The sequence below is a fragment of the Rhipicephalus microplus genome, chromosome 2 (genome assembly GCF_043290135.1).
Source record: "Rhipicephalus microplus isolate Deutch F79 chromosome 2, USDA_Rmic, whole genome shotgun sequence".
In the NCBI taxonomy this organism is placed as follows: domain Eukaryota; kingdom Metazoa; phylum Arthropoda; class Arachnida; order Ixodida; family Ixodidae; genus Rhipicephalus; species Rhipicephalus microplus.
Window position 1 is genome coordinate 38,865,531 of NC_134701.1, and position 576,716 is coordinate 39,442,246.

General features: G+C 46.1%; 2 protein-coding genes, 1 long non-coding RNA gene and 1 other non-coding gene across 6 annotated transcripts; 2 read left to right on the forward strand and 2 right to left on the reverse strand.

The window, feature by feature from the left end:
* Positions 1–8,923: 8,923 nt before the first annotated feature.
* Positions 8,924–152,612, forward strand: LOC119169133 (DDB1- and CUL4-associated factor 13). 2 transcript variants are annotated; one of them, XM_037420233.2, is made up of 11 exons: positions 8,925–9,099; positions 12,539–12,738; positions 19,284–19,391; positions 25,497–25,586; positions 53,685–53,840; positions 56,548–56,708; positions 65,674–65,741; positions 101,794–101,890; positions 126,428–126,563; positions 149,196–149,359; positions 152,497–152,612. In XM_037420233.2, the coding sequence occupies exons 1-11, from the start codon at positions 9,030–9,032 to the stop codon at positions 152,582–152,584; spliced, it is 1,338 nt and encodes a 445-aa protein (XP_037276130.1). In that variant the 5' UTR covers positions 8,925–9,029; the 3' UTR covers positions 152,585–152,612. The 2 variants fall into 2 exon arrangements, with proteins under 2 accessions (XP_037276131.1, XP_037276130.1); XM_037420234.2 differs by lacking the exon at positions 53,685–53,840 and having other exon boundaries at positions 8,924–9,099.
* SdhA (succinate dehydrogenase, subunit A (flavoprotein)) lies at positions 152,594–293,911 on the reverse strand. 2 transcript variants are annotated; one of them, XM_037420232.2, is made up of 16 exons: positions 293,756–293,911; positions 292,919–292,987; positions 274,742–274,903; positions 266,027–266,082; positions 262,810–262,897; positions 234,981–235,145; positions 215,280–215,428; positions 214,969–215,126; positions 199,655–199,790; positions 191,320–191,515; positions 190,796–190,984; positions 175,103–175,195; positions 172,344–172,442; positions 157,679–157,822; positions 157,444–157,557; positions 152,594–153,017 (listed from the first exon to the last, which is right to left on the reverse strand). In XM_037420232.2, the coding sequence occupies exons 1-16, from the start codon at positions 293,813–293,815 to the stop codon at positions 152,931–152,933; spliced, it is 1,965 nt and encodes a 654-aa protein (XP_037276129.1). In that variant the 5' UTR covers positions 293,816–293,911; the 3' UTR covers positions 152,594–152,930. The 2 variants fall into 2 exon arrangements, with proteins under 2 accessions (XP_037276129.1, XP_075742503.1); XM_075886388.1 differs by lacking the exons at positions 292,919–292,987; positions 293,756–293,911 and adding an exon at positions 278,894–278,941.
* Positions 293,912–381,866: 87,955 nt separating this feature from the next.
* Positions 381,867–381,939, reverse strand: TRNAT-CGU (transfer RNA threonine (anticodon CGU)). Its single transcript has one exon. It is a non-coding gene; the product is annotated as a tRNA-Thr (tRNA).
* Positions 381,940–396,940: 15,001 nt separating this feature from the next.
* On the forward strand, positions 396,941–463,217 carry LOC142796219 (uncharacterized). Its single transcript, XR_012893624.1, has 4 exons — positions 396,941–405,189; positions 457,070–457,180; positions 461,485–461,642; positions 462,537–463,217. It is a non-coding gene; the product is annotated as an uncharacterized LOC142796219 (long non-coding RNA).
* Positions 463,218–576,716: the final 113,499 nt, after the last annotated feature.

Consider the following 576,716-nt stretch of genomic DNA (forward strand, 5'->3'; position numbering starts at 1 on the left):
TCACTGGAATAAAAACTGATAGTTTTCACCTTTTTGCTTTTTTCACACTTGCCGCTACATGTTCCTGATTAAGCGTTAGTAACAGGGCATAAACTTATTCGTTCAGTCACCCGCTTTGTGCATCAACACTTTTTTTTATTAATATATACCCTAAAGACCCATTCAGGCATTACGCAGGGGGTTTTAGTTATACAATAAATTTGCAAATCAGAACATTGCCATTATAAAATTAAAGTGGTAAACAATGTAAAATACAGTGCCATAGACAAAGATGCAAAAAGAAAAAAAAATTGTGGCAGGAATGAAAACTCAAGAGAGACACAGCTATAGTGCAAAAAATATATATATACAGAAAATTGCCATGAAAAAAATTGACCCTATCTGCATATTTGACCAAAAATGTCGTCGAAAGACTATTGTATTTCGCCTGAAAAGAGTGAATAGACAGAAATATTTATTTGGTGTTTTGCACGAGAAAACTGGTGAATGGGATCCTGGAGGTGTTGCGTGAGACATGAGTGCCATCTGGCGGTAATTTCAAAAAACGAAAGGATGGCCTTTGTTATAGCTAGCACGCAGCACGCAGCATGCATGCAATCTTGGAGGCCATATTTTGTAGATTTCAAGACAGGTAGCAGCACAGTATCGTCTTAGCAAAGCGTAGGAGACTCGCCTTTCCATGCGAAGCGTCGAATTGTCAGCTGCAGCGCTTAGAATTACTTATTTATACCTTTTCTAGTATAAATAAACACAGTGCACAATATCGACGTGTTGATGTTGTGCCTCAAATATGCTCAAAATTTGCTTTTTATTGACAATCGTACAAGTATGAACGCAGAAACTTGAGCAATACTGGTGGATGCTGTGGATGTGGTCGTACTTAAGCCTTTTTGCTGACAGACCAAAATTTTTGCATTGGAGTATCCCAAGCAAGACTATCATCTTTAAGGAGGAAATATATTTACAATGAAAGAAGAGTAAAAATAAGCACATACATGCACTTACAAACTCACACAGATAGGTAAGTCATATGTCCAAGAAAATATCGGATTGGTTTACAAAGGTGGCACGATCAATGAATCAAGCGATGTCGCTTGGCAGTGTGTTCCAGTGATGTGTGCTTCGAAGTAATGGTGAGTGTTGATACATGATTGTGCGTGCCAAAAAAGGGTGTATTTTGAATTGGCGATTAATATGTTTCAAAATATTATGAGGTGTGTTTGTACAAGCTTCATGAAGGCACATTTACTATGATAAAATGTACGAAAATGCAACAACAGTCTGCTTTTTCAAGAAGGGGTAATGAAAGTGAGTGCGTAATATCTGTAGTGCTGCAGTTGCGAGAATACCACTTGGTGATAAATCCTGCTGCTTCATTTTATTTTAATTCTAGTTAATCGATGAGATATGATTGATGTGGGTTCTAGATGATGGATGCACATTCTTTCTATCTTTGAACGGACAAGTGTAGTGTATGCTAGCATTTCAGAGGTATAGTTCACCAAGTAAAGGTTTCTTTGAATAAATCCAAGTGCTTTTGACCCCTCACTAGTTATGATATCGATGCGCTTATTCTAAGGCAGGTCAGAAGATAAATGAATTCCAAGATACTTAAATAGGGATACTTTTTCAATGGGGAGAGCTTGAATTTCATATTGACTCATTTCTGTTTTATGTGCTCTTGTAAACGTCATGGTCTTCGTTTTGGAAGTGTTAATTTGCCATGGTGACACCAAAATGCGAGTTTATTAGGGTCCAACTATAATGACTCGTTAGCTTGGGTACTGTCAATTTTTCTATAAATGATGTAGTTGTATGTAAATAATTTGATAGTAGATGACAAACCATGTCCAATGTCGTTGATGTAAATGAGAAACAAAACTGGTCCTATGATTGATCCCTGGGGAACACCAGACTTTGCATGTGAAAGTGAAGATGCATGTCCATCCACATAAATTGATTGGCTGCAGTTGCTCAGAAAATGATTTATTCAGCTTTTTTCCAAACCAGTGGCTACCTTATCATTATACATAGAGCCATCTAGAGTTTAAAAAAAGCCTTCCTTGTCAGCAACCAAAACATGCAACTTAGCTTCCAGATGCGTCTCAGACAGCATGAACACCGTTGTGAGGAGTGACTAAGCTATGTACAACAAAGGCAAGCTGAAAAAGCCAGTAGGCTTTTTTTGTGAAGCTAAGTTGCGTGTTTTGGTTACCTTCATTTACGTACTTTTCTATGAACATAATGATAAAAAATACTCATGGATTTAATAACACCATCTCAAGGAAATGAAATGAGAAGACAGTGTGCTACTCTTGAAGTATCTGCAATAAGTGCATAGCGGAGGACGTTTGCAGCTGCATCGCCAATAATAATAATAATAGCAATAATATTATACTAGGCAAGACATAGCCCACCAACCCTCTTGTGATGGCAGTTCTAACATAAGCACCAAACTAAAAGGCCTTCAAGCCAAGCCAAATTTGTGGCCACGACAAATATGCACAAATTTACCGATGTGAGAAATGCTGTGCTTGGAAAGTCAGATATGATATGTGATATGTAGAAGGAACATACATCAAAATAGTGCATGTACCAACGTGGAAGCTAAGGAATGCTTTAGTCAATGGGAAGAATAAGCTGCCAAGCGAACTTTCTGTAGTCTTCTTTACACTGTAAGCTGCCACGAGCGTGACAACATGTCAGTCTATGAGACCTGTGATTTCAATGAAAGAGTTAAACAACACAACAGTTCAAAATGAAGTCACCAAATGATGGGTGGCCTTGGATGCCCTCGCTGAACATGCGGAATATACAGGCTTTCAAATTGACTGGTCAAGCAACCGTGTTCTGGTCGAAGAAAACAAGCTTGCATCATGCCAGCACCTGAAATCCCTGCACATTCACACAGCTGCACATATACTCAATAAGATTTATGGAACGCTGACCATATACTTTTGGTGCTTACATCACGCACCTAGTCATACTTAAATACGATGTACCTTTCTTATGGCTGTCACTCAGAACAATATCAGGTGCCTAAACATCTGTAAACTTTGTGTTATTTTGGTCGGTGTATCCTTTTGTTTGTACACTAAGAAGAAACAGTTATGCATTGCCTTTTTTTAGGCCTCTTCTAGCTGTTCACTGTAGTTGCAGTCGAAGGAGTGACTTTTTGAGTATTGATCAACGGTAATGCTTATTTTTGTGATGGTGGCACAGACTGCCGCCAGTTTCCATGAATTAGCCAGGTTTTACCAAAGTTCCTGCAGTTTTCCAGCAAGGCCCCGATTCCCCGACTTTCCCAGGTTGGTAGACACCCTGCACAAACAAAGATAGATGGCAGTTAACTCGCGTCCTGTTCCCTGTCTTATGCAAGTGTCATTCTGCACTTTATTACCTTGGAAGTACTTGCTGCTAGGCAGGTTGGTATAACATTATTAGGGGAAATTCTAGACGATGCGAATGTGTGGTGCAGTGTAAATATTTTCTGTAGTTCAGCTGCGACCAATGCTCTTTTTCTGTGCTTTTTCATTTTTCCAGTGGTGCTTAGGCATCTATAATTTTCCCCCTTAGCTTAATTACCTCCCTGAAGCTATGCATCATCTTGCCCATTAACAACCATTGTTAAGCTATTGTATGTGGCACTGTTGATGCAAAATGACCTTAGAGTATATGCTAAAGCTCCTGCAGGATCACCGGCTGAATGTGACAACCAGTTCACCATTTATAGGACCCGAAGTATTGACATTTTCAATATATCTGTTCGCACAGTGCTTCATTGGAGTCATGCAAGCTTAAAATATGGTGCTCCCACAGAGAAATTTTTCTTCCTGTGCTGTGACCAACGGGAAAACTATGTAGACAATAATGAAAAGAGATCACAACTAGGCTTAGCTGTGTGATGTCTGCCTCAATAAAAATGTAATAAATTAATGCAAGTGTGCTTATATCACCATGGTGTTGCCAGTTTATTACTACATTTGATATGAATCTCTGCTCGCTCCACCATGGTGTTCCTAAGGGTGTACCTCTGAGACAGCATTGCCAGAACTAATTTCACTGTCACAATCTTGAACTGGTGTGCAACAAGCATGCGCCAGTGCAGAGAACACAAGAGACGTGGTCACTGCTTGCATGTTCAAGGTCGTATGCACGCACACCGGACTATGATTTTGCAGTGTCTTACATTTTGAGTGGAGTATACATCGTGATGGCGGGAGCCATCTCTGTGGTCACAAGCTAGACTGTCACAATGTGCATATTGTTGCTTCAGAAAACTGTTTACGACAAAAAAAGGGCACCGTAGAAAAAAATATTTTTAGGCTAATATAAGGGCTTGTGGTGAGGAGACTCTCAATAGGTATATGGTGTGTCATCTTGCAATAGAGAAGCAACATTTATACCTAGTTTATGTTAGTAGGAGTCTGCTAAACATTGGCCATACAAGCTTGTGGCTAGAGAAGGACGATGTCCAGAAGATGCCCTCCTGAAATGTTAACCTGCACCGTCCTCCCTTGCCCTTCTTGGTGCACTGGAATTTTTGCCCTATAGGTACTAATTCCTTTAGTGGGTACTCTTGAAGGGCTTCTGAATAAGCTCACTCTTACCACCTGCTTTACCCGAGGGCAAATCCTACTGTTGGAACTTGTTTGCTTGGCAGAAATTTTTGACAGGAAAAAAAGCTTCACTCGTTACACAAATAAAGCTACAGCATTGCAAGATTACTATGATGTTATGTACACAGACCTCCCACATACAACTAACTAAAATCTCACCACTTACCTCTATGGTGAGCCTGATTATACCTTAAGACAGCATGTAAGTTTCTTGATTCTATACCTTTTAATCAGTACATGAACCTTGAAAAAACAAGATCATCACGTGCAGTCCGTAAAACCAGTGCTTATGAACTGCAATGATGCCATCGAAAGCATCAGCGAAAGTAAATGCACCCTGCTGGAAAACAAATTCTGCATGAAGCCTGTAAATGTACTGTTAACAAAGTCTTCTCGACAACTTCATTATGTCTATTTCTGCAATTTGCATAATCCTGTTTCATACATGCCTTGCTGTTCACCCTATAATTATTGACCTCTGAGTGTTACTCAAGTGACCATGCTCATTTAACATACCTGCAAGCCTCAGTTCTAACCTAATGAAATTGGAGACTTTAATAAAGCAATGCTCTCTAATGCTCACCCCTTCAAAAAAAAGTTTTTAGCATCCCCTGAAAACCTATTCCTTAAAAATTTGATCATCAGAGATGCGATGTATCTCCACACCTGATGACAGACATTTGTCCAATTACAGCCACATTATAACAACAAGCAGCCTTTGTAAGATGCGTGAACACGTGCCATCATCCCAGGTCAACATGTTTCTTGAAATTAGCTTGCTCTTAATTATGCGACAGAATGGTTTTCATAAATCATTTTCTTGCTAAGCTCAACTTGCCCCATGACAAACTGTGTGTTTAATTTTAGACCATTCTTGGGGAGCTATTTTTCTTAATAACTAAAGAAAGCCCGATAAAGTGAAGCATGAGCTTTTAAAAGGAAATTTGCAAAACATGCACAATCGTCTCCAATACCTAGCCTGAGTATATATTTCACTAATAATGATCATTTTCATTTTAGAGCACATATCTGATGGCACAAAATCTGGAGTACCAAGGAGTCTGTCACAGGTATCTTTCACTTCTTTATTAGGGGTCATGCAACAATTTTAAATTATTCATGCGATATACTAGAAGTTTACTGCAGTGTGAACCACTTGCCACAATTAAAAAAAATAATTATGGGGGAACATATGGACTCTTTACAAAGGTTGAAGTTGGTGCTGATGCCGTCTGTCGCATGACCAGTAATGAGACAAAGCACGGCGCATCGCATTAGGCCTAATAGCAGTGCTACGCTTCCATTTCACACACACACGCGCGCGCATAATGTATGCTTTACTGCAATACACTGCAAGCACTTCACCCCATGGCACTGGTGTATTGCGGCAATGTTAACTTTTAAAAAGACCTTTACGGGTTAGCAATTGAAGCTCGACAATGCTCCCAGCAATTAAATTTCTATTTTATTACATTTTTTCATTGTTATACACTTGCCTAAACTTCAACCTGTTTTTTTAAAGACTCAACAGGCACAGTGACGTGACTCATGAAAGGCATATCCGGAGCTTCTGGTGCAACTAAAATCTTTTTGGAGCAGCTTAAAAGCTGCCTGAAGCTTTTAGGCTAGAGCTGTTGCACCACATGTTACAGGAAAATAGTACATAAACATATGCATGCATGTACACTTGGACTTCTGCTCAACAAAAACGTAGGCTTTTTGCATTTTTGCAGACATCCCCAATTTATATAAAGCTACTTAGCACTTTCCGGGAATTCACATGGCATTTGTAAATGACTCTGGCTTTCAACGATAGTTTAGCTACAATATTGAATCACAGACTGGTAAGACTATTTATGCATTGTATTTACTTTCCAAAAAAAAAAAGTCTGATTATATTAATGCTTTCATTAGTACAACCTAATCGTTCAATCTGTGGAGAAGTGGTTGCTGTCATCGTTTATGTAAAGAATTGTTAGGTCCCCGATTAATGAGCACTTCATAAAAAAAGGGTTTTGTAACTGGTCCTTACTGCCAATTATTTATTATGGCTCGACAAAATTTATAGTTATGGGGGAGTAAGTAGTTACACTTGGCGAACTGACATGTACAGTCGTCGAGGTCGAGAAGCCCAGCCGAGACATACCGGAATAGTGGAACACCATGCTTTCTAGGAGAAGTAAAAGTGATTGTACAGCATGCGGTACTGCTGATAAAATTTGCCCACTGTATAGACTTCAAACTCAACCACCTTGCATGAAATATTTTGAAAGTAAACTGTAACAAATAGGACCACAAATAAAAAAAATAACTAAGTGGTCAGTTCTATATGCAGGTACTAAATTACTGTATTTTAATACAGTAAAGCAAGACTGTTGTCCAAGCACAACTAGCTCATTATTACTTTTATCTGACAATAACCACAACAGTTAGAAACTATTTGGCTGAAGTCACGTGGTAACTTTTGTAGTATAAGCGGGTTCAGATTGTTAAGAAAGTAGGTGCCCAGCAACGTTTTCAACTACATTGCACGTTCATGTTTACTGTGATAACATCTTCAAATCGCAGGGGTAACGTATGGATTTCAAGCGTATGCCATATACTTGCTCTCTGAGAGAACACAACAACGAAGAGTGCACGCATGCTTGACACAAATAATGAAATTTATGAAAAAGATGTAGCAGGTTTCGTCTCTTGGTACAGATCCCTGCAGGCACTTACCTAATTCTCATCCCATTTTGCCAACAAGCAGCCCATGTAAAACGTCCGAACATGCGCTATTATGTCGAGTCATAACCAGTTTCCTCTAACCACCTTGCACTTAGTTCTGGCACGACATACGTTTCAAAGATCTATTTCTTGCAAACTGTGTGAGTAATTGTAGACCATTCTTCAACAGTTATTTTTGTGCTTACTCGATAGGAAAACATGAGCTACAACTTTTCTAAGTTTCTAAAATATGAATGGTAATTGAATTGTGAATGGTAATCTACACCCAGCCTTAGCATATTTCCTTTATAATCATTTTCAATTTGAGGCATGGCACAAATTTTGAAGTACGGCTGAAGCCTCTCATATGCATGTTTCGTTTATTTGAACGTGCCATTTAACAATCTTGAATTAATCCTGCAATGAACTAACATCTGAATGCCTTGCGAATTGCCTGTCACAAAATATATTTTACTAGGTAAATTGTTCTGGGCTTGTTACACAAGCTGAAGATGATGACGATACTGACTGCCGCATCGTCACTGATGAGGCAGAGGATAGCGCGTGTACAATTTAGGTGCACACACGAGGCCCAATGTCAGTGCTACATTTCCAATTTAAACACGAGCGCGCGCAATATGTATGCTTTACCGCAATACACAGCGTGCACTTCACCGCAAGGCACGACTGCCTTGCGGCACTGTTTAATTTTAAGAAGACGCTTAAGGTGGCTATTTTGAGCGAATATTTATAGTGCTCCTAGCATATCTTCAACTTTATTTCTTTTTTTTTCTTTGTATACACCCACAAGAAAAGACATAGCTTAGAAAACCGATTATCGTAATCGGCGACAACATATTTAAGCCACTTAGAAAATAACGTCGTGTGAACGACTGGTAATATTCCATCGCTTCCAACTTGTGCATTTCGTATCTGTCTCACGCAGTTACGCAAGAAGAAGCTTCAATGAAAGTTTTGGCGCAAGCATACACTTCACCGAAGCGACACATCGATCCTTACGCTACACACGCACTTACCAGACATACACGTACGGCATACATCCACAAATAGCATAACACACGGTGTTCATGATCGGGCAAGTCGTTACCACATTGCTTATAGACAGTATTACAGAACGAGACCACGTATCCATGCGCAGAGGCGGTTCTCGCGAATGCATAAGGCTCCCGGCCAAGCAAAGACCACGGATAAATAACCACCGCACGGTAAAGATCCTCACAAGTTAGTGAGAAACTTTAGACCTTTCGTTCTCACCACCTAAACATCCCCCAAAAAATGTCCAACACGGCGATTCTATTGCCGTCTATTCATACGTTTTCAGCCAAGTCAAGCCGGTTTTAAGTGGCTATTGGGTGAACCGAACACTTTTGCCTCGAAAAGGTTCGTGCCACCCGGTGGCAGCAGACGCGGCCCAGAAAGTGACGCTTCACAAATAATAACACTTCTTCTCACTTTTATACGTAAAACATTAATTACAAATTTTAAATATGTGCAAATTGTACTTATTTGAGACTTGAACCAAAATAACTGTAACTTGAACAACTCTCAACATACGATACTACGGGTACGGTTAGTTTCTACCTCTACAGTCATTATGGCACCTGTGTAGCGTGAGTACTTGGCGCAGATCTCTGTGATGTCAATTGCTGTCTTGTGGTTTTAGTCGTTAAGGACAAAGGCATGAAAGTGAAAGTGCTCTCGAGGAACCCGGATGACTACCTGAGGGAAACCAAGCATGACATTCACAAAGGTAGGCCTCTGACGCTGCATTATCTAACAGTTCAGTGCTGTCTTCGCTTTGCGGCACGTTCGTTGCTGGACGAGTTGATGCATTGTCTCAAAATAAATGTTGAGCGCGAAAAGACCGTACACAAGTAGACGTGACGGGCGCTCACTACCAACAGATTGTATTGTGAAAGAATTGTGGCAATTATACGGATCGTACGCACAAATGCGGCTGCGCATACATCGCAAATCTACTCATTTCAAAATGTAATGCACATTGTGACAAAGAAGTTGTTGCACTTGCACATAAAAACTGTGGAGGTCTGCATGAACACACTACTTTTGGAGGGCAAACTTTTGACACATGGAAGAAGTTGCATGTCTCACAGTTTTTGAAGGAGCCGAATCAAATGGCAGGAGATAGGATTATAAGGCAAACATACATGCAAGTGTGACAGTGTAAGCTTCACATCTGAAAACTGCAGCTGCAGTCCTACAGGAGTCTCGTGTGTGATCGACAACTGCAGTCCCAACTGATTAAGTTTCGTATAACTCAGAAGTCGGCCTTATTTATAATCCACGCTCCTGCAAACCGTTCCTGTCGTTCGATTCAGCTCATTCGAAGACTGTGAGGCATGTAGTCTTTGAAATAGAAGATGAACTGTAGAACCAAGCATACTAAGCGTCAAGTGGATTGTGCAGTGAGGGTAGTATATGGATTGCCATTAAATGAGCTGTGGCAAATCATACATCAGCCAAACGGGCACCCAGCGTGCCCGTGGGCATGAGTTGACGCTCTGAAACGATAAGGGCACATATATTTCTGTGCAGTGTGGAATTGTGTGCTTTTGTTTGCTGGATTGAAGGGGCTGGGATGGTTGCATGTGAACTTTTGGTGGCATTCTACATAAAAATAAATGATGCAGATTGCATTAACCAGACATCAGTGTGTTTCCAAGAGTGTGAACTTAACTGCTTTATCACAATGTGCATTACATGTTGGATTGAGTAGCTTTGCGATGCGTGTGCAGCCGCGTTTGTGTCCGTATATTTCCCACAATTATTTTCTAATAACATCTGTCGGTAGTGAGCGCCCATCACGTCTACTTGTCTCCTGTCTTTTCGTGCCTAAACTCTATTTTCAGACACGTTCTTTTCTTCACACAAACACCTGAAGAGCATATGATCTTATCAGGTGGGAAAGTAATGATCAGCATACTCCTAATGCTTGTTAATTATGTTTGCTAATAAAAGTGATCTGTTCCTGCTGCTGATCAGGTACTGTGTCTTCCTGTATCTGTTCCACCCCTGTAGTGACCCCATAGTTGGGTTTGCTGGATGGGACACTACAAGTGCCTGTGTCTAGTGTTCAGGCAGAGCAAATAGCCAGATATTCCTCATCAGTTTGTTTCATCTGCACCAAGCATTAGTACTCGCATTATCAGGACGAAACGGCACAGCTTCTTTCAGCATTCAGCCTTCACGTGTCCGAGAACTTCGCTCCTTAAACTAGAGATTAATCAGTGTATGGTCAAATAAGAAAGCTGGTGTGCTAAGTAAGGTGGCAGTGTTCAACAAGAACTCTTGGAGGTGAGCTTTGTAAATGTGCAAGATATATTCGTGAAAAGGACTGAATCGCTCGGGCAATGCCAGTTAAATTTTATCTATGGTCGTGCACAGAACAGAATTAGGAAATTGTTTTGTTTTTTGAAGAAGTGCAATCTGAAAAGCTCTTATAGAACTGTGGACTATGTCCCCGATGGAAACCCTGATGGGATGCGTAGCAGCAGCAGTGCGCACGGCATTGGCTTGGTTAAAACCGGCGTCGATGCGGGTGCTGGAGGCACAGTTTCAAGTGAAATTTGGTGTAGCATTTACTCGACTAAACATTTGTTTGAAACACAAAGACATGGGAGGCGAGACGCTTTAAAGACACATGCGCTCGGCTTCCTTGGCTCACGTCTCGTCAGTGTTACCCGCCCGCCATCTGCTTTCTCGAACATGTTTGGTGTTCTTGACTCGCACCTCATCGTAGAGAAAGAGAGGGAAAGAACTTTATTATATATATATATATATATATATAGACACATACATACACACAGAGGTGTCGCTGGTTTTCCACGGCCGACGCTTGCGTTCGGTTTCCCTGGCTCGCGCCTCATCCGTAATGACGTCATCCTTCGAAAACTTGGTCAGCTTCGCTAACCCTCACAACGCCGGCGACAGCCGAGAAAAGTACGTGCACACTAGCGAGAAGCATGCCGCGACGGCGTCCTGCTTATCGGCGCGTTTGCGTAGCAAGTAGCGGCGCTGTCCACATTGCCGGCGCTGCTTCTTCTCGCCAGCAGATAAAGAGAGGTAGCGAGGCTGAGAAGTGGGCTCGAACGTTGCGAGCGGCAAAGAGAGTGAAGCAAAAGAGAGATGACATGCGCCGAGCGTGCAGCAGGCGAGGGAGAGAGACGTCACCGCGCACTGCTAGGACGACGTGAGCTACTTGGCACCGCTCCCAACACCTGTTGGGGGGGAGTGGTGCGGAAGGAGGGACAGCGTTACACAGGCTAGTCAAAGATCTGCTTCGCATCTAATACACCACACTATGCAGTCCTGAGAGTTTTTACGAAGTGCATTGATCTTTTCAAATGAGCGGAAATTAAGGAAAATGTGTGGGAACTGGACAGCTATTCTCGTGGTGTCCACTTAGTGGACATCTCCCCTTTGGCCTCCACTGATTGGCTGCGGCTTGGTGAGCAACATGCCGTCTGTTTCCGATATTTCTTCTGCAGTGTCATTTTGACACCACCAGCTTTTACTGCACTTGACACAAATGAGAAAGACAAAATATGTTTTGCGGCAATGAATGCTGCCCCCAGAGATTCCCTTTGGGCGCACATCTCGAAGGCTGGGCATGAACTCTACTCTCGTTAGCCCTTGAAATAGGTTTAACACGCCCGCCCACCTGATGCACCTGGAAGGTCTGTACATATTCCCCCTTTATTGTTCTTTGAACGTCTCGACACGTTCTTATGCAAGTTTAGAGTTGTCAAGTTTGTTTAAGAGTCCAGTTACTGTACATTTTGTCCATTTTCTCTTTACTCTGAGAATGTGCTGACGAGTGTGGTGCAACAACGTAGTCAAAAGTGCCATGAGGTCACAACTCGTAATTTTTTTTACGTCACTGAATGTGCTTTAGCGAACTGGACACCACGAGAATCTGGCCTCTGGTATGGACAGCATGTCATTAGTAAAATGTGGGAATTGTGCGTTGTTCTTGCTTTCACACCTTGAATAGAATGGCAACATAGATGGTCCATTACTTGATCACCATTTTGTCAATCCGCTCCTTCTAGGGTGCTTCATGAAATGGCAAGCTTGACTTTTTCCATAAGGGTGAATCACTTTTGCGTAGTTGTGTGCGTGCTACTGATAGGTGCCTGTCATTTGCTCTTACACCTACCTTCTCTCAGTGCAACGCAACTTTGACCCAAGCCTGCACCCGTTCGAGGTGTGTCGTGAGTACACACGAGCCCTGAATGCGGTCAAGCTGGACAAGGTATTTGCCCGACCCTTTCTGGGCAGCCTGGATGGCCACAGGGATGGAGTCCAGGTGCTGCAGAAGCACCCCAGGTTCCTCGCTAAGCTCTTCTCCGGTGCCTGTGATGGCGAGGTGCGAGAAGTTCATGGCTTTTTTTTCTCCTCTCTCTGTCTGAAAACTTGCTTGCTGGTGTGACCACCCTCTTTGATATATAGTGTAAAGGAACATTTTTATTTAGTCATCTAATTTACGATCCCCTGTAATGCATCATTGTAGAAGGATTAACAGATTTCACGTGGGAGAAAAAAAAAAACTCTCTGAGAAAGTAAAAAATCATGTAGCCGTTCAAAACAAAAAAAATATACATTGCAGGCTTGATCGTAAACTACATAAGCAGAGCACAAAACAGTAGAAAGAAAGAAGTTCGCTCACTCTAACCTGTGTGTCTGATAAATCTTCGAAACTTTATGACAGATACGCAGATGAAAGCAAATATGAAATCGTAAGACTCTTGCAAAGTATCTAGGCTTTGTTCTAAAATTCGTCACTTCGCATCAGTAGGATGAATCGCAGTCTTGACGAGAGTAAAATTTTAATACATGTTCGAGCAATAATGCTAGGTACGATAATGTTATTACAAAAGGGAAAAAAAAACATTTGTATGCAATCATTTTCTCTGATTCCACTGTTGTGTGTGGCAGCTATAGTGAACTGAGAAAAAATGAGAAATATCTCTGGAGTTGCTGTGAAGGATGGATTGTTTTGTGATGTGTATTCACTTCAAAATTGGTGAAACTGGTTCATAGAAGCAATTTTTATATTACATTTCTTAAGATGCTTTGATACAGCATATTTTTGTCTGGTGTTTAGTGAATATGTATCTTCAGCTAAAAAAAAAAAAATCGAAAATGGCATGTGAGGATCGCTTCTTTTGCCTAGTATACTGACCTAGAGTCTGCACAGATGGAAGCTCAGAACATCAGATTTGTGTTTGGAACCGCTCATTAAAAGTAACACAAGTTGTAAGTTGATCTGAGTTGTACCTGAAGGCATAGATCTCAGTGTAGCAAACACACAACGAAGGGAATTTGAGACCCTTGGCAGTAATATGAAGCTTTGAGAGTTTAAAATGCTGTTGTCTGGGGTCTTTAGATCTGGCTGCTGTCATGTGATAAAAGTTTCCATGACACTTGATGTTCTATCGTAATCGTAGTTCGGCAGCTCAGTCCTTGTGTGTTCACAAACAGGCTGGCAAAATTTTTGCAAATTTTTTTTATTTCTTAATTTATAGTTCAGTACTGTAAATACACGTAGAAGTGAGAGTTGGGCAACACTGATGCTCTCGTGATATAAAGTGGTCTGAGAACTGTCAAAGTGTGTAGCCATCTCTGCGCTTACTTTCAACGACGCATCGATCTGTATCGCCGTGTCGACAAGACGGGCACTCGAGACCCGACAGAGAAAGGCGGGCCACTCTGCGTTGGGAGTCCATGACGGCACACTAGATGAGGCTGTAATCTTGGATGGTCCTTTTGCGAGGCTCGTGAAGCGGCAATTAAGCTAATGTATGAGCTCTGCCTCAGTGGTTTGCTGGATGACCATTGAGCCCGAGAGGTGTACGAATACCTGCATCTTTAAAGCGGGAGCACCAGATGGGCCACCCGGAGCCAGCGGCTGGCTGAGCGATATGCGACCCCAAGCATCAGTCTGACCACAACAAGGTGGGAGACAAATAGTGAGGAAGACGGAGCTCAAAAGGTGGCACACACGGGCTCTGGCGAAGCTGGCAGTGACATCTCTCTGTCCGAGCATGGAGACCATCAGGAAGGAACCCCGCTATGACAACACTGGCCAGGGAATTGGGTTGCTGTTGAGGAGCACAGTTGGGTGCTGTGTACACAAGTCCTACGGGTGAAGTACGTGGACAGTGTGGACGTCAAGTGCCCGCTGTGTCCATCAGAGACCATCCATCACGTCGTACTTGGTTGACCAGGCCTACATCCCAGTTTGCTTCACACCAACAACTAAATTGTAAAAAAATCAGCAACTCCTGGCGACGGCCCAGATCAAATTAAATTCAGGCTTGTGTGAATGCAGGCCTTCTGGAAACCAGACGAGCACCTCCATTGGGAAGCAGTTGCTACTACGAAAAGGCTACTGAAGAAATGGTGGCAGGCAAGCTACTTGAGCGCTTTGGTGATACAGAAGCAGCAAAGAGTGGCACTTTAGACGCAGACACTTTAGTCTAACCAAACAGAACTTTTTCTTTTTAATCGGCCAGTCAAATCTAAGAACATCGTCGATCGCTCGCTACGAAGAGAAGGGTGGCATGAACCATCATCATCATGACGTAACAACCTGCATGCTTTGTAAGTGCCTGCATTCTGGCGAATGATTTTTTTCCATGATTATCTGTGCATGCAGTTGAGCTCTTGTCGATCCTCTTTGCCTTCCATTTTTCTATAGTACACAAATTCTTTAATGCCATTTTGTTATTATTGTAATAATAGCCATAGAGTTTTTCACAACAACACCCAGAGGGAAATCTGGCGCTAGTGAGCTGCTGGATGCAAGGGAATGCCGGGATGTGTGAGCTTTGAACTTGACTCGGATTTGTATACCTCGAAGACGCGTCTGGTGTCATGTTAAAATTGTTGATTTCTTACTAAAAGAGCACATAATAAGCAATTTATTTTTTGGCATTGCACAGAAACGTGTTTTATATAACACTGGAACCTTCTGCGTCTGCGTGCAATTTCAGAAAGCATAAGAAGTAACCAACGACTGCTATACTTGGCGGGCGACAAAGTGAGCGTTTCTTCTGTCATTTTATGTTGTCTGTTTCTTTCGCCGTAAAGTTGCGCTGTCAAGGTTAGAGAACTTTTGTCTTAGAATATTACGCGTGAATGAGATTCGTCTTTAAATGTTTTGTTTTAGAGAAGCTTTATTTACTCAGTCGTATTCACTTTTGAGCCGTAGCCTCACTCAACAGGAGCCTCGCAGACACATATACGGTCATTGCCAGCGCTCCAACAAGGCCCCTTAAGAAATTCGCATGACAGTGGCGCCACACTTCTCCCTTGGTATGTTTGTGAGAAACTCTCTGATCATAGCAACTTCACTATCACGTTTCGAGCGCAACTATGCCAAATGTAAAGAACTCATAATTAAAGGAGCCATGACAACCAATTTTTAACCATAATCTATGTCGTGTAGGCTTATCCTTGTACTTTCACAGAGAAGCTGTCAAAATTATAGTGCGCTTGATTGTGCTGTTAATTTATAATCGAGTATCTTTATAAGGGAGCTAGCAGCCTGAGAGCCAGTCAACACTGGCACACTCGCTAGCCTTGATGTAACGAGTCGCTCCGTCTGCATTCTGGAGGACGATTGTGTTCCATGGTCAGCTGCACTGGCAATCGTGCTTTTCCTGTGTTGTTCAACTTGCCGCTGGAACTAAATGACTTTCAGGGGTTGAAACAATGTCAACGCGCCGCCCGTGAAGTGCTGGTACTTGCAGCTAACAATTCTTGTCAATCTGTCTAAAATCAAAAAGTGCCCTTTGAATGTGCATCGCATATGCCGTTTGGCACTTCGGATAAATATTTACTGAAACTCCTATCAGGCTGGGCCATAGTTAGGCATCACACTTGCAATTTTTTACCAAAACTGAATGCATTCCACCTAGTTCAAGCAAAGATTCGCCCAAAATGTACATCGTGAGCAATCTTAGCGCCACGCTGATATGCCATTCGCTTCTGCTAATGTTTACATATGCGGCAGCAACAGCCCTTGGAAAAGCAATGGTCCCAACGTGCAACATTGTTACGACCACTTACATGTTCAGCACCAAAAGTGGTGCATGCATGCATGCTAGCCAACAAAAATCTGCATGCTTTACCAGTTCCATTGTGTAAAGTAACGCTTACTCGCAAATGCAGCATTGACAGACCCCCATTTCCTAAGCTCGCTTGTCAACCTGGCATGCCTTGCGGAAGGCCATCTGGTACGTCTGCTACAGCAGCGAGATTGTTGGCATTTCCGTTCTTTGACGCTTTCTTCTTCCCTTGAGGTGGTAGTGATAGGGTCAAAGTCAAGCATATATGATGTCAGCACTACTTCTGCTGCTCAAAGAGTAGTGCCCAAACTGTAAGGTAATGATGGGGTCAATGACATGGCGATGTTACTGGTAACATGCCGCGACACTTGCAACACACTGACACGTGCGGACCACACGACGCTAAGCAACTCACAACAGAGTGAACACACTGACCGCGCATGGAAGGTGCTGTTTGGTGACAACGCGATTCCACTGACCGCGTATGGAAGGTGCTGGCTTGTGACGTCACACATGCCATGGCAAAATGATGTTTGCCAGTGGTGGGCAGAGTTTACTTTGAGGACTTCTACGGCTTATCTTGGACTGAAATAATCTTTTACAGTCTAGTTATCGCACCTGTACAAGCATATTTGACCCTCTATCTCCGTTTTTCGCCAAAAACCGTAAGTTGTTGCGTGAGCATGTCATGGCCCCATCAAAAACTAAAAAAAAAAGAAAATTTTTTCATTTGAGCTGGCCTATGCAGCTCACCTACTTAATGATTTTTTTGACGAATCACTTGTGGATGGAATCGCTTGGTGCTGTAATAAATATATTTGCACCACTACCTGAACAACTTTTTTTTTCATTTGCAGCCTGAAACTTCACACAGGGTCACTAAAACTGGTTAGACTCGTGGACAAATTTGGTACTAGAGTTGCAAGTACAATAAAAAAAATCCACTCTTATTGTTTTTGAGAATGTAGCACATAAATACGATATCCCGTGTGTAGATATATTTTATTTTATTGTAGGATTCCATCACTTTTTCAGCAGCGCAAATAAAGAAGGGCACAAAGAAACACTCGTCAGCAACATGCGCCTGCAATACATATCTGATTCTGTTTACACACAACTCGAGGTCGAATAATAAACAGATGCAACCAACATGTACAAACAAATGTCTGCTAATTGACCACAAAAATGAAAAAAAAAGACAGCGAAAAAATATCATTGAATATGGAATTTGGAAGGCCATCTAATAACGGTAACAAAATCACTGTGCAGCTCCGCTAAAGAACGATCAATGCACACAGTTAGCACAAAAGAATCCGGACATCTAATTCAGCCTCTCTTCTTATGTTTTAGTACATCTAGCCTGTTTTATTTGTTTGCGCTTGGGACTTCGATAGTGAAACAAGCAGCCACATCAGCATTCTTTATTATTTTTTATTATAAGTACCTCTAGCCGCCCCTTGTGCTTTACCAATTAAAGCAGAAGGATGGTTTTGCTGTCACTGCCCTCATGTTTTCCATGTTTTCTTGCTTTTTTTAAAAATTGTATTCGACTCTGTAGTCACCTCTAGCTTCGTTGGGTCCAGCTCTTTTTTGTTGTCAAAAGTTGCCCCAGAAATTACTCTATGAGTATGCTGCATACTTTATGTGCATGTACCACCGCCGGGGGCTGTAAAAAGTCGTACCTTCTGCCCGAATTCAGGGGAAGGGTTGTTTTTGAGACAGCAATTCAGTTTTTGAATAGACACAGACGTCATTCTTTAGGAAACAAGCACACATTAGAAGTGCCGCAAAGCGGCTACTCCTATTTACCCTACCTCTCCTCTCTCTCTCTCTTTTTTTTTGTGGTTCTCTTTTTACCTCTAGCCCTTATGAACTATACCATGGGGACGCGCTTTGCGCCCCGATAGAAAAGTTCTCGGGGGAAACTGGCTGCAGTGCCCCCCCTGGCAGGTGGCCAAAGCCACGGCAACGCAGTAAGAGCACTGCCTCCTTCTTGTACATGCTTTCCCTTCTGCACTCCAGCTTTCTTCAACCATTTTCACTGGCGAAAACTTTGGTTTTCGCCAGTGAAAGGTGGTGGAAGAAAACTTTGGTGGAAGATGACGCTTTATACAGTACATGTCGTCACACACAATGTGGCGAAATGATGGCCGCCTGTGTTGTTCTATTCTGTTGGGCCGTCTCTAGCGCAGTATTTCTAATGCCTCACCAACTATGTTTCTCGCCAGTGGTGGGTGGAGTTTATTGTTAGTGCTGTGGCTTATTTTGCACTGAAATATTCCTTTGCAACCCAGTTTTCATTTATTTGCAGGCACACAAAAGACCCTCTACTTTTATTTTTGGTTGAAAACTGCTAATTGTTCGGTGATCATGTTACGGCTTCTTTAATGAATCATGTTTTTGAAACATTTTGGTGTTGCAAATTGTTGGCGGGTCATGTGATGGCTCTTTTAATTAATCATTGTGCTTTTGGGACATTTTGGTGGGACAGTTCCTGCTACATGCTATAGACTTGTCTACCTATATGCTGTAGTCTTCACAGCCACAATATTATCCTTTTACCGGGTCGTCAAAATTGTTTCTTGCAACATGTTATACAAGGACGTCTGCAGAAGAAACAGTGCCTTCTTTGTTTGCACTAATAGCGCAACAGGACTTATCCACTTTAGCTGAACAAGTGCAGCGAAAGGAATGTTAAAACAGTGCTTTTCACGTGCTCCAAAGCGTCACTTCGTTCACTCGGTGACAACTTTATGTAGCTAGTATCATGGTGGAGATGCATGCACTCTTATCGTGTAACTTGTTGATAACTTGCTTGTTTGATATTTGCTGGCAACAGGTGAAGGTGTGGAACCTGGCCGAGCGCAAGTGTGTACGAACCCTTCAGGCTCACCAAGGCATGGTGCGGGGAATCGCATTTCCAGGCGATGGTCAGCGCTTCATCACAGTGAGGCAGCAGTTTACTTCATAACTGCGTGTTTCATGCTGCACCAGGAATCGTACAAATAATTTGAAAGATCTTGTAGTAGCATCAGGAGATGAGTGGTATGTAACAGCTAATCTAAGGATACACATTTAGTATATCATTCTTTTTATGCAAGCTCTTCTTCTACAGGTTCCTTAAGTCTCATATTTGTTGTGTGCTGTGTGCTCTGATTCAGTAACTACATTGGACATTTGGTAGGCAAAAATAAGGGACGCCATTTGTCATTTTGTCATGTTACACTCTGTGGTAATCAAGTATTGGGTGTAGCTGTATATAATGCACACATTTGTTACGCAGTCCTTTTGTATTTTTTTTTCTCTCTTAAAGGAGCCCTGCAACATTTTTTGGGCGTGGTCAGAAAATGCTGCCAATCAGTAGTCGGGGCTCCCCAAAACGCTCGAGCGGCATGGAATAGGTAGATATAAAAGTGGCGCATCATCTGGTATGGTAATCATACTTCTGGTTCGAGGCCTATCTCTTCGCAGCTTCAAGATGTTTTCTGCGCAGCATAATCGGGAGCACGTGCCATTCTGCGAAGTGTTTGTTGTCGCTTGTCTAGTGATGGTGTTCTTGAATTTTTTCTTGCGAATAAGAAGATGATATTTCTTCATAGAATGAAGCAAGAAGTAGAAATGTGTAAACACAAGGATTAGTGAGATGCTGTTTAGTAGGTCGCGGAATCGAATGCTGGCTATGGTGGCCGCATTTTTCGATGCAGGTGAAGATGCTTGAGGCCAGCGTGCTTAGATTTAAGTGCACACTAAAGAACCCCTGGTGGTCGAACTTTCCGAAGTCCTCCACCACAGTTCTCTCACAATGATATGGTGGTTTCGGGATGTCAAACGCCAATAGTTACGCAGCAGTTCATGATTACAATAAACTGTGTGCTTGCAAGCATTGAGAGAGCGTTTGGTTCTGCTTGAGCTCTCTATGACTGTCTGCTCTGGCGGCCGTGCCAGTTGAACTGCATGGAGGGTCTACTCTGGCTCGTTGCACTAATCTATGTGGAGTGCGCAGAATTTCACGTACATTGAAATGCAATGTTCGAGTGTGTGATGGAACATCTCACATAAAGGAAGATCGAGGGGCTAAATAAATGCCACATGTGCATTTCAGTTTTATAGTAAAAAACAGTAAATAAATTATTTTGTATGTGGGTTCAAGGGCAAAAGTAAATAAATAATGTTACGGGTGAGCAACGTGAGAACAAATGGGCAGATATTTTGAAATTTATAAAATCTTTGTACAGTGGAACTTTGATTATACGACTTTCAGGGGACCACGCAAAATTGTCGTATAAACCGGGTGTCATAAATTCGGAAAACCAAGAATATAGGCACTGATGGTCGTTGTTGCCCACAACAGTTGTCACATAATGTGTAAGAAGGTCCGCCGCACAAATCTACGCTGCTCCGATGAAGGTAGATTAAATTACTTGAAAAAATGACAACCACGCATTTTATCGGAGGTATGAACAAATCTTTATTCTCACCTTTTAAAAAATTCTGTGATTTTTTCTGCCAGTTTGCCCAGCCACGATGCATCAGCTTTATTTTGAGAGCTGCGACATCTGGCAGCAGCAAGTCACCGATCTCGTCGCGTGCGCAAGCAAACCGCCGAATGTTGTCGGCGTTGTGAACAGTGACTCTGTCGTGCCTACGCCTAGCACGCCGAAGTTGCGACGTGGCACAAGAACTAGGAAACCGGTGAATAGGTACTCCCCGTAGTCTTCCTCCTAGGAGGGGAGGAGTGTTACAATGTTGGTTCAAATGCAGCGCCCCCACGCGGCGCTGATAGTTGTGTTGAGCTGTGCAAACCTGGCACAGCAGTGGGGTGGCCGTTTTGGGAAATAATAAAACACAGTTCGTTCTGGGCTAAGGGCTCAAGATGTTCTCATGTTCTTCGCGGGCCTGATGGCCTACCGTTCACGGTTGTCGCTACCGCTTGGCCATCAGTTGATCTACACATGTAACAGACATAGCACAACACGTCCGCGTATGTCAGAACGGACGCACTAGCCTCTGCTTTTCTCGAAGCGTCAGCGGTTTTCGGTTCCGCGACCTTGCGAGACGCATCACTCGCAACCAAGAATTCGAAAGCTTCCTCGCACACCAATATCCGAATACTGAAAATTTTGCGCGTAGATGCAGCAGCTGCGGCGCACAACCCACCGATGAGGCAAACACGTGAAGGAATGGCTGAAAGGCAACAAGGCAGTGGGCCCATTCGATTTTTGCAAGCGCGTGCGTCTGCGCAAGCTTCGACCAATCGCGAGGGGCTAAAACTCCCCAGCCCTCTGGTAGCTAGACAGCAGCTGGTTCCCGTTCCCGCGGCTGTCCTAAACGTAGACAGGCTCAACAATTGCCGTTCAACACGACCGGTACAACGACGCGAAATCTAGTGAAAGTTGTCGCATACTAGAAAGCGAGCTCGATATTATCTGCCATGTTACCTGCTCACAGCTGTCACTACAAAACCACCCAAAAGAAAGCAGAAAACAACAACAAAAAAGGCCCCAACGGAAGTGGGCAGTGCGATGCGACTAAGCTAAACGAATGCGCTCCGGCTGGCTCTGGACAACGTTGGCTTTGGCTAGCTATGGCCGACAGCATGTCGAAAAATTGAAGAGGCCCTATGGTGGCAGCGCGGATAGTGTGCTAGAACGTGCGGAGGATTGAACTCGGTTTCTCAGTTTCCCGACTTTTTTTTCATCCGGCCGTAGTGTGCTTGCGTGGCAGCCTGCGTGCGTCATCGTAGGTTTTTTTTTTTTCTCGGACAGTCCAGCTAAGCATCGTACGAGGCGGGGCGGGCATAAAATTGCGTCGTAGAATGGAGGTTTTCAATACATTAGTTTTATGGGGGTTTTCTGGGACCAAGCCAATTCGTCGTAAAAAGCGGGTTGTCGCAGGACTTGGGGACGTATAATCGAAGTTCCACTATATACCACAAAACATGGTTGACAACACCCTTTGCTGCAGAACAACAGGCATATGTCCGGAAGTGCAGGCCACTTGAATGAAGCAAGACTGCTCGCACCGTTATAAGTACCCCGTAGTGGCTGCATTAAATGTTCAATAAAACAGCATGGCACTCCAAAGTATCATCGGACAAAACAATATGCAGCAATTTGTGAGAAAAGGGGACTGCAAGAGCTTGGTGGAACATGCAGAAAGCAATGGCACTGGCAAGAATGCCCTTGCGGCAGCACGGCGCCTCGAACTAGCAGTTAGAAGTCGATGCAGGCACAAGCCGTTGCCCACAATCCTTTGCGTGAGCCGTGATTTGCTTTTCACCTGTTTGCAGTAAATTTTCAAAATCTGCCTAAAATTCCTGCGTCACCGACCAAGTATCAGCCATTGGCTAACTTGAGCATTGCCCACTCGGTTATTACTGGAGTCAACACGGAAGGCCATGGCTTCTACACACGTGCTCCTGGTCATGAGGCACACATGACATATTTTCTTTTCCTGCTTAGCTTGTAGGGACAAGAGAATCTAACTCCGCTTGTACTGGACGGATTATGAAAATATTTGTGGCAGTGAATTCGTGAGCCAATAAGCTTCTTTAGTGAATCTATTCTGTGCTGATGATTGTGGACGGCGGCCATAAAAAGCAGGACATGGAAGAGAAGGAAGAAGAGGGGGCATGAGCAGTAAAATAAAAGATGGAGCTCTTGGTCTACCGCTTGGGTCAATATGACGCGACATTGTTTGTGGTGCTGAAATCCCTTGGTCATTGCCCTTCCAAGACTACTAGCGTTGGTGGCATCGTTAGCGCAGCTGCTCAAGAAAAGTGGGGTCAAGGTCACTGTACCAGATGCCACTCAGGTCGACTCTCATGTTACCTAACTCACCCAGAACATGGAGCTCTTCAAACTCAACAAAGAAATCTTCAATGCGACCGACGATCATCCTTACGAGGAAGAGCTCGAGGCTGCAGAAGAATACAACCAAAAGGTGTCTTATGCCATGTCTTGAGTGCGTTTTTTTTTTTTCCAAGAGCGTTCCGGCCAGAAATATTTAATGTAATATACTAAGTGCATGTTTAAGTAAATGCTTAGGACCTTCAAGGCTGGAGGCTACATCACAAATGTAGACGCCGGTGGAACACACAATGAGGTCAGTGACTCTTTGCCGTGACGAACAGATGTACATTCATTCAAGGAACCATTCTGTGTCATTGTACGATGGTCCTGACAAAACTACAGATCTTGAAATTTGCTGGCACGCTCCGCGATTGCCAGCCCTTCCGGGACCACTTCAGTGCCACGATACACCTAAATGGAAAACTTTTGCCAGTAGAAAAGTTCAGGTACCTGCAATCATATTTAAGCCGGGATGCCAAGAGAGCAATTGAAGGCACTCAACTCACAGAGGATAATTATAAAATCGCTATGCAGACTTTGACGGAGTTTATCAATGCAACTTACTCATAAATGAGCACGTTGACCATTTTCTCATCTTAGCGCTGGTCAAGTCATCAGCAGATCTTGAGAAACCTCGGCTGCTTTTTGACAAGGCCCAGTTTCGAGTCTCTGCATTTATTGGTTTGGGCAAATTATCGGACCAGTACAATGTTGTCCTGAATGTGCCCTAATGAAGTGCCTGCATGAAAACCGTGCTTTATTATATGGCCAAAAGGTCAAGAAAGTGCCACTGGATATGTCCGGGGTTGTAACTCTTAAAGAGAGAGCTGGCCAAGCTTCCTAAATGCTGAGTTTCCTGTGTATCTTGAATAAAAACGGAGAGGAAAGCAGGCCAGGATTGGATACCTGCAGAAGATGTCCAACCTCCGCCAGCACCAGTGGAACTTCTCCCAACGGCATTAGATTGCTGCTGAATCTGCTGTAGTTAGGGAAGAATCTTGCTCCTTATGCTGTGGTTGTCATCACACCATCGCAGAATACAGCAGCGGCCGGCTCAGCGGATGAAATAAGGGCTCGCTTGCACAGTTCTTGTTCCTGCTGCTGTGGCAGCAGAAAGAGTCATGTAGCACGTTTTTGCCAATGTGCACAGTACACCATCGGCAGCAAGCCAGCCAGTCGGTCGGGTCGGGTCAGTCGGTCGGTCGGTCGTACTGGACCGGCAATACAAGATACCTGACCGACCAACCGTGGCACATTGATGAGAGAGGACCTGTTTCACACTGGATGCAATAGTCAACATCTCGCAGATGAGCTGTAGGTCTAATGGAAGCAGTCTTGCCTTCCTTTACATCGATCCGTGTGCCTCGAGCCTCCTGGTAATCTACCTCGGCTACACGAAGATGACATGGTGCTTGTGCATGATCGGTCGGTCGTACTGGACCGACAATACAAGATACCCGATTGACCAACCATGGCACATTGATGAGAGAGGACCTGTTTCACAGTGGAAGCAATCCTCAGCATCTCGCAGAGGAGCTGTAGGTTTAATGAAAGCAGTCTTGCCTTCCTTTACATCGATCCGTGTGCCTCGAGCCTCCTGGTACTCTACCTCGGCTGCACGAAGATGACATGGTGCTTGTGCATGACGACAGCTCGCGTCCTCTACTATAGAAGCTGAGCAGAGTTCATTCAGTGCCTGGGAAAGGACAGCATTGTGCGCATCTGTACCCTGTGGCTAGCTTCTGGACAAAGAATCAAGCGAACCATTCAGAAAGTGTATATTCTGGAAGCAAGTCAGCCAGAGTTGACTGCCTAGTGATTGCCTTGGTCCTTTGGGAATATGTTGCTGCGTATGTGCGGCAACAAGCAGCAGGACATGGAAGAGAAAAAAGAAGAGGGGACGCGAGCAGTAGAATAAAGAGATGAAGTTTTTGTCGTTATTTATGGCTTTGGTCATTATTATGCGACACATTTCGTAGCGACTTAGAAAAGTGCAGAGCCCCTCTGAAGTATCACATTTATGGCATATTGATTGACCTACAGTGCAGCTTTCAGTATTGCCATTGATTAGAAATAAAAAACTGAATTTCAAGTGACAGAAATTACAAACAATAGCTTTTAACATGACCACCATTTGTGATCGAAGTAATGCTGTGTTTTATTGAGAAACAAACCGCAGGGATGGTGCTGTCTTCACGTAGGTGGGGGATGACAAAAACATCAAGACTTGGCGGGCAGAGTCGCCATCCTGGGGTGAGCCAGATGAGCCGGTGCACACCAACATCACTCGGGTGAGTCACACGCTTGTTTTTGCTTTCTGAATGAATAAAGTGCAAGGGAAGAAATAGCAGGGTCAGAAAAATTAGAAGCATGGGATCTAGCATAGGGGCAAATAAAATGCATAACAATCAAAACCATTTCTTCTGGAAGGTGTGGCCAAATATGACCAAGAGGGAGGCGGAGTGAGTAAATGGGAGTATTTGCGAGTATAAAATGGCTCGCACGAGACATGGAGGCCATAGAGACATATTATAAGACGGCAACAATAAAGCTGCGAACTGATTGACACATCCAAAAGAGAGTAGTATGCACACGCAAATCAGTGCTCTTTTTGAAGTTTGCAGGACAACTTGAGCCTAGCCTGTTTGACATCATGACCTTACTGGGGTGAGCCAGATGGAGTTGAGTGAGGGACAGTTACGAAGGCATAAATATTTGTGTTTCCCATTGTAGCAGGTTTCTGGTATAGTAGTAAGGTATGGCATATTTGAATGATAGCAGTGTAATAAAAACAACAATACTATCTTTCTGTTTTTTTGCAATACCAATGCTATCGAAACATGCACTTTCTAAGTTTTTTATGAGTTTTATTGCGGTTGGCAGAAAAAGCTCCTGTCATCTCTCATACAGATGTACACCTCTTCTTTTTTTTTTTTTTGGGGGGGGGGGGGTGTATATGCACACGTAGGTGAGTGTGTGTATGGCTGTGTGTGGATTTTTATGTGGTTGAAGAAGAGTATGTTTGCATGTTTTCCACCACCCCTTCTCCCTGACGGATTATGTATAGATTAAACAGATGGTACTTGTGATTGCCACCCAAGAAATTCAGGTCCCCATCTTAAATGCCGAACTGTTTTTTATTTTTGTATGTTCTGCTCTTTTTATTACTGCATCAGGGGTGTGAAAATATTTGAAATATCAAATGTTTTTTAAATAGTGTTTGCTATTCGATTCGATGAACACTGGCATTTAGACTATTTGAACTTCCCAAAGACAAATGCAGTCTCAAGTGACCCTTTCAGATCTTTAATATGGTTGACCTCATTACATTCTTGTACTGCAGTAAAGCTGCCTTTCAGGCACTGCTACAGTCAAACTGCTCAGAGACTCTGTCAGCGTCCGAAGGGCAATGGCTCCTTCAGATTTTTAATATGCTTCACCTCATCACAGTTTTATATTGCAGCTAAACTGTCTTTCAAGCTCATCTTGAGTCGCAAACACGCGCGACTCCCGGCTCGAACTCCAGATTCGGAAGGCAGCACAACCTTGTCTGCTACTCTACAGAAGTTGAAAAAGGAGGAGAAACTGAGGAAATAGCGTCTTTGCCTTTCACGTGTAAAGTGTTCTCGGGAACACTTCAGTTGCATAAAATCAGGGCTGGGCAAAGATACTTTTAAATTTTATCGCGATACAATACAAGATACCCAGACAAAAGGTATTGGTGATACAGATACAAGATACTGCCGAGAAAAGTGTATTCGATACGACACTTTCCAATTGTATCTGAAGATACTTCGATACATTCGCAAATTTGTTGTTAGAGACTCCCACAGTATAATTGCGAATGCGTGGGCACAGAAACAATGGCTTAAAAGCTTCTGAAATGTGCCCCATTTCATTTAAGTGAAATGTTTGTTGGTACTTCAAAAGCTTTGTTTCAAAGTAATTTAATTTATGTTCGACAGAGTTTACAGCTCTGTAGAAGCTTTGCTGACAGCGGTTTTTGCTTTTCATTTTCGTAATTGACGGGAGTCGCGGCTGAGCTTGCTGACCAGCTAGTGGATTGCCATCTAATCACACAAGCTTCAATAAGGAGCCTTCACATGATGGCGCATATACTGGTGTGCAGTTTCAGCTTCTTTACAAAAGATTGTTTTGCAACACTGAACCACCATTGCTTAGCAGCAAAAACGCTGTTCTTTACATTTTTGTGAAACATTGTGCATATAGGCTGGCCTACATCGAGCACATAAAGCTGCTCTTGCCTTTCTTACTTTTTTTTAATCTTCCGACGTAAACCAGTCATAATCTGAATACTCACTTTGCTCGTAAAAATAATTAATTCAAAGTACATGCAAAGTGCAACAGTGTCGGACAGCGACAAACAGTGTCGTCGCCCTTTAATAATCTTGATCATCGGCAGAACACGTTTTGTATTTATACAGCAGTGATCGCACATTCCAGCATTATCACTGGGGCATGCCTAAGGTCACAAATTAACAAGGGTATGAGTATGGCACGTAATCTAAATAATAATTTTCCAGCTTCTACGTACTAAAACTATGATATGATTACGCACTCTGCCGAAGGGGAGAGCTTCAGAAATTAAGTGCATGCTTCTTTTGCATTGCAGTTACATCAACATGCAGCCGCTGTAGCCGGATTTGCGCGTAATCTTAGCAGCACAATCTGGAACAATCTCGAAGTTCACGAAATATTGAGGGGGGCTTGCGTCGAGTGGTCATCAGTTTTTTATTACTTAAAGCCAATCACACGAAATCGAAAAATAAAAGAAAAAAAATAGGAGTGCTCTGCAGCATAGTTGCACAAATCATCGAGGGACAACACTGCTATTCACACTATTGCCGCCTATAGCTACGATTCCCTGGCAAATAGTAATAGCAAAGAAGTGGAGAGGACTAAAAAAAGGCAAACATTTATAAATAGAATAAAAAAGCCGTTCTATTCAAGCATTTGTGGTGAATCAGTTGAGATGCACAATACTCCTAATAGCTACAGCAATTAAGCCATAGCTATTAGGAGTGCCACCTGTATTGTGCACCTGGAGAGCGGCATCAGAATTAATGCGGCCATCACCACACGCATTGTGGTGCGCAGCGCTTGCAAGGGGCTAACGGTAAGTGTCCAGACTTTCACAAAACTAAAAAGAGAATAAATCTAGAAAACAAAAGACACGTGGGCAAGCACGCGGAGGTAGTTTCTGTCCAGACTGCGCGAGCTGTGTCGTGTTGCTCTGCTTCCCGAAAGGGTCGCGCACACCTGCCCTGACTGGTGGAGTCTTCCATAAATATAAAATGGTGTCACTGCTTTTAATTTTATTTAGGTGGCTTAGTGGCACCAGTACTAGCTCGAGGATCGAAGTTAAATCAGTGCTTAATGTATTGCTCAGTGTAGCATTGCATCTGCAGTATCGTGTATGTTAAGATACACCAAATTATGTACGAATACAATGCAACCTTTGTATCATCAGGTTTTTGATAACTAATAAATACCACTCTGTCAGTGTTTCATCGACCTAAAAAACATCTTCATGTTGTTATATCTCATAAGTATATGCTTAGGAATCTTCTCTAACTTTTCTTTCCCACAATTTCGTTTGAAACTACAGTCGCTTGCCAACGGATTTTTCGAACAGCGAAAATTCAGACTTGTTGGATATTTCGAACTTCAAAAATTCACCGTCAAGGTTTCCATTGCACTAATGCAATTTCGCGACTGATTTTCCGGGTGAATTTATATTCAAAAGTCCGATTGTACAGACTAAATCCTTTGTTTTGAGCTATGTCGCTTGACTTTGGAAGCACCCATGTTGGATATATTGTTGGCTTGGTCAAGTTTGGCTGCAGTGGCTAGTTGTGTGGCCTCCCAAGATTGGAATAGCACACAACCTTCTAGTCTTGGAGGCCATGTCTGATCTCACTCGGCTAGCAAAACGGCAACGCTTTTTTTTCCAGTGAGCCTTATCATCATCATTAACATGCCAGTAGGCTGTTTTTATTTTCTGGTCGTCATTGCGCACGTAGTCGTGTTAGTAGTGTGCTAAGTGTGCTTGAGCCGTCATGCGCTGTCGCATGCTTGCTGCTGTTCGCGATTGCTCAGTAGCACTCCGTGGTGACAGGGCTCGGCTACTGACCCAGAACACCCGGGTTCGATTGAGGCTGTGGCGGTAGTGTTCTGATGGCGGCGATATGCCGGAGTCTTACGTACTGTATGTTGTCGGTGCTGGTAAAGGAAGCCCAGACCTTGTTGTTAAATCCCACAAAACAGGCGAGAAGTTGCGTGCATCATTTTGCGACCGGCATCAAGTTTTGTTTGCTTGGTGCTGTGTAGACACCAACCTTGCCGCTCGCAACACATGGCAGCAGTAATTGCCAACGCGTGTGCGAACGATGCTACCGTAGCCCAAATATCACCAAATTTTCTCCTCCCTAAGAACAGCATGAAGCATGACATTATTGGAGATTTTTTTGAGGTTTCTTCAATCCAAATAATCTTCGTTTTGATGGCTTGACTATTTTTTCCGACTATTCAATTTTTTAGAGTATTTTGGTGTTCCCGCCAGGTCAAGAAAAATAGGTCGGTGATTGTATTCTAAAAATATTCAAGAAGCAGCAGCAAAATATTCGATTTCATTCACACTCACTGTAAATATTTGAATTCACTTTGCACCCAAAATTTTGCTGTTTTCAGAGCTATAATATCAGTAATGGAAGTGCTGCTCCAATTGCTCCAAACTGCTCCAAAAGAGAAATGCTGCTCCATGCTGCTCCAAAGTGCAATATTTGCTAGTAACTGCTCCAAACCTGCTCCGAAATTGTGTTGGCAAACTAAAAAGAATCAAGTTTAACCATGGGACCATCCAGTGAGCCTAAGCGAAACCATAAGCCAACTGTTACACACTGTCATCATAGTATGCAACTCAGTGGCGTAAATCCAGAAAAATCTCAAGGAGTGACACATATCAGGCCATGGTGTCCAATTTTGTCTTTATTCAGGATGTATTTTTGCTTATGTAAGAATTACATCGTGCTTTCAAATAAAGTTTAAAAAATGAGCATGGGGTCCGAGCTTGAGCAATTGCATTGTTCTATTCAGTCTCTCTTTTTCACCTTTTTTTTTCAATTTCAATAATTCACACAGCTGAGGGACATTTAACACGGGTACGCAGTAAAAGATAAAAAGCCTTTTAAAAAGTTGATTGTGCTCTACTTAACTGTTAACTAAATTTCACAATTATTTGACATGCTAAAGCTAAATCTCAAGGCAGACACTTGCAAGGGCTGTCCTTCACAGCCTGAACACAAGAAAAGTCTGTACTCCCTTGTCCCTCCTCCCCCTCCTTCCCTTCCCTCCCCCATGAGTTACGTCAATGATGCTACTATACCGCTTGTATACTAGCTGCATACTAGCATACGGCATGTTTAATAATAAATATAAATATTTATTAGATTAAGTGATGTTTTGGACTTCAGAAGTCGTTAGGAACATGCGTCTGCTTCCGAAACAGCAGTAGGAATCCTAAGCTATAGCATTTTTTTCTGCTCCGAAGACACTTGAGCATGCTCCAAAGCCCCATTTTTTCGCTCCAGAATCTGCTCCAAAAAGCAAAATGTCGCTTCCATCACTGTAATATGTATAAGTGTAATTTACTCACTTGTTCATAATGCTCACAAGCTCCAGTAGGCGTATTGTGTGAGGGGAAGAAAGATAAATGTCTTGATCTGTTGTGCTACTGTACTCAACACTGCAGGTTTTGTTCTTGGACACAGTGACAGCATTTCAGTGAGGAAAAACGCACATGCACTGATGTACGTTGATTTGAATAAACATTGAATGATTTGATCATCATTATCATCATCATTACTATCATCCTGGTTACGCCCACTGCAGGGAAAAGGCCTATCCCATGATCCGCCAATCAACCCGGTCCTGTGCTTTTTGTTGCCACGTTATAGTACCTGCGAACTTTTTAATGTCATCAGCCCACGTAACTTTGTCTCCCCACGTTTGCCTTCTCTGGGAATCCAGTCAGTTACCCTTAACGACCACCGTTTATTCTGTCTATGTGCTATATACCTGGCCCATGTTCCTTTCCTCTTCTTGATTTCAACTATGATATCCTTAACTTTGGTGTGTTTCCTGACCAGCTCTGCTCTCTTCTCGTCTCTTGAGGTTACACTTATCATTTTCCTTTCCATTGCTCACTGTGTCGTCCTCAATTCAAGCTCAATGCTATTTGTAAGCCTCAAGGTTTCTGCTAAGTAGGCTAGTACTGTCAAGATGCAGCTGTTATATGCCTTCCTGTTGAGGGTTAGTGGCAGATTACCATTCATAACTTGAGAATGCTTTTCGAATGTGACCCACCCCATCCTCATTCTTCTAGTTATTTCAGTCTCATAATTCGGCTCCGCAGTTACTACCTGTCCTAACTACAAGTTCCAGCGTCTCTCCACCTATTGCAAACTGCAGTTTCCTGCCGAGACTGTTGCACATTACTTTAGTTTTGTGCATATTCATTTTAGTACCTACATTTCTGCTCTCCTTGTCTAATTCAGTTCATGAAATGCAATTCATCTCCTGAGTTACTCAGCAATGCAATGTGATCGACAAAGCGCAGGTTACTTAGGTACTTTCTGTTTACTCTTATCCCCAACTCTTCCCATTCTAGGCCTCTGAAAACATCCTGTGAGCACTTGCTAAATAGCATCGGGGAGATTATGTCATCCTGCTTTACACGCTTCTTGATTGGTATTCGGTTGCTTTTTTTACGGAGCACTCTGTTTGCAGTCGATCCCCTGTAGATTTCTTTCAGTGAAAGATTTTAAATGGTCGAAATTACTTCGGAGCCCGCACTTGTGTGTGCGTCACCATCATGTTCTTAGAAGCTATGATGAACAACTAGGAATGCTCCATCAAGGTGATAACGATTGAAAACAGCCCTGCTCTGCCATATTGGCTGGAGGACTCTGCGTGTATTCTGTAAAGACAGTAGACTCTCATTAAACGAAACTTGAAGAGACCAGAAAATGTGTTCCAATGAGAGGTGAGCTGAATTGCAGCATTCAAGTATGAAACCAATCATATATCAAAGGCAGTTCCGTTTAACAGATTTTTGTTTACTGAGAGTCCACTGTATATTTCTTCCTTCCTTTTGGTTACTCTCACCCCATGACAATATCCTAAAATGTAAGTGATTTTAGTTTCACTTATTTTATCTTAATTCGAGATCCGAAGTTGGGGGGTCGACCTAGAATTGAAAACTAGTTTTGGTTGTAAAATCTTACCAAAACAATTCCCGCAAATTTTTGCGAAGCTAGCTTTTCTGCACAGCTTTCAAGCACTTCCGTGAGGCCACCTTGGCACACTGGTGACTTCATGGTGCGCTAAAAAAAAATAAATATTTTTTTTTTAAAGATGCTTGTGCTCTTTTTTTTTCTTTCCGTGGAATTTCAGGGAAGTTGACCTACATTCGAGTCAACTTACAGCCTCGTAAACACGGTATTTATTCTTTTTGCAACTTGTCTTCTGATAAACTCATTCTCAGCTGACGTCTGTGGTTGCAGTATTGATGGTGCTAACTCCGAAGTTGCATGTTTGATCTCAGCTGTTGTAGTCGCACTTCTTTGAAGGCACTGTGTAGCACGTTAAAGAAGACTAAATGATGCTAACTCCGAAGTTGCATGTTTGATCTCAGCTGTTGTAGTCGCACTTCTTTGAAGGCACTGTGTAGCACGTTAAAGAAGACTAAATGATCGAAGTTTTATGAGCCCTCCAATAAGGCATGCCCCATCATCATGTGGTTATAGCATGCAAAAATGTTTATCGGCATGATTAGAAAAAGCTGCTGATCGGTAATCGAGACTTCAAGCATTATAGCACAGCATGTGGCCTGGAATGTGCCATCGATTCCCAGTCAGCTAGAAATCGTTCTCCGAATGATGCCAAATTCATAGCCAATGGCTGATTTCAGCATTGCGATCTCCATAGTGCCACGTTCTTTTCCTCAAGTTTTGTTATCAGCCCGTTACACTATGTTCACATCAAACCGTGCTTACTATGTTCGAGAGGCTTCGAGGCTTTAGTAGATTGTTTTGTTAAGATTACGCCCACTTCGGGAACGTCACAGATTATTCGGGAACCTATGTCGCCGCTAGCGATAACGCTAGAATATTCAAAGGCAAGGGTATAAATGCCGACATGCTTCGCCGCTTGTCAGTTGATCGACGGCCAGGGCTCCGTTTGCCGCTATCAGTGCAAGACTGCTACTGTAATCTGACTTTCTGTTTACTGGGTATAGGTTGGCCCAAATAAACAGTTTGATTCGACTGGCAGTGTGCTCCATTCGTCCACGTCATGACCCCGGGACATCAGATAGAGGTGCTGTTTCTTCCATGTACCGGACACCCCCGTCAAGCCATGAAGCCAGCCCATGCCGCGAGGAAGACACCGACACCAGCGACGAGCAGCGAGTTAACCGCAGGCAACAAGGTCTGGCACCGGAGTACGGGCTTTTACCGGACAAGACTCTGAAGACCAAGACCGTGACATCGACCGCAGCAACGATGACAAGTGCTGTGCCACAGCCCATGATCGTAATGCAGCAGCCAAGGGAATCACTTACCGAAATTTCAGAAAAAGAAACGGTGCAACCCCTGGATAACACACGATATAATACAATTGAAAAGAACAATATCAAGAAAACGTAAAGCAGCGCGTAAAGATAACCAGGCCATATCATCCCTCTCAGTAACACTGAAGCACAAAATACGGACCGCTCGAGATTATTTTTCTGGAACGACACTTGTTAACTTCATGGAAAACGCTCCGCAAAAGTTTTGGGGATACTTGTCCGGAAACAAAAAATCTGTTGAACAGCTTCGCGTTGACGGCTGCGCAGTTACTGATCCTTTCGCAATTGCTAATGAGCTAAACAGAACATTCCACAGTGTGTTCAGTCAACAGAGTTTAACCAATAATCTGACGGAACCATCTCCTCTCTCGCCCAACGTAATGCCGGATATAGATTTAAATGTAAATGGTATTCGCCTTCTTCTTCTAAAACTTGATACCAAGAAGTCTTCTGGCCCTGACGGTATCCCTAATGCCTTTTTGAAGCGTTATGCAGATATTATTTCACATTACTTATATATTTTGTTCAATAAATCTTTGGATGACGGATGCCTACCTACTGATTGGTTGTGTGGAAGAATTGTCCCAGTCCACAAGGATGGAAGCAAACTGCTCGCTTCGAACTTCAGGCCAATATCATTAATCAGTAGTTGCTGTAAACTACTTGAACACATCCTCTCCAGCCAGATAACTTCGTTCTTGGAATCAAAAAACATATTAGGCAGCTTCCAGCACGGGTTTAGAAAAAAGTTATCAACGACGACCCAGCTCGCATCAGTCATACATGACTTCGCTGATGCTATCAATGATAGAAAACAAATAGATGCAATATTTTTGGACCTATCAAAAGCCTTTGATAGGGTACCACACTCTTTACTGATACGAAAAATGCAGCGTGTAGGGATTGCTCCCCGCCTCGTGGACTGGATTTCTGCGTATCTGAAAAACAGAACGCAGTTTGTAGAAATTAGCGGCTGCCAATCACAAAACCTTGATGTATTGTCAGGAGTGCCCCAGGGGTCGGTCTTGGGACCACTCTTGTTCTTGATCTATGTGAATGATATTTGCGATGATATTGACGCGGGAGTGACTGTAAAAATGTTTGCAGACGACTGTGTTATTTATACAGCTGTCAGTAGCCCCTTGCATCAATCATTGCTTAACGACAACTTGTGCAAAATTGCTGACTGGTGTAAGAGGTGGCAGATGGTTGTTAACTACTCAAAAACTTGCGCTCTTACAGTAACACACAAGAAAACTCCTCTTTAATATAAGTACCATGTCCGTAACCAAAGTATTGAATTTGTTAATACCGTAAAATATTTGGGAATGACCATTAATACGAAACTTAGCTGGGACGCTCACATCGACAACGCTTGCGCCAAGGCCTACAAGAAGCTATGCTTCTTAAGAAGGAAGCTGAGGTTATGTGATTGGAAAGTTAAAGTTGCAGCCTATAAAACCGTAGTTCGGCCAGTGCTAGAATACGCATCCCTTGCGTAGGACCCATATTTAAAGAAAGACATAGATAAAGTGGAAAGGATTCAGCGGCTAAGCGCACGATTCATTTTTTCAAACTTTAGGCGCCTCTCCTCCGTTTCTGAAATGTTAAATGTGAGCTGGAACCACTGGAATGTAGGCGAAGAATTGCAAGGTTAGTCTTCTTTTATAAACTATACAACAATGAATCTGGTTTAAATAAAGAATTGTACATTCTGCCACCTCCTCAGCGCTCAGCAAGGTTAAATCATTCAAAAACTGTAAGACCATATGCTCCTAAAAATAACACATTCAAGTACTCTTTTTTTGTAAGAACCATTGAAGACTGGAATTCACTGCCTTCTGACTGCGTGCGCGCTCCGACTTCTGCTAGTTTTGACCTCTGTGTTAGGAACCTTATGTAACCCTCTCCTGCTAGGATGGTGAAAAACTGTCTGCAGTATTCCTTAAATAAAAATCACGGATTTTTCGTGGGTCATCGTTTGAAGATCCGGAGACCTGGCTGGAGACCTACGATTGGGTGGCGGCCCTGAATTACTGGGACACAGCAGAGAAGATACGCCGCGTCTGCTTTTATTTGGAAGACGCGGCTAGGACATGGTTCGAGAATCGGGAGTCTGCCTTTCAAACATGGGATCTCTTCCGCGGCGCATTTCTAGATACGTTCAAAAGCATTGGCCGCCAGGAAAGAGCCGCGACGCTGCTGAAAATGAGGGTGCAACTCCTGAATGAAAATGTAACAATCTTCATGGAAGAAATGACGCCACTTTTCCACCACTCTGGCCCTGACATACTCGAGGAGAAAAAAGTTCGTTTTCTCATGCGAGGGGTCAAGCAAGAACTCCTCGCTTGACTGATCCGAAACCCCCGCCGACTGTCCAGGAAATCCGGTCGTTAGAAAGAACAATCGAGAAGATGCTGGAAATGCGAACCCGCCAGTACAATCGGCGAATAATGGAAGACAAACCAGCTCTTTACGCTCTCGGCTCTGACGACCTTTGCGAAACGATATACGCGATCGTACGGGAAGAGCTGCGTAAATTGTTGCCGGCCTCACAGCATCCCGTCGGCTTGATCGCTGACGTTTTACGCCAGGAAATCCAGCAATTTTTCTGGACACCCGAACCAGCGCAGCCTGAGCCACAAGCCATGAGCTATGCTGCTGCAGCCCGCCGTCACGCCCCTCCTCCATGGCCATGTCAAAACGCCGCACCGTCGCACTTTCGTCGACAGACGTCATCGCCGCCACTACCACCACCACCGACGTCCTACCGTTCGCCAGCAGGCCAGGGCAGTGCCCCGTGTGAAACCGAGGTTTGGCAGACACCTAACAACCACCCGCTCTGCTACCGTTGCGGCGAGGTCGGGCACACCTACCGCCGTTGCCAGTAACGACAGGTGGGTCTACCGGGCTTCGACATCAACGCGCCGTGCCCACAACGGGGTGAAGGACCACATGACATTGCTTACTACCTCGTGGGAGCGCAGTCGACACCCCGATTACCTTATTGTTCATCGTCGCCAGGCTGCTACACTTCACCCCACCGCGGGCAGTACACCGGCTCTGTTCGGGGCCGATCTCCGAGCCCTTACTTCGAAAACTAAGGGCACAACCGATGGAGGTGCGGTTACCGTATGACGAAATACTGAAGATCCTCCGCCAACGACGCCATCGCCACGAAATCGAAAGCACCCGCCGCAAGATCTTGACGTGGAATCTTCGCAGCCTGCAGAAGACATGGCGCAACGTGGAAGCAGCAGAGCAAATAGACATAGGCGTGACCCGATGCCACGACCCAACCGCAATGCACGACGACGAACGAGTGACCTCGGCGTAATATTCGACGGCCACCTCGTCACTGCTCTCGTCGATAATGGAGCCGACTATTCCGTCGTCAGGGGTTCTTTCGCGACGAAGTTGAAAAAAGTGAGGACGGCATGGCAAGTCCCCGAAATCCGGACCGCTGGAGGTCACTTAATAACACAGGCTGGAGTCTGCACAGCAAGAATCACCATCAATAACCAGACTTATCCTGCAAGCTTTGTAATCTTACAGAATTGCTCCAGGTATGTGATACTTGGAATGGACTTCCTAAGTCAACACGGAGCTACATCGACCTGAGGTCTGAGTCGATCACACACTAACCTCAGAAATGTTATAAATTTGGGATTCGTTTGCATCCCACCGCTGCCACCACTGTTATCGAGTCGGGTTTGATGTCATTCACGTCTGCCACCACTGTTAGGATTTCCTGTTTGTTGCGATGGTAGCAATAAAACAGACTTCTCTGAAGCCTTCGCTCAGAGGCAGAATAGGGAGGCAATCAGTTTTGAAAACAGCAACAGGAAGTAATGTTTACTATAGCAGGCTAGAGTTCGTAAAGAGCCGGCCAGCACGACAACGTTGGCTGGGGCAAAATCCTCTAATTATGGGGCCAGCACAGCCTTAAATAACGTTTTGGTCTCTTCTATGAGACCAGTTCCGGGTGCTTGGAGGAGAAGGTGAAGCTTTCCCCGGAATGGCACGGTGGCTCAGCGGAGGAGGCGACGCTTTGCCCGAAACTGCACGGTGCCGCCTTCTGCGTGGAAGGTGGTGCTGGGAGGGGGTTGTGGTCGCCTGAACTATGCTCGTTCTCGTGGAAAGAAGCGCTCCTGAATGAGGATCATGCCCATGGCATAACAGAAAACAAGCTGGCGACCTTTAGAACGCCAAGCAACTACGCATTGCATGTGCTAGAAGAGCAGGTCACCGTGCCGCCTTTCTCCAGCGTCGTCGTTTCCATTGGCACCGAAAAAGCCGAGAAGTTTGAAAGCGTCGTCAAAGACGATCAGCACCTTCTTCTGAACCGTCAGATTTGCGTCGCAAGAGGCATAGCTGAGCTGCGTGACGGCAAAGCAATGGTGGTGCTGACAAACTTCAGTCACGAATATAGGCACCTCAACCGTGGTACGACGGTCACCCACATCGATGAATTCGTGGAGACCAGCAATTCATTTGCCCTCTTCGATGCTGCCGATGATGCTTCGACGAATCGAAGTGGCGAACCAGATTTTGATGTCAACCCTAGCCTTTCGAAGTGCAAGCAAGACTAGCTCAAGTCCCTGCTCTTGCAATTCAAGGACTGCTTCTCATCATCATGACGAATTTGACAAACCCCTGTCATGAAACATTGCATCATAACAGAAGAAAGTGCCCGACCAGTTCAACAAAGCTCGTACTGTGTCTCGGCGCGTGAACGTGACGTGGTGAAGAAACAAGTTGACGAAATGCTACGCGACGACATCATTCAGCCATCCAAGAGTCCTTTGGCATCACCCGTGGTATTAGTAAAGAAGAAGGACGGAACCCTACGTTTTTGCGCCGATTGCCGCCACCTGAACAATATCGCCAAGAAGGACGTGTACCTTCTCCCACGTATAGATGACGCACTAGACCGTCTCCACAATGGGAAGTACTTTTCTTCGATAGAGCTGAAGACGGGCTTATGGCAAATTGAGGTTGACGAGAGAGATTGAGAGAAGACTGCCTTTATCACACCAGATGGCCTCTGCGAGTTTAAGGTCCTGTCATTTAGTCTTTGCTCGGCGCCTGCGTCGTTCCAGCGCGTTGTGGACACCGTGTCGGCTGGATTGAAATTGCAGACTTGCCTCGTGTACTTGGATGACATCGTCATGTTTTCCTCCAGCTTCGACGAGCATCTCCGGCACCTTGAAACGGTACTTCAAGCTATCAACACCTCTGAGCTAACCCTGAAGCCAGAAAAGTGCCGCTTTGCGAACGGGGAGCTATTGTTCTTGGGACACGTGATAAGCAAGTCTGGAGTCCGTGCCCACCTGCAGAAAACATCCGCCACTGCTGATTTCCCGCAGCCCACTGACAAGAAGGCTGTACGCGGATTCCTCGGATTGTGCTCTTAATATAGACATTTAGTCAAACGTTTTTCGCAATTTGCCGAGCCACTAACTCACCTCACGATAGACAATGTCGAATTCACGTGGGAAGCGACACAAGAGGAAGCATTTCTGGCACTTAAACAAGGTCTCTAAACACCACCGATACTTGCGCATTTCAGCAAATACGCCGAAACAGAAGTGCACACCGACGCAAGCAGCGTAGGATTTGGTGCTGTCCTTGTGCAAAGGACTGGCTGCATAGAAGAGGTCATCAGTTATGCTAGCCAGTCTCTATCCAAGGCCGAGGCCAACTATTCCACAATAGAAAAGGAGTGCCTTGCGATCATCTGGGTAGCATTGAAGTTTCGCCCCTACCTCTACGGCAGGCCTTTCAAAGTTGTGAGCCACCACCACACCTTGTATTGTTTAGCTAACTTGAAAGATCCTTTGGGTCGTCTCGCACAGTGGAGCCTCAGACTTCAAGAACTCGACATGACCGTCGTGTACAAGTCTGGAAGAAAACACTCCAACACCGACTGCTTGTCTCGTGCCCCGTCGAACCACTGCTGCCCGGTTGCCTGGATGAGGACAGCTTCAAAGGAACAATAACTGCCAACCACTTTGCCGAGAAACAGCGAGGTGACCCGGAACTCAGAAGCCTTGTGGAATACCCCGAGAGTAATAGCACGACTGTTCCGAATGTTTCAAGAGAGTACTGGAGTCATTCTTCTTGCAAAACGGAGTTCTCTTAGAGAAGAACTTCTCGCACCTTCGAGCGGGCCACCTTCTTGTGGTTCCTTCAGCAGTGAGACCAGCAGTACTGGAAACGCTACACGACGACCCGATGGCTGGACACCTCGGTGTTTCCCGTACGCTCGCAAGAATACACGAAAAGTACTACTGGCCACGACTCTTCACAGACGTCACTCGCTACAACAGGACCTGCCCAACTGTCAAAAACGAAAGATGCCGCCGACTAGGCCAGCCGGACTTCTCTAGCCCATCGAGCCACCTCGCCGGCCGTTCCAGCAAATCGGCATACACTTACTGGGGCCGTTCCCGACGTCAAATTTCGGGAACAATTGTATCGTCGTAGCTACTGACTACCTCACACGCTATGCCGAAACAAAAGCCCTCCCTAAAGGCAGTGCCTCGGAGGTAACAAGGTTCTTCGTCGAGAACATTGTTCTGCGTTACTGAGCTCCACAGGTCCTCATCACTGATAGAGGTACAGCCGAAACCTGCAATAACGAAACCCCGCAAGTACGAAATCTCCGCGGCTACGAAATATTTCCGGATCCCTGGCGAACATTCATAGAAGCCCATGTATTTCGTATCTCGCGGCAACGAAATGTTTTTGGACAGTGATCCTGCATTAACCAATTTTCTACCACGGTGCGGGCCTTATTTTACCCTCCCACCAAAGGTTAACTGTCGAAAATATGCTCGTGTGCGTGTTATGCGCACTCAAAATTTGTAAACGTCTGCTTTTGCCGCACTAGCGTGGGTACCACCATTTTTGTTTACTTAAATCGGTGATGGGGTTTGTGTCCGGCAACATGCCTGGCCACACTGCGGCAGGCCATGGCAAATGATCACGCTGGAAGGTGTTCTGTGATCATGCTGGCTGCAGAACGTAAGTGCTTCGAACTGCACTTTGGTTCTGCAGCCGCTCTATCAAGGTGTTATTCGGAGCGTCATTGTGCCTACAGGGAGAGGTTGATCCAGCGTCTGCTACTCAAACTCCGCCACAAGCGTCCCATCAATGTCAACTTGTGCATGGCTTTCGAGATGGTGGCCGCCGCATGGGTTGCAACATCCCCGTCGCTGACTGAGAACTGCTTCAAGCACGTGGGCTTCGCCACCACCGTGCAACCATCACTCACGGTTTGCGCTTCGGCCTCACCACACGAAGATTTGGACGAAGGCGCGCTTGACGGCGAGAGTAGTGGCAGTGCAGTGCCTCTATCCTTGACGAATGCCTGGGGGGAACTTCGCGCCATCAACATCGACACCCCAGATGAACTCACTGTTGATGCATTTGTTCGCCCCAATGACGACGTAGTTGTGTACGAGGAAGTGACCGACGAGGCCATGATCGAAAGCGTGTGCGAAGCTGACGACACCGAGGACCAAGAAGACGCACGCGGAGAAACCCAACTTTCGGGTTGTTTTGAATGCGCTGGACACCCTTCGCTCCTTCTTTGGCGCACATGATGACGACGTAGCAATGGACCACGTTTTCCAGTGCGAAAAGAGAGCTTTGAAGTTGTTACATGGCAAGGGTCGGCAAAGTAAGTTGACCGACTTCTGGCAATAAATTTTCGTTCTGCTGGCCCTATCACTGTTTTTATGTTTCATACTCGCGTAAACGAAATTCTCGCGAAAACGAAATTTTTCGGTTTCCTCGGCGATTTAGTTATTGCGGGTTTCGAGTGTACAGCCTTTACCGCTTTACTGATAGATGTACAGCCTTTACTCAGGCGATCCTGACGTACAGCCAGACAAGTTATCGCCGCACCACCTCCTACCATCCACAGACTGATGGCCTCAGCGAACGTCTTAATAAAACCATCGCTGATATGCGGGCTATGCACATCGACGTCGAGCACAAGACGTGGGATGAAATGCTTTCATACGGGACCTTCGTGTACAAAGTGGCCGTCCAAGAAACGACGCAGATGACGCTGTACAAGTTGGTCTATGGAAGGAGCCCGGCAACGACGCTCGACGCTATGCTTCCAAACGTCGCTGACGAAGAGAACCTCGACGTCATCATTAACAGTCAGCCTGCGGAAGAAGCTCGTCAACTTACCCGCCTGCGCATCAAGAATCAGCAGGCGACTGACAGCCGTCGTTACAATTTACGACGAAGCTTCGTTGAGTACCAGCCTGGGGACCGTGTTTGGGTACAGACGCCGATACACCGATGTGGGCTCAGCGAAAAACCTCTGTGACGGTACTTCGGACCGTACAGGGTAGTTCGACGTCTCGGCCCACTCGATTACGTGGTTGTTCCCGACGGCATTACGAACTCTCAACGGGGCCATGCTCGACCTGAAGCCGTTCATGTAGTGCGCCTCAAGCCATTTCATATGCGAACCTGAGGACTGCATTTTGTTGTTGTTAGTGTGCTTATTGTTTATTGTCTTTATTATTGTACTTTGTCTTTTGTTAAAGCATCAGGGCGATGCCTTTTTCCGAGGGCGGCAATGCCACGTTCCTTTCCTCAAGTTTCGTTATCACTTCGTTACACTACGTTCAGCGCAAACCGCGCCTACTATGTTCGAGAAGCTTTGAGGCTTTAGTAGATCATTTTGTTAAGATTATGCCCACTTTGGTAATGTCACAGATTATTCGGGAACCTACGTCGCCACTAGTGATAACGCTAGAATAGTCGATGGCAAGGGTATAAATGTCGACACGCTTTGCCGCTTGTCAGTTGATTGACAACCAACGCTCTTTTCGCCGCTATCATTGCGAGACTGCTACTGTAATCTGACTTTCCGTTTACTGAGCACAGGTTCGCCCAAATAAACTGTTTATTATTCGGCTGGCAGTGTGCTCCATTCATCCACGTCGCGACCCTGTGACAATAGTTACTGTGGCTGCTGCAAGATGCCGACACCTGCCTACACGCACTCACAGTTACTACAGTGGGACGCATCTTCTTGCCCCCTTGTCCTCTCTGCTGGTGGAAAAGGAGAGTCCCTGTAACTCTGCTTGCACTTGGCGAATTCTACAAAATTTTTACGGCAGTGCAGTTAGCTGTTTTAATTATGCAATTAGAGAAGCTTTATTTAAAGATAGGTTTTGCAGGGTCCCTTAAAATAAGAAGAGAACTTCTTCGACGAAAAAAGTGAAGAAAGACTGCCGCCAAACTGGCTGGCTCTTAAAATCTACCGTTCATTTATTCAACTTGCGTCGCAGCTCACAGAAACTAGGTGGAAATGTATTTTAAAGGTTTTGTGCAAAGCAGCAAGGAGGGACTGTGGTAAAAGTGGCGTCAAGGTAACGTTAGCCTGCCTAAAATATGAAATGTCACCCGATTGAGGGCCCAAGATCTGCATGCCTTCCAGTATTGTCGCACATGAGCTGGTGGCTTTCAATAAAAGTGTGGCTTCAAAGGCACAGCAAGGAGTACGCGAATGGTGCCTACTTGAAGGGGTTGATGGAGTGCCTAGATAAAACTGTATCCAATCTAGCCGCAAAGCGAATTGATGACAGTGTTAGACAGACGTTGTCCTACTTAAAGAACAATAACCTATATCTTTTGCAGGCAGACAAAGAAGGTGGTTTTGTTCTGGAAGAAAGAGGGGCTTTTAAAGAAAGAGAGATGCAAGTGGTGACAAAAACTTTGTAGCAGTTGAGAAAAGTGAGGTCCGAGTAAAATCAAGGTTTGTGGAATTTTGTAACAAGTTTACCTTCAGGCTGCTCACTAAAAGTATTCAGAGAAGTAAAGCCAATTGTTTAACATTATTCTTTACCGCTAAGACGCACAAGCCTGATACACCATTTAGAATCATTATTGGCGTGTCTGTGTGTTGGGAACATAACGTAAGCCAATTTTTGCCGAAAAAACTTAAATTTCTAGGTTTCAATGACCCGTTTCAGACTAACACCCATCCCACTCTCAGAATTATGAAGAAATAGTTAAATTTTGTAGTGGGAATAAAAAGGCAGGTTAGGATTTTTCGGCTGATGTAAAGGATTTATTTTACTGGGTACCACAGCAAAGATTATTATCATCTGTGCTTGAATGCATTGAAGAGAATGGTGCTATCCTGTTCCAGAACAAAGTTGGGCTGGCAAATTTTCGGAGCCTGTTGGAATTTTATTTTCAAGTCACATTTATTGTTTTAAGTGATCAGCCTTTCATTCAGCGTGATGGAATTTGCATCAGGTCCTGTGTTGGGCTCCTAAACTTGGCAACATTTTGTTAGCTCATGTTAATAGGTGACTACAAAGTGTTTTTAAGGGTTTGAAGGTTTTGAGAGTTTTAATTAAGTTGATGATTTTATTGTTTTAAAATGTTGCCTCTGACTAACGGGAGATGGTGACTGACATTTTGAACGTTTTTAAGCAACAGGGGCTTACTTTTATGCATGAGCTGACACAGAATAATGTTTTCCAAGCCTGAGTCTCGAAGTATGTGACTGGCATGTGTGTTGGGCTTACAATCTGGTGCCTGAGTGGGCTGACTCAAAAGAGCTGGTGCCTTTTGAGTCAGCCCACTCGGAAGTTGTTAACAGAGGAATAGCGTCAACATGTATAGACTTGGCTCTCAAAAAGTAGTGCGCACATAAAACGCAGGAGAGTTTTGAACATCAGGTACGCCGAATATTGGCTGCAGGTTACCCTAGTGATTCTCCTCACAGCCATAGCCCTGCTTCAGAAAAGGAACGCTAGGCGACCTGCGGACGTGAATGGTCCAGGCCTGTTCTGAGGCCTTATTTACATAAAGTCTGTGGGGAGCAGGTGCGCCCAGCCTCCCTTTCCCTTTTAGGGCAGCGCACGCGCCTGGTTGCGGGGACCCCTTCCCCCACGGCCGGCGCGTGCGATTCCCCCCCCTTTCCCGGCGCCAGGAACAGGTTCCCCTCTCCCTCAGCGAGGAAAGGTACCATTCTCGTCAGGGAGAGGGAAATCGGGTCGGGGAACAAAACGAGCGGGCAAACGGGCGCTCGCCCTCTCTGACACCAGCGACCATCCCAGGAGGACGAACCCGCAACCCCTCCTGCGAGCCGAGGACGTCCACGACCGAGGTGTAAGCGTCAACACCTTTGTTATCTGTAGTATCTCCCCGCGACAGTGACGCGCGATTGCTAACGCTTAGCAATAAAGTGTTTGTTGTTGATCTGGCCAGTTGCCTTATTCGCCCGAACCCGTAGTAGTAGCTGCAATGAGGCAAGCTACGGTTGGGGGACGTTAACCGTGCACGGAACGACTGTGTGCGGCTGAAACATTAGCTATAGGCTTCTGCGTCAGCCGTACATAGGACGGTCTCCCAACATCTGGCGCCCAACGTAACGAATTTGGCAACGCGGCTAGTTCTGTGGACGCGAGCAAGTGCCAGGGCGCTCTTCCACACGTAGGATAATAGGCATGTCGGAATTCCAAGATTTGTCAATGTTGTCGGATGTCGCGTCGCAGAGTGGCGATCCTTTGGCTAACGCGGGGGTACTGTTAGGACTTTCCGACAGCGTAGAGCTTGGTCGTTTCACGCGGGATGATCAGGAGGGTGCAGAGACCGCGTTAGCAGAGAGTAGGCCTACGACGGAGAGCGGCCCGCATGGCGCTCCGGCATCTCGCGACGCGAACAGAGAGGCGCCGCCACAAGTTACGACACGCGCCTCAACTATAGGCGAGTCTTCGGGCAACAGTTTGCCCTCGAGCGAGGTACTCTTACAGAATGCGCTGTCAGTTATGCAGAGCCTCGCGAGCGCCCTGCAGAACACAGCGCAGGCCCCCGTGCAAAATGTGCGACCACGTGTCAAGGTAGACGTTCCGACCTACACGGGTTACCACGACTGCAAGAGCGCCAACGAGTATCTCGACCGGTTGCTCCATTATCAGCAGGCGACGGGTCTTTCTGATGCCGAACTTCTCGAGCGCGTGGTCCCGGTGTCGCTCACGGAGCAAGCGGCTCGGTGGTTCCGACTAACCGGACATCGCGCCCGTACGGTAGAAGAGTTCCGCGAAAGCTTTCGCGGCGAATTCCTACCGGCTAATTATGAGTGGCGTTTGCGGAGGGAGTTGGAGCTGCGCACCCAGCATCCGGACGAATCCTTGCTGGAATACGTACGGGCGATGGACGAATTGTATCGTCTCGCGAACCCTCACGCCACCAACGCGGAAAAGGTCGAGCGTGTTACCCGACAGGCGCACCCGACTTTCGCGGCGCACTTCAGGGGATGCAGGTTCGCAGACCTCGAAGAGCTCGCCACCGAGGCGAAGCGCATACAAGGGGACATCCTCGCAGCGCGTTCGTATCGCCCCCCTCCGCCCGCCGCGCAGTCAATCGAGCCTCGCTGTGCATGGAACGGCGGCGCAGTGACTTCAGAAGCGTTTAGGGGTAACGCATCAGCATCGTACGCTGATGAGCACGTGTCACGCGGTTGGGAGCTGTCAAACCGCGCTTTAGACCCCTACGCTTACGCGCTCCGTACGGCACACGCCGCCCCTGCGCGTGACATTCCAAGGCAGGAGCACGTGGTTGACGCGAGGCCTAACGAGCGGCGCAATCCAGAGCGAGGACCACCTGATCGAGGCGAGTTACGAGCGAACCGGCGTGGTGTCCGCGGTCCTTGCTATCGGTGCGGCGCGCCAGGGCACATCGCTCGCGAGTGCGACCGCACGCCGGGTCAGGAGCAAACGCGCGGTTCGGGAAACGGACGGCGCCGCCGGTGATTCACATGGGACCCCGCGCGGCGATTAGTAATCCTACCGATGCGTTCGGATCACTTGCACCGTCGGTCTGTCGCGCAGGTGATGCCGTAGACTCGCCCGCGCCGCTAATCGAGTTAACGATAGCTCGGAAAAAGTTCGTAGCACTTTTGGATACTGGGGCAAGCGCTTCTTTATTCGGTGACGATGTGTTGCACCATCTCCGCGAGAACAACATCCGCTTGAGGCAAAGCAACACCATCTTCCGTCTAGCTACGGGCACAGCACAATCGAGCGGCGCGGCTAGGCTAGTGATCCGCTGGGACAGACGCGTGAGGCGACAACGTTTCGTGCATCTTCCAGGGCTGTCAATGTCTCTAATCCTGGGTCGAGACTTCCTCGCTAAGTCGGGTATTGTCATTGACATTGCAAACGGTGGTTACCGAGAGCGCGACGGAGACGCGCTGAAGCTTTTCTCGAAGGCCTCCGCATTGACAAAAGCATGCCAATCGCAGGGAGAGGCGCGAGTACGCGAGGAGGAAAGCGCGCCGAGAAAGCGAGTAAACGCCCCGCCGGAGCAATGTGCTGCGCTGCAGGAAAGGGCAGTGCACCCGCTTTTGGTACAGGCACAGAGCCTACTAGAGGGGGAACGAGCGCAGCTGTCGTCGCTGTTGTACGAATATGACGCGATGTTTACTGACTGTCCCGGCCGCACTACGCTGGTTAAGCATAGAATTGACACGGGTGATGCACGCCCTTGGAAATGCAATCCCCGACCAATCAGCTTAGCTAAGCGGAAAGCACTAGACGCCGCCTTGGACGAACTCATCGAAACAGGCGTAGTTGAGAGGTCAAACAGCCCATGGGGTTTCCCGGTAGTTCTAGTTCCAAAGAAAGATGATACGTATCGCCTTTGTGTAGACTACCGCAGGCTGAATGAAATTACGAAGAAGGACGCGTATCCTCTTCCCTCCATTTCATCGTTAGTATCCAATCTAGGCGGGGCGAAGTACTTCACAACGCTCGATGCTAGCCGCGGATATTTTCAGGTTGAGATGGACGAGCGGGATAAAGAGAAGTCAGCTTTCACGTGCCACAGAGGACTTTTCCAATTCAGGAGAATGTCGTTTGGCTTGGTGGGCGCTCCCGCTACGTATCAGAGGCTAATGGACCGTGTTTTGGGAGATGCAAAGTGGCAGCACGCACTCGCATATCTAGACGACATAGTGGTTTACTCGAAAACGTTCGAAGAGCACGTGCGCCACTTGAGAGACGTTCTAGAACGGCTGAGGTCTGCGGGCATCACTTTGAACCCAAACAAAGCTCAGATAGCGGCGACCCGAATAACATTATTGGGATTTACGCTTGACGAGGGTCGCATTTTGCCGGATAAGGGTAAGCTTGAAGCGATAGTGAGCTATCCATCGCCGAACAATGTCGGTGAGCTGAGGCGCTTTTTGGGGATGGTGAATTTTTATCGCCAATTCATTCCAGATTGCGCGGCAGTGCAGGCGCCTTTAACGAAGCTCTTGAGGAATGGTGAGCGTTGGGCTTGGAGCCAAGAGCAAGAGGCCGCACTGCGTCGCCTCACGAAGTTGCTGGCCAACACGGCTCAGCTGCAGCTACCCGATTTGAACAGGGAGTTTGTTATTCACACCGATGCAAGCGACCTGGGCTTAGGAGCAATTTTGCTTCAGGAGCATGGAGGTTCCCTCCGACCGATTGCGTTCGCGAGCCGTACGTTGACACCGGCGGAGAGGAACTACTCAGTAACCGAGAAAGAGTGTCTGGCGATAGTTTTTGCTCTCCGTAAGTTTGACTTTTACATAGACGGAGTTGCGTTTGTGATTGAAACGGACCACATGGCGCTCACGTGGTTGAGGCGTTTGAACGAACCAAGTGGCCGATTGGCGCGTTGGGCATTGTTGCTGCAGCGTTATGACTTCACCGTCCGCTACCGCAAGGGTAAGAACAATGCCGCGGCCGACGCACTATCGCGTGCTCCAGTTCGACACGAGGCAAGTCACGCGACTAATTCGGAACGAACTGAGAGCGAGACACTCGCGCTAACGCAAACAGCGGAGCAAACGTTAGTTCGAGCTAAGAGCGTGAACCACGTAGAGGCTGTCGTTAGCGCAGGGATTGTTTTCAGCAGAAGGGAGCTGTTAGAAGCTCAGCAGAACGATCCATTTTGTCGAAAGGTGTTCGACGGGCTCCGGGAGCCGGGTGGTAGTGAGGCCACCGCGCACAAGGGGGCAGCTGGTATTGCTGTCGGTGCGGAGCGCTCGGCAACAGCTGGTAGTGCTGTGAGCGCGCTGGATTCATATCTGCTAGATTCTGACGGCGTCCTGCTGAGGTACATTCCATCCGACGATGACACAAGTGAGTCATTTAAAGTCGTGATACCGCGCGCGTTGAGAGGAGCGCTTCTTCGCTACTTTCATGACTCGTGCATTGGTGGGCATGCGAGCGGCCCTAAGACTTACGCTAAGTTGTGTCGCCTCGCTACCTGGCCAGGTATGAAGCGGGATGTGATTCGCTACGCCCGTTCATGTCGTGTGTGCCAAAGCGTCAAGCCGCGAGGAGGACGTCCGCCCGGCCTCATGCAACCGATTAACAGTCAGACTCCCTGGCAAATCGCAGCGTGTGACGTAATGGGCCCGTACCCCTCAACTCCTAGCAGAAATAAGTTCTTGCTGGTGATCACGGATCACTTCACTAAATGGGTAGAACTTTTTCCCCTTAGGAAGCTGACGGCTCGAGTGATTTTAGAGAAGTTGATGGAGGTTTTTACCAGGTTCGGGTTCCCCGAGCAGTTGATTACAGACAACGCGTCTTATACACAACCCAAAAAAGTTGCTAACAGTCATGGTGTCCCCTTGGTGTTTTCTGCGCCCAACAAGCTCTCGAAGATGTGCTTTCACACTTGCGGTAGTAGCAAACATGGGTTACAAATAAAACACAGTGTTTGCTATATTATCTCTTGCAACACCTGTGTGGTATATGCCATACCTCAGGTATGTGGCAGAACTTTCGTTGGGCAAACAAGACGATGCATAAATGAATGACTTAGGGAACATGCATAAAAAATAGCCGACAAAGTGGACAAAGGAGCACATCTTGTTGCTCATTTGAACTTCTGCATCAACTGTGTACTACCGTTTCATGATTGGCTATTCTCGGCAGAAGCAAAAATGAAGATGCGCGACTTGCTTTGGAAGTATATCACATTAGCAAAAGTGAAGCTGATTGTATCAACGATACCTCAATTTCTTTGCATTCCACTGGCTATGAAGTTTTGCGTACACATTTTGGTTAGAATATCGTGTTTTACGTGTGCAATATGACACTACACGTGTGCATTCAGGGGTTTTGGTGTGACAGTTTATGGTATTTCATCTGTTTTTACGTATACAATACGGAGCTGCATGTGCCCATAAAATGTATGTGGTTTTTGGCATATACAGTCGAGCCGGCTTATAACGAACCTGAGCCTGACGTGGCATCCGTTCGCTGTGTCCCGAAGTTCGTAGTATATGAAACACAGCTTTTAAAAAAGTTTCGAAGGAAAACACAAAATTCTTTGCCCAAAAAAAACCGTGATGCACGGGTTTTGAAGAGCAGAAGCGATAAGGGCGGTCTCGAGTTTATTTCAAACAGCAGCGTGCTCTTCGCCGAGGCTCGTGGCATAAGCTGCATAAGGCACTAGTTCCAAAGTTTCATCATTCTCGCAATCTGATTCCTCCAAATCGCTCTTGCCGATTACTTCATTCACAATGCCCTAATCCGTTCACGGTGCCGTGGTGTCAGCATCATCATTGGCCATAATTAACCCATCACAATAAATGTCCCACCCGCTCTGCCAGGTTGCAGTTGACGACGCGCTGCCACAAATCGCCGCTGGAGTGATCCTGTTCGCAAGCTTCAGGCTCGGCATCAAGCCCGACTTCGCGGAAGTCGGCCTCGTGAAAACAGTTTCGTGCGTATGTAGCCGTCATCGCCGCCCACGAAATAATCACCATCTCCACAGCTGAATACCAGGATGCCTGAAGCGGCAAGTTGGCTGCCAGGTGTTCAACAGCTATGAGCAAGCGCTGCGCAACGCGGCGCCTAACACGGGGATTTCGCCCAAGCCAAGCGGTCGCACTTTCGACGTTTTGTTGAGCGGCAGGAAAAAGCGTGCAAGGCCTCCTGTCCGCCATCCTGACCACACACGCTCACCGAGAGCGAGCAGGACGTGCACACGCTACACGCATGCCAGAACGCATGGTACAGCTCTGGGTCCGTTTCTAGTCAGAGAAAACAAAACTTCCAAATTCAATTTGAGTCAGCGTGGCTGGCGTCATGGAGTGGTGGAGACTGGCATAGGAATTGTGTCAAGAGAGGAGGGCCGATTTGCGAGAAAAGGGCAAGGAGTTGCAATAGACTAAAGAGAGGGGAGGATATGGTGAGAAGGCGACTTTAAAAATCAAAACACATGGGAGGGAGGCAGGTCAGGCAGCTGGCTCAAAAGATCGGTGGAACGCGCAACTCACGCGTAGAAAAAATTAAAAAAGTGCCTGTGCGTGCAGAGGTCTAAGCACGGCCGCCTGGTAGGGCGCAAGTGGCGGTGTTCAGAGAATTGGCGGCCTTGGTCAAAGAATCGTTTTTTTGCGCCGGCGAGTTTGCGTGGTCTCACCGGCTTCGATATTTCATGATTCGTTCCTCGCAAAGTAAGAGTCGTTTTTACGCTTCCGCACGCTTGCGGAGGGCATGCTGAGCAGAGTGCGAAGTGAGCGAGAACAGGTCCTAAACAGGAAAAGAATCGCGAATTATCTGAGTGGGTGGGGTAGTGTATGCGCGCGCACTAGAATGATACGGTAAGACAAGACGTAGACGATCGGATACAGATGATGTTGGTATAGGCACTATATTGTTGGCAAATGGTCTGGTCACTGTAGGCCGGCGACGTCAACGACAGTACCAGTGATCAAAAACAGGGAGATGACCGACCAGTTTTTGAAAGATGGGCAGTGCGAAAACACGGGCTGCGTCTCGCGATGCGGGGTGCTCAGAGTAGCGGGGGACAAAGGACGGAAGGTTGCGTAACAAACAGCGGTCGGGGGAGAGTGGCAACTAGAGGGGCGCGGAGGCAGGGTCGGCGTTTAACAATAAGAATCTATGGGCACCTCGGCGATGTCTCATCTGTGGTCGAAAGGGGTTTCCCAGGAAGTCGGCGGAGTGCCGACTCTGTTCACTCTAACCGATTGGCGGCACTCGGAGACGTTAGTTGTAAGTGCGATTTTGTGTCTTTGAAACAATGTATATTTCACAATCATGCAGATATGTTCGTTTTAAGCGAAACTTCGTTTTAAGTGGGGCTGTTATATGTAGGCTTGACTGTATATGCGATGCTATGAGAGGAATAAAGCAGTTCTTAGTTTGGTGCCAGTCTTTCCTCACCTCTTTTTTGTTTTTTCATATTGTTTGTACCAAAGAAGTTCTCTTTTTGTTTTGCATGTACCAACTACAGTCAAACCTCGTTTTAGTGAAGTTGAAGGGGGAGTCGTAATTACTTTGCTATTACCATTATTTCATTATAGCCAATATTCATTTTTACTGACAATCAGCCAGAAAGAGAGATTGTACTCTGCTTAATATTACAGCAGCCTGCCGCGCAGAAAAAAACTTTTTTCATCAGGCAAAAAACTAGTAGCAAATAACAAAAAACAATGCACTTTACTTCTGCCAAATTCTGCTCACCAGCTGGCAGATCATTTCGAAGACAAACAGTTCTTATAAGACTTTTGCCGACTCTTTTTCATGCAGATGACTGCATTTTCAGCTGCAGCAACTATTTCGAGTTCGTTCTCGCTGTCATTGTAAGCACCAAAGAAGCGGCACAGCACATCTCTCGCATCCAGCGCTTGCACCGGTTCGCCAACATTAGGCTCCGGGGTGCCTACACCTTCGTCACTTTCGTCATGCACCCGCATCACAGCGGGCACAATTTCTACATCTAATAACTCTTCGGTTGTCACCGCGTCAGCATCGGCACCCACGTATGTGCAGAAAGTGTCGCAGTCCGGCACAATGCTGGTGTCAAGGAGAGTGTCTCACGACGCCTGGGCCTGGTCGCCGTGGCACCCACTGGCGACATCACCGAAATCTTCAGCCCCCTTCTTTTTATTTATGCCGGACTCAACGGCCTTTAACATTGCTGACTTCAGCTCGATCGTTATATTTTTGCGCTTGCGTTCGCCGCTGCCATTGTTCATCTGGTGTCGGGCGAGGAAACTAATAGAGGTGGTGTTGCTCTTCCACGGCGAATGACAAGGAACACACACAATCTCCGCCGTCCCTGTACAGTGCAGAGCTGAAGGGGAGGAGGAGGTCAGATGCGCGGGCGGGTCAAAAAGTTCTATAGGAGAGGGAAGGCCAGCTGAAGGGCATGCTCGTGTGAGTTGCTGCGCGGGCAAGTCCATTAGTTCCTGAGGAAAGGGGAGGCGGAGAGACACGCCTATGCGCGTGTTGGCAGGCGGCTCCCGGCGAGCGCAAAGCGCGAGTTATGAAGACCTCAGCCGTGATGATTGTAAACTACCGTGCGCTATAAGAAATTGAATTGGTGTGTACCAAAATGTTCAGTAAATGCTCGTTGTGGACAAAAGATGGTTCGTTATATTCATTGTGAGGAAGTTTCCACTTTGTTAAAACGAGGTTTTAAATACATAGACGTTTATCGGAATTTCAAGGGGAATTGCAATTGCTTTGTTATATCCACTAATTCATTATATCCCAATTCGTTATAACGAGGTTCTCCTGTAGACCCAACACAAGTTTTACTGAAGTCTCTTAAAATTATTTTGCTCAATTTGAGACAGTTGAGTTGTGCATGACTGCTTTTATACTCACCAGTCTAAGTTGTTGTTTGAAGGTCAGTGACATTGGTTACTTAAAAAAAAAATGAAAGGTTTTGTTTCCAGGGCGTTCTGACAGGCATCAGCCATCACCGTCGAGACGCACTGTTTGCCACTTGTGGTGAGAACGTCCACCTGTGGGAGCATGCACGCTCGGAGCCACTGCGCGCCCTGAACTGGGGTGTCGACACTGTCTATGCTGTCCGCTTCAATCCAATTGAGGTGAGCTTTCCTTTTGTGGAGGGGGCAACGCTGTTTAGTGGAAATCCTATTTGAGGACACAGTCTTGCAGTCACTCCAAGGGGCTATTAGCATTTGACCTTTAGGGCTCATATTGAACAAAAGAAATTGAAGATTCTTTCAAAAAAACAATTGACTAAAATTGCTTCTAAGCTTGAGAACGCCTATCTCAAAAGTGTTATTGCACGTAGGATTCCGACAAAACGCATAGGCTTCGAGCACTGTCTTCAATTTTGCAGTTGCAGCAACTGCTCGATAAGAGCCAATTTTTAAAATGCATAAAGAGCCATGGTTTAATGAGTGGTTAATTGTGGTTATTGCCTATTTAGAAATATACTCTTATAGCAATGTGAGCAGCAAGTCATCCAAACTTGGACCCTACGCAGCACCAGTGCAAGTCTTGTTTTTCAGATTGTGGCGTGACATCCGAGCCATTATTAAGCATCAAGTTTTCCCCTCAGTTCTGTTGTTAGAAATGTATGTTTCCTCATTTGCCCATTGGCGGCAACACTGATGGCTTCAGCTGGGAGGGTGGGGTCGACTCTTTTTCACACACAGGTGCTACGCTGCGGAGGCTTCGTGCAGTCTATGCGTTTGCATAAAAAAAAAATAGTTAAATGGGTTTATACTTCCCAAAATATATTTTTTTTCTTATTAAGGCTCAGTATTAAATGAGCAAGTTTCATGTACCTTACAAGCAAAGAAAAAGTGTAAATGCTCATCTTCCTCAAGTGCTTACAACGACAAAAGCTCACTATGAGACATGCGGAGCGATTCATTTTGCTGATCAAACTTCTTGCATAGTGTCGTGAGTAAAAAAGAGGCACGAGGAATGTGCCGACACGGATGGTGCATGACGAGAGAAGAGTTGCCGAAAAGCTTACACACTAGCCACGTAAATGCAAGAGATTGGTTGAAAAAGGCTTGTGGTGCGCAACCCGAGCCGGGAGGAAAAATCCCAGAGGATGATCTGGTACTGTGTGTTGGGATGCCGAGCTGTGAAGACGTGGGAAATGAGTGTCGCTACGACGTTGGGAGCAGCATGACTGCCCGATTCTGAGGAGGTCAGTGTGAAGAGGCCCGGAAAGTGGCAGTCGACCTCGGAGGTTCCAAGTGAGGCTGCCCTAACTTGCTGCACTCTTGCACAGCAGTTCGTGGTTGAATTACAGCTCTCCCACTTCGCGGCAGGATGGCTATAGCCCGCACCTGTCAGCAGAGTGAACTTGCAATCATGGGAGTGCATGACGAGGCTAAGCCTAGCCCAGCGAGACCAAAGAAGACAACGAAGTCCGAAACACCAGCAACGACGATGAGCAGATCGTTTGGCGGGACCAACCAACGGCGACAGTAGGATGTTGAGGAGAAAGTCTACGATGTACTTGACAAACCTCGACACGGCAAAGGAGACAAGCTGTTGTAAACTGTAAGATCGTTCGATGTTGAGACGCCATATTGGAATAGTAGCAGTGGCTAGGGCTAAGGACAGATTTAGACTGGTTTGCAGACTCTTTTGCTTGTGCTGTTATTGGGGTAATATTGTGTCCGCAAGTGTTGGTTTCGTTTTTGCTTTTGAATTTCTGCCTTTTATCTTCTGGGTTTTAAAGTGTGTTTGGTTTTGCCACGCCCGTCTCCCGCCTGTCTTCAATCTATCCCTTGCGAGCACTCCCGAGATAAGTTCGCGACACATAGCATTGCACCTGATGTGTAAAAGGGAGTACGTATAGAGCCTCTGCTGTTAGTATATTGTTCAAGAAGAAAAAAAAAAGAAAGAAAAGAAAAGGGATAATCATTTCGACCATTTTCTTTACAAAAATTTTCAGTAATAAGTATCCTGTTCTTATACCGTTTTTCAAGTTTGACTGCTTTCATTACGTAAAGAACCACCCTGAGGTTGAAATAATTCTGATGTTGCAGTCGTGCACAAGTCTACAACAAACAGGCAGCTGTGCCAGAGCAGTGTGTTGATAGCAGCAGGGTGACATCCAACAGTTTCACTCGTTATCTCTCCTTCTGGCTGTGTGAGAAAAAAAGCACGCATCCCTGCTAGCAGACAAACAACTTTTTTTCATCGATGACATGAGCAGAAGTGAATTTTGACATCACGGTAAACAAAATGCCCGGTGATAACAAGGGATTGTTTTTTTGAATGCGTGGCACGGCCACGGCTTGTATCACAATTGCTATTGCTGGCATTATAAATTCACTGCAGACACTTACTTGATATATTAAAAGAATATTAGAGGGGGTTTAAGTGCCCTTTAGACTTGCTTGGTGTAAAGAAAATTTCTTGCAGTTTCTAAGCTTACCATGCATATTTTCAGTAGAAAATTTCCTGTATGTTTGTTAGAAATTAGTGCAAGTGCTGTCTAACAACTGAAGTTTATTGAAACAAAACCAACACCATACATTCACAGAAAATTTAGGTGACACTGTACCTTGCAATCTAGTAAAAAGAACAGACTGTTTCAATATGCATTCATGACTGTCATTTTTGTCAAGGAATGCTTCAGCAATTACTGTGCATGTATGGTGTTGATTTCCATGCCTTTCTACTTTTCATTTTAATAAACTTCAGTTGTAAAACACTGCTTGTACTTTTCTTGTGCTCTGTCTTGTTTGTGCTGATTTCTTACAAACATGCAATGTTTCCAACTTTCTTACCTTACAAAAGTTTCCTGTCTTTGTGTAGGTCAACGTGATGGCGAGTGCATCGAGTGACCGAAGCATTGTGCTGTACGACACACGAGAATCTCAACCACTGCGGCGTGTTTTCCTCGAGATGCGTTCAAATACCGTTTGCTGGAACCCCATGGAGGCCTTCATTTTCACCTGTGCCAACGAGGACTACAAGTGGGTGGACACTGTTGTTAACAAAAAAAATGCCCATTCACCTGAGCCTAAATAATTGATATGGGGGTTTAGCGTCTCAGAACCACCATATGATTATGAGAGACACTGTAGTGGAGGACTACGAAAATTTCGACCAACTGGTATTCTTTAACGTGCACCCAAATCTGAGCACACGGGCCTACAACATTTCCGTCCCATCGGAAATGCAGCCGCCACAGCCGGGATTCGATCTCGCCACCTACGGGTCAGCCACCTACGATCCCGCCACCTACGGGTCATTTCACCTGAGCCTAGCTGCATCATCAGTGGATACTAGTACTATAGTCACCGACCAATTCTTTGGGCCTGCTGGGGACCACGAAATCGTACGAAAACCAAACACTAAAAAAAAATGAACAAGGTAGGAAAATGAGGTTTATTTGGATTAAAAAAGCCTAAAAAAGTCCCCAATAATTTCATGCTTCATGTTGTTCTTGGGGTAAGAAAATTTGTTTCTATTTGGGTTACTGTAACATCGCTGGCACACGCGTTGGCAATCGCTGCTGCCGACTGTTGCGGGCGTTAATGTTGGTGGCTCTATGAAACTAAGTTAACAAACAGCTTGATGCCGGCCACAAGAAGATGCACGCAACTTCTTGCCTGTTTGGTGGGATTTAACAACAAGGTCTGGGCTTCCTTTACCTGCACCACCACCATACACTACGTAAAACTCCGGCATATCGGCACCATCAGAACGCTACCGCCACGGCCTCAATTGAACCCGGGTGTTCTAGGTCAGTAGCCGAGCACTGTCACCACGGAGTGCTACTGAGCAATCGCGAACAGCAGCAAGCATGTGACATCGCACGACGGCTCAAGCACACTTGGCACACCACTAACACGACCATGTTGCAATGACGACCAGAAAATGAAAACAGCCTACCGGCGTGTTGATGATGACGATAAGGGTCACGGAAAAAGAATAGTCTTGCCATTTTGCTAGCCAAGGAATATCAGACATGGCCTCTGAAACTAAAAGATTGTGTGCGCTTCCAATCTTGGGAGGCCACACATCTAGCCAGTGCAAGCCAAACTTGACCAAGCCAACAAATGAGTGGCATAGCTAGAGTGACCTAGAATAGGGTAAGTGTCCAAAGTGCCGGCCCCATGGGCTTTCCACACTCGGGAGCATGCGGAAAGCGAGGGGCGTCTGCTACGTGGTGCAGTTTTTGGCGCTGTGTTTTTTCAGAGGGTACTGGAAGTCTATTTAGCTTTAATAATGCGATGTGGAATGAAGCTTACCAACCTTTCAGCGTTGTTAGTTCTTGAGGCAACAACAGAATAGAAAAACTCGCATGTCAAGCGGCATCAGCTGACATAGCTCTGGTGATAGAGCCTGATAATGTTGGTGCATGCGTAAAAATGCGCCAAATGAAGAGGCATAACGAAGAAACGGTAAAGAACTTGTTCGCACGGTTAGTAGAGCAATCACATTGTGCATGCAAGAATTAAGAGTAATAAATAAAAGTTTAATTGCTCACGTAGTCAGCTAAAATATGCTCAATGACCGCTTCACTGAACACTATATACAAGCCCCAGTGCTCATGTTTACCAGTAGCTTTCTAGCCATATGCATGCCAGTTTACTCGATAATTTGTTAGCCTCGGCTAGCGCTTTATTATTAAGAGAGCACATCGAAAAGACATAAGGGAAAAAAAAAAAAAAGTCATCGAAAGACAATAGTCCTGCGTCTGGAGAGAGTGAACAAAAGGTTTATTTGATGTTCTGGGCAAAAAAATTCGTGAATGGTATTCTGGAGACGCTGCGTTAGAGTGCCTCGAGTGTGCAGCAGAGGCAAACGAGCACATCAAGTCACGTCACATGTGAGACATGAGTGGTATCTGGCAGTTATCTTGGAAAATGAAGCGCGCGCACCTTGCGCACCCGTCTCGGAGGTGATAAGGTGTAGAACGCAAGGCGTCGGGTAAGTGCCACCACCGTGTTGTCTTAGCAAAGCGTTGGAAACACTTGCCTTTTCGTGCAAGCGTTGCCTGCTCAGTGCAATGTGATAAACGCTACGGTCCTTATAATTACTTATGCATGCTTTTTCTAGAAAGAGACACACATATAGAATATTGACGTGTTGTTATGGTGCTTCAGATATGTGCAATAATTGCTTTTGAATTGACAATCACACAAGTGTGAATATTGTATCTTGAGCAATATTGGTGGGTGCTCCGGATGGGGTCGGCCATTTGGAGTATCCTTTGGCCACTTCAATGCCGCTTAGGGTACCGTTAAGGGCGGACAAACATACAAGTGTGCAGACAGACAGACCAAAATCTTTTCATCGAAGGTCCCCAAGAAAGATTCTTCAAAAAAGTATGGACGGTCGTACGACCGCATTACTCTTGCCTTATTTTTGCTTCTGAGGTAGCCTAGAAGGCCCACCGAGCGCGAAGCTTGAGTTAAATTACAACATTTGAAAGAAAAGCAATGCCAGGTAAAGTTACATTGCTCCACAAGTTTGTGCATAAGTGACGTATTATAAAAATGTTCTACCGATATTCAGATATATTGCAAGTTACAAATAGCCTTATTGTTACTGTACTAGTCGAATAGCTGCCTGAACGAAAATCTGCGAAGCTCAGAAATGATAACGTGTAATGTTTGAACCAGTTTTGTCTCGGATATAGATATCACTTATGTACCTAGACTTTAAAAAATGCAAAAGGTGATTATATATACCGTCAAACCTCGTTATAACGAAGTTGAAGGGGGAGTCACAATTATTTTGCTATAACCATTAGTTTGTTGAAGCCAATGTGACCAAACATGATCAAAGAGCTAATCCTATGCTAACACAATATAATCTTAAACATTCATGGCCCTAGACCTCTGAAATCTCCTGCAATATATGTAGCATACCTCCAGTGTGCACAGCTATTCGTAGCGCTTTTTGCAGTGTATTTTGTCACGGAGCTAATCCCATTCGCAGGATTAGCTCCATGAATTTAAGTTTTAATTTCTAACAAGGCATTAGAAGTTTCTTTCCATGAAACCCTTGATTTTTGGCAATGTAATAGTGCTTTTGATTCAGTGCACTGGCTTGCACATTAATGTTAGTTGGTGATGTGCTTATACGATTCGCAGACTATGGCGTACTAAAAACAGCAATTCATGTTAACGTGTGCCCAGAAAAGAGAAGACTACCTAGCACCTCTTTTCCCAGAGGAGGGAACACCTAGCGAAGCACAATACAAATAACCATAAAAACTGAATACCATATTTACTCGAATCTAGGCCGACCTCCAAAAGTCTCGAAGCCAGAAAAAAAAAAAAAGAACTTTACCTCGAATGTAGGCCAAACGAAATAGCGAAGACAGCGTTCACAAAGAAAAAACATTTATTGAACATTAAAATGAAACAAAGCAGTTGGGTTCATGATGCACATAACTCGAGAAACATACAGCCGCTAGTCCTGTTGTGGTTCTTTGTTGTTTTCATCATGCTGCTTCTAGTTCTTTGCATCATAAAGGTGCCTCGCTCATTCCGAGTCGTCCTTGCTGACTGCTTTGTTGCTGTCTTCAAACAGTGTGCAATCTTCGGTGCCATCAAGTTCATTTGATATGCCACACTTCTTAAAAGAGCGTACATTCAAAGTTCCTGTAATGTTGTCCCATGCTGCAGCCCCTCCAGCCACGCACATTTTTTTTCATCCACTTCAAAGTCCCACCCGGCTTGAGCATTGGACGACGACTCTGCAGCTAGGTGAACTTTCTTTTATTGCGATAGCAATTATATGGACACTCGGCTAGATTTTGCCGCCGGCGTCAGCGTGACATCGGCATGGGCGTCGCCGTCACTCACCGTATATGTATACGTGTCTCTATATATGAAAACGCGAGAAAGAAAAAAATCCAGATATGTAAACCCTCCGGCCCGCAGAATCGAACTTGGGACCACTGAGACGCGAGTGCGAGGCGTTAATCACTGAGCTACAAAGAAGCACGTCCCACAACGTTCAAACGGCAAGCTATATATATGTACCACTTATCGCTGGTGCCGGGCATCTTGGGGCGGAACTATCATGTTTTCAGAATTACCAGCAAGATGGTGCAATGAGCATACCTTGTCACATAGTCACGACGTGGCGGCCTGCGCTATCTCCCATGCTTACTTTGCCCCGCGTAGATAATAAGGGGGTGGACGCTCGATCGCACGCCCTTATCTTGCAGTGGGGAGGATGGCATGTTCTGGCTAGCATTTGGGTTTTGGCGGTACGATTCTGTTGTAGTTACCAGGTGCACAAAAGTCACTCCATTCATTTCACAGTCTCCGTTTGCAAAAAGAATGCGCTTTCCAGACACAGCGAACTAACAACTGAGACGCTTGTTCTAGTTCATCTGTACCTGTGAATACATTTCTTGCGTTATTTCTGCATGAGAAACGCGGCGCACATTTCGATCTGCTTGCCATTACACCCGAGACCTTCCAATTTGTTGCTATCGCTTTCATTTCTTCGCCGTTGCGGCAAAGCTGTGGCTTTTATGAGCGGCACTATAATGACACTGCTTTTGTGGCGCCATTGAGCTATTTCACACACCCACGAGTTGAAGCGCAACTCGAAATGACGAACGGCTCGCCTCAACAATCGGCACAAAGATCAAAATGGCGGCGTCACGTGTGTACTTGAGCCAGGTGTTGGCTCGGCTAGTAACGGCTAGAATACAATCTAGGTGGCGCTAGTTGTGCACCACTTTTCTGAGTGCAAAATGGTGCCCTTTTCAAGCTCCTCGAATCTAAGCTGACCCTGTAGTTTGATACAAAGAAGTTTGAATAAAACTGTCAGCCTAGATTAGAATAAATACGGTAACTCTATCGTTCCGTTATTGTGTCTTTAGTTTAATTCACAAACAGAATTATTCGAAATAAACGAACATGGCTGTACGAGGGCACGGAAGTGGGCTGTGCAGCTTGTTCTGACACATGTGCACCTCCAGGCCACCTTTACTACGCAACATCGTGATCCAGATTGAGTTTGATCTAGAATTATGTATCTCCATTGATTAATGGAGAGTGAGCGCAATGCTGCAACTTCATCATTAATGTGACTGCAAAGACAACAAAGCAGCACGATTCGCAAGCATTGTGCGCCCCTTCTCTCTCTATTGGATTGAACTGCTTGTGTCCTCAGATGCCACTTCAGTCTTTTTCATGAATAAATGTGGCGAGTGGTAAAGTCTTGAGTGCTAAACAAGATATTCAAAAGGACGAGAGAAGCAGAATGGGTGCTTGTGGATGCCTTCTGAAGGCATTGTTCTGCACTCAAAATTTTTCGATAGCTATTTATCATCTCGCCAAATTTACAGTTTTGTTAAAATGCAGCGACAACACAGATCATTGTCTTTTGTCATGCCACTTTCTACCAGTTAAACCTGCGTAATTTAGGGTACCTTGGAAGTTGTGAGGCCAGATTTCAAGAAGGAATGGAGTAGAAACGCATTGTTCATCCGTACGTGATGCTTTGTCATCGCTAAAACAAGTTTCTTCAAGCTGTAATGAAGGAAAGCGTAAATTTAAGGGCACAATTTCTTTGTTAGACACAATAATAATGAGAACTAATGGACTGTAAGACCAAGGAAATTATGGGGGTGTTATTAGAAGTAATAGTAAAGGTGAAGAAAGAAAAGTGGATGAAAAGATAACTTGCCACCAGCAGGATCCTAACCTGCGACCTTCGAATAATGCGTTTGATACTCTACCCCTAAGCTACAGTGGTGGTCACCCCCCCCCCCCCCCCCCCACTGTCCACATTATAGGGTATATATGCGCGTTTAAACGTGGGAGCGTTAGTCAGTGCCACCTTTTGCCATTTCGGCGAGTGTAGGAACGCTCTTTCTTGCTTGTTTGGCATCGTGTAGTGTATGTGATGCTATGACGAGAGGGCAACTGACCAATAATCCGTCACATACCACCTCAAGGCCACAACGAGACCCTCGCTATGAATGAAGGAAAGGGTGCAGTTTAAAAGCTCGTTTTCTTTTTTTGACACTGTAATAATGAGACCTAACAGACAGTAATGCCAAAGAAAGTATAGGGGACATTATTAGAAGTAACTGTAAATGGGAAAAAAGTGGGCATAAAGATAACTTGCCATGGGCAAGAATTCTGTTACCGCTTGGCAATTTGAGGGGCTTTTAAACTTTAATGATATCTTCAAGTTATTGAGGCTTTTTATGAGATATTGCTGCCACACTTTGCCGACACACCTGCAGTTCAGTCGTATGGACACAGCAGGGCAACGGCCATGTTTTCACTTTTTTTTTCTATTCATAGCTTTGAAGCGTGGAAGCACTTTTGTTGGTCTCTCACCTGTCATTGTGTTCATCCAGTTCACAATGCAGAAAGCTTAATTGCACGGGCTTTTCCCTGGTTTAAGTTTCTCGTACCTAAGTTTTCAAGCTCTTTGTGCATCACAAGGAAGGCAGGAAGAGTACAAAACAAAGCAACGAGAACAAAACTGCGCCTTTTGGTCGGATATGGTGGTCAAACTGCTCACAGTAATCTGCCATTGTGCTCCGTTTGCTGTCCAATAGACAGACGTTAATTTTCTGCTGCCGCATTCTTGCATTGTTATGCGATCAGGCACACTTAGCCCTGTGCTTTTTCCACAAGTTCTTGAGCCAAGGGATGAAATTACCGATAATGGTGGCGAATTTGTAGGCAACATTGACCTCTGCCTTTTTTAGTATGCGAGTTATTGTTTTGCTGGCGCCCACAGTGTTAGGAACTGACACACGGCGTCATTGCAGTGTCGTTGGTGTCACGTTTCCCCCCGTTTTTTCTGTTATAGAGAGCTCTGTTTAAATGCTTTTGTGTGGCCGTTGGTGCCGAGGTCGCGGATTGTATTTTCCCTTTCCTTTTGCTGCTGTGGTGACTATTGGTGGTTGGACAATTCGTTATTTTGGTTGGAGATTTCTTGCTTCTCTACATTTTGTGCTCTTGCCCGAGAGAAGTGATTTCAAACATTATCGCTCATGGGAAGGACCATGGATATGTACATACGTATGGGGCTATTTTTACTGGGAAATAAATTACGCAGAAGCCAGAATGAGCATGCACGGCTCACCTTAAAGCTTTCCATATTATCAAAAGAGATGGTAGATGTGTCAGTGATAGTACCTTGTCCCTGCTTTCATCTGAATACTACTTCTTGTGTTTGCATGTCTGATTTATTCTTTTCATCACTGTCTCACTTGTCTAAAATGTTTGTTGTGAACACATGCGCATTTAGGCTGCCTTGAACATAAATATGCATTGATAAATAAAGCAATAAAGCAGTTGATAGTCAGCATTTGTGTGTGTAGTTTCTTTTCTCTGTGGGGTGTGTCCTGTGTTTGAGATGTTAATTTTAATTCTTGATTATTTCGGGGGAAGCTTGCAGTAATTCATTTAGGAGGCTAGTAGGGTTAGCTGAAACTCACCTCACCCAGAGCTGCCGAGCACTAAACAAGCTTTAGCCGAGGCTCATGAGAAGGCACAGAGATAGCACAGCAAGATGAAAACCGAGGATCCTCTGCCCATTTGACCGTTGCCAGCGAACCTTTCCTTTAGTGGTACATTACACCCTCGCCCCTCTCAAAACATTGCAGGCTGGGTGCACAGCCATAAAGAGCTGCCCTTCTTGGATGCTTATAGCTCTATGTGTGCAGTAATGGAGCAAAAAATGTGGCATCTTGTTTCTTCTGTTGCTAACAACCAATTTATCTTTTTTTCGAAAAAGCAGTACACAAAAGAACACAATCATGACCACATGAAAAGACACAAGCACTGTATTGCAATTGCTGATTTCCCCCGCCGCGGTGGTCTAGTGGCTAAGGTACTCGGTTGCTGACTTGCTGCTCGTGGGATCGAAGCCCAGCTGTGGCGGCTGCATTTCCGGTGGAGGCGAAAATGCTGTAGGCTCGTGTCCTCGGATTTGGGCGCACGTTAAAGAACCTTAGGTGGTCAAAATTTCCGGAGCCCTCCACTACGGCGTCTCTCATAATTATATGGTGATTTAGGACGTTATACCCCACATGTCAATCAATCAATCAATCATGAAATTGATGATTTATTGTCCATAGACCCAGCTTGCATAGGATAACACACACGTGCGCTCTGAAATTACTGTATTCTATAAAGACCATTTTTTCTTGCATTTTTTTTGCTAGAAAACTTGACCATTTTACTATCAACTACCCTTACCTGGTTCGAAACTTGGGACAGGTTTTTAAAGTATGTGACCCAGTCAAGTTATGGCTTTCAGTTTTTTTTTGCTGACGTAAAAGATGTACATTACAGCATTCCATGCAATGACTGAATGAAAAGCATGGGGGAATGTATTGACAAGTACGTTGTCACCAAATTTCAAAATAGTACCGGCATTCGCAGCAGCGAACTTATGTGGTCCTCATTGTATTCAGTGCCGCCAGTGTGCATATGCTGATGTGAAAATCGTGTGTAAAAATTAAAGAACCCCAGGTGGTCGAAATTTCCGGAGCCCTCTACTGCGGCGTCTCTCATAATCATATGGTGGTTTTGGCATGTTAAAGCCCACATATCAAAATCGTGTGTAATATTGAATTTCTCTTTACTCTAAACATTGAATTGCACAACAAATCACTTTTGTTTGTTTAAAGCTATTATGTATACATTTTCAAGGTTTCATGCCACTTGTAAATCTTTCACATGTGTTATTCTACATAAGCATTTTTTTATGGTGCTCCTTCAATATTTATATTGCCAACCTATGGTTGGAAAAGAGTGATTATTTTGAAATCGGTAGACACCATTGTCAGGAAACGCTGCACAACCGATCGTGGCTTCTTGAACAATAGTTATGTGACCCATGCAGATCACTCGATGACAACTTCCAGAATTGGAAAATGTGCTTGCCCAGCCTGACGGAATGCTAAGTTGTACACCTTCTCTTGCCTTATAGCCTCTACACGTTTGACATGCGGAAGTTGAAGACTGCCATCAATGTGCACATGGATCATGTCTCAGCTGGTAAGTGAAGCTCAACTGTTGTAACTATCTTTTCATGCTCAGGTGTGTGGGATGCCGCATTGATAGAAGGATGCATCCCAACATGAATACATAGCTGTTTATTAGCGTGGTAGCAGCAGCGCGGTGAGCTTGCTGATGCTGTGCTCGAACTGTTAGAAAACAACAATAATCTTCCAAGCTTGGCAGCTTGGGTTTATAGCCGCCAGTGATGATGTCAGCATTCAGTGCTGTCCCTTATCGGACGTGCGTTGTAGCATGCGGCTGAGTCGTTCCGGCTGCTCCGGTTTGCATGCGGTGTGTCGCCACAGGTGTCAAAAATTTACTGTGTATAATCACTTTTTTATCACTACCTATGGATCATGAAGGGTTGTCCAGAAACAGGTTGTCTATAACAGCCAAAACATGTGCAGGAGAACTAGGAGAGAGGCAGGCAGCATGTTTGAAGTAGTGTAGTCTTAGAATTCTTGAAAAACAGCAAGTCTTTTATAAAAGGAAGACACCTGGACACAGCACACACTAACAACTGAAACTTTCTTGGGAAAAAAAAACACATATATAAACGGTTACGAGAATATGTATTGTGAAAGAAATGGTTAGGTGAGCAGACAGAGTGTAATAATAATGTGCTTCGAGAAAAGCTACCTCAATGGCAAGTAACACAACCGAAAGTTTCGCAACACATGAATCACCAGCTTTGTTGATGAAATACGTCTCTGCGATTTCCTGTGCAACCCTGTCCCTGAATCTAGCTTTCACTACCGTATCACTAAACTAGGGTGCGCAGCCGCATTGGCTACAATGCAATTATAGGTCAGAGCACAATTGTTCCTTTAGAGAAGCTTTGTGATCATTTATTTAATTATTTGTTTCCGTACCCTCAAGGCCTGAGGGCATTGCAGAGTGGAGTGGGTTACATTCGTAGTACATGTTTTCATTAAAAAAAAAAAAATTACGGTGGTTACATAAAAAATTATGAACAAAATTTACAATAAACAGTGCACAGTATAGAAACAACAAGAACATTGAAAAAAATAATACAATGCGCCAAACAGGTGCTTTACAGCAAAGATGCAAAATGAAATAGCACTCAAAGCACCAGCACGTGCTTATGAACCGAGGAATACATCTGAAAATATTGTGCAAACAAAAGAGGAAAACTGAGAGGACACTTAAAAAGGTAAATAAATGCAATGGTACAAAAATAATAGCTTCAAAACGATATCAGGTTTGTTAAAGCAGTCTTGAACGTAGTATAATCAGCAATCTAGACTACTGATTGGGGAAGGTGGTTGCAACTTGCTGTAGTACGGGGGATGAATGAATCGAAGAAATGGTTGGTGCGGCATCAGGGAATACCAGCCTTTTGAGGATGGTCGATGCGAGCAGATACACATGAAGCAGGTGTTATCAATTTATTCTTCAAGATGGGATTGCCAAATATATATTGTGGAACAGGCAGAGACGGAACATTTTTCTACGTTCTGATAGCAGAGGCAATGACAAGCTTGTTTTCATGGAAGTGACGCTGGAGGTGCGATGATGGTTATAAAGGATGAAACGAGCAGCCCGACTCTGGACAGATTTAATCTGAGAGATGAGTCGTTATTGGCTGGAGTCGGATACACCTGCAGCATATTCCAATTTGGAACTAACTAAATGTTTACAAAGAAGTAATTTCAGAACTAGAAGAAAGGTAAAAATTGCATCGTATATAACCCAGCTTGCAATTAGGGGTATTAGTGATATGATCTACATGAATTTTCCAAGGCAGATCAGAAGAGATGACACAGAAAAAGATGACGCATATTCAAGGTTACTATTGTTAAGATGATAGGATGGCAGTGTAGTATTGCGACGAGAAACACGCATATGTTTTAATTTTTTAGCGTTTCATTCTATGTTCCACGTGTTAGTCCGGTCACAAACATGGTTTATGTCAGATTGAGGGAGATCTACTTCGGAGTCACTGTTAATAACACGACATATAGCGCAGTCATCAGCAAACAGGTTAATTGACGAATGTAGATTATCAAGTAAGTAGTTAATTTAGATAAGAAAGAGTAAGGGCCCCAGTACCGAGCCTTGAGGCACGCCTAAATGAACAGTAGAAGAGATGGAGGAAGTGTTATTAACTGTGACAAATTGTAAGCGATGAGTGAGGAAAGAGTGCAGCCATTGAAGAAAATCAGGATCGAGTTTAAGTTTATTTAGTTTGAAAAGAAGCAGTTGATGAGAAACCTTGTCAAAGGCTTTTGAAAAGTCGAGTATTATGCAGTCAACAATGGCACCCCCATCAAAGATGGAATTTATGTCGTGAGGAAATGACAACAGTCATGTTTCGCATGAAAATGACTTGCGAAGCCATGCTGATGATCTGTAAAAAAGGCATTTGACTGTCGAAATGATGTGAGGTTGGAATAGATAGTATGTTCAATGATTTTACATGAAATGCATGCAAGTGAGATAGGTCCATAATTATATGGTGAGTGCTTATCCCCAGATTTGTGCAAGGGAATCACCCTCCCAACCTTCTAGTCTTCCGGAATGCAGTCGGTATGAAGGGATTGCTGAAATACATTTGAAAGAATTATGGCACTGTACACTTCAGTAGTAATTAAAAACTTTGAGTTAATATCATCAACGCCGCATGGTGAAGAAACTTTTAGGTTCTGTATTACTTTTTTTCTATTTCAGCTATATCAAAAACAATGGGGCTCATTGTTAAAAAGTCAGTACCAGCATAAGTGGGTGGAACAGAACACACGATTTATGAAAAAGCAGAGACAAATACAGAGTTAAGAACATTTGCGGATTCATCAAGTTTTATAAGGTGATCGCTTGAGTCTTCAAGAATAATGGATGAATTGTCTCTTTTGTTATCTTCCTTCTTGGTAGAAAGCGCAGCAATCATTACACAGAACACACAACAAGCACTTAAAAATACTACGTTCCAAAATTGCTTAGGGTTACAAATTAAAAAGGATGGTAATGTAGTGTTCAAAAATAAAGCTTTGGCATGCTTAGAGGCTTGTTTGCATTCGATAGCCACAGCATGATAAGCACTCCCAGGTTCTTGAGTGCCGGTTGTTTTTGTAGAACGAAAATTGAGTTTCTCCTTATTGCGTAGCCTTTTTAGCAATTGATTGAACCATGGCGATTGCCGGTTAGATGTGATGACTATGCCCGGAACTTATTTTTCAATGAGTGATAGAGCTTTTTCTTTGAATAAAATGCAGTTAGTCTTTATGGAACAATCTTGAAAGTTGAGCAAGTAATCACTCAAGAAAGCTGAGAGATCATGATTAATAACATCAAAATCAGCATGCTTGTAGTCTCGAATATATTTCTTGTGGTTTCTATTACGAGGTACGGTGCAGGCAAAAGAAAAATGAAGCAGAATTTATTCTCTTAGCCCAGTTAGGTAGGATACGGGAAGATCAGGCGCAGTGGTGAATACCAGATCCAGAATGTTAGACATGGTTCTTGTTGCCTGCGTTACTAGCTGAGACTAGTTGAAAACCTTGCATAAATTCAGAAACATGTCGACCAGGCTAGAGAAAGAATGAGAAGTGGAGTGCACGTTAGACCAAACTATAAATTCAGGAAATTCAGAACGCTTAGTAAAATGAGGGGAATATTCGGATACCGCACTGTTATCATAGAAATGACGACATGAAGCTCTTCAACAAACATGGGTGTACAGGATGGTGGTCGATAGCAAGCGCCCAATATTAATTCAATATGATCTATAATCCTAATAATAATACAATGCCTTGTCTGTCCAAAATAATGCTTCCCACATGACAGTGGAGTGCCGTACATCACAGGGACAGCTCAGTCAACCTTTTTGGCCCTGTGCTTGACCTGGCAAATACCCTTGTCTTGTTTCTAACCCTCGATGCTCCTTGCAGCAGCCGCGTATACTCTGCGTAAACGATCGCCGACCGAAAAGAAAACATTGCATTTGTACCTTCCTCCGATCAGTGTAACGAAAAGGGCTCTGCAGGAAATAAAGCGTAGGCAGGATGATCTGTTCATGGTAGGTGCTTGAAGGAACTGCCGGTTACCTACATCCTGTACCTACATGGTGTCACACCGGTTAAAGAAAGTTGGAGCAAGGTACAAATGCAATGTTTTCTTTTCGGTCGGCAACCATTTACTCGGCGTTTGCGGGGCTTTTGAAGGAGGATCGAGGGTGAGAAGCAAGGCAAAGGTATTCGCCAGATCAAGCACAGGGCCAAAGAGGTCGACTGCGTCGTTGCTGTAGTGTACGGCACCCTGCTTTCGTGTAGGAAGCAATATTTTTGACAGACGGGGCATTGTGTTAATATTAGAATTATAGATCACAAAGATTCTCTAAAGCGACAACCGGACAGGGTAGCGCTGGAAATCGCTAAGGTGTATTTTATCAACAAAGTGGTGATTCGTGTGTTGGGAAACTCTCGGTTATGTTACTTGCCACTGAGGTAGCTTTTCTGGAAGTGCATTATTAATACACTCTGTCTGCTCATCCAATCATTTCTTTCACTGTATGTGTTCTCGTAAACGCTTATATATGTTTTTTTTTTTTTCAATGAAGCTTCAGTTGTTACTGTGTGCCATGTCCAGATGCCTTTCTTTTGTACTTCAATTTATGGCGCAACTCAGCTAAAATAAATTACTAACTCACCCAGCAGTCCGTGCTTCTCTAGTATAGAGCGTTTATAATGTAAGTCATGAATACTTTCACTATGACAGAAAAAAAATTGCACCATCTCGTGCTGAAGGGAACCATGTGTAGAAGGGAAGCAGCGGGTGCTAACACTTACACTGGTCGCAGTGTTGACACTGAGGCTTATCACGGTGTTGCGCAGTAGAAAAACTTGGGGGATGACGGAAAGCATGCAGTGATGGACTGGTCTTTCCTACTGGAACATGCCACTCGCTTTTAATGGGCAATGTGAGACAGATGACTCCGATTGGACACAGGGACCCACAATCGGCTTTTAGTTAATGTGCACACTGCGAATGTCTATTGTTAAACAACATACAGGAGAAATCTCCCGCCGGCACTATACAGAGGTCAAGATTCAGTGAATATATACCGTATTTACTCGTGTAATGAACACTCTTGCGTAATGATGTCCTTAATTTCAGCCGTCAAAATTTGGATATTTTTTCCCCCGCGTAATAAACGCACCCCATAATTAATCCGCTGCAGTCCGGCTAACCGAAACCTGGCACCTCCTTACCCGTTAAATCTCGTCAGTTTTTTTATTATTATGCCGACCCATCTTGGCTTGCTCCCTCCCCCCTTTGCCTGCTGCTGCACTCCGTATTGTTTATCTGTTTATCTGTGTGCAGCACGTCTCTTGTATTTTCGAATTATCTGAGCAAATTATCTGAATTATCTGTATTTTCGAATTATCAGTGTGGTTGACGAATGGTGCGAGTGTAGAGACATTGCAGCTGACAGGCTCCCAGTGACCAAAGGTCGCAAGACTGCCCGCGCCGACCGATGGTTGCTTTCTGCAATTACGAAACGTTAAGGCCCAACCACATGCAAACAATTTCCGAGCGACGACAACAGTATTTGCTTTTGCCATGGCTGTCGCAAAAGGCCATTCGTCACCACCACGTCGCAGGTTTCTGGAATATCAGAAAAAAAAAAAAAAAAACTCTTCTCGCCCAGAAAAGATCACGACTATTTCCGCAATTTGCTGTTTGTGCGTGTTATTCGGGCAGTATTTTGTCGTTAATTTTGTTGGCAACAGCGGCGGCGCGGTCATCCTGCAAGGTCGCCGAGAAAATGGTCAAGTGCATCGTAGCGCATGCTTCTGGGTGCCTCTCGAGATCACAGCAGATACCTCTCTTGCGGTTAATCAATTGGAAGAAAAGACAGCCGTGAAATGCTTTTATGACATGCGTGGGTGGTGCGGGGACCCACCCAAGAAAGCGCCATCGTGAAAATTAGCCGACTACTGCTCAGACCACCTTGATTATGCACATTACACAGAAAGTATGTGTTGTGTTCCAAGCACCCCTATGTCACGAGCGAGCCTCTGAACCCGCGAAGGACCGGATGCTGAAACTGCTTCCAGATGTTGACTCCTCCCCTTCCCCCGCTCGGCGCAAACGAGCCACCGTTCATTTCCCCCGGCAGTTCGGCCGCCGCCTCCATCCGAATAGGAATAAACTTGTTTTTAACCGTTCGAGGCTGTCTGAGCTTTTTGGACTACCGCGACCAACGCGTACGTCTATGGGCCGACGACAACACCGGACATAACAGTGGCGACGAGGAAGTGGATTTGGACCAACGCTACGCAACGATATTGACAAGCTACAATCTATGGCTACGCACGGGCTCCCAAATCGGCTATTCGAATTCAACGGCTCATCATGGTCATCGTGGTTTGGACGCCTGCAATTTTACTTCGAGGCTAACAACATCACTGATGCAGCAATGAAGAGGGCCAACCTGCTAACGCTGTGTGGGGAGCAGACATACAACACAGTCTGTGCCCTGATTCAGCCACACACTCCAGCAGCCGTTGACTACGACGACATCGTAGCAGCGCTACAAGAGCACTATGACCCAAGGCCATCGAAGGTCTACTGTCGAGCCCGCTTCCAACGGCGAGACCAACTGGAAGGCGAAAAAGTGGCCGAATACATAGGGGCTCTCAAAAAGCTCGCTGCTGACTGCAATTTCGGGACGTTGACCGCGACAGCTGCAGCTACTGCGCAGGAGGGAGGATCGACTGCCACACCTGCTAACACCACTATGCTCTGTTTGGACGTTATGTTGCGTGACCGTTTTGTGTGCGGACTGGGTGACGCAGGCCTACAACAACGCCTGTTCGCGGAGACGGGTCTCACCTTCTCCAAAGCCTACGACATCGCCCAACGAGCGGAGAGCGCCGGTCACCAGCAGAGGGATATTCGACGGAACGTCGAGCTGGTGCATCACACCAGTCAGCAGTCAGGTCATTCCTTGTCTAAGGCGAAATCAAGCAGAAAGACACAGTGCTGTTGGCGATGCGACGACATGCACCATCCCCAGGTATGTCGATACAAGACAGCGACCTGCAATTTTTGCCAAAAACTGGAACACATTGAAAGGGCATGCATCTCGAAGCGCAAACAGCTCGAACCGAAGACTTCAGTGCAACGGAACAACAATGTCGACGCACAGGAGGGCCAGACGCAAGATACAAGCCGAACAGCACTAACTTCATCGGCACTATATGACTTAAACGCCGTTGTGAACCTCGGAACGAGACCGAAGATTACAAATGAAATTATGGTACACCAGCGCCCTATCAGGTTTGAGGTGGATTCCGAAGCAGCATGTACGCTCATCAGCGAGGACACTTTTCGCGCTACTTGGCGTGAGAACGCGCCAGCTCTCCAGCAAGACGACACGCAGCTAAGAACGTGGTCCGGACATTCCCTTCCACTGCTGGGCTGTGCCAACGTAGATGTGTACTACAACGGGCAGACCCATCAGCTCCCCTTGCTAGTCGTCCGCGGTTCTGGATCAAGCCTTTTAGGACGAAATTGGTTCACCCCCCTTGGAGTGGTCATTGGCGGAGTTCACCACACACTCAGTTATCCGTCAGTGGAGCAGCTTCAAGATAAGTACAAAACGGTTTTCTCCGAGGAAATACCAGGGAACAACCGACCTCCAGTCACACTGGAGCTGCGGAAGGATGCGAGGCCGAAATTTTTGAAAGCTAGGTCGGTGCCTTTCGCCCTACGAACGTCAGTCGAGAATGGGCTTGACCGACTGCAGGAACAAGGGATCACCGAACCGACGCAACATTCGGAATGGGCGGCACCACTCGTTGTCGTCCAAAAGAAGAACGGTACCCAACGCCTCTGCGGAGACTACCGGAGCACTGTCAACCTGGCGACAAAAGCATCTTCCTACCCACTGCCGACACCGGAAGAGGTTTTTAGCACGCTTCGTGGTGGAAAAATCTTCAGCACCTTGGACTTGACACAAGCCTACCAGCAGCTGAAGGTGAGCGAATCAACGTCTGAACTGCTCACAATAAACACTATTAAGGGTCTTTACAAAGTTGAAAGGCTACCATTCGGAATATCTGCAGCGCCAGCAATCTTCCAGAAATTTATGGAGTCTACACTTAGCGGGATCCCAGGTGTTTGCGTCCACTTGGACGATGTTATTGTCGGTGGCGCCTCCAATGAAGAGCACACAGAACGCTTGGAGCTCATGTTGGAAAGGCTAGCAAATGCTAATTTGCGCATCAGTAAAGAAAAATGTGTTTTTGCGGTGCCTGAAGTGAAGTTTCTTGGACATCAAATTGATGCGCAGGGTATCCATCCCACTGAAGACAAAGTGCGTGCAATCACCGAAGCACGAGCGCCTACTAACAAGCAAGAACTGCAGTCGTTTTTGGGCCTATTGACATTCTACGACCGGTTCTTAGAACATCGAGCTACAGTGGCCAACGATCTATATCAGCTTCTGCAGAAAGAAGTCCCATGGACTTGGTCGCCACGCCACCAAGAGTCATTTGTTGCCCTTAAGCAACTACTTCGCAAGTCTACTGTTCTGCGACACTACGACGAAAGGAGACCCCTACTGCTAGCCTGTGACGCATCACCATACGGAGTGGGAGCAGTCCTCTTCCAAGTTGACGACCAGGGACGGGAAGCCCCGATCGCTTTTGCTTCGCGCACCCTATCGCAGACAGAGAGGAATTATTCCCAGCTAGATAAAGAGGGACTTGCCATCGTCTATGCAGCAGATCACTTTCGGCAGTACATTACCGGCAGGAAAATGACTTTCATAACAGATCACCGGCCCTTATTGGGTATTATGGGTCCCCAGAAGCCAATGCCACAGACATTGTCGCCGCGAATGACACGATGGTGCATCAAGATGTCGGCGTACGATTACGAACTCTTACATCGCACTGGGAAGAAACACCAGAACGCCGATGCACTAAGCCGCCTGCCGCTAGACACCACAATAGATGAACCACCCCCGCCGGGTAATATACTCATGTTCGAGGCGCTGCCGAACCCTCCGCTAACAGCTGACACGATAGCAGCATCAACGCAGGAGTGCACTATCTTGAAGGAAGTCTATGCAGCTGTACAAGAAGGCAATGTGCAGAAGCTAAAGGGTGAACACTTCAACGCTTACCGCAAGCGAGCTGCGGAGTTGAGCACTCACCGCGGTTGCGTCACCTTGGGATCAAGAGTTGTAATTCCAGCGGCACTTCGCGAACAGGCCATGTCGCTTGTCCACGCAGGTCATCGAGGCATTGTTGCCATGGAAAAGTGCGCCAGAAGTTATATGTGGTGGCCTGGTATCGACCATGATATAGAATTAACAGTTCACGATTGCCAGCCTTGCAAAGGCAACCACAGAAGCCCGCCAAGAGCCCCTATTACTGAATTGGAAAGACCAGACATGCCTTGGCACACCCTGCACATTGATTTTGCTGGACCTACCGAAGGGTGTTCGTTCCTGGTGGTTATAGACGCATACACCAAGTGGCTGAAGGTAAAACAAATGGCTACAACGACATCGGCAGCAGTTATCGACACTCTGCGGTCGTTGTTTGCAACGTTTGGCCTACTGCGCAAGGTGGTCTCGGACAACGGCACTCCGTTTGTGTCCACGGAGATTCTCAAGTTTTACAGCGACAACGGCGTCTCGTCTGTTACATCAGCTCCTTACCACCCGGCTACGAACGGACAAGCCGAGCGCTACGTGGCTGAGCTAAAGCGCACCCTTACTAAAGACCAGACTGGGACAATGCAACGCCGCATCGCACGCTTTCTCTTCAGACAGCACAACACTGTTCAAAGCACTACTGATCAAACGCCAGCGAAATTGATGTTCGGATGAGAAATGAGAACCCAGCTGACAGCAATTGTCCCGGAGCCCTCAGCGAAAGCACCGTCGGAGGAAGAAAAGCTCCCGCATAGCAGGAGAATTGAAAGTGGACAGCGCATATACGCCCGCCAGTTCCACAGAAAGCCCGGCTGGGTTGAAGCGACGGCACTCAAGCGCATAGGTTTGCGGTCATGGCTCGTCGACATTGGTGGAAAGGCCACACGCCGCCACCTTAATCAGCTACGTCGTTCAGGTAATTTGCCAAGGGAACCTCCCATTCAAGCAGCCACCTCGAGGAAAGCTTCGTTCCACTTAGCCTGGCATCTCGCAGCAGATGAATCAGCGCCGCCGCCCGCCGGCCCTGAACACAAGAGAAACGACACCCAGCGAGCGGAGGCTTCTCTTCCTAGTGCGTCCACGCGCCCACGGCGGCCCCCAGATCGCTTCCAAGCGACAATCTAAGGAGGGAGGAGATGTTGTGTTCCAAGCACCCCTGTGTCACGAGCGAGCCTCCGAACCCGTGAAGGACCGGATGCTGAAACTGCTTCCAGATGTTGACTCCTCTTCCCCCGCTCGGCGCAAACGAGCCACCATTCGTTTCCCCCGGCAGTTCGGCCGCCGCCTCCATCCGAATAGGAATAAACTTGTTTTTAACCCTTCGAGCCTGTGTGAGCTTTTTGGACTACCGTGACCAACGCGCACGTCTATGGGCCGACGACAACACCGGACATAACAGTATGTTAAATAACATCCAAAATTTTGCGCGCTGAAAGACACTGATCATTCGATTTTGACATTTCAATCCAATTGTGGACCACCATTCAAGTGCTACACATGCCACCATCGTTTTCATTAACAATGTCTATCCCTTCCCTTCTAGTGCAGCCACTGCAAAGAGCTTCATTGATTCCACACCAAACTGCAACTTTGAGTGCACGGGACCACTACCGAAATGCAACCTACGCTGATTAGGCTTAGCCTGCTGTGCAGCATATTGTCACAGGAAGTTTGCGCATGATACGAAGATTGGGCGTGGAAAAGATTGCATTCAAGCGCTGAACTAAGAACAGCGAACTGGTTACGAAGTTTCCATTCGCAGATGGTGGTGCACAAACATTGTGGGCGACGCGTACAGTTAAACCTGCTTATAATGCACCTCCATAAAACGAATTCCTCTATATAATGAAGTTTTTCTATTCTCCACTGTTGCTTCATAGAAGCACATGTATTTACGACCTCTATGTAACAAAGTAACAGCGGAAGACAACCTTGATATTGTCACGGGGTCGTGACGTGGCCGAAGACAGGAGACTTCTTGTTGGGATTTAATTGTTTATTTGGGCAAACCTGTGCCCGGTAAACAGAAAGTCCAATTACAGCAGCAGTCTCGCACAGATAGCAGTCTCAGACTGATAGCGGCGAACGGAGCGTCGGCCTTCGATCAACTACTGACAAGCGGCGAAGCGCGTCGGCGTTTATACTCCCGCCGTCGAATGTTCTAGGGCTACCGCTGGCGGCGGCGTACGTTCCAAAACAATCTGTACCATTCGCACAGTGGGCGTGATCTTATCGAAATGATCTACTACAGTCCGGAACCCTCTCGAAAACTGCAGGCGCGGTTTGCGCTGAGAATCGTGTGGTGTTTTGGGGCGATAACAAAAGCTTGGGAAATGGAACGTGGCATTGCCCCCCTCTGAAAAAGGCATCGTCTCGATGCTTTAACTAAAGATGAAGGTACAATAATAATGCAAGAAAGTACAATGAATACATTACAATACAACAATAATACAAAAAAAAACACTGTTTCAGTTTGTTAACGCGCATGAAACGGCTTTAGGCGTGCGACATGGACGACTTCAGGTCGCGATCGGCGTCGTTGAGAGTTCGTCATGCCGTCGGGGACAACCTCGTAATCAAGTGGGCCGAGGCGTCGAACCACCCTGTACGATCCGAAGTACCGTCGCAGAAGCTTTTCACTTAGTCCACGTCAGCGTATCGGCGTCCACACCCAAACACGTTCACCGGGCTGGTATTCCACGAAGCGTCGTCGAAGGTTGTAACGGTGGCTGTCGGTCGTCTGTTGATTCTTGATACGGAGCCGCGCAAGTTGTCGGGCTTCTTCGGCGCGATGAAGGTACTCGCTCACATCGAGGTTTTCTTCGTCGGTGACGTTGGGTAACATGGCATCGAGCGTCGTTGCCGGGCTCCTTCCGTAGACCAATTTGTATGGAGATATCTGCGTCGTCTCCTGCACCGCCGTGTTGTATGCGAAGGTCACATACGAAAGAATGGCGTCCCACGTCTTGTGTTCGACATCGACGTACATTGACAGCATGTCGGCGATCGTCTTGTTAAGCCGCTCGGTGAGGCCGTTGGTCTGTGGGTGGTACGCTGTCGTCCGGCGGTGGTTTGTTTGGCTGTATGCCAAGATCGCTTGAGTTAAGTCGGCAGTGAATGCCGTTCCTCTGTCGGTGATAAGGACCTCCGGGGCGCCGTGACGTAGAACGATATTTTCGACGAAGAACTTAGCTACCTCGGATGCACTGCCTTTTGGCAGGGCTTTTGTCTCGGCGTAGCGGGTGAGGTTGTCGGTAGCTACCACGATCCACTTGTTTCCGAAAGCCGACGTCGGGAACGGCCCCAGTAGGTCCATACCAATCTGCTGGAAAGGTCGGCAAGGTGGATCGATTGGCTGCAGAAGTCCCGCTGGCCTTGTCGGCGGTGTCTTGCGTCGCTGACAGTCCCGTCATGTCCTCACATAACGAGTGACGTCGGTGGTAAGACGCGGCCAGTAGTACCTTTCTTGTCTTGCGAGCGTGCGAGAAACACCGAGGTGCCCTGCCGTCAGATCGTCGTGCAGGGCCTGCAGAAGTTCTGGTCGCAGAGCTGAAGGCACCACAAGGAGGTACTTAGCCCGAAGCGGTGAAAAGTTTTTCTTTTGTAGAAGACCGTTTCGTAGAAAAAACGACGCAAGTGCGCACTTGAATACCTTCGGGACTTCGGCGGTCCTGCCTTTGAGGTATTCTATTAGGGCCTTAAGTTCCGGGTCGGCCCGCTGTCGTTCAGCGAAGTCGTCGGTAGTGATCGTTCCCAAGGAGTAGTCGTCATCCGGGTCGTCGGGTGGCGGTTGGTCGACAGGCGCACGAGAGAGACAGTCGGCGTCGGAGTGTTTTTTGCCGGACTTGTAAATGACAGTAATGTCATATTCTTGAAGTCTCAGGCTCCATCGTGCGAGGCGACCTGAAGGGTCCTTCAAAGTGGCTAGCCAACACAAGGCGTGGTGGACGCTCACAACCTTGAAGGGCCTGCCGTAGAGGTATGGGCGAAATTTCGATGTAGCCCAGATGATGGCGAGGCACTCCTTTTCTGTTGTTGAATAATTTGCTTCTGCTTTGGATAGCGATCGGCTGGCGTAACTAATAACCCTTTCAAGTCCGTCAGCCCTCTGCACAAGAACGGCGCCAAGACCTACGCTGCTTGCGTCAGTATGTATTTCTGTCTCGGCGAATTCGTCGAAATGGGCAAGTAACGGAGGCGTCTGGAGACGATGTTTAAGCTCCTGGAAAGCGTGTTCCTGTGGCGTTTCCCACTTGAACTCCACGTCGGCCTTGGTAAGGTTAGTGAGAGGATCGGCGATACGGGCGAAGTTTTTCACGAACCGCCTATAATAGGCGCACAGGCCCAGAAATCGGCGCACGGCTTTCTTGTCAGTGGGCGGCGGGAAGTCGGCGATGGCGGCTGTTTTCCGTGGATCAGGACGAACGCCAGACTTGCTGATAACGTGCCCCAGAAACAAGAGCTCTTCATACGCAAATCTGCACTTTTCTGGCTTCAGTGTGTGTCCGGAAGTCTTGATGGCTTGAAGTACAGCTTCAAGGCGCCGAAGATGCTCGTCGAAACTCGAGGAAAACACGACGACGTCGTCCAAGTACACAAGGCAAGTCTGCCACTTCAATCCTGCCAGTACTGTATCCATAACGCGTTGAAAAGTTGCAGGCGCTGAGCAAAGGCCGAGGGGCATCACCTTAAACTCGAAGAGGCCGTCCGGTGTTATAAACGCCGTCTTCTCTCGGTTTCTTTCGTCGACTTCGATTTGCCAATAGCCAGTCTTGAGGTCCATTGACGGAAAGTACTTGGCGTTATGGAGCCGATCAAGTGTGTCGTCTATTCGTGGGAGAGGATACACGTCCTTTCTTGTGATTTTGTTCAGGCGGCGATAATCGACGCAGAAACGTAGGGTCCCATTCTTTTTCTTCACTAACACCACGGGGGATGCCCATGGGCTCTTGGACGGCTGGATAATGTCATCCCGCAGCATTTCATCAACTTGTCTCTTCATGGCTTCACGTTCTCGCGTCGAAACCCTGTACGGACTCTGACGGAGTGGTCTGGCATTTTCTTTGGTTATGATGCGATGTTTCGTGATTGGGGTCTGCCGAATTTTCAATGACGACGAAAAGCAATCTTCGTATTGCAGGAGCAGGGCCTTCAGCTGTTCTTGCTTATCGTTCGGAAGTCTGGGATTGACGTCAAAAGCTATGGGAGGGGCTTGATTCTTCTGAGCAGGTTCCGCAGAATCGGCGAGGGCGAAAGCACTGGTGGCTTCGACAATTTCTTCGATGTATGCGACCGTTGTTCCTTTGTTCACATGTTTGTACTCATTGCTGAAATTCGTGAGCATAACCGTTGCTTTGCCTCCCCGCAGCTCTGCAATTTCTCTTGCGACGCAAATTTTTCGGGTGACCAACAGATGCTGACTGCCTTCAACGACGCCTTTGAAGTGAGGTGATTCAGGAGCGCTGACTGAAATAATGACGCTTGAGCGTGGCGGAATGGTGACTTGTTCTTCCAGCACATTCAAGGCATGGTGTCCAGACGGCGTGCACGGTGGTAGTGCTTCTTCTGTGGATAACGTTATCGACTTTGTTTTTAGGTTGATGACAGCACCATGGAGGCATAAGAAGCCCATGCCAAGGATGACATCTCTCGAGCAACGCTGGAGGACTATGAAGTCTGTAGGATAAATACGGCCGTTAATGGTGACTCTCGCTGTGCAGATTCCTGCAGGCGTTACGAGATGACCTCCGGCTGTGCGGATTTCAGGGCCTTTCCAAGCTGTCCTAACTTTCTTTAACTTCGCGGCAAACGACCCACCTATGACAGAATAGTCGGCTCCAGTATCGACGAGAGCGGTCACACTGTGGCCGTCGATAAGAACGTCGAGGTCGCTAGTTCGCCGTCTCGCATTACAGTTAGGGCGTGGCGTCGGGTCACGGCTGCGTCGGCTTGTTCCGCTGCTTCCATGTTGCGTCGTCAGGCCACCTTCGGTAAGTGAGCTTTCGCCGTCAGGGCTTTGCCTGGTTGGCGTTGTGTTCGGAAAGCTCCGTCGCGGCGTCGTCGTCATCGGAGGATCTTCGGTAGTTCGTCGCACAGCAACCGCACCTCCACCGGTTGCTGCCCTTAGTTTCCCGGATACGGGCTAGGAGACCGGCCCCGCGTTGGGCCAGAGTACTGTCGGTGGTGCGGTGACGTGCGGCGGCTGGGCGACGGCGAACGCGAAGGGCTTCGTGGTGTCCACCGAGTTCCTGCCAGGTAGTCGGCGATGTCACGTGGTCGTTCTCCTGGCTGTGGGCGTGGTGCATTGACGGCGAAGCCACGCAGTCCCATCTGTCGGTACTGGCAACGGCGGTATGTGTGTCCGGCCTCGCCGCAGTGGTAGCAGAGCGGGCGATGGTCAGGGGTGCGCCAGACGTCAGTCTTCCTCGGTGCACTACGCTGGGCCGCTGGCGAGCAGTATGACGTCGGTGGGGGTGGTGGCGGCGGTGGCGTCTGTCGACGGAAGGGCGATGGGGCGGCGTTTTGGCGTGGACGGGGAGGAGCGTTGTGGCGCAGTGCAGTGGTGTAGCTCATAGCTTCCGGCTCGGGCAGTGGTGCGTGGGGAATTTGAAGCGATTGCCGAACTTCTTCTCGCACAATGTCGGCGATTGAATCCACTTGAGGCTGCGCCAAAGGCAACAGCTTGCGCAGCTCTTCCCGCACGATCGCTCGGATCGTTTCACGTAGGTCTCCGGAGTTACTGGCTTGAGCAGCAGCGCAGTCTGCAGTCAGGCGACGATTATACTGTCTGGTGCGCATGTCCAGGGTCTTTTCGATAGTGGTCGCTTCAGCTACAAATTCTTGGATGGTTTTCGGTGGGTTTCTGATCAGCCCCGCGAAGAGCTCCTGTTTGACCCCTCGCATGAGGAAACGAACTTTTTTCTCCTCAGGCATGTCTGGGTTAGCGTGACGGAATAGTCGGGTCATTTCTTCTGTGAAAATGGCGACATTTTCATTTGGTAGCTGAACCCGGGTCTCTAATAAAGCAGCGGCCCTCTCTTTTCGAGCGACGCTCGCGAACGTTTGCAGGAATGCGCCGCAGAAAACATCCCACGTTTGGAGCGTGGACTCTCGATTTTCGAGCCAGGTCCTTGCGGTGTCTTCCAAATAGAAGAACACACGACGCAGCTTTTCGTCATGGTCCCAGTGGTTGAGGGCGGCCACACGGTCGTATGTTTCTAGCCAGGACTCCGCGTCTTCGAACGATGACCCATGGAAAATTGGTGGTTCCCTGGGTTGATGCATGACCATTGTGGGCTGGGACGCTGCGGTTGTCATTGTCGCAGCAGTCGCGGTCATGGCCTTGGTCTTCCGTGCCTTGTCGTGTAGAAGCCCGTACTCCGGTGGTAGCCCTTGCTGTCGGCGGCTTGTTCGCTGCTCCTGGTTGGCTTCGGTGTCTTCTCCGCGATGTGGGCTGGGTTCACGGCTTGACGGGGGCGTCCGGTACATGAACGAAACAGCACCTCCACCAGATGTCACGGGGTCGTGACGTGGCCGAAGACAGGAGACTTCTTGTTGGGATTTAACTGTTTATTTGGGCGAACCTGTGCCCGGTAAACAGAAAGTCCAATTACAGCAGCAGTCTCGCACAGATAGCAGTTTCAGACTGATAGCGGCGAACGGAGCGTCGGCCTTCGATCAACTACTGACAAGCGGCGAAGCGCGTCGGCGTTTATACTCCCGCCGTCGAATGTTCTAGCGCTACCGCTGGCGGCGGCGTACGTTCCAAAACAATCTGTACCATTCGCACTGTGGGCGTGATCTTATCGAAATGATCTACTACAGTCCGGAACCCTCTCGAAAACTGCAGGCGCGGTTTGCGCTGAGAATCGTGTGGTGTTTTGGGGCGATAACAAAAGCTTGGGAAATGGAACGTGGCAATATAACGAATTTTCCTCACAGACAATCTAGGAATTTCGCTCCATATTTTAGCATTTCGGTACGAGCATGTACCTTTCGCGGCTGCCCTGCGATCGACCCGTCCGATGAAGCGGAAAGCGGCGGCGGTGCGCAGGACGCACCAGGCGAGAACGAGTGCAAGGCGGGCAGGCGGGCCTACACCTCATGACCCGGTGTTACTACTGTTCTCGCCGCCGCGGGCACATGCCCAAGGGTGTCCCCCCTCCCCCCACTCAAAACGAAAAAAAAAAAAAAACTACTTTTGCACGTTGGCAGGGCCACACCTTTAGTTAGCATCACATATCTAAGGCCACGTTGCATATGAAAGTTGCTTTATTGAATAGTTTTCCGTCGTGTCTGTGTCGTTTCCTCTTCGTTTTTGACGCCGTACGTGCGTGCATAGTTATGTATATATATATATATACATATATATATACACACACACACACACACACACACACACACACACACACACACACACACACACACACATACGCACACATATGAAAACTCAAGAAAAAAAAACGCCACCCACGCTCGGTACCGACCTTGTCATGATGCGCTGGACGCGCGCTTATCTCCCAGGCATACTTTGCCTCGTGAATTGGGGGGGGGGGGGAGAGATATGGCTTGTGGGGTGCGCTTAGGAAGAATCGCGTGCCTTCGACTTTGACAGGAACGAGTGTTTTTAGTTGCTGGGTGCACAAAGATCACTTCGCTCACTGTACAGGCACCGTTTGCAAAGAGTGGGCTTTTCAAACACGGCCAAGTAACAGCTGGGGCACTTGTTAGTTGACACTCATAAATGTACCTGTGGTTGCGTTTCGTGCCTCATTTTTGTTTAAACAGTGCATTAAGTGTTGAGTGGCAAACATTCTTAGTTCTCTCTCGTCCTGTGTATGTTCTTTTCATGCGTCATTTTGCACGTGAGCAGCACATTGTGCGTTCCGATTTGCTTGCCGTTCTGAGCCTTATATTCCAAGTTGTTGCTATTGCATTCATTGCTTGGCCCTTGCGGCGAAGCTGTGACTTTAAGTTCTTTAAGTCGGACAACCGTGTCGTCACATACTAGGGGATGTCAGATTAGGCGTTGATGGAAACTTTCCGAGACTACGGTGATGACGGATCTTCGGAGGTCGACTCGTCACGCGCTTCTGTCTTGCGCCGCGCCGCAAGTTCGCAGGCTAATAATAACTTATAGCCTGCGAACTTGCGCCGCGCCGCAAGTTCGCAGGCTATAATAACTTATAGCGAACTGATCGGCTAATAGCTTTCGCTGTTAGCCGATCAGTTCTGGCAACACTACAGCGGGTTGAATGCAATGCAATGAACGTGATAAAAAAATAATAATGGTATAAGAAATAAGGCTAGAGCCAAGTCTTTTGGATCCGATATTGCAGAACTCCTACAAAACGCTGGTGTGAACAAATACGGCCGCTCCAGAGAGAAGTGCTCTTTCCACACAGTCTCTTCAGGTGAAAGCGCACTGATTTACTTGCCGAGATAGCAAGCGTGCCAGCAATCGCCACAACCCTTCTTAAAATCTAAGTTCATTATTGCTACTCGAGCGACCCCCCCCCCTCGTGTTGTTTCATATTCGTTCAAGACGGGTGGTTTACTTTCCATTTCAGCATTCGACAACAGTCCTAACACACATTGTATCTTATGCACTTTCCAGGCGGTGGGGATAGGCCAACTTATTCGATCTCTGTTTCAGCAGCGCTCGCACGCTTTTTCTTTTATCTGCTTGTGAAAGTTAACATGTGTGGGCATGTTACCAATTTGGACTTGTTACAGAACAAGGCGGCGACGGCGAAAGCCCGCTGATAGTGTCCATTTAATTGGTATCGCAATAATATCGCAGTTTTTTACTGTAAAATAAATGTTTTGGGTGAGCTCTGCCTTCAGTCGCCCTTTTGCCTAATTTGCACATTTATTTTCCAAATTTTCGTACCGTACTTTCATATAACGAAATTTTCCGGGAATTCACCAATTTCCTTAAATCCAGGTTTAACTGTAGTCAGAATGGTGAGGGCTTTGCATTGCCTACAAGATGGCGGGCTTGTGATGTGTTTCTACGCCACGTGTCTGCCATCTCGAAGGCCATGCCTGTCTTTTTTGCTTTGTTCTTGTGCCGCTGTGCTTGCGTGGCACTATAAGCAAAGAGGTTCCTCCTGCTACAGATGGCACTCTGCCGCAAGAAGTGCGACTTTTAAATTTTGATTGATGTCGTCTACATTCGCGCTGCTCGCAACTGTTTAGCATGGTTGTGAAACTATGCTTAGACCTTTATTGTGTCGTTATTTTGAGATATAATGGCTTGATTTAATGTTTTTATTGCCACGCATATGTGTAATTTGGTTATTTGCGAGAGGGCTGCCGTCGTACTGCTTGCGAAATGACGTTCTTTATAAGAGGAACTTTTCACCCACCGGCAGCAGCTACTTGCTCGTAGTTCCTTCTTTGCTTCGCCGTGAGGTACTGCAAGCCTGTCACGATGAACCTACCGCTGGTCACTTGGGTTACGCAAGAACATTGGTGAGGATAAGGCAGAACTATTACTGGCCAAGACTTGCCAAAGTTGTCAAAACTTACGTGCAGGCATGTCTAGATTGCCAGCGCCGCAAGCCACCATCCATCAAACCAGCTGGCCTGCTGCAGCCTGTCCGAGTGCCGGCGACACCGTTTGCACAAATTGGCATGGATTTTCTGGGCCCCTTCCCTAAGTCTGCCACTGGAAACAGGTGGACAATCGTCGCCATGGATTACCTGACCCGATACGCGGAGACAGGCGCTCTGCCACAGGCAACGACAGTTGAAGCGGCGCAATTTTTCATCGAAGCCATCGTCTTAAGACATGGTGCTCCCGCAATAGTCATCACCGACAGAGGTACTGCGTTCATGGCCGAGCTTTTGAACACCATTTTCTGACTAAGTGGTACAGCTCACAGGAAGACAATGGCGTATCATCCCCAGACCAACGGGCTCACCAAACGCCTCAACAAGACCCCAGCTGACATGATAAGCATGTACGTAGGTGTAGAGCACAAGAACTGGTAAACATGTACGTAGATGTAGAGCACAAGAACTGGGACACCCTTTTGCCCTACGTGACGTTCGCGTACAACACGACTCGACAAGAGACCACTCGGAAGACACCCTTTAGTCTCCTTTACGGACGCGAGGTTACAACAACGTTAGACGCAATGCTCCCTCATGAAAATGATGACAATGAGACAGACGCCGAAGAGTTTACCCAGCTAGCAGAAGAAGCCAGACAACTTGCCAGGTTGCGAATCACCAAACAGCAAGATGACGATGCCAAGTATTACAACCTCCGGCACAGACCCGTCATATACAACGTGGACGACAAAGTATGGGTCTGGACACCTGTTCGTCAGCATTGGCTCTACGAAAAGCTGTTGCGAAGATACTTCGGACCCTACAAGGTTCTGCGACGCATTAGTGACATCAACTACGAGGTTGTTCCGGACGGCGTGCAGTGTTCAAAGCGGCGCAGACATTCACCAGAAATTGTCCACGTGCTTTGGATGAAGCCTTACTTTCGGTGATTAACTGTGCAGTTTTGGTTTCGCCTTGCTTCTCAAACGTTTAACATTGGGACGATGTTTTTTTTTTAAAAGGGAGAATAGTGCCGCGCGTATGTGCCAGTGGTGAGGACAACGAAGCAGGGCGAGTGTCCTTGGCCAAGGAAAAAAAAAAGACGAAGTCGTTGCAGTCAGTTTCCTGCGATCGATAAATCGTATTTGTTTGAGGCGCTTTGTGTGCTCGTCAATCTCGCGTCGTCACACTATCATCAATGGCACTGACTATATCACCGAAATAAAATGAACAGATATATTAATTTTTTTTCCTTTTTTCAAGGACCGTGGGGGGTTGGGGTGGGACCGTGGCGAGTGCGACTCCAGGGCAGCCATTTGCACTTTCAGCATTGGCGTCGTGTGTAAAAAAGCCTATCACATATTGAAGAGCAAAAGCATCACCACTCACACTCTCACGTGGTTCTTTGCTCACATGGGATCCATTAGGGGAGGCCCCACAAACCTGAACGAACTGGCCCCCTCCATGGCACGACGTCTCACTTTCCGTGACCATGAAGAACTTCCTCGCCGGCCCGCAGTTGTACAGAACAGAGATCAGCTGACCATTAATAATGAAATTGCACAGCACTTTCAGCTTGGTAGGGGATACTTTCCCCTTCCTAACTTGAAAATTCGAGTGCAGGCTTTGACTTTCAGGCTACTGTAGACGGGTTCGTAGCCCAGCCTGGCTTTATTGCATAAAATTTGTTCCGACATTTATTCTAATAGCTCTTAGAGGCACTGCAACGAATTCGCTAGCCTAGACCACGTGCTCTGGCATTGCTTCTCATTGCTGGGCACTGACCAATTCAATAAAGGCAAGAGGCTATCCGCTATCAAGAGCCCCGATGTTGGGGATCAATTGTGGGTTGTCCAAAGGGCCACGATGCGGCGGTCGGGCTTGGTCGGACTGTTCCAACGTGGGAACAGCTCGCTGCGCATTGAGGAGTCGTGCACCTAAGGACTTAAAATAAAGTTTTGAATCCTTCCATATATATCTTCACATATGCCAATGCTATCCACAATACTAACGTACTATGCCTCCACAGAAGGTGTATTCCAAAAAATGCGGAATGCACATAATGATGAATGCTTTGAATGCTTGACAGAGCTAATCTTTTTTGCTGCCTAAGCCGCTACAAAACATACCGATAAACTGATTTCAAAGGCAAGTTCTCACGTGGCTAATCATCTTGCTAGGGTTTTTGTAAACGGAAAATTAAAAAAAAAAAGACCTAGCCCGCTTTTTTGTGCCTTCTCGTGCAAATAACGGTGACAACTCGTCGGTGCACTGTTTTTTCTTCGCACAGCGACAAATAGTGCACCCACCAGCAAAAACACAGCAGCAGCTACGGTCGGAACGGTGGCTTTTACTTACAATGTGATGCTTAACGCCCAACGACAGTGCCACCCCTTTTTCATGATGTCTGCCTGGTGGAATTTGTCTATGGGAGACCAGCGCTGGGTAGGTGGCGCGCTGAAAAAGAGCACCTGGTGGAGAATTGCGACAGAACTCGGCTGCTTGCGCTCAGACGACCGGCCGCAGTGTACCCCGGTCAGAGCACGCGCATACGTCGCTGCTGTGTTTTATTTTGGAACAAACAGCCCAGAAAGTCATTGTACCAGTAATACTTCACTATAGTTTAAAAAAATAAATTTGTCCAAAGGCTACTCTCGCCTAAAAAGACCTAAAAATATTACGAGAAGCTCTGCAAAGCAGACTGCATCCATGCATATGACAGTGATGGAAGTGCTGCTTTAAAAAAAAATGCTGCTCCATGCTGCTCCAAAGTGTAATATTTGCTAGTAACTGTTCCAAACTTGCTCTAAAATGGTGTTGACAAACTAAGAAGAATGAAGTTGAACCATAGGATCATCCCGCGAGCATAAGCAAAACCACAAGCAAGCTGTGTACACTATCATCCTAGTATGCTACTCAGTGGCGTAAATTTAGAAACATCTCAAGGGGCGAATCATATTGGGCTATGGTGTTCAATTCATATTTCTGGGTTGTATTTTTATTTATATAAGAATTGAATCATGCTTTCTAATAAAAAAAAAACGAGGATGGGGTCCGAGCTCAAGCAATTGCATTGTATTTTTCTATTCAGTTTTTTTTTTTCACATCTCTTTTCGATTTCCATAGTTCACACAGCTGAGGGGCATTTACCACAAGTATGCAGTAAAGGATAAAAAGCCTTTTGAAAACTTGATTGTGCTATACTTAACTGTTAACTCAATTGTATCACGTGCTAAAGCTAAATTTTAATTGGGACACTTGGAAGAGGTGTCCTTCACAGCCTGAAAAAAAAAAGTCCAGACATCCTTAATCCCCCCCCCCCCCCGCCTATGATTTATGCCAACTATACTGCTTGTATACTAGCTGCATACTAGCATATGGCATGTTTAATAATAAATATAAATATTTATTAGATGCCTAAATGATGTTTTAGACTTCAGGAGTCGTTAGGAACATGCGTCTGCTCCGAAAACACCAATAGCAATCCTAAGCTATAGGATTTTAACGACACTCATGTTGCTAAATTTGTGCATGTTTGTCTTGACCATGATTCGGCTCACCTCGAAGGCCTTCTGGTTTGGCTAGGACTGCCATTAGCAGAAGCTTGCCGGGCTAGGTCATGTCTTTTATTATTATTATCACTATCATTATTGTTATTGGCGATGGAACAGGAAACGTCCTCAGCTACACACTAATGGCTGGTAGCTCGCGTTTCAAGGTTAGAGTTGCGTAACTTCATCTAAATTTCTCACTTGAGCTTCTTGAGATGGTATTATTAAGTCTGTTATTACTTTCTGGCGTTATGTTCATAGAAGAGTATACAAATGGAAGTAACCCGCCAGCATCTGTGATAAATCTATGGAATCGAGAGAGCTGTTGCGCCCTGACAGATTCATTCTTGCCAGCACATGTTCATGTGTCGTCGCTTTCAACGCTACCCCTAGCTTTCATTGCAGGCATCTGAGGACATTGTTGAACTGTAAGCGTCAGAGCCCAGAGAAATAAAACAACATGCATGTGCTCGTTGCGGAAAAAAAAAGAATGAAAGCTAAGAAGAAAGAAAATTATGCAGTACGGCTCCGTTCTTGTGACATTGTTGTTAGTCGTTGTTCTTTGCAAGGTGCACAGAATATGCTAGCAGTAGTGTTTATTATTATTTTTTTTTGCTGGAAAGTATATACTAGAGGTGGGCAATTTCGGCGGAGATCGAAATCAGTAGTAATCAGTAGTAAAATTACAGCAATCTAGGTCGCATCAGATTCAATTTACATTTACATCCTAAACAGTAAAGTCAGTAAATACAGGCCGATGTAATGTATTGTACTTCCTAAGCTGCCAGGGCTGTAACAATTATAGTGAACTAGAATATATTCCAGTGGCAAAACCGGTCAGATTCCAGCATCCTACTTTTACACAGATGCCACGAGATGGTGCAACTTCTTCGTTTTCTAGCAGCTTTGGCTGCACTGTAGGATAGTCGTTGGGTGCTTCGAACTTTTAGCTGTGGTTAATTTAATTCATGTGTTTTGCTTGCTGGTTCTTCTGAACAGTAAACAGCCAACTTGCTTACTCTCTTACTCGGAGGTTGCATCTTGGCTAGATGTCCATATTTTATTTATATTTACTGCACATGCTCAGAATGTTATAGGAGCGTATGACTTTTTTTACCACTTGAGGGTCTTGAGGAAGCAGACATAACGGTCATGGAATTTGCTTTAAATCATTATGGAAAACCTGGAAAAATCGGGAAATTTCGAAAAAGCTAATTGGTAAACAAACAAAAACAGAGTAATTGGTAGTTGCATCACTTCTTTTTTGGGGGAGGGGGGGCATCGTATGTACTCCTGTTCGCAATTTGTATGCATGGGGACGTTGATTAAGCAAACCACCAAGACAACATAGCACGGGTGGTGTCGTACTCCTATGCTTGATGGCACGGGATAGATTACCGACCACGACGGCCACACTATGATGGGGTGAAATAGAAAGAACACCCGTGAACCAAGATATATGCTAAACGCATTGGAGAACACCAAGCGGTCACAGTTAATCCTGATACCCACAGTACAATGTGCCTCAAAAGGATATCTTGTTTGGCACATGAGGCCAACAATTATCGATGTAGAACAGACACCTTCATTTTAAGCCGACACTGGCAAGCAGAGAAACTGAAACTGTGAATCAGGTGAGTCAAGTGGCGCGTAAAAATTGAAGGCACTTGATAATTCTTCAGCAAGGCATAAATTCTTATGTTACTTAACCACGGCAGCCACTCAAAAAGAACCTTACTGCATCAGCTGACTCCAGAAAGCTAATCTGTTGTGTAGTCCGCTGCTTTGTTCATGACAAGAACCCTGTCTTCAGCATAAGTAACACTTGTTTACGATGAACTTAAAGTGAACAATCAACTGTACATATGGAATGATGAACGAAAATGCAGGCTACCTTTGAACGCCGTGCGTCACGACAACACCGGGAAGTCAAGTGCCCACAACGCATGACGAGTATGGGTTATGAATTCATTTTCCCTAATGAGCTTTAATTCAAGGAACATTGTGAATAAAGCTGCAAAACACGAAGAAATTTCGCTGATTTACTGTTCTGACGTGGCAGTAATAACTGAAATGTGGCTACATGGCGATATTCATGATTCAGAAATAGTTCCTCCCCCTTATTCTCTTTTCACTTCAAAGAGACACTTTGCAGATGGACTGGTTTTGTGCCAAGATCCTTCCTGCTCATAAAGGGGGCAACAGGCTACTTGTGAACAACTACAGGCCCATCGCCCTGACTAGTTCTTGTTGTAAAATGATGGAGCATGTTATCAACAAGGCGATGAGCATCTATTTAGAAGACAAGAACCTAATTTACTCCAAACAACATGAATTTCGTGAAGGCCTGTCTATCATAACTAAACTTCTCAAAATTGTGCATGACTTCGCTACCGTAATTAACTCGAAACTTCAATCTGACGCTTTATTTACAGATTTCTTTAAGGCATTTGACTAGGTACCTTATCATAAGCTAATTTACAAACTGAAGGCTATCGGGATTGAAATCAATATATTACAATGGATAGCCGCCTACCTTTGAAACCACGGCCAGTACGTTGAAATAAATGATGCTGAATCTGGGGAGCTGGACATCCACTTAGGTGTTCCGCAGAGTCTGTGCTAGGCCTCATTCTATTTCCGATTTTCGTTAACGAGATTCATTCTTACGTTGAACATGATGTAATGGTTGCACTACAGCATGAACGATAGACGATCAAATCCTGCTAAATACCTCTCTCACTAACATTTGGAGATGGTGTCACGAGTGGGGAATGGAAATAAATGTAGGAAAATCTTCCTACATGCATATTACCTGAAAGAGGGAATCCTTGAAATTTGTGTATCAGCTAATGGGACTACACGTAGCTGAGACTGCTTGAGTGAAATACTTGGGCGTTACCTTCATGACACATTAAAATGAGACGATCACATTAATCACACGTGTGCAAAAGCATACAGACAGTTGGGTTATCTTCACAGAAAAGTTGCTCTAGCACCTGCCAAAGTCCGACTAACAAGTTTTAAAGCCTGCATATGGCCAGTCCTTGAGTACGGCAGTATTGTCTGGAACCCTTACCAAATTTATCTTCTTGACCAACTGGAGGGAATTCAAAATAAAGCACTTCGATTTGTGTATTCCCAGTATTAATGTGGTGTTAGCATAACCGCTCTACGCAATAGGGCAAACATTCATACTTTGGCAGTCAGGCATCGCATTGCTGCCTTAAACTTTCTTTATCTGCTTTATCACAATGGTATCGATATAAACAAGCACAAGTACTCAAAACCACCATATCAGCGCTCAGCAAGAACAAACCACAACAAGTGTATCAGGCCTTTTATCTCCCATTGCAATACATTAAGTATTCCTACTTTTCAACAATCATTGAACTATCGTATAACCTCCTATGTGGTATAGTGTCCTCAAAATCTGCTCACTCATTCACTGCCAATCTTGAAATATATTTTGATCAGTGAGTAGCGACGTACATAACGGCGCAACTGTTCGAGGAATGTACTTTGATTCTATGCCATCCCAGTTTTCATTCGTAGAGTTGTCTGATGTGTTCTCTTCCCTGTTAGTCTCTGCTGTGTTTTTTCATTTTTTTGCAATATGTAGTCCTACCTTGTGGTCTGTGTAGTCGTCGGTGTAGTCATCTGTGTATTATGAATAAATAACTAAAATAAATAAATTTACCACATTTACTCCCGTAATGAATGCACTCTCATAATAAACGCGCCCTCCTACATTTATCCGCTGCAGTCCCACAAACCAACACCTGGCGCCTCCTTACCCATCGGATCTCTTCAGTTTTTTATTATTATGCCAACCCCCCTTGGCGACCTCAACTCGCTTCCTCCCCCCTTCACCCGTTGGTGCGTGCCGTATTGTTTTTTCTTTCTATCTGTGCACAGCACGTCTCCCGTCTTTTTTATTTGTGCACCTCAGGGCGGTTCACGAATGGTGCAACTGTAGAGATATTGCAGCGGATAAGCACAGAGCGAGCGAAGGTCACGAAACAGCTCGGGTTAACCGATGGTCGCTTTCTATTGGCGCCATGACGACAGATTCAATATTGGGGCCATGACGACAGATCCAAAATCAAACGATTTCTTTGCCTTCTGATAGGCGTGTATCTTGTATTTGCGTGCACTTACACAATTCTATACTCTGCTAGCTCGCTTTACAGGTACGGTTCATGACAGTAAACGGTGCATGGCAGAAAAATTAACTTTGATATCAAAATAAAATATCTCATCTGCATTTGATACAGGAGATTTTTATGGTAGAGTCAACCTGCCTCCAAAAAAAGGTGTCAGTACCCCTTCAAGGCGAAGCATCACACGAACTTACTCAGTCAGCATGTATCAATTACAACTCACAAAATTACTTGGAGGGTATTTGAAACAACGGGAACAAACTTGCCTTGCTACAAATACAATCTCATGCATTGCAAACGGTGCAAGAATATTCAGAGGTTTTACATATTGTCTTGGGTTCGTGATGTCAACGAAGAGAGCAGACTGTTTGTCGAAGACTGAACTATTTATTCGGCCAAACTTGTGGCCTGTCAACGAATATTCAAAATACAGCTATGCACAGTGGCACTGATAGCGGTGAACTGAGTGTTGGCCGTCGATGAATTGACTAACGGTGAGGCGCATTGGTATTTATACACGTGCCATAGAATATTCTAGCATTATCGTTAGCGGTGACGTAGGTTCCAAAATAATCTGTAATGTTTGTGAAGGGGGCGTAATCTTAACAAAATGATCTACCGCAGTTCTGAAGCTTCCCGAACACTGCAGGCACGGTATGTGCTGAGAATCACTGACAGTAAAACGTCGCGATAACAAATTTGAGGAGGGAATGTGGCATTGCCCCCCTCTAAAAAAGGCATCATCATGATGCTTTAAAAAAAGACTAAAGCACATTCAATGCGTGATTCCTTGGCAGGGGCAGTGGGTGGCAGCGTGTTTTATGGGGTTAGTGTTATTGACTCAGACCTCGGGTCGATGACAGCACCATGCTGACTTAGAAAGTCCATGCCAAGTATCACATCCATGGAGCAATGTAATAAGATTACAAAGCTCACAGGATATCTCTGGTTATTAATGGTGACTCTTGCTGCGCAGGTTCCAGTCGGTGTTATTAAGTGACCTCCAGCGGTCCGAATTTCGGAGCCTTGCCATGCAGTCTTCACTTTCTTGAACTTCGTTGTGAAGGGACACTGATGGCGGAATATTCGGCTCCGGTGTGGACAACAGCAGTGATGTGGTGGTCGCTTAGTATTATGTTGAGGTTGCTGCTTTGTTGTCGTGCGTTGCGGTTGGGTCATAGCGTCGAATCACGGCTATGTAGGTTTATTCAATTGCTTTCTCATTGCGTCATGAGGTATGCGTCCGGCTGTGGAGTTTGGACATCAAGGCCCCTTTATTCTTGCGGTGGGCGCTTTCGACTTCATTTCGGCGGCGGGGGATCTTCGGTAGTTCGTCGTTCTGCAACCGCACCTTCATCAGTTGCTGCCCTTAGCTTTCTGAGTAAGGACTCGGAGATCGGCCCCGAGCAGGGCTGGCATACTGCCTTTGATGCGGTGACGCGTAGCGGCCTCGTGACTGCGATTGGTAAGGTCGTTGGTATTCCGATTTCACTCCTGCGAGGTAGTCGGTGATGTCGTGCGTGTGCTCACTCCGCTGTGGGCACAGTGCATTATCAGAACCCCATAGACCCATCTGTCGCTACTGGCAGCGTTGTTACGTGTGCCCCGCTTCTTCGCAGTGGTAGCAGAGAAGTCGGTGGTCGGGAGCATGCCTCACGTCTGTTTTCTTCAGAGCATTGCGCTGTCCAGCAGTTGGACGGTATGCCGAGGGGAGGGCAGCGGTGTCTGGCGGCGGAACTGCGACAGTGCAGCCTCTTGACGTAGGCGTGTAGAGGAAGTGTAATGTCTGGCTGCAGCTGCATAGCTTATGGCTTTGGGCTGGGGCTGTGTCGGTTCTTTGAAAGGGTCAAGTGATTGCCGAACTTTCTCGCAGGCAATGTCGGCAATCGAATCCAGTTGAGGCTGGGGCGAAAGTAACAGCTTCTGCAGCTCCTCTCGCCCGATCGCTTGAATGGTCTCACGCAGGTCGTTCGTACTGAGGGCATGAGCTTGGACGTTGGTGACTGTTCAAGAGTGACCGTCATACTCCCTTGTGCGAATCTCAAGTGCCATCTCGATTGTCGTGGCCTCGGTGAGGAGTTCGTCAACAGTCTCCGGCGAGTTGCAACAAAGTCCAGCAAACGACTCTCGCTTCACACCTCGCATGAGGAACTGGAGCTTGTACTCACCCATGGCAAGGTCGGCATGCCGGAACAGTTTCGTCAACTCTTCCGTGAATATAATGACATTTTCGTTTAGTAGCAGCACCTGGGTCTCCAGCGAAGCAGCGGCCCTTTCTTTGCAGACGACATTCATGAAAGTTTCCAGGAATGCAATGTGGAAGAGATCCTAGGATTGAAGTGCAAACTCCCGATTCTTGAACCAGGTCCTTGCCGCGTCTTCCAGATAGAATTAGAAGCGATGCAGCTTTTCGTCTTAGTCCCGCTGGTTCGAGGCGGCCACCCAGTCAACGCCTCCAGACAGGTCTCCGGTTCTTAGACTGATGATCCATGGAAGGTTGGTGATTTCCTTGGTTGCTTCATTACGACCATGGTGAGCATTGCTACAGGGGCGGTCGTAGTTGTCGCATTAGTGGTGGTGGCCTTTAGCTTGCGAGTGCTGTTGGGTAGGGCCCCGTACTTTGGTGGTAGACCTTGTTGCCTACGGCCGACTCGCTGGTTATGGTTGATGTGTTCTTCGTGACGTGGATTTGGCTCACAGTTGTAGGAAAGCGTGCGGTACATGGATCGGGAAGCACCTCCACCAGATGTCATGGGTTCATGACGTTGACGAAGGGATCAGACTGTTGGTCGAAGACTAAACTGTTTATTCGATCGAACTTGAGGCCTGTCAATGATTAGTCAGAATACAGCGATACACACTGGCACTGATAGTGGCGAACTGAGCATCAGCTGTCGATCAACTGAGTAGCGGTGAGGTGCGTCGGCATTTGTACACGTGCCATCGAATATTTTAGCGTTAACGTTAGATGAGACGTAGGTTCTATAATAATCTGTAATGTTCGCAAACAGGGTGTAATCTTAATGAAATAATCTACTGCAGTCCTCAAGCTTTTCAGACACCGCAGGCAAGGTTTGCGCTGAGAAATACTGAGCTTCATCGATTTACCAGTCCCAGATCACTCGCCGGCGGCCCGCGGACGCCTCAGCTCATAGGCGGCTACGTCACATGCACGTGATCTAAATGTCCCGAGCCAGCCCGAGCAACCTCAGGCCATCTGCGCGCTTGATTCTGACTGCATCCGCTGTGGCGTCTGCTATGCCAGGTTGTGCCGTCTGCTCCCTCCACAGCTGTGACACAGGCCACAATGCCGACCCAATTGCAACCTAAACAGCAGTTAGGTAGTGCATTATAACCTATTTCTGTTGTGATGCAACTTACTGTAAGTGAACTACTCGAGCGCATGTGCATTGTAGACCGGCGCAGTTGTTCCAGTCCGCTGTTTCTCCTAGCGAGTATAACACTTGTTCTCCCGATCTTCGGGAATACACACACCCTCGATGTGGCTCAGAACACCGATGTCAAGAACTGGGTGCGCAAACGATGCGAAATCTAGAAACATGCGAGAAGCGGACAGAAAAGCAAAGAGCGAGAAAGAGCATGTTTAAAGTTTCTGTGTCTAACTTATGATGCCCGCACTGGCTTGCGCCCCGCGGTGTTAGCTGCCCGAAAGAAATCGTTCAGACGGTCCCTGGCCGCCCGCAGACCTCCAGGCACGCGAAAAACAACATGCGTCCGAGCTATCCCGGACCAGTGGGCGGAGCATCCAGTTGGTCTCGAAGAAAAACTAATGCGACGCCGGCGTCCGGGGCAACACATCTTCCTGGCAACACTCTACAAAACAGTGCTCCCACCACGTGGTCACTCGATTCTGAGATAAACTGATTGCACTACATGACTCAGTCGAACTGCTCGAACTGCATAACTTTTTCGCTGAGTTCTTTACCCTGTCATACTCTTCATTACCTCTTGTTTGGATCCTTCTCGGTTTTGTGAACATTCCAAGTAATTGTTCAGTATGTAACACGGACCAGAGTGATAGCAAGGGGAAAGGTCTCATCTCGCCCCAAAAGTTGCCCAAATACGATGTCTGGAATTCTCCTGATTTGGTCTGCCTCGTGTGCAGAGAGTGAGACCATGACATGGGAACCTTTTGATACTTTTTTTTTCATGGTGGACATCGTTAAAAGAATGGTTGGCATGGTGATTTGATGCTGTCAACTGGAAGCGGTGGCGCACATTCGATTCACGGCTCGTTTGTGATGAAAATGAGTGCTCTGTTACGAATAATACCCCTCCCAATGTGCTTCCTGAAACTGTAGTTCGCAGGGTAATAAATAGTACTTCACAGTAGCGTCTTTTCCCGCCTTTGAGTTGCACAGCAGCCTACAACAGCTTCACTGCATCACACCACTGGAAAAAACCATCTGCCACACACGTGCACACTAATGTACGATACTCAAGAACAGGAAACAGGAGGCAAAGTACCCCTCGTACATGGTCAGAGACAAAAAAAAACATGCGAGAAAGCACACAGGCATGCACAAATCCTCAGGCAACCACATTGTAACACGAAGTGTCATTTGCTTTGATGACTTGAGTTGTAGGGCCCTCGCCAATAAAGCTGCCACAACTGTCAACTCGACCTAGATGCGCTCGCCCATTCCGGCGATCCAGCCTAATAGACCACACTTTCCTTTCTATCCAGTGGCTATGGTAGTGCTTCGACTCGCATGTCTATTATCTCTGGGCGATGATAGCACAGATCATAGCACAGCATGGCTTGAGCTGGTTCTGATGATGTATGTTTCTCATTTTTCAGAATAATTAAGCTGGAAAATTCTGTCAGGAGACTCTCGTCTGGAACATCAAGGTGTGGTCTAGTATTGTGCAGATTCACCAGCTCGGTCACGTGTGAAGGCAACTATCTTGAGAGGCGTGCCGCGAATTTTGTCAGCAACACAGATGTCACATAATTCCAAGCCATATGGGCCATGCGTCCAACACGAAGCATCAAATGATTCTGGAAGTTCCTTAACAGCTGGAGTCATTGGTGCAGTGAACAGGCAGAAAATGATGATTTCATTGGTCATGGGAAACCCAGTGGTAGGTAGGGTCATTTCGAAAACCGGTCCGAATGCCTTTCGGTCAGCATTGCCTTATCTGTTGGGACGTTATCATTCTGTGCTCGAATGCGCGACATATGTTCGAAAGATTCATATAATGGTACAATCGTGCCAAATTTCCTCTAGTGAGATCTTGTTTTTGAAATATTCTTACTGCACGAAGACTTCTCGTTAGTATGATGGGTGAATGTGAAAGCGATGCGTTATGGACAAATATCCATCGTATTCTTTAGAATGGGTGATCATATCCTCTTCGCTCTTTTTCTATAATTCGTTGTTTTCAAATATGTATGTCAAGTAAAATTTGAATGCCTCTCTGGTGACGTGTTTGTTGAACTTGTTGAACATGTCACGTTTTGACCATGATGCAGCAGTAGCGTGGAGCTCGAACAAGTAGAACCAGTCCGGCACAAGTTCATCGTCCACTGATTTGGCATACTTGGGGACATCGAGATCAGCTGATGTCATGACGCTGGTCTCGTCATAAAGTAGAGTGATTCACATGCGGTCAAGACGCTTGGTGAAGTCTTCAATGATGACGGGCAGTTGATAAAGTGGCTGCCAGGTCTCCATCCTTTCGATTTGTGTGATGCTGTAAATGAGAGATGGGCTGTGGCTCATACACCAAGTAATTATTCCATTGCATTCACGTGCACTTCTTCCTTCTCGACTTTGACCAGCCATCCCTGCATGCCTTCTTATGTCACAGCCATGCATATGCACAGACACACGAATTTTCGGTGAGTGCGGTTGCTTCATCAGCATTGAATACTTACTAAAGACCACAGGAAACCCGTGCTTCCAAGAAATGCAAAAATTTCAATTAACAATGATATCGTATTTACTTGCACAATAGGCAAGTAAATGGCCAGTTTGGTCGGGAGAAATCAGTTATATTTTTATTTCTACGCATAATAGGCACACACCAAACTTGGCCATGATCAGTGGTTCTGTGCCGTATTTGCACCATTGCAATTCGACACCCTTTTAGCTAACCAACTAAAAAAAGAGACCAAGGCAGGGCCGCACGGGTTCGGTGAGTGAGGAAGAAGGGAGGTTGTCTGAACGTCGGAGTAACCTTTGCACTGGCGCCGGCTTGGCTCCTGCTGTGTGCGCTCAGCTTGGAACATGCGATCACATCCTCATCAAGCGTACTTGGAGTTTTTTGTTGGGAAAGGCGTCGTCATTATTGTGTTTGCTACCTCGTCTGCAAATTTACAAGCTTTTCTGGCTTGCCGACACACTTGCCTCTTTGCTGCCACTTCACGGACTTGCACAAGCTTGGTGGACTTTAGTCGCTGTTGATTTCCTGGTTACCAACCTGAACGTCCCATCACATGCACCGCTCTTGGACTAGTACTGGAGTGCGATCTTTTTGATGCCAGATGTTCATGTTGTCTTGCGCAAACTTCCACGACAACATGTCGAACGGTAGACTAAGCCTAATCAGCATTTGTTGCTTTTGGGTAGCAGCCTTAGGCGATAAAAGTTGCTTCATTTTTGACATTGTGAACCTTCTTTCTAATGTGACTGTGGCAGAGTATTCTTGAGTCGTTGAAACTTTTCACCTATCAGCTGGTATTTTGGTGGACACTGCAGTAAAGTTTTGCTCCCACCCATTTCAGGTTCACTGCTTCAAGGTTTATTGCAGCACAGCTGCATCATGCTGTTGTTGAGCACTGAGGTTGAGAGATGCACTCTTACGTTATAGAGTATTCAGATACCAGTGGGATTGATGTCAGAAACCAAGTGACGGTGTTATTGATTTTATTGCGATAGCCATTATATGGACACAGTTTCAGATTTTATATATATATATATGTGTGTGTGTGTGTGTGTGTGTGTGTGTGTGTGTGTGTGTGTGCGTGCGTGCGTGCGTGCGTGCGTGCGTGCGTGCGTGTGTGTGTGTGTGTGTGTGTGTGTAGATGAGATCTAACAGACAATAATGCCAAGGAATGTATAGAGGAAGTTATTAGAACCAATATAATGTAAATAAAAAGAAAGAAAAGTGGGTGAAAAGATAACTTGCCGTGAGCAGGAATCGAACCTACGACCTTCGAATAACGCGTTCGATGCTCTAACCACTGAGCTATATGGCGGCTATCCCCCCAGCCACTTTATTGGGTTTATATGTGAATTTAAACCTGGGAGTGTCAGTCAGCGCCTATCTGTAGCCATAGCGGCGGGTGTGGAACACCCTTTTTGAGCCTGTGTGGCGTCACGTAGCACGTGAACTTATTACAAGCAGGCAGTTGACCAATAGTCCCTCGTATACAATCTAACGGCACCAAGTCTGCCAGTACGAGACCCTCGTTAATGAATAAGGGAAAGAAGTGTATACCTAAGGGCTTGTTTTTCTGTGTTTTGACACATAATAATGAGATATAACAGACAATAACGCCAAGGAATGTGTAGGGGAAGTTATTAGAACCAATATAATGTAAATAAGAAGAAAGAAAATTGGGTGAAAAAATAACTTTTCTTTTTTTCTTGGGTGATGGGTGATGCCCATTGAGCTTGGCATCACCTGCTCCCAAAAAAGTAAAGAGTTGCGCCACAGGAGCCCGATGTTGACATTAAGAAAGATGCTGTTGGGCATTACCCACTGGTGACGAACCACCAGCTGCTGCGCCACAGGTACTGTGTGGCAAGCTCAGTTCCATCATTTGTTCAAAATGTGGCATCACACTTTGCCTCAGCAAGGAAAGAAATTGTGTTTTTGATTATATGGGTGCGGAAGCACGACACTGGCAAGCTACTACTATCTTTCCAGAAAAGCCCACTGTATGATATGAATCGTATTTTTTACATGTAATCACTGCAACTTGATCTAAATATCTTCTGTTGTATCTAAAGAGCAAATAAACGAGATATCTGATTTTTTCTATTACGATTTCTCTATGCGCCCATTGACCTACACCTGAGGAACCATAAATTATATTGTTATAGTAGGTACTTAGTCGGCTCGACTAGGAATTCAGGGGATAATGTATTCAGGCAGCCTGTGTTGTGATTCCCATGATTCAAAATTGTTTTAAGTGCAAAAATAAACTTGGAAACATTAAATAGGTTTCATCATATTATCTTAACGCTTTGTAGTGACTTTATAAGCAGTGGTCTGAAATAACAAAAGCTTGGAATTCTGAATTAGAGATGTCAGCAAGTCTCCAATTGCTTGACGTGCCATTTTTGATTGACAAAACTATCTGTTCATTCATCTTCTTCTGCTGCACGCGCATAGCTGGAAGTTGATGTGCTTGTTTTGCATGTGTCAAAATGTTGAGTTTGCTGGGGAATATTGTGAGACAACTGCAAAAGCCTGCTGCTCTGTCCACTGATAAATTTCGATCTATTTTTGACACTCATCTAAAAGCTTAGTAATACAAACATGACTGACAGCTGTCATGAATTCTTATAAGATAGCTGCCTAATTGTTGTTTTGTCTTCTCATCATTGCAGTGATGGATGTTGATTATTCTCCAACCGGGAAAGAGTTTGTTTCCGGCAGTTATGACAAGACTGTGCGCATCTTCGCAACAGACCACGGCCATAGCAGGTACGACTAGCTTATGGTGTTAGTGAAGCTTAAGGTGGTGCATGGCACTCTTAAACATTCTTCATAAACTCTTGACCAATATTCATCGAAGTTTCGAGTTTCATGTGCCTTGCCAGGAGCAAGACCCTGTTTTAACTGAGACAGTTACAAAGTAAATTAGCATATCACAATGATCAGTAATAAGAAATGTGTGCAGTGAAGTATATTCTAAGCCCATTTGACCAAAAGCTGTCATGTAGCAAAATCTGAACTTCACATCCACTCACTAATGAACGTATTACATACAGTAAGTTTTGTACACATGTGCCAGGAGAAACATTCCTTTTTTTGTGATACAGTTACACCTGCTTATAACGAACCTCTATGTGATTAAGTCCTCGATATAACGAAGTTTTCCTATTCCCCGTCGTCACTCCGTAGAAGCACATGTATTTGCGACCTCTATGTAACAAAGTAACAGCGGGATACGACCTCTTGATATAACAAATTTTTTCCACGGACAATCTAGAAATTTCGCTCCGCATTTTGGCATTTTGGTGCGACCGTGCATCTTTTGCGGCAACCGCTGCCTCGGCGCTGATGAAGCGTGAAGCAGCGAAGGCGCGCGTTGCGCACTAGGTGAGAGCGAGCGCTCGTTATTGCGCGTGGGTGAGCGCCAGGAGGATGGGCGGGCCTGCAACCCACGAGCTGGCGTTGCCGCCATTCTCGCCGCCGCGGGCGCATGCGCAGCTGTGTCCTCCCCCCCTTCCCTCCAGACCAAAAAAAAAGATAATAATAAAACTACTTTTGCGCATTGGCCGTGCCACGCTTTTAGTTAGCGTCACATATGCGGGGCCGCGCTGCGTATGGAGAGTGCATTACCGAAGAGTTTTCCGCGGTATCCGTGCCTATGTCCGTGTCTTTCGCTTTTCGTTTTCGACGCCATGCGTGCGTGCATAGTTTTACTGCGCGCGCATGGTGTGTCTTCCGATGACGTTCAGCTCTGCTTTTTTTTTATTGCAATAGCAACTATATGGACAGCCTCGGCTGTTTTTTTTTTCTGCCGCAGTCATTCACTGTATATGTATACGTATCTAATATATGAAAACTCAAGAAGAAAAGAAAGTCGCCCAGGCTCAGCGAACAGCTCATCGAGATGCGCGACGCGCTTATCTCCCACGAGTACTTTGCCCGGCGAAGGGGGGTGGGTGGGGGAGGGTTAGATGCTTGTGAGCTTGTGCTTATCCTTCGGTGGTGAGAACCACGCACCTTCGACTTTGACTGGAACAATTGCGTTTAGTTGCCGGGCGCACAAAGATCACTTCGCTCGCTAGACCGGCGCCGTTTGTGAAAAGAGTGCGCTTTTCAAGCACAGCGAAGTAACAACTAGGGCACTTGTTAGTTTACACTCCTATCTATACCTGTAATTAGGTTTTGAGCCGCATTTTTGTTTAAACAGTGCGTCAAGTGTCCAGTGGTAAATGTTATTAGTTTGCTCTCGTCTTGTGTATGTTGTTTTCGTGCGTCATTTGCATGTAAGTAGTGCGCTGCAGGTTTCGATCTGCTTGTCGTACTCAGCGTTACATTCCAAGCTGTTGCTATTCATTGCTTCGCTGTTGCGGTTAACGTTGATACTTTGATCATTTCGGACAACCGTGTCGTCACCAACAAGGGGATGTCAGATTAGGTGCTGATAGAGACCACGGTGACGACAGATCTTCGAAAGTCGACTCGTTACTAGGGTGTCTGGCGACCGGGAAAACCGGGAAAACCTGGAAATGTCAGGGAATTTTCAGCCACAGGGAAAAGTCAGGGAATTGTCAGGGAATTCGTCAATCAAGAGAGACAAGTCAGGGAAAACTGTCTTGGGGCCTGCCCACACTACTAATGATTCGCGCAGCTGATCGCTTTGGGCGAAACGCTAGAGTCAGGGAAATGAAATTTCCATAGAAGGACGATAGGAGGTGTCTCAATTCCACGCTCACTCTGCTTTTTTTTTATGTAGGAAATCTTGAAGGCGATGCATTTTGGTAGCCAATATTGAAGGCTATGCTTTCTTATGACGTCAAGAGCCAGAATTACGTAATCGAAGTGGAACACGGCAGGTTTTCGGTGTCATCTATTTTTGCGCCATCGTTTGCACGCACTGACCTCTACTAAAATTAGTTTGTGCGTTCTGGCTGCGGAGGCGGGGTAACGTAGCATATCGAGCCGAGCCACAACAATCCGCACGCAATAAATCCAGCATGGCGACGTCCCTTTGTTGTACACTGCGGCTAGGCTCTACTACGACTGAAAATGTGTGAATTGTGAGCTTTGCGTTCTCGTGAACGTTTTCCCGGAGTTCCCGTGTAGCGCGAATCGTGGTGTGCGACGTTGTCCTCGACTAAGTGCTTCTGTGATTTGAAGTGAACATATCTGCATATTTCTGTGAATGCATATTCCGGAGAGAAGAAATCCATCGGACCTGCAGCATTTCAGACGCGATCATCAGTGTCGCGCGCTGCTTATCAGTGCTGCGTTTCGGTGTCGCGCGCTGCAAAATATTTTTTCATCGAAGATGTCAGGAGGCAAGAAGTGTTCCTTTAATGCGGACTGGGCGAACCCAAGTGTCTCCGACTGTGCAAGTTGGATTAGGCCTGTGGAAAATGATCCGCACAAAGCCATGTGTACAGCTTGCCAAAAAACGTTTTTGCTGAGCAACATGGGTCACAGAGCTGTTTCAAGTCATGCCTCTAGCAAGAAGCACATTGCTGCATTGAAATTTCTCAAAAGTGCTTCCCAGCCAAAGCTATTGTCATTTTTTGAAAGCCCGACGGACGCCTCGCCTAGCAGTAGCGCTGTATCTGCGCCTGCTGCTACCGAAGTTGCAGTGACTACTACAGCTCCTGTGCAAGTGCCAGGTTTTTTGTTGAAGAACAATGTGACTAAAGCAGAAATATTTTGGTGTCTCAATACTAGGATGACACATGGATCCTTTCGTTCTGCGGCAGCGTCTGCGGCCCTTTTTCTACTGATGTTTCCCACTTCTGAGGTGGCTGCAAAAGTTCGGCTGGGTAAAGACAAGGTAGGCTACCCCATTTGCCATGGCATTGCGCCGTACTTTCGCAATATGTTGCTGTCGAGTCTCGTCAATGGGCCTTACCTGGTAGTCTGTTTCGACGAGGCGCTGAACAAGGTCATCCAGACACAGCAAATGGATGTTCTCATTAGATACTGAAATGCTGCTGACGACAGCGTGAAGACTCGCTACCTGACGTCTTGTTTCATGGGTCATACGTGCGCTGAAGACTTGGCGTCAGCGTTTCGTCAAGCGGTGAAGGAAATCAAAGGATCCAAAATCCTGCAAGTGTCCATGGACGGGCCAAATGTCAATTTTAAGTTTTTGCGGCCTCTGAAGGAAGAGCTTCACGAGTCAGATGAGAGCCATATCCTCGACATAGGAAGCTGTGGCCTTCATGCAATCAATGGTGCTTATAAAGCTGGCCATGTTGCATCTGGCTGGGATTTGGTATCATTTCTTCAAAGCGCCTAAAACCTGTTCAAATGCGTTCCTGCACGTCCCGCTGACTTCCTCAGCCTCACGGGGTGCTTGAAATTCCCCATGAAGTTCTGTGCAGTGAGGTGGCTGGAAAACAGTACTGTAATCTGTAGGGCACTGGAGATTCTACCACACCTCATTGTATTTGTGCAGCAGTGTAAAGAAAAAGCACACAAGAGGCTAACATGCTCAAGCTACAAAGTGGTTGAAGAAGCTGTGTCTAATCAGGTCTTGTCAGCAAAGCTAGCTTTTGCTCTTTCGATTGCTGAGGAATTGGAACCCTTTCTGCATGAATTTCAAATGGATAAACCGATGGTTTCATTCCTGTCAGCAGCACTAGAGAGCATTCTGCGTTCACTGCTGTCGAGAATTGTAAAACGGGAAGTTCTCGATCGCCAAGTTGATGAAGATAGACCTAAGCATACCAGAAAATGCCGTAAATGTAGTCGCATGCGACGTTGGGTTTTCGAGCTCCGCAAAAAACGGGCTCTGCAAGAACAAGTTGTTACAGCTTGCAATAATGAATTTTAAAAAAGGCTGCATATCGTTTGTCAAGGCTTGTGCACAGAAAGTGGTGGAGAGATCGCCGTTTAAGTACAAGTTGGCCGTGGGTGCAGGCTGTTTGGACCCTGTCTGTGCATTGTCTTTGGAGACTGGTCCCATGCGGCTTACACTGGCACTTGAAGTACTTTCCGAGCACCACTGGATGACCGGCTTGCAAGCAGAGCGAGCCCATCGCTCTTACGTGAAGGTGTGCTCAGAAAGCAGTACACGGGCACAGCTGGCAAATTTTGACAGGAAGAAACAGAGGCTGGATACTCTGTGGACAAACATATGTTTCCAGGATCACAAGGAGCTGCATTTTTTGTGAAACTTCTCTCGTGCTTGTCTCACAGCAATGCTGCGGTAGAGAGAGGCTTTTCTGTCAACAAGGAATGCCTTGTTGAAAATTTGAAAGAAGATTCTCTTGTGGCACAGAGAGTAGTGCATGATGCGGTCTTGGCAGCAGGTGGCATCGCTCAAGTAGACATTACTGACAGGATGGTGAAGACAGTTCGCAGTGCCTACAGCGTCTACAGGGAGCATCTGCAAACAAAGAAGAGAGAGCGAGATGAAACAACTGAATTAGAGAAGAAGAAAAAGAGAGCAGCGGCTCCGATTAAAGAGCTACAAGAAAAAAAGCAAAGGCTGCTTAGTGAAGCGCAACTTGAAGCTTCTATTCTTCAAGACGAAGTAAACTCTCTCAAACCCTAATTGATGTGCATTTCGAGAATGAGGGCAGTTGCAATAAATGTTTTACTCTACAATGAAACGTGTTTTCTGTACCCTTTTAATATGCTTCACGGACCATTTCCACAAAATGGTGTCTGTTGTATAGGTCAGGGAACTTTAGCTAAAATGGTCAGTGAAAACCTGGAAAAGTCAGGGAAATTGAATTCTGCAATTTGCTAGACACCCTGGTTACATGCTTCTGTCTTTTGCCGCGCCGGAAGATCGCAGGCTGGTAGCTTTCGTGATTACTTTTGGCAACATGACGGCACGTTGAATTTAATGCAGTGAGTGTGAGAGCAAAAAAATGTAATGTTATAAGAAATAAAGTTGGCAGCCAACTCTTTTGGATCTGATATCGCGGAACTTCTACAAAATGCTGGTGTGAGCAAATACAGTCGCTCCAGGGTGAAGTGCTCTTTTCACACCGCCCCTTCGCGTTGAAACCGAACTGATACTCGACGAGATAGCAAGCGCGCTGGCGATAACGATCGCCTTTAATATGCAAGTTCATTACTGCTACTCGAGCTATCCCCCAACCCCGCGTTGTTTCTTGCTCGTTCGAAACGGGTGGTTTACTTTATGTTTGAGCATTTGCTGGCAGTTCTAACACGCGCAAGATGTTATCTTATGCACTTTCCAGGCGATAAAGATGGGCCGACTCATTTGATCTCTGCGTCAGCAGGGTTCGCGCGCTTTTACCGCTCGTAAATGTTACGATACCGGAGCACTTTATTAATTTGGTCTTGTTACGGAACAGAATGTGGCGGCGAGGCCAAAAACCCGCTGAGAGTGTCCATATAGCTGCTATCGCAATAATAAGTCAGTTTTTTTTTACTATAAAATAAGTGTTTTGGGTCAGCGGTGCCTTCAGTCCTCCTTTTGTTTAATTTGCGCGTTTATTTTCCAAATTTTTTTACTGAACCTGCATATAACGTAATCCTCTTTATAAGGAATTTTTTTTTATCAATTTCGTTATATTTAGGTTTAACTGTATGCTGATTTACTTTGCAGCTCTCAGAGTTAAGCAAAAATCTTGCTCTCAGACAAACACATGAAACACAAAAAAGTGGCTCAAAGAGCATTGCTATGCATGCCAGCAGACAGCGATCACAGGCAATCTTCCTATTCACTGCAGGGAGTGTGGGTGCAGCCCAAAGTTAAAAAAACTACAATTCTGGCCAAATAAAAAATAAGACTACACACCAAATTAGGGAAGCCTAACACATAACAAACCAAGAAAGCGCATGCACAAGTTCTAGCTCTATTGCACTAAGCCTTTGCAGCTCTGCCTGAAAGCTTGCAGCTCGCAGCTCCTGCCTGAACAATGCCGCCCGCCCCTGTCCCCCCCCCCCCCCCCCCCATCAGCTTCCCTTCGTGCACCTTTGCTTGAAAGAACCGGCCGGCAAATTTCATCTCTGCTTGAGCCGCGCCTGTCTGTAGCCTTCGAAAGCTTTCGTATTCACATAGAACATACGGGGCAGTGTTCGAGATATGGCCTTTAAACAGAACATGATGGCAATAATGGCGTGAAGTGAACTTGTCTTCTTCAAGGCTAGAACAGTTGCAGAAGGCAAGCCCACTTGTCGAAACATCGGCGCAAGCACACAACCCATTTACAAATTGTTTAACTAGAAGCATCTATCTGTCATGATTTTATCTCGGGAGCACTTGCAGTGGATGGAGTTAGGAGAGAGACCCCACTTTTTGGGTTTGTTTGGCAAGTATTGCTTCAGTGAGCGGCGGCCTTTGAAGGGTACTAGCTGCTCATTGACACACAGTTTTTGTGATTTCGGTAGTTCACGGCATTTTGAGACCAGGTGATCCAGTAGGGGCCATACTATGTACAGCCTATCGCGCTCTTGGTCATCTTTGTCTGGTGCCTCCTGGTTGTCGTTAAAATGAAAGGACGGTTTCAATTCCTCCCATCTTTCTCTAGTGATGGTTTGGGCAACTTGATCAATACGGAAGTTTTTGGACCAGTACATGTGTGTTTGAGGCAGTTTCATAATAGACATAGTGAGCACTATGGCCATAAACTGTTCCAAATCATTGACTAGATGTGACTTTGTTGGGGTTTCTCTGAGCACTGTAGAGTGACGACTGCTCACAGATGAAAAAGAGGAAGTCTATGTCAAAAAATCTTCTGAAATAATCGATGGGGGACTCCACCGGTGATGGACATGGAGTCACATCCTTCCACTCTGGCATGGCACAACCAATCGGGTCTTGCACAGCGCCCCATGCAGCATGACTTTTCGATGGCTTCGTAATCTTTTGAAGTTCATCGTCATTATCTCTGCTTGGTGTGTTATGTCTCACCTTGGCAATCCTCTGAGACACCTGCAAAAAATCAACAGGAAGTGGATACGACATGAAACTAGAGCCAAGAAAAAGCAAACAAAATTATAAGATGCTTCTTGAATTATTCATATAGATTCGCATTCACTGAGAGCACAAACCAAAGAAAGTCAGTTTACTATAAAAGCTAGAAAAGAGAGCGTCTCTAAGGCCCCACGCAAACTTTTCATGGGCAGCCTAAGCAGAGCACCAGACGCTTGTGGGGGTCTAACGTATACGTAACGGCATCTTTCGTGAATAGCGTCCACAGCTTCACAAAGACGCCGATACAATCAGAAGGATAAAACCGGTATGACCAATGCATAATCAGTCTTATACGTGATATCTTCGCGTCCAAAGGTGCAAAAACGCATCACTAACCAAACGCACCAAGTGTCCCCCCCCCCCCCCCCCCTCTCCTTATCGCATCCTTTCTCAAGACAGAACAGCATTTGTATTTTGAATGCCTGAATACTTCTGGCTATTTCAATGAAAAGTACTTACATGCCCGGGTTGAACCACTATTTTCTGGTTTGTTGTCGCTCGATTCGAGGTCCAAGTCATCACTGCATTCGGGATGCACCTTTGCGACTCTTTTGCCGTAAAATACTTCCATAATTAGTGACTAGTGACGGGTCGTTGATTCCTGCGCGATACTGTGAAGCATTCATGCCAGCGCGGCACACAAAATCAAGCGCTCTCAGCAAAGCCACCACACCATTTACTGTGCGAAATGAGAAACACAGCGTAGTGCCTGGTGTTGCCTATAAGCAACAAACACGCAACGCTGTGGGCACAAATTTTGATTCCTGTTTACATAACTCGACATATTGCAAGATACAGCGTTCTTCTGAATAACTGTGAAATGTTAGGGAGAAAAAAAAAGTGCTTACCACGAAATTGGCGTTTTCAGGTTTACGTGGTGTCGTCGCACGCTCTGTAGCCATTAGCGCGCCAAACTTCTTTCTCTTCTTCCGCGAATTTCAACTTGCTGCAGGAGGGGCTGCCACACGATGATGGAACATGGTTGTTGGCAGAGCTTCGCAAAAAAATTAAGTGCCCCGAAGCCGAAACTCCTCGGAAAAAAAAATATATATTTTTCGGTATATTGCGTGTGGGCAACACTCGTCAATAAAAGGTTAAAACGCCAAAAAGAAACGCACAATAATGGGCTGTACAGTGAAACTAGAACTAACTTCAATCAGAGTCAAGTTCAATCCTTAGCCCTAATCTCTTTCTAACAAAAATGAAGTTTCGGCAATGAAAGGTTCTGACAGTTCAACCCGTTGTGTCTACTTCGTGCCCTTGCCGTGTCAACGATTCATCTAGTCTGTCGTCGACGTCCTCCTCAAGACCCTGCAGTCATCATCGGTAGTTTCCACCCAATGTGTCGTTTGTCCTCATTGTCGGTGTCCCGGTCTTATACGTCATCTTGAGCCTGCTTGGTCAAACCCAACTCGCCAATGGCCCAGGGGTGCAACAGCTGCGCCAATTGCGCCAAATCAATACAATTCCTGATTGTTGTGCCAAGCTGTGCCAAAACCATGAAATTTACTGAAATTGTGCCGCGCTGCACGAAAATGCCACCCAGCCTCAAATTTTGTCAGATGCGCTAGTTTCAGCGAGATATGTAGGCTACATCGGCCACCTGCAGCGCCATCAGTCAAAGCGCGTAGACCCCAACTATAGTGCCTAGAATATACTTATTAGAAGTATTCTAGACACCCGCCCTACGCTTGCAAGATGCGATGGACCAGATAAAGTAACAACGCTGTGCACCCATCAGTCCACTGACTGCAGCTGATACATATCGGCGGCACGACCGAACTTCAAGACAGAAATGCGTTGCTGCAGCCACCAACGCTTCGCGAGAAATGTAAATTTTTCAGCTTGAAAACGCAGCTATGGCTTGTTGGGAACTAAAGCTGGAAGTGTATGCCGTATTTTCCTCACGTGAACAAGCTTAGTGTGCTGTGAACGTCGGCGCTGCCAGCAGCCATGTTGATTGCCTTAGCAGTGGCACATGAAGCTATTTTTTTCTTTTTTGTCTGTCTTGAATTGCGTTATTTGTCCCGGCCACGGTCCTAGCGATAGATATCCGGCGCCTGGCCAACGGGCGTGTGCCATTGTTACTTTAACTGGTCGAACGTGCTTTGCAAGAGACCGAAGTGACACCTAACCCCACAGCAGAAGAAAAAAAAAGGGGGTGGAGAGTGTGTGGGGGGGGGGGAAGTGTAGCGGTTAGAAAATTTCTTCACTTTGATTCTAATGCTGTTGAGCCACCTTTGCTGCAGTACACCAGTGCCTTGCTAAGTGTACTGAGGTTTAGAAGGGGCTGTTAGCACTAGTGGGACACTGCACGTTTCGTTCAGTTACTAGGGTTGCCATCTTTCGGGAAAAAAAAAAAACAGGCCATCAGCGGGGGGGGGGGGGGGGGTCACGAAGTTGAGGTTGTGTGGAAAATAAACAAAGTCCATGTTAAATCTTTGGCATGCGATGACATTTATTGTATGGGCCTTCAATATCAACATAATATGTCCATGTACATACAAACACAGCACTGAGTGAACCAATTAGCCTCTGGTGACAAGCACACAAATATCATGAGTACTAAATACGAGCGTTGAATTAATTATGTGTGCTGAACAAAATATTTGCCACCGAGGTTTTCAGCCAAACAAAAAAATTTAGTGCTGAAATCCGTAGACACAACCTTTATTTCAGACAGAAACTTGCAGAGAATGATTTTATTTATTTATTTATTTATTTATTTATTTATTTACAGAATACTGCGGTCGAAAGACCAAGCAGGGGGGCATAACAAAAAGTGATTCACAATGTAACTAAATAAAAGGAAGTTCAAGCAATAAAAACATGTTAAGGCAGTAGAACGCAGGATAGCATTTGAACAAAGTTAAATGGTAGCAAGAAATTGCAAATTGAAACCGGAGAATGCAAATCAAATACAACGTGAGACAGTCAGAGATCTTGAGTTGTACGGTTAAAAACGGAAAGATACAAAGTTATTGAAGTCAGGATTTTCATTATCACAGAATGCTTCAAAAGGTAACGCGTTCCAATCATTGATCGTCCGAGGAAAGAATGAGTTCATGAAAAGATTAGTACGTGTGAAGTAAGGTTCAAGAGTGTAGCTGTGAGTATGTCGAGTTTGTCTTGAGATTTGATTTCTTATATAAGGTTCTGGACAAATGTTAAATTTGCGGAAATAAAGTGAGTGTAGAAATTTCAGCCGGGCAACAGCTCTTCGGTATTGTAAAGTGGGGATATCATTATTAGCCATGAGCGTTGTTGGCAAGTCATTTCTGCGGTAGGCATTAAAGATAAAGCGAACCGCCTTTCACTGCACCATCTCAAGCTTCTTAACATCTTTCTTTATATGTGGGTCCCAAACGACACTAGCATAATCTAACTTTGGTCTTATAAAAGCATTGTAGGCCAACATTTTGATTTCTGGGGGCGCTGTTTTTAATTTGTGTCTCAAAAAACCAAGCTTTCTAGAAGCAGATGAGCATGTTTTATTAATGTGGCTTGACCATGTTAGGTGGCTTGTAATTGTGACGCCCAAATATTTATATTCGTTAACCTCAGTCAATGGACAGTTGTTGAGAGAATAGGTATAATTAAAACGGTGTTTCTTATTTGTTATATGCATGACAACTGATTTATCGCTATTTAATTTCATTGACCAATCTTCACACCACTTAGAAATAGCACAAAGGTTGGATTGCAGGCACTTCTGGTCATTCGGAGCAGTAATCGTTTTATAAAGTATGCAGTCATCTGCAAAAAGCTTTATGTGGACTTGTGATGTGTCTATTGATTCAACAATGTCATTTATATATACCAGAAAGAGAATAGGTCCCAAAACACTACCTTGAGGAACTCCTGATGACACTGGTAGAATACCAGACATGCAGTCATTTACTTTAACATACTGCTTGCGATATTGAAGGTAAGAACGGATCCAGTCAATGAGGTTAACAGGTAGACCTAAGACATATAATTTAGAAATGAGTTCGCTATGCGTGACAAAATCAAAAGCTTTACTAAAATCTAAAAAATTAGCATCAGTTTGATTCCCCGTATCCAGCGACGACGTAAACTCATGAATTGTTGTAACTAGCTGCGTTGTGGTCGATAATTTTTTTCTAAATCCGTGCTGTAATGGCGACAGCAGGCGGTTTTCTTCAAGAAATGTTGTGATGTAATGTGCGACTATGTGTTCTAATAGCTTACATGACGTACACGTTAAGGAAATAGGCCTGTAGTTTGCAATGTTTAAACGATCCCCTTTCTTAAACACCGGCACTACACGTGCCATGCGCCAGTCATCAGGAATGAAGGAATTTTCGAAGGAGAGGCGAAAAATGCTTGTTAAAATGTGCGCAACGGGTTCGGCATACTTACGCAAGAATGTGTTTGGGATATTATCTGGACCAGCTGAAGATTTATTTTTCAGGTTAAGCAGCAAAGAAAATATGCCCTCATAAGTTATGAACTCGGAAGACATTACTGGAAAAAGATTGTCATGTGGTGATTCATGTTGGGGAGCAGAAAATACGGAGCAGAAGTATCTGTTAAACTGATCAGCGACAACCGACGCATCATTTACAATGGAACCATCAACAGTTATTTGGCTGGGCGTAGCATCTGTTTGTTCTAAATATCGCCAGAATTTTTCAGGGCTTTTTGTCAAAAATTCAGGTAATGAATGAGTGAAATACCTAGTTTTTGTGTCGGAGAGTTTGGAAGCAAGGCTGATTTTTAATTTAGATATCTCACTAACTGGTTTTTTATGTTTTTTGGCTCGTTTTAACCTACGGTGTAAATGAATGATTTCTCTTGTCATCCACGGGTTATTTTTGTTAGTGCAAACATATTTGGAGGGGACAAATTTTTCAATGCAATAATGAATAGTTTCTTTCAGAGCATCCCAGAGAGTTGTGACGCAGCCCGGTATGTTATCACAAAATTCCCACAAACAGTCAAGTATTGCATGGTCATCGGCTTTAGCGAAATCTTTTATTAACTTTTTTCCTTGTTTTTTGTGCAACTTCGCATCACCAAGTGGAAATGATGAATTTAATGCGTTGTTCACAAACCGCCACGCCTCGAACAAGCGTGCCTTCAACTTCCTCGGGCCCCGCCGCGGTGGTCTTGTGACTAAGGTACTCGGCGGCTGCATTTCCGATGGAAGCGGAAATGTTGTAGGCCCGTGTGCTCAGATTTGGGCGCGCGTTAAACAACCCCAGGTGGTCGAAATTTCCGGAGCCCTCCACTATGGCGTCTCTCATAATTATATGGTGGTTTTGGGACGTTAAACCCCACATATCAATCAATCAATCAACTTCCTCGAACGGCCGTGCCTGGAACATGCGTGCCAACAACGTCATTCTGTCGCCCTTGTCTCTCAACCCGCTCAGCCCCCACCACGATTCCTAAAACCACTATGAGCTGCACCTGCAGTGGATAATGTTCCCAGGTGGGATAAAGCGCCTAAAGAAGGCGTAACATCTCAGCGTCTTTGTGGAAGAGAGAGCGTGGGATATAAAGGAGACGTAGAGAAAGGGAAGTAACGAACACGAACACATGCACCTTTCAGTTGCGCTGCTCGCGCTGGCGTACAGACCCCGCACGCAAACAAAAATACGGCCAACTGTTCAAAAACGTGTGTAATAAAGTCTGTTTATCGGAATAGTTGTGTCTTCCAAGTATAATTTCGATGTTTTCATCATTTTTTCTGAGCTGTTCAGTGCTCCTTTAAAAAGTATACAATGCATGTATACCTACACGTGCAATAATGGGCAGTACGCTCACAACACATAAAAGGAAATAGAGAAATCCTATGTGCTCGCCTTCTACTATTCGCGGAACTTCAATATGTACTTAGAATTCGACTCAGCGGCTTCTTGTTTGAGCTTCTTGTTTTATCTCACTATATTTATAAATTCTTCACAGCTGTACACCAAATTATACCACACACAAAGTTCCTCTTAAATCATTGGAACGCTTAGCTGGTTTCTTTCATCCGTCCACAAGTTTCTCGTCACGCTGAAGACACATTTCACGAACGCATTGCTGTAGGGAACGGAGTAGACATGCTTCATTAGGTTCTGCAAGAAGGGGCACTTTACCTCTTTCAAGAACTTCAGCCACATCGAGCTTGATTTCTCGTCACATTTTACAAGTCCAGGCATAGCATTCTTCAAAAGACGAAGTTCTGAGTAGAGTTCGCCTCCTTTCTCTTGAAAGTCAATGCCAAAAAGGTTGCCTGCATTTATTACCATCAATGAAGTGGGTGCAGCACTGCGCAAATCTAATTCGGCGAGCATCTTAAACGGGGAGTTCTCGAAGTCAAACCACTTTTCGAGGTACACAAGGGCCCTGTCATAGACATTCGCAAAGTCCAGCTTTGCAACTTGTCCACCAGGAAGGACTACAAGTCCCAGATTAGCCTTGACACCGAAGAACATATCATCCCTTCGATTAATCAGCTGTTTCCGGAGCTTAATCATTACAGCGTAAAGTTCTGTCGGCTCAAGATAGATAGATATGTGGGGTTGAACGTCTCAAAATCACCATATGATTATGAGAGTCGGCTCAAGGTGACTCTTTTCGAAGGTGAGGATTGCTGAATGGAACATTGCAAGGAACGAGTGCATGAAGTGCATGTAGCACTCCGGAAGCGTGACACTCTCTGACAGTCCATCGGCTTGGTTGCCTATAAATCTGCAGATTATTTTTTCGCACTCCTTTTTCGCACCCAGTGAAAATTATGTGATGTAAAACCCGACAACCTAATAATATATAATTACATCTGGCACAGTTACCTCGCTGCATTTGACACCTATAACGTGTTTTTGTACCTATATGGCTCCTTTAGGCCTGATACAGAAACGTCTAATGCGCATTGTCACTTCATAAGGATCGAGCCGTAAAATTACAATGTAGATAAACGAAAATATCCGCTGTTTTCGTTAACATGTATCAGGTATCCAATATGAGTTATAGCTGTGGTGAAACGTATATGCAGATTCCGCAGTGCTACAACATGCTTATAGCTCATGTGTAGTTGTATATATCACCTGAAAATCATGTACTGTTATTTTTGTGCACGCCGCGAATACGCTGAGATGTACCAACTCGCAGATGATCGCCTAAAATGCATTTTTACCTTGACTAAAATGTCAGATCGTAAAGTTCCATCGACATCCGGCTGCTGCAACCAACCCACAACAAATACCAGTGTTTTCGCAAACAGGACGCACCGCGTTATTCACACTGCACACCACGCACAATATTCAGTTTCACCGTCCGTAAAGGTGAAGCACTATTGTCTATGCCTTTCAACGCACACTACACGCCACCGTCCACGGTCAACACTGCACATTTTCGAAGACAATGCCGCTGTTCCTCGCACAGGCCGTCACGTGTGTTCACTTCTCCGAGATAAATAGCCAGCCACTGTGGCAAATATTTTATCACACACTTTACCACACACCGAGATGTTCTCTGACACATACCACAGCTAATGTTGCTACTGTGAGATGAAGATTACGCTTTCAAAAGAAAAAAAAAATAACTTGCCGTAAGCATCGAGCGACTGCACCCCTCTCAGCCACCAGAAGGAGTGTTTTGCCAACTGTCGCCTTGCACGTGCACCGGTGACGTCACGTTGGGACGTACCCGTAGAGATTTATTGCTCACCTTCTTTTCCGAGGTAGTGGGTAAAATATGTGCATTTAGGTGTTCTCTTCGAGTAGCTTTCCAGCCTGGGCTTGTGATACGCATAGCCAGATAGGGACCTTTATGGGACGCTAACGGGAAGTAAGAAGTTTGGCTCAACGGGACAGGCACATTAAAAAATTGCACACAGTTCTGGTTGGGTGTGGCTTATTAGTGGAGATAGATATTTCTGAGCACAGACCGCATATCTTTTATTCAATTTCTCTCGCCCGAGACTCGGCACTGAAGCAGTGTCTGGAGTCTCATAGCTCTCTGCCAATTAGAAGGTACCGCGATACACCACCACGTTTGGAAAAGGCCACAATGTACCTGCGGCTTGCCGTGATGGATGGGGTTGCAGACTTTGAACTATACAGGGAAGATCTGGTCATAGAAGCAAGATTGAATTTCAGCGTGTCTGACATGATCCTCCGTGCTCTAGCGGCAGCTTTTTCTGCATATGTCTGGCAGAAATCAATGGAAAGTGAAGCCTTGTTTTCTTTGACGGCATGAGAGGCATCTATTCACCGAATAAGGTTTATGTGCACACTTATTTCATTTCGTGTTTCTATTGATGGCGATTTTCTTGGGGGGAGGGGGGAAAACTAGAGGAAAGGCTCCGTGCGGTGAGACCAGTGCCACCCAATCCTCCCATGGAATTCAGCTGGCATCTGGAAAACAGATGGGAGGGTGCCAGTGAGGAAAAATGTCCTATGTTATCGAAACTACCGCATAGTTCTTTAGGGGACAGCAGCTGAATACGCAAGAAATCAGACGCAGAATTGCGGCGAAGCTCACTCGTATAAATGACGTACGTCACTGTTGTCGAACTACACCTGGCTGCCGTCATTACCAGCACGCTCACTGGCAGGATCAAAACAAAAAGAGTGAAGAGAATACCACGATGAATAGCTTTGGACGGATTGAAGCCAGGCTGCATTTGTGATCGCTATGAAAAAGTTGAAGGGGTGTTAGTATATATGCTTTAATTTCATTTCGCTATATCTTTTCTCGCTCGGTACAGTTCAGTTCACAGAAAGAATGACATGAATGTTATCACAATACTGTCACTTGCCATAAATGTTCTACTTTCTGTATCTTTTTGATATTGTTATGCACAAGACCTACCAGTGGAGACATGGGTGCTTAAGTTCTTGTGACATGATAGGTTGGATTACGACATGCCACCTTATAATTGCTTCACGGTACCTCAAGAAGCAGGCGGCCTGAACGCGCCTTTTTGTTTGAGTTTCCCGCTTCATCAGCCTTGTTTCACAACCTGTTCATGCGCACTGGCATTTAGAAACAACAGCTTAGAAACCGTGACCAATGTTTTTGGTCTCGCTTTGGTCACCGAGTATTTCTAGTGATAAATTGAGCGGTCAAACTATAAAAAGGTTTGGGGGCTTCATCCCCCACGAACCTGAAATTATTACATTTTGTATGTGTGTATGTACCTCCATACAAACACGTGCAGGAACCTAAAGAGAGGTCAGAACACTCTAAATATTCTCTTTCTGCACCCTGGGTAGGTTCATAGTTAAAATCTTGCTTACGTGGAATGAGGGTTGTACCAACCTGTTTTATTTATGTGAATGCTTTTCATGGGCTTGAATAGGAGCAATGAAAGAGGGAGATTGAGAGGAATGCTTAAGTTACGTGCAGAGACATTCTCATGCAAGAGCTTCACAATAGGGTGCCAGCCTTTATCAGTTCAGGATGAAGAACCAGGTGAAAACGGGCAGTGACTACAGACAATACACCAGTGAAAGACAGACTTCCTGTCTTGTTTGTTTTTGGAACTAGTCAAAGGAGTCCTTAGTTTTATGGGGGGGGGGGGGGGGGAACAAGTCAAGAAAAATGGGTGAGGGGAGCAGTACTGGTTTTGAATATGTAGCCCTGGTTTCAGCGCGAGCCCCTGGCTCCCAATCTCCACCTCCACTTGCTTGCATGGCTTTCTGAATTGTAGTAATCTGTGAGTTTCTGTTCTAGGTGACTAGCCTGAATGTAGTGTGAAAAAGATGTAATGAAAATTATAATATTGTCGCAACGTGCAAAGAACAGGACACAAGGCTTCCTTTCGACGTTAACAGCAGGCTCTATTCACATAAAAAAACAAAGCGCAAGAGCAGACACGCAACGTCGTCTTGCTCGAAAAACGCCAGAGACTGCCGCTCGTGATGCTGGTTTCTTCGTTCTTTTGTGTTTATGGCTAATAACCGTGACTTTAGCCTTCCTCTCAAGAAGGCATCATCCCAATGCTTCATCATCATGGCGGAAGGGTTTGTAGTCACTGGCAGACCACGGGTTCATTCAGACAAAGAAGGTTTCGTCCAAACTACGTGCACAACTTCTGGTGCATGTCTTTGACGTCTTGGACAATGTGGACTGCCGGGAATCACCTCATAGTTAACATCACCTAGACGACGGAGGACTTTATACGGCCCAAAGTACCATCTCAAGAGTTTCTCTGAGAGGCCACGACGGCAAACTGGAGTCCAGATCCAAACTTTCTGTCCTGGTTCATGAAAGACAGGTCGGTGACGAAGATTATAGCGCCTTGTGTCATACTCCTGGTGACGACGGATACGTACCCGGGCAAGTTGGCGGGCTTCTTCAGCAAGCTGAGTTATGTAGTCTCCACTTGTGTCAACGCCATCACTTTCATGCAGCAACATAGCGTCGAGCATGGTTGTGACGTCACGGCCATAGAGAAGACGGAATGGTGTCATGCGTGCTGTCTCTTGTGCCGTATTGTTAGCGAAAGTGTCGTAAGGCAGTATCTCGTCCCAGTTTTTATGTTGCACATCGACGTACATGCAAAGCATATCCGCAAGTGTTTTGTTCAGCCATTCCGTCAGACCATTTGTTTGTGGATGGTATGCCGTTGTGCGCCGGTGAGATGTTCCACTTAGATTTAAAACTGTGCGTATTAGCTCGGCTGTGAATGCTTTTCCTCTGTCAGTTATTACTACAGATGGAGCGCCATGCCTCAGGACTGTATTCTCAATGAAAAACTGGGCTGCTTCACTTGCTGCGCCCCGCTCCAAAGCCTTGGTTTCGGCGTAGTGAGTAAGATAGTCTGTGGCTACAATTATCCATTTGCGACCAGCAGCCGAAGTTGGAAATGGTCCTAGAAGATCCATTTCGACTTGAGCGAATGGAGTTTCCGGTACAATAATTGGATGGAGGAGCCCTGCTGGTTTGACGACTGGCACTTTCCCACGTTGGCACTCAAGACAAGTCCGAACGTGCTGTTGAACGGTCGCCGTCAGTTTCGGCCAGTAATACTTCTGTCTCACTCGGCATAGCGTTCGTGTGTGGCCCAAATGACCGGATGTTGATTCGTCACGGCACGCCTCTAGTACTTCTTTCCTGAGTGGTGTTGGGACGACAAGTAAGTAGGTGTTGCTGCTCGGAGAAAAGTTCACCTTATAAAGGACCTCGTTGCGCAAACAAAACGATGCTACCCCTCTTGCGAAGAGGTTTGGCATAGCAGATGTGCGTCCCTCTAAAAAATCAATAAGGGGTTGCAACTCGGGATCGTCGCGTTGCTGCTGTGCGATTGTAGACGTGTTGACTACACTTACAAACGTCGCATCATCATCGTCTTCAGCATTTGCGTCTTCAAAGACAATCGGCGTCTGTATGTTGCTTTCCGGATTTATATACTATAGTCATATCGAATTCTTGAAGCTTGAGGCTTCAGTGTGCCAATCGTCCTTTATGTTCGTCAATCAACAAAGGGAGTGGTGATCGCTGATGACTTTAAACGGGCGGCCGTACAAATATGGACGAAACTTCATGACCGCCCACACCACCGCAAGCCACTCTTTTTCAATGGTAGAGTAATTCTCCTCTGTACGGGAAAGAGTCCGACTTGCATAAGCAATTACTCGTTGTGCGCCATCTTGCCACTGAACGAGCACAGCGCCTAAGCCGACATTGCTGGCGTCGGTGTGAACCGCTGTCGGAGCATCATCTTCGAAGTGACCGAGAACTGGCGGGCTTTGAAGACGTTGTCGAAGCTCGTTGAACGCTTCCTGCTGCTCTTCACCCCACACAATTGTGACATTTTCTCGGGTAAGTTGTGTTAGAGGTGATGCAATACGCGAAAAATTCTCAATGAAGCGTCGGTAATAGGCGCAGAGGCCTAAAAAACGCCGCATTTCCTTCTTTGTGTGATGGCGTAGGAAAACTTGCAACAGCGGCTATTTTGTCTGGGTCAGGCCGTACACCTTCACTGCTGACAAGGTGTCGCAAGAAAAGGAGCTCTTCAAAGCCAAAGTGACATTTTTCTGGCTTGAGTAATAGTCCGGCTGATCGTATCGCTTGAAATACCGCGTGTAGTCGCTTCAAGTGCTCGTCAAATGTCGCTGAAAATACAATTACATCGTCCAAATATACCAGGCACGTTTGCCACTTTAGACCTGACAGGACTGTGTCCATGAGCCGCTGAAGCGTTGCCGGTGCTGAGCACAAGCCGAACGGAAGAACTTTAAACTCATAAAGACCATCGGGTGTCACGAATGCTGTTTTTTCTCTATCTCTTTCGTCAACTTCTATTTGCCAATATCCACTCCGTAAATTCATCGAAGAGAAATACCGGGCATGGCGTAGTGGATCGAGAGAATCGTCTATACGAGGCAGCGGGTAAACGTCCTTTTTCGTAACCTAATTGAGCTTGCGGTAATCAACGCAGAAACGTAAGGTGCCATCTTTTTTCTTCACCAATACTACCGGTGATGCCCAAGGACTTTTTGACGGCTGAATAACTTCATCCTGAAGCATCTTTCGCACCTGACTTTCTGTGGCCTCCCGTTCCCGCAGAGCTACTCGGTATGGGTTCTGCCGTATGAGTCTGGCCGTTTCATCCGTAATTATGCGATGTTTCGCCAACGGCGTTTGGCAAACTCTGGACGTCGAAGAAAAACAGTCCTGAAACTCATTAATAAGCTTCAGAAGGCTTTGCTTCTGCGGGGGTAGTAAACTTTGGCCAACGTCGACGGATAGAGGGGCTGACCCGGTGGCATCGGCTTTTTCCACAGTCAAGCAGCCTCCAACCTCAATGAGCTCCTCGAGTACGCGACTGCCATACCTCTTGCAAGATGCCGTCGCTCAGTACTGAAGTTCGTAACCAGAACGTACGTGTGTCCGCAATCGAGGCTTACGACGGCTCTTGCAACTGATGGGCCATGGCTGAATAGCAATGCTGCAATTTGTTCAGGGATGTGGTCGAAGTTGCCTGGGTGGTCGCATGTTACAGCTACGAGAGCACTTGAATGAGGTGGAAGGGTCACGTGATCTTCGAAGACGCGCAGATGTTTACGCCGCTGGTTGTTACATCACATATCTGAAACTTGATCTGGAGCCATCAAAAATGTAACTGACCTGTCTGGAATGTCTATGACGGCGCCGTATTCACAAAGCAAGTCCATCCCCAAAATCAGGTCTTTGCAGCACTCGGACAAAATCACGAACGTGGCAACGAAAGCTGAATCACCGATACTAATTCTGGCAGTGCACTTTCCAGTCGACGTCATCAGTTGGCCCCCTGCAGTTCTTATGTTAGGACCCGTCCATGACGTTTCAACTTTTTTAAGCCAATCAGCAAGCTTTCTGCTCATGATAGAGAAATCTGCGCCAGTGTCTACTAGCGCTGTCACAGGGCGTCCGTCTATGTAAACAGCTAGGTCGGCGTTTATGATTTCCTGTGGGGTCGGCGGCGTTGCATCGTTCGTCGTATCAATCAATCAATCAATCAATCAGTTTATTATCATGTCATAAAAGGATGTTACAGGGAGTAAAATATACAGAAGAGGGTCCCAAAGTACAAGACTGCAACGGGACCCTCGGTGATCATTACAAATAATAAAAGCACGAGCAGCTGTTAGAATCGTATAAGCAAAAATATGTAAAGCAGAATGAAAACAAAAAGGCATGGAATCAAAAAACGAATAATACGGCATAAAACAACACAAACAAGATGATAGATCAACTATTTAACAGGTACTCTTTTAATGAGTTTTTAAAAGAAAATAAAGAAACTTTGCATTTTAGCGAAGTTGGCAAATTATTCCATATGGTGATGGTACAGAAGAGTGAAGATGATTTACCATAGTTAGTACGAACCTTAGGAAGTAAAAAGTTATTATTAGCCGCAAACCTGGTAGTGTTAGTATTAACTAACATTTTAGGATCAATGAAGTTAGCAGAAAGTTGATTTCTTATTTGTTTATGCAAAAACATAATTAGATTAAACCTGAATAGATAGTTAACATTTAAGATTTTATTGCATTGAAGAAGGGGAGCGGCGCTACTGTCGCGAGAACAGTTAAAAATAGCGTGAATAGCTCGATTTTGTAGATATTGTACGGATGAAAGATGACACTGGTAAGTATTCCCCCAAGATGCGATGCCATAAGTGATATGAGAATGAATGAATGCGAAGTAAAGTGAAAGGAGTGCTTTATGAGAAAAATATGAGCGAGCTTTGAGTAATGCGCGAATGCCGAATGCTGCCGTTTTTCTAATGTGAGCAATATGGAGAGCGAAGTTAAGGTTCGCGTCGAGGTGAACGCCAAGAAAAGATACACTGTCGCTGATATTAATCAAATGAGAGTCAACTGTGAGCTGTGGTGGGGAAGTTAACTTGCGTTGAGCTGATCTAAAAAACCATAAACTTAGATTTATTTGGATTAATGATTAAGAAATTTTCCTGGCACCACTTTGACACACTACAAAGTACAGCATTTAATTTATTAGTGACATTGTCAATACGTCTATCAGCAATGGAAATGGTGGTATCATCAGCATATAAAACGCAGTGAGCCATGTGTATAATGTCAGGAAGGTCATTAATGTAAAGTAAAAAAAGTAACGGACCCAGTAATGACCCTTGAGGAACCCCTTGATTTATTGTTTTAGTAGAAGAAAATGAGCCCGATATGTAAACAGTATGCTTTCGGTTAAGGAGGTAACTGTTTAAAAATTTGAGGGTTGGACCTGTAATACCGTATGATTCGAGTTTCTTGGATAAAATGAGATGATTGATGGTATCGAATGCCTTTGTGAAGTCTAAGAAAACTGACCCTACTACAAATCCTGCGTCTATAGAGTGTTTGATGAAGTCTGATAGGGAAAGAATAGCAAGGTTAGTAGAACTTCCAGCGCGAAAGCCAAATTGACAGGGCTTCAGTATATTAAATTTATTAAGGTACTTGTTTAGCCGAGTTATTAACAGTTTTTCGATGACTTTGCTCAGGGAAGAAAGAATACAGATGGGGCGATAGTTAGAAATAGATTGCTTGTCACCCTTTTTAAAGATCGGAAGGACTTTAGCTATTTTTAGAGAAGTAGGGAAACTGCCATGCTTGAACGCAAGGTTTATGCTTGAACGCAAGGTGTCGTACTGGTACTGGAGTATTGCAGGATCTCGGCGAGTGGCAACCTTCCCTCCAAAGATCGCAGCTGTTAGTTTCCCCGATGAGGGCTTGGGGACCTGCCCCGGACAGCGTCGGCGTAACTACGATAGTTCGGCGAAGAGCTCGGCGAGGGTGACGGTGAGCGGGATCGACGATACAGAGCGGATGGCTGTCCTTGCGGGTGCGCGCTGTCACGTCGGGTGTCGAAATGAGGCAGTGAAAAACTCGGCGCATAAGTCCGGTATCTTTGTTCACGATAGGGACAGACACGGTAAACATGTCCAGCTTCTCCGCAATCGAAACACAGTGGACGGCGGTCGATGATGCGCCACAGATCCGTCTTGCGAACGAATGGCCGACTGGTAGGCACCCTCGGCGACCAAGTTGCAGGTGTCGGCGGAGGGTAGAAAGGCGGGTAAAACGGAGTTTCAGTAGGTGCGTTATATTGCAGAGTCGTCGTCGTTGGTGGTGGTGGCGGCGGCGGCGGCGGCGGCGGCGGCGGCGGCGGCGGCGGTGGGTTGTAGACTGGTGCCGTCGGCGCATTGTAAGAATGAGCCTGTGCAGACGAGTTGTGCGGCACTGGCGATGGACGACGAGTGGCTGCCGCATAGTTAATAGATAGCTGGGCTGGTAGTGATTCGGGCTGCGAAAATGCTTGCCTGATTTCCTCCTGCACAACTACTCCAACTGAAGCCATCGCCCGTTCTTGCGGAGTCACAAGGAAGCTGCGGATCTCCTCACGAACAACCTCGCGAATAAGCTCACGCAGAGAACCGTCACTGCCGGCCGTCAGAGCAGAGACGCTGATTGAGGCACCGTTTGGTCGGTTGTAATAGCAACACCGTTGCTGCACTGCGCGCTCGATAGCTGTAGCCTCTTTGAGGAATTTCGCAATGGTCATCGGTGGATTGCGGAGAAGGCCGGCAAAAAGCTGTTCTTTGACACCTCGCATCAAATGACGGAGTTTCTTGGCTTCAGGCATATCAGGGTCAGCCCGTCCGAATAGGGGCGTCATGTCCTCTGCAAACATGGCGACACTCTCATTCGGTTTCTGGACCCGAGACTTGATGAGTTGCTGAGCAAAGTCAGGGCGGTCGTTGTTTGCGAAGGTGCTGATAATTTGCTGCCGAAATTCACCCCATGAAGACAGCGTTGCCTCGTGGTTCTCATACCACGTACGAGAGCTGTCTGCTAAAGCATAGTAGGTGCGTGAAAGCTTTAGCTCGGTGGTCCAGCGGTCTGCCTTAGCAACTCGCTCATACTGAACTAACCAGTCCTCGACGTCTTCATACCCTTCACCATGGAATGTCTCCGGAATCTGAGGCTGCTCAAAAGTCAGCTGGGAAGCACCTGCAGTTGCCATTTCTCCAGGCGGAGTGCTTTGCTGGGAAAGTTCCAGGGGAATCACCTCAGGACTAAGGCCTCGCTGTCTCCGACTGTAGCGGTGGACAGGGGTATCCACTGAAGGAACAGGTTGCGGTGTCGGACTTGAAGTGACGGACCGCGGAGGAGTCCCGAGCATCAGTCGTAGAAGCCCAGCACCTCCACCAACGTGCAAAGAACAGGACACAAGGCTTCCTTTTGACGTTAACATCAAGGCTCTATTTACATACAAAAACAAAGTGCAAGAGCAGACGCGCAAAGTCGTCTTCCTCGAAAAACGCCAAAGACTGCCACTCGTGATGCTGGCTTCTTCGTCCTTTTGTGTTTATGGCTAATAACCGTGACAATATCAGATAAATTGTCACAGTTTTTCATTGAGCATCGTGATAAATTGCAATGCAGAAAGAAAATAACAGCACATTAGTACTAAATTTATCTGTCATCTTATTTTCTGTTCGTGTTTCTATGCAATATTTTGTCCTGTCACCCAGGATGAAAAAATAGATAAGGACCATTAGGCAACTACTATTGATAGATGATGAATAGATGATGACTTTAGCATCATCAGAGCATCATATTTAGCATCATATTTGTCACTGTGGGGTTAGGAAATGTCAAGAAGTGGTGCTGGATAAACGGGGATGCAAGAAAAGGACACACAACACAGGTCCCCTTTTATTAAGCACCATTTTTATTTGTCACTATGTACCAACAAGCCCAAATTTCAGCAGTGCTCAGGAAATATTTAGTCATCTCCTTTAGTTGGACGATCCAAGACTCATGTTAGAGGAGACCACTGAGTCTGGAGAGTTTTTTGTAATACAGGCTGATGAGATTATTATCGTTGTCTTGCAGGGAGGTCTACCACACAAAACGTATGCAGCGGCTCTCATGTGTCCTGTGGTCATTGGACAACCGGTACATTGTCACTGGTTCTGATGAAATGAACATCCGCCTCTGGAAGGCCTACGCATCCCAGAAGCTTGGAATGGTATGTCTGGTCTTCTTTTGTCACGCATTCCACAGTTGACAAACATTGGGCTGATTCACATTCCTCAAACACAAAATGCCAAGAAAGGCACTTTGTATTCCCCATGTTAATGACTCTCAGTAAATGCAAATTGGTTAAACGGTTTGCTGCTCAAATGGAACAAGTGATTTTGGCAAGATTGCTTTCGTTCTAGCATTCTGAACCCCTGGTCATCTTTCAGTGAGCAGAACTTCTGTTAAACGTAACATATTTTCTTGGTACCTTCTGGTCTCGTTTGGTGAGGCTCTACTGTACGTGGTAACCCCCGCATGTGGCTACTGCCATATGACAGCTGGATGTGCAGTGCATTGGTGCACCAATGGGGGGGGGGGGGGGGGGGGTTAGGGGATTGTAACACCCCCCAGAGATCAACCTAACCCCCCTCTTATATGCCTCAATGTCTTTGTCGCTGAGTCACCTATGCCAGTGGTGCACCGAAGGGGGCAGGAAACGGCGGGGGTTTTAATTCCGCCCACTAAAGGTCGACCCCCCCCTCCCGTAAGTGCAGCCTTGTTTTCAAGTTGTTGTAGTCACAATTCAAGAAGTTGCTTGAGGTCAAAATTGCCTGATTTATTCTTCTAATTATGTCATATTCACATATACTCCTATACTAAAAGAGCAGAAACCGCATGCTCTGTGGCTCGAGCTGCTTTCAGGAGTCCTCAGTCTGACCGTCTTTATTTTATTCTTGGTGGAAGAGGGGCTGTGTACAATGACAATGCCCCACATGATATGGCTCCGGTGCACAGTGCATGGCACTTCAAGATGTATTACATCTAGCAGCTCAACCAGGTGTCTATGCAATGCTACTTACATGTATGTTGCAAATGAGCAACATTTGCAACATACATTTGTAATACTTCTGTCCATGTGCTTCGAGTTGTCGATGAGTACACCCTCGCGCTGTCAAATGCTAGCTTCCTGGCTAGCTCAATTGGCAGAGCTACTGCCCCCGATAGGTGTTGGTCCTGGTTTGAACCACGTACCAGGACGAATTTTTTGGCAACTAAGAGGCTTTCTTTCTGAGAAATCCGTATGAATTTCTTTGTGGCTTTGTGCTACAAATGGGTTATCTTCTGTCCCTTTCATTTATGTATGTTCAGAACAAGAGTTTGCAGTGTTGTTCATTGTTTATAACATTATCCGGTTCACGCGGGCAAATCTACTGACTGACTTGCATACATGCAGATACCTGGTTCACTTGGACGCTCCTAATGCAATTAGAGACTAAGATCTCAGGTGCCTGGATATCACTAAATTATCGTCTTCACAAGGCTTGATTTAATTGCCCTAAAGGTGTGATATGACAAAGCTGCACAGTAAAAACATTACGCACAAGTTGCTTTGAATGTGCAATTTTAATCAAATAAAAAAAATCATAAAGCTAATAATATAGAAATAACAGGTAAGTTCACTTTAAATAGTACATTAAGCACACTTCTTGCCAAAAAACTTTTTTTTTTTTCATGATAAATAAGCTTCTCAAAACACGAAGTAAGAACAAAGGCAAATGCGTGTTGCCGCTACAATGCTCTTTATATTTAAAGTCTTGCCGATTAGTGTCACTGTTGACGTGCAAACGGTGTATAATTCAAATTGGCAGGATGAAATCAAGTTAACTATTGTTCCTCTGAAAAAAAAAATAATAATAAAAGAAGTATTTTAGGCACCCTTGCCTTTCCAGATACATTGTGCGACTCTTTTTTTTCTTGCCTCATCACAATGCATTAAGTTTCTTAAATATAGAAACTTTCTCGGGAATGCTGAGCCCGTGTCTGCATGTTGCTGCGACAAATATAACAATGAAACATGCCAAGAAACGTGCTTTTACTCCATGCCAACCGTAGTCGTATCTTCTCAAGGACCAGACTCATCTGAAGGACTGTCGTTTCATGAGATCCAAAGTCGCATTTATTCTCTCATCTAAATTTATGGAACAAGTATTCAGTTCCTCTTGAAACAGAGGCTCATTCTCGCTTTTGGATGTTCTCGCAACCTGAAAGTAAAACTGCAAACACACCTACCCTAACGGATATCCACAGTTCACTTAAGACCACTCGAAAACCTGCGATACATCAGTAGTAAAGACAGTAATGCGAAGAGCCCCGATCCAGTGCAGAACACAACGAAAAAAAAAGATAAAAAGAACACTATATATTTAGCATTCTCGCAAAAAACGGTTACCCAAGATTGTTTTGTTGTGACAAAGCGGCGTGCACAGCTCGACTGGTCATCCAAAATATTTTGTAAGCAGTCGAATTCGTTGCGTTTTCCCCATGTTCACACGATATCATCTTAGTCTGGGACTTCCTCTGCACTCATCACGCCGTCGTTCACTGTGCGCGTGCCAAACTAGAGTTGTCGACGATGTGTGAGCTGCCCCTGTGTGAAGTGCCGACATCTGAAAGAACTTCTTTCACCTTGAGGAAATTGATTCTGTTTCATCCAGTCACCTACCTGATCACTTGCCATCATCTCACCTAAACACCATTACCTTTGATAACTCTCCCACTTCATCTCCGGAGGAGTTTTTCTCATCGATTGACCCTACACTTCCCGCTGCTCAGTGCACCAAACTCCTGGCTCTACTCGGTCGCATGAAGATGTCATTTGACCATAGCCAACCTTCTTTAGGTCGGACATCTGCCATCGTTCACAAAATCGACACCGGTAGTCATGCACCTTTGCATTAGCACCCATATCAAGTTTCTCGCGCTAAATGCCATGCCATTGATGATCGGGTGAACGATATGCTTCGACGTGGCATAATACGGCTTTCAAACAGCCTTTGGGCCTCTCCGGTTGTACTGGTGAAAAAAAAAAAAGGATAACAGCATCAGATTGTGCGTTGATTACAGGCGTCTTAATAAGATCACGAGAAAAGATGGTTATTTGCTGCCCAGAATCGATGACACTCTCGATTGCCTGCAAGGAGCAGAGTTCTTTTCTTCTTTAGACCTTCGATCTGGCTACCGGCAGGTCTCTATGAATGAAGCCAACCGCTCAAAGACTGGGTTTGTAACGCCTGACGGATTGTACGAGTTTAACGGGATATCATTCGGCTTCTTTAATGCGTCTGCCACCTTCGAGCGTCTCATGGACAATATCTTTAGAGTCTTTAAGTGGAACACATGCCTGTGCTATTTGGATGACGCCGTCGTTTTCTCGAAGGATTTCAACTCCCATCTCAGCCGCCTTGCAAGCGTCCTGACTTGTCTTTCAGACGCTGGACTGCAGCTGAATTTGAAGAAATGCCACTTCGCTGCCCGCCAGCTTATCATCCTAGGGCATGTTGTTAGCAAGCACGGTGTTTGTCCTGATCCAGCCAAGCTTCGTGCTGTCGCCGACTTTTTCAGGCTGGCTACACTAAATTCCACAGCTTCATCGGCCTCTGCTCATATTTCCGCCGTTTTGTGCGCAATTTCGCCACCATAATCGCACCCCTGACGCAGCTACTTGCCGACAGCCAAGACATCTCGGCGTGATCCACAACATGCGACGAAGCATTCGCCTCTTTACACCATCATCTGACATCACCACCTATTCTACGCCACTTTGATCTAGACGCTCCAACCGAAATCCATACGGACGCTAGTGGTGTAGGCCTCGACGCTATTCTTGCTCAGCGTAAATCTGGCTTCGATGAGTATGTTGTATCCTACGCTAGTCGCACCCTCACTAAAGCGGAAAAGAACTATTCAGTCACCGAGAAAGAATGCCTTGCCATTGTTTAGGGCAATCATGAAATTCCGACTTTACGTATATGGCCGCCCATTTGACATCGTGACTGATCACCACACATTGTGTTGGTTGTCGTCACTAAAAGACCCATCTGGCCGCCTAGCTCGCTGGGTACTACGTCTCCAAGATTATGACATTCATGTAATTTATCGGTCAGGCCGCAAGCATTCGGACACCGACGCTCTTTCTCGCTCACCACTTCCCCATGATTATGTTACAGCGTCTGTTTCCAGCTGCGAATGTTCTTCACTTGAACATGCCAACATGTCCCCTGAGCAACGCCAGGATCCAAGGACAGCGTCTCTCTTAGAGTACCTGTCTCGGATGTCTGCACATACCGACAGCCGTTTACTTCGACGAACTGCTCGCCATTTTACCATCCGTGACGGTCTTCTGTACCGGCGAAACTATCTATCTGATGGCCACAAATGGTTGCTGGTGATCCCTCGCTACCTACGTTCTGACGTCTGTGCCTCCTTCCACGCGTATCCGCTATGCGCCCACGCAGGTGTAGTGAAGACGTATGCTCGCCTGCAAATTCGATATTACTGGCGCGGAATGTACCGCTTTGTTAGGCAGTACGTCCGTTCATTTTCCTTGTGCCAACGTCAGAAGAGCTCCCCTCGCACAACCACAGGGCCACTCCAGCCATTACCTTGTCCTTTTTGGCCTTTCGGCCGCATCGGAATCAACTTGTACGGTCTCCTACTATACACACTAAATGGAAACCTCTGGGTCATCGTAGCCGTAGACCACCTTACGCGCTGCGCCAAAACTTCGGCGCTTCCTGAGGCCACTGCGCGTAAAGTCGACTTGTTCCTTCTGCACAACCTCGTCCTTCGGCGTGGTTCACCCCGCGAGCTTCTCAGTGACCGTGGGCGTTCCGTCTTGTCGCAAGCTGTAGAAGCCCTCCTACGCAAATGCAACATCGTGCATCGAACAACTACCGCATATCACCCCCAAACCAACGGGATGACCGAGCGGTTTAATCACACGCTGGGTGACATGCTCTCCGTGCATGTTTCCCATGGCCATACGAACTGGGACTGCATACTGCCATTCCTTACTTACGCTTACAACAGGGCAATTCAAGCTACAACAAGATTCTCCCCGTTCTTCCTTCTTTATGGTCAGGAACCTTCATGTTTCTTGGACACTATCCTTCTGAATCTTCAGAACCAGACCCTTCAGAATCAACGACTTTGGCCGATGCCGCCACATATGCCGAAGAATGTCGCCAGCTCGCTCGTTCGCTTACTATGCTCGATCAGGCTCGCCAGAAGCACTCCCATGACCGACGCTCATTCCCTTTATTGTACGGGCCTGGAACAATTATGTGGCTCCTCGTGCCATCGTCTGCCCCAGGCCTTTGCTCAAAGTTCATACCCAAGTATGACGGTCCGTACCGGATACTGCGCCAGACATCATCAGTCAACTACATGGTTGAACCTATTCAACCACCTACAGATCAACGGCGCCGCGGGTGCGAAACTGTGCACGTCGACTGTCTAAAACTTCACTATGACCCACCAGTCCTGTCTGTGCCATAGGTCGCCAGGATGGCTCCTTTAGCACCGGGGAGTCAATGTAGTGACAAATACGGGCTCTGCTATAGAAACAACGAAGAAGACGGCTGTTGTGGCAGAGGCTCGTGCTGCTGCAGCTGCTGCTGGAACCACTGGTTGCTGTCTCGCTGCTGTTAGGCCCATAAACGGTTGCATCATCCCGGCGTGGCGTCTAACAGTATTCTTACAGTTTATTCAAACCAAAAACTAAAAGGCAGCAACAGTATTTCCCCTATCAACACCATGACAAAAATTATCTCTCTCCATTGTTCGAGGTGCCAGTAAAACCATCGCCCATTTGAAGTGAACTCGGGCGACGTGCCACTCGTGGAAGGCTGAGTCGGGTGATAGTAAGAATGCCAGTGGCCCGTCCAGTTTCACTGCGGCCACACACACTCGAACTCTGATACGGGAGGGATAAAGGTCGAGCTAGGGCCAGTTCTAAACCAGAAACGATGCTGTGCAGGCGTCTTCAAAGTGCAACCACATGTTTGAAGAACTGCTTACGTACTCAGCTACTGAAAAAAAAAAGCAAAAAAGTCTCGTTGACTTCTCAAAATTCGAATGCGTTTCCCGCAGTCGAGGATGGGGATAGGTGGTTCATGCCTCCCCTCTTTGAACTCTAAAGAGGGACCGTATGCATTCCGAAACGTCGGGACAATGCCCACTCAAAGTTCTAAAGATCATAAGGCCCTTCGAAACACGTGTTTGCTGTTTTCTTCGGGACTTGCGCAGGCAAATGGTGTCTCTAGAAGGGTGGTCATGCATTTTCTCCTAGACAGCAGACGTACAATGAGCACTGGAGTGGTGTGAAGAAAGGTGGCCTTGGCGCGCGGCTCGTTCGTTAAAGCGACCGCAAACTGCGGAGGCTGTGCAGCAGAAGCACATGGCGATGTTAGTTTAAGCACATACGCACGCTATGGTTCCTGCATTTCTGAGCAAGCCATATAGCGTGTGCGCCGCCAGCATGGTCGCCAGTCACCCTGCATCCCGCCAGCCACCCCAAGCAAGCACAACTGCCATGCAAAACCTGCAGTTGCGAAGAAGGAAGCAGTAAGACGCCGTGGTACAATGAGGAAAAATGGTCTTTGGAACTTGCGAAAGGCATATTGGTGGAGTTCACCTTTTCTTTTTTTTTTTTTCAGAAGCTATGTGTCACGTTGTCTTCTTTTACCTCTTCTTTCTTTCATTTGGTACATCGAACGAAAGCGACCCATGCAAGCTCAGTGCGCTCGCTACAACTTGTGCTCTACGTCTGCTGCACGAAGGTACATCGGTAGTGCGCTTCCGAACAGACCACAGGCATCACTGAAGTGCCAGTCGAACACCATCCTCACCGACCTTCCCCAAAATATTCTGCATTGAGATTCAAGACACGCAGCAACAGCACCGGAATCCTAGATTCAAAAGGAAGCCAAAAAGGAAGCAATTACTCGGCACATAGCGCGGTCAGATGCGTTCATCGATTAGTCATCACTGAGGATGTTCAGTCACCAAACTTGAACACCTGAATGACATTGCAAATCGGTAAGCGTTGTTACAATGCAGTTGATCCATAAGCTGAGAATTTGACTACATGTGCACTACGTTGAGCTGTACATATTCCTTATAATCAATACCGCAAAGCATATATTCAATATTTATGGTGCACATCATACTTGTGGTCTGACGAGGCTCAAAGGAAGTTAAATATATAAGATATACTGTTCGCATTATCCAAAAAATCCTCAGTTGCAGTTCTTTAACTGCTAAAGTTGGCAATGGGGCTTGTTTGTATCCCATTTACTGATTACTCAGGTAAAAAGACAAAATACACAATAATAGGGGCACAAGAAAGCCACGCTGCGCCAGGTGTCGCTGTGTGTATTTCTTGCGTTCATTTTTTTGCTCTACCATAGATGTCAATCGATATGTGGGGTTTACGTCCCAAAACCATCATATGAACATGAGAGAAGCCGCAGTGGAGGGCTCCGGAAATTTCGGCCACCTGGGGCGCTTTAACGTGCACCCAAATCTGAGTACACAGGTCTACAACATTTCCGCATTCATCGGAAATGCAGCCGCCACAGCCGGGATTTGATCCCGCGACCTACGGGTTAGCAGCCAAGTACCTTAGCCACTAGACCACCGCGGCGGGGCTACTATAGAAGTCATATGCTTTTTAAACAGCATTGTTTGACCACCAGCCTGTCAATACGTCAGCACCAGAATCAGTATATGGTGCTGAAAAGCTAGAAAAGATAAGTATTTGCCAGACATCTCTGTTGAGAACTATTTTACGCCTTGCTTTATTCGATTTCTCTTTTATTTTGTATGTGCACTGCTTTATCAAATGGTTTGTTGGCCTTCTCAAGGTTTTTCGAGGTCTCCTGGTAAAAACACTTACAGATCGTTGTCATCACCATCTCATTGTATACAACAGCAAGAACAATAACAATTATTATTATTATTATTATTTACTCCATTAAATATTGCAGGTAATATAACCTATAATAATTATTTAGTATGTGGTACTTTAGTTTTATCTCAAGTGTCACCCCCCCCCCCCCCCTCCAGAGAGAAATCCTGGTTGCGCTATTGGTGCAGTGGATAGTGTGCTTTCTGTCTGCTGTTTCTTCGATGTAATGTAGCTGTAGGGATGTCTTTACTGTGGTTTCGAGTTTTCTTCAAGCAACTAAACTTACACCATTTTCGTCATATTGTAAGTAGTTTAATGCAGCTGAGGAGTCCCTAGAAACACTTGTACACTTCCACTCGCTTCCACTCAAGAAACACACACCTTTCAATCAACTGGTTATTGTGCGTAACTGACCTTCTCATATGCCTACAAGACGACGCATAGAAGCTATGGAAAACAAAGGTGCGCATGAGCAAAGAATGAACAATCGATACATGAAAATATGATGAATCGTTTACTAGTTGAAGAACAAGCTTTAATATTATGCCATTTTAATTTCCGCTTTTACAAGTATTCGTAAAGTAACAAGAAAAAAATATGAATTTAACTCTGGCAGATCTATTTGAAACTGTCCTGGTCAGGCTGATACAGCTCTCTCGTCTGCTTGTGCAATTGCACAATGGCAGTATTGCTTTTAGATCCGAACATCATGCGGTTGAGTTCAGTCCCGTTGTGCGTGACTTACCATAAGATGGTCAGTCAAACACAATAAATAGTTGATCGAAAGATGTGTGTTTCTTGAGTGGAAGCGGGTGTGAATGCTCAACTGTTTCTAGGGACTCCTCAGCTGCAATAAATTACTTACAATATGAAAATGGTACTATCAAGAAACTTGCCAGCAACGCTGATGCAGGTAGCGTCTGCTAGTGAGTTTCGTGTTTGAAAAACCGACTGCTTGTGTTGCACGACCTTTCATTGGCCACTCCGCATACCGTATTTACTCGCATAATGGGCACAGTCACATAATGAGCAGACCCCCAGTTTGGACGAGAGAAATCAGATTATTTTTATTTTTGTGCATAACAGGCACACTCCGAACTTGGCCGTGAGTTCTGTGCCGTATTTGCACGGTTGCAAGTTGACGTCTTTTTACATTTACTGAAGCGTGGAAAGGGAAAAGAAAAAAGACTGCGGCAGCGCTGTGCCAGATCCGCGGGCTTGCTGAGTGAGAAAGAATGGCGGTTGCTTGAGTTTTCGAGTAACCATTGAACTGGTGTTGGCGTGGCTCCGGCCCCTAGCTCGGCCTGCTTGCTCCGCATGAAACGTGCGATTACGCCCTCGTCAAGTGCACATTGAGTTTCCTCTCGGGAAAAGAATCGTCATTATAGCGTTTGCTACCTCGTCCCCAAATTTAAAAGCTTTTTTGCTGTCCGACGCAAGGTTGCGTCTTTGCTGCCACTTCACGGACTTGCACAAGCTCATAGGACTTTTGTCGCCACTGATTTCCTGGTCGCGAACCCAAACATTGCACCATGTGCGTTGCTATTCAGGGTGTCTACCAATCTGGAAAACCTGGAAAAGTCCGGCAATTTGAACCCTTCTGGAAAAGTCATGAAAAAGTCGGGGAATTTGTGAAAAATCTGGCCTGGTAATGGAAACTTACTGTAGCCTGTGCGACCATCGCAAAGATAAGCATTTCCATAGATCAAAGCTTGAAAAGCTACTCCTTTGGCTGCAACTACAGTGAACAGCTAAAAGTTGTGTGAAAAAAAAAAAGCAGTGCATAATTGTTATCTTAGTAAAGACACGAAAGGATGCAGTTAACAGAAGAATACAAAGTTTACTGAGAATATGGCACCCGCTACGGGAGCCTTGTTTACGAAAATAGCCATAAAGAAGGCACAGCATCCCACTACAGTTTCTTTAGTTTGGGACCCTTGCCTGTATATTTGTTGACCTTGTGACCTTTTTTTTTTTGAAAACAATAAACTGAAAATTAAAAAAAAAAATGAAATGAAGTACGCTTAAGTACATTACGTAAGCATTGGAAGTACTACATTGTTGTAAGCACCCCATCACTCCTGTTCAGCATATGAACAGGTGTCTGCATATGCTGGTATTCCAGGTGCAAGCATGATGCAAGCTTTCATTTGGCCAGAACACGTACACTTGACTAGTCAGTCTGGTGGCCTGTAGAATCAACATGTTTAGCGAGGGCATATGAGGTCACATAGTTGCCTAACCTCATATTCGTGTTTTGTTAAACAGCGAGGAACATAAACTTTTTGTAGATGGTCGATTCTGGGTGATAATGAATCAGGGGGTTTTGCAACTTATACTTGGAATCAGTGGTCTTGCCGATGTATTGGTTGTCATAATCGTGACAGCCTAAAGTAAACAAGACAGTGGAAATTTTGGCTTGGCTACTTGTCCTTCACGTTGTCCAATGCGTTTTCTAGTTTCCCTATTCGTACATACGCTATGTTGATGTCTGTTGCTTCCACATATCACGCAGCATATCTGACTTTCTAACCACAACGTGGATCAGTATTTAATTTGTACACGTTTGTCTTGACCATGATTTGGCTCAACTTGAAGGCTTTCTAGATGGCTAGGACTGCCATAAGCATAGGCTTGCCGGGCTATGTCACAGAAACAAAGTACTTCAGAGAGCCCCGAAACGACACAACACAGCTTGCGTGCATGAACTGGCTTAGGCATGCCATGCACGTGTAACCTTGCGTGTGCATCACGTCGTGCAATCTTACAGCTGTGAGTTGCTCCGATACCGAAGAAGGCAGGCAAGAAATTTGGCTTGTAAAGTCTACATGGGGCAAGTGGACTAGGTTTCAAGCTCACCTCCCTGCATCATGCTGTCGTATGTGGCTAGTAGTGAACCAATTAAAAAATATTTGTGGTACAAAGCTCTTGAATATGCCGGTAACAACTTCCAGTGTTTAACTAAAATTTCTCACGTGACCAGGTGAAGCACCCTTCAAGCAGTGAATTACAAACAAATCAAAGTCACGTTTTTCTCTGACTCATATTCGTTCTCCGTGCGGCTTCACACCTCCCTTTCCCCATCTCCCAGCTCACCCAGGTCTTCAAGAAGGTGCTAAAATTCCTTGGGAACACTGGACTGTAAAAACTGCTGTAAAAGCCACATGCCACGTTCTTGGCCATGAACGCCACTCTCCGTCGTCTTCCTGTCTTTATTTTCCTCTCTCCATTCGTCATGATATGGTAGGAGTTTTTAGCGTTGCAGAAATAGCGTCTTTTCTTCCCCCTCCCCCGACCACTCGTGCCATGTCTGTGCAGTGGCGTAACATGGCAGGCATTTCCAATTTCACTGCTGCTAGTGGTCGCTTTCTGGAAGTTTGTCAAACTAAGTTGCACCCCCTAGAGTTCTGATTGGTTAATTGTGCCCTGTCACATGAATAACGGTCTCAAACTTTATTCAAAAACAAAATTTGAGGTTATATAAAGTTCGTCGAGGCACCAATATTATAAATAGACATTTGTAGGAATTTAGGCAAAAAATTTAAAAATAGGCATTTATAGGAACTAAAAAAAGTGTAAAAGCCCTCTCTAACCACTAATACTAATTTATGCTCATACGGTCGATCTCGGATATATCAACCTTGATGGGGGTCGTGGAATAGTACGATATCGATAATTTGAAATTCAAAATATGTGCATTTAAGGCCTAAATTGAAGTATTTTAGGCCTCCAAAATCGTTATAAGCACTAACATAACAATTTGCTATATTGGAGTATAATGAAGAAAAAGGTGTTAACTGCAAGTTATTGCACTTCATTCCGCATGAAAATAGTCCGTAAACTTGTCTCGCTTTTTGCACGCTGTCAAGTTCTAGTCATCCTCAATATCATTGAAACTTTTGAAATAGTGGAATTCAGCTCCTTCGGTCTCGGTGACGTTGATTGACGCAAAACACCAATTCAAGCTTTGTAGGGCGGCAAAAGGTTGGTTGGCGTTGGCATATTCATAACTGCACGGGTACATTCCCACAGCTCCGGACACGGCAGTTATGATCTCACTATTGATGCAGTCAGAAACAGCTACGTCACCATCTGCACTGAGAAATCGTTCACTGTTCGAGATGGTGCCCGTAAATGCTGATAAGTCACAGAATTCACCGAGGCACCATATGGTAGCGGTCATGACACACCCGAAGTCGTCACATGGCTCCCAAGGAAAGTTTACCACAATGCTTTACTTGACGTCGCTCCAAGCACCAGTGATAATCTTTATCGCTACAAGTTGGTGAATGTTCAGTTCAACTCCCGAATGAGGATTTATCAGGAATGTCGGTCCCTACATGGGAGACGCCTGCCACACGCTAAGCGTGTCCTGCAGAACTTAAAGTGTTTTCATTCCATTTATCAGGAACAAGGTGAAAAAGCGCAATAGACAATGTTACAGTGTTCTAGAACACTGTAACAAGGTCGTGTTTCCACAGTCGACATGTTGGCGATATTAATGTCACTTGTGCCTTTGTAGCTGGCAGCCGCTGCTTTCTACTGCTTGATTGTGAAAAAGTAGAAAGAGTGTTGCCTCGGAGACGTGCATTTTAAAACCAAAAACACCAAAAATACGTCACAAGTTTGCACATATCGAAGGCCATGCTTATCAGGCTCGTGTTCCACTGTGCACTAACAAACAATGAAGGGTATGCGAACATTGCAACGAGATTGCCGAGTCACTTCGCATTCTCATTTTGGTGTCCTAATTGGCCTTTTTTCAAAAACACTGTACCCGCTGGTTAAGACTTGCAAATCGCGCATCAAACATGCAGGTGCACTCGTAAGAACCGTGCAGTGAACCAGATTAGCATGAAGGAATAATACTGCATTTTCGTCACCTGCGCAAGCAAGGGGATCAGAACTTGTTAGAAGGCAGCTGAAAATTTATCGATATTTGCCAAAAAAAAAATGCGCTTTCTAGGCTTCAGCGCAGCACAGTATTCGATATATAGTGGATGTCCCGCTGGTGTGGGAGTTCGATATACTGGTGCACTGATCTCATACTTTTGCATGGGAAATTCAAGGGGATTTTTTAACTGTTCGATATAACCAATAATTCGATATATTCGAGGTTGATCTATCCGGGATCGACTGTATGTCTAAGTGGCGTGATAGAAACAGAAGGAATAAAATTGGCGTTTGCCTAAAATTCACTCTCTAGTGATGTCTTCATCATGTGATGCCACACTATCTGATACCATTGCGACATCACAAATCTTTTGCCAATCTGTGATGTTGTCATGATGTCATATGGTGACATCATCAAGTGATGATTTTTCACATCACTCATGTTGATGCCATTGATGCTGGCTATCAGTTTTTGATTTTGATGAGGCATCAAAGGCTTTTGCCCTAATAAGTGTTGTTCCCTTTTATTCGGACTGACGCATATAGCAATACAGTTGAGTTGTGAAAGTAATCTGTGATGGGTTTTAAAGAATCGATCAATCTATCTACCATGTCATGCTTGATCCTTGTTGCATGACTTTATAAAAAAATTGGATGAGCCCCATGCTGTCTTTTTTATATGTGTCATGTCATGCATTTTCATTTGTTTACCTCTTACATTGACTAGAGTTGTAAGAAAGCATAGCCTATACAAAAAATGTGTATTTTGCCACTGAATCCATTTTTTTGTAAAAAAAAAAAAAAACCTTTGTTTTCTTCCTCAAAACAGCCCTTAAATGCAGACGATATCATGCATCACGTAGCAGTGAATGCTTGTTTTACGGCAAGAATTCAATGCATTTTTCACTGATAGCCCATAGGCCAATCAATGGTAAACAACTCCCTGGTAATTAATTTCTGTTGATTGCAAGCATGAATTTAGAAAACAACTCATTTACTATATACAAACTTCTTGCATGGCTTGTGCAAATATTTGAATGAATATCGCAGTATTCGAATTTGCTTTGATTCAAACCTAAAAATTTGAAAATTTCAAAGAACTCTCATTAAACAGAGATTTGTTAAACATAGGCTTATGCAAATATTCAAATGCTTTGAATATTCTAATGAATAGTAGAGTATTTGAATTTGCTTCAATTTGAATTTGAAGTAATAACAATGAACGAATAGGTGTATATCAGTCTGCATGTAACCACTTGTAAAGATGGTCTCACTGCTGTGTATGGGTGCTAAGCCGTGAAAGCACCTGTCCAGGGAAAATCTGCTTTGCCACAAAGCTTCATTTTAAATTTAAAAGGGCTTTGCAACGCTGTTTGAGCATGGTGAGAAAACGCTGCTATTTGGTGGTCGTGGCTAACGAGAACACGCGAGCCAAATATTATGGCGCAGCCTGCGGCCTGCAATTCACATTAAATTGTCAGACAGCAACAAATTGCTCTCTGGTAAAGTGACATCACAAGCTCAAAAATAACTCGTCACAGATGTTGTATCAGCCAATGGCTGGTACCAGCATAGCGCGCTCGGTCGTTACATGGGCCGCCCCCAAATGCCGCCACTCGTACACATGTATGTGCACAATCCCACTGAAAAGCCATGCATTCGAAAAAAAGAATGAGAAAGAAATTGCTCAAGGGTCACAAGGCGTGCGTGACGTATTTTCTTTCCCTGTGCTATCTTTCTCTGCTTAGGTTCCAACGCTTTTGCCAGGACACAAGAAGAGAGAATGCAATTGCAGCGTGTGATAAATCTTTGCAACTCTACTCATACTGAACAGATCCTAAAAATTTTTATGGTGGTGCAATTCATAAGCTTCTTTAATGAATCCATTGCATGGCTACATTAAAGAATGTTGCAGGGCTTCTTTAAATGAACATATTACCCTAAAATTGATTCATTTTTTAAGTTTAAAAGCTTGTTATGATGGCTTATATGCCCTAAGTATATTAAAATTTAAAATGTTACGTATTTTGCAGGTTATCACTCGCATCATACGGATAGTTTAATCCTGCTGCTACTCAAACTTCTTTTGACCTTCTTTGAGTGAAAAAAAAAGGGCATTTGCATAGAGGCCTTACTTGAAATTAAAAAAAAAAAATATTCTGCAGGTTAGTTAGGTCATGATAAATATGGCCATTTTTTTTTACATGTCGTATACACTATTCAAACTCAATTCGAAATTATTTGGCCAAAATCATCATTAGCTTCAAACCTAAAATGCCCTATTCTCACAAGCCTAGTTAAATGCAACCTCTGCTTAAATGGATGCTCAGATTTGGGTGCATGTTGAAGAACCCCAGGTGGTCTAAATTTCTGGAGCCCTCCACTACGCGCCTCTCATAATCATATGGTGGTTTTGGGACGTTAAACCCCACATATCAATCAAATCAATCCGCTGCTTAAATGAAACTGCCTCTTATATGATTGGTTTCGTACTTGAATGTTGTAACCCAGTTCACCTCTTAGTGAACGGAACTGTTAAATGGAATACATTTTTCCTTGTCTTTTCAGGGTTCGTTTAAAGAGAGTCTACTGTATTCGAAATCAACAAATGAATGTATATTAGTCCGCATGTAAACCCGTAAAAGTGGTTTCACTGCAGTGAAGGGGTGCTAAGCCGTTAAAACACTTGTTTATTAGAAATTCGCATTGCCATGATGCCCCAATTCAAGGTTTAATGAACGTATCCCCCTCAGATCGATTCATAATTTTTGATTGATTGATTAATATGCGGGGTTTAACGTCCCAAAACCACCATATGATTTTAAGAGACGCCGCAATGGAGGGCTCCGGAAATTTCGACCACCTGGGTTTCATGAATGTGCGCCCAAATCTGACCACACAGGCCTACAGCGTTTCCGCCTCCATCGGAAATGCAGCCACCGCAGCCGGGATTCGAAATGCAACCTGCGGGTCAGCAGCCAAGTACCTTAGTCACTAAACCAACGCAGTGGGGTGATTCATCATTTTTGATGAATCGAGCCTGTTATACTGGCTTTATATGCTCTAAGTATAGTACATATTAAAATGTAACATATTTTACAGGTTATTATTTGCATTCTACCAAAAATGAAATCATGATACTATTCAAAGTTATTTCCACTTCCTTTTAACCAAAAAATAGCATTTGCACAGGTCTTGTTTCAAATTAAAATATATACATATTGTGCAGGTTAGTTAGGTCATGTCAAATATGTCCATTTTACTTTATAACATCTGATATATACTATCTGAATTCAATTCAAAATTATCCAACCAAAATCGGTATTCGCTTCGAACCTAAAATTTACTATTTGCACAAGCCTACTTCTTGCACGTCTGTAATGAGCTGCCAGCATGAATTAAAGAAAAATAACTTAAAATCATGTGCAGCAGTAATGTTACTGCTTTGGGTATCTTTACTGCACAGAGGCCATAGATTCTTGGTGAATATGTCAAATTTCCTTTATTTTTGGTTCTGTTATGCTAGATAAGTTGCTCTATTTTCATCATACAATACAACATATGGTAGGGGTTGAAAGAAAGGGCAAAAAAAAAAAACAGCTCTGGGTTCCACTAGATGATCTAGTTACATTATTGCATGTTCTAACACTCATTCATAGAAAATGTGCACTCTAAGCAAACACATCCACCAACCGTCACAAAGGACAAAGATAAGGTAAGATGCCAGTTATTCTGGTGCTCATAATTCTCCTGAATTTTAGTCGAGAGTTCGATGGCATATCGTCTGGCCAGGTAAAGGCATTGTTGAAAAGACAGGCCACTGACCAATGTCAAAGCAAATAAAGAATGACATTTCGGGATTCATATGGATTTCTTCTTCTTTATTTATCTTGACATTGGTCAGCGACTTCTTTTTTCAGCAATTCTGATGAATTCGATAGAGCTTATTCTCATTAAATTAAATATTTCACTTATTGCTAACCTCAGACAGCCTACAGCATGTACTCTGCACCAGCCTTTTTGTAATCCCCGTTTTTCGAACAATTCAGCCATTCTAAATAGCAACCATTGCAAACTTTATGGTATGATTGTTCCTTCTTTCTTGTAGAAAAGCCTTAAATATTGAGTGAGTCTTTTTAATTTACTCCCAAAAGCAACTCATCACCATCACGATTCTGAACAAAGAGTGTTGTTCTGCTACTGAAACCTTGATGTAATTAATTTTATTTGTAATGTAATCACTTTGCTTCGTTATATGAAAAGTTGACCTTTTTGAGCAAATTAGATTCACAGAAGTTTTCCTCTCAGTAAATGCCAGGAGAATGCAGTAAGCAGTACAAAAAAAGCTAATAACAGGGAAGAAGTGATGTTCTTATGCTGCAACGGCAAAGACACCTTCCTGGTGGCTGAATGTCCTGAAAAAAGTGCAGCCCAATTTCATAGCAAATAACTAGGCTTGTGCAAATATTTGAATTCTTCAAACATTACTATAGTATTAGAATTTAAATTATTGAAAATTTAGAGTGTTCAAAATGAACAAATAGGTGTATTGGCTTTGAGGGCAACCACTGAAGAGGCTGGCTATTAGATTAGATGAATTTCATTACAGCTCACAAGATTTGGCGCTGCTGTCGCTGTGACTTGGTAAACGACATCATGTGACTCGCCTATGGTGTCATCAGTGCAACGTGCTTTCTGTCATTGCCCAGACAGTTCATTTTCTAGCCTACAGGTTTGATGATCGCTCGATACCACAGTGCTTAATGCATTCGGGCGAGCCTAATGTGAATGAGCCCTTCCAAAACATTTCAAAAACTCAATTTGAGCGCAAACACTACACACTGATGCACACACACACACCCAAGCATCAAACATATGTGAGTGTGTTGTGTGTTTGTGCTCAAATTAAGTTCTTGAAATGTTCTACCAACTAGCCCAACACCAAGTTTTTTCCAGAACATTGCGGCAGCAATATGCTTGACTGATGAAAACTGGAACGAGCGAAACAATTTTTTGTTCATCCTCAAATTTTCAGCTCATACAGCATTTTTTTCCCCTTTTTTTTCTTGCCCACAATTTCAGTTATATTGTTCACTAAGTATGACAGTGTAGTTCACGGGTCTGCACACATGAATTTAAAACCTTTATTTGCTGGCAAGAACAATTCTCAAAGCATAAGATTGCAGCAACCGTTTTGTGTTCTACCTTCGAGAAGGAATACATGGTGCAGTCGCTACTTCTTGCCTGGGTTTCTACTCTTACCCCAAAACCAAGAAGCAGCAGGATGCATGTTCGACAATGTCGAGGAGGGGGAGCATTCATTATTGAATGTGCTGCTGGCTCTTTCACAAAAAAAGATTTTGTGTGCTGCGTTTGAGTTAAAATCTTTGGCGAGTACGACATGGGACTTTTCAGGAATGTACACATAGGAATTTGCTACGTTTACTGACACCAGGCGGGTAGGCTTTTTCCAGCTTTCTACAAAGGTGGCGATAGTATTTTGTCCTGGCGGCAATTTTTTCATACGATATTCAGCTTCTCTGCTTCTGTTAGCAGCCATGATGTGCTGAGCTGCTGGTACACGAATCGGTTGATGCCAGGGACTGTCAGAGTCACTCAAAACAGGCTACAGTAATCGTAACTAATAGTTGAGCTGGCGATGCGTGCAGGTATTGCAATGTTCTCCCATAATATCACATCAGTCAATACACCCCTTGCAAAGGAGCAAGTGTAGCAAAAGTGAAAATTAGGGAGACAAAAATATAAGTGGGTAAAGTTCTACCTATTGAAATATATTTGTTATAAATAATCATCTGGTATTAATTCTGGCAAAAGTAGCAGGCTGTACGAATTATAGTTGTGAGCAGTAATGTTATTGTGGCATAAAAACTCATGGACACCCTTATGAAAAAAGGCCACGCGAACTTAATACATAACCCATGTCAAAGCAACGTTGGGCTTCAGTAACTTGGAACTGCTCTAAAAACTAGGGCAAGGTGTTGCCGTGAATCATGCGGGGCAGTCCACACATATCGATATGTTACCTTTCAGCCGTGCACTTACTGTACAAAAGCAAGAGAGAGATGTGTGCCAAAGATGCTTGTCTCTGTAAACATAAGTGTACGCGAAATGTGAGGTTATTAGATAAATTTCATTACAGCTCACAAGATTGGGCGCATCGATTCGTTGTACTTGAAGTGGTATAGCGCACTACGGTTACGGGGAAAGACCGAACAGACCGACTAGGCTTGTGTGAATATTCAAATGTACAAATATTCAAACAAATATTACAGTATTCGAATTTACTTCAACTCGAACTTAAATTGTTGAAAATTTTGAAATATTTGAAATAAACAAATAGGTGTAGATTAAACTGCAGTGGAGGTGTACGAAGCTGTAAAAGCACCTTGGCAGGGGAAATCCGCACTGCCATGAAGCCTCACTTGAAGATTAAATGAACATCATTGCTTCGTCATTTTTGAAGTTCACAATATTTTGATATACTGGCTTATATGCTCGAAGTACAGTGAATTGTAAAATGAACATAATTCGCAGGTTATTCCTTGCATTCTAAAGCAAGTCAAATCCTGCTACTATTCAAAGTTCTGTCATCTTCCTTTGAATTGAAAAAATAGTATTTGCACAGGCCTTGTTTCAATTTTTAAAAAGTACTGTGCATGTTAGTTAGGTCGTAACAAATATGCCAGTTTTTCTTTATAATATATATACTATTTCAGTTTGATTCGAAATTACTTGACCAAAATCACTATTCACTTCACACCTAACATTCACTGTTCATATAAGTCTAAGACCGATCCAAAAGGACAGAGCGCTCTATCATCTTGGGTCGGTCTGCTGGGCCATTTCTTCTTTACTGCTACACCAGCTTAAGTATAACAGCTCACCTTTCACCAGAGCGCTTCTTCACATTGGGCGTCCATGGCGCACGCACTCCGTTTGAAGTGCACGGTGCGACAAAAAATTTTTGTTGGGAAGCCCTCTATTGTTTCGCAGCTAATACAAACGCAACCAATGCTTGCATACTGAGAAAATTCGGCAGATCCAATGTACCTTGGGAATCAAATGTTATGTGAAGCATGCGCATGAAAGCTGACTGTGTTGTAATGTGCTCAGATTTGGGTGCATGTTAAAGAACCCCAGGTGGTCAAAATTTCCGGAGCCCTCCACTACAGCGTCTCTCATAATCATATGGTGGTTTTGGGACGTTGAATCCTACATATCAATCAATGACTGTGTTGTAATTTTTTTATTGAGCGAAACGTCTCGAAGTGGCACTACAGCTATGTCCAAGCATATGCACAGACATACGTTAAACAGCAGAATATGTTTTATATAACCAGTTGTTTTCAGTTGCGTAACGATGCCAACAGCAAGATGAGTATTGGCGACACCAAAAGCAGTGCTGCTGATGAGATGGTAGACCTGGACGCTGCTACATAAGTCAACTTCAGTGGATGGCACCTGACTGCAATTAAAGTTAACCAGACCTGACGGCTCTATCATAAGAGTACATATGTAGTGTTAATAAAATTGTATGGCCAGTATTGCAACCACAATTGACATTTCATGGGCATTAGGGTCTATTTGAAAAGTAGTTTTGAGACCTGGCGCGGCCCTATGGTAGAATACTTTGCGCTTAGTGCAAAAAACTTGGATTCGACTTCTCCTGGGATTTACTCTTTGCATTCGTCGGGTCAACGCTACCAATGTCAGGTTTTTCTGTACGCTTACATGTTAAAATTTTTCATGTGTGTTCTCGCCGGTTCTGGGTACTGTCAATCACCTGTGGCACATACCCGCCCATGGGTATGTGCCACTGTACGCGACAGGATTGTGACATTATTCATGTCAGGACCAGCAAGTCATATTTGTGACACTATCTTAACTCTCCCATACTAATTTTGGTTCCCCCCAAGCCACAGAGGAATAACATTAAGAAAGTGTAGCTTCGCCTCTTGAGGCGACCACATAATGCTACATTACCAGGGAGCCAAATCATGCTTGTGGCATGATTCGGCTCTTGGCGTCTTGTGGCAGAAAGGGAATTGCCACCGTTTCGTTTTTCGTGCAAACTATTTGTACGCGTAGCTCGCGTTTCGCCGCAGTAACGGAGCCGGGACGCAAAGCGCGTTCAGCCGTACTCGGTCAGTAGCATTGAGTTTTCTTTGTTTCATGGTGGCAGGTTAGCGCCGAAAGGCACCGCCAACTGAAATGTGTACATCAGAGCGTGTTATTTCTGTATTTTATGTGACGTTATCTTGGACTTCTGCGTAAGCCCATTCTAAAGGTAGTTTCACGTCCTAATCTTCCTCCGTGTACTTAGTTAAGGGGTGAACACAAAAGCACCCAGACGCAGGCAGGCAGGCAGAGACACTCTAAGTGCCTGCAGTACGCAAAGAAATGTTCGCATTCAAAAGCCGCCCCGCCGCGGTGGTCTAGTGGCTAAGGTACTCGGCTGCTGACCCGCAGGTCGCGGGATCGAATCCCGGCCGCGGCGGCTGCATTTCCGATGGAGGCGGAAATGTTGTAGGCCCGTGTACTCAGATTTGGGTGCACATTAAAGAACCCCAGGTGGTCGAAATTTCCGGAGCCCTCCACTACGGCGTCTCTCATAATCATATAGTGGTTTTGGGACGTTAAACCCCACTTATCAACCAGCATTCAAAAGCCACGGCTTAACAGCCTGAATCACTGGAGTCATCAAATACTTCGCTCAGTTAATACCATGTGATCTCGTTTTTACGCCACAAATATTTCGGCAAATGGTGCCGCGAATGGATACTAGATAGCTAGATACTCAATGTGCCTGCAGTACGCAAACAAATGCTTCGCATTTAAAAGTCGCGGCTGAACAGCCTGAATCACTGGAGTCATCAAAAACTTCGCCCAGTCATTACCACGGGATCTTGTTTTATACGTCACAAAGATTCCTGCAAATGACGCCACAGTATGTCCTCGCCACCAATATTAGTTCGCATGAAACCCCCTGTAAAGGTAGTTTCACCGTAGTGTTGAGCCGTGAAAATGTCTATCTAGAAAAAATCAGCACTACCATGAAGCCCTACTTCAAGGTGAAATGAACCGTTTTTTAAGTTCAAAAGCTTGTTACACTGGCTAATAGGCTCTAAGTATAGTAAATTTTAAAACACAACATATTTTACAGGTTATCACTAGCATTCTATCAAAAGTCAAATCCTGCGATTATTCAAAGTTTCCACTTCTATTGAGCAAAAAAAAAAATGGCATTTGCACAGGCCTTATATCACCTTCTGAAAAAGATTGTGCAGGTTAGTGAGGTCATGACAGATATGCCCATCTTTCTTTATAATATGTCATATTGTATATTCCTCAATGCGAAATTAATCAACTAAAACCACTACTCGCTTCGAACTTAAGATTCACTACTATTCGCACAAGCCTAGAAATAACCAAAGCTATCGTGCCTGTTGTACTTGTCGTCAAAACCTCGAAGTATGACGTGAAGGAGTTGCATGCTGTGAATACGATACGCTGGCAATTCATTGGCCACACTTATTGCCATACTTACGTTTCAGAAGCTTGCAAAATTAGCGAGATAATTAGCATTTCATTGGTGGGTTGCATTCACTGACTCTCAAGTAATATCAAGACTGTGTGTACTTTAGCTGTGCATTGACAAGTTGGCTTCGCTGATTAGTTTGGAAGAGAAAAAAGACGACCTTGTTCAAAATGAACAGAACACCTGCACATATGGAGGCTGGCACTGTGAATGTATTATGAGTCTTGAAACTTGTCATAGAGGTTTCTTTTTCACAAATTTGTTCTGTCCTGTATGGAGGATATCTATATCCAATGGATAGGTTTCTAGTGGTCCTATAAGGAGGCAGTTGTGAATATGCGCGGTCTCATCGCATTCTCTATTTATGTCATTTGTCTTATGTAGGCATTATTCAGTCACACCATTACAGTACGTGATTGCTCTTTTGCACGGTTCAGTTGAGCCACCGGGAGCAGATGGCGTTCCAGTACCAGGACAAGCTGAAGGAGCGGTTCAAGCAGCACCCGCAGGTGCGCCGCATTGCCCGCCACCGACATGTTCCCAAGCACATTCACAATGCTCAGAAAGAGAAGCAGGCCATGCTTTCATCACAGAAACGCAAGTATGTACCCTGCTGCCCTGGCCCCATGTGTTTTTGCAATGCCTTCAGTAATGTGTTTGTGTTTATTGCACATTTGTGTGTGTGCCCCCATTTTGTTCAAACACTTTCTGCGTAGCCCTTACAACGCGGTTTACGGCACAGTACATAGATAGATACATGCATGGCTTGTGAAACATGAGCTTGCCCCCATTTGCAGTAACATAAAAGCTATACTACTTGAAAAAAGTCTGCCAAGGCTCCGGCCAGATGACTCAAGCGCAGCAGCCAATAGCACCCAATATTATCACTCGTCAAAGGCCCAGCTCATGATCTCAGTGCAGGCCTTCGAAAGGCCTGGGACTTGTGAAGGCAAGTATTTAAGCGCCTAGACTAGTTGAAGTATTACAGTTTGCTTCAATATGAAATTAAGAGCACCTTATGCCTAAGACGACTCGTCCTTCACAGTCATCCTCCAAAAGCTCTCTTCTGCAGTGCTTCCATGACCAATGTCGTGATGATGATGTGATAAGTGACATCGTCATGTGGTGATGATCTCTTGCGTCACAGTCAATTTTTGCATTTGATGCAAATTTTGCATTTGCACCTTAAAACTATTGTTATGCATATGTGATTTGGGTATGAGCCTCTGGGTAGCGGGGAACAGGCAGATTAGAGAAGATGTTCAGCTAGGGATAGACCTCCTTTGCTACCCCCTTCAAGTCTACCAGTACACCATATCATAATAAACACATAAACACATTTCTAAACATAAACGTAACAGAGTGGTGGAGGTGCGGGGTAGCCATGTTTGAACTTCGCAGGAGCGAAAGGTCCTCTTCTCTAATCTGCCTGTTCCCTGCTACCCAGAGGCTCACACCCAAATCACATATGCATAACACTATAAATTGCAAAGTTGTATTACACTGCAAGAAAAGGTGGTTGCATTGCTGCAGAACAGCCTAGAAGAAACCTGCCCCGCTACGTAGGCAAATTCACTTATAATTTTTAACTGTGCCAAACCCTTTGTAGCTTCTGCACAAAACTGGGCAAGTATGTGCTACAGAAAGTGGTTATGTGCCAAGCAGCAGCAGCTCTATGCATGAAGAAAATAGCGAGAAAGGAGGACTGTTTCCCACAGCTGAGCCATGGCTGTACCACTGAAGCTGGTAGCTGCAGCAAGGTGTAAGCAAGTCACACACTTGCACAGCAAAAGATAGTTTGCTATTTAATCACCCAAAAGTTTACAAGGTTGAAACATTTGCATTTGTTTGGCATGTACTACACTACAGCAATATGCTTATTCTGCTCCAACTGCCAGTTGATATGTTTGCCAGCACTCATGCAGATGTGATTGCCTGCTTTGATCCAAACCCACACTTGCAATTTGCCCTCTGTCCTGACATCAATAATTATAAATTATAAAAGTCAGCCATTGCTTCGTGTCACACCTCCTCACACTGGGCATCAGGTATGTTTTGTCTCTATTGTTGAGAATAGCCGTATTTTCTTTTTTTTAGCTGCACCTGTGAAGCCTTGTCAAGAAACTTTGAGAGTAGGTCTTTAAAACAGTGCAAAAATACCAACTCAGAGCTTCAGGACACCAATACAGGCCACACATTAGTTATAGCGTAGCAAGGGGTGTGGTATGTGCCGAGCAGCTCCTAGCCTAGCATAGCCATGGCTGGAAAAATGATGCAATGTTAGGGTTAAGCATAGCACAACTTTATGAACTTTTTTTTATCCAAACGAGCAAGATGTAAGTTGCGCTATAGCAGTATGCGGAACACAATAGTGTGACTTAGTGTGAAAGCGTGCAGACCCAGGGGAGCATTCCTTTCATAGGCATAATGCGCTTCACTTGCTAGTAATAGTAATGTTGCATAAGCTTCATGCATTGATTCGGCAGAGAGGACTGTAGATATTACCAGTAAACTACAGTCAACGCATGTTATTTGCTAACAATTTGCTCAAACTGCATGTTTGTATATACGCGCTGCCAACTGCCAATTCACACTACTGCGGGGACGGTGCTGTCACCTATAGCCCGATCTCGCCACCAGTGGCATAGCATACTAAATACAATTAAACCTGGATATAACAAAATTGACAATTCCAAACAAAATTGTTATAAAGAGGGTTTCATTATATGCAGGTTCATTACGAAAACGGAAAAAATAAATGCACATATCAAACACAATGGGAACTGAAAAGAGCAACCCAGAACACTTATTTAGTGGTTAAAAAAACTTGTGATAGCAATTATATGGACACTCACGAAGCATTTTTGGCATCGCTGCCATGTTCCATAACAAGTCCAAATTGATGTCAAGCCCCTCCGCGCATCGAAACTTTAGGAGCGGGTAGAAGTGTGCAAGCGCTGCTGAAGCAGAGATCAAATGAGCTGGCTGATCTCTATCGCCTGGAGAGCATGTACGATAAGAACTGCCATCCAATGCTCAGACAAAAAAAAAAAACCACTTGGAATGAGCATGAAAAAACGTGGAAGAGGGGTGGCTCGAGTAGCATCGGTGAACTTTGAAAGACACCTTCGTCAGCATAACTTGAAAAAAACCAAAAAAAGCAACTCTGAACATCGTCGGGGGCCACTCCATGCCCGCAAGGCACGGTGGAAAACTGTTCCGTAAAGCAGCAGGCCCCACATGTGATGCTAACTAATAGCATAACAACGCAAAGTGACTTCTGCAGCATTCGAAAAGTGGCACTGCAAATTTGAAAGTAGTTTTATTTTGGATGGAGGAAGTCGCCCGTGGCAGCAACCTCCGGCTCGAGAGGCACAGACCCGCCTCGCGCATTAACTAGTGCTCGCTCTTGCCTGGGAATCGCTGGGGCCACGAGTGCGCACCACGCTTCGTCGACGGGGCAACCAGAAAAGATGCATGCTCAAGTCAAAGTTCCTAGATTGCATATTGCTAAAATTCCTTATACCAAGGTTGTCTCTCGCTGTTACTTCATTACATGTGCTTCTATGGAATAGAGGTTTGTTATGTCCAGGTTTAACTGTACTGCAAACAGTATTCACGGCTTCGCATTTGCCAAGGTCTTTGGGTGTTATTCTAACTATGTAGCTCCTTATTTATTTGCAACCCCCCGAGTTCATATGAAGAATCAAGCTAACATGCTAGCTTTTTGTTACGCAGGGAGGCCAACCGCAGGGCTCACAGCCGTCCTGGCACGGTTCCATACAAGGCAGAGCGGACCAAGCACATTATCAGTGAGGAGCAGTGAGAGAGAAAATAAAGGGTGTTACAACTTCCATCTTTTATTATTCTGCTGCTCTGCACGTCAAGTCCCGTGTGGGCAAATCTTGCCCTTGCATCTAAAAAAAAAATATGTGTATATATTCCGAGCACTAATTACCACCGAGTAACAGAGCAGAAAAACAAACAAGGTTGAGACTCGTCAACCAGATCTATGTACAAGGAGAGTTCAGGTATGCCGCTTCTCCCGCAGAATTGCACGACGAGCGCTGAAAGACATTTGTGAACATCATTGCTTTGTCTTCATTTTTCGAGAAATGAGCGGCCATCTGTGCGCTTTCCTTGCCGAGATGAGTTGGGGGCAACAGACTGACTCAGTACACCCTGACGGCAGGCGGCACCATCTTGCACTCCTTCTGGTCCAGTGTCTCGTCAATGACTGGCCGGTAACTCAGTGCGACCTGCACAGTTAGAATAAAATGAAGACTGAATGTGCAGAAATGCAAGTGGACTGGAGCAGCTCAGGGAGCAGGAATAATGCTATTTTGTAGCAGCGTTGGCACACCGGACAGTGCGTTTTCAAGCATTGAAAATAGTTTTGAAGCTGCTTTCTACGGTCAAACATCATCGTTAACCAAAGTTACTTCCTGTAAAAAAAATCAAAATTATTTCCTTCCTATAAAAAAATTCCAATTTTGTTCAGTCAACATTCAGTACTAATGAGCTTATCACCCACAAGTGTGTGTGCATTCCCATCAAACATCACAGCTGACTGAAAACTTGGAATAAACAAAAGACAAGCGATCTTATCTCTTGTTCTTATGACTGCTTGGCAGAAGTTTGTTATCCCCGTGCTAATTAAACACACTACTCGGAGCGGAAACAAGCAATTCGCATGGCATAGACAGCATCCCACTACATCCGCATGACCATCACATGTTTTGATAAACTCGGTTGTACAGAAGGGCATTTAAGTATCGCGGAAAGCAGATAGTGTCCCTTCTGTCGCTATCTCAGTCGCTGTGTATCCCGACACTGCAATACAGTTGACTCTTGTTAATTCAAACTCGAAGGAACCTCTAAATTTTGTTTAAATTATCAGAAGTTCTCAGGTGACACATTATGATTACGCATTGATTTGAACACATTTAAAAATGTTAGGTGTTTCTAAGTCCTCGCTGCATGCAGTGAACAGAAAGCGGAGGTGTAAAGTCCACAAGTTTATTAGTTATTTACTGCTGATCAGACCTTATAAAAAAATCGTGAATTGCAACTACAGTAAAACCTCGCTAATTTAAAGTCACTGGGGCGGTAAAAAATCTTCAAATTAAGCGGGTTTTTGAATTAACAACATGCATGAATAAGAGGCAAGGAACTTGCAATTATTCGAATAAGGGCTGATCATTTGCTGCGCGGGTTAATTTGCAGCTCCAATAGTTATGTTTTTCCTCAATACCTGGTCCAGACTTTTGCGGCAAACACGGAAGAATGGAGGGCCTCGCTGGTGTCACCAGAAAAAGAAAAAAAATACCGCTGTCGTGATCAAATAAAATAAGTGCCTGCGGAAAACAAGATGCGCTTCACTGCAACACAGTAGTGACACGTAGGCAGCATAACGCATGCTCCTCACTGCGTCAGCACATCATGATGTGTCGCCTATTCTTTCTGGTAAAATGAAAAAATTAATAATGGCCAGCGTTGTGGCTTAAAAACATGATCTTTGAAGCTTTCAAACTTAGTTTTCAAAACAGGCAAGAACTCGACCCGCAGTCGGAGGCTCGCATACATTGCGAATTCTGCCAAACTGTCCTTTATTGAATTTCTTTACGATGCCAAAAAGAATGGGTAAAACGTGATGCGCTGAGGGGGCGAGAAACGTGTAATACGCCGCCTGGGCGTCACCACTGCATTGCAGTGAAGCATGTTTTGTTTTCCGCAGGTGCACATATCAGTTAACCACAAGACCGTTTTACTTTTTTTTTTCCGCTGGAAATTGCGGGGCTGGGATGCTTAAGCTGCCACTAATTAGTATCGCTACATTGCCTTGCCTTATAACACTTAAAGGCCACCGTTTCAGCGGATTTGGAGTGAAATTGGGGTCAAGAATTGGCACATGGCACACCAAGTTTTTGAATCAACCGGACTTGTGCTGACCGCCACTTCAAATTATCCGCTCAGGCTTGCATTGCAAATACAGGACTGTAAAAATATTTCGAATTAAGCAGGATTTTGAAATAACTGAGTTCAAATTAATGAGGTTTTACTGTACTTCATTGCTATAGGTTTGTGCCTTTAGGAGCAAAAAGATGAGGAAAAAAAACTCAAAAAGAAAACAAAACAAGAAGTCATTGGAATCAGGAGCTACAGTAAACTCGCGATAATTCAAACTCTGAATTCATAGGTATGTGCTTTCAGCTTACAGCTCTCCATACCAGTTGAGAAGCATCACGGTTTACCATGCGTGTGCTTCATTTCAAACGTTTATGTCCGACACCTTTTTCCTTGAAGACCTCAGGCACTTATTTTTCATTTTTAGACTGTTAAGATTATATAAGCACACAAATTTTCAAATAGCGGTGGGAGAGCAGCAGATATTTTCTGGTATGGGCCTGCAAAAAGTATGAATTGACCAAAAAATGGTGTTTGAATTAACAGGCTTATAATTAAATACATTGAAAAAAATAGAGTGCGGACCAAAAATTTGAATTTTGTTTGAATTAACCGAAAGTATGAATTATCCGAGTTTGAATTATCGGGAGTCTACTGTATATTTGAAATGCTCCTTGGCGTCGCCACCACTGCGTGCTATAATACGATTATGCGAAGGTGCTAGCTTGGTCTTTTCCGCACTTTAACAAAAAAAAAAAAAAAGAAAAAAAAGAAAATATTTTCTGGTGGGTACTTTGGGCAACATCTGCTGTGGTACTGTATTTCTTTCTTGGTGGCAAAGGCGTACGCCAGAAGATGCACATGGGAATATGTAAACGAGCACTGCCGTTTAGAGCACGATCAAAACGTGTTCCCAGCTGGTACAAATTATTGAGGTTTCACTATATTGCTAGATCATTCACAGTTACTCATGTTGGTGTACTACTTTTGTGGGCAAACCACGGCGATAACATCGATGAGACGAGCAATAGCAAGCACGATAAATGAACTAACTGAATTGGAGTGTACTAGATCGGGTCCATTGGAGTGGGCGGGAAGCGGTGCGGGTGAATAAAAAAAAAGCATTGAAAATTTTCGGTGACACTGAAGTCACCTTCACCTGAAGCTTCAGCTCATAAGGGCTGTTCGGCTGGTGGATGTGTGGACTCATACCCCCTTTCTAGTACACCCTAACCGAGGGTGCTATTTCGAACAGTGTCCAATTCTGCCATTATATTGTCCATATTTTGTAATGGCGGCATTTTGAGCCAATCAGCATTGATCAATGGCATAATCCGACAATGTGTTGAATCTGACAGTGTCTAGAGTAACACCTCGAATCACGTGATTTAACACTCGATATGGATGCGGCCACGTCCTTCGCATAGACAATGCTCAGTGATCATTTACCATGACTTTTTTTATCATCATCATTCGTTTAACATCATCATTCATTTAACATTCATTCATTTAACATCATCATATCATTTAACATCATCATATCATTTACCATACCAAGCGGGGCTACTACTTCGCCTCTAAATTTTCAGCTTTTTGTGGGTCGGATGTCCATACTTTCTTCCCTCTTCTTGCTTTTGTGAGTTAGCGAGCCGTTTTTTTCCGCACGTGCGGTACGCTGTTGAGTCATAAGGTACATGATACAGTGGTCTGCTGGAAATCTAGGGCACTAATTTGTAAGTGCCCTCACTTAAACAGGGAGGGGGGGGGGGGAATTGAACAAAAAGACGAGAGGGGGCCACACGGGATTGCCTGGGATCATAGGTCAGCAAAACTTGTGGAGCTCACTCATACTCGCTAATGAAATATATCACTCGGTCTCAGCATCACCAAATTTTCTTAAAACGGACTCACTTGAGCTCACCAAAACATTACTGACAGGACTCGCTCAGACTCACGGCTGGATAAGTCCAGGCAAATCAACTTATGATTCCGTTAGCCTGTAATTAGCTTTTTAGACCCTGGTGTCAATGCTCTTGAAAACTAATAACGCACATTTCCGGCACTCTTTCTAACAGCTTCTGATGTACTAGCCTTAGTTTATTAGTTATGTAAACATGGATTGCACATACAGATGAGAGTCCCCGAGTATGAATACGGAAAACAGAATGAGTTATAAATGCTCGCAACTCTTGAAAGAGATGAGAACATAAGGTATATTGATCAAGAACTTCCCTGGAAGAGGTGACAAGAAAGGGAGGTCAAGTCAATCCCTACGTATATCACGCCTCCGATCAATAAAATTCTGGTGTATTGGTGCATGAACGACACTGCTTTGCCTTACATGAGTGTAGACATGAGTATATATGTGAATCCAGGCCAGGTCATTAGCAATACTAAAAATGAGTAGATAGAAGCATAGGTCGGCAAAAGAAAGTGAAACTCACTCAAGAAATATATTTTTTGCACTTTGGACTTGCTCCAAATTAAACTCGCCAAAGTATTACCCACCCCAACTCACTCAGACTTGCGCCTGGCTTACCCCAATGCCATGCGGAAAATCACCACCAAATGACCCGTCAATCACCACCCAGCGTTCACTCAAGACATCAAAACAAATTATATTAAAGTCATGCCGCTCTTCAATCTCAAGCTTTGAACAACAATGCCTGTCAATACCAATGTTGAGCTGCATTAATTCACGCTTCGAAAGCCATTCTGAATTCCCCCAGCTCGCCTCTTGGCTGTTTTCTCCCTTGCTCATTCTAGATGGGCACACACCTTCCCCGTGGCGATGTCCATGTCGGAGAGGGTGTGCTTCCGCCAGTGCTTCTCCAGGGGAAGCTTGTGCTGGCCTTCCAGGGGCTTGGCATAGTTGTACTCGTCAATGCGATCCTAAAACAGAAAATCGACCAACTAAGCCCAACATGACAACCTACAGAATGACAAGTAAAAGAAGGAAAAGATCTTCATTAGCAAAACATGTCATATTTGGGGCTGAGGCACACCACCGTACCTTGAAGTCTTCGCGGGCGTGTGCACCTCTGCTCTCCTTGCGTGCCTCAGCAGCGTAGATTGCTTGCCGAGCACACAACAACAGGTTCTGCAGCTCCAGCCCTTCAACCAGATCAGTGTTCCACACCATGCCTCGGTCGCTCACCTGCATTGGCGAAATACATTCATGACTGAACAGATTCACAAGGTTTCCATGCTAAGAAAGAAAATATTACATGTGGTTATCAACAATAGAACAAAAAACACCAGGCCCGTGGAGAAAGCGCAGCACAGTCACAACAAAAGCTGGAAAAGTCGCATTGTTGAAACCCATTCCAAACTCTCTTGGGGCTACAAAAACAAGTATGCTTGCAAGGTACCCACTACTCAATTAACTGATTTGGTGGTCGATGATGATGGAGAGTTATGACTGAGCAACCCGCTCGCTTTGCAATTCATACTGTGTGACACCTCATTACACAAGTGGCATTCCATAATGCTCAATTGTTATTTTACTGTTCTGCCCCACTGTATCACACATGCGAATGTGGTTTCTTCTCGACATAACATTTGTGATCTGCAGCACCGGCATGGCTCTGTGGTAGAATATGCCACGGTGAGGTACATACAAGATATTTTGTTCTTGTTCTGCGTGATAACAGTTAAGGACACGCCCAGCAGCATACAACTATGGCACCCTTTTTGTGATCTGACAACAGCATGCACTGTAAAACCACATCACTATTCTTGAATGGCTATAGCACAATAAATGGACAGACGCAGAGAGGGCTCTCTCTGCTTTGCTGGTATTGCACTGCACACACTCACAGACACTGCCTCACCAACTAGCATAAACAGATGCCCTTGTTAAAACTTCGGTGGAAAGTGCATTACACGCAAGAATGTGACCTACGTCAAGGCTTAAAAAAACAGGAAACTGCAGCTCTAAACACACTGAGAAAATAATAAGAATAGCTCTGATGAACTGGCAAGACAAAACAGAACATCACAATAGGTTCACAAGGAATGCTTGCAAAATTTTAGCAATGAATTCGACCCATAACCTGCTTCCAATAAACCCTTATGATTTATTTGGGGTCAATAATCTAGCATATGGAGCGGCAACCTGCGTGGCAGCATAATGCGGCGTCTCTTGCCATTTCCTATTTGGAGGCCGGCATGTCAGTTTTGACCCAAGATGGTATTTTCTTGTCTCTTTCTGGCTGCACTTTTGTGACATGCGTGCTGAAGATATGCACGATTTCTAATCACAAATAGTGTTGCTTTACCCGCAGAGCCCGGCTTCATACAACACTTCATACAACCTCGAAAAGTGCCAGTTCATTGTACATGGACTTACACTTAAAAGGACCCTGCAACACCTTTTGAGCATCATCAGAAAATGCTGCCGATCGGTAGTAGAGGCTCCCGACAACACGCGAGCCAAATAATATAGTGCAGCTTGCGGCCTGGAATTCACAATAAATTATCAAAGTCAGCTCAAAATTCCTTTCTCTTCTCTTGACAAATGACGGAAGACGCTAAAAAATCACTCATAGAAAGCCATCTAACAGCCATTGGCCGAATTGATTATGGCGCGCTTGGTCGTTACAGAGATCACCGCGGGAGGCCGCGACTTGCTCACGCATGCACGCCCGATCACACTCGGGGGTGGAAGTGCTGTGCTAAATGAACCATGCTGCGCCAATCTGACCTGCTGCACCAAGCGGCGCCTAAACAGTAATTTCAACATGCAACGCCAAATTTAGCCGGAGAGTTCTATCGTCGACCGAGCAACACGCGTGAACTACACAAAGGCGCCGCCTCCATATGAAATTCCGTGTCTATAGCAAACGTCGTATTTCAGATCATGCATGAATCTTGCGTCACATGAACACAATGCGTAACCATCGCGCGCGGCACCTGTCTACTGTTGCATGGCACGTACGGTGGTCAAAGGTTCTGTTAAGCTTCATAATCATAGTTACCACTGTTCTTTGTCACTGCTACGTAAGACAATAACAGGAGACCTACATTATTACACTTTCTCATGCGACCGGCTGTGGAGATAGCGAGTAATTCACTTACGCAACACGTTCGCGATGGCCCGTGTCTAGTGCTCTTGCCGTTCTGCTATGCGAAAGCTGCGGAAATCAGCAAAACTGCAGTCCTTTACATCAATGACAATTTACAACGCAACAGTAGCGTCAACTGAGGTCTTTTTTTAAAGTGCATGGAGCTGTTCCATCTGCTCTTGTTTTCAGCGTCGTTCCAACGAATGAACCAGCAAGCACTTCATGGCGGTTTGGTGACACGTCCCACTAGGGGAGAGAAATTCATCGCTCTTTTTCTAAGTGTTCAATGCGCAGATACAGCTAATATTTAGCTCAATCGTTGTTTCGTATGCTATAGTTGCACCTAGTTGCCCAGCAACCTGTGCAAGGGAGTCAGGCTTTGCACCACTCAAAACTGCATTGACAGGTGGCGCTGCATGTCCCCGAAATTCCAGAGTCTAACGTCTATTACAATAGGCCCGAGACACGTGTCTACGATGTTTGTGACAAGTTCAGTACATTATCGTAATCTGATAACTGAACTTCCGTTTGCAGCTGCCTTAACTGCATCGCGTCCCGCAAACACAGAACGAGTGCGAGAACGTAACTAAGTAGCGCGATTTTCGAGTAGCGCATTTAGGAGCTACAATTTTTTGAAAAATGTTCTTTTTTAGTGACTTGTTTTCATCATCATCTACAATAACTTTCGCAACCTCAGCCGGCCAAAAATTTTTAGAGCACTTTTGTGTTGTTTTCAGTCATGATATTTCGGAATCAAATTAAAAAAAAAAAGAGGGGCCAGAGAAATTAAGGTTGATTTTCAATCTTTTTTTTTTATGCCCTTATTGAGAGTGAATCCGTTTATGACTAGAGATTCTCTCTCATTATAACATACCCATTGATGTTTACGTAAAAGTCTGTTGTAACAGAACTCCTTTAACAACAAACCAAAATCCTTTTTACTATGAACGTTTGTTGTAAAGAGGTTATACTGTAATGCATTTCATTTTTTTTTCTTCTGCTTCTTCACTTAACCCCAAACAGACGCGGCGACAATAAAAAAAATCACCGACTACAAAGTATAACGCTGGCTACTACTTCGCCTCTAAATTTTCAACTTTTTGTGGGTCGGATGTCCATACTTTCTTCCCTCTTCTTGCTTTTGTGAGTTAGCGAGCCGTTTTTTTCCGCACGTGCGGTACGCTGTTGTTTGTTGTTGGTAGGCTTTTGATCTCCGCACGACTCGCGAAGGGTGGACAGTAGGATTGTGCGAATATTCAATTGCTTTGAATATTCGAACGAATAGTAGAATATTTGAATTCGCTTCATTTCTAATGTAAGTTATTGAATATTTGAAAATATTCAATACGAACTAATAGGTGTATATTAGTCCCTATGCAACTGCCTGTGGGGTGGTTTCACTGCAGTATAAAACTGTTAAGCCGTAAAACAACTATCCAGAGAAAATTTGCTTTGTCCCAAAGCTCCACTTCAAATTTAAAGGGGTCCTGCAACAATTTTCGAGCACGGTCAGCAAATGCTGCCGATTGGCAGTCGAGGCCTAGCAAGAACACGCGAGCTAAATATTATAGCGCAGCACACAGCCTAGAATTCACAATAAATTCACGAAGTCAGATAAAAATTGCTATCTTCTCTCGGCAAATGACGCCACAATGTCAAAAATCGCTTGTCACAGCCATCGTAGCAGCCATTGACTAATTTGAACATGTGGCGCTTGGTCGTTACTGGAGCCGCCATGGATGGTCGCGATTTGTCCATGTGTACATGTGTTATCGCACTGAAAAGCAGCGTAATCGATTGCAATTGTACAATGCGTACAATTGCAAAGCTCCGCTCACACTAGACAGATTCCAAAAATTTTTGCGGCAGTTATTTCATCAGGCAATAAGCTTCTTTGATGAATACATTCCATGGATACTTGAAAAGCTGTTGAAAAACCCTGTAGATGACATATGATCCTCAAATCGACTGATCATTTTTTTAAGCTTACAAGCTTGTTTTGCCGACTTATACACCTTAACTGTAATAAATATTGCTACGTATTTTACAGGAAAGTCAAATCCTGCTACTTTTCAAGTCGAATTTTACAAAAAGTCAAATCCTGCTACTTTTCAAAGTCGTTTTGACTTCCTTTAAATGGTGAAAAAAAAAAAAGCGCTTGCATAGAGGCCTTGATTAAATTTTTAAAAGAGATATTGTGCAGGTTAGTTAGGTCATGATCATTATGCCCATTTTTCCTTATATGTCGTATACACTATTAGAATTCAATTCGAAATTATTCGACCAAAATCACTAATCGCTTCCAATTCGGTTCGAACCTAAAATTTACTATTCGCCCAAGCCTAGTTCGACAGTATTTCACTGCCCTGGTTGTTTCACAACTTCCCTTCTCAAAGTGAGAGGAGGGAGTGACACAGAATGTTGTAATAAACATAGGAAAATAGCTCGCTTCAAAATGGTAGTGGCCGCACACGTTATGACAAGTCAGGCGTCAGGCACCACGTTTGTTACTATGGCAACGAGGTCAACATTACATTGGAAAGAACAACGATGGTGTGTGAGCTTGCCCTGTGTGAAATGAGCTTCCAGCTCTTTCTGTGAAATGCCATGTGAAATGAGCTTCCAGCTAATTTCATTGGGGCAGCCATCCTAGGTCACTAGGCTAGTCAGGGTGAGTGAAACGTGGTCAAGTGACCCCGCGAACATCAAGTTGAGAGTAGGCATTCTTTTTCTTGTATTTTGAATTTCTTAAATCATATAACTTAGGACTGCATGCGGTTATCACTGCAGTTCTAGCTGCATCAGTCACAACCCACGAGTAAAAAATAGAAGCTTGCCCCTATAAGCGATGCCTCGTGCGTGCCCGTGAGGTGAAACTGTAGCCGTTTCACTGAAGCGCGGTACCGCCACGCAGAACCGATCATCCCTGGCATGCAGTGCGTCACCTACACTGCTCACTGCGTCACTACCTCGCCATTTACAGTAATGCAAGCATATGTGTGTTTTTTGTGCATCCTTGACCTCGGATCGTGCGAGTTGCCTGTTGGTTCAACGCAATGAAGAAAAGCATTTTGAAAGCAGTGGCAAGCTTGTGGATGCTAGCATAGTGCGCTTGTACCAACATCAATCCACACGGTTTACGCCACATGTGCAGCCAAGCGGATAGCTGCAGATGACTGTGATAAGGTTTATCCAGTTTAATTTGAATATAACGAAATTGATAAATTCCCGGAAAAATTTGTTATAAAGAGGATTTTGTTATATGCAGGTTCCGTACGAAAATTCCAAAAATAAATGCGCAATTTAAACAAAAGGGGAACTGAAGGCAGATCTAATCCAAAACACTCAATTTACAGTAAAAACCTGCGTTATTGTTGCAACAGCAATTATATGGACATTCTCTGCGTGTTTTTGTCGTCACTGCCGTTTTCCGTAACAAGTCTAAATTGATAACATGCCCTCGGCATCGTAACTTTCATGAGCGGGAAAAGTGCGCGAGTGCTGCTGATGCAGAGATCAAATGAGTCGGCCCATCCCTATCACCAGGGAAGTGCATAAGGTAACATCTCTCGCGTGTTAGAACTGCCATCGAATGCTCGAACAGAAAGTAAACCGCCCGTATTGAATTAAGCAAAGCAGGAAAAGGGGTGGGAATCGCTCGAGTAGCAATAATGAACTTTCATTATATGGGCGGTCGCGATCGCTAGCGCGCTTGCTATCTCGGCGATTATTAGTGTGGTTTTAACGTGAAGGGACTGTGTGAAAAGAGCACTTCTCTCTAGAGTGGCTTTATTCGCTCACACCTGGGTTTTATAGGAGCTCTGGTATATCGGATTTAAAAAATTTGGCTGCCAGCCTTACTTCTTATAACGTTATAATTTTTTGCTATCGCATTCATTGCATTGCATTCTACGCGCCGTTGTGTTGCCAGAACTAATCAGCTGATCGCGAAAGGTACCAGCCTGTGAACTCACGGCGTGATGCAAAACGGAAGCGCGTGATGCAAAACGGAAGCGCGTGACGAGTGCTCCGGAAGCGCGTGACCTCCGAAGATCCGTCGTCACTATGGTCTCGGGAGAGTTTCCATCAGCATCTAATCTGACATCCCCTCAATGGTGAGGTTGTCTGAAATTAAGAAAAGTCACAGTATCTAAGAAATTCGTATCTTTACGTATCTTAAAAATTCACAGTTTCGCCGCAAGAGCGAAGCAATGAATGCTATAGCAATACCTTGGAATGTAACCCTGAGAACTGGAAGCAGACCGAAACATGCAGCGCGCTGTTCATGCACAAATGATGCATGAAAACAACATACACAGGACGATAGTGAACTAACAACAATAATCGCTTAACGAAAGAGGCACGAAACGTAATCACAGGTACAGATATAAGTGCAAACTAACGAGTTCCCCAGTTGTTACTTCGCTGTGTTTGAAAAACGCATTCTTTACACAAACTGCGCCGCCAGTACAGCGAGCGAAGTGATCTTTGTGCGCCCCGCAACTAAACACAATCATTCAGGTCACAGTCAAAGGCACGATTTTGCCCACCAAAGGATAAGCGCATGCGCACAAGCTTCTACCCTACCCCCCACTCGCGGGGCAAGGTAAGCGTGGCAGATAAGAGGCACATCGGCGCATTGTGACAAGTTTAATGCCGAGCGCGGGCGCCTCTTTTTTTTTTTTTCTTTAGTTTTCATAAATATAGACGCGGTGAATGACAGTGGTGCCGACGACGACAAAAAAACCAACCGAGACTGTCCAATATGATTGGGCAATAAAAAAAAAATGCTGAAGGTCGTCGGGGGCCACACCATGCGCGCGCAGTTTGACTATGCACGCACAGCGCACGACATCGAAAACGACACGATCAAAGGCATGGATGCCGTAGAGAACTATTCGGTAAAGTGCCCTCCACGTACAGAGCGGCTACATATGTGTGACGCTAAATAAAAGCGGCACTGTCAACATGCAGAAGTAACTTTTTCAGTTTTTTTTTTTTGTTTAGAGTTGGGGGGTGGGCACATTTGCTTATGCACCCAGAGTGGCGAGAACTGCGAAAACGCCGGCTCGTGTGGTGCAGACCTGCCAGCCCACCTCGCGCTCACTTGCACACAATAACGACCACTCCTATCAGGCGAGAATGAGTGGTCGTTATTTTGGTATGAGCATGCAAAGATGCATGCTCGTACCAAAATGCCCAAATTCTGAGAAAAATTCCTAGGTTGTCCGTGGGGAAAATTCATTATATTAAGGTTGTCTCCCACTCTTACTTTGTTACATAGAGGTCGCAAATACATGTGCTTCTATAAGCAGGTTTGAGCTGGCTTAACTGTAAAGGCACATTCATTGACAGCTGCCAACTCACCTTCACTCTTTTCTTACGTGTATGTGTGGAAGCATCGCCAAAATTGTGCGGAAGTCATAAACATTGATTGACCAGTCTCTGTCGTTACCAAAACGACGGCGGCACATTTAGACATCCGCGAATTCGGGGTAGCAGTAAGCTTTTCTGCGGCCAAAACTTACCACTTCTTGTATTCATGGCTTCTTGCATTCCAAGGCACTGTTTGGCGCATCTAGGCAGTCACAGACGCAGGGAATGGCAACAAAAAAGGTTGCTGCGAGCGCAAGTTTTCATGCTGCTTAAATTTTTTTTTCTCACTGCCGTTCTGCCATTGAAAAAATACCTGGAGAGTGAGTGGCCGCACTCACAGTGTCCGCAATTTGCGAGCCTGCTCACAGATCGCAAGTAATCTGCAGCAAGGCACACGTGAGTGGGCACGTATCTCATGCTTTCGAGTGCCTGTTTTAAGTTTTTTTTTTTTTCACATTGAATGTTTTATCGCGATCGAGTCGGAAGTCTTCGTTGTAGAACTAGCAAAAGGCTTTTGAAAAAAAGAAAAAAAAAAGGTCCACTTTCAGTGAATGGAGTTTCAATGGGCAATATAGGCAAACTGTAAGTGCACTGAAATATGGTTATTGCTGGGTCGTCACTACATGGGTTCGACTGTACAGTTGAATCTCGATAATTTGAACTCGAAGGGGCCCGAAAATTTTTTCGAATTAGAAGAAGTTCGAATTAATGAAAGCTAAAATTAAACAGAGGGGTCTCCATGCAGTGGTGTATGTGCATTGAGCTAACACACAAGGGGGAAGTTTAAGAAGACTTACATTTATTCACAAATCACAGGACATCCATTATTAATGAAATAATCGGTAATGCACGTCTGCACACGTTTGCCTTGCAGCAAGTCAATTTATTTCGCACGCAGCTGGCAAAGCATTTCTACTTCGACTCCAGCATTCTCCTGGCAAGAGAAGTTGCGCGCGGATATGTCCAGCGCCGACACTTTCTAAAGACGACGACAACAACGACTGCATAACGGAGCCTCTCCGCTACGCAGCCGCAGCATGGCCAGCACATGACTGGAAAAGAGGAGCGTCTACACGCGGAGAGAAGCAGATCGGCATTTGAGAGAAAACCAACACTCCACGGCAGCTTTTTTTTTTTTCTCTTTTTGTGCGCGTTGTTGAAAGAGGCGGGAAAGGGGGAAGCGTTGCCCCGGCACGTGAGGAACCCCCCCCTCAAGGCGAAGAGTCGTGCTCCCGCAAGGGGCAAGGGCTGCATAAAATAGTGCCTTTTTTCTTTCCTTCAACCACACATTCATTCAACTTAGCCACAGCTTTCTTTTTTTCTTTCCCTCTCTGTCTTTGCGAGCAGTGTGGGAAGGAGAAGGGTCTTTATGTGGCAGGGACGAAAAAGGAAGAAGCGTGACACGGGCGCGTCGCAGGTACGTATTTGAGAGAGAGCAAACGTTTCACCGCAGCCTTTTCTTTCCTTTTCATTTCCTTCGCAAGCAGCGTTGAGGTGTCGCTGGTGCCGCCCCGGGATTGGGCGGGGTGCTGAGAGCGTTTTCGGAGTGCGGTATGATCGAATCAACCATCACAAGTGTTGACGAGTTCGAATTACCGGGCGTTTTGACCCATTGGAATACACATAGCTTTGAGGGGACCCCATCGTGAGTTCACATTAACCAGAAGTTTATATTAGGCATGTTTAAATTAATGATATTTGACTGTATATTGTTGCCCAATTTTAAGGAAATCAAATGAACTTGTTCAATTTTTCATGCTGATTTGAGATGTGAAATAATCGAAAGCCAACTAGTTCAGAAGATGCCCCAGCTGTCTTTCTATTGTTTCTAGAGATGCCAAAAAAATTTCAGTCAGTAGACTGTGAATATTTATCAGACACAACTAAATACTGTATTATGCAATTAGCGTAATGGTACAAACAGTTACTGAATAAAATCAAAACTAGTATTTGATTATAATTAAATGTATGCATCATTACTACCACAGGTGTGAAACAAGCCGAAACAAAATTCAGAGCGATTTTCACAAGCAGCAAAACGTTACTTTTGGGGCACTAAAATACAAATTCGGAGCAGCTTACGAGAAAAAAAAACATTCATTCTTAATTACAAAAACTAAATTTGAAGCAACATGAAAAATAAGGCTTACATTTAGAAAAAAAAATATGTACAAGCATTCAAGATCCCCTAAATCATGCAGAGTGAACGGGAGCACTCCTACTTCAATAAAAGTAATTATTTTGAACCACCCCATTCAGCAAACAGTGGTAAAGTCCACAGTAACATTTGCCATGCCTGTCAAATCCTTCGACAGACCCTGAAAATTCAAATGTGGATCTGCCAAGCTGGCAACCTTGAGAATCACTTGTCAACAATCATACTAGAATTCAGAGTCATGCGGCGTAAGTAATTGAACAAACTGTCCTGTGCTGCGTGACTAGTGCTAACAGCCCCTTCTAAATCTTAAAATGCCTTTTTGCAGGCCACCAGTGTACTGCGGTGAAGGTACCTTAAGCGGCGTTCTGCGAGAGTTGGTACAGGGCCAAAAAAATTTCGAACCGCTGCACTCCCCCCCCCCCCCTTTTTTTACAATGAAGTCAGGTTGAGGGCACAACTTCTTGGCTAACTTGCAAGGCACGTTTGACTAGATAATAGAACAAAGGCACGCGCCCACTGGTTTGGCGACAACACCGGTTATCTATCACACGTGCCGATGCAATGGACACGTGGCTGCCGGCGAGGACTGTGTTCACGCCCAGTATCAGCGGCCTACGCTACCAACATTAGTTGCTAACATGCCATAGCCGTGTTTGCTGACTGGGTAATTCATATTTCCCGAGAAGTGCTCCTGGCAATGGCAAAGCATTTTTGTCTTCAGGTTGCGTCGTCCCGCCAATAAATATCAGCTTCGGTCAGTGGACCGATGGGTGCGTGGTGTTGCTACTTGAACGGTCGATCGAATTTCCCGAGTTTGCTAGCCTAGTGAGTTTACGGTCTGCACGCCTGGATTAATTGATGGCGCGAAGTGAGCCGTGTCCCGTAACTGATGCTAGGAGCCCCCTTCTAAATCGTACTGCGCTTTTTCGCACGGCACTAGTGTAGTGCAGCGAAGATGGCTTAAAGGCAACTTCAACAATTGTTTTCGGTCAATGGGTCTCAACGAAATTTGCAGGATACGTTCCTTTGCACATTTCCGTCACTTATGCCAAATTACAGAGTTGAGAGATGCGCTGATTGCTTAGAAATAAATTTTAAAGATTGCCTCAAAAAAGCTCACCTCGCTTACCAGAATTATTGGCAACACTGTCTGTGTGACGTCATGACATCACAGTGACGCAGCCGATGGTATCGCTACTTTGGCCGCTACAGAGTTTATTGTGCTGACCACAAGGCGACTGCAGTGGTGTTTGGCACGAGTATAGCACGGGAAAGCTTTCCTCCTTCCTCTGTGCTGTTTGACCATTGCTTCGCTGGCCTGGCTTTGACAGTTTTTATACTGCGCGCCGGCGGGACCAGTATACGGCCTCCGGTTCTTGCCAAATAGTACATCATACACAGACAAGGTGCCCGGCTGAGTTTCCGCTACGGTATTGCACCTTTTTGCTTGTTAAAAATTATTTTCAAATTTCCTGAGCATTTCAGCTATTGTGCTCGTTCGTGACAAGAGTGTCTCAAGAACTTAGATACACCATTACCTTGACATGATCTGAGAATTGCCGGAGTTGGCTTTTAACAGCATTTTGCACAGGTTAGAGCAAGGCCAAGAAATTTCCCAACACCGCTACACCCCCTCCCCCCTCCTCTTTTATTGCAATAGCAATTATATGGACACTCTCGGCTGTATTTTGCCGCGGATGTCATCGTCAATCACTGTATATGTATGAATATATATATATATATATATATTTATGAAAAGGCAATAAGGAAAAAATCCAGAAAAAGACTTCATCACGCGGAATTGAACTTGGAACCTCTGCGTTGTGAGTGCGAGGAGTTAACCACTGAACCACCAAGGAGCACGTCCTTCAAGGTGCTAACAGCAAGCCATTTATATCTACCACTTACCGCTGGTGATGGGCATCTCGGGGGAGAACTATCACGTTTTCAGCATCACCAGTAAGGTGGCGCGATGACTGTGCGACGGCGCACACCCTCATCTCCCACGCGTACTTTGCCTTGCGGAGAGGAGTGGGTGGTCGAAAAGCCCCTGAACGCACACTCCCGCACCCTTATCTCGTGGTTGGGAGAATTTTACATCTAAGCTGTTCTTAAGCTTTCACTGTAACGATTCTGTAACTACCGGGTGCACAAATGTCACTGCAACCATTGCACAGCCTTCATTTGCGAAAACAGAGCGCTTTTCAGACAGGAAGAAGTAACAACTGAGATGCCTATTTGCGTTCATCTGTACATGTGAGTGCGTTTAGTTCGTTATTTATGCGTGAGAAACGCGGGGCATGTTTCTATCTGCTTGCCATTCTGCACGTGACCTTCCGATTTGTCGCTATCGCATTCATTGCTCCGCCTTTGCAGCAAGCTGTGACTATTTTTCCACGATGGGATTAGGTTTAGGCCGCAACTTCCCAGCTCACATGCAAGACTTGTTCTACCAGATAAGGTAACGGCATGCGCCCCTTCATCCAGCGACAGCACCGCTATTTATCATCATGACGATGACAGAAAAAATGTTTTATGTGCCTTTTCTATGGTTACCAACGTGGTCGCCAGCAACGCCGTCATTCGCAGCACGTCGTCTCTGTTCGCGTGCGAAAAACTCTATGCGCTTCCTGCTCTAGGTGCTACCGTATTTACTCGCACAATCCTCGCACTTTTTTTGGTGGAAAACCAATGCAAAGTTGGGGGATGCGAGAATTACACGGGGAAAACTTTCCTTGAAAACGTACTGCAAAAAAGAAAACGAAGTGTCCGCAAATCGGGATTCTCACACCAGCAAGTAACAGCAAGCTTTGAGAAGTACTAATTAAAACTTACCTCAGCATTAAAAGCACTGGTTCAACACAAGGCAAGATCTATTCGAGACACTAAAAGTGCAAGCAAATAGTCGAGAATTAGAATACCTTACACAAAGCTTGTGGGTGTTGCGGCCGTAGCGGTAGCATTTGTCGTGCAACAGGAGCCCTCAAAAGGTAAGCGTAGGACGTTAGTATTGGGCTGATGGCTATTTAATAGAATCGTCCGCAGTTTCCTTCTGAAGGAATAAAGTTTACGATCAATCCCAGTTTTAGGCACACGGCAGGCCCAACGCGTCTTGGTGGCTTTCAGCTGCTGTCACCAGTAGCGAACACAAAACTCGTAGACTCCGAAGGACCTACCGGCGGCCTTGTTGTCATTGTTTAATGCATGATCTATCACTTTCAACTTGAAAGCAGCCGTGTAGCTTCGGTATCGCCCCATAACGTGTCAAGATTAAAAATACAACATACAACACCCGTCGCAATGAGCACATGCCACTTTGCCTTGGCTAGGATTGGACTGAATCTCCGTGCAGCAATAGTACGCTTGATGCTTAAGAGATGGCACTAGATGACGCGCGCTATTATCATCAGTGGCTGGAACGAGCATACGACATTAATGCGGCAGTTTTTGGGGATGCGATAATTACACGAGGAAAAAAAGAAGTCATATTTTTGTTGGGCGATGTGGGGGTGCGAGAATTGTGCGAGTGCGAGGATTAAGCGAGTAAATACGGTATACATGCATTAGCCTGATTCGCTGACTAGAAAGCTCTTATTTCCCGTAAGCGATGGTGGCTACAGCAATGCATTTTTGTCACAAAGCTGCATCGTCCCACTGATAAGTATCCGCTGTAGTCAGCAGACCGATGGGCATGCAGCTTTGTTACTTTAGCTGGTCGATCGCGTCTAGCGAGTGACCTGACCTGATGAGAATATATCTGACATTGTGGTTTAGGGTTCGGATCCGCGCTTGGATTCATTGATGACGCAGAACTGCAGATGACCAACATGGCCTCTATGACTGGCTTAAATTAGTGCAACTGAAAATTTTGCGGCTGGTTGGGCATTTTGGTGCAGAGTGGCGCAATATCAGCAAATTTCATGATTTTGGCGCAGAAATGGGAATTTGTATCAAATTGGCGCAATTGGCACAGCTGTTGCACCCTTGCTGGTAGATACTAACATAGCACACTCCCTGGACAACACTCCAGTCGTAGGCAAGTGCGTACTGCTGCCCTTCGGGCACGTCACTCCGATTGCCCTGGCATAATCTATGTAGACGTCTCGGGCCCTTCCACATTGGGTCATTACACGATTGCTGTGATCACAGAGGGCCGCCACGTCGATGACCTCTTCTTTAGAGCCGACAGTGCAACTGATGCAGAGGAGGTTGCCGTCGCTTTGGCCGGCACATATCTCAACAGACTCGCGCTCAGTCTGTTCTCGATACATCCAGGGTTCTATGAACCCATTGGCTGCTCATCTCCTTCAAGCCGCGTCCTTGCACTTTATGCCTCACTCCGTAAGAGTAGTATGGAGTACAGGCCACGCAGGTCTTCCTGGCAATGAAGCGGCAAATGCCGCTGCCCGCGCTTCTCCCCTCCAGCCCGCTGTCCTTCCATGTCCTGAGTTGGATCCTGGGAACTCCAGTCTCCAGTCCACACAGTGATATTCTAGATTATTATCGCAGTTCGGGCCGACTTTAACCCGGCCCCGCACGCGGTCTGGGGAATGCGAATGAACGACTCCTATGCCGCCTCCAGACTAACACTTCCAGACTAACAGTCCAGCGGTTGCCCGGCACTTACCAGAAATCTCTGGCAAGTGTCCAGCTTGTCAAGTGTTAGCTGACACCTTACACATTGTGGCTTTGTGTCCTGCCACTCCACTCACTTTTTCATCCCCTTTCCCCATACCATCTAGCACTCAGGGACACCGGAACTCTCTAGTTTCTTTCGAAATAAAAAGTTTACCACCATCACCCCCACCAACAAAGTGCCTTGTCCCAGACTGAGTGCCCAGACTGAGTCATGTACCAGATGCTGAGGCACGCCGCGAAACTTTTCCAAAGTGAATGATCTCCAGTAACGGTGGTAAAAGTAGTGACTGCAAACTCAACAAGGAGACATGACAATCCACCGAATCCCCAAGAAAGTTTTGCATTGAAACATTTATACTGACTAACGCACACGAGGCTCTTTTCTCCCAGAGTAAAACATTTGTTGGCAAGCAAACTGGGCCCACAGCCATCATACTGACCTTGATGTCCTTCAGCTCATTGTAGACGCCATCCATCTTGCGGCAGCCTTCCTGCAGACTGCTGCCCGTCCTGAACACAGCCGCATGATCCTGCATTGTCTGCGTGGTCGTAAGGAAAAAGGAAGAGCACTGAACACTTTTTTTTTTTTTGCAGCAAACAAGACGACGCACTTTACTGAAAACTTACCAACCAAGATTAAAGAATCATCATCATCATCAGCCTGACTACGTCCACTGCGGGGCAAAGGCCTCACCCATGTTGCGCCAGTTAACCCGGTCCTGTGCTTGCTGCTGCCAATTTATACTCGCAAACTTCTTAATCTCATCTGCCCACCTAACCTTCTGTCTCCCCCTAACCCGCTTGCCTTCTCTGGGAATCCAGTTAGTTACCCTTAATGACCAGCGGTTATCCTGTCTACGCACTACATGCCCGGCCCATGTCCATTTCTTCTTCTTGATTTCAGCTATAATATCCTTAACCCCCGTTTGTTCCACAATCCACTCTGCTCTCTTCTTGTCTCTTAAGGTTACACCTACCAACTTCCTTTCCAGTGCTCGCTGCGTCATCCTCAATTTAAGCTGAACCCTCTTTGTAAGTCTCCAGGTTTCTGCTCCGTAGCTAAGTACCGGCAAGATACAGCTGTTACATACCTTCCTCTTAAGGGATAGTGGCAATCTACCTGTCATAATTTGAGAGCGCTTGCCAAATGTGCTCCACCCCATTCTTATTCTTCTAGTTATTTCAATCTCGTGGTTCAGCTCCGCGGTTACTACCTGCCCTAAGTAGACACAGTCTTTTACAACTTGAAGTGCACTATTACCCATCTCAAAGCGCTGCTCTCTTCCGAGGTTGTTGTACATTGCTTTCGCTTTGTGCAGATTATTTTAAGACACACCTTTCCGCTCTCCTTGTCTAACTCTGTAATCATGAGTTGGAATTTGTCACCCCTGAGTTACTCAGCAATGCGATGTCATCGGCGAGTGCAGGTTATTGATGTACTCTTCATTAACTCTTATCCCTAACTGTACCCATTCTAGGCTTCTGAAAACCTCCTGTAAGCACGCGGTAAATAGCATTGGGGAGATTGTGTCCCCCTGCTTTACACCCTACTTGATTGGTATTCTGTTGCTTTTTTTATGAAGCACAACGGTAGCAGTTGATCCCCTGTAGATTTCTTCCAGGATGTTTATATATGCTTCATCGACGCCCCGATTCTGCAGTGTTTGCATGACTGCTGATATTTATACTGAATCAAATGCCTTCTCGTAATCAATGAAGGCTATGTATTGTGGTTGGCTGTATTCTGAGCATTTCTCTATTACCTGATTGATAGTATGAATGTGGTCTATTGCTGAGTAGCCTGTTCGAAATCCTGCTTGTTCCTTTGGTTGATTGAATTCTAATGTTTTCTTTACTCTGTTAGCCTTTGTTAACCTTTGTAAATAGCTAGTATACTACAGAGAGCAAGCTGATTGGCCTGTAAATCTTCAAGTCCTTGTCATCTCTTTCCTTATGTATTAAGATTATGTTACCATTGTTCCAAGACTCTGGTACTCTTCCCGTCAGGAGACACCTCGTAAACAGGGTGGCTAGTTTTTCTAACACAATCTGTCCTCCATCTTTCAGCAGATCTGATATTACCTGATCCTCACCAGCAGGTTTGCCTCTTTGCATGCTCTCCAAAGCATTTCTGACTTCTATCATTACTGGTAGGGTGTCATCTCGGTTACTGCTAGTTCTTATAGTATTAAGGTGGTGGTTGTCCCGGCTAATGTACAGATCTCTGTAAACTCCTCCAATATTTTAACTATCCTATCCATATTGGTAGTTATTTTGGCTTCTTTGACCCTTGTGCATACATCCAATTTTTGCCTATCCCAAGTTTTCTCTTCATTGCTTTGATGCTTCCTCCGTTTTTGAGAGCGTTCTCTCCATGTTATACCTTTTTACATCGCATACCTTACGCCGATTAATCAACTTCGAAAGCTCTGCCAATTCTATTTTGTCTGTTGTACTTGAGACTTTCATCATTTGACGCTTCTTAATGAGATTCTTCAATTCCTGGGAAAGCTTGCCAGTGTCCAGTCTAACTGCACTGCCTCCAACTTCCACTGCACACTCCGTAATGATACTCGTCAGATTATCATTCATTGTATCTACTCTAAGGTTGGTTTCCTCACTAAGAACCGAGTACCTGTTCTGAAACGAGACTCTGAATTCCCGTACTTTCCCTCTCAGTGCTAGCTCATTGACTGGCTTCTTGCGTATTCGTTTTTGTCGTTCCTTTTTCAAGTCTAGGCGAATTCGAGACCGCACCATTCTATGTTTACTGCATCGTACCTTGCCAAGCACTTTCACATCCTGCACGATGCCCGGGTGTGCACTGATTATGAGGTCTATTTGGTTCTTATTTTTGCCATTAGGGCTCCTCCATGTCCACGTGTGGTTTCCTTGTTTTTGGTAGAAGGTATTCAAAATAGATTAAAGAAAACATTAACCAAAACAAGGAATTTTCAGCTTTAGAATGTAATACACAGAGGTAAACTGCTTTTACGCTCAAGAACACCCCTATTACCTTGAAAAAAAAAAAAAAAAATACTAAGTTAGCATCGATACTTCCTTTAGTTATCTGCTCGGGTTTTCATGCCAGAACTATGATAAGTATTTTTCTTCATTTGCACCAGTTATACATGTTGGTCAGAAGTGTTAAAATAAGGTACTTTCATTGAAAGAAAACAATGTGAGGAAACATGCTGACCTTTTGCATATTGAGCCTGATCCTGGACACTGGCAGGGAGCCATTAGCATTGCGGAGCTTGTCCAGATTGGCGACAGACTGCTCACCTGCATTCTGGAATAAAATTACAAGAGACACTGTGGAAACCCGTTGATGCTTGCAGAACAGTACACTCGAGAAAGAAGGAGCAATCCTCCCTTAGAAGAAAGTGGGAAGCCGCATATTCATCAGCCAAAAACATGGTCCCCTCGAAGTTAATAACGATCAAAGTAATGTGTTCATAGGTGACAAAGCAATATAGCCTACTTATAGATATGCAAGTGGTGTAGTGAGTGTATACAATAAAACATTGGCATAATGAACTTCAGTGTAATGAAATTTTCAGTATAGTGAAGTACAGTATGGTCTGCTGTCAGGGAGAACACGTGAGTGCGTGGCCGGCGGAGCGCCAACTACTGCTGAGATTTCAAAATGCGGCGCCAGCGCTTCGTGAAGGTGGTAAGTGCCCCATGTCCTCTACTCTGCCTATGCACTCCGTGTGCGCTAGCAAGTCATCACCCTTCGCGCTTTTCGTTTTCGCAGTATAAATCAACTGATCCCGACTGATCTCATTAAGCAGACATTTCATGGTCGCAAAGACAAGCGTATAATGTCCGCTGCATCAGATTTCAGTATCCTTATCTGTTATCAAAAGTGGCTAGTTGCTGCGAGCAGTATGTAAAAAATACGACACTTAATATGACATGCTTGCGAGAAGCAGCAGCAATTAGTAAAACTATTAAATATTTTCTGCTTACTGTAAATCCGACTAACAGCAGGCGGACTGACAGACAGATAGGAAAGCGCTTTTCCAACGATTTCATGTGCGCAGGCGGAGAAGTACTAGACGAAACTGCGCATGCAGCGATATTACGGTTCTATGCTGTCATGAACTTATCTCAGGAGCGCTTGCTTGATTGATTGATGCGTGGGGTTCAACGTCCCAAAACCACCATGTGATTATGAGAGACCCTGTAGTGGAGGGCTCCGGAAATTTCGACCACATGGAGTATATTAACGTGCGCCAAAATCTGAGCACACGGGTCTACAACGTTTCTGTCTCCATCGGAAATGCAGCCGCCGCAGCCCGAATTCGATCCCGCCGCGATCTGCGGGTCAGCAGCCGAGTACCTTAGCCACTATGCCACCGCGGCGGGACATCGGGAGCGCTTGCGAAGGATGGATTTGAGACAGACGTGAAACGGTGTCGGGTCTCTACGTGGCGAGCGCGCACCACGCAACGCTCTTGGAGTGAACGGACACAGAAGATGCAGTCGGTACAAACCAAATAACATACATATATTTATTTAACTAATTTAGACGACGATATCGTCCGCCGAATGATACATCAATTGTTATTAACACGCTACCATACAAACAACATAACACAGTAACACACCAAACACAATAACATGACAGACACCATAACACGCCAAAGGCGGTGTCGCTAACGCTTGACTTACCACGTGGGCCCCCCGGCGTGCAGAACCGCGGTGCCACGCGCCGAGCCGACCCACCCTAGAAACAACCGTTCACGGCAGCCGCCACGCGCAGAAAAAGGCTCGCTCAACTCTCGCCCGCCACCAAGACCTGCCTTCCCCCAGGGGTCACTTCTGGCGCTACCACTCTACCAACAGTGGTACTCAAAGCGAACACAACGCCATCTATCGCCTGGCGGTCGTCACCCGAAATGCGGCCTTGGGGCGAGACACGTGCACCACACGACGCAAACAACTTTACAGGGGGGTCAGCACCCCCACATTCCTTCAACCTTAAATCAAACCATATCGCTAAAACAAAGAACAGCTACACAAGCTTTAAAAAAAAAAAAAATGACATCGCATGTCCATTATGTCCTTGCACCACGACACTGCCGCTGGTCGACACTGCTGCACTGTCCGGCTCGACTTCACCTCAGTACCAGCCCCACAACAGCAACGTTGCAGTCGGTGCGACGAAACGTCGCTAGCGCCGACACGTTTTTCAGTTGCGACCAACACTCACGAGGGCGCTGGACTGCAGGCAGTTGCGCAGGTCCCAGGAATCTCCATCGCCCGACCTCACGACCGCATTCCTGGCCAGCGACGCTGACGATGTACAGAAGACAGCTGACCGCGGATGAAATCCCCCTCGCTGAATACACCAACAAAAAAAAAAAAAACACTCGAAAGAAACAATGGAGCAGCGCCTAGAGAAGGGAGCTTCGGTCTTTTCGGCCACGTGGTACGATGGTCAGTACTGCTAGCTAATACATCGGCGGCGGCCGAGACGCCCATCGAAATCAAACAAAAATCACTTTTCCTAACTCGTGCATCGCAAGATAAAAAAAAAGTGAGAGAAGCCGAGCGCAACACCTCAACGCCACGATCCACCTGGTTGTGCCACGTGCGACAGGCGGCTGCGCAGAGCCTTAGGCCTAATGAGTCGCTCAACAACAACGGGCATTTACCCAGCACCCAGACTAGGCGCAGAAGAGGCAGCCGCGAGGAGACATCTACTCTGTGAGGTGGCCCTATCGCTCGCCGCATACAGCAGCTTACTGAGCGATCAGCATCCACTGCCCCGGGCGGTGTCACAACGCCCCGGCGTCGAGCCGCAATACAAGTCAGCAACGACGCCCGGCTCCCTGAGCCCAAAGAGATAGAAGAGGCTATTTACAGAGAATCGGACCACCCACGAGGTTTCCGTATTCACTCGCTTCGGGCCTGGCCTACAAATCACGTGCTCTAGGCCTCGCTCACCCCAGGATGCAGACCGCATGGCTCTCGTCCCAATTCGACAATGGTTTTGAAAACTAACACCAACAAAAAAGAACAACACTTGCGAGCAAAAAAAAATTAATGAAAAGTCAACCTGCCGACAAATTCAAACACATTACAAAACCAATCTCCTCGCTTCTCAACAGAGCACATCGCTGACACTAGCAAGGAAGTCCCCCTAGGCCTACTCTACTCCGGTGCTAACAAATGCTTGCACCGAACCGCAAAAACTGTCGTCCGTTACTCCAAGAGCTTCACATTGGGCAGCCAGTGTCGGGTCTCTACGTGGCGAGCGCGCACCACGCCATGCTCTTGAAGTGAACGGACACAGAAGACGCAGTCGGTACAAACCAAATAACATTTATATATTTATTCAACTAATTTAGACGACGATATCGTCCGCCGAATGATACATCAATTGTATTTAACATGCTACCATACAAACAACATAACACAGTAACACACCAAACACAATAACATGACAGACACCATAACACACCCAAGGCGGCGTCGCCAACGCTTGACTTACCACGTGGGCCCCCCGGCGCGCAGGCCCGCGGTGCCAGGCGCCGAGCCGACCTGCGCTAGAGACAACCGTTCGTGGCAGCCGCCACGCGCAGAAAAAGGCTCGCTCGACTCTCGCCCGCCACCAAGACCCGTCTTCTGCCAGGGGTCACCGCCGGCGCTAGCACTCTACCAACAGCGGTACTCAACGCGTACACAACGCCATCTATTGCCCGGCGGTCGTCATTTGAAATGCGGCCTTGGGGCGAGACACGTGCGCCACACAGCACAAACAACTTTACAGGGTGTGTCAGCACTCCCACAACGGGCGTGGCAAAACAAACACTTTATCGCCCAAAACTGACAAGAACAATACACAGGATTCGCGTTTACTCATGAACTATAATAACACTCAATATCTCAACAACCGATAACTCAATAACCTTCAATGACAATCCACGTATCTGGGCAAACCCAAACTGGCTGTAGCTCAGTTCTAATCCTTTGCTAGCCCTAGCCGCTAGCCCTAAGCCAAAATACGGCATCAACAACAGAATGTTCTTACTGCTTGTCCCGTTGTGACTCGTTGCACCTTGCGGTGTCGTTTCGTCGAGTAAACCGTCGTTGACGGGCTGCTTGACATCTTTTCAGTCGCCGTCTATTGTTCCCGCCATACGCACAGCTTGTCCTCATCGCCGGTTTCTAGGTCCTTGTCTCCATTTTTGGCCTCGATAGGCCCCGCTCGTCAAGAACTCTACCGCTGAGGCGTCCACTCGATTGATTGGTGTGGGCTGCTCCCTTTTTTATGCGATGTGGGGGAAGCTGCAAGTCCGAGCAGCCTCACTCGGGACCATCTCCGAGGTCAACGACCACCTCCCAAGCCCGTTCACGCTGACATTCTCAAAACCGATGGTCATGATGCTCCCGTCGCCGTAAGACCCTGTGCGGCAACGCTTGTTTCCTACTTCTTCGCAGCGCGGCGTCCCAACACACAGTGCCAGCTCGTCCCCTGGAATTTTTTTTTTCGGCTTCGGTCGCGTGCCACAAGCCCATTTCTGACCAATCTCCGGCGTCTACGTGGCTGGTGTGGGTGTCCTCGCGTGACTCTTTTCTCCTCGTGCACCGTTGCCTTGCTTTCACGTTCGGCACGTGCCTTCGTGCCTCTCTATTACTCGTGACAGTGGGCCCCCTTTAAAGAGGTTTTTCTTAAAAACTGCTCTTGTTCTTCCGTCTTGGTTTCGACCTTCTGCTCTTCTGTCGGTGTCATAACTGTTGTGTTTTCAGAGGTTGGTTGGGACGCTAGAAGCGTTAGAGCCAGGCACAAGAGATGTGACCACACTTGCATGCGTGACAAGACCAAGTGCTTTATTAGGAGATGCTTGTCACAGTCCCCCACGCGAGCGGTGCCACCAGACAGCTGTCTCAGATGGCACCACAACACCTCTTTCTTTTAAAAGCTTGTTTAACCTTACAAGTTCTGACGGGCTGGGGCATTACATGGCGGCCACTAAGCGTTCTCATAACACCATCATCACAAGAATCACTGTCGACCTCGGTTGCAGTGCCCGGTATGTCCACCGATGAATTTGCCGGGAAAGCAACCTGCATTGCACCGGTATGAGTTGCAGAATCCGTCAGGTTCTGTTGTGAGAACTCCGACAGGTGTCGCCGGTTACGCTGCAGGACTGCACCTTGGTCCGTCTTTACGATGTAACTGCGGGATCTTTGGTTCTCGTTTAATGCAGTAGCTCAGACTCCTACAGGTTGCACCCAAACACGCTCTCCCCTCTCCAGTAAAGGCAGCGGCTTAGCCTAATGATGCTGATTAAAGTTGCATCCACTTTTCATCTTGTAGGACGCATCTCTAGTGGCCAGTGCGTCTCCAGCAGGCCAAGACGGTTGCAGCAACTTTTCCATCTTCGGTACTTGAGTCCTGAGTTGCCTCCCTATTAGGAGCGGAGTGGGGCTGAAGCCATTCTTGCTCAGTGTTTCCCTGTAGCTGAGTAAAGCTAGATGTGGGTCGCTTGATTTGTCAAAAAGTTCCTTGACTGTGCGAACCATCCGTTCAACCTCTTCGTTGGATTGAGAAAAATGGGGGCTGCTGGTCACGAGGGTGAAACCATAGGAATCGGCAAACCTCTTAAGCTCATGAGAGGAAAACGATGGCCCGTTATCGGATCTCACAACTTCTTGAATACCATGTCGAGCAAATATGCTCTTGAGCACCTCGACAACTGGAGAAGCTGTAGACAATCGGAGTGTAATAATTTCAGGAAAGCGGGAGTGATAATGCACGACAAGCAGAAACATTTGTTCTTTGCTAAAAAAGAGATCCATACCCGTAATTTCCTATGGACTACCCGGTAATGGTGTGGAAATGAGCAGCTCCGCTAGATTTATCCTAGTGTGTGCACACTGCTTCGCATCGGGCTGCCATGGACTCAATGTAATTGGCAATCCCTGGCCACCACACCAAATCTCTGGCTTTGCTTTGTACCGGTTTATGCCTTGATGATTGCATGCAGCAGATTCACGACTGCTGGTCTCAAGGAAGTGGGAACCACAATGCACGGACCTTCGACCAGAATAGCGTCAATGACTGTGATCTCGTTAGCTACCGCACTATACTTCGTCAAATGTAGGGGCAGCTTCTTGTGAGGCTGACCTCGTTGGGCTAGATTAATTAGGCATTTGCACTCACCACCTGGTTTTGGGTGGGCTCGCTTGGTGTCATCCGGATTCAATGGCAAAGTTGAGGATGAATTGTCAACAGCTTCTGTTGCGAAAAAATTTCACCGTGTCAAGGGGAGAAGAAACCTCCGATGGTATCCTCGAGAGAGCATCGGCTCCTGCCAGTAGGTTTCTTGGGACCGGGACATACTGCATGGTGAACTGGTAGTGCATAAGCTTGACGGGCAGGTTTTGGACACGATGGGGGAGCATATCCAGTTCTATTTTGCTGAACAGAGTGACATGTGCTTGGTGATCCGTTTCCACGGTAAAGTGAATTCCACGTACGAACTCATCAAACCTGCACATTGCCCATGTAGCCGCCAGAGCTTCCTTTTCAGTCTGATTGTACCTCTGTACTGTTGCAGTCATGGAGAAAGAAACGAATGCTACTGGTCGACATTCTCCAGACGGTTGTGTTAGTAGTAAGACTGCTCCTAGTCCAAAAGAACTGGCATCCACTGAAATCGTGGTTGCCTAGAACGGGTGATTACAACACCTAGGAAAGGCATTTAGGGCACACGGAAGTGGCATTTTTCTATGTTTAAAGAGATTTCTGGTATTGGAGAGACGCGAGAAAACTTGCTCTAAGTGGGTGTCTTGCTCTTTCTTGTCGCCACCGAAGACAAGGTTGTCTATCATATTTGCAACCCCTTCTTGATCCTCGAGGATCCTTGCTATCTGTTTTTGAAAATATTCCGGGGCCGAGGTGATACCAAACGGCAGGCAACAAAAACAGTATCAACCAAAAGGCAATACAAAAGTTTTCAACTTGAGACTCTGGAGCAAGCTTGACCTGGTGAAAGCCAGCTGTGGCATCGAGCTTAGAAAAAAGTTTTGCGTCGCCTATCAGGCCAATAACTTGCTTAACGGTTGGTAATATGTGACATTCTAGAAGCACAACTTCATTCAGACAAGTCAGGTCATTGAAAAAAAAAGTAGGTAACCACCTGAAGCTTTTGAAACTACTACAAGTCCCACACACCAAGGTGCTGGTTTATCTGTTCGACCAATGACTTCTTCGGTCCCCATTCTGTCCAGTTCCTGTTGACAGGGGAGGAAGCGGGCTTCAGTCTTTTGAAGCAACTTTGGGAACAGGGATACCACTTTTGGAGTACCTTTGGAGCAGTGAAAAGGGCATTTTGGAGCAGCTCTTTAGCACCAAAAGGCGTGTTTTGGAGCATCAAAATTTAGTTTTTGAAGCAATTTCTTGGGTTGCACATACCTGTTAATTATAATTTTTGTTTTCTCTTTGCTTTTTCATCAATAAGAAAAAATTCAGTTGTTTTTACTAAGCATTCAAAGCTGATCAAGTGACCAGAATTACTTCAAATTGATATATATATATACAGTGCAGTCCACTTATAACGATATCGAGAAAACCTAAAAATATGATCGTTATAACCGGTGATCGTTATATCTGGACTGCCGCCAAAAAATCGTCGCCGGACGTACCTTTTGTAGCTCCAGGCTTCATTTCGCTATTTTCACCAATTAATAAATATTGTAGATAGTAGGATGTCAAAAACAAGACTTTATTTCTTACTCCGAAGAACGCATCACGGGTTCGCTGAGGAAGAGAGACTGACCGACGGCGGGGTGGGAGCAGTGGGAGGAAGAAAGCACAGCCAGAGGTACACAGCCGGAATGCCAACGAGGCCCCGCCCCGATGCCGCTTTGCTTTTCGCTTTTTTTATTTTCTCTCTCTTTCCCTCTTTCGTTCGGCAATCTACGAGTAGCTTGCCGTTGTAAAAGGCGGGGAGCCGCAGAGCGCGGCGCTTTGCTTTTCGCGTTTTTTTTTTTTTAATTCTCTCAGCCTCTCCGCGGTCGACGCGCGGCGAGGCGCTAAACGTGACACAGCTGGCGCCATCTGTAGCGTGTCGCGCCAACTCGCGATGCTCTCCTCGGCTTTTTGAACGGCCGGGACGCGCTGCCGGCGCTGTGCTGCAGTGGCGGCAGATACGTACTCGCCTATGCTAACTTTTCGTCTTGTCTCGGCATAGTTTGTTTCAGAGGACTTATCAATCTAAATGTTAGGATTATTCTGAATGAAACATGTCGTCCACGGCAAACTTTTCATCGTTGTATCCGATATGCGGTGGATAACATATCGTTATATATGGTTTTTTTCCCCATAGCCCCAATGCATAAAATGAGACTGTCAAGTCGACCCATCGTTATAACCGATATATCGTTATATGTGGTATCGTTATAAGTGGGCTGCACTGTATATATATAAATATTCATTTAATCCTAACAGCTTCGGCTGGTGGACCAGCCTTCTTCGGAGGATTCAAGCGAAATGGTACGAGTTCCTGTAGCAGAGGGCCACCCTCACAGTTTGAAGACCCCCAAAACGAAAAAGAGAAAAAGAAAAAAAGAAGAAAAAAGAGAGGAAAAAAAAAAACGAGACAAACGGGCGAGCGAGGCAGCAATAGACAAGAAGAAGAAGAAGAAGAAGGAGAGGAAGTAGAAAGGAGCGACGGATAGCCGCCAGAAGAGGGCGGGTAATCCTTGCTTTGTTACTGGAGATAGATAAGACGCGCCGCCAGCGGAGGCGACCAAAGAAAAGGGAAAAAGTGAAACATATTGCCGCTTACTCGCATCCCACACATGGATCGAGTTAAAGTTCACGTGGTTCGGCAGCTGGCCCGCGGCATCGGCCACACACACACACACACACACACAAGAAGCATACGACCCGCTCCAGCTTTAGGAAAATATTGGCCACGATGGAAAGCTAATGTGCCCTCTCCCCCCTCCCCCATCTCCCCTCTCCTGCAGAAAAGTGTACAACCAGTCATACTGAAAATAAACGAATGGGTATTTGTTAAAGAATGAACAAACAAAAACGTAAACAAAAAATAAAAATAAAATAATAACAAAAAGTACTTAGGAATGAAAATAGCCTAATAATACTAACACACGCCATTTGGTGCACGTAGCATTGAATACGTTTATTTTCATGCGCTATATCGATCATCCTATGTGTGCGACTTCACGTATGTATAAATAAATTAATTGAGTAATTCACTTTCTGTGTTTCACGAAACTTCGCGGAGGCACGTCAGTTGCCCAGGGCTCTTGTCGATTCCGTGGGTAAGTAATCTGAATTTCTTTATGAAGTATGAATCCCGCTGTTCCCGCTCCTGTGTGTTCTGGAAGCCAGATTGTAGGAGTATGACACGCGTTTGAAAGAGTGACCAGGAAGGGTGATATGTTTGGAGAACGGCGAATCGGGGAGGCCCTTTACGTGCACCCTGTGGTTGTTGAAACGCAAACGGAACGCCGTTTATGTGTGTCCAATATATTCCTGTTTGCACACCTCACAGCGAATTTTGTATACAACATTGGCTGAGTCACAGTTAAAGGGGGATTAGGGCTCTCTCATTTATGTTTGAACCAAATGTGATAAAAGTTGGCATGCTTACTTAGTTTGTTCTCCTGATTCTAAAAATGTAGTTACTTTTTCTGTAGCTTCATTGGTGAATTAAATAACCAAGATAATCATGTCTATTGTTCTTACTACAATAGAAATATAACCACCTGTCAAAAATTTATAAATGACACAGGGATTGACAGTAGAAAGCATAAGACATACAACGTAGGAAGCACTTTTTTGACTGGGTCATTATTTCTTACTTCACAGTACACTTAACTTCACAGCCCTGAATGTGGTCATTGTTTGGTCACACGAAAGACTAGTTTAAAAATCTTGCATCAAGAGAAATCAAAATCTGCTTCCTATGTTGTGTGCTCCAAACAGATAGCTCCATGCTGCAAAAAAAGAATATTCTGCTATATGCAATAGTTTCAGATATATTGCAGTAATTTTCTTGCAGGGTGTAATTTTCACGCAAAATTGCCATTTTGAGAAAAATGAAAAAAAAAAGAATTCTAACATTTTTAACTGCAAAAATGTATGTACTTAAAATTGCATAGCTATTGACACATAAATGAATGCTAGAAAGCCTAAGGAGTGCAACGCTGCAAGCTGATCGAAAATTGAACGAGTACTTCTCGAATTACAGCACAGTAAAGTTTATTGCATGTGACCAAATACAGAAATTTTTATATTAAAATAAAAAAATGAAGCTGCCCATTAGAAATAGGCTCCCGTAATTGTTTTTCGTGCACATTTAGCTACATTGTACAAAAACAATTACAGCTCTAGCTATCCTAGGTCCACTTTTACCGAACAAGCAAAAGAAAGTGGTCAAAATCTGTGCTTCGAGAATAATACTGTTAAAACTTTATTTAGCCGTTCCGAGGGAAAAAATATCATGGCACACATACATTTAGTCAGTTAATAGGCACCGGGAATGTAATAGGACTGATTGTTTGCACGAGCGTGTCGTTTCTTCTAGTCCTGTAGCAAGTTGTCGCTGTGTGCTCGTCTGCCGCGAGGCTGCTTATCAGTTCGGTGTCTGTACTGACGGCGATGTGCGACAAATGTGCACGCATCATCCGCGATCCATCGAATATCACGGCGACGTTTTCCGGTTTGTCCAGAATGAGTTACCTGTAAATGTCGCGAACCAAAGTTGCTCCCTCGCTCATCAATTTCGAGGCTACACGAGTGCCGAGGTGATAGTTTCCTTTTCACGTAAGACTGCCGCATTTTCGAGCGGAGATCCCGACAACGTTGCGAACACGTCATTAAAAGCAGTCTACCTATTGCCAGTAGCCTCCATTGCAGGGGCGGCGAGCATGTTTATCGCGAACAGATTGACTTTCTGTTGTTCGTGGACGCGGGGCGTACTCCACTCTGACGACCCGTCGCGCAGTTCAAGGTCCTTTCGTCATGCGGGGGGAACCGCGGCATCGGTGCGTTTAGCGATAAGACTGCGCTTCCATTCCGTCACTACGAAGATTGATATCTCTTGTAGCTTCACTTCTGCTTTTTACTTGCCGTCTCCTAACTGATGAGGCTGCAAAACACAGCCATTCTCAGTAACGTTGTGAGCAACCAACGGGCTCGTACGTGAGTTAGGCCTACACCGGTGACTCGGCAATCGCCGTTGACCGCGTCGAGTTCGTTATTCTCGTCGTCCTGAGCTATAGCGGGGCTCTTTCTGAAGTTCACAAAGAATGAACGACCGCCCCACCCGCTTCACAAATTACTGTAGCACGGAACTTCTTTACTGCCGCAGGCAGTCAGTAGCACCATGACAACATGGCGCATGTACCTGCGCGTCACGATGGTGAAGCAGACGCCAAAAGAGCCCCTTGGCCAATCGGATGCCTAGGTTTTGTAACGTGCCCCAAGCAGCCAATTGAATCGCGCGCCAGTGCTCCTTGATGACGCGTTTTTGCTAAAAAACCAATGAGCAAGGCAAGCCAGCGGTGGCGGGAAATCGAAGATGAAGAATAGCCCTTCCAAACGAGACCAAGATGAACATGATAGCTCGTGTGTAACGGCAACAGTTCGGCATGGAAAAAGTGCGATTTTAGCGTCAATTTGCACTCGCATTCATCTCGCAGGGATGTTATAAATTGATTTTGCGGCAGAAATAATGACGCCAGAAGCTAGAAACTTCTCAGAGAGGTGCGAAAATAGGTACAGATTCTGACAATGTCAGCTTCAAAAAGTCGTTTTTTTTTTTGCGATTTTTGACCTTCTAAGACCCGTGTCGCCCCTTAAGGTCGTCTTTAATTTTGTACACACAGTCTGAACAGAAGGCTTCGGCCGTATCTGTGGTCACCATGTGTGTGCACACCCTGCAGCAAGGTTTCCCGCACGGTCTACAGCCCTAATGACAGTCCGATTTGTGTGTTTTCGCCCTGACCAGTAAGTCTCTCAGGTTTTTATTTCGACTACTCTGTTTAAGTATGTTTAAGTATGTTTAGGCGACTACTCTGTTTAAGTATGTTGAAGTGGCGGTTTAGTATAGAATTCACCCGAGGGGCGGCGGCGCAGTATGTGAGGATTAAATGTGCCCCTGAAATTATATCTTTATTTCCGCCTTTTTCTCCGATTGTTGATTCTCAGTCCAAAGAGCGAGCGTGCTCAATTGCATTGTCAATCATTTTTTCGGGGTACTTTTGACGCAAGAAGGCTGCTCTCAATTCCTGTGCGTGGATGTGAAATTGCGTGATTTCAGAGCAAATTCTTCTGTATCTGTGTGATTGAGAGTAGGAAAAATTGATTGTCAGTGATGGGGGTGACTGCTGTGGAAATCGAGATACTGTTGGCGGTCAGTTGGTTTTTTTATACAAGTGGATATGGTGGTGCCGCTGAGTGATACCGTGACATCCAGGAAGTGAACACTCTTCTGCGAATACGTGTGTGTGAATGTTATCGAAGGATGCAGGGAGTTGAAATTGGAAATGAATTTGGAACGATTATGTTCACCATCAGCCCACACGAAGAATATACAGTTAAACCTCAATATATCGAGCACGGATATATCGAATTATTGCCTATATAGAACGGTTCCTATATCACGCGGGAAATAGCATGCATTATTGATTTTTTATTTCGAAAAGTTCGACATATAATGGATTTATCGAACTCGGCCACCCCAAACCGCCCGCGCTCCATTGACAGGCAGCGAGCTTTCCCGCAACTCTCGAAAGTAGCAGTAGAGCGGCGGGCGTTTACGAATGCTGCACACATCGATGGCGTCGAGAGCGCCACTTTAACGTAGCGGCGTACGCGTGTCGCAGCCTTGCGGTAGAGGTTCCTGAATGAGGAAAGTGAAGAGAAAAGCGCGGAGCTGTTATTTTCTTTCAATACGAAGGCACCGACAAGGCTTCGCGCGGGGGAAAGGTGAGTGGGAGGTAAAGATTGAGGAGGAAAGTACAGGAGGGAAAGGACGCAGACAACTGTCTCGGGCGCGGCCCGCGCTGCCGCTGGGAAAGGGAAAGCAGTCAGGCGAGTCGGCATGGGCGCGCCATGTGCGCGCTTTACACCCGGACTCACGCCACAGCCTTGCAGCTTGCAGTCGTTGCAGTCTCTATGGTGTCAACGGCACACTGCGCACTTGTTGCAAGCTCCTCCCCTGTAGCATCGGCAGGCATCGGTCGTTGTGCTCGCAGTGTTCGTGCGTTCGGAGTTAGGCTTGTCGCGCACTGTTTGGAGTTGGGCTTGTCGCGCGCTGTGGTGCGCGACAGGCCTAACTCCGAACGGCGGAGCTTACGGTGGAGCTCACGGAAGCGAAATCCTCACGATGTGGTGAAAGGAGTTTGCTGACGAGCGTCGAAGCACCTAGGCTTAGCGTTGCAGAGCACACTTCACACGATCGCACAACCACGCACTAGGCTAGAATGGACATCACGGATTTTAAGTTCAGTGATAAATGGCTGCGAAACTTTAAGCATCGGAATGACCTCAAGTTCAAGAAGATCTGTGGTGAAAGCGGCGCCGTCGACAGTGCAGTTATTGCGCAGTACCGCAGTGGAAAACTCCAGTCTTTGTTGCAGCAGTTCTCTGCTGACAACATTTTCAACTGCGACGAAACTGGCTTGTTTTACAAGCTGCTGCCGGAAAGAACACTCGCTTTTGCTGGTTCCGCATGCCATGGTGGCAAGCATAGCAAAGAATGGCTGACCGTTCTTGTCGGCAGCAGCATGTCTGGCAGCGAGAAACTTACTTTGTTAGTAATCGGAAAGTCCAAGAGCCTGAGGTGTTTTAAAGGGGTAACGCTGCCAGTGTTATACGAAGCCAACAAAAAGGCATGGGTAATGCAGCAGTTGTTCGAAAGTAATGTTTGCAGGTTGGACAGCAAGTTTGAACAACAGAACAGACATGTTCTGCTCTTCATTGACAACAGCGCTGCTCATGGTCACATCAATAACTTGAAGGCTATCCAGCTGGAATTCATGCCACCCAACACAACTGCGATCCTCCAACTGATGGACCAAGGCGATATCCGTAATCTGAAACTTTTGTACCTTTCACGTATACTCAACCGCATGGTGCTGTGCTCGGAAAACGGGAAAGGCTACAGCGTTGACCTTCGGTATACTGTCGGAATGCTTGCGGACGCATGGAAGGCAGTAACGCAAGACACGCTTCGCAACTGCTTTCGCCACGCGGGCTTCGTACTCGACACAGAGGCAGCAGACTTGCCTGAAGAAAGCGACAGCGTGACTGACTTGTGCCCTCTCATGGACGATATTATCAAAGACCTCCGCTCTGCTGGTGCTTCCATGCCCACGGAAATAACTTTTGAGCGGTTTGTCGACGCTGACAACGAGCTTGACTTCTGCGCAGAGCTAACCGACGACGAAATAGTCAGGTTATAACGGATTCAGACGACTCCGATGTCGAAAAAGAGGAACCAACGCCTGCGCCCCCTACGACTGCCGAATCGATGCAAGCATTGATGACACTGTCATCGGTGTACAGTGATGACATGACCCTTGCTCAGATCGAGGCGAATGTGATCACATGCAAGCGGAATGCCGATCAAACAAGGATCAACAAGTTTTTCAAGCCACTGCAGCTCCTACACCGGCTGCCCTGAGGGCACCCGCTGTCGGCTGCATGCATTTTTTTTTAACGGCTCTTTTCAGAGCCGTCCCATTGATGCTTTGGCAGAGTTCCCGAAGTCTGGTACTTGGACCTTGACCCTCTTGATCCGAGAAATATCAATGAAATGGCGCGTTTTTGCTAATATTGAGAAATATTAGCAAAATGGTGCGTTTTTTTTTGCTTGCACTGAAAATAATCAGTAAAATAATGCGTTTTTTTTCTCGCTTGCATTCATTTTTTCAAACTGCCCGAATTTTTGGACGATTTTTCGCTCCCTAGAGGGTCCGAAAAATCGGCAGTTGACTGTATTCAAGGAAAAGTGTCAACGCATTCCCACTGTTCAGGTGCTCTCCCGTGAGCTGTTGCGAAAAATGCGTTTTGCTGTTGAACCGACTTGCAGAACAAAAGTTGGTCGGCACCAAGCATATCATCGTGGATTACATGAGACGCACGTGCGACCACAGATTATTCAGCAGAATATTTCTAGGCAAGCGTGATGGCGACTTTCACAGCCCTGAAAACAAGCTGCACATCTTTCGATGCACTAGCATAGCTATTGCCGGTGATAGACGGCCCCCAAATGCAAGACTTTGGCGCAGTTTGGTGCACGAGTGGAATCACTCGAAATATGTGCAAATAGTTGCCACAGTACATTAGGGGCAGACAAGGTTTGGCACACCTGTCCTACATTCTCTAGGCAGTGCAAAAACTTACGTGCACAAGATACAACCACCAGTTCTCGTGCACTTGCTTTTAAAAAAGCTTGTCCCTATCCCTGTGGCCTGGACCATCCATGGTCACAACTCAAAGCGTCCACAAGGGACTGCCACTCCATTAAGGCGATGCGGAGCTGACCTATGGCAAATTAGTGAAATGAAATGACTAAATAAAGAGTTACCACTGCAATTAACCTCATACACATTCATCTACTATTGCTGTTATTCATGCAAAGTTCCTCTGTTGAGCTTCTGAGGGCACACAGTCGTATCTCCATGAAGAAGCTCTGGCCCCTTCAGCATAGCTGCCAAAAACGTGATGATGATAAACGTAGAAATAATGAATTTGACGGATGCTGCAAAAGCTCTGTAAACGAATGTGTCATTCAAAACGTGCTGAGTTCTCATACAAAGCTACCTCGGGCCATGGGTGGGACGATACAGTGTCTATTGGTGTAACACTCACAGAGATTTGTCAAGCACTCACAGAAGGCAGGTCGGGCACCTTGTCCCCTGGTCGGCACTGCTTGGAGATGGTGTGGGCACAGGCACGACCAAAGACCACAATGTCCAGGAGTGAGTTGGCACCCAGGCGGTTAGCACCGTGCACAGAGGCACACGCTGCTTCACCTGCAGCATACAAGCCAGGCACCACTTTCTCCCCATGCGTCAGAACCTGCGGAGAGCAACATTATGGCGATGCACGGTTGTACGTTCCGAAGCCACGGCATGATCTTAAGTATGTAGCAAGCAACTCAATGAACACTACATGCTACCATTTGCAGCCAAAAAATGGTACGTCACAACTAAAGCTAAAGTGTGAATCATGCGATGCCCTTTACACTAGCTGCACGGCCTTTTGTCGAAATGCTTTTTTAAAACAAAACTAACAGCTTATAACAATAAATTCTGAGATTTACGAGGCAGGGGAGGGCTCCGGCAAGCATTTCACCTCCATCAAGACACAGCTCAAGCAAACAACAAAAAATCCATACGAGTGGTGTGCCTTACCTGACCCTTGTAGTTGGTAGGAATTCCACCCATGTTGTAGTGGACAGTGGGCAGCACTGGGATGGGCTCACGTGTGACGTCCACACCAGCAAAAATCATGGCAGTCTCCGAGATGCCCGGTAGCCGTGTCGCCAGCTGTTCAGGAGGCAGGTGGTGCAGCTGCAGGTACACGTGGTCCTTTTCGGGCCCACAGCCTCTGGGCATAGACAGGATAGTCAGTGAGCAGCAGCTACTGAGGCTGAGCTCACACAATGAGCATTGCACCAACACCACATACCATCTCCAGGACTTAAATGAGCTGCTGATTAGTAGCCCTGCATATTTTTGGAAAATGCAAATGAAAACACAAGTTTCCAGATAAGTCAAATCCCTCATTTGAAGCACACAGGTCTTCCACAGTTCACATTATGTCAATTCGCTTGAAAAAAGAAACAAGGATTGACAAACAAAAAAAAAAAAGAAACGAGGATTGACATCCTTGTTTCTTTTTGTGTTGAAATGACTTGCCTGGCAAGACTCCTTTCTCGCCTACTGTGCAGCCCTGTCAGCAAAGTACCGTCAACACTGGTAAAGGTTGCGTAGGCCCTGCACTGTGCAGTGCCCTGGCCAAATTTCAAGAGTTCAGCACCTTGATGGAGGCTATACTGACATGATTAAAAGTGAGCACAGCATGGAGAGTGCTTCAGTGTTTGGGGTCAGTGTTTGGTGTTTTTCTTTTTTTAGAGTGTGCTTTCACAAGACAATTCAATGACTCATTAGGGTTTTGAGTTTTCTCAATGAAGGGATTCAGCAAGTAATTATGGATGAGCTAGTTTCGGATGATTTCACTTAACAGCTTCAATAGCAGATGCTAAAAGGTGTTCTTTATGAAAGAATGGCTCCGTATTCAATAGGACTTTGTAGAATTTGCACCACTAAGACATCCTCGGCAAGACTAGATTTCCCGACAGAAACCTTGATGCTTCTAATTTATTTCATTTTTCTGAGTACTGGGCCTGTTCTTTTCTGAATGGGGTAAATCCCCTCCAGCTCGCTAACTGTAACCTCTTCATATAGTTATGATGCTTGAACAGCAGGGAATCCCTTGCTACGTAAAAATGAGCACGGCAGGTTCCTGCATAACTTTCAAAATATGTAATTTACATAATTAAAGAAAAGCAAATCGCACTGAGACAAACAAGTGACTGATCTTAGTTCGAAAAAAGCTGCAAATTTTAAATAACAGACAAAAAAGTTATTTTCAATATTTTTGCTTACCCTGTTCTCTTAACCTTAAAAAAGTCACAGTTTTGCCACAAAGACTAAGCAATTTATGCGATAGCAATAAACTGAAGGTCATGCGAAGAATGGAAAGCAGATTGAAAGGTGCCCCGCGTTTCTCGCACACAAATGATGCACGAAACATATTCACAGGTGCAGGTGACGCACAAAACACATTCACGGGTGCAGATGAACGTTAATAACTTGACAAATGGTACAAAACGAGCAAAACGTGCATAGCCACTCGATACCTAGCTGTGTCTCAAGAAGCTTTCTCGGTGGCTAAGTATACTCATGTGCATGATGTGCATTTCGAGGCCTTCGATTGGCTGCTTCTACCGTGTTGCTCCAGTACACCTTGCTAATCCAATGCTTGTTCCGAGATACGCCTCTGGGATAGTGTCATCTGCTTCTTGTGCGTCACAATGTTGCGGTTATCTAAAATTGCGCAACTTAGTAACCTTTTCGCGCTCGTCCTGTATTCACGTGTGAACGATAATTCAGGATACAATTACACCTTAGTTAAAGCAGCTGCAGGTGAAAGTTTATTAATCCCATTACGATCACGCGTTGCACTCACTGTGAACGTCGCATACGCTCGTCCTGAACAGAATAGCATAGCGTTGACTGGTTGGTGGGACGGCTCCACTAGTCAGCACTTCGGACCTCGCGACGAAGAGGACTGCAAGCCAAATTTTTGTACTCTTTATCGCGGGTACAAAGAATTGCTGCATGTCATGCTTCAAAGCCACGGGCATCGCAGCCATGCACATCACAACTGCACTTTCTGTTCGAAGTCGTGGCTAGGCCTAACTCTGCCGTAAACTTGGTGGGCAAGACCGTCACATTATTTGATATGCGAAAGCGAAGAGTACTGTGCTTCGTCGCGAGCAACGAATCCCATCGGCCGCTCGCTACTTAGAACCGTGAATAGGCATCTTGCAGATCTGTAGCGAACTCCGGCCAAGCTCCCCATGCACTGACCACTCAGGAAAGTGGTGGCAGCGATCGGCAATTTCATGCGACAGCACTCCAACAAGCAAGATCACGCACGGTGCGCATCAATTTTTCGTTGCCGTAGCTACGTATAACTAATAATCAACAGACTGCACATCGACAGCCTTCGTTCTTAAATCGGTACGTCGATATCCACAGCGGCGCTATTTCTGTCCTGAAAGTATGCCAAGCGATGTTTGAAGTCAGAAGTTAGAAAATTTAAGATGTCATAAGTAGAAAAGTCTGTGGTAAGAGATTCCTCACCACCTTGATGGCTTCACATTTTAGTGAATTATATCCGAATGTATATTGTACCACAATTTGTAGTAAATGAAGCTCAATGAATGGAAACAATAGAGTGCTGTTCCTTGAGTGAGTGGGAAATTCATACTTGGAAAGATAGCGCTAATATGGACACGGACGAAAGGAAGGAGCCCTGACACACAGACGAAAGAACTTTTGTCTGTGTCAATGTGCCTTTTTTGTCTGCGTCCATTAGCGCTACCTTTCCAAAGAACAAACAGGGAGGTCGGCATAACGCCACCAATAAGTATGTAGCATCCAAATGTCTGTTGTAAGCAGATCTACTGTATTGAGGTTATACTGTATTTTGGATTGTCTGTTGCAGAGGTTTCAAGATATTCAGAGTCCAACACAAGAACTTCTCAGGTCATAAGGAACGAAGAACACACAGACTTCATAACAAGACTAAAGAACCTATCGTTATTTATATTGTGAGTGCAGTCACTGACTCTTCTTTATCAATTGGACGAGTCATCATCATTTGTATAATTTCCTCATATGTAGAGACCATCACCAGAGTGTGCCAGCTCGAGCTCGTCTCGGCTAAAGCTCTTCCTCATAAGTGGTGGACGGTATTTCTCGATTCCCAAGTCCTCTCGCACGTTATCACTGGATCCCCGCTCGGGTCATCGTCTACTACCACCTGCCATGGCCTTGGAAGACAATCCTGGTTTATGTAACACTGCCGGCCCAGTGCAGCCTCCGCCGTCGACTCTGGCAATCCACAGCCACCAGCGTGATTCTCCAGTGCTCTCGGGTCAAAAAGGGGATGACGTTGAAGAATGGCTACACACCTACAACCTTGTCAGCGAGTTGAACAGGTAACATACTCTACACAAATTACGTACGGTCCCTTTCTGCCTGACTGATGTTACCAAAACCTGGTTTTGGAACTACCTCCAAGATCTTTCCGACTGGGACACATTCGCACGGAAGCTTCGTCAGAATTTTGATTCCCCCAGTGTTCATGCTGAGGCAGCATCGAAAAAGATTACTGAACACATTCTACTGGCGAGTGAATCATACACCTCATGCACTGAGGACGTTTTTGCCTTGTGCAAGCGTGTAAACTCATCTATGCCCCAGAGCAACCAAGTACTCCATATTATCGGAGACATAAATACCGTCGCAATCAATGCCCTTGCATCGCGAAATCCTACCACAACTCAAGATGTCATCACCATTTGCCAGACACTAGACGAACTTCAATCTCTTCGTCTCTGCTGTGATGCCTCGAACATTCGTCTTCCTGCGGCCCTCAACATCCATGCCCCGGTCCGCGACATCGTTCGTGAGAAACTCCATGGGCGCTGCTCTTCCTGCACTTCAGCCTCAGCTCTCTACAACTTGCGGAACATCATTAGGCAAGAGATTGCGTCTGGGTCACATCTACCTTATTCCGCCGAATCCAGACCTCGTCAAGAACCAACGTACGCCGAAGTTGCGGTGCTCTCAGCACCCACCACTATCCTAGCGGCTACACCAGGCGGCCATGTACCTGTGGTGTCAGTGTCACCACCGATGCGTCCACAGCCGTGTTACACCATGCCGCGTTCTCCTCGCCCGATCTGTTACTAATGCCACTATAGCGGTCAAATATCTCGCTTTGGCCGAAGGCGCCAACAGGACGAGCAACGTGGCTACGCTCCAAAGGAACGCGGACGCTTCACTCCACTCATGAACTACCAGCGCACGCCTTACCGGGCTTCCTTTCGGTGTTCGCCCTCTCCTCTTTACAGTATGGGTGCGCCTGTGAACTCCAGTGAGTCTTGCCGCTGCTCACCATCTCCAAATTGCCGTTCCGTGACGCCTCTGCGACCCGCCTCCAATGTTCTAAATGCCCACACGGAAAACTCCTCAATGCAGTTTTAGGAAGGCAAACTGCATCCACCGGACAGCTAGCAATTCCACCAGCCAGATCATCGAACTTGTTAATAGTGTTAGTAGAAGGTATACGCGTCGAAGCTCTAGCAGATACTGGTGCTGCTATTTCGATTATTCGCTCTGATCTTTGCTCCCGTCTCCGCAGGGTGACCACACCTTACTCGGGCCCGTCTCTCCGTGCTGCGACGAACGCCATTACTCGCCTAGTGTACAGCTCATGTTTTAATAGACAGTATTTTTCATCATATTGCCGTTGCAGTTTTCCCGTGAGTGCACCCACGAACTCATTTTGGGGTGGGATTTCCTGTCTGCATACGCTTCTATATCTTGTCATCAGCGCCTCATTTACCTCAATGCCACTGGCTTTTCTTTATTGAAACACGAAAGGCGCATTCGCCTCATCACCATCTTAGATTATTTTCTTTGGCCATGCTGAGAAGAAGTAATTAGTGTTAATTGCATCAACATAGTGAATGGTGACGTGCTTCTAACTTATGGCCACACTGTACATCGGGGCATTCTGATCATCCCAGGCCTTGTCCATTTTTTTGAAGGGCCTGCTTTCATTACTGCGTTGAATCAGACCCCCGAACCATTATTGTTGCCCCATGGATCAACAGTCACTAGCGCTACTGACCCGCATCCCGTTGCAATTGTTGCCATTCCAAGTCAAGAAGACCTACCAGAGCCAAGCTCGCCGCCACTCGACTCTCCTACTCCTTTATCGGTGATGATAACCCCTGATCTAACAGCAGCTCTGAATCGAAAATTGCTGAATTCATTGAACCGACATCTCTCTTTGTCTGACGTTAATTCTGCTGTCTTTGCTATGACAACTTCAGCGACTCATCGAATTCAGACTGGCGGCTACCGATTTATTCACCAGCACCTATACAGCGCGTCTCTTGCAAAACGCAAGATAATCGAGGAAAATGTCTCAGACATGCTTGGACACATCATACGTCCTTCCTCGAGTCCATGGTCCTCGCCAGTTGTTTTGGTGCAAAAGAAAGACAGAACAGTACGTTCTTGCGTTGATTACGGGGCAATGAACAAAATAACGCGCAAAGATGTTTATCCTCTTTCCCGAATGAACAATGCACTAGATTTGTTGCATGGCGCAGAGTATTTTCAAGCCTTGAGCTGCGATCGGGCTACTGGCAAATACCAGTGTCCGAATCTGACAAAGCGAATGCTTTTCCACCCCAGATGAACTGTATGAATTTACCGTGATGCCTCTCGGACTTTGTAACACGCGTCCGCTACCTTCGGACAAATGATCGACAGCGTACTGCTAGGCTTGAAGTGGAAAACCTGCTTATTCTACCTCGACGACATCATAGTGTTTTCGTCTACCTTTTCGCAACATCTGCCACGTCTCAAAGTAGTAGGTTGCCTTAAAAAAGCTGGTTTAGAGCTGAATACGAAAACATGCACCTTTACAAGCAAGAAAATCAAGGTTTTAGGGCACTTAGCAAAGACGGTGTTCGACCGGATCCTGAAAAGCTTACCGCCATCCTCGAGTTTCCCGTCCGTTGCGTTTAAAAGACCTGCTCAGTTTTCTCGGCTTGGCATTCTACTTTCGGTGCTTCATATGCGACTTCGCAAAGCTTGCACCTCCACTCCATCAACTGTTCGCAAGTAACACGGCATTCATCTGGTCCGAAGACTGTGAAAAAACTTTTCTGGCGTTGAAGCAAGTCCCGACATCCGACGACCCAGTACTCTGTCACTTCGATCCAAGCGCACCCACCATTCTTCACACTGAAGTTAGTGGTGATGGTCTCGGTGCCATTCTACTGCAGCGTGATAACACCGCGTGCGAACGTGTCATCCCTTACGGCAGTCGTGCTTTGACTGCTGCCGGGAAAAATTGCACCATAACCAAACAAGAGTGCCTCACTGTTGTATGGGCGGTACGAAAATTTCGCCCATACCTCCACGGCCGCCACTTCACAGTCGTCACCGACCACGACACATTGTGCTGGCTTTCGTCGCTAAAGAACTTATCGGGTCCCCTTGGTCGGTGGGTGTTTCGTTTACAGGAGCACAATTTCGATGTCCTCTACAGGTCTGGTAAAAAGCATCAAGATGCTGATGCTCTCTCTCACTGCCCTCTACCCAACCGTGATAGCCTACCGTCGTCATCGATTTCCACGGCGGCATTACCCATTGCAGGTCTCAGTTGGCCAAGATCCGGCCGCCTATCTACCCTTGTGTCGCATCAATGCGTTGACCCTCACTTCCGCTCCATAATAGCATGCTTAAAAGGCACATCCGCTCCTCCGAACGCTTGACTTTGTCGACAACTGAAACAATTCAAACTTCACGATGGCGTTTTACATCGCTATATTTACCCCGTTGAAAGAACCAAATGGGTCTCCATTATACCACGTTGTCTACAACATCAGGTTCTTGAGTCATTCCTCGATGATCCTGCTGCTGCTGAGCATCTCGGCTATCACAAAACGTACGACAAAATGTGCAGTCGGTTCGCCGGGCCTGGCCTCTCATCCGCCATTGCCAAGTATGTTTCTTCGTGTGCCTTATGTCAATGACAAAAACGACCCACTACTTCTCCTTCTGGCTTTCTGCAACCTATTCTTTGTCCCGCTTTGCCATTCGAAGTCGTCGGAATAGACTTATGCGGCCACCCTTCCCGTGAACTCCAATGGAAATGGTCGGATTTTGACGGCTGTTGACCACCTCACTCGCAACGCGGAAACAACCTCGCTGCACATCCACTGAAGTAGCAAATTTTTTTCTGTGTAATTTATTTTTACGCCATGGGGCTACAAGTGTTCTGCTCAGTGACCACGGCAAAGTCTTTCTTTCCTCTATTGTTGCTGAGGTTATACGCGCCGCCAACACCATCCACAAGACAACTTCTTCTTATCTTCCACGAACAAATGGCTTGAAGGAACGCTTTCATCGTACCCTCTCGGACATGATTACTATGTACGTCAACCCTTACCACACGAACTGGGACGCCATTGTGCCATTCGTAACATTCACTCACAATACGGCTATGCAACACACCACCGGCTTTTCTTCCTATTTTCTGGTCCATGGCCGCTGTCCAAGTGTAACTCTGTACGTCTCCTTCCTTTCAGCTCCTGCTACCTCAGCAGGCCCTTTATTTGCACAATTTTTGTCTCGCCTCGAGCACTGCCGTCATCCGGCCCAAATTAACACTGGCATCTCCCAGGAAGCTCGCAAGTCTCGCTACGACTCAACTCACCGTGTTGTCACCTTTTCTCCAGGAGACAAAGTTCTTTTCTGGACTTCCGTGCGTGTGCTCGGCTTATGTGAAAATTCCTCAGTCGTTTTATAGGACCTTATATGGTCATTGAACAAACGTCCCCCGTTAACTACGGAATCTCATCCCTTAAGGCTCCCTCCCACCACCGTTGCCGTGGGACAGAAATTGTGCATGTTTCTCAACTGAAGCTGTATACCCGGCGCAATTCTTAATATTGTCTGTCGCGCGGCCAGGAGGCCACTTCCAGCGTGACAGGGAATTCGTGTGAGTGCAGTCACTGACTCTTCTTTATCAATTAGACGCGTCATCATTTGTATAATTTCGTCATCTGTAGATACTGTCATCAGTGTGTGACAGCTCCAGCTTGTCTCGAATAAAGCTCTTCCTCATAATGTTTTGAAATATATAAGTTGTTCAAGCAGACAAACTGAAAGAGGTGAGAAAGAAAAAAGACAACTCTGCCAGTGCTTGAAATATACGATAATGTTGGCTTTGAAGGGAGGGAGGGACACACATGTGAATGTGTTCAGCGGCTTCGGCCGAGTCATTCCACTTTCGCAGCTGACGCCCATGCAGCATCCTGAAAACACAGAGGCAGTCTCTTTCAATCCAACTGAATGCATTGCCTACCTGCCCTCTCGTATTTCTATGGTCATGGCCCGTGAGACGACATCCCGCGACGCGAGGTCCTTGGCAACGGGCGCATACCGTTCCATGAAGCGCTCTCCCTCGCTGTTGATGAGATAGCCACCCTCACCACGACAGCCTGCACATCAAACATGGCCTTGTTATGTGGAGCTTTATTCAAATTGAGAAGGTATATTGAATTGATTACCCAATACTGGCACCAATAAATTGCCTGGACATGTTAACCAGCCATATCTACAACGTTTTCACAATATGGGTTTACTGTTCTACGGGTGTGCAGCAAGACCTGTTCGTTCAGCCGATGTACGGGCAATGGGGATGTACAGTACTCACGAATCTAAACGCAACATCAAAATTTTTTATGTAACGACTACTATGGGCAATTGCTTAAGATCAACGCATCATGTAGTGACGAATCTGGTCTGAAAATAATGTGGGCTTCAATTTACATATCGGAGACGAAATAAAAGTGTGCACATCTCCGAGTACTAAATTGCCCTGTTTAATTCCATAAGTACAGTACACTTTCCCATGGTCTTCTAGGCTAGAGAAGTTGGTGGTCAGTGGCATACCAACTCTTTTGTGAGTGGTGGTGGGGGGAGGGGCAAACCTACCTCAGTGATCAGCCAGAATATATATATATATCAAAAGGGAGAACTTTCTCAATGCACTCTCACTTTGACAAGAATTTGCATACACAGAGGTGACACGGCGCGCTTTCTTAGACACCATGAAGTTTAATCACACTTCAACAGGGCGAGGAATGGTGCCATTAGCCTAATTTCCGCGTTCAATATGCAACACTGATCTTGCTATCACGCCTCTTTCTCTGATTATGCTTTGTCAGTTAACATCTACAGATTTCACAATAGTTTCTGTAATAAATTTATTATGGATGTTAGTCGTCAGGATGGAGATGTACCAAGTGTCAATGAGGATACATCCACATTGAACGGGGCTATAGCTGCCAAACCCCAAAACATACATTCGGCAAACCCTCTTCTATCAATATATATTAAACATTTATTTACTCCTGCAAATGCACACGTTACTTTCGTATTACATGCAGATTTCCATGGCAGAGGGATCAACAATGTTTTTAACGGCTCATTGCCGTTACATTTTTCCATAATAACTATTACACTTTCTAGAATATATTCAGGCTTGTATGTGCAGCGACGTGACGGCGTCTAACGTAGACGTGCTGTCGTCGCTGGTTTAATGAAAAGACGACTCAGGGAGGAAGCGAGCTGCTGAAGTAGAGTGGCGGTCGTGACGTCCAGCAAGCCAGAAGCACACGAACATTCTGGGCACCTCGCACCACGAGCTACCAGCGCTCATCTTTTTCTCTAGCAGGCTGGCCGCACAAGCATTACGCTAGAAGGGCTTCCCACCTTATGTGTTACATGATAAAAAAGGAATGTAAAAGATGCAACAAGAACGTATAAACACTATGTACATGTGTGGCAGTTCCTAAATGTCAACCGTGAAGTCCGAATGTCGTCAGGGTGGAAGGCGCACAGAGAAGTCCGACAGTTCCGGTGGGTGACACTGGGAACCATGCAGCGGGTGAGGATGGCGACGCAGGCACGCTGTTGGAAGGAGCGGGGGAAACTGATAACGTGAAAATCGGTAAACGGCCGAGTAATTCCGCAGCGCGGCCCGTAGAAGCCTGAATATACAGCGGGTGCCATGGTTCCGGTGGTTGTGTTAGCGCAGTACAGCCAGGCCTGGCGCTTTTGACGGGCATAGTTGTGGCTGGTGGACGGAACCTCGCCAGCCTCGAAGTGTGCGACGCAGGTGTCATGTTGATGGAGCTGGTAATGACGAAGGCAGTGATACGACACCGGCTGCGGCTGCTGCGTTGTCTGTCTTGTAGACGAGCGATGAACTGCTCGTCTTGCGCCAGACATCATTTGGTGCGTTCGCGTGGGCAGGGCAGGGGAGCCAGTCGCCTGCGCCGCGAGATTCAGTGGGTGTGTGGTGTCGCAGCTGTCGGGGGCTGTCAGTGACGTTCGGAGTGTTGTGCTCCAGTCATTCTTTCTGGGTGCCACCTGCTTGTGTGGGCGGATGTTGGGAACCACAGGAGATGCACTGGACACTGCAGACGTCTTGTCACCCTTCGAGGTGCCACCCTTATGGGCAGTACCAGCGCACACACTCACGGGGCGAAGAAAAGAGACACAAACAAGCGCTGACTCTCAACTGAAGAATTTATTGAAATATACAAGTTATCTGAACACATAAGATAAGCCCAGAACATGTGCAGAGGGCCAGTGAAGGATCGTGTCGACGTCATTAACAATTTTGCCCTACTGGTAACTGCGCAGGCACGGCATATTCCATTCAAACAAACATGCTACTGATTAAGATTTCTTCTTTTTCATGTAAAGATATTGATGTCTGACTGACGCAGGACTCCCCTTCTTTTTTGATGTAGAATGCTTCCACTAGTTTTCTTGTGATCTGATCGCTATGTTTGAAGAGCACTGTCGTTTCATTGAACAGGGGCCTGCATCCACACGTGTGGCAGTGCAAAGGCAAATTCGCGTACGTGCTGGTCTTGAAGCTTCCGGAGTGTTCTTTCAATCGTACGTAGAGACAACACCCTGTTTGCCCAATATAATCTCTTCCGCATGTTAAGGGAAATTTTGTACACCCCCCCCCCTAGTACACAAAGTAGTGAGGCGTCCCTGTGTTTTACACCACATTCATTTTGGCTAGAGCTCTTTTTATCATGTTTTTTGCTCACCATAGGGCAAAATTTTCCCAATTTGGTTTTTGCTGAGAATAGAACCTGTACCTCGTATCGAGATGCCACATTTTTTAGTCCATGGGCTAATCTATGCTTGTAGGGCATGGTGGCACATTTCTTTGACCTCTCTTGTTTTTTTTAACACTTTCTTCACCCTTCTTGATCTGACGTATTAGACCTTTGCAAACAGAAGTGATAACGGTTGTCGGGAAGCCGGCTACCTGAAGGCGACACACCTGTTCCCAGAAGCTTTGTTCTGCGTGGTGCCAATGCTTTTGTCAACCACCGCCCTTGTTGGGCGTATAACCAAAGATCTGTAAATCCTTTGCTTAATTACAAGTCCGGTCATTCAAAATTAGTGAAGAAGGGTATCATTACGTCTAGCCTCGGTGCTGTGATCCTGAAGTCGTGTTGGCACCAGGCAGTACCAGCGCCCTTATGTATCACTAACTAGCCCAACTATCAGTCCTGCTTCAGGTGGCACCTTTCCTTTTGTACCAAATCAATCTCTGTGGTTGATTATAACTGTACTGTAAGTAGGGCTTACGAATACAAGTATCTTGGTGTTATTTTTACACACAATATGTCATGGTCCAAGCAAATCGACTATATATGGAACAAAGCATTGAAAAAACCAGGCCATCTACGCCGCACTTTGTCTAACCCCCCCCCCCCCCCCCTCCCAAAACCTCCTCTTAAATAAATCGCTAATTAGTTTTGTACTTGACTACGCATCCATTGACTCGAATCCCTATAAGCAGCGCGAGATTCAAGAACTGAAATCAGCCCAGAAAAAGGCGGTAAAATTCATATGCCATCGTTATGACCGCGATTTCTCACCCACTTCTACTCTATCTTCACTGAATTAACTCCAATCCATTCGCGTCACAAATAAAGTCAATATTCTCGCAAAGCATCATTTCCTCCACAGTTAAACTGTCAAATGACAAGGTATACATAAACTTTGCCCCACAGTCAACGATGAGAAGCTATCACAACCTACATATGAGGCCTTACTACGCTCGAACTTATACGTTCAAGTTCAGTTTTTTTCCCTGTTCCATCGAAGACTAGAATTCATTACCTGCTTCTCTTCGTTCATGCCCATCGCAGAGTTTCGTAGCCGTAATACATAACACGTATGTGTGAAATAAGCTGATCTGTTTGCGAATGCTACAGTCGAACCTCGATATATCGAACGGCGCGGCAATCGCGAAGTAGTTCGATATATCCAGAATTTGATATAAAAAAATCACGACAAAAATGCGTCAACAGCTTGCTGAAAACGACCAACGAACCGCTCAAGCGTGGTGCAGTAAATACTCACTTGAAGATTCAAACATAGTACTTATTGTGTTGGTTTGAAATATTGAAAAAGAGTAGCCTGCTTTTTGTTGGCCATGGCGTGTTTGACGACTGCGTCCTCAATATAGTCCAGGCGATCCATAAGTGATAGGCCGGTGCCTTCAATCGCGCCGCAGCTGCGGCGCACAAGGGCCAAGGCAGCTACAACCTCAGCTGATGTCGGGAGCAAGGCACCATCAGCGCTTGCGGGATCCACCTCAGCAAAGTCTTCATTTGGCTGCTCAGCAGTAGCTTCGGCGACAATCTCCACATCCGTGAGCTCCGCCGTGAGCTCCGCCGTTCGGAGTAAGGCCTGTCACGGCCCAACTCCGAACAGTGCGCGACAGGCCTAACTTTGAACGCACGAACACTGCGAGCACAACGACCGATGCCTGCCGATGCTACGGGGAAGGAGCTTGCAACAAGTGCGCAGTCTGCCGTTGACACCATAGAGACTGCAACGACCGCAAGCTGCAAGGCTGCGGCGTGAGTCCGGGTGTAAAGCGCGCACATGGCGCGCCCATGCCGGCTCGCTTGACTGCTTTTCCTTTCCCAGCGGCAGCGCGGGCCACGTCCGAGACAGTCGTCTGCGTCCTTTCCCTCCTATACTTTCCTCCTCTATCTTTACCTCCCACTCCCCCCGCGCGAAGCTGTGTCGGTGCCTTCGTATTGAAAGAAAATAACAGCTCCGCGCTTTTCTCTTCACTTTCCTCATTCAAGAACCTCTACCGCAAGGCTGTGGCGCGCGTACGCCGCTACGTTAAAGTGGCGCTCTCGGCGCCATCGATGTGTGCAGCATTCGTAAACGCCCGCCGCTCTACCGCTACTTTCGAGAATTGCAGGAAAGCTTGCCGCCTGTCAATGGAGTGTGGGCAGTTTGGGGTGGCCGAGTTCGATATATCCATTATATGTCAAACTTTGTTCGAAATAAAAAATTAATAATGCATGCGATTTCCCGTGTGATATAGGAACCGTTCGATATAGGCAATAATTCAATATATCAGTGTTCAATATATTGAGGTTTGACTGTATTTCTTTTGTTCCTTTTTTCCATGTTCTGATATTTTCGTTCGCACAATTTTATTATGTTACCTGTTTGCGTTATGCTCATAGTTTTTAGTTATACTTTTGTGTATCTTTCTATACCCACTCCTGCCATAGCGCCGTTAGCGCTGCAGTATGTGTAAATAAATAAATCAGTAAGGACTCCGGAGCATGGCCAAAAAGCCCAGAAGACATGGGCTCTGCCATAGAGTTGGACGACGTGCCCGTGCTCGTCGGGGCGGTCATGTGGATGTCCACCAGAGTGGTTGGTACAAGAGGTGTGTCTGTTCAACTATTGAAGAAGCTGCCACATGGTCCTCGGTCATTGTAGCAGCACCCCAGAAGTTCAGCGAAGCATGTGACGGGCAGTAACTTCAGCTGCGGGAGAAGTCTGGGTAGGTGGTAGTAGCTTTTCAGGAAGGTGGGAGGAAATCCTTGCAATCATATCTGTAAAATTCTGGCCGCCATCCGAGACGTAGCAGAAGTAGTATTTGGGCTGGCAGTCCATGAAAATTTGAGCAGCAGGCACCAGTGTGCTGGGGAAACTGATGGCTTGCAGCGCCATAGCGGGCTCTGGGTCCATAGTGTGAGTGGAGTCGCGGGCCTCCACAGGTGCCGGGACAGGCGTGGAGTCTGCAGCAGCCTGCCAGGCTCAGGTCGTCGAATCACCCGGTGCAGACAGTGCCGCCGACCAGGTCTCTGCAGCGACGGCGCATGGGGCAGTGACGGATGTCAAATCTGCGACGGAGAGAAATGGCAATGCCTTTGTTGGCAGAACCACCACATCAGAGGCAGGATCCGTGAACTTCGGGGTCGCGCGTCTCTTGGTTAACTGCTTCATCAAAGCGGGACGGTAGTCTTTATCACCCGCGTTGCAGGTAGCCGGCAGGACAATGGTCTCGAGTGGACATGGTGCGGGAGGCATCCTGGAAGGTGATGAGCCAGGTGCCGCGATGTTGCCCTCAAGAAAAAGATCACGTTTGATGCCATAAAACTTGAGCATGGCGTCTCACAAATCATCATACGGGTGAGGACTTCAGGAGAAATATGTGAGGCGGCGTTTGAGCTCATGTGGAATATGATATTCCAATACCTCGTACATGAACTCTTAGATTCAGATGCCGTTGCGATCCAAGGCCGCAGCAAACTCCTCGAACCATGACTCTAGGCGAGAGGTCCGAAACAGTGGCAGTGGCGGGTCAAATTGGGGCTGCTAGGCTTGAGCTGACTGGAACATGGCCGCAGAGCTCGGCGGCAGTTGCGCAGCGTCGGTCGCTTGTCCGTATGTCCGTGGTCACCTTATTGTAGCGACGTGACGGCGTTCAACGTAGACGTGCCATCGTCGCTGGTTCAATGAAAGGACTCAGGGAGGAGGCCAGCTGCTGAAGTAGAGCAGCGGCCATGGCGTGCAGCCAGCCAGAAGCACGAACATTCTAGGCACCTTGCGCCACGAGCATTACGCGACACGTGTATTATAGCTTGCCTTGTTTGCTAATAGTCTGAACAGTCTTTGGAGCGTGCAATTATTAATAATATTGCTATTGCTATAGTACTGGTATAACTTATAATCAACTTCCCAACCCTTTTCTTTAAATATGTGTTATTTGTGGTGTTGGAGGCGCATTATATTGCTTATTGATTGTATTTTTATTACGATTTATTAGGGACCCCCAGGCACCTGCATAAATATGCTAATACAAATGGTGTTAACAAAATTTTCCTTTGAAAGAACAAAATGTGGGTGACTATAACGTTAAACTATCCCTCGTTGCTTTCTTTCGAAATGGTCGTTAGCTAAATATGATTGATGTAAACAGTCTTTGTCATGCACACAGCACCAGCTTGTTACGCGTGGTAACAAACAATGCAAAAATGATCCATCACGTCATGACTACTTATGCACGACCATATAAAAATAAAAGAATAAACTATTTTGGAGGCAGCATATGGTCTGCAATTGGTTTTTCGGCATTTAAAATTTACTGTGTGCCATAAAATTGCCTGCTTGTTACATGATGTCATGAAGCCAAAGAGCATCTCCTTCTAAATGTAATTGAAGTGAGCTGGCTGCCAATCACATAAGCAGGGGCTACATATAGCAGCTGGCTAGATGGATTAAGAGTATAATAAAATATCTTCACTTGCAGCATAATGGTGTTTAGTAGTTTGTGCAGGTATGCATTTCAGTGAAATCATACTTGCTGGGAGAAAGAGGAATAGAGAGAAATAAGCAGCGCTGAACATGTGTACTTCTTTTCTGTCCAAGATGCATTTTGAGCTGTGAAATACAATTCAAGTTGAGTGAAAACCAACTAGCCCGACTCTTAACAAAGCCTCCATAGTGCTGAAAATCACGATCTTTCACCTTCTCCCTGGTCCGGTGGATAAAATGTAGGGTAAGCAAAAAAGCTGCGCTTCCTACTGATCTCAAGTCCACTGCTTTATTCGCGGCCACTTTCCAAGCTGCTGATATGGCTCCAAGCTACCATAAGCAAGGCTGAGCAGGTTCATTAGAAATTAAAGCAGAAACAATTTTTGGCATTTCAGTACAGAGAAACTGAACCATCAAAAATGATTCGCCACAATGATCGGCTCGCCACAGCTTTGACAGAGCTGCAGTGATGATATTATTACGAGGAGTATTTATTTAGGAGTCGTGAGTCTGCAGGAGAGCAGGATCACAGTGCACAGGGCGCACAGAATGCAAGACAACACGGCAACCCCGGCTGAGCCCTGCAACACCAATGTCGTCGTCTTCTTTCATTGGGTGCCAATTCAGTTGCTCCACTGGAGAGGTATTCCCACACCTGTGACATTACCCCAGCCTGCAAAGCCACCGTCTCGGTGCCAGCTATGACTAAAAGGGCTTGTCACCATTGTAGGCCTTCAGGCGAGAGACGTGCACTATGTCAGTTTTGAGAGTAGTAGTCGATGAGTTTCATGATTTGGTTGTTGGTGAAATCTCATAGGTGACAGGTGTCACCTGGCGCACTACATGATAGGGCCCGAAGTATCGCGATAGAAGCTTCTCGCTGAGGCCAACACGACGAGATGGGAGCCACAGTAGAACGAGAGAGCCAGGAGGAAAATCCACGAAGTTGGGAACAAAGCGACGGAAGTATGAGCAGAGCCCCAAGAAGCTGCGGACCTCTTCTGTAGAACGTGTTATGAGGAACTCCCGAACAGCGCCGACTTTGTCGGGATTGGGCTGGAATCCGGCAGCATCGACAAGGTGGCCAAAGAGCTTAATTTTGCCGGCTACAGTAACACGGGCAGTGCAGATACAAAGAACTTGTGTTCGGCTCCCGTTAGCCATGTGCACTGTTGGGAACACAGCAGGTGTCAACTACTTGTGTGCACAGAGAGCAAGTACTCCGTGTCTCTGTCCGAGAAGAAACTAAGGCGCCTCGAAGGTTTCGGTGCGTGCAAGTAGTTATATTACTTTTACTTTTCTGTTTCGTTCCCTTATAGACTTTTCTTTGCCTTTTTCTATGCTTTTGCTTTTTTTACCTTACTCATGCATTGCTGTTTGTGCCACATAGTTTTAGTCACATGGTTTACCGTCTCCTTTAAATGTTTTCACGCTCTGTGCAATAAACTCAGTAAGAAGTTAGCGCTCGTGTCCTTCTTGTTTTTTTGTCGTCGTTCTGTTCTCACGCTCTAACTATTGTCATGTCATACCAACTAGCCCAAACTGCCACACTTCTGTAGGAGAGTGGGATCACAGTGCACAGGGCGCACAGAATGCCACACAGCAGGGCAACCCAAGCTGAGCCTCACAACACCAATGTTGTCGTCTTCTTTCATTAGGTGCCATTTCAGCTGCTCCACTGGAGAGGTATTTCCATACCCGTGACAATATGTCCTTTTCGAAGAAAATTATTTTCTGGAAGCAGCAAATGTTTTGACCAGTCTTTGAAAAGTTTGCTCGTCCCCATCTGTAATCGCATAAACAATTCACAGCAGAATAAAAGCATGAACAGGTGATGTAATATTATAGGGCCCCTATTCAGCGCACTTGCCCGTTCTGCAATACTACATTTCAACACGCAGGCAACCCCACCCCCTCCAAAAGAGCATACAAGGAAAATCATCACAGCGGAAATGTGTGCAAAATTTCACTTTGTTGTAACATTGCCTTTAACATTTTCATTTTCCCACAAGAACATAATTGAGTGATTACTGTTGTGACAGGAAACTTCGCCTGACTTGCTGGTTTCCCCAGCGTGCAGCCAAGAGTGACTACTGTCGAAATTCCCTTCAATTTAATTTTTCTATGGGAGAAGGGGATTCCTTTGCTTCCCCCCCCCCCCCCGTTAGATGTGAATCATGGTAGTGAATAAAACAACACGAACGTCACCACCCCTGCCTGAACAATGAGGGCTTCTCCCAATGATTGCGAACTCACCCTGTGCTGTGCTAGCAGCTTCTTTAATATCATGATTCTACCCATCCTTGGTGGCACTTTCAAAGTCTTGTTCAAGGGCAGAAAAAAAGGACACAGTTTTCTCAAAAGGGTGAAGCACTGAATGCTAGAGAAACAAATTGGAATGTGCAGTGCGCCGCTCAAAAAGAAAGGACGCACGGAAAGAACACACACAGGACGATTGCGAACTAACAACATTCACAGCTGAACCCTCACACACTGCTCAAACTCGCACAATGCACGTAATGTACATGCACAGGTATACAACGAATGAGTGCAAACCAGCTTGCGTAACATTGATTCCTTTGCCGTGTTTGAAAAGCGCGCTCTTTTTACAAGCAGGAACTCTGCAGCGAGCGAAGTGACTTTTGTGAGCTCTGCAACTACAGCGCAATCGTTTGGGTGAAAGCCCAAAATGTACATGCGCCACTGCATGAGAAGCCCTCCGTTTGCTTACCTTTCATTAATTCGAACTTCTTTTAATTCAAACAAATTTTCGAGCCCCTTTGAGTTGGAATTATCACGATTCGACTGTATATATTTATACCAAGCATGTGCGAATACTGAATTCTAGGTTGGAAGCGGATCGTGATTTTGGTCAAAAATTTTTTAACCGTATTCAAATGGTGTATACATATGTATGTATGTGATTACCGTAATTACTCGAATCTAACGCGCACCTTTTTTCCGGTTAAGCGAGTTCATAAATCGCATGCGCGTTAGAATCGAGTACGAACAAAAAAATACGTTCAATCTATTGCCATCGGCAAATCCAAAATGGCCGCCCCCTACGTGCGTCGGCATGGCGCGTCAGCCATTTCTGCCTATGTGTTTCCCATGTGCGGCACTTCGTACGTGTGCTGAGGAGTTCGTCATCTAGTAGTGCATTAGCATCGACGGCGTGGAAGGGCCGCCTCCAAAAACTCGAGTGCACCACGATGCCACTTTTAAAAGAAAAGCCATCGCGTGTGCGGAAACGGACGGAAATCGGGCCGCATAGCAGTCGTTCGGAGTTCCCGAAACGTGCGTGTGGGATCGGCGGAAACAAAAGCAGAAGATTGTCGACAGCAAAGCTTCACGCAAAGGCTTCAGTGGACCACAGCAGGGTCGGTTTCCGCAAATTAAAGAGCTGCTCGGCGAGTATGTGCTTGAGCAGCGAGCGGCACAGCGGCCCGTGACGACAGAACTGCTCGAAGTGCGGGCTATGCAATTAGTCTTAGAAAAAGGTCCAATGTGGAGCCAGTTTAAAGCGAGCAGGTTCTGGCTAACTAACTTTATGAAGAGGAAACGCTTTTCCCTTCGAAGGGGAACATGCATAAATGAAAAGTTTTGCGGAGAAGTACGATGAAAAGCTTCACAGTTTTCAGAGGTTCGTACTAAACTTGCGGCGCAACAACGGCTACCTGCTTGAGCAAATCGGGAATGCCGATCAGACGCCTCTTTACTTCGACATGCCTGGCACCATAACCGTCGAGAAGGGGGCGAAGCAAGTTCGCGTGATGACATTGGTCCACGGTAAAACTACAGTGACGGCAATGCTCTGTTACACGTCAGACGGGCACAAGCTTCGCCCTTACCTCATATTTAAATGGAAGACGCTCCCGAAAGGAGTCGTTTTTTCGAGTGGTGTGATCATGCGGGCCAGCGAGAAAAATGGGTGCGCGTTGCAATCGATGTCTTACGTTTTTTTTTTTTTTTTTTTTTTTCACGGTAGAAATCGGGTGCGCGTTACAATCGAGGGTGCGGTAGAATCGAGTAAATACGGTATCTACATATATATATATACCATATTTACTAATTTACTCGCATATTCCTCACACTTTTTTTTTGCCGCAAAACTGATGCAAAGTTGGGGGTGCGAGAATTGCGCGGGGAAAGCTTTCCACGAAAACGTACCGAGCGAAAAAGAAAACGAAGTGGCCGCAAATCGGGATTCTCACACCAACAACTTACAGGAAGCTTTAAGAAGTACTAATTAATACTCACCTCAACAATAAAAGCAGAGGTTGAACACAAGGCAAGATTTATTTGAGACACAAAAAGTGGAAGCAAATAGTCGAGAATTAAAATACCATACGCAAGGCTTGTGGGCGTCGCGGGCGTAGCGGTAGCGTTCGTCGCTCAACAGGAGCCCTCAAAAGGTAAGCGTAGGACGTCAGTATTAGGATGATGGCTATTTAACAGAATCGTCCGCAATTTCCTTCTGAAGAAATTAAGTTTACCATTAATCCTAGTTTTAGGCACACGGCAGGCCTAACGCGTCTTGGTGGCTTTCAGCTGCCGTCACCAGTAGCGAACACAAAACTCGTAGACTACGAAGGGCCTACTGGCGGCCCTAGTGGCGTCATTTAGTGCATGATCTCTCACTTGCAACTTGAAGAAGCCGTGTAGCTTCAGTATCACCCCATAACGTGCCAAGATTACCGAGACAGTATACAAAACAGGCCGCAACGCGCACCGGCCACTTCGGCTTGGCTTGGATTAGATTGAATCTGCATGCAATATTTCGCTTGATGCTTAAGAGATGGCGCGGATGATGCGTGCTATCATCATCAGTGGCTGGAACGAGCAGACGACATTATTGCGGCAGCTTTCGGGGATGCGATAATTACTCGAGGAAAAAGAGAAATTGTATATTTCTAGGGCGAAGTGGGGGGTACAAGAATTATGCGAGTGCGAGAATCACACGAGTAAATACGGTGTGTGTGTATGTATGTATGTATGTATGTATATGTATATATATATATATATATAAGGGAAAGAAGTGTATACCTAAGGGCTCGTTTTTCCGTGTTTTTAACACAATAATAATGAGATATAACAGACAGTAATGCCAAGGAATGTACAGGGGAAGTTATTAACATTAATGGAATGTAAATAAGAAGAAAGAAAAGTGGATGAAAAAATTACCAACTGTAAGCAGGATATATATATATATATATATATATATATATATATATATATATATCACATATTGAAAGAAAAAACACCAGGCCTGTGTGGAAGGCGCAGCACAGTCACAGCAAAAGCTAGAAGCATGGCCTTTCAGAGCCTTTTCTAAACACTCATTGAGTAACTGGTGTAACTACACTTGCTGGGTACCCACTCAGCTATTGTTAATACAGTAAAAGCTCGTTCATTCGAACCACAAGGGGAAGCCACCTCAGTTCGAATAACGAAAGTGAAGAACAACAATAGTACACTGCGAGTAGGGCATAACAATTTATTTTATGAAAAATTCTGTGATCGCGGTCTGCTTTCTGGAAGGCGTCAACCAGCCCTCTTTGCTCTAATGAGCAAATTTGGCGGAAGGCCTCTTCTCGCCTTCTTCAAAACTTAAGGAAAAATGGGCGGCATTCAATCCGGCCATGACTTCCGCAGCAGAGGGCCGCACTGGTGCTTCGTCCTCCTCCTCATCATCATCGTCACTGGCAGCGACAAGTTCTGCACTCCTCACCTGACATATTATGTCGCCATCCGTGAGTGCACCACACACCACTGCACTTGAGTCCACATCGACGTAGTCCGCAAAGCAGACGTCTTCCAAAACGTCTGCCATGGGGGCGGTGACGCCATGTTCGAGCACTGGTGGCTCGTCAGCTTGCAGAGCTTCGGTTCTGAAGCCACAGTGTTGAAAGCAATTTGCTATCGTGAGTGCTGTCACTTGCTCCCAAGCACGCACAAGCATGTGTAGTGCACTTAGGAGGGTTACTTGGTAGTTATTGCACAAAATAATTCGTTTCAACATATGATGGCGATAAAGTGATTTTAAATTTTTAATTATACCTTGGTCCATGGGCTGCAGTACCGCTGTCGTGTTTGCTAGAAGGAAGGCCAGCTCAATGGCTTTCATCTCAACGTTAACTTTATGAGCCAAACAGATGTCCACAAGAAGCAGGACTTTGCGGCCACAGCGTTCGAACTTCTTGTCAAGCTTCCCCAGCCACTGTGCGAACAATTCCCCCGTCATACAGGCCTTTTTGTTGGCCACGTAGTCTGATGGGAGGGACCAGATGTTCTTGAAGCAACGAGGACTTCTCTATTTGCCTATCACAAAAAGAGGCAACTTCTCGGTCCCGGTCATGTTCGCAGCAACAATCACAGTTATCCGTTCTTTACTTTTCTTCCCTCCCGTGCACTTGTCGCCTCTATACGTGATAGTTTTGGCAGGCAGCAATTTGAAAAATAAGGCAGTTTCGTCCGCATTAAATATGTCCTGCGGAGAATACTTCTCCATGTAGCCTTGAACAACTTCAGAGCGCCAACCTTCACACGTTTCCATATTGACGGCGTTCATCTCACCCGACACAGCACGGAAAACAAGGTCGTAGTGCTCGTGAGAATTGTGCAACGACCCATCTGAAGCAGCGAAGTCATCGCAGTCTAGCTGCAGGACGAAGTCCGCTGCCTTTGCCAGTATGACTGGGTTACTCAGTGGTATGTCCTGCGAACGCATTTCCTTTTCCAAATGAGAAGCGCTTTCTCGAGGTCAGGATACTTTGCGGGCCGCAGCCTCCTCCTTTTGCTTGCAACTTTTGCCTCTAAGGTGTCTTCAATAGTCCTATTTTTTATATAAGTAGATAGCGTCGTTTTCGGTATCCCATGCTTTTTCGCGATATCTTGCTTAGGCAAGAGTCCGGCGTCCACTTCCTGAAGGATATCAGCTTTTTCCTTAAGTGTTTTGGCACGGTATTTGCCGGGGGCACACGCCATCAAGTCGGAGCAGCAGAATCGCGACAGACGGGAAGCTACTACCGGCGCTACAGCACCAAACGTTAGCCGAGGCCTAACACCAACACAAAGAATCGCGACAGTCGGAAGCTACTCCCAGCACGAACAACCGAGGTGTACGACGCACACCCGAGACAGAGACTGCAGAGAAGGCTGGGTGAAGCTACAACGCACCCGATTTGCTGTGTGCTGGTCATGCCATCTGTCGTCTAACAGCGACAACTACACAGGATTTTCAAAGGGTCCCAGATTGGCACTTAAAAAAAAAAATCTTGGAGGTTACGTGGGACGGAAAGCAGGCAGCCGCCGAGAGAGAAAGATTGTGGTAGAGAGGGGGGCGAAGAGTAAGTGGTGCTATTTTTTGCATTCTAGCCTCTGTGCCAGTTTCTCTGTTTTTCTCTCCGCTCCCTGTCCACGCCGCCTCGTAACTCGGCAGCCGCCCTATCTAGTGACTAGCCAAGTCGCCGGCGCGGTGGCGCTTAGTTCGAATTATCCGCGGTGGAACCTACTCGTGTTCGAATTAACGGGCTTTTTTATTCATAGGCTTGTATGGAGCTTGGCGGGACCATAACTTACAGTTCGAATTATCCATAAATTTGAATTATTGAAGTTAAAATTAACGAGCTTTCACTGTAATAACTTCTGGGTAGAGGTCAGCATTCGCTATGCTATCCTTCGTCATGCTAGCCTTCTGCGCAGGCCTGGTGTTTTTTTCATTGGGTTCCCGCTACCTTCATGTGCAATAAATTTCAAAATCATGTGTATATAAAAAATTTATTCACTAACTTGCAAATCAACTCACTTTCCTTACACCAACAAATAAGCATGAGCCCTGAGGAGGTGCCTGCGGAGCCCTATTGGAGGAAAGATGTTCCGGAGTATCAGTGGGCATAACAGCTCCTTGACGTACCCACGTTTTGATGCATATCCAAAGATGTAAGAGATGACGGGGGAGCAAGATGACAGACAGAGCACCATCTTATAAAGCCAGCTCACCCTCGGTGATGAGACATCCAGCCCCATAAATGCCCGTCGGGTGGAACTGGATAAACTCCATGTCCTGCAGGGGCAGCCCTGCCCGGGTCACCATGGCGTTGCCGTCACCTGTGCACGTGTGTGCTGATGTGCAGGAGAAGAAGGTGCGGCCATAGCCCCTGTGCATAGAACGTGGTGAGAGAACAAAAGGTCACTTGAATAATAACAACAGGTCGGCTGGCTGATCTGCACTTGCTATGACACAGAAGAAACGAAAGGACTGGAAAACGACAAAAACCACCACAAAAAAAAAAAAAAAAAAAGGTACTCACCCAGTGGCAAGGACGGTGTTCTTGGCCCGAAACCTGTGGAGAGTGCCATCCTCCATGCAAAGTGCCATCACACCCCGGCACTCGTCATTCTCCATCAGCAGGTCCATGGCAAAGTACTCCACAAAGAAGTTACAGTCAAAGCTCAGCGACTGCACAAAGAGAAAGTCATCACAGCGCTGGGGACACACGCCAGCAAGCACTTGGGTGCATATTGCATATAATATACACTATGATTTCGGTACTGGAAACGAACACATCTTTCTGCCTGAGAAGGTGATTTTGCAGCAGGGTGTACCATACTGTGGTGTAACATTTTCAAACCATGAAGCCACTTCTCATGCAGATTATGCAGCTATAAAAGGAAGCAACAAAAATTCCAATAAGTAAATTAAGGTCAATGTTATATGATTAACAAAGTATTTCAACCTGATTTAGCTGCTTGGGTTACTCACTGATGAACAGCTTTTGTGTTGCACATTCATGGTGATTGAAGTTCCTGATGGTCATTCAAATAATTTAGTGAGGCGAAATATGTCAGAGTTAATGATAAACGAATGCCAATCAATAATGCATATGGTTGTCAGGACCAGAGGGCAAGCAAGAATGATAAGATTTTTTTAGCTTGTGTGGTCTACACAGTAATATCTGGTTAACACACAGTAATAAAATCGTGAAAGAATTGAGAAATAAAAGGGATCTTTAAGAAAAGCAATATTTCGAGAATCCCAAAGCAAAGTAGAGATTAGTACGGATCAGCTCCTAAGCCGACTCCTTGCAAAGGCCACCAAAACAAAAAAATACAAACTAACTAAAAATATCAACCACTTGTTTATTTAAGCATTGTTATTTTGTCTAGAACAGAAAAACTGCGTAAGGCTCGTCTGTCTCGAAGCAGCACTAGAAAAAAGCGAAAAGTGCTTCAGCTGCATAGAAGAAAGTCGCACATTGTTTACGGCCTTCACACATCGTATCAAAAGTTGATACAGACCACTAGACTAAATTTTATTCCACAGCAAACAAAGCATCTTGTGTCACTTGATGTTGGCACCTTTCAAGGTGCCTGTATTCTCTATCATCAATACTGCTGTGGATAGAAAATTGGCTGTTCTCGATTTATCCAGAAATATTCTGAGCATGGCTTAGATGTCTAGAAACATCCGTGATTGATTTAAGTACACTGACCAGATTATGCGTGTTTTCTACCACCATTAAAAACGATCCTCAAACAAAACAAGAAGCTTGCAATCGAAAACCTCAGGCCCATTTCCCTGACATCCTACCTTGGCAAGGCGTACAAAACAATTGTAAATTTCCCAAGACTACAAAAACACCTGCAAAATAAGCATCTGCCCGGCACCATGTTTAGTTTCTGTGCTGGCCAGTGCTCACAGGTCCTACTATTGCACATTAAAGATGAGGTTCTCAGCAACCTTGCAAGCACAAGAGTGAATACATCCTTTTAGCTATCGACATTGAAAGGGCTTTCCACAATATCAGCCACTAAGGACTACTGGGAGGGCTCGCCAACACCAACTGCGGCACAGGAACATAAATAGTCGAACTTCGATTTTACCTCCTTCGGTCTCACGACGACCCGTATTTTACGATGAATCGATTTGGATTGGTGCCGGCAAAGTCTCCATAGAAACAATGTATTAAAACCTTGGTTATACGATGAAGCTTTATATTGACCCCCACGTGGCGACGACTTTCAGTTTCCGTCCGAAAAAAAAAAAAAAAACATTTACTCTAATCAAACACTTACCACATATTCCAAAATATTAACTTGTGTTCCTCTAGATTGCAGATTAGGAAAGTAGGGACAGGATGTCTTCTTAGAGTGGAGAATTTATTCTCCTGGAAGTTCATAAGCTTTTACAAACACCTCGATAGTGCACAAGCTCTATCCATACAGAGTATCTATAGGTTCAGCTGACCAAAAAGCTGATATTTCACGTTTTTGGTTCGTGGAAACTTTTACTGGTCAACATACAGCGAATTTCCTGCCTTTGTCGCAGTCACAGGCTTGCGCACGCACAAGCGTGACAGAGCTGTTTTCACCGTGCGAAACTACTTTCACTGGATGTCCACGTTAATAACAACAGTGGGACATCACTAGCTGCACTTCATAAGCCAACAAATTGTGATGCGCACAGCTTAGTTGCAAACGAAGGCATTATATTATGCAAACTCGTGGGTTGTTGCAATAATGCAATAGCAATGAGACTGTGGCTGACTTGTGATGGGAAGCTGTTGCCAACGCGCTTTCAGTTTCGTTCTTACGCGCGGGAAATTTTCTGATCTTGTATATCAACAGAAAGATCCGCGTTAGGTTCAATTTTTTATTAAGTTGAGAATAAAGATTCGCTCGCATTTCCTCTAGCTATGTCACTGGCACTGCAAGAATAACTTAATCTACCTTCCTTGCAGAGGCACAAGGTCATGCCACAGGCTGATTAGGGCAATCTGTACCTATTTTCGTGGTCGAGGCTTAGTGTCAGTGCCTCTAACCTTTTTTTTTTTCTTATCTTGATCTGTCTTGTGTGGTCCCCTCAAAAGTTGTATAATCAGGGTTCCACTGAAAGTACATTCAGAGCTTCTTAAGCCACCACACGGTGGAGCTGAAAATCGGAGAGCTCCAGACTCCTGCACACCAACCTCCCAACAAGGGCACGCCGCCATGATTGGTCTTTCAAGAAAACTGCAAGAGGTGAAAGGCCTCCACCACACCTTCTATGCAGATGGCATGACACTCTGGACCATAAAAGGATCACTTGCTGTAAAGGAAGAGTGCCTGCAAACTATGGCTAACATCGTCTGGTTATATGTCAGCCAATGGGGTTCACAGTGCTCCCCCAGAGAAATCAGCAATCTTGCGTGTATGGCGAAGCCCAAGTAACCACACTCATACATCACAAGAACCTGAGAGAAACCAATGATCAGGATCCTGGGTATGTGGCTGCAGAGTAAGCCACCCACACCTTTACACTCCTCCAAACCAGCGTAAAGGCTATACTGCACTTGATATTTCGGGTAACATGAAGGAAGACTCGTTTGAAGCCTAATGGTGAGTAGAATAACATACAGCCTGCCCTTATATAGTCTCACAGAATCCGAGACACAACCGGCCAACACCATTTTGCGAATGGCATTCAGGACTGCCCTCAGCCTGCCAACATCCTCAGCGAACTTGCCGAGAGCTTTCAGGTCTCACAATAACAGACTTAAGCATACTTGCTTGGACCGACAGGCCCTTCAGAACTTGGGATTACAAGCCTCGACCACGAGAGACCAGGTAACCTGTGAGATACCTCAACACGTGCGGGAGAGGTGTTACATTACATTTCCCCAATCTTATGCAACTTGAACAATCAGTCTATAGTGCATCAGTCTGCCCTTGCAAGATCACGGAAGCCGAAGAGCACATTGCACCTGCCATCCGTGAAAGCCTGCATACTAACATGCCATTGACAATACTTGCAGACTCCCAGCAGGACTGCAGAAACTTCCTGCACGGCAGAATTAGTACGCCTGCTGTACATGTCTTGGCACAAATACAAAAGGAAGACAAGAAAGACTCCTATATACAAACCGTCCTATGAATACCAAGACACTCGGCATCACAAGCAACCTGCACACTGACCGGGCAGCTCGAGGTTTCGTGCACAACTGAGCTTGTGTTGATGCTACGAACCCGGAGCCAGTTGACCTCAAGTATGCTGCAATACTGGATTAGCACAGAGGGCAACGTCTACAGCATACACCCCCTTATCAAAAGCTTACGACTAGGCTTGTGCGAATAGTGAATTTTAGGTTCGAAGCGAGTTCGAAGCGAATTCGAAGCAAATTGTGATTTTGGTCGAATAACTTTAAATCAAATTCGAATGGTATGTAGAACATATAAAAAAATTGAAATGTTTATCACACCTAACTGACCAGTACAATGTTTTTTTAAATTGAAAAAGCGGCTCTATGGAAATGTTATCTTTTTTTTTTTCGTTCAAAAGAAGTTGAAACAACCTTGAGTAGTAGTGGGATATGAGTTTCGGTAGGAAGCGAGTCATAACTGTGAAATACATAATATTTTAAAATTTATTATACTTAGTGCATATAAGCCATCATAACCAACTTTTAAGCTTAATAAAAGGATGAACTTGTTTAAGGGTAACATGTTCATTTAAAAAGGTCCTGCAACATTTTTTCAAGTAGTCACAGAGCCAGTAAATAAGCTCGTTGCCTTACAAATTTATCGCCGCAAAAGTTTTGGGACCAGTCCAGTACGAGCAGAGTTTCAAAAACTTATTGCACACTACAATTGTATTCTCCATTCTTGTCCCGCAAAATAGCTGGAAGCTAAGCAGGGAGGGATGGCACGGGGAAAGAAAAAAACATCACATGCGTGCCTCGTGACCTTGAGCACTTTTTCTTTCATTATTACTTTTCTTTGAATACGCGGCTTTTCATTGCGATCGCGCACATACTCGTGGACAAGTGGTCGCCCTCGACTACTGATCGGTAGCATTTTCTGACCATGCTCAGAAGTGTTGCAGGGCCCCTTTAAATTTGAAAAGGGAGCTTAGCGGCCGAGCAAATTCTTCCTAATAAGGTGCTTTCACAACTTAGCACGCCTACACTGCAGTGAAACCATCTTTACAAGCGGTTTCGTACATATTAATAAACACCTATTCAATCAATGGCAATACTTTGAAATTTTCAATAATTTAAGTTCGAATCGAAGCAAATTCAAATACTCAACTATTATTCAAAGCATTGGAATATTTGCACAAGCCTACTTACGATAGAGGAGGCTACTGCCTGGCGTAGACTCCAAACCGGAACCTACAAGAACCTACTCACACTACGCCGCAAGCGCCATATCTTACAGGGATGAATGCCCATGGTGCGGGTCCACACCAACCCTGCACCACATTACGTGGGAGTGCACACTACTCAACCTTGAACACCACCACGTGAACACTGCCAACGAGCAATAGGAGCCGCTGCTGTCCAGCTTGACCCTCAACTACCAGATCAGGCTCGTCCAGAGTGCGGAGTGGATGGCAAGAGCCAGGAGAGCCCTGGACTAAAGACCTCGACCATCAGCAAAGCCCCCTTCAGAAAAACCCACAGGAGCTTTCTTTGCCTGTACACAAATAAAGTTTGTCATCACCAGCACCATGTTAAAAAGCATAAGCAAGAAAAGGCGATTCTTGTGTGATGCTGACTTTCATCCAACGTCCTTTCTCAGACACTTCTTTTGATTGGGGGCTACCTTTCGGTCCAGCATTAGCGACCAACACTGCTTCAGTAGCAGCATTCTCATCATATTCATTCTGAAGTTGAAACAGAACAAACTGCACAAAGCACTGTAGGGCCTGCCTGTCTCTCCTGTCACACAACATGCCGCAGTGTTACTGTGCAATATTTTTCACGTTCTGAAGTAGGCACAGCCCCAGCCACGGTGGTAGTCTAGCAGTTATGCTGCTCATTTGCACACCCGAAGGCTGCAGGATTCAATGCCAGCCCCATTTCCATGGAGGCAGAAACCCGTGTAAGTACATGTGGGTACACATTAAAGAACCCCATGTGTTCAATATTTTTTGAGCCCACAATGTTCCTCATAACCATACCCTGATTTTAGGACCAAAGACCCCAACAATTATCGTTATGTGGTAGCCACAAGCAACCTCGCCCAGAGCTTGTGGAATAGTCTGAGCAGTTTTTGTTTCACTCAGTCAAATTTTCAAATTGTCGGGCTTACCCGTTCCAGTGTGGAAGCGGCCCGCTGCTCTACCTCCTCGAGGTAGTGTTCCTCAGGACCTCAATAAAGTCCTGTGTCTGTCTGTCTGTCTGTCTGTCTGTCTGTCTGTCTGTCAGCAACTTTCCCTGGCAGTACAGTTGAAGAAGTTAATAACGAACTCGAAAGTGCCACGATAAGTGCTCATTGTAACAGTAAATCGTATGTAAACTCGCCCTTAAAAGGACCCTGAAACACTTTTGGTGGTATTGCACACACACATTGGGCCAGTAGATTGAGTGCCAAGAGTTATTTAGAGATCTATTTGAGCTCACTGCATAAACTGTGTAATTTATTTCAATGCTTTAAAGCTGAAAATCTCTGCAGATCAGTGCAGATAGTTGTAACTTGGCCAAACGCATTTTCGACTGCCCATTCAGAGAGTGACATGCTCTGGCCGTTTGACGAGGCCAGAGCACGTCAGCAGCCATGTCACTATGGCTGCTGATCTGATTGGCTGTGACAGGCTATAGTAAGGCCAGGCAGAGGTAAGAAGGAGGGTATGATATAATTGTTTATAGCGACCTTGGTACACGGCGTCTCACTAAATTTCTGGTGCAAATTGTTTAATGATGCTCTGGCCTAAACGCTGACAAAATCTGAAAAACTATTTCAGGATCCCTTTAAAAGAAAACCACAACATAAAAAAAAACAGAACAAGAAAGACTGAAAAAAGCGGACAGTGTTCTTGTCTTTCTTGTCCTGTTTTTATTGCACTCCGATTTTATTCTAGAACCATGCACCAACTCGCCCAGCAAGGCACTTTATTAGTATTAGTGTTAAAATGAGGCGTTTAGAAGCGGCACTCGTTTATATAGCAGAAGAACAGTCAGAACAAGTGAAGTGGTAATGGTGGAACCAGCCTGTACACCGAGCGAACCAAACGTAGTCTTCTTGACAGTCTGATTGATACCCTCTGCCTTTCTGAATACACTCATCTTCTTCACAACATTTACCTCCCCTCGCGAAAAAAGCCATCCTGGCGACTCATGGGCAGGAGACAATAAAGGGATCGTAATACGGTTTTAGGCGATCTATGTAAACAGTCTCACATCCACGGCGTCGTTGATCAGAGGGCTGCTCAAGCAGTTCCACGATGTAATTGACGGGTGATGTTTGTTTAACCACAGTAAGGGCCGTGATACTTGGACACAAGTTTCGTTCAGAGACCAAGGCTGGTTGAAGGGACGCGAAGCCAGACAAGACCACTCGGAGCATAAGAAGCCGGAGGCATCTGGCTATCGCAGTGGTGTTTCTAGCATTGCTGTTCAGCACTTGTGAAGAAATGGGCAAGCTGACGACACTCTTCCGCGTATTTAGCAGTTTGTGACACCCTCATCGACTCAGCAACATCCGGGCGGTAAGGAAGGATGGTGTCTAGTGTGCAAGAAGGCTTGCATCCACAAAAGAAGTGCGGAGAGAAACCAGTGATTGTCTGGGCAACAGTGTTATGCGTATACGTTACAAAAATGAGAAAATTGTCCCTGTTGGAGTGATTGGTTGTGTGGGGGTGCACGGGCGCCCAGCCTCCCTTTCCCTTTTTACAGCAGCGCGCAAGCCTAGTTGTGGGAACACCCCCACGGGCGGCGCTCGCAATTCCCCCTTTCCCGGCGCGCGGAACTGGTCTCCCCTCCCTCCGTGAGAAAAGGTATTATTCTCGTCAGGAAGAGGGAAACCGAGTCAGTGAACAAAACTAGCGTGCGGATGACTGCACGCTCTTTCTGACACTGCCCTAGGAAGAAGGAGGTGGAACCTGCAACCCCCTGCCAGCCGAGGACAACAAGGACCAAGAAGTGAGCGTCTACCCTTGCTTTCTGTACTACAGTCGAACCTCGGTATATCGAACGGCGCGGCGATCGCGAAATAGTTCGATATATCCAGAATTCGATATAAAGAATTACGAAAAAAATGCATCAACAGCTTGCTGAAAACCACCAACGAACCATTCAAGCGTGGTGCAGTAAATACTCACTTGAAGATTCAAACATAGTATTTATTATGTTGGTTTAAAATATTCAAGAAGAGTAGCCTGCTTTTTGTTGGCTATGGCGTGTTTGACGACTGCATCCTCAATATAGTACAGGCGATCCATAAGTGATAGGCCGGTGCCTTCAATCGCGCCGCAGTGGCGGCGCACAAGGGCCAAGGCAGCTACGACCTCAGCTGATGTCGGGAGCGGGGCACCATCAGCGCTTGCGGGATCCACCTCGGCAGAGTCTTCATTTAGCTGCTCAGCAGTAGCTTTGGCGAGGATCTCCACATCCGTGAGCTCCACCGTTCGGAGTTAGGCCTATTGCGCGCTGTCGCGCACCACAGCGCGCGACAGGCCTAACTCCGAACGCCCGAGCACTGCGAGCACAACGACCGATGCCTGCCGATGCTACGGGGAAGGAGCTTGCAACAAGTGCACAGTGTGCCGTTGACACCATAGAGACTGCAACGACCGCAAGCTGCAAGGCTGCGGCGTGAGTCCGGGTGTAAAGCGCGCATGGCGCGCCCATGCCGGCTCGCTTGACTGCTTTTCCTTTCCCAGCGGCAGCGCGGGCCACGTCCGAGACAGTCGTCTGCGTCCTTTCCCTCCTATACTTTCCTCCTCAATCTTTACCTCCCACTCCCCCTTCCCCCGCGCGAAGCCGTGTCGGTGCCTTCGTATTGAAAGAAAATAACAGCTCTGCGCTTTTCTCTTCACTTTTCTCATTCAAGAACCTCTACCGCAAGGCTACGGCGCGCGTACGCCGCTACGCTAAAGTGGCCCTCTCGGCACCATCGATGTGTGCAGCTTTCGTAAACGCCCGCCGCTCTACCGCTACTTTCGAGAGTTGCGGGAAAGCTCGCCGCCTGTCAATGGAGCGCGAGCGGTTTGGGGTGGCTGAGTTCGATATATCCATTATGTGTAAAACTTTGTTCAAAATAAAAAATCAATAATGCATGCGATTTCCCGCGTGATATAGGAACCGTTCGATATAGGCAGTAATTCAATATATCCGTGTTCGATATATTGAGGTTTGACTGTATTCCCTCGCGACATTTGTGCGCTATTGCTAACTCCTAGAAATAAAGTGTCGTTTTGTTAACCTAGCCTGTTGCCTTATTCCCCCGAACCTGTGTATGTAGCTGCAATGAGACTAGCTACGGATGGGAGACGTTAATCATCCACTGTACGACTGTGTGCGGCTGAAACGTTAGCTAGGCTTCTGCATCAGCCTTACATAGGACGGACCCCTACATCTGGCGCCCGACGTAACGAAGTCGGCAACGCAGCTAGCTTTGTGGACGCGAGCAACTACCGACGCGCCTCCATTCGTACGACAACAGGCATGTCGGAATTCCGAAATTTGTCAATGTTGTCTGATGTCGCATCGCAGAGTGGCAATTCTTTGGCTAACGCGGGGGGGGGGGGGGGGGGAGGCACTGTTAGGACTTTTGACAGGGTAGATTTTGGTCATTTCAAGCGGGATTTTGAAGAGGGTGCAGAGACCGCGTTAGCAAAGATTATGCCTACGACGGAAGGCGTCACACATGGCGCTCCAGCATCTCGAGACACGAACAGGGAGGCGCTGCCACAAGTTGCTCCGACACGCGCCGCAACTATAGGGGAGTCTGCAGGCAACAATTTGACCTCGAGCGAGGTACTCTTACAGAATGCGCTGTCAGTTATGCAGAGCCTCGTGAGCGCCCTGCAGAACACAGCGCAAACCCCCGTGCAGACTGTGCGACTACGTGTCAAGGTAAACATACCTAGCTACACGAGTCACCAAGACAGCAAGAGTGCCAACGAGTATCTTGACCGGTTGCTCCATTATCAGCAGGTGACTGGGCTTTCTGACGCCGAACTTCTCAAGCACATGGTTGGGTGTTGCTCACGGAGCAAGTGGCCCGATGGTTTCGACTAATCGGACATCGTGCACGCATGGTAGAAGAGTTCCGCGACAGCCTCGGCGGTGAATTCCTACCAGCTAATTATGAGTGGCGTTTGCGGAGAAAATTAGAGCTATGCACCCAGCATCTGAACGAATCCTTGCTGGGGTATGTATGGGCAATGAACGAACTGTATCGTCTCGCTAACCCTCAGGCCACCAAAGCGGAAAAAGTCGAGCGCATTGCGCGTCAAGTGCACCCGCTTTTTGCGATGCCCTTTAGGAAATGTAAGTTTGCAGACCTAGAAGAGCTCGCTATCGAGCCGAAGAGCACACAATGGGACATCCTCGCTGCGGGGTCGCATCGCCCACCTCCGCCCACAGCGCAGTCAATCGAACCTCACTGTGCGCGGAATGGCAGCGCGGTAGCCTCAGAAGGGTTTAAGGGTAACCCGTCAGAACGCTTCGCTGATGAGCACGCACCAAGCGGTTGGGAGCTGTCAGACCGCACTTTGGACTTCTCAATGTACGCGCTCCATACGGCCCGCGTTGCCCCCGCGCGTGACATTCCAAGGCCGGAGCACGCAGTTGACACGAGGCCTAACGAGCCGCACAACCCTGAGCGAGGGCCACCTGATCGAGGCGACTTACGATCGAACCGGCGTGGTTTGCGTGGTCCTTGCTATCGGTGCAGCGTGCCGGGGCACATCGCCTGCGAATGCGGCCGCAAACCGGGTCAGGAGTAAACGCGCGGTTCGGAAAACGGACGGCACCGGCGATGATCCACATTGGACCCGCGCGGCGATCAGTAATCACACTGATGCATTCGGATCACTTGCACGGTTGTCTGTCTCGCAGGCAATGCCGTAGACTCGCTCGCGCCTCTAATTAAGATAACGATAGCTCAAAAGAAGTTCGTAGCACTTTTGGATACTGGGGCAAGCGCTTCTTTATTTGGCGATGATGTGTTGCATCATCTCCGCGAGAACAATATCCGCTTGGGACAAAGCAACACCATTTTCCGCCTTGCTCAGGTACCGCACAATTGATCGGCGCAGCTAGGCCAGTGATCCGTTGGGATAGACGTGTGAGGCGATAATGTTTCATGCATCTTCCTAAGCTGTCAATGTCTCTAATCTTGGGTCGAGACTTTCTCGCAAAATCAGGTATTGTCATTGACATTGCAAATGCCGGTTACCGAGAGCGCGATGGAGACGCGCTAAAGCTTTTCTCGAAGGCCCCCGCATTGACAAAAGCATGCCAATTGCAGGGAGAGGCGTGAGTACGTGAGGAGGAAAGCGCGCCGAGAAAGCAAGTAACCGCTTCGCCAGAACAATGTGCTGCACTGTAGGGAAGGGCAGAGCACCGCTTTTGGTAGAGGTACAGAGCCTACTAGAAGGGGAATGAGCACAGCTGTCGTCGCTGTTGTACAAGTATGACGCGATGTTAACTGAGCATCCCGGCCGCACTACGCTGGTCAAGCATAGAATTGAGACGGGTGATGCACGACCTTGAGATGCAATCCCCGACCGATCTGCTTGGCTAAGTGGAAAGCACTTGACGCCACCTTGGACGAACTTATCGACACAGTTAAGAGGTCAAACAACCCATGGGGTTTCCAGGTAGTGGTAGTTCCAAAGAAATATGATACGTATCGCCTTTGTGTAGACTACCGCAGGCTGAATGTGGTTATAAAGAAGGACGTGTACCCTCTTCCCTACATTTCATCGTTAGTATCCAATTTAGGTGGGTTGAAGTACTTTACTACGCTTGATACTAGTTGTGGATATTTTCAAATTGAGATAGACGAGCGGGATAAAGAGAAGTCAGCTTTCACGTGCCACAGGAGCTTTCCCAATTCAGGAGAATGTCTTTCAGCTTGGTGGGAGCTTTCGCTCTGTATCCGAGGCTAATAGACCGTGTTTTAGGAGATGGAAAGTGGCAGCACGCACTCGCATATCTAGACAACATAGTGGTTTACTCGAAAACGTTCGAAGAGCACTTGTGCCACTTGAGAGATGTTCTAGAAAGGCTGAGGTCTGCGGGCATCATGCTGAACCCAAACAAAGCTCAGATAGCGGCGACCCGAATAACATTATTGGGATTTACGCTAGACGAAGGTCGCTTTTGCCGGACAAGGGTAAGCTTGAAGCGATAGTCAGCTATCCATCGCCGAACAATATCGGTGAGCTGAGGCGCTTTCTGGAGATGGTGAACTTTCACCGCCAATTCATTCCGGATTGCGCAGCAGTGCAGGCACTTTTGACGAAGCTCTTGAGGAATGGCGAGCGTTGGGCTTGGAGCCAAGAGCAGGAGGCCGCATTGCGTCGCCTCAGAAAGTTGCTCGCCAACACGGCTCAGCTGCAGCTACCCGATTTGAACAGGTAGTTTGTAATTCACACAGATGCAAGCGACCTGGGCTTAGGAGCAATTATGCTTCAGGAGCTTGGAGGTTCCCTCTGACCGATTGCGTTCGCGAGCCGTTCGTTGACGCCAGCCGAGAGGAACTACCCGGTAACCGAGAAAGAGTGTCTGGCGATAGTTTTTGTTCTAACCGTCCGCTACCGCAAGGGTGAGAACATTGCCGTGGCCGACGCACTATCACGTGCTCCAGTCCGACACGAGGCAAGTCACGCGACTAATTCGGAACAAACTGAGAGCGAGACACTCGCGCTAACGCAAACAGCGGAGCAAACGTTAGTTCGAGGTAAGAGCGTGAACCACGTAGAGGCTGTCGTTAGCACAAGCATTGTTTTCAGCAGAAGGGAACTGTTAGAAGCTCAGCAGAAATATCCATTTTGTCGAAAGGTGTTCGACGGGCTCCGGGAGCCAGGTGGTAGTGAGGCCACCACGCACATGGGGGCAGCTGGTACTGCTGTCGGTGCGGAGCGCTTGGCAAGAGCTGGTAGTGCTGTGAGCACGCTGGATTCATATCTGCTTGATTCTGACAGCGTCCTGCTGAGGTACATCCCCTCTGACAATGACACAAGTGAGTCATTCAAAGTCGTGATATCATGCACGTTGAGGGGAGCACTTTCTCACTACTTTCATGACTCGTGCATTGCCGGGCATGCGAGCCGCCCTAAGACTTACGTTGCGTCACCTCGCTACCTGGCCAGGTATGAAGCAGGATGTGATTCGCTACGCCTGTTCATGTTGTGTGTGTTGAAGCGTCAAGCCACTAGGCAGACGTCCTCCCGGCCTCATGCCGCCGATTAACAGTCAGACTCCCTAGCAAATCGCGGCATGTGACGTAATGGGCCCGTACCCCACAACTCCAAGCAGAAACAACCTTTTGCTAGTGATCACGGATCACTTCATTAAATGGGTGGAACTCTCCCCCCTTAGGAAGTTGATGGCTCGAGTGATCTTAGAAAAGTTGATGGAGGTTTTCACCAGGCTCAGGTTCCCTGGGCAGCTGAATAAAAGCAACGAGTCTTATTTCACGGCGAAGGTGTTTGTTGACACCTGCGCCTCGTTAGGCATCAAGAACAAGAAAACAACAACTTACATTGCTCAGTCGAACCCCACGAAGCGAATCAATCGCAACATCAAGCACATGCTTGTTGCATTCTCCGAGAGACATAGGGACTAGGATACCTATTTTCCAGAGATTGCTTTTGCATTGCGATTAACCATGAACCGATCAACTGGGAATGCACCTTGTTCTCTGAACCTTGGGAGAGAACTGCCAAATCTAATGGGGATTGTACTTGCGGATCGCAGTGGAGTGCCAGTGGCGACATCAGCACGCGTTCAATACGCAACGCAGCTACGCGAGAGGCTAGCGGAAGCTTTACATAAAGCTCGATATAATCTCAGCACTGCTAGGACGCAGTAGAAGGCGCAGTATGACCGCACGCATCGGAAAGTATACTACGAAGCGGGCGGTCTGGTGCTGCGGCGCCATCATGCTTTCAGCGATGGTAGCAAACAGCTTATTGCGTCGCTGGCACCGAAATGGTCTGGGTTGTATTGAGTGCAAGAAAAAGTCTCCTCGCTTTTTTATCGGCGCGCGAATATGAAAGGCAGACCGAGCGGCAGAACAGTGTATGTATGCAACTTGAAATGCTATGTGTAACGAGAGGAGCACGAGAACTACAGCCAGTTCCTCTCCAAGCCGCGCGTGGCAAGTGAGATCGCTCGACAGCGAGTGAGGAGCCCAGAACTGCATTACTTCCCGTGTAACAAGCGGAGACAACTGCGCACGGTAGTCCGCGTTTGATATGTTAGACGCAAGGTGCAAGGGTTCGCGAGCAACACATGTGCGATTGCTAACCTGTTCTGTTTTTTTTTTTTTTTTTTTTTTTTGTCGACTTCCACTGAACAGATGGAGAGCCGAAAGGGAAACATGTGCCGCCGCAAAAGCTCGGAAAGGAAACCACTCCTCTCATGGGATCACCCCAAGACCATCCATGTCGTCATAGTGGCCCCACCCAACAAAGCAATGCCTCTTCCAACCTACCCCATTGCCCTTATCATCAGGCCTTTACGCAAGAGGCGCCGGGTGACCAACCGCAAGCCCAGCTGGGAGAGCCAGCCACCTCGAAGCTGCTATCACAAGCACAAGCCAACCTAGCCGACCCCCGGTTTTCCGGCACCCTTGGCCTCTGTTACCTCGAGGACATGGCGTGGCACACCAAAGATGAGACTCCCGAGCCTGCCAGACCAGTGGAGCTGTGACCCAACGCCGCAGCCCAGACCATGCTGGAGAGGGTAGCCTGGGGCCAGTGCTGAAAGAGACTAGTCACTGACTGGCCACCCCCCCAGTCACCACCAATGACCTGAGTGGCAGGAGTCAACGAGGCGCGGTCCGGACCAGAGTTCTACCGGCACCAAATCCAGGACGACAGTAACGGAAGCGAAAGCGACAGCAGTGGCAGTAACGGTGGATGAGGTGACAGCGGTGACGATAAAGGCCATGATGCAAGTGGGCACGGCAGCAGTGGTGGTGGCTACATTTAATGCAGCCGCGACAAATGGGGGCACCGGCTGCACTTACGGCAGAGGGCCAACCACAAGAGGGAACGGATTAGGACGCACTGTTCTAGCCTTCCTCAATGATGAATAACAAGATATTCTCATGTTGCAGTCTTTGTCGTTCGGGGGCCTTCTTAAGGGGGGAAGATGTGGGGATGCACGTGCGCCCAGCCTCCCTTTTCCTTTTTTTACGGCAGCGCAAAAGCCTAGTTGTGGTAACACCCCCACGGCCGGCGCTCGTGATTCCCCCTTTCCCGGCACGCGGAACGGGTCTCCCCTCCCTCAGCGAGAAATGGTATTATTCTCGTCAGAGAGAGGAAAACCAAGTCAGTGAACAAAACTAGCGTGTGGACGGGCGCATGTTCTCTCTGACACCAGCCTAGGAAGGAGGAGGTCAAACCTGCAACCCCCTGCGAGCCGAAGACGACAACGACCAAGGAGTAAGCGTCTATCCTTGTTTTCTGTACTATGTCCTCGCGACTTTTTCGCGCTATTGCCGACGCCTAGCAATAAAGTGTCGTTTTGTTGACCTAGCCTGTTGCCTTATTCACCCGCACCCATGTAGCTGCAATGAGACTAGCTACGGATAGGAGACGTTAATCGTGCAGTGTACAACTGTGTGCGGCTGAAACGTTAGCTAGGCTTCTGCCTCAGCCGTACATAAGACGGACTCCTATAGTTGCGAAGTACATTGACAGCATATCTCCTAATGTACAGTTGAATCATTCTGTAATGCCGTTAGTTTAAGGATGATACGCAAGGGTTGTGAGATGAATGACTTGGCATTCCTTAAAAAGCGATTGGACTGTGTCGGACAAAAACACACGCCCTCGGTCACTCAGGACGCCAGGTTACTGAGGTCACATATGAGATCACTCCGTTGATCAGTCAGTCGTCGTCGTCCGCACCCGCCACTGACGTCCTCCACCTGTCCCGTCTGAAACCATACATCTCTGCACATGATGCTACTCTCCTTTAGGTGCCGAGACGGCGCTACCGGGGGCGGGGTTACACGACACTGGCAATGAGAGAGCACTAGGTAGACGACGAAGACGAATGCGATCGCGTTCGTTTTGCTGCTGTTGTACCTCCATCTTGGCTGCAGCTGCCTCTGACTCTCCCTGTATATTTTGTAAATATATTTATTTCATTCATTCTCTCACCCCCGTGACAATATCATAGAAACACTGCAGGAGCACTACAAATTCGACAGAATAAGTAACATTCGCAATAACAACATGTGCTGTGCATGCAGCAAACGGGCAAATTCGTTGCTTGCTCGCAGTGCTCAACAAAAAGTCCTAAAGAGGCATTGTGACTTTTTTTAGACAATGGCAAAGTTTCTCAGTCATTACAGACACTGCGGTGCCAGTATCAACTAATGCAATGACAGGTATACCTTCAACAGACACAGCAACAATGCTGGAAGGGGAAAAACAAAGTCTTGTGGAGTTCAAAAGATCCGCAGCTCTTGCCTCCGGAACTGCAGCTTAGTTTTCCTCGGGGACACAGCGAGGTCAACGTAGCATAGGGGAAAGGAAACGGTGCTGAGGTGAAGGCGACTGGTGTCTGTTGAAGTTCCGACGAGGTGAAAATGAGTCCATGGTGGCAAGCAGGCTCGATACAACAGGCTCAGGTCGCGGAAGAAAATCGTAAGGGTTGGGCCGGACGACCTCACGCAGGAAAAACTCACGCCGTCAACAAAACCGTGCTACTTGACCCGCACATCCACAGGCGAAGAGTAGGGGGCGGTTGCCTTTAAGTGTGCCATGTGTTCTGAAAGCTTGGTGGTGGTCGGGAGAAAGGACGGGCAGCCTGATGCATAGGCTGAGGCCATGCGACAAAGGGGCAGGTGGACGTAGGCACTTGCGACAGGCAAACGTCGGGGTCCGTTCAGTGCTTCGTCATAGGTCAGTGGAGCAGCCACAGGTGGTACGTGAGCTGTTGGTCGCACCTCGGACACTTGCACCTGGACGACTCGCTGTACTGAAGGCAGTAAAGTAGATGGGGCGCCTTCGAAGGTATAATTCTTGAGAGACAACTGGCATGCGACTTCTCATAAAAATTGCATGATCTCGAGAAGCAAAGTAGAGCGGTCTACCGCAATGCCAGCCGACTTTACAGCAGAGATTGTTGCACATGGTGCACTGGCACGACGAGTAGTGTCACACTGTTTCCAGAGCTCATCATAGCTCTGACAAAGCTGGATCACTTCCGCTACTGCTTGCGGGCTCTTGGCGATGAGCATCTGCAATGCATTGTCAGTCAGGCCTTTCAAGATGTGCTTAATTTTCTCAACTTCTGTCATGGCCAAGTTGACACGCCAGCAAAGGTCGACTACATCTTCGATATAACTTGTATAATTTTCACCATTTTGTGGAGCCCGAGTACGCAAGCGCTAAACGGCCAAACAAATCCGCAAACGCCGTTTGGAAGTCCTACCAGGTGGGAAGGTTCCTGTCATGATTATAGTACCACAGACTGGCGAAGTCAGTCAAATAAAATTGGGTGAATGTAAGCTTGGGCACATCGTCCCACTTTTTGCGCATGCTCACCCGGTCGTATTCGTCGAGCCAGTCTTCAACGTCCTTGTCATCGGTTCCCCTGAAGGTGAATCGCGTTGCCCAAAAGAGCCGGGACAGACAGGAGCTGGTGTAGTTGGAGCCGAGGCGGCCGCCTGCTGGTCGTTGTCCGTAGACATAGCAACTGGAGGCAACGTACAGTTTCACAATTCCAGGATTATGCGGTACCCAGCACCTCCACCAGATAAAATGAGGTGTTTAGGAGTGGCACTCCTTTATTTACCAGAAGAGCAGTCACAACAAGTGAACTGGTAATGGCGGAACCAGCCTGTGCATTGAGCCAACCAAACGTCGTCTTGACAGTCTGAGTGATACCCTCTGCCTTTCTGAGTCGCACTCATCTTCTTCACTACAGTGTCAGTTTTTGTAGAGCAGTGGATTGTGGTACAGACACAAGCACACAAATGGCATAAAGCCATTACATATTGCCACATTCCTTCCTCAAGTTTTGCTATCGTCCCATTATGCTGTAAGTATTTCACAGCGAAAACCACGCCTGCAGTGCTCGAAAACTTTCAGGACTGTAGTTGATTATTTTGTTACTATTACATGCACAATGTGAACATAACAGATTGTTATAGAACGTATGTGGTTGCTATAGATAACACTGAAATATTCGACGACACATGTACAAATTCCAACACGCTTCACTGCTTGCGAGTTTATTGATGGCCGACTCACTGTTCGCCGCTATCAGTCCCATCTATATTCCAGCTGCTGCATGTTGTGCACCCTGTTATTAGTTTCGAAATGCTTGTCGACATTGCCACCTAATACACTGCCAGAATCTTTCCTGCACTTAGGAATAGACAGAAAGTGACAGCGTAGGACATAAAATTCTTTGTAGCAGACAGTTTCGGCACTGTATTTTTCTGTTGACAATGCACAACTAAGGAAACGCGAATTTGTATTTCGTAGTTCCCACTATCCAGTGCGTAGTTATTCCGCATTCCTTTATTATGATTGTTGGGATATAACGTCCTGTAACCACAATACAAATACGAGAGACGCTGTAGTGGATGGCTCTAAATATTTAAACCGCCTGGGGTTCTTTAACATGCATCTTTTCAATCTACGTACATGGGCCCCAAGCATTTTTAGCCTACCCCAAAAATGCAGCTGCCACAGCCAAGATTCGATCCTGCAAGCCAGCAGTGAAGCATATAAGCACTAGAGCACCGTGGTGAATTATGTTTCATTTTTAACAAGTACGCATAATGCGGTTTATTTTTTAATTTTATTTATCAATACTATAAACCAAAGGTTCATACAGGAGTGGGCATACAAACAGTTCTGCCAGAGCATCGATTGCAAAAAAATATATATACAAAAAAGACACGCTCTGTCAGTAAAAAAAACAAACAAGGAAGCAATACCAAGAACCATATTGGGCATTTCAGGAAAAGCCACTTCAAACAAAACTGAAAGGTTTTAATGCATTTAATTAAATATTCATGATGTCATACTCAGCACCTTGTTGATGGTTTCAGATAGTGACATATCACTGCATCCCTACAAACCTAAATTTAGCTACACTGTCATTTCCCAGTTTTTACAGTGATCCCAGTTTCTTCCCAGTTTCCCAGTTTTTTTTGATATTCACCGCTTTCAATAAAACATTGAACATGTGTTCTCGTCGATACCGTGGTGATATGTGCTAAATTATACAACCGTAGATCATTTTGCTTCTTTAGAAGACAAATTTTAAAATTGGTAGCAGATTCTGCAATCACACCTGTAAAAACCCGGGCCACCCTGTGTATGTGACGTAACCGCCTACTCTTCTTCAAAAACCCGCCTTTCCCAGCAGACGAATGCAGTTCAGTTTTGTCAGCTGGATACAGCTTGTTAGCCGTCGTTGATGTCAGGTCTTACAATATTGAGCAACGAGGAAATCAATTCGAGGCATGTCCGATGCTTCACGCACCGATGGGTCGAAACCAAAAAGCGATGCTTACGCGTTCAGATAGCAGCTACAATCATCGTTGAACTTGTCACTGGCAAGTTGAAACGAGCTGGCACAGCTTCATTCCACGTCGGATGACATTGCCAACTTGCTTTTCGTGCGTAAGAAGTGGCACGTGAGCTATGTTACACCCTGGCGAGCTGTGGTGGGGTGTACCGGATCTCGTAACGTCACCGGATTCTTGTGACGTCATTGGATACCCTCCATGAATGACCAAGCATCTGCCTGTTTCGGTTTCTGTATTGACTCGTCGTTCATTGCTCAACTAAATCATTGGCGAGTGCCTGTGCAAAATGAACCACCCTAGCTTTTGCAGGACTGTCAATACTATTTGAAAACGGCATTACTTCAGTATGGTCCTCCTAGTATTTTCCTTTTATCTAATTCTCTCTCTCCTTCACGTTTACTGATCTATGGTTACGTATGCAGGACACTAAACCGAAGACATTTTGCTTAGTTACAAGACGCTACTGCACACCTCAGGTGCACGGACTATTGGTGGGTGTATTGCCCCCGTACCTGCCCGTACAGGGTGTGCAGAAGGGAGTGACCCGTGCGGTCGGCCACAGCACAGCACCGGTGGGCCTGTCCACCCTTGCCAAAGTTGTACGACTGGCCACCAAAGGCCCGCTGGTAGATCTTGCCATCCTGTGTCCGGCTGAATGGCATGCCGTAATTCTCCAGCTGCATAGGAAAAAAGATAAGCCTGGTCATGGCCAAGGACAAAGCCTATTGGGCCTGGCTTAGACAACTTTACATATATTATTGGCCTGGCATCAGCAAGTACACCAAATAAAAAAAAAATGTATAAAGTTTTGCTGTAAGGGCAGAGCAATGAATGTGATAGCAACAAATTAAAATGCTACGCGAAGAAAGGCAATCAAGTCGAAACATGCGGCGTGCTGCTCAAGACAAAAGAACGCACACAGGACGAGCACAAGCTAACAACATTCACAGCTCAACACTCAGCGTGCTGTGCTCACTCAAGGGACATACGAAACATAAACGCACAAATATACACAGGATGAGGGCGAACTACCTAGTGCCGCAGTTGTTACTTTGCTGTGCTTGAAAAGCATGCTCAATTCACAAATGGAGACTGCAGCGAGCAAAGTGCCTTTTGTGAGCCCTGTAACTACTACGCGATCATTCTAGTGAGAGCCCAAGACGTACAATTCTCAAACAACACAACATAAGCGCGCGTGCACAGGGCGACCACGCACCGCAGGGCAAAGTACATGAGCGGGCTGCCAAGCACGCCATCTCACAGTAGCTAAGAACACGCTGATATTTCTCCCCCCCCCCCCCCCCCTTAAGATTGGCATACCGCCAGTAGTAAATGGTGTATATAAATACCTTGCTGTTACTATGGCAAAGGACACGAGCTATTCGCGACGAGATCGACTATAGGTGAAAGCACCATCCTTGCAGCAGTGTGAATAGGTGGTCAGCGGCGCGTATACAAATATGCGTAGTAGCACTTTGCTGCGTGTGGCTTTGAGCCGATTGTCAGCGAATGAAATGCGTTGACGGCAGTTTACAGGTAATGTTTGCACTCCTCTCTGCCAATCAACACACACCATGCAATGTTACTATGACTACCAAGTCACGCTCACCTTGGCTGGCTGACTGCGCGCTTTCGCACTGAATCACGCTTGTGCTGTATTGTTTGTACGCATTTCGCTTATGTTATGCCTAGTACGCACTCCTCTTGCCTGACTGAACTACTTATTAGCATCTTGCTCATCTGAATACTATAAAAGAAAGAGAAAGAAAGGTACCTCTCATATCGGTGCGACGGGTTCGATTCCACTGTTCGCACCGAACACGCATGCACATTTTATGCCTCATTCTGATTCCCATGAAATGTGGGACAGTCGATAAGTCTAGACAGGAAAGCTTCGTGGCTGAAAGCGCTTTGCCTTACATTGATGTTTATCACGTACGCACATGTTCGTGCACCAGTAAAGCGATCGTAAACGCATAAGAATTCTGGAGAAGGCTTTCATCGAAGGATTACGTGCATATTGCCACTAGTACAAGTTCTGCAATTATTATTTCCATAGATGCTGGCAGGCTTGTATGTGCCGCTGTTCAAAAGAGGACGAAGATGCACTTGCAGAGAAAAACAATGAAGTCGTATTGCCGTTGGTCGAATCAGTCTGATGTCCTTGTGTGCTATTATCTACAGGTTGCAGTTACAGTGTAACGTGACACTGGTGGAGGTGCTGGGTAATTGTCTATGCACTGTTACCACGAGGAATATCTCGGCCCCAACATCGACGCCTTGGCAGAAACGGCCGACCTTCGACGCAGTCGGCGGCAACTAGGCCTCCCACCCCAATTCAGCCCTCTTCCGGAATGCTCCAGAACCATGGCAAATGCGACAACTGCAAGCCAGACTGAACAGAACGTGACTCCGCCAGCTCCACGGCCACCAGCCATGAAGCTGGCCCAAAACCCCAAAGCCCTTCCATAGGGAGCCCTACGAAGACGTTGAAGACTGGTTGGACCAATACGATCGAGTCGCCGTCGCCAACGAGTGGGACGAGCACCGGAAACTGAGGTATGTCTATTTCTACCTGGAGGGTTCAGCGCGTATTTGGTTTGAGAACCACCACGCTGCCCTGACAACATGGCCGGTGTTTTGCATTCGGCTGCGGAGTACGTATGGTAGCACCGACCGGAAGGAACAAGCAGAACCTCTCCTCAATTCTCGCAATTAAAGACCGAATGAAAGCTTGGCCATGTTTGTTGAGATGTCTCGTCTGTACCGCCGAGCTGATTCTGCAGTGACGGACGACAAAAAGGTACGCTTTCTGATGCGAGGTGTCAAGGAGCAACTGTTTGCAGGACTTCTACGAAACCCACCAGCTACCGTGGCGGAATTCCTCCGTGAAGCAACAACAATGGAGCGAATGCTAAGACAGCGGTCCTCGCAGTATGAGTACAACCTTGCATGTTTGTCAGTTCCCTTGGCAACACCTAACGTCATGAGCGTGAGAGACCTTGCTGAGCTAGTCCGTAGCATTGTACACAACGAGCTGAAAAAGCTCCGCGCAGTGCCTTCACAGCCTCGAGTGGCTGCTCTGACAGACGTCGTCCGTGAAGAGGTGCGGCAGCTGGTATGACCATTAGTGGCACCTACAAGCGAAGCTCCTCTGCTAACATATGTGGAAGCTGTACGCACTCCTGCACCGGCAGCCAGCTATTTTCCCCGACCGACCAGCCTGCAGACGCCGCAACACTTCTCCAGCCTGCCGCACTATGAAAACTTACGACCGACTTGCCTGCAGATGCCGCAGCTTCTCGGGCCCACCACACTATGACAATCCGTGACCTAATATGCGGAAATCTAGCGTGTGGCACGCTTTCGACAATCTGCCACTTTGCTACCACTGCGGTGAGCCAGGTAACTTGCACAAGGAGTGGTCGTACAGACAGATGGGCCTACCTGGATTTCAGCAAGACGCTAGTCGGCTCATGAATGGGGAACGACCCCGCGCTATCGCAGAATACTTGGCGAGTCTACCGTCTCTGAATCTTCAGCGACGCCCATCACGCTCTCTGTCTCCTCGACGCTCTACGTCCTGGAATCAATACTCTACTTTTGCCGATGTTGTTGCGGGACGATCCACTAGGTCCCCAAATCCACGCCGGAGAAACTAGGATCAGTGGCCTCCTGGGATGAGACCGCTGTTAAACTATTGTCAAAACACCCTCCTCCGACCCATCTACAGACCTTCGATGATTCCTTTCAGCCGACACCTCTCATCGCAGACGAACTTGCCTCTGCTGACATTGCCGTTCTTGTCGACAACCATCCGGTAACTGCTCTAGTCGACACCGGCGCCGACTACTCAGTTATCAGCACTGAACTTGTGGCTAAACTCAAAAAAGTTATGACTCCTTGGGGGCATAGACCAAACCTTTTTATAGCAGGTGGTCATCTCTTGACACTAATCGGCAGATGCACTGCAAGGCTGCAAATCTGTGAGTCGACGTTCATGGCTTCTTTCGTTTTGCTTCCCGAATGCTCCCGGAAAGTTATCCTTGGCATGGATTTCCTTCGCGAGCACGGCGCTGTTATAGATCTTCGAAACCGCCTGGTAACATTTGCTGACGACTATGGTCCGAAGCCTAGAGATACTGATCGGCAGAGGACTGAGCTTCGCATTTTCGATGACACCGTCACACTTCCGCCACGCACCAGTATGTTCGTTATTGTACAGGGTGACATAGATCACGACAGTAGTGGTATCGCTGAAGCCAACCTTTCGGTGCTCTTGTCTCAGCAAATCTGCGTTGCCCGCAGCATAATTCATTTTAAACAAGGAACAAGGGACGCCCGAGTTATTGGTCACCAATTTTAGTGGAGCATACCAACATTTGAATCAATTGATGATGAAGCGTGTACGACGAATGCCCCAATTTCTGCAGCTGTTTAAAGTGACACCGCAGTAGCGGATACAGTTGATGTCAATCCGAAGCTGTCATGTGCACAGAAAGAGCAAATACGCTGTATCCTCCACATGTCCAGCTACTGTTTCGCGTCTACATCCACGATAAAGTAAACGCCAACCGCAAAGCACCGCATTGCCACAGAACATGCTGAACGACCCATACGTCAGCACGCCTACCGAGTATCACAAAAGGAACAAGAGGCAATACGTTAAGCAGAGGCTCAAATATGGCGTAATCCAACGATCGAACAGTTCGTTGTCTTCCCCCATCGTACTAGTGAAAAAGGACGGCACACTACGATTTTGCGTCGATTACCGCAAACTCAACAAAGTGAAAAAGAAAGACGTTTACCCTCTTCCGCGCATCGACGGCTCACTAGACTGCCTCCGACGCTCTCCTCTATGAATTTACTTTTCCTCTATGAATACTTCTCCTCTATGAATTGCTTCATACTTCTCCTCCATGAATTTACGCAGCAGCTACTGGCAGATCGATGTTGATGAACGCAACCGAGAGAAAACAGCATTCATAAGACGTGATGGTGTGTACGAATTCAAGGTGCTGCCCTTCGGTCTGTGTTCTGCTCCTGCAACATTCCAGAGGATGATTCCAGTGCTGTCCGGTCTGAAGTAGGAAGCATGCCTTGTTTACTTACACGACGTCATTGTCTTCTCCCAAACATTTGAGCAGCACTTGCAGCAACTTAGATCTGTGTTTGCTGCAATTAGCATGACAGGCCTATCACTGAAACTAAAACAATGTCATTTTGGTTACAACGAATTAAAGTTCATCGGCCACCTTCTTAGCCACGATGGTATTCGGCCAGACCTAGACAAAACATTGGCTGTTGCAGATTTTCCACCACCTGCCAACAAACACGTGTGCATCAATTTTTAGGCCTCTGCGCATACTACAGACGTTCTGTGCAAAATTTCGCAAACATTACCGAACCCCTCACTCGTCTGACAAAAGAAGATGTTCCCTTGGTGTGGGGCCCTGAGCGAAGACGCGCTTTCTCCAAACTCCAGCAGCGTCTCCAGGCTGAGCCCTTACTCAAACACTACGACGAAGATGCCGACACTGAACTACACACAAACGCCAGTAACATCGGCCTTGGTGCAGTCCTCATCCAGTGTCAAAGTGGCGTCGAACGTCCCATTGCTTATGCAAGCCGGATTTTATCATCTGCGGAGGCGAATTGCACAATCACTGAAAAGGAGTGCCTAGCTGTTGTCTGAGCAATAGCTAAATTCAGACCGTACCTGTATGGTAGCCCGTTCAGAGTTGTTACCGATCATCATGCGCTCTGCTGGTTGGCGAGCCTTAAAGACCCCTCCGGACGCCTGGCCAGGTGGAGCTTACGCCTTCAGGAGTTGGATTTGACAGTCATGTACAAGTCTGGCCGGAAGCATAATGACAGAGACTGCCTTTCCCGAGCTCCTCTTATGACAGCGTCAGGTGATCACGATCTCGGCGGCTGTTATCTCTGCGCCGTTAGTGTATCCGACTTGGCTGAACAGCAGAAGAATGATTCCGAGCTTTGACAATTTATCGAATATCTTGAAGGCCGTACGCCGCATCCACCACCAGCATTCGCCTGCTCACAGTCATCGTTCTGCGTTCGCAAAAATATCCTCTATAAAAGAAACTCCCACCCTTACACGACTTGAGTACCTGCTCGCTATCCCAGCAGTGTTACGAGCCGATGTCTTGCCGACCTGTCCCAATGAGCCTTCCTCAGACCACCTAGGATTCACAAGTACCTTGGCCCGGATTCGCCAAAACTACTACTGGTCTAAGCTCAATTGGGACGTGAAGCAATACGTAAAAACGTGTCACGAGTTCCAGCGCCATAAAGCACCACATTAGCGCACAGCTGGCTTTTTGAAGCCCGTCACTTCTCTGACACAACCAGTCCAAAAAATTGGCATGAATCTGCTCGGACCATTCCAAGTCTTGTGACAGCAACCGCTGGATTGCAGTCGCTACTGATTACATGACGGGCTACTGCGAAACGAAGGCATTACAACGTGGCACCGCGATTGAGACTGCCCACTTTTTTATGAAGAACATCCTCCTCCGACATGGAGCACCAGCAGTTGCCATAAGTGATCGTCGCACAGCTTTTACCGCCCGGATGATACAAGACGTCATGCAGCTTAGCGGCACAGTACATCGAAGAGCTACTGCATACCACCCACAAAGCAACGGCTTTACAGAGTGACTAAACAAGACGATCGCTGACATGCTATCCATGTACGTTGACCAAGACCACAAAAACTTGGATGACATCCTCCCTTACGTCATCACGTTCGCTTACAACACCGCTGTGCAAGAAACAACTGTATTCACACCATTCCGGTCGCTTCACGGCAGGGAGGTTACTACAATGCTGGATGACATGCTTCTACCAGGCAGCCACCAGTTTAGTGTCAAGACAGACAGACAGACAAAGAACTTTATTGGGTTCTGAGAAACGCTGCTCCTTTAGAGCAACGTCGCGGGCCGCTCCCACGTAGGAACGGGAAGGCCTAGCCTTAACGCCGCATCGTGGGTTCTCTGGACAGCCCGTAGTTGTGGTGGCATTTCTGAACTTCGTAAGGCAGAGTCCTAATCTTTTTCTGTGAGCGGACTTCGGCCCCGTAACGAGGGGCACTGCCAGAGCACATGTGCTAAGTCACCACAAACAAATTTATCAGACTGGCAGATGCAGCCCATAAGCTTGTAGTCGAACGAATCCATAAGCAACAATGCATCGAATCGCTGTGGTACAACGCTCGTCATCGCGATGTCTCTTACCAACCCGAAGAACGAGTATGGTTGTGGACTCTGTGGGGATCTGAGGCGTACCCGTGACCGTTTCGCGGGCATTCCGCCGCACGGCCACACCCTTTTGCTCTTTCTGCTCTGATAACGGCGCGTGGCGATAGATAGTGCCACGTGCAAGCACGGCACGCGGTACACGCGCGCCGAGGGAGCGCTCTCTTCTCCGTGGTCGGCGCCGGGTAAGCACGTGTTTTCTTTCATCCGCGTCCCCTTTGGGAATCGCTGGACTGTAGCCTGCCTGAGGTGGCCTTGGGCACCTCGGCAGGCGTATTTACTTGAGTGCTAGCTTCGATAGCGTACGCGAAGCCCACAGCAGTGCCTAGTGCTTGAAATGGTCGTACCACACCGAGCCGCACTTGCCGCAGGCCTACGCGTACGAAGTTTGCCCTAACACTCGCGACCAGCTCCAGTGGCCATCGCGAGAGTGCGCAGCATAGCCGCGAGGGACCTTTTCCCGACCGGCGTGTCAAAGCTCGCCACTGCCAGCTGCGACGTGCTCGCGGTTTCCCCTTATTGTGAACGTCCGCGTGCGGGTGCCTTTGCTCCCCGCGTCCCGGGAGCGGACGTTGTACTGTTGTTAGGGGTGCCGCCAAAGGCAATAAAGTGTTGTGTGTTTTGTATTGGAACACTGTGTGTTTGCCGTGCCACGCTAAACGCCTTATTAGTTGAGCGCGCGCGGAGCGGTACGCTACACACGAGTAAGTGACGGAGTCGCGGCCCTGTGGCTCGCTAAGCGTGAACCCGCGATGATCATCCGCTAGGGTGAGTAGCGGGGTCCCACAACTCCCATTCGACAACGGGGCCAATCGGAAAAGTTGTTACACCGCTATTTCGGTGCCTACAGAGTTCTCCGTCGTCTCAGCGAAGTGAACTACGAAGTTCTTGACGAGGACATGGCTCGTCAATCTCGCCGTTCATAACAGCCACACGTCGTCCATGTTTCGAGAAAGAAACCATTTTACCAACGCTGACTATTCGTCAAACTCCCTTGAGTAGACTTAAAGTGATTGTGAACATTCCCTTGTGTACTGCTATCGTATGTGTTTTTTTTTTTTTCATCTGGTAATTATGTTGTAACATCGGGACGACGTTCTTTGGGAAGGGGGGTTATGCCACTAGTACAAGTTCTGCAAGTATTATTTCCATAGATGCTAGAAGGCTAGTATATGCTGCTGTTCAAAAGAGGACGAATATGCACTTGCAGAGAAAAATGATAAAGTCATATTGCCATTGATCAAATCAGTCTGACGTCCTTGTGTCCTACTATCTACAGGTTGCAGTTACGGTGTAACGTGACAATATGACAGTGATAAAACAAAGGTCTGCTTATTTCATGGGAAGAACATGTTTTATTTCTTCAATTTTTCAATCGAAAAATGACCGCTGCCTTCCGCCAGTCAATAACAAGCCCACACAAACACTCAAGACAGCATAAAAATATATGACAATTTCCGTGAATTTATACTACAATTTTGAAAGGCCCACTTTCTGAATCAGTTTTGAACATTTGTGTTATTTAAATCATTTTTAAATCTAAGCACAGGAGTGTTTCAGCGTAAATTTCGTCCCAAGTTAAAAAATGCGACTGAAAAACTCCGTTTTATAAAGAGTTTAAGTACAGAAGTGTAACACTGATAAGATTACCTTTCTGAAGTAGTACCACGGCCAGATAAACATAACTAAAGCTTGCCGCATAGTTGATGAACTATATACAATGCCGTAGTTATACACTTAACAACAAGGGGAAAGTGCGTGGCCTAGAGCCTCGTTTACAACCAAGTCACTCAAACGCTGCATTTACCATTCAATAGTCTCATGTTTGAGACGATGCCAAGTGCATTTTACGAAGTGCTTAAAGCAGAAAGCGGCACCCACGCTGAAATCGCTTTGGTAAATGAAGGGTACCATGACAATACACAGCACTCTTGAAAGTTGCAAATCGCTGATTTTATTTCAATGCATTACCAGCCGAGCAAGAGCAAATGCTTTAATACGTCGTTTCAGGCATACATACAAGCAGATAAGCTCACGTTAACATATCGCAACAAACCACCCTTTGCGAACGTGCATGACGAACTACTCCCCCATGCAAGCATGACGTGGCTAGCAGATAACGCAGAAAGCAATCCACACTTCGCCATTTCGGCCAGTTGCCGCCAGGCTGCGACTCTGCGCGATCTCACAGCCAATCGTGGCTCAGAGGCTAACTAACCTTGTGTGCTTCAGAGCGAGAGGTCGCTTGTGTTCGATTTTGTGCCTCGCCAAAAATATTTTCTGAATTCTTTTTTTTCTCTGCGGCTTTTTTTATACATGTATTCTTTTAAGTAATACAGATTATTTCTTTAATACAGATTACCTATTATAATAGATGGGCACTTGTTTTCACAGCCAATTTCCAGGCCAAGGCAAAAAGATTTTGCCACTATTAGATCAGTCAGAAATAATTAGCAAAAGTAATATAATTAATCTTTTTGTTATCCATTTTCAGGTCTTGTTCATATGGTGCAGTTGTTCTACGCTGCCAATCATGAAAAGCCTAGTTTTTCAAAACTAAAAATATCGCACGTAGTTTCAGAGATCCATCGTAGAATTCCCAGGCTTCAATGCAGGAGAAAGTGAAACTGAACGCGTGCGCCGAAAAGGTGGTTCCTGTGCTGCTTCACACACAACTTTCCCTTTACTTAATCGCAGCGAGAAACGTGACTAAACTGCCTCAGTTTCGCATGCGTTCATACTTTCGTACTTCGTGCACCGTGCAGATGACATCCAGAACTCATAAAATTGAAGCAAAACAAACAGGTGAGCTAGTTGGTACTGATACATAATGACGTAAGAGTAGCACAAAAAAACAAAGCAGTAATGGAAATGACTTTTTACTTTTTGGAGCATACTTTGGAGCAGGAAAAGTACTGCCTTGGAGCAGCCATAAGTGTTTTGGGAGCAGAAAAATATGCTAGTTTAGAGCAGCTACAGGTGTTTTAGGAGCAGATATTATATTTGCCACACATTAATTGAAGTTCAGAGCATTCTCGAAGCATCTCGTAACTACTAATATATTTAACAAACAACAATAAATGTAAATTTCATGAAGCAAGCAATGGAAGGTTGTCAAAAATGTGCTGTGAAATGAGCTACAACTGAAAATACCAGTACTTGCAGCAGAAATCAAATCAAACAGGAAAAGCTGAGCGCCACATTTCGGAAGTAACCACAGTCCCATATAACTGTTGCCAAATAAGCTGTAGGTAATCGGTATGAGATAAAAGTAACCAGGCTCATTTTCATATCTCAGCTAACTAGCCTGAAGTCTACTGAAAAAAAAAAAAAAAACTGCCAAATGAGCTATACGCCTAATATGCCAGTTCTTGTCACACAAATGAGATCATAGCCAACAATGACGCACGCTAGTAGTATACCGGGATGATACAGGGTTCATAGCACCCAAGTGAAACAAAATTCGAGGGTTTTCAAGGACTTTTAATGACCCAACAAATACTTTTCAAGGACCCTAAAATAACACTTGAAACTGCAGGAAATGACAACACCACTCCTTACAGCATAAAAATTTGTACTTTATATTATTTGTATGGTTGGCACAATTGAATTCACTCAAGTTACCATGTACTATAGTCGCTTTAGTGTTCCCAATGTGTTTCGTACTCTTCCTATGACTTTTAAGGGCAGACTACCCCATTGGCGACATGAAACTCTTTCTACATGGGAAGACTTTGCCTGATGCAAGTTTAATGTATTTCGGCGCTTGAAATAGAGAACGAAGACAATCTGCGCGCCAATAGTCTCGTGAAAAGGCACAGCGACCAAAGAAGATGACGTGCTTTTGTTTCTGTCTTTGCTCTTGGCTTCTGCATAAAAACTAGCTGTGGGTTCTCGGACTCAACATCTCGGTGGTCTGCGTACGTTGAACCACGACACTGGTGGAGGTGCTGAACTGCAAGCCTGCCGATGCTCTACACCCCATCTGGGAGCCGTTCTTCAAGTCCCGACACGCAGTCACTCGTTACGACACCAGTGCACCGATTCACCCGGCGGCTGCTAGGCCTCTCTGCTGAGCTGACTTCGTTAGATGAACATTGTACCAGGCATTTTGTACCTCTGCCAATGACCTCCGCCAGCCAGCCACAGATGGTCCAAGGGATATAAGGCAGCCCCGTTTCCAATCCAGCCCAAGTAACACTTCTTCAGCCACTTGTACCTGATCGCTTCAGTGGTGCCCCACATGAAGATGTTGAAGAGATGCTTGAACATTATGAACGTGTTGCCGACATTAATCAGTGGAATGCTCAACAGAAGCTCGCCCGCACGTACTTCACCCTCGATGACAGCGCTCACACGTGGTTGAGAATCAAGAAGGCCGTATATCAACATGGGATGAGTTTCATCAGCAGCTGATTGATAGATTTGCTAGTGTCGACCATCGAGAGCGGGCTCAGCCGTTGCTCGAGTCAAGACTTCAGAAACCTAACGAAACTGTGGCAATGTTTGCTGTAGATGTGGCGCACCTGTGTTGTCGGGCTGATCCCAATATGTCCAAGAAAAAGAAGTTGCATTACCTTATGCGCGGCGTGAAGGAGCAACTGTTCGCTGAACTTGTGCGCAATGCCCCAACTACCGTGGTTGATTTTATAAGAGAAGCCACTGCCATTGAGCGTGCTCTGCACCAAAGATCTGAGGCAATATGATCACTCATCCACTACCACCCCAATCAACGCCGCTTCAGGGACTCTGGACAATCAGCGCTCCCTACGTGACCTGATCAGAGATATTGTTCGAGAGGAACTTCAGAAGATTTGGACTCCGCCAGTGGATACACCAGTGACCGCCGTTGCCGCACTCGTTCGTGACGAACTTAGGCACGCTTTCTCAGCAGCTGATCTCAATCGCGAGCAGTGTCAAATGAGTTAGGCCGACGCAGTCCGCCATCCACCACCCATCCCACCTATCACGTCATACTACCAGGGACCTACAGCCGCACCTACATCGCAACCTTTGCAGGAGGCTTTCTTCAGACAACGGCCCATGTCTCTGATGTCTTCATGCCACCAGCCATCACTTGCCGCGCCTTACTCACCACCACAAGAGGACATGGGACGCCCACAATTTCCCAGAACGGACGCTTGGCACACTGTCGATCGGCGCCCCCTCTGCTTCAACTGTGGTGGCGCCGGCCATATAGCTCGCTATTGTTGATACCGCGTCACATCGCTTCGCCCGTTTCAGCCAGGGTACGATGGTCGCCGTGCCAACGCAGACTACATTGTTCGCCATGACGCTCCTGGTTTTCGAGGACCTCCAACGACATGGTCTGTCTATCACAAGTCGCTTCGCAATCGCCAGCCCAACTCTGCTTACTGGTCACGCTCTCCATACCCTGCAGACATGGCCACCGAATCGACGTACCTTGCTGACCTTCGGAGAACACGGTCGACCAGCCCTTACCGAGAAAACTAAAGGCGGCGACCTCTCAGGGTAAGGTCGCAGCCCAACCACAAGACTATAAGGAGTCTCCAATACTGTCGCTACAGAACGACGCGTCGCCGGCGAATATTACCAGCGACAAAACGGTGAGCGCTGGCCTCAATGCACTTATTCATGGAGAGCAAGTAACGGCCTTAGTTGATACGAAAGCTGATTTTTCCATAAGTCACAAGCTGGCCGATCATCTTAGAAAAGTAAAAACACCGTGGACAGGACCACACATAAGAACAGCGGGTGGTCAATTGCTGCTCCCTACGGAAAGATGCACAGGAAGAATCAGCATAGGGGATTCTTCTTTCGTCGCGACTTTCATTGTTTTCCCAGAGTGCTGCAAAGATTTAAGGGAGCACTGACATCAAATTTACTCATGTCAAAATTTTTGCGTCAACGAGAAGCTATCGGCTCCCTAACAGTGATTCACGACCTAAAACGCCTCTGAGTGACAAATGAGTATCTGTAATATTGATTAATATATTCGCTATCGAACGCGGTTCAAGATGGGTGGAAATCCCGCCAAGTTGTTGTGCTGGCAACGCTATCTGGCGGCCACGTCGAGGCCGCTGTATGGCTGATGACGCTTTCACAAAAAATGGTCACGTCACACTGGTGTTTCATCTGCTAGGAGCGCACGTACAGTCAGTCTAGCTGTGTCTCTGAAGGCGTAGACATGCCTCTGTCGCCAACATCGTCGTCCCCGCCATCATCTCGGTCAACATCGGCAAGTGTGACCCGGAATTGGGTATCGCCGTGATTTACGACGATCCTTGCTTGACAAGCTCCACGTTAAATGCAATGTATTTATCAGTCCCGGCTGTACTGTCGGAGCTCGGGAACACCAACCATGCACCTCACGTCACGGACGTTTAGCGAGTGAATCGCTGCTTTCAGCTGAAGCAGGGCACAGGGTAGGAATAGCCCCGGCCTGGAGAAGGCCTCGTACTGCCAGTGAAACCCTACTGGTTCGCCAACACAGGATTTACTCTGTAGCAGCTCGCCGCAAAGTGAAGGGAGCAAATGCGGTCGTTGTCGACAGGCGTCCAGTCCCTCTGTCCAACAGTGCGTACAAAGTCAACCCACTGGCTGCAATAAGGTTCGTGGCTTGAAAAGGCATGAAACACCAAGCACTTTCCGCCTTTTCCGCGCCTCGACATGCAGGTTGTCACTACCCAGTGGTTCCCCGACATTTTGGCATGCATTGTCACTCTTAATGACCGTACTCGCACGCAGTGGAGCGTAACACAAATCAGTCGATGCGACATGATGAATCGCATGCACACTTCAAGAGAGCATGGCTGGGAGTCGGCTCCAAACACACTCAGAGATCGTCGACGTCATCGTTACTAGCGTATCGTAACTCAGGATGGTATTTGTGGAATGTATCACACCGATCACGTAGCACTAGTGTCTATGTCGCAGGGCAGTGAACTTTGGTTTTTTCTCCTTAGCTTTTCTACGCTGTTTGATGTCGAAATAAAATAACTTCGACACGACGGACATCATTCAAATTTGGCCAAGAATACCTGTGCATACAAAGCGATTGAATGATGGGGACATCTTGATCTTGAAATTTGATGTCAGTGTTCCTTTGATTATATGGAATGGACTTACTCAGGGAGCATGGCGCAGTAATCAACATCCTGGACCGCGTGGTTTCGTTTTACAAAAGTACTTGTCTGACTGGTTCTTCATCACCAGAGCACGAATCCTTTTGTCTCAAAGACCACGACATAGTTGTGCCGCCTTTATCATGTGCCCTCGTTTCAGTAGCATGTGACGTACTATTCGACGATGAAGGAGTTGCCGACCAACTAACCTCGCTGCTTTTCACTCGCGGGATTTCAGTAGCACGAGGAATAGTCAATGTCACCGACGGCCTAACGAACTTGCTGTTGACCAATTTCACCTCCGAGCGACAGCACCTTCCAAAAGGCCTAATTTTAGCATATTTTGACGAGATAGCACATGTTTGTGACAGCTTTTCGGCACTCGAAGCTACGCCTAAACAAGACCCACATGACCTAGCACCTAACCTTGACATCAGCAATATTTAACTCAGCAACAGCAGGAACGCCTCCTTGCGCTGCTAGCCGAGTACCAAGACTGTTTTGCGTCGACCTTGAAAGTTGGCCGGACGTTCTTGACCAAGCACCCAATCATCACAGAGGACACGGCTAGACCAATCCATGAAAATCCGTACCATGTAGCTTCAAAAGAACAAGAAGCTATAGAACAGCAGGTAACAAAAATACTTAAAGACGACATGATTCAACTGTCAAAGAGCCCTTGGGCGTCGCCTGTTCTAGTCAAGAAAAAAGACGGCAGCCTGCACTTTTGTGTGAACTATCGAAAGCTAGATCAGGTGATAAAAAAAACATGTACCTGCTTCCCTGCATAGATGATTCAATCGACAGGCTACGAAACGTACGTTAATTTTCTTCCATGGACTTAAAGAGTGGATATTGGAAAATTGAAGACGACCCCAAGGATCGTGAAAAAAGTGCTTTCGCGACGCCGGATGAACTGTACGAATTTAAGGTCTTACCATTTGGCTTGTGTTCTATGCCTGCTACTTTCCAGCATCTCATGAATACCGTGCTCTCTGGGCTTAAATGAAGAACCTGCCTATTATACCTTGACGACGTCTCTGTGTTTTCTGCAACGTTCGACGAACACCTTGAACGACTGCAGGTGGTCTTGCAGGCCATACAGGCCGCAGGCCTGACGCTCAAGTCAGAGAAGTGTCACTTCTGCTTTGAGGAACTACAGTTTCTTGGCCATGTCATCAGTTACACAGGAGTTCGTCCAGATCCCGAGAAAGTTGCCGCCGTCGCACAGTTCCCAACACCAGAAGATAAAAAGGCAGTCGGGCGTTTTCTAGGTCTCTGTGCATATTATAGGCTGCTTATTCCAGATTTCGCGCATTGCCTCGCCTTTAACTCTGTTTTTAATTTTAATTTGTTTGGGGCGACGAACAGGAAGCTGCTTTCAATGACTTGCGGCAACATGTACACAAGACCCCCGTGCTTGCCCATTATGATGAGACAGCTCCTACAGTGCTTCATACTGATGCCAGCATTGTAGGCCTCTGTGCTTGTGCAGAGCCAGGAAGACGAGGAAAGAGTGATCACTTACGCAAGCAGAACTCTGTCACGCACAGAAGCAAATTACTCGACAACTGAAAAAGAATGCCTCGCCATGGTGTGGGCAGTTATAAAATTTCACCCATACTAGTACGGCCGCCCATTCAAGGTTATCAGTGGCCACCATTCGTTGTATTGGTTAACAAGTCCGAAAGATCCTTCCGGGCTATTGGCACGCTGGAGCTTTAGAGTACAGGAATTTGATATAACAATGGTGTACAAGTCAGGAAAACGACACACGGACGCCTGCCTGTCTCGATCACCAATAGAGTCGGCTGCTTCTGTTGATGAAGAGACGGCTTTCGTCGGAATCCCTGACACGTCAACCATCGCAGATCACCAGCATGACGATCCTGAGCTACTTGGCTTGATTAAATATTTATAAGGACGAAGCCAGAACACGACCAAAGCCTTTGCAACAGGACTATCGTCGCTCTGTCTGCGAAACAATGTCCTTTACAAAATTAACGTCTCGCCAGACTGGTCCGCTTACCTGCTTGTCGTCCCTACCGCTCTTGGCATTATGAGGTATTGCAAGCGTGCCACAACGAGGTCACATCTGGACATTTAGGCTACACGCGCACAATAGGGAGGGCAGAGTTCGGGAGAAGTACTGCTGGCCTAGACTCACCGCTGCCATGAAGCATCATGTTCGGACCTGCCTCGATTGCCAGCAGCGCAAGTCACCTCCGACGAAACCAGCCGGTTTGTTACACCCTGTCCGGATCCCGCCAACGTTATTTGACCAGATCAAAATGCACCTTTCGTGTCCACTTCCCATCTCTAGAGCTTATAATCGCTGGGTTATAGTGGCGAACGGCTACCTTACTCACTACGCCAAGACAAAAGCCATCTACAGAGACACAGCAGAGGAAGTGGCCCGATTCTTCATAGAGAACAATGTGCTGGGACACGGTGAGCCGTCGATCATTATAACAGATCGCGGAACCGCATTCACGGCCGCGCTTTTAGATCACGTGCTGGTGCTCAGCAGTACTATTCATCGTAAGTCGACAACCTACCATCTACAAACCAACGGGTTGCCTGAGCGGCTCAACGAAACTCTAGAAGACATGCTTTCCATGCATGTGGACATCTACCACGAAAATTGGTACGAGATTCTCCCTTACATAACGTTTGCACACAATACTGCTAAACAAGGCACCACACGTATGACCCCATTCAGCCTTGTTCAGGGACGAGAAGTTAGGACGATGTTGGACACGATGCTGCCACACAAATGCGATGACAACGAAACGAGTGCCAACGCGCTAACTCAATGGGCAGAGGAAGCCAGGCAACTCGCACGTCTGCGATTATACCAACAGCAAGTGTACAACGCAGGTCGCTATAACCTACGTCATACACCTGTAACGTACAAAACCAGAACCAGGGTACGGGTGTGGACGCCTGTACGAAGACGGGGACTATCCGAAAAGTTGCTCAGAAGATACTTCAGACCTTACCGAGTGTTGCGACGACTAAGTGACGTTACCTACGAGGTCGTCCCGAATAGCCCAAACTTTACAAGGCGTCGCCAACACTGACCTGAACTTGTGCACGTAGTGTGCATTAAACCATACACCAGCGAGTGACTCCACGAAACACCGTCGCTTGAACAAAGTGACTTTATGCGCAAATGACTGGCTCAGCTATAGCATCGGGGCGATCCTCCCTTTAGGGGGAGGCAAATCCCGCACTCGTAATAGAGGACGAAGACGATGTGCACGCCAACAGTCTCATGAAAAGGGACACTGACCAAAGAAGACGGCATGCTTTTGTTTATGTCTTTGCTCTTGGCTGCTGCATAAAAACACGCCATCGGTTTTCAAACTCAATGTCTCGGTGGTCTGCTTACGTCATACCGGGACAGTATCTAATGCAATCCTCTCCCTATAAGCAGCAATGCATGACCAAGACAGCTGGAATTTGCACTTGACCGACATAGTTCCACCATAAGCCACACGATTGCGGAAATCCGTGCACACTTGCACAGTCTCCACAAAAAAAGCCAGGCTTAGCTCCGTTGCTGCTGTAACCACACAAGCGCTACCACAACTACAGCATACTAGAAAAGTGTATATACACTGTACTACAACATTGCACTATGGCTAGAGAAATAGATTGGATTGAATGCTTCGTTCGCTTGAGAGCACATAGTTGCGAGGCATGCAAAAAAAATCCACTAAATCATGGCTTAAGGAACTTCTATGGATGAAATTCAAGGACTTTTAAGGAACTCGGACAAATTTAGGCGTTTTCAAGACCTTGAAAATGCCATTTCAAAATTCAAGGGTTCCAAGAACCGCTACGAACCCTGTGATAGTATACAAATTCTTTTCAATTAATTTTAGTCAGTCAAACCGTAAAAATTTGTCATTCTCGTTCTCTCTGCGTCCTTTAAGAGCAGCTTTGGAGCAATTATAAACAGAAATCACAGTTTTGGAGCAACACGAAGCATGCATTTCTCTTTTGGAGTAGTTTGAAGCAATTGGAGCAGCCCTGCCATCACTGACAAATACAAGAAAGCGAGCACCACAAGCGCTTCTATGCACTTGTGGTGTGCTACCTTTACGCTACTTGCACTACCTTTAGGCCAATATTACTCACTGATCCTCACGCATGAGGAAGACACACTACAGCTTGCACAATGCCAGAGGACCAGACGCCGGTCATCGCAAGTACAAGACGTTAAAGGGACCTTAAAACGATTTAGCACATGATCTTGTACATGTTTGTACATTATTTTGTACAAACACATTGGGCCAATCTACCAAGTCTCAAGGGTCATTTAGAGGGTAAGATTCATTAGAGGGTAAGGGTCATTAGAGGGTAAGACAAATTAGAGGGTAAGAAGAGCTTTTATAGTGTTTTTATAGTGCCTATAAATACCTATTTTGCAGGTTGGTGCCCAAATTTTTATATGTGCCCATAAATATTCCTTTTCAAAATTTGTGCCTATCTGAATACTATTTAACTTCAAATTTTGCTTTCAAGTACCACTGGAGTCTGGCAGTCATCTTACCCGGCAAAATTGAGCTTTCGGAACACTATAGGGTGCAACCTGTACTCCATCTCATAAGGTACTTTCAGCACTGCCAAGCTTACAAGACCTTTCAGTCAATAAGAAGGTTAATTAGCCTCTCCATCTCATAAGTTACTTTCAGCACTGTACAGCCTACAAGACCTTTCAGCCAATAAGAAGGTTGATTAGCCTGTACACATGTATCCATCCGTGCCTCGTCGTCTGCTCGGAATCTCTCCGGCGTCTGCTCGCTTGCGTAGGAAACAGGAGGTGCTTCTGTGCAGCGGCAGGACGATGAAGAACGAATGCAAAACCATGAAGTGTCATCAGGGGAAAATAAAGTGCAGATAAAGAGTAAAGTGTAGATAAAAAAATGATATCCACGTGTTTTTTGTTTTATTTATCATTTAGTTCTTAAATGGCGCTTCACTAGGTCACATAAGAAATTTTACTTAAGACAGTGGAAGTTGTTACATGCCCAATGAAAAGCTAAGTATCACTAGAATTTTTATTTGGTTCATTACAAGCTGCGAAAACATGATGTGAGGAGTTGAGCTTGAAACCTTCGCCACTCATTTGATGCAAACTTCGCAAGCCAAATTCCTTCCCTGCCCTAATTGGTATCAGAGCAACTCAGAGCTGGAGGATCACACAACGTGGATGTATCAGCATGTCATGTGTGCATAAGGTACATTCGTATGACATGCCTATGCAAGGCCATGCACGCAAGCAACGTTCTGTCGTTTCGACGTTTTCTGTAGTGTATCGCTTGTTTCTGTAGGATGGATCTCTCTATGCACGTTCGGAGAGGTTGGCATAGAACACGCATACCCTTACCACAATACACAGCATCGCACCTCTGGAACTCCTCTAAAAGACAATGAACCAAAAACACGCCAAGTATTGTGAATGCTGGCACCGCCACGATGCGAGAACAGCGAGAACACAAACGCAAATGAAATGGAAGCAGTTTAGTTTCTCATCTTGCTCCACACAAAGTTAAAAAAATAACGTGCATAGATTCCGTTTGTATGTTATAATATTTCTGTCAACCTTCATACTTCTATGGAGGCAACAGATTGCACAAATCACACACATTGTATCGAATAGTTCTTGCAACGTCACACACTACTTTGACGTACGCAAGACCATTCCTTGTATACATCACCTCCACCGTGTCGAGGTGCAGGCCCACGGTGTTCAGTCTGACATTTCACCTCTTTATAGCATGTGCAGCATGGCAGGTTTTGGCAGATGAGATCGTGAGCACCTAGTGCATGCATTCCTCTTCGCTTCTCGAAATTCTTAAACCTGCGTAAGGGCCCTTTAAGGTGTTCACAGATAGAAGAAAAATATAGCCTGTACGGTTAGACCAAGTTATTACGAGGCAAGAGGATGCATCTGGCCTATTGTGCTCTGGCTATTTGCACCTGTGTAGCCCTTCTCAGCCATGCCGAAGATTCGATGTTCATTCTCAGAGCATGCCTTTCAGCTTGCTGACAGATGAACGGTCCACTCAAGGGAAGCTGGCTGTTCCACATGGCTGTTATCCACCGCAGCAGTGCGTCTTCCAGGTTCGGGTGTGCTGCCGTCCTTGGTCATTTTCGTTTTCTGGTGAACTTGCCAAACGCCTCGAAAATTTTTGCTTGGTTCTTCACATAGTCGCTTAAGGTGCTTCTCGTAGCATTGTACTTCTTCATTATCTCCCGTTTAGAAACACCTGCCTTCAAGTCTTTCAATATCATCACCTTTTTTTCAAGATGATTTGCTGGCTGCTATGGTCGCTTAGCTCCTGTGACAGTCGCCATCAGTATGAAGCGCGAGGGCGGCGGCAACGCGCAAACACACAGGCGCACTACACGAAGTCACAACACAAAGAACCACCTCAACCAAGTCGTGAAGTACGTACACCAGTAGGCGTAACAAGCAGCCGTTAGTAGACACGAGATGCGCGGGTTGCCCTAGCGCTTCCGCCGGGTGGTGACTAGCGCCATCTAGCCACTTCCCCCTCATTCATTATTATCATGATCATATTCTGCTGCAGTTCGTTCAATTTCGGCTTCTCCAAAACTTCAGTTCCTCCATCGGTCACGGCAAGCGGTGCTTGAGCCTCCAAGCTGCCTAGATCGCGTGACTCTGGAGTTGCATGGAGTTGTCCCGAGATAACCAGAGCATGGATAAGTCCCCCGAATCACTGAGCATTCAACCCCATTAAAATATACAGTTTTGCCCGGATCGCATTGTTAGTCCGAGTTAACTGAATTTCCGAGTTAACGAGTTCAGGATAAATGAGGGTTTACTGTACAAGGGAAGTGATAGCAGCCTTGTGCACTCAACAAAGGCAGCCTATATGCGCATTGTTACACAAAAACGTCGCTATTAGCATTGCCGCTTCAGTACACCGATCATTTGGTACTCCTTTTTTTTTATGGGCGGCGCACCAGTACTTCTGCCATCCTGCGAAGGCTTCTTATTGAAGTTCATCTGATTAGATGGCTATTCGCAAGCTGGTCGGCAAGCTCAGCAGCGACTGTCATCAATTACAGAAATGACAAGCAAAAACTGCAGTGAGCGAAGTGTCTACAGAGCTGTCCTACAGAGCAGCTGAAACCAATTCCAGTGAGTTCTTCGGAAGCAAACTAATCTACCATGAGACAAAGCTTCTGAGATACTAACAAACATTTTATTAAAATAATTGGGCCATTTCAGAAATATTAAAGCCGTCGTTTGAAATAACCGAATGCGTAGCGGTAGTAGGTGGGGGCGGTTCAAGAGTCTCCATACATACAAGGCGTCGAACGGGGCGGCTTGTCTGACAACAGATCGAATCATTAGGAAGCAGTTGCATATGAAAATCCCAGAGGCGTAGATGGTCCATGACCTTACCTCTTAGGGGAAATGTGACTGGGGATAAGGTGTTGAGCGATTATGGGGCAGGCCAAAGCTTAATACACCTTTCCCGGTGTCATAAATCAGGCATCAGGCATGTCATGCTCAACCTTAATGGTAGATTTGCTGCGGGTCCGGACGGGATCACAAATAGGCTCCTACATAAACCTTGATGCCATTGAGCTCTTTACAAAAGAGATTAATGACATGTAAGCCGACTAATGGCGTACTTTTTCATCCGTAAGCCTGGTAAACCTCCGCATGTAGACATGCTGCGTCCGATTTCACTCACGAGGCAAGGTTGCAAAGCATGCGATTCATATTTGCACCACGAAGTATGTAGGGCAACACAATCTGTTTGCGTTTTGGCGAGCAGTGTCCACCCCTTCTTCTCATTCAGCGAGCTGTTCTGAATAATCCTACGCGTGCTGTCAAGGGGATCTTGGCGTTAGACTTTGCTAAGGCGTTTGATACGGTTGCTTACGAGCACATCCTGTGAAAAATCTCCTGAATGAGTTTAGGACGTAAATTTTATCGGTTCACGCAATCTTTGCTTGCATTGCAGAGAGCATGTTTTTGGCTTAGCTCAGTTTTGAGTGAGAGTATAAGTTGGGGAAGAGGGGCATGTCACAAGGGTTGGCCTTCTCCCCTTTGCTCTTCAATATTTCTCTACACAAGCTGTCAGAACTGCTAGCGGGAGAACCTGGCATTGGGCACGGTATTTATGCAAACAATATAACCGTGTGGTGTTAGCATGGCTCTCTGGCCATGCTTGAAGAGTCTCTGTAGGAGATGCTGGATGTCACAGAGCGTTTTTTTTTTTTTTTTTTTTTTAGGGCACAGGCCTCACACTCTCTACAAAAAAGTCGGAGCTCTTACTCCTTCGGAAGTTGTGCCAGGGCATGCGGAACCTTGAGCCTTTGAATTCCCTTCCAGTGAGGCTGTGGTCTCCGGAGGAGGCGGTAGTTCTGAGAGTGGATTATATGAGTATCCTGGGTCTGTGGATTGACGCGTGAAACTGTAATGGAGACTCCATTGAGCAAATGGGGGGGTCAGACGAGGTACATCTTGCGCCTGATCTCTCTGATTACGAGTAAGCATAGTAGTTTGAGAAAGGATTTTTGATGCGATCCATATTTGCAATGGACTGGGTCAGAGAATAAGATTGATACGCTCATCAGGGCCAAGCTCAAGAGGATTCTGGGGATTCCACAGATTAGTACTAAGTGGCTTCTGGAGCTGGGTTGGCACAACACGGTTTACGAGCTGACTGAAGTGCACTTCGAGCTGACTGAAGTGCTCGTCTGTCCGACGAGCTGACTGAAGTGCTCGTCTGTCCAGCACTAAGGCTGGTGTGAGGATTTCGGATGAGGCTGGCATTGCGGCTCCTAGGATGGCAGTGTCTGAAGGAGTTTAGCTCACAGATGACAAGCTGGAGGACATCAAGCGGGATCCTATTCCGCACAACATTCATCTGGTACACCATGCAGGCCGTCATGTGGCTCGAGCTCGAGCTATTCTTCGAAGTGTACGTAGTGATGCTATAGCGGTGCTTTTTGTGGACCCGGCAGGCCTTGGGGTGTCGGTTCTTGATGGTTAAGGGCCGCTGGCATCACGGGCGTCAGTCTATACAGATCAGGTCACAGTTGCGGAGGAGGTCGCCACTGCATTAGCTCTTCAGGCAGCAGAGATGCTTTATGTGATTTACTCGGATTCAAGATCAGCTGTTCGGTTCTTCTCTTCTGATTTCGCAGCAGGCAGCATGGCTTATTCGGAGTGGTTGGACACAGGTGAGATGGGTTGGTGGTACCCCACCATATCTCTTCGTTTCCAGTGCACGTTAAGGGCATTGATGGGGTTAATCCTAATGCTAGCACTCACACCCTTACACGTGGATGTACGAACTGTGCAAGGGGTCTTAAAGCGCATCGGGGGACATTGACCTCAAAAAGAATACTGACAACGTTCCACAAGATTACATCTAGCTAAAAGCTTGGTAGAAGGCGTGTTCCTCTTCCTAATACTAGGCTCAACAGAACCCATGAAAACAATTTGACACCTACAGACGAGTACATATGTCTGCCCGCGAACGTATAGTAGAATAGCGTTGGCGGAGAGACTCCTTTTATAAGGAGTCTCTTCGTTGTGGTCTCAAGAGTTGCTTGCTAGCTCGCATGCTCTGGCAGTGCCCCACGAATTTGAGGGTTGATTTATGTGACGAGGACTCGTGGCAGAGGAGCTTACACAGCCCGGACGAATTGACGGATCGATTTGGTTCTGGCAAAATCTCAATAGAGCTTATGTACCTTCGTTATATGACACAGTTTTACACCAACCCCGCATCTTAGGACGACTTTCCAATTCTGCCCAAAATGAAAAAAACCACCTTTACTCGCCACTCTGTGAACGTACACCTAATCTCCTGCCTTGGTTTGTGGCACTCACAAGCACAAGCTTGAGCTCCCAAAAAGGTGTGATACAGCTATTTCAGCGTCATAACAGAGGGACATCACTAGCTGCACTTCACAAGGCGACAAATCACAATGCGCGCAGCTCAGTCAAGCCCGAAGGTATTCTATTATACAGTGGAATATCGATTATACGTGCCCTGGTTACACGGCCACCTGCTTTTTACGACCGATCGGTTTGGTCCCGGCCAAATCACCACAGAGATATAATTAAGGTATTAAAAACCTTCGTTATACAACGCAGTTTTATGCTTACCCTGCACCTTACGACTTTTCAATTCCATCTGAAGCAAAAAACCACCTTTACTCGCGGCAAACATTAACCAAATACTCACGAGTGCAAAATAAGAATGTGCGTACCCCTGGGTTGGTGATCAGAAAAGTGGAGATTGAGACAAGATGTCTTCTTAGAATAGAAAGCTTATTCTCCTGGCAGTTCATGCACTTTTGTATAAGCCTTGATCACTTGCGTATGCAGGGTCGTTGGTTACCTAAGGAAGTTCCGTCCTGAGTAGCTTCAGCTGGCCAAAGAGCTCATTTCTGAGATCCTGATGTTTTCCTGTTCTTTGTCTGTAAAAACTTATCCTGAGTGACGTACAGCTGATCTCTTGCCATGCTTTGAGGCACTCGTAGTCACAAGCTTGACCACGCAAAAGGGCAAGATGTGGCTATTTACTTTGAGCAAAATAACTTCCACCTAACGTCAACTTTCATAATGACAGTGGAACAGCAAAAAAGATTCCCCAGCAAAAAAGTTCGCCTCTACAAAAAAAGGTAACTACTCGGCCATAAACGACAAACTGCATGAATTTTATCGGTCCTACAAGTCGACATTTCACAATCGCTCTGTGCAACAGAACTGGTCATATTATCAGGGCAAGATGAATGTTTCAGCGGACAAATATATTCCAGTCACCACTATTCCTTCTAATCGTCATAAGCCGTGGTATACCAAAACCCTTAAAACACTTCAGAACAAAAAGAAGCGGCTCTTTCGTACCGCGAAGTTTAAACCAAATGCCGACTCGTGGGACAGATACTATCAAGCTGAATGCACATATCTTGCACAAGTTCGTCAACGTAAACATTCCTTTTTTCACTCGGACCTTCCCCGCATGATAACCGATAACCCCCGTAAATTCTGGCAGATCATTAACCCTCAGCCCAACCGCACTATCCTTATCTATATGGATCAGGGTGATATCCTTTCAGATTCTGAGTGCGCTAATACATTCAACGCCGCTTTTTCATCCATTTTCACAGCCGAACCAGACGCCCCCCTACCAGAGTGCCCTACCCCTATCATGTCATTAATGCCGGCTATAAATTTCTCGGCTGAAGGCGTCGCATCACTGATTGAAAAGCTAAAGGTTTCTTCGTCCGCAGGTGTTGATGACGTCACTTCTAAACTTCTAAAGAACACTAAGCATATTGCTGCCGCAGTCTTAACCTTGTTGTTCTCGAAGTCTCTATAATCAGGCACTCTGCCGAACGAATGGAAAGTGGGGACAGTCGTTCCCGTCTACAAGTCAGGTAACAGAGTTTCACCATTAAACTACCGGCCCATCTCCATAACCAGCATACCATGTAAAATCATGGAACATATCATCTACACTAACATCATGAACTTTCTCGATTCCAACAGCTTTTTCCATTCATCACAGCATGGTTTTCGCAAGGGTCTGTCCTGTGAAACACAGCTCGCTCTTTTTATTCATGATGTGCACTCCAACATGAACTCTAAATACAGGTAGATGCAATATTCCTTGATTACGCTAAAACCTTCGACAAAGTACCACATCAACGCTTGCTGTTAAAACTTTCGCACTTAGGTTTGCATCCAGATGTCATACAATGAATAAAAGAATTCCTTACTAATCAGTCTCAGTGTGTGCGCATCAATAACATAGCCTCTAATCCTGTCCCTGTATCCTCCGGCATCCCCCAGGGTTCCGCGCTGGGTCCCTTATTGTTCCTAATATATATCAATGATCTGCCATTAGAAGTTACTTTCTCTATTCGTATGTTCACAGACGACTGCGTTATTTACCAGTCAATAAGAAATACCTCCGACCAGGCTGTGCTGCAGAGCAGTTTATCTAAAATCCTGAATTGTTGTGATCGCTGGCTTATGGTCCTGAACCCCAGTAAATGTAAATAATGTCCGTCACCCGCTCGCAAAGCCCTCTCCTCTATCTGTACAAAATTGCTAGCACTCCTATTGAATCTGTTAGTACCTTCAAATATCTCGGTGTAACTACCTCCAAAGATCTCAATCGGTTTCCGCATGTGTCCAACGTCATCTCACCCGGTAACAAAACTCTAGGCTTTCTCAGACGTCACTTACGCACTCTCCTCCTCACGTTAAACTCATCGCATACAAATCTTTAGTTCGACCAAAACTTGAGTACGCATCCGCAATCTGGAATCCTCATCAATCTTATCTCATAGACGCATTAGAAATGGTGCAGAACAGCGCCATCAGGTTCATTCACTCATCATATTTGTATAACATTAGTGTATCCTCATCATTAAAGGCGGCAACTGGCCTGCCCGCGCTTTCTTGTCGCCGACACTTTGCCAGCCTATCCCTGTTTCACAAAATGTATTACACTTCACTCAATCAGCCACCTTACATCTCTCCGCCTGCTCGCATATCCCTCGTACAGGTCATTGCTTAAGTGTTGCTCGTCCTCAAACCCATACTCTCACCTTGTCGTCTTTTTTCCAACGCACCATTGTAGACTGGAACGGCTTTCCCTACGCCATCGTTGCCACCACCAACCCAGATGCTTTCATTGATGCTGTAAAAGTGCACCTCTCATCCTGAATGGTCATGTATCATGTATCCTTACTGTACACCCACCCTTTACGTAATGCCCCCACTCGGGGCCTTTAAGGAAATAAAGTGAAAGTGAAAGTGAAACATCACTAGTACTTCATAAGGCAACAGATTACAATAGCTCAGTCATACACGACGGCGTTCAACGCAACCTTAAGAACTTGTGGTCATTATGTGATGGCGATGACACTGTGTCTAACTCTTCTGACAGGAGCCTGTTGGCAACACTGTTTCAGTTTCATTTTTATGCCCAGGCAACTTTTGAACTCCACTTTAATGGGAGAAAGATGCACATTTCATTAGATTTCTTAAATTTAAAAATAAAGATTCAATCACACCTGCTTCAACTAAGTAATGCTGTCCGTGACAAAAACAAATTAATCTACCTTCCTTGCAAAGGCGCAAGGTCAGGCTGTGGGCTTATTCAGCCTGTCTGTTCCCCCTTTTTTTTTTGTACGAGGCTGCGTGTTACTGCCTATATTTTTAGTTTTTTGATATATGATGCCCGGATTATACGACAGTTCTGTGTGGCCCCCTGAAAGTCGTATAACCAGGCCTCCACTGTATGTATTAAAGAAGACTGCTTTTGCTTTACACATGCATGCAGTGCTTTAGAGTAATCATTCCAATGAATTAAACTTCAAGTGCGATGTTTTGCAAGGCGAAATACGAAAAAGGCATTTTTTGTTATTTGACTATCTTTTTATGTCATCGAAAACCACGAAGAACATTTCTTGCCGGAAGACCTGTGCAGTGGAACATACTTAGCAACAAGTGAGGTGGCTTTCTTGGATGACTGAGGTAGCTTCAAATCCTGCATCTCTGGCCGAGGCTGTATGAGACATTAGAAAGTTGCGAGACAGCAACAAGCTGAGCCAGAGCACAGGAATCAAGGCTCTCTGGACAGCTTCGTCTCTTCATGTGGCGCCAGTTGAAATGAAAATTACAAAGTTATTTTAAAAAGAAATCACATTTCACATGTTTGACTTGATTTCTGCGGTGCGAAGTGCTGCTCCATATTTCAGTGAATATTCATTTTGGTGACTTCAAGTTATTTGCGATATCTTCCCCCTCAAGCGAAAGTTCACAGTAGCAAGCTCTGGCCGAGTTACACAAACAGAAAATGCATGCAAATACAGAAATGCAGAAAATACTGTCTAAATTTGAACTAAGTGTCGTTGTATAGCCAATAGCTCACCTCTCGTACAGCATAGGGAGCCTCCTTGGTCATGTAGTGGATTGCATCCTGATCACCCAGCCAATCAGAGCCCTTCACTGTGTCATACCTGCAATCGAAGGAGGACACCTGTGTTCACACTCTGAGTAACCTCAGTTGTAAGGCACTTCTCAGACCCATGTCCTAATCCCTGCCATTGCATCATGTTCTATAATGAGCACTAAAGGCAGAGGCCTCATTTGCCAAGAAGGATAAGTCGGATCTTTTCACATACCACTCAGGCAAAAAACTACAACAATCGGAGGCACTCGTTTTCCAGCGTATTTTCAACCAAATAGTATAAATCACAGCTGTGGGGCGAAGTTTGTAAAAAGTGCATGCCATGGCACCAGTTGGCAGGATGGTGCCATGGATGGTAATCACACAGGATGGTAATCACACCTTTGCAGCATGACTGTATGAATTCAAAGTAATAATATAGTCTGCCTTAACTTAACTTGCGCAACGTCTGAGAACACTGAATACCATACCTTGTAGCGAAATCAATTCAGCAAACACAAAAAGTACAGGCAGTGAGTCTTGCAACCCCGCAAACATGTGGAGCAGGTTTCACCATTTTAGTGCATATTACTTTTTTTTTTTATTTTTTACATATCAGGTACTGCCTGCAGGGCAGGAGAAAGAAAGGTGGCTAACTTGTTTATGTGCTTCTGTTCACGCTGAGTGCAACAGCGGCAGTGCTTTCTTATGTCCACATAATCAAAATACACAAAGTTATCAAAGCAATATTTAGCATGGCCACACGAAAATATTAAATTGTATGATTTCCAACAGTACAATGACAAAAAAGTGAAACATAACATAGTCGCCAGAAATAGGCCTAAAAATAAATGAGCTATATATAAATATGGCAACTGTAATGCAATTCTACAGCCATACCATTTCACCCGGCCTTTGTATGGCTACATGATCATTTTACTAACTAAACAAAGCTGCTTTTATTATATTAATAAGACATTTGACTAGAGTGATCCCCTTACAGAAATGCCATATTTACTCGCGTAATCATCGCAATCGCATAATTCTCGCACCCTCCACATCGCCCAACAAAAAAACAATTTCTTTTTTTCCTCGAGTCTCTATCGCACCCCTGTAAATTGCAGCAATAATGTCGTCTGCTCGTTCCAGCCGTAGATGACAGCGTGTGCCATCTGGCGCCATGTCTTAAGCATCAAGCGTACTATTATTGCACAGAGATTCAATCTAATCCAAGCCAAGCCAAAGCGGCAAGTGCACGTTGCAGCGTGTTTTGATTGTTGTGTCGGTAATCTTGTCACGTCATGAAACGATACTGAAGCTACACGGCTGCTTTCAAGTTGAAAGTGATTGATCATGCACTAAACAACAGCAACAGGGTCGCCGCTAGGCGCTCCTGTCTCGGAGGCGATAAGGTGTAGAACGCAAAGCGACAGGCAGGTGCCACCACCGTGCCGTCTTAGCCAAATGTTGGAAACACTTGCCTTTTTGAGCATCGCGTTGCACTGTCAGGGTAGCGTGATAAATGCTACAGTCTTTATAATTACTTATGTGTGCCTTCTCTAGTATAAAGCCACACACAGGAAACATCGATGTGTTGTTATGGTGCCTTAGTTATGCGCAATAATTGCTTTTGAATTGACAATCGCACAGGTATGAATGCTGAAACTTGAGCAATATTGGTCGGCGCTGCTGATGGAGTTTACTATTTAAGGTATCGATGGGTGCCGCTTCAAATATTGTTAGCACAGACGAACAGACAAATGTACAGACAGACAAAAATTTTGGCGTCGAAGATTCCCAAGAAAGACTATAGTCTTTAAAAATCAGAAGGAAGCCGATGAAGGGCTTGATGCATGTCAACACGCGGGAGGGCATAGCAAAACAAGGCTGCCGTCGCAAACGTCGAAGACACCGACATCTGTCACTTTTGCCAAAGGATGACAAAGATTATGTGAGACCGCCAAAAGATCACAGTGAAAGATTTACTAAAGTTGAAAATTTACTTCACGATCATTAGCGCCTGCCAGTGGGAATTTGATGGAAGCAATTTCATGCTTCGTGTACACCCTGGCGTGAATATCATTATTGTATCAACGTCGGAAGAACACATTGCTACGCATCTGTGAGAAAGCACTCGACTCAATATCAGAGGCCACATCCAGCCGTTCAACGTCTATGTGGCAGACCCTGAAGATATTCTATGAGGAGTAATTTACGGAATACCCACCGGAACGTCACAAACTGAACTGATGGCCAGCTTGCATATCGCAACTCGGCGAGTTACTATTAAACAAGTCAGCATGCTTGGATCATCTAAGACTGCACATATTAACGTTACGGAAAGCACATTGCCTAGATGTGTATACTTCATGGAAGCAGAGACACTGTGTCACTGGTACAAAGTAACGACGCAGGTGTGCCATGTGTGTCACTCAACGGAACATCACTCTGACATTTGCCCACCTCCAAATGCAAAAGTATGCCCCTGTGACGACCACTGCGCACAGACCCGCACAGCCTCATCACTGATTAGCCTTGCGTGACACGGTCACCTGCTGCAACACGCTTTCAATAAAAACAGCGCCACCGCAGTTTCACCGTAGGCTTACGTCACCACTGGTGGCCATGTAACCCAAGCTACCAAGCCTGGTATCCTGATTGTTTCTCTAACCTTTCAAACGCAGTGGAGGCATACTTGCCCCACTGCTGCTACCAGGTTAATAAATGATTGTTACGTTTTATGTTGGGATCCGTCCTTCATCGAACCGGCATCCCACATCTGATATGTATACCAGATGTATACCACAACCAAAATGAACACAATATTAATGATGAATTTATTCCCTGTGAGTGCTGTATAAAAGCAAAAAAAAAAGAAACAATAGAGAATAGGTAGTGCAGAGGGCTACACTGCTCAAGGAGTCAGAGCCTCACTGACTATGCAACAATCGCTCATGCTTCCGGAGTTCAGTGCTTTCTTTCGATTTTAAAGCCAATGCCAAGATGTGACTGTGATTTTATGTTAACCCTAGAAATGGATGTCTAACGTTTGAAAACTACTTGAACAGTATTAAATATTAGTATGATTTCCAAGTGCTTACATCCATTTCATCTTAAAAACCCCTTCTTGTGTTGGCTTTCTAAACATTTCCCTACAACCAGTGTTAGTGAGAACACAGTAGTAAAGTGAAAAACCCACATGTGCCACCGCCAGTCGTCAGGCTCCATGTTTCCCAGGGCAGCATTGATTCCTCCCTGAAAGAACACATACATTATTCTCACACAAAGAATACATGCAAGGCAGCTGGAGTTACATAAAATGACGGGCAGGCCACAGAAACATGGCATTTTACGACAACTGACAGCGAGCATGGATGGCAAGCCTCGGCCTAGAAGAGTTCTCATCTGATTAGGAGTCTTGCCAAAATGTTGCACACAGAAGCGGCATTTCTTGATCAACCACTTTTGGGAATATTGCTCTCTGGCAGAAATTCTCAACGTAGAATGAAACTGTATCCACGGACATGGAAGCACAGAGAACGCCCCTTCGGGCCGAGATTTCCACAACTCGCACATTCATAAATTGATAAATACAAAAATTGAAATTTTGTCCAACATAACCTCACATATTGTCTAATGAACTCAAAAAAAAAAAAGAACTGTTTGGCAAGAGAGCTTTTTTTTTTCCCAAAGTAAAGATTAATAAGCAACACTTATTCACAAGCTGACAAAAAAAGATGAATATATGAAAGAGATTTAACTAGGGGTGATGTGAATATTCGAACTTCCCATTATTTTTCAAACAGTGTTTACTATTAAATATGACTATTAAAACTATCAAACTTCCCAAGCCAGATACAGAGATGCAGTCATTTAAAGTGACGAGTTGGGCTTGTGGGTACCTGCGTAAGGCACACTACAGCATAAAAATAATCAACAAACAGAAGGAACACAGACGATGCTCGTCATCATCATTTGTGTTCCTTCTGTCCATATTGAGGGGGAGGGGGGCTGAGGGGGGGCAGACAAAAGGCCATTTTTCGCTATATATGCTATGATGAAAAAATTCGGAAGTAAGAAAGACACTTTCCCGGTGTGCCCACTCCCTCTGGTTACGCCACTGGCCGTCATGTTTTGTGTAATATTATGAACTTTGACTTTAAGAGTGTGATCACTGGCGCATGGGCTATTTATGGATGGTATACCCTTCTACCTTGTCTCTCAAAGCGAACTGACTGTGCGAAAAGTGCTCCGCTTTCTAGAGCAGCCGTATAAGAATATGCACTAAGCCTTGTGCACTAAGCCTTGATTACAAGGAGGCCACAACACCGTCGCACCATTTCGGAGGTCAATTCGTTTGTGCCGTTCGTGCTGTAGAGACAGTATCACACTGGTCTAGAGCAACGAAGTGCGTGCCTGTCGACACTGTTATTGGTCGTGGCTTCTATCTAACGTTAGCTACAAGCTTTCGTTGATGCTTACTTACATTACAGTACAAGGGCCCATCTAACAAGCAGTACGAGCATGTTTGGTAGAATTATTTATGGCATCTCTCTTTACATATCTCTGAAGAAAACACTAGCTGTAGCGGCCAGCTAGGCGCTCTAGACAAGTCTGTTTCTATCTGTACATCGGCGTGCAATATGTTTCGGGGGTCTCTAGTCCCCTAAGTCGCGGATGTCTAACATAGCGCGAGCAGCAAGTTCTTGCAAGTGCGCGGACCTTGGAAATGGCGACCCCGCTGCTAGCGCTTCTCACGGATGACATCAAGCCTTATTATTTGGTATGACAATACATTCATTGCTAAGAGCGTAAGTGAAGCAAACAAATTGTATCTTTAAGATCCGACATCGCATAACGCAAAAAAACGCTGGCTAAAGGGACAATGATCACTCTAGTTGCCAAAGCTTTCGTGTTGTCAGTTATTTAAACGGGAAGCAGATTTCAGTCGCACAAAAAGTTCACGAGCAGTCTCATCATACCTCAAGATGGCACGCACCAGCTACTTCAAGCGACGCAGCAGCTTCCCCTCCACCCCGCCTTCCAAAACAAGGCAATAAATGTGATGCCGTGATGATGTTTTTTTTGTTTTTTTTTTACCGTCAACTATTGACCATGGAGAGCGAAAGGCGGACGTGTAATGACGTAGTCACTTCACAGGCCTTACAACACTAAAGCCACCAGCAATGGCCCCGCTATAACTACGTGTAGAAGGGTAGACACTGCTCTTAGGACCCAAACATTTGCCCAAAAATCGAATTTCCAAAAGTGTCACTTTCGTATTCTTTCTACCATCGCGCACCTTTGTGTAAGCTTTTGTTTTAAAATCCCATGTATTAACGACGTAATAGTAAATTAAATATGTCTTGGCACGCCCCCAGCCCTTTGAATTGTGGACAAATCGCGCTTATTTCAGATGCCTGCTACTCTTTAATAGCCCGCTCCATAGAGTTTCATACAATACCTAGAGAAGAATCTGGCGCTGCGATCGTGTACCTCCATGGGAATTATGGGAAGTACAGGCTTCAGATTGGATAGGGTTAGATAGCAAACTGTCTACAAACTTTTCCTACAGTTTCAGTTTCATTCTTTGCGCAGGGCAGGTAGTGGGGTGCGGTAAAAAGCACTGAAACAGCGCCTTTGTTGTTCGCCCCGCCGCGGTGGTCTAGTTAGAGGCTAAGGTGACTAGGTAACAAACTAGGGCTCTCACCAAACGCCAGAGGATGCAAGTGCGGAAAACAAAAGGTTGTCATCAGTCCAACGGATTGTTTTTTTTTTTTTTACAAAATAATAACTACACGCTCATATTCGGCATGTTCTTTATACATAAAAAGAATTTATTAAACACACCTTACACCGTTATTTGTTGTTAAGCCCCCTGCCATAAACAATATCCACAATTTGCGCCAATTTGAGTACCCGCCATAGCAGCATTCGACAAGCCCATGCATCCTAGCGGGAATCCTACGAACCTACGACAAATGTGCTTGGAGGACTGAGAAAGTTCCACTCAGTCTATAAGATAGGCAGAAAACGAGCCAAAATGAGAAAAAAAAAAAAAAAACGTGCTAACGGCTCCACATCACTGGTTTCCGCAAGCGATCAGCAAGTAAGAGTCGTTACTTCGGCACCCGATAACGGCGATGGACGTAATTGTGGTCCGCTCTACAAAGGCACAGTATCGCGCCGCTCTGCAACCGATAAGCAAGCGACACGCAGTGCTGGGGAATCAGACATCGTCGGCGCAAGTAATAGCTGTCCGCAAGATAAGGGCATGCCGTCGTCCGGCTTTACAAGTGATGAGCAAGCGACCAGCGACGATGCAACTGACAGCGATCTGCCTGAGAACAACAGCATTCTTAGTGTCAACTCTTGTGCGAGTTTACACTGAAACTGTCACGAGCAGCGACATAGCCCAAGTGAGTGGTTGTGAGCAGGTCACGCCTGAACGACTTGAGTCGACACCAGCGAGCGACGCGTTATATCGGCCTCCGCCGCTGACACTGCCGCTTCGTATTTGATGGTCGACTTGAAAGTCCTGAATGGGCTCCTCGCTGATTCCCAACGGTGCAAAGCGTGGTGCAAAGTATGTGGCGGGTGTGCTAAACTAGTCATGGGTGACCGTGACTACGGCCCCGCTAAGAAACTCATAGTGAAGTGCGACTTTTGTGGCTAAGTGACGACGGCATGGAACTCGCGCAGAGTTGATGGTGAAAAGTCGTGCAATGCATTTGACATAAGCGTTTTATCCATGCGTGCAATGCTGTGTAGTGAGAACGGCCAGACATTCATGAAATATATTTTCACGTCGATGGGACTGTCGGAGCGGGGGCTGCACAATGCACAATAAAACAGCAATTTTTTTTTTTTGCCTGGTTCCCCAAAGTGGCATCTCTGATGGTGTCACATTGGAGCAACAATATCTCTGGTTCAACTCAACCAGTCTCAATTATTATTGTTTTGTCAGAAAGATGGTGAACTGACAAGTGCAGTAGGACTAATACATCAATACATATTATTAAAGAACATTTATGAAAATAATTTTTTCAAGTTATTATTGTGTTTTACAAATAAGTTTTCAGATGCCCTATCTTTATTCGAAATTGTCGTAAAATATTTAGGCTTGTGCGAATGGTGAATTTTAGGTTCGAAGCAAATTCGAAACAAGCAGTGAAAAATATAATGGCACACAACCTTTTAATCAGTTAATATGCACCGGGCATGTAACCAAACTGATTGTTAGCATGAGGGAATCGTTTCTATCAAGTTGTGCTGCAAGCTGTCGCCATGTGCTCGTCTGCCAACAAGGCCGCTTATCATTTCAGTGACGGTACTGACGCCGGCTGATGTGCAACGAATGTGCGCGCGTTATTCGCAATCCGTCGTATGACAAGGCATTGTCTTCCGGCTTGTTCAGATTGAGTTGTAGATGTGGCAGACTGAACTCATGCACTCGCTGATCGATTTCAAGGCTGCAAGAGCAGTGAGGTGTTAGTTTCTTTTTCACGTAGGATTGCTAAATTTCAAAGCAGAGACGGTGCGCAATATGTTAATCGTTGCGAGCGCGTTATTAGAAGCACTCTACCTGTGGCCAGTAGCCTCCATTGCGTGTGCGGCGAGCACGTTCACCATGAATGGATTGATTTTCTGCGGTTTGTCGACGCGCAGCGAACTCCACTCTGATGACCCCTCACGTAGTTCTCACACAAACGAGGTCGTTTCGTCAGACAGGGGGAGCCGCAACATCGACCCGTTTAGCGATAAGACTGCGCTTCCGTTCCATCGCTGCAAAGATTGCTCTCTCTCGTAGCTCCACTTCTGCTTTTTTACTTGCGTTGTGTAACTATTGTGTAACTATTGAGGCTCCAAAACACGGCTGCTGTGAGCGACGTTGTCGACAACCGACGGACTCGTACGTGAGTTAGGCCTACACCCGTGACTCGGCGACCGACGTTGACCGTCGCCAGTTCATTATCCCCGTAGTCCTGAGCCGTAGCGGGGCTCTCTTTGGAGTTAATGGTGAACGAACCATTGCCACACCCGCTTCACATATTTGTGTGGTGCGGAACTCCTTTACTGCAGCATGCAGTTGACAGCACCATGACAATATAGCGCATGCCTATGCGCGTCACGATGGTGAAGCAGACGTCCGAAACGCCACTTGGCCTATCAGATGCCTAGATTTTTGTCACATGCCCCAAGCAGCCAATAGAATCACATTCTGGTAATTCTTGATGACGCGTTTTTGCTAAAAAACTAATGAGCCAGGTGAGGCAGCAGTGGCGAGAAATTGAAGATGAAGAACCACTCTTCCAAACGAGACCAAGATATCCACGCTAGCATGTGCATAACGGCAACAATTCGCCGCGGGAAAAGCGCGATTTTCCCGTCTGTTTGCGCTCAGATTCGTCTCACAGGGGTGTTATAGAATTTGGGCCAGAAATAATGATGTGAGAAGCTTGAAACTTCTCAGATAAGTGCAAAAATAGTTGCAGATTCCAAAAATGTCAGCTTCAAACGAAAATTTCAGCTTCAAAAAGTCCATTTTTCCGCGATTTGCAGCTTTTTAAGACCAGTGTCCCCCTCTTAAGGCACGTATGCTGGGCCAACTTAGGGCAGTAGCTTTTCAAAACTCTTCCCAGCTGGCCTTGTCAATATGGCATCTGGGAATCTGTTGATTTGATTGATATGTGGGGTTTAACGTCCCAAAACCACCATATGATTATGAGAGACGCCGTAGTGGAGGGCTCCGGAAATTTAGACCACCTGGGGTTCTTTAACGTGCACCCAAATCTGAGTACACGGGCCTACAACATTTCCGCCTCCATCGGAAATGCAGCCGCCGCAGCCGCGATTCAAACCCGCGACGTGCGGGTCAGCAGCCGAGTACCTTAGCCACTAGACCACCGCGGCGGGGCTCTGGGAATCTGTGGAGGACATGTACTATATATTGGTGTGCTCAGAATTATTGGAAGGCAGTCATTTCTGTAAGAATTATTAATGACTTTCCATTTGAGTAGGGGTAAGAGCGACGGGGATGTAATGCTGAGATCTATGGGCGAGTGGGTGTTGTTGGCCAGGCTGTAATATGTTGGTTGCTTTCGATTCAAAAGACAAATGCCGGATGAGATTAGAAACTGTTCAATTAAACGAGCTTGTGCATCGAAGTGAGAATCACCCCATAAACTACTATGTGTATCAAAGTCTACAAGAACGAGATAAGGCTCTGGTAGTTTATCTATGAAGGACTGTAATTCATGTTTTTCAGGGCGGTACAGTGGAGGTATGTAAAGGGAGCAGATGGTGGCGAGTTTGTTCAAAAGAACTGCTGGGACAGCCACTGCCTCAAGGGATGTTTGTAGTGATACATGTGTACATACAACGCCTCGATCAACTAAAATGGCCACCCCACCAGATGACGCTATCGCAGTCCTCTCTGAATATTACATAACGTAGAAAATTTGTGTTCTTGGACTTTAAGCCAGTCCCTTGTGCACACAGCATTTTTGGTGAATGTTCGTGCAAGAGTTCTTGAATATCGTCGAGGTGTCTAAGCGGTCCTCTGACGTTCCATTGTATGATTCGTATATCCATTATGAGTGTGAATGAGTGCTGCATGTACTAAAAGAAGTACAGAAGACTCTCAGTAAACAAAACCTGAAGTGACCGCGAAGATATGTTCCATTTAACAGGAGTTTCGTTTACTGAAAGGTGAACATGGGTGCAGAATACAAGCCCAAAACCAAGCATTGCCGAGGCAATAGTTTAACAGATTTCCATTTACTGAGAGTCTGCTGTATTGTGTCAAATCAGGGAGCCCTTGTCAGGCCCTGTGATGATGACTTTCGACTTTCTAGCGTGCTCCGATGAGCCGCGCCTATCCTTCGGCGTCGGAGACACTGTTCGACTTGCTGTTGTGTCTATCAGCTAGGACGAAGTGCTGAATGCTCGCTCTCGGCTCGCGCGTACAGGCACAGGAGTCTTAGGACTTTCTGTCAAAACGGAAGGTCCTGGGGCTGCAGGTCCAGAGGCTTGCATTCCCTTTGGTGGCGGAAGAGCCTGTGCTGCTTCCACTTAGGAGGTGAATGGCACTACCACCCGTTCACTTTGTGTGGTGCGTGCGGGCACCACGGATTTTGGTGGCACCCTTCCGTGCCACCTCCCCGAACAAAAAACCCTGCAAAGATGGGCGCTTGCGCGCCTGCTTTAACGAGATGTTTTCATTTACTTTGAATGTAAGTATTTCTTTTTCATGTTTCCGTGTACGGCATGTGGGGGAGTTAGCGGGATGTCCACCATTGCAGTTCACGCAGTGGGTAGTTGCTTCTTCTCATTTGTCTGCGAACTACACTTGGCACAGGTTTGATGGCTACGGCAGCTCTGAGAACCGTGGCCAAAACGCTGGCACTCAAAACAACGTAGGGGGTTGGGGATGTAAGGTGGGACCTTTAACTTCAAGTAGCCCGTTTCTATATATTCTGGAAGTGTGCTTGTGCAAAATGTAAGAATGAGGTGCTTTGTCAGGGTTTATTTGTTGTCACGCCTGATCTTGATTCTCTGTACATGCTTTGCATGCTGTTCGTTCCAGCCCTCAAGGAGCTCACTCTCTGTCAGGTTAATTAGGTCTTGATCAGACACTGCGCCTCGGGAACTGTTCAGGGAGTGGTGTGGTGTGATAGATACAGGTGTTGTTCCAAAAGAGGTGAGCTTTGTCAGGTTTTCATACTGGGACTTGGTTTGGACTTCAAGAAGATCCCCGCTAGCCATACGTGTAGCCCGATACCCTGGACCAAGGGTACTGGTGAGGCATTTGAAAACGACAAACAGAGAGATGGTTCTTGCGTTCTTTTCTTGTGTTTCACAGCAGATCACATGAAAGTGCGAGGAAATTCCTTTTGGCTTTATGAAGACATTCAGTGTTGCTTCGAAGCGCCCCCTCTTAAGGGGAGGGCAATCAGACGGTTTGCTGAATGAAAAAGAGGCCACAAAGTACATATCGATTCGGCCGCCATGTCAGCCGCCCACCATGAAGCCCAACATGAAGACGCGGCAGCACAATTATAAAAAGGCATGCCAGCGCCAGCTGTACAAAGCCACTCTAACCCAATATTAGGTGATTAAGAGAGGGCACATACACAAGCTTAGCCCTTGCCGCCAGGAAGATGAAAGTAAACAGAAGTGAGAAGTGAGGAGATGAAAGGAAAGATTGAAAAAGAGAAAACAACGAAGATCAGGGGACAGAGAAACAGGAAAAGGGTCAGCCCAGGAGTGCCGTCTATGTGAAGCCAAGGCCAAAGGGGTGTGTTCTGTCAGGGGGCTTTAAAGGTCCAATCCCTCGGCATGGACTTAACCCCCAGGATCCCTTTTCACTGGACGTGGACGTGGCAATGCCACACACGGCTAAGCGTCGAAAAGAGTCGAAACCCCCTTGTTAGCTCGGGTTCGCGGTGTAGCTACACACCAAACGACTGCTTACGCTAACGCCCCTGCGGGGAACAAGGGCTGGTGCTTAGTACATAAAACATGCACCACCTCTTTAACAATAACTTGCAAAAAGGACATAGAAACCATTGTTAGAGGGCAACTAAACACAACACACAGAAAGAAACAGACGAGGACAGGTGCCCTCCTCGTCTATTTCTTCCTGTGTGTCGTGTTTAGTTGCACTCTAACGATGGTTTCTATGTCAAAGCACTAACTCACCCAACAGTCAACTCTTTTGCGAAGTAGAGCTCAAGCATGGTTCAGAAACGTTTAAGGCATGATGCTTCATCTAGAACTCCGCTAACGACGTACTTGATGCAAGCAAGTACATCTGGTTTTCCCGATACCAAGAGTTTTCCCAAGACGAGGCCGTTAATTTTGGTCGTCTGGTGTGCCTTGCATAGACTAGAAGCGACAGCTAGTGGCGTACCTGTGCAGCCACAGTATGGGATCGAGTGGGGAACAGTTTGGTGATGCAGGCAGTCTTGAAGCCAGCCTCCACGAGGCCCGAAGCAGCCCGCAGGCCCGCTCCACCAGCGCCCACCACGATGGCATCGAAGGTGTGGTCCACCACTTCATAGCTTCCGGCAAACTGCAAACAGCCATAGTCACCTGGTCAGGATGTGCAACCACTGTGCCACTGATGTTCAGGGACTGGCAACATCTGTCAATTATAAATTATGTTCACACAGTCGAGAATGTTTGCTACTTAAACAAGTATTATCTCAAAATAGCACAGAAAGTCGCAAAAGATAGTATGTTGCACAAACTTTTGGAGTAGTCTTAGGTAGACAACATAACATTATGGAACATATTAACTTTCTTAAAAGTTCTATCCTTATATAGTCGTTTGAGCACTGTTCCAAGCTTTTTGTGGTTTTGTGGGAGTGGAATGACATAAAGAGCTTTCTAAAATTAACTAGAGGGGACTGTGGCGCTGCAATCATTCAGCGACAATGAGAATGATGGGTAGTACATGGATTTGCCTAGTCTTGGTACTTGCAGACGGCAAATCGCACTTGTGGCTTCATTTGTTGCTGTGTTTTGGTTTTGTTATGAAAAAAAGAATGAACCCTTTTGAACTTCATGACACGATTTGAAATGGTAAGCCTAAAAAAATAAGGTGGTGAAGCACAGCGCTGATCATTTGCCGATATTCGTTCCGTGAGAAAACAGCTCCAAGCCACACGAACACACACGGAGCCAGAAGTACGAAGATTAGACAAATCTGTGTACTACCCATCATTCCCATGCTCGCTGAAGCGCCATGCATTGCAGCTCCCACAGACACTAGCGCCAGAGTTTCCTCGAGTGTACATTTAGGTAACTCTATAAGATAGGAGACCCTTCAAGAGTTGTGGAGTAAATGGCAGCACAGGTTAGTGCTTTGCATACACACAAGTTCGCACGTCAGCCCACAAGGTTCTACAATCTATACAATTCAACAGTTCAAAAAACATAGAAACAGTAATGCAGTAAAGAAAAGCCAACACAAGCACTTTCTCACGGCAGCAGCAGTGCATTAAGGCCAAGATGGAATTACAATCACTCACCAATTTTTTCAGCATGTTTTCAACATGATTTCATTCCCGATGCTGAATAAAAAATTCCAATTGAAGTATATTCAACAGTGTCACAGGCATACACAGGCATGTCAATACCGTATGACTAGACATTCTGATTTGCGAGGTTTCAGTGGCTCAAAGACGAATGGATAAAAAGAAAATTGATTCTCCATCCATTTAATAAGCTTACGCAAAATGTGTACCATGTTCAGCGCTTCAGCACAGTAGGACACACTGGCCATGTCTGCTGTCTGCACAATAAACTGGTAACAACAGTGGACCTGGTGGTGTAAATACAACAAATATTGATGTATTGCTACAAGTAACTGCAGGGTATTGAATTTTTCCGAAAGCAGAAGGAAACAAATGCCAGCTGAACCAGTCAAATTGTAGACACACCCAAGAAACAAGAAAATGGGTTGGCCAACAACTCGCACATGAGCCAATTTACTTGGACTCATGAGGCCGAGTCCAAGTAAAATTCTAGTGAACTGATTGAGCAGAATTTTGGCAAATATAAGCGATAGCTGGCAGAGGAGGTCATATTTATTTCTTGGCCGTTAATCAGTTATCAATGCCTGTCATCGCACCGCCTCCGTGGCTCAGCACCATTTATTTCATTCTTTTAGCCCTATTCTGCTGATTTCCATGTTTCAGATAGCCACAGTAGAAGGAATACCTAAGTCCCTGCAATGACAAGCACTGTACCAAAAAGTCCAAAAGTAGAGAGGAAATGCATCAACCTTTGACAAGAGGAAGGGGGGGAGGCATGGATGTGTAATGTGTCACATATGATGCCTGGTAGCCTCTGGCAAGCAAAACAATAAAATAAAGAAGCCTGCTAACACAGTTGGGGCTGACATGTTTTGCAGTTGCTATCAGTTAACCATACGGCTGTTGTCTTGTGATGTCACGGACTAGCTTATCACAACTGCCGTCTGGATTTTATTTTTTATTACACATGCCGACCAGAGCAGAATATTCTCATCTGAGCACTGTGGTAAACAGATTTGCTTGCGATGTGAGGAACAGAAGCTGATGCCGCTTTGTTACTGTAATACCCAATGCAAGGCAAACATCACACACGCACACACACAAAAAAAAAAGAAGAGAGACCAATACCAAAGTAATGGTGATAAAGAATAGTGCCATATTACATAAAAAATGCTGAGGAGGATTAGCCAGATTTTTATAAAGTTTAACGATTAAAATTAATGGCATAATGCAAAACAGGGGGTTATCAGGAATACTTATGCTTGTTGTGGATTCTTGAATTACATGTGACTACCTGAAATAGTTTTTTTTCTTTTTTCTTTTACGAGCACTAAAACTGGCGTATGAGTGATTTTTGCTCTTCTGTTAAAACAACTGTCTATCCAAATGCGCTTCACAGACATAACTATTCATTTGACTTAGTGGACGACATATTATGTATCCTACTTGCCCATGCAGCTAAATATCATTTACACCAGCATTTCTGCTATTTTCGAAGGCAACGAAACTGAAGGCTCCATTTTTTGGAACATTTTTGTGCCAATTTATAGTGGTGACAAAAAGCAAGAAATCAATATTAACTGTTAGGATTTACCATACTAAAACCACGATATGATTATGACAGGTGCTGCAGTGCATAGTGGAGAGCTCCAGAAATTTTGCCCACCCGCGGTGCTTTAAGATATGAGGCCAAGTGTCCGAAATTTTTTTTTAATATAGCAATAATCAGTAGGGATTAATTGTCTACAACGTCTTTTCAGAAAAGCATGCGTGGGGACTAGCTGGAACAAACTGTAGGTAATAGCGGTGCTACACAGTGGGCTATACAGACAAAGTGCCTTGTCTGTGTAGTCCAGTTTCTGCAACTGTGCAGCACTACTTCGCCTACATCTTTTTAGGCACATACATGTTAGCATTATAAAGCAAGCCCCATTTTTCTTGTTAATTTTACATAAATAAAAATTTCACTAAAAGTCGTCCTTACACCAATACTTCTAACTCGAGCTTCATTCATTAGAAAACATTTATCTTTGTAGGTACGAAGAAAAAGCTTTGGTTCATGCAACGAACCAAAACAATTGAAATCTGATTAATATTAGCAACATAGTGATTTACACAACCAAAAAAGTGTACAATAGGGGCACCTTAATATAGCAGGCAGCCATAATAATTGTTGCCATACAATTTTCCTTATTGAGGTTCATTGCACGCCTACTAATGTGATGAGTGTGCTAAGTTTCAATAAAAAATAATTACTAGCAAAAGTATTAAGACTTATGTACAGAAAAATATCACATATATGAGTTCTGAGGAAATCAATCAAATTGATTTGAAACAGGTGGAGCTAAGCACCAGATGATCAGGAGAAAAATTCTCAATATTTGCAGACCATTCCATTGCGCGCTTTACTAATGTGTGCCTTTGCTCAAGTGGCAACTCAAAGTTATTGTTTCCTAGCTTGTTTTGCAGCATCAGTACCATACCACCACGGTTTTCTGCTGCGGCTCTGACCATTTGTGAGGCAAACTTCTGCAGCGTAGAAGCCAGGCTCAATCTGAATTTTTTTTTTAATTATCATATGCAATTTTGCTGCCATTATTGAAATGACATACAGGGTCAAACAAAGGAAATTTGATGGCTTACAGGCTCACATACATGTCCTTGAGTGTGAATAGTGTATGTACCATGTTATGTATTCACCTGGTGAGAAGTTTGACCTGTATGATTAAACATCACAATTGATGACGCTTTAGAGCATTGTTACATGTTCGCACTTGATATGATTGCTAAATAACCAAAAAAACTACATATTTAGCTAATTTTATAATGCAGACAAAACAGGCACTTTCAGTTTCGGTTTGGTAGGTGATAGGTGGTGCAACATTTTCGCTTGCATCTATAACTATGTAAACGTTCCTGCAGTAAAATGATGGGCAATAAATTGTGCATACAACATGGAGGAATACTAAACAATGACATTTTGAAAAGAAAAAAATATTTGCTCTTTTCACTTGGCCTCATACCTTAACATGCACCAGTACACAGGCCTTGAGCATTTTCCCTTCCATTGAATATGCAGCTAATGCATCTGGGATTCAATTCTCTGACCTGCGGGTCAACATTTGAGCACCATAACCACCACGGCGAGTTACACCATCGAAATGTTAAAGATAAGGTGAAAAAGCAAATGTCCAAAGGCCCAGTGAAGTCCACAGTTGGCAATCAGACCTTAGAACAAGAGTATGCACCTACTAGGTCAGTTATAAACGGTATAGCCTAGCCCCTCATTATAAACGGTATAGCCTAGCCCCTCAAAGGAAATTCAATGCCGATGGGCTTCTATGATAGGAATTCCCTATTTATGATGGACATTAAAGTAGCGTTTTATTTTGGTGTTGCCCTGCACCCTCCCCTTCATTTCTCTCTTCCATCCGTTCACCTTGCAGTATTTTCACAGAAACATAGATGATTCTGCTGTTATTCTCACATACCAAAAGATCCCTGAAGAAATATGCTTGTCTATGACCCATCACATGCTGAATGCCATAAAATTTATCACACAACGAGCACGATATTGTTGCAGTTATGCTGCTGCAATATTGCAATGAATGGAAACCGAAACAAAAAGTGGAGCCTTTGTAGATTAGCAGCAGTGTACTGACATCCCTAATGGCCACGTAAAGTTGTGTGCGCTGCCAGCTCTTCGTGGCGCTCAGCTGGATACTACACAAATACTGCCTCGAGAGATTAATGTATTTTTCAGATGTATACACCGTCAACCAGACGTACTTATTGTGACTATACTCACTGAATATTCCATGGTTTGCTATTTTCCCATGTCTGGCTTGCGTTATGTGGAGTTTATGGGGAAAAAATGCAGCGGGTGAAAGGATCACTGACTGAAGTAGGTGACCGGTAGAAACGTCGAAGAATAGCTGAAGACGTTCATAATGAGGCAACTGATAATGGTCGCAGCGACAATGACGCCACGAATGAGCCAGCAGAACGAGAAAATGAAGTTCTGCTTTGTGAACCAACTGCTGTGGATTAACATTCACTGCTTTAAGTTGTACTAAAAAGTATGCAGTGATCACAATGCACTATTGACATTACTATGCTTTCAATGTCAACGTATTGCTCCACTTGCTACCTTCAGATGTGGCTGTGTGTCAGAAAGCACAAAAATGTGTTGTGGTTTTGATTAATAGGAATAAGCGTCTTATAATCCACTTACTATGTAAAGTACACTGGAACAGACAACTGTGCCTGAATTACTTCAATCTGTTGTAGCCCAAGAAAAAAGTGATGCTAAAATGCATTGACCTTCTAGCCCTTTGCAGTAGCAAAATGGTTTAGTAATTTAGTCATAACAGCTATGCACAACAAATTAGTGAGCAGTTAGAACCTCAGTTTCATACATTGATTATCTAGATAAATATTGCCAGTAGTCAAGCATGGCAATGCATTCATTTTTGTCAACTGAAACCTAATGCTGCTGTCTTATCTAATTGAGGATCACTACACAATTAGAAAAAAAAAAAAGAGTTCAAGTTGGACTGAAAGGCAGGCAATTCGGAACACACCCATAATTGGGCAGCACACAAGAGGAAACACACATTTTCTGGAATGCAATAAAAAAAATTTTTGTTTTCTTAAGGGCTTAACACAATAGACTTCTACCGGGGTCACACTCCCGCCGGTGGCCGAGTGGGGTGCAGTGGCTCGGTGCTTGGGGAAAGTTTTATTTTTTTTCTTTTTGAAAGCTTAATCTTTTCTCACAGTGGCAACATTAGCTGTGGTATGTGTCAGAGAACATCTAGGTGTGTGTGGTAAAGTGCGCGATGAAATATTTGCCATGCTGGCTGGTTGTTTATCTCAGAGAAGTGAACACACGTGGTGGCCTGTGCGAGGAACAGCGGCATCGTCTTCCCAAATGTCCAGTGTTGACTGTGGCATGTAGTGTGCATTGAAAGGCATTAACAATATTGGTTCACTTTTACAGACGGTGAAACTGGGAACATTGTGCGTGGTGTGTGCAGGGGGAATAACGAGATGCCTCCTGTTTGCGAAAACACTGGTATTCGTTGTGGGCCGATTGCAGTAACCCGTTGTCAATGGAACTTTACAATCTGACATTTTAGTCAAGGTAAAAATGCATTCGACGCGATAATCTGCGAGAGGGTACATGTCAGCGTATGCGTGGCGTGCAGAAAAATGAAAGTGCATGATCTCCGGCTCATATATAAGACTACGCATGAGCTATAAGCATGTTGTAGCGTTGCTGAATCTGCATATACACTCCACCACGGCTTTAACTCGTATTAACTGATACCTGATATGTGTTAATGAAAACTGCGGAGATTTTCGTTTCTTACCTACTTTGTACTTTTACAGCTCGATCCTTATGAAGTTACGATGCGGACTAGAAGTTTGTGCATATCTACGTGAGTGAAGTCCACTGCGTGCTACTCGCGTCTCTCAGTACTCTAAATTAAGTTTCTCCGACCATCCATCTACGACGAGCAAATTTCCGCACTATGAGCAGTGACCCTTCCGCCAACCCCTTCTTTCAAAAGCTGTGACTTTGAACATAGCAATGTAGAAATTTCTGTCGAAGGAATCCAGACACGCAGCTCTGCTATGCAGAAATATGCCGCCAGCGGAACTTTCTTGCCAAGCAGCATCTGCTCCGAGAGGGTATAGTGGGCGGGGTGCCCGCAGTGACGTCACACTGTTTACAAACAGGAAGAGGTCTATTGCAGGCCGAGTCAAATTAGTTTTATATATTTGTAGAGAATTGACAAGACTTTCTCTGCATATGTCATGGTGCTTTAGAATACAGAAATCAGTTTATTTATTCTGCCAATTTAAATTACTTTGTGCCTTTTTTTTTTGTCAGCGAGGCAGCTTGGGCCTGCATTCAGCGTTCTCTCTGACAATTTGCCTGTTTACCTTGTTTGTATTGCGACAGCATGAATCATCCAGACACAATTACAAATGTTCACCAGATACTTGGAGTAGCTGCTCAAATGTGATCCCAAACATTGTTTCTTTTTCAGTTGCTTCTACTGCGTTGTAGAATAATGATAGCTTTCGAAGGGCAACATACGTATGTTTGTTGAAAATGCGTGAAAGCTGCACTCACAATTATTCGTCCTAATTCACCATATTACCTTATCTAGTCAAGTGAGCCTTTGCCGCTTTGTTGACTGTTGAAGTTGATGTTGATAATTGGCCACATAGTTATGAATGCAAGCCTTGCAAGATTATTTTTTAATTTCTCCTGCGTCCCAGTTTTCATTGCAATAGAAATTGCATAGACACTCCTGGCTGTATTTTGCCGCCGGCGTCGGCGTCACTCACGGTACATGTATACGTATCTATATATTGCCACAGAGACTGTTTACAATATTCGACATTATGAGGAATCAGCGTCCACAGTCTTGTGCGCACTCTTGCTTGGGGCCGCACGACTCATGCCTCTTGTTCACAGGCACGAGCCAGTGTGGGTTGGAACTGCGAAGAAGAAGGTGCAAGGGCAGATGAACAGTGTTTGTTTTGGAACGCTCTAGCGGACTCTTCCATCTTTTCACACATAATTTTCAGGGCACAAGTTCGCCCATAATAAACTAGTTTTTGACTTTTACTCTCTTGCACCCGTTACATTCTGGTGGAGGTGCTGGGTATGATTGGAAGCCCCCTTGGCGCAAGAGAGCGAAGCCCCGATCCTTAACGATTGGAACCTGACGAACTGACTCCGGTACACCAGCGTTCAAGCCGCCGCCTCCGAGGAGAGCCGCCTGAATTCGCACCCCTCCCCAGTGCTCCAGCAACACAACCAGCGTCCACAGACAACAGAACGATGGCTTACCAAGTGACATCATCGGAACTTATTCTGTCCCCACCGTGCTTGCCTGAGCCCTTCCACGGCGACACGTTCGAGGATGTGGAGGATTGGTTAGAACACTTCGAGCGGGTTGCGAAAACCAACGGCTGGGATGAAGCAAGGAAACTGCGTCGCGTGTACTTCGCATTGGAGGATGCAGCGAGGACGTGGTATGAAAACCACGAAGCGTTTATACCGACATGGGAAGAATTCAGACGACAAATAGTAGCTACATATGCCAGCACCGATCGTCGGGAGAAGGCAGAGAACGCTCTACAGTCCAGAAACCAGCGCACGAACGATAGTGTTGGCATGTATATTGAGGACATGTCCCGCCTTTTCAAGCGCGCTGACCCGAACATGAACAAAGAGAAAAAGCTGCGTCACTTGATGCGAGGTGTCAAACAAGAGTTATTTGCCGGTTTGGTACGCGACCCACCTCGTACAGTTGCTGAATTCCGCAACGAAGACACCTCCATAGAGCGGGCATTGCAGCAGCGCTCCCGTCACTACAACCATGACACGAGTAGTGTTCCTGCGGATGTCCTCTCAGCAAACCTGGGAAGCAGCAGCGAAGCATTGAGGGAAATGGTGTGATCCATTGTGAAGGAAGAGCTCCAGAAGCTGCTGCCCCGACAAGTCGCAACGCCAGTTTCGTCTCTGACTACCATGATCAGAGATGAAGTTCGCCACGCCATTCTTCAAGCCGAACGCGAGGCGCAACCTGTTCGACTTGAACAGCAATTGCAGGAACACCCCGTACCGACTTACGCCGATGCCGTACGCCAGCCCGCCGTGCATACTGCTTCGTTTGCAGCTCCCAGTGGCTACCGACCGCTTCGCGTGGCTCAAACTATCCAGCTAACTCGAGGCCACGAAAAAGCGACGTGTGGCGCACACCCAACAAGACGCCTCTCTGTTTTCACTGCGGCGAAGCTGGACACCTGTACAGAATGTGCCCATATCGACGAGTTGGTCTCCGTGGATTTTCTCCAAACGCGCCATGCCCCCGAAATGGCGAAAGACCCATTGAAATTGAAGATTACTTGTCCGGCCATCTGTTTCCAACTGCCGGTTTCCAGCATCAGCCTAGATCACCAGCGCCTAATCGCTATCGATCGCCAAGCCCTCGACGATTTAGTTCACCTTCTCCACCTTCAACCTCAACACACCGTCGTTCAAGCAGTCCCCACCAGGAAAACTGAAGCCAGCGACCTATGGAGGCAAGGTCGCTGATGTCCGACCAACTGAAGATCCTCCGTCAAGATCCCAGTGCAGCAACGACGAGCGGAACACTACAACTAGGTTAGGTAAAGACAAAATTTCTTCAGACTTACGCGTTACCGTAGATGGGTGTGAATTTACCGTATTAGTTGGCACAGGTGCTGATTATTCGGTTGTCAGTTACGCTGCCGCAAAGGATTTAAAGAAAGTCCTGACGCCTTGGAGTGGAGCCCAGATACGCACAGCTGGGGGTCATCTCATCACACCTGTGGGAAGATGTACCGCATGAATCGGAATTCAAGGCGCTACTTACGTTGCTGACTTTGTCGTACTTTCGGAATGCTCTAGAGATTTAATACTCGGAATAGATTTTCTGCTAGCAAACGGAGCTATAATCGACCTGCAGAATTCTAGTGTCTCTTTTTCGACCAAACTGGCCATAGACACAAATGAGTCAGAATACACTGCATTACGTGTTATAGATTGTGATGTTACCGTGCCGCCACGATGCAGCGTAATAGTCGGTGTAAGAAATGAAGCATTCGTTCATTCTGAAGGTATAGCGGATGCAAACATCGAACTACTGCTCAAGAAAGGCATTTGTGTAGCTCGAGGCATTATTCAATTACGTGGTGGATGTGCCGATGTATTGCTCACGAATTTCGGAAACGAAATTCAGCACGTTGCAAAGGACACTGCTATCGCCTTCCTGCAGGGTTTTTAAACAGTGACGGACTTATGTGGTCTGGTGTCAGGGCCACCTACTTCGGAACCTGCGCCCGATGTCGTGGCAAGAGTTGCAATCAGCCAAAATCTATCCCCAGCCGAGAAGAAAATCATTCAAGACCTCCTAAGAGACTTCACCGGATGTTTCTCTACCTCGTCAAAAGTACGGCGGACCCAGGTTGTCAAACACCGAATAATAACAGATGAAGCTACAAGGCCGGTACATCAAAATCCGTACAGAGTATTAAGAGGTGAGATCATAAAGAACCAAGTGAAAGAGATGCTGGAGGATGATGTCATACAGCCATCCAATAGTCCGTGGGCGTTGCCTGTAGTCCTTGTGAGGAAAAAGGACAACACGCTGAGATTCTGTGTTGATTGCAGAAAGCTGAACAGCGTCACCAAGCGGGATGTCTACCCTTTGCCGCGTATTGATGATACGTTGGATCGGCTACGGCACGCAAGGTTCTTCTCTTTATTGGATTTAAAAAGTGGTTATTGGCAAATTGAAGTGAAGAAAGGGACCGTGAAAGGACTGCTTTCGTAACCCCGGATGGTCTATATGAGTTTAAAGCACTCCCATTCGGCCTGTGTTGTGCGCCTGCAACATTCCAGTGCATGATGGACAGCGTCCTTTCAGGCCTCAAATGGCAGTCGTGCTTAGTCTACCTGGACGACGTTGTGGTGTTTTCAGCAACGTTTGAACAGCATGTAGAGCGACTACGTTCGGTACTTCAGGCTATCCAGTCAGCCGGCTTGACGATTAAACCGGAAAAATGCCAGTTTGGATTCGAGAAGCTTCGTTTTCTCGGTCATGTAATCAGCCCTCAAGGTGTTAACCTGCACCCGGAGAAGACTGTGGCCGTAGGGCTGTTTCCCAAGCCAAAAGACAAGAAGGAGGTACGCCGATTTTTGGGTTTATGTGCTTATTATAGGCGGTTTGTGAAAAATTTCGCGAAAATTGCCGAACCTCTAACAAGACTCACAAAAGAGGACGTGCCATTTATTTGGTGCAACGAACAAGACAGTGCATTCAACGAACTAAAGAAACGTTTGCAAGCTCCACCTCTCCTGGCCCACTTTGACGAAACCGCAGATACGGAAGTTCATACAGATGCCAGCAATCTTGGCCTAGGTGCGGTCCTGGTGCAATGGCAAAATAGAGAAGAGAAAGTGATAGCATATGCTAGCCGCACCCTCTCAAAAGCGGAAAGAAACTACTCGGCAACCGAAAAAGAGTGCTTGGCAGTCATATGGGCGATCAGCAAGTTCAGGCCATACCTCTACGGCAGGCCGTTCCGTGCCGTCAGCGACCACCACTCACTTTGTTGGCTGGCGAGCTTAAAGACCCATGGGGACAACAATTATGCAAATGATACAATATATACAATATACAATTATACAATATATGCAAATGATAAAAAAAACTGGAAAAACTCCAGCACGCGGAATCGAACTTGGGTCCTCTAATTGGAGGTACAAGGCGTTAACCACTGCACTCCCGAGGAGCACGTCCTTCAACGTTCAAGCAGCAAGCTGTTTATATCTACCACTAAGCGCTTCTAATGGACATCTCGAGGGGGGGGGGGGGGGAATTGTGTTCTCAGCTTTACCAGCAAAAAGGCACAATGAGCGCGCGTCGCCACATCCCGCGGCAGCGCGCGCTTTAAACTCCTACGTGTACTTTGCCCCGCCTAGACGAGGAAACTTTCTCGCATGTCCTTATCTCGCGTGGAGGATCGTAGATCTTGGCTGGCCTCGGGCTTTACCAGGAATGATTCTGTCATAGTTACCAGACGCACAAAGGTCACTGCAACGATTACATTCTCCGTTTGCGAAAAGCGCACACTTTTCAGACACAGTGAAGTAACAACTGAGATGCTTATTCGTGTTTGTCTGCACCTGTGAATACGTTTCGTGCGTCATTTGTGTGAGAAACACGCGGCACGTTTCGATCTGCTTTCCATTCTGCGCGTGACCTTCTAATTAGATACTATCACGTTCATTGCTTCGCCTTTGCGGCAAAGCTGCGACGTTTTCTTTTTGTCTAGTTTACCTCAAGAGGGACAAGCTACACTTATGTGTGGCCCTGCTATTTTGAAATATTAGTGCCTAGTTAAGCATGGCAACATAGCTTGGTCTATGTTAAAACACTTCATAAAGTGCCACACCGTTGTCAGTATATTTCTCCAGGACAATTTCTACTTTCTCTAAAATCACATCTTTATCTGTCTGCGCTTTCTTCAAAAGAGACACTTTCACCTATGTGTGTTCATGCATGTTGTAATGCTATAGTATCTAGTTAAGGCTTCACGACTTTGTCAATGTTTAAAACTGGTAAGGGGCCACATAGTTAAGGGTACCAATGCTGTAAGACTGTTGCTTATATTTCTCCTGTGCCATGTTTGTTTTGGTATACCACAAAAAAGAAAGTGAACTTGCTCATATTACCATATATAGTCAATTTTCCATTTACCGTTTTGGCCCCGCAGGTACCTTATGCTTGCAACATAAGTTCTCACTTATGTCTGTGTCATATTTTATCTTGTCAGAACTTGTAGGATGTCTTGAAGAGGCCATGTTGGTTGGCCTTATTTTATATTGTTACTGTATGCAGTAGTTTCTCTTCCTTAGCTGCACTCTAAAACCACCATTGGTGCCCATATTCTGTGTTTTTATTTCCGTTTGTTTACCTATTCAATTGCAGGGTGTCTAGCAATTTGATATTTCTGAACTCCCTGACCTTACCAGGTTTTCCATGATTAAAAGCAAATTCCATGACCCCCACGTCAGCTTGAAAAACTGTGAACTGAAAACAAGCCCTCGAGTGGCGACAATAAATCAGGCGCTCTATATAAAATAAGTAAACATATTTACCAGACCCTCTCAGAATGTTCCGAGCGTGTGTAATAAATGTGAAAAATATGTGTATCTGGCCAAAATAAAACCCCTCAGCCAGGCAGTGAGCTAGTCAGCTGTTTAATGTTCGGAAGAACCACGAAGCAAACACAGCAATTCAGGGTAACCGCAGATGAAAGTTTGAAGGAGCCTGCGATAGTCCAACATCACAGTCAAAGCTGCCAAGAAATGTAGAAGTGGTGCCACCTCATGGCATTTATGTCAGATGAGGACACGGGAGACTGGCCGGTTTGACACTAGAGTGATTGATTTGCGAGGTTTACCGTCCCAAAACCACCATATGATTATGAGAGACGCCATAGTGGAGGGCTTAGGAAATTTTAAGCACCTGGGGTTCTTTAACGTGCACCCAAATCTGAGTACACGGGCCTACAACGTTTTCGCCTCTATTGGAAATGCAGCTGCCACAGCTGGCATTTGATCCCGCAACCTGCGGATCCCGCAACCTGCGGATCAGCAGCCGAGCACCCTAGCTAGCCACTATACCACCGTTACGGGGCGGTTATGCCACTGGAGTATGATCTATTTTACTATATTGGCTGCAGATCACGCCACTGAGATGTTGATTGGAGTGAATTAGATAGACCTGAACTGCTGTATTTAGAGACTCAGCTATTTATAGTGGATTGGATTAGATCTGATCTGACCTAGATTGCTGTATTTACTATTGATTTGCATCCCCGTCTAATTTGTGCACCTCTAAAATATACTTTCAAGCAAAAAAAGAAATGAATAACTACAACTCTCGTATTCTGTGTATCTCGCCTTGAAAACGGGTAACGAGAACATTGCAAGAACAGAGCCGTGTTGCAAAATTTTCTCTCTTTTACCGATGAGCACATGCATCTTGTATATGTCTCTGGGCTCTGATAATTAAAGTGCGATAAAAGTTCTCGGACAGCTGCAATGAAAGCTGGGGACGGCGTTTAAAGTGCCAACGTTTGAATGTGTGGTGGCAAGAAGGAATCTGTCAAGGTGCTTCCTTGATTCCAGAAATGAATCACGAATGTCGGCACGCTACCTTGACTTATGTAATCTGCTGTGGACGTGATGCTGAGGAAGTTTGCTGTTGTATCACCAGTAATAATAATAATAATAATAATAATAATAATAATAATAATAATAATAATAATAATAATAATAATCATATTACTAATAACAACAATAATAATAATAATATTAAAAGGTCCGAGTAGCCCGGCAAGCTTCTGCTAATGGCAGTTCTAGCCTAGACAAACTAGATGACCTTCAATTCGAACCGAAATCATGTCCTCGATAAATATGCATATATTTACAGGCGTGAGTAAAGTTGTGGTTCAAAAGTCAGATATGCCGTGTGATATGTAGAAACAACAGACATTAAAATAATGGATGTGGCAACATGGAAGCTAAGGAGTGCTTTAGCCAATGTGAAGGACAAGTTGCCAAGCAGAAATTTCTTCGGTCTTGTTTATACCACAGGCTGCCACAATTGTGACAACCAGTGCATCGGTGAAACTGGTGATTTCAAGAAAAGAGTTAAAAACACAAATATGACGCCACAGAACTGCACTTGATGAACACCCAGAATCTGCAGCCTACCAAAAAGACTTGTAAAACTCGTGTGTTCTGGACAAAGAAAAAACCTGCAGCTTCCCAAGGGGGAGGGGGCTCGAGTAAATGCCTCACGGAGTGGTGGGGGGTATTGCATGGATGCTGCGTAAGGAATGCTGCGTGGTTTAGGAATACTGAAACGTTCTTTTGTATTTATTATTCGTATTGACTGGTTGACGGTACTGTTGCTTCCATAACATCTACTCGAGACAAGCAAAGCGTCAAGTCAAGCGAGAGCCAAGTAAAGACACCCTTGACTGAATTTTTAATGCTTGATCCAGTGCCTACATATACCGAGTGGTCAGTGAACGGTCCTGCAGTGCGAGCAGTCAGTATTCACAGGAAGACGCTGCCTGGCTCGGCCTTGCGAGGCGGGAAAGTGGGAAGAGCGACAGTTGGCCCGAGATGCGAGCATGTGCAGTAGGGTTGTAGACACTACTACAAATAGATTCAAATAGGTTTGCAAATAGGTTCGACTAAAAAATGCTCTGCATTTAAACGAAGTTTGCATCATGCTTGCACCTGGAATCCAGATACAGACGATTGTACACACGCTGAACAGGAGTGATGAAACGCTTCTAACAATGCACTCTTGCTGCTTACGTTACGTATTTAGGCATATTTCAGTACCCTGTGCCTTTCTTATGGCTTTCATTATGAACAAGGCTCCCTACCCTATCGGGTACTGAAACATCGGTAAACCTTGTGTTCTATGGGTCGGTGTATCCTTTCGCGTTTGCACTCAGAAGCAGGAGTTATTCCCTCTCTTTTTTTTTTTTCCACACACCTTCTAGCAGCTCACTGTAGTTGCAGCTGAGAGAGAGACTTTTTAAGCTTTGATCAATGGTAATGCTTATTTTCCTGACAGTCACACAGAACTGCTGTCGGTTTTCATGACCTGGCCTGGTTTTCCAGAAATTCCCTGACTTTTCCAGAAGCACCCAAATTCTCTTACTTTTACAGGTTGATAGACACCCTGAGTTGTGCAATGTGGCAATCATAGCGGTTATTAAACAGAGTCTGTTTTATTAACTCTATGGTGGTAATGAGATTTTTAGGGGAGAAGCTCCTTAGGCCGTGGGTCGTTGCCTCCTCCATATGTATATGTAGCCACTTCTAGTTTTTGACTTTCTCAATAGATGGCATTGTGTGTATATGTCTTTGGAATAATGGTGTTAGTGGTTTTCACAGCATATCCACGGAGTGAATGATGATAAGTGGGGCGAAGCATTCGTTTGTCCATCCTTAGTCCAACTGTCTGTGCATCTGTCCATTCGCCCGTCCGTCCATGCGTCTGTGCTTTTGTCTGTCCATTTGTGCTTTTATCTATCTGCATGTTCGTTCGTCTGTTCGAGAGTCCATCCGCCCGGCGGTGCCTCCGTATGTTTGTTCTCGCTTCCGTCCGTGCCTCTGTCTACCCGACCATTCGGACAGAAGCATGGACGGATGGATGGACTTCTTGAAGAATGGACACACAGGCAGAGGCATGGATGAACGGATGGACCGACCGAAGGAAGGAAAAATGAACGAATGGAAGCACGAACAGACAGACACTTCGTCTCACTCATCATCATTCACTCTGTGGATATGCCGTGATTTCTTCTCATTGAATGAATTACAGGTAATTGGTTCATCCACGTTGAAGGCTATTTTCATTGCCTATCTCAGCTAGCCATAATAGGTGCCTCATCAGATTGTGACAGCATTAATGAATGAAAATTTTTCTGCTATATTCCTATCCTAGATAGGTAGAATTATTTTTGAGAAACTTAAACATATATTTTCTTTGAATTTTGATTATATGAAATATGTATTTTCTCTCCTGTGTAATAAATTCTTGCATCACTTTTTATCTTGACTCTCAGTGATGATTCTGTCTCACTGAATGCCGATTTCACTTGAAAGATCATAACATCTATGGTGGATTGATTCACTGCTGCTCTTCAAAACTACACTGCCAACAATGTGCTGTAAGCACCGAGATGCTTTTATTGCATAAAAAACGTGAAAACAATTCTTCCTTCTGCACAGTGATATGTTAGACTAATACAAAGCACTCCTCTAAGCTTTTTGGCAAATGTATATTACTGCTATCAACCATTGACAGGCAACATGCAGATCTGCATACAACTAGGCTGTTCATTTGAGGCTGACTTCATGACGACCGATGTAGAACATCATTACATATCATATGAATTTAAGAATTCCATTTAGTGCCTACTGCCATTGGCTGTACTAGCCTGTCACTTGATATTTGTAGAGATATGACAGAATGACGTTGCCTGTGCTTACGTGACCTGTGTGCATGAAAAAAGAGCCCTGAACGCCAAATTGTTTTGAGATAATGTTGCCGAATGTTCAAATATCTTGAAAATTACTACGGTTTCCTATATACTGAAACATAGCAGTAACATTGCAACAACATTATTACAATGATGCTGTTGCAGCTAGGATACTCAGAGGTCGGCTGAATGTTGCATTATAGTCTAAGCAGCACGGCGACATATATATATTGGTTCATGTCAAAATTGTGTTACTTTTAAGTTGCCGTCATGTTGTGGAACCTTTCAAGCAGCATTGGGAAAACGTTGCATAAACTTTGCTACAGTTAATAATTGTCTCAATGTAGTAGCAACTTTCAAGCAATGTTGCATAAGTGTTTCATCACTGTTGCAGCAATGTTTTCTTTGAATCGGCAATGTTTTCTTTGAATGTTGTGGGAATGCAGCCAAAAACGGACATTAGCCACCTTAAGGCAATAATGGAAGATAACATTGTTGTAACATTGTGACAACAATGCGTGCAACTAGGACCCTTTCCCTGCAAACTTATAGATAGGCCATTCTGAGATCTGAGACATAAAAAAGTTTCTTAGGACTTGTTGCTGGGCTAGTTTGAGATAAATTTAGATGCCTAGTCACCACCAGCAGACACAAGAAAAGAACATCCCTCGCAATTGCTAGAGAACAGCACAAAGACGCATCACAAATGTGCAAATAGTATGGCCTCACACAATCACTACACACATCAAACATAACGGCAAAGTACTGAATTCCAATTCAGATGTGCACAGGCGTGTCACCTGTACACAGTTCATCTTGTTCAAAGTCGCGAAAGGAGTGTCACTCGAGTGGCACTCTTTTCTTGTGCTTCTTTCAGTTTATGCATCCAGGTTTATTTTTTTTTTCTCGAAAATACAAAAGTTCCATTCAATAACATTTGAATGTTGGTTCACAATACGAGCAGTAATACACTCCTGTCGTACCCTCTTCCTGACTACTTTCAAGAAATTACAAGTAGTACTTTTTACATTATTAAGGGACATAAATAAGCAGCCTTATGTGTGTAAAACTGTCCTTGTTCTGTGACATGTTTCAGAACGACATGAGTCATGTGTGATTATTACCGGCCCCTTTCGATCGCGACTAACCCGACCGCCACCTAAGTACGCTGCGCGATCTGAGCCCTCTCGATCTCATGAAAGGATTACGATAGGGTGGGGTTATACACAGGCCGGATCGTCAAACACCTTCGCGGGGAATAAATTAAATTCAACAGTGTCAAGGAGGTTGCCCAACAGATGTTTGTAGCGAAGTGGACTAAATAAATAAATACAGCTGCGACGTGTTGGGGCATGCACTGACATGCTTAGGATGGCGCCAGAGCGGTTTCATCGATCACTTCCCCGGCCAGTACCCACCTTTTGCTCGTTCTTGCAAGATGCGTGGAGCTTCCTGTGAGCGGCTGGTGTTCGGTTCACTCTGCAAAGCTGTAACGAAAACACACTATACAACCAAAGCTTCTGAAAAAAAAAAAAAAAAAAACGCAGCAAGCTAGCGGCCACACGTGACGGCGAATGGGATGCCGGCCGGAACTAGCGTCAGATAACCGATGGCCGACGCGCCGCTCAATCAAGGCCAACAGGGCCATTCATTCCACTCCGTACGTTTGCAAAATGTGCCGCTGTCAAAGCGCACCATGTCATGCGCATAGCGGCCCCGACGGCTGTATTTAGGAAGAGGCCTTTGAGGATTTCATCCAAACTGCGCACTCGGGTCCCAATTGCGTGCTCGGGAAAGTCGTTAAAGAAACTTCACGCCGACAATGGGCATTCGTACGCTATTTCTGAATCAGAACTGCTCGTTAATGAGGGCGACACACGAAGCGCCGTTCCAAAAAACTACTTTGCAAAGGTGACCTCGTCGGAGCTCGCATACGGCGCGAACGAACACGGCGCAGGTAAGCCAGGTACGCTCGTAAAATATCTAGATAAAAATGACACAGCTTTAAAAAGTGATGTGCCTTCCCACTAAAACGATGTGGCAGCTCAACGCTCGCGATGCGCGTTAGACACCAGTGTTTATGCACTCCCAATTAAACGACGAGTTTCATCGCGTTAGCGAAAATAACCTGTTATACATCGTTTACTACGCACACTACGAAGCATAGGACACACAGACAACCCCGCATGTCCACACGCTCACTAGGCGCCAATCGAAGAAAACGGGTGCGGACGAAGAAAACCATTTTCGCTCACCGAAACATCGCGAAAAGCCGGCCGGACGAGCCACCGCGATGCGCCACACAGAGTCGCCATGATGCCTAGAGAAAATAACAAGAAAAACGTATCCCGCTCCGCAAATTAGAACACCTTCTCGCGTATAAATTACGTGGCAATAGCATAGTGGCGCTAGTGATAAGACAAAAGGTGAGACAGTGGCTGCGAGCGCACGAGATTATATAGGCAATTTATATCAATACCAGGAATACACAGAGTCGCGTGACATGACTTACATAATGTGATAAGGTTTTTGCGACGTCGGCTTGTTTGGGGTCATTGGCCGAAAAGCATTCAAAGCGCGTTTAAACTGGCACACGTTATAACGTGTGCCAGTTTGAAACTTGTTTTTTTATTAAATATTTATTTACATTTTTACTCTACTGCCTTCTACTACCTTCTCTGTTGATTATTTCAGGGCGTTTACTAAAAGTGGCAAGAGAAAAAAAACTTATGCTAGAAAATTATTAAAATGAGTGATCATGTTGCTTAAAATAAATGCCGTAAATTTAAAAACCTATTAAGATTTACCACAGTACACGAAAAAAAAATAAGGTGATTTCGGGTAATTTTTCTAACCATAGAGTTTCTCGCAAAAATATCTTGAGGGTAGTGCACTTACCTCAAGATATTTTTAGCGCCACTGTCTATGCAAATTTGCCCCGCCGTGGTGGTCTAGTGGCTAAGGTACTCGGCTGCTGACCCGCTGGTCGCGGGTTCAAATCCCAGCTGCGGCGGCTGCATTTCTGATGGAGGCGGTAATGTTGTAGGACTGTGTGCTCAGATTTGGGTGCACGTTAAAGAACCCCAGGTGGACGAAATTTCCGGAGTACCACTACGGCGTCTCTCACAATCATATGGTGGTTTGGGGGCATTAAACCCAACATATCAATCAATCAAATTTCTTAGACAGCGTCTCCTGCGCTACGCCACAGAACACCTTCCAGTTTGAAGTGGTTTATGGTCAGATTCCCAGTGGGGACCTGTTGCCAACGGGTCCCAGTTGGAACTCGATCACTGGCAACTGGTCCCGGTTGTCTCCAGTTGCCACTTGATCCCTGCGGTTCAAATAGGCAAGAAAGCTTGGCGTTGAAACTAGACAAGAAAGCTTGGCGTTGAAACTAGACTTCATTTAGAAACTTTGCAGGTTGAGTGCACGGGGGCTGTGAAGCATCTTGATTGCTTCCTTGGATAGATGGCAGACGCTCGCTGTTTCGTAGATTTCATGCATACAAAACCATCTGAAAGAAATATTTACACTGTTAGCAAAACTGCTATTACTACTTTACACATGCAATACTACCAGAAATTAAATTTCATCTTATTAGAAAATTGTAAAGCCGTTATTGCTATCAATCAAAACACAAGTACTGTAGTCGCAATAACGGACGGCTCCTGTAAGCAGAAACTGCGGCTCTTAATTCACACCTCTTATTATGTGACTCGATCGATGACTATACATAGCTTGCACTGACGTCAAGCCTAGGAATCCTGGGACACCATTCCGCCATGCTGGTGCAGCAGGTCAGCGGCCACGGCGGTGCAAAGTGAATGTTGGAGGAACGTTCGACGCGTCGTGACGGTTAATCTGCGCTGTCGTTGGTTGTTCCAAACGCATTTGTTGGGCAAAATTAACGAACACTCACTTTTTTCTTCCCCCAAAACCATATAACATCACTGAGAGCTAAGCGGGAAGTGGCGGGGATCCCGGATAAGACCTGCTGATGTATACACACTGATAGAAGAGACATACGTGTTTGTGACGCCTACGCCAGCAAAGGTAACGATGTCATTAACAGCGGGACAATTTATGTCTAAGCCACTCCGTCGTCTAAGCTAACTTGAGTCGTTTGTAGGCAGACTATCGAAACTAGGGGAGGAAGCCAAACGTTGCTCTGCGACGTGAATTTCATAACATTTCTCATACGCACGTTGCTTTCTGCAGCATATAGACAAGCTGCAACATCAGAACAAGCCCCCTTCCCCCAGCGCCTGTAATGCACGTTCAATGGGCTTTTGAAAGCACAACCCCATGTTTTTTGTAAAAGATCCACACACCTAGAGGCTGATCTCGCTACCTTTGTGAATGGTTCGCCTGCAAATGACGTGTTGCGGGGTAAGAATAAACATTGGGGACATCTTTGCAAGCCGCTTTCGAGTTATTCATGTTATAGTGAACGAGCAATCACGACAGGCTGGACCAGTTAAAGCAGACCTTCATTGATCGACGCGACAAGTGCACGGGAGCTAGATTTTTGATTGACGACTACGCGGCAAGCGACATAAATCTATTTCACGCATTCCTGTATTTTTCTTCGCGATATATATTGGCAAGCGTCCTAACAAAACAAACCAACAGCTCCTGCCATATGATACTTAAGAAAAAAAAGACTTGTGATGACACTTTGGTATTGAGTTACAGTAAATAGCTGAGTTGATTGTCGCACTAAATAACTTGCGCATTGATGAAACATTATTTAACTTTAAAAAATAAAATAAAACAACCTGCAACATACCTCACCGCGCAGAAGCACTTTGTCTTCTTGCCATTAGTCCATACTAATTATGGAAAACACTCTGGTTATTTCACGCCCTTATCAACCTGGAACAGTCTTCCCCTTAACGTTAAGCAGTCTTCATCATTAGCTATTTTTTAAAACACATTATTTACTTTTCTGCTGGATACCATAGAATTCTAAGATGTGCAATATTATCTACACCTGTTCATATTCATGCACTCTTAATGGTGCCACAGCCACTCATCTTTTTCTTGCTTTTTTCGTTCCTCTGTTCGTTACGTCAATAATATTTGGGTTTTTCTTTTATTTTTTATATGTTCTTTGCAGTGTTTTGTTGTACTTATAATTGTTAAAATTTGTTTTTTCAGTCTGTATTCCATTTATTTGTATAACTTATTCCACGTTGCTGCATTTTACTTGTGCATATTTATCACATTTTCTGACAGGAGGTCCCCCTTCAGCCAAGTGCTCTGGGACCTCCTTCTGTATGTTTATGTAAGCATGTATGTTTTGTACGAAAGTAAAAATAAATAAACTGAAACTGAAACTGTTTAGCCGACAGACCCTTGAACCAACCACTTGTAAATAATTATGCGCCTTATTCGACTTGAACGCCTACATTTCCTTGAGGGTGAAATCATTAGTGGAAAAAGCGAGATAATTGCTGATGTATCCGTAACAAATGTCCGGAGATATGTTCACGTCACTTGAAGAATGCGTTCCCGGTCGCATGCAGTGTGAAGGGATCGATGCTATCTCACTTTTCCACCTTTTAGGCAGAGCGAAGCCGCTCAGGCCCCGTAAGACCCGAACATAAAGTCGGGTCCAATGGCTGCGTAAGAAAAATAGTCGGCATCGCACACAATCCGCGCCGGTACGCGTCTTTATTAACTACCGTAATAATCGAGTTGATGCGTGTTTGTGTGCAGCGTGTTGCATCGTCTTAGGTAGGGCTCGCAAAAGTTGCACATACACTTAAGTATTCATGCAGCTCTTCTAACTTTCGGTATACACCAGCAACATAGGTTGCCTCATGCGGCCTGAATCCGTGCATTTTAAGCCATTCGTTTATCCTGAACTGTATTTTAGAACGAATATTTCATGGCTAAATGTGGCCTAATTGCTTTACCTTACTGTGCGAGCACTAATTCAGCCATAAGTACACGCGTTCGCGCACCATCAATTTTACTCTGCTTGTTTCCACTATGCTAGTATTTTGATTTGGTTTATTCAGTCTTTTATACACCTCGCCTAACCTTGGTGTAGAAACTTCGCGAAACATTTTTACATGTACGAACATTACGAATAATTTATAGCACCACCTCCAATGAAATTTTCTGATTAGTGACAAGCTTAACAGTATATTGGATAAAGTAAACTTTCTAGGCATGCGCTACAGATGACGGAATCTGTTGTATGTGCAAAATCAATATTTTATTTATCACTCAAAACTCGCGATAATGGTATAAATCATGGTAAGCATGCATAGGTCATCCACGTATTGCTATTAAAATGCAAAATTGAACACCGTATTTATTTGAGAATAATGAATATATACTGCAAGTTTTCAAGCTATTGGCACCAAAGGAATTATACAAATTCGGAAATCAGTTTCATCAGATCTTATTGCTAAATTGCAGTCAACAGCTTCCAAGATTCTGGTTCCCGGAGATCGTTGCAGAAACTTGCATGCTTTGTTGGGATGGTGTGTGGTTCAAGATGAGTGCCTCATATGTTTGTTTTTTTGCATTGACAGCCTGTGGTGCTTGAGTGAGGGGTACTGCCATTTTAGCCTACCAAAATCATTGATACTGATGACCATAATTTGGCAGCACTCAATAGTACTTTATTGATACCAATTTATGACATAATAGGTATACTTGTCCTAGTGTGAGCAGCCTGAAAAAGGCTACATTAGTTGTATTTGAAATCAAATTCATGTTCAATAATATAGGTTACCTGCAATGGATACTTGATAAACGTGCATACCATCATGTATGTGTTGAGGTATCATTAAATTTGCTTTTAACGCACTATGCACGAGCGCAATTCAAGCATGGTTTTGACACATCTGCAATGTAGAAGTTGCATTTCATAGGGTTGCAACTGTGTTCTCCAAAAACATCAAGAAAGTTTTGCTTGTAACATCTCTAGTTAGTGTACATCCTGCTTGCTTTAAGACACATTGCTCCAAATCATTTTAAATATGCTGAAAAATTCAGTTTTTGTAAAGGACACATGCCACTAAATTGTTTTTTCGGTGTTTCCATCGCAGCCTATGCATGCCCTTCGTACGAACTGAGTGTGAAAAAATTCCGGACAAGCCTGTCATCAATGGTGGCTCGTGGAAAAGTTGGCTACCGAATGCACAGCAACTGCGTATGACTTCTGTTTCCTATGGAAAGGAAACTTCCCTGAACCACCTGGTTGCTGTATTCAAGAAGCTCAGGAGTTCAATATTAGGGCTTTAGTTTTTCTTTAAAAAAGTCAGTGCTGTAAGTTGTGTGTGTAAAAGCCACCTTTGCAGATAGCTAAGTGTTCAGGGGAACACAATGTGCAAAAATTATCACTGTCAGCCGTGCCCTTGAATAAGATTCAATAATGAACCTATTAGTGACTGCAGCAGGCGGCCATGCACGTATCAAAAATTTGAGCCAGTCACATTTCTACATAGGTTCAAAGAATTCTGGCATGCCTGTGCTCAGATATCCCGCTGGAAAGTATAGTTGTGGCTTGCATCATTATGCATGCAGGACAGTGAGCACTCGCACACAGCTACTACTCCCTGAGGTGCCCCATATAATCTGATCATGGATCGAAGCCATAGACAAGCATTATAATGTTTACCTTTTTACTACCGGCTGGAACAGCAAGCACTGACTGCTTGTCTCACCAGGGAGTAATGTTTTGGTGATCCACGCTGCCTTGCATGCGTAATCATTAAAAACAAAATAAACTTCCGAGAGGAATATCTCAGAGCATAGACATGCTCGAAGAATTTTTCGAAGTGGGAGTGTGTAGAAACACGACTGCCACAAACTGTTTCATGCAAACATACCCGTTTATGGTAGGCACCAAATTTTGCTATTCTTAGTTGATTGGGCAGCTGACAGCATTATTGTTTTACTTTATGTTCTCCTGGACACATAACTTATCTGCAAAGGCACTTGTCTGTTCTTATGGCTGAATTTTATTACAAGCACAAAGCACGTCTCTGAATGTGTCAGTGCTGCTTTCTAAGGTTTTATGTCTTGTTTAATTTATGTGTAATTTGCAGTTAGTCACTTAAAATTGAACTTTTGGCATTGCAATAAGGCTGTAGCAGGTGAATGATCTTATTTTTACTGTTTATTTTGACTGAATATTTTGTTTTATTGTCGTTGTAACCTTATTTCATTGTCTTATGGAATTTAATGACGTAAATTCAATCAAGTGATTTTCTATTGTCATACTTAATCATACCTAACTTTCCCAATACCTAACCATTTGTGATATATTAGTGATACCTAACCATGTTTAACATCGTTAATAATGACTGACAGAAGGCATTATGGAATACTATAGCGTTTTTAACTTCACTGTGTCTTTTTTGCAAGTATTTTGGGATGGAATTAGAATTCAAGTGTGGCTAAAATCACAATTTGATTGTTAAACACAGATTTGTGGTGAAACCCATTAATTTCAACTACTCATGGTTCTAACATACCTAAATTTAGAGGTGAGAAAAAAATCAATTGTTTGACTGCTGCTTTTTGGCTGTAACAAATTTTCTACCTTTATATATTTGCTACTGGGCCAATGCGTTTGCTAAGCCAGCCTTCTGAATTTCGTTGGACTGACAGAAGTCTGCTTGAAGAGAACAGTTTGTGCCTTTTGTATGTGTGCAGGTTCCTGGACCAAGCATCTGGCCAGCCCCTCAATCGCTTTGTATAAGTATAGTTACTATAAAGCATGCAAGTTTTGGGACAAAGTGTGCAGTCATTGTTATGTTTAATAAAGCTTACAAGTATGCAACAAGATTTGTAGAAATTTCGCATTTACTTTTGGATGTGCAGTATAACGCATTCCAAGCAACACCAGAAAGAATAAGTGGACGTTTAAAAGCCTGTCTTGTCTCCAAGCAAAACAAATTATTGTAATGATAGATAGCAGTCACTAATTAATTCTTTCAACAATTATGCACCAATTTTGCTGATTAGAATAGTGCCGGCAATAATTTGATGCCAAATTATATTGCTGTTCCTACTTGTCACTCTCGACAGTGAACAGCTAAATGCACCGATTGTAAAATGCTGACATGGTGCAGCAAGTTAACCACGGGAAATGCTCAACCAGCTTGTTTGCATGAAAAATAAATGTCTAAAAAAGGTGTTAAAAGATCAACAGCTAAATGCACCGATTGTAAAATGCTGACATGGTGCAGCAAGTTAACCACGGGAAATGCTCAACCAGCTTGTTTGCATGAAAAATAAATATCTAAAAAAGGTGTTAAAAGATCTAGCAAAAGCCTTTTTAGAATGTAATATAAGTATATAAGTATTGTAAACGTTTACAAAAGTTTTTAAAAAAATCTAGAAAGACGCTTTTTAGACTTCTTGCTAGAAGTTTTCTAGCCGTATAATAACGTGGCGTTAGCACAGCTACAGGATGTTTTCAAGCTGCTTTGGTTTAAGTATTATCTCAGCAAGACTTCTCATATACTTTTGGACTATCCTTTTTGGACATTTACTAGAAGTTTTTTAGCTTTTCTTGAGTTTCGTGGGGCACAGCTGCGCAAATAAAAGATCGTGTCTCACAGTTAGGGAAACGACGCATCGTCCACCGTGCATTTCGCGAGTGTGTGCGCGATGAACTTCTTCGCAAGTGCGTCTGCGACGTTGGCCGTTTTGATTGACGGAATGAACCGCGCGTTGCAGAAGTCGGGGTGCATTCTCTTGCTGTGTGCGCAGCTGGGCAATTAGGAGATCGTGTCTTGATTAGTATTTATGAATGCGGGGAAGTGAATCTGTGAGCCGCATCGCCGAAGCATGGAATATCTCCGTAGTTGTGCGTACCTAGCCGACTGTGAACAACGACGCGTTTTCTGGTGAAACTGAATAGATTCCGAACGATATGTCTCGTGCTGACACAGCTAGGGAAAGCGTAGCGTCCCCGTCATCGCGCGCGGTCCACGAGGCTCGATCAGCTGTGCAGAGAGCCTACTTCTGAGATATGATCGTCGGACACGATCAGAAAAGGGAAGCGCACCGCCTGCTGCGGCTCTATTCAGTTTTGCCAGACGATGCGTCGTTGTGCGCATCCGACTAGGTACGCACCACTACGGAGATATCCCGCGCTTCGGCGACACGAGTATACGCTTCCCCTTACGCATTAATACGCGTTGTCTCTAATGCTGCGACACGATCTCTTATTTTCTCAGCTGCGCACACAGCAAGAGAACGTGCCCCGAATTCTGCAACACGCGGTTCATTCCGTTAATTAAAATGGCCAACGTTGCACACGCGAACAAGTTCATCGCACACGCATTCGCGAAATGCACGGCAGGTGACATGCACCACGGACGACATAAAGCCTTCACGGGGAAGTCATAACTACAGGGGCATGCCAAATTTGGTGGCAGTCTGGCAACAACCACCCCAAAGCCTGGCAGTTGAGATATGCAATGCCAAACAGAACCTTGTGCACGGCAAAGAGTTTCCTGAAATTAGTATATTAGAAAACTTTATGGCCTACGGCACAGTGCTGCCAACGCTACGGAAATTTCCTTAGATCTAGGAAATTTGGGTTGTATTTAGGGGAAAATGGAATTTGTCAGCATCTAGGGAAATTTCTTCCTTCCACGTGAAGCAAGCTGATCGACGGATGCATAGAGTTTCATACATTATTACTTGTATGTAACTCTAAGGACAAAGGGTCGTCCCACCGACAACCTCTTTTTTGTTCCTTGTTCCACCTTTTTTCTTTTACACCACCTCTACATTCACCCCAAAGTGCTGTGCCAAGCCCAGTAGTGGTGTCGAGGGGTGCAAGGGGGACTGGGCTAGACAACGTTCTCAACACTGTGTTAGCACTCTCCTCTCCCCCATTTTATTTTCGGTTCATTCTGTCAAGTCCGTGTTCGACATCCATTGCCTGAATCCCGGTTCGAACCAAAGCAAAGGTGCTCTCACTCGAGTCCGCCAAGTACATGTTTTCCTTTACACCAACCTTGCATTTGCTCGTCTTTCACCCGCGGCGTTATTATTTTTTTGCTTTTCTTATCGGTTTCCCTTTTTTGCGAACGCTGTCAAGTTGCTAGTGAGCTGGCCCGTGGAGGGAGCCATGTGATTCCGCCCCGGTCACCAAAGTTTCTGTGAAAAGTGCAGCCAGAAAAGTAGGCTGCATGTATGCGGTTATTTGCACAGCTGGAAACAAAAGGTGAAAAAAAAAGTGCCTGGTGGAAGAATGCAAGGATATGTTTGGAACGAATATATGGCAGTCAACATTTCTATCAGACATATCGTTTGGTTACCGCTCAGCAGGTTGCGAGGGATGAACTGCCACACGGCATAATATGTTTTTATGGGTAAACTCTTTTTCATCAAAATATCATGCATCAGATATCATGACAAAGATTGAGAGTGACGTTTTTCGAGACATTGTTTATAGTTTAAGTAAGCGCGCATCACTTCATGTTTTATATGAACACCACCAAGCATTTTCTGCGGGAAAGTTGCAAAATAACAGAATTGATAATTCATTTTTGAAAGCTTGCTCGCCGGAACATTTCACTTATAGCGCTTTATATGCTCGTTCTGGTTATTATTATTATTAATTTGTAACTTGCATGCTATTACAAGTGCACTGTATTGTAGTGTAAGATTTCCGTGTTTTGCATTGAACAGCTAGCACTGATCCTAAGTATTATTTTGATAATTTATTGCTACTTCAACCTTTATGCAATGCCTTTTTCTTAGTGACTTAAATAAAGTACTGTGATACTACATGCCCCCCCCCCCCCCTAAATGTGATGACCGCTTACCTTTGTGATTTCATAGGATAAAATATTGTTTAATGCTTTTCAATTTGGACTGCGACAGTTTTTCAGCTTCAGCACGGTGTTTTTAGGGAATATTTTCAAACGAATGCACTAATATATTATAAAAAAGAACCCGAAAATCGTTTTCCACAGCACAAATACATAATAGTCTTCAAAAAACTGCTCTCCGTGAAAATCGAGAGAAATCTAGGAATTTTTTTATTCTATTATTCCAGAGAGGGAAAAAGTGGCTCCGCAGGTTGGCAGCACTGCCGCGGCATTCCAAACATGATAAATCCACATATTCGTCCAGGCAAAAACACTCGTTCGACGATCACCTGAAGTCGCAAGGTCTTCCAGAGATGAAACTGTGGAGCACTAATCAAAATACCTAAATTGTGTGTGTCACGACTCCTCGTTTCTCAATAAGAACAACACAACTGCGCCGCGCTTCCGTGCCTACCCGTGACACGGTAGCTAGCCCTCGTCACATGCGCTGTATGCATAGACGTTTCATACTAAACTGCTCGTCACTGTGTTAAAAATTTTTATGCCTGCTTGTCTTTCATTGAAAATTGCAGAATCTGTGTTTATTAATAATTTTAGTCTATTTCTTATTTAAGTCTGCCTATAGTTTCCTCTTTTATTAAGTATTTTAGCGTAATTAAGAATAGATACGTAACTACAGTGACGGCTGCCGACCGTTCAAGTAGAACTTGAGAGAGGAAGTGGGAGAGAGTGGTAGATGTTTGTGGTAAAACACCATTTGTGGTGGTGTACGATGTACGTTAGCACTGGTGTTTGCAGCATTATAGGATATTGACAGTCTCGGCCGTGGAAGCTACAGGCTCGGCACTATGTTTCTTGTCTGTTTTTTTTTTTTGCTTGGAAGTAATGTGTTTGTGCAGCACACAAGGCTTTCAAGCAGGCATGCTCGCTGCGAGATAATACAGCAATATTACAGCCTGACGTCAAATGGAACCCCTTCGCCTGCGTACTGTAACGTTCAGCCAGTCCGTTGCTACTGGATGATACGGTGCGGTTCTTACGTGCCGGATGTTCCTGTGCTTGAGGTAGGCTTGGAACTCTGCAGAAATGAACTGGCTTCCGTTATCAGACACAAGTGTTTCTGGAAATCCAAATTTGCAGAAAAAATAGCCTATGCTTCAAGAACGTTAACAAAAGCAGAACGAGGTTACAGTCAATTGGAGAAAGAAGCATTAGCGCTTGTTTTTGGAGTCAAGAAGTTTCATTACTACGTTTACGCACGGAAGTTTGTGTTGCTCACAGATCACAAGCCACTTGAGACGATCTTTGGCCCGAAAACAGGCATTCCTGCTATCGCAGCTGCCAGACTGCAACGCTGGGCAGTCACGCTTTCTGCATATTCTTTTTCGTTGCAGTATCGCCCTTCAGCGTAGAACATGGACGCTGATTACTTATCGCGCCTTCCAATCCAGCAACAGGGAACAGACGGGGCAAAAGAAAATTTTCTGGTTTTGCGTTTAGACAGCATGCCCGTCTGCAGTAAACAGATCACAGAGGAAACTGCACGGGATGCAGTGTTCCGTCAAGTAGTGCAGTACAGCTTGTCAGGCTGGCCTGCTAACGTATCTGCGAACCTTAAACCTTTTTTCTGCGGGAAACTAGAGCTTTCTTTATATCAAGGTTGTGTCATGCTGGAAATGCATGTGGTGGTACCAGAAAAATTTCGTAAATTTGTCCTAGATGAATTACATGAGGGGCATCTGGAAGTGTTGCGCACAAAAGAGCTTGCAAGAAGCTATGTGTGGTGGCCAAATATCGATCAGGACATAGAGGTATGTGTCGGCTCTTGTCACGCGTGCGCAGAAACGCGCAGTTTGCCAGTGAAAGCGCCGCTCCATCCATGGTCCTGGCCGACGCGTCCTTGGCAACGCCTACACATGGACTTTGCAGGTCCAATAAAAGGTGTATCATACTTAGTAGTAGTTGACGCCCATTCCAAGTGGCCAGAAGTATGTTGCATGACCACCACTACTTCAGAGGCAACCATTGCTTGCATTCATCAACTCGACCCAAGTACTGCAGTTCATTGCGAAAAAAATCGCATTTCGAAGGTTTGACGCGAAATCCGCGTTCTGATAGCCTCTTCAGCACAGCTTCCAGGTTGAGCAAGTGTTCTGCTTCTGTGTGGCTCGTGATCAGTATGTCATCGAGATAACATGTTACGCCGTTTAGTCCTTTCAGCGCGTTATCCATAATACGCTGAATTATTGCGGGAGCTGATGAAATGCCAAACGGTAGGCGGTTGACCAAAAACAGACCCTTGTGCGTGTTCAGCGTAAGGTATTGTTTGGATTCGTCGTCCATTTCGACCTGCTGATACGCTCTGCTTAGGTCAATCTTTGAAAAATGTGGTCCGCCTGCTAGCGCGCCAAATAGCTCGTCCGCTTTCGGTAGCGGATACCTTTCGATGTCCAGTATCGGGTTTAGCGTGACTTTGTAATCACCGCACAGTCTGACTGAACCATCGCGTTTAACAACTGGCACGACAGGCGTTGCGTACGGGCTTGTGGTTACGGGTGTAATTATCCCTAGCTATTGGAGCTTCGACAATTCCTGCTCGACAGTAGCTCTTAGCGCGAAAGGCACGCTTCTGGCTTTGAAAAATCTTGGCTTCGCGTCAATTCTTAAGAAAAGGGTAGCCTTTTCTCCCTTTACTGTGCCGAGTTCGTCCTTGAACAGGTCCTGATAGCGGTTTAGCAAGGACTCTAGTTTAGGCGATCTGTCAAAGCCATTGGTGTTTCCCACCTGCATGTGGTGAAGACATTGTATTTGCGTCCAGTCCAGCTTGAGGTGTTGTAGCCAACTGCGCCCCAACAGCGGCTGGCCGTCCTGGCGGAGCACGTACAAAGGCAACTGTTGGCGCTGCGCGTTGTACTGGACTGCATGCAACAAATGCTACTCCGCAGGGCTTCACGGGTTCATTTGTGTAGGTTCTCAAGGTGAGACTTGTCCTGCGCAAATGAGCTCTGGGAAAAAGAGAACGGAACTGTGAGACAGATATCACGGATACAGCAGCCCCTGTATCGAGTTCCACGTTCACTGGTACGCCGTCAATAGAGACCTCGACCATGATTGGTTTTTGTCTTGCCTCTGCAGCAGGTTTTACACTCTTCGAATTGTTTCGTGGCAGTTTCAAGGTACTAACATGCCGTTTATTTTTACTTTTCGATTCTTTTAGCTGTTTGCTCCGGCAAGCATTCTTGATGTGACCCTTTTTGTTGCAATGAAAACATTTGGCATTCGCATACGGACAAGAGCTGGCGGTGTGTTTCACCGATCCGCAGCGATAACATCAGGTAGAAGCTTCCCCAGTGCTTTTAACTTTGTGCACTTGAAATTCTTGCTGTGCTGTTGAGCGCGTAGCAGATGCGCTTTGAATCACAGCTTCAATGGCTATCGCATGATCAACTGCTGTCTGAAACTTTAACTGATTGTCTCCTGCAAATAAACTTCGTTGTATGTCAGCCCGGAGCAAGCCAAAAACAAATCTGTCCCTTAACGCTTGATCAAGAAAAGTACTGAACTCACAAGTTTGCGCGAGTCTACGCACCTCTGCGGCATACTGAGTAATATGTTGAATTCGAATGGCGGAGTCGGAGCAAGTTTTTTTGCTCCTTTCGGAGCAAGTGTGTTCCAATGACAGAGTGAGAGCGAGAGTCAAAAGTTTCAATGAGAGAGCCGGAGGGGATTCAGAGTGGGAGTCCCTCCGTGGAGCAGGAAAAACTGCTCCGCCGAAATCGGTGGAGTGGACCGGAACTCAGCGTGACGCCTTTCCTTTAACACGTTTGCCTGCTTGGGGGCGCGGCTGGCGCGGCGCGAATTGTGTTGATAATGGCGGACGACATGGACGGCTCGGCTACCTCGGCAAAGCGTGCGGCAACGCTTCTGCTACTCGATAGCGACAGCAGACATCGTGGACAATAGCTGTTGCACGCTTGGCGTGATATCCATTCCACACAGGTGAATAGCGCTGAACAAGCAAACGAACGATGCGGCGATGCTGGTAAACCACGTGGGAAACAGACAGCGGAAAAGACCACGCGCAAGGTATCCTGGGTAACGCGGCAGCTTCCGCCTTGCTCCAGCAGGGCGGGTTGTGTTCCGATGGCGGATTTGGAGGATTTGCTCTACGCCAGAGTCGATTGCTCGCTCGCGGAGTCGGTCGGCTGCACCAACTCCGCCATTGGAATTCAACAATAGTCTCTTGCGGCACTTGTGAGCGGGGATGAAATGTGGCTCTTTCGCCGATAATGGACAGTTTAGGAAGAAAGTGGTTTTGCAGTAAGCTTATAAGTTCTTCAAAAGACTTCTTTGCGTGAGTCTCAGGAGACGTTAACGACTTCAACAATGCGTACGTCTTCGGTCCTACTAGGCTTATCAAGGTATCAGCCTTCTGATCCTCCGAGACTTTGTTAGCACGCAAAAATACTTGGAGGCGCTCTTCATGACTAGCCCAATCTGCTGAAGAGTCATCGAATGGTTCTACTTGCCCCAAGTGCGCCGACATCGTTTCACTGACTTGTCTTCTTGTGGCAGTCCACCAGGGTCGCAAGATCCTCGTCGCCAAGAACTATGTTGTGTTGCAGGGCTTCCGGGTATGAAGACGCCGCCAGTATACTCAAACATGCTTTATTCGCATGCCAGCAACATAGCGATAACCAAGAGTGCCGAAGGAAAGTGCCCCCGGCCCACCGCGCGCCAAGCGCTTTTATTCACATCGTGGGCGAGGGTGTTGCGTTATGGGTCGCGTGACAGTGTATCGCACAAGCGCACGTGTACAGATATGCGACAAATAGCTTCCGATGGACTACCACTGTCATGGGGCTTCCATTACAACATTAGTACGTAATGCATTGCAGAAATCACGGCCATAGTAGAAGCAGTTACCATGCCCAATCCAAATACCCGTAATTTACTGATACGCACAGATAGCCAAGCTGCCTGTCGAGCCCTCGCGACAGGTGACATTCCAGACGCGCATTACAACAAACTTACGAAGCACTTAGCTGACCACCCTTCGTTACGTGTTCGTATACAGTGGATACCTGGTCGCTCGGGGATCAGAGGTAAGGAAGTGGCACACACCATGTCCTGCGTAAATCTCCCAGGCCCTCCTCTGTGGTGGCCGGATTCCCTGAAACACACTGAATTACTTGCTATGGCACGTTTAGAGAGGCGCGAACAATTAGATGAGATGCGCAACAATCGCAGGGTTTATCCCGATCCTCCTCCTTTCATGACGAGACGCGAGGCATCCCTGATAAGGCGTGCCCAAACTCACTCTTTAATGACACCACACATTCAACACTACATACAAGTAAAAGACGGGTCTCCTGCTTGCATGGCATGTGATGGCTTCCCGGATAATGCTCACGTTCTGGGGGATTGTCCGGATGGTCGCGCAGCCTTGGGCGAGAGCCTCAAGAACATACCATAAACCTAAAACCTGCGACCCTGGAGGAGTGGCTGGCGGACTCCTCCCCGGACATCATGAAGACACTGCTCCGGCGTTTGCAACTTCTAGGCCTGTCTGATGGATAGTTTTTTTTAGTAGACCCGTACTGGGGTTCTTTTATTTTTAAACAGTTGTTCTCTCTCTCTCTCTGAATAGCAAGGCAGCTGCGAAATTTTGGAACCATCAAAACTCCCTATGAAAGGAGACGTGCCTAGATCAGAGGTTTATAACTACAGCTCAAGGTACTAGGCTAGAAGGAGACGAAGCTATGCAATATATAAAAACAATGGTGACAGAAAAACTTCAACAAAGAATTGCCTTATGCACCACATTAAACAAGGATGAATCAAGTGGCGCAATAGCTCCATTTTCACAACGGGAGTAGAAAAGGCCTGAGAAGAGGTTTAGAAGACGTATCATTGGACGACTCCCCGAGAGCCGACAGTGCTTTTGGGTGGTCGCAGTAGTCATCCGGGACAACAAACAAAAACGAAGGGTCGAGATGCTGCACGCGGCCGAGACATTCCCCCGCAAGCAATGTGACAGGTGTGGAAAGCGGATTGCTTACGAACATGTTGCTTCTTCCGGCGGCAAGGTCAATTGTTGCGAAAAGCAGCGGCAAAGCTTGACGACATTTGAAGATATCGGAAGGCATAAAAAGAACTGTAGCGTCATTGTAGGCGTTGCATGAAACAGGAACAAGGGCGAAATTTCCAGGCGGAATATCGGTATCTTCATGAACGAGCAACCTTGGCGGCTGATGAGGAGCGTCCAGTAATGGGACATCACACAAAGGTGAAAACTCAACTTCGGCGCGTGCGCAGTCTATGATGGCATTATGGCGGGATAGGAAGTCCCATCCGAGGATGACGTCATGCGAACAGACAGGAAGAGCAATAAACTCCACGATGTAAAGAATGCCTTCGATGGAGACTCTTGCAGTGCAGGCTGCGAGAGGCGTCACTTGCTGTGCGCTTGCGGTGTGAAGCGACAGTCCCGAAAGCGGCGTCGTTACTTTGCGTAATAAACGGCAGAGATTAGCGGCAATAACAGAAACAGCGGCGCCAGTGTCCACAAGGGCGAAAGTACAATAACCTTCAACAGTTACTGCGACCACGTTAGCAGGAGAGGAGCGAAGGCTTAGACAGTTCGAAAACGGTGCAGTTCTTGCCTCTTGAACTGCGTTGCTTAGTTTTCCTGGTCGGAGGGTCCGGGCCGGCGACGCATGGGGGAGGGCGATCGCCGACGAGGAGAGGGTGCGCGTTGCGGCTGGAAGGCAAGGTGGTCAGTAGGCGCATAACGAGGTGGCGAGACCGGCCCGTATTGGACGAAAGGTGGGCTGCCGGGATGCGACGACCGGGCGTAGTTGCCGAACGTCTGAGGTCGACGGCGGCAGTAGCGAGCAACGTGTCCGGGAGTGAAGCAAGCGTAGCAAATCGGTCGGTTATCGGGCGTCCTCTAGTGATTGGCGACTGGTGCTGCCGCCCAAGGTGCAGTATAAGCAGCCGGGTGTGCGGGCTGTGAGCGCGTAGTGTAGGGTAGTTGCGGGAGCCTACGTACAGCGTCTGCATATGTTAGCGGTGCGGCTACGGGCTGCATCTCTTTCGAAAAGGTGACAGGAGGAGCCACAGGTTGCGTTGCATAGGTTAGGGGCACGGCCACAGGCTGAACAGCTGGCGGATAGGCGACAGGAGCGCCTAACGGCTGTGCGACACCCGGGCAGTGACTACGGCTAGATAGAGGTGGCTCGTAGTGCGCAAGAGGAACAGCTTGTGCAATCTCTTCCGATATAGCAGTGCGAAGCCGGGCTGGTAGACGGGTGGTGGTCTCGTGAGTAAAGGGCACTAGGGAAAGTTGGCGGGCGACTTCCTCACGGACGAAGGCTCGGACTTGCTGAAGCAATGGTGAATTGTCGGGCATGGAGTCGAAACTGGACAGCGACTCACCACCAGGCTGAGGCTGCCTAGTCAGAGTGCGTTGCTTCTTCAACTCGGCGTAGCTCTGATTCAAACTGACGACTTCAGAAACTGTGCTTGGATTCCTTGCCAAGAGCATTTAAAATGCACCGTCGTCGATGCCCTTCAGGACGTTTGTGACCTTGTCAGATTCGGGCATGGTGTCATTCACACGTCGACAAAGGTCGACGACGTCTTTAATATAGCTGGTAAAGGTCTCGCCAGTCTGCTGAGAGCGGACGCGCAAGCGCCGTTCTGCCCTCTGCTTGCGGACAGAGGGCAGAACATGTGTCCATTGACACCAGATGGTAATCGGTGTATTATAGTGGTGGTTGACCACCAAACACGCTACGCCGAAATAGCCGCTTTGCCGAGCGCTACAGCTCAGGATGTCGCCTCTTTTATTTTGCAACGCTTTATCCTTCGACATGGAGCACCTCGAGAGCTCCTTAGTGACAGCGGCCGCGCTTTCCTTTCCGAGGTCGTCGAAACTCTGCTTTCGGAATGCCACGTCATTCATCGGAAAACGACAGCATACCACCCGCAGACTAATGGACTAACGGAACGGTTCAACCGCACGCTAGGTGATATGCTCTCAATGTACGTGGCATCTGATCATAGCAACTGGGACTGTGTTCTCCCATACGTCACGTTCGCATATAACACCGCAATACAAACCACCACGGGATTCTCACCTTTCTTTCTTCTTTACCGACGTGAGCCTTCCCATACAATTGATACCCTACTTCCTTACCGTCCTGATGCTTCCGAGTGTCCACCTATCTCCGATGCTGCTAGACAAGCCGAAGAGTGCCGCCAGCTCGCCCGTGCGTTCACCTCGGAAGAGCAACAACGCCAGAAAAAAACCCGTAGCACCTCTCTTCCGGATCCCAGCTATGCCCCAGGGTCTCTTGTGTGGCTTGCCATCCCGTACCAAACACCGGGCCTCTCCTCGAAACTTGTCCCCCGGTACGAGGGGCCTTACACCATTTTGGAGAATACCTCTCCGGTTAATTTTCTAATTGAACCAGTTTCCCGATCGGACGACATGCGCCGGCGTGCACGTGACATCGTCCATGTTTCCCGACTGAAACCGTACCATGAGCCTTTGCCTGAAACTTCTTAAGTCGCCAGGATGGCTCTTTTTTCAGCGGGGGCGATTGTGAAGAAGAAGATGCGCCTGCAGCGAGCAGCATCGCCAACGCCCGGCTCTCTCGACTTGTGCTTCAGTTCGTTGCTGTGCCGATCGCTGGACGGTTCTTCACGCTGTCTCGTCGCTGTCTTTAACAGCTAATAAACCTCCTCACAATTTATTTATTTATTTAATACTGTAAGCCTTTCTCAGGCTCATACAGGGTGGGCAGGCAAGTGTACACAGTCGCGTACAATCCAGGCAGTATCGCACATAGCGGAAGAAAACAGAATCACAACATGCTGATGATATGATGAAAGATGCGAGATGGTGGTACTCGGAGTGTTGAATAGATGAACGAACGGACACACAGACAGATGCATGGATGGACGCACGGATGGCTTCACGGACGAATGGACGCATGGACGGACGCAGGAATGGACGCACGAACAGACGCACGCACGGACGGGCGGATGGATGCACGGATGGTCACACAGACGGACGCATGGATGAACGGAAGCAAGAACGAATAGACGGACGGATGCTTCGCTCCACTCTCCATCATTCACTCCGTCGATATGCTGCCATTTTTTACAAATTTCTTGTTCGTTTCAACTTGTGGGGTAACATAACTTTAATGTTTCCACGCTGAAGGTTCTACAACGACTGCCCCTGAATCGGGGCACACACACAGTATTCTTGCTTATTTCGGGTGAGAGTGTTCTTATCGCTGGCGCCCGTGTTTGGAGGCATCGCCGCGATGCGCAGGCGCAGAAGCGGCGCCGACCCGTTTCGCCACACCATCCCCCCACGCAGATAGGAGCCGTCAGGGTTGAAGAGGTTTGGGGACCCGCACCTGGCATCCAAGGCGGGTTGTGTAGGGTGCGAGCCTAGGCGTTGCGGGCTGTTGTCGGGGAATTAAGGGAGGCATGCGGGGGTTGGTAGGCTCCTGGGAAATGATGTATGATGGCTTTAGGCGGTCGATGGAAACGCGTACATCCTTTCCACTGATTTGCAGGGTGAATGGTTTGTCGTCGCGACAGATGACTTTGATGAAGATGAGGGTCCGGAGTAAGGCGGCTGGAAAGGTGCACGTACGGTGTCGTCGTGGAGGAAGGCATGCGAGCATGTTGCCAGGTCCTTAAACACGAACGGGGTCGGCTTGGTGTGGCGAGCCGCTGGTGAGGGGCGCAGCGCGCCTATTGTGCGACGGAGTCAAGCGACGATGTCTGCAGGGTCCGAGCTGGTTACATCAGCGGTCGGAGCGGAGAGGAGTTCTCCAGGTAGGCGAAGCGGCTCCCCATAGACGAGTTCCGCGGGCGTGGCTTGAATGTCTGGCTTGAATGTCTGGCTTGAAAGTTGCGCGCAGACCGAGAGCGACGGCGAGGAGAGCTTCGAGCCAGGTTGAGTGAGGGTGGCACATGATGGCTGCCTTGAACTGCTGGTGAAACCGTTCAATCATCCCGTTGGCGCAGGGGTGGTAACTAGTTGTCCGTGAACGCTCGAACCCGGTGCAGAGCCCGAGGAGCCTGAAGAGTTGAGATTCGAATTGCCTTCCTTGATCGGTGGTGACTCGACGAGGAGTGCCGAAGCGTGAAACCCAGCCGGAGAAGAAGGCTGATGCGACGTCTTCTGCGGTGATCCTTTCGAGTGGCCACACATCGGACCAACGAGTGTAACGATCGATGGCGGTGAGGCAATAGCGGAAAGGGCCGGCTGGTGGGAGGGGGCCATTGATGTCGATGTGGACGTGCTGGAACCGTTCCGTCGGGAGGGGGAATTCTCAGAGTGGCGACGTGACGTGCCGAGTGATTTTGGCGCGCTGGCATTGAATGCATGTGCGTGCCCAGGTGCGGCAGTCCCGTTGCATTGAGGGCCACGCGTACCGGTCAGTCACGAGGCGTGTAGAAGCTCGGATGCCGGAATGACTGAGGTTGTGTAACTGGTTGAAGAGGCTTTGGCGATGCAAAGAAGGGACGTATGGTCTCACTCGCCCTCTTGATATGTCACAGTAGAAAGCGTCCGTTGACCCAGGGATGGTAACTTTTTGAAGTCGAAGAGAAGAGCCCTTCTCGAGGAGCTGCTGGAGTTCGGTGTCCGTTTTCTGAGCTTCGGCGAGGGCGTCGGTTGTAACGGTTGGTAGCTCGACAGCCGAGACGCGAGAGAGTGCGTCGGCGACCGCGTTTTCCTTTCCGCTGATGTGGCGGATATCTGTGTTGAATTGAGCGATGAAGGACAGCTGGTTCTGCTGGACCGGTGGAAGTTTTTCGCGGCGTTGGGAAAAGGCGTAAGTGATAGGTTTATGGTTGGTGGATATGGTGCAGTGCTGTGCCTCGAGGATGTGGCGAAAGTGTTGGACTGCTTCGTAGATGGCAAGGAGCTCTCTGTAGTAGGCTGGCCAGGTCGTCTCCGCAGCGGGTGAGGTTGCATCGCCGATGCTGCCAGAAGCGGGGGCGGCTTCGGGTAATAGAGTTTCTTCGAGAAGAACGCCAAGGGGCACCAGTTGTTTCCCACACGCTGCATGAGAGAGGCGCCGACGGCTGCTAGAGGCATCTGTGAAAAGACCCAGGGTGCCTCTGGCTTGGGATGGTAGAGCAGCGTAGCGTTGCAGAGGGCAGTTTTGCAGTCTTCAAACGCTTGCGTTAAGGCTGGGGTCCAAGTGACAGGATGGTTGCCGCGTTGGCCGGCACACGCATCATGGGATGGGCCTGATATGTGGCCGCTTTAGGCACGAAGTGCCTGTAAAAGTTGAACATGCCCAGGAAACGGCGGAGGTCCTTCGCTGTGGCAGGCAGCGCGTAATTTTGCAGGGCCAGGATATGTCAGACAAGGGTCTAGTTCCTTCTGAAGAGATTTCATGGCCAAGAAACGTGACGATGGCGGCGCTGAGCGTGCTCTTCTGAACGTTTATGAGTAAGCCATGTTCGTCGAGACGCTGAAACAATTGACGAAGGTGTTGGCGATGTTCCGTTTCGGTGCGGAAGAAGATCAAGATGTCGTCTGGGTGACGAAACAGAAGTCCATGCCGTGGACGACGTCATCGATGAAGCGTTGAAAGGTTTGCCCCGCGTTGCGGAGACCAAAACTCATGAAAGGGAATTCGAATAGACCGAAAGGCGTGATAATTGCGGTCTTTGGGACCATGTTTAAGAAGGGTAAGAGCGCACTGAATACGATTACACAAAGAAAGGACACACGCACATAGCGCCTTTCTTTGTGTATTTGTATTCAGTGCGCTCTTACCCTTCTTAAACAAGGAATACCAACATGCCACCCTTTCCACATTGGTCTTTGGGACGTCATCCGGGTTTACAGGAATTTGTGTGCAGGCCTTTACGAGGTCCACCACTGAGAAGATAGTGCTGCCGTCTAAGCTGTGTGCAAAATCCTGTATATGACGGACGGGGTACCTGTCGGGGACGGCGCGGGCGTTGAGGGCGCGATAATCTCCGCAGGGGCGCCAGCCATTGGTCTTCTTTGGTACCAGATGAAGCGGTGAGGCGTAAGGTCCCTCCGAGCGGCGGGCAGTACCTTCGCGAAGCATGGCTTCGAATTCAGCCTGTGCAATTCGTAGGCGGTCCAGGGCTAGCCGATGGGCGCGGCATGAGACCGGGGGGCCGGGAGTAGTACGAATGTAGTGCACGGTTGAGTGGCGCACCTCTCGCGGACGCCCGCTAGGTCGAGTCAGGTCGGGAAATTCTGCGAGGATGTCATGGTATGGCGACTGGTTCCCAATCGTGAGTGCCTTGACGTTAGGCTGCTGGGTGGTCGCACGTTGGCCCGGCGTGAAGAGGCCTGTTGTAGAGTCGATAAGTCGGTCATATCGGCAGTCAGGTAGAAGATTGTAGTACGCCAAGAAGTCGGACTTGATGATCAGCTCTGCGCCGTCGGCGATGACGAAATTCCATGGAAAATCTCGACACAGATTTTTGAAGTTGATGTTAAGGCGGAGCGAGCCGTAGGTCTTGATGGTCGAATGGTTCGTCGCGCTGAGCTCAAAGGACGTGCAAGGACGCTTGTCACGCAGGAAGGTTCGGGGAAGCAACAGATGTCGGAGCCACAGTCGACGAGGAACCGCCGCTTTGTGGCTTGGTCGGTGACGAATATGCGACGACCTCCAAGTTGGCTGCTCGCGGCCGTCTCTACGGGCTGCCGTTGAAGTTTCCCTGACGTCCTGCTGAGCAAGGTGGTTGACATTTCTGGCTTTGTCCCCGAAACGGCGATTGTAGTAGCAGGGGCCGTTATCATTTCCGTGCGATGAAGCGGCGTTGTTGTCTTGGCTTTGGGAGTGTTTTTGTGGACACAGCTTCGGGCTTTGATCCAGGCACCTTTGAATTGAGTCCATATGACGGGTGATTTCGTCGACACGGTGCGTGAGCTTGCTGCTGGGCTGTCGGGTGTCAACGGCGTTGATGGTGAGAGGCGAAGCTGGCAACGAAATCTTGACGACTTGATCAGTGACGTGAGAGAGCTGGTCCAGCGGCAGATTCGGCTGCACCTGGAAAATGGCCTGCGCATGTGAGGGTAGACGCTGAAGCCAGATGATACGGAGGAGGGAGTCGTCGACCCGGGTGCTGCCCAAGAGGTCACGCATGTAACGCAGGAGCTGCGATGGCTTGCGGTCACCGAGTTCTTCGTGCTGGAGTAGGTGACGCACCTTCTCGTCTTGTGAAGGTGAAATCCGGCGGATCAGCTCCCTCTTCAGGTGTAGGTAACGGTCAGACATGTGTATCACGAGTGCGGCTCATTAAACATGTCTGCCAAAAAAGGCCACCGCAAAAACCTGTTCAATTTCTTCGCTGAACCTCAGCGGTACACGCTCACTCTGCTTTGTACTCCAAACAATATAAACAAACAAAAACTTGCCCATAATCATACTTCGCCATCATCCCCGTGAAACATTTGGGACAAATATTCTCGCTAAGTAAACAAATACTGATTAGTCATCAACTAGTTGAAAACAAAATTGTTTGAAGGCGTTATTCTCGTGCTCAGGCAGCTAACAAAGCGCTGCACGGAACATGTTAGAGCGGTACTCACTATTTCACTTCGAGTGCTCCATAATATGAATCCACAGGTCTAGTCTTCAGGATGGTGCACCTTCGCAATAATCAGCACTGACAGAACACACATGTCGAGCACAGAGCGCAGGCACATTTCAAACTAAACGCCGACTAATAAACTCTACCGATCGAGAAGCCTCGCGCACCACACGCACACACACGGGAGGGTTTTTCGCCAGCGCAAGCAGTGGCATGTAAGACGATGTCGGTCCCTTTCCCGCGCTGCGCGCCCGGCGCGCAGCAATACCGGGCAGCCAAGGTTGTCTAGGCGACGAGACTTGATGGCGCCTTGTGGCACTCTCAAACCGGCTAGATGCGGTTTAACGCAAGCTCCGGCCCTCTGCTGAAAGCGCGGGCGCTGCTTTTTTTTTGCGGCAGTGATTTGTTGCCTTATACTCGTTCTTCAAAAGTGCATCTGAATCGCAGTGAACATTGTGACGGCACAGTGCTTCCAGCATGAGCTACTAGTCAGAACGCGCATTTGTAACATTCAGCAGCAATATTTAGCGCACCTTCACCGACCTATTGTAGTGAATTTTGGTAAAAAGCTAAGCTTATGCTTTTTGCTTAGCTCTATGGGTCTTTTGGGACTGCACATCCAGGGTCACGCAGGCGATATTTTATCAGAACTTTCATTTCGGTAAAGACATTGCAACATCGCGTGCATCGGCCGTCACACTATTCCATGTGAACATATTGCCACGTGCGTACTGCTAGGAAGACGAAGACCACAGCGCATACGCGCATATTTTATGCAGCAATCAATAACAAAAAAGAAAAGGAACGCTTTGGTGCGCAGTAAATAAAAATACTGACCTGCTGCTACTTTCTCAACCTGTTAATTACTACTTCTGTCTTCACGCTGCGACAATACATTGCACTTAGCTTGCAGTCCTTGGAACAAGACCCTGGCTGAAAATATTTCATCAATGTTGTTTTCTCACTACCTACTAAGTTAAGGCTTTGACCGAAGCACGTCTGCTTGGAAAGTTACATAAAATAAAAGAAGGGTATCAAAAAAAAAAACAGAGAGAGAGAGAGAGAGAGAGAGAGAGAGAGAGAGAGAGAGAGAGATAGAACTAGAGAATGCGTTTCGGCTCCCCTGAGGAGAGCTTTGTTCGCAATTTAGTCAACAAGGCGACCGTCATTGTGAGCAAGGCTGCGTCAAGGTCACCGATATGTCTTTATTCTGCATTTTTCTTTATGGTCGATGTCTTCTTCCTAATTTACATGACGCACTTTTAAGGACACATGAAGAGGAACATTCGCTACAGTAATTAAATAAAACGTGCCTGCTAAAAATACATGACATCAATGTTCGTTTTAAGGGACCTGATGGCCTGCTGACGTGGTGGTTATGGCTGAACAACTGTGCTGTTGTTTTTTGTTTCTGTTTTTTTTTTGCAGGTGGCAGACGTTTTATCTCCAGCTTTAAAGGTTCGATCTTATGGGGGAGGGGAGAAGGGGGAGTGTTCTATGCATGGTTACACTAATGTGCGCAACATTACCTTGTTAAGGCAAATCAGTGCACTTTGTGAGTGTTGACTAACCACGCAATTGACACAGAAGAAAGAAACAGATACAGGAGAATCGGCCCGTACTCTATTGAACAAGCGGCGCTCCTATTGTATCTTTCATCTGATAGTAGTTGGCGTACTTTATCGATGAAAACTGCGTTTCCGTCACATTACTTCCTGCCTTGATTCATTACTAGACCCGCAAGCAGCTAGCAGTAGGAGGCTTGCTGGTATCAAGATGGTTAATGTATACTAACAGCATAAGCAAAGCTGCCCGAAAATGGGGTCCATTTGTAGCCTTGTAGGCACGTGTTCTTAGATTTGGGTACACGTTAATGAACCCGAGGTGGTCGAAATGTCCGGAGCACTCCACTACAGCGTCTCTCATAATCATATGGTGGTTTTGGGACGTTAAACCACACATATCAATCAATCACTTGTAGCCTTGCTCATAACACCCCAAATGTCAGGTTGTAAACAGGGTGTTTTGAGGGTGTTTTATTCACGAATACTCCAAATTTCAAAAGGGGGTTGTACAAAGGATGTTCATATTGTAACGAATGTAGCAGCCTCACAACAACGATGTTCTATTTACACGCTTTATTAAGGGCGAACTTGTTGTTGTTGTTGTTTCCCTGTGCAAATGGGTCGTACCCAAAGAAGGGGATTGGCCGATTATAAGGTGAATTTGCCCTAAACTTTCAGCATTGCGTCATTCCTACAATTTTTTTTGTAACTTAATTTTGATTTGAAATACCAATATCAAGTTTGCTAAAAAAAATAAGAAAAATAGTGAGACAGCAATTTAGCAAGAAAATCGTTTAGTCGCAGTGATGTATTCCTGAACGGCGAATAAAACATCCCTGTGGCTGAAACCCAGTGTAGAGGCTCCAAATGAAAGAAGATCAGGTTGTGATAGTTGCAAGCCCAGTCTTTGAAGAGGTGGTGCTAGTATGCTTTGCCTGAATAAATCGAAACGGCGACAATGTAATAAAAAATGACTGATCGTTTCCTCTTGATTACAGTAAATGCACATAGGGGAATTCAATATGCCTGATCTATGCAAGTAAAAATTGAGGGAGGTAACTTGGCAACGAAATTTCGTGATGACAACTTCCATCATCCTTGATTTAGTCAGTTCACTGCGCCAGGGAAATAACATGTGTTTGTACTCTGGAGAAGCCGTCAGTGCAGGGTCAGATAAATTTTGCCTGATTTTAAGTGTGCGAAATCGCGCCACCGTAATGTATACTGTATGACGGAAAATAGGAATAATTGGTGTCAAAAGGGATGCCTTCGCAAGAGAATCAGCTATTTCGTTAAACAACAAACCTTTGTGCCCTGGTGTCCAGATTAAATGAATACTTCGAAGATGACAGGGGATCAACGATTTAAAAAGTTTCACTATAGGTGAGTGACCAGATGCGGACAGAGAAGAGCACACTGATAATGAATCAGTTATGACTGCTACAACTGGAATGGAAATATTTACCTTTCGCAAAGCTAACATTATTGCCATGAATTCAGCCAGAAAGACAGGAAGAAAGTCCGGTAAGCGAAGTGAAAATGACCAATCAAGTACGGGGCAATATATTCCAACGCCTGATTTTTCATGTGATTGAGATGCGTCCGTTGCTATAATCACATTTGTTGGCAGAGTACTTAAATGGTCCTGCAATAAACCATTTAAAATGCCTGTAGGTAATAGCTTTGCGTGAGGTGGGAAGATATCATGGTAAACAATTTCTGGAGAATTTTGTTGCTCAGTTAAAGGAATCAGATCACGAACGTGTACATTTAGGGGCTCAAGTAACGATTGAACAAATACTATTTGTGGTTTGGTAATTCTGGGCCAATGCACGGAGAAGAATAGGTCAGGATTGGAAATAAAAATTATTTGTTCAGGGTTAAATGGTGCCTCATATAGTCGTAAAAAGGTCTGCACAGTAAGAATGTTAAAGCGACATAATAAAGTTGGTATTCGTGCTTCAAGGTATAACACTGCATTTGCAGTATACTTTGGAAGTCCTAAGCAGAGCCGTAAAGCCTCTCTTTCCAACAGAACGAGCAGCCGAAGTTTGTAGGCTGGCGCACCAGAAAAAAGAATGCAGCCAAACTCCAACACAGGTTGGACATACATTTTATATATAATCAAAAGTGCCTTTCTTCTCATACCTGATCTACAATTGCTCAACCTCCACAATACGCCCATCGCGCGTACTGCTTTTGTCGCGATGTATTCAATGTGAGGGCACCAATTTAGATGCTCATTATACATAACTCCAAGATATTTCAATGATTGTACTTGTGGGATATCTTGAAGCTTGTAATTAATAGATATGTGCACGGGATCTTTGATTGGAAAAACGAGAATGGCACATTTACCGGTATTCAGGTTCAACATCAATCCATCCAACCAATGTTCTATTTTATTAAGATATGTTTGCAAGATAGTGTAGAGACAGTGGAAGTCATGTGTCATAGCAAAGAAAGCAATGTCATCGGCATAAACATAGGTTTTCACTTCTGGATGAACGGGGATGGTACTAAGCATTATGTTGAATAAAACCGGGGAAAGTACTGACCCCTGAGGTACACCTCGGGTTTGCTTGTGCTTACAGGAAGAGAAACCGCCTTGATAACAATAGAATTCTCTTCTACTTAAAAATTCCGTCACCCATGCTACTATATAAGGTGGAAGTCCATGACTCCATAACTGATTAGTCAAGATAGAATACTCTACACTATCATATGCTTTACATATGTCTAACGTTACTAAAGCCGCAAAGTGCTTTTTGTGACGGGCAATATGAATACGACTTTCCAGATCTACATGTGCATGCCATATGGAATATCCAGATCTAAAGCCAATTTGGGAAGAACTCAACAGTTGTTTCTCGTTAATAAACCTAATTATACGACCATGAAGTACTCTTTCAATAAGTTTTACTACATTAGATGTTAAGGCTATCGGTCGTATGTTGTCTAAATTATAGCCTGCCCCCTGTTTCTTAAGCAATGGTATAATTTTCGCAATCTTCCATTCAGAAGGGATCCATGCTCTTCTAAGGGAATAATTGACGAGACCTAACAGATCATTCGGATATTCCCTGTGAAGTATTTTTAGCATTGTATTTATTATTCCATCGGGGCCTGGTGCTGCATTTGCCAATCTTTCCATAGCCTGATTTAATTCGGAAGTCGATATTTCTGTGTAGTCATAGATGGTTGTTGTGTAAGCCGAATTAGGAAGATGCGTTGAGAACCTGTTTTCTAATTCTTTAGCCAACTGATTCAATGATTCCTGTAGTTCCTGTGAGGTGTAAACTACTGAGTCAACATTTCCTGGTATAGGGGTCTTCTTCCTACCACGAAGGAAGTTGAATAAAGCACGTTTGTTATTTGATTTAGACAGGTACTCGAAATGTTCTTGGTCATATTGCTCTTTCGCTCGCGATACAGTGCGTTTAAATGTTGCCGCAATGAACTGATAATCCTTCCAATTTTTTGGACTCTGATTACATATAAGTCTTTTCCATGCAGCTTTTCTTCTTCTATAATCTCGTGTGCACTCATCATTCCACCATCTACTAGGTTGAGCACTTTTGGATGACGACGAAGCAATTACAAATTCTGAAGTGTTCTTGGAGATTTTTAAAGCAGAACAGAGATTTCTGCCGAGGTCTTCATTTTGACCACTGGACACTGCCCTAATGTTGGAACGCAAGCAGTCTTTAAATTTTTTGTAATTGATCAATGTTTTCTCTGTCCTTTCAATAGATTTCACAGCACATGAGATTTCAAAGTATACAGGAAGATGGTCGCTGTTTGAAGAAAAATCAATTGTTTTCCAAGACTTTATTGAAACACTTGGGCTGCAAAATGTGAGATCTAATACCGATCGTGTCCGTCCGCGAATAAATGTAGGCTGTCTATCATTTAGGCAGGTAAGATTTTTATTATTCATCCAATCCCACAGAAGAGTACCAGAATGGTCTGTTCGAAATCCCCATGAAACATGATGTGAGTTGAAATCACCAGTCAGAAGGAAATCATTCTTGCAATTAGCTAAGGCAGCATTTAATTGCTGAGTATTATGCAAACCCGTTGGAAAATATGCGTTTATAAGTGAAAAAGGGTGGTGCCCGGGCAGACAGAGGTCTATTGCCAAAATTTCACAGTCTGTGGACATAAGCTGAAAAGCTATGCTCGCTGTGCGGCAAAATTTATTCGAGACTAGTATAATTAGACCACCTCCTAGTGACGGACGGTCTAACCGAAATGCTCTAAAATTGTTTAAATGATAATTCTTAACAGGGTTAAGCCAGGTTTCTTGTAATAAGGTTATATCTGGATATAACTGATTAATTAAGCAAAGTAAGTCAGTAGAAGCAGAAATCAAAGACCTACAATTCCACTGTAGTACTTTCAAGGTATCTATGTTGACAAGCGAAACACTTCAGCAACGGCAGCTTCTAAAATACTCTTTTTAAAAAGTGCACTGGCATTTTCGCTGCCCTTTTTGGGTTTTGTGTTTGGGCAAGGAGATTTTAATGGAGATCCAGTGCGCTTCTGACGCCTGAAATCTTGGCATACGTCCATTTCATTCTGATCCTCCACGTGGGTCGACGTAGAAGGTACGGACAAAGTTGGGGTTTTCTCCTTGCGGGATTGTCGCTGTGGCGCTAAATTCAGTATAACTTCCACTGCACAAGGTGCCGACTTGGCCATCGGTACTGCTATTGCAGAAGCCAGCTGTGTCATCTGTGAGCAAAACACTTGAGAGATGCGCTCACTCACGCTCGTAACTATGTGTTCCAGCGCTTTCGACATCGCCTTTTCTACTGCAGCCTCAATAAGATTAGGAATCTTCGTCTCATTTAGTTGTTCGTGCCTCGACGCGACTCCGGCATATCCAAAGGCTCTATCCTTCTCAACTGTTATTGCTTCTCGCCGCGAGCAATGACGTCTGTCCATGATTTCTAGAAGTTGCGTTTCATTAGACCTTGCGGTGCAGTTCAGATAATCGGCCACGTGATTTCCTGCACAGAGGCAGCACTTTTCGGTTTCGGCGATGCACTCCTTCGATGGGTGGGTATCGCCACAGATGCGGCAACGTGAATTTGATTTACAGCCCCCTGCACTGTGACCAAAACGCCAACAGTTTTGACATTGGAGAGGACGAGAAGCGAGACGTTCGACTCTGAAAATGAGCGGCCATATTTTCAACTCGGATGGACAGGAAGTGCCGGCAAAGGTAGCAATAACCGACTCAGTGGGGACTTTCTCACCGTTAACTAATCGGTTGCATCGGTACACAGCTATAACCCCAGCATCAGACAGCTTTTCCAGAGTCTCAGCGGGCGTTAATGTAGAGTCGACTCCTCGTACAATTCCCTTAGTGCACGCTAAATGAGGCGGGATAAATGCACTTACCGGGACCGAAGCAAATGTCTTGCATTTCAGTATGTCAGAAACGCACGAAGGATCTGACGATCTGCATACCAAACCACCTCTTCCGAACTGACGAACATCACTTATCAGCTGAAAGTGTGGCGTCATGGCCTGCAACCCCACCTGGATCGCCTTCGGGTTGTTGAGCCTAATAAATCCACCACTCGAGGGCACCAGCGCAACAGGAATGCTTCCAACACCACTGCGGAAAAAATATTCCAATGGCAATTCGTCATTAGGCAAGGAGGCTGACCAAGGGCTATGCCCTTGGCCAGGAGATGAATTAGACATTAGCACTAATTCGATTGCTTAAAGAAGTAATATGCAACGTCAGCTAGTTTCAACAGGTGAAATTCACCCAAAACTCAGCCAAACCACCGTCCGAAAGAGTCCGAAGGGACGAGCCTGGTTCAGAACGAGCAGATCACCGAGCCTGCCCTACTTGGAGAGATCAACCTTCACAGGCTGCCACGATTCTTCTTTGGGCACGAACTTGTGCCCAAAGTGAACGACGCACAGCAATCAAGAAGATCCAAGGGCGGTATTCCTCGTGAGCCTCTGCCTCGAGCACCCTCGTTCTCTTCTTCTTCACGCGCGTTGGCTGTTCGGCGGAGTACCGGGCGCATGCAGGGCCGGCTCCTGCGTTACGGCTGGCTTCGTCGCTCGTAGTCGTGCCGTTAGCGTTTCTCTGGTTCCCAACGTCCGCGTTGCGCGGAGCAATGGTAATTTCCTGTGGCATTATGCCCCCTCTCAAGAGGCATCGCCCTGATGCTTTCGGTGATAATGTATGCAGCGTTTCCGTCTCGGAAGGTTTGTAAGAGGGAAATGGTTGTACAGCAAGCAAGTGGGGTGGCTAGTCTTCGTACCGGTAGTAGTACGGTTTCATGCGCACAATGTGTATACGCTCGGTGGGATTGCGTCGTTTAGAATGCCCATGTCCTGTAGGCTTGACTTCATAAACGAGGTCGCTGAGTCGCTGTACTACCTCGTAAAGACCGAAATATCGACAAATGAGTTTTTCACACAGGTCTTGTCGTCGTACTAGGGTCCATATCTACACTTTGTCACCAACTTCATACCGTGTTCGGTATGAAGTTGGTGACAAACGGTTGTAGTCAACCGAGGTACGGTTGACTACAACCGTACCTTGGTTGTAGCGGTCGGCATCGATTTGTTGTTGGTGACATATTCGGTACCTCGCTAATTGGCTGGCCTCCTCCACTCTCTCTATATAGTCATCGAGATCAGAAGGGTAGTCATCCTGATCTATAGGTAACATAGCGTCCAGTGTTGTGGTAACTACACGACCGTAAACTAGTTGAAACGGGGTAATCTTGGTAGTCTCTTGTATGGCGGTGTTATAGGCGAAGGTGACGTATTGTAAAATTTCGTCCCACTTTTTGTGTTCAACGTCCACATACATAGATATCATGTCAGCTAGAGTTCTGTTAAGGCGTTCAGTGAGGCCGTTGCTTTGAGGGTGATATGCGGTAGTTTTCCTGTGATCAGTGTGGGTCATGTTCAGCAGGCATTCCATGAGTTCCGCCGTGAAAGCCGGTCCAAGATCGGTGATTACAACAGTTGGAGCGCCATGCCGTAGCACTATGCTCTGTACAAAGAATTTGGCGACCTCAGCTGCCGTTCCTCGATGCAAGGAGTCTGTTTCCGCGTATCTCGTTAAATAATCAGTCGCTACAACGATCCACTTCTTGCCAAGTAAAGATGTCGGGAATGGTCCAAGGAGGTCCATTCCAACTTGTTGGAAGGGTGCTTTCGGTGGGTCTATCGGGTGCAGAAGGCCCGCTGGCTTAGCACGAGGCGCTTTCCGTCTTTGGCACTCGCGCCATATTCTGACATAGCGCTGTACTGAAGACAATGCTATTTACCGCGTGCTTACAGGAGGTTTTCAGAAGCCTAGAATGTGAACAGTTATAGATAAGAGTTAATGGAGAATACCTTAGTAACCTGCGCTTCGCCGATGACATTGCATTGCTGAGTAACTCACGGGACGAATTGGAACCCATGATTACGGAGTTGGACAAGGAGAGCAGAAAGGTGGGTCTTAAAATTAATCAGCAGAAAACGAAAGTAATGTACAACAACCTCGGAAAAGGGCAGCGCTTCGAGATAGGTAATAGTGCACTTGAAGTTGTAAAAAACTATGTCTACTTAGGACAGGTAATAACCGCATAGCCTAACCACGAGATTGAAGTAACTAGAAGAATAAGAATGGGGTGGAGCACACTCGGCAAGCATTCTCAAATTATGATAGGTAGATGGCCACTATCCCTCAAGAGAAAGGTATATAACAGCTGTATCTTGCCGGTACTTAGCTACGGAGCAGAAACTTGGAGACTTTCAAAGAGGGTTCAGCTTAAATTGAGGACGATGCAGCGAGCAATAGAAAGAAAAATGGTAGGTGTAACCTTAAGAGACAAGAAGAGAGCAGAGTGGATTAGGGGACAAACGGGGGTTAAGGATATCATAGTTGAAATAAAGAGGAGGAAATGGACATGGGCCGGGCATGTCCGGCCCATGTCCATTTGGGCAGCAGCACTTGGGCAGCAGCAGCGGCACAGGAAAGGCGCGTCCTAAAACTACATTTCTACGTTTACAGTGTTTCCTGCCTGGCGAGGTTTTGGGCAGCTGTCTCGACACGTGCGAAGGAGTAGCCGGTGACCGGCTGCGCAGGACGTTGCGTGGAACTCTCAGTCCGCGTCAACTGTATTAGGAATCTCGGATCGCGAACGTACACGTGTCTGTAAGGCTGTCATCAGCAAGCCGAGCGCAGAGGACACCACACGTGACGAAGACGCCCCCCTGCCTTCTAGCAGCTTTAAAAGGAAGTTCCACTGACGCCGTCTTCACTTGGGCAGCAGCAGCGGCACAGGAAAGGCGCGTCCTAAAACTACATTTCTACGTTTACAGTGTTTCCTGCCTGGCGAGGTTTTGGGCAGCTGTCTCGACACGTGCGAAGGAGTAGCCGGTGACCGGCTGCGCAGGACGTTGCGTGGAACTCTCAGTCCGCGTCAACTGTATTAGGAATCTCGGATCGCGAACGTACACGTGTCTGAAAGGCTGTCATCAGCAAGCCGAGCGCAGAGGACACCACACGTGACGAAGACGCCCCCCTGCCTTCTAGCAGCTTTAAAAGGAAGTTCCACTGACGCCGTCTTCACTTGGGCAGCAGCAGCGGCACAGGAAAGGCGCGTCCTAAAACTACATTTCTACGTTTACAGGTTTGTGAATCGCATCACGTTCTTATTATTTCTTAAGACACTACACACTCAACTGTGCCCTATACTGTTGCCCAAGAATTTGTCACCATGAGCACTGTTGCTAATGTACCTTGCTTTGATTGTGGCTTGTGTGTTGGTTCTGATGATGATTGCATGGTGTGCAGCGAATGCCTCAGTTCTTATCACATAGGAACTTGCTCAGGCATAAGTGAAAGAACATTTAGAGCGAAATCCGATGCAACAAAAAAACAGTGGCGTTGTCCCACATGCAGAGGAGCACGGGCAAAGAAGGTTGTCGATCATCCCAATGTTTTAGCCATTGCAGAGTTAACAGAGACAGTGAAAAACCTGAAGGATACTATTGGCCATATCGAGGCCAGTGTCCAAATGCTGTCTGACAAATATGATGGAGTACTTACAGCCATTAAGGAACAGGATAACAAGTTGTCAGATATGAAACGGAAAGTTGATTCCGCAGAATCAAGCTCGAACACTAAACAAATTCTAGACATAAAAGGTGAACTGAACGAACTAGAGCGGCATAACAGAAGGCTGAATCTCGAGTTTCATGGAATTCGTAAGACTGAGCACGAGAACTTATTGGATAAGGTCAACGCAATTGCTGCATCAATTGCGATGCCCGCTCTGACAGGAACTGATGTTACCGCGATACACCGCCTTCCCTCTAAGGCGGAAAGGACCCCGGGCATCATTGTACGTTTCTCACAACAGTCAGTTCGAGACAGCTGGCTACATAGTCGTAAGAAACTCAGGGATACCAAATCCGAAGTGATGATTCAAGAAAACTTAACCAAACAAACGCGAACTCTACTTCGGGAGGCAAAACAATGGGCGCGAGAGAATGACGTCCGTTTTGTGTGGTGTGCGAACGGTAAAGTTCTAATGAGACGCAGAGATGGTTTTCCTGCCGTTCTGGTGAAGAGAAAGGAAGATTTCTCTAAATTGGCTTGAAAAATCAGAATCGTTCATAACTTTACTTTTTAGGAATCATGTTCATTTTACCATCAGATCTACATAAATACATTGGAGACAACTATATGCCTGGCATAAAAATTTTTCAGCTAAACTGTCAGTCCGCGAGAAACAAATATGCATCGCTAAATTCCTTGTTTTCAGAGCTTCATTTCCGCTTTGACATCATCATGCTGACTGAAACTTGGTACACAAATGATGATAACCCATTTTCTATGCCTGGTTATAATGTTTTCTGTGTTAATCGCACGCACAGTAGAGGGGGTGGTGTCTGCTTACTTGTAAAAGAAACCTTTGATTGTCAACTCTTAACAGAATTTTGTTATTCAGAGCCTGATTGTGAAATGCTGACAGCTGTCCTAAGCAATTACGTCATCTCAGTTATGTACCGTCCTCCATCTGGAAGTATTACAACTTTCACGGCTCGTTTGGAGAGCCTATTTCACCACGCTATGCTCAATAACCATGTAACTGTTTGCGGCGGCGATATTAATATTGACATGCTGTCTAATGGAACTTCACAGCATGAGATGACGTGTTTGTTTGATAGCTTTGGATTGGCTAACATGATTAATATGCCAACAAGAGTTACTGCCTGTTCATCTACATTAATTGATGTCTTTCTCACGAGCATTAGTTCTGAGGATACTAAAGCTGGGACCATTTCATGCGACATTAGCGATCACCTTCCCATATTTTTAGCTATTAGGCAACGAATAAAAAAGAAACGACTTTCCATACCAGTGCGTTCTATAACATCCAAAAATCTTGAAAATTTTCGTCAGGAACTAATTAATACATCCTGGAACGATGTTCTCGCAAATGACAACCCGAACATTGCTGTCAATACATTCATAGAAAAATTCAAGGAGGTATATGACCATAACTTCCCTCGAATTACCCACCGCCCATCTAAAAAAATTAGGAAGCCATGGATCACACGGGACCTGTTGCATCAAATCGATGAAAAGAATGTAATGTATAATGCATTTCTCGTCTCTCGTGACCCACAGCTACTTAGTACCTTCAAAAAATTTCGTAATCGTCTAAATAAGGACATCCAAAAGGCTAGACAAAACTACTTTCATAACATTTTTATGCAATCAGCTGGAAATTCTGCTTCCACTTGGAAAAACATCAATAAAGTGTTAGGAACACCCACCTCAAATAGCGTAATTACGGAAATTACAATTAATGGTTGTGTTATTAATGGTAGTAACTTATCCAATACATTTGACGATTATCTAGTAAACTTAGCTTTTCCAGAAACATCTCTTGATGCGACATCATACGTTTCCAATAAATGCTCAAGTACTATGTTTGTAAGACCTACATTTGAAAGCGAGGTATATAAAACAATCATGCGGCTTAGAAATAGTAACTGCTGTGATTGTTTTGATTTTCAAATCAAACCAATTAAATACACCGCCGAAATAATTGCCCAACCATTTTCTGAAATCATTAACCTTTGTTTGGGAAAAGGAATTTTTCCTGCAATACTTCAAACTGCTAAAGTGTGCATCTTGTACAAAAAGGGAGATAAGAATAATTTAGCAAACTATAGACCCATCTCAATTTTGCCAGTATTCTCTAAAATAATAGAAAAAATTCTTCACTCCCAGCTGGCAGAATTCATTAACAAACATAATATGTTATGTGACGCACAATACGGTTTCAGGAAACATAGATCGACTGAGCTTGCCCTTCTTGATCAGAAAGAGTTCATTCTAAATAGCATAGAATGTAAACAACTAGTACTCGGTGTCTTTATCGATTTCAGTAAGGCCTTCGACTCTCTGAATAGACTATTACTTTTACGTAAGCTGGATTTATACGGTGTACGAGGTGTTGCTTTAGACTTGCTCGACTCATATCTAAGCGAAAGAAAACAATACGTGTGCATAAACAATTTTTCTTCGGTGACTAAACCAAATTCTCTTGGAGTGCCTCAGGGCAGTATTTTAGGTCCATTCCTGTTTAATTTGTATATAAATGATATTGTAAACATAGACCCTTCAGCAAAATTCGTTATTTATGCGGACGATACAAGCGTATTTTTTGCACATAACGATACTAACCAGTTGATTCAAAAAGGAAATAATATATTAGAGAAGATATATAAGTGGGCATGTTCCAATGGACTATTAATAAATGCGGAAAAAACCAAAGCGGTTATATTTCGAGCAAAAGGCAAGCAGGTACAAGTAAGTTCTCCGCTCTATCTTAATAACAGTCTGATTGAAATAGTTGACAATGTCAAAACATTAGGTATCGTATTTTCAAACAACATGCTATGGGATGCACAAGTAGAGCAGGTGGCAACAAAAACGGCACGTGTACTTGGTATAATTTATCGCAACAATTATCTACTTCCATTAAAAACAATACTTATTATTTATCATTTCTTATTTATGTCCTATGTAAACTATTGCTTTATAGTATGGGGTGACACAACACAAACAAATATTGAGAAGCTTACTAGACTTCAAACTAGATTTCTGAAAATTATTGCTAAGAAAGAACCATATCAATCAGTTATGTACATGCAACAAAAATATAAACTAATCAGTTTTCAAAATCTTTACAGTTACAACATTTGTAGGACTATAAAAAAAGAGCTGAAGCAAAAAACTGTACTATCTGACAGCCAACCTGCAACCTTCGGAAAATAAATACGATACCCGTAAGCATAACCTCTGGTTAATACCACGATCACGCACAAAGTATGGTGACCAAATGGTACGCAGTGTTATTCCCAGAATGTTGAATTATTTAAGCAGCAATGACGTAAATATAGAAACCATGACCACAAAAAATATTGCATCTCTGTTCTTATAAATTGTATTATGATGAAATCTACCCTTTTGTATCCGTTTGACCTCTTATGTATTTTTCAACACATGTATACACAGCCTCTTCAAGCTACTGATGTTTTGTTCTTCTATTCGTAGGAACTGTTGTATCCTGTTTACGTTCAGATTATGTAATTATTTTATTCCCAATAGCATGGGAATTTCTGTACATTATGCTTTTGTTCTCATTTGTATGCCACTGCTTGTGACCCATTTATTTTTAGGTAGCGGGAGCTAGTCAAGCTGTTTTAGTGCAGCTTTTACTCCCGCCATCCTTCATGTTGTACCAGACATGAAAATAAAGATTCAATTCAATTCAATTCAATGTAGCGCGTAGACAGGATAACCGCTGGTCATTAAGGGTAACTAACTGGATTCCCAGAGAAGGGAAGCGGGTTAGGGGGAGACAGAAGGTTAGGTGGGCAGATGAGATTAAGAAGTTTGCGGGTATAAATTGGCAGCAGCAAGCACAGGACCGGTTTAACTGGCTGAACAAGGGAGAGGCCTTTGTCCTGCAGTGGACGTAGTCAGGTTGATGATGGTGATGATGATGATGATGATGATGATGAAGACAATAGCTTGGGCCAATAATAGTGCTGACTGATTCGTGCAAGCGTTCGAGTGACCCCCAAATGTCCAGACCTAGGCTCATCGTGGCGCGCTTGTAATATTTCTTGCCGCATATTTGCGGTAACGACAAGCAGAAAATTTTCACGATTGGGCTTAAAGTTTCTCTTGTAGAGGACATTTCCTCGGAGGCAGAACGATGCGAGGCTTCGAGAAAATATACGAGGTACTTGTACGTCAGCTCCTTTCAGGTGTTCGATGAGCGGGAGCAATTCCTCGTCCGCATGTTGCATTTCAGCTATCTGAGAAGTCTCAACAACAGCCACGAATGAAAAGTCCTCTTTATCTGATAGTGCTGTGTCTGCCGGTGCCCGTGACAAACAGTCGGCGTCGGTATGCTTCCTGCCAGATCGGTATACCACGGTTATGTCAAATTCTTGCAGTCTGAGGCTCCACCTTCCTAGTCGTCCGGACGGGTCCTTGAGGTTGGCGAGCCAGCAAAGGGCATGGTGATCGCTGACTGCCTTGAATGGTCTACCATACAAGTAAGGCCGAAACTTACTGATGGTTCAGATGACGGCAAGGCATTCTTTCTCTGTGGCGGAATAGTTGGTCTCCGCTTTTGTTAGAGTCCGGCTGGCGTATGCTATCACCTTTTCTTCGCTATTCTGCCACTGTATTAGGATGCATCCTAGGCCGATGTTGCTGGCGTCTGTCGGTATTTCTGTGTCAGCTGTTTCATCGAAATGAGAAAGGATTGGGGGCTCTTGCAACCGTTTTCTTAATTCATTGAAGGCGCTTTGTTGCTCTGTTTCCCACTGGAAAGGTACATCTTCTCTCGTAATTTTCGTCAAGGGTTCTGCAATCTGCGAGAAATTTCTGACAAATCATCGGTAGTAAGCACAGAGACCTAAGAATCTCCGTACTGACTTTTTGTCTGCTGGCACCGGGAACCTTGCAACGGCGGCTGTCTTTTTGGGATCAGGGCGCACACCGCGGGTGCTGACAACGTGCCCAAGGAATCGAAGCTCTTTGAAATCAAATTGGCACTTCTCTGGCTTGATGGTTAAATCTGCCGAACGTATTGCTTCTAACACTGTTCGCAGGCGCTTGATATGCTACTCAAATGTAGCCGCGAAGATGACCACGTCGTCAAGGTACACTAAGCAACACTGCCACTTCAATCCGGAAAGTACAGTGTCCATCATGCGTTGGAACGTTGCCGGTGCACAACAGAGACCAAAAGGGAGAGCCTTGAATTCATAGAGTCCGTTCGGGGTAACAAAAGCAGTCTTCTCGCGATCAAGTTAATCAACTTAGATCTGCCAGTATCCACTTTTCAGATCTAGTGATGAAAAGAACTTGGCACACCGAAGTATGTCTAATGTGTCGTCAATACGCGGGAGGGGATATACGTCCCGTTTAGACACAGCATTTATTTTCCGGTAGTCGACGCAAAACCTTAGCGTGTTATCCTTCTTCTTGACAAGTACTACAGGAGATGCCCACGGACTGCTAGAAGGTTGAATAGCATCATCTTCAAGCATCTCCTGTACTTGATTCTTGATGAATTCCGTTTCTTTTGGTGAAACACGGTACGGGTGCTGGCGTACCGGCCTGGTTGTCTCGTCTGTTACGATCCTGTGTTTTGCAATGGTTGTGCGTCGTACCCTTGAACTACTGGAGAAACAGCTGCCAAATTCTCGTACAAGGTCGTATAGCTGTTAACGTTGGATCACTGAAAGATTGGGATTTACGGTCATACGTCGCAGACATCAGATGTTGGTTTCATATCCGTTGACGTTGTTTCAAGGCTGCATATTTCTGTGGCTTCACAAACCTCATGAAGAAAGGCTATGGCTGTCCCCTTTGCGATGTGCTGGAATTCATTCCCAAAATTTGTCAGGAGGACGTCTGCGTACCTGTTTCGTAGCTGAATAATCCCTCGTGCCACACAAACACCTCTTTTCAGGAAAACATCCATGTTGATGTCTGCCACACCTTCGTAGTTCCGAAACGTATCATTTCTGACTAGAACCATTACAAAGCTCTGCGGCGGTACAGTTACATCATCATCGACGATGCGCAGTGGAGTGGTGTATTGCTCGTCTGCTCGAGCTACCTTTAAAGCTTGTTCCATCGAAAATGATACGCTGGACCTCTGCAAATTAATAATGGCACCATTTGCCTGCAGAAACTCCATTCCGAGTATAACTTCTCTCGAACATACGGGCAGGACAACAAAGTCACCAACGTAAGTGAAACCTCGTATCTCAACTCTTGCGGCGCTTCTGCCGAGAGGCGTAATAAGGTGACCGCCTACCGTACGTACTTGAGGTCCACTCCATTTGGTCAGAACTTTCCTGAAGCACTTCGCTAAATCGTAGCTTATCACAGAGTAATCCGCACCGGTATCGATTAAAGCCATGAGCTCTAGCCCGTCAATTACCAAGGGCAAGTCTGAAGTTATCTTCTCATTACTGCACTTCTTTACCTGGAGACAGTCGTCGTCGTCGTCACGCTGGTGTCGCAGTGGAGGATCTTCGTATTTCGAATCACCAGCGGCCTCACCTCCACAGGTCGCCCACTTCAGTTTCCAAGGTTTGGGCTAGGCGAACGATGCCTAGGTGCATTTGGAAAGAAACGTGGGCTTGGCGAGCGCTGACGTAGAGGGGATGGTGACCGTGGTTGGTGACGACGATGCAGGTAGAAGCTCTGGCGTGAGCACAGGTATTCCTCGATGTCGGACGGCCTTTCGCCGTTTCGAGGACACGGTGCGTTGACCGAAAATCCTCGAAGACCAGCTTTACGATATCGGCAAAACCGGTAAAGATGGCCAGCTTTTCCACAGTGGAAGCACAGGGGCCTACGTTCCACATCTCTCCATACATCGTTTTTCCGAGGTCTTGTCTCTGCCGGAAGAGGTGCGCTGCGAGTTGCCTCTACGATATGGCGCGGGCTACGTGTTGTCGGTGCGTAAGTACGAGGTGTCTCGATAGGCGCACAGTGAACAGCAGGCCGCCTGAGCACCTCAGAATAAGTTACCGTGCGTTGTATCGGTGGTGCATCCCTTTCCGACAACTTCTTCTCCGACAACATCCGCAATAGACAGTTCCGGTGAAGCGGGGGACTGCAGCTTGCGTAGTTCCTCCGTGACAACTGACCGGACGAGCTCCCGCAGAGTGTCAAGATTATCGACAACGTTTGCCGAGAAGACCCCTGCTGATGTACAGGCTACGTCACGATTGTATTGCCGGGCTCTCTGCTGCAGCGTCGTTTCTATTGTTGTTGCTTCCGACCGAAACTCAGCAACAGTGCGCGGCGGATTGCGAACGAGTCCCGCGAACAGCTCTTGTTTTACCCCATGCATGAGATGACGCACCTTCTTGTCTTCAGTCATGTTGGGATCAGCTCGCTTGAACAGGCGGGGCATGTCTTCTATGTACATAGCGACAGTCTCATTTGTGCGTTGATTCCGTGCACGAAGAGCTGCTTCTGCCTTTTCCCGGCGATCATTGTTGCCAAACGTGCACAGTAGCTGCCGCCAAAACTCTTCCCAGGACGTCAAAGATGCGTCGTGGTTTTCGTACCACACTTGCGCTGCGTCTTCCAAAGAGACGTATACGTTGCGCAACTTGACTTATTCGTTCCATTGGTTTATGTTCGCCACCCTCTCGAAATGATCCAGCCAGTCTTCGGCGTCCTCGAACGGGTCACCATGGAACACCTTCGATATGACGGGCTGGCTGACAATGAGCTGTGATGGTGCAACTTGGCTAGTCATGGTGGTGGCGTTTCTTGTTTCCGTCGCTGATGCCCTTGGCACAGGGGGAAGTGGTCCAAATTCTGGTGAATCCCCTCGAATACGGCGACTGATCCGTTGGTGCACAGGCATAAGCTCCACGGCTTGCGGATGGTCAGGGCTTGGACTTCGCTCTCTCCTTGGGGTTGGAATCATCTACCCAGCACCTCCACCAGAAAATGTAACGAATGTAGCAGCCTCACAACAACGATGTTCTATTTACTGGGTTTATTAAGGGTGAACTTGTGCCCAAAGTGAACGACGCACAGCAATCAAGAAGAAAATGAGAATGATGATGAACCTTCAGCTTTGCTGGCACTCGCCCACAAAGGGGGATCGGCCAAGAACCGGGCCACAGCATCATTATCCAAGGGCGGTAGTCCTCGTGAGCCTCTGCCTCAAGCACCCTCGTTCTCTTCTTCTTCACGCGCGTTGGCTGTTCGGTGGAGTACCGGGCGCATGCAGGGCCGGCTCGTGCATTACGGCTGGCTTCGTCGCTCGTAGTCGTGCCGTTAGCGTTTCTCTGGTTTCCAACGTCCGCGTTGCGCGGAGCAATGGTAATTTCCCGTGGCTCATGGGTGCTTTTTATGCGTACACCCGTCTTACGCCTTTTAGGGTGTCAAAATTCTTCAGAGTAGAAAAACCTGAAATGCTCACGACGTGGGCGTAATCTCAACAAAATGATCTACGGCAGCCCTGAAGCTTCTCGAACACTGTAGGCGCATTTTGCGCTGAGAATCGCATACAGCCAAGCGAGGTGATGAGAAAACTCGAGGAAGGAACGTGCATTGCCCCCTTCTGAAAAAGGCATTGTCCCGATGCTTTATCATAAGATGAAAGTGCAATACTAACTTGAGAGAGTACAAATAATAAGGTACGATACAGCAATAATAACAAAACAAAATACACTCCTTCAGCTTATTGCCGTTCATGATCCAGTCAGTTACCTTTAATGACCAGTGGTTATCCTGCTTACGTACTAGCTGCCCGGCCCACGTCAATTTGTCTTCTTATTTCGTCTTTATTATTATTCTTCACGGAGGAAGGAAAGGTAGGAAAGGGCATGCCCAGCCGGCACGCTAAGTGAAAAGTGTGGAGGAAATGACATCATGGCGGCCATATTCACTGGGCACAATGGTGGTTTTGCTATGGTTACGTGTTGCGCAGTGGAGCTGGTCTAGCAGTGAGTGGCCGCGGCTGGCGGTAGCATGTGTGCCTCTCCAGGTTTCCTGTTGAGCCATGGCGGACAATATCCGTGCTCTGCGCCACGTTATTGGTTGCGCAGTGTTCTCCTGGCAGTCACTGTAATCTTAGCAACGTTTACAAATCCTTTTGTCCATCACGGGGTTTCAACAGTGCGTAGAACGAGTGCACACCCATGTGTCGTGCGGCGAGTGACGCGTATGAAGCAATTAACGTTCAGCGAAATTGCATTGGGCATCATGACGAAGCGGAACGACGACGAATGCCTTGCAGTTCCGTGACGGTTGGGCAGTGTTCCTGCATGGTACAACGGACGACGCTGTTGAGCCCAGCAAGACGCAATAAGGACCACGTGCACATACGTAGTTTCGTGCTGTGTGTGTACAGTAACAACTTGCATGTGCATATTAAAACACCTTTTCTCTACCGCTTCGTATACTTTCCCCCCGCATTGCATGTAATCTCAGCGTAACAGCAACCGCGTTCAAGTGTCACTTGCGCCATGCTCAAAGTCACCACGGTCGCTGAATGCTGACACCGGTGAGCACGAAAGAGCAAGATCGATGGGAATTCGTTTGGCTGATGACAACGAGAAGACGGACAAAGAAAGAGAAAATATGGAAACTTCTATATTAATTGGAGCAGATTATTACTGGACTGTAGTCACTGGTCACATTCGTGAGATTGATCCGAAAGTATTGGCAAAAGAAACGATCTTGAGATGGACGGTCCAAAGTCCTGTAGGAGTCCATTGTGTGCCAATAAAATCATCGACAGTTATGGTACTCAAGGTCAGTGCCGATTCGGACACGACTGTCGACGAACTGCAGCGATTCTGGAACTTGGAAAAGATGAGAATCAAGGAGAAACCAGCAACAAAGATGAGCGATAACCATGTGCTAGAGTACGTCCGACAAACAATGGAGTTCAAGGCAGGAAGATACCAAGTGCGGCTACCATGGAAGGAAAACGTGACATTGGACGACAATAACACCATTGCAGAGAAGAGGCTTATCCAGGTGACAAAGAAATAATTCAAGGATAAAGATGAACTCCTAGCCTATGACAAAGCTATTCGAGAGTACTTCGAGCAAGAAATAGCAGAAAACGTCGAAGATGCTGGATCTGATATACAGAACGAATTTGTATACTACATGCCGCATCAAGCAGTAATTAAGAAGGACCGAACAACGACCAAAATACGGATCGTCTTTGACGCATCGTCAAGCCAGAATCCAGGTGAATCCTTGAATGACAACTTTGAAAAGGGGCCAAACCTAAACCCCGAAATCACAAGCTTGCTGATGAACTTTCGACATCACAAGATCGCTATGTCAGCCGACGTGGAAAAAGCACTCTTGCAGATCCAAATACATGAAAATGACTGAGACGCACTCCGATTTATGTGGTGGGAAAGAATACCCAGCGAAGATATGCCAACCCCGAAGATAAAAACGTGGAGAATGACGAGGGTTACTTTCGGAACGACACCAAGTATTTTCCTTCTCGCGGCCACGATTCAACGACATTTGGATAAATTCGAAGAAAAATATCTTGCAGTTGTGGCGCAACTCCGGAAAGAAATCCGCGTAAATGACGTTTTACTAGGAGCCGACGAATACTCGACATCGACAAAGATATACAAAGAAGCACGAGATATTTTTCGCAATGCAGGAATGATTTTAAGAAAATGGATTTCAAATGACGCCGAGCTAGGAAAACTCTTTGATGAAGAAGAAGAGGATCTGGATCGAGGAATAAGAAAAGAGGAAAACATCAAGATTTTGGCACTGAAATGGAATATCGTAGACGATGTGTTGAGCTTTCCCGACACTACATGGCGAAATGGCAAGGACATGAGACAACTCTCAAAAAGACAGGTTTTGCAGGACACGGCAAAGCTATATGACTGTCTAGGTTTTTTGACTCCATTTGCAGTTAGAGCAAAAATATTGCTGCAAAAAATTTGGATGGATAAACTGAAATTGGATGACCCGTTGCCAAGCCAGCATAGATCAGCTTGGAAGGACTGGTCGGAAGAGCTTCAGCACTTAGATGACTTCACCGTTAACAGATTCTATGACAACAGGCAAACTGAAGTGAAAGCATCGACTCTACACGTGTTCTCCGATGCAAGTACAATGGCGTATGGAGCAGCAGCATACATTGTAACAAAATAGTCCGATGGAAGCAATGAAGCCAATTTAATCATTGAAAAAGGTAGAGTCGCTCCAATCAAAAAGATTACACTAGCAAGATTGGAGTTGTTGGCGGCCACAATATCAGTCAGATTGGCCAGTCATATAACTGAGAATTTCATCAGGAAACTAAGGAATGTGAAATTCTGGACTGACTCTCAAATTGTATTGTGCTGGATAAAGTCTAACAAGGCGAAAGATCTGTTTGTTCACAACCGCGCAGCAGAAATTAAGAGCAAGTTCAATTAGAGTCAATGGGGTTATGTTAAAAGTGATGAAAATCCTGCAGATTTGATGACAAGGGGGATGATGATGAAACGTTTGCTGGACAGTGAATTATAGTGGAAAGGCCCCACGTGAATCAGGAATGAAAAACAAAGGCCTGATTATGACATGACGCAAGCATCGCACAGTGATGACAACAAAGACGAAGAAAAGACAGTGGCAAGCTTTACTACCACCACGAGTGAAGAAAAAATAATTGATGTGAGCAGATTTGGATCATACAAGAAAGCGTTACGAGTTATCGCGTGGGTGATGCGTTATATAGGAAACCGACGAAAAGAAAGGAAAACAGGTTCGCTGACAGGAAAAGAATTGGACAAGGCAGAGTTTGTGCTGATAAAGAGGAGCAGAAAACGCTACAAAATGCAGTGACAAGAATATCTGACAACATGAACCTGTACGGCACGAACATCTTCGAAGATGATCAAGTGTCCTAAGAGTAAAAGGGAGGCTTCAGTGGAGTGATTTCAGCTTTGATGAGAAGCCTCCTATTCTTTTACCAAGAGAAAGTCACTTTTCAGAACTCCTAGTTCTGAAAGCGGATCAAGTAAAAATGCACGGTGGCGTTGCGGCAACATTGACACATCTAAGAACGAAGTTTTGGATTGTGCGTGCCCGGCAGATGGCGAAATATGTGATAAAGAAATGCATCACATGTAGAAGATTCAATTCTAGACCAATGGCAGAAGAAATTCCACCACTACCAACTGACAGGATAACACAGACGAGGCCATTCGACACAGTTGGTATAGGCTTTGCTGGACCGCTAAATTCTCGAGAGGAGAAAGGCGAAAAAGTTACAGTTTTACATTGTGATATTTACGTGTGCAGTAACAAGAGCCATACAATTGGAGTTGGAAAAGAGGATGTCAACAGAAGCGTTTATACAAGCATTCCGAAGATTCGTAGCTAGAAGAGGATTGCGTACAACTATTTACAGTGATAATGCAAGAACATTCAAGAAATCTGAGAAAGAGATGAACAAGATATTAAAGATGAAAAATAAAAGGGTTCAACAGTAACCTAAAAATAAAATGGAAGTTTATTGTAGAGTTAGCTCCATGGTAGGGAGGATTTTATGAAAGACTGATCAGAAGCTTTAAGACATCCATGGCAAAAACTATAGGTGCTCGACTTTTGAATGAAGAAGAACTACGGACTGTAGTTGTTGAAGCAGAAGGAGTACTTAACAACCGGCCTCTTACTTATGTGTATGACGATCCTAACGAGCCACAATCCATCACACCCGCGGATGTTATAGCAGGCAGGCAAGCAATGAACAAGCAGGAAGAAAACAGACTCGAAGAATACAGTTTGCTGAATTACTGGAGTGCAAGAAAACAGGCAATGATAACATGGTTGACCAGATGGAAAAAGGAGTACCTGAAAGAGCTTAAGTGTACCTGCAGAAAAATAGAGCGTCACACAAATGTACATGAAGGAGATGTAGTTCTGCTTGGAGAAGCGCGAAAAAGAACTCAGCGGAAACTCTACAAGGTCGAAGAGATTTTTCCAGGCAAGGATGGACTAGTGTGAACATGTTTGCTTCGTACACCTGAAGGAAAATTATTCAAGAGGCCGATTCAACTGTTGTATTCGCTCGAAGGTTGCTTCGGTTAAATCTGGCCGGCGGGAAGATGTAGAAAACAGATTGAAGATGGAGCTCGGAGGCGGGGAAGAAGAAGTAGCCAGGGGCACGCTCTGCATATTTTTTTATTTCCTGTTCTGTCAACAATAAACGGAAGACGCATCGGTCCTGCGGTCTCTCTGGTCCTTCTGAACATTTGTTCCCTTCCTCCTCTTCCTTCTCCCTCCGGCGAGTTTCACGCGGAGCACGGACACAGTGGCCGGACGCTGCGTCGACCGCGTGGCAGAATGCAATCGTTAAAGGTGCAAGACCGATAAGTTGTCTGTATAGTTGCTGAAATAATGATATTAAATTACTCGCTGTTGTCAGTGCATCTAGCGCGCGTTCTCTTGTACTTGATTCGTTGTCGGTGAGCTGTTACTCGCTGTTAATACTCGGACGAAACGATTTCGCCGAAGATTTCGTTCTGGCCCAGAGTGTTGAGCCCCGTTCCATTACTTTCGGATCGTCACGACACACTCGCTGCGCAGCTCACGTGCTTTCCGAGCCGGAGAGAGAGTCGTGCCTTCTGCTTTACATTCGGATGTAAACAAGAGAAGAGAATTTCCCCAATCAATATGGCCGACTTCTGGCTTCATCGCGGCTTCACAACGAGTGAAGTCAGGGCCTCTCCTACCTGGTCAGGGTAGGAGAGGCCTCCGTGATTATTCTCCGTGATTACCTCTCCATGATTATTCTTTATAGAACAAAGGAGAACTGTTGCCTTCAACGTCAAATGAAAGCCAAGATGCACTTGACTGAAATCCGAACGCGCGATCCAGAGCGCGAGCAGTCAATTTTTTACTAGCACACGCTGCCTGCATCGGCCTTGCGAGGCGTGACAGGGTGAGGGGAGCGACAGTTTCGCGGGTGTCTTCCTGGGCCGGCACGTGACACGAGTCGCAGCCGTCACCGAAAAGAGACATCGTGCGACTAAGAAAGTCTCCGCATTTAAAACGTGTTTTAGCTGCTTCTGGAAGGAAAACACCAAGCTGGGTAGAGCGGTAAATTAACCCTACATAGATTAAAAAAACTATGTAAGGTTAAATTGACAGGATGCAAGAATAGACTTGTTGGTGGTGATACATTGTAAAAACTTGTGGCGTACGAAAAAAAAGACAATATGAAAGATGACTGAACGATGCGCTGTTCTGCACATCGTCCTGTTGGCTTTCTCTGTCCACGTCTTTGTCATGCGTCACACATTTTTCACAATGAAAAGGGTTAAACATTTTCTTTTCCTTTTTTTGCTTGTCGAAAATTGCTTTTAACTGGTTTTTCATCACTTCTAAAAATGAATCTGTCCCCAATCACTCTATTTCTGTCGTATTTAATTTTAAATTTATTGTCTGGGGGGAGTAAGAGTGATGCTTTTTCATTTGTAAGGTGGCACGGCCCTTTTGGTTATTTATCTCTCTGTCTTTTTTTTGCAGGTTCTCTATGTAAAGTATGACGAGAAAGCGATGTGCTGAGCATTCACAATGTGTATGTTACACAAGGCCTTTGAGGGATGAGGCCAAAAGACGACCTGCGGAAACTGTGCACCCAATCAGCACTGTGATCTTCAGAGCAAAGTTCACCTCTGCGGAAGATCCAAGTGTGAGAAATTGAAGCAGCAGACAGCTCCAAGACATGATCTGTGCAAGTCACAATCAGAGGAGCTGCATATCACAAAAGAATAGAAAAGGAATAAAAAGTGTATCCCCGGTGTTTATGTACATTTATTACAACCATTTAAACTTGTTGAATCGGTGGCACTGCAGAAAGCTGATGAATGCTTGTCAAACTGTGCAAATACAAAAAGAAGCATTTGATTTTACCATACGCATGATCGCTGCTTCTTTTCTTTGCCCCCAAAAAAGCACGTGGTACAGCTAAGCGTACTTAGGAACTGACAACTGAGGACGTAGCAGATGTTCAACATAAAAAATTTTCTTGCTTAAAACAAGTCACTTTAATTGAACTTTGCTCAATAAATTTTCTTCGGATGCCACTCCAAAGAAGTACAAGCATGAAATTTCATTTTGACTGCAATACCGAAGTCCCTAAACATATATAGTTTATTTAAATTATACTCTAAATGCCAAACATTGTACAGAGGAGAGAGGTTCATCGATTTACGTTATAGAATGTTATGAAAGACCGCTTGAGAAGATTGAAGATCTGTCTTGTTGGCGACTGAGTGGAGAAGGTGGTTCTATAGGTGAGGTGTAAACTCGCGAAGGCTTAAGGGATGCACGCGGTCTGCACTGACTTCCAGTTTAATGGCTCTCCGTCCTTCTGCTGCGTCCCTCCCTTGGCGTCGGTGTGCTCTCTTTCTTCATAGCAACCCAACGTGTATGCTGTGAGTTTCTAGAGCACGTTGGCATAGCCGCACCTATGACTGACCACGAAAAGAAAGCATGTGCTGTCGTGAAACATTTCCAAGTGGCTAACAAGAGACTGTACATGCTATCACGATTCTGCGTTTCTTCGGAATAATAAGTGGCGTGGACTCGGCTGTCACGTCTTTCAACTATTTTACACTAGTATATTAATGCAGGGTGCCCACTAACGTGCTTGTTTTTACGTGTTTCCATCTTTGGGGGTGCTCAGCTGTTTTTGCATTCGTAGTTGCACCACAGCTTTTATCAATGTTCATTGTGTGAAAGGGGTATCCTTTATTACAGAAATCACGTGTTCAGCGGCAAGGACTTAGAAAACTGTTCAAGCGTTCGTGATGACCTCGACTATTATTCAGCACTGACAAAACTTTAAAAAGCTAAATTTGTTAGCAGCAACTTTTTTTGGCAAAGTCGAGCTTGTTTGGCGTTTACATATTGCATCATGTAGGTAAACTGGCTGGCCGAGATGACACTCACTTCATAGTCAGGCGCCGTGGTTGTTATGCGAGTCACCTTTCGGCTCGATGAGCACTGGATGAGGAATCAATAAACTGAATACTAAAGAAATGCGTGGAAAAATGCTTGAAATTATACCAGTAACATACTGCAAAGCGCTTCTATAAGTAGAACAGTATTTTCTTGTCTACATAACGTTACTGAAATCATTTTCTCCTACTGGTGTCAGGTCGTCAACGTCAGAACCACTGACTGATTGCATGTACATCGCTGCAGTTGATGTCATTGACAAATGCAGTGTCCATAGATTCTGCATTGTAACCTCTGGCCTGATGTCACGCGGTTGCTGAGTCACGCATTTTTCGGTATCAGGGTCAGAGCTGGCTGCACGTTACGTGATGGCCACGCGTTTTAGCGTAAAAGCTATATGTTTGTAGTCGATGCATATATAGTGATTGGGGTTGGGCTGATGAAAAACTACACATTCGAATGCTTTTAGTGCTTCCGTCTTGATGCGTCAGTTCCTGTTTTCTCATTCCAAAATGTCGACGGCACGTAGTCAACCTACTGCGAATTTTTGCTGGAAGCGCCTATACGTAAATACCAAATGTCTCCGACAAACGAAACCATCCATGCAGGATTTGGCACAAATATCACCCACCTGACGTTCGGCATACAAAGACTATACCACTCACCGTGGCTGCCCTTATTACCACAAAACCCACTTCCATATTTTATCTTCATTCCGAGAGAATCTGAACATCTTTTCTCTTTGGTGCTTAAACTCAAGCAACCGACCGCTGCACAATGAACCATGATTGCGTGAGCAATCAGCTTGCAACAAAATCGAAAGAAAATACGTGTCTACAGCTCCAAAAAAGCGGCCAGCGAAACAGGGCGCCACGGATATCTTGAACCGGAAGCTGATGCAGACGGCGCCTCCCACGAGCCTTTGCGGGTTTACGCCTCACTTATTCAGTGCTCTCTTCGGCACGAATGAGTTGAAGAAAAGGTTCCTGTAGCAACTTGGCACTTCAATTGTGATGTTGCCATCTATTCGCATTCAGGTGTAGCAAGTAGTGTGACACTCCGACACAATTTTCTACGTTTACGCTCCTTATTCTTTAAAACTACTTGATCATCAACCTCCATGCTTCTTTGACACAATTACTAGTAACTACGCTGGCGTGTGACGCTATTGTATGTTTTGTATAACTAAATTTTCAGAATGAGTTCACAATTGCTGTTTTGCTTTCACTGAAATGCATATCGTAACAGAAAGGCGCACACCAGTGAAGGGGATAAAAAGCACCATACCTTTTCTAGCAACCAGCTGCAGGTCAGAACAATCCATGCAGTATTGAAGAAAGAAGGGTATTTTAGGAACCTATTTTCTTTGTTAGATACAATAATAATGAGTTCAGGAAGTAATGGCAAGGAAAGTGTAGATGTTATCTGTAGCAATTATTGGTCGCAGCAAGTTGTCTCTTTGCCCACTTCACACGTATATCATAATTCTAACAACTAACATCCCCTTGGATGCTCTTTGGCATTATCGTCTGTTCTAATAAGTTCGAGCAGCATTGTATTGGTGGATTTTTAAATCAACTTAGGTTATACCCACTATGGCAACATTAAACCACTTCTGAAGAGAGAAAAAAAATTTTGCATTTTTTTATTTACAGATACTTTAGGCCCTTCTCGGAACCATGCAGGAGTGAAAACAAAGAAAGACATTGACAGAAATTCGACATACAACTTGACAATACATCAGTGTTGCTTGATGTAACATTAAAACGTACAACACCCTTAACGGGAAGCGTAAATATGCATATAGAATTGCGTGTAAGCATACGATACGGTATGCATACGGTAAAAGAACACATTGATAATGTCTTCCAATTTTGAAATGACACTTTAACCAAAGCTTATAATACAAATACGCTGAGAAAACACCTCTAATGAAGCAGAGTTGACCGTCTCTTCAGGTAACATATTCAGAGAAGAAATTGCTCGAGGAAACAAAGAAAACTTACGCAAATTAATGTGGCTAATCGGTTGCCTAATAGTGTTACGCAATGAATTCTCGCTGATCGTTTGAAAGGCTCTTGGACGTAGTGTTTCCGCGAAATATTGAAGTGACTGTAGTAAAGCTGATAGAGGAATTTTAATCTAGATATGACTCTTCGCTGCTCGAGTGTTTGAAAGTTTGCCCTATTACGTAAAGTCGTTACACTCGAGTGACGCAAATAAACAGAATTTATGAAGCGCAAAGCTAAATTTTATACTCTTTCAATTTTACTTATTAAGCATTGTTGGCAAGGGCTCCAAATGACATCTGCATACTGCAACTTAGGACGCACTAGTGCCTCATAAGCGTTTAATTTCACAGCAAGAGGAGTACTGCGCCACTTTCTTTTCAAAAATGCCAATTTCTTAAGTGCACCATGACAAATGTTATCAATGTCTATTTTCCAACTGAGGTTGCTTGTAAGTGCGACGCCTAAATATTTAACCTTATCGGATCTGTTGATCGTAGGATTACCTAAAGAATAAGTGAAGCTGAGAGGCCTCTTTTTGTTGCTGAATGTAATAGAAGTTGTCTAAGTGCATTTATTCTTAAACCTCACTTTGTACACCATGTCTCAATTGTGTGCAATGCATTGTTTAATTTCTTTGGTATTGAAAGATGTCGATGCTGAAATACTGAAAGAGGTCAAATAATGCATTAAAATTATTGCCTACAATTTTTGGACCAAAAAACTGATTGGTTTCCACATAGTGTCATTGTGAATAAACAAGCATTCCACCGTATTTTCCACCTGTTTAGATGCGCATGTGTCTGCGCTAATTTGTGAACCTGCAAGATAAATAAAATGCAACGTGCGTCTGTTATTCAAACCACCGCGTTCATGTCTGCTCAATATGCTACGTCTTCTGTTCATAGAGTCTCAACAGTGCAACTGTGCTAAGAGTGGCGAACACAGAAGCTCACTTGCTTATGAGTTACTGGATTGGCTGAGGCTAGAACAGTAACGGCAGCAGCCGGGGGGAGGCCACAGTGGCAAAAGCCTTATGGCTTCATGTGGTGCAGAAAACAAGTCAACAAGGCAGTTCATGCATGCAACTTCATCTTATGACAGCGAAAAAACGAAAGAAGACTAACCAACACGAGCGCTGTCTTTCATGTGCTTAGTCTGCGCTGTTTCAAAATGAACCCAGACCAACTACCGGAACTCTCTCTTTTGCTGCAGTTTATGAAACTACAGGCAGCTCTTCTTTCTGTGCAAAAAACAAAAACACAAAAACAAATGGTGATCTTGCACGCGAATGCATGCGGTACCGTTTTAAAGATGCAGTAATAAAGTTGAGCTAGTTCGCAGGAAACGATCGAGATGTGGGGACATGTGTCAAAGAACAAAAAAGGTATGTCGTCTGGCTCTCTGAAGTCCGTGTTTGTGCAGCTCACATTTTTCCGCATTGAAGACGCAGACATTAATCTAGGTGCGCGACATGGACGACTTCAGGTCGCGATCGGCGCCGTTGAGAGTTCGTAATGCCGTCGCGACAACCTGGTAGTCGAGTGGGCCGAGACGTCATACTACCCTGCATGGTCCGAAGTACCATCGCAGAAGTTTTTCACGGAGTCCACGTCGGCGTATCAGCGTCCATACCCAATCACGTTCACCAGGCTAGTATTCCACGAAGCGTCGCCGAAGATTGTAATGACGGCGGTCGGTCGTCTGCTGATTCGGGATGCGCAGGCGGGTGAGTTGACGAGCTTCTTCAGCGCACTGAAGATAGAGGGTGACGTCGAGGTTTTCTTCGTCAGCGACGTTAGGCAGCGCTGCGTCGAGCGTCGTTGCCGGGTTCCTTCTGTAGACCAACTTGTACGGTTGCATCTGCGTCGGCTCCTGCACTGCCGTGTTGTATGCGAAGGTCACGTACAGAAGAATGGCGCCCCACGTCTTGTGTTCGACGTCGACGTACATGGCCAGCATGTCGGCGATTGTCTTGTTTAGCCGCTCGGTGAGACCATTTGTCTGTGGGTGGTAGGCGGTGTTGCGGCGGGGGCTTGTCTGGCTGTCTCAAGATCGCTTGAGACAAATCAGCAGGCCGTACCTCTATCGGTGATGACAACCTATGGAGCGCCATGACGAAGAACGATGTTCTTAACGAAGAACTTGGCTACCTCTTTGGCGCTACCTTTGGGTTGGGCCTTTGTTTTGGCGTACCGGGTGAGGTAGTCAGTAGCTACGACGATCAATTTGTTTCCTGAATTCGACTTCAGAAACGGCCCCAGTAGGTCCATCCCGATCTGTTGGAACGGTCGACGAGGTGGTTTGATCGGCTAAAGAAAGCCTGCTGGCCTTGTCGGTGGTGTCTTGCGTTGCTGAGAGTCTCGGCATGTCCTCACGTAACGAGCGACGTCGGTGGTAAGGCATGACCAGTAGTACCTTTCTTCCATCCTCGCGAGCGTGCGGGAAACACCAAGGTGTCCTGCCGTTGGTTCATCGTGCTGGGCCTGGATCAGTTATGGTCACAGAGCTAAAGGCACCCCAAGAAGGTACTTGTCTCGACGTGGCGAGAAGTTCTTCTTTTGAAGAAGGTCGTTACGCAGCGAAAACGACGTAAGTGCCCGTTTGAATACCTTCGGAATAATGAAGGTTCTGCCCTCGAGGTATTCAATTAGGCTCCTAAGTTCTGGATCTGCCCGCTGGCGTTCAGCGAAGTAGTCAGCAGTTGTCGTTCCCAAGAAGCAGTCGTCATTCAGGTCTTCGGGCGGTGGTGGGTCGATGGGGGCTTGCGACAGGCAGTCTGCATCGCAGTGTTTTCTGCCGGACTTGTAAATGAGGTAATGCCGTATTCTTCAAGCATCAGGCTCCATCGGGCAAGACGACCTGAAGGGTCCTTCAAGTTAGCTAGCCAACACAAGGTGTGGTGGTTGCTCACAACTTTCAAGGGCCTGCCGTAGAAGTAAGAACGAAACTTTGACGTCGTCCAGATGATGATTGATTGATTGATTTGTGGGGTTTAACGTCCCAAAACCACCATATGATTATGAGAGACGCCGTAGTGGAGGGCTCCGGAAATTTTGACCACCTGGGGTTCTTTAACGTGCACCCAAATCTGAGCACACGGGCCTCGACATTTCCGCCTCCATCGGAAATGCAGCCGCCGCAGCCGGGATTTGAACCCGCGACCTGCGGGGTCCAGATGATGGCAAGGCACTCCTTTTCTGTTGTGGAATAATTGCTTTCTGCGTTAGATAGCGACCGGCTAGCATAACTAGTAACCCTTTCCTGTTCATTAGTTCTCTGCACAAGGACGGCGCCAAGTCCTGCGCTACTTGCGTCAGTGTGCACCCCTGTTTCAGCATTTTCGTCGATATGCGCGAGTATCGGAGGCATCTGCAGGCATCGCTTAAGTTCCCGAAATGCTTTCTCTTGAGTGGTTTCCCACTTGAACTCGACGTCAGTTCTCGTAAGGTTAGTGAGTAGCTCGGCAATGCGGGCAAAGATTTTGACGAAGTGCCTGTAATGTGCGCATAGGCCGAGAAATCGACGCACGGCTTTCTTGACGGCGGGCGACGGAAATGCAGCGATGCCGGCTGTCTTCTGCAGATCAGGTCTTACTCCAGACATGCTTATCTTGTCGCCCAAGAGCAAAAGTTCCTCGTATGCGAAGCGGCACTTTTCTAGCTTCAGGGTGAGTCCGGAAGTTTTGATGACTTGAAGTACAGCTTCAAGGCACCGAAGATGCTCGTCGAAGCTTGGCAAAAACAGGACGACGTCGTTAAAGTAAACGAGACAAGTCTGCCACTTCAATGCTGCCAGAACTGTGTCCATGACGCGTTGAAAAGTCGCAGGGGCCCAGCAAAGACCAAAGGGCATAACCTTGAACTCGAAAAGGTTGTCTGGTGTTTTAAACGCAGTCTTTTCTCGGTCTCTGTCGTCTACTTTGATCTGCCAATAGCCTGTCTTTAGGTCCATGGGTGAAAAGTATTTGGCTCTGTGGAGTGGATCAAAGGCGTCGTCTATTGGGGAGTGAGGGTATACGTGCTTCTTCATTATCTTGTGGAGTCGGCGATAGTCAACGCGAAAGCATAGTTTTCCATCTTTTTTCTTCAATAACACCTCCGGTGACGCCTATGGACTCTTTGAAGGCGGGATAATGTCGTCGCGGAGCATTTCGTCGACTTCTTTCTTTATGGCCTCACGTTCTCGCGTTCGAACTCTGTACGGATGAAGTGGCCTGGAATTTTCTTAAATCGCCATTCAATGTTCCGCAACAGGGGTCTGTCAAATTCTCGATGACGACGAAAAGCAGTTCTTGTATTTCAGGAGCAGGTTTTCGAGCTGCTCTTGTTTATGCGTCGGAAGGCTCGGATTAACGTCGAATGCTGGTTGAAGGGTTTCAGTCGTCGGAGTAGATTCGGCGGAATCAGCGGAGGGCGAAAGCGTTGCTGGCTTCCAGTATCTCTTTGATGTAGGCAACCATCGTACCTTTGCTCACGTGCTTGTACTCGTTGCTGAAGTTCGTGAGCATCACTACTGCGTTTCCTCCTCGCAGCTCGTCTATTCCTTTGGCGAAGCGAATTTCGCGGTTCATCAAGAGGTGTTGGTGACCTTCAACGACACCTTGCAAGTCTGTCGATTCTTGAGTGCTGACAGAGATGCTGGAGCGAGGAGGAATGGTAACTTGGTATTCAATCACATTCAAGATGTGCCTTTCAGATGACGTGTGCGACAGCAGTGCTTTTTGTGTGGAGAGTGTTATGGACTTTGTTCTCGGGTCGATGATGGCACCATAGAGGCTTAAGAAGTCCATACCAAGGATAACATCTCTCGAGCAATGCTGCAGTACGACGAAGCTTGCAGTATAAACCTTACAGTTAAAGATGACCCTGGCTGTGCAGGTGCCTGCCGGCGTTTAAAATTTTAAACATTTCAGCCATAGTGAGGCACATACATGAAGGTAATTGATTTTTTGAAGGTGAAGCTTCATTAAAAAGTTGTGTTCTTTCTCTTCAGTTCTGTTTGAAGTTTGCAGGGTGAGAGCTACTTAATATCTTTGATGTCACTTTCACCTTAAATGAAACAAGAGTTCATGCCTTATTTTGTTAATGAAATAGAATCAATTAATTTTTTCACTTCGAAATAGAGTTGATACCTTAATATTACGACTGAAATAGAATCAATTATTTTTTCATTTGGAAACAAACCTTACAATTTATTTCAGCAGAAGCTTTTACATTCACAAAAGATATGCCTTTTTTGCACACTCTCAAGTCTATGTGCTTTTGTCATTACTAGCTTATAAATAGTAAAATGGTTTACAAGATGGGTTGCAATAGTGCCAACATTTGTATACTAAATTGGAAAGCGCTTGTTGTTTTCATAGAGAACTGAAATATTACAGGGCAAGTAATTGACTTAGGTGATTAGTGTCAAAATGTTTTGGAAGCCCATATACACATAGTTTTATATTTTGTCGCATATATTTGATTTAACACACTTGTTATAAACATACTGTTTTTTTCAATTTCTGTTCGTGTTATGCCTGGGATATAATTATTATTCACAGTGCAGCAGAGGGCACAAAAATAACATTAAAAAGTGTGGTTTTTAAACATTTCCATGAACCAAATTCGAATAAAATACAATGAATCTCATGATGTGTGGAGATCGATTTCATGTGAAAGATTTATTGGCAAGCTGTCTTGGCTGCATTTCTTTACTCCTTGAGTCAATTGTTAATAAGTTGATATATATGTCTGCTTAAATTTAGGAGCTGTCAGCATATCAAGGACTTACCAGATATGTGAATCGCACTGATGCCTCAGGAGTAGCCGATGGAACAATATTGTCATTGTCTTTCTTTTTGACAAGCACGTGACGTGTCACGTGCTCCACCCCATTCTTATTCTTCTAGTTACTTCAATCTCGTGGTTCGGCTCCGCGGTTATTACCTGCCCTAAGTAGACATAGTCTTTTACAATTTGAAGTGCACTATTGAAGTGCACTACCATTTGAGAGGGCACGGCAACGTCCATGCGAACGAAATGCCTAAACTGCTGCCGTTCGTCTTCCAGGTTGTGCCGTGGATTTTGACAGCGATCGCGACAAGCGGATCTGATGGGACGCCTTTCCTGCTTCCTCATCTCAACCTGCTTTTGGAAGATGCGCCGTGGATCAATGGAGCATCGGCCTCAGTGACGTCACTGGCAGCGCAGCTACTTAAAGAGCAGCACATCAGGCAACTCCCCAGAGGGCACGGCAACGTCCATGCGAACGAAATGCCTAAACTGCCGCCGTTCGTCCTCCAGGTTGTGCCGTGGATTTTGACAGCAATCGCGACAAGCGGATCTGATGGGACGCCTTTCCTGCTTCCTCATCTCAACCTGGTTTTGGAAGATGCGCCGTGGATAAACGGAGCATCGGCCTCAGTGACGTCACCGGCAGCACAGCTACTTAAAGAGCAGCACATCAGGCAACTCCCCAGAGGGCACGGCAACGTCCATGCGAACGAAATGCCTAAACTGCCGCCGTTCGTCTTCCAGGTTGTGCCGTGGATTTTGACAGCGATCGCAACAAGCGGATCTGATGGGACGCCTTTCCTGCTTCCTCATCTCAACCTGGTTTTGGAAGATGCGCCGTGGATCAACGGAGCATCGGCCTCCATGACGTCACCGGCAGCGCAGCTACTTAAAGAGCAGCACATCAGGCAACTCCCCAGAGGGCACGGCAACGTCCATGCGAACGAAATGCCTAAACTGCCGCCGTTCGTCTTCCAGGTTGTGCCGTGGATTTTGACAGCAATCGCGACAAGCGGATCTGATGGGACGCCTTTCCTGCTTCCTCATCTCAACCTGGTTTTGGAAGATGCGCCGTGGATCAACGGAGCATCGGCTTCCATGACGTCACCGGCAGCGCAGCTACTTAAAGAGCAGCACATCAGGCAACTCCCCAGAGGGCACGGCAACGTCCATGCGAACGAAATGCCTAAACTGCCGCCGTTCGTCTTCCAGGTTGTGCCGTGGATTTTGACAGTGATCGCGACAAGCGGATCTGATGGGACGCGTTTCCTGCTTCCTCATCTCAACCTGGTTTTGGAAGATGCGCCGTGGATCAACGGAGCATCGGCCTCAGTGACGTCACCCGCAGCGCAGCTACTTAAAGAGCGGCACATCAGGCAACTCCCCAGAGGGCACGGCGACGTCCATGCGAACGAAATGCCTAAACCGCCGCCGTTTGTCTTCCAGGTTGGTTTTCAAACTACTGTTGTCACTTACCGTAGGGATAATAGATTTTTGATTGTCCTGCTGTGCCCTCATAGATGTTCCTTGATTCTTGTTGATTGCTGGTCTGTGTTGCTGCGGTTGTTGATGGCGGGGGATGTCGAAGAAAACCCCGGCCCTACTGCGGCCCAGCAGCTACAGACTATTTTGGAAAATCAGGCAGCATTTGACCGTCGGTTGACTGGCATTCATGATCAATTAGCCCAGATACAGACAAATACCGATGGATTGGCTGGCTTAGTTGCTTCAGTCCAAGAACTGAACGCAAAAATTGAAGTTCTGGAAAATACTGTAAAAACACGGGCAGAAAGGCTAAGTGAACTTGAAAAGAGAAGTAGATGCAATAACCTCTTGGTTTTTGGCGTAAAGGAAGGCAGCCCGGAATCGGAGTCAGACCTGAAGTTTCTGTAGTCGACAATATATTTGGCAAAAAACTGAACGTCCACGTTAAAACAATAGAAAGAATTCATAGATTGGGCAAGCAACGGCCGGGGCATATTAGACCAGTCATAATGAGGTTCTACGATTTCAAAGAAAAAGATACTATACTCCGAAACTGCAGCAAACTAAAGGGAACTTCTATTAGCGTGAGCAATGATTATTCGAAGGAGACAGTCGCGGTGCGGAAAAAGTTGTGGGACAGCGCAGCTGCGGACAGGGGCAGCGGAAAGAAGGTATCGCTAGTTTATGACAAAATGAAGGTAGGCGAAAGCTTATTTACTTGGGACTACAACCGAGATGAACGCCAACCATGTCGTAAGGAGCGGTATGCTAAAGGATCGCCAGCAGCAACGCGCAACTCTGACAGCGTTGGCGGCGCCCCGGTGGGAGGGGCAGTGGCTGCACCGTCACATGCGTAGCCAGTGCTTCTCCTGTTCAATGCTCGTAGTCTTGTTAATAAGGTAACTGAACTCGAACATTTATTGCTGTCGAGATCTCCCCCTGTGGTGATCGTAACAGAGACTTGGCTAAACAACGATATTCCGAATGATGTGGTTGTTCCTCCTGGGTACAGAGTGTTTCGCTGGGACAGAAATTCCCGTGGTGGGGGCGTTGCAATTGTCATAAAAAATGTATCTTAGAAGTTCCAATTTTTGCAAATAATCGGAATCTGTATGGTGTAAATTTACGTACGCGAACACCAATTACCTTATCGGAGCCGTATACAGACCACCAACCACTTCGCCCGAGTTCCTGGAAGACCTTCAGACGTTTTTGAACTCAAATGTAAACAAGACAACAAAATTAGTCCTGGCCGGAGACTTTAACCTACCAAATATAGACTGGACTTCTTTATCGGCCGGTAATAAGGATGCTACTAGCAGCGAAAAGTTATTTGAAATAATGATCAGCCATAACCTAACCCCAATTGTTCAACAGGACACTAGAGTAACATCGGGTTCTCAGTCACTGCTGGACCTGGTATTCCTTTCGGGCACTATGGAGGACTTCAGTGTTGCGGTCGAAGACGGCATATCTGACCACAAACTGATTTCGGTTGAGATTCTATGTGGTACAAAACCTGGAAAACGTCCCTTCGTTCGGGTGCCTGCTAGTGACTACGGCCGGGCAGATGACACGTCAATATTAGACTTTTTGGAAACTGCTTTCGATGATTTCAAGCAAGCCTCTGATAGCGAGCCAGTTGATTGTTTGTGGCAGAAATTGAAATCAATAATTAACAGCTGTATAGAAAGGTTTGTTCCCATTCGATTGAAAAAAACAAAAAAGACTAACCCCTGGATCACTAGAGATGTTATCCACACTAAACGCAAACTAAAGAGATTACGCAAAAGACAAGGCCACTCTAAGCAGATTTCCCAACTACGAGCAGCGTTGAAAATCCAAATCTCCAAGTCCAAAAAAAGGTTCTTCAATGAAACGCTTTCTGGGTTCTTGCGCACTTCGCCTAGAAAATTTTGGCTATACTTGAGCGATCGGAAAGAAGCGATTGAACATATCGCGGTTGGCTCTGATGTTGTAACCCAGAAACAAGATATAGCTAATGGTTTCAATCGCTTTTTCCAATCTGTATTTACAAAGATGGCATTCATGGATGACGATAAGGAAATGAACGATACTTGCACATGCGCCATGGATCCAGTTTCATTTGATCAAGCAGGCGTGTGTCAGCAGCTACTTAATTTGAACGAAAAGAAGGCTAATTTGAACGAAAAGAAGGCTAAAAGAATACCAACTGTGTTTTTGAGGCGGTATGCGGAGTGGATGTCATTTTACTTAGTCATTATCTTCGAAAAATCACTCTTGACACATTCGCTTCCAAAAGACTGGCTGAGCGCCATTGTGAAACCGGTATTTAAAAGTGGCGACAGGATGCTTTTTACAAACTACAGGCCAGTGTCTCTGACGTGTGTTTGCTGTAAGGTTTTTGAACACGTAATTGCCAAACATATGGCTATTTTCTTGGAGACAAATGGGCTGATATGTAGGCAACAGCACGGGTTTAGGCAAGGGCTTTCCACGTTATCCCAACTGGTTGAAACTCTCCACGATTTTGCCGCTGCCGTAGATAACAGAGAACAAGTCGACCTGATATGCATAGACTTTGCAAAAGCCTTCGATAAGGTCTCCCACCATAAATTGCTCTTCAAGCTCAAACGAACAGGCGTAAACGAACATATCCTGAAGTGGATTGAGGCATACTTAACGAACCGCAAGCAGTTGGTACGAATTGATGGGTTTGAGTCTGAATCACTCGATGTTTATTCCGGTGTTCCCCAAGGCTCCGTGTTGGGCCCATTGCTGTTCTTGGTGTATATAAATGATGTTGTTGACATTGTTAACCCTCCTGTAAAAATTAAATTGTTTGCTGATGATTGTTTAATCTATGCCCCAGTGACGTGTGCGAATGACCAAATTGTAATTAATGATTGTCTTGATGATTTTCAAACAGGGTGCGATAAATGGGAGATGAAAATAAATTATTCTAAGACAACATATACGCGTATAACTACCAAGAAACACGTTTTACCATTTACGTACAGCATTGGACCTAATTATTTACCGCAGGTGTGTGCATTTAAGTATTTGGGAGTGCATATTACGAATGATTTGAAATGGCGTGCACATGTCGAGAATGTATGCTGTGCCTCTTTCAGAAAACTGCGTTTCTTTCGTGCTAAATTACCGAGCGGTACGAAAGACGTGAAGCTGCTTGCATATAAAACATTTGTGCGCCCTGTTTTAGAATATGCTTGTGCTGCCTGGAGCCCCCACCAAAAGGATTTAATAGATAAACTGGAACGAATTCAGAGACTTTCCGCGCGATTTATATGTTCGAAGTATAAAAGGACTGATTCGGTTACCGAGATGTTAAAATTAAGTGGTTTGGAATCTCTAGAAATTAGACGACAAAAGCAGTGCCTAAAAGTATTTTTTCAGATATTGCATGGTCAAATAAAAATAGATAGAACAATTTACGTACACCCCCCGCATAAGCTCAGCAGCCGGATCAATCATGACGCGGCAGTTCGCCCCTTCGGTGCTCGCACGGATGTCTTTCGCAAATCATTTTTCCCTGATGTTATAGAAGCGTGGAACGAATTGCCGCGACATATTGTTGAAAATTTTGACGCTAAAAAATTTGAATGTGTGTTGATGTTTACTTTGCCGAGCAATGAATATGCTATTGTGTTATTGTTCAAAGTTGCTGAAAATATCAATGTCTGTATTTACTTTCCATATCCTGTGCTTCCCTTTCTGTAATGACCCTCAAGTGAGGGTTGGCAGTATAAATAAATAAATAAAAATAAATATAATTACCTATTTCGAAGCGCTGCTCTTTTCCGAGGTTGTTGTAGATTATTTTCGTTTTCTGCAGATTAATTTTGGGACCCACCTTTCTGCTCTCCTTGTCTAACTCTTTAATCATGAGTTGCTATTCGTCATGAGTTGCAATTCTGAGCATTTCTCTATTACCTGATTGATAGTATGAATGTGGTCTATTGTTGAGTAGCCTGTTTGAAATCCTGCTTGTTCCTTTGGTTGATTGAATTCTAATGTTTTCTTTACTCTGTTAGCAATTACCTTTGTAAATAGCTTGTATGCTACAGAGAGCAAGCTGATCGGCCTGTAATTTTCAAGTCCTTGTCATCTCCTTTCTTATGTATTAAAAGGATGTTAGCATTCTTCCAAGACTCTGGTACTCTTACCGTCAGGAGACACCTCGTAAACAGGGTGGCTAGTTTTTCTAACACAACATGTCCTCCTTCTTTCAGCATATCTGATGTTACCTGATCCTCACCAGCAGCTTTGCCTCTTTGCAAGCTTTCTGAAGCTTTTCTTACTTCTTCTATCATTACTGGTGGGGTGTCATCTGGGTTACTGCCAATTCTTATAGTATTAAGGCGTGGTTGTCCACGCTACTGTACAGATCTCTCTAAAACTCCTCCACTATTTTAACTATCCTATCCATATTGGTAGTTATTTTGCCTTCTTTATCTCTTAGTGCATACATCCGATTTTTGCGTATCCCAAATTTTCTCTTCGTTGCTTTGATGCTTCCTCCGTTTTTGAGAGCGTGTTCAATTCTCTCCATGTTATACCTTTTTACATCGCATACCTTACGCCTATTAATCAACTTTGAAAGCTCTGCCAGTTCTATTTTGTCTTTTGTACTTGAGACTGTCATGTTTTGACGCTTAATGAAATTTTTTGTTTTCTGAGAAAGCTTGCTAGTGCCCTGTCTAACTACCCGGCCTCCAACTTCCACTGCACACTCCGTAATGATACTCGTCAGATTATCATTTATTGTATCTACGCTAAGGTTGGTTTCCTCACTGAGAGCCAAGTACCTGTTCTGAAGCGATACTCTGAATTCCTGTACTTGCTCTCTCACTGCTAGCTCATTGATTGGCTTCTTGCGTATCAGTTTCTGTCGTTCCTTCTTCAAGTCTAGGCGAATTCGAGACCGCACCATTCTATGGTTACTGCTTCGTACCTTGCCGATCACTTCCACACCCTGCATGATGCCTGGATGTGCACTCATTATAAAGTCGATTTCATTCTTATTTTTACTTTAGAGCTCCTCCATGTCCACTTGCGGTTTCCGCGTTTTCGGTAGAAGGTTTCAAAATCTGTAAATTAATGCGTTCTGTAAATTCTACTAGTAGCTCTTCTCTGGCGTTTCTAGTACCGATGCCATAATCTCCTACTGCATGGTCTCCAGCCTGCTTCTTCTCTACCTTTGCATTAAAGTCTCCCATCAGTATAGTATACTGTGTTTTTACCTTACTCATTGCCGATTCCACGCCTTCATAGAAGCTTTCAACTGAAGCGTCATCATGGCTGTATGTAGGCGCGTAAGCCTGTACCACCTTCATCTTGTATCTTTTATTCAGTTTAATTGCGATACCTACCACCCTTTCATTAATGCTATAGTATTCCTCTATGTTGCCAGTTATGTTTCTGTGAATTAGGAACCCCTCTCCCAGTTCTCTTCTGTCAGCCAAGCCCCGATAGCAAAGAACGTGTCCATTTTGTAGCCCCGTATAGGCCTCATCTGTCCTCCTAACGTCACTGAGCCCTATTATATCCCATTTAACACCCTCTAGCTTTTCGAATAGTACAGCTAGACTTCCCTCACTAGATAAGGTTCTAGCGTTAAACGTTGCCAAGTTCAGGTTCCATTGGCGGCCTGTCCGGATCCAGAGATTCTTAGCACCACCTGCTGCGTTGCAGATCGGACCGCCGCCGTGGTGAGTTGCTTTGCAGCTGCTGGGGACTGAGGGCCGTGAGTTATTTGACGTATGCCGTGGCCAATTCTTTTCTGGTGAGGGAGTGCGTTCTCGGCGATGGCTACCGGTGAGGCCGCACCCCAGGCTTCTTAATGCAGTTCCATCACCACGCGGATTTTTTTATACGGTTGGGAACTGCGCGGCACCGGGATTTGAACCACGGACCTTTTTCATGTGAGGCGGATGCTCTAACCACTATGCCATCGCCGCATTCTTCACATCCTTAAGCCGCATTCGCCGCATTCTTAAGAAGACAGTACTGTTGTACTGTCTCCTTAATGCTTACTCAGAGATTTACAAAGTGCATTTTTGCTGTTCCTGAGTAAACATAGGCCATGAATCACATATGGGTCATACCCACATCCCACAGACAGAAGTGTGCAGGTATGCACACACGTGACTGATGAAAACTATTTGAGATCGTGTTAAACAAACATGTCACATTATTCATGTCATGGGGTCATGCCACAGCAGTTACAATGGCACACTCACTATTTATTCTTTTCTAGGTGCTGCTTCGATTGTTCTTGGGCCAGCTGTCGCCTCTCAAGCCAGCGCCACTATGACTGTTCATGCCACAAGCACCTTGGTGTCCTGACGTTGCAGGAATTTGTGTAACCGCATCACCAGCAAATTATCAAGTGCCTTCATATTCGCTACATCCTCCAGTGCCAATTCTGGACAGTTCAGCGTTCAGTCCAGCCGCATGGAACAGTGACAGTTGATCTCATAAGCACACCTACATCATCGTTGCACGAGGCTACAGCACTATAGTCAAGATTTCATACTGAATGTCAATGTTCTTTCTTGTTAGTGAGTGTGAAAGAAACCTGTACCATGTAGATAATGTTTACTTTGTTGTCATTATCAAGTTTGAAATTTGCTTTCGACATCGCACATTCAAAACATAGCTTTAAATGGGACCTTCAAGACCCGCAGTTGTAATTTCTGAATTGAATTTTACACTGGCAACCTCGAGCCTTAGTTAGTGCAAATATTTAGTGCTGGCAACCTAGCAAGAGTATTGTAAACATCGCTGGCACATTGTTGCTATGTTTGACAGCATACCGAATTAGTCAGCTAGCACACAAAAAGTCACACTAGGGCATCCAAATTTTCGTTTGTAATTTTACATTACTTCAATGGTGTGAGTGGTGGTGCCATGAAGGAGTTTGTATAAAAATTCAGCAACTATACCTTGATTTTGAGAGCGCATGCTTAGGCCACTTTTCAACTAGTAAAATAAGAATCATCATTGCCAACTTCTAAAACAATTAGGAAGTTTAATCTGTGATGAGTAGCAGCTTTCCTGTTGCAAGACGAGGCCTCTAGCTGGAAGTTCGTAACATCATTTTCAAATATGAGTGCGGCTTTCGTAAGTCTTTTCATGTGACACTGGACTTGCTGGCCTTTTTCGACTGTGTAAATTTGTTTCTTGACATGGAATTTCAGGTTGACGCATTGTTTCCATATTTTTCTGCAGCTCTTGATAGGGTTTCTGGCTATATACTTTACTAGCACATCAAAGCATTCCTCTGAATGTGCTCACTTGGGTTAAATACTTTCTTTTGTGTGGACCTCCGTTTACATCTGTTCATAATGACAACTTTTCTTCTGCTTATGTGACACCTGCTGTATTCCAACGAAGTGTGCTCAATGGAGGCCTGTAGCCAGAGGAGTGCCCTAGGAGTTTGCCCCCCCCCCCCTTCCGAATGGACTTGTTGTGGGTTGCCTTACTGAGCATAAGTAATGAAAAAAAGAATTTTTCATGACTATCAACATGTACCCCCTCCTCCGAAAATCATTCCTGGCTACGAGGCTGTCTCTTTATGAGCCTGTTATTCCTTCATGCTCGTTTTTCATTGTTTGTTCAAGAAATATGTCCAATATTCTTTAAAAATTGAAGAAAGGAGGTACTTGCGTGCTAGTTGCGGCATTGCCTTTCCTGTGACAAAAGAAATCTTCAGATAGGCACAAACATTAATTGTGGCGGTAAGTACAGCAATGAAAACAATTGCCTTTTTTACCAGTGGTAGTAGCTGGGAGTCATATGGGCAAATTTATGTCCTTTCTATGAAACGTCTATTGACACTTTGAAATTTTAGAAAAGCAGTCACTGATAATCACCGTGGAGGGATGCAATCTGCGTAATTTAGCCGTCGAAATGAAAACCGATGCACCAGACAGCTCATCTGTCATTCATTTCGACATCACCTTCAATGACGACACTGTTGCTCTAGCCGTTATGGACCGTCGATTTAGACACTTTGCTTCATGCCCGCTTATCTACGATCACTTAATCTTCTTCCCCAATGCAAGAGAAACAGTGCCGCGATGGAGAGCATTGTCAATGCGATGGGGAGCCACGTCAGGCCATTCGGCCTGACGTGGCTTCGCTACGCAAAAAAAAAGTTCAGCAAACAGTGCTACATTGAATAATATCATCATTTACTTCGTAGAAATGCTGTGATTTTCTTAGTTCTGCATGTGCATACCTACATGCACACATACAAACATACAAGAATGTACATAAAGTATGACCGAAGTCGCCTTCCTTTCACACACCAACCTCACGCGAAAAATATCCTTTCGCTATGCTACTGGTCACCACACTCTAGCGACAGTCATTGTATAGTGCACCTCTGTTGGCAATAAAACGCAGATGATAGCCCCATTCCAATTTCTATTGCTCCGCATCAATCTTGCTGTGTGTACCTCAGGTCTGTGGAAGTCTGTTGAAAATTGCCCTAGCGAGTGCTTCATGCCGGTGGAGTTAATAGGGGTAAAGCTGGTGGAGATACATAATTTAAAAAAGTACTTCTCGAATTAAAAAAAATATTACCCTTTAGTAACTTCCCCTATATTGAAGTAGTATACAGTGTTTCAAAATGAAAGGTTGTGCATATTTTTTGTCCGACCACCAAGGCAAGCTTTTTGATGCTGAATACAGAGCTTTTACCAAAAAAGCGAAATTTACAATTTTTTGAGACTATCTGCTAAACTTCAGTGCATAAGTTATTTTTAATTTGTAGCATGTCAAAAAGGTCACCAGCACACATTTTGTGTCCTTAGAGTTTGCCAGGTTAGCAGAAAAAAATCCCCAGCCTGGCAACAGTATTTAATATTGCCCGTGGGAAAAGCTTTTGAAGAATTCATATACATTTGTTATTAGTTTTATTTAGATCACATCTATACCTTGCTAGAAATGCCATTTACTGAGTGCATCTCAAAACTACTTTTGAAAAAAATTGTTTTTTGACGACATTTAGCTCAGTCGGTGTCATACTACAAACTCTCAGAACTAGGGAGCAAAATTTTTGGCAACGGAAATAAATGACCAGGACAAGTTTCGAACTTCGAGAAACGTGAAAATTTTTGCCGCCATACTCAGGATGACAAAAAAAAAACAAAACGCTGGGTGATGTTGCATGGCGTAACCGTAATCGTTGTATTAGTCAATAAATTGAATTACTCCTTTGCTTCTTTTGCCTCAACTAATATTGTTAGCCAATATTTTCGCGTGTTTATAAAGTTGTTTGTGCTTTCAGTTATTTCATTCCGTATGATATGTATTATTTTTTATTATGTCTGATCATTTATTTTTGTCCTGCAAGCCAGTGCCTTTAACAAGGCCTATTGGGAGTCTTAAAATGAATAATTTAATTGTGCTCACACTGTTTTTTGCTCTGTACTCGCCTGGTGTGGTGTTGCTGACAAAAATGTTTTTCCTCTCTTTTAGGAAAGAAGTCTGCACAATACTATTACAATAGGAAAACAACACAGGCACTTTGGGAATCTGGAAGTTACGGTATTTTTATTTCCATATACAAAGACGCCGAAATAATATTATTTTTCGACAATCTTTGCTCCCACAACTTGTAGCATGTCTGTGCTGTATTTCGTTTTATGATCATGGTAAATAAAATTTGATTTCAGTGAATAGGAAATTTGTTCTTGTTGGTTTTAAACATTTGAATTCACTTCGTAAATTTTTTAGCAGGTACAGTCAAAAGTTTTCAGGTGATGCTGCTACAGGACTAGTTGTAATAGGGGCCTGGGAAATTTTGAATGACCTTGTACTTGCAGAAGAAAGATCTGCTGATTATGTATGCCTCATGTTGAATCTAACGGACACACGCTTGTTATTTACGGACATGTAGATATAGTATTATAAATAATGTGCGAGAAGTGGCCCTACGGAGCAGGTGTTGTTCCGTAGCAGCCATTACTTTATTTCTTCATTGCGGAGATCTCCGTGAAAGTTGAACGGGCTGTACGTTCTATGTATTCTACGTGATCTGTGGTGTACTATTTTCTTTTTACGGTGGTTGGCAGCATGTTACCTACGCACGTTAATCAAGGGAAAATATTTTTGTCAGTGTGGCTTCTCAATTGTGGTGGCCTCGGTGAGGCATTCTTCGATCGTCTTCGGCGGATTGCGCACAAGCCCCGCAAACAGCTCTTCTTTTACACCTCGCATAGGGAAACGGACCTTCTTGTCCTCGGTATGGTGAAGTCAGCGTGGCGGAACAACCAGGTCATCTCGTCGATAAAGATTCTGACGTTCTCATAGGGGAGTTTCACACGCGTCTCCAAGATAGTCGCAGCATGTTCCTGCGGACGACGCTCGTGAACGTGCGGAGGAACGTCGTCCAAACGACGTCCCAGCTTCGCAGCGTAGACTCCCGGTTCTCGAACCACGTCTTTGCGGCGTCTTCAAGGTCGAAGTATACGCGGCGTAGTTTTTCTTCGGTGTCCCAGCTGTTCCAGGAGGTGACCTGGTCGTATGTCTCGAACCAGGTTTCTGGGTCTTCATTAGGTGCTCCATGGAAGCTCGGTGGCTCTCTGGGTGGGTGCATCACAATAGCCGCAGGCACTTGCGAAGCGGCTGTCATCGTTGCAGCAGTGGTCATCATGGTGGACGTGCGAGTCCTCTTGGGTAAAGGTCTGTACTCCGGTGGTAGACCTTGTTGCCTATGGCTGACTCGCTGGTCGTAATCGGCGTTGCTGTCTTATCTACGACGTGGGCTTGCTTCACGGCTAGAAGGGGGCGTGCGGTACATAAATCGAGAAGCACCTCCACCAGATGTCGCAGGGTTGCGACGTGGCTGAAAGCAGGGGACTAGATGGTCAGATCAAACTGTTTATTTGGGTGAACCTGTTCCCGATAAACGAAAAGACGGGTTACAGTAGCACATAGCAACGAATGCAGCGTCGGTCGTCAATCAACTGACAAGCAGCGAAGCGCGTCGGCATTTATACGCACGCCATCGAACATTCTATCGTTATCGCCAGCTGTGATGTAGATTCCAGAATAATCTGAAATGCTCATGACGTGGCAGTGATCTCAACAAAATGATCTACGGCAGCCGCGAAGCTTTTCGAACACTGTAGGCGCATTTTGCACTGAAAATCGCGTGAAGCGTAGCGAGGTGATAAGAGAACTTGAGGAAGGAACGTGGCAGTATTTTCTCCGCATGCATTCTTTATCTGTGCAGTATTTCACACGAAGTTTATGGTGATCCTATTCTCGCCCAATTGCCGACCTTGCTGAACTTGCCAACTGAATTGTTTGCTTGATAGAGCATATTTCATCTGTAGTGTTATTCTCGTTCCTTCTTCATTAAAGGCTGTGTTCTAATTCCTTATCTGACTTTTTTTAGATACGCATGCCGCAAATAGCTGGCTCTTGCTCGTTTAGACTATATATAAGCAACGGCTTTCATGCGCATAGAAGCGCTTCCACATTAACTAGCGCCATTCTTCCCCTTAGAACTGTAAATACTTCTTCACTCGCCTTCAGAGTCGTATTGATTGTTATTCCAATACCGACTTTCCCCACCTTCAATTCATACATATTGTGTGAGAGGAAGTACATAGACTCGATTGTCAGCCATAATATGTTGATATACAGTTCTCGCCAAACACCACCTTTGGTGCTGTCACTGAGCTGTATTCGCTATACTACAGTGAGCTTGAAGTAGCTTAAAATTGACGTTTATTTTTTTTTTGTCGAACACTACCTTTCTAGGTTATTAGGAACACTGAGCAAGCTTTTCTGATTCAGTTATTTAACTGTAACCTGCAGGCGAGTCGACTGCGATACGTTTATTAGAGGGCAGATTAAGAAAGGACCGACGATGTACTGGTGACAGAATAAACTCTCAAAGAAAGCCAGGTTTACTAACCTAAATTAATAGTATATACATGGCGTACCCAGAAAACACATTGGCGGCGGCAGCGGTAGAGTGCACTAGAAGTGTTGAGTAACGTGACCACGCTACAATGGCTAGAATAAGGAAGTGAGATGAACGTGCCGGCTAGCGCGTAACACCTTGGGAGGAAAGCACCAGATGGCACTGGCATGTATGATATGAAAACAGGTATCTAAGCCCACAGAGGTGAAACAGGGGCTTAGGCAGGGGTTCCCTCTGTCACCCTTGTTATTTATGATGTACCTACAAGGATTCGAGGCCAAATTAGAGGGAAGTGGACTGGGCTTCAACCTCTCTTTAGTCAAACAAGGAAAACTTATTGATCAGGCACTACCAGCAATAATGTACACAGGTGATATAGTGCTAATGGCCAACAACAAGAACGATTTGCAGAGATTGGTGGACATCTGCGGTAATGAGGGAGATAGGTTAGATTTCAGATTCAGTAAGGAAAAATCAGCAGTCATGATTTTCAATGACAACGAAGGTAGTGAGCTTAGAATACAAGAGGTCGCGCTAGAGATAACAGATAAATACAAATATCTGGGCATGTGGATAAGCAATGGGGCCGATTACCTAAGGGAACACGAAACATACGTGTCGATTAAAGGTAACAGGAATGCAGCGGTAATGAAAAACAGGGCACTGTGGAATTACAATAGGTATGTTGTTGCGCCGCGTATCAAGTGTTCGGCAGTTGCTTCTTCTCCACACGCACTGCATGCCGTGTCTACCACTTCGTATTTGGCCCGATATGCCTTCGTTAGCAATACTCCCGTCCTGGCCTCAAACAGTGTTGAACTACCCCGAGTATAATCATAGATAATTTCCTTGGCAATCTCCTGCTTAAAAGTTCGATAGATCTCTAGTGCGGACTTCTTAATGATGCCAATTCTCTTCATATCGGTTTCAGCTTCCTTCACCTTCTTCTTAACCGATAATTCTTATTGATTTGGCCCCCTGCTGTGTTCTAAGTATTCACCGGTCAATTTTCTGGTTCGCTTCCTCCATTTTGTATCGACATTCTTCATGTACAAGTATCTGAATACCTTCCTAGCCCAACGCTCCTCCTCCATTTCTCTCAATTGCTTCTCAGATTTTATCTTCCTGCTAGTTTCCCTGCCCTCAAATGATGTCCATTCCATATCACCTTCTACTCCCAGATTTGGTGTATTCCCGCGAGCGCCTAAGGCAAGCCTACATATTCCACGTTGCTTAATTTATAATCTTACTTGAACTTCTGATCTCATGCACAAGACCGCATTGCCGAACGTCAGTTCGGGAACCATGACCCCTTTCTATATTCCTCTCACAACATCATACCGATTGTAATTCCACAGTGCCGTGTTTTTCATTACCGCTGCATTCATGTTACCTTTAGTTATCACGTATATTTCGTGTTCCCTTAGGTACTCGGCCCCATTGCTTATCCATACGCCCAGATATTTGTATTTATATATTAACTCTAGCGTGACCTCCTGTATTCTAAGCTCACTACCTTAATTTTCATTGAAAATCATGACTGCTGATTTTTCCTTACTTAATCTTAATTCTAACCCATCTCCCTCATTACCTCAGATGTCCACCGATCTCTGCAAATCTTCCTTGTTGTCGGTCATTAGCACTAAATCATCTGCGTGCATCAATGCTGGTAGTGCCTGTTCTATAAGTTTTCCTTGTTTGACGAAAGAAAGATTGAAACCCAGTCCACTTCTCTCAAATTTGGCCTCGAATCCTTGTAGGTACATCATGAATTATAAGGGTGACAGAGGCACCCCTGCCTAAGCCCCCGTTTTACCACTGCAGTTTTGGATACCTGTTTTTGCCACTTTATAACTACCTCTTTATGTTTATAGATATCTTTTAAAAGATTAGTGACACCAGGTCCAGCTGCAGCAGGATGTCGCGCACCTCTTGCCCTCGTAGGTTGGTTTTGCGGCCACCCCAGGCTGCATGATGGGCGTTGGCGTCCCTGCACAGCTAAAAATTCTTCTCCAGTCGGTGCGAATGCTGCCGGAGAAACACGGGGTCCCAGGGTTCCTTAGGTCGGATGTATATGCTGGTCACCACGGTGTCGACCCTGTCAAGGCGGACGGCGTAGCACTCGCCCTCCGACCAGGTCGTCCTTGGATACCTCAGCCTGCAGCAGGTACCGCTACACGTAGACAGCCCAGCGGGCTGTCTACGTTGTCGGCCAGGCAAGGGGCAGCACGGCAGTCGGTCAGGGTGCAGCTGGTTCAGCTGCTATAGCCGACGTAGCCTCGAAGTCGGAGCTGCTCTGCCTGGGCGTAGACCTCCTGGAGTGTGAGGATGGCGCAGTCGTCGAGCAGGTGTTGTACTAAGTCATCTCTCCATGGTCCCAGTCAGTGGACGTTCCACAGAGGATGCTCGGACGTCGGGACTGACGTGGCCTGGTGGAGGACTAGCCATGCTTGTTGTTCTGTTGCCAAGCCCCTGCCTGGAGGCAGATGGCACAAAGAGGGTGCTCTGTTGGAATCAAAGCAGTGACTGCCTGCAAGGAGAGCAGAAGGGGTCCCAGGAGTTGTTCCAATAGAGGCGTCGGGGCAGAGGTCTCAGCAGGCTGGGTCCTGGGGGTGGCGGCTGCAGGCGTCGAGACACGAACAGGAAGCTGGACAACATGAGGAGCCGGGGCTGCAGGCACAGCTGAAGTGTTGGTCTCCGCGGCAGGGATTGGCCGGTGGATGTTGCATGGTGCTGGAGTTGTTCTGGCTGGTGCAGTATGGCCTTTCACTGCACTTGCATAGGACCGAACCTCCCTCAAAACTGCCGCGACTGCTCGTCTAGAAAGGGCTGTCGTCGAAGAAGCCATGATGGTAACCACTCGTCTGTTCTGCTGCCAGCGAGGACAGTCTGGCGTGTCAGCACGATGAGGGCCACCGCAGTTCACACAACGGAGACGCTGGCAGTCCGACTCTCCTGAATGAGACCAGCCGCAGCGGATGCAGCTGTCTGGCCAGTTGCAGGTCTCCTTCACGTGACCGTCCAATCACAATGGAGTGAGTGTGGTCTGGCTTGTCGGACAGGTCGGACCTACTCAGAAGAGCGTCACGTGGTCTGGGGAAATAGGGCCCTCAAAGCGCACTGTGACGGTACGGCCTTCTCTGGATGCCGATAAGACACGTACAGCCGACTGAAGTCCGGACAGCAGGTTCTCGTCAGCAGCATTGCCGTCCACCCATTGGAAGAATCCCATACTGGTTCGGTAGTCTGCAGGCTGCCTGGCTGTCACTGGAATTTTCTTGAGCTCTCTAAGGGCCAAGAGCTGTTCAAAGCAATCCTGGGAAGTTTCGCGGTGTAGTGCTGCCCGCGGTTACCACGTTGCGGTCTTGGTTCACACGGATCGCAGCGACTCCCGGGCGCAACGAAAGCGTATGGGTTATGGTCAGTGTTGGGCAGTTCTGGAACAAGCCTCCAGCGGAAGCAGGCTGATAGAGGCCTCCAGCGGAAGCAGGCCTACTGTCCCAACCACCGTAGGGTCTATGGAGAGGGCGGCTGAAGTCATGTTCCTGGTACGACGAAGAGCAGCCTTGGAGCAGACTGTCTCGATGCCCTCCTCGTCGACTGTCTTGCTGGTAGGGGGAGCCACGTATCGGGGGGCAGTGTGGAGTGCAGGGGGTGTCCTCGTGGTTCTGGTCTGCGTGCACTGGTTCCCAGAGGAGGGTGGGGAAACCGCTGTACTCTGAAAAACTGGAACAGTCCTCCTGTTGCGCCGATTCCTATTCCTCCGAGGGTTTCCTGTGGAACGGCACCTGTGGCATCCTTCAGGAAAGCCGCGGTGGGGTGAGGCAGCACGGTCTCCTGGCCAGTCGCTTCGTCCACCCCTTCTTCTGCATTTTCGTCAGGACCATCAACGTCAGGTACACCTGGAGTGTCTGTGGTCACAGCAGGGGGTCTAGTTGGATCACCAAGGCCACCCCAGTCGTAGTGCTGCTTGCAGAACTGTCGGTAGAGTCTTCGGTGTATTGAGAATCAAAAGACAGCCGGGAATCCGAGCTGTCGGCGCTGGTGTCACTCTCTCTTTGAGGGGGGCTGGAACCAGCTTGATCCGTGTGTCTGCTTCGTCATCACTGCTGTCCTCCGGGCGGGTCGTTTCCATGACGAGGACATGTCTATTGCCTCTTCCGGCGAAGGTTTGTGCAGTGGTGGAAGGGCGTTCTCGTCAGCAATTGTGTAGTCTGGGGCTAGTGGGTTGCTGTCTTGTGGTGTGGTAGCAGTGGGGGCACTGGTAGACATGGGTGCACCACCTAGGGCCGGCGACAAGTGTGATACAGCGTCTTCGGCAGCAGTCTCCTATGCTATCACCATGTTCTCTCTAGACTCCTGTAAAGTTCAAGATGACAATGGCTTTCTAGCTGGGCGAAAGGAATGCCACAAATGCTTGCGCCACGTTTGTGCTTGGGGTTACGCACAGGTCGGGCCGGCAGTGCGTCTGGCGGTGGCATCAAAGCTTACGGGAGTGCCTTTGTCTCCTCAGAAGATCTGTACCTTTCCTGGTCATCCCGGGGAGCTGGCTAAGGTCTGTGGGTTGTGCGCACACACACACACACACACACACACACACACACACACACACACACACACACACACACACACACACACACACACACACACACACACACACACACACACACACGCACGCACGCGCACACACACACACACACACACACACACACACTTTCACGGGGAACACTAGTCGGCTAAGTTCTCGAAAAAACACTTTTTGGCAGAGCCAGCGGTTAATGTGGGGGAAAAGCACTGGTTATTCACAGTACTCGCTACCCATGGTGTAGTGCCCAAAAGCACTGAAACGCAGTGTTCACACAAAGCGAAAAAAAAAACGCTCGAAAGACACTATCTCACACGCTGCACAGAGGCAAAAAACACGCACTTTAGCTGAGAGCAAGAACACAAACAAGCACACAAACAAGGGCCGTAAACGTGTTACAAGAAATGACAGGCGCAGAGCACACTTGCTAGGAGTACACCGACGGTACTCGCAATAAAAGTAGTGGAAAGGCACGAAAACACACTCACTAAAAGTAAATAAACCCTTGCAGTGAGCATTCTACGACAGTACAGGTAAGCACGAGAAACAATCTCGCGGGTTTTATTGACAAACTTGCAGCTACCGGACATAAAAACAACATCTGAAAAAGAAAACAGAAAAAAGGGGGGGGGGCAGGCTGAAAGGAAAGATCGAAAGCGTTCCTGAAAAGAAAGATCACATGCGTACCTGTAGATAAAGATAACCATAGGCGCAGAGCACACTCACGATACGTAATCTAACACCGGCGGTTCTTGTGCTATAAGTAGCGTGGTAACAGACGCGCTGAAAGTATACAAGCCTTACCAGTGCCCGCACTACGGCACTATAAACACGAGAAACGGGCGCACGAATGTCAAGCAGCCTGAAAAGAAAAGTCAAGTTCGTTCCTAAAAGATCGCTCGCGTTCCTGAAACAAAACAAACAAGGATAACTCGCGTTCCTACAATGAAAACGAAGCCTGAAAAGAAAGTCCGCACGCGTTCAAGACCGCAGTCCTCACACGCGGTGCGACTGAACTGCGGTAGTCGCTGCGACGCTGCACTCGCTAGTCGAGCACTAGAAAGCGCGACAGTAATTGATAATACCTCACCATCCATTCGATGCAGGCTTGAAGGCAGTGGCCTAAGTTCCATGCTGGTAATCCAGGGAACAGGCACAAGGCACACGCGATGAACCACAGGTACGGTGGTGCTTACGGCGCGCATGAGTACGGGCAGCGTACTCGCGTGAAGCACCGGTGAAACAACCGCACTCCTCGGTGGTCTACGCACGTCTGGCGCGGAGCGCGAGTCACAAAACAACAGCTGAGGAGCGCGTGAAAACACGTCCTTGCCCTTCGGCGGCCGAAACGAGACTCGGAGTGGTGGTGGCGGTAGTGGTTAGAAGAGGAGAAAGGCACCTAATTTCTGCAGCCTGGTCGGGAGTACGGCACAATAGCAGGCCACGTCCTTACGGCTGCTGTGGACCATCTTTCCTATCTCTCCTATCCCCTCGATATGTCCTCGCTCGCAGGCCTAGCGCATCACTCTTTCTCTATACCTCTACTTCTATCCTTTTAATGTCTCCTCACCCCCATCCCCTGTGAGCTCCTGTTGAGGTGTCGTACCGCGATGCAGACAGTAAGGGGGTCTACTTTCCTCTTCTTTTCCCTCTCTTAGAATCATTTAGTAACGCATAAATGACTACTCTTTCTGGGAGAGAGACGTGACACGTGGTGCATTCCAAGGCCGAAACGACGGGACCCCAACTCTTTGCTTTTTTTTTCATTTCGAAAGTTTTGCTCTGTGTGGTAAGCAGTAAGCACAAGCGGCCAGGCCAGCAATAAAAGTTTTTTGTAGTTTTTTTCGTGTTTTCTGCTATCTGTAAAGCAGCACGCGATTCCTGTGTTGAACTTGGCTTGCCTGTACTTTTCCGGTGCTTTTAACCCGCTTGTTCTATGAAGACTACCCTTATGTGTTCATTCTAACAATCTTGATGAAATATTTCTAGTTTTTATTGTTTGTTTGTCTGTACTGATATCTTTCATGAGGTCACGCCTGTCATGGACAGCTTTTTTGGGAGATTTCAAGTTCAGGTGCGTGGCCTGAACTAGAACTAGACTATCGAAAGTGCGCTTGACTAAACGGCTACTGCTCTCGCCTCCAAAGTGGGCCATAAAACGGAGAACACGTCCACCAAGATCAGTGGTTGTTTTGTGTGTATTTACATATGTGTGGCGCAAGGAAGAGAGCCAACAGGACTCCCAAAGACAGTGACAAGTCGCCAGTGAACCTTTTGAGCTGAGCAGACATTACCTTCTATGGGTGTCATTAAATAAGTTCCTCTTGCTTTGATCACCGGCTTTGTTCACTTAGATATTTCTCTACCTGAGCCATCGAGTCGTAGGGACAATACAACGCCTTTCACGGAGGTTTTTTTTCTCCCCACATAGCACGTTTGGCGCCACCATTTATATATCTAGCTGTCAGCAAATTATGCATTACCCGTATGTATGACTCAAATAACTAGCTTCTATAACAAAACGTTGAGTACCTGTGATTGTTAACTAGGGTTTCGCGGTGTAGTGCTGCCCGCGGGAAGCACTGAAAAATTTTTATGAGTGATGTTGTATAAGTATCGATGATGATTTTTAGGGTGACACAGAATTGTTTCTATGGTCGTAATTTAGCTGAGAAATGACATAAACACATTCAATGAGCAAAATTTATTCTGTGTGGTGGACATTACTTGAATGAAAAGTTATTGACGTTAAGATGTGGCTTTCAAATTACACCTTGGTATACATACTGCCGCTGATTAACTGTATGCAGGCTCCGACTCTGCACTATTCACCATAGAACTAAATCGTAACGGTAGCGAGAATTTAATATTTACGTCATCAAATAATTGAGGCAGAAATTCGCCGTTTTTCAGCCACTTTTCTTCTCATAAAAATCTGCTGTTGTATCGAAGAAAAACAAAAGCATAGTTGAATGCCCATATATGTGTGTGATGTGGGAAGGCAGTGACTGATGGCAGAGGATGAGGAAGAAGAAGTGAGAAAAGAATAAACATGGCGTATGAGCAGAGCCTCGTCTCCCATTCATCATAGCGTCACACGAGTCGACAGGATGAAGACTTCGCAACCACTTCATCAACCGGCCATCATCATGAAACACCTCAACGAGACGCATTGACCGAACGCGGACCACAGAAGTGCATCGCCACTGGACACCGTTGCAAGCATCATGACGGAATCATCGACTGACCTTCCCATCCCCAAGTACACCGGAGCAGCGGGCGATGGACCTGTACAGGAGTGGTTCGACGTGTTCGAGCTCCACGCTACCGCTGCATCATGGTCGGAACGGGAGATGATCGCCAACTTTACCGACTACATCTCCGGTGAGCCCTTCAAATTTTACCTCACCCACATATTTCAAAACGACGAGTCATGAGAAAAAATCAAACAAGAAATAATCGTTTATTTTAAAGAATACAATGATGACTACGACGAAGATTTCCTTATAACCCACCATCCACTGACAACCGCACTCGGTCGTCACAGTCAAAAGCAGCCTTCACGCATTGACCAACCTCTTGCTTTTTCATCGCGTGGATCTTCGGTCGCTCACAACGCCCACCTCGCGTCTCAGATGTTCACTATGGCAGTAATACAGCAGAGAAGCTTGGAGCGTACTCAGTCAAGCCCGGAACCTACAGTTCAGTTTCATGAGCTAGAAGAGCTCGCATAGTTCATTGCAGAAAAAGACAGTCATTCCCAGCTAGAATCTGACCAAAACTTGCCTATTGCGGTGTCGTTATTGAGAGCACAGCCATCTGAAAGCCCAAACACAGGAGGCTCGGAAGCAGCTCTTACAGGTTGCCAGGTGCCAGAAGCTTACGTAACAAATGCTGTCGCAGGCGCCTCTGATGTTCCTCCAGTCAAATCTCTCCTACAAACTTCGTTGCCTGAAAAGCGTTACAACAGCCCACAGACTACCAGCTGCCGACTGCATACACTACATCGATTTGTAAAGAAAACCGGTATGATGTTCAAGAAGCGTTCCCACCTCAGCAGGTTTCGGTACAACCGCAGCAACGCCAGAAAAAGCGAGTTCAAGGATTTGAGACACTCCAACAGATACACCAACAAGGACAACGACGCAAAGCGAGCCTCTTAAAGCAAACTCAAGACGTGAGGCATATACGCATAAGGTATCGGCACCACAAACGCATTTGGCACAAGAGATCAATACTGCGCCTACGATTACAGCTCCGAAACTACAGAAAACGACACAAGAGACGAAAAGGCATCATCTGTAGAACGCAGAGACCAAGACACCATTCCGTCAGTCGCGACCATCGCACTTGCAAACTGGAAGCACACAGTCTGTTGACGCCATGACACGCAATTCGACGCATGAGACATCCAACCTTCCAACGCTACAAGGACTCCCAACCTTGTTCGTTTTTCACTACTATCCAGACTGTGTCATCCTCATTTTCCACGTCGAATGCATGGTTATGCTCTCCAGAACGCAACAGCCAACTTCGCCCACCTGAGGTGTCCTCGATGTCACTGGACTGCCTTTCCTGTGAGCGTTTTTGTGCAAGTGCATGAAACTGCCGTGTTAAATGGAACTACTTCATTTTGCGACATTTTCTCCTATGATGAGACACCACTTGTTCATGTTTCATAGTTTGTAGCTCACGCATTCTTTCGCGTGGAGGGGGAATTCTGTGACGTAGGAAGGCAGTGACTGATGGCACAGAATGAGGAAGAACTGAGAATAGAATAAACATGGCGTATGAGCCTAGCCACGTCCCCCAATCATCATTGCGTCACACACACACACACACACACACACACACAGATATATATATATATATATATATATATATATATATATATATATATATATATATATATATATATATATATATATATATATATATATATATATATATATATATATATATATATATATATATATATGACGTAGGAAGGCAGTGACTTGTAGTAGAAGCCGAGAAAGGAAGAAGTAAGAACGGAATAAACAAAGCGTATGGGCCAGGCCACGTCTCCCGCATCTAGCATTACACGATTCGACAGGATGAAGACCTGGCGGCCACTTCATCAACCGGCCACCATCTTCGAACGTCTCAGCAAGACGCAGTGACCGATCGTGGACCACAAATGTACATCCCGACACTACACCAAGACCAGCATCATGACAGCACCATCAGACGACCTTTACATCCCCAAGTACACCGGATCAGCGGAAGACGGACCTGTACAGGACTGGTTCAACCTGTTCGAGCTCCATGCTGCCGCTGCATCCTGATCGGAACGGGAGAGGATCATAAACTTCACTGACTACATCTCAGGTGAGGCATTCAAATTTTACCTCACCCACATCTTCGCGAACGATGAGTCTTGGAAAAAGATCAAAGAAGAAATGATCACCCGTTTCAAAGAATACGATGAAGACCTGTCCATACTTCATCAGCGGAAGGCTTTTCAACTCGCCCATCACAGTTACGCGATGTCTTCCCACAGTAAGCCTATTTTCCAAACGAGACCTCATAGAAAATATACCACCATTGTACCATCATACGCCTCTTCCGAAAAAACGTCACGCATTCGAACACCGACTGGTAACCTGCACGTCGCAACAGACAAGGTAAAGCCTCCGTATACCAAAAGTAATCTAGACTATTTCGCCAAAAGACAAAACATAAAGCCGGCTTTCCCAAGAGCAATAAAATCGGCATTTTCAACGTGTTCACTGCACCACAACACTTCACATTTTACTGAACCACCCGAATCTCTTGACGCTTCGTGATTACACACAAGGCCCAGACGGTTTCGAACGTGCGAGGGAATCGAGGCATGACGTGCTGGTGAATCCTCACAATACCAGCCCATACCCTGACGTTCCGGACCAGGGTCGTTCGATACACATTCTCAGCCTAATCACGCTGCAAAAAGAAAAACATACGCCATCAGAACCACCCGAAGCCAAGTCTGTTGTGCTCTCATCGTCAAGTGATAACACACATGTGAGTCAAAGCACTGCAGGAATTTCGAATCCACCAACGCCGGCACATTTTCAACTGACAGAAGCATTAACAATCAATAATTACTTACAACCATCTTGGGCAATTTCTCATCAGTCTGCCACGATGCTTTCATCGCAAGACAAGCCCAACAGTACAGTATCAACTACCGGCTATCTATTGATCACATCACCATGCAAAGAAAAGCAGACTCATGCTGCTGAAAGATGCCCATCTGACCAACTTTCGCAAAAAACGAGCAATTACAACAAAGGCGACATCACGACCTCCACGAACTACAACGGCTACTCAAACAAGAACAACGATCAAGTGAAACCTCCTCACGAGTACGCGTGTGGCTTAAAGGTCATCAGAAACAACAGCGATTCAAGGAGAAAAGACAAAGTCAATGCCTAAGCCATCTTCGCAGAAAGCAACGTCGACAAAATTTTCTGCACCAGTTCTCAAGGCCGTGTCTGCGTTCCAACAAACTGAGAGAACGCCACAAAAAGTTACAAAAGAGACATGAAGCTACCACGTATACAACGAAGAAAAAAAGACATCATCCCATCAGCCTTGGTTCTCACGCACGCCGACTACAAGCAAAGCGTACGTCTGTTACCACGACGGCGCTGGATCCAATGCCGAAGACATCCGTCAATCCAATGCTACACAGATTTAAAGCCTTGTTCGTTCTTCACAAGACCTTCAGTCATGTCATCATCAGTGCCGATGTGCAGGGCGGGCTTACGCTATCCCGGACGCAACAGCCAGCCTCGTCCACCAGAGCTACCCTAGATATGACCGGACTGCTGCCCTCTGCTGTGAAGCTTTTGTGCGAGTTAAGAAACTCTCTTCTGAAATTGAACTACTGTGAATTTTGACATTCTTCGCTTTATGCTTTTTGTTGTTTTGTTGATTGTAACTCGCTCATTCTTTCGGGGGGAGGGGGAATCCTGTGACGTAGGAAGGCAGTGACTTGTAGTATAAGCCGAGAAAGGAAGAAGAACGGAATAAACATAGCGTATGAGCCAGGCTACTTCTCCCGCATCTAGCATTTTATATATATTGTGAGAATTCATTGTACGACATCTTCCTCATCTATCAATTATCATCATCAGTCTTCGGCACGTTCCTCTTCATGATCGGCGCCATTTTGCTGTTGCTTCAATAAAGCGTCAGCTGCACCGTTGTATTTCAAGTGGTGGAAGGTGCTTCCCGATCTCTTCGACCTCTCTCCATCCAAAGCCAGCTCCTGGAGCTCCGTTCGGGACGTCGCTTGCGCCAGCAGAGCACCATGGCCCAAGAGCAAGCCCAACCGAACCACTCGCCGGCGCAACCACCAGCCGCCAACCCTAGCCCGGTCAACAACCCCCCTCGGGAGCCTCCAATCTTCTCCGGTCTGCCTGGCGAAGATGTCGAAGACTGGCTCGACAACTATGACCGCGTAGGTGTCTACAACAACTGGAACGAGGCATCGAAATTAGCACGCGTCCAGTTCTACGTCTCTCAGGTTGCCAAGACGTGGTTCCTGAACCATGAGAGCGACTTCCGCGATTGGTCTTCCTTCAAAGACCAGCTCCGACGCATTTTCGGTACACCAACCGTCCGTTCAGAAGTTGCTCGCAAGAAACTGGCAGAACGCGTTCAACATTGCGGTGAGTCCTACACTTCCTATATTGAGGATGTGCTTGCACTTTGCCGCCGTATCGACGACACCATGCCAGAAGGTGATCGTGTCCGGCACCTTCTGAAGGGTATCGGACCTACCGCTTTCAACGCCCTCGTCGCACACAACCCTTCGACGGTTTCCGACGTCGTCTCGGTATGCCAGCGGCTTGATACCCTGCAGTCAATTTGCCTACGACCCGACTTCTCTGAGAACCCCCTGGCAAACAGTATGGAGCTCCGAACCATCATTCGAGACAATATTCGTGAGGAATTGCAAGCCTACACTTTACCTCCTTCTAACAACGTTCCCGCTCAACCCGCCTCTAGCGATCTGCGTGGAATTATTAGGGAAGAAATGTCAGCGTTCCAAAGCATTCACCGTGCTCCACCATGCGCCCAACCCCCCTCGTATGCACAGATCGCTGCAATGCAACCCTCGCCGTCTCAAGCACCACCACTACCTGTACCTGATCACGAACATCTCGCACCTCTAGTTGCCCGTCCACCGAACCCTACCTACCATTCTTCCTGGCGGGCCCCACGTCCTATTTGCTACTACTGTGGAATTCGAGGACACATTTCCCGGGTCTGTCGACGTCGGCAGCAAGATGAACGTCGTGGTTATGCCGCTTTTGAACGAGACGATACATATGCTCGAGGTTACTACCGTTATGCCGACAGTCCTTCCAACCACCGATCACCGTCTCCTGTGCGCATTTCCAACACGACCAACAATACACGTGCATCCCGACCACGCTCCCCTTCGCCACTCCGACGCTCTGTTTCACCACTTCGGCCTGTCTCTCAACTGGCTGCCCAGCGATCGGAAAACTAAACAGTGCAGTTTTTGGAGGGAAAACTGCATCGCGGCGAAATGACCCAAGTCCTCCTGAACGACCGTCAAACATGTTATTGGTAACTGTGGAAGGTGTGCGGGTGTTGGCTTTGGTGGACACGGGAGCAACTATTTCAGTTATGCGTGCCGACTTGTGTTCTCGATTGCGGAAAGTGAAGACACCCTACCTTGGATCATCTTTGATTGGGGCCAATGGAGCAATAATTAGACCATCGGCCCAATGTACAGCGCGTGTCTTCATTGATGGTATTCTTCATCACATCACCTTCGCTGTCTTAATTTCATGTGCTCATGAACTAATTTTAGGCTGGGATTTTCTCTCATCAGCATCTGCATTAATTTCTTGCCGTCAACGTGTAGTCGAAATGACCGAGACCGATCACTGCAGCGAACGCGTCGACGAAAGACCATTGCGTTTCTTCACAGCTTCCGAATCCATACTACTCCCGGGTCAAGAGCAACTCATCACCATCACTTCTCCGAATATTGCCAATGGTGACGTCCTCATCACCCCTTCCAGCAGCTGTCTAGCTCGCGGCGTTGTAGTCCCCTCCAGCCTGGTGCGGTTCAAAGACAGTGCAGCGATAATCATTGGCCTGAACCCTACCCCAGAGCCCGTCCTCCTACCCCAAGGTTCTGCAGTGTCATGTTATGTGGATACCCAACCGGTTTCTTTGGTCTCTCTTGACGCCTTGACAGCTCAGCCACAACAGGCCCAGTCTGTTACGTCCTCCTCCTTTGCTCCCGGGATAAATCCTGACCTTTCTGCTTCTCAGCGTGAGGCGTTGCTGAATTTGCTCAGGAAACACCAGGCCTCCTTCGACGCCAATGCTTCGGCACTAGGACAGACCACAGTTGCGCATCATCGCATCGACACTGAAGGTCAGACTGTTGTACACCGTCGTCCCTACCGAGTCTCCTTGGCCGAGCGCAAAATCATCGAGGAGAACGTGACCGATATGCTAAACAGAAACATCATGCGACCCTCTACCAGTTCTTGGTCATCACCCGTTGTGTTGGTACAAAAGAAGGATGGATCGGTACGATTTTGTGTTGATTACCGCGCGCTCAACAAGATTACCCGAAAGGATGTATATCCGATGCCCCGTATAGATGATGCACTTGACTCATTGCAAGGCGCCCAATACTTCTCCACCCTTGACCTTCGGTCCGGGTATTGGCAAATACCAATGGACGAAGCAGACAAAGAAAAGACCGCCTTTTCTACGCCGGACGGTCTTTACGAGTTTAACGTAATGCCATTCGGTCTATGTAATGCTCCCGCCACATTTGAAAGGATGATCGACACTGTTCTTCGTGGCCTCAAGTGGAAAACTTGTCTATGCTACCTCGATGATATCGTCGTGTTTTCTTCCACTTTTGATGATCATCTGCAACGCCTAGATCAAGTGCTTACATGTCTCTCCAACGCTGGACTTCAACTAAACACAAGGAAGTGCCATTTTGGCAACACAGCTATAAAAGTACTAGGACATCTCGTTACTAAAGATGGCATCCAGCCCGATCCGGACAAAATTTCCGCAGTCCTCAACTTTCCGCGAACCTTTCGCTCCAAAGAACTACGGAGTTTTCTTGGACTCGCATCGTACTTTCGCCGCTTCATTCGCAACTTTGCCACTATTGCCGCTCCTCTCCACAAGCTCCTTGCTGGTACCGGTTCCTTCGATTGGAATGATCAATGCGAAGCCTCATTCCAAGAACTCAAGCAGGCACTGACATCCCCACCGGTGCTTTGTTATTTCGATGACAAGGCACCTACGATATTACACACTGACGCGAGTGGACAAGGAATCGGCGCCGTACTGCTCCAGCGCGACCATGCCTTTCGCGAGAAAGTTGTCGCGTATGCAAGCCGCACTCTGACCACTGCAGAGAAGAGGTACTCGATAACCGAACAAGAGTGCTTGGCTGTTGTCTGGTCCATCCAAAAATTTCGTCCGTACCTACATGGTCGACATTTTACTGTTGTGACAGACCACCATGCTCTTTGCTGGTTGTCCACAATCAAAAACTTGTCGGGACGACTTGGCCGCTGGATTCTCCGATTACAATCTTATGACTTTGACGTCATCTACAAGACTGGAAGACAACATAAAGATGCCGACGCTTTGTCACGATGCCCTTTGCCGCAGTTTTCGGTGCACGTCACATCCCCTTGTCAAATTGGCTATACGGAGGACGCCTCGTCGATATCATCCATTTCTTCCCTACCTTCATCCACCCGTCCGTCAGCACTTGCTACTCACCAGCGAGCCGATTCTTATTGCACTGACATCATTGGTCGGCTTACCGGTGCTTCGTCTTCCCCTAATGCGAGGCTCCGGAAACAACTCCGACTATTCAAGTTGGAGGACGATGTGCTATATCGATACATTTTGCACCCGGAAGGCCACCGATGGGTTCCCGTCGTACCACGCGCACTAAGCACTGAAGTTCTGCGCGCTTCCCACGACGACCCGACGTCAGGACACTTGGGTTACTACAAAACATACGAGCGCATCCGCAGTCGATTTTTCTGGCCAGGTCTTTCCACGACAGTAGCTAAATATATTGCCTCGTGCGCACTTTGCCAACACCGCAAGCGGCCCACTACTCCTCCAGTCGGGACCCTACAACCACTTCCTTGTCCATCGGAGCCGTTCTCTGTCGTCGGAATTGACCTCTTCGGGCCCCTCCCAACTACATCAGACGGGAAGAGGTGGATAGTCACCGCGGTTGATCACTTGACCCGGTACGCTGAGACGGCCTCAATCACTTCAGGAAGGGCTTCGGAAGTAGCAACTTTCTTCTTGAATGCTATTTATCTACGTCATGGAGCCCCTCGTGTCCTTTTGAGCGACCGGGGAAAGGCATTTCTTTCAAGCACGCTCAGTGAAGTTCTTCAAGCATCAAAAACAGTTCATAAAACAACATCTAGCTATCACCCGCAAACCAATGGCTTAACGGAAAGATTTCATCGCACGCTGTGTGACATGCTGTCCATGTATATCCGACCGGACCATCGCAATTGGGATGCCATACTACCCTTTGCCACGTATGCATATAATACGTCAGTTCAACGAACCACAGGCTATTCTCCATTTTTCCTAGTATACGGACGCCAACCGACATCACCACTCGACGTTTCATTCTTTTCTGGCCCCGTCAACTCTTCACCATTCGTTTGCGACCAGTTTCTGTCCCGCGTTGCTCGATGCCGTCGTCTTGCCCGCGTAAACACCGAAGCTAGCCAAGAAGATCGCAAACATCGTTACGATGCCACTCACCGCGTCGTTCTCTACCGCCCTGGCGACAATGTACTTCTGTGGACTCCTGCGCGAACGCCTGGCTTATGCGAAAAGTTTGAGTCACGCTATCTTGGCCCTTACAAAGTTATCGAACAGACCTCACCGGTGAACTACCGTGTCACACCTGTTCATGTTCCCACTGACCAACGCTGCCGCGGGACAGAGATTGTGCATGTTTCGCGTCTCAAGCCCTATTGTATGCGTTCCACAGCGTAATTCGCGGCCAGGCTGGCCGCTTCCGTCGACGGGGGAAATTAGTGTGAGAATTCATTGTACGACATCTTCCTCATCTATCAATTATCATCATCAGTCTTCGGCACGTTCCTCTTCATGATTGGCGCCATTTTGCTGTTGCTTCAATAAAGCGTCAGCTGCACCGTTGTATTTCAATATATATATATATATATATATATATATATATATATATATATATATATATATATATATATAAGGGAAAGAAGTGTATACCTAAGGGCTCGTTTTTCCGTGTTTTTAACACAATAATAATGAGATATAACAGACAGTAATGCCAAGGAATGTACAGGGGAAGTTATTAACATTAATGGAATGTAAATAAGAAGAAAGAAAAGTGGATGAAAAAATTACCAACTGTGAGCAGGAATCGAACCTACGACCTTCGAATTACGCGTTCGATGCTCTAACCACTGAGCTATCACAGCGGCCCTCCCTCCATCCACTTTTTTGGGTTTATCTGTGAATTTAGAAGTAGGAGCGACAGTCAGCGCCATCTATATGCCAAAAAACGAGTGTGAAAACACTCTTATGCGCATGTTTGGCGTCACGTAGCACGTGAACTTATTATGAGTGGGCAGCTGATTAATTGTCCCTCTTATACAACCTAAACACACCAAGTCTGCCAGTACGAGACCCTCGTTCAATGAAATAAGGGAAAGAAGTGTATACCTAAGGGCTCGTTTTTCCGTGTTTTTAACACAATAATAATGAGATATAACAGACAGTAATGCCAAGGAATGTACAGGGGAAGTTATTAACATTAATGGAATGTAAATAAGAACCAAGAAAAGTGGATGAAAAAATTACCAACAGTTGGTAATTTTTTCATCCACTTTTCTTTCTTTTTATTTACATTCCATTAATGTTAACTTCCCCTGTACATTCCTTGGCATTACTGTCTGTTATATCTTATTATTATTGTGTTAAAAACACGGAAAAACGAGCCCTTAGGTATACACTTCTTTCCCTTATTTCATTGAACGAGGGTCTCGTACTGGCAGACTTGGTGTGTTTAGGTTGTATAAGAGGGACAATTAATCAGCTGCCCGCTCATAATAAGTTCACGTGCTACGTGACGCCAAACATGCGCATAAGAGTGTTTTCACACTCGTTGTTTGGCTTATAAATGGCGCTGACTGTCGCTCCTACTTCTAAATTCACAGATAAACCCAAAAAAGTGGATGGAGGGAGGGCCGCTGTGATAGCTCAGTGGTTAGAGCATCGAACGCGTAATTCGAAGGTCGTAGGTTCGATTCCTGCTCACAGATGGTAATTTTTTCATCCACTTTTCTTTCTTCTTATTTACATTTCATTAATGTTAATAACTTCCCCTGTACATTCCTTGGCATTACTGTCTGTTATATCTCATATATATATATATATATATATATATATATATATATATATATATATATATATATTGTTACGATGCGATGGATGCCTTTATTTACAGGAGATGATCAATGCGAAAGTCCAGGGATCTGGCCGATCACCGCTCGTGCCAACCTCGTTCTTCTCTTCTTCCACGCGCATCCTCAGTATCGTAGCAATTCCCCCTTTGCAGACGATGCCCACCGGGCGAGTTAGGCTTCGTTGCGATGATGATAGCGTTTTAAACGGGCAACATGAACGACGTTGGTCTTCCTTGAGCGGCGGCCAGTTGACAACAGCTGAGATATCACGTACGTGACATCGCTTAGACGTTCCAAGACAACAAACGGACCGGTGTAGTTGGCCAGAAACTTTTGGCAGAGGCCGCGCTTGCGAAGCGGCGTCCAAAGCCACACCAAGTAGTGGAGTGGAGCAAAAGTTGCTTTGATCTTTGACAAGATCAAAGTCAACGGTAAGCTTTATCGGTGGGATGACTCACTGAACTCAAGGGTTCCGGTAGTTGTGCAGTGACACAGCAGCAATCTGGAGCCTCAACGAGCGCTACCGGCTCCACTTTCTCACGCGGTCCCGTCAACATTTTCTGTAATAAACATAAACGCTCGAAGTGTCGTCAACAAATCGGTCGATCTAGAAAGCGTCCTCATTGCTTATGATCCCGACGTCACAATCCTTACTGAAACATGGCTTCAAAATGACATTCCCGACTCGGCAGTAATTCCTAGCTCTCATGAAATCGTTCGTCACGACCGAGGTTCAAAGGGGGGCGGTGTAGCGATAGTACTGAAAAAGGGCATGGATTTTAAGGTTTTGTCGCACGGGACGTGCGTCGAAATGACTTGGATAGTTCTTCGGCATAAAAATTTGAGCATGCTCATTGGCGCTGTCTACAGGCCGCCCAATTCCGATATAGCGGTACTCGAAGCTCTGCAAGATTTTTTGCTCGAACAAAGCAAACGTTATACCCACATTCTTGTAGGAGGTGATTTAAATCTGCCAAAAATAAACTGGGATAACTTTTGCGTTACAACACCCTGCCAGCACTCCGAATTGCTACTTGATATAGCGTTTTCCTGTAGCATGACGCAACTTGTAAAGACTCCTACGCGTGTCACTGCAGGCACAAGTTCGATTCTGGACCTTATTTTTGTTTCCGAGTCTATTTGCAAGTTTAACAACACAATTGAAGTTGTACCAGGCATATCGGACCACGAACTAGTATTATTTAAAACCAACATGTTGTGTACTCTCTCGGTCACCCAAGTATCTAGATTCCTCAATTTTAATACTGCCTCGGACGAAAGTATTTTGGACCTCCTAGAGGAGGAGTACGACAAAATTACTAACAAACATTTTCATAATCGCTGTGACGTTAACCAGCTATGGTCGCACTTTAAGACAACCGTTCACAAATGTATAAGTTCGTTCGTTCCGGAGAAAGTGAAAAAAATACATGGCCGTAGTCCTTGGATTACGCGCGACATACTCCATCTAAAACGCAAGATAAAACGCCTGTCATGCTCAAAAACACAACCACATAGTGCTGCTCTGACGAGCCTCCGCGCCGAACTGCGCAACAAGATTAAAAGCTCCAAATTTCATTTCTTCAACGTAAAAATGCACAACTTTCTCACAACCAATCCAAGAAAATTTTGGATGCACCTCTCCGACAAAAAAGTGAAAGTGACAAAAATTAAAATCAAGGACGCGGACGTGACTGATGCCAGCTGCATAGCAACAGCATTTAACGACTACTTCTCTTCTGTTTTTTTGCGAACGGGTGACACCCCTCCTGATTTCCACGCAAACAATCTCGAACTGCCAGACTTGATTATAACAGATGAAGGCATCTTGTCAGCTCTACTTCACCTAGACACAAAAAAATCAGCTGGGCCAGATGAAATACCTAATGCTTTTCTTTATCGGTACGCCGAGTGGTGTTCCAAATACTTAGGCTTAATATTTAGGGAAAGCCTGTTGCAAGGCGAAGTTCCAGTAGATTGGAAGAAGGGTAAATTGGTACCCATTCATAAATCAGGTGATAAATATAACGTGAAAAACTACCGCCCTATTTCGTTGTTATGTACAGCCGGCAAGGTTATGGAACACTTCCTTTTCAAACACTTAAGTTCGTTTCTGGAGAGTAACCATTTTTTTTCCCCAAATCAACACGGTTTCCGGCAAGGCTTTTCAACCACCACACAGTTAATTCACACTACTGATGACTTTCTAAAAACACTTGACAAAGGCGGACAAATAGATGCGATTTTTTTAGACTTTGAAAAAGCTTTCGACCGAGTTTCCCATTCCCATTTGATGTTTAAAATTCGCCGAATCCTAACCAACGAAAGAATTCTTCGATGGCTTGATTGTTATCTATCCCACCGACACCAATACGTTCGGATAGCAGATAAAAATTCTTCTTCCACTCCCGTGCAATCTGGGGTACCACAGGGCTCCGTCCTAGGACCACTTTTATTTTTAGTTTATCTAAATGACATGTCATCCGAATCTACTGTGCAGTGTCGTTTTTTCGCGGACGACTGCGTTGCGTACCTGCCCATTCAATCAAGAACAGATCACGCCACCCTAAATGAATACTTATCGGTTGTTACAGCATGGTGTAACTCCTGGAAAATGAGCCTCAACATAGCAAAGTGCGTCAAGATGACCATAACACGTAAAAAAAATCCCTCGGAATTCACTTACATGTTAAACAACACTGCTATAACAACCGTTAACCAGTACAAATACCTTGGTCTGACAATCACTTCTAATTTGAGCTGGAAAACTCATATTGAAGGTATAACATCAGCAGCACTGCGGCGATTGTGGTTCTTAAAGCATCGCATGAGGCACTGCACCAGCAAAACAAAACTAGTTGCTTACACTACATTGGTACGCCCATTGTTGGAATATGCTGACGTTGTATGGGATCCACACACACAAACTGAAATATACTTACTAGAACGAGTCCAAAATAAATCCCTTCGGTTTATTTACCACGCGTATAGTAGACACTGTTCAGTCACTGAACTCTGTAATAGATCCGCCCTTCCCACATTGGAGTCGCGTAGAAAGCTACATCGCTTAAAATTCCTTTATAACATAGTCAACGGACACTCAGGACTCGCCTTTAACACTTACATGCAGTACAATACATCGCGGAAAACTCGGAACAAGCATGATAACACCATAGTGGTGCCACTTACAAAAACAAATTCTCGGCGATATTCCTTCTTTCCACGAACAATTTCCGACTGGAATGAACTACCTCATGACGTCACCAGCATCGCAGCGCCCGACGCATTCTTATCAGCTGCCACTGCCTGTCTGTAGTAAAAGCTGTCTGGTCGTATGTGCAGATTTCAATTCTTTTTATGATGTTTTTTCACTTCGTGTTAGGAACAAAATTTGGATTGTATTTTTGATACCGCTCTTGTGTTGCTCCTGTAACCCGAGTATTCATGTTCCACGCAAACCTGTTATGTGGTGATTTTATTTCTGTGCCGTGAAGAATAGTGTTATAAGTGGCTGCAAGTATGAAAGTTTGTATCACTCCTGCCTTGGCCACCAAGAGGTGGCTGGCAGTATGCAATAAATAAATAAAATAAAAATCCCTTTTCTCAAACCATACGTGCCGGTGACTTCTGTCGTAACGGTTTTTGGAGCGTTTCTGTGAGACGAAAGTTCGAAGACAGGCGATGCGCCGGGCCTCTTCTGCGCGGCAAATGGTTTCGGCGAGAGTAGGTTGATCAGTCTCGGAAAAAGGAAGAATAGTGTCAAGAGCTGTGCGGGGTTGGCGTGCGTAGAGCAAATAAAATGGACTGTATCTCGTTGTTTTGTGCTGCGCAGTGTTGTAGGCGAAAGTTATAAATGGCAAGATCGCGTCCCATGTTTTGTGTCCAGAATCAACATACATGGAAATCATGTTGACGAGAGTCCTATTTGTTCGTTCCGTCAAACCATTAGCCTGCGGGTGATACGGGGTAGTGTGACGAAAATGGCACGAAGCAAGACGAAGGAGGTCTTCAACTACATCGGCAACAAATTGCCGCCCGCGATCACTGATGATGACACGGGGGGATCCATGGCGTAATATAACGTGTGACAGCATGAACTGTGAAACTTGAGTGGCCGTTGCCGCAGGAATCGCCGCAGTTTCGGCGTAACGTATGAGGTGGTCAACGCCCACAATAATCCATCGGTTGCCATTCGTTGACCGCGGAAAAGGGCCGAGCAGGTCGACACCTACGACGTCAAATGGTGAACTCGGGGGTGCTATGGGATGAAGTAGTCCGGCTGGCGGAGTTGTAGGACGCTTGTGGCGTTTACATTGCTCACAGCTCGCAACGTATGCAGTCACACTTTTACGCATCTTCGGCCAGAAGAAGCGTTCTTGCGTCCAATAAAATGTCCTAGAAAAACCCATATGGCCAGATGTTGGGTCGTCGTGCATTGCTCGAAGTACGTGTTGTCGAAGACTTGTAGGCACAACTAGAAGTAGACGAGGGCCTATGCCGGAATAATTCTTTTTGTAAAGAACGCCATCCTTTACGACGAAACCACGTTGACCGTTCGTTCCGGAAATAAAGAAAGAAGCGAGACTGTTGTCATTGCGTTGCTCTGCTCGAAAAGTTGTTAGTTCGGGGAACGGAGTATCCACTACAGCCAAATATTCATCAAAGTTGTCAGCGTCACACTCGGTTGTGGGAAGGGGAAGTCGTGAAAGGCAATCAGCGTCGGCATGACGACGACCGCTCTTGTAGCAGACTTCAAAGTCGTGTTCTTGCAATCGTAATGCCCAACGAGCAAGACGACCAGATGGGTCCCGTAGTCCAGTGAGCCAACATAAAGAATGGTGGTCCGTGACAATCGAGAATCGGCGTCCATAGATATAAGGACGAAACTTGTGCACGGCGAATATGACCGCGAGACATTCCTGCTCTGTGACAGTATAGTTTCGTTCCGGCTTACTTAAACAGCGACTGGCATAGGCAACGACGTGTTCAGCAGCTCCATGGCATTGGACCAAGACGGCGCCAATACCTACACCACTGGCGTCGCTATGAACTTCTGTGGCAGCAGATGGGTCATAGTGGCGAAGTATGGGCCCTGACGTAAGAGCAAACTTGAGTTGCGAAAAAGACGACTCGCATTCCGCTGACCACCGAAAAGGTGCGTTCTTGTTGAGTAGGGACGTCAAAGGGTAAGCGAGGTCGGCGAACCTGGGCACGAAGCGACGGAAGTACGAGCATAGGCCCAAAAAGCTTCGCAACTCTCGTACCGACTGAGGTTGTTTGAAGCTGCTGACTGCTGCGACTTTCTGGGGGTCGGGTCGAACGCCATGCTTGTCGACCAGGTGACCGAGAACGAGAGTCTCACGGCTGCCAAAGTGACACTTCTTAGAGTTCAGGGTGAGCTTAGCTCTCTCAAGGCAGGTGAGAACAATGTCTAGACGATGGTTCTGTTCATCGAATGTACGGCCAAATATTATAATGTCATCCAGGTAGCAAAGACAAACTTCCCACTTTAGTCCACGTAACACAGAGTCCATGAAGCGCTCAAACGTGGCTGGAGCGTTGAATAGGCCAAATGGCATTACATTGAATTCAAATAGACCATCTGGGGTTATGAAGGCCGTTTTCTCTTTGTCATTCGGGTGCATGGGGATTTGCCAATAACCAGATCTCAAATCCACGGATGAGAAGTATGATGCCGAATGTAAACAATCGATGACATCATCAATCCTGGGAAGCGGGTAGACATCCTTTTTAGTAACAGAATTGAGCCGTCTGTAATCCACGCAGAATCGCCATGTATCATCCTTCTTTCGGACAAGAATCACAGGGGCAGCCCAAGGGCTACACGACTCTTGAATAACCCTTTTCTTTAACATCTCTTCTACCTGTTGAGTAATGACCTTGCGCTCCGCAGATGAGACACGGTATGGTTTCTGCCGGATAGGGTGAGCGGATCCTGTGTCAATCCCATGGCGAGTACGCCACTCGAGTACACTTATTTGCTCTTCTTTCTGCGCAAAGTCAAATATAGTAGCGTGCTTCGCAAGGACTTTGACCAAAGCTTGACGTTTTTCTGATGATAGCGACTTGTTTACCATACTCAGAAAGTTGGCTTCTGTATGGTACGTTGCGCAAATAGGATCTACTCTCTCGTCACTTAAAGATGCAATGAAACTGGTCGCATTTTGTTCGAAGCGGGCGAGTCGCATTCCGCCGGGTAGCATAACAGGTTCATTTGAATAGTTCGACACCCATAAGGCCGATCGCCTATCACTTATCGACAGAACACAATGTGGAATGAGCACATTTTTCTTGGCGCAATTAACAGGAATGGGCTCCACAAGAACATCAAACTTTCCTGCGTCCGAGGCAGAGGCGTCAACGCGTACGGTTTTCATCGAGTTGGGCGGCAAGACAACATCCTCAATGACGGTGATAGATCCTTGACAGCACCTAGGATCGTCAGTAAATGCCGATAGCATAATCTCGCCAGCACCGCAATCTACAGTAGCCCCGCACTCGCGTAGAAAATCGATGCCCAAGATGATGTCATGGGTGGAACTGGTCAGGACGGCGAATTCAGCCTCGAAGACCTTGTCACCCAAAGGGACACTAACAACACCCAATCCGATCGGGCACAATGTCTCCCTGCTCACTGCACGAAATGATGCACAACTGTCCCAGCGAAACATCACTTTATGTCCTAGCCGCAATTTGAAGTCAAGACTCATTACTGAAACAGCTGCTCCAGTATCTATCAAAGCCATCGTAGGAAGTCCATCAATAAGCACGGGGACCCTATTTTGCGTCATAAAAACGGGTGGAGGCATAGGCGGATGTAGTGACAAATGTTCGGCGACCTCACCTCCATTGGCCGCACCACCTAGTTTCCCAGAGGCGGGGAGGTGACGCGTCGACCAGGAGATGGGGAACGGAACCGGCGTGTTGTGGGGGGCGTCAAGCTTCGCACGGAGGAAGGCGAGTCGTTGCGTAAATTCCGGTGGAAATTGCGTCCTACATGTGTATCACTGTGGGTCATTTGCTGGAAGCCGTCCCCAACGTACGCGTCCCGCATTGAACGCATACCACCGCGCCAGCGGTTTTGTCGAGAAGAAGGTGATGGTCCCTCGTAGTAGCGTTGCTGGGGGCGACGCCTTTGACCACAAAATCGAGCCACATGTCCACGGAAACCGCAGTTATAGCACACAGGGGCCTCACGCACGTCGCCAAACCTTCCACGAGGCGCCATGTGCCCATGATCGTCCCACGAAGACACCATTGTGGGTGGTTGGCGGGAGGCGTTATGGAAACCACGGCGATGATGTAAGTTGTTGGGTGGGGGCTCTGGTGCTCTTGATTGGGGCACATCATATAGCGTGGCATCAACGGCAGCACACATTGCGTCGTATGGCGGGGAGGTGTTGATAGCAGGTGCTCTCGGCGGGTTGACAGCATCACGTCGTCCAAGTTCTTCGCGTACGATTTGCCTGATCATTGAGGCAAGATCACAGGGGGATGTTGGAGGGACGTCGACACTTGCAACGGTGGTGACGTTGGCAAGTCTACCAAATTTGGGAGTGATGCGCCTTGCCTTCAGTGTCTCAAACGTGCGGCAGTGTTGTATTACGTCCGCTACAGACGCCAAGGTGTCCTTGCTGATGAGGAAATTGTAGACATCCTCAGCAACCCCTTTGAGAAGATGCCCTACCTTATCATCTTCTTTCATGCGTGGGTCTACAGACTTGCACAATTCAGGATCTCTTCAATGTACGTTGTGCATGTTTCACCGGGGACTTGAGCACGCTGCATCAAAGTTTGCTCAGCGCGCTTCTTCTTCATCAATGGGTCCCCGAAGCAGCTCGCTATTTCTTTCTCAAACGCTTCCCAGGTCATTATTGTTTCTTCGTGGTTTTCAAACCACACCAACGCCCTCCCTTGAAGAAACAATCCGACGTTGGACAACCGGGAGGCCGCATCCCAACAGTTGTATTTACTCACACGGTTGAAGTGTTTCAGCCATTCGTCGACGTCTTCTCCGACCCTCCCTGAGAAGCTTCGTGGTACCATGTGCCGGGGCCACGCAGCGCCAGACGACGAGTGCGTGGTGTCGCCGTCAGCAATCGGATCCATAGAGAGCGGTGGTAGACCAGCCAGTCGGCGGCTTCGGCGTAGTTCTTGAAGTAGCGCTTCCATGATCGTTGGCCTTGGATCGCTCCGTTATACCCCGCACCTCCACCAATTTTGTTACGATGCGATGGATGCCTTTATTTACAGGAGATGATCAATGCGAGAGTCCAGGGATCTGGCCGATCACCACTCGTGCCAACCTCGTTCTCCTCTTCTTCCACGCGCATCCTCAGTATCGTAGCAATATATATATATAGTAACGAAGAGCGGCGCGGCAGCTGTGGGCCTTGGGCTGGAAAGCGAGGAAGAAGAGGCAGAATAGAAAAGCTTGCCCGACGAACGGGTGTTGTGTCTGTCTCGCTTATTACAATGGCGCAACTGTTCAACAAACCTGTGTGCGACGACCTGCGTGAAGAAACCGTCCTACGGAGCGGACGCACTCTCCAGCAGCCGGCAGCTCCTGCTACCGTTGCCATGGCATCCGACCTGGCCACCGCGGGTACCGAAGCCAGCGCGCTGCCTGCAGGCGTCTTTGCCAAACCACAAGGTGACTCCACTGACTTGGCTTCGCAAACCGCCTCCTTGCCCAGGGATGCCGTACACGCTCCCTTGGACTTCGCCTCAGGTAACATCTCTGAAGCAACGTCAGTACTGTCGCCAGAAGACAGGCGTAATTCCTCGCCTGTAGCCGCCAGCGAACTCTGCACGGTTCTGCAGGCCATCGCTACTTCGAGCCAGCGTCTTGCAGACGCCACCGTCACCTTCTCAGCAGCCTGTGCACGCACCACGTTGCCTCCTCCGTCTATGGCAGAAATTCCTGACTTTACTGGCGTTGATCAAGACCCAACCGTCTGGCTGGATGAAATCTATTCGTTGGCTTGTCGACATGCATGGACTGACGACGTGACGCTATCGCTAGCCGTAAGCCGACTGCGTGAGTCCGCCAAAGCGTGGCATCAATACGATGGCTGCAAGTACAAATCCTGGAGTGACTGGACTACAGACTTCGTCACGGCCTTCCCCCCACTTCCATTCGCATACGACGACCATTTCATGCGCATGTGATCACGTCGGCAGGCTCCATCGAAAGACGCCCGTAAATACGTCTACGATAAGCTCGGGCTTCTCGACAAATGTGGCATTACATGGCTCTCTCCGGCTGCCCGCCAGTGTGTCGTCGATGGCTTGGCTGACCCTACCCATGCTGCAATTTATCTTGCCAGTCACCTGAAGCGTCACCCAAGGTTTTCACTCAAAAGGCAGCCGAACTTCAGCAAAACTCTCGTCGTCGGCTTAGCTTGGACACATTACCGACTGTCCGTTCGACATACGCCTCCACACGACACGGATGCCTCAGGCGTGGTCGCATTGGCCACAACGCCAAGGAGTGTCGTCAACCTTTCCAGACCCGAATCCACTACCAAGCTTGTCAAACTCCTCAGATGTCCATTCATGTTGAGGGAATAGGTGACCTATCTGCTCTGGTGGATACCGGTGCGGAACGAACGGCGCTACACCGACGTCATGCTCCGGACACTATCCGACCGTGGACGCAAGCTCCACTCTGCGGACTTGGAGGAAGTGCTATGCCAGTCGGAATGCTCGACATTTCAGTCCGGACGGCAGCGGGCACTAAAGTTCTTCCAGCCACTCTCGTCTTTGAAGACCTCCCTGCCGACATGATCTTGGTGCTAACTTCTTGCTATCTGATGACATTGAGGTCACCATACGTCGCGGCCACGTCGAGCTCCGGTCTTCGACAGCTGGTACTACCGCCACAACCCTGCCACCACCGACAGGTTAGCAGTCCACTCCACCTACCTTATCTTTTATATTGGCTCGCCATCAGCCAGTATTCGCTAGCAATACAGCAGAACTGCCACGCACTAATTTGCTGCTCCATCGCATACCGACGGGAGATCATCCGCCAGTATGCGTGCCACTGCGACGATACGCTGAACGAGAACGGGCGGTGATCGCAGAACAAGTAGATGAAATGCTTGCCGCGGGCATTATTAGGCTGTAATCGAGTCTGTGGGCAGCGCCAGTCATCCTTGTTCGCAAGAAAAACGGATTACTACGCTCCTGCGTGGACTACAGGCAGCTCAATAAGTGTACAATTCCTGACTCCTACCCTTTACCCCGCCTTGATGACGCTGTTGATACAGTACGTCACTGCAAGTTCTTTTCGTCGCTTGATTTACGCGCAGGGTACTGGCAGATTAACGTCGCGAAAGAAGATGTAAAACGGCCTTTCGCACACCTTTCGGTTTTATGAATTCAACCGCATGCCGTTTGGACTAAGAACGGCTCCTAGTACTTTTCAGCGTGCGATGAATTCAGTGCTCGGACCTTTGAAAAACCAAGCCTGTGTGGTGTACTTAGACGACATCCTGGTCGTTGGCAGGACGGAGGATGAACACCTTAGCAATTTCGACGAAGTACTACACAGACTCTATGCAGCAGGGTTTCGTTTGAACAAAGAGAAATGCCAGTTCGGGGTGTCCAAGATTTCAAACCTGGGACATAATATATCTCCTGTCGGCATTCAGCCACTCCCGGAGCGAATAGCTGCCGTGTCGCAGTATCCCACACCAACCTGCTCGAAGCAGGTTCAGTCATTTCTGGGTATCGCGTCCCATTTGCGAAGGTTTATTCCCCACTTCGCTTTGATCGCAGCTTCCTTGAGTGGTCTTTTTAAAAAAGACGCACGGTTTGAATGGGGTGTCTCACAATAAAATGCTTTTCGAGCTATAAAACGAAAGCTCACTTGTTGCCCCATACTAAGTCACTTCAATGAAGACTGGTCCACCGAAGTCCACACTGATGCCAGCCAAGTCGGCCTAGGAGCTGTGTTAGTGCAGCGTGATCCAGATGGCGTGGAACACGTGATCGCTTATGTCAGCCGAAAACTTTCAGACACCGAGCGCCACTATCCCTCCAACGAGCTTGAATGTCTTGCAGTGGTATGGAGCGTCGATGATAAGTTTCGACATGATCTTTTCGGGCGTAAATTCACTGTTGTGACTGATAATGCTGCTATAGCATGGATGTTCTCCAAGCAGCAACTTAAGCACAAATTTGCCCGGTGGATAATCACGCTGCAAGAATAAGATTTTGACGTGCGCCACCGCGCCGGGGGGCTAAACAACGTCGCCGATGCTCTCTTACAGAACCCCCTCGACTGCGCGCAACAAACCAGGCAAACCCACATTTTTTCGCCCAGATGGATATATCCAGAGCCCAACAGGAGGATAAAGATTTGGCATCCATTATTGCATCTATCACTGGCAAGGGAAATCACAGTACTTTTGTGATGCGCAATGCCGCATTGTACCGGCGTCACTGGCGAGCGGACCGATCCGAAGAACGTTACCTCCTGGTGATCCCGAAATCCCACAGGTCAGAAATATTACGAGCCATTCATGACTCCCCAGAAGGCGGACACATCGGCCAACGAGCCACACTCCGAAAACTACAAGAACGTTTTTGGTGGCCGAAGATGCAAAGTAGCGTCCGTTTTTATGTCGCCAGTTGCAAAACTTGCCAGCAGTTTAAGTGACTGCCTGGGTGTCAACCTGGATTACTAACACCAATCCAGATACGCGAAACAATTTTCCACATGATTGGCATTGATTACATGGGACGTCTACCCACCACCACTGCGGGAAATTGTTACGTCATTGTAGCAGTAGACTACCTGTCAAAATACGTGGAAGTGGAGGCTGTGCCATCTCTTGCATCCACTTACCTAATCGACTTCCTTAAGCACCAATTTGAATGGAGACATGGCTTACCAAAAAGTTAATATCTGATCGGGCTACAACGTTTCATAGCGGGGAACTGAAAAAGTACCTTTGCACGGCAGGCGTGCAGCACCACTTCGCATCCGCGTTTCATCCTCAAGCAAACGGCCTTACTGAGAGAACCAACCAGAGTATCCAGGAGCGTCACGCTCCATATACGAAGGCAGGGAAAAGAGGAGAAGCCAAATGGGACGTCCACCTTCCGTCAGCCGATTTTGCGATTAACACGGCACTGCAGACGTCTACCGGGGAAACGCCCTACGAAATTGTTTATGGGAAACTACCACAGCTGAAAGCGGTTCTCAGTCTGGATGCTCCCATTGTAATTCCACGTGCCAACGATCGCAAAGCGGCCTGTCAGAAAATCCGAACTGAGGCGGTCAAGAAAGCCACCCAGGCACAAGAAAATCAAAAGCGCCACTATGACAGACGCCGTAGACCCGCTCTTGCTTACAACATCGGTGACGAGATCTGGGTGCAAAGGGGCACCAGCGGGCATGGCAAGAAGCTACTCCCTAAGTTCGACGGGCCATTCATAATTACTCAGCGTGTAGGAGAAAATACCTGGCGTGTGAACACCTCAGATGCGAACTTCACTCTCGATAAACGCAAAAGAAACAACTTTGTCGTGCATGTGTCGCGCTTGAAAAAAGCAGTCGGACCGCTGCAGGTGCAATGAACTGTAATTTCTTTTTTTTTCGTTGTCAGGTCCGCAATGTGGCCGAATCTAACGAAGAGCGACGCGGCAGTTGTGGGCCATGGGCTGGAAAGCGAGGAAAAAAAAGCAGAATAGAACAGCTTGCCCGACGAACGGGTATATATATATATATATATATATATATATATATATATATATATATATATATATATATATATATATATATATATATATATATATATATATATATATATATGTATATATATATATATATATATATATATATATATATATATATATATATATATATATATATATATATATATATATATATATATATATATATATATATATATATATATATATATATATATATATATAAACGTAGTGTTGAACAAGCAAGAGTTCACTCGGCGAACAAAAGGTTTACTAGCGCAATCGCTAACCAAATGCAAGCCTGTGATCAAAGTGCGTCTTCTATCTCCACCCGAGCTCCGTGTCCACTGCTCTCGTTACAATCACGCCCGGGCGACGAGGGAGCCATCCTGGCGACATAAGGACAGGTGTACACAGAAGGGTCATGGTATGGCTTGAGCCGAGAGACGTGCACGATTTCTTGTCCCCGACGGCACTTGTCCGGAGATGCGTCCAGCGGCTCGACAAGGTAGTTGACAGGGGATGTTTGGCGTACAGCTCAATAGGGACCATAATACCTGGAAGAAAGCTTGTGGGAGAGTCCTGGAGGAGTAGAAAGAATCTATAGTTACACCAGTGAGTTAGGAGCAAAGCTCATAGGCGTGGTTGACACGTTGTGGCGATGTTTTTGGCGCGTCTGGTCGTGTAACGTGAACGCACGGGCAAGCTTCCGACATTCTTCAGCATGTGCTGCTGCTCGTGAAAGGGTTGTTAACTCTGAAGGGTCCGATCAATAAGGAAAAATAGTATCCATTGTTGATGACGGCTCGCGTCCATAAAAAAGGAAGAAAGGCGAAAATCCAGTGGTGTTTTGCGTTGCAGTATAGTATGCATATGTCACAAAAGGCAGTATGCTATCCCAATTTAACTGGTCGGATGAAGCGTACATGGCCAGCATATCTCCAAGTGTACGATTAAAATTCTCTGTCATCCCGTTAGTTTGCGGGTGGTAGGCTTTGGTAGCGCGTTGTATGCATTCTAAGGCAAAATTACCCGAAAAATGAGTAACGGAGCCCAATAGGCGCGTGCGATGAACGGATAGACCGTTGAGAAACAACCGCAGAGGGAAGCGTGCGGCGCGAAACCACTTACTCTCCGCTAGAGATGAACCGCCCGTGCATTGAAGGCAGCGCGAAAAGCGTTGCCAAGGTGACCAGCCCTCCTTCACAAAACACGTCCTTCTCCTCCTCAGCTGGCTCAATCTTTCCCGGTTTTTGCCAGCGGCGGTTGCGTAGCGTCGCCATAGAACACCTACTAGTTTGCGTCGCGCTCGGGGTGCTCGACTACGGCCGCCTGGATTTGGTGATCTAAGAATTACGATGTGGTGCTTGTGTGTACGCCTGGATGAGCTAGCTGCTGCTTTAGCGTTTCGCTGCACCCATAAAGTCTAGAGCAGGCCTCGACAGGTCACCACGCCGTGCTGTATATCACTGGCTTCAAGATAGTCACGACCAACACCCGACAGCACAGTTGGGAAGGCCAATATGGCAGCCGAGAAGAACAGGCCTATCGGATATATACTTCAGTCCAACTCAGAGCGGAAAACAGCGCTGTATTCTAAGGCAAGTAGGTTATCATTCTTTATTCTACTCTACTTGTCGCGTTTGTGATACGGATCGTGCTTGATGGTAACGGGCTCGGTCGTGTTGTATATCGCACGCACGAAATGCATCGCGAAGGTCAGCTTCGGCGTCTGCGATTCGCCTGTGCTTTGCGACCGCCCGGCAATTGGCCGCCATTGCCGTCGGCCTCCCATACTCTCGCTCATCGACTGCTCGCCTGTCTTCGCCGCCGCGATGAGCTGCGTGCTGACGATATTGCGCGGAGACCTCGTCGCTGTGTTGGGAGTCGTCGAAAACACGTTGCGGGTTCTCGTAAAGAGCTTGGTTGTAGTATGTCGCGCGCTGTAATTGCACCAGCACGGGCTAGCGGGGCTTTCGCTAGCGTCGGAACTCACTGAACATTGGTCGCCGTTGCAGTTGGCTTGACCGTCAGTCGGTCGCAAACAGCTCGGCGCAGTCCGTTGACCGCGGTGGCGGTCTCGCGTTTGCGCGCTGCACTCGCTCGAGTCTGGGGAAAAGGGCCGCATTACCGTCGATTTCTTCGGTGCTAGCTCAAACCAGCTCGACGCGGTTCGCGGCGGTGGCCAAGCGTACGCTCGCTCTTTTGTTCGATCTTCGCTGGCAGCAGACTCTCCGCGTGCAGTGCCGTGTTTGGTCTCGCGTTCGCTTGCTCGAGCTGAGCGATGTCGCTCGCTTTGGACTCGCCGACTTGTTAGCGGCACGATGATTCGCGGAGTTGTAACTGCGGCCGCCTATTGTGCTACGGAGATCTGTTGCACTACGGGGATCGCCTGTTGCGCTACGGAGACTGTTGCGCTACAGGGATCGAAATGAGTCTTTGACGATGTGTGACATCACGGTGAAATTATCAGCATGCCATTTCTCAGATATGTTTTCATTTCACCTTGCACGTATTTCTCATATGCATTTGTATTCATCCTCTGTCACGTGTGACTCACTATTTTACATACCTATTGTGCAGCCGTGGGCACACACCGTGCTGAGGACTGTGCGCTGGCGTCTGCGATGCCCGTCATCCATCTCTTTCGTCAGATTAGCTTCAGAAGGACTGTGCGAGATGTGAAGGTAAAGTTACTTGTGCGTCATATTTTAACGCTTGTTTTTATATTAACGTGTATGTACTTGTCATATGCGTGCGTCTTCATCTTCTGTGACGTGTGCCTAACTATTTTTACTATATTATTTGTGTGGGTGCTGACACCCTCTGTAAAGTTGTTTGCGACGCGGGGCGCACGTGTCTCGAACAGAAGCCGTGTTTCGGGGGTGAAAACAGCCAGACGATAGATGGCGTTGTGTTCGCGTTGAGTACCACTGTTGGTAGAGTAGTAGCACCGGCGGTGACCCCTGGCGGAAAGCAGGCCTTGGTTGCGGGCGAGAATTGAGCGAGCCTCTTCTGCGCGTAGCGGTTGTCGCCAACGGTTGTCTCTCGCGGTGGGTCTGCCGGGGACGGCACCGCGGTCCGCCTGCGGTAGGCCCACGTGGTGAGTGAAGCGTTGGCGGCGCCGCCTTTTGTGTGATCTCCTATTATGTTGTTTGAGTGGTCGGTAATTTTGTGTAAGGATGTCCTAGTGTGTTAATTACGATTGATGTATCAATTCGGCGAATGATATCCTCCTTCATATATTAGTCAAATAAATGTATGTTGTTGGTTTGTACCAACCGTGTCTGCTGTGTCCGATCACTCTAAGAGCGTGGCATGGCCCTCGTTCGCCACGTCGAGACCCCACATATTGTACGTGCAGGCGTGGGAACACAACAGGCAGAAGGCTGCGTGTGCCGGCGTCTGTGATGTTTGTCATCTATCGCTTCCGTCGGAGGAGCTCCTCAAGGAGTGAACAAGATTCGACAACGAGACTGGACTTGTACACTTCACCATGAATTCACTTAAGAGAATGGGGAAACTTCATGTGTATGTAGAAAAATCAAAGATTTCGATGTCTCACTTTTTTATTTCGTTGTTGCCGTGACTGTGAAAGGAGTTACACATAGGTGGCTAACTACTTTATCGCGTGTTCTTTTCTGCGGAATTTGTTTCCCACTGCGCAGAAAAAAAGGCGAAAAAAGTATTAGGCCTGGCGGTAAATAAACAAAAATCTATGTTCGAACTGAGGACAAAAAGTTCATCCGCTTAGAGTATTTGAGTGGATCAACCGTCCGTCCGGCAATGTGCAACTGTGAGGACTAACGGTTGCCCGGTAAGGTGTAAATGTAGCAATTAAGAGTTGCTCTATAAGGTGCAAATGTGAGGACGAAATGTTAGCCCTTTTGGGTTAACTGTGGGACTAACGGTCACTCACCAAGGTGTAAATGTGAGGAGAAAATGTTAGTCCCTTGAGGGGACTAACTTTTAGACCCAATGCCATTAGTCCTTAATGGTGCATTCAGACGACGGATCGAATCCCGATGTGGCGGGACGGACGGCGCGTCACGTGACCTCACATCAGCGATTCCCCTCGTCCGCGTGGCTCGCGGACGGATGAACCCAACCTGTTTCTCACATCGGGATTCTGGCGGGGGAGAGCCGGTACTTCAGCGGAATAGCTTGGGGTCGGTGGCAACCAGTACACTTTTCGTCTGCTCGCGGCATGTCCTCCATGGCTCGCGGACAGCTGCTTGACTGGTCGGCATCATCTACGCTTGAGCATTGTTTACTTAGTTTCTGGAGACTTTGTTTTCGGGTGATTTAATATGCAGAAATCCCTTTTGGTGGTTCGGGAAATGTCGCCGCCGTCGCTTAACACGCGAGATTCTTAGCCGTCATGGTGGTGAAATATTCCAACTTCTGCAACCGGCGACGTGCCGCTTCTAAAAAAAAAAGGCGGGAGACACATTCAGAAGTTCTACAAGTGGGGAATAATGTAGTTGAAAGAATATCCAACTAGCAACTCCCTTTTCTCCTGAAAGAATAACACTACTCGTTCATTTGTCAAAACACGACAGACATCGCAGCCAAGCTTCGCTTCTTGCGGGCATCCATGTTGAATACTCTCAAACCGGTCTGCTGCCAGCGGGCGCAGGTGAGCGCCGAATCTGCTGTCGAGGGTGATCCGGCTGTTTTCCCCTAGGACACCGTCCGTCGTGTGGATGCGCCTGCAGGCGGACCATCCGCGGATTAGCTGTCCGCGTCCACGACAAATCCGGATTCGGTCCGTCGTCTGAATGCACCATAAAGGGATTAATGGTTGTGGCAGCCCCATTAGTCCCCAAAAGTACGAACCACACACCCTTTTAACACCCTTTTGTCTTAGAGTTTGATGCGACACTCGCTCAACAACGCTTTGATGGCATCGGAGAAAAAACCGCGGTGGCTTAGTAACTCCCTAGGTGCTCCATGCCCTACCAGGTTTTGCAGTGAAAAACATGCAACGCCTTTTGCGGTAGCAGAAGGTGAAGCAGCTTTAAGCGTACCACGTTAGGTGGTCGATAGCGACAATGACACAGCGGTTGCTACTCGAAATATAGGGAAGCGAACCGTAAAGGTCGATCCCGACACGATCGAAAGGACGTGTGGGACATGGCAACGGCTGCAAGGAACCAGTGGTATTTTGAGCAGGCATCTTGCGTCGCTGGCACATAAGGCAGGACCTTACGCAACGGCGAACGAAACGGTACATACCGCGCCAGTAGTACCGCAGCTGCAAGCGAGTGTATCTTTTTAACACACTGGCGTAGCCACATTGCAGATAATCGTGGAACGTGGCGCAGATGTTAGATCGGAGATGTCGGGGAATGACCAGCAACCACTTACAGCCGATCGAGCTGTAGTTCCGGCGGTAAAGCAGGCTATCCCGAATAGCATAGTGTTGTGCTTGACGGCGAAGCGTTCTGGAAACTGGAGCGGGTGTCCGGTTTGAGAGAAAGTCCAAAAGGGAAGAAATCCAAGCGTTTTTGCGTTGCTCAGAAGGCATGTCCGAAATGCTGATGGCCAACGCAGCACTGGTGGAGATAGGTGAGCAGACAGGCTCTGAAGCCGACGGCGAGCGTGACAGGGCATCACCGTCGGAACGCTTCCGGCCAGAACGGCAGATAACACGGATGTCGAATTCCTGTAACCGCAATGCCCAACGAGCGAGCCGACCATTCGGATCTTTTAGTGAAGATAACCAGCAAAGCGCATGGTGGTCTGTCACAATCTCAAACGGACGTCCATATAAATAAGGCCGGAATTTTCGATTGCCCAAATAATGGCGAGGCACTCCTTTTCAGTGACACTGTAATTCTTCTGGGCTTTACTGAGGGTGCGGCTGGTATTGGCGACGACGTACTCGTCAAAGCCTTCCTTGCGTTGGGCCTGTATGGCCTCTAGCCCGGCACCACTAGCGTCCGTATGAAGCTCCGTTGGAGCATATGGATCGAAATGTCGAAGTATGGGAGGCGTTGTGAGGAGCCGTGTGAGTTCCTGTAATGCATCATCACACGCCTGCGACCACGCTGACAAATCAGAACTTCCGGCGAGAAGATTGGTCAAGGAGCGATAATGGAGGCGAAATTGTGGACGTAGCGCTGGAAGTACGAACATAGGCCGATGAAGCTTCGGAGCTCTTTGATGGTGGTTTGTTTTTGGAACGCCGTGACTGCATTAAGTTTTGTAGGGTCCGGAAAAATGGCGTCCTTAGAAACCCCATGGCTGAAGATTACAAGCTTGCGAGCGCCAAAGTGGCATTTCTTCAGCTTAAGTCGAAGTCCCGCCGTGGAAAGGCACGTAAAAACTTGCTCGAGGCGGCTGAGGTCGGTCGTAAAGTCGCATGAAAATACCACAATATCCTCCAAATAACAGAGGCACGTTTTCCATTTCAGACCTCGCAGGATGGTATCCATCATCCTTTCGAAAGTGGCAGGCGCATTGCTGAGGCCAAAGGGCATCACGTTGAGTTCATTTAGTCCATCCGGTGTTACATAGGCTGTCTTCGGGCGGTCACCCTCTGCCAGGGGCACCTGCCAGTAGCCGGAGCGTAAATCTAACAAAGAAAAGAACTCTGCTCCTTGTAGGCAGCCGAAAGCATCGTCGATGCGAGGTGTTAAAAGGGTGTGTGGTTCGTTCTTTTGGGGACTAATGGGGCTGCCACAACCATTAATCTCTTTAAGGGCTAACGGCACAGGGTATAACAGTTAGACCCCTCAAGGGACTAACATTTAGTTCTCACATTTACACCTTGGTGAGTAACCGTTAGTACCACAGTTCATCCGTTCATCCCAAAAAACTAACATTTAGTCCTCCCATTTGCACCTTATAGAGCGACTGTTAATCCCCACATTTACACCTTACCGGGCAACCATTACACTCTAAAGAAAGAGCGAGTAAAAGGGCATCTTTTTGTCCCACAACAATCATTGCCATCTATTTTGCGTTCCATCCTTGCGCTATCGCCCCGCGCCCGGTACATTCCGGTCACGATCGACATGCCCATTATCAGGGTTACAATGCATTCTCGATGAAAAAGTGGCCAGCGCCGAGTTTTCAAGAAAGGAAGTGCACGCAAGCCTGATGACGATTATTGTTGTGTGAGAAAAAGACACCCTTCTTACTCGATACTTTTTAGAGTGTAGTCCTCACAGTTGCACCTTGCCGGACGAACGATTGATCAATTCAAATACTCCAATCAGATAAACTTTTGGTTCCCAGTTCAAACATTGTTTTTGTTTATTTTCCACCAGGCCTAATATTTTTTCGCCTGTTTTTCTGTGCCGTGGGCAACAAATTCCACAGAAAAGAACACGCGAAAAAGTAGTTAGCCACCTATGTGTGACTGCTTTCACAGTCACGGCAACAACGAAAGACAAAAGTGAGACATCGATATCTTTATTTTTATACATACATGAAGTTTCGCCATTCTTTTAAGTGAATTCATGGTGAAGTGTACAAGTCCAGTTTCGTTGCCAAATCTTGTTCACTCCTTAGGGAGCTCCTCCGACGGAAGCGATAGATGACAGGCCAGCGCACGCAGCCTTCTGCTTGTTGTGCTCCCACGGCTGCACGTACAATAATATAGTAAAAATAGTTAGGCACACATCACAGAAGATGAATATGCACGAAGATGACTAGTACGTGCACGTTATTATAAAAAGAAGCGTTAAAATATGGCACAAATAACTAAACCTTCACATCTCGCACAGTCCTTCTGAAGCTGCTCTGACGGAAGAGATGGATGATGGGCATCGCAGACGCCAGCGCACAGTCTTCAGCACGGTGTGTGCCCACGGCTGCACAATAGGTATGTAAAATTGATTGATTGATGCATTTGTTGGGTTTAACGTCCCGAAACCAACATATAATTATGAGAGACGCCGTAGTGGAGGGCTCCGGAAATTTTGACCACTTTGGGTTTTTAACGTGCACCCAAATCTGAGCACACGGGCCTACAACATTTCCGCCTCCATCGGAAATGCAGCCGCCACAGCCGGGTTTCGATCCCGCGACGTGCGGGTCAGCAGCCGAGTGCCTTAGCCACTAGATCACCGCGGCGGGGCTGGGTATGTAAAATAGTGAGTCACACGTGACAGAGGGTGATTACAAATGCACATGACAAATACGTGCAAAGTGAAATGAAAACATATGTGAGATATGGCATGCTAATAATTTCACTGTGATGTCACACATCGTCAACGACTCATTTCAATCACTATAGCGCAACAGTCTCCATAGCGCAACAGGCAATCCCCGTAGCGCAACAGATCTCCGTAGCGCAACAGGCGGCCGCAGTCACAACTCCACGAACCACCGTGCTGCTAACAAGTCAGCGAGTCCTAAGCGAGCGACATCGCTCAGCTCGAGCAAGGGAACGCGAGACCAAACACGGCAGTGCATGCGGAGAGTCTGCTGCCAGCGAACATCGAACAGAAGAGCGAGCGTACGCTTGGCTACCACCACGAACAGCGCCGAGCTGGTTTGGAGCTAGCACTGAAGAAATCGACGGTAATGCGGCCCTTTTCCACAATCTCGAGCGAGCGCAGCGCGCAAATGTGAGTCCGCGGCCGCAGCCAACGGACTGCACCGAGGTTTTTGCGACCGACTGACGGGGAAGCCAACTGTAATGGCGACCAATTTTCAGTGAGTTCCGACGCTAGCGAAAGCCCCGCTATCCCGTGCTTGGGCACTTATAGCGCACGACATACTACAACCAAGCTCTTTACGAGAACCCGCAACGTGTTTTCGACGACTCCCAACACAGCGACGAGGTCTCAGCCCAATATCGTCACCACGGAGCTCATTGCGGCGGCGAAGACAGGCGAGCACTCGATGAGCGAGCGTGCGGGAGGCCGACGGCAATGGTGACCAATTGCCAGGTGGTCGAAAAGCACAGGTGAACTGCAGACGCCGAAGCTGACCTTCGCGATGCATTTCGTGCGTGCGATATACAACACGACCGAGCCCGTTGCCGACAAGCGCGATCCGTATCGCACACGCAACAAGTAGAGTAGAATAAAGAATGATAACCTACTTGCCTGGGAATCCAGCGCTGTTTTCTGCCCCGAGTCGGACTGAAGTATATATCCGATAGGCCTTTTCTTCTCGGCCGCCATATTGGCCTTCCCAACTGTTGCTGTCGTGTGTTGGTCGTGACTCTCTTGAAGCCAGAGATATACAGCGCGGCGTGGTGACTGTCGAGGCTTGCTCCAGACTTCACTGGTGCAGCGAAACGCTAAAGCAGCAGCCCACGCTCATCCAGGCGTGCACACAAGCATCACGTCGTAATTCTTAGATAGTCGAATCCAGGCGGCCGTTGTCGAGCACCCCGAGCGCGACGCTACGCAACCGCCGCCGGCAAAATACGGGGAAAGACTGAGCCAGCAGAGAAGGAGAAGGACATGTGTTCTGTGGAAAAGGAGGGCTGGTCACCTTGGCAACGCTTTTCGCGCTGTCTGCATTGCCCGGGCGGTTCATCTCTAATGGAGAGTAAGTGGTTTCGCGCCGCACGCTTCCCTCTGTGGTTGCTCCTCAACGGTCTATCTGTTTATCGCGCACGCCTATTGGGCTCTGTTACTCCTTTTTCGGGTAATTTTGCCTTAGAATGCAGGAGGTATACATTTTTGCGCGTTATATTGTTCAGTCGGCGGTAGTCAACGCAAAACCGGATGAATCCATCTTTTTCTTGACGAGAACAACCGCGAAAGCCCAGTCACTGGTCGAGGGCTCGATGATGCCACGTTTCAACATGTCCACTTGTTCGTCGATGGCATGTCGTTCAGCAGATGACACACGGTAGGGACGCTATCTAAGCGGGGCTTGTTGACCGGTGTGAATACGGTGAACGATCGCAGAGGTTCGGTCTAAGCCTGACTGGTCACGAGCGAATGGAAAGCGAAAAAGGAGTAGAAGATTTATAATCTCTTGGCGCTGAGTTGGTGTGAGCTCAAAGTCGATGGCTATCGAGAAGACGTCCAGAACATCATTGGGCGCGTTGGTAGGAGTGACAGCACGAATTGGGAGCAAAACCGTAGAATCGGGTATAGTAGCTTGCAGAATGCACTCGTGAGGTTCGTAGCTTCCCAGGCATTCTCCCCGTAGTAGGGATGATGGGCTGTCCAAGAAATCTCACACATAAATGGCACCGTGGCCTTTGCATAAAACGATGACGGCAAACGGAAGCATGAAATTTCGACGGCTCACAGATGTCACCGATGGCATAAACAACACAGGCAATTTCGGAGGAGAGGCACATGACACCGGTACAACAACAGCTGAGAAAGGCGCAATGTCAACGTGAGAAGCAGCAAACACTCTACTCGAAGCGCCATTGTCAGGGTCATAACACGCACAGATAACGTGAGTTCGGAACGAGCACAGTCGAACAAAGCAGATTTTGCCGAAAGAAAGTCCCATCCAAGGATAACTGCATGCGAAGAACGGAATAAAACTACTAATGCGACGACGTACATCGCACCTTGAATGACGACTAGTGCAGGTCACAAAGCTGAAGGCTGAACATGGTGGGACGTAGCTGTCTGCAAAGATAGGTCGGTAAGTTTAGTGGTCATTTTCTTCAGGTTTCGGCACAGTGTCTCGCTGATTACAGATACGGCAGCTACTGTGTCAACAAGCCCGTGCACCTTGATGTCATCAATATAAAGTTAGATTTCGTTCGGGGGACAGCAGTTATGTCTTGAAATTTTCGCTGCCAACGCAGTTCTTGCCTCCGGGACTGTGCCCGTCAGTTTTCCCCTCGCGGTGGGCTGTTGCGACATAACATTGGAAAAATAGATCTGCGACGAGGAGAAGGCGAACGGCTTGAGCCGGATGGGCGGCGACCGGGACGTGCGTCTAGAGTTAAATCGGCAGGAACGGGATATCGCGGCTGAGTGGGCATGTAGTGTGAGGCCCCTGCAATGTCATGAGAAGGGAAGCTGCGACGGCGGCAGTGACGAGCTATGTGGCCTGGGATGCCACATGAAAAACATTGGCCGATTATCCGTAGTGCGCCATTGGCTCGCGGTAGGGGCACTTGTCGCTGAATAAGGTACCGGAAATGGTCCTGCAGGCGGCGGCGTCATATAAACGTTCCGAGTTGTTTCGTAAACAGCCGGAGACGGGACAGTAAACGGGCGGGCAGGTGGCGTCGACGAATAAACGTGGCGAGTTGCTTCATAGATAGCCGGAAACGATGGAGCACGTGGCCGAGCAACAGCGGCTGCATATGTTAGTGGTGCGGTAACAGATGGTGGAGCCTGAGCTGGCGGCAAAGTTTCGGCAACTTGTGATTCCATGACCTGGCGAAGCGTAGGCGACAAGAGTGCCATCGGCTCGGTAGTTCTGGTGATTATAGATAGCTGCCGGACGTTCTCCTCGCGTATGAATTGCTTCATGAGTGGCAATAACGCACAGTGGTTGGCAGTGTCATGGCGATAGTCGAGGGATGAGAGGTCCGCGGTGTCTTGAGCAGCGCAACGTGTGGAAACACGTTGTTTACGCAGCTCATCATAGTTTTGGCAGAGCTGAATAACCTCAGCGACCGTCTGGGTACTCTTCACAGCAAGCACTTGGAATGCACCGTCGTCGATTCTTTTCACGATGTTTTTATCTTGACTGCCTCATCCAGAGTCGGGTTGACGAGCTGGCAGAGGAAGAGCATATCTCGACGTAGCTCGTGAAAGTCTCATCTGTTCTCTGTACTCTGTCACGCAAGCACTGTTCAGCACGAAGGCGGCGGACAGCAGGACGGCCGAAGACTTCCGAGAGGGTTTTTGGCCAATTCCGACCAGGGTCTGAAATCACTTTGATGATTCCTGTATTATAGTTTCGCCACGTCGGTCAGGTAAAAACTCACATTCGTGAGCTTATCGGCTGCGTTCCACTTATTGTACGCGCTGACCAGTTCATACTCGGCAATCCAGCTGTCCACATCTTGGTCCTCTGTGCGACCAAATAGGGGGGGGGGGGTCGCGCTGCCGGAGAGCGCCAGCGCAGAAGACAGGTATGGGTGCGAGACCAGGAGTGGCAGCCTGAGACGGTCCCGGATCAGTAATTGCAGGAGGTGGTTTGAGTGTACGGCTGCGAAGTTTCAGGGTGAGGACCAGATGTATCCCAGCACTTCCACCACTTGAAACGGGGTGTTGAACAAGCAGGAGTTCACTCGGTGAACAAAATATTTATTTAGCGCAAGGGCTAACTGAATGCAAGCCTGTGATTGTATGTTTGTTTCTTTGTTTCCCTGGACTGGTGGCTCATAACACTCAGGGGGATTGGCCAAGAAAGCGTAGTGCAGTTTTTGTGATTATTTTAACTATGTGTAATGAATTTGTATTATAATATGACTATTGTTAGGAAAATCCCGTAAAAAGAGAGCAAACAAGAAAAAAAAGCAGAGAAGTCAAGTTGAAAATTTTTGAGATTTCAGGTGTTGTGATAACCACTCAGCTGCATTTACTTCACTTTGCCATTTAGAATTTTCGGGAGGGAGTAATAAATAATACTTGTTTGATTGAAGATCACAAATGTATACGCTTTGTTGCCTGAATACAATCGCAAACGGCATTGAAAGCATCCCTGTGGCAATGTACCAAAACTGAGGCACCAAATCTTAGTGCGAATTCCGCCGTCAATCTAACGCCTATTTTCAGAAATGGAATAACTAGTAACCTTTTTCGAAGTATAGCGTATGAGCGACAATACAAAAAAATAATGATCTAGTGATTCCATTTCTCCACAGATGGCGCGGAGGGGTGATGTTGTCTGACCAGCTCTTTGTAGATACAGGTTTAGGGGGGGGGGAGAGACACGATATAGAAATTTAGTAATTAAAACTTCAAGCTGTCTGGACTGACTCCAGTGAAGTCGCCATAGAAACTCGAGGTGGTTATATTCTGTTCATTTAGTTACTTTTTCTATTGTATCAGTGGAGATTGCTGATTTCCGATATCTTATTGCTGTAACATATTCAACATCTGGCAGTATGGATAAAACTGGGCCATCAAGTGCGGCTCGTGCTAAGGAATCGGCCAATTCATTTAATCTTAATCCACAGTGTCCCGGAACCCATAATAACCTCAGGAGTCTCAAGTGCGGGGGTACCAATGTTTTGAATGTCCTTATAATTCGAGAGTTCTCTGAAGCTTTCAGAGCTGCACAAACTGAAAGGTAATCCGTTATTATGACTGCGTTGTTTTGATTTGACGAAAGTTTTTTAAGAGCTAAAATAATCGCCATGAGCTCCGCTTCAAAAGCCGGAGTATAATCAGGCAGTCTCACTGAAAAGGACCAGTCAAGCGAATCAGAGGCAATGCCTACACCTGCCTTTTGATTATTTACTGAAGCATCTGTGGCTATTATATTTTTAATTTCTTCATGCTCCAAGTAATCTAATAATATGTTATTTAAAATTTTGAGAGATCTTAACTTGGCATTTTGGGGGAATATATCTTCATACTCAATTAAAACACGACAATTCGAGTCATTAGTCTCAATTACATTTCTAATGTTCACATTTATACCTTGTAGATTCTTTTGTGCAAACATTATCAGGTGTGTGAAACCGTGGCCAATGAGCAAGAAAGAAGGCGTCTGAGTTCGCGATAAAAGCATATTGAGATATTCTTGCCGGTAAGCTATAAAATTTTTAAAATGCTTGTACGGTCAAATTGCAAAATCGACAAAGTAGTGTAGGCAGACGCGCTTCCTGGTACTGTACGTCGATAGCCACAAACCTAGGGAGTCCCAGACACATTCGCAGTGTTTTTCGCTCCAACACAACTAGAGGTTTTGTTTTATAAGCAGGGCCACCCGAGAATAGTATGAATCCGAATTACATGATGGGGCGCATGTACATCTTGTACAACATTATCAAGGTGTGCCTCCGTAACCCATATTTACGGTTACATAGCTTGTGCAGTAAGCCTGAAGCCCGCTGTGCCTTGGTAGTTATCTACTCCACGTGTGGACCCCAGTTAAGTTTGTCATTATAAATGATTCCCAAATATTTTATAGAGTCTACTTGCTGGATGGGTTCCTGTTTATATAGAATTGAAATTAAATTGGGCCTGCAAGCGGAAACACCAAAAGGGCACTTTTGTTGACATTTAACGATAAAGAAATCGACTGCAACCAAATTTCTAACATGTTAATATATCTTTGTAATTTAGGTTGTAGTGAGAAAATATCAGTCAGCAGCAAAGAATGCGATGTCATCAGCATAAATGTGGACAGTAACTTCTTGATCTGTTAGAATTGTGCTCATTAAAGCATTAAATAACACTGGAGATAAGACTGCTTTTTGGGAAACTCCGCGCGTTTGTTCAAATCTAGATGACGAACATCCATCCTTGACGCAGTAGAATTCTCTTGATTTTAAAAATTCTGCAACCCACTCAATAAAATATTGTGGGAAATTCAATGTCTTTAGTGTATTTAACAAAATGAAGTGCTCCACACTGTCATACGCCTTGGCTATATCAAGCGTTACTAAAGCAGCATATTGCCTTCTTTTTCGCGCGAGCTGTTTTCGGCCCTTTAAATGAGTATGGGCACAACCAATAGGGAAATCACTACGAAAGCCGATTTGGTTCGGTTTTATCACTAAATTGTCTCTCACCCAGATACTTACTCGGCTATGTAGGACCTTCTCTACTAGTTTGACCATGTTAGATGTTATAGAGATTGGTCTGATATTATCGACTGTTAATCCTACACCCGGATTTTTTAGTATAGGAATGACCTTTGCTATCCTCCAATCCTGTGGCACCCATGAGTTTTATAAGGAGTAATTAATAACATAGGTGACGTCACTAGGCGATAAATTGAACAAAATTTTAATCATGGGAACTGTGATTCCATCTGGGCCAGGAGACGCTTAGGGTAAATGTTTAATCACGTTGGATACTTCAGTCTGTGTCACTTCGTCAAAGTCAGACATTGTCGTAGACTTGTGCCAGTTGTTTGGCACTACTGAAGTAAATCTGCTTTCCAGACCTTTACCGATTGCCTCTAAGGTAGTGGTCATTTCTTGCGGTGACAGATTATCACAAACTGCATTAACTGGTGATGGCAAGATTTTCCGCGCTCTCATATATCGGAACAGTGCTTTCATATGTTTAGGCTTCAACAGGTATTCATAATGTCTTCTGTCATATTCTTGTTTAGCTTGAGCAACCGTTCTCTTAAAGTCCGCTGCGATGAATTTATAATCGGCCCAGTTTTGGGGGGATTGATTATGTAAGAGCTGCTTCCAAGCTGCCTGACGTCGTCGGTGCTCTCTTGTACATTCATCATTCCACTAACGGCTATATACCCTTTTTTTGGATTCAGTAGTAAATTCGGCTCTTTTGTAGGGTCTTTTATAGACTGCGTTTATCTTCAGTGCTCTTGTATAATCGATCTCTTGCGAGTGAAAAGCTAATGCTGACTTCAGACCATTCTTAAATTTAGTGTAATATACAAATACTCTTACATTTCAACAAGATGTAATTATCGGGCAAGAAATTTCAAAACTTATCGGTAAGTGGTCATCGTTGGTGCCACAGTCCAGCGCTTTCCAAGAAGAAGTAGTAATGGCCGAACTGACAAAACTTAAATCTAAAGCCGACCAGGAGTGATTACGAATAAATGGAGGGGTTCTGACGTTGAGGCACGTCAGGTCATTAGCCATTGTCCACTCCCACAAGCGTTTTCCACTCAGATCAATTCTAAAACCCCACTCGTGTGGTGGGAATTAAAGTCTCCAACTGAAACTTTGTCCTTGCACCACGACTTTGTAGCTAGATCCAAACTTCTTGGGTCTTGAACTACGTCGGGAAAATACATATTAACTAGCGTGAAACGACTGCAGTTGGGTAATGTAATGTCTGCTGCCAAAATTTGGCATTCTGGTGACATATGTTTGTATGAACATTTGACTTTCATACTAATTCTATCACTATTAAAGAAAGCCAGACCCCCCAACTCTCGATGGACGGTCTAGTCGAAAAGACCGGAAGTTATTGAACTGGAACAAATTATGTACAGATAGCCATATCTCTTGAAATGCTAATATCAGGAGCAAATTTAGAAGACAAGTTGACCAAATCCGTAGATGCAGAATAAATTGATCGGCAATTCCAACGGAGAACCTTAAGCGACCCTATGGTTTTGAAAGAGCTGCTTCCGCTACAGCTTTATCTAGAATGCTTTCTTTCAAGAAATCTCTCTTTGAAAGGCTCTCCTTTTCCTTCAGATACTTTTTGTTCTTTGTCTGTTTTGGTGAGTTAGTTTTCCTTGACAGAGGGGATCTAGATCGCTTCAGGGACCTATGGTCCAAATCCATGTAATCTGAATCTATTGTATCTGCATCTTTGTCCTTACTTTGACTCTGTATATCTACTGCAGAGGGTGCTGCAGGCGGAGAATACGATGGTGCGATTTCAAATTTCTCATTTTGGCTGTTGACGCCTATTGCAGAGGCTCCTGCAGACGGATAATACGATGGCGCAGTTTCATATTCACCGTCAATTATGGGTCGTGAACTCTCAACATGTTGAAATACTAGGCTTGACTCTTCCGTTGTGCCAAATATGCGAGTCATCTGGTTAGCCAAAGTTTGAGATAGAGAATCACAAAGGTTAGAAGCCACTCGTTCCATGGCTTTTTCTAGAGCCTTTTCTACGACCTCCGCGATATTCAGAGAAATCGATCCATTCATTTCCGAGATATGTCGTGCTGCAACACTGGCATACCCCTGAGTTCTGGCCTGTATTTATTCTATGGCTTCTCGTGGAGAACAGCGCCTAAGCCCTATAATATCAAGAATTTGTATTTCGCGAGCCTTAGCTGAGCAATCAAGACTACCTGCACAGTGTTGTTCGTTGCAGAGACACCATTTCTCTTCTTTAACTTTGCAGTCATTTGTTTTGTTGTAGTCACCACACACCCGGCATCTGAGTTCTGAACTGCATCCTTTAATGGTGTGACCGTATCGCCAGCACTTCGTACACTGGAGTGGTCGTGGTGATAGCGGTTCCACGCTGTATATTAGTGGCCATGCCTTGATTTCGCTTGGGATATTCGCTCCAGCAAAGGTTACAATTGCCGACTCAGTCGGGATCTTCTCCTTCTCTACCAGTCGTGCACACCTATAAACGGAGATAGCACCAGTCACGGCAAACATCTCTAATACTACAGACGGGGTCAAGTTAACATCGACACCGCAAAAAATACCTTTCACACATGCCAGATGCGGGGTAATAAAGGCGCTCACCGGATTGGTCGTGAAACTCAAGCACTTTAGTAGGTCTTGGACACAGAGCTGATCAGATGAAAAGCATTGAATACCATCTCTGCCGTACTGGCGGACCTTTGTGATGCTGTGGAAGTGAGACGCCGCAGCTCTAAGCTCCACCTGGACCACTTTCGGATTCTTCATCCAAATGAAGCCGTCATTGCTAAGGATGAGGACCACAAGAACTGCGGGAATGCCGTTGTGCAGAAACTGATCCGCTGGTATCTCATGTGGCGGAAGTGAAGCAGACCAGAGGAAAGCCCCTGGTCTAAGTGAAGAAAACGGCATCTGAGTGCTCTTTCTAGCGCTAAAAGCGATTACTTAGCTGTAAAAGCACTTTAGGAACACCTAACAAAAACAAAAAAATCCACAGCCCCTACACAAACTTAGGCCAAAAACCCTAGAGCAAGCACGACCAGCAAGCACTGTGATCCCAGTGCGTCTTCTATCTCTACCCGAGCTGCGTGTCCACTGCTCTCGTTACACTATATATATATATATATATATATATTGTTACGGTGCATCATCGACAGGAGCAAGCGTGGCACTTAGCGAAGATGGAGAAGACGCCTGTGCGTTAGGCGCTTGCGCGAGAGGCAACTCAGACATCTTGTTCGGCTGCCGATTCTCGGTGGACGCTGTCCTGTAAGCCAAGAACTCGCTCCGTCACATTTGGTGGAAGTGCTGGGCAACCGCCTCGCAACGGAACTTCGCAGCGGCCGACGTTTGAAGGGTCATTCCACAACGATGACGGAGAGTACAGCGTCTGCATCTGCTCCTGGTGTTGCTGTGGCTGGAGATGATGCGGTAACTACATCTCCTTCTGCGACCACAACCTTCGTGCTCGAACCCCCGCGGGATCCTGGCACGTTCAGCGGTTCCGGCGATCCAGATGAAGTTGACGTTGAAGATTGGCTGGCAGAGTACGAACGTGTGAGTACTCGATACCGATGGGGCCCGACTCTTATGCTGGCAAACCTGTTATTCTATCTTAGGGGAACCACCAAATCGTGGTATGAGAACCATGAAACAGAACGTGGAAGTTGGGCAGTGTGCAGGGAGAAAATGCTGGACCTGTTCGGAAAGCCGATTGGAAGAAAAATGGCCGCGAACAAAATGCTCGCGTCTCGGGCGCAGACCTCGACAGAGTCTTACGTCTCCTATATAGAAGATGTGTTGTCGTTGTGTCGCAAAGCCAATGCCGAGATGCCGGATGCTGACAAGGTCGGGCATATTCTTAAGGGGATTGCGGATGACGTATTCAACCTCCTCATATGCAAAAATTTTTCTACAGTGGACGCCATTATAAAAGAATGTCGGCGCTTTGAGCAAGCGAAGAGCCGGCGAATTAACAGCGTGTTTACCCATCTTCCGAATACGGCTGCAACATCATCTTGCGAAGACCGTGCAAGAACACAGCCACCACCTCTATATTCATCGAATCAGGTGACCCGAATTGTACGGTGCGAACTTGAAGCCATTGCCTTTGCTCCGGCTCACACCGCTGCAAGTGACACCACCCCACTCACTGCTAACATGGTTCAATCCATCGTCCGCCATGAACTCGCCAGCATAGGTATTCCCTCGGTGTGCGCTTTGCCCAGCCCGCAGCGAGCTTCATGGCGTCCACCCTCGTCCTATCACGAGCAGCAGTTTACGGCCCGATCTCGCGACCCTGCTGCGTGGAGAACCGTCAACAATCGACCAATTTGTTTTCATTGCCACCGTATTGGTCATGTCGTCCGTTACTGCAATTACCGCTGGTCCTCGCCACCTCGGACTTCATCTCAACCTCACTACCGACAGGACAGCACCCGCTTCGCGTCTGCCGCGCAGCCTTCTCCACAAAACAACTACAGAAGGTTCAACAGCCGATCTCCGTCACCGCATGGTCATCAGTCGCGTTCGCCTCCAGGACGTCGCCAGTCGTCTCGCTCACTGCAGTCTTGCAGGCCGTCGTCCCCATTTAACCCCGCTCCTGCCTACCCGGAAAACTAAACGGTGCAGCGCCCGGAGGTGACGCTGCATTTTCGACTCCCTCCACAAATCCTCTCTTGACATTTCCGACGAGACAAAATTTGTTAGACGTTGCCATTGACCGTGTGCCTATTTCTGCCCTGATAGATACTGGAGCGCACGTTTCTGTAATGAGCGCGAACCTTCGCCGACGCCTACATAAAGTGTTCACGCCTGCCGCTTCCCACAAACTTTGTGTCGCTGATGGGAGGACCCCTGATGTTCAAGGGATGTGCACGGCCCGTGTGTCCAATGCCGGTCATCCTACATTAGTTCAGTTTGCCGTCATTGAAATGTGTCCACATGACCTAATACTTGGTTTGGACTTCCTGTCACGGCATTCTGCGCTCATCGATTGTACCACTGGTGCTCTTCAGCTTGAACTGCCGCAGTTTGCCGATTTTCCAGCAGACTATTTTCCCCGTTTATGCTCTCGTCACCACGTTCACTTGCCTCCGCAAGCTGCTACATATGTCACTTTGTCGTGCTCACGTCATGTGCCTGACGGTGACTACCTCGTCACTCCTATAGTCGACGTACTGATGGCCCGAGACGTCGCCCTTGCTCACACTGTTGTCGCCGTCGCTAATAATACAGTGGTTATACCACTACTCAACGTGAGTCTCTTGACTCAAGTTATTCCGCAAGACATGTCTTTGGCCACCCTATCTCCACTTGACAGCTGCAACGTTACCGGTTTGGACACCAATACTACATCCCCCTTTCTTGGCCGCAATTACACTCTGCCTCAGATGACATTAACAAGATGATTGCTCCCGACCTCACTGCAGTGCAAGCTGCCAGCCTCCGTAGTCTGCTAACATCATATAGAGACGTTTTCGACTTTGACCACCGCCCTCTCAGCCAAACAACTGCAGTGACTCTCCGGATCAACACTGGTGATGCCAGTCCTATACGGCGGTGTCCATATCGCGTATCTCACAAGTAACGCCAAGTAACTCAAAATGAAGTGGATAAAATTATTACTAAAGACGTAATAGAACCCTCATCCAGCCCCTGGGCCTCCCCAGTCGTGCTCGTTGAGAAGAAAGATGGCAGCTGGCGCTTTTGCGTGGACTATCGCCATTTAAACAAAGTGACCCACAACGATGTCTACCCTTTGCCTCGGATTGATGACGCCCTCGATTGCCTCCATGCTGCCCAATACTTTTCGTCTATCGACCTTCGGTCCGACTATTGGCAAATTTCCGTCGACCCCATGGATCGTGAAAAAACCGCTTTCGTTACGCCCGACGGCCTCTACCAGTTCAAAGTCATGCCGTTTGGACTGTGTAATGCGCCGGCAACTTTCGAGCGCATGATGGACTCCCTTCTCCGAGGATATAAGTGGTCCATCTGCTTATGTTACTTAGACGATGTCATCGTCTTTTCACCTACCTTTGACAGCCATATAACACGTCTGTCAGCCGTTTTGGATGTTTTTCGAAGAGCTGCTCTCCAGCTCAATTCTGCAAAATGCCATTTCGGACGTCGCCAAATCACCATACTCGGCCACCTTGTCAGTGCCGATGGTGTTCAACCAGATCCCGAAAAGGTACGAGCAGTACAACAATTTACTGAACCACGCTCAACCAAGGACGTCCGATGTTTTGTAGGGCTATGTTCCTATTTTCGTCGATTTGTCCGCAACTTTGCCGACATCGCTCGACCGCTTACTGATCTCTTAAAGAAGGACGTTCCCTTCGCATGGGGTATTGAGCAAGCGGACGCCTTTTCGGCTCTTATCCATCTGCTGACTACGCCACCAATACTGGCCCATTTCGACCCAGCGTCACCTTCACAGCTTCGGACCGATGCCAGTGGCCATGGAATTGGAGCGGTCCTTGGCCAACGGCAGCACGGGAAGGACCGCGTGATTGCTTACGCCAGTCACCTTCTTTCACCTGCCGAACGGAAGTTCTCCATCACTGAGCGTGAATGCCTAGCTTTAGTGTGGGCTGTGGCGAAATTCAGGCCTTACCTGTATGGCCGAACTTTTTCCGTTGTTACGGACCATCACGCTCTTTGCTGGCTGTCATCGCTAAAGGACCCATCTGGACGTCTTGGTCGCTGGGCGCTCCGTCTGCAAGAATACTCATTCGTGGTCCACTACAAGTCGGGACGCCTCCACACAGACGCAGACTGTTTGTCATGTTATCCGGTTGAAACGCCCGACTTGACAGACCTTGATTCAGACCCCTGCGTTCTCTCCATCCACGCTTTGGGTGATATCTCGACCGAACAACGACGTGACCCGTCGTTACTCTCCATCATCGAGCGTCTGACCTCTGCTCCAACAGACCCTTCCGTTTGCCTGTTCGAACTGCACGACAACATTTTGTACCGTCGCAGCTTCAACGCTGATGGCCCGGAATTACCACTCGTGCTTCCCCATCACCTGCGTACCAGCGTTCTCGAACAACTACATGACGTACCTACAGCCGGTCACCTAGGCGTCTCTCGTACCTACGATCATGTGCGACGTCGCTTTTTTTGGCCCGGACTGTATCGTTCTGTGGTTCGCTACGTCACTGCTTGCGACCGCTGCCAACGCCGCAAGCGCCCCTCTGTGCTACCGTCTGGCCTCCAACAGCCCATTGACATACCGACGGAACCATTCTTCTGTGTTGGCCTTGACCTGTTGGGCCCGTTTCCTACGTCCACCTCCGATAATAAATGGGTTGCAGTCGCCACAGACTACACCACACGCTTTGCCATCACTAAAGCACTGCCGACAAGCTTTTCCACTGACGTCGCTGACTTTCTCTTGTATGAAGTCATTCTTCATCACGGCGCTCCGCGGCAGCTGCTTACTGATCGAGAAAGGTACTTTCTTTCACGTGTTGTGGATGACATTCTCCGTGCCTGCTCCACTGAGCACAAGCTTACCACCGCTTATCATCCACAGACAAATGAATTGACCGAGCGTCTGAACCGAACGCTGACGCAGATGCTGTCAATGTACGTTTCGCCAGATCACCGTGACTGGGACAAAGCACTCCCCTTTGTCACGTTCGCGTACAATTCTTCACGGAACGACACGGCTAGTTATTCGCCGTTTTATTTGCTATTTGGCCGACATCCAGCATTACCATTTGACACGCTCCTTCCTTCGGCTGCCCCCTTGTCTATTGAGTACGCCAGCGATGTCGTTTCTCGAGCCCATGCAGCCCGTCAGCTTGCCCGTGATCGGCTGCACTTGTCGCAAGCGCAGCAAAATATCGCTATGACAGTCGCCACCAAAGCGTGCACTTCTCGCCGGGGTCTCTGGTACTTCTCTGGACACCAAACCGCCAAGTCGGCTTATCAGAGAAGCTACTATCACACTACCATGGCCCCTACAAAGTGTTACGACAACTTAGTGACGTGAGCTACGATATCGCACCCCTAAACAATGCCTTTTCGACCACCTCACTCCAGACAGACGTTGTACACGTTTCCAGACTGAAACCGTATCACCCTCCTCGTTTGTCACCACCGTACTAAGCGCCGTGACGGCGCTTCCGCCGCAGGGGAGTGATGTTACGGTGCATCATCGACAGGAGGAAGCGGGGCACTTAGCGAAGACGAAGAAGACTCCTGTGCGTCAGGCGCTTGCGCGAGAGGCAACTCAGACATCTTCTTCGGCTGCCGATTCTTGGTGGACGCTGTCCTGTAAGCCAAGACCTCGCCCCGTCACAATATGTATATGTATATATATATATATATATATATATATATATATATATATATATATATATATATATTGTTACGCACAAGGAGGACCAGGACGTATAAGAGAAGCGCCGGAGCGGCCAACAGGTCAATGATCGCAGTGTCGTCCTCTTTTTTCTTCCTCCAGCTTCGGGCAGCCAGCCTGCTCACTCATCTTCGTTTTCTTCCCAGGCATGCGCAACATTCCTCCCCTCGCCGACGAAGCCCGCCGGGCGAGGTAATTGATTCACCTTGGTGTGTACAACTTCAGTTGAGTGACATGGACTGCTTGAGTTTTAGCAGCTCTTCTACCACTTCTCGTGAGGCGAGCTATTGTGTATGTGACTTGCATGATTTTGTCGAGGACAACAAACGGCCCGTCATACGTGGCCAAGAACTTTTGGCATAACCCACGTCTTCGTACCGGATTCCACAGCCATACTAAGTCGCCTGGATGGTAAGTTACAGGCCGGTGGCGGAGGTCATAGCGTGCCTTCGCTTTTTCCTGTGATGCCAAAGTGCGTAGACGAGCAATACGACGCACTTCTTCTGCAAGGCAGAGAATTTCGGTGACTGAGAGGTTCTCGTGCGCCGAGAATGGCAATACTGTGTCGAGTGTGTGCCGTGGCGGTCGTGCGTACATCAAAGAAAAGGGCTATAGCCTGTTGTCTCGTGCTTAGCGGTGTTGAACGCGTACGTTATAAATGGTAGCACGTCATCCCAGTTCTTGTGGTCGGATGCCATATACATAGAGAGCATGCTTACAATTGTTCGGTTGGTGCGCTCCGTGTGCCCATATGTTTGCGGATGGTATGGCGACGAGTGACGAAGGCGGGACTCACTTAATCCAAGCAGCTCTTCTACTATATCTGCCGTAAATTGTCGCCCTTGATCACTGATGATCACGTGAGGTGCGCCATGTCAGAGGATAACGTGCTGCAGCAGGAACACAGAGACGCCACTGGCAGTTGCGGTTGGTATGGCCGCTGTCTCGCAGTAGCGCGTGATGTAATCGACACATACAATTATCCAGCGACTGCCCTTAGCCGACTTTGAAAAAGGGCCCACGAGGTCAATGCCCACCTGTTGGAAAGGTGTGCTTGGAGGTGGCAAGGGCTTTCGAAGACCAGCCGGAGCAGTAGATGGGCCCTTGTGGCGTTGACACTGCGTGCAGCTGGCCACATAAGCCTCGACTGACTGCGGCATTCCTGGCCAATAAAAGCGTTCCTTAGCACGGTAAAGCGTCCGTGCAGAACCTGAATTTCCGGACGTAGGATCGTCGTGCATAGCACCTAAAATCGCTGTCCGAAGGCTTTATGGCCCTACGAGGAGGAAACGTGTGCCAGTGCTGGAAAAGTTCTTATACAGGAGTCTGTTGCGTACACAAAAATGGCATGCCGTAGGAGCTGTGCAGAGCGATGATAGCCTGGTGTCCTTTCGCTGTTGATCTTTCAAAGTACTGAGGTCGGGAAACTTTGGTGACACGAAACTACGAGGTGGTCGAGGTCATCGACGGCCCACTTTGTAGTGCTCAGTGGCATGCGCGAAAGGCAATCTGCGTCGGCATGTCGTCGACCACTTTTGTTCGCAACTATGAAGTTATATTCTTGGAGCCGAAGTGCCCAGCGTGCTAGACAGCCGCAAGGGTCCCGAAGGTTGAAGAGCCAACGCAATGAGTGGTGGTCGGTGACGACTGTAAAAGGGCGTCCATATAGGTAAGACCGAAACCGCTGAATCGCAAATACTACCGCGAGGCATTCTAGTTCTGTGACAGTGTAATTCTGCTCGGGCCTACTCAAGGAGCGACTTGCGTATGCGATCACGTCCTCGCGGTGACCATAACGTTGAACTAGGACGGCACCAATTCCTAGGCCGCTGGCATCCATGTGCAGCTCTGTTAGAGCTGATGGGTTGAAGTGTTGAAGAACAGGCAGCGACGTCTGGAGGAACTTCAGTTGACGAAAAGAGGAGTCGCACTCTGGAGTCCACTCGAAGGGAGTATTCTTCCGTAGCAAACATGTCAGCGGATACGCGACATCGCCAAATTTAGGTATAAAGCGGCGAAAATAGGAGCAAAGCCCAAAAACTGTGGAGCTCCTTATCATAGCACGGCGCACTGAACGGTTCAACGGCTGCTGTCTTCTGGGCATCTGGACGGATGCCATCCTGATCGACCAGAACAAGAGTTTGTCAATCTCCAAAGTGGCATGTATTTGAGTTAAGAACAAGGCCAGCGTTTTTTATGCAAGTCAGTACAATATCCAGATGTGAATCGTGTTCGCTGAAGGTGCAGCCAAGGATGACGACGTCGTCGAGATAGTTGATGCAAATTCTCCACTTCAAGCCACGAAGAACAGTAACCATAAATCGCTCGAACGTCGCCGGTGCGTTGCACAGTCCAAATGGCATGGCGTTGAATTCAAAAAGGCTGTCAGGGGTTACAAAGGCTGTGTTTTCTTTATCTTCAGGATGCATGGGAATTCGCCAGAAGCCCGATCTTAAGTCTACAAGAAGAAATGTAAAAAGCCGAATGTAGACAGTCTATGGCATCATCAATACGTGGAAGTGGGTACACGTCTTTTTTTAGTAACAGCATTCAATCGGCGATAATCAACGCAAAATCTCTAGGATCCGTCTTTCTTTTTAACGGGAATTACTGGAGTTGCCCATGGACTTGCCGACTTTTGAATGATCCCGTTTTGAATCATTTCGTTCACCTGCTCATTATTAATCCGCCGCTCGAATGGCGAAACACGGTATGGCTTTTGTCTAATCAGATTGGCAAAACCCTTGTTGATAGTGTAACATGTCCGAGAAGCAGGGATTAAGGGCGCTTTGTCTTTCTGCGAAAAGTCGAATGCAGAGACGTGCTTCGAAAGTACATTGACCAATGTTCAGCGTTCACTTGTGCTCAGCGACTTATTCACCGTTGACAGAAGAGCCGTTTCAAAACTGTGACTACGATGCTCTTCCGGTGCACCTCTAAGCTCGGTCACCAGTAAGGACTCGTGTTGTCCACTGACGACGGCTAACTTTAGACTATCTGGTAACATCACGGGTTCTGTGGAGCAATCGACAATCCATAAACCAGCGCTTCCACGTCTGATCGACACCACACAATGTGGGATCAACACATTATTTTTCATGCAGTTCGTGTACACTGGTTCTAAGTTGGCATCAAAGTTGGCGGAATAGCATTCGCTGCAACCAACAGGTACACGAACGGTTGATAACGGTGGTATGATAGTGTTGCCATATACACACAATGCCGTCTCACTATCAACAAGGTCTTCCAAGAGTGCTAGCGGTGATCACTCAAGAATATTGGCCCTGTGCGGCAGTCGACAGTCGCACCACACTTCCTCAAAAAGTCCATACCCAAAAAAACATCATGTGTCGCCTGCGGCATAATCACGAACTCCGTTGGGATAACGCGGCTTCCGAGAAACACGTCAGCTTGGCACACACCAACAGAATGCAGTGCCTCACCACTCCCTCCGCAAAACTTTGAAGCTTGATTCCACTTAAATAAAACCTTCTGCCCCAAGGTATCTTTAAAACACGCACTCATTACAGAAATGGTTGCCCCCGTATCCATCAAAGCCATCACAGGCACATCGTCAACAAAAACACCTACTTTGTTCTTGAGCATCAACACAGGAGGTATTTCTGATATTAGCACGTCTCCGGCGACCTCACCTCCATCGGCCACGTTTGCTAGTTTTCCTGTGGCAAAGGAGACGTGTTGCGACGCCGTGGAGAAGGAGAACGGGGAACACGAGGTGGCGGAGGCGTCAAGCTCCTGTCAGATGTAGGGGAGTGGTTGCGGAAGCTGCGTGTCCAGTAGTCTTCGCGAGGCAGCAGGTGTGCTGCCCTAGGGGTCGTCGAGCGGTCGATCAGACGATCTTGGGGAGTGTTGTGGCGGGCCATAGTACGTTGCTCGCAGGTCGTCGCGAAGTCTTTCGGAAGGCCGTGCAAAGTGTGGTGGGTGGCCATACCGTGGGCTTACACGTTTACGGTTACAAAATCGCGAAATATGTCCTGGGAAATCACAGGAGTAGCGAACCATGAAAGGTCGAAACTCTGTTTGTTCGTCATTAATCGAACATCGTCTTCCCTGGCGTAGTGGGTTGGTTCGTTCCGTATATCATAAGGATAGACCGGCCGTTGCGAAGAAATCGGACGCTGAGGGCGCTGGTCATGACAAGGAACTGGCAAGCATGGTGCTCTCCTTGGTTGGGGGGGGGGGGTGCGCTGTACTCAACAGCTGCTGCAGTGACCATCAATTGCCAAGGGGTCGTGGAAGGCGGCGGCGCAGGCACAGCCTCACGTGGCACATATACCGAATGTTGGTTGTTTATAGAATGGTGATCAACTGCTGAATGTGTCTGGAGACTGTATCTAGAGACTGAATGTGTCTAGAGGCTTCCTGAAGCAAAAATTCAGGAAGCCTCTAAGGAACACAGAGCGGGGTAAACCAACAGATGATATTGTCACGGGGTCGTGACGTGGCCGAATACAGGAGACTTCATGTTGGGATTTAACCGTTTATTTGGGCGAACCTGTGCCCGGTAAACAGAAAGTCCAATTACAGCAGCAGTCTCGCACAGATAGCAGTCTCGGACTGATAGCGGCGAACGGAGCGTCGGCCTTCGATCAACAACTGACAAGTGGCGAAGCGCGTCGGCATTTATACTCTTGCCGTCGAATGTTTTAGCGTTATCGCTGGCGGTGGCGTAGGTTCCAGAATAATCTGTACCGTTCACACAGTGGGCGTGATGTTATCGAAATGATCTACTACAGTCCGGAACGTTCTCGAAAACTGCAGGCGCGGTTTGCGCTGAGAATTGTGTGGTGTTTCGGGACGATAACAAAAACTTGGGAAATGGAACGTGGCATTGCCCCCCTCTGAAAAAGAGGCATCGTCCCGATGCTTTAACTAAAGATGAAGATACAATAATCGTGAAAGAAAGTACAATGAATAAATTACGATACAACATAGATACAAAAAAACACTGTTTCAGTTTGTTAACGCGCATGAAACAGTTTGAGGCTGTTCTACTCTACTCCTTCCCTGTCTGTTCTACTCCTTCTGTTCTACTCCTTCCCTGTCCTGTATTTTTTTTTCTGGTGTTGCGCTGTAAGAAAAGTTCACGATGGATCCTAACCAACTGGCCCAACTTACCGCCTTACTAGGTCACGGACCTCGGAGGGGAGAGACGTGTTTGTAAATGTCTAACGTCTTTTCACCCAGCGTTTCCGGCGTTGTTCTTCAGATAGGCTTTTAAATGCTATTAATTCACTCATGTCGGTGGGGGACATTTTCATAAGTTCTTGAACTGGAAAGTCGTTTCGCCATTGTTGCAAAGATTTTATTACATGTGTGTAATACACCGGTGGCTGTTCGGCAGCTGGTCCCGTGTCGTTTGCTGAACCGAAAAATCTTCTAAAGGTTCCTAGCAGATACACTAGGAGTTGCCTGCCTCGATACGATGAGTTCTCTAAGAGTGCCCAGGTGTTTTTGAAAGCCAACATGCGGCACATTACATGAAGGTTGGGTACACTCAGCCCTCCCCATTTTACTGGTAGGTGGACTAAGGCTCTGGCAACAGCTTCGGTGTGGCCATCCCAAAGAAAGGAGCCGCACGCAGTAGCCACTCTCAGCAAAACCCGTCGAGGTGGCCGTGCAATTCTGGCTACATAAAGCAGTGGCGCTGTTATGCTGGATTTAATTAGATAAGCTCTTCCAGTAAAAGGTAGTTGAAACGTTCTCGCGACTTCAATGCGTCTGTCCACTTTGTGTTGGATTTCTTTCCATGTGGTGCGGGCTACCTCGCCAGTCGAGAGGAAAGTTACACCTAAAACTTTAATGCCTCAGACGCCATCAGGGAACTCTTCAATGTGCATTCCAAAGCACAATGCCTTACTTTTTCCGGGATTAAGACGTGCTCCCGACAGGTAACTATACGTGTGGAATATTCGCAGAAAGGCTCTGTAGCTATCTATGTTCCAAATAAACAGCGAGATGTCATCGGCGTATGCCGCTACTTTCACTTCGCCCAAGCTTTGGAGCGGAAAACCACGTATCGAAGTGCAGTTCTGGATTTGTTTCAATAATGAATCTACGCATAATACAGGGAGGATTGCGGAGAGGGGACAGCCTTGTCAAATGCCACTACTTACTGCAATAGGTTCAGATGTATAGCCATTCACTACTAATGACTTTTCTAAGTCTGTATAGAGTAAGCGAAGGATGTCGGTTGAATGCGCTGGGAAGCCATAACACTCATCCACAGCGAAGAGAGAGTTCCATTCTACGCGATCAAAAGCTTTTTCCTGATCCACGGAAACAAAAACGCCAGATATTTGTGTTCTTGTAGCGTACGTGAAAAGATCGCGAGTCAGCGCAAGCGAGGAATAGATCGTACGACCTGGGACACAGCATGTTTGTATGTCACTTACTATTTCCGGTAAAATGGTAGTTATGCGGTTTGCAAGGATGGCTGTCAATATCTTATAATTCGAGTTAAGTAGGGAAATGGGCCTCCACGCTTTTGGATCAGACGGCTCTCCCTCGCTTTTAAGTAAGAGTATAACTCCGCTCTCTTGAAATGTATTCGGTCTGATTCCGTCGGCAAGAAGCCCATTTAGCATTGTCAAAAGGTGGTCTTGTATTGTTTGAAGGAAGGTTTTGTAGAAACTCAAAGGTATCCCGTCAGGGCTGGCGGTGGCGGTTGCGTTCATGTGCTGAAGCACAAAGCGTAATTCATCCAGCGTCACTGGGTTGCACAGACCATCGCGGAGCTCCTTCGGTACGCGGGAAATTCCCGCGCAAAACTCGTTAACTATGGTGATGTAGTTCACAACGCTCGCACTTTCCGCCCTGAAAAGATTCGAAAAATGTGTTTCAAAGACCCTCATTATGTCTTCTGCTCGTGTAGACTGTTGGCCGTTCGGCAACTGAACGAAAGGAACATGCATTTGTTCACCCAAGGAGCCGTTGCGAACACCTCGAAGAACCGCTGAATCTGAAGCCGGTCGTCCGTTGATAAAAGACTGCGCAGCCGTGCGCGAACTGAGACGTAGCAAAAGTTCGTACCGCGCCTATAACTGATTGAGATAGTCGTGCATTGCGAACGTCAGCGTCTTGCCTCTGCGTACAATGCGCGCTTTTCGTAGCGTGCCGTTTATCTCTGTCGTCAGGTGCGCTTTCCTTTCGCGCCCCGCTTTGATAAGCTCGGTGCGCCAACTGTGTTTCAATGCGTTCCAGCTGCGGGGTTCAGGTGGCCTATCGCACGCTTGCTCTAGTGCAATGCGCAGTAACGCTACGCTTTCCGTGTCGTACACGAGTGTGGTGTCCATTTTCCAACGGTTTCTAAAAGTAGTGGACGGTTCAAAGAAAAGCTTTACTGACACTGGAAAGTGGTCTGTAATGCATGGCGCGTCCGGTAGGAAATGTAGGACTTGTCAGCTTCAGACATGTGTGGCTAGCACTTCAGGAAAATAGTAGCGATCTAGCCTGGTCATGTTGGAACGCCGTTGCCATGTTGCAACGAAGTCATTTCCGTGAGTGTCGACCCACGCATCCCCGAGCTTGAAGTTGCGGATGAGTTGTTTCAATGCGCTAACTACGCTATACTGTCTGCTTTCTCTGCGTCCGCGCGCATCTCTGTCAGTGTCCTCAACACAGTTAAAATCCCCTAAGAAATTCGGGTAACTGTCAAACATATATGAGTCGAGTGAACAGAAAAAATCGGCCGTGCCCCCACGTTGAGCTGGGGCATATACTACGAGCGCCCTTACTCGTCTGCCGTGAAGGTCAAAGTGTACTGCTATTGTGCGACCGTTAAAACCATAAACACAGTGTGCTCCTCGACGTAACACTGGTGTCAAAAAAAACAACTCCAACTCTGCACATGTTTGAATCGGTCAGCGAAAAAAAGGCTTCGACTCCAAAATGCGAACAAAAGGATTGCACATCTTAAGGGGTTCTAAAGTTACATTCCTTTCGGAAGAGGTCATCGACATGACGCGACCTTGTGAAGTGCATGACTTCTCTCTGCTTACCTTGGCGTCTGAAACCCCTGACGTTTAAGGAGAGAAAATGCACCGTAGCAATTTTGAAAAGAGACTGTGCGAGCAAACTTCAGCAAAACCCCTTGCAGATGGTGGGGCGAGCGCTCAACGAGTGAACATAACTAATTCTCTGACGTCGTCTGAGCATTAGCAAGTTTTTGGGGCTTACTACTGTCCGTAGAGCCCTCAAAGTCTGTGGTCGGCAGGTGGGCACGTTTCGTGGCTGAACGGTGAACTTCCATGGCGCTGGCACCGACGCTCGCACCAGCGGCCACACCTGTAATCTGGTGAATGGGGTTTGACAGGCTTAGTTTACGGGTCTGGGCAGAGGAATTGTCGGCGCGGGCGCTCGGCGTTGTCAGTGGCCTAATCACCGTCGTGGTCTTGGCTGGGCCGGTAATCGGAGCTTCTACACATTCCGTTGTTCGGGTGCCACGTCCTATCGAAGCTCTTGGCGCCTCGGTGCTGCTGGTGGCACCAACTATGTCGAAACTGTAGCCCTCGTGGTCTCTGCTAAGTACGGGCACACTGGCTTCGACTTTGGATGAGCTGTGGGCTTTATAGGCGTCCAGCGAGAAGTCGCTGGTCTCGGACGGGGCGTGAAGGGTTAAAGAGGCTTTCCCAGACAGGGGAGGCAGGTCTCCTCCGTCTTGTGGTTCAGCATGGGCGTCAATGTCGCTTGTGTCAGTGTCGCTCACAGGCTCGAGCGCCGGATAATCATCTTGCAACGCGGGTGTGAGGTCGGTGCACGCTTGTCCTTCGGTTGCCGCTGCTGCAGCCGCTGCGAAGGTCTTCGGACGTACGCAGTCAGCTGTTGCATGGCTGCTCGAGCACTTGCGGCACGGTTCTGCGTATCCCTCTGTGGCATGTCCAAACACGTTGCAGCGCGTGCAACGGGGCGTGGCACAATCTTTGGCGATGTGGCCAGCATTCCTGCACTTAGAGCACACTTTCTTGACACCCCGGTAGTCACACATGGCATTGTTGCCTTGAACTGTCAGAAAGTTCGGTATTTGGCTTTTCACTTCCACTCGCGCCACACGGACACCTGTGCCAATCCCAGGGCGGCCCTTTAACACTGGCTCGTGGATACGTTGCACGTTGCCGTAGGTGGAGAGAGCAGTCCCTATGGCTGCGTCGCCTATCCACAGCGGTATCCGGAAGACTGTGACGTGGACTATTTCAGGACCTACGCTGACTAGTGGAACTGATTCGCCGTTCAAGAGATTGGCGCCCCGGCTCTTCAGCTTGGTGGCTGCATGAACTTTTGCGGCTGCGGCGCCGAACTTTGCACCTCCCATGTGCTGGAGGGACTTGATACCGGCTGGGCCGGTTACTACTTCGAGGGCATCTATGATGTTGTCGACGATGCTCCCTTCTGGAGCGCTGAAGTTAAAGCAATGAGCTTGCGGCGGTGGCACTGCGAAAGCCATCACACTTCCGTCCTGGCCCTAGCTCCCACGGCTTGCGCTGTGGTGCCCGGGCGTTGGCTTACGATGAAAGCCTGGACAGAGCCGGGGGGTTGTCCAGGGGTTCGCTTGATGCTCGATGAGATGGGGTCGACGACTGGCAGCGTGCCTGGTCGCGGGAATCCCGGCCCCAGGTAAGCGGCGAACGGTGCGTCGGCCGTCGATCAACCACTGACAAGCCGCGAAGCGCGTCGGCAATTATACTTTTGCCGTCGAATGTTTTAGCGTTATTGCTGGCGGTGGCGTAATTGATTGATTGATTGATTTGTGGGGTTTAACGTCCCAAAACCACCATTTGATTATGAGAGACGCCGTAGCGGAGGACTCCGGAAATTTTGACCACCTGGGGTTCTTTAACGTGCACCCAAATCTGAGTACACGGGCCTACAACATTTCCGCCTCCATCGGAAATGCAGCCGCCGCAGCCGGGAATTGAACCCGCGACCTGCGGGTCAGCAGCCGAGTACCTTAGCCACTAGACCACCGCGGCGGGGCCTGGCGGTGGCGTAAGTTCCAGAATAATCTGTACAGTTCGCAGAGTGGGCGTGATCTTATCGAAATGATCTACTGCAGTCCGGAACCTTCTCGAAAACTGCAGGCGCGGTTTACGCTGAGAATTGTGTAGTATTTTGGAACGGTAACAAAACTTGGGAAATAAAACGTGGCAATATATATTCAAAGTAACAATGCGGAAACAGCAGCAGTTGAATACAGAGAACTCACTTTAATATACCATAATACTGGCAAACTGATCGAATGATAACCTCGTCTTTCTCTCTCGCTACGCGTGCTCTTCGTTGTTCTCTTGGTGCTGCATATTCAATGCGGCATTTGCCCCCCTCCAGAGAGCGGCGTCCTGATGCTCTTCCACAAAAGACGGTGCAGTAGATGTACGGTGCAAATCAGTCCGAACGATAGGACTTCATTCGCACAACGTGCACGATTTCTGGTTTTTGCTGGGGAGTTGTCGAGGGGCTCTCAGGAAATTGCGCGTAATTATCGTCACTCAGGCGTTGTACAACTGTGTAGGGGCCAAAATACCTCTTCAGCCATTTTTCAGACAGTCCCCGGCGGCGGGTAGGACTCCATACCCACAACTTTGTCGCCGGGCTGATAGACGTCATGTCGGTGTCACAGATTATAACGTTGGGCGCCGTAATTTCGCTGCTGGATGATTCAGACACGCTCAAGCTGTCTCGCTTCTTCTGCTCGTTCGGCAAAAGATGCAGCGTCAAAATCGAGATGTGGCTATAAAAGGGAAAAAAAGAGAAAAGTGAGCCCCGCAACTGTCTGCATCAGGGTGCGACACCTCAACAGTAGCTCACAGGGGATGGGGTGAGGAGGGATTAAAAAGATAGAAATAAATGTATAAAGAGAGAGAGATGCGCTAGGACAGCGAGCGAGGACATATCGAGAGGATAGGAGAGATAGGAAAGATGGAAACACGGTCACAGGTGTCCGAAGATGGGGCACCGTCTGTGAGAGCTCTTGTCGGCGTCAGGAGATGTGGTATACAGGCGGCCGAAAAGTATAAGAGATCATTTGATAAATTCAAAAATAGGCAAGAAACCTCAAACAGGGTGTCGTCCTCGCAAAAAAAGCAGATGCAAAGTATGCAAACACATGCAGACAACGACTGTAGCGAAAGCACCTACTTGGATTTTAGGCACGGGATAAGAACTGCACTGAACTGCGACTCGGATAATGTCATATACCTTCTGGAATGTGTGATATGCAACATGCAATACGTGGGCCAGGTAGACACACCGTTTAGAATTTCAACAACCATCGGGCACATGTACGTTCCCTGCCAGGCCTTCCACTTTCAAAACACAGTACATTAAAAGACCACAGCTTTGATGACATCAAAGTTACACTATTGGAAAGCAATTTTCGAACAATCAGAAAGCGGGAACAACGGGAATCTTGCTTCTTCTACAAGTTCAACACGATAAAAAACGGAATAAAGGAACACTCAGGCACTGTGTCAGCGTTACGATCACTAAAAGACGCAAACGCCTCTCTTTAATCAATCTGCCCCTGGCGTCCCATTACGACAATATTATTACACACTAAAAAGTCTTTTAGCGTATACATCTGACAATAGAAAAATGGTTTGCCACTTCAAGTACAGCCGGGACGCACATATAAGTGGTCCCGAATGGCGTACAAGTTCCACCTTTTAACTTTTGTTCTTTTTTTCTTTTTTTATTTTTCATTTTTTCTTCGTTTCCTTCACTGACAGGAGCCAATGCATATAATGAATACTGATAGCAGTGCCACAATCACTGGCTCTTTCATATCTTCCAGCGCCACCAACATGCACTTGAAGCGCTTAAGCTCTCCCACTGTTTTGTAGTAAACTTCAAAACAGGGCAAGTTGCCAGCGGATTGCACCAGGGGGTGAAATAGAGAAACAGTAGTCAAAATGTCCACTTGGTGGAAGGGTGGGTGCTCGGGAGGTACTTCTCACAAAGATGGCATAGCTCGTTTACGTTCGCCTTTCTTGAGTTCCTGTTCCTTCTCAATCCCGCCATGCCCCTTTTGTTTCTTTCTAACGTTTCTTCCTCCCTTTTTGTCTCATTTTTCTTTTTTTGTAGTTGTTTATATTTTTCTTCTGTACCCTTCCCTTCTCTTGCGAGAAGCTATAAGAAGGCACGAAAATGTGTGAATAGTATTATGCCTTGAAAAAGACGGGGCTCCCATCGAAACGTCCCCTGAACAAACAAGTTGTTATGTGAAAGCGCATATACTTTTATACTTAAAACCTTGCGGCAACCGAAGTCATTCTTCTGCACACACACACACACACACACACACACACACACACACACACACACACACACACACACACACACACACACACACACACACACACACACACACACACACACACACAGACACACACACACACACACACACATATATATATATATATATATATATATATATATATATATATATATATATATATATATATATATATATATATATATATATATATAGAAAAAGGAGTAATTCACACACAACGAACGTTTCAGCACAGTTTAGTCCGACGTTTCGACCGTGGGACCGGCCTTCGTCTGGGACGAAGGCCGGTCCCACGGTCGAAACGTCGGACTAAACTGTGCTGAAACGTTCGTTGTGTGTGAATTACTCCTTTTTCTATACTATCAGAGCCTGCGTGATACTTCCTATAATCCCCTATATATATATATATATATATATATATATATATAGGCAGGCTTGGTGGTTGAGTGGCCGTAGCGTTGCATATAGTCCAGTAGATCCTCTGTGAGCGGTCACAACGTGGTTTATTTCGACGTTTCAGCCTAAAGCCTGGCCTTGATCAGGATTGAGGGTACAGTTTGTTGGTGCTCAGCTTCATACAATCTTGAATCAGAGGGGGAGAGAGAGAAAGAGGAAAAAATGAAAAAGAAGAGAAAAAAGAAAGAAACGAAAAAAAGGAGAATATAAGGTGGATTCCCACGGGTGTCCCCTTTCACTCTTCTTTCCCCTTCCCCCTCCATCTCTCCCCCTTTTCTCTTTTTCACCTTGAGGATGTCTGTGGTCTGTGTATCCTTCCTTTCACTGACGCATTCTTCCCGACCAGACGGCGCCTCCTGGCTCTGGCGGTTCGGTGTGGTGAAAAAAGAGCTTTTTTAAGAAGTTTACGCCTTTAACTGCTTTGCGTCCCGTCGACATCTCGTCGTAGAAAGAGGGGCGCCGCGTATTGCCGCAAAAGCTGGCAAGCTGGTGCAATGGCAATTCTGGCCCGCTTCTTTCAAATCATGTCAATCTTCCCGACCATGCATTCGACAAACTATCAGTAACGCTTCTAGAGACGGGATTTAAATCAAACCGAGAACGTGAACAACGAGAGTCACACCCTATCCACCGATTTAACACCCTAGATAGAGGAATAAATGAGAATCCGGGTACACTTGCGGCAATTAAAGCAATACAAAACAATACCAGCAATTATGAAAAAATAACTGAGTGCATGGCACTGCAGCTGCGAAGGGAGCTCGACAATTCAAAACAATTCCAAGTGTAACTACTCTTCCTAAGTACAGCTGTCGTCCGTTTCTGTTTTTACCTCACTTTCCAATCAATGGTTCCAAACATGACATGCCCAACAGCAACCCTGTGCACAGTCGGGAGGCCCCTATACTGCACGCGCCGTTAGGGCCCTGAAGGCCCTTACACGCGCTAGCCGCACACCCGCTCCGCACGTGGCGGGACCCCTGCCGCCCGCAAACGGAGAGCGAAATGGCGGCCCGGCGCCGAAATGCAACACAAGCGCTATCCGCACGAGCAGCTCTGATGCGCACTCTGGTTGGACGATGCGACACTGTTGAGGCTGGTAACCATTCGGCGGAGCTTCAGTTTTCGAGGTCGGCAACCATCACCAACAGCAGACGACGCTGACAAGTTCTTGAGTGCGTTGGTTCAAGCCGCCGCGTTTATCATGAAATCGAGGCTGTTGTATTTTCACAACGCGTTTTTCGGCCGCAAGTGTTGCGTCGCCGTAATCATCTGTGTTCGAGGCTGATTACGCGCTCCCTTTTTGTTGTTGTCGACGTCGTTACCGCACACAGGTCGTATCACACGAGTTGCATTTGGCGTGACGGCGATCTTTTGCAGCTAGCAGGAATGCGGGCACCAACACGCACAAATGCTTTGTATTACAATAAAGAAAAGGCCTACAGTGGCAGCGGCATTGCACGCTGCGATACCGCGATGCTATCTACAAATATCTGAAGGAATTGACTGGTCAGTAATGTTTATGTTTGGGCGCTGGTGTATATCGTTGTGCGCGGCTTGCTGACGCGCTCTCTACTTTGCTTTATACAAGTTCGCGTTTGCTCTATAACATGTCACAATGAGCTCGACAAGTATTGAAGTAATTGAATTTTCAGCCTAGAAGAAAATGTTTAGCATGTGTGATATATTCGATAAAGCTGGAATTAAATGTATGATATCGAGTGGTCGTGCATTATAATAGAGGCGCTATAGATTGTTTTTAGAGAATCCAAATATGAAGCATAATACGTGTTTAGATTTTATTCAAGACACCTTGTTGCTGTCGAAAACACATGTCTGCATTTCTTGTTGGTGTTCGCAAAAAAGAACACCACAAACATGCTGTTATTTTAACTCATCTGAAGGTTCCACAATTTATTTTCTACAACCCATTCACTTCTACATTCCTGTTGCTCACCTCATCATCTTTTCCCATTGGCAATATGGTTCACAACATACCCCCACACAGCCTCAATGTTAAATGGACTAACATGATGTCATAACTAGGTTTTCATTTCAGAATATTGGTTTCTCCACCCTCCTAAATGTTCTGTGGATGATGTTTGACAAATTTTTGGTGCTTCAGCTTCCTCTTCCCCCGTTTGAGTAATTGTTTGCAGGAAAACTTCTGTTTGGCTATGTTCACAGTAGTCCAGTAAAATGCATGTTTGAATGAAATGCCTTTTTCCTTTTGGGACGCCAATGAAACCATGAATCTCGTTCACTGACGCATATTTGTGTTTACTCTAAGGTAAATCTTCTTTCTCATCACTCAATATCTCAGTCTCTTTTGGGGAGCCTGAATTCCTTCATTTCATATTCTGCTAGCTGGCGCAGAGTACCAATGCAGTAAAACTTGGGCAGCATCTCAGGCTTTTTTTCTATGATCAGTTGAGCTGTGCACAACGTCTCCTTCTGAGACACATTTGCAGCTATAAGTCATTTCGGGGCAGATTTGTATCAGTAAATTCAAATCAATTGTCACTTCTGCAATTCAAGAATTTTAAGGTTCTTGCAAAGAAACCTTGCTGAAAATGTAAATGTGTTGAAATGTGTAAGGCTTCCGAAGAGACAAGAACACTTCTATTCGCTTTAACTCTGGATACATAAACAACAGCCACAACGTAGTGTAATACACTGAGCAAGACCATTCTATTGGCACAAGGCATGGCCTTGGCTTTAAGTAGCTGTCCTCGAGAAAACTTGTGATACAATTTGTCATGTCTTCTTTTTTGTCTGCCAAGTTAACCACTATAGACTATTTCGCAAAATCTGCCACATTATCCTGAATTCTGATTGGTGTGAAAGTGCTTGAACTTCAGCACTTTATTTTTTTGTAAGCATGTACTTCTATTCTGGATGTCAATGTAATGTGTGCCTTCACATTATGCGTACGCATGGTCATGGCAGTGATTGACAACACTGAAGTGAGCACCAGAATGTGTGTGGGCTGCCACAGGGGTGTAGGCAGATTTGTGTGTGCGTGTGTGTGGGCGTGGAATTGGAGGAGTGGCACCACTATGATCTTATGTGGGGTCCGGTTCGCAGATGCGATCGAGGGTCATTTTGCACTCTGTATACTACGGGGGGAAAATATTCGAAAAAGGGAGGAGGGCGTGAGCCCGATGTGTTAACTCCTGGCTTTGCCACTGGGCTGCATCAACGTTGTGTGCCTTGCCCTACTAAGCATAAGCTATGTATGCACAGCCTCTTTCTACTGACTACAGGGTGAACATGATGTGACGTGTGGAGTTGAGATGTGACTTTGGCATGCTAATGTTTTTGTTGTATCATCCTAAAATCAAATATCAGTCATGCTGGACTAGCCCATCGAGCCGTTTCGTTCTGTCACCTGTGGTATTATTGTAAATTTAGTGGGTAGATCACTAATTGTTTTCTGCTGATAACATGAATTATTTTCTGATGATAACATGAGTCTTTCATATTGCTCTTGTAATACTGAAGCATCATCAGCAAATTGCAAGCCATTCCTGAGTGAGTCTGATGAGACATTTTGTCTGTCTGTGACAGTCTGTTGTCATAGAGCAGAACAGGAATGGCTCAACATACTAATAAACACCCAAAAAAGATGATTATTTGCAGTGTTGTTACTTTTGTAATATGTGAAATACTCTATCTGTAGCTGTTGTTTCACTAGAAAATTTTGCTTCAGAAAAACCACGTTACTGAAAAAAAAGTCTGTTTTGATTTGCAGTAAATTTATATCTTGCTATCTTTCCTTGTCTTGAACCAGACTATCACAGCATCCTTATACATATTCAATATTGATTTTAATTATTCCTTTTTAATGTCACCACTGTGATAACAAATAGCAGTAAATAAAAATCTACCTCTGGTATTTCTTCTTCTCATAGTGGCGATGCTTCATGTAGCCCTTCATGTAGCCGCTAGACGTTGCTGCAAGCACATCCTAAGGAATGCGCCAGAAATAACAGAGCAGCAAACTGAAACACACCACAAAAACACCACCGGAACTATTGAAAAAGCATTGCCAGAAGTACCACATCGGAAGTCTGCTGAGGTAGGCCGTTCGAGCGAGCCAGCTTGTTTACAAACACCGAAACCGTCTATAACCATAGAGAAAGTAAAAACTAAAGAGAGACCCTATCGTATCCCAATGCGTTACTAGAGGTGTGGCAGAAGTGACGTCAAATTTATGGGGCAAACAAACTGGTATGGGGCAAACAAAACAGCAGACTCTCCGCGGCGTGCTCTCAGCGCTGTTTCGCTTCTTTAGTCCCTGCGTTAACTTAACACGTATTGTGCGGTTTGCTAGCAGTAAAATGTTGCGAGCACACCTTTCCCAGACTGTTCGTGCGTGGCAGGCCCGAGTGTGGCGTGCTGAAATACGTCGACGAGTATTTTTGTGCAACGGCACAGAAAGCACCGGTACGTGTCAGCATTAAAATCATTCAGCCACTGTATCATCGTATTGGAACTCACCGGGCAGTGACTTACACATTCTGCTCGCTGCAATGCCTTTTTTTTCTCTCTCTATTAGCCAGATTTCTCGATTTACGGGCTGATTAGCAGTTCCTTGCTCGTATATAGTGTCAGTGTGGCAATGCACAATTTTGAGAGCTTGCTTCGTAGCTATTCCGTTAACCGCCAGCCTAGTACTTGATGTACTTCACGTCGGTAAGAAGGCACAGCTGTATTGTATACGTGATCGTGCACGAAAAGTGTGTATTTCCAGTGCGCACACAACACGTAGCAAGCGCACACCATACAATGCGTGCACACTTAGTCCGGTAATAAGAAATGTTTATTGTCCTTCCGTATGAACGACACAACTTCTACAAACGCGACACAATGTCTACAACACCAAAAACGAAAGTTCGTGTGCGTTCTCAGTTGACACAATGGGCAAGAATCAACGGAGCGTAAATCATGCAGCTGAGAGCTCCGCATGCTAATGTCATCCACAGTGAAGCGAACATACGTGAAAATAGCCACCAGGTACATTCGGCGGTGTACACGATTCGCACCGATTGTACACTAATGCTGGGCATTGCGCAGCCTTAAAAAAAAAAACACGCAAAGGAAGCAGTGCTCGTGCATTGACTCGCTGCTGGAAGAGAACACCGCTTTCGAAGCCGCTGCGGCGGCTGCTTGCCGGAAATCGCGAAGTGTTTATTTGCTTTTCCACTGGGAGGTAGAGCGGGTGCTTGCGATGCGGCCGCTTCACAAATATGACGTCATGGCCTTTCCTATATTTTTCCTTCCTTCATGGTTATAACTACAGTGTACTAAAAAGGGAAGTGTGCCATGTGCGGCGCGTTTAATGAAATTTAGAAGTGTGGCAGCTTGGGCTAGTTGGTATGACATGACGATAGTTATAGCGCGGGAAGAGAACGACTACACAGACAAAAACGTGTCCTTCGTGTCCTTCTTGTCTGTGTCGTCGTTGTGTTCTCGCGCTCTAACTATCGTTGTTCCAATGGAGATGAGGGGGCCCCCCACAGCGATGAAGCAGGTTGATTACAGCCTTGGGGCTCTAGGGGACGCTGCGAGCCAAAGCAGTGCGTGTGTCAACACATGTTGCGCTGTCAGTTTGGCTGCTAAAGCGTGACCAGTTAGTTCCTCGTTGCCTGTATTTCTCGCATTGAATAACTCTGCCGCTCGCCAGATTGTGCTGTACGTGAGTGAAGAAATTATAATGGTGTTTCCGCTTGTCTACTGGAAGGAGAAAAAAATGGCTGGGAGACGGCGAGACAAGCGAGACGGCTTTTTCTTTGTGCCAAGTTGTAACAGCGGCCCCCATTCATGTAAAGAGGCGCACTCTTTATTTCGGGTGCCGTTGAAGCTGACCACCGGCAAAAATGGTGGCGGAACACCAAGAGAAGTGATCGAGTCCTCGTCAAGAGCAGCGCTGTTTGTGAGCGACAGTTCGAAGCAAGGTTCATACAGCGAACTTTCATGACGACTATCGACGCTCAGTTTATTGAAATCCCCATAGACCTAGGACTCTTATCAAAAGATGTCATTCCTACAATTTTCTTTGTTGCTCCCAAATATCTTTCAAAAACGCTGCCGAAAAAAACGGAGGGATCGCAACTTTAACGATCAGATTCTCCCCAAACCAAAGCGAAGGCGTGAGAGCAACACGTTGTCAGATGTTGAGTCGAACGACGTTGATCAAGGCAAATCACTCGATAATCTTCTTGAACAGAAATGCCAAAAAATTTCGATTGATGTAGGCCGAGATGGTGCCACTGATAAAGCTCGTGACCAAGAATTTCATGGGCTGTCAATTTTAAAGCTAACGATTCCAAATGAGTGGTTGGAAATTTCGCTGCCGTGTGTTGGGGACTCATCTCTTCATGCCAAGTTGGAAGCCGACGCTGTTGAGCATAGCAAGGTAGCATTGAAAAAAAAAAAAACTCGTTCATATCAAGAAGCAATCTGCAGAAAGTGCTGCAACCACCGAAGTTCTCATAAGAGGAAAGAAGTGGCGCCAAGAGGAACTCGTAGCACGAGAGGAGGCAGAGTTGCCGAGAAGTAATGTGAGAAAATTGACTGTGTGTCCCGGCGTGTGAATGGAGCCTTTAGCTAGTAAATGCCCATTGTTTAATTTGGTGTTCTCTTCGACGAACTGCGCGCTTGTAGTAAATGACCTCACTGCTTGTGTCCCTACAAATATCAGAGAAAGCTTATACTCAAACAGCTTTCCAGAAGACGATGTCAGAAGATGTTTACAAAACAAAGTCCTTGCAATATAAGACATAACCTTCAGAGAATGGAAGCGAAGCTTAGCTGCGAAAAAAATTACCTTGAGCGGAATTAAAGCAAAATAACAGTAGTTATCTGAAGAAGCAGTAGCTTAAAGAATTAGAGAATTTCGATTGACGATTCCCGACTGTTTAGCATGCGAAGCAATATAAAAGATATAAAACACACAGGACCGAACACATACACTTGTGGGCTAAAAATAGACATTTAGGCTGTATGAGTTATTACGTTGAAATTCACCCAATACTATTTTAAAGTGAATCACTACTACATAAAGTTTAGTAACTTCCAAAAAGAACAAGTTCGGTTTGTGTAAACGACCTCCTTGTATGGTGGCTAGAAGGAGAGGTATCCGCATCGTCCCGACAGTGCCTTGAAAGGAGGTGGGCTGGTATATCACTTCACTGCAGAGCGGCGCGCAAGTCGCCACCGTGATTGGTCGAGAGCGCTCGCCAGTTGAAAGCGCGGCACTTATAGTCGCTTTCTCGTGTGCTCGCAAGTTGCAACGTCTGTACTTTGCCTATTTGGACTTGTTCGGGATAAATACGCGCAAATGTGACCTTTCTACAGTAATGGGTAAACAGCAAACACATTGCTTTGCACCTGGATGCAATACGGGATATCTTTCGGCTCGCAAACCAGGGAAGAAAGCGTCTCTCTTCTCTGCTTCCGCCGACGATTAACGGCGCAAGATCTGTGAGCGTGGGATTCCTCGAGCTGGCACACCACTGGAAAAGAACTGCGTCGTGTGCGAAGCTCATTTCGGTGAAAGATTAATCGTCTATAGCTACAGGCAATCAACGGGTTTTTGGAAACTTGGAAAAAAGCTGAACTACGGAGGGCAGGTTCCTGGGTGAATAAACTGCCGGAGGAGTCCACGTATCTCTAACCAGTACCCTTTCCATCCTGCACTATGTGACGAAAACGTTGGGCTATAAATACTTGATGACGTCTCGCCTCTGTCAAGACGCACTTAAAAATTTTTTTTTTGAATTCTGAAACAAATGTCTGGCTAGAATGATCACCCTTCGCCGACACAATTTTTGATCTCTGTGAATTGCCTCAGTTTTTACAGTTAGGAACAGTCACCCTCCAGTGGAAACATACCTTCTGGAATTCTGAGCAGCCTTCTATGTCCAAGCGTTCACAATAATTTAATGAAATTTCAGAATAAGCTGGATGAGCTGCTCACTGTGGGATGAAATGATTGTTGCTAGTGAAGCCCTCCCTGACCACACTGATCTCATTGGACGCAAAAGTGACTCCTGTATCACCTATTATATGAGTGGCCATGGGGCACGGAAGATTGTGAAAAAGACGAAGTGCAACGAATGTAGCAGGTTGTTCCTTCACTCTGAAAATTCCAGCTTGCTTCCGGTAGAATCATGCCTTGTGTACCTGTCCGAGTTCTTACCAGACCTGGTCAAAACTATGGAAGATGCATTTACCTATTGCTTCAGCTTCAACAAGTTGAAAAGTGACAGAATAACAGACCTTATCTCTTGCCTGCCTGTGAAGAGGTTAAATATGGTCGGCGGTGAACACCACAAACTGGAAGTGACAAATCAGATAACTAGATTCTTTACGCTGACCAGATGACCAGAATGCGTTTTTTCGTTGCTAGTGAAAATGCGTCCAGTAAATGACTTAACTGTCGTATTGTTAACTCAGCGAACAAAGTTTTATTTTATGTTGTTGTGCATTACTCACAATTGTTTCTTGTGATTTTACTTTTGTCTTGTTGACGTTGTTACAAATCTTTCATTTATAACTGTGATGTCACTGTCTGGCTGTGCTTCACATATGCAGAAATTAAATTTTCCGTTAACTGGTTTGTGACTGTATCTATGTTTGCCAACCAGATCTCAATGTCATGTGTGTATGTACGCCCATTGTATCATCGTATATTTACTGTTCTTTGTAATTGCCTTATTCACTTGCTTTAGCTCAGTGTCGTATAACCTGTTCTGTTCAACCTTAATGCATATGTTGTGTTTATTTTTCAGGTTGTTTTTCGCTTTCAATAAAATAAATGCTTTGCTTGTAAAATTAGACCTTGATTGCGCAAGTCATAAAAATAACGGTTGCCGATACTTTTACGTGCATTGAGACTTCACGGAGAACACGGCGGCATCAAAGTGAAAACTGCACGAACTTTGTTTGTGTGTCAAGCTCACGGGAAGTCACTTGATTCTCTATCTTCTGAGCTTCGTAGTTGACATACTACGAAGTGAATTGAAAACACTAGTTTTCAGCGCCAATACACGCTTTGCAGCGCACCGCCAGAATTGTGAAAGGTAGACTTTGTTATGATACGCAGGGTAGCGTGAAATATTTGCAACAAAAAAAAAAACGGCTGAAACGCACACGTGGGCGCGAAGAGTGGCATCTCAAAAGCGACCGCAGTGCCGCCGCATCCGGATGAATTTTCGCTCGCTCTCCGGCGCGCCGATGCTGACACCCCTTCTAGCCGCCATATCCCCGCATTGTAGTCGGGCACGGAGGAAGGAAAGGAAGGAGAGGCCTTGACGTCACTCGTTGTGAAGCCGCGATGAAGCCGGAAGTCGGCCATAATGACTGGGCAAATTCTCCTCTCTTGTTTACATCCGAATGTAAAGCAGAAGGCACGACCCTCTCTCCGGCTCGGAAAGCACGTGAGCTGCGCAGCGCGCGTGTCGTGACGATCCGAAACTAAAGAAACCGGGCTCAACACTCTGGGCCAGTGCGACACCTTCAGCTAAATCATTTCGTTCAAGTATAAACAGCGAGTAACAGCTCACCGACAACGAAGGAAGTACAAGAGAACGCGCGCTAGATACACTGACAGCGGCAAGTGTTTTCACGTCATTAATTCAGCACATGTACCTACAACACGATCGTCGTATGCCTTCTACGGTTGCATTCCGCCACGCGGCCGACGCAGCGTCTGGCCATTGTGTCCATGCTCCGCGTGAAACTCACCGGCGTCAGCATTTTGCGACCGCGGTGACTTTGAGCACTGTACAAGTGACACTTGATCGTGGTTGCAGTTACGTTAAGGTATACATGCAATGCTGGGGGAGCGTATAGGAAGCGGAACAGAAAAGGTATTTTAATACGCGCATTTCAATATTTTAATACGCACACAGAACACGAAACTACGTATGTGCACATGGTCCTCATTAATTGCGTCTCGCTGGGCTAAGCAGCGTCGTCCGTCGTCACAAACAGGAGCACTGCCCAACCATCACTGACCTGCAAGGCGTTCGTTGTCGTTTTGCTTCGCCATGGTGCCCAACGCAACTTTGCTGAACACTAATTGCTTCATCCGCGTCATCCTCCACACGACACATGGATATGCACTCGTTCTACGCACTGTTGAAACCCCGTGATGGACAAGAGGATTTATAAACGTTGTTAAGAGTACAGTAACTGCCATGAGAACACTACGTAACCAATAACGCGGCGTAGAGCATGGATATTGTCCGCCACAGCTCAGCACGAGACTTGGAGAGGCACACATGCCGCCGCCAGCCGCTGCCGCTTACTACTAAACCAGCTCCACTGCGCAACACGTAGCCTTAGCAACGCCGCCATTGTGCCCAGTGAATATGGCCGCCATGATGTCATTTCCGCCACTGTATTTGTAGTCGGGTGTTTTTGTGTACTCTCGAAATAGCACGACAACGGCTAGTGCCTATGAAGAAGGACTGAATTTCACAAATAAGTGTCATTTATCACATAAAAATCCACGACCACAACTCGGCTCTGTAAGCGGTCACACAGTCCGCTTACAGAGCCATCACGGCTGTGAGAGTAGCGCTCCTTTAGCCAGCAGCGCCCTCTAGTCGCACGTGGAGTGGTCATCGCTAGTAGGGTCCTTTTTCTGGCGCCGCACGGCACACTTCCCCTTCTAGTACACTGTACTATAACCACAAAAGCACTGACAACATAGCGTACTAGAATATATTGATTGATTCGTGGGGTTTAACGTCCCAAAACCACCATTTGATTATGAGAGACGCCGTAGTGGAGGGCTCCGGAAATTTTGACCACCTGGGGTTCTTTAACGTGCACCCAAATCTGAGTACACGGGCCTACAACATTTCCGCCTCCATCGGAAATGCAGCCGCCGCAGCCGGGAATCGAACCCGCGACCTGCGGGTCAGCAGCCGAGTACCTTAGCCACTAGACCACCGCGGCGGGGCAGCGTACTAGAATATACTAGAGTGGCTAGAATAGGGGAGTATGATTTGTGGCAAGCGGCACCTGTGGAGCCCACTGAAGCCTCTGAGGAGGAGCCGCGTGGAGGCGCGTGCAATCGTTTATACATCAAGCCGCTAGACCACCGCGGCGGGGCAGAAAGTGAAGGAAACGGAGGCTAGCTTGTGGAGAATTGACATGATTAAGAAGTCCGCACTAGAGACTATCGAGCTTTTAAGCAGGAAATTGCCAAAGAAAGGATATATGATAATACTCGGGGTAGTTCTCTACTGTTTGAGGCAAGGACGGGAGTATTTCGAACAAAGACATATTGGGCCAAATACGCAAGGGTAGAAACGGTATGCTGTGCATGTGGAGAAGAGGATGAAACTGCCGAACACTTAATAATGTTCTGTAAAGGGCTTCACCCTATAGTTCAGGATGATGGCGCAGAGTTTTTCAAAGCACTGGGGTTTAGAGACAGGGAAGGCAAAATAAACTTTATGCGGGTAGAATTATCTGGAAGGTTATCTGATCAGTGGCTAAAGTCAAGGCACGAGTGAAAATTAAACCCTTTACTGCAAAGTACCAGTTCTCAACTAAACTATTTAAAGGAAAAAAAGATAAATCTAGTGGTTAGTTCACTAAGTATTACGGCTAGGTGGCGTTAGCCGCCGGCCCATCTAAAGGATACAGCCACATCCATCCATCCATCCGTCCGTCCGTCCGTCCGTCCATCCATCCATCCATCCATCCATCCATCCATCCATCCATCCATCCATCCATCCATCCATCCATCCATCCATCCATCCATCCGTCCATCCATCCATCCATCCATCCATCCATCCATCCATCCATCCATCCATCCATCCATCCATCCATCCATCCATCCATACGTTGCTTGCGCGTTTTCGGCAGTCTCGCTATGGTGAAGCTTCGTCGCGTAACTATTTGAAGCTTCGTCGCGTAACTATTTGAAGCTTCGTCGCGTAACGTGAATATGTGTGGAGTTGCGCTTTCATGTGATTGTAATTTAGAGCTACTTGCTGTATGAAATTGGCGATGTACAAAAATAATGTTGCAGGCTGTTAATTCCATGAACGTTGCGCATGTATACTATTTTAATTAAAATCTCCTTGATTGAATATACGTCACTCGGTGTGTAGAAAATTCACCAGACACGAAATTCATCGAAACAATGAACAGCTGCGAAAACTACAATATAATAAAATTGTTAAAAGTTACGCATTGAAACGTAAAGAAGGTACCGAATGTTGCGATAGTGAGCATATGATCGTTTTACACCGACGTTTCAAATGGTATTCAAACTTATACGCACGGTCTTATCGGGGAGTACGCCACCTTGCCTTTTGGGTGCTACCGCGTATGTTTGCATGCCATTAGAGGTAGTTCGTTGCCTTAATTTTGGTATACATTCCGTGCTTAAATTTTCGTTTAAAACACCCCATTGCTAGTGCACACAGCTGCATTCCAGTTATTACACGGAGGTCGCAAGCTCTGCAAAGTGCGCATACCTTCTCGTGCAGCATCTGGCCTGTTTGGCCGTCAAGGACGCTCGCCCCCACCGACCGATCTAAAAAGCTACAGCAGCGCCGCCGCTGCCTCCATGATCTGTTGCTACACTCCGCAGCTGGTGATGCTCCCACCTCCCCCTTCTAGCCACCATAGTCTCGTCGCGTGCGTTCATCCTCGTTTGTTTTTGTTGCGGTGGCTCTCTGACACCAATGCTTCTGCGTGCACTATTATGGCACGGAAACAAAGTCACTGCTTCGTCCCGGTGTGCACTACAAGCTATAAATCAGCTAAAACGAAGCATGCGTTCTTCGGCGTTCCAATGGATGAAGTTCTGTTTGCGCAGTGGCGTAGAGCGATCCCGCGCGCCGACAAGCAGCAGCAACAAAACTCCGCTGTGTGCGAGCTGCACTTCGACGAGAGGTATATCTCTCGACACTTCGAGCATACCGTGAACGAAGAAACTGTCCGCATTGAAAGGAGTAGGCCTCTGCTACTCCCGGTAGCTGCGCCCACGCAGTTTCCTAATCTTCCGCAGTACATGTCGAAGAAAGTGCCAGCCAGCAGGAAACGCGCCGCAAGGAGTGGCGCTCCAGCCCTACCCTGCAAGAAAACGGCGTTGGATGACAAAACACCCGTCAGTGCTGACACCGACGACCAACTTTGCACTTCATTTGATGACTTGGCCTTACCGTCACCTGCATGGGGAAAGCACAAACTGAGTACTTCGCCCCGAAATATCGCTTACAGCATGTGTCACATTGAGCAGGATAAGCGCGTGCTGTATGCAGACAAGCTCGTTGTCTTTTCACAAGGATTGGACTGTGTGATGAACGAAGATTATGTCAAAGGAGTACAGCAGTGAGATCTTGCTTGTGACGACCCCACACTGCTTCTCAGAAAAGTCGATCACATGAACATTTGTCCAGGTGCTGGCACTGTACACGAGTTCCCGCTTGCGCTGGGTAATAAGAAGCTCATGCTGTTAAACACGGCCATATCGAGCCAGAAATGTCTTGGTGTCTCCGCTGAAGGCAAACTATGCATTTTTTGCAAAAATTTGCACAAAGCTCTTCAGAACCAAAAATAAAAAAAGGGCACAGTGCTACTGGAGCAACACTAGCAGCATGCATTTCCATGTGAAGGAGAGCAAATGCACAATTCACTCGTCGGTTGGAGGCGAAAGTTTCACTCTACACTCAAGCCATTGAACAGCTACAGCAAAAAAGCACTGAGATCGAAGAAGACGTCCTTACTTACTGAATACAAGCCCTCTCACCAAACCAAAGGCTTGCTATTGTGAAATGCTTTCAAGCTGCTCACCGTAAGTCAACGAAAAGCATGAGGTACAATCCTGACTGGTTGCTGAATTGCATAATAATGAGAATGAAGAACCCGAGGCTCTATGAACATGCCCGTCGAGAAGGTATTCTGGTCCTCCTAAGCAGAAGGTGTTTGAAAGTCCACATGCAAAAGTACAAAGGCGGGTTTGGTTGCAATCCCGCTATGATGACCGGGATTGCGAGCAAGATCATATCAATGGACAAATTCAAGTCCCACGATGGCTTAATTGTGGGCGGAATGAAACTTTCAGAATGTGTAAACGATGGCGCTGGAGGAAAACTGGAAGGTCTAGTCGACTTGGGAAAGTTCAGATTGGAAAGTTACAAACACCTTCCCCGTGACCATAGCTTCGTGATCATGTTTCAGCCGTTTGTAGGTTCCTGGCACCAGATACTGGGTGTATTTGCTTCGACAGGGAACGTGAAGGCTCAGCTTCTGTCCAAGATTTTAATAGAAGCCATTCGTCTTGCTGAATAGACTGGACTGAAGGTAGATTAAGTCACATAAGATGGAGCTTCATGGAACCGTTCAATGTGGCGTATTTTTGGAATTTCCGGCTCTTCGACCTCCATAAAGCCATCTGCACCACATCCCGTCGACGCTAACAGGCGCCTCTTCTTCATTTCGGACTTTCCACGCTTGGCAAAATTTGCTAGAAACGGCCTCTTAAAAGCAACATACAAGACACCTGAAGTGTATGTATATATTGAACACATCCGAGTAGCGCACAATAAGGATAAGTGTCCACTTACCCTTCAAGTAATGCCAAAGATCACTCTTGCTCATGTGAGCCCTGACAAATTTCAAAAGATGAAGGGGAATCTGGCCTTCCATCTTTTCGAACCACAGGTGATTCGTGGCCTGTATTTGTACAAGAAGGATATAGAGGAGGAATGGGGTGGCCCTGCACCTACGCAAGCCTTCGTTCAGCTGATGTGGGAGCTGGAGCAAGCAATAACAGCACGCATTCAATCAGAAGGGATAAAGCCTAACTCCGAACATGAAAACCATATCAATATGTGTGTTAGGACACTTAAAACTGGTGGGAGGCTCACACCGAAACTTCACCAGCAGGATTTCTTACAGCAAGCACTGCTGAATGATTAAGGGTGACCCTTCAGGTTACCCTTGATCTCGTGAACGTAGTTCACGAGAACCTTGGATTCTAGTATCTTCTGACATCCCGGCTAAGCCAAGATGGTTTCGAAAAGTTATTTGGTGTCATAGGACAATTTTCAGGTTGCGACGACAACCCTACTACAATACAGCTCCTGCTCACTGTAAACTGCTTCAGTTTCTACGATTAGGTCAAAGCTCCCAGCAGAGGCAACTGCGAAGGCGGTAATCTGACATTTCTTCTCGGTATTCAGGATGCAAGCAAAAAGCTGGACGCACTACTGGACAATGGGAAAGTTAAAAAAGCTTCTGACGTAATAAAGAAGCCTGCAGAGCTCCCTGATCATGACTATCCTGAAAAGATGAGCGACCCATGGCTCATCTTTTTTTATGGCTGGTAATGTTGCTCGGAAAACAATCCTGAAGACTGCTTGTAAGGAATGCTCTGATGAGCTCCTTGTTTTCTCAGAGGAAGCCGACGAAGAGCTGGCGATGTGTACCAAGTTTATCGACAACGGGGGCCTCATTTACCCTTTGAAGGAGCTCTTCGGATTCGTAGATGCCCTGGAAATTAGTTTTTAATGTGGTTTAGCCACATCGAGTTTCACAGTGACAGCTTGGAAGAGCTCGTTTCCTCATTGCAAGAAAAATGTCAAGCTGGGCTGCTCACAACATGGTCCGAACCTCACCAATCAAGGGATGAAGTTTTTTTTTTTACTCAGCAGTTTGCATTTTTACTCAAAAGCACTCAACAAGGAGCGAGCATCTTCCCATGAAAAGAGGAAGCACTTGAAGCTCAAGCGGGTCACCTAGGTTTGCAGCCCAAGAGAAACAATGTTCTGTGGTACGCTTGTGAACTATGAGACTTATTTTCTCGTTGATAAAAAAACGCGCTACCAATAATCACGAATGCATTGTTGTAAACATTCACTACTCAGAAATGCGTTGTATGGCCGGCGTGACCAGAGTGCAGAAAATAACTAACGTGGTTGCTTGGGCGAGTTGGTACGACATGATTCACATAAAAAACAGCGCCAAAAACGAGAGACAAGAAAAAGAAGGAGACAGACAGCGGCACTGAACTTACAACAAGATTTATTTGCCAGAACCGCACAATATATACTTGGGCAGCTTCTAACAAAAAAAGATAATACAAAACAAACAATACAGAATCCACCTAACAACCACATAGTCATCTTCACAACGCACCATGAGCAGCACGTGTGCTAACGTGCCGAAGGAAATCTATTTCTTTTAATGATAGCGCAATCGAAGGCCTGCTGACACATGCACTGCCCAACCTTTCTATTTCTGAAGCCTCATAAATTTCACGTATCAAATGGTCCCGATGCCGCCTGATGACGGTACAAAGCTGAAAATTAGGGACACAGCCGCAGTCTCGGCAATGAATGCCGAGATGGCCCGAAACTGTAGAGGAGACGTTGTGAGCGTGCTCTTTCAGCCGCTCATTCAAACACCTGCCTGTTTGGCCGATGTACCACTTGCCGCAAGACAGGGGTAGTGAGTACACCACTCCTTCAATGCACGGAACGTACTTCTTTCGATGCTTGACTTTGCAGCCTCGCTCGCCCCTCGAACCAGGATTCACGGCTCTGCACAACCTAGCCAGTTTTTCTGGGGCAGAAAAAACCAGGTCTACGTCGCACCTGCTGGCTACTTTTTTGAGATTGTGGGTGACGCCGTGGATATAGGGAATAACGACGAAGTTTCGTTTCCCACGTCCCTTATCCTTTGTACGGTTCTGAGCATTATTTTCTGGACTCGTTCTGATTTCTCTGAGTAGACACTATGCAACGGCGGTCAAAACGTACATCGGGAAACCAGCTTCTGTAAGGCGTTTAGTTTGCTTATTAAAGCTGGACAGAATTGTGTGACAGCAGGACTTTCGCAAAGCGTTTGTGTAGCAAGTCTTAGCAATAGCGCGCTTCACCACTTTCGAATGTGCTGAACCAAAAGGAAGGATTGGCTTGTTGGCGCGTGGCTCATAGGCCCAACACACGTGGGAAGGACTCAACGTTAACATTAAATCTAGGAACCTGATGGCTCCTCTGTCCGGAACTTCATGTGTTATAACAAGCAGAGAAAGACACTTACTGAAAATTTCTAAAATACTAGTCAAAGGCGGACCATCCGAGGAGGTTCCAGCTTGAAACAACACAAGGAAATCGTCAACATAGCGGAATACTCTCTTAACAGATGTGGATCCCAAGCAATTCTGAATGGCACGATCACGGCTGGCTAAAAATAAATCACTCAAAATGGGCGCAAGGCATGATCCTATGCACACCCCTTGACGTTGCAAGTAAATATGATCGTCCCATTCTGCAAATGTCGACCTCAGGTAATACTGTAGCAGTTCCATAAAACCTTCAACAGATATGCCTACTGCATTCTGGTAATTCACAACGCCAAAACTGTCAATGCACCCGCGAATGCAAGCTAGAAGCTCACTGTGTGGCAATGAGTAGTACAGATCTTTAATATCTATTGAGCATGCCTGGTAGCCATAAAATTTGTTATCTTTCAGCACGGAAATCACATCATCGGAACTTTTTGCTAGGAATGGATCGTCTATGCTTAATAACATCAGTTTTCCCTGAAGAAATTGTGCCAGTATTTTTTGCCACGAGTTGGCCTCTGATACTATAACACGAAAAGGACAGTTAACTTTGTGCGTTTTCGCGTTAAAGAAAATTTCCATGCTAAGGTTTTTCTCGCCATCCATCTTTTTTGCCAATCCATCAAGATTCAATCTTTTACAGATACTTTTTGCATAGTTTTTAACCTTCGGAAGCGACACATTAGCTTGGGGCTGAAAAACAGACAAAAGCGCTTCACCTGCTTTTTTCTTATAGATTTCATTCGGAATAATAACAAAACCTCCCTCCTTATCTGCTGCTACCAAAGACAATGACTTATCCTTCAGGAAGGTTTTTACCTTCTTTACAGGAACCCTGGTTAAGCCTGCTCTATGGCTACAAAGAATGTCACAACCCTCAGAAACACACCTCTCGGCATAGTCAGCAGGTACCTTCCTAGAAATGCTGCGGACCAGGCCCAGAAGTTCTGCCCTTGACCTTCTTGGTTCAACCGCATATTTGGGGCCACGGCTAAGCACACTGCTGATGTTCTCAGGCACAGACACATTCCCCAGAGAATGCAGTCCTTCTTTGCTCGGGGAGGGCTTTTTTGGCAGCGAAGCTCGTAGCTCAGTCAGCATCTGCCGCCAACGGAATTCCGCCGCGGCATTAGCTAGGTCAAGGTGATCGAACCACTTCTTGCCTCTATTGTTGTTCGTAGTCCCTTGAAGCGAGAGAAACAAACACTGCTTGTAGAAACGAGCTTGTCGGTGCCACTCAGAACTAAGGACCTTGAGGAGTCGAAGACCGTGCCCCTGCGAAGGTCTGAAACCGCCGAAGAGCAATTTTCTTTAACGCGAAAACGCACAAAGTTAACTGTCCTTTTCGTGTTATAGTATCAGAGGCCAACTCGTGGCAAAAAATACTGGCACAATTTCTTCAGGGAAAACTGATGTTATTAAGCATAGACGATCCATTCCTAGCAAAAAGTTCCGATGATGTGATTTCCGTGCTGAAAGATAACAAATTTTATGGCTACCAGGCATGCTCAATAGATATTAAAGATCTGTACTACTCATTGCCACACAGTGAGCTTCTAGCTTGCATTCGCGGGTGCATTGACAGTTTTGGCGTTGTGAATTACCAGAATGCAGTAGGCATATCTGTTGAAGGTTTTATGGAACTGCTACAGTATTACCTGAGGTCGACATTTGCAGAATGGGACGATCATATTTACTTGCAACGTCAAGGGGTGTGCATAGGATCATGCCTTGCGCCCATTTTGAGTGATTTATTTTTAGCCAGCCGTGATCGTGCCATTCAGAATTGCTTGGGATCCACATCTGTTAAGAGAGTATTCCGCTATGTTGACGATTTCCTTGTGTTGTTTCAAGCTGGAACCTCCTCGGATGGTCCGCCTTTGACTAGTATTTTAGAAATTTTCAGTAAGTGTCTTTCTCTGCTTGTTATAACACATGAAGTTCCGGACAGAGGAGCCATCAGGTTCCTAGATTTAATGTTAACGTTGAGTCCTTCCCACGTGTGTTGGGCCTATGAGCCACGCGCCAACAAGCCAATCCTTCCTTTTGGTTCAGCACATTCGAAAGTGGTGAAGCGCGCTATTGCTAAGACTTGCTACACAAACGCTTTGCGAAAGTCCTGCTGTCACACAATTCTGTCCAGCTTTAATAAGCAAACTAAACGCCTTACAGAAGCTGGTTTCCCGATGTACGTTTTGACCGCCGTTGCATAGTGTCTACTCAGAGAAATCAGAACGAGCCCAGAAAATAATGCTCAGAACCGTACAAAGGATAAGGGACGTGGGAAACGAAACTTCGTCGTTATTCCCTATATCCACGGCGTCACCCACAATCTCAAAAAAGTAGCCAGCAGGTGCGACGTAGACCTGGTTTTTTCTGCCCCAGAAAAACTGGCTAGGTTGTGCAGAGCCGTGAATCCTGGTTCGAGGGGCGAGCGAGGCTGCAAAGTCAAGCATCGAAAGAAGTACGTTCCGTGCATTGAAGGAGTGGTGTACTCACTACCCCTGTCTTGCGGCAAGTGGTACATCGGCCAAACAGGCAGGTGTTTGAATGAGCGGCTGAAAGAGCACGCTCACAACGTCTCCTCTACAGTTTCGGGCCATCTCGGCATTCATTGCCGAGACTGCGGCTGTGTCCCTAATTTTCAGCTTTGTACCGTCATCAGGCGGCATCGGGACCATTTGATACGTGAAATTTATGAGGCTTCAGAAATAGAAAGGTTGGGCAGTGCATGTGTCAGCAGGCCTTCGATTGCGCTATCATTAAAAGAAATAGATTTCCTTCGGCACGTTAGCACACGTGCTGCTCATGGTGCGTTGTGAAGATGACTATGTGGTTGTTAGGTGGATTCTGTATTGTTTGTTTTGTATTTTCTTTTTTTGTTAGAAGCTGCCCAAGTATATATTGTGCGGTTCTGGCAAATAAATCTTGTTGTAAGTTCAGTGCCGCTGCCTGTCTCCTTCTTTTTCTTGTCTCTCGTTTTTGGCGCTGTTTTTTATGTGAAGCAGGAAATAAAATGTTTTCATCCAGATACCGCTCGTGATTCTCGTCTTTGAGTTTGATTATGCGTTAGCAGAAGAAGGTATGGCGAGCCATGTATGTTGCGAATAAGGGGGCTTTATCTACACATTAGTGCTTGAGGAAATAGTGGTTCGCCATGGTAAATATCAAGGTGTTGCAAACAATGGCTCCCAACTGAGTCAATCATTCTACTCTTTTATATCAGTTCTTGGTCACATCAATAAAATGTTTCAGTGCCGTCGCGCGCTCACTTCTCCCACCCTGTCAACATTTCAGTTCAGTCGCGCACCCGCGTAGGCACCCTGCAATTCCAAAAGCTAGCACAACTGCTCCGTCATCAATTGATGCCATGCAAGAGCAAGAAAATATATTTTAAATGTCTCACAATGCCGGAGCGCGTGGTTGATTCCGTTCTCTACGCAGCGCATGGCCACCTCGGGCGACGTGATTGATTGATTGATTGATGTGGCTGTACCCTTTAGATCGGGCGGCAGCTAACGCCACCTGGCCGTAATACTTATTGAACCAACAACTAGATTTATTTTTTTTCCTTGAAATAGTGAAGTATAGGACTGGTACTTTGCATTGAACGGTTTAATTTTCATTCGTGCTTTGCCTTTAGCCACTAATCAGATAACCTCCTTATAGTTAATTCTACCCTCTTAAGGTCTATTTTGTCCTCCCTGTCTCTTAACCCCAGTGCTTTGAAAATCCCTGCGCCATCATCCTGAACTATAGGGTGAAGCTCTTTACAGAACATAATGAAGTGTTCGGCAGTTTTCTCCTCTCCGCATGCACTGCATACCCAACGTTACTAGATAGATAAATAATCTAGTAACGTTGCTGCATACCATGTCTCCCGTTTCGTATTTGGCCCGATATGTCTTGGTTCGCAATACTCTTGTCCTGGCCTCAAACAGTAGAGAACTACAACGAGTATTATCATAGATTCTTTCCTTGGCATTTTCCTGCTTAAAAGTTTGATAGATCTCTAGCACGGACTTCTTAATCATGCCAATTGTCCACATGTCAGTCTCCGTTTCCTTCACCTCCTTCTTAACCGATAGTTCTTTTTGGTTTGGCTCCTGCTGTTTTCTATGTATTTACCAGTCAATTTTCTCGTTCGCTTTCTTCATTTTTTGACGACATTCTTCATATACAAGTAACTGAATACCTTCCTAGCCCAACGCTCCACCCCCCTTCCTTTACCTCGCTTCTCAAATTTTATCTTGCTGCTAGCTTCCTTGCCCTAAAACAATGTCCATCCCATATCACCTTTTACTCCCCGATTTGGTATATTCCCGAGAGCTCCTAAGGCAAGCCTACCTATTTCACGTGGCTTAAATTATAATCTTGCTTGAACTTCTGATCTCATGCACAAGACCACATTCCCGAACGTCAGACCAGGAACCACTGCTCCTTTCCATATTCCTCTCTCAACATCATACCAATTGTAATTCCACCGTGCCCTGTTTTTCATTACCGCTGCATTCCTGTTACCTTTAGTCGTCACGTATATTTCGTGTTTTCTTCGGTACTCGGCCCCATTGCTTATGAATACTCCCAGATATTTGTATTTTTCTGTTATCTCTAGCGTGACCTCATGTACTCTCAGCTCACTACCTTCATTATCATTACAAATCATGACTACTGATTCTTACTTACTGAATCTGAAATCTAACGAATTTCCCTCGTTTCCGCAGATGTCCATCAATCTCTGCAAATCTTCCTTGTTGTCGGTCATTGGCACTGTATCATCTGCGCATATCAATGCTGGTAGTGCCTGTTCAATGAGTTTTCCTTGTTTGACAAAAGAGCGATTAAAGCCCAGTCCACTTCTCTCTAATTTGGCCTCTAATCGTTGTAGGTAAATCATGAATAATAAGGGTGACAGTGGACACGCTTGCCTAAGCCCCTGTTTTACCGCTACAGGCTTGGATACCAGTTTTTCCCGCTTTTTAACTGTCATGTTACCTTTAGAGATATCCTTTAAAAGATTAGTGATTTCATTTTCCTCACCTATTGTGTCCAGTATTCCCCAAAAGTCCCAAAAGTCCTCTTGAACCATGCTATCGTACGCTCCCTTGATATCCAAAAATGCTAGCCACAGGGGCCTGTGTTACTTTTCTTCTATTTCGGTGCACTGTGTCAGTGAGAAGAGATTGTCTTTTAACCTCCTGTGTTTCCAAAACCCATTCTGCAGCTCCCCCCGCACCCCCTACTCCTCTATCTATGCCTGCAGTGTTTCCTTTATAATCTGCATCGTCAGCCTGTAGACCAATAATGTCACTGTTTTAGGATGGTAGTTGTTTATGTCAGCTTTCTCCTCCTTTCTTTTATAGATGATGGCCAGCCTGCTAAGTGTCCATCCATCCGGGACTTCACCATCGTTTATTATTTTGCTCACTGCCTCTCTCAAAGCCTGCTTAGACTTCGGACGTGATGTTTTTATCAGCATAATTGAAAGGCCATCTGGGCCTGTTCATGTACAACTAGGAACCCTCTTCTCAGCCCTTTCCCACTCTTGTTATAAAAATCGAGCCATTGTGCCAATTGATTCATCGTTGAACTTTGTTGAATTTTTTCTGTCATCCTTGTTCTAATGTATTCAATAGCTTCGTCCCCTTCTAGCCGAGAACCTTAAGCTCTAGTTATAAACCTCTGCTCTAGGCTCGTCTCATTTCTTAGGAAGTTTAGATCGTTCCGAAATTTCGCAGCTGCCTTTCTATCTTTTTTATGGACTTCCGCCACTGAGCTCTCTTCCTTCTAATCTTTTCATTGATTAGAAGAGATGCATTCTTTATACAGCTTAGAAAGTTTTTTTCATTTTCTTTCAATCCATCTGTCGGTTCACCCCGCTGCTTAGCATGTCTGTGTTCCCGAGAGGCTTCTTGGCGTTTTGCTATGGCTCTCTTAACTTCCTCATCCCATCAACTCTTGGGTTCGTGTCTTCTTTTCCGGGGTGACTTGTCACGTGCCTTAGCAAGCTCTAGCTCAAACAGTCGAATTAGATTCGTGTGTGTCCACACTGTTTTATTATACTCAGCGATTACTTTTCAAATTTGTTTAGTAGCTAGTTATATTTGCCTTTCTGAATAAAATTTTGCCGTAGTTGCTCATCTTGTCTTTTTCCCACTTTCATTGCTTTTCCAAAACTTAGCTTGATACGTTTTTGATTACTACCCAGACTTCTGAAGCCACCTTCATCTATGTGCATTCTCTGAGCCCATGGTATATCCTGAGTGACATCAGTGCATAATCTATCGTTGACTGCAGCCTTCTTACCTCTCATTTTATTTGCCCTTCACACATCTCGGTACTGTTGCAAATGATCAAATCATGCCTTTCACACATATCCATGAGTATTTTGCCTGTTGGGTCGGTATACCCATTTATATCTTCTATGTGCGCAATCATATCTCCTAGTATAATTATCTCGAACTGTCATCCTAAGTCCTGAATGCCCTTTGATATACACTCTATCATTGCTTGGTTTTGCTCTCTGGCCTTTCCTCCCGTTCACCAGTACACCAAACCAAGGAGTGTCATTTGCCCTGCCACTTTTCCTTTTAGCCATAGCTGTTCCTTTCACTCCTGCTTGACCCTTTGCCCGCCTGTAGTCTTATGAATGAATGCCCCAATACCACCCCCCTTTCTGCTGCCTTCTGTTTTATTACAATATTTCTACACGTAGTCCGGATTGTTAGGAGGTTGTTCCCTGTCCCTAAGATGTGTTTATACAAAATCGTATACCATTGGCCTCTCCTCCCTTAGCTGTTCTTCTATCTTTTCCCACTTCAGTATGTTCCGGCCACCCTGCATGTTAATATACCCTATGTCTGAATTGACTCGCCGCTCGTGAATACGTCTATTTCTATCCTGGACTCTACCTATCTTATATACTGGTGCCACTTTGGAATCATATCTGTCCATATAACCTGTCAAAAAGTCTCCCTGGTTGTCTCCCTGGGAGGCAAAGAGTCTCCCTGGCACACGTGCAAACGTATGTAAGCGCCACATGGCGGTTTTCTTTCAGGGCGTTATGCGCTAACCAGCGCGTCCATCACACTTACCTTTTCTAGCCACTGTTACTATACTATAGTTACAGTGGCTACTATAGTGTACTAGATTAGGGGGTAGTGTGTTCAGCCACCCTATCTCGCGAAACATCGCGTGAAGCGGCGCACGTCGACAAAAAACCGGTTGCCAAGGTGGCGCTGCCGTAGCATCGGCTGGCAGGATTGTCAGCTCCGCGCCACTCTGCTTTCTCGGGTGCTGTTCAGTGAACTGTTGCACCCACTTAACGAAAGTTTTTCTGGCAATGCTTTTGCTGGCCACGCGACAGTGAGGCAATGCCGAGTCATCGGCGGCAACGACACTGCTTTGCACCTAGGTGCGAAACAGGGTATACCGTTGGAAAAAAGGTGAGCAGCCGTCCCTTTTCCCTGCACCCAAAGACGAAGCACAGAGGAAGGTTTGGGAACAGAATTTACAACGAAAGGATGGGACCTTGAATGAAAGCTGCTCTCTATGTGAGCTACTCTTTGAGCCTTCGTGTATTCTCAGAGTTTACGTGCATGCTATAAACGGCGAAGTTCGCGTACCACGTTGGAGACCACCCTACCAGCAGTGGCCGATGACCGATGATTAGAAACAGCTTGGATTCCCATTGGCTTCTGTGTTCATTGGCTAATGCCCGGACAGCGTAACAGAAAAGGGCATGGCCTACAAGCAAAATATGGGCGAGCTGGTAGCGAAAGTCTCAAATCTTTTTTTAAAAAAGTGCGCGTTTCTCTTAGTTGTTTGCCCCTGTCAATAATTAGAACGAAGCAAAAGTTTTGGAGAATATCTGTGATATTTAACATGCAGGCTAAGGGCTTTTCTGACACATACCTTGGTTGCCGGCTAATGCTCACAGAATTTGCCTGTTCATCAAGCTTACTTACTTTTGTGTATTAAATAGTATTCGACAGAAATTCGTGGCATGCGAGTACGTACAAGCGGTAAAAATGTAAAGTGGTTAGAACGCGGATGTGTCCGTTTCTTTGTTCACTTCGTCGTGAAGTCAGACGAACAGCTACCGAATAGCCACGGACGCTCATTTGTTCCGACAATTAATTCAGTTCGCACTGGCTTCTCCACGGAATATCTCTTTATTGTGTCTTTTCTTCCAAAGGAACAAAGTGTACCAGCAAGTGCACAGTGTGGCATTTAAACTGTACACTTTTTACCGCGCGCACGCCGTTTGGCCCGTGCACAGCATACTGCGCTTAAGAAAACTAGTTCACCGAAGCTCACCAAATGGCAATTCTCAAAAGTCCACAAACTGGAACAGCTGTAAAGCACTTACTTAATAGTACAAAAGTAATGAAAATATTGCATTTAATTGAGCTTTAGGCCAATATAAACGCATGCACCGTTTATGCTCGTTTCCACATTCCACAGCGCGTTACGTGTATGACTGCGTGCCGTCTTCACGTCGTTCGCACGTTGGATGGACGTCATGGCCGTTACAGCCGTGCAGCGACGAGCTGTTTATTCAAGTTGAAACTGAAGGTGAGTAGATATCAGTAGTACTTCTATTTGCCCTTATCTGACAACGGCACTTGTATTTGCTCTTGTTCTCTCAGTACCATATGCGAATTGGCGGACAGGTTTACGGGGTGAAAAAAGCGCATGTCTTAAGAAGCGGGCGCTGCGTAGTCCTAACTGTAGTCCTAGCTCGTCTCGGCAAGATTGCACATGGCGTAGTTACAGTCTCTTGTTACAAGTAAAAACTGGACATATTCGAAACGTTCTTCCGTACAGTGTTCGAGCACGGATTCTATTCGCCATATTTCTTAAAATTCGCGATACGCTGTTTTAGGGAAAAAACTTGAATTTAACTGAAACCACCTGGTCTGAAGGACAGTCGCTCAGCCGCCGGTTGTGTATGTTGACGCGTGGTGCGCGGCTATTTCTTGTTCGCTTCTGGCGAGACTGCCTGTAGCTGACCACTAGTGCATCTCACTAACCACCATGCGATCTAGGGTCCATGCCAGTGCTTTATTAATTATTTCGAAATTATAAATTTGTCCGTGCGGTCATACTTATTGAAAGGTAAAAAAACATATGAAGGTGGGTGCCAAATGTGGGAAAGTCATGGGGTCATCTACCATCCGAATTCAGGCGCACCTGTATTTTTTTTCTTTAACCTAAAGCTTTCACGCAATAAGGTTCCTCGGTATTGTTAGGTAAGTTAGTGGAATTGTACCTTTGAAAAAAAATGATATAATTTAAGCTTCAGCGACTTGATAATTTCATTTATCGATATTGAGACAGTTGTCATTTCTGATGTTGACACAGTTTGAAACTTGTGGTTAGTCAATAACTACGCAACGTTGGCGAGCGATGCTATTCTGAATGTAATGCATTTATTCAGAAATTTCATTGTGTAATCTATCGTAAATGATCTATCATTGCAGTACCTGGCCACTAACTCCTACATGCAAACGTCAATTAACTCACAGCCCTCAGCCTCGAGCAGCTGAGAATCAACTGACCACGGCGGTGGTCAGATTTGCAACGCAGCACAGGGTGCTAAAAATTTCTGGATCCGGACAGGCCGCCATTGGAACCTGAACTTGGCGACGCATAACGCTGGAAGCTTATCTAGTGAGGGAAGTCTAGCTGTACTATTCGAAAAGCTAGAGGGTGTTAAATGGGATATAATAGGGCTCAGTGACGTTAGGAGGACAGATGAGGCCTATACGGGGCTACAAAATGGACACGTTCTTTGCTATCGGGGCTTGGCTGACAGAAGAGAACTGGCAGAGGGGTTCCTAATTCACAGAAACATAACTGGCAACATAGAGGAATACTATAGCATTAATGAAAGGGTGGTAGGTATCGTAATTAAACTGAATAAAAGATACAAGATGAAGGTGGTACAGGCTTACGCGCCTACATACAGCCATGATGACGCTTCAGTTGAAAGCTTCTATGAAGGCGTGGAATCGGCAATGAGTAAGGGAAAAACACAGTATACAATACTGACGGGTGACTTTATTGCAAAGGTAGGGAAGAAGCAGGCTGGAGACCAGGTAGTAGGAGATTATGGCATCGGTACTAGAAACGCCAGAGGAGAGCTACTAGTAGAATTTGGAGAATGCAATAATTTATGGATTTCGAATACCTTCTACCGAAAACGAGGAAACCGTAAGTGGACATGAAGGAGCCCTATTGGCGAAAATTAGAACGAAATAGACTTTATAATGACTGCAGAACCAGGCATCGTGCAGGATGTGGAAGTGGTTGGCAAGGTACGATGCAGTGACAATAGAATGGTACGGTTTCGAATTCGCCTAGACTTGAAAAAGGAATGACAGAAACTGATACGAAAGAAGCCAATCAATGAGCTAGCACTGAGAGGGAAAGTGCAGGAATTCAGAGTCGCTTCAGAACAGGTACTCGGCTCTTATTGAGGAAACCAGCCCTAGCGTAGATACACTAAATTATAATCTGACGAGTATCATTACGGTGTGTGCAGTGGAACTTGGAGGTACGGTACTTAGACAGGACACTGGCAAGCTGTCCCAGGAGACGAATAACCTCATTAAAGAGCGTCAAAGCATGAAAGTCTCAAGTACAACAAACAAAATAGAACTTGCAGAACTTTCGAAGTTGATTAATAGGCGTAAGGTATTCGATGTAAGAAGGTATAACATGGAGGGAATTGAACATGCTCTGAAAAATGGAGGAAGCGTCAAAACAGTGAAGAGGAAACTTGGAATAGGGAAAAATTGGATGAATGCACTAAGGAACAAAGAAGGAAAAATAACCACCATTATGGATAGAATAGTTAAAATAGCGAAGGAAATTGGCAGGGATCTGTACAGTAACTGGGACAACTACGACCCTGACAATATAAGAACTAGCAGTAATCAAGAAGACATCCACCAGTAATGATAGAAGAAGTCAGAAAAGTCTTGGAGAGCATGCAAAAAGGCAAAGCTGCTGGTGAGGATCAGGTAGCATCAAATCTGCTGAAATATGGAGGACAGATTGTGTTAGAACAACTAGCCACCCTGTTTACGAGGAGTCTCCTGATGGGAAGAGTACCAGAATCTTGGAACAATAGTAAAATAATCTTAATACATAAGGAAAGAGATGACAAGAACTTTGAGAATTACAGGCCAATCAGCTTGCTCTCCGTAGTATACAAGCTATTTACAAAGGTAACTGCTAACAGAGTTAAGAAAACATTAGAATTCAATCAACCAAAGGAACAAGCAGGGTTTCGAACAGGCTACTCAACAATCGACCATATTCATACTACCAATCAGGTAATAGAGAAATGCTCAGAATACAGCCAACCACTATACATAGCTTTCATTGATTACCAGAAGGCGTTCGATTCAGTAGAAATATCAGCAGTCATGCAGACCCTGCAGAATCGGGGAGTCGATGAAGCATATATAAAAATCCTGGAAGAAATCTACAGGGCATCAACTGCTACCATAGTGCTCATAAAGAAAGCAACAGAATACCAATAAAGAAGGATGTAAGGCAGAGGGATACGATCACCCCAGTGCTATTTTCCGTGGGCTAACAGGAGGTTTTCAGAGGCCTAAAATGGGAACAGTTGGGCAACAGAGGAAATGGAGAGTACCTTAGTAACCTGCGCTTCGACGATGACGTTTCATTGCTGAGTAACTCAGGGGACAAATTGCAACTCATGATTACGGAGTTAGACAAGGAGAGGAGAAAGGTGGGTCTTAAAATTAATCTGCAGAAAACGAAAGTAATGTACAACAACCTCGGAAGGGAGCAGCGCTTCGAGATAGGTAATAGTGCACTTCAAGTTGTGGAAGACTATGTATACTTAGGGCAGGTAATAACCGCGGAGCCGAACCACGACATTGAAGTAACTAAAGGATTAAAAATGGGTTGCAGCACATTTGGCAAGCACTCTCAAATTATTACAGGTAGATTGCCAGTATCTTTCAAAAGGAAGGTTTATAACAGCTGTATCTTGCCGGTACTTAGCTACGAAGCAGAAACCGGGAGACTTACAAAGAGGGTTCAGCTTAAATTGAAGACGACGCAGCGAGCAATGGAAAAGAAAAATGGCATATGCAACCTTAAGATACAACAAGAGAGCAGAGTGGATTAGGGAACAAACGGGGGTTAAGGATATAAAAGTTGAAATCAAAAAGAGGAAATGGACATTGGCCGGGCATGTAGCGCGTAGACAGAATAACCGCTGCTCATGAAGGGTAACTAGCTGGATTCCCAAAGAAGACAAGCGGGTTAGGGGGAGACGGAGGGTTAGGCGGTCAGAGGAGATTAGGAAGTTTGCAGCTATAAATTGGCAGCAGCAAGCACAGGAGCAAGTTAACAGGCGGAACATGGGAGAGGCATTTGTCCTGCAGTGGACGTAGTCAGGCTGATGATGATGATTTATCATCAGCTAAGTGTATTATTAGTTTCATATATCTGTTCTTTTTTGTAGCGTGGAGTGAGTGCCGCTCCTGAGACTATTTATAAATTACACAAAACACATGATTCTTCCAGTTGTTCAAAAGAACATTTAGGAAATTTAACACCAAAAGATACTGTTTACAAGAAATCATTGGGCCTAAATACTTACTGGGTTTTGTGAATTTTATTCGCAATTTTTTACAACGAAGGCATACTTTTGCCAGTCCGAATACTTAGTACAATGTCCAATGAATATTTTGATGAATTGATGCTGTATTGTTTTGGCAAGATTATCCTTCTGTTGGCACCACAACCACTGCATATAGAAGACTTTTTCAAATCTTCTAAACATATGTTACAGTTATCAACTTTCTAACTTATGTATTGCTTTTTTACAGGTCAGCTATTTGTTCCTGAAGAATGTCAGCAGTGCTGAATATGGTGTGCACAGAAATCTGTATCATATTGTACTAATGAGGTTACAAAGAAGTACTGCTGGGCCACTGAGAACAATTTTCCATTTAAAAGCCTGCAAATGTGCTGCTACTTCTGCTTGGTGAGCATCAACAGAAAACAATTTAATTGGTTTTGCCTTGCCTTTTATTGGCAACATCCTTATGACTTTTTGTTATGTCAATGTTGTGATATTTTGGTTGCTGTTCTGTACAAAGTGTTTCACTAGGACCAGAGAATAGCATATACTGCATCACTGATGTTTGTTTGAAAACTTGACCTACTAATACATTTTTTTCAGTATATATATGCTGCCCTCCTGAAAAAGCCAACTTATGCAATCTGGAGTAAGATTGAGCATTTAAACTGCTCCACTGCCACCAGATTCACCACGTAAATGTTGCATAATCTTGTTTCATGTTCTGTCAGCATTCTGTTATGTGTGAGCTGGGAGCCAGAGCAAATAACTGATTTCATCATTTAAACAGTCAGCTGCACGACTAAGTGGCAGGATTGCTCAATAGTGAGCATTGAAATAAAATAAAGCATTGACAACTGAAGCTACACAAAAAAATAACCTTCGTAAATAAACGTGCATTGACTACCTCAGTAATGTTTATAAATATAAAGGTACGTGCATACAAGAAAGAAACAGGGACACTAAACAATGCTTCTGCGCCAATGCTGCTTCCAGAATTCTATCAGTAAAGATTGCCTTTTTGTTTCTAATTGAGAAAACATATGTTCTAAAATGTTCGAGGATAAAGGAATTTTTTTTCGATTGTCTTCCTTTAAAAAGTGCATCATGCAGTCCAACAAGTATTTTCTTCCCGTCTGTGCAGGTGCTGTCATCTTCATAATCATGCGTAACCTATTAGTTTCCCAACAAATGTTCCTACTGTGTGTGTTTTATTGAAAACTGGTGAAAGCAGTTGTCTAAGAGGTGGCTTAGTAAAGAAGAGGACCTCATGATGTTTTTTTCCTTCCCATTTTCCAGATGAGACATACTCTGTTCATGAAACTGATGCAGCTGTTCCGGACGTAGCAAAAGGATGGCTCGTGTTTGCTTCAGATCAAGAAGGTGCACCTATGCGAGAAGGCATGCCGCTACGATAGGCGACTTCAACAGATGACCCAGCAACACTTCAGAATCACAAGAGTTTGCGAAATGGAAAAATGGCATATTGCTTTTTATATATTACATGTAATGTAAACCTGAAGCACTAAAATAAAAAAAATCATCTTGTTACTTCTTGTGGGGGGAGAAAAGGGCGTAAAAATGTAGAAAAATGTAGCCGGGGTATCAAATCGCAGCCTAGACAAAAACAATAAATGAGCCAGAAATTGCATTGGCCAAAATTGTTGGCTCCCATGCCTACAACATGCTTGGCTATTGCATGGTATTCTAACGCAGTGCCAACCATGGAAAGAGGTGTTTCCAATGATTTTTTAAGCACTGTCTTTCTTCGCTTGGCCAATGGTAGGCTTGTCACACTTCCCAAGCACATACTTCCCTTGGCCTCCAATAACTTTCCAAGCGTGCACAGCTTGGCCACTGATGATTTACCATGCTTGGCCCAAGCAAATTTTGCTGGTAGGGCAGAGCTAACGCCGGACGCCGTGCGGCGCCGATGTTGCTGCCCAACGCTTCAAGCTACTTATCGAAGAAAGCGCTACATCCAAGACCTCCGAGAAAGCGGAAGAACTCGGCGGTCGATTCTACCATCTGCAAGAAAACTGCAGCACCCTGTGTTGATGGTGAGGCCACTGATTCAGGTTCATCGATGGACGTTCCTGCTGACTATGAACCTGAGGTGGTGAACACTACAGGAAGTGCAGCTTCGCTGGAACGCTAAGCTTTGTTTACCTTCAATTTATATGAGCTCGATCACACCGCATCTCGAGTCAAAGAAAGCTTTAATGATGATGATGATGATGATGAACCTTCAGATTTGCTGGCATTCGCCCAAAAAGGGGGATCGGCCAAGAACCGGGCGGCAGGATCATCAAGTGTGGTAAGTCAGGCATTCAGGTAGTCCCGTAGCCGTAAATAATAAGAATAGACTAACAGCGTAATCTTTTTGTTGCAATTATGTACTCGCACACAGCAGAGAAAACCTCCCTGTGGCTATAACCTAATGCAATCCCTCCGAAGGATAAAATTAGTTCCACGTTTATTTTTAAACCTAGCTTCTCAATTGGTTCGACCAGGTATCTTTTCCTTTGATAAGCATAACGTTTACAGGATAAAAAAAATGATCTATTGATTCCGATTCCTTGCAAAAGAAACACAACGGAGATGCTGTTAGTCCAGCTTTATGTAGGCAGTAATTCAGATGCGGAATTCTGCATCGTGATCTGGTGATTGTAATTTCTAACTGCCGAGATACACACCACTGTTTGTTCCAGCAAAATCTTAGATGTACAAAGTAATTTACGTGCTGTCACGACTTCATTTTCATCGTGAAGGGTTGGTTGGTTGGTTGGTTCCTCAACACCTTGGCGCAACCCACCTAGGGGGATAGGCCATGATTGGGACGGTGCCTTGCTTTTTAAATTCATTCACTTCTTGAAAGAGAGGGTTGGATTAATTAGGTAATATAGGTAATAATAAAAAGGTGTTAAATTTCAAAAAAAGAACCTTGAAAGAAAACATATAAACATACAAAAAAGAAAAAAATATACATAAATCAACTGAAGTTACCTATTTTTAGAATTCCATTCTTTTAGATTCTCGTAAGAAATTTGTAACAGCGGTAAAAACGCTCCTGTGGCTGAATCCAAATGCGACTGCGCCAAATGAAAGAATCACCGGAAGTGTCAAGTTTCAGCCCAACTTTCGTAGGGGTTCTTATAGTAGATTTTCCCTTTGAGTTTTCAATTTTCGGCATGACAAAAAGAAGTGCTCCAAAGATTCGCTCTCATTACAATAAAGGCACAAAGGCGAGTGTGCCAGACCCGACCTGTGAAGGTAAAAGTTCAATGAGGGGACTCGACAACGCAGCCTGGTAATTACTATTTCTTCCTTCCTTGATGAACATCACTTCTTCTTCCAAGGGAACATTAGCAGTGTCAAGTCTGACGCAAACAAAGGGGATTTTTCAAAGTTATTGGCCGTTGTGCGTTTTTTAAAGCGTGCTGGTGTGATATATTCAGAAGTAGGCAAAATAGGTAAATTAGGACAATCAAGGGAAGATACAGCTAGTGCATCTGCATGCTCATTCAGAGCTAAACCTCTATGGCCTGGTACCCAATTTCGAGAGGCAAAACGAAAAAAAAACCTGCACGCGAAAATGAGTCGGTGTTAATAAAGGTGCCACTGTGACGAAGAGATCATGGACTGATGATTTCATGGAATGGCGACGAATTTGATCGGTGTTACTGTTCACTGCAGTATGTGCACTCGTAAATAAAGAATGTCTTCTTACAGTCTAACGGTAGTGCCAAGTTATGTTTCCTTTCGACTGTACTGTGCAATATTCCGGCCACAGGAGCAGTATTTCAGCGGGCGCGTAATCGTTTAAGAATCCAAGATTGTCAAAATTATTCCCAAGTCTTCAACTACGACGTGCCTCTCAATCAAATGGCATGTTTGTCACCTTATCCACATAATTACAATTGCATGATTAAAAAATCGACTAGAACGGTGCCGCGAGTGTCAACGAAGGATGTCGAAACTGTTGCAGTGTGCAGTCTACGACTCAATATAGCGCTAATACAACAAGAAAGTTTCAGGTTTTTATATTCTCCTTTGATACCTCAATCTTCCTGATTTTTTTATTCGCTCACCAAACGAGCTTTAAAAGCTGCACGCAGTTTCCCCAGGGATGACTGTTTCGCCGTCGTTTGTTAATACCTGCATGCGGACCATGCGTTGCAGCTTTGACATTTCGTTTTGTTTTGAATGCAGTACGAACACACCCATTCAGAAAGATTTTTGCGGACGTGTCAGCAACTAAACACAAGACTATTAAGCGCGACGTATGCAAGCGCACGTCACGGGATTGAATCCCGGCCGCAGCCGCTGCATTTTCTGCGGAAGTGCAACTTCTGAGGTGTGTGTACCTAGATTTAGGCGCACGTTAAAGCACCCCAAGTGGTTGAATTTTCAGAACACATTTCTACGGCATCTCTCATAATCATAAGATGGTTTTGGGGCGTTAAACGCCTACTATTACTAATATCAAAGCACAGAAGAGCACAAAGAGCAATGCGTAAGGTGAAAGCTCATGCTAAGGTGGCGTCATCTCGCGGCTGTCGATGTCAACTGTGACAACCACGGAGGAAAGAAAGGTTTCCTTCCTCCGTGGTGCCGGCTGGGCATTCCCTCTCTATGGTGGCTACCCTCGTCTACCTTTCTTTCCTTCGTGGCGGCAACCAAGCTACAGTGTACTAGAAGGGGCAGTGAAGCGGGCGGCAGCTTCCGCGTGACTCCGGCGGCGTCGCCAGCAGCGACGGCGCTGCGATCGACCAATCTTGAAGAGGAGCACGCGAAACGTAGCATACACTGCGACGCTCGCGTGTGCTTGACGCGCGCTGTAGCTGTGCTTCAGATGTATGCGCGTAAGCACTTCGCTTATTTAGTCTGTATTATCTGCTAAGGACCAGAAACTACAAGACAGATTGGTTTTCCCACAGATGCAGACGCATTTTGGGAAAGTACTGATGGCTTGAATAGAGCCACGCTCTCGGAAACACAGAAACAACTGAACTACTATACAAAAGGGAAGCCGCTTGCTTTGATTCAGCAAATCCTCACAGCTGGCAAGGTAAATCTCAGAAAATAAATAACAGCAGGTGAGGCAGGCAAAAGCATAATGCATGTTAAGAGAGTTGCCATGCACCTAGTTTAGCCTGCTTAGTTTGAGGTGCTTGGCTGAATTACGTTTCCTCAGCAGATTTGACTTATTCTCGCCTTTCACAAAAAAGTGCAGTCGCATAGTAACGTAAAACCCAACAATGCGTGCTGTTAGGCTCTTGTAGTGAATTTCGCAGCCAACCTGCAATGGGGAAGCATGATAAATCATCTGCAATACATCCATAACACTCTCGCTATGAAGTTTGCGTCCACTAAAGCAGTTTGTAAACACATCTTGAAGACGTGAGATGAACTTCAGCAGTTCAAGTGAGGGGTAATGCAGGCCACACAGGTCCATGTGCTTGATGAATTCTGCTACAGGCACGCGACGCCCATCTTGTGCTGAAAGCAGAAGGCAGTCAGTACAAGCAGGGCAACTGCTTGGTAAGACACACCTCTTGGCAACGTAGCCGGCAATGTGACATATCAGCCTCGAGTCACTTCTTCTGACATTGTATGGATGTTCTGCAGAATTTTCTGACGTTGACTCGTTGGCAGGAGCTTGCTTGTTCAAGTACAAATTCACTGTGTCCATCAGTTTCTTCTTGCCTGTCAATTCATTGTCTTCAATGCTGAGCAGGGAGCTGATTGTATCTGCTGTTGAATTTCCACCCGTTACGCTACGGGCAAGGTTATAAAACGACAGGCAGTTCACTGTGAGGAGAAACTGCTGCGGGGTCGGGTGTGTATTGCAGCCTGAAGACATCCTTACAATTCCTGAAAAGTTCTCAACTTTGTCTTGGCTTAGTCGAGATGTCAACAGGTACGTGTATCCCACTTTCTTGTGTAGGTAGTCGAGGAGCTCAAGAGTGCTGGTAAGGGTTACTCTTAGCCCTTCTGCTGTGCATTGGCTGAGGAACTGCTTTTTGTCTGTGTGGTCCTCCCACTTGTTTAGGAACTCAAGCATTTCCTTTATGACGCCTACACTAGGAGAGTTTGGCTGGACGGCTTCTGCAGTATATCTGCCAGTCATAACAGCGATCAGAGCTTTCATCCTTTTAAAAAAACTTTGCGTGGCAGCGATGTTCCCAACTCTGCAGATGTGTACGATAAATGAAAAAGGCCCAAAGTGGACCGTCTCCGAATATGTGAAAAGCATAACTTGCCCTCATTTTCTCGAAATTATTGGGCATTAAGTGAGCGGCAGTAATACTTGGCATCGCTTTCAGGGTGACAGAATCACTGTCAAGTTTGAACGTTTCTTTAACGAACTGCAGTGAAACTTGTCCCTCAGGTGTGTTAAATGTGGTGTTCAAAAGTCGGTTGCGCACATTCTTTACAACGTGCGGGAAATCAGAGAAAAAGTGAATAAAGCGGTTGCTGTCAACAGGATGCACAGCCTTGCAGACAACTTCCTTTGAAGAAGCATGTATATTGAATTTTCTCCACATCGCCCTGTTCCATGATGCCGCATCACAGGTCAGGAAGTCTACAAACAAACCTGCTTTCTCCGCCAGCACTGTCGCCTCGAGCACAATCTTAGCTAAAAGGTCGCCTTTGACATTTTCGTGACTTGCAAATGTTCCAAGCACCTGTGTCCAGCTACCCACAAGTGGCACGAACATTACGACAAGCCCGTGATTGCATAGGAATGAGTGCTGTTCTTTAGGAGTGTACTGCGCCAAATCCACAAAGCCTTCAATTTTGCCATCTGCACTTACTGACAGGCTTTCTGACAACTTCATCTCATCTACGACAATACCTTCATGTCGATGGAAGCTGTCAAATTCAGCCACTTTTTTTTCAGCGCGCTCAACATCTTTTCATTAAAACCATAGCCAGTTCTGTATTGAGCCGTGTATTTTTGGATGGTTGTCTCACTTGGCAGAGCAAGAATGTTTTGCTTTCTCATATATTGGTACAACTTCGGGCTTCTTATCTCGAGCAGAATACACTCCAGCATCCATTCTTTATCATACTGCATCCCGCAATGGCTCTTCCTTTTTGCTGATTCGAAGCACTGTCTGACGGCAAGTTGTTAATTTGGTGACAGCAAGCTTATCTTTGCTGCTAATACTTCTTCAGCAGTCAAAGCAGATTCATCCTTCAACCTACGAACATCTTTTGCTAGGTTCCCCAGCCTCACCATGAGCCTCTTGTTCCTGCGGGCGCACACTTTCAGCTTTTTCACAGTACTACTGCAGGCCCTTGATGTCTTGGGTCGTTTCCTGATCCGCGACTGCCTTGTGATGAGGGCCTTTCTCAAGTACTTACAGCTGAAGCAGGGCGTTCCGTCTTTCTTGGTGCTTCCAAGGCACTTGACACTAAAAACTGCTCCCGACTTCAACTCAAGCTGGCGTTGCAAATTCACAGTAATGTTGGCTGTCAAAGAATCACCTTGTGTTCCCGCACCCTTGCACAAATGCAGTAGAGATGCTTGGTCCAATACCGCTTCTGCATCCAGCATCGTAAAAACAGCAGCCTCTGCTACGGATTTCCCTTGAACAAAAGTTCTCGAGTGGATACCACCGTCGGCGTTCACAGTAAAAAACACGGCCTTTTCTACTTTCACTTCACCCATGGAAGCATTCAGTGAAAGAGACGTAAAACACGCACGGTCAACCTCCCGAAGTTCGTGAAATGTCCAGTATCTGTTGGGGAGTTTCACATCCCTCAAAGCTGCAATCGTTGCAAGGGCGTCGTCGTTCACCGTGCGCTCGTTGAGGACATCAGATACGCTTGAAGGAGACCTGTTCCGCACAGCTGGCTCGTCCGTAGTTGACAGCCGTCGCCTTTTTCGTGGCACAGCATCCTCTTCGGATCTCTTCCTTACGTTTCTCTCTGGAGGCAAGCGCTTGCTCAAGTGCGGGGCTCAAGTGCGGAGGCAAGCGCTTGCTCAAGGCAGGATGGTGGGAACAGCGTCGGATGTTAACGTTGGCGTCCCACGAGGAATACGCACCTCCGTGCCGTTGTTGGTGTGCACATAGTCCCTAACGATGAAACGATGCTCAAAATGTAGCTCACACACTGCAGAGTCCGGTGTTAGTTTCTTGTCGCCTCTGTGCAAATAACGTTCCCAAACGCTTCTTCGCTCTGGGTCTGCGGGCGCTTTAAACAACGAAAGCTTCACTGTTTGTTTCATTCGAGAGTACCCTGTGCTGCATCCAGGAGCGAAGCAAGGGTTCAAGCGTTGTTTTTTAGAAGGTAATCGAACGTTATAGCATGAGAGAAAAGCGGGAGAATCACTTCCAAACAAGCGCGTTCTAGACAAAGAACCGGCAACGCCGGCAACACGAAGCAGCCGCCTCCAAGATTGGACGACTACAGCGCCGCCGCTTCGTTCGCCAGCGGCGGCGTCAACCGGTCCTATGGGTCGCTCTCTCCGCCCGCTTCACTGCCCTTTCTAGTACACTGTAACCAAGCCTCCTCCCTGAACACACTACCTCAAATTCTAGTATTAGAGGTGTGTGCCGAGGCGGTTTCGACCGATGGTGGTGTGGAGGTCGTTCCGAGTCGGCGTCGGTGGCGTGAAAACCGAAACTAATATTTCAAAAAAGATCTACTTCACTATTTCTTCTCTGCTTATTCAGCTGAAATTAACTACTTTTAACAGTAATGCCTGAGAGTATAAATTAGAGATGTGAGGGGACTGGCAAACGTCCCATAAATATTTTGTTTTTGAGCATACATATTGAATATGTTCTTTCAGGGCGCCCCGTTTTTTTACATAGCTAACACTGTATCACAATAAATTTCATTTTTTACTTTCACAGCGACGCTGTTATATATGCTACGTATTATTCCTTATTATTTTACACTTTGTAATGTTTTTACTTTCAAATAACTGTCAATTCATTATTTATTATCAAATGTACCATTACCTCTGTAATGCCTTCTGGTCTTTAGGCTACAAGTAAAAATAATAATGGAATAGCCTCTTTTCAATGGGTAAGTAGGGGCAGGTGTAGCTTGTGTGTATTCTCCTGCTTTTTTGTTTTTTGAGTAACAGACAGGTGGGCTATTCATGTCAGTCACAATGGCATATAGTGATTCATGAAACACACGAGGAAGGCGCTAATTCGTCTCCCATGAGGGGACACTAACCAGGAAAATAACCAGGGAAACTCTTTGACAGGACTGTATGGAGAAACACGATTCCAAAGTGGCACCAGTATCTAAGGTAGGTAGAGTCCGGGGCAGAAATAGACGTACCCACGAGTGCCGAGCCAATTCAGACATAGGGTATAATAAAATGCAGGGTGGCAGGAACAGGCTCAAGTGGGAAGAGATAGAAGAACAGCTAAGGCAGGAGAGGGTGATGGTATACGGTTTCGTAGAAACACATCTTAGAGACATGGAACAACCTCCTAACGATCCGGACTACGCGTGGGAAACTTGTAGTACAACAGAAGACAGCAGAAAGGGGGGTGGTATTGGAGCATTCATTCATAAAAGTGCCGACTGGCAAAGGGCCCAGCAGGAGTGCAAGGAACATTTATAGCTAAATGGGGAAAGTGGCAGGGCAAATGACACTCCTTAGTTTGGTGTACTTGTGGACGGGAGCAAAGGACAGAGAGGAAAACTAGGCAATGGTGTGAAATTTATGTCAAAGGGCATTGAGGAATTAGGAGGAGAGTGCGAGATAATTATACTAGGAGTCATGAATGCGCACATAGAATATATAGATGGGTATACTGACCCAACAGGTAAAATGATCATGGATATGTGTGAAAGGCGTGATCTGATCATTCGCAAGAGTACTGAGAAGTGTGAAGGGCAAATAACATGGGAGGTAAAAAGGCTGCAGTGAACAATAGGTTACGCACTGATGTCACGTAAGATGTATGATAAGCTCAGGGGAATGCACATAGATGAAGGTGGCTCCAGAAGTCCGGGTAGTGACCACAAACGTATCAAGCTAAGTTTTGGAAGAGCAGTGAAAGTGGGAAAGACACAAGTTGAGCAACTAAAGGCAAAATTTTTATTCAGAAAGGCAAATTCAAATGGCTACGAAACAAATTGAGAAAGTAATCACTGAGGATAATAAAAAAGTGTGGACATACACGAATCTAAATAGACTATTTGAGCTAGAGGTTGCTAAGGCACGTGACAAGTCACCCCGAAAAAGACGACACAAACCCAAAAGTTGGTGGGATCAGGTAGTTAAGAGAGCCATAGCTAAACGTCAGGAAGCCTCTAGGGCACACAGACATGCTAAGCAGTGGGTAGAACCGACAGATGATGTTGAAAGAAAACGGGAAATCTTTCTAAGCTGTAGAGGCGATGCATCCCTTCTGATCAATCAAAATATTAGAAGAAAAGGAGCTCAGTGGCTGGCAGAAGTACGTAAAAAGATAGAAAGGCAGCTGCGAAGTTCTGGAACCATCTAAACTGGCTGAAAATTAAGACGACCCTACAGCAGAGGTTTATAACTAGAGCTCAAGGTGCTAGGATAGAAGGGGACGAAAGTATTGAATATAAAAGAGCAAGGGTGGAAGAAACATTTCAGCAAAGAAGTGCTTCGTGCACCACAATAGACAAAGATGAATCAAGTGGCGTAATGGCTCTATTTTCACAACGAGAGTGGTAAAAGGCTGAAAAGAGGGTTCCTAGTAGTACATAAACAGGCCTAGATGGCATTCCAATCATGCTGATAAAGACATTAGGTCCGAAGTCTAAGCAGGCTTTGAGAGAGGCAGTGAGCAAAATAATAATTCATGGTGAAATCCCCGATGGATAGAAACTTAGCAGGATGATCATGATCTTTAGAAGAAAGGGGGACAAAGCTGACATAAACAACTACTGTCCTATTACAGTGACATCCGTGGTCTACAGACTGGCGATGCAGACTATAAAGGAAAGACTGTAGGCATGTATAGAGCATGGGGGGGGGGGGGGCTGGGGGAACTGCAGAATGGGTTTCGGAAACACAAGAGGTTGGAAGACAATCTGTTCTCACTGACGCAGTGCATAGAAATAGCAGAAAAGGAACACAGGCCCCTGTAGCTAGCATTTTTTGATATCAAGAGAGCGTACGATAGCGTGGTTCAAGAAGAATTCCGAGGAATACTGGACACACTAGGCATGGAAAATGGAGTCATTAATCTTTTAAAGGATATGTATAAAGGTAACAAGGTAGTTATAAAGTGGGAAAAAGAGGTATCCAAGCCTGAAGAGGTAAAACGGGGGCTTAGGCACGGGTATCCTCTGTCACCCTTATTATTCATGATGTACCTACTAGGATTAGAGGCCAAATTAGAGGGAAGCAGAGTGGGATCAACCTCTCTTTCGTCAAACAAGGAAAACGCATTGAACAGGCACTACCAGCATTGATGTACGCAGTAGATATAGTGCTAATTGCCGACAACAAGAAAGATTGGCAGAGATTGATGGACATCTGCGGTAATGAGGGAGATAGGTTAGCTTTTAGATTCAGTAAGGAAAAATCAGCAGTCATGATCTTAATGATAATGAAGGTAGTGAGCTTAGAATACAGGAGGTCACGCTAGAGATAACAGATAAATACAAATATCTGGGCGTATGGATAATCAATGGGGCCGAGTGCCTAAGGGAACACGAAATATACGTTTCGACTAAAGGTAACAGGAATGCAGCGGTAATGAAAAACAGGGCACTCTTGAATTACAATAGGTATGATGTTGCGAGAGGAATATGGGAAGGGGTCATGGTTCCTGGTCTGATGTTTGGCAATGCGGTCTTGTGCATGAGATCAGATGTTCAAGCAATATTAGAAATGAAGCAACGTGGAATAGGTAGGCTTGCTTTAGGAGCCCACGGAAATACACCAAATTAGGCAGTACAAGGTGATATGGGATGGACTTCATTCGAGGCCAGGGAAGCTAGCAGCAAGATAAAATTTGAGAAGCGATTGAGAGAAAGGGGGGAGGAGCGTTGGGCTTGAAGATTTTCAGCTACTTGTACATGAAGAATGTTGATACAAAATGGAGGAAGCGAACCAGGAAATTCACTGGCAAATACTTAGAAAACAGCAGGTGGCCAAACCAAAAAGAACTATCGGTTAAGAAGAAAGTGAAGGAAACGGAGACCGACATGTGGAGAATTGGCATGATTAACAAGCCATCACTAGAGATTTATCCTACGTTTAAGCAGAAAATTGCAAAGGAAAGAATCTATGATAATACCCGGGGTAGTTCTCTACTGTTTGAGGCCAGGACGGGAGTATTGCGAACCAAGACATATCGGGCCAAATACGAAGGGATAGACACGCTATGCAGGGCATCTGAAGAGGAAGTGGAAACTGCCGAACACTTGATAATGTTTTCACCGTATAGTTCAGGATGATGGCACAGAGTTTTTCAAAGCACTGGGGTTTAGGGTCAGGGAGGGCAAAATAGACTTTAAGCGGGTAAAACTAACTAAGAGGAAGTTATCTGATTGGTGGCTAAAGTGAAGGCATGAGTGAAAATTGAAACCTTCACTGCAAAGTATGAATCCTCAACCTCACTATTCAAAGGGGAAAAATAAATCTAGTTTTTTGTTCATTAAGTATTACGGCACCACCTGATCTAAAGGGTACAGCCATATCCATCTATCCATTCATGAGGGGACACTGCTCAGCTACTTATGATGCAAGTGCTACGACGCAACAAATACAAAAAGAGCGAAATGAATATAGAACTACATGCGCTTTTTTCTTTGCTTTCATTTTCAAAGACTTCATTCTTTTAAGACGCGAAAAGGTGCGGCTGGGGCGTGGAGTGTGTATCGCGCGTTGCAACAAAGCAAGACGCCAGCCTCTGGTTGCAGGAGAACCAACCCCTGCCTTTAATCGAGTGTGCTTATATATATGTGAGTGGCAAGGGTGACAGCCGGCGTGGAGCACCATCTGCTCATAGCGCGGGCTCGCTTCAGATAACACACTCGATACATCCCCCTCTGTTTGAGAGGAGACAACACAGAACTGGAAAGGAACACAAGAAAGTGCAGTTTGCATAGCTCACGTCACTGGTTCATCTATACGACAGTCTCTTTGTTAACACAGGTTGCACATTTGCTTCATGGCACTTGAACAAAGTTTCTGTTGTAAGTTAGACGGCGAGGGGGTCTACGCTGCCGTAGCGAGCTCCGCAGAGCCGGAACAGGTGATGACGCAGATGTTGGAGCTCTGGGCACGGTAGGTACTGCGAGCATTGGCGCTTGTGTGGCTTGTGTTGAAGCACTTTCGTCGTCACATTCGACAAGCTCTGGAGGATCTTTATGAAAGGATTCTTGAGTGGGTAAAATGTGTTGCCGGTTATGTCGCAGTAGCCTACCTCCCTCTGTGAAGACGTTGTAGGACCGGGTTAGAGCCAACGGCTCTGCGACCTTTGCTTTTGTAGTCCACGTCCCGTTCTTCTCTCGTACGACATCTCCTTTCCTGAGAGGAGCCAGTGGGCGCTTGTTGGTCTCCATTTGGCAGCGCTTGAAGACAGGGGTTCCGGGCTTCCTTGGGATGCATGGCAACGTCGAGCGCAGTATCCGACCCTGGAGCAGCTCCGCAGGCGATCGGCCGTCGGCTTCCAGCGGTGTAGTCATGTACGAGAGAAGCCCCAGCCAAACATCTTGTTTAGCTTCCATGCTTTTTTAAGATCCTATTCACTATTTGTACCCCTTTTTGCCAGCCTTTTGGACTGCGGGAATCCTGGACTTGATCTAATATGTCGGAACTCGTACGCTCGTAAAAATGCAGCAAATTTGTTGCTTGCAAATTGTGGGCCATTGTCTGTACAGACCTCTATGGGAATACCATATCGGACAAAGATAGCCCTGATTGATTCGATGACTGCTCTCGCCGACGTTTCTGTGAGCATATCTACTTCGGGGAAGTTTGAATAGGCGTCGTAGGCGCAGTAGTACGATTTTCCGCCGTAGTGAAAAAGGTCTATACCAACCCTATACCAGACTTGGTCTGGCACAGGACACATTTGAAGTGGCTCTAGTGGCTGGCAGTACGGATACTTCTTGCAAACTGCGCAGGTCTGAACAAATTTGTCAATATCAGAATTCATTCCAGACTAAACTACTGAACGCCGCGCTCTTAATTTGCTCTCACTCAAGCCAACGTGTCCCTGGTGGATCTTCACCAAGATTTCCTTCCGCATGTTTGCTGGTATTATAATCTTGCAGCCTTTAAAAATGACGCCTTAGACTTCAGATAGCTTGCCGGCAAATGACTTGAGGTGTTCTTTGATAGGCAGGCCGGCAACAATGCTGTTACGAACAGAGCTTTGGTACGGTCTTTGCTGGTTTCCGTTATAAGCCTGTTCCACGTGTAGTCACTGACAAGTGACGACACTAAACTTACAGCGTGCACGTCTGCGTCGTCACTCGTGATGTCAGCCCCGTCGTCTTCGATTGAAGCCCTTGATAACATGTCGGCGAGCACCAGCTGCTTCCCTAGAACGAAGCATACGTCGATATCGTAACGCAATAACCGTAGGAAAAATCGCTGCAGCCTGGGTGGGATATCGCCTATAGCTTTTTTATAAATATCAATCAAGGGGTGATGATAAGTTTCGACTATTACTTTGCGTCCGTATACGAAGTGGTCAAAACGTTCATAGCCGTACAGAATGGCCATTGTCTCTTTTTCTATTTGAGAATACCGCTGTGCCGTATCTGATAATGTCCTTGAAGTATATGCCACGGGTTCCAAATGGCTGCCATGACGTTGCAGAAGCGCGGCGCCCATTTCATTTTGCGACGCGTCACAGGACACCTTTCTTTTTTGGCATCGAATATTGCTAGCAGTGGGTGTTTGCTCAAAATATCGCATAGTTGTTTTTATTCGTGCTCGTGGTTTTCTGACCATTCAAAAACCGCGTCGTTCTTAATCAAGCTTCTGAGCAGCGTTGTTTTCTCAGTAAGTGACGGCATAAACTTGGCAAAACAGTTTACAACACCCTGAATTCGTTGGACTGCGACCTTATCGGTTGGTGGCGGCATTTCTATCATACCCTTTATTAGCGAAGGGCTGGGCCTGATGCCTTCAGTATTGATAACGTCGCCCAGGAATTCGATCTGTTAGACGCCGACTGTGCACTTCACTCACTTGAACGTCAAGCCCGCCCGTTCTGCAGCATGTAATGCAAGTCGCAGGCGCTCATCGTGCTCTCTTTTTGATGTACCCCAGATTAGTATGGCGTCAACATAGACTTTCACACCAGAGACTGCTTCAAAAATTTCATTGAGCGTCTGCTGAAAGACCTCTGGCGCCGAAGAAATGCCAAATGGCAACCTCACAAACCGATAACGTCCAAACTGTGTTGAGAAGGTACAAATCCTCGAAGTTTCGTCATCTAAAGGGATTTGATGAAACCCAGAGTTCGCATCTAATCGTGAAAAGACTACGGCGTCTGCGAGTTCTGCTTCGATATCTTCGCGTCGAGGCATTTCGTAGTGCTCCCGCTTCAGATTTTGTTAATCTTTCGAGGGTCAATGCAAACACGGAGCTTGCCGTCTTTCGTTCGTACAAGAACAAGTGGGCTCACCCAATCTGTAGGTTCCTTGACAGTGACGGCTATTCCGACTCGCTTCATGCGCCGTAGTTCTTCCTTGAGTGGTTCCTGTAGGGCCAGGGGCACCCAGCAAGTTGTTTGGGCGACTGGTGTTGCTCCCTCGCGGAGCACCATCCGGTAGCATTGCTGGACGCGGCCTGTGCCAGAAAACAAGTGTGGAAAGTCTTTGACCACTTTCTCCGAGCTAGTTTGAGATGCCCTGTGAACTCGTCGGGATAGGAGTCCTGCTTGTTCACAAGCTTGCAGGCTAAGTATCGCTTCACGTCCGTTGCACACGATGAAGAAGTAAATTATGGTTTTGCGACTGTCAATTTCCACTTCTGCCCAGTAACACACAAGTGTTTAATCAGACCCACACCATAGGAACGCAAGACCGCACTTCTCCGTTGAAGTAGTGGCTTCGGGTGCATTTTTTTTTCAAGATCCGAAGGGCAGCAAGTTAGTTTCAGATCCCGTGTCCACTTTGAGTTGTACTGACGCATTGTTCACGTGTGCTTCTACAGTCCAGTCGCGTTCGCTGTTGATTTTGTTAACCGAAATCTCGAGGACGTCAAAGTCCTCTTCAGACTCTTCGAGTTCGTCGACATTAGCACTCACCCTACAGAAAATTGCGAAGTGTTCTTTTTTGCACTTTCTGCATGCTTTCTGGCAATTGCATGGCTCGCGTGTTCGCCCGCATTTCCTACACTTGTAGTCTCTGCGCCTGTCAGTACGTGCCACGTGGCTTTGTTTGGACACCGCGTCAGCCTGCTTCGTGTCTTGAGCCCAAGCTTCTTGGTGTGCTGCGGATATTTCTGCCACCTTGCAAGTGTTTTTTCTAAGGTAAGCTTGTTTTCTGCTAGCAGCTTCTCTCTTACTTTAGTATCTCTAGTTCCGAAGATGATTTGGTCTCAGACCAATCAATCAGTCAATGTACCAATGTTGCACGCTCGGGCTTGAGTCTTCAAATCTCTCAGAAAATGTTCGAAAGGCTCACTCGGCTTCTGGACCCTCTTCCGGAAGACGTACCGCTCGTAAACTTCATTTTGTTGGGCGTCGCAGTACTACTCCAACTCTTTGACCACCGTAGCGTAGTCAAGGCTGCTTTCGCCCTCCGCAAAAGTCAAGGTGTTGTAGACCTCGATGGCTTCTTCACCTGCGAAACCTAGAAGAAGGGCCCCTTTCGCAATCTCCGGGCGAGGCTTCTTGTTGGTGGTTTCGGACGAGACTAGGAACGGGTGGAATTTCTGTATGAACAACTTCCAGTTCCTACTGATGTTCCCTGTAAAACGAAGCGGGTCTGGTGGCTTCACAAATTACCTCACTGTTTTTTTCCAGGTGCCCCGGGACGCCTATCAAAACCGGTGACTCACCACATCTGATATCATGTATCGCACGATGCGATAAAGCCAGACGCCAGCCTCGGGTTGCAGGAGAACCAACCCCTGCCTTTAATCGAGTGTGCTTATATACATGTGAGTGGCAAGGGTGACAGCCTACGCGGAGCACCGTCTGCGCATAGCGCGGGCTCGCTTCAGATAACACAATCGATACAGGGTGGTGAGCAATGCTTGAGTCTCTTTTGTTTGTGAGACTCCTCTTTATCCACATACCAGGCTATACTCCCTCCTCTTTTCTTTCTCTTAAAAGGTGTACTGAAACGTAATTTTGAAATTGAGATAACCTGTCAATAGATTTGTGTAGATAGACACATCATTGTGAAATGTAAACAAATATTGCCACTCAGAATGTATTCAAAATAATTTTGAATCGCGTGTCGCCCAACGGCATACTAATTATGCCTTCGTCATTCGTGTAAACAAACAACCACCCTCTGCGTCACGAGTTTTGTGTTGGCTGGTTCTGACGAACCATTTCAACGAAAAAGGGGCAGACTTGTATGGCTGGTGTTTGAGCTTCAGCGGTGTTTTTCACACGAATAATGCATATTTACAACGCCAGAGAGAAGATCACAGGAGCGCCCACAAAACCTTCGTTAAACAGACTTGTCGACGTGGTGATTCACGTGCACGTGGTTTTGTGCGCCCACCTAGCTAGTTAGCTTTACTCAAAAACCCGGGATTCCTTTCCTCCATGCGAAAATCCCTCTGGGTTGCGCCTCACTCGGCACTCTGTGGAGCCATGACTTCAACAACTAACACTGCATGCCCGATCAAACGAGATTTCCAGCCCTGGGTTGCAAAAAAGGCGAAATTTTTGCGTAAGTGCTCCTTAGCTCATACAGTCCGAAAAATAGGGGCTATTTATGACGCGCGCTAGTCTTATCTCCTATCACAGTGTGTTGGGGACGGGTGGAGGCGTAATGTGCAGCTGGAAGTGAGGATGATCGTAAATAAATGGCCCTCCATAAGCGAAAAGGAAAAAATGTGACACCACCACGCCGTAACAACGCCAAGTGTCGACCCCCTACATTGTGGGCGCCAGAGAAGTTAAAAGGCCCCCAAGCTTCCTTCACCATCGGCTGTTTACCCGCTGGTCCAAAGACCTGTGGGAAAAGGGCTAGGTGTCGTGTGCAGGATCGCGTGTGCCAACGAAACCAAGAACTTCCATGACAAAGTTTGAATGAATTTGTGTGGTTGAAGCCCTTGCTGCAGCTCAGCGCGTTGGGGGAGGGGGGAGTGGAGAAAAAATATTTGAAGTAGGTAGAAGGAGAACGTTTGGAAGAATCTGACGACCATGGCTGGTAGAGAGAGAGTGGATAGGGGCCAATGGCAGGGTGGCGTATTTCAAACTGCTGGCCCCGCAACGCACGAAAGAGGGAAAATAAAGTGTGCGAAGAGGACGCCAGCGCCAGCGTAACGATTGTTCGCGCACTATTGGTTCCTCTCTGTAGGTGAAGTGCATGACTATAGGTGATGAGCTGGTGACGCACGCAGGCGCCCGCGATGTGATGTGTGGAGTTTTCCGACTGTTCCATCGTAGAGAAACACCCACAACCTACTGCCACACTCTTTCTCTACCTTTCCCTTCTGCCTTTCTGCATCCCTCTTTCCCTCTCCCTGTAAAGGCTGAGCCGAACCGTGCTACCCGCAAGAGTTGTAGAAGAGTGACTTTTTTGTTTTGTTTTATTCGAACAACCACTACATCATACGCGCCACTGCTGGCATGGTCGACGCTCGTGTGCGAATCAAAGTTAAAAATTACCATCTAACATTCGATCACATGCATCGCACTTCTATGACACACCATACCAGTTCCAACTGCCCTCGTATAAACGCGATTACTACTGTCAGGGCAGACGCCCAGACGCTCACGTCTGAGTTAGATGCCAACGCGTCAAACGTGAAGCGTGTTTCGGTCAACGACACAGCTCCGACTGACATGGAAGCCTCGTGCACATTTACGTGTGAAATAGACGCCAGTTCGGCCGGCCCATCTGACGTAAAGTGCCTCCTCGTCAACCTCTGCACGGACGGATGCGCACGAGTACCTTACCTGCTACAGCAAGGCAACTAATACGACGATCCACGTTAGTTAGTTACCTTGCTGCTGTGTGTGCTGAAGGCGTCGCGGAGGCGCTTCACGTTGACAGTCGGAACCTCTTCTTTCATTGAAACCATCACCGTGCTATCGCCATCTTATCTAAATCCACTCGCTCGGGCCCTCGCCGCATGGTAGCAATCCATCCAAGACACCGAAGGGGCGAGGGTGCTTCGGCACGATGGAACTAAGAGGTTCTAAGATTCAAAGGAAGAGAGACGTGAGCCCCGTAACTGTCTGCTTCAGGGAGCGACAGTAGCTCACAAAGGAGGGGATGGGAATGCCGTCTGAATAGGCAGCTCGCGCACCCAACTGAAGTCTTTTCATCACTACCTTATGTGTAACCCCGACCCCGTTCCTCGTTACCACGGATTATTGCGGGGGCTGCACCGCTTAGCCGGAGAGGGCCTGTGGCAGAGCGGGGAGCATGGCTGAAAATGAGGTGCAGGTGTGCAAGTTTAGTCGATGTCGCTGCGTCACCAGCGCGTGCGTCACCAACACGTCACCTCCAGAGGCAAACCAATAGCACGCGAGCAATCCAGAGGTTGGCACTGGCGTCCTCCTCGCACTCTTTCTTTTCCCTCGTTCGTGCGATGCGAGGCTGGAATTCCAAATACACGGCAGGGCAGCCCGAATCGTAAGAATGTGAAGTGTGGGCTGCAGGATACATCAAGTGGTCCTACAGCTTGAAAAAATGTGGTAGCCCAGGATTGACTTCCGTCAAATCAACAGTGAAGGGAGCGCAGAGGCAGAACATCTTGAGCGGGTTGGCCACCATACCAGTTCCGACAGTGCGGTTATCTTCTAAACAGAAAGAAACCTTCGCGGGCAGCTCCCCTTTGAATCCTGGCACAGTCAGCAGACAGTGGGAGACAACAACCACACCACTGTTGACACTGCCCTCCCTCTACTTCCAAGGCTTGCAATGAGTTGTGGCAAACATCTCGGGCCTTCTCACCTCTGAAGAAAAAAGCCGATCAGGCTTCAAAGCATCGGGTTTCTTAATGTAAATATTGGCTAGAGTTTTCTCTGTCTTGTTCTATTTTTCTGTTATCCAAACCAAGCGCACTTCTGCCGAATGCTCATTTTTGAGAGAATACAAATATCTGCGTTGCAAGCCCTAAACCCGCATCGTAGAGGTCGTTGCTGCGTTTTGTAGCCTGCCTGCATTTGTAGCCTGCCGTGTTTTGCAACGGGATGCCCTGCCAGTGTTCTTGGAACAGCTAAATTCCGTGGAAGCCGCGATACAGTTTACCATTGAAGAAGAATAAACGGCTGTCTTCCATTTCTTGACGTCCGCGTGAAATGAGACGGTAGGCGCCTGACTTTCATCGTGTACAGAAAAGAAACACACAGCGGTCGTTTTCTAAGCTTCAATTCTGTGCACCCATCCTGCCATAAACGTTCTGTTGTGTCTACACTCGTAAAGCACGCTTGGAGGATTTGTTCTAAGGAAGAAAACGCAGTAGAAGATGTTGAGTCCGTTCGATGAGAGCTGGCCTCTTGCGGATACCCGCTTTCCTACATGAACTAGGTGCAGCGACAACTGCAGCGTCCGGCTCAGTCACACACCATTGCTACAAGAAAACGCGCATCGGTGCCTTACGTCCCAGGCTTCAGCGAGACCCTCGCTCGGGTATTGCGTGACTACGACGTCCAAGTGGCTCAAGTTCCGACACGAAAGCTCCAAGGCCGTCTTACAAATGTTAAAGATAATTTGGCCAGACATGATTTTCCCGGCGTGGTGTAAAAAAATTCCTTGCAAAGACTGTGAATACGGATACATTGGCGAAACGGTCAGTTACAAAAGAAGGCTCCAAGAACATTTTAATGGCGTCAAGAACAAGAAAGTAGCTTCTAATGCCCTCGCAGAACATGTTGCGTCTACTGGGCACGCTATCGATTGGAATAAAGCCTGCATCATTGCCACGGAAAGAAAGCTGTTACCTAGATTGCACATGGATTCTCTGGCCATTCAAACTACTGCGCATAGTTGAACAGAAATATTGGGAAACTCCCCCCTGTGTACGTGCGATGTCTGCAACACGTGATGAAACATGCATAAGAAGAGCGCACTACGCCATTTGCGGTCACTGTGAACAAGGCTCCCGTGTGCGGAGCCGAAAGGTCTTTTTAAATTTTCTGTATTTCACCTATTCTGTATTTCAATATAGGGTGAAGTACTTTACAGAACATTATCAAGTGTTCGGCACTTCCCTCTTCCTCCCCACACGCACTGCATACCGTGTCTACCACTTCGTATTCGGCCCGATATGTTTTGGTTCGCAATACTCCCGTCCTGGCCTCCAACAGTAAAGAACTACTCCGAGTATAATCATACATCCTTTCCTTGGCAATTTCCTGCTTAAATGTCCGATAGATCTCTAGTACGGACTTGTTAATCATGCCTATTCGCCACAAGTCAGTCTCCTTTTCCTTCACTTTCTTCTTAACCGATAATTTTTTTTCGTTTCGTCCCCAGCTGTTTTCTAAGTATTTACCAGTCAATTTTTTGGTTCACTTCCTCAATTTCGTATCGACATTCTTCATGTACAAGTAGCTGAATACATTCCTAGCCCAACGCTCCTCCCACATTTCTCTCAATCGCTTCTCAAATTTTATCTTGCTGCTAGTTTCCCTGCCCTCAAATGATGTCCATCCCATATCACCTTGTACTACCTGATTTGGTGTAATCCCATGAGCTCCTAACGCAAGCCTACATTTTCCACGTTGCTTAATTTTAATCTTGCTTGAACTTCTGACCTCGTGCAGAAGACCGCATTGCCGAACGTCAGCCCAGGAACCATGACCCCTTTTCATATTCCTCTCACAACATCATACCTATTGTGATTCCACAGTGCCTTGTTTTTTATTTCCGCTGCATTCCTGTTACGTCTAGTCGTCACGTATATTTCGAGTTCCCTTAGGTACTCGGCCCCATTGCTTACCCATACGCCCAGATATTTGTATTTATCTGTCATCTCTAGCCAAACCGCCTGCATCCTAAGCTCACTACCTTCAATGTCATTAAAAATCATAACTGCTGATTTTTTCTTACTGAATCTGAAATCTAACCTATCTCCCTGATTACCGCAAATGTCCACCAATCTGCAAACCTTCCTTGCTGTCGGTCATTAGCACTATATCATCTGCGTACATCAATGCTGGTAGTGCCTGTTCAATGAGTTTTCCTTGTTTGACGAGAGATTGAAGCCCAGTCCCCTTCTCTCTAATTTGGCCTCTAATCCTTGTAGGTACATATTGAATAAGGGTGACAGGGGACACCCCTGCCTAAGCCTCCGTTTTACCTCTGCACGCTTGGATACCTGTTTCTCCCACTTTATAACTACCTTGTTACCTTTATCGATATCTTTTAAAAGATTATTGACTACATCTTCCACGCCTTGTGTGTCCAGTATTCCCCACAATTCCTTGATATCCAAAAATGCTAGCCACAGGGGCCTGTGTTCTTTTTCTGCTATTTCGATGCACTGAGTCAGCGAGAACAGATTGTCTTCCAACCTCCTGTGTTTTCGAAACCCAATCTGCAGTTCTCCCAGCAACCCCTCATCCTCTATCCATGCCTGCAGTCTTTCCTTTATAATCTGCATCGCCAGCCTGTAGACCACTGATGTCACTCTCATAGTACGGTAGTTGTTCAGGTCAGCTTTGTCTCCTTTTCCTTTATAGATCATGCTCATCTTGCTAAGTTTCCATTCATCGGGAACTTCACCATCGATTAATATTTTGCTCACTGCCTCTCTCAAAGCCTCCTTAGACTTCGGACCTAATGTCTTCATCAGCATAACTGGAATGCCATCTGGGCCTGTTAAACTACTAGGAACGCTTTTCTCAGCCCTTTCCCACCCCCGTCGTGAAAACGGAGCCATTGCGCCACTTGAGTCATTCTTATCTATTGTGGTGCATAAAGACTTTCTTCGTTGAAATTTTTCTGTCACCCTTCTTCTTATATAATCAATATCTTCGTCCCCTTCTAGCCTAGGACCTTGACCTGTAGTTAAAAACCTCTGCTCTAGGATTGTCTCATCTCTTAGGGAGTTTAGATGGTTCCAAAATTTCGCAGCTGCCTTTTTATCTTTTTATGTACTTCTGCCAGCCACTGAGCTCCCTTTCTTCTAATCTGCTCATTGATCAGAAGGGATACATCCCTTTAAAGCTTAGAAAGATTTCCCATTTTCTTTCAAAATCATCTGTCGGTTCATCCCGCTGCTTAGCATGTCTGTGTTCCCTAGAGGCTTCCTGATGCTTTGCTATGGCTCTCTTAACTTCCTCATCCCACCAACTTTTAGGTTAATGTCTTCTTTTCCGGGGTGACTTGTCACGTGCCTTAGCAAGCTCTAGCTCAATCAGTTTAATTAGATTCGTGTATGTCCACACTGTTTTATTATCCTCAGTGATTACTTTCTTAATTTGTTTGGTGGCTATTTTAATTTGCCTTTCTGAACAAAAATTTTCCTGTAGGTGCTCATCTTGTCTCCTTCCAACTTTCACTGCTCTTCCAAAACTTAGCTTGATACGTTTGTGATCACTACACAGACTTCTGGAGCCACTTTCATCTATGTGCATTCCCCTTAGCTTATCATACATCCTATGTGACATCAGTGCGTAATCTAGCGTCGACTGCAGCCTTCCTACCTCTCATGTTATTTGCCCTTCACACTTCTCGGTACTGTTGCAAATGATGAAATCAAGCTTTTCACACATATCCATGATCATTTTGCCTGTCGTGTCGGTATACCCATTTATATCTTCTATGTGCGCAATCATATCTCCTAGTATAATTATCTCGAACTGTCATCCTAAGTCCTGAATGCCCTTTGATATACACTCTATCATTGCTTGGTTTTGCTCTCTGGCCTTTCCTCCCGTTCACCAGTACACCAAACCAAGGAGTGTCATTTGCCCTGCCACTTTTCCTTTTAGCCATAGCTGTTCCTTTCACTCCTGCTTGACCCTTTGCCCGCCTGTAGTCTTATGAATGAATGCCCCAATACCAACCCCCTTTCTGCTGCCTTCTGTTCTATTACAATATTCCTACGCGTAGTCCGAATTGTTAGGAGGTTGTTTCATGTCCCTGAGATGTGTTTCTACATAACCGTATACTATCGGCCTCTCTTCCCTTAGCTGTTCTTCTATCTCTTGACGCTTCAGCTTGTTCCTACCACCCTGCATGTTAATATACCCTATGTCTGAATTGGCCCGACGCTCGTGGCTACGTCTATTTCTGCCCCGGGTTTTACCTATCTTAGATACTGGTGCCACTTTGGAATCGTATCTGTCCATACCACCTGTCAACGAGTCTGCCTGGTTGTTTTCCTCGTTACTAGCTATTCTGCACCCCGAAGGGCCCGCTTGCCCCCCCCCCCAAAAAAAAAAAGCTATTGCGCACCCTGCAAGTTGCTTACCCACCTTATGACCTAGCCGCCCATCGAAGTGAATTTTGTCTCGTTGAAAACCACCCACCTATGCACCTCTCTGTTTATTTTCACAACCTCAAAGCCTTTCTCTCGACTCATCCACAATATCTCTTGGTTCGCGTTGACGACCACTCTTTGCAGGTTGCTATCACGCACCGGTACCTCCGGTATTGTGCATATGACTACCTGTACCCGAGGAGAAGTGGCGCGCTGTCATCGACCCCTTTCGCCAGTGTGGTTGCTAGTCCTGCTGTATCTTCATTTAGGACATCGTTTAAACCGCCCTAAATGGTAACGAGGTTTCATCTGTCAGCTATAGTTTTGAGTTTTGCGCTCGCTTGCCTCATGACTGCTTCAAGCTTGCGTACTGCAAACTTCCCTACTGCAACCCTCTTGTCACTTCTTACACTCTCTTTGATGGCTTATGTGCATTGATTTAAATTCGAGTCCTCGGCGATTATCACATGCAGTGACTTCTCAGCTGGAGCGTTTTGCACCGGGGTTTACTTGCACGTGTGACGCCGGCTGCTTTGTCCCCTCCCAGCCCCACCACTACTTCGCTGAAGCTGGGCTTAGCGACAATTGAACCTGCTGAACCTGTTTTTCCAAACTTGCTTGCTCTTACTTCTCCGCCGTTCTGGTTGCCGGTTCCCTACTGTTCTCTCCGTAGGCCACTCCTCTGTTCACCTTAGCTAGTGCTTCTTCGGCGGACTTCAGCCTTTCTCCCATTTCCCTCGTTTTCTCTTGCTCTGTCGCCAACGCAGCATCGGGCTCGTTGATTCTCATCAGAAGGTCACTCTGGGCAACCATCATTTTCTCTATTTTTCCTCGACCTCACATTATCTACACTTCGCGTCAGGCTCTTCTCCATCTGCTTCTACACTTGGGTCTACTTTCGAGCCCACCCCACATCCTTAACACTTTACTGTCTTTTTGACCATGTCTTTCTGACACCAATTGTCCCTATTACTTGTCTCAATCAATAATTACAAAACTCGAGCTCACTCCTACGAAAAAGAGAAAGTCTAAGCTCTACTACAAAAAATTTGCATGTTCAAGGTACATGCACCTCCCCCACGGGGTGGCAAAAAAACAAAAAATTAAACACACACACGCACAAAGTAATAAATACTGGTGACTGACCCCCGAAAAGGCCGTAAAATAAAATAGGTGCTACAGGGATTTTAACTGCTGCCTAATAATTATAAAGACAAGCTCAAAACATGCAAAACCACTTATCTGCACAGTCGATCGGGAGCCCTCAAAAAACACGTCCATCCGCCATGACACTCCGAACTGTACTCATGCGACAAGAGCCAACGCCAGCCAGACTACTGAAGGCCCCCGCACTCCTCCGTGACGTAACCACACTGAGCCCATACGCGGCGCTTCTTGACTGTGGTCGCTTTACCTATAAACGCAGCTTTTTTCTATAATTCGCGTTAAATAAATCAATGCGATGATAAAGAGGCTAATGCTAGGCTGGGTAATATCTTGGGGCATTCCACCGTAGAGGTGCCTTTTGTCTCGACCGCATATGTACATTCGCACATATAGCTGTAGTGCGTCCTCGTATTTTTCGCTGCCTTTTTTGTTATCTGTTTGCGGGACATGACAGCTGATTCTTGTCACCGAATGCTACGCAGGACACACTCATATTCCTATAAATAAACTCGAAAGCTTTTTTTTTGTTTTGTAGTTGGGTTTACAGGAGGGCATATCTTATGATCTGTAATATCTCGTCACCTTGGTCACTGGAATTTACCAAACATAATTCTTACACCATGGAGAATTCAGTCATCACTGTTCTTTAAATCTGTGCAGTATCCACATTTTTAAGCAGTTCAGAGGGTGATATCAAGCGTACAATAGTTTCAGAACAAAAAATAAATTTTATTTCGGGAGTGAATATACATGCACATACACACACAAACACATACACACAGAAATGCAAATACATGATGATTTCAAAGTAACTAACTTTCTTTTCGTTCTATTCGCTGTCTTTTTGCTCAGCGCTTCATTTCTCAGAGAGGCGTAGGTTCTGAGCAGGATGTTTATGGCTGGCAGCAAAACATTTTTCATTGCTAAATCTGGAGTGTGGCCAGCTGCACAAGCATCAAATTCTTCGTTATCATTCAACAAATACATAGGAACACTAAGTAGAGTCAATCGGTGATTACTTTCAGCATGAAACGGAAGCTCATGTTCTTTAGTAGTGACACGGTCGAAAACAACCTTCGCGCAGAGGACTGCATGAATTACAGCTGGCTGTGGGAACTTCAATCCACCTCGACTGATGCTGTCAATCAGCACATATTCACTTTCTTCTAGTTCTCGTTTCGTGACTGTCAATATGTCACGGCAGTCATCACATAGTTGTCGTTTAAGAGCTGCGTGTGCACAGTAGCCGGCGATGTAGACCAATGCAGCCATGTCCTGTCGTGACTTGTTTAATTCAGCATTGGTCAAGCGTATGTCGTACTTCCTGATTGTCTCCTCAGCATTAGGCTCATTTTCATTCTGACTGGGTGATTGAGGCATGTCTGCCAAAATCAGTGTTTTTTGTAGGTGGATCTTAGCCTCATTCTCTAACACTTGTGTTATCGACACGTTATAGTTCGAACCACATAGTCGCCGATGCCTCCCAAACCGATCCTCAAGCGAGTCAGTTTGGAATTTGCCGAGGAGCACTTATTTAAAATTAAGTTCCTCTAAGCAGTACCTCGACACCACGATCACGGCATACGTAGTTAGCTGTAAAGTTGTGTGGGTGTCTTTTGTGAGAGCGGCTGTTTGCCCGTTTCTGTCCTTCCAGGAATCAAGCCAGCCAACAAGCTTGTCCAGATATAACAGCTGCTCGCAGCTGATATTGCGTACTGACTCTTGCCACACATCTTTTAGCCTGCAGCCTTTATGAGAAGTCTTCACATTCACGATGTTCCACCAGTTTACAATTGAATCAATGAAATTTGCTAAACCATCAGCAAGGACCAAATGCAAACTTTCATCTTGAATTCTCAAAGCTTACGGCACGAAGGTGTTAAATATCTTGAGAGCGCGCTTAACATTTTGTCCTTGTACGTTAGCCCTTAAGCAGTTTTCACAACACTATTTTCTTAAGCTTCATGCAGTTTTCTTAATGATGTGAACGATTCACCTTCCAGCTTTTTGTTCTCCTCATCATAACAGTCAACATGTGGATAATACAGGCACTTGTCAGAATTTTTCTGGTTAATCCAATTGTTTAGAATGCGTTTTAGTAAATGCACTGTGTCAACAATAAGAAATAAAGGTTTCTAAGGATCCGATGAAGGAGGATGAACTATTTCTAAATGGTTGCTTTCTGCGAACAGTGACATTACCTTTCTGTTATTTGAGTTATTGTCTGCTATCACTGCCACTACGTGAAGGCCACAATCTTCAAGAATGATTATTATTTCTGTTAGCACCTTATTTAGTTCTTCAGCTCTAATTTTAGACACTGGTAATATGTGTGCTACATCTCTAAATGATGACAGTAAACTCTGAACCATAAAAACGTGCGCTGTTTTCGCTGGTTCAGTGCTGTTAACAGAAACTCCTGTTAACCTGCCTGCCTTTAAGTCACAGAATCGTTGCAAGTGTATTTTATCAAGCATTAACGTGACATGTCTTTCATAGAACTTCAGTAGGCTAGCCCTTCTTTTCATGTACCGTAAGAGCCCTTCATGGTTTTGTTTTTTCAAAGAACTCACATCATGGGCGGCACATGCACGTTTAATTGTCGAAAAGTGAGGCAATACGATGTTGCAACTGCTTCGTAAAAAGTTGTAACCATGGGGCTAAATAGTGTAAAACACAGTTGAAAGAATTAACAGTTCACCTGAGTACCTTTTGCTTCGGTACATCAGGAGCTGGCACTGTTGCCTGAGAAGCATTATTGCTTCTACTCTTTCATCTTCCAGAAGGTCTTCCTTAGAAGTATCCTCGAGGAGGGAAACCACAAACTTCAACACTCCATTCACTTTTTCATCTTTTCCAAGTTCTCTCCTACGACAGTACTAGTGTACGCCGTCCAAAAGTTGCACCAGCACACGCATGTCGTGAACTGCTTCCAGAATGCCAAGCCATTTGTCTGACGTAAGGCGAGCACCTCCCACAAAGACGCCCACAGACATGTCCGATGATATGGCTATAGACGAAATAAGATTCGGAGCTCCTTCTATTGTTGCCTCGATGTGCGCAAAGATGACATGGCCGTCGGCGTTCACAACTGACCAATACTTTTTTTCTCGTAGCAGGTGCAGGCGAGAATCGGTCATGTAGGCATGTTAACTTGTTTTTTTTTCTAACTCCTTCTTGTGTGCCAGCACGAACTCCTCAACAGCTATCTGAAATTGCTCATCTTCGTTTCGTTTTTTCTTCATTCATGGTTCTTCTCTCGATTGGTGAGTATCCGACAGGTAGTCAGGGCTGTCCGGAAAAATTGTAGGTACAGCATCATGCGTGAGTCGCGTCAATTTCATCTTGGCTTCAATGGTGCGACCGTCGCAGTTTGTATATTTTGTTGTTGTGCGGAAATATTCCTCCTTGAAGTGACATTCCCATACATGCACAAAAGACATAAATCAAGATCAGTTTGTTTCCACGTGAATTGTGCCTCTGTGCACATGTAACAAAACTAGGACGGTTCAGGCGTCGCTATTAAAAATCACGGCGTCTTATTCCACACCTGGAAGGGTGCCGCAACACAATCCGTTGTAAACAAAATTGCGCGGATACGTGCAACCAAACAAAATGATGCAACAACTCCGGTCTGATATAAGCTTTCTCACGTTAACACTTGCAATTATAGTGAGCGAAAAAACAACCTATGTTGCAGGTACTTAGCGCAACTTCGTATTCTCTCGAAAAACACGCATCCACTCGAAAAACGCACTTCAAGTTTGCGTAGATGTGTGTGTGAATGTGAGCGTGTTTTTCAAATGAATACGAAGTTGCGCTAAGTACCTACATGACGAGTTTTCAACTAGCTCAACAACGAGTTCTAAGAAAAACAACCACATGACAGCAAGTCCCGTGCACGTAAAATGCGTAAATGTCCTCATATTTCGTAAGTACCACGTGGAAAATATGCACACATAAAGCTCTCTCCTCCCACAATGATAGGTCCTACTATAAGCCGCATTTTCGCAAAAAGTTACATTCCTAGTAATTTTCTGTGCCCAAATATTTTTGGGTGACATACGTTAAAACAAACACTTACCAGTAAATTCTTAAGCTTTGCAACATCTATGTCGCCGCACCGCACAGCTCGCTGCCATTGTGATCTCCGCTCTGGATCGCGAGGGAACTCGAACAATCGTACTTTGGGGCCAGTGTCGTAATTACCTTTGCAGTTCGATACACAGCAACGTCCCATTCTTCCGCATATGTGGCAGACAGGCACGAAAAACAAAAATATTTAGCACCACACGAACAACAGCGAAGAAAAATGGCACATGTGGCCAGCGAGGAGCTCTGTAGCAACACAGCACTGACAACACCGAGGCAGTAAAAGCGAGGAATACTGGATGGATGGATGGATGGATGGATGGATGGATGGATGGATGGATGGATGGATGGATGGATGGATGGATTGATGGATGGATGGATGGATGGATGGATGGATGGATGGATGGATGGATGGATGGATGGATGGATGAACGGATGGACGGATGGATGGATGGACGGATGAACGGACAGACGGACGGATGGACGGATGGATGGATGGATGGGTGGACGTACGGATGGACGGATGGACGGACGGATGGATGGACGGATGGATTGATGGATGGATGGATGGATGGATGGATGGATGGATGGATGGATGGATGGATGGATGGATGGATGGATGGATGGATGGACGGACGGACGGACGGACGGATGGATGGATGGATGTATGGATGAATGGATGGATGGATGGATCGCAGGGAACTTAGCCATTGGGTTGTGACTATGTTCTCTCTTGTGGGGGGGGGGGGCAGGGGGGAAGGGGGGGGGGGGCTCCAGCTCTCCCGTGCCCACCCCTTGCGCCGCTACTTGAAAGAAATGCAAACAGAACATTTCGGCAAGATTGCTTGATGAGTGTATGACAGGAAAGTAGCAGCAATATTGTTCAGCTTTTAACACCTGGCACAAACGATTTTGCTTAAAATGAAAACCCAATTCGCCGTTTTAACGAGCAAGGCTGTAGTAAATTTCGCAAACAAATGTTCTGTTTGCATTTCTTCCAGGTAGCGGGAGAGCTGGAGCCCCCCCCCTCTATTTTCACTCCCCCCACTGCCCCCCCCCACAAGAGAGAACATAGTCACAACACAATGGCTAAGTTCCCTGCGATCCCTGCCCTTACTCACTTATCATGAGTGCCCAACCAGTAAAATAATCCTGACGCTGCCCCTGATTTATTTCCTTGTGTTGTTGCGCTATGCATAAATACCTGAGTAAGAAAATGCTTGCTCTGGGGAGGGTACATTATGCCTATGTTTTTAGAGGACTAAAGTTTTTTTTTCAATTTTGTGAAAAAAAAACATGGGCTTCAGAAAATCGTAATTTGGGTCCACATTGAGACGCAATTTACACCACGTGGGGCTCCAAGGGGAATTTTTTTTATACCTCAATCTAGACCAAACAAGCAGCTTTATGTGGCAAGTGTTATCACTGGGCTATTCCACGCCATCTCTCCAAACCTTGGCGCTCGATCATTAGAGATTAGCTTCAAAAAATTGATGATCATCTATTTATAGAGCAAGAGCTTTTCCCCTGAAATGTTTTTTGACATACATTTTTCAGTACCGTAAGACGCATGCGAATTGTTTTCGGCAAGCTTAACTCGTAAAATGTATTGCCGAAAAATTCATTCTAGATTCTCAATAAAATTTTTACTAACTCACTCCTATAATAAAGTAGAGAAAAGTTTGTCCAGTTGAACAGGGGTGTTCTTTTAACTTGAAATGATTTTTACGAACCCTTTCGTAAGTGTTTACTGCTGCCTTAAGGAAGAGAAATATGGTCCACATTGGAGGTTTTTTCCGTAGACAGATAATAGTGACATGAAATAGATTGTATTAACGAATTGTCAAGTAGTTTTCCTGTAGGCAAAAATAATTTTAAACGTTCGTAATGCAAAATAGTGTGGACAACTGGCGTCAAAATTTGATAAAAAAGCTTTTTTTTGCTCATAAGTGGTCGTAAGTTTAACATTGACGGGTTCCAGGTAAAAAAATTGATTGATTGATTGATTTGTGGGGTTTAACGTCCCAAAACCACCATTTGATTATGAGAGACGCCGTAGTGGAGGGCTCCGGAAATTTCGACCACCTGGGGTTCTTTAACGTGCACCCAAATCTGAGTACACGGGCCTACAACATTTCCGCCTCCATCGGAAATGCAGCCGCCGCAGCCGGGAATCAAACCCGCGACCTGCGGCAGGTAAAAACATACTGAACAGTCAATTTAGTAGTGATTTTCATTGCGTACTGACTGAAAGTTTTTGTTGATTTTTTGGTTCAGGTGAGAAAATTATTCACAAGTTATCTTCGGCTTATCTAAGTTATCTGTGTGCTTGCACGTGTTCATACCTTGTAAAAATGGATTCTAGCATGAAGCACAAGCTGCGCGGAAGCGAGGAGCATTTAGAGAACATATTAAGCTTTGTTCAGGCTAGCTGAAGTGATTCATTAAGGAGTATTAGCTTGGGTCCTTTTCAAAATGCCGAAAATCAAGACTGATTTATTAAAAAGTCGAATGTCAGAAACGTGAAAATTTTAAATGTCATAAAATTGAAACACTTAAAACTACGAATGCTGGAAAATCAAAATGCTGAAAAGACGTATTAAAAAAAACCCTTGAACAATGCACGCGAATACCCCCGCTTCGGAGGGAAATGAACGAAGATGTGGCGGGTTGTGTTCCCAATAAGAAAAACCAATACTTTGTTGCAGTTGTGGTTGTGTTTATGTGTTTGACAAGAAGGTGTATTCTAGGCACTATTAGAGGTGCGACAAGTGAGGAGGCTGCAACGCCAGAGTGACTACCGACCTTCCTGTAGAAGGTGCTCGCATGACAATCTCCAAGAAGATCTACGATAGCCATGCAATTTCGGTTTATTACTACCATGAAGAGGAAGCAAGCCAGACTCGAAGGCATCATCAAGGGAGCGACAACCCCGCCGCTTACAGAGCAATAAACGAGGGTTACGCAAAATCGCTTGATGCTGCTCTGGGCAACCCGAACAATGACGACGTTTGAAGTTTTCGACAACGAATTGCACACAAGCTGTTTGCGATGAGCAAGAAATAACTCTGATGTGTGATTGGAGGTGGAAAAGTATATAGTTTGCTATTTGTATGAAGGCTTGAGATAAATGTAAATTTACAACTGGAAATGAGGGTGAAAGAGTGTGCTGGCGTAACCTCTAATTTAGCTAGGTACTTCATCTTCTAGTATGTCTCGGTCACGCAGACATTTTGATATTTCGGTGTTTTGGTAGCTAGGTGTCTTGATTTTTCAACATTTTACACTTTCGGTATCTTGTACAATCGGCTTTTTATTTTTCGGTGTTCTAAATTTCGGCATTCTAATAGTTCGTCATTTCTATTTTTGGCGTTCCGAGTACCACATTATTATAGCTTTTGTCAACAAAAAATGCTAACTCTACGCAGGTGCATTTAAACCACGTGCTCCGCTTACCGGGAAGTGATACCAACCTGTGGGACAAAAGCAAAAAAATTCATGAAAAAAATTGTTGCAAGGCAAAGAAGTCACAGTTATGAACTAACTGAATAGTATTTGAGGGACCATGTTTAATTACCCAGTAATCATGTATTGGTTTATAATTGCAGCTCATCCGCCGCAAAGTATACCTTTTTTTATTTTCGCCGATTCTTTGCTCGTTGTGCTCTATCAATTTATAAATCTTCGGGTGTAATTAACGAGGTGCTTTACACGTCGGTACCCCTTCACAGTGTGACAAGAGATCCACGTGGTGCACTCTAAAAGTATTTGAATTCCTCGATGACTAAAGCTAATACTTGCGCGGAAATAATTTGAATAAGTACTTAGAGAGCTGGATATGCTGTCTAGATGTTTCCCGCGTTCACTCAGCTTTTACTTAATGCTAGGATTGACCACCACAACCAACCACCTTAATATAAACACATGCTAGGACTGAGATCAGTAGAACGCCAATCAAAAATTATTTACCTCACTAAAAAAACGTTTTTGAATAAGCTTACAGTTGGTACACAGGGCAGGCTGCTAGCAAATGCGCTGTTAGTATATGGCTGTCTGGACACATCAATGTTAAATTTAGAACCCAATGCGGCACATCATTGGCTCAACATGTTTCTACAGAACACCACAGTCTAGGTGGTGATGGTCTACAAGTCCTTCAATTAGCAGGAGTGGTCTCTTACAACTTGCTTTACTTTTCCAACTGCGGGAGGTGTATAGTCTTCTGTGCAGCCCCCTAGAATAGGTTTAACTGAAGGACTCATTGAAGAAGAGATACAAGCTAGTTTTCTTTTTGTACCAGCATCAAAAAGCCCATCGGCACTATTGCCGCGTGCTCCACATAGCACCACTCAGTTAATAGATAAACGCCATGATGAAAAATAGCAATGGGCAAAGTGCATGGTTTAACCCAACACCCTCAAGACTAGAGGGTTTCGTTACACTGGCCGTACAGATAATAGCATAAAGGCTTTTACTTGCCGTCTTCGAGTTCACGATGATCAATTGTTGTTGTGCGCAACATCTGTGCACCGGGCCCCAATACATAAACCGGCTTTTCAGCAAAAATATGTCGCTTCTTTCAATCAAAATATGCCGGAGGGAAAATTTCTGGTTATGAAATGCTTGGTAGTCTGAAGGAAATCCTGTCACTGCGTTGATACGGCTTATTGTACACCATTCTATAGAAGCGGCAGTGGGGCGTAACATTCATGAACCATGCAAAAGCACAGAGAGAGAACAAGTACTCCCACGTGCGAGCTTAGTTAAAAAAAATGTTGGAGTGATTTCCTTTTTCGTTGTGCATTATTCAGGAGTATCATTTACAGAAGTCATGCCAGGCGAATAGATATTTGTAGTACATTAACCCAAATATATGAGACTAACAAATACTTCATACTTCCGCTATATAATAAAAATATACTAGAATTTCAAGACTTTCAAAGAAAAGAAGCTATGGCATACAATGCACGCCTTTTTATAGCAGATGCACGTTACTCACGTCATAGCGACCACTACCAATTCCCTCTCGGAGTGAAACTGTGCGTTCTTTTGTGCGTGTGTCTGTAAAAGATGATAAGATCGGCCTCCCTGGCTCGGCGCCGCTTGGACGCGGGGGACGATTGCAGCTATGCCTACCCTGATTTGTTCCGGGTCAACGCTGTCGAGGTGCGCCAAAAGAGGCGACAACACGAAAGTCATACTTCGAATTTTTAGGGTGGTTGGCTCCCCTCGTCAAAAACTCTTTGGACACGCCTGACTGACTGACGGCCTGAGAAGAGCTGTTTGAAATCGAGGCTGCTTGCTTTGTTCGATGTGCCACGAGACGCGCTGAACAATTAGCCGAGAGCTTGGGATCCGTCGTCAGGTATGTTTCCCACAATCTGTGGTGCTTTCAAGTCTTCCCTTCCCACAGGCCCTAGCCTGCCTAGCGCTGCATACCCTCGTCTGCACGTGCGATGCAATGTTATTGCACTGTGCTGTGTTGTGCGTATTATTGCATTATGGCATATGTTGTGTTTCTCTCTCGCCATGTGACGAACTCAACCAACTGACTGAACGTGCATCCTCTCTCTTTCCTGGGTAGAAAAGAAGGCAGTGTTTGACTTTCTTTTTCTTTCTCCCTTTCTCGTTTTTTTTCATCCTTATTCGCTGCGCCGTGCTTCCTGCTGGGCTGCAGAAATTAGGCGCCTTCTTCTAACCACTACTCCCACCATTTGGGGGACGGAGATGAAGACGACAATTTCTTTGGACTGCCCTCGACTGAATTTACATGCACTCTGTCCGTTTACAGTGATCTGCAAGGCGGCTTTCCTGTCAGGTTTATTTTCCAACAAAAAATTCTTGTTCACAGACTGCTTTTCTCCCTCATTGTACCTTTACCTCTTTGAATTCCAGTGAATACACGCGATCACGCGAGTACAACAAAATGTCACCTCTCCGAATTCCAGCGAAGGCACGCGAGCACCACAAGATCTGAAAAAAGGGAATGGCAAAAACAAAATGAGTGAGAAAAGCAGTCTGTGAACGAGAGTTTTTGGTTGGAAAACGAACCTTACAGAAAAGCTGCCTTGCAGATTATTGAAAACTGTCCATTGTTTTTTCCTGCAGATAACTTTAGGAAGACCAGGGCTTCAAACGCGAACACCAAGACGCTCTGAACCAACTCTCAGAAGCTCCCATCAAGCTTCCATGATGCTACTTTTAGTGTGTAAATAGTGTATATAAACGTTGCTCTTATACGCCCCGGCTACTCTGCTCCACTTCTACCTGAGACTTGGCTAGCTCCTTCGAATACATCACGAGCAAGCAAAACGGCACGGAGTTGTAAAGATGAAAGTGTGCAACATCACATCGTTTTTATTACGTGACATTTTCCTTCTCTACTGCAATCGCCTGCTCGTGTCCACACATAACGTTCCAGTTTTTATAGCGATGACACACCGTTGATTGCAGTCACGTCATTCAATGTCAATCAAACAGAGGTTGCAATATTTATTTGCAAATTACTTCCTTAAGCATGGTGAAGTAATTTATTACTTGGCCACCTGAGGAGCTTTCTAAATTGACTTACTTCTTTATCAAGACCTGAATGTAATGTTAAGTTTTATTTGGTTGATTCTGAACATTACCTTCGCAAGAGAAGTACATGTGACAGCGACAATCATTCTTCACCTCTCCCAGTGCCAGTAGGTCCGTTCAAGTTACGTGATGAAATGTTTGCTAGACTATGTCATGGATGACATGTCGCTCAAATGTCTGTCTACGCATTATTGACCAATCCACCCGTCTTTTTTGTAAACTTTCTACTGGCAAGTTTTTCAAAATTTTGTTTTGTTATTTTTAAAACTGGCGGCCCAAGACAAGCTTAATACGCCTCTTCCCACCACTGAATAGCCGTCGTTACGCGCAGCGCCTGGGCCGACGGGGGAGAGCCACGTTCTTTGTTCATCAAACAAGTCACCGAAGGTCTGCCAGCCTGCTGTCCGTCGTGTTTTGTCCATCTTAGCCGGAAAGTGAGATGGAATTCCGTTACCATAAGACGTTCGACGAGACCACTACAATGGTTTCTTGGTGTCACAGGTGCAGTGTGGTGGTTATGCCCTGATCAAAGACCTTGACTTTAGCGAGTGTGAGTGGCACCATAAGAAATTGTGTGTGTGTGTCCCGTGATTCAACAGCGCATTCTGGACCCATTCCCTGATTTAGTCAAAACGCACACTTTATAGTGAGCCACCCAGCTCACTCGGAAGAAATCTCTTGCCCTGTCTGCACAGAATGTTATAAATCCTCTGTTAAGTTTGCCATCCTACTCCTGAGTGCACATGCGTTTTCTTTTCTCTATTTATACACACCTTTTCTTGCCCCCATTTCCCCACCCCCAGTGCTGGACAGCGAACCGGATGCCAAAATATTGTTAATTCCCCAGCCTTCCTTTCTCTCTCTTGCTATTTTACTGCCTAGGCATCTTCATCCCGGATATCCAATGTCTTAAAAAGCCGGTACAAACCAATAAGTTAAAGAATAAAACAGATGGTGAATATGTTCTACAGCATGTTAAGACGCTGCATATAAGTGGTTATCCTCTTAAATTATCGACTTTAACACCACGAATTCGTGATGATATACGCTGAGTAGGTTCGAGCATGTATTATGGCTCGACGCTTTTACTCTTCATTAAACTTCTCCCTTTCTATATCATCCTTCGGGGCTTTGTGTGGTTCTTCATCTAACGCGCTGCATTCGCGCTGCACTGCTACCACATCATTTCTTGTGTATATACGCCCAGTTTCGGGCACGATTATAGGCTGCCATTTTAGACCGATAATGATGCCATTTTGCATCCCGTATGAATATTCGAATAGTGCTATGGTGAACTCGCACGCATCGAAACGCTGGGCAAGTACATTCAACGACGTATGACCATAATCATTGCTAATTACGACATAAAAACCAGCAAAAATTGCATTTAAGCTTCAGATAGCAGTGTCTATGCATTACTGTAACTGTTATAATTATTTTTTGTCAACTTGTCTAATATGTCATTTCATGCAGCAGCCGCCGAACTTGTGCTGCTGTCTATTGTGGAATTAATTCCCGGTCTCTGAAGCTGGATGCAGATAACTAAGAAGTCTGGTTTTTACTGGCTACATAAACTGTGAAACGAAGCTATAAACCAAGATGAAAGGGAAGAAAAATCTGGGAAAAGTCAGTACTGGCGCATAAATGGCGCGCCGATTGCGCCGATGAAAAATGTCGTCGTCGGCGGCGGCGCGCCGATCAGTTCACGTCTGGTGACGACGCGGCGAAAACTTTCGGTGGTGGCGCTCCGACCAGTCGGCGCACAACTCTATACACTGTAACTAGAGTGGCTAGAATAGAGAAGTATGATGAGCGCGCCGGCTAGCGCGTAGAGGTGTGTGCCGACTGGTCGGCGCGCCGCTGCCAATAGTTTTCACCGCGTCGTCGCAGCCGACGCGAAATGATCGGCGCGCCGCCGCCGCCGCCGACGTTTTTCATCGGCGCAATCGGCGCGCCATTTATGCGCCAGTACTGAATTTTCCCAGATTTTTTTTCCCTTTCATCTTGGTTTATAGCTTCGTTTCACATTTTATGTAGCCAGTAAAAACCAGGCTTCTCAGTTATCTTCATCCAGCTTCAGAGACCGAGAGTACCACTATGAACAGCGGAACGAGTTCGGCGGCCGCTGCATGAAATGACATATTGGACAAATTGACGAAAAATAAATGTAACAATTACAGTAAAGCATAGACACTGCCATCTTAGGCTCAAAAGCAATTTTTGCTGTTTTTTGTGTCGTAATTAGCTATGATTATGGTGATACGACGTTGAATGTAATGGCCCAGCGTTTCGATGTGTGCGAGTTCGCCATAGCACAATTCGAATACTCATACGGATGAAAAACGGCATCATTATCAGTCCAAGATGGCAGCCTATAATTGTGCTGAAACAGGGCGTATATAAAGAAGAAATGAAGTGGTAGCCGTGCAGCACGAATGCAGCGCGTTAGATGAAGGGAGGAGGAGGAATAAATGAGGAAGGACAGGGAGGTTTGGCGTTAGATGAAGAACTACACAAAACCCCGAAGGATGAAATCGAAAGGGAGAAGTTTAATGAAGATAAAAAGCGTCGAAGCATAATACATGCTCGAACCTACTCAGGGTATATCAGCACCTGTCCGTGGTGTTAAACTTGATAATTTTCGAGGATGACCATTTATATGCAGCGTCTGAACATGCTGCAGAAAATATTCACCGTCTGTTTTATTGTTTAACTTATCTGTTTGTACCGGCCTATTAAGACATTGGATTCCCGGGATGAAGATGCCAAGGCAGTAAGATGGCAAGAGAGAGAAAGGAAGGCTGGGGGATTAACCATATCTTGGCATCCGGTTTGCTGCCTAGCACTGGGGGGTTGAGAAATAGGGGCAAGAAAGGGCGTGTAGAAAGGCAGAAAAGAAAACGCATGTGCACTCAGGAGTAAGATGGCAAACTTAACAGAGGATTTATTACATTCTGTACAGACAGGACGAGAGGTCTCTTGCGAATGAGCTGGGTGGCTCACTATAAAGTGTACGTTTTGACTTAATCAGGGAATGGGTCCAGAATGCGCCGTTGAATCACGAGACACACACGCCATTTCTGACGGTGCCGCTCACACTCGCTCAAGTCAAGGTCTTTGATAGGTGCGTGGCCACCACACTGCACCTGTGACACCAAGAAACCATTGTGGTCGTCTCGTCGAATGTCTTATGGTGTCAGAATGCCACCTTACTTCCCGGCTAAGATGGACAGTACACGGTGGACAGCAGGCTTGCAGCCCTTCGGTGACTTGTTTGATGAACAAAGAACGCGGCCCTCCCCCGTCGGCCCAGGCGCCGCGCGTAACAACGGCTATCCAGTGGTGAGAAGAGGCGTAATAAGCTTGTCTGAGACCACCAGTTTTAAAAAGAACAAAACAAAATTTAAACTTGCCAGTAAACAATTTACAAAAGACGGCTGGATTCATCAAAAATGCAGAGACCGACATTTGAGCGACATGTCATATATGACATAGTTCAGCAAACTGGTTTTTATGACGTAACTTGAACGGACCTACTGGCACTGGGAGAAGTTAACAATGATTGTCGCTGACAGATGTGCTTCTGTTGCGAAGGTAATGCTCAGAGTCAACCAAATAAAACTTAACATTATATTCAAGTCTTGATAAAAAAATAAGTCAAGTTAGAAGGCTCCTGAGGTGACCAAATAATAAATTACTTCACCATACTTTATGAAGAAGTAATTTCCAAATAAATAATGCAACCGCTGTTTATATGACATTCAATGATGTGACCGCAATCAACGGTGTGTCGTCACTATAAAACTGGAAAGTTAGATGTGGACCCGATCGGGCGAATGCGGCGGAGAACGAATATGTCACGTAATAAAAGCGATGTGATGTTGCACATTTTCATCTTTACAACTCCGTGCCCTTCTGCTTGCTCGTGATGTGTTCGAAGGAGCTAGCGAAGTGTCAGGTAGAAGTCAAGCACAGTAGCCGGGGCTGATAAGAGCAACGTTTATGTTCACTATTAACACACTAAAGGTAGCATCATGGAAGCTTGATGAGAGCTTCTGAGAGCTGGTTCAGAGCGTCTTGGTGCTCACGTTTTAAGCCGTGGTCTCCCTAAAATTTTCTGCAGGAGAAAACAATAGACAGTTTGCAATAATCTGCAAGGCAGCTTTTCTCTAAGGTTAGTTTTCCAACCATAAACTCTCGTTCACAGACCGCTTTTCTCGCTCATTTTGTTTTTCCCATTCACCTTTTTGACATCTTGTTGTGCTCGCGTGCCTTTGCTGGAATTTGGAGAGGTGACATTTTGTTGTACTCGCGTGCACGCGTGCATTCGCTGGAATTTGAAGAGGTAAAGACACAATGAGGGAGAAAAGCAGTCTGTGAACGATAGTTTTTGGCTAGAAAATAAACATTAGAGGAAAGCGGCCTTAGAGGAAAGCGGCCTTGTAGATCACTGTGACTGCATGTCCACTCAGTCCAGGGCAGTCCAAAGCAATTGTCGTCTTCATCTCCGTCCCGCAAATGGTGGGGGTAGTGGTTAGAAAAAGGCGCCTAATTTCTGCAGCCCAGCAGGGAGCATGGCGCAGCGAATAAAGATGAAAAAAACGAGAAGAAAAAAGAAAGAGAAAGTCAAACACTGCCTTCTTTTCTACCCAGGAAATAGAAAGGATGCATGTTCAGTTCGTCACACGGCGAGACAGAAACACAACGTAGGTCATAGTGCAATAATACGCACAACACAGCACAGTGCAATAACGTTGCATCGCACGTGCAGAATAGGGTCTGCAGCGCTAGGGCCTGGGGGAGTGGAAGACTTGAAAGCACCACAGAGTGTGGGAAACATACCTGACGACGGATCCCAACCTCTCGGCTAATTATTCAGCGCGTCTCGTGGCACGTCGAACGAATCAAGCTGCCTTGATTTCCGACAGCTCTTCTTAGGCCGTCAGTCAGTCAGGCGTGTCGAAAGAGTTTTAGATGAGTAGAGCCAACAGCCCTAAAAAATTTAAAGTATGACTTTCGTGTTGTCGCCTCTTTTGGCGCACTTCGAGAGCGTTGACCCGGAACAAATCAGGGTAGGTGAGGTGACTTTCCGCGAACCTTACCTGCTTTCCAAACCAGTTACTGCATGCAACCTTCCCCTGAATGGATGAATGTGTGGTTGAAGAAAAAGAAAAAGACACCATCTTTCCTTGCGAGACCACGGCTTAGTCCCTTGAAGGGATAGGGGAGAGTGGAGAAAATAGTTTAGAAGTAGGTAGGAGGAGAAGGTTTGGAAGAACGTGACAGTCATGGCTGCTAGAGCAGAAAGAGAATAGGGGCCGTCGGCAGGCCAGTCCGAGTCGTACAACTTGGAATTGTGGAGCTGCAACCATGTACGCAGTTACCTATGGTCATTCCCACGAGAAAAAAAAATTCTGCATCACCTTTCTTGGGCAAGAATACAGAAAACTAGCTAAACGAAAAAACTAAAATAGGTGAAGAAATAACCGATAATCTAACCACCAATTGTCACCACAGCTGCGGAAGGAAAGAAGGAAAAACGTAATCCGCGACCTCGGTACCAGCGGCTGCACAGAGGCATTTATTCGCAGAACACTGTGTATAAGAAAAGACGCGGGAAACACGACAACAATGGCGCCGCAACGACGCCGCGTGTCGACCAAACTTGAGCTCACGGAACAGCGAACGAAGCACAATGGCAGAACACTGCGAGACCACTCGCAACAAGTTTGCCCCATACCAGTCCCGATGGCACGGTGTAGAGCTCGCTTGTTGCGTTGTTTTGTAGTCTTTCTGCATTCTTTGAAGTGCACAAAGAGCGCGAAAGCTTCGGTACGAGAAACCTGAGCGTGGAAACAACTTTGCCATCAAGCCGTTTGCAATGTGGACTGGACGAATGCAACGACGTGTGAGGGGCGACGGGAAGTTCTTACGCGCTTCAAAGATGTCTATGAATGAAAAAGTGTGCAAATGGAGCGAAAAAAAATCTACAAAAACACGGTAATTGCTATTTTGTGTCAGTACAACAGAATTGCAAGCCTGTTGGAAAAAGATGGCAGAAATATCTCATAAAGAGACTCGAGAATTAAAAGCCTCTCTGATTGCCGAGAGGTAACAGAATTCTTCGACCAGGTAACAGAATTCTTCGTCCAATAAATTTATTTCCGCGAGTGATAAAGGATCACGTACGACATGAACGGTGCGTTTCTGCCTCCTTCCTTCTTGAAATATGACCACGACAATTGTTATGGTGCCTTAAAATATGCCGCCGCTGTTTAACTGGTAGCAAATGACATGACAAAAGCCCAGTCTGTGCCATTGCTACATTTTCACAAAACTTGAAATTCAGCCAGATGGCACATTGCTATCGGGAAATTTCGAGCGCAAACTAATGCTTCCACATGACGTTCACAAGCATCTGTCCTGTCTCTCTCGTTCTTGTTAACGTCTTGTTTGGCGCTCACAACTTTCCCAATCACTACAATTATTCAAGAAAAAACTGAAGTGGCATCTGATGGCACAAGCAGTTCAACGCAATAGAAAGACAGAATGGGTGCTCGATTGCTCGCGAATCGTGCTGCTTTCTCGTCTTTGAAGCCACATTAATAATGAATCTGGAGCTTAGCACTCATACTCCGTTGATTAAGTACATAATCATAGATCAAGCTCAGTGTGGATTCCGATGTCACGTAATAAATGTGACCTGCAGTACCACATGTGTCACAACATGCTGCAGAACCCAATTCAATGCCTTCGTACCGTCATGCTCGTTTAATACGAACGTTTGTAGATTGGACTACAGAAACAACATTAAAGACCGAGAATTATTTAATTCTTCCGTTCATTAGTAACGCACTTCGTTATGCATTCTTCTGTTCTCTGGGAGAAGGTCACGTGACTTTTGTAGCATGAATTAACATAAATTACTGTTTCTATTTTACCACAGTCACCAAACGGTGTACAGTATAAAGACATCACCTGCATTAAACTTCGTGTCAGCACAATGTATACAATGCTCAATTACATCGCAAAAAATACGTGTTTCATGCAAAGAATTTCCTAATGCTTCGTTAGATATTCAACCATTAAAGTTAAAAATAGCACCACCGTGAACGGGATTAACTCCGTGACCAAATTTCAGTGCAAAAAGCGCTTGAATAACTGCACCTTGCAGGTATGCAATATACATTGCGTGAGGTTTTAAATGTATGGTGACTTCATTAGTTCAGGTTACATTGTTTTTGTAGAATTAGCTTTTTAGTCACGTTTACTATGCTTTTTAATATTAATATTTCACCTCATCAGTCATTTAGTGATGGTCATTTCATTTCCACAACCTTAAATGAGAGTTATGAATAGTTAATATCCAAGCATTTTTTAAAGATATATGACTGGTTTGTATCAAAAGACCAACCCTAGAACAAGTTCCGGGGCGGGGGAGATAGTAACAGTCTTATAATTCGAAAAATAAAATTCTTGGCTATACAAGCCGGAACGTCAAGAGGTTTTAAATATTCGGAACACTAGGTCGGCAAAATGAATGGAGCCCACATAGACCCACTCAGTAAATGTGCTTTTATCTTGGGACTCGATATAGGGCCCATCCTATAGCCGGAATTACGGTCACATATAAAAATATTTTTCTCTGCAAAACATTTTCGCAATAGACTGCTTTCAATAGAGTAAATCAGCGCGACATTTTTCGAATACACCTGAGATAGTGGAATGACCGATCAAACTTTGCGTCAATACCTATCACTTTTCGTCTCCACTGTCTCTTTCCAAGTTCGCGTTCTTCCTTTCTTGACATTCAACTTCACAGTAATTTAACAAATCCGCATCATATAGAAGAAAATAGCTTGTGGTATACGCATCTCAAATCAAACTTGGGCGTGCACTTACGCCCCATCTCACTGTTTTGCATCGATCATTTCAGCGTTCTCATTTCACTTACGGCACTGTCACGTGGTTGCGACGGCAAAAAATATGGTACGTGGGTTGCTCAAGACAACACTTTTTATTGAGTGAACATGTGCATAGGAAAGTGCAAAGTACTAGAAATTCGTGCTTTACACAGATAGCGGTAATTAGAGCATTGGTCGTCGGTAAAATGATCTGCGTGAAGGTACGTCGCCATTTATACGCATAGCATTCATATCGTAGGTGTCTCAAGCTTATCAGAAGATTCTGAAGTAATGTGGAGTTTTCGCAGACAGCCAAGCGTCCTTTGCGAAAGACAACTGATTAATATGTGGTGTTTAACATTTCAAAACCACCACATGATTATGAGAGATGCCGTAGTGGAGGACTCCAGAAATTTTGACAACGTAGGGTTCTTCAACATGCACCCAAATCGCAGCACATGGACCTACAGCATTTTCGCCTCTATCGAAAATAAAGCAGCCGCAGGTGGGACTTAATCCCGCGACCTGCGGGTCAGCAGCCGAGTACCTTAGCTACTGAACCACTACGGCAGTGCCTTTGCGCAAGACAGTGACATAAAAATACAAGTGAGCGTGGCAGTATAATATTGTTGCGATAAAATTTCAGCAGATGCAACATGTTTCACTGAGGATGCCATTTTCATACAGAACCGTCAGCGGGTGGCCACGCGTTGCAAGGTGGATCGACGTCTTTGGGTATTTTGAGTAGGATAAATTTCTACCTAAAACATACGGCGTGACGACAGCACTCACGTTGACTGTAAATATTAATGAAACGAAGTGCACGCTTCGGTGCGATGATATGCATATCATTAAGAAGCTGTTGTGTATTTCTCAAAGGTCGAGATCCTTAATGGTCGAGTGACCCTTCCCTATCACGTGCTGGGTGAAGGGAATATATCCATGTAATGTTTACAGCCAGGCTATAGACCGCAACAACTGACGGTGTCGGCCGACATCACTCCTGTAAGTCTACTTAGTGATGTATCCGTTACAGTAAAAAGTAACTAAATACCTCAGTCGTTACTCAAATAAGAAAAAGGGGGACGTTGCACTGCTCCAAGTTATATAGATACATAAAAAAGGTAACGCACTACCGTTACCGTAACCGAAAAAAACAGAACGAATGTTACCTCTGCCGTAGCTCCGGAGTCATCAGTTTTAATCAATGTGTCTTTGCTGCAGAAACCCACAATGATAATTTTAAATCTCAAATTTATGTTTCACACATACTAAACCAAGCAAGGATTATACTCAAAATGTTCAATAACGAGAATTATTTGTACAAATGTACTGAACCTTAGCAATGTCATATAGAAGCTTAATGATGCCTGCAAATGTGATGGCTTCTGACTCTGCAGTGACACAGGATGAAAGCATTTTTTTTTCATTGGAGCATTATACACAAAGTGAAGTCCAATAATCCACGGTATTCATGAAGAAACTATCACTGAACTCTCAAGAAATTTACAAATGTCGGCCTTTTCTTGAGCTCTCAGCACCTCCAATAAAGTAAGTCGAAATCGCCACTGTTGGACCTAGCCACCAGAATGGCCCACCGCGCGCCAGTAGGCAATCACGGAGGCCTATATTGGTGCCTTTTTATTAGAGAGGAGGGGGGGATCGGGAGATGTCGTGGGGAAAAGGGGGGACACTTACAAGTTTGTGACACCAGATGTGCCTTGCAGAGACGTAAGTCTAGAAAAATCACGTCTTGCAACACACATCTTGCAATTGCAGCCTTTTTTATTATGTTGCAGGTTTTAATTTTGTTTATATAAGAATTCAAATCATGCCTAGAAATCAAATATACAAAAGAACAAAGGTTCCCAGCACTCGTAATTGCATTGTTCTGTTGTGTCTTTTCCGGAACAAGTCGAGAGTGGCAGTTGCTATTTCGATTTCTCCCACATCTGATGGGTATTGAGCACGTGAACATGCTACAAAAAAGCATTGAACAGTTGAAAGTTTTATACATACTTATCAAGCATTCTTATTTGTGACGTTTTTATGAGAAATTTTAATGGGGCCCACTTGCAAGGGGTGTTCCCCTCCCCTGACCAAACACCAAGAGGTCGGGGAGTCAACGTTTTCTGCAGGCGTGGTCAACGCACGCCCAGCTCGTGACCAGTATGGGCTGTGTCTCTGAGCAAATATTGCATTTGCTCTCATCTGCACACATGACCATCGACAGGTTTTTGTCTTGGGGGGATGCAAACCCTTCTTTCAACTTGCATCATTTCTGAGGGAGGGGGTCGTGTCGGTGTCGCTAGAGTGGGTAGCAAGTGCTGGTGCGGCTTGAAGGGGTCAAGTGCCCTTTTTGCACCACTCTTATGTCTACACTTCATTCATTGAACACAACGGTGAGGATTAGTTGACTAAATGCGCAGATTTGTTTTCTTCCGCATCTTATACCGCTACATAAAACATTCTCATATTGTGAAAAGTAGGTATTTTGATTCGTTCGAAGGAAAGTTACATTTAAAGCATGACAGATACTCAGAAAAGTGGTTTCATGCAATCGCAACAAGAAAACTCGAAGCAGAGGTGCTTCTTCTTTTGTGCAGCGTACAATGTAAAAGTAAGATCAGATCCGGAAAAAGCGAAATGAGTGACGTGCGTCACTGCTTGCTCATTGTTCAATGAAAGAAGGTTTCATAAAGTATGACGTAGCCAACAACAGCAACAAACTGCTGCATCTTAAATTAAAAAAAAAAGCAAAGTGCTGCACACTTACGGTAGAACATAGACACAGATTGAAATACGCGTTATTTTTTTATGAAGGCAAAATAAAAACTACTTTACAAAACGCTTTGCATTCATCGGGATGTCGACACATCTGTGTAGTGTCATTTATGCTATTTGGATGAAAATCTCTGAATTTCAACGAATTCAGTAACCTGTGGCAGAAGAGTCTTTTGAATTTTCAGTTTCGGTTTCTGCGCCGACAACGCCGCCGCCGCCGACTCTGGACGACCTCCCCGCCGCCGCCGGTCGAAATCGCATCGGCGCACACCTCTACTAGCGCGTAACACCTTGGGAGGACCCGCCAGGTGGCGCTGGCACACGTTTGCGGCGCAAACCAAGAAATATGGCATGTTATCGACCCCTTTCGAAAGTGTGGTTGCTATTCCTGCTGTATCTCCATTTAATACAACGTTTAAACCGCCTGAAGTTATCGCGAGGTTTTGTCTATCAGCTGCAGTTTTGAGTTTTGCGCTTGCTTGCCTCATCACTGCTTCCAGCTTGCGTCCTGGAAATGCCCCTACTACAACCCTCTTGTGACCTCTTACCCTCTCTTTGATTGCTTCTGTGCATCGATTTAAATTCGAGTCCCCGGCGATTATCACATGCTGTTACTTTTCAGCTGGAGTGTCCTGCACCTGAGGGTTACTTGCACCTGTGACGCCGGCTGCTTTGTCCCCTCCCAGCTTCACCACTACTTCGCTGAAGCTGGGCCTTGCGACAATTGAACCGGCGGAACCTGTTTTTTCCAAACGTGCTTGCTCTTTCTTCTCCACCATTCTGGTGGCCGGTTCTCTACTCTTATCTCCGTAGGCCACTCCTTTGTTCAGCTTCGCTAGTGCTTCCTCTGCGGGTTTCAGCCTTTCTCCCATTGCCCTCGTTTTCTCTTGCTCTGTCACCAACGCAGTTTTCAGCTCGGTGATTCTCATCAGCAGTTCACTCTGGGCAACCATAATTTTCTCCATTTTTTCCTCGACCTCACATTGCCAACACTTTGCGTCAGGCTCTTCTCCATCCGCTTCTGCGTTTGGGTTCATTTTCGAACCCACCCAGTATCCTCTACACTTTACAGTCTTTTAAACCATGTCTTTCTGACACCAATTGTCCCTGTGACTTGTCTCACTCGATAATTACAAAAATCGAGCCCCACCCTACGAAAAAGAGAAAGTCTAAGCTCTACAGCGAAAATTTGGGTGTTCAATGTACGTGCATCTCACCCACGGGGTGGCCAGAGAAAAAACAACAGAAATAAAAATGACGTGGATGGATGGATGGATGCTATGAGCGTCCCCTTTATAACGAGGTGGTGACAAGTATGCCACCAGGCTCGACAAAAAAAAAACCTTTTTTTTTCTTTTTATGTTGGCCTAATGCCTCTACTTCGATAAATTCTATCTTAATGGAAAAAAAGGTAAATTTTCAGCTTAAGTTCTCTGCCATTTACGGCACACTGTCCATATTTCATTTTTCCAATATTTATTTTTGTCCTTTCTCTCTAATTTTCTGCCACCAATACTCTAACCGTCTCTTACTTATTTCAATCGCGGGTGTGTTCAGCTTTCCATTGTTGTCCCTAAAACCCAAGGCTTCCTGTAGGCTCGTGCCCAAACGTACACCTGGGTGGATATCTCCACATTCAATCAGAACATGCTCCGCCGTTTCCTTATCTTTCCCGCAGCATGTGCATTGTTCTTCTTTTTTACTGAATCTTGCATTATAACTACGCGTTCTAAGGCAACCCGATCTCGCTTCAAACAGTAAAGCGCTTCCCCTTGAATTATCGTAAAATGCCTCCCTCCTTATTTCATTTTTGCCCTTTCGGTAGTTACTCAAAGCCGGTTTTTTCTCCATAGCTGCCATCCAGTAAATCCTCTCCGCCTCCCTGACTTTTCCCTTAACGCTCTTTGTTGACATATGGCTTACAATACCAGCCGTATACTTACTAGTGAGTCTTCTAGTTCTTTTTCTCCACTGTGTGTCCACGCTCTTCCTATACAAATAACGGAACACCTTCTCTGCCCATCTACTCTCCTTCATATTTCTTAGCCTTTCTTCGAACCTTATTTTGCTCTGCGCTTCCCTCGCCTCAAAACCTGCCCACCCCATATCGCCCTTTACAGCCTCGTTTGTCGTCTTCCCGTGAGCACCCAACGCGAGGCGTCCCACAGTCCTTTGATTTACATCCATTCCCGCTTGCACCTCTGCCCTCATGCACACCACTGAGTTCCCAAAAGTAAGCCCTGGAACCATTACACCCTTCCACAGACCTCGAAGCACCTCATACCTATTGTATCCCCACAACGCTCTGTGCTTCATTATTGCCGCATTCCTCTTTCCCTTTGCTGCCGAGGCCTTTTCCTGTACCTCCATGTATCTATCACTCTCATTTACCCATACTCCAAGGTACTTGTATTCACTTACCCTCGGTATTTCTTGGCCTTGTATGGACACCGTCTCATCACAGGGATCATTGAATACCATCAATCCACACTTCGTTACACTGAATCCTAGTCCAAGAGCTTCACCTTCCCTTCCGCATATATTCGCCAGCTGCTGTATATCATCTCGACTGTCCGCAAATAAGACGATATCGTCCGCATAAAATAAACCTGGAAGCTTCTGCTCAATCATCATGCCGCCCTGTTTGTGTGACAGATTAAAACCAATGTTGCTACCTTCTATCGTATAAACGATTGCGCGCGCCCCCACGCGGCTCCTCGGAGGCTTCAGGGTGTTCCGTAGGCGCCGCTTGCCGCTCATCACACTTCCCTATTCTAGCCACTGGATGGATGGATGGATGGATGGATGGATGGATGGATGGATGGATGGATGGATGGATGGATGGATGGATGGATGGATGGATGGATGGATGGATGGATGGATGGATGGATGGATCGATGGATGGATGGATGGATGGATGGATGGATGGATGGATGGATGGATGGATGGATGGATGGATGGATGGATGGATGGATGGATGGATGTGGCTGTACCCTATAGATCGGGCGGTGGCTAACGCCACCTAGCCGTAATATTTAGTGAACAAACCATTAGATTTATCTTTTTTTTCCTTTAAATAGTGAGGTTGAGGAGTCGTACGTAGCAGTGAAGGGTTTAATTTTCACTCGTGCCTTGACTTTAGCCACCAATCAGATAACCTCCTTCTAGTCAAGTCTACCCCTTGAAAGTCTATTTTGCCCTCCCCATCCATAAACACCAGTGCTTTGAAAAACCCTGCGCCATCATGCTGAACTACAGAGTGAAGCCGCTTACAGAACATTATCAAGTGTTTGGCAGTTTCTTCTTCCTCTCCACGCGCACTGCATACTGTGTCTACCCCTTCGTATTTGGCCCGATATATCTTGGTTAGCAACACTCCCGTCCTGGCCTCAAACAGTGGAGAACTACCCCGAGTATTATCATAGATCCTTCCCTTGGCAATTTCCTGCTTAAATGTTCAATATATCTCTAGTGCGGACTTCTTAATCATGCCAATTCTCCACATGTCAGTCTCCGTTTCCTTCACTTTCTTTTTAACCGACAGTTCTTATTGGTTTGGCCACCTGCTGTTTTACCAGTCAATTTCCTGGTTCGCTTTCTTCATTTTGTATCGACATTCTTCATGTACAAGTTGCTGAAAATCTTAGCCCAACGCTCCTCCCCCATTTCTCTTAATCGCTTCTCAAATTTTATCGTGCTGCTAGCTTCCCTGCCCTCAAATGATGTCCATGCCATATCACCTTGTACTCCCTGATTTTGTGTATTCCCGTGAGCTCCTAAAGCAAGCCTACCTATCCCACGTTGCTTAATTTCTAATCTTGCTTGAACTTCTGATCTCATGCACAAGACCGCATTGCCGAACGTCAGCCCAGGAACCATGACCCCTTTCCATAATCCTCTCACAACATCATACCTATTGTAATTCCACAGTGCCCTATTTTTCATCACTGCTGCATTCCTGTTACCTTTAGTCGTCACGTATATTTCGTGTTGTCTTAGGTACTCGGTCCCATTGCTTATTCATACGCCCGGATATTTGTATTTATCTGTTATCTCTTGAGTGACCTCCTGTATTCTAACCTCACTGCCTTCCTTATCATTGAAAATCATGACTGCTGTCTTTTCCTTACTGAATCTAAAATCTAAGCTATCTCCCTCATTACCGCAGATGTCCATAAATCTCTGCGAATCCTCCTTGTGTTCGGCCATTAGCACTATATCATCTGCGTACATTAATGCTGGTAGTGCCCGATCAATGAGTTTTCCTTGTTTGACCAAAGAGAGGTTAAAGCCCAGTCAACTTCCCTCCAATTTGGCCTCCAATCCTTGCAGGTACATCATGAATAACAATGGTGACAGGAGAGACCCCTGCCTAAGCCCCCTTTTCCAAATACAACTGTACTGTACAATACTGACATCTTTGAATGCACAGAGGAAGGAAAGGGCATGCCTAGCCGGCGCGTGGCGTGGAACTTGTGGCGGAAATGACATCATGGTGGCCATAATCACTGGGCCCAATGGCGGCGTAGCTATGGTTACGTCTTGCACAGTGGAGCTGGTCTAGCAGTGAGCGGCCGCAGCTGACAGTGGCATGTATGCTTCCCTAGGTCTCGTTCTGAGCAGTGGAGGACAATATCCGTGCTCTGCGTCCCGTTATTGGTTACGCAGTGTTCTCCTGGCAGTTACTTTACTATTAGCAACGTTTAAAAATCCCTTTGTTCATCACCGGGTTTCAACAGTGCGCAGAACGAGTGCATATTCATGTGTCGTGCGGCGGATGACGCCGACGAAGCAGTTAGTGTTCAGCGAAATTGCGTTGGGCACCATGACGAAGCTGAACGATGACGAAAGCCTTGCAGGTCAGTGACGGTTGAGCAGCGCTCCTGCTTGTGAGAACGGACGACGCTGTTGAGCCCTGCAAGACACCATGAGGACCATATGCACATACATAGTTTCGTGTTGTGTGTGTACAGTAACAACTACCTGTGCGTATTAAAACACCTTTTCTGTTCCGCTTCGTACACTCTCCACCAGCATTGCATGTAATCTCAACGTAACAGCAATCGCGTTCAAGTGCCACTTGCACCGTGCTCAAAGTTACTATGGTCGCAGAATGCTGACACCGGTGAGTTTCACGCGGAACACGGACACAGTGGCCGGACGCTGAGTCGGCCGTGTGGCGGAATGCAACCGTAGAAGGCGCACGACGATCGTGTTGTAGGTACAGGTGCCGAATCAATGACATGAACACACTCGCCGTTGTTAGTACATCTAGCACGCGTTCTCTTGTAGTTGCTAAGTGTTTGGTGAGCCGTTACTCCCTGCTATTACTCGGACGAAATAATTTTGCCGAAAGTGTCCCGCTGGCTCAGAGTGATGAGCCCTGTTCCATTATTTCGGATCGTCACGACACACGCGCTGCGCAGCCCACGTGCTTTTCGAGCCGGAGAGAGAGTCGCGCCGTCCGCTTTACATTCGGATGTAAACAAAAGAGGATAATTAGCCCAGTCAGTATGGCTAACTTCCCGCTTCATCGCGGCTTCACAACGAGTGACGTCAAGGCCTCTCCTACCGAAAGCGTATGCCTGGAGTTGGGACTCTCCCGGTTTGGCGCAAAACCGGATCTGACGTTGCCATAGGGAGGTACTCCCTGCCACTAGACAGGCAGTGTTGTAGCTAGGCAGAGATCCGACGATTCCTCGGCCTTGTTCCCACCGCAGAGAACACCTAACAGTTCCCAGCCTGCTAGTCATCAGTCACAGTCAAGCTTCGTCGGCGTTGTCTTTGCATGTGGAGCTAGCTATGCCTTCTTTGCGCGGCGTGGTGATTGGCGACAGCCAAGTGAAATTCATGTGCAGGAGTCGCCTTCCCTTGAACGTCAACGCGGAGCCTCAGGAGATATGCGACAATTTGGTGTATGTATTATTACCTTATGCTTGGCGTGGGTTGCTCATGATTGCATTTTCTTTACATTTCAGAAGTTAGTTTTTCAACTGCAGCACGACGTGGCCCCTATTGTCTACGCCTTCAAGGTGCTCCCACGCTGCTTCAACCCCGAAGATGCCGATGCGGAGCGCAACAAAAAGAAAGCGCGCTTGCCGAACCACAAGCTGACGGCTACGCTAAAGCGCTGGCCAAGTGTTCGCATCTTGAACGCCGAGGTAAGCTTGCGCTGGCATGAAAATTCCGTACCGTCGTGGTCGGCACGCAGCTTTTTAAAAACACTATTTAGCTGCGCTAGTCACTCATTGTTTGCGGTAAAATGATGTAACAGGTGTCTTTAGGATTAAAATGCCGACATGCGGATCACGACCGGCACTGCCAACAGACCCGAATAAAGCGAAATGTAAAATAGCAAAATGAAGGTACTGGTACAAAGCAAGTAAAACTCTGAAGACAATGGTAACAACATTGGACATGCTCTTAGCCAGAGTCTCATCTATACGCGTCTGCTGTTGGGAGAGCCGGTTTGTGCTATTTGTGTTTCACGGGAAACCAAAGCATTCTAGTGCATATCGCATAACTAAGGTAGTTCACTTTACTTTTGTTGAAGTGAATTCTTGTCTTCAGTCTCCAAAACGAAGGTAGGTCCGTAATCGTATAATGATTGGCTCAGCAGAGAAGTCTTTTGCTACGGATCCAAGACTGCTGGCCATATCCATAGTGTTAGCTGGTTTTCACCTTTGTTTGAAACGTTCCATTTAACAGTGCAGCATGTATCAAGCCATGGAGAGTTTAGTGCAGATGAGTTTATCCACACGTTTTTACTTACGTGGCACTGCTCTTGGGTTACATACACAAAGCAGATTTTACCAGTTGTCTGTGAAAGCCCACCACCTGGGGCAGCTTAATAATTTTAGGGGGTCAAACTGGGCATCAGAAGTATTGGCTTTTGAGCATTTCGTGGACATCTAAAAGTAGACTGAGCTTGCGTTTTACTAGAATTGCCTTCATATTACTTCTTTCTGAGAGTGTCAGTTGAAGAGTTTTACTTCGATGCTGTCATGTGGGCTTCGAGAAAGTTTCGTTCGTGAGCTCCACATTTTCATGACAACAAGAGCTTCGTAGAAGCTTTGCCATGTAAATGAGATTAAAGAGATTGCCTTGCCTTCATCAGTCTTAAAAAGGCCATTGAAAGCAGCAACTTTGAGTGTACTTTAGCTACAGCTCGTTGGCATGTTTAACTAACACTATAAACTTGACCACTATGTAAGAACTTGTTTTTGGAAGAGTTGGTGGGAACTTGTCATCATTTTAGCGCTATGTAGATGAACTTATTTACGAGTAAGAGCATGTGCCTTAGAGTGCTAAAATTACAATGTTGAGTTGATCACTATACTTACATGTACTGCAATCTAAAAAATATAGAGTAAAAGGGTCTTTTTGTCCCACAACAATATCGTCATCCAGCTTGCTTGCGTTTCAATTCTTAAACAGACCTGTGTTTGTAATGGCAATCGGCGCAATGCATCGGTCTTCTAATGGTTCTTGCCATGCCTGTAGATGATGCTGTAGTCATACGCCGATAACTTGATGCAACATCTGGTCATTCGTGGAGAAAGGACTTGAGCCGTTGGCTTTTGTAGATCTAATATGCCGAGCAGTGGTTGATGGTCAGTGGCGAAAGTCACCTTTCTACCCCCAATATACTTGTGGGCTGCGAACACCACAGCAAGGCCTTCTCTGTCCAACTGAGCGTAATTGCGTTCGGCCAGCCCTAGAGTCCGAGATGAAAAAGAGATTGGTGCCTCTCTATTCTGGTCGTCCCATTGATGCAGAACAGCTCCTATGTCGTATGGTCAAGCGTCACATGAGACAAGAAGCTCGTAGTGTGCCAGTATAGTCCAACTGAGAAGCAATGGTCTTAGGCTTGTCAAATGCTCCCATCTCCACGTGACGTCCTTCATAAGGAGCTGGTAGAAACAGCTGGCAACTGTTGCCCTGTTCTTCAAGAATATGTCGTAGAGAGCCAGCATCCAGAGAACTTGAAGACACTGTCCTGACCATATGCGTAAGAGAATGTTGTCAGTCTGAAGCTGTGGTGGGTCATCTGTTCATGTGGCGTTGAACATGGCCTCACTGATGAGTGAGCAGGCTGCACCCAAGTCGACTTCAAAATCCAAGAACTTGACAATCCAAGAACTTGACAATCAAGAACTTTCTTGACTGTCAAATCCTTTTCTCCAAACAGTTGTTGCTGGACCTGCTTATTCTGAAGACCGCAAACGAAACGATCACGCAGCATTACGTTGTGTAATGTCTGCCGTAGTGTCTGTGCTTGTCCCAAAGATGCATTCTACTGCTAGCGTCTTGAGCGCCGTGGCGTAATCACTGACTCAGTGAAATCACTGAATCAACTACAGGAAACAACAAGTTAACAGTCATAGCTCAGACATTCAAGTCACTGCCAGCTTGCGTTCAATGCAAGGCCCGCGCACGTGCCACAGCTGTAAGGCAGTTGCGCGCGCACTTTGTTGTTGTCGTCATCCAAGGTGACATGTCACTTGCATGTACTGCAATCTGAAAGAATATCAAGTAAAAAAGGTGTCTTTTTGTCTCATAACAATAATCGTCATCTGGCTTGCTCCCGTTTTTTTGCTTGAAAAGACTGCGCTGGTCACTTTCCTATCAAGCATCCTATGTCGCGCCGCAGCGTGTATGCCATTTGTGACCGGGTAGTGCCAGGCTTGCGGCGATAAGGCAAGAAAAGGAACGCAAGATAGATGAGGATTATTGTTGTGGGGCGAAAATGCGCCCTTATAAATCTTTTTTAGAGTGTATACTTAAGCAGTCCATATATAATCGATCTTGATGACTGAAGGGCAGCAACTAATTGCCTCTGGGACTGAAAAAACTGTCCAGCTCACGCACTCCGTGATCCTCCCCGAAGGCAGGGTCACCAGCTGCGCGGCTATTGGGGTTAGTCTAGAGCAGGAAACCGCACCCTTTTTCAAATGGAGGGCGGCAGTATGGCATGAAGCTGGTGAGGCAGGGAGCACATGTCTGAGCGAAGAGAGGGGGTGGTTGGAGAGGGGAAGGGAGTATGCTATGCACGTGAGGAGAAAAAATTTTGCAAATTGACATTAATGTAATGATGTCCAAAAGTGGAATAGAAGTCATGGTCATTTTGAGCACTGACCTCACAGTTTCCAAGTTATAACATAGGTTACAAAAAAAACTTATCGCTACTTTAGATTCAGAACATTGTTAGCCAACTCGCAAATGCTATCTGTATCAAGGTCGTGTGAGCGACAGACTTTGAGCATTGTGGAAGTGTTTCTAAGTTAGTGGAAGAGCAGAAAGGGGGGGGGGGGAGAGGGCAGGTCCGAATCTGTGCCGGGGGCCGCATGTGGTCCGCTGGTTGCCGACTTCTAATTTAGAGTATCCACCTTTGACGAAGTGCTGCATGCTTCTAAAATTGTATCCAACAATATGAACCGAGCTTCAGGCTTGCACGTTCAACACTTGCGTGAATCGGATGTGCTGAATAGTTCACATCAGGATGTGCATTGATTCCACTTTGCAGATTTTTCTGCCCATTTTGTGCATGTCCGCTGAGTCTGGCTACATTCATGTCTTTCACATCTTACAGCCCAAGAGCCTTGCTGATTGCACTGGCCATTGTGTATCTGTTCGAAGCATTTACTCTGTTAACGTTGACCAAAACAACCTGATTCTCTCTCTTTTTACTGTAGTAGCACTGGAGTGTGTCGATAGAAACTACGGCAATACCTGGGACTCGTGACACTCGCGCACTATCGATGTGGATTCTCACCTTGTCCTTGTCAAAAGCACCTTTTAGGTATCTCCCGAAGTCGTCCTCATGGCATGGTTTTCGTGGCCTTATAGTATTTGTGTGTGAAGTCCCCTAAAGAGAGAGAGAAATAACATTTATTTATACATCGGGTGTGTAAGAAGTCCCAGGCCTTACAAGGCGCGGATGTTCCCTATCTTAAGATTACGGCTATCAGAGTCCGATAATCTTAGAGCCTAGACCTCGAGGATGTTGTGCTCCGACTAGGCGACAGTTGCTCGGGTGCCTCCGTGCCCAGTAGACGGGTCGTCGGCTCCTTTTCTCCGTTGCTTCGCCAAAGCCTCCTCAAGCCGATGGAGGCTCATTCTTCTGTTGCATGCCAATGCACGCTAGAGCACGAACAAGGTTGTGGATTATGCCGTCTGCTTCAGCTTCATTCTCATGTGGCCTACAAGATGCAGTAAAGGACGTCTTCTGAGATGTCTTTGCCTTCTCAGCCTCAAAGGTTGACATCTTGGGCTTGACAGGATGACACTAAATACTCACAAATTAGGTCATAAAGCCTCTTTGCTCGATCGGTGACCATCTCAGTGTTGCAATATTTGCGCTATAAACTATGGCTGTGTTTCACTGTGGCCTGGAGACTGTCATTCTCATTCCACCAGTCCCCGTGTGTCTTTCGTTTTCTTGTCTCCAATGCAGATTTTTTTGTGCTTCGTACTGAGCCCCAGTTTGAGATGAATGTCCGACACAGCTAATACAAAGGGGGAGCCGGTATCAGGCCTCAGGTATTCTTTCGCAACTAACTGTTCGTCTGGCCATGCTGTGTTCAGCCAACTACTTTTTAGCTCTTTCAAGCATTACTACAGCCTTGCAAGCCTTACTCGCTGCCGGCAGCCACCTTATATGCCCACTTAACTCTTTCTGTACTGCATCCACAGGGCTTTGATAGCTCACTATGTAAAGTTTGAATTGCTGCATTCAAGACATCTCGTGTCCTTCGCGGACATACTGCACCATCCATCATGAAGGAGAAAATCTGTCATTCAATTTATGTCGTTTTTTCCCCTGTATGGCCTCGGTTTTTGAATGAGCTTCGAAGTTGCGCGATCATCTAGTGGGACGCGGATATAGTCACAGTGAGGTTCGTGTGCCCTTTTGTCTGGTGTGAACCAAGAATGCTGGCCCTCGTATGTCGCTGATGAGGGGACTTAGACTGGGTAAATTTAGTTCGTTTATTCGTGATGCGCACCCGGTGCATTTTGAAATCCGTTTCTCCCGGACCCTCCCCTCGCGTCTGTTAAAAACACTGCTGCACGGGGTCTTTTCCAGTTCAGTCACGAAGGTCTCGTGTGAGGGTCATGGTCCCAGCATGGTGCTTCATCTTGCGTCTGTTAAAAACACTGCTGCACGGGGGTCGTCTCAAGTTCGTCCGCAGAGGTCTCGAGCGAGGGTCACTATTTCACGGTGCTTTCCCTTAGCATTGTCCCACTGCTCACTTTTTTTATCCAAGTCGCAGGCACCACGTCGTTCAACCCGACAACTTTGCTGCAGTCTTGGGCCGTAACTAGTTGCTTGTAACGTGCTACCGGTAACTAATTACTTTTTCCAGTATTTTCTAATGGTAACTAGTTACTTTAATGTTAGAGGAACATGTAACTGTATGTAATACTGTTACTTTTTTTACGCAGTAACAGTAGCGGATTGTACCGTTAGTTACTTTTTAATTTTGTAAAAAGTTATTTGGTAGCAACACTCGTTAGAGGCCAATGTTAAGTGCTTTTAACTTTTTCGAACTTTCTTCAGCACATTTTCTCCATGTTTTAGCTTTCCACATGAGGGCTCACTCATAGTTAAGAAGTCAATGAGAGAAATATTCATTCTACAAAAAAAATGGGGCATACGACAACGACACAAGAAGAAGGAGTAGACGCCACAAACGCCGACTAGAAACTGAGGAAGCGCACAAAAGACGAAAAAGAAAGAAGACACGAAAAACTTGTCTGTGCATGCCCATGTGCAAGCCTACACTATCAATCCGGCACACGGGGAAACTACGTGAAAGATGATTGTTGAGACATTTTATTTCTCCTTTTTGCAATTGACGGTTGGCTTACGCATGCGCTACGACTTATCTCTCATCTGCTACCAATAATTTGTTGCAAGCATTTTGTTCGCTTCCTCAGTTCATAGTAGGCATTTGTGATGTCTGCTCTTCCTTCTTGTGTCCTTGTCGTACGCCTTGTTTTTTGTAGAATGAATACGTATCAACTAGCTCAGCTTTCTGTTATTGTAAGAGAGGAATATATTCGCTGCAGAAGACCGTATTTAGAATTCACTTGTCAGCTACATGTCTTACATATAATAATGTTGCAACTGAACAGCTTGCCAAGTTTACGTTTCACTTTTTGGAGGGGAAAAGGCATATATATTCTTTTTGAGTCTTGAGCTGCTAGCTCTCTTGTTGTGCCAGGGGAGCCTCCTTCCGCGGCTTCGAGCTAATCGTGTTTGACAGACAGGTGGCTAGAAAATGGCAGCTTGAAACGGCTGAAAGTCTGATGTGCCATGAACTAGTGAATAAACAAAAGGAGAATTTCAAAGGCTCTTTTTTGGTAGACAGATAATTAATTACAACGGATAAGCCAATGAAAATATAGAGAATGTTATTTGTTGTCAATATAATGGAAATGCCTGGAAAGTAAAAAAAAAACGGGCGAAGAGATAACTTTCGCTGGCTGGGACCAAACTTGCACTTTTAAAATAACGCGTCCAATGCTTTACCAACTGAGGTCTGTGGATTTATTTTTTTCAGCTTTTTTGTGGCTGACTGTAAAGTTCTACTTCAACTTAATACAAAAATTCAAAAATTGACAGATGTTCCGCCTCCTATGCAGGTGGCATCTTCAGTATACACTGGCAACAAAAACAAGAAAGAGGAAAAAATTTGCGGACTTTATACACTTTATCAGTCACTAATCTTCTTGCAAACATCCGGCAAGGGGCAGCCGTTGCTATTGCAAGCCGATTTGTTGTGGGAAATGAATGACTTTTTCAGAAGTTCCCCTCCCTCACTTTTGCTCATGAGCCAGTGTCATTGCATTGTTTAGGTCAAAGCTACATATACCCTGTCCAGCAGTGTTCAACAAGCTCCATCTAAGAACGCGTTGTATGGTCGACTTTACCAACCTTTTCTTTTCTGGTACTTTCCTGGTCCTTCCCTGATCCTTTGCTGCCCATTTCATCGATGTAATTATGTCGCTTCGCAATCCCCGCATCGTACTTGTAGATGGTTCCGTATTGATCGTTTCCAGGTATGCGGTCTTTGGGTTTCGCGAACACGTGTCCCATGTTACAGCGGGGCTTAAAAGCGGTTTGTATGCCCAGTGGACGCAAAGCTGTCTGAACAGCGTCTGACACACAGTGAACAACATAGGGAATAAATAGACTTGATTGATGTCGGCTCCACTCGTAACGCACTCCCCGTTCATCTTCATATGTTTTCTATTAAATATATTCTATAATTTCATATGCAAGCAATTACTTATTTTATGTGGTAATGAAAAAGTAACGACGTTACTTTTTCACAGTAACTAACTGTAACATTGTTACTTTTTAGTGGTAAGGTGTTCATGACTGCTCTGCCGTAACTGTGTTGCATAAACGTCTCATGATGCAACTGACAAATGTCCGACGTCCGCATTTGTTGCTTCCTGTAGAGGCTGCATAATGCACTTGAATCACAGAGGGAGTTCAAAGTAGGGCTGTTCCACTCCCTAAAAGCGCTCTTTCCTGTCTGCGTGCTAAGAAAGTATATTTTTTTTAATGCAATACCAACCAGCCCGAGTAGCTACTCTTTTGCAGAAGCAAAAACTGAATGCCCACAGTACTATCACCAGTATAACTCCTATCCATGCATTCATATTCTACCCCAACGAGTGCGGGCTTGCCAGCCGAGACAATGCGTTCACATTCACATTAAGTCTACCCCTTCGGTGCATTATTGTGACATTAAACTTCTGTGGTGCCAGTGCCCAGCACGTCAGCCATGCACTCTTAGCAGACGTCAGAGGAACTTTGGAGGATTATGGTCAGTCACCACTGTGACATTTGCACCAAAAAGCCACGTCTCAAGACACTGTAATGCGCATATGACAGCATAAGCTTCTCTCTCTGTCGTGGCCCAGTGGGTTTCGGTTGGTGTTAGCTTCTTGCTGAGAAACGCCACGGGCAATTTTCTCCCATTTTCATCAATTTTAGCAATACATCCTCTTAAAGCTACGTCGGATGCATCTGTTGCCAGTATGTAACCCTTGCTTATGCCAGCAGCATGAAGTGTCGGTACCCTTAAAAACTGTTCCTTAATGGCTTCAAACGCTTTTTGCGCGGCATTGCTTCACGGTATATGCAGTGGGACCCGGCAGCCTGTAAAATTGTTTAGCGGTAGCACTAACGTAGAGTAAATACACACGTAGTCACGGTAATATTTACATAGCCCGAGAAAGCTCCGTTCACGTTACTTCTGCGGCCGAGCATAGTAGCATCATGTTGCCAAATTTCTCCCTTATATTGACTAACAACACAAAGAAGGGCGAGAAGGAAACACTGACAAGCACTGTGCTATTCCTTTCTTGCGCTGTTAGGCAATTTATTGGACCACCAACTTGCCAAAATTTTGAATTCTCCCTTATCTTTTGAAACTATGCTGTGACCCCATGTTCACTACCTTCGTGCGTGCGTGCGTGCGTGCGTGCGTGTGTGTGTGTGTGTGTGTGTGTATGTGTGTGTGTGTGTGTGTGTACCAACTTAAGTTGACCTATGATTTCCTTCTTGCCTTAATGCATCACATTTTTCTTAATTACAGTAATTTTTTGCTCCCACAGCATCGCTATCTCAACTATTCAAAAGAGCCACGACGTGCACTTTTCGCATTTGACGGCTACCATGTAGACAGAGCCCAGGGCGTCAATCAGCTCGCCAAAATCATAGTGGCTTCTCTTGTTTGAGACTTTGGACTCGGAATCCAGTCGCATGGGCACAGCGAGCTAGGCGCCCACTACAGGGTGCTGAAGTGCAGCCACTGCAACACTAAAGGCCACAAATCCTGGGAATGGTCCGAATTCCTTCGCCTGTCCTCTCGCCATGGTCCAAGACAGCTTTAGACTATCTTAACGTGTGAAGCAGCGCACAGAAACCAGACATGTAAGGGAGGATATGCTTCGACAGGCCAACCCACTGTACTTGCAACTAGGTTATTTTGAAAGGGAAAGGGAAGTGGTAACACTCACATGCACAAGTGCACCACATGCAACAACTTTATGCATCGTTATGAGCAAAGCTCTTCGTTGCAAGTGGTGTACTTGTGCATATGTGTATTACCTCCAACTTTTTTTTTCCTTCAAAATAAGCTGGATGCAAGTGCAGTGGCTGGCCTCTCAATTCACATTCTTCTTTACATGTCTGGTTTCTGTGTGCATCCTCACACGTTAAGATGCTCTGTCACCAATTTGCCCAGCCCAACTTTCAACCTTACTGAACTCTGACCAAACGGCCCTTTTCAGGGCCACCCATGTGTTGTCCGGCGGATCCGAATGTTTCCAACCGTTACCCTCTCTAGAGATTTCCTGGTCGGCTTGCCTGGCTAGGGATAGTTTTCTGTCAAGGTAAAGATGTATATTGTGTATAATGTAAGCATTTCACATTCTCCCTCCATCCCTAGTTTCCTTCCGATTGCCTTATTATATGCCTCTTTTTTCCAGAAATTTCAGCAAGCGTTGTAGTGCTCCTGCTTAAAAGAACGGAACAGCATTATAGCTTCAGAAGGGAACTGGCGTTCATCCTAATCTGCTTTACTTTTAACTTGATCCTTCTCTTCTTTCCTGCCCCGGCTCTCGTGCTTCTTATTCTCCTGTCCCAAGGGCCCCGCCGCGGTGGTCTAGTGGCTAAGGTACTCGGCTGCTGACCCGCAGGTCGCGGCTTCAAATCCCGGCTGCGGCGGCTGCATTTCCGATGGAGGCGGAAATGTTGTAGGCCCGTGCGCTCAGATTTGGGTGCACGTTAAAGAACCCCAGGTGGTCAAAATTTCCGGAGCCCTCCACTACGGCGTCTCTCACAATCATATGGTGGTTTTGGGACGTTAAACCCCACATATCAATCAATCAATCAATCCTGTCCAAGGCTCATACCGCTTCAAGTGTATAACTATCAACAGCTACTGCAGCTACAACAAGATGCAGGAAAGTTCGTATAGGCATACACAGTAGTGGCTGGATACATCAAAACACCATTGCTGGAAAATGTATTCTTAGGAATGTCTAATTTGTTTTGGTATAATCATTGCACCGGCCAAAGCTTTTATTACGTTTCAACAAAAGTTTTTTATACAATAGAATTTTATGGGTAATACTGATAGTTGGGCTAGTTATTGATACATAGAAGTTTGGTCATGAGTTCGCATAAATTCGTTAAAATTGAACGCTGGACGCGAATAGTCTATCTTTGTAGATTGATTACGCAGCCACCAGCGATAACGCTGCAAGCTTTGATGGTTCACGTATAAAAGCAGACGTGCGTTACCGCTTGCCGGTTTATTGACGTAAGCTGTTCTGTTCACTGCAATCAGAGTACAGCGAGCATTGCTGTAGAGTGATTTTTGTTTCTTGGCACAAGTTCGCCAAATAAAAGATTGTTCTCAACCTGCCAACTGCTGGCTTCGTACACGTCACCACCACATGACAATATTGTTTGATATTGTTACGGGGAAGATTTATTCCCCGAGAGCTGGTCTTGCTAACGGCTTAGAGAGCGCACAGTCAAGCAGGCCAACGGGAGAAGCTCGAGAGTTCAACCCACAACAACCACGTTGTCGTCTTCTTCATTTGGGTGCCAATTCAGCTGTGTCGGGGCGACAGTTCCATACACGTATCATCACCCCGGCCCGTAAGGCACCGTCTCGGTACCTGTTAAATGAGCGAGTCGGCGTTGTAGGGCTTGAGACGAGAAACGTGGACTACTTCCGTTCTGGGTGCAGCAGCTGATGAGTTTGTGGTAGCGGCAATCTTGTAGGTCACAGGTGTGACCTGACGAATGACTCGGTAGGGCCCAGCGTATCGCGATAGTAGTTTCTCGCAGAGGCCAACGCGTCGAGATGGGAGCCACAGGAGAACAAGAGATCCCGCAGAAAAAACGGCATCTCTATGTCGACGGTCATAAAGGGACTTCTGTGCTGTCTGCGACGACGATAACCGAGCGCGCGCTACCGCGCGTGCCGTCAGGCCCCGGGTGATCGTATACTGAGCGTACGAAGTGGAGGATGCGTGGCCTGATGAAAGCAGTGTGTCGAAGGGCAGTAAGGGATGACGTTCGAAGAGTAGATAAAAAGGGGAGTAGCCCGCTGTTTCATGACGTGACGAGTTATGGGCGAAGGTTACAAACGGAAGAGCTATGTCCCAATCAGTGTGGTTGGTAGATACGTACATGGCAAGCATGTCTGACAATGTGCGGTTTAGACGCTCTCTAAGGCCGTTAGTCTGAGGGTGGTAAGTTGTGGTGAAGTTGTGACGGGTAGCACAAGATCGGAGTGGATCATCAACCACACGAGATAGAAAGTAGCGACCACGGTCTGTGAGCAGGTGAGTCGGAGCGCCATGCTGGAGAATAATGTGGTACAGCAGGAAGTCGATAACGTCGGTTGCGCAGCTGGTTAGTAGCGCTCGAGTGAGTGTATACTGAGTGGCATAGTCTGTGGCCACTGCAATTCATTTATTTCCAGTTGTAGAAGTAGGAAAGGGACCTAGCAAGTCCAACCCCACTCGATAAAATGGCTCGGCTGGAACTTCAATAGGTTGAAGAAGACCGGCAGGGGGAGTCGTAGGCTTCTTTCGGCGCTGGCAGAGGTCGCATGATGTGACGTAACGGCGAACAGAGCGGTAGAGGCCCTTTCAGAATACTCGTCGTCGAATGCGGTCGTAAGTTCTGGAGACTCCTAGATGTCCAGAAGTTGGAGCGTCGTGGAATTGTCGCAGAACATTTTTTCGCAGGTGATGCGGTACGACGAGTAAAAGTTCCGCGCCGTCGGGGTGTAAGTTGCGGCGGTACAAAACGTTGTCTTGAAGTAGGTATCTGCTAAGAGAAGGGTCAGCATAACGCGCTTGAAGGTGGTCAATGATGGTGAGCAGCGATGGATCTCGGCGCTGTTCGTCGGCCACGTTCAGAAAGTCAGTGATGGCTAAAGCGCAGGCATCGTATTCCAAGTCAGTGGAGCTAGGTGGATCAACAGTGTGCCGGGATAAGCAGTCAGCATCGCTGTGCAGCTTTCCAGATTTGTAAACAACCGAGAACGTGTACTCCTGTAATTGAAGTGCCCATCGGCCGAGTCTTCCTGTAGGGTCCTTAAGTGTCGACAGCCAGCAAAGCGCATGATGGTCCGTGATGACTGCGAACGGACGTCCGTATAAGTACGGACGGAATTTCGCAATAACCCAAATGAGGGCTAAGCATTCCCACTCAGTGATGGAATAATTTTGTTCCGCTTGCGACAAAAGGCGGCTAGCGTGGCTATCACACGGGTGGTTGCATTCTGTATATGAGCGAGTACAGCACCAATGCCATGGCCGCTTGCATCGGTGCGAAGCTCTGTTCGAGCCGCTGGATCAAAATGAGCCAACACAGGTGGTGATGTGAGGGCAGTAATTAGCGACGCGAAGGAATGTTCTTGGTCCCTTCTCCAAGAATAGGCCACATTCTTTTTTAGGAGATCCGTGAGGGGCCTAGCAATATCCGCGAAGTTAAAGACAAAGCGGCGGAAGTATGAGCAGAGCCCAATAAAACTGCGAACTTCTTGTGTGGAACGCGGAACCGGAAACTCTCGGACTGCACGGACTTTGTCAGGGTCGGGTTGAACACCAATGGCGTCAACAAGGTGGCCGAGTAGTTTAATCTGCGGGCGTCCAAATGAGCATTTCGACGAATTCAGTTGGAGACCAGCGCAACGAAAAACGTCAAAAAATGCCGAGAGACGAGACAGGTGGCTTTCGAAGGAGCGCGAGAAAATGATTACGTCATCCAGATAGCAAAGGCAGGTCGACCATTTGAAACCGCGAAGAAGAGAGTCCATCATACGCTCAAAAGTAGCCGGGGCATTGCACAACCCAAAAGGCATGACCTTGAATTGGTAAAGGCCGTCGGGTGTGATGAATGCTGTCTTCTCGTGGTCGCGGTCGTCGACCGAAATTTGCCAGTATCCGCATCGAAGGTCGAGGGACGAGAAATAGTTGGCGCCGTGGAGGCAGTCAAGCGCATCTTCGATTCAGGGTAAAGGATAAACGTCCTTCTTGGTGATCCGTTTCAGGTGGCGATAGTCGACGCAAAAGCTCCAGGTGTTGTCCTTCTTTTTAACTAAGACCACAGGGGATGCCCAAGGACTCGATGAAGGCTCAATGACGTCTTTACTCAGCGTTTTCTCGACCTCCGTCTGTATAACTTGTCGCTCAGAGTGTGACACGCGATAAGGGCGTTTGTGGAGTGGACTGGCATCGCCGGTGTCGATGCGGTGAGTTACGGCACTTGTGCGGCCCAGGGGACAGTCGTCGACGTCAAAGATATCCAGGTAAGAAAATAGAACACCCCGGAGCGCTGCAACTTGGGAAGGTAAGAGGTCACTGGATATCATTTTGTCGAGGAACGCCTTATATTGCGACGTGATGCCAGGTTTCGCCATGGTCTTAGTGTCAGGGGTAAAAGAACAAATGGAACATTCATCAAGTGTGGAAAGATCGGCTAAAGTGATGCCTTGGGGAAGAACTTGGGTCGACGTAGAGAAGTTCAGAACTGGAAGTAGCACCGTGTTGTTAGCAAAACCCTATAGTATGTAGCAGTCTGATGTGGTGCGTAAGGGTGAAATAAATGAAGGGAGCCACCAGATAGTCTCCATCAGGAACAGACGTGAAGGGCGACAGAGGAATGTGCATAATATCCTGGGGTGGTAGCCGTAGAGACTCCACGGATCGTAGCCGAGTGCGACTTGGAGGAGTGAAATCGGTGCACAAAGGCAATACGAGCCGTAAGATACCGGTAGAACAATCGATGAGGGCGGAGTGGGTGGTTAAGAAGTCGATTCCAAGGATGACGTCGTGTGGGCAAGCATCGAGGACTGCGAAGAGAACGGAAGTGTGGTGGCCAGCAGCAGTAACGCGGGCAGTACACATACCAAGCACCGATGTTCGACTTCCGTTGGCAACTCGAACAGTAGAGAGCATAGCCGGTGTAAAAACCTTTCTCAGCCGAGATCGAAGTGTAGAACTCATAACAGATACTTGGGCACCAGTGTCAATTAGAGCAGTAAAGACGTGGTCATCAACGAACACCCGAAGTAAATTGCCTCTTGAATTTGTAGCCGGTTGAGGGTTTTCGTTAAGTCATCAACGCAGCGCCACCTCCAGGAGCTGCACTCGTCAATTTCCCGGGGAACGACCAGAATGAGCCGGTGACGGAGAGCGGCGGCGTTGAGGGGAGCGTGACAGCCGACCCTGAGGTTACGGCGAGTGGCTAGACCAGTTTCTTTGGGCTACGACGTCAGCGTAGGACGATTCAGAGCGGGGAGATGAACGGCGAGCTGAAGGGTCCTGATTATGGTCATCCAGAAAACCGCGTTGTGAATAGTGTCCATGGTCCTGACGGCGGTCGACATTAAGAAAGCTTGGCCGGAAATACCACTTGTTGCGGCAATGGCGGGAGATGTGCCCAACTCAAGAACAAGAAAAGCAGATGGGTCGATCATCGTGCGTGCGCCACTCCGATGGATTTCGGTAGCGTGGTGGAAACCTAGGAGTCGCTGCTGCCGCAGCGACAAGTGGAGCAGGGTGGTGGTCAGCGTTGTGGACGGGAGTGCTCATGGGCTGCGGCATATGTTTGGCGGGCTGGGGAACCTGGACGTCAAGGTTAGCAAACTCCTGACGTACGACGGCTTGAATAAGCGAGGCTGTTGCCCAGTTGTCTTGCGCAGGTGGCTGATAAGAAGCGGGTGCCATGGCTTCCAGCTCCTGGTGAACAATCCTTGCGATATTGACAGGAGGCGCAAGTGAACGGGGTGCTGAAGAATCCTCGCAAGACGAAGTCGCAGCAGTGTTTGGTAGTCTGGTGATGTGGTGGGTTGTTCGCCTGCTTTTAGCTTGTTGAAATCGTCGGCATTCAGATATGATGGAGTAGACAGTGGTGCAGTTCTTGCACATCAGTATGTTGAAAGCATCATCAGGAATGCCTTTCAACACGTTGCTTATCTTGTCTGCCTCGGACATGTTTTTGTCAGTCTTCCGACACAGTGCCAGTACGTCTTGAATGTACGTGACGTACGACTCTGTTGATGATTGAACACGCGACGCGAGTTCCTGCCTGGCTGCTATCTGACGAGCAACTGACTGACCGAACAAATCGCGAAGCTTTTGCTTGCATGTGTCCCAGCTGGTTAGTTCTTCTTCATGCGTCTCATACCAGGCGCGTGCCGTACCCCGTAGGTAGAATAGAATATTTGCCAGCATGAGTGTTTCGTCCCACCTGTAGTGCTTGCTGACGCACTCGAATAATGCGAGCCATTATTCGACGTCCGTGCTGTCCGTCCCGGAAAACGTGCCAGGGTCGAGAAGATGGGGGGGAATCACAGGTGATGGAGCCGGCGCGGATGGCGAGGCCTGAGTGCCAGTTTCAGGCATCGCGGCTGGACAAAGCTGGCGTCCACTGCGGAGTTCCAGAGCCGCGTTGTGTGAAGAACCCGCACCTTCCACCAAAAGATGTTACGGGGAAGATTCATTCACCGAGAGCTGGTCTTGCTAACGGCTTAGAGAGCGCACAGTCAAGCATGCCAACGGGAAAGCTCGAGAGTTCAACCCACAACAACCACGTTGTCGTCTTCTTCGTTTGGGTGCCAATTCAGCTGTGTCGAGGCGACAGTTCCATACACGTATCAATGTTTATATGCCAGTTTTATTTAAAAGCTGTTGCCAAAGTGCCACCTTGTAGCTACTACAGTATTCTAACATGTAGTTACAAAATATTTCTATGGTTTTAGGTGCGGCTGTATACAACTTTGCCGCACTTTACATAGTTTTCGTCTGCTTTTATCGCCTATAAGTAAACATAATCTTTCTCTGTGAATAATTGTGTCGAGTAAAATGTCGAATTTTTAGGCTATTTACCAAATGTTTATAATAACCATTCTAGTGCTGCTTCAAAAACAGTCGCCTTGCCCCACCGCGGTGGTCTAGTGGCTAAGGTACTCGGCTGCTGACCCGCATGTCACGGGTCAAATCCCAGCTGCGGCGGCTGCATTTCTGATGTTGGCGGAAATGTTTCAGGCCCGTGTGCTCAGATTTGGGTGCACTTAAAAGAACCCAGGTGGTTGAAATTTCCAGAGCCCTCCACTACGGCATCTCTCAAAATCATATGGTGGTTTTGGGACGATAAACCCCACATATCAATCAAAAACAGTCACCTGACTACTCAAGAACTACTCAAATGGCATTTCATTACCATTTGTATTCCATTTGGTTCTAAAATTTACTATTCATGCACCCCTTGCTTTGTGCAACACGTGCACAACTTTACTTGATGCCAGATGCATTGTATGAAGTGGGTAGATGCTAGGCATCCTTTTCACTGTCGTCGTTATTGGGTAATCAGTAGAAAAATGCCTCTGTGTTTTAGAATATGTGTTTAGAATATATGTGTTTTAGAATATGTGTTGGGTCATCAGTAGAAAAATGCCTCTGTGTTTTAGAACTGTACCAGCAAGGTCTATAAAAATAATAAAATTTAATACGTTATCTAAAGATATCAGATTTGACAAAGTTCTTGATCAAACAAAGAAATTTTCCTTCTCTGGCGCCTGCCCATGCCATTTGCTTTTTAATTCACCCTCATTAAGGACCCCTAAACGGCCTTCGATAATTTTACATTTCAAGTAAGCGGGCACCGCATTCAGGATGCCTTTGAGGTCAACAATGCCAAATGTGACGACACTAAGAGCGATGAGCACACCGCAAATTTTAAGAAATAGTCCCTTCTTTTCCACAAGCCTTTTGGTGATCCTGAGCGTTTATTGTGACATAAACATTCTTGTCTGCTCATGTAATTCACGGAGAAAACTTCTTTGCTCGAAGGTAAGGGTGCTCACTGCTCTTTGTGCTCACATGGTAAGGAAGAGAGAAGTCGATAAACAAAGCATAGCGAAGGAAAATAGCGAAACTTGAAAAAGATTCTTGAAAATCGTCAATTGCATGTAGCGCTATTGTTACGGCACACATTTGAACAAGCCTCATGGCTTCGTGTTTTCTGCAGACTCCTGTGCAACTAAATTTCAACCTCTAGATGATTTAGGTGTACTGACACAATTTTAGGGACCCCAGTAGGGACATTTTTTTTTGTTTCCATGGTGAGCACAGTCAGCGTTCTCCACACACCGGAGCAAGACAACGTGTATAACATATTTAATTATAGCTTTAAAGTTAGCATTCCTCAGCATCTGCGAGCCAGCCTGATTGCAAGAGACACTATCACGACAAGTCAACACAGATTGGGGTGCACCTCAAGGTCCACCAGTGACCAGGCTGTCATGCAAGACAAAAGACAGCATGTCCGAATGAACGCTTCCTCTTTAATGGATTATCGAATGAATGAGAACAGACGACTTCATTCCCTTGAGCAATCAGAGCTCGAGAAGCGCGATGATGATGACAGATGTCTGCAATCTGATGAAAAAGTTCACAGGTCACTGTGTTGGCAAATTCTGTGTGCGGCGTGCAGCCTAAATTGCAGCAATCATTGTCTGAGCTTTAGGCGACCAGTCACTCGGCATCATTTACGTGAACACGTGGCATTGACAGCCGCTTCTGGTATTTGCGAGTTTGAGTTTCTCGTGATGTCCGACTTGTTTTGATACATCACTGTGAAGCCACCTTCGATACAGAAAAGCACTACGGCACTCTTTTTAGGGTTCTCAACAGTTATTTTTATTTAAAGCAAGGGTCGGTGATTTGCGGCCCGCGAGGCAGTATTATGCGGCTTCGGACACGTCAGCGTCAGACCCCCCCCCCCCCCCCCCCCCCCCCACACACATATATTTAAGACTATGCACCTCCAAAGTAACCAATGAGCAACTATACAACTTTCTGCGTCTGTTTGGTGAGCACCTTTGGCTTGTATAGTTTCGACTTGATTTCCATTCAGGTTTTGTACATCATTATTGTTAATCCGCCTATTTCCTATTTGACTGCAAATTCAACTCCCCTCCAATTTGCCATACAAGCCCCCGCAGTGTCGACTTCGTGCGACTTCGTTCTCCACTTCAGAAGGTTGCTGACCTGTGATCTAGAGCAACAACCCAGAGATATTCGAATTGGGCGTCATTACTTTTTAAAGGAAAACTGACTTTGTACCAAATGTCATTTCAAACCATGGCTCGACCCCACAAGTGCGATTTTCTGGTGAACATTGTCTAGTTGAGCTAACTATAACACAAGAAGGCATTCTGGATCTGCTCCTTAAAATAGACGAGAAAAATATGCCCAGGACCTGATCAAATTACCAACGCCTTCCTAAGGCGATATGCCGAGTGGTATTCATTTTTCTTTTGGACATATTTAGAACGTCACTTCACTCCGGTGATGTTCCAACAGATTGGAGGTGTGCCGAGGTGATACCAATTCACAAACAAGGTTCGGAAAATAACGTTGCAAACTACCAAGTACTTGTAAAATTCTGGAGCACACTTTGACTACCCACTTCATGTTCCTTATGTTCCTAGAAAATTTTCTCATTTTTCGTATTTCATGCAAGTGTGGCTACGTGCGGCGGCGGCCAAAGCCCCAATGCCTCTGCTGTTAACAGCTTTTGCTGTAAAAGAAAAGTGCACTTTGTGAACCCGCCGTGAGGTAGTACTAGCACTGCCGTTCGAGTCTGTTGCATCACTTGTGTCCGACGCACCATCTGAGCCGCCACTCTCGGTGTTCCACAGGGGATCATCCTTGGTCACTTCTTAGATGACCTAATGGCAATGTCGACCTTAATTCGCTTCCATGTGTCTGAAATACATGTTGTATCAATGTTCCGATCACTGTCGCAAACACTGCACGGGTAATCTCCATTCTTCTCGTGATCTCCATTCCTTTCGTCTGGATGACTTTGGCAAGGACAGTGAAGTCTCTGTTTTGTTCGCTGCAAACAAACTCGTAGACTTCCTGCTCAAGATCGGGGTGCCAACCCTTGCGTGCAGGAGCGTAGCCAGAAATTTTTTTCGGGAGAGATTTCACCATACTTCTTGCATGTTCATGCATCCCTTTGTATCTGTGGGCGTATATACACATGCAAAACTAAAAAAAAATAGTTCACGAGACTACGCAAGCAGGGGCTGCGCCCCTGCTTGCGTAGTCCCGGGAACTTTTTTGAACTTCTTGCCGGTGTGTAGCCGGCGGGGGGGGGGGGGAGGGGGGACATGGGCGGTTCAAACACCCCTCCAATTTTTTTTAGTTTTGCATGCCTATACACACGCACACATACAAAGGCACACACGAACATGCAAAAAGTATAATTGACCCCCCCCCCCGAAAAAATTTTTGCCTACGCTACTGATTTCTTGCATGTACCAGCGCCCTTTAAAATCTGCTACCGCTGCTTCCTCCACTCCATGATGCAGGCTCGGTTTATGCCGAACTCTGCTACAGCACTATGGTTGGGTGCTTGGATTCACAAGCAAACTTTTTTTTCCATTTTGGTTTAGCATAAACAGGGGACGTACTTAATATAACGAAACTATGGTATTACTTTTCTTATAATTAACATTGTGCCCCAGGGTATTTCAATTGAAAGGAATACATGTAGCATGACTTTGCATTAATTTTCTTTCACTGATGCTAATCACTACTAAAAAAAATCGTGAACTTTTCTGTATTGTAGTAAATAAATGTAGAAATCACACATATCAGAACCCTTTAATGCACAAATAATTTCACTTATTGCACATTCATCAAGCTAGTGACTGTCTATACAGGACACTGTCTCTGCATGCTCAGGTGTGTATGTGCAGGCCTTGTAGCTATGGCCATGCTATCTCCGCAAGCACTCTGTTTCCTTGCTATTTGTGAATTTGCCAAGCAGGTAGGTCTGAACACATTTTAGAGTGCAGTGTGGGCTAGTTGGTACTGCTTCATTAGGTTACACCATGACGAAAGAAGCCAAGGTGTGCCGTGCTGTCTCCCATCGTTTGATTCTTTTGGCTTTTCCCTCATTCTTGGAGCGCTGTAACAATGAACATTTGAGGGCGTTCACTTAGAGCTCCTGTTATCACATTTGGTAGCATGCTCCAAGCCTAGCTCATCTGGGTATGATTACCCCTTCAAGCACTTATGACGCCCTGTGCTCGTCGTGGCTCTTAACCAATGTTTCAAGGAGCTTACTGAAATTATGTTTTCCTGTATAAAACACAGACGGCAGCACAGGTTTTATGACTCCCGCTTTTTCTGAGTCTGCCCACTAAAAGGGCGATGCGTGCCTTGGTTTCCCGTTCATTATAAATGAGCATGGCCTCATCTGTGAGGCGATCTCACATGGGATATCTTTCTCCTTCAGATGATGAAAGGGTTAGTGATGCGAATGTTGGTGATGGATTATTTTAGACATGTTTGAATTTTATTTGAGATTACACTGCAAGTGCTTCAGGAATGGGGTATTGCATGACTGTGCAAAAAATGATGAATAATGCATTACCTGATGCAGAGCGTTTTTGCAATTTTTTTCTGTTTTGAACACGTCACCGAAGCATTTCACGTCGTACAAAAATCTTCATTCTTTTATGGTATGATTGCATTAAGCAGACAGGGACATAGAAAAGCACAGTTACACCTTTGAAGAATGAATGTCAACCAACTAGCCCAATTTGGTCATGTCTTCCTATATCAAAAATGCCAAATTTCAAACAAGTTCTCGTGATTTATTTGGCACCTAAGAGGTTAAAGACAATGTGGCGCTCACATTCATTATCTGCGTAGAGAACGAATTATTTTGAATTGAAAATTGGCCATTTACCTGTTTTAGCACAAAGTTACCGCGAAATACATACTGATTTCTCAGAAAGAAAAAAAAACGTTGTGCTCCCAGGCTTAAGCTTAGAACCAGCACCTTTCGGGGGTTCTTGCTCTACAGATATAACTAGAAGGCTAGCAATGTGTTGTGCAAGTGCCCATAAGTCTGAGCACGTACATTGAATGTGGCAAGAGACCTGCGGAAACATGCTGCAGCTTTTAGCACGTGATTCTTCTTTACCATATATTTATGAAAATCAAACTTCAAAAGATAACTTGCAGCTGGTTACCAGTGTCCACGCACTTCGAGTTGAATTCACCCTCACACTGTGATTGTTGGCAGCATATTGGTTAGCTTAAACGGTACAGAGATCATCCCGAAAACGCGTCGGTCACGGTTTCAAACTGCACACCATATCAATTTTTTCACCAACTAAAATTCTGTTCTTCATGGCAAATTCATAGGGACTTAATTGAAGTTTTGTGCAACAAACAGTAGTGGATGGCCATTTTCACATACATTACCCCTCCTCCGTTCTGTAAAACTGAGCTGTTATAAACGAGTTATTCTCTTGCAGCTGACAGCACATCACAGTGTTTGTAAAACTGGACAGTTTCTCAACACACCCTACTGAAAACTGCGCAGTTGCATTGTGAGGCTAAAGCATAAGGGCAGTTTGTGCCATCGAGCAAGCTTTTGTTATTGTTATGAGACCAAGCAGCACATAGTTCTGGAATTGTTGACATAATTCTTAGAAGGCAGTGTGGGTTAACACAGGCACTGCTGAAGTTGAGGCATCTCCGTTATAGTGCAGACGAAAAATGGCTGCTGAAATTTTATGTTACTGAGAGAAAGCAATGGAAGGCATAGCGCCAAGACACCATACCATTTACGAGTTTGCAAGGCATACAATCTTGGCAGGTCAACTGCTCCAAGGCGGATGAGCTGGAAACAACAGAGCCACAAGGTGCTTCTAAGTGTCAGGCTGTATGTCATGAAAATTGAGCTCAAGAAAGTGAGCGCATAGTGTGCACCGTAGGTGACTGCATCTGTTTGTATATCGCAGCAAGGTCGACAACTGGGCTAGTTGGTAGAGTTCCGTTTTGATTATAGCAATGCAAACAACAGGACGAAGTGGACACACATCGCAAATAAGCTAATTGTACAAGTTGAGCGAGAAGGGTTCAGCAAGAGTTTTATGCCACGCCTTTAGTATCGGCTGCCTCCGAACAATGTATTTCGCCTTTCTTATCTAGTTACATATGTATATCCACAAGCTGACCTCCCTGACAAATAGGTATTCTATGGGTGTCATACTGTCAATTTTGATCACGAAAGAGTCTGACCAGATAGAATTTCTCTGGCGTGATTACTGCAAGCCGGTTGCAGAAAGGAGCCGGCCACTATTGAGAAATTTGATCCTGATTGGGCTTAACTGCAATCAACTGTGCATTATGCACTACCGGTATCATCTGAGGGGGGGGGGGGGGGGCTGGGCAGCCATTGATGCCCGTCAGCAAAGCAATATTTATTCGCGCCAGTACTTCATACACTTGAATGGGACACAATCGTCAACGTGCATGCACGCGTGGACACCGTACCACAATCATCGGAAATTAATTTTCAGAGTTCGACACATCTAGCGCAAGTAATCGATCAAACAGCTCGTACTTTTTGAAAGTAGAGCGCGTGACAATTGTAGAAAGCACTAATATCAATTGGAAGTTGCTTCATAGCGCATACCTTACTGACCTGTCGTAGTGGTCGAGTACGAATATCCAAGAGTGAAGAAGTATCACACCTTCATATGTGACAAAACATACGCCAGCTTCATAACAACTGCAAAAATTAACGCGTATAACTCAAGAAAGTCACGAAAGAATAATTTGTATCGCGTGAACTTTGGAGGCATGTTTGCAAGTAAACAATCCGCCATTGCAGAGAATGTCAATGTCGATCGAGCTTTTTGTAAAATTGGTACAAAACGCAAAGCAACGTAAGAAGCGTACAAGTACCACCGCAATAATAATATTATTATTCTAAGCAATCTAAAACTAATATTTTAAACTAATTTAGGCTCCTCCGTAAACTTCAATTGACGCGCCATGCACCTAATCCACGCGGCTTGAAATGTAACTGCCTTGCATCACCGTTATGAAAGTAGTGCAGACACCGCGTTCATGCATTATCTACACAGGAAGACAACCAGGTCACGTTTTCACAATAAGCTTTTATTATAATGCTGTTGGTTGTAAGTACTAGGCCTTCACTCTTAAAGAACATAAAACTTTGGCCAGGCTTTTGATATCTTGGTTTTTCCAGAGCTTTGGAAAATCTACAAAATCTGAAACGATCAATAGCCGGTGAGTAATTGCAGGTCAGTAAATTCACTAACTAAACACTAGGTAATACGTTAAATAATTAAGCAGCTGTATCAGATAGAGCAGATGAGAGACTAAAATTTTATTATTAGTGGAAGCCTATGTCCATTGCCAATGTCAACACAATGTACTTGTCATCAGTGCACCTGTTCAGGCAGTGGTCATCATCAGCAATTGTAATTTTTGTGGTTTTACGTGCCGAAACATTGATATGATAAGGCACGCCGTAGAGGAGGGCTCCGTAAATTTTGACCATCTGATGTTGTTTAACGTGCACTGACATTGCACGTACTACAGTTTACGAAAAACATTTGTCAGAATTACGCCATCAAATCGACGATACCATTAACAAGACCACGTGCGTCATGTCCAACCCCCAAAAGGGCATGTGAGCTTAGAGAGAAAAACAATAAGTGACGCAAGCCGCAGTACTTCCAGTGCGATCGCGAGCGGCAGTTAGCCCTTCTGTGCATTCTTTTATTTTCTACGCGACAAGCACACGAAAAATACCTAGCTGGCTCAGTTAATACACATTCAAGCGATCATGTGCTGTACAGCCGCACCACAAAAGATGATAATAATGTACTAGAGTTGCGTTTCCTAACAACTATCAACCGGTTAAAGCATGGGTCACTCACCTTTATCGTTGAGGAACATGCGCTGCACGTACTCGGTGACAAATTCGTGCGTTGCGATGTGGTGCCTCCAATACTCTTCCAGTGAAGACAGGTGAACGAAACGTCACATTTCATGCGCGTATTGACTTCTGGGGTTATTTTATAGACGTCCCTGACATGCCGAAGCATGTTTTTCCTCTCGGTGAACAGCATACTGCAAATCTCGCTACGACGGCTTTCTTCGTCAGTGACAGCTCGATCACAGTTGACCTGTGCCATTCCAAAGCGGAGTGGGCAAGAACGGACATAGTTGCGAGCACCTGTATTTGCAGATTTTCGTGCGGCATTGTAATCCAATTACCCACAGCACGCCATCGTTGCCCCGTGAGTAGTGAAGATGACACTAGGGACGAAATTCATCAAGCACGTGACATACTAGGCACCCCGTGGCGATACGGGGAAAGTCAAAACTAAATTAAGGAAAAAAAGTCTTCAAGTGACGACACACGAGAGTGACGTAACAGTGACGTCAAGTATTGTTTGTGACAGAGCCCAGACTCCAGCGAAAAGCATGTCCAGCCTTAGGATTGCTCGCGCGCTATTGGTTCGCCTCTGGAGATGACGTGCTGGTGACGCGCGCGCTGGTAACGCAGCGACACCGACTAAACTTGCACACCTGCACCTCATTTTCAGCCATGCTCCCCACTCTGCCATAGACCCTCTTCGGCTAAGCGGCGCAGCCCTCGCCATAATCCGTGGTAACGATGGACGGGGTCTGGGTTACACAATAAGGCAGCCAAGAAAAGACTATCAGTTGGGTGGTTGAGCGGCCTATTCAGACGCCGCGGAAGCCTCGGAGAAGGAATTTAATCAATCAATCAAATAAAGAACTTTATTTTCTCTAAAAACAATAACATTAATGGTGAAAAAAGGTGGCCGGGAAAAAAAGCTGTCCAATGACACAATTGTTAACTCCCCCAAGATTGCCCGCTTCGTGGTCATTTGAAGCAAAGACATGGGGTGAATTTTCGCACACCCACCGATCTCTCAAACACACGCTGATGCTGGCAGTCACTGTCGTCGTCGCGGAGTCACGGAAACAGAGAAGTGTTTACGGCTGTTCCATCGTGCCGAAGCACCCTCGCCCATTCGGTGTCTAGGATGGATCGCTACCATGTGGCGAGAGCGAGAGCGAGTGAATTTTGATAAGATGGCGACAGCGCGGTGATGGTTTCAATGAGCGAAGAGGTTCCCACTGTCAACGTGAAGTGCCTCCACGACGCCTTTAGCATAGACAGCAGCAAGGCAACTAATATGACGTGGATCGTCGTATTACTTGCCTTGCTGTAGCTGGCGAGCCATTCGTGCACATCCGTCCGTGCAGAGATCGACGAGGAGACACTTCACGTCAGATGGGCCGGCCGAACTGGCGTATATTTCACACGTAAATGTGCGCGAGGCTTCCATGTCATTCGGAACTGCGTCGTTGACTGAAACACGCTTCACGTTTGAAGTGTTGGCGTCTAATTCAGACCTCAGCGTCTCGGCGTTACAGTCGGAATCACGTTTCTGCAAGGGCAGTTGAAACTGGTATGGTGTGTGACAGAAGTGCGATGCATGAGATTGAACGTTAGATGGTAATTTCGAACTTTAATTCGCACATGAGCGTCGACCACGCCAGCAGTGGCGCGTAAGATGTAGTGGTTGTTTGAATAAAACCACACAAAAAAGTCACTCTTCTACAACTTTTGCGGATAGCATGGTTCGGCTCAGTTCTTACAGGAAGAGGGAAAGAGGGATGCAGAAAGCCAGAAGGGAAGACGATAGTTATAGCGCGAGAACAAAACGACGACACAAACTCTGTGTCGTCGTTTTGTTCTCGCGCTATAACTATCGTCATCCCATACCAACTACCCCAAACTGCCGCCGAAGAGAAAGGTAGAGAAAGAGTGTGGCGGCAGGTTGTGGGTGCTTCCCTACGATGTAACAGCCGGAAAAACTCCGCACATTCCCTCGCAGGCGCGTGCGTGTGTCACCAGCACGTCCCTTATAGGTGAGAAGGTCGCCTACAGAGAGGAACAGATAGCACGCGAGCGATCCTGATGGCGGCGCTGGCGTCCTCCTCACACTCTTTTATTTCACTCTTTCGTGCGATGCCTGGCCAGCAATTCCAAATACACCTCAGGTATAGTGTTCTAGAATAATGGGTAGTGAGCCCACTCTACGAGGAGAGGGTACGCTGCCGTGGCGCAAAAAAAGTCAACGAGTTTTCGTTTTCTTGAGTGCCCGCGTGGCGGCGCTACCATCGTCAGCAATGGTTCAGTTCAGGCTGTCAGTTCAGGCTGTCAAGGTGGATGGACGTGTTTTTTGAGCGCTCCGGATCGACTGCGCAGATAAGTGTTGTTGCATGTTTTGAGCTTGTCTCTATAATTATAAGGCAGTGGTTGAAATCTTCGTAGCACTTATTTTATGGTACGGCTTTTTCGGGGGCCAGTCACCAGGTATTTATTAGTTAGTGCGGGTGTATGTGTTTGAATTTTTTTGTTGTTGTTGTTTTTTTTTGCCACCCCGTTGGGGAGGTGCGCGTACATTGAACACGCAAATTTTTGTAGTAGAGCTTGGACTTTCTTTTTTTTTCGTAGTGCAGGGCTTGAGTTTAGCAATTATCGAGTATAGGGACAATTGGTGTCAGAAAGGCATGGTTAAAAAGACTGCAAAGTGTTCAGGATGTGCAGTGGGTTTGAAAGTGGACCCAAGCGTAGAAGCGGATGGAGAAGAGGCTGACGCGAAGTGTAGGCAATGTGAGGTCGAGGAAAAAATGAAGAAAATGATGGTTGCCCAGAGTGAACTGCTGATTAGAATCGCCAAACTCGAGACTGCGTTGGTGACAGAGCAAGAAAAAACGAGGGCAATGAGAGAAAGACTGAAGTCCGCCGAGGAAGTGCTAGCGAAGCTGAACAAAGAAGCAACCTACCGAGAGAACAGTAGGGAACCGGCAACCAGAACGGTGGAGAAGGAAAAGCAAGCAAGCTTGGAAAAAACAGGTTTAGCCGGTTCAACTGTCGCAAGGCCCAGCATCAGCGAGGTAGTGGTGGGGCTGGGAGGGGACAAAGCAGCCGGCGTCACAGGTGCAAGTAGCCCCCCGGTGCAAAACGCTCCAGCTGAGAAGTCACTGCATGTGATAATCGCCGGGGACTCAAATTTAAATCGATGCACAGAAGCCATCAAAGAGAGGGTAAGAGGTGACAAGAGGGCTGCAGTAGGGGCGTTCCCAGGACGCAAGCTGGAAGCAGTCATGAAGCAAGCGAGCGCAAAGCTCAAAACGACAGCTGATAGACGCAACCTCGTGATAATTTCAGGCGGTTTAAACGATGTCCTAAATGAAGATGCAGCAGGACTAGTAGCCACACTGGCGAAAGGCGTCGATGTCATGCGCGCCACTTCTCCTAAGGTGCAGGTAGCGATATGCACGATACCGGAGGTACCGGTGCGTGATAGCAACCTGCAAAGAGCGGTGGTCAACGCAAACAAAGAGATATGGCGGAGGAGTCGAGAGAAAGGCTTTGAGGTGGTGGAAATAAACAGAGAGGTGCATAGGTGGGGGGGGGGGTTCAACGAGACAGAATTCACTTCGATGGGCGGCTAGGTCATGAGGTGGGTTGGCGACTTGCAGGACGCGCAGTAGCTTTTTTGGGCGGCAAGCGAGCCCTTCGGGGTGCAGGATAGCTAGTAACGAGGAAAACAACCAGGGAGACTCTTCGACAGGTGGTATGGACAGATACGATTCCAAAGTGGCACCAATATCTAAGATACGTAGAGTCTGGGGCATAAATAGACGTAGCCACGAGCGCCGAGCCAATTCAGACATAGGGTATATTAACATGCAGGGTGGTAGGAACAGGCTGAAGTGGGAAGAGATAGAAGAACAGCTAAGGGAAGAGAGGCCGATGTTATACGGTTTTGTAGAAACACATCTCAGGGACATGGAACAACCTCCGAACAATCCGGACTACGCGTGGGAGTATTGTAATAGAACAGAAGGCAGCAGAAAGGGGGGTGGTATTGGGGCATTCATTCATAAAAGTACAGACTGGCAAAGGGTCAAGCAGGAGTGCAAGGAACATTTATGGCTAAAAGGGAAAGTGGCAGGTCAAATGACACTCCTTGGTTTTGTGTACCTGTGGACGGGAGCAAAGGCCAGAGAGGAAAACCAGGCAATGGTAGAGTGTATATCAAAGGACATTCAGGAGTTAGGAAGAGAGTGCGAGATAATTATACTAGGAGACATGAATGCGCACATAGAAGATATAGATGGGTATACCGACCCGACAGGCAAAATGATCATGGTTATGTGTGAAAGGCTTGATTTGATCATTTGCAACAGTACCGAGAAGTGTGAAGGGCAAATAACATGGGAGGTAGGAAGGCTTCAGTCGACGATAGATTATGCACTGATGTCACATAGGATGTATGATAAGCTCAGGGAAATGCACATAGATGAAGGTGGCTCCAGAAGTCTGGGTAGCGATCACAAACGTATCAAGCTAAGTTTTGGAAGAGTAGTGAAAGTGGGAAGGAGACAAGGTGAGCAACTACAGGAAAATTTTTATCCAGAAAGGCAAATTGAAATAGCCACTAAACAAATTGAGAAAGTAATCACGGAGGATAATAAGACAGTGTGGACATACACGAATCTCATTAGACTCTTTGAGATAGAGCTTGCTAAGACGCGTGACAAGTCACCCCGGAAAAGAAGACACAAACCCAAAATTTGGTGGGATTAGGAAGTTAAGAGAGCCATAACAAAACGTCAGGACGCCTCTAGGGAACACAGACATGCTAAGCAGCGCAGTGAACCGACAGATGATGTGGAAAGAAAATGGGCAACCTTTCTAAGCTGTAGAAAAGATGCATCCCGTCTGATCAATGAAAAGATTAGAAGGAAGGGAGCTCAGTGGCTGGCAGAAGTACATAAAAAAATAGAAAGGCAGCTGCGAAATTTTGGAATCATCTAAACTCCCTAAGAGATGAGACGATCCTAGAGCAGAACTTTATAACTACAGCCCAAGGTGCTAGGCTAGAAGGGGACGAAGCTATTGAATATATAAGAACAAGGGTGACAGAAAAATTTCAACAAAGAAGTACTTTATGCACCACAATAGACAAAGACGAATCAAGCGGTGCAATGGCTCCATTTTCACAACAAGAGTGGGAAAGGGCTGAGAAAAGGGTTCCTAGTAGTACATCAACAGGCCCAGATGGCATTCCAATTAGGCTCATAAAATCATTAGGTCCGAAGTCTAAGCAGGCTTTGAGAGAGGCAGTGAGTACAATAGTAATCGATGGTGAAGTTCCCGATGGATGGAAACTTAGCAGGATGAGCATGATCTATAAAGGAAAGGGCGACAAAGCTGACAAAAACAACTACCGTCCTATAACAGTGACATCAGTGGTCTACAGGCTGGCGATGCAGATTATAAAGGAAAGACTGCAGGCGTTGATAGAGGGTGAGGGGGTGCTGGGGGAACTGCAGAATGGGTTTCGGAAACACAGGAGGTTGGAAGACAATCTGTTCTCACTGACGCAGTGCATCGAAATAGCAGAAAAAGAACACAGGCCCCTGTGGCTAGCATTTTTGGATATCAAGGGAGCGTACGATAGCGTGGTTCAAGAGAAATTGTGGGGAATACTGGACACACTAGGCGTGGAACACGTCGTCACTAATCTTTTAAAGGGTGTCTATAAAGGTAACAAGGTAGTTATAAACTGGGAAAAACAGGAATATAAGCCTGCAGAGGTAAAACGGGGGCTTAGGCAGGGGTTCCCCCTGTCACCCTTATTATTCATGATGTACCTACAAGGATTAGAGGCAAAATTAGAGGGAAGTGGACTGGGCTTCAACCTCTCTTTAGTCAAACAAGGAAAACTTATTGATCAGGCACTACCAGCATTAATGTACGCAGATGATATAGTGCTAATGGCCAACAACAAGGAAGATTTGCAGAGATTGATGGACATCTGCGGTAATGAGGGAGATAGGTTAGATTTTAGATTCAGTAGGGAAAAATCAGCAGTCATGATTTTCAATGACAACGAAGGTAGTGAGCTTAGAATACAGGAGGTCACGCTAGAGATGACAGATAAATACAAATATCTGGGCGTATGGATAAGCAATGGGACCGAGTATCTGACGGAACACGAAATATACGTGACGACTAAAGGTAACAGGAATGCAGCAGTCATTAAAAATAGGGCACTGTGGAATTACAATAGGTATGATGTTGTGAGAGGAATATGGAAAGGAATCATGGTTCCTGGGCCGACGTTCAGCAATGCGGTCTTGTGCATGAGATCAGAAGTTCAAGCAAGATTAGAAATTAAGCAACGTGGAATAGGTAGGCTTGCTTTAGGAGCTCACGGGAATACACCAAATCAGGGAGTACAAGGTGATATGGGATGGACATCATTTGAGGGCAGGGAAGCTAGCAGCAAGATAAAATTTGAGAAGCGATTGAGAGAAATGGGGGAAGAGCGTTGGGCTAGGAAGGTTTTCAGCTACTTGTACATGAAGAATGTCGATACAAAATGGAGGAAGCGAACCAGGAAGTTGACTGGTAAATGCTTAGAAAACAACAGGTGGCCAAACCAAAAAGAACTATCGGTTAAGAAAAAAGTGAAGGAAACGGAGACTGATATGTGGACAATGGGCATGATTAAGAAGTCCGCACTAGAGATCTATCAAACTTTTAAGCAGGAAATTGCCAAGGAAAGGATCTATGATAATACTCGGGGTAGTTCTCTACTGTTTGAGGCCAGGACGGGAGTACTGCGAACCAAGACATATCGGGCCAAATACGAAGGGGTCGACACAATATGCAGTGCGTGTGGAGAGGAAGAAGAAACTGCCGAACACTTGATAATGTTCTGTAAAGGGCTGCACCCTATAGTTCAGGATGATGGCGCAGAGTTTTTCAAAGCACTGGGATTTAGGGACAGCGAGGGCAAAATAGGCTTTAAGCGGGTAGACTTAACTAGAAGGAGGTTATCTGATTGGTGGCTAAAGTCAAGGCACGAGTGAAAATTAAACCCTTCACTACGAAGTACGAATCCTCAACTTCATTATTTAAAGGGAAAAAAAGATAAATGTAATGGTTAGTTCACTAAGTATTACGGCTAGGTGGCGTTAGCCGCCGCCCGATCTAAAGGGTACAGCCACATCCATCCATTCATCCATGGGAGTTTTCAACTTTTCACTCCGCTTTTGTGTTGGCTGTGTGTCGTCGTCGCTGCAGGTTTACGGCCGAGCAGTGCTTAGACAATACGTTCCATTTTTCAGTTCTTATAGTTGTGAATAATGTAGATTGGTAGTGAACAGCTCGCGGTTATCGACACTTAGTGCGGAATGGCACCACGTCGCCAGAACCATTGTTATGCGCAGGGATACCAGACGGGCTACGTTCACGTGAAAGGTGCTCCGAAACCGTCAATGTTCGTCGTCCCCAGGGATTAGAGACTCAGAAGACTGTGGGAGAATAATTTACACCGTGCGGACAAGTCACTCGAAGACACAAGTGTGGTTTGTGAACTCCACTTCGAGCCTCGGTACGTAATTCGCGATTATGTACACACCATCGGCGGTAAAGAAGTGCGGATCCCACGCGGGAGGCCTATGTTGAGCAGTGACGCTGTTCCCACTATTTTGCCAAATTTGCCATCGTATCTCACCAAAAAAGCAGTGAAAGAAAGGCCGCCTCGAAAAAGGAAGTCTGAGAGTCATGCTTCGCCAGTGAAGCGCCGGCTGTGCACGAGTGGCAACTCGACGGTGTTGCACACAAACGCCGTAAATACTCCGGATCCAGACGCTGCAGCATCGAGGCCAGAAGACGAACAGCTGGCCATCGATGTAGAAGTTTTTTCTTCAGAAAATCTGCAGGAAGACCGCAAGTCTATGTCGTTATTTAGCTGTCTTCAGGTACCATCGCCGCACTGGACTAAGCACATCTTTCCAGATCACAAAGGCATTGTGTACTGCACGTCCGTGTTGACACCGAAGAATGAAGTACGATCGGAAAAAGTGGTCATGTTTTTTGAGTCACGCATTGCGAGCTACTGCAAAGTGTTCATCAGAGGTACCCTGTTGAAAGAAGGCACCGTGGAAACAGAGGCAGCAGCAAAAGAAGTGCTGAAAACAAGTGATCGTAGGTGCATTTGCGTTAGAGCAGTATCTCACGAAGACTATGAAGAACGATTTTTTACGAAGAAGCTTAAGGACCATGTGGTTACATGCAACGAAATGTACCGTATTCAGCATTAAGTGTCTTGGCCAGGTTGATAAGAAAGGTATTGTTACACGCAAGAAGTACACGAAAAGGTTGAAAAACAGGCGAGCCTGGATGGTTCGCGTTTACTTCCACAAGGGGTCTCGAGACAGCACACCCAACGTCGTCTTCCTTCTTCACCTTTTTTCTGAATGTTCATTCGCGCTGTATGCGCCGTGCATTGCAACCGCTCGTGACATTTCCCCGTTGGCAGACGAAGCCCGCCGGGCGAGTCACTCAGTGGTTCGTGCATTGCATAGCTTCATGCGAGCGACGTGCGCCACTTCTGTTTTAGCCGAGCGCCGTCCAGTGCTTGTGAGCCGTGCTATGCGGTAGTTGACCTCACTGAGGCGTTCGAGGATAACGTAGGGCCCGACATAGTGAGCGAGAAATTTCTGGTACAGGCCACGTTTCCGTAAAGGCGTCCAGAGCCACACCTGATCTCCAGGATTGAAGTGAACATGTCGGTGACGGTCGTCATAGCGGATCTTTGACCGGTCTTGCGAGGTGACGGTGCGTAGCCGAGCGAGGCGTCGCGCTTCTTCTGCTCTACAGAGAATCTCGTTGATCGGCTCACTGTGATGAGCAGAGTAGGGAAGCATAGTGTCAAGATTATAGCGTGGTGGACGAGCATAAAGGAGAAAGAAAGGTGAGTAACCAGTGGTCTCATGTCTTGCGGTGTTGAAAGCATAGGTGATGAAAGGCAAAATTGTGTCCCAGTTTTTGTGCGCGGAGTCGATGTACATGGACAGCATGTTGGCAAGCGTTCGGTTCGTGCGTTCCACTAGACCATTAGTCTGTGGATGGTATGGAGTGGAATGGCGGAAGCTTGATGAGCACAGACGAAGGGTCTCTTCGACAACATCCGCGGTAAATTGCCGCCCACGGTCGCTGATTACGATGCGAGGAGGTCCGTGTCTGAGGATAACTTGAAACAGCAAGAAGATGGAAACGTCTTTTGCTGTGGCCGACGGCAGTGCTGCCGTCTCACAATAACGGGTTAAGTGGTCTACGCAAACGATGACCCAACGATTGCCGTCTGTGGATCGCGGAAAAGGGCCCAGAAGATCTATACCAACTTGCTCAAAGGGGGTGCTAGGAGGCGAAACAGGCTGAAGGCGACCAGACGGCGCGTCAGTTGGTCGCTTGTAACGCTGACATTGGGTGCAGCTGGCGACGTACCGTTCGGTATCATTGCGCATCCGGGGCCAATAAAAGCGTTCCTGAGCACGGTAGAGTGTTCTTGTGCATCCAAGATGTCCGGAAGTTGGTTCGTCGTGCATGGCAGATAATACGTGACTGCGAAGGCTCTTGGGGACAACCAAAAGGTAGCGCGCACCGGTAGCCGAGAAGTTCGTCTTATATAGGGCGCCGTCACGTAAGCGAAAACGATTGTCTGCAGCGGACTCCCGCGCGGCCGCGAATAGCGGCTGTAAGCTGTCGTCTTTCCTCTGCTCTGATATGAAGGTATCCATATCCGGAAATCCCGTGGACACAAAAGCGATGTATTCATCAAAGTTGTCCGCGTCACATTCAGTCGTTGGGAGTGGCAGGCGAGAGAGACAATCAGCATCAGCGTGTCGCCGGCCGCTCTTGTAGGAAACAACGAAATCATACTCCTGCAGACGGAGCGCCCAGCGTGCTAGTCGACCAGAGGGATCCCGAAGATTCACAAGCCAGCATAGAGAGTGATGATCCGTGACGACAGTAAAGGGGCGCCCGTAGAGATACGATCGAAACCGTTGCACAGCGAAGACGACCGCCAGACACTCTTGTTCGGTGACAGTGTAGTTGCGCTCGGGGCGACTCAATGAGCGGCTAGCGTACGATATCACATGCTCGCTGTCGCCGACACGCTGAACTAGTACGGCGCCAATGCCAACACCACTAGCATCGGTATGAACTTCTGTCGGTGATGACGGATTGAAGTGGCGAAGAATAGGCTGGGACGTCAACAGTAGCTTTAGCTGCCGAAACGATGAGTCGCATTCCGAGCTCCACTCGAAAGGAACACCTTTTTGGAGAAGGCATGTGAGCGGATGAGCTATGTCAGCAAATTTGGGAATGAAACGGCGAAAGTAGGAGCATAACCCTAAAAAACTTCGTAGCTGCTTCACAGAGCGAGGTGCCTCGAATGCCTCTACAGCTGTTGTCTTTTGTGGATCTGGTCGTATACCTTCTTTGTCGATCAGGTGTCCCAGCACAAGTGTCTGTCGTTCACCAAAATGGCACTTTTTAGAATTAAGCACAAGGCCGGCCTTCCTCAAGCAGTTCAGTACCAAGTCCAGGCGCTCGTTATGCTCACGAAATGTTCGGCCGAAGATCACAACGTCGTCTAGGTAGCACATACAAACTTCCCACTTCAAACCGCGAAGTATAGTGTCCATGAACCTTTCAAACGTTGCGGGGGCGTTACAAAGCCCGAAAGGCATCACGTTGAATTCAAATAGTCCATCGGGCGTTACAAAAGCGGTCTTCTCTCTGTCATCCGGGTGCATAGGGATTTGCCAGTAACCTGATCGTAAATCCACAGAAGAGAAGTAAGAAGCCGCAAAGAGGCAATCGATGGCGTCGTCAATTCGTGGGAGTGGGTATACGTCTTTCCTAGTAACGGCATTTAGGCGACGGTAATCGACACAGAATCGCCACGTGCCGTCTTTCTTCTTCACCAGTATCACTGGAGCTGCCCAAGGGCTAGACGATTCCCGAATTACTCCTTTACCCATCATTTCTTCGACTTGAGCGCTGATGATCTTTCGCTCCGCAGAGGACACACGATATGGTTTTTGACGAATCGGTTCAGCGGATCCTGTGTTGATGCGATGGCGAGTACGGGATGCAGGAATCGATGTGGGGCCGTCGTGCTGTGCAAAGTCGAATATTGAAGAGTGTTTCGAGAGCAGGGCCATCAAAACACGACGTTCATGGTCACTGAGCGATGTAGCTACCATTCCGAGCATGTGTTCGTTTGCGGTGTGCGAGACACTGGTTTGTGCTGTATCCGGTAGTTCTGTAAGCACTGCCATAGGTATAAATGACTCTCCCTGAAACGTAGCAAGTTTTAGGCCTTGAGACAGCACTACGGCTTCAGTGGAGCAATTTAGCGTCCATAGCCCTGCGCATCCATCGGTAACTGAAACCATACAATACGGAACCAACACATTTTTCTTAAGACAGTTTCTATGGACCGGTTCCACCGCAACATCGAACGAAGTACTAACAGAAGACGAACAAACAACAGGAACGCGCATCGCGGATAAAGCGGGTACAACAGTGTCTTCAGAAACACAAAACACACTCTCTTGCTGGGATGATTCTTCTAAGAGCGCAGAGGACACACTTCCGCAAATACTGAGTTCTCCTGTTCGGCAGTCAACATTAGCGCCACACAATTTCAAAAAGTCAATGCCGAGAATTACATCGTGTGTGGAACGCGGAAGCACGGTAAACTCAGTGTTAAAGATTTGACCACCCAAGGAGACATCCACGTTACACACACCAACCGGGTATAATGAGTCCCCACTCACTCCACGAAAGCTTGTGCTGTGGTCCCAATGAAACATAACCTTGCGTCCCAGCAGATTTTTGAACACCACACTCATGACAGAAACAGTTGCTCCCGTGTCGACTAAAGCCATGGTAGAAACGCCATCAATAAGTACATTAACCTTATTCTTCAGCATGAAGATAGGTGGAGGTATCCGAGTCGGCAGCAAAGATTTTCCAGCGACCTCACCTCCATCGGCCGCGCTGGCTAGTTTCCCGGCGGTGGTGACGCGAAGCGGCGTCGAGGAGATGATGACGTCACACGCCGTCTGGGAGATGGAGATCGAGACGCTCGGAAAGCTGGTGGTGGTGTCAGAGTACGTTCGGAGGCAGGAGAGCGGTAACGGTTTCGATACCTTTCTTGTTCTCCAGAATAGCTGTCCAGAGGGAAGTGACGGCTTCTTTCTTCTCGGAAGTAGCCTTCAAAAGTGGTGTTTCCTGGCCTATTAGTGTCCATTGCACGACCACCGTGTTGCATAAACGATCCCGACTGTCCATTGCTGAATGCCCGACGTCGGTTACAATACCTAGCTATGTGGCCAGGCGTGCCACAGTTGTAACACACGGGCAGAGGGCGAACTTCCGGACGCTGATTGAAATATTCCACAGCGGCCACAGGCTGAGAGTAACTCATCCCCTCCCCTTGGATGTCGTAGGCAGTGCTGGGTCTTCGTGGGCGAACGTCGCGTGGATGCTGATCAAAACGCCGATCAATCGAGTCGTAATGGCGTTGTTCGGTCTGGCCATAATGCGGGTCGTGTCGGTAGCTGTTACAATCCGCAGCATTCACCGAATGCTGCCAAGTAGCCGGAGGAGATGCGCAGACGGCGTCTCGGAAAGCGACGGAGGCGCAACGCGGCACCGCATAACGCGTTTGTTCTTCGTGCCGCAGGAGCTCCTCACGGACAATCTGCCGAATGGTAGCTGAGAGGTCTGTCTGCGGACTCGCGTCAACGCTGGCCACAGTCGTGACATTGGCTAGCCGTCCAAACTTCGGCGTGATTCGGCGAGTTTTCAGCGCCTCGAATGTGCGGCAGTGCCGAATCACGTCTGATACGGTGTTCAGGTTGTCTTTTCCAATGAGGAAGTTATAGACGTCTTCCGCAATACCTTTTAAAAGGTGTCCCACTTTATCTTCCTCGGGCATTCGAGAGTCGATGGTCTTACACAGCTTGAGAACTTCTTCAATATATGTCGTGCAAGTCTCGCCGATCACCTGAGCTCTCTGAGCTAAAGCTGTTTCCGCTCGTTTCTTCTTAGTGTCCGAGTCGCTAAAGCACTTCTTCATTTCTTCAATAAGACTGCTCCATGTAGTAAGCGTGTCGGCGTGGTTTTCATACCAAACCAGGGCCGTGTCCGTCAAATAAAAAACGACATGCCTGAGCTGGCTGGCCGGGTTCCAGTTGTTGCATTGGCTTACCCTTTCGTAATGGGTCAGCCATTCATCGAAGTCTTCCCCTGGCTTTGCTGAGAACGGCCGTGGCTCTCGGTAATGCTGATACAGCGGTGGTCTTGCCGAGGCATTGCTGAGGGGGTCATTTTGCTCCAGAGACATGTCGGGGCGCGATGGCGAAAGTCCGGCAAGGCGACGGCTTCTACGAAGTTCTGGTGCTGACGGCTCCGTCGTAGGTCGTGGGAGGTACCCAGCACAGCTCCACCAAATGTTACACGCAAGAAGTACACGAAAAGGTTGAAAAACAGGCGAGCCTGGATGGTTCGCGTTTACTTCCACAAGGGGTCTCGAGACAGCACACCCAACGTCGTCTTCCTTCTTCACCTTTTTTCTGAATGTTCATTCGCGCTGTATGCGCCGTGCATTGCAACCGCTCGTGACAGTATTTATAATGTGCATTTTTACTAGTATGACAGCTATAACTGTTGTCGCTACGAAAGATTCCTTGCCAGTTATTGCAACCTAATTCACTGCACCTTTCTTTCAGGTGCACAATGTGTGTCTTGCCGCTATTTGAAACGAGCACTGCAAATCCGACAAGCGCGGGTGAAGCGAACAGCAACAAGGAATTGCCAATATGCAGCGCTGAAGTTGCGTGTTGTGGCCAGAAGAAACACTAGATTGTTTTCTCAATTGAAAAGTGTGAAAAAGAAGCTGGAACAAATGCAAATTAGGAATGCTGCTATAAAAACAGAAAATTTAGAAGCACAGATTGCAAGGCTTCCACCAAGACAGCAGGAAACTGTACGACAGTGCTTTGCAGCTTCAAGAGTAAAACCCGATGGGTTGCGCTATACGAAAAGCTGGGTTTTAGATTGTTTAATCATGAAGATGAAGAGCCCTCGCCTGTATGAACACCTTCGTCGCAATAACATCCTAGCCCTTCCATGTAAATCAACCCTGAAGCGCTATGTACATGCATACCGCACTGTGTTTGGCTTTAGTGAGAGAGTTCCAAAGCAGCTAAAGGAAAAGACACCGGAGCTTGATGTTTGGAAGAAACACGGTGGATTGGTCATCGACGAACTGAAACTGTCAGAACATTTTTCAGTGAAGAAGTCTGGTGCAATTGAGGGCTTTGTGGATTTAGGTGCATTTACAACTTCCAAGGACAAAGGTGTACCATGCGACCACGGTATCGTTATCCTTTTCGTCCCATTTCAAGGCAAATGAAGTCAAGTTATTGGTTACTTTGCTACTCATGGAAACATGAAAGGTGACACACTCGCCAAAGTTGTCATTGAAGCAACCATACTAGCCGAAAAGAGTGGGCTCTTTGTGGATATTATTATTTGCGATGGTGCAAGTTGGAATAGAATTATGTGGAAAGTACTTGGGATCCAAGCGACAGCTGACTCTACTACTTCGAAAATTGAACACCCCAGTGATGCATCACGGCACCTATATTTTATATCTGACTTCCCACAACTCATGAAATGCCTACGGAACTCGCTGCTGAAGTCTGGATTCAACACCCCTGCAGGTCAAGTAAGTCTGATGTTTTTTACGCATATCACACATTGGATATCATATATGCTTACATTATCTCCAAGCTTAACCAGCTGCATTTTAATATGGTCCACTTAATTTTTTTGAAGGTTGATATGCAACATGTAAGGGAAGCTCACAAAATAGACTCCTCCAACGTGACCCTTAAAGTGATGCCGGGCATAACACGATGTCACCTGGATCCTAATGGATTTGAGAAGATGAGGGTCAGCTATGCCTTCCAGCTTTTTGAGACAAAAGTCCTCCAAGCTTTCCACCTTGACAAAGACAAGTTGGAAGCAACACTTAGAAGGATGGATGTAACACAAGAGTTCTTCAGGTGAGTCGTCTCTTGTCATATGCTGATTAAAATTAGGTAGTGAAATGTCTGATATAACCAACTTGTAAATGAAAATTATATCTTAATAGAATGCATCATTAGCACCGACATTTGGGCGAGTTGGTTTTGGTTCATAGTTATAAACGGCGCAAAACACACGAGACACAAAATGACTTCCTTGTGTTTTTCGTCATTTTGTGTCTCGTGTGTTTTGCGCCGTTTTTAACTATGAAGAATGCATCATGCAACGTAAACTACAAAATTATGAAAACAGCTGTTTTGCATATCTCAGAAACATCCACCAGCTCATAAAAGTGATGACATCGCGGTTCCCTGCTGAAGCCCTCAGACCGTGTTCATCAGGAACAGCAGTGCTGCAGGATTTTCTGTCCTACCTCAAAGCATGGGAGCAGCATACGAAAGGTGGAGGAGGCTTTCTGAGCAATTCCACTGCTGCTGGCCTACGTGTGACCATTTCGAGTACACTAGAGTTGCTTGACTATCTCACTGAAAATGTTGGCTTTAAATACCTAATGACTGCAAAAACTAGCCAGGATCCTTTGGAAAACCTTTTCGGTATTATCAGGCAATCTTCTGGCAGTAGTGATCATCCAACACCAACTCAGTTTTTGATTACAGTAAACTGCATGTCATTCTAAGGTTTAGTTAAAGGTGTCAGTCAAGGAAACGGTGAAGAGGGTATGCTAGGTTCCCTTTTGGAAGTTAGTAGCCCACGAGAAACATCGCAAAATGCAGCAGGCATGCATTTGGCACCGAGCTCTTCTCCGAATGCGCAGGCGTTGGTTATACCTTCCCAGGACCACAGCCAGCATGTTGCGAGGAGCGACTCGAGAATTATATTTTACATTGCTGGCTACGTGGCACGAAAGTGCATTTTGAAAAGCAATTGTAAAGATTGTTTGATACTACTTACCGCGCCTGCCCCAGACGAAAGCTTTCAGCTTGCAAGGTTGACGCTATTTCGTGACAACGGTGGACTCCTCTACCCAAGTGCTTGCCTATTTCGGTTCATAAAGAAGCTTGAAGACTTGTTCACGGGCTGCTTTTCTTGTGAAAAACTCCATGCAGACAGCATTTTAGATGTGCTGACCATTGTGAAAGCAAGGCTTTGGCAAGAGGTTGGGTGCCCAAGCCATGTCTCAATGCTCTCTCAAAAAATATTACAATGCTATGTTGTTACACGACTTCATTTTTACATTAAGGGGCTAAATACAGACAGAGCAGGCAAACGCCAGAAAGCAAAGCACTTAAAGATAAGCCACTGCTGTTAAATATTTTTTCCTTGCTTTAGAAGATTTTTAAAAATTTAATATTGCTCCTGTGTAGATTTCACAAGTGTAGGTTAAACTTGCTGTATAAATCCTTTCTGAATATTCTTTTTCTGTTTCACTGACCCAAATACAAAGAATGCCAAATTTGAAAAACAAGCAAAATAGTATGTTGCCACTCGCCATGCATACTATAGCAATAAACCCTTGACTAAGTGGCAACTCTGCTTAATTCAATTGTGAATGGTGACTTTGGTCCTTGGCGTACCATCAACAGTGCGATTAATATGATCTACGAGAACATCTGTAGATCTCTATAAAAATGCATGTTATTTGAATGGAAATGTGTCTATTATTTGTCATTTTCTGTATTTCTTCTGATTCAGTGTCTTTACTTATTGTGTGAACAATATGTGTTGAGTGTTCATGTGCTTTTGTGAGCTTTTTTATGCCAAGTTTGCTATTGAAAATATTTAGCATCTCTTTGTGATTACTTGTAGTTGTGAATATTTTTCTAGCATCTATTGGGCTGTTTTAGGAGACATGCTCTTTGTCGCACACGCTGATAAGTACATAATGGGGCAATGCCCTCCTCAAGCTATTTCAGCTTTTTCCATCTGCTTTCACTTTGAGAAAAAAAATTGAAAGTGATTGATATGCATGGCTTTTGGGGAGTACGGTCGTTGTGCTGCCCCACCAAATAAACTTTTAACTTATTCCCGTGAACGATTGTTGTCTATATTTTTTTCCACACCTTCATTACAAATTCACTTTTATTTCTTGGGCATGATTAGGATAGGTCTTTCCTTCTGTGCACTACCGCACATTTTCTTCCACTTTTCAGGAGAATATATCAGCTGAGAGAGCGAAAGGTGCTTAAGTTTGTAGTGATATTGTTTTATTTAGTGAGAGTACGACTTCACTAAAGTTACTATTGAGTACAAACGCTAGCATATTGGTGGAGAAATGTGAGCCGCTTATATGCCACTCTGCGGTTTATTGAATTAGTGATCATGAAAACATTAGTCTCTTTTATCTAAAGGCAATCGATGTCAGTGCACGTTAAAATTTCCGGAGTCCTTCACTACGGCGTGCTTCATAAGCAGAAAGTGGTTTCATAAAACACTTATCTAAAGGCAATAAAACTGCGAAAGCGCAATACAAAACTGGCTGTTTACAGTGTATATTGCATCCCGCTGATGACGCGCTCATGTTTAGCGATACTTCATGCGCCAGAACGACGGCCAAAGCAAGAATATGCTCAGGCAAAAGAAGAAAAGCAACGAAAATGGCAATGAACAGGGGTTGCACAAGAGTAGTTTGTGCTTGAAGCGCTGGCAAACTAACCTTCGCGCTGCGTTGGCCGAGAGCAGCAACGCGTCGTTTCTACTGCAGGTGGTAATGGCGCCATCTACCAGGTGAGACATAAAGTGCGTCAGTGCACGGCCTCCAGTCAGCCCACTACCCCTTTCTAGAACACTTTACCTCTGGCATACACTTTCCTCCTACATTTCTTCCCTCCATGTTTGAACGTTATCATTGTTGCCATCACAGTAGTTTTGAGAAGCGCAATATTTAAACGTTTAAACACTAAAATTTTCGCAATAGAATTAGTGAAAAAAGCGTGTTCACGTATTATAAATAAACAAAAATTCTACAAAATTTTTATGAACTGCTTTTGGAAAAAATACAATGGCCATTCACCCTTTTTACTGAGCGCGGAGAGAAGCGTTTGCAGCTTTTTATAGTAGATGGCGCCACCATTATTGTAATGTTGCACGAAGGAAGGAAAGGTGTAACGTTGAGACTCCGTAGCGATGTGGTGTGCGGTTGGAACAGGAGCAGAGGATGAAACTCCAAACACAGCTCAAAGCGTCGCGTCAGCGGGAGGAGGCTACCGACAGCCTATTAGAGCAAATGAAAGGCGACCTCAGAAATGAACGGGAAGGACGGACCGAGCTCGAACAGCGGATGAAGGAGCTAATGGCGCTTTCCCCTGCCCCGAGCAGTGTGAGATGGAAGACGTGGGTAGCGGAAAAGGTGACAGGCGAGCAGGGGGGTCAGGGGGCCGCTGTGTCTCGCCACAGCACGGAGGCTCCGAGAACATACATCTCTGTGGCGCGGCAGTCTTCGAGCAGGGCAGGAACACAGGACACACGGCAGACAGAGAAACAGGTGAAGCAAACAGGGGTGCCATCGCAAACAGAGAGCCAGCGATTGGAGCGTAGAAGGGTCTTAGGAGTGGGGGACTCTAACAAGGCCAGGGTTAGGATGGCGTCTTCACGACAATAAAGGAAAATGGGAGAGTGAAAAGGTGGAGGCCCAGTCATGGAAGTGCATGCCGGATGCACTGGCCAAAGCTCAGGAGGTTGTACAGGACAGCATGAAGGTCGAAAATCTCGTCATTATTCATACTGGCCTTATTGATGTTCGGAAGGGAAAGACTCAGTGGGGTGCGTAAACTCCGAGACGCCTGTGGGAGTGTGCATGTGACCATATGCACAGTCCCGGAGGTCTGAGGGCAGTCTCGTGTGATTGAATGGAGAGTAGTGGAGGCCAACTGTGTGATCAAGAGTATAAGCCGGCAGCTCGGATACAGCATAATGGAAGCGAACCAAGACTTTTACGAGCCCGGCGCTCGACCCTTTGCACAATATGGCATTCATTCCAGTGGTGCAAAAATCAGGAGGGTTGGCAATAGGATGGGTCTTTAAGCCACAGCTTTTTTAGGTGGACTCAGAGCCCTGAGGTGAGAGACAATTCTAAAAGACACCATTGTTTCAGAAGGACAAGAGAGACCGCGAACTGATACGTCTTCGGTTTATTGTTGACAGAACGAGATTGAAAAAAATATACAGAGCGTGCCCCTGGCCACTTCTTCTTTCTCGTCTCTGAGCTCCATCTTCAATCTGTTTTCTACATCTTTCCGCCGACCAGATTCAGCCGAAGCAACCTTCGAGTGAATACAACAGTTGAATCGGCCTCTTGACCAGTTTTTTTTCAGGTGTACGAAGCAAGGATGTTCTCACTACTCCATCCTTGCTGGGAAAATCTTTCCCACCTTGCAGAGTTTCCACTCTGTTCTTTTTCGCGCTTCTCCAAGCGGAAGTACATCTCCTTCTTGTATACTTGTGTGACCCTCTATTTTTATGCTTGCACACTGAAGCTCCCTCGGGTACTCCCTTTTCCAACTGGTCCACCGTGTTATCATTGCCTGTTTTCTTGCACTCCAGTAATTCAGCAAACTGTATTCTTCGAGTCGGTTGTCTTCCTGTTTGTTCATTGCTTGCCGGCCTCATATAACTTCCACCGGTGTGATGGGTTGTGGTTCGTTAGGATCGTCATACACATCAGTAAGAGGCCGGTTGTTAAGTACTCCTTCTGCTTCAACAACCACAGTCCGCAATTCTTCATCCAAAAGTCGAGCACCTAAAGTTATCCTCATGGACGTCTTAAAGCTTGTGATCAGCCTTTCATAAAATCCAGCCCTCCATGGAGCTAACTGTACAATAAAATTCCTTTTATTTTTAGGTTACTCTTATACTGTTGCACCCTTTCATCTTCCATCTTTATTATCTTCTTCATCTGTTTCTCAGATTTCTTGAACGCTCTTGCACTATCACTGTAAATTGTTGTACACAATCCTCTTCTAGCTACCAATTTTCGGAATGCTTGTATAAATGCTTCTGATGACATCCTTTTGACCAACTCCAATTGTACGGCTCTTGTTACTGCACATGTAAACATCACAATGTAGAACTTTGTGATTTTGTTGCCTTTCTCCTCTCGAGCATTTAGCGGTTCAGCAAAGTCTATACCGACTGTGTTAAATGGCCTCGTCTGCGTTATCCTGTCCGCCGGTAGTGATGAAGTTTCTTGTGCCATTGGTCTAGAATTAAAAAGCTGTACATGTGATGCATTTCTTTATAACATATTTCACCATCTGTCGGCCACGCACAATCCCAAACCTCGTTCGTAGATGTGTCAATGTTGCCGCAATGCTACCGTGCATGGTCACTTCATGCGCGTTTAGAACTAGGAGTTCTGAAAAGTGATTCTCTCCTGGTAAAACAATAGGATATGCTTCTCATCAAAGCTCAATTCACTCCACTGAAGCCTCCCTTTTATTCTTAGGACACCTTGATCGTCTTTGAAAATGTTCGTGCCATACAGATTCATGTTGCATTATATTTGTGTCACTGCATTTTGTAACGTTTTCTGCTGCTGCTTTATCTGCACAAGCTCTGCCTTCTCCAATTCTTCTCCTGTGAGCGAACCTGTCTTTCTTTTCATTGGTTTCTTATATAAGGCCTCCCCTACGCGGTAACTCGTAACGCTTTCTGGTATGATTCAAACCTGTTCACATCAATTATCTTTTTTTACTCGTGGTGGTAGTTGAGCTTGCCACTGTCTTTTCTTCGTCTTTGTTGTCATCACTGTGCGATTCTTGCGTGATGTCATAATCAGGCCTTTGTTTTTCATTCTTAATCCACGTGGGGCCTTTCCCCCATAACTCACTGTTCAGCAAACGTTTCATCTTCATCTCCCTTGTGATCGAATCCGAAGAATTTTCACCACTTTTAACATAGCCCCATTGACTTTCCTTGGACTTGCTTTTCTGCTGCATGGTTGCGAACAAACAGATCTTTCATCTTGTTTGACTTTATCTAGCATAATACAATTTGAGAGTCAGTCCAGAATTCAACACTCTTTAGTTTTCTGATGAAATTCCCAGTCATAAGACTGGCCAATCTGACTGATAATGTGGCAGCCAACAACTCCAGTCTTGCTAGTGTAATGTTTTTGATTGGAGCGACTCTACCTTTTGCAATGATTAAGTTGGCTCCATTGCTTCCATCGGAGTATTCTGTTGCAATGTATGTTTCTGCTCCATACGCCATTGCACTTGCATCGGAGAACACGTGCAGAGTCGATGCTTTCACTTCACCTTGCCTGTTGTCATACCATCTATTAACGGTGAAGCCATCTGAGTGCTGAAGCTCCTCCGACCAGTCCTTCCAAGCTGATCTATGCTGGCTTGGTAACGGGTGATCCCATTTCAGTTTATCCATCCAAATTTTTTGCAGCAATATTTTTACTCTAACTAAAGATAATGTCGAAAAACCTAGATGATCGTATAGCCTTGCTGCAGCTTGCGAAACCTGTCTTTTTAAGGGTTGTCTCATGTCCTTGTCATTTCGCCATGTAGTGTCGGGAATGCTGAACGCGTCGTCTACAAAATTCCATTGCAGTCTCAAAATCTCGATGTGTCCCTCTTTTCTTATCCCTCGATCCAGATCATCTCCTTCTTCATCAAAGAGTTTTCTTAGTCCGGCGTCACTTGAAGTCTATTTTCCTAAATTCTTTCCCGCATTACGAAAAACGTCTCTTGCTTCTTTGTATATCTTTCTTTTTCTATGTCGAGTATTCGTCGGCTCCTAGTAAGACGTCGTCGACGTAAATTTTTTTCCGGATTTGCACCACAACTGCAGAATATTTCTCTTCGAATTTATCCAAATGTCGATGAATGATGGCCGCTAGTATAAACCTACTTGTTGTAGTTCCGGAAGTAACCCATGTCATCCTTGACGTTTTTATCCTCGGGCTTGGCATATCTTCGCTGGGTAATCGTATTGCGTCTCGGTCATTTTCGTGTATTTTGATCTGTAAAAATGCTTTTTTGACGTCAGAGGACATGGCGATGTTGTGATGTCGAAAGTTCATCAGAAAAATTATGACGTCGGGGTAAAGGTTTGGCCCATTTTCCAAGTTGTCAGTCAAGGATTCCCTCGGATTCTGGCTTAAAGATCCATATCTTTGTCGTTGTTCAGTCCTTCCTAATTACCGCTTGATGCGGCATGTAGTATACCAATTTGCTCTGTATATCTGATCCGGCATCTTCTTCAACGTTTTCTGCTATTTCTTGCTCGATGTACTCTCGGATAGCATTGTCATAGGCTAGGAGGTCATCTATATCCTTGTATAATTTCTTTGTCACCTGCATAAGCCTCTCCTCTGCAATGGTGTTGTTGTCGCCCAATGTTACGTTTTCCTTCCTTAGTAGCCGCACTTGGTATCTTCCTGCTTTGAACTCCATTGTTTGTCGGACGTACTCTAGCACATGGTTATCGCTCATCTTTGTTGCTGGTTTCTCCTTGATTCTCATCTTTTCCAAGTTCCAGAATCGCTGCAGTTCGTCGACAGTCGTGTCCGAATCGGCACTGACCTTGAGTACCATAACTGTCGATGATTTTATTGGCACACAATGGACTCCTACAGGACTTTGGACCGTCCATCTCAAGATCGTTTCTTTTGCCAATACTTTCGGATCAATCTCACGAACGTGACCAGTGACTACGGTCGAGTAATAATCTGCTCCAATTATTATCAAAGTTTCCACATTTTTTTCTTTCTTTGCCGTCTTCTAACTGTACAGCCAAACAAATTCCCATCGATCTTGCTCTTTTGCGTATTGTCAACGGTGGCGATGGTAGCACGTCACAGGATATAACTTCTATTTCCAGCGCCTCAATCATGACTCGCTCTGATGCGGGGTCTTTCCTCACGCTGACCTCGACGACTTTCATTTCTAGTTCCATATCTCCTCTTCCAAGTGATTCTACGGTAATGCTTTCTAATCTTTTTACCTTGCACGCTAGTTTTCTTGACAGCCTTTTGAGGATGAACGTCATCTGGCTCCCATTATCCAACAGAATCCGTGCGTAGCAGCCGCTGTCTTCTCCCTCCGTTTACGGAAAGGCTGTCTGCAGTAGTATGCACTTGTGTTCACGAGGCCGTTGTGCGTGCATGTTGCAGGATTTTCTGGTGTCTAACCGGTCAGGTTACGCGCTTATTCGTATGTGCTCAACATCCTCCCCACTTTGCTGCTGTGCTGACTTTCCTACAGGCATACGTGGTCGACACATGGATGTGGCGTGCCTTCCCTTGCATGTCTTGCAGCGCACGCTAGCACGGCATATCTTCGTTGTGTGATAGGTCTGGTGCACCTGAATCACCTTTGCTCCCGTCGCAAGGCTTCTTTTTTCTGTTGCATAGCAATGCTTCTTCTGAAATCTTCCGAGTAATGTCCAATCATCTCACAGAAGATGCATTTTTCATCGACCTGTTTTCAAGCGTAGATGTTCTAGTCCGCCTCATATCTGTGTGGTGACTGGGTCACGTCGTATTTTTCCCCTCTAGTTTATTCTCTGCTGCGTATATATATATATATATATATATATATATATATATATATATATATATATATATATATATATATATATATATATATATATATATATATATATATATATATATATATATATATATATATATACAGAAGAATAACTTCGGTTGCCGCAAGGTTATAAATATGAAAGTAGATGCGCTTTCACATAACAACTGTTTATTGTTATTGTGCCGACGTTTCGACGGGAACCCCGTCTTTTTCAAGGCATTGAAAAAGACAGGGTTCCCGTCGAAACGTCGGCACAATAAACAGTTGTTATGTGAAAGCGCATCTACTTTCATACATATATATTATATATATATATATATATATATATATATATATATATATATATATATATATATATATATATATATATATATATATATATATATATATATATATATGTATATATATATATATATATATATACGGTTGAAGAAACTTCCAAAAGGAACAGATTCTTCAAAACATCTACATCCTTAGGGCTCTTCACTGCTTCCATGTTCACTATCTATTTTATGTAGGTATCTCTTAAATTATCTTGTCGTCCGAAGGTTTCTTTCAGAAGAGCGGCTGCATGCTCGTAATTCTGATCAGAAAATGCAAAACTTCTATTAGAGGCGCAGCCACCCCGCTCAGAGATGCCAGAAGGTAATTTAATTTTTTATCCTTCGGCATGTTCAATCTGTTATGCACCGATGTCTCGAACTGATGCCTAAACCTTCGCCATGCTGTTTTTTTTTTCATCAAACTTGATCATCTCAAGACGTGGTAACTTGACAAGCTCTTGCGTCTCCGAGATTTGATTTGTACCTTGCACTGATCTCGCGCCTGTTTTGTGAATATTCTCGTAGTCAGCTGCGTCACTTGTTGTAACTCGCATAATTGCTGCTTTATTTTTGTCGTTGCGGCGACGATCTTCATCTCATACTGCAAAACTCTTCCAAATTGTGCCTCCGCGTCTTCTTCTTCGATGAGCGGTTCAATCTGTTCGTTCACTTGTCTTAGGGTATGTAACAAGCTCTTCGTATGGTTTAGAAGCGTCATAAGTAGCACTCGATCAGAGTCTTCTACCTTCCATCTTCTTATCAATTTCGCTCGTAAGCATTGTCACATTTGCTCGAAGCGTCTTCCGCTTCTTTAATAGGACCGTTTTATTCATGCTTAAAACGTGTTGAAAGAGCTCTTGCCTGTGTATGTGCGTCGCCAACAGTCATCGGTCGTGGTCTTTCCCTCGACGGCTCATCGTCGTTCAGCCAGACGCCACTGTTTCGTTCTTCAACGCGTTGTTTCGAATAGGGTTAAAGTTTTTGCGTTGGTTCTAAGATATCATGGTCAAGGCACCATGTTTCAGAAGGACCAGAGAGACTGCAGAACTAATATGTCTTCGGTTTATTGTTGACAAAACGAGATTAAAAAATATAGATACAGAGTGTGCCCCTGGCCACTTCTTTCTCGTTTCTGAGCTCTACCTTCAATCTGTTTTCTATAACCAATATTCAAGCCACGTGGGGTCCGTGGAAAAAGAAATCGACGTAAGCATAAGGGCCGAACTAAATCAGGCATATATAAGCTATATTTTTATGCAGGGTGGCAGGATTAGGTTAAAATGGGAAGAAAGAATAGAGCAGTTAAAGCAGGAGGAGCCAATGGTATATGGTGTTGTGGAGACACATCTTCGGGACATGGAGCAACTACCTTGCAGTCTGGTCTGCGTATGGAAATACTGGAATAGAACAGAATGCAGCAACGAGGGAGGCGGAATCGGGGCATTTTTACATAAAAGTAAGCATGCTGCGAGGAACATTTATGGTTAAAAGGGAAAGTATCTGGACAGATGACACTCCTTGGTTTGGTGTACTTGTGGACGGGAGCAAATGCCAGAGAGGAAAACCAAGCAATGGGAGAGTGTATAACAAACGACATTGAGGAATTAAGAGGAGAGTGCGAGATAAAAATACTAGAAGATATGAATGCGCACATAGACGATATAGATGGGTATACTGACCCAACAGGCAAAATGATCATGAATATGAGTGAAAGGCATGATTAGATCATTTATAACTGTACTTAGAAGTGTGAAGGCAAATAGCATGAGAGGTAGGAAGGCTGCAGTAGACGATAGATTATGCACTGATGTCACATAGGATCTATGATAGGCTGAGGAGAATGCACATAGATGAATGTGGCTCCAGAAGTCTGTGTAGTGATCACAAACGTATGAAGCTAAGTTTTGGAAGAGCAATGAAAGTGGGAAGGAGACAAGATGAGCAACTACAGAGGAATTTCGTTTATTTATTTATTTATTTATTTATTTATTTTTATTTATTTATTCAATTATTTATTGGAAGTGCAATCTCCTGGAGGAATTTCAGCAGGTGGGTACAAAAGACATAAACATCAGCATATAACACCAGACAAACAGATAGAACAGCCTGTCACATTTCACATAGTAGGCAGCCATATAACACAAAGCAAACCAATAACTATCACTTGCGTTTTACAACTAAACAAACGTAACAAAATTTTTGCCGATGACACATCACTCTCACTTTCAGAAAAGAAAACAGAACTAGCACACAAGTAAAATTATTTTCTCTGTTGTTCCAGACCAGCGGCAAAGGGTGTTAAAGACTGTGTTGTGACTTGATAGTTATTTAAACTATTCCAATCCTGCACAGTTCTGGGGAAAAAGAATATTTGAAGCAGTTATTGCGGGTACGAAAGGGAGTTATTGTACGATCATGGCGTTGTATGGTGGTGTAACCTGAAGAAAATGAAATAATTTTTCCAATATCTATTTTGTAATCCCCATTAATTATTTGATATAAATATTTTAATCAGGTTATGTGGTTTCTTTCTGAAAGTGAAAGTAAGTTAGCTCTTCCTAACATTTCTTTTACCGAGGTTCGTCCATAACTGTTATATATGAAGCGAACGGCTCTTCTTTGTACTTTTTCTACTTTATGAATGTTAGTTTGAGTAAATGGATCCCAGATCACTGCACCATAATCAAGTATGGGGAGGACTATCGATTTGTAAGCAAGAACACGGACAGATGTTGGGGAGAGTTTCAAAGTCCTTCGTAAAAAGAACAGTTTTTCATTAGCCTTGGAAGTTATTATGACAATGTGTTTTGTCCAGATAAGATAATTTGTGATCCATAACCCAAGATACTTGTAGGATTGAACCTCGGAAAGAATGGCATTGTTTGTAAAGTACTGAAAGTTTAATTTGTTTTTCTTATGAGAAATGGACATGTACACTGTTTTTTTCAAAATTGATGGACATTTGCCAAGCCTCGCACCAGGAAATAACCCTGTTAAACGACTCGTTTAAGAAAACTTGGTTCTTTGAGGATTCTATTTCAGAATAAAAAGCGCAATCGTCCGCATAGAGCCTTATATTTACAAGTATACCGTTTACTATGTCGTTATATATAAAATAAATAGAAGGGGACTCAGAACCGACCCTCGGGGGACGCCAGAGTCAACGGAAACCCTGTGAGAGGAATTATTGTTAAAATCTACAAACTGTTTTCTGTTTTTCAAGTAAGCCGATATCCATTTATTAAGTTGATCATTCCCGAGAATTTTTCTAATTTGTATACTAATTTATTGTGCGAAACCTTGTCAAAAGCTTTTGAAAAATCCATAAAAATTGCATCTGTTTGTTTTCTATTATTAATTGAAGTAGCGAAGTCGTGTATTGTTGATACCAATTGTGTCGTTGTTGAAAATCCCTTCCTGAATCCATGCTGATGTTGGTTTAGGATACCATGTTCGTCCAGAAAACATGAAATACTATTGTGTATAATGTTTAGTAGCTATTTCTATTTCTCTTTCTGAGTTTTATTCAGAAAGAGAAATAGAAATAGTTACTAAACAAATTGAGCAAGTAATCTCTGAGGATAATAAATTAGTGTGGACGTACACGAATATAATTAGACTGTTTGAGCTGAAGCTTGCTAAGGTACGTGACCAGTCACCCCGGTAAAGGAGACACAAACCCAAGAGTTGCTGGGATGAGGAAGTCAAGAGAGCTATAGCAAAACATCAGGAAGTCTCTAGGGAACACACACGTGCAGCGGGGTGAACCAACAGATGACGTTCAGCCTCAATGGCTGGCGGAAGTACATAAAAAGGATAGAAAGGCAGCTCCGAAACTTTGGAACCATATAAACTCTCTAAGAAGTGAGACAAGCCTAGAGACGAGCTTTATAAATACAGCTCGATGTGTTAGGCTAGAAGGGGAGGAAGCTATTGAATATATAAGAACAAGGGTGACAGAAATATTCCAACAAAGAAGTGCCTTATGCACAACAATATACGAGGATGGATCAAGTGTCGCAGTGGCGCCATTTTTGCGAGAGTGGGAAAGGGCTGAAGAGAGGGTTCCTAGTAGTACATCAACAGGCCCTGACGGCATCCCAATTACGCTCATAAAGACAATGGGTCCCTAGTCTTAGCAGACTTTGAGAGAGGTAGTGAGCAAAACAATTATCGATGGTGAAGTCCCCGAGGAAGGGAGACGTAGCAGGATGAGCATGATCTCTAAAGGAAAGGGTGACAAAGCTCATATAAACAACTACCGTCCTATAACACTGACATCAGTGGTCTACAGGGTAGCGATGCAGATTATAAAGGAAAGAGTGCAGGCATGGATAAAGAGTGAGGGGGTGCTGGGGGAACTCCAGAATTGGTTTCGGAAACACAGGAGATTGGAAGACGATCTGTCCTCACTGACGAAGTGCATCGAAATAGCAGAAAACGAGCACATGCCCATGTGGCTAACATTTTTTTATATCAAGACAGCGTAAGATAGCGTGGTTCAAGAGGACTAGGGGGGAATACTGGACACACTAGGTCTAAAAGATGGAGTCACAATTCTTTTAAAGGATATCTATAAATGTAAAAAAGCATAGTTATAAAATGAGAAAAATGGGTATTCAAGTCCACAGAGATAAAACGGGGGCTTAGGCAGGGGTGTCCTCTGTCACCCTTGTTATTCATGATGTACCTACAAGGATTATAGCTAGGCCAAATTAGAGGAAAGTGAACTTGGTTTCAACATCTCTTTTTTATTAAACAAAGAAAACTCAATCAACAGACAGTACCAGCATTGATGTGCGCACATGGCCGACAACAAGGAAGAGTTGCAGAGACTGATGGACATCTGCGGTAATTAGAGAGATAGGTTAGATTTCAAATTCAGTAAGAAAAAATCAGCAGAAGTGATTTCTAGTGATAATGAAGTTAGTGAGCTTAGGATATAGAAGGTCACGCTAGAGAGAACAGATGAATACAAATATATGGGAGTGTAAATAAGCAATGGGACCGAGTACTTAAGGGAACATGAAAGATACGTAACGACTAAAGGTAACAGGAACGCATCGGTGATAAAAAATAGGGCACTGTGGAACTACTAGGTGTATAATGTTGTGAGAGGAATATTGAAATGGTCATGGTTCCCTGACTTTCAGCAATGCGGTCTTGTGCATGAGATCAGAGGTTCAAGCAATATTAGAAATTAAGCAACGTGGAATAGGTATATAGGCTTGCTTTAAGAGCTCACGGGAATACACTAAATCAAGGAGTACAATGTAGTATAGGATGAAAATCATTTAGGGCAGGGAAGCTAGCAGTAAGATAAAATTTGAGAAGCGCTTGAGAGAAACGGGGGAGGAACGTTGGGCTAGGAAGGTTTTCAGCTACTTGTACATGAGGAATGTCGATACAAGATGGAGGAAGCGAGCCAGGAAATTGACGGGCAAATATTTAGAAAAGATCAGGGAGCCAAATCAAAAAGAACTATCGGTAAGAAGGTGAAGGGAACAGAGACCGACATGAACATTGGCATGATTTAAAGTCTGCGCTAGAAATCTACCAAATTTTTAAGCAGGCCGGAACTTGACAAGGAAAGGATCCATGATAATACTCGAGGTAGTTCTCTACTTTTTGACGCCAGGACGGCAGTATTGCGAAGCAAGACTTATTTGGGCCAAATACGAATGGTAGACATGGTATGCAGTGTGTGTAAAGAGGAGGAGGAAACTGCCGAACACCTGATAATATTCTGTAAAGGGCTTCACCCTATTGTTCAGGATGATGGCGCAGAGTTTTTCAAAGCACTGCGGTTTAGGCACAGCGAGGGCTAAGTAGAAAGCTTCAAGCGGGCAGAAATAACTAGACAGAGGTTATTTATTTGTTGGCTAAAATTAAGGAATGAGTGAAAATTGAACCACTCACTGCAAAGTGCCAGTCCTCAACTTCACTATTTAGAGAGGAAAAGACAAGTCTAGTTGTTTGTTCACTAAGTATTACGGCTAGGTGGCGTCAGCCGCCGCCCGATCTAAAGGGTACAGCCATATCTATCCATTCATCCATCGGTCGATTGCGCCGACTTGCTTGCACGCCGGGCGATTCGGCGTCCGTGTTTTGTGTTGCCACAAGCCAAAAACTCGACTACATGTGACAGTGTCTAACTGCGATGTAACAGCGATCCAGAAAACTGGGAAAATACCGGGTGTGGTGACTGCTGTGGCGACTGCGAGTAAATGTCACCCAAAAGATGAGTACCATTCCACCATGGCGGCACCCGAGCGGTTATGGGTTTTAATGCATGGGCCCCATGGGGAACTTTTCCTCTAGAGTCTATATATTATTTCTATGCATTCAGCAGCTCACTAGAGCCGGATTGCCCTCTAGGTTTGATTGTGAGTGCCTCTAAGTATGATTGTGAGAAACTCTATGGGCGAGGATGAAATGGAAAGGTGTCGCTACTTTGGAAACTTGTTTCATCTAGGGACCTTAAAGGCCAACTCTGGCAATTTTTTACCATGTCAGGATTACATTGCTCCTATGTTCCTTAGACACTCTTCTCACGTTCGCGATAACTGAAATGACAAAAAAGTTCAAAAATCATTTTTGATTACTGAAAACTCACCATACCAAAACCGAAATACAATGGAGTGCGCTTCTACGTGTGACATAAAGATTTGCTTGACGCTACCGCCACCTGCCTGATTGCGCGTAATGCCCGCCAGATAACACTACCTGTCCATGCCGCCCGCGGCGATCGGCTAAAACGCTTACGCTGTTATGGGGAATATATGGCGAATCGTGTGTGCCTTACAACGCAACACCACTTGGCACCTATCGCACGCCCACACACACGGAAAGGGAAATCGAACGCTCAACCAAGGAAGTGCCGGCCAAACCCACACAACCCATAGCAGACAAGCAGACGCTGCGGTGGCACATCAGTTCGTCACTTCCAACAGGCAAAACTGAACGTCACACACACAATGTTGTTATTAATTCTGGCAAGCGATGTGAGCGTTTCGAGGCAACCTATAAAATTCATTTGAATAGAATCCGCGAAACTCCAGAACCTGCCATTTCGCATGAATATCACAAACGCGCAAATGAGCACACGCAGTGAATTCCATCGAGATCCACTAACCTCGCAAATTCGCCGTATACTCACTGAACACCTATACGCTACCATTATACCTATACACTACCATATACGTAGAGGTGCGCGCCGAGGCGGTTTCGACCAGTGCTGGCGTGGGGCTCGTTTTAAGTCGGTGGCGGTGGCGTCGTCGGCGCATGGCGGGTAAAATCATCGGCGGCGGCACACGGCCCCTTTTCGTCGTCGTCAGCGGCGGCGTGGAAATCAAAACCACAAGTTCAAGAAGCTCTTTACTGCGTCATTTGTTTTTGCTTAATCGGCTAGAATTCAGAGCTTTTGGCACTAACTGCAAAATACGATATACTAGAAGAGAATTGGTAAACGTTTCGTAAATGCTTTGTGTTTGAGCATGCACACTGAAAAAGGGGGAAAAAGTGGGGCGAAGGGGGTACGTATCTCAAGTCGTGTGCAGTACAATAATTAATTTTGGGGATGTTTTGACCACCCATTTAGCGTTCCTCAATTAGCAATTACCACGTTTGGGATAAAAAAAAACTCATCAGAACACCGTGCTACCGCCGTACGTATGTTGAATATATTGTTGCGAATGTATTTACTACTTTAGAGTAGAAAAGTACTCCAGCAGTCAAGATGGCAGCCGTTGTGTATTTCGAACAGCCCAAAAACGTCGTCGTCTTCTTCTTCGCACCGCCCGCATAGCTGCATAGCCGCGAACCCGCAACATCGACCTCCGGCGGCGAAAAGCGCCGACCCGGCGCTTGTTAGCAGGTGTTGGACGAGATGTACGGCTTGAGGCGAGCGACGTGGACGATGTCGGAAGATGTGGAAGGTATCGAAGGGTTTAGAGGTGCTATTTCATAGGTAACATCAGTTACCTGCCGTAGCACACGATAAGGTCCGGAATACTTGGGTAGAAGCTTTTCAGCCAGACCAACATGTCGCGACGGAGTCCACAGAAGAACGAGGTCACCTGGACTAAAGTGGACGTCCCGATGGTGGCTGTCATAGCTACGTTTCTGACGGAGCTGCGAGTCCGAAAGGCGCTGGTGGGCAATCTGACGGGCTTTCTCCGCGGTGCTAATAGCGCGGCGAGCATATGCTGTGGACAGGTCGGTAGGGTTGGGTACAAGCGTGTCGAACGGCAATGTCGGGTCTCTTCCATACAAAAGGTAAAAGGGAGAATATCCAGCAGTGTCGTGGCGTGAGCTATTGTAAGCGAAAGTGACAAAGGGTAGCGCAATGTCCCAGTCACGATGATCCGTCGACACGTACATGGCGAGCATGTCAGTGAGTGTGCGATTCAGACGTTCTGTGAGGCCGTTTGTTTGAGGATGGTAGGCCGTCGTAAGCTTGTGCTTGGTTGCACAAGAACGAAGTAGATCGTCAATTACCTTAGATAAAATGTAGCGACCGCGATCGGTGACCAGTTGACGAGGAGCACCATGATGTAAGATGACGTCTTGAATCAAAAAGTCGGCGACATCTGTAGCGCAGCTGCTTGGAAGAGGTCTCGTAATTGCGAAACGGGTCGAGTAATCTATGGCGACGGCGACCCACCTGTTACCGTCGGTAGAAAGAGGGAAAGGGCCCAGCAGGTCGAGGCCGACACGATAGAAAGGCTCGGCAGGTACGTCGATCGGTTGAAGGAGCCCGGCGGGGTGTACCGCTGGCCTTTTGCGGCGTTGGCACGACTCACAAGACCTAACATAACGTTGTACAGAACGGTAGAGGCCGGGCCAGAAGAAGCGTCGGCGGACACGGTCGTACGTTCTGGCAACACCAAGGTGGCCAGCCGTTGGTACATCATGTAGTTGCTGAAGTACGGTCGAGTGCAAATGAGTGGGTATTACGAGTAGTAGTTCGTTTCCCACATGGTGCATGTTGCGGCGGTATAAAATGCCGTCTATGACAACGAACATGCGAAGCGAACTGTCTGTACAGCCTGTGTTCAGGCGGTCGATTAGCTCGCGTAGGGACGCGTCACGCCGTTGCTCACATCCCATGTTGCCGAAAGCAGAGAGCGAGGAAATACAGATGGACGCGTCGTCGGTTACTAGATCTGGAGCGTCAACGGGGTACCGAGAGAGGCAGTCGGCGTCTTGGTGTAAACGGCCAGACTTGTAAACCACTGTGTATGTGAATTCCTGGAGGCGCAGAGCCCAACGAGCAAGGCGCCCCGTTGGATCTTTGAGGGCTGAAAGCCAGCATAGAGCGTGATGGTCAGTGGTAACTGTGAAAGGCCGGCCATATAAATAGGGGCGGAATTTACCAACTGCCCATACAAGCGCCAGGCACTCGCGTTCCGTAATAGAGTAATTGCGTTCGGCAGGAGAAAGGAGCCGGCTGGCATACGCAAGAACTCGATCGTGACCGGATTGACGCTGGGCTAAAACCGCGCCAATACCGTAGCCACTAGCATCAGTGCGGACCTCGGTTGGAGCAGACGGGTCGAAGTGGGCGAGAATCGGTGGCGTGGTCAGAAGTGTTATGAGCTGGGAAAAGGCCGTGCCTTGATCAGGACCCCACTCAAATGGTACATCTTTCTTCAAAAGATCAGTGAGGGGGCGTGCGACCTCTGCGAAGTTTCTGACAAATCGTCGGAAATATGAGCATAGGCCCACAAAACTTCGAACGTCCTTGACACAAGTCGGTACAGGAAAATCCAGGACAGCTCGGACTTTGTCGGGATCGGGGCGGATGCCGGAGGAGTCAACGAGATGCCCTAGAATAGTAACTTGGCGATGCCCAAAATGGCATTTCGAGGAATTAAGTTGGAGCCCAGCCTCTCGAAATACTGAAAGAATTGAGGAAAGGCGCTCGAGGTGAGACTTAAAGGTTGGGGCAAACACAATCACGTCGTCCAGATAACACAGGCAGATAGACCATTTAAAGCTGCGCAAAAGCGTGTCCATCATCCGCTCGAACGTTGCCGGCGCATTGCACAAGCCAAACGGCATTACCTTGAATTGGTAGAGACCGTCAGGCGTTACAAAAGCGGTCTTCTCCCGGTCGAGGTCGTCCACGGCGATCTGCCAGTAACCGGAGCGTAAGTCTATCGAAGAAAAATAGGTTGCGCCATGAAGGCAGTCCAGGGCATCATCAATACGAGGAAGCGGGTAGACATCCCTTTTGGTGACCTTGTTTAAATGCCGATAGTCCACGCAGAAACGCCAGGTATTGTCCTTCTTTTTAACTAAGACTACAGGGGACGCCCACGGACTCGATGAGGGCTCTATGATGCCTTTTGTGAGCATCTTATTCACCTCCTGTTGGATAACTTGGCGTTCTGATGGTGACACTCGATAGGGACGCCTGTGAATTGGAGCTGCATCACCGGTATTAATGCGATGTTTGACTTGCGATGTTTGACTTATGGGCCTACCGTCAAAGTCAAATATGTCCGAATAGCTCGTGAGAAGATCAGTGAGGTCTTTGACCTGAGACGGCAAGAGGTCTGAGGCAATCATCTTAGTTACATTGTTGAGCCGTGTAGATTTGGCTGCGTCGGTGCTATGCGGGTTCGGCGAGGCGACTGTGGCCAGTTCACGTGACACTGATGAGATCTGGCACTCGTGTGACGGTGAAAGAGTGGCGAGAACAATGCCTTGTGGTAGGATTTGAGGGCTGAGTCCGAAGTTCAGAAGAGGAAGGCACGTCTTGTTCGCTGTGACAGTTAATATGGTGTACGGGGAGGAAACGTTGCGGGCCAATAAAACACCGGGAGAGGGAAAGACCACGTAATCCCCATCCGGAACACTGGGATATGGTTCAACTGTGACACAAGTTAGGGCTTGGGGTGGGAGGCGAACAAACTCAGCGCACGAAAGCTTGTTCTGTACCATCTTCGACTCTTCGGTGGCCGCAGGCAAGTCAAGTTGCACGACGCCGGCTGAGCAGTCAATTACAGCGGAGTGGTCGGACAAAAAATCGAGTCCAAGGATGACGTCATGTGGACAGTGAGCGAGAACATGGAATAGAACGGACGTCTGGCGGTCGGCGAATCTCACACGCGCGGTGCACATTCCGAGCACAGCCGGGGTCGCTCCACTAGCGACACGTACAAATAGGGACTCTGGCGGCGTAAGGACCTTGTTTAATCGTGCACGGAGGTCAGAGCTCAGAATTGAAATATGTGCGCCGGTGTCAATAAGGGCAGTAACAGGAAGGCCATCCACTTCTACATCAAGCAGGTTCTTGTCCGTAGTCAAGGTCAGCAGAGGGTTTTCAGGTCGGGAGTCCAATGCAGCGTCACCTCCGGGAGCTGCATTGCTCAGTTTTCCGAAGAAGGGCGTCCACTAGGGTGGGGCGACGAATAGCGGCGGTGCTGAGGTGACCTGGAGCGACGGTCATGCGGGGACGGCGAACGGCTGGACCGGCGGACTGGTGTCGCAGCAGTGCCATTGTACGGTCCATCGTCACGAGCGCTGTACTGCAGGGGCCGGTGGTTGTCGTCACGTCGATAGCCAGGAAACGACCGAGGTGGATACGTGCGGAAACGACAGTAGCGGGAGATGTGTCCTACACCATGACAATGAAAACATATAGGCTTGTCGTCCTGTGTCCTCCACTGAGCAGGATCACGATAGCGGCGGAATCTTTCTGGTGCAGGAGAAGGCGCTATGGTACTGACCCGAGGTTCCGTCAACGAACACACAGGCTGCAGCCCAACGTTTGCCAGCTCCTCTCTCACGACCTGTTGGATCAACGAGATCGTTGGTCGATCATCAGATGGGCGGGTCAGAAAAGACGGAGACGCGGCCTCGATTTCTCTACGAACGATGCGAACCACACTTTCGTTGTTATGTGGTTGGCTGCATGGCGGCTGAAGGTCCTCGCAAGATGACGTAGCGGCCGTGTTCGGAAGTCGCAAGAAATTCTTGGCGACCCGGCGACTCTTCAGCTCTTCGAATCGGCGGCACTCTTTGATGATGTCATCAATGGTGGAACAGTCTTTGGAAACCAGTATGTTAAAAGCATCATCTGCAATGCCTTTAAGTAAATGGCTTACTTTGTCTTCCTCGGACATGTTGGGGTCGGCACGATGGCAAAGGGCGAGAACGTCAAGGATGTAGGTGACATATGATTCGGTCGTAGTTTGTGCCCGACCAGAGAGTTCTTTAGAAGCGGCCCGCTGGCGTCCGACGGCCTTACCAAACAGGTCACGAAGCTTCTGTTTGCAAGTATCCCAGCTGGTTATGTCCGCTTCATGAGCCTCGAACCACGCGCCAGCTGTTCCGCAGAGATAGAAGCCAACGTTGGCGAGCATCATCGTAGGGTCCCACCGGTACACTGCTGCAAACCGCTCGAACTTCGGAATCCAGTCGTCAACGTCAACATGGTCGGTGCCGCAGAAGTTGCCAGGGTCGCGCGGTTGCGTCAATACGACCGGCTGTACAGGCTGCGCCGGAGTCGCGGCTGAAACAGGAGCGGCAGAATTGGTTTCTGTTGCCATGGTCGGGCAGTCGAGAACACGTCCGCTTCGAAGTTCCGTCTTGCGTCGTACCCAGCACCTCCACCAAAATGTTGCGAATGTATTTACTACTTTAGAGTAGAAAAGTACTCCAGCAGTCAAGATGGCAGCCGTTGTGTATTTCGAACAGCCCAAAAACGTCGTCGTCTTCTTCTTCGCACCGCCCGCATAGCTGCATAGCCGCGAACCCGCAACAATATGTTTAATGGTTCCACACATGTGCAGCATTCAGTTTTTTAGGTGCGAAACTTCTTAGTGTGTGAGTCTGTCCATCCTCTGATGGTGTATATAGCCACTGGTGGCACATAATCAAAAGAGTGGTCCTTAACATGTCCGCTGGATGACGGCACTTCTATATGATGAATACATAATGAAAAGATGTGAGATGTCTCGTTCGTGGACGCCGCTGCCTATCAACACAACCGAGCCTTCGCCGCGGTCGTGGTATCATTCGCGCAGCAGACTCTTAACTCTGCCACAATCCTCACCCGAAACCCCGAAGTAGCGAAGCAAGTAGCTATAGCTATAGATATGCTCGATAGCAAACGGGAATTCATCTACAGCGACTCCAGGCCGGCCATCAAAGCCTTCGAACGCGGAGTCATCTCCGACCAGGCGTTACGTATCCTCCGCAAAGTGGACCTGAGTGCCCTGAAGCACCACACTGTCATCTGTTTCCCCGCCCATCTCGGCCAGGTGCCCTATCCAACCTCAACTAGATCGACCATATTACAGTGCGCGCACTTACCGACCGCACCACCATCTTGCTGAGTTAGATACCAATCGGGATGCACCCATTACGTACAATGACATAACAAAGCACTTTTACCTGGAACGCCGCCTTTTTCCACCCCACCTTCCCATCCGAAACATAACAAACCGCAGGCATTAACCCTACGCCTATTACAGACACACACGTACCCAAACCTTGCCACGCTTCACGTTTATTATCCTCATGCATACCCCAGCGACACATGCCCATCATGTGAACACACAGCGACACTCGCACATATGCTCTAGAAGTGTAGAACAACTCCTCCCGACTCTACCTCAAGCAAGTAAAAGAGGTTCCTCAAGAGCTCACTTTCTCGCCGACCAGCAGACCCACGAAGCGGCCGCCAGGTACTCCCTGTCGGTCCCTACGGGGAAGACGCCTGCTACGCGCTAAGCGCGTCCTGCAGGACTGAAGAACATAAACTTTATTTGTCGAATCCAGACGATTCGCGTCCGGCGTTTTTAGTGGGCCTGGGCACCCACCGCGGATGCGGTTCCGAGACCTTGTCTTGAAGCGGCTTCCTCGGCACGCTGGACAGCCCAGAGTTGTACTGTCAAGTTCGAGCTGAGCAGTGCGGCCTTCCAACGCGAGCGGAGGCTGGCGGTGGAAGAGTGAGATGAATCGGCACTGTTCGAATTGTTTATTAGGCCCTGACACTCCCACAGCACAAGACTAAAGGTGGCAACCTCGCCACATCACGTGCATCTCTTTGTAGTGTATATGGCTGGATACATGGCGTGCATGAGTCTAGGGTTTCTGTATGAATCTGTTTGTAATTGTCTGAAGTGTACCGCTTGCGTTCTGTTTAGCCTTTCGTGAGGAGATGGGTATATGCGTCTTTGTAACTGGTAATGTGTGGTGATGTCGTGAAACCTGGTCATACGATCCTGCCATGCCCAGATGTCTGCAGTTCCCTGCGGGGGCTCGTCGTCCTCCGGCGATGCTCGGTGAGTGAGGCCTCGAGCAACGCGGTGAGCCGCTTCGTTGGGGGTGCTCAGTCCGGTATGTGCCGGGATCCATAACAGGTGCTTTCGGTTATCGAAGTCGACCTCTCCTGGATGTATGGGATGTCAGTGGAGTATGTGAAACGCCTCTTGCGAGATGCGTCCGTTGGCAAAATTGCGAATTGCTGTTTGCGAATCATTAATTACGTATGTGGCATTGGTCTGTGTGAGGGCCAGTGCTATAGCCGCTTCCTCTGCCGCTTCAGCATGTGCCGTGTTCACAGTGAGGCTTG

What these genes read in the sequence shown, in the direction of transcription:
- LOC119169133 (XM_037420233.2), top strand. Translation starts at nt 9,030, where the DNA reads ATGAAAGTGAAAGTGCTCTCGAGGAACCCGGATGACTACCTGAGGGAA. An exon ending in TGCACACCAACATCACTCGG is followed by an intron (nt 25,587 to 53,684) that starts GTGAGTCACACG and finishes TTTTGTTTCCAG; the next exon opens with GGCGTTCTGACAGGCATCAG. An exon ending in CTTTCATCACAGAAACGCAA is followed by an intron (nt 149,360 to 152,496) that starts GTATGTACCCTG and finishes TTTGTTACGCAG; the next exon opens with GGAGGCCAACCGCAGGGCTC.
- SdhA (XM_037420232.2), bottom strand. Translation starts at nt 293,815, where the DNA reads ATGGCGACTCTGTGTGGCGCATCGCGGTGGCTCGTCCGGCCGGCTTTT. An exon ending in CTTGCAAGAACGAGCAAAAG is followed by an intron (nt 274,904 to 292,918) that starts GTGGGTACTGGC and finishes GGCTGTTTGCAG; the next exon opens with TTTGCCGGAAGCTATGAAGT. An exon ending in ACGCCCGCGAAGACTTCAAG is followed by an intron (nt 157,558 to 157,678) that starts GTACGGTGGTGT and finishes TTTCTGTTTTAG; the next exon opens with GATCGCATTGACGAGTACAA.